General features: G+C 40.7%; 1 protein-coding gene across 4 annotated transcripts; it reads left to right on the top strand.

The window, feature by feature from the left end:
• Positions 1-171,941: 171,941 nt before the first annotated feature.
• On the top strand, positions 171,942-392,419 carry LOC134608747 (cadherin-6-like). Of its 4 annotated transcripts, none has more exons than XM_063451829.1 (12): positions 171,942-172,330; positions 276,057-276,429; positions 312,975-313,269; positions 333,363-333,482; positions 336,869-337,036; positions 345,556-345,743; positions 370,061-370,314; positions 375,831-375,967; positions 379,841-379,962; positions 383,948-384,065; positions 384,165-384,416; positions 390,647-392,419. In XM_063451829.1, the coding sequence occupies exons 2-12, from the start codon at positions 276,193-276,195 to the stop codon at positions 391,135-391,137; spliced, it is 2,382 nt and encodes a 793-aa protein (XP_063307899.1). In that variant the 5' UTR covers positions 171,942-172,330; positions 276,057-276,192; the 3' UTR covers positions 391,138-392,419. The 4 variants fall into 4 exon arrangements, with proteins under 4 accessions (XP_063307899.1, XP_063307902.1, XP_063307901.1 ...); XM_063451832.1 differs by lacking the exon at positions 171,942-172,330 and adding an exon at positions 172,558-172,606; XM_063451831.1 differs by lacking the exon at positions 171,942-172,330 and adding an exon at positions 187,511-187,547.
• The last annotated feature ends 184,297 nt before the right edge of the window (positions 392,420-576,716 follow it).

Genomic DNA, 576,716 nt, shown 5'->3' with positions numbered 1-576,716 from the left:
GCATTAAAAATGAATAACGTAAAGGGGTTTATTTTCAGGTTTAGGCTTTGAGTGTTGGACTTTGAAGTGTTATTAGTAAAGTATTCACAATTCTGAGTCTTTTTTCAAATACTTTTATTTAAACATTTTTAAAATTTAACAAATTATAGTATTTATACATTACATTAATAACAATAATATCTCAGAGTAAAGTGATTAATTGTAACAATAAACCAAACAACAATGAAAAGGGAAGGTAAAATAATGAAATAGAGGGAAGTGAGAGAGAAATTACAATATAAACATACATGGCATCTATAATCAATTATGCTGTATCAAAGGAGAATCACAAAAGCAAAAACTATATAAATCTATATAAAACTATATTCCCAAGAGTCCCATAATTGTCCCAGTTATGCAAATATTGCAGACAATTGGCACATTACCAACTAATACCCCTTAGTTTCTGTATATCGGTGATATAATTTATTTTTCAGTCTGAATATTTGAGGATATCCAGTACCTGGAAGGGAGTGGAAACTTGCACTGGAGGCAACTTAGGAGTTACACGGTTTGAGAACAGTTTAACCCCTTCAGGTAAGAGTGCCTCCAGAAGCCTCCTAGAACCATAACAACTAAATATGATACAACAAAAGGGGATGTATAAAAATTTTAAATTTATGTATCAATTGTGCAGAAACAGCTTCCCACTGAACACCTCCCAAATAGTGTTTTGTCTAAACAAGCCAAAAATATACAATACACGTGGGATCAAGCTGATATACCTAAAGAATAATAAATAAAAAGAACATAGCGTTATACAGTTACATGGTTTCATAGCTGAAAAGAGACTGCATACATCCAGTTCAGCCTTCCTCACATGTTTTTGCTGTTGCTCCAAAAGAAAGCAAAAAAAAACAAGTCTGAAGCACTTCCAATTTTGCAACAAACTAGAAAAAAAATCCTTCTTGACCCCAAAATAGCAGTCAGATGTCTCCTTGGATCAAGCAGCTATTACCCCACTAATTAGAAATTATACCCCTGCATGTTATGTTTTTGCAAGTATTTATCCAATTGCAGTTAACCAACAAAAGCACATCTTCAGGAAGAGAATTCCATATCATCATTGCTCTTACTGTAAAAAAGAAAAACTTTTTCTTTGCCTTAGATGAAATCTCCTTTCTTCCAGCCTAAATGCGTGACCTCGTGTCCTATGTATAGCCCTGTTGATGAACAGATTTCCAAATAATGGTTTGTACTGGACCCGAAAATATTTAGTTAGTGGAAATATAATATTCCCTGCTATAGGTTGCACTCACAAGAAATTGGAGTAATATGCGCTCTAATGGTGCCTCCCCTAGGGTCTTGGGAGGCTAGTATCTCCCTCTCAGGATCTATCAGGTATCAACCGGTAATAGGAACCATGCAGGACTCCGACAGGTAGATGGGTAAAAACAGGGGTTTATTGGTAGTACAAAAAGTACAATCAAATAGATAGATATGGTCTTACGTGTTTTGTCCTACTTCTGGGACTTCCTCAGAGACCAATATTTAGTAAAAGCAGTAATAACAACAATGCTCCCAAAAAAGCAGCCCAATTCCACCCTTCCATCAGCACCATTAAATAGGGCTAGTCCCTCTAGTCCATTGGTGGTTCCAATGGCCATCTTCCATTCCATTCACATCATTGGTGGTGTTCAGTTTCTTTTCACCTGTTCCTTGATAAGGGTAGCTCACGTTGTTGTCACAGCTGATTGGAATTCCAAGATCGGCTAAACCAGAAGTGATGTATATGACGCACTTCTGTGCGTTCCTGCTTGCGTGCCAGCTGTGCATTCCACTGTGGTTTCAGGAAGTGGATTGGTCATTCTCCACCTAATGTTCTCCAAGGGAATCGGATTAAGCAGCTAAAAAGACTAGCAACTGAATAACTAGAAAACAGCATCTAAATAGAAAGGTACAATTACATCATTTTATTGAATATTTAGTATTAAAGTATTAAAGTGTATTAAATATTCATCTCCATTGTAAATCATTTGTCATTTTTATAAGAGCCACATCAATATTTTCTTGAAGTACATGGTATGTTCTTAATATACCAATGTATTTTGAAAAAAAAATTCAATTCATAAATATAACATAAATCAAATTGAACATTGCGACATATATTCATTTTTTTCTCCGAAAATTATCTGAAGGGTTTGTCTACTTCAGTTGTCTTTTACCAAGTTTTTGGTGAATAATGTTTTAGAAGGCTTATGCTTGATAAGATGCATATATATGTTCTTTAAACCAATAATTCATGGTTAGAAGGAAACATAATTCCCACTAAATTATAAGACAAAAAATTCATCAATGAAGATATTTACAAAAAAGTAGACTAAATTGTAGTTAGGAAACTCCACCTGGTGATACAGCAGAATACGTTACCTATATTTATAAAAAACAGACTGAGTCTATGTCGACATTCAGTCCCCATGGTTCCAAAGTGCACAGCTTATGGAGCCAAAAGGTTTCTCTTTGGGTCAGTCGTTGACCCTATCTCCACCTCTCCAATAGGGTAAAGCCTTCTCTATTCCAATACACTTCAAACCCTTAAAGGAAAAAGGGGGCATGAGTTGCAGTGTACAGGAACTGAATGTGACTGTAACGGATCACCTGGCACCCCGACTGGGTACTTCCGTTGAAGGATGCTCCTAGCGCTTCCTGAGGACTCCAAGCACTGCAGCAGACACCACAACCACCGAACCGGAGAAGCATACGAATGCTCTCAAGCATATGAACGCTGTAAACAGCTGAACAGGAAAATCATACAATCAGCTTACACTCCTGGCAATCAGCATACAATCCAATTCCCCAAATAACGAGACAACACTTAGTTTTGAGGTCAAGCAGAACTGACTGTACTGGCACATACAGCCTCTTTTAATCCCAATCCACAAACTTAGTACTGCCCACAGGGTTTTACAGTGCAACCAATAACACACACACACACACACATTACAGAAAACACTCCCAGCAATTACACACAAAATCCACCCCTCTGCCTGTGATATAATTATGGTACACACTGGGTTAACATAATTATCACAAGTAGGAAAAATACAGTTTTTATATATGTACTATAACTTTAAAAATATACATCCAATCTTCATAAAAAATATATATATATTATTAATCAGCGTACTTGAAATATAAACATACTCAAAAATTAGACAAATCCATCCAGTATATAAAAAGTTAGCTGGGAGTCCTTTATGACCGACCGCAAGCAAATTTTTCTGCCCAAAAAGGTTCCATAGATTTGGGCTGTGCGGTCAGTCTACTTTCCACAGAAAAATGACTAAGTCCCATTCGAATGCAGTGAGTTCAAACTGCCGAACGGGACCTGGTCTCTGCAGCTGAAAACGGAGTGTAGGAGAAGGTAAGGGTCAGCGGTGTTTGTTGAAATGTGTAGCCGATTTCAGTTCCATGGATTTGGCTACACATACCGCTGACCTCGTTCGAATGAACAAAGATGGCCACCGCCACATGTTCGTTTGTCGAAAGGCAGCCACTTCGACTACTTCAGCACTTCGACTGCATCCGAAGTGCCAATTTAAAGCTGCAGAACTGCTCCAATACAATTTAGAGGGGCAGCAAGTCTTTTAAAATCCAATCTGCTAAAAGAGTCTTTAACAGGCAATATCTTCCAAGGGCCATAGTCTTAACCCCTAAGGACCAAACTTCTGGAATAAAAGGGAATCATGACATGTCACACATGTCATGTTTCCTTAAGGGGTTAAAGGGGCATTGTTTCCAAAAGTCACAGTATGTCCTCAGATGGTTCTTAAAGGGACAGCAGCAGCATAATAAAATACCATATGCCCAAATACTGTATTTAAAGGGTCAAATCTCTCAGAGGCCATAGTGTAACGAGAATATACCCCTACACGCAGGATCCAGCCAAACAGAAGACAGCACAGAGGAGAGATACGTCTACCGGACCTTAGAGTGGCCGGACTCAACGTAATAGGAGAAGTACAGAGTCAGGAACGATCCGAGGTCAAGGGCACAAAGAGACAGCGTAAACGAGAACTAGCCGGGGACTGGTACACAGGAATCAGCAAGCCGGCAACCAGTACAGACAAGGATAAAGCGAAAACGAAGTCAGAATACAAAGCCAAGGTCAAATACGGAGGAACACAACTGAACACAACAAGCACTAAAGGGAACTGTAGCAGAAACCACGATAGGGCAAGGAACTAAGGGAAAAGGGTGAGTATAAGTAGCCTTCAAACTAATGTGATTGGCTCCTGTCACTTCCACACCCCCAACAGGTAAGTGTATGGGGTGATTGGCATGACAGGAGCCAATGGGAGCCTTTTTGCAATTTAGGCTCCCACTGTCTCTTTAAGAGCGCGCCCGAGACTCGCGGCGCGCTCTTAGCTGCAGGCGGGACACGTGACCGCATCTCGCGGTCACTGCCCGTCTTCCTGTTAGGCGAGTCGGATGAGCCGCGCGCGGCTCGTGCAGCCGCAGGACCGCGCGCGGCTTGAGGAGAGGACCGCGGCCGGCCCCCGGATAAGGTAAGTAACGCTACACATAGTCAGCAGGCAGGAGGTGGGCAAACAGGCTTATCCAATGCCCAGTGGCGAGGTTGGTTTCACCACATTTCTCCCCTTTCCCAAAAAGACTAACAAGGTATCTGGCCTCCTGTCGGTCAGTGCCTTGGTTAGTCCAGCAACCCACCCACAAAACATAGTCAGTAGTGCAGCCCACCCACAATGAGTTACTGTACCTGGGATAGTGGGTAGCTTGTCCATGTCCAGGGGCTCCACCACGGGTCTGGGGAGTACTAGCCCTCCGGATCGGTGGGTTGCTGCGTGGGCAGAGACCAGCGGTACTCTGCCCTGGTGCCAGCGCTACCAGCCTGGTTGGGGCTCAGCTGAGGAGAAGGGTTAGTAGGCTCCTCCCTCTGGACCTGGTGTTGCTGCTGGAGGGTAAGACAGGCTGTCTCCCCTTTGGATAAACAGCCCTGCTGCAGGGGGACAGGACCAACCGTCCCTACACCCTGTGGTTTGGGCACAGATACCACGGTCCCATCTGCACCAGTGTGGGGCTTATTATCTCCCCCTGGTAGGCTAGGCTGCCACTGGGGAGGGGGGATAAGGTTCTCCCCTCCCAGTAGACAACTCTGCCGCTGGGGAGCAGGACCGACTGTCCGTACTCCCTGTAGCTGGGGCGCAGAGACCATGGTCCCATCTGTGCCGGTGGGGAACTTAGTGTCTCCCCTTGGTGGGCTAAGCTGCCACTGGGGAGCTCCTCTCCCTTACACACTTTCAGCCATTGGGGAGGGGAGACACTGCTCTCCACTCCCTGCATTTCACACTGACGCTGGGGAAAGGAGACACGGCTCTCTATTTCCTGCAAATCAATCTGCCGCTGGGGATCTGGGCTGACTGCCCAGCATCCCTGTAGCTCATCCTGCCGCTGGGGAGGGAGGACGCTACTCTCCTCTCCCTGCAAGGTACACTGCCGATGGGGAGGGGAGACGATGCTCTCCACTCCATGCACTTCACATTGCGCTGGGGATCTGGGCCAACTGACCAGCATCCCTGTAGGGCCGGTAGAGGGACCGACGTCCCATCTCCACGTGCCATCTGTGGGTCTTCCCAGGACCAGTCTAGGAGGTCTGGTTCTGCTTGTTGGGTAGGTTGGGGCTGCACGAAGCTGAGCAGGTGTTGGTAGTCCTGCTCCAGCTCCCACTCCCTTGTTACCAGTTGGGTCATGTCTTTGCTCACCTCGCATTCGTCAGCCCAGACATACATGCCCATCCAGTAGTCGTAGATGTCCCAAAACCTAGACCCCTCCGTGCTGCCAAGATCAATGTCGTCCTCCAAGGCATCCCATAATAAACTCGGGCCATCATAATCATCCCCCTCCGGTAAGTCATGCTCGGCCGTCCAAGGGGTAAGTCGAACGATATGCCACCAGAGGGCCTGGTATGCATTGTCTAGCCAGATCTCTCGCCATACCAGGGTCTCTAGTCTTGTCACCCACTCATTCAGGGGCTGCTCTCCCAATAGATACATCTGCATCGCCACACGCTTCTGTAGCCGCTACACACCACTGGGGAGACTCTCACCTCGCCGCCACTGGGCATCTTCCAGGGCATCATACCAGAGTTCCTTTCTGTCTGCATCCCTGTAGTCCGCGGCCGCCTCCTCCTCCTCATCATGGAACGCTGTCTGAAAACTAGCCAATTCCATCCTGCTGTAGCCAGGGGTGCTGTACGGATACTAGCGTTGCCCTCAATTTGTAACTCCAAATGTTACCAGTGTCTCTAAACTGCTTCTCCTCGCACTAGGACGCCATCCCACCTCTTGCCACCAATGTAAGGGATCACCTGGCACCCCGATTGGGTACTTCCGTTGAAGGATGCTCCTAGCGCTTCCTGAGGACTCCAAGCACTGCAGCAGACACCACAACCACCGAACCGGAGAAGCATATGAATGCTCTCAAGCATATGAATGCTGTAAACAGCTGAACAGGAAAAGCATACAATCAGCTTACACTCCTGGCAAAAAGCATACAATCCCATTCCCCCAATAACAAGACGACACTTCGTTTTGAGGTCAAGCAGAACTGACTGTACTGGCACATACAGCCTCTTTTATTCCCAATCCACAAACTTAGTACTGCCCACAGGTTTTACAGAGCAACCAATAACACACGCACAATTCAGAAAACACTCCCAGCAATTACACACAAAATCCACCCCTCTGCCTGTGATATAATTATGGTACACACTGGGTTAACATAATTATCACAGGCAGGAAAAATACAGTTTTTATATATGTACTATAACTTTAAAAATATACATCCAATCTTCATAAAATTACATAATCAGCGTACTTGAAATATAAACATACTCAAAAATCAGACAAATCCATCCAGTAGATAAAAAGTTAGCTGGGTGTCCTTTATGACCGACCGCAAGCACATTTTCCTGCCCAAAACAGTTCCATAGATTTGGGCTGTGCGGTCAGTCTATTTTACACAGAAAAATGACTAAGTCCCGTTCGAATGCACGAACGGGGCCGTTCGTGCATTTAGCTTAGTATAGAAGTGAGTTCAAACTGCCGAACGGGACTTGGTCTCTGCAGCTGAAAACGGAGTGTAGGAGAAGGTAAGGGTCAGCGGTGTTCGTTGAAATGTGTAGCTGATTTCAGTTCTATGGATTTGGCTACACATACCGCTGACCTCGTTCAAATGAACAAAGATGGCCGCCGCCACGTGTTCGTTTGTCGAATGGCAGCCACTTCCACTACTTCCACTTCGGCTGCATCCGAAGTGCCAATTTAAAGCTGCAGAACTGCTCCAATACAATTTAGAGGGGCAGCAAGTCTTTTAAAATCCAATCTGCTAAAATAGTCTTTAACAGGCAATATCTTCCAAGGGCCATAGTCTTAAAGGGGCATTGTTCCCAAAAGTCACAGTATGTCCCCCAGATGGTTCTTAAAGGGCCAGCAGCAGCATATTAATATACCATATGCCCAAATACTGTATTTAAAGGGTCAAATCTCCCAGGGGCCATAGTCAGCAGGCAGGAGGCGGGCAAACAGGCATCTCCAATGCCCAGTGGCGAGGTTGGTTTCGCCACAGTGACACAAAACTTTTCTTCATGTTATTGATGTCTTCCAGAATGCGGATTTTGAGAGGCCTCTTGGTACGGCCAATATATTGTTTGCCGCACGGACACTGCAGCAAAAAAAACACATAGTCTGTGCGGCAACCCACCTCCACCTCAATACAGAAAGATTCCCCAGTGACTGAACTATAAAAAGTATTAGTTCTTTCAAAGTTAATTGTTGAACAAGCCTTGCAGCTATTGCACCCTCTGAATGCATTTTGATGTTCCGTCTCCCTTCCATTGTTAGATTTCAGTGCATAACTGGGAGCTAGGAGGTTTTTCAGGTTACGGTTCTTTCTGTAGATTAAAGTGGGGTGCTGTGGTAGAAAGTTCCCCAAAACACAGTCTTCGAGTAAAATAACCAATGTCTTTATAGACCTTTTTTTAATACATTGGCGGTCTACATTATATTGGGTGATAAATGTATATTTGAAAGAGTCTTCTGAATCCTTAACTTTCGGTTTATCCATTAATAATTAATTCCTTCCCATCTTCTTTGCTACCCTAATTTATTATTCTAAACTGTTCTTATTATATCCTTTTTCTATTAGCTTATTTTTGATACGTGTTGATCGGAGTTCAAAATCTTGAAAATTAGAACAGTTATGTCTCATACGCATGAATTGGCTTTTGGCTATTCCCTTTAATGAAGTCCTATGATGGTAACGTTCACTAGGGAACCCTAACATGCACACAGGACAGAGTAGAGAGAATTGCAATACCGATCCTTAGAATGGTCGGGTTATGCAAAAAGGGATAGTCAAAACACAAGCTGAGGTCAAGGGAAACAGAGAGGCGGAATAATGAGAGACAAAGCCAAATATCAGTAACCAGGAAATCCAAATAACAAGTGGAACGCAAAAATGGTAAACCAAAGACCACAATAGGGCAAGGAAGAGGTTAGCTTATGTGTGCATATATTATATACTGTGTACACACACAGGGTATGTCTGATTGGCTAACTTCCAATTAGTGTTAACCACAACATGTGGGAGGAGATTCTTCCCTCCCTTGTGGTCTATTAGGTCATAATTGTATGCCGGGTCACATGACCGGGTGCAACACACATATGAGGAAGCAGCTCTGGAGCGTGCAGGGTCAGACACACTGCCAGTCTGGAGACAGGGACCAGATGAAGCTACTCGCTGTGATGAGGTAAGCAAGGTTGCCACAAGCGGCGCGGGGGCAGAGGACCTGACAACGATGGTAGCTCTTATTGTGGACATATCCATTGCCATCTGTAGGTTTGAAAAAACATTTTGTGTCGACAAGGTCATGTTTACAGAACAGTGTGACGTCTAGAAAATTGATAGTGATTTTATCCCAGACCGGTGTGAATTTTAGATGATACTGGTTGTCATTAAGATATTCCATAATTCTTGAAAACGCAAAGAAGACCCCTTCACAATAATACTAATATCATCAATATATCTCCGCCAGAGCATCAGGTTCTCCCCCAAGTCATAACCAAACCACATGAAAAGATCTTCCCATCTTCTCATATATGTGTTGGCATAGCTGAGGGCGAACCTGGTGCCCATGGCGCTCCCCTATATTTGTAAATAATATTTATCGTTAAAGAAAAAATAATTGTGTTCTAAAATAAATTAACTGAAGTAACAACAAAATCTCTAACTCTTGAAGATATCCTAGAGTCCCTAGTCATAAAGTGATTTATAGCCTCATGTCCCAAGTCCTGCTTAATGACTGTATATAATGAAGTAACATCAGGGGCTGCCCAGCTGTAATCTGGACTCCACTCAATGCTCTCCATTTCTTGCAAAAATGATTTTGTATCTCTGATGTAAGATGGGGCTGTCTGTGCATATATTTGTAAAAATGAATCAACAAATGCTGAGAAGTTAGCTGTAATATAATTTATTCTGCTGGTTATCGGGCGTCCTGGGGTTTGTGATAAAATGTAGAACATGGGGATGGTGGGATTTTTTTGTAACAGATATTCAAAATTAGGTTGAGAAATTATGTTTTCCAGTTTAGCCTGTTCCAAAAGTTGCCTTAATTGGGCATTAAATGTTCTTGTGGGGTCTCCTTTGAGTACTTTATATGTTTTAGTGTCTCCTGGGATATTTGAGGCTTCCTGAAGATAATACTCAGTGGACATAACCACTATACCCCCTTGTCTGCCTCTTTTATGATGATAACTTGTCATAAGATTTCTTAGGCAGGATTCTTCTTTTTTTAGTTACATTTTTAGTCAAATGTTTTTTGCGGTTATTGAACAAGGATATAAAATCTTTAGCCACCAAGAAGATATGTTGGTTATCTTCATTATCTGTGTCTGTTGGTGAGGAGGGGTGCATAAAGAAATGTCTTTTGATGGTCAAAGACCTGAAATTTCATCATCTGACAATGGGATACCTGATATATTAAATGCTTTTTTTTCATATCGTCTGCAGCTAAATTATTATGCGGTGATGTATTTCTGCCTAATCTTCTAATCTGATTCTTTTCTGTGGGGTATCTACATGGAGTATGGAGAACCGATTGGGATGTTTTCAGGTTTGAAATAGTTGGTGATTGTTTTTTCTTTTGGTGCTCTGGCCCTCCCCTGAAAATGTCCTTCTCTATCGTGGAAGTGGACATTTCTCCTGCTATCATCACGATCGTCTCTTATTGTCTGGGCATAGGACCTTGGTCTTATGTTTCTCTCTCTCTCTGGGGAATTTCTACCTGTTTGAAGGGGACGTTTTTTATCTTTATTTGAATTAAAATTCCACATTCTGGAATTAGTATATTGAAGTGGTGGGGACATTCTTAAATTCTGTTGAGTACCCCTTTTATTACTTCCGGAGGATGAGTTCCTCCTTTTTTTTAGGTGGAGTTTGAAAAAAGAATTTCTTATAGGTATTGTTGGATCTCTTTTTATCCAGTAAAAAAAAAAGATTTTTGTCTTCTTTATCTCGTCTATACATGTTACTTTTTGTTACTGCTATATTTTCATCCAAGCTCTTAATGTTTTTTTTTTTTAAATCTCCTCTATTTCCTTAAATTCTACTTTGTTTTTGTTAATAGGAGATTTGGACTCTAAATCTGCAAATTCCTGCTCCAATTTGTCCTGTTTGCTCTAGAGCATTTTATAATTAATTGGATCAATTGGAATGAGCAGTTGTGAAGAGATTTGTCCATTCTGTAAGGAACAATTCATCATCTGTTCCAAATGCAGGTATTTTGTCTACATGTAGGCCCCATGGTATTAGACCCTCCTTAAGATAATTTTCTACTTTTGTACTTTTTATACTACCAATAAACCCCTTTTTAACCCATCTACCTGTCAGAACCCTGCATGGTTCCTGATACTGGGTGATACCTGATCCTGAGAGGGGAACCTGAGAGACAACGGGTGAGGCACCATTAGAGCGAATATTACTCCAATTTCTTGTGAGTGCAACCTATAGCAGGGAATATTATATTTCCACTAACTGTATAACACTATGTTCATTTTATTTATTATTCTTTAGGTATATCAGCTGAATCCCACGTGTATTGTATATTTTTGACCATAACAACTAAAGTTAAATAAAGTTGTTTTAAGGCCTGGAGTGTCCATTTAAGGGGGGCATTGGCACTTAAAGTACACCTACAATACCAGGTTTACTTTGAGGTATATGCAATACTAAATATGCTTGTTCAGGACATAAAGTTTAAAGATTCATAACTACTGTATATAATAAGGGCACAAGATTTATAGTTTTAGAAATAGGGTTAAGTGACCCACTTGCAGTCAGAAGTTAAAAGAATGCAATATGTTGTAGCGTGTGGTTCTTTGCAAAAGTTACATTGGTAATATAATTTAGACACATAAACATACAAAGTGTTCTTTCTTTCCTACATTGGAGCTGACAAGCATTTGCTTCCGAGAACATTGTAAAACATTACTTGAATGTATTGACACCAGCTGGGATGAATGTAGCTGTAAGTGCATGTACTATAAAGCAACAAATAAGCACTCAAAATATGTGTGCATCCTGAATGAAAAGACATTAATCATATCATTAAAATCCCTATTTAAATAGATGGAACATGCTAAGAAATTTACCTTTTACACGTATTTGTCATCATATTTAGAATACTTTGTGTCCAGTGAAATGTATGACATATTTAATATGCTAAACGCAATTACTTACATCAACAAATATTTGTGACTTTGCTACGATTATAAAAGGCACACCTTTGCTTTACTAGATCTGGAAACATAAACTGTATTGGAACCACCTTATACTACAACGTCTCAAGTGTTGAAAATCATCATAATTTTCATCATCAATTTTGATTCTAGCTATATAAACTATCATCATCACCACAAAAGAGCATCTTTAAAATTATTCAGTAAATTGGTTTTACTATCATACAAGCACAACAGTGAATAGATGATGATAGAAACAAGAAACTGTGATTACTTATGATGGTCAGGAGCTCTGGAAGAGTAGACAATCCTATTCATCTGAAACCTTACACGGCAGTTTATAAGAATAAGTATGTCAGGTTTAAATAAACCAGGATTCCTTTTTTTCTTTTCTTACGTTAGATTTTACATAATTGCAGAGATATTAGATATTTAATGAGGGGGCTTCCCAGAACTTTTCTTGAAGTGCTAAGGAATGGGAGTTGACGTATATGCTAAAAATGGCAAACTATCATAGTATGTGGGTGGATTGATGTTCTAGTGGACATTACCTGTCAAGTGCTACAATAACATCAGCACAAATGATAAGAAATAACAGTGGTTGTGCAGTGGGAATGCCTGGCAATTTCTCTTAGCAAAGCATGCTATGTGATTTGATAGTTTCTCTACACAACCACCGAAAAGAGTATCAAAACAAAATGCATATTCGTCATGGCATTTCTTCATTATCTTGGAAATAGAGCTTATGACAATCTCTAAACATTTTGATGAAAGGAAACTTTTCATTTAGTGTATGGGCTAATATTATCTATATCTGTGTACTGAAAAATCAGATAAGGGTTGTGCATGCCTATCATCTCAGATTTTCTTGCAAGTGCTGAATTTTGATTGCTGGTCCTTCAAAGCATGGCTCTTGCTGCTTTTATCCTCCAGAGAGGACAACTGGCATTTATTATTCTTCCAAATCATTGATTGCCTGACCTATGTTGTGCTTGTTTCTCCTATTTTTGTGATCAATCAAAAGTTGCTAGTACTCAAGGCAGGATTAACCATAATGTGACCTTAGACAGCCACTTAGGACCCATTGGTTAGACATGAGCCCCAAAACAATTAATTTGCTTGGCCCCATTCACCATTCCTATGTGAAACATTTAGGGGGCTGATTACTGCCATATTTTCTTTGGTGACCTCTCCCTTCTTGCCCACAAGAAGTGGGGGTGTGGTTTGATCTCCATAAATAACTAGTTTTTTCTAGATTGTATGTTCACAGGCTAAATTGTCAACATATACCAGGACAAAAGTTTTGTTGTTCTAGATGATATGAAAATTTTCATTAACAACAAATTTCAGCCGACCGTTGCTCTATGACCCACTTGCAGCACTAGCAGCCACTGTGAAAATAGTTATATTAACCATCAGCAGCATGAGTGTTAACAATGTGGTTGCAGAATAGTTCTTGCTAGCCAGTCTGTAAAATAAAATTTAAAAAAAGCCTAAAGGGTTCAGTGCGATATCAAATATTAGTATAATGGAGGCTGAATATATATCTACTAATCATTAAAACTTTCCAGATGCTAGAAAGGCATAAGGGAGGCAAGGGGGGGCAACCCTCCCCCTCCCCCCCCCCCCACACACACACACACTTTATTTTATATATTTTTTTATTAATATAATTGAAATAAATAAACCCCACTCTTGGGGCACTGGGGGTGGATCTGTCCCCCAAGTTCATTAAATTGGGTCCTTGGGGTTTGTGGGTGTGTGACATCTGACTGGCTCCTCGCTGTTTAGCAGACATGCCCCTGCTTGTGGCATGCCCCTATTCGCCATGACACTTGCTATGTCAGCTAAACAGCAAGTGGTCAGTGGCTAGAGATCAAATTTTGCATAATTAAATTCAGTAGGCAAAAATTTTGTCATTTATGACATTCATATTTGGATGCTGACTAGATGACCTAAAACCTAAATTATGAGTCATGTTGTCATTTTTCTGAACATGAATTTACACGTCTACTAGATTATAACCACATTGAGCTTCTGCATGGTAAGTTGTAGGAGATAGGAGACCATGGGCATGGTTCTCCTCTCCTTTTGTATGAGTCTGCCTAATTATGTATCCCGTTTGTATTATGTTCAATTTTATTTTTGCATAAATTACAAAGCACTGTGGAGTAAGAACTGTTCATAAAATAAATAAATTACTTTAAAAAACAAAAAACTAAATTTGTATGGGTGAGAGGCTTACAGGAATAGTGTAGAAAATGTGTTTGCTCATAAACTTGATCCAGTGTTTACAAAATGTTAAACGGTGTATGTTAAAAAGAGTAGGAGTGAAAATATTATATAAACCTGTTAAAGTTTGGGTGTGAGTGAAAAATAAATATTTAAATTAAACATGCTTCCAATCTCAATGAGTTGATGTGTGCTATCGAACGCGTATGAATATGGAAATGCACCGTGAAAGTAAATTATGTGAAGCTTTACACTGAATAGAATACATTTTTCCAAGGTCGTGTTTGGCTCATTAAGCATTATTTGCTTTATATATTTTACAACTGGAAACTATAGATATAATAACAATACTTATTATATGAACTTTTCTAACAATCATTAAAGTGTATGGGATTTGTTGTCCGACTGTAAGAATTTTATTTTGCTCTCTTTACTGTCCTCTGTGTTGATTGCTTATGAAAATTGGAGTCTCAATGCTGAAATGAGTGACTGAAGACTGAAGGATGTAGGATTCCTAGCTGGAGACAAATGTCATGAATTTAAAAAAAGGTACATGCAATTGTTCCTTGGATTAAGAGTAATTTTCCTGTTTTAAACTTCTACTAAATAAACATAATTAAAACTTCAAAATTGAAGAGGAACCATTACTTCTCTGGAAATTATAACACTGAATGAAATCTTTGACTTCTGTTTGCCCATTTTTCACAAGATGGTCCATTTTCTTTTACATTTATAATAAAGATCATATTAAAGATAAATCTTCAAATGACATCACAATCATGTTCAGGCCAGACAGAGCAAGGGAAACTATACAAATAAGGAGAAGAAACAGTTTCATTTCTCCTTTTCTCTGTGTGCTTTGTCGATGCTCACGAATGCATATTTGTTAAGTATGGTGGATAAATATATATAATATTAAAATTAATGGGAAATTATACTTACCTTTAAGTGTCTTTTTAATGATTGCTCATGTAACTCTAAAGCTATACATGACTCTTCCTCCTGTAGTTTAGTCATATATGGACACAATTCTGCTCTGCTGTTAAAGTCCAGACAAAATATATTATTCTAGATGGAAAATCCCAGCAAACATATAGAATGTACCCTAAGTTGATTCAGGAACTAAGCATGTAGAATGCCTGCATCCAAAAAGTTAACGTGATACTCTAATTAATTAAAGTGGTCTGTGTGCAGTGCCACTCTCTGTTTAATCCTTCAGGGTCAAACATTGCAATTTCTGAGAAACAGTCATGTTTGCATTGCACGGTTCATTCCACCTTTCATGGCTGTCTTTCAGATAGCCAGAAAAGGACAGCATTGATTCAATCATGGGCATCCGCAGGGGGGAAAGGAAGACCTCCCCCCCCCCTTCCCCCCCCCCCCCCTGAATTTTTCAGCTTGTGCCAATATTTTTCTTTTGAGATTCAGAATACACTGCAATAGCGGCACCGGCCATTAGGTGGAGCTGTAAATGTCGAGACAGACATCCTCATGCAAATAGGAAACTACATCTTATCCCTGCTTCTCTCTCCTGACTTAATCTGCAGGGGAGCAGCACAGAGTGCAGCCAGCAAATCCCAGACTGCAGAGACAGCCTACAGATCAGGTAGGTGAGGTATTGGGGGGGAGAGACAGCCTACAGATCAGTTAAGTGAGGGATGGGGGGCAGCCTACAGATCAGGTAAGTGAGAGATGGGAGGGCAGCCTACAAATCAGGTAAGTGAGAGATGGGAGGGTAGCCTACAGATCAGGTAAGTGAGGGATGGGGGGGCAGCCTACAGATCAGGTAAGTAAAGGACGGGGCAGCCTAAAGATCAGGTAAGTGAGTCATGGGGGGCAGCCAACAGATCAGGTAAGTGAGCCATGGGGGTAGCTTACATGAAGGGTCAGAAATGAGCAGGAAGGTAAGTAGAAGTAGAAGTAGAAGAAGGAGCAGAAAGGAGAAGGAGCAGAAATTAGCAGGAAGGGACATTAAAGGATCACTATAGGATATGTATTCCTGACCGTATAGTGCAAAACCCACCATTTAGGTGGTTTGCCCCACCCTCACCTTAGCCCCCTTAAAATTTAATAAACATCACCTTATGTCCAGCACTGCACAGGTCTTCCGGCGCTGGCCCCGCCCCATGCCGCATTTTAATCAATACATCTCATTGAGGAAATTTCAGCATCCCCATTAAGAGTGTGGAGACGTCGAACGGCACTGCTGCCTACTGTGCAACACTGAGCCAGGAGGCACCTCCAGTGGCCATCTGAGGGGCAATGTAAACACTGCCTTTTCCCTGCAAAGGCAGTGTTTGCATGAAAATGCCTGAAGGCAATGATTATACTCACCAAAACAACTACTTTAAGCTGTAAGTTGTTCTGTTGACTATAGTGTCCCTTCAAAGAGCAGAAAGGAGCAATGAGCACAAAGGTAAAGTAGGAGAAGGAGCACAAAGGAACAGAAAGTGTCAGCAAGGAGCTGGAAGGGACAGAAGAAGCACAAAAGAATATTAGGAGAAGGAGCAGAAAGTAACAGAAATGAGCAGGAATGGTCTGCAAGAAGCAGAAAGGGCAGAAAGGGCAGCAAGGAGCATAAAGGTAAAGGAGCAGAAATAATCAGTAGGCGCACAATGGTAAAGTAGGAGAAGGGACATCAAGGAGCAGAGAGGGTCAGCAATGAGCTGGAAGAGGCAGAAGGAGCACAGAGGTAAAAGAGCAGAAATAATCAAAAGTTGCACAAAGGTAAAGTAGGAGAAGGAGCAGAAAAGGGCAGCAAGGAGCAGAAAGGGACGGAAGGAGCACAAAGGTAAAGTAGGAGAAGGCGCATAAAGGGTCAGCAAGGAGCTGGAAGGGGCAGAAGGAGCACAAAGGTAAACTAGGAGAAGTAGCAGAAAGGAACAGAAATGAGCAGGAAGGGTCTGCAGGTAGCAGGAAGGGTCAGCAAGGAGCAGGAAGGGTCATAAGGAGCACAAGGGAGCAAAGATAGCAGAAAGGGATCAGAAAGAGAAAGGAGCAGAAGGGCGCAAAATAAGCTGAAAGGTAAAGGAGCAGAAGGAGCCAATGAGAAGAAAAGACTGTCAGAATAAAAAGAAGACTGTGCCAAATGAAGGAGAAGAAAAGAAAATTGGAGCAGGAAGGACAAGTAAAGTTATCTTTCACTTCATTCTGGACACCACATCACAAGGCTTTGGTCCCTGGGCCTGGCAGGAAAGCTTTGGACCTTCTTATCTCCCCAGGTAAAAAAAAAAATATCAGTGTTATTGTTTTCACTTTCATTTACTGAGTGTCAGGAAGCACAGAGTGCCGCTGGTAGGGATGCCGCAGATTGGTCAGCTGGCACTCTAAGCCAATCACTAGATACCCATTCATAAAAAAAGTAAAACATTTATATGAACTGGGAACTAGCATCAGTTGACCACTCTAGCCAATCAGCGGCACCCATGCCTGATATCAATCTGCACTTCCTGACACTCCATTTCAGAAGTCGAATACCACTTAGCAACCTGGAGATCTGGAGCAGGAGGAAGCCTTTGGGTTTAAACCATGTGAGAGTGGTTTAACCACCTAAAGGAAAGAGAGCGCCCAGGGGCCTCGTGACATCGTAGCATTTTCATTTAGCTAAAGTTGTTATGGTACCAAAATGTTCCTTTAATTTCCTAAAGGAACACTATAGTGTCAGGAATACAAACATGTATTCCTGAGACCATAGATGTGAAAACGCTATTTATGTATACTGCCCCACCCCAATCGGTGCCCTGGTTTTATTTCTCCAAAACCTGGTCACCCTGGCTTTATGTGATAATGACTATGCCTCTTCCCATCATGATACTGTCAAAAACGGGCCAAGCATGGATGGCATTACAATTATCTTCCCCCCCTCCACCCCCCGAAAAATTCCTGCGGATGCCCATGGATTCAATGCTTTCTTATTGAGAAGCTTTAATGCATGTGTGTGTAAAGCATCACACATGCGCATTAGGTCCCACAGTCACCATGACATTGTGGAATGTAAAGACCTAGCCAGCGCAAAGGGAGCCTTAACACTTGAAATAAGGTAAGATAAAAATGGTTTTTAAACCCTTATTCACCCAATAAGTTAGACTCATGGACACATAGTGTTAGAAATACAGGTTTGTACCTGACACCCCAAAGACTAGTCTCTATGCAAGACCGTTCACCCCAAAGACTAGCCTCTATGCAAGCAGCCCCATTCAACCTCTGTTGGTAGAGATGTGGCGGTGGTCCTGCCCTAAACTACAACCCTTATGGCACAGCATCACAGCATGACAGACCATGCCCCATGGCTACTATTGCTGTCCAAGCCCCTCGACTCTCACACTAGACAAGAGAACAAACGAATCACAAGGATAACACTTGCTACACGTAGAGCAATCGCAGAAGTATGGGCAACATTGCACATCCCCTCACAAACCGTCATCACACATAAGATACAGGACTGTGCCAACATGGACAGCCTCACAGTCCAGATATATGAAACGTCCACACAATTCCATAAAACCTGGGACCCGTGGCTTAACAGAGACACCTCTCTACCCTGGTAGACAACATCCAACACGAACACTGCCTGAGTAGACGTACCCCATACAACACTGTTCTAATAGGAACGAACTGTCCACTTACACTGTGGGTAACCCACAATTGCCTCTGCGCGGGCCGGGGTGGGGGGGACCCGGGAACAGGCCGACGCTCTCCTATCCTCCCCAAAATCCAGATATGTACTCGGCCTCCAAGGCCGACACCCCCACCCCCTCAATGCCTCTCCTCCTTTACACCCCACCCCATTGGTCACACGTCAGGGTTCCAACAAACCTGAAGACGGCTACGATATCTACCGTGAACCGACCACTAACGGCTGACCGAAGTGGTCGAACACGAAGGGCGCACTACTATGGCCCCTTGAACTCACACGACACCCTAGCAGTACTGACAACAGACAGGAACCGAGCCAGACCACTGAAGGTCTGACAACACCACGGACTCCATTGACCTAAACATGCCCATAAGAGTCGCCACATAGAAAGTAACAACACACTCTAACGCACCAACAACCCAGAAACAGGGTTGCAATGCCCAAAAGGCAAATCAAAGTGGCAATACATGCTGACCCGCCCACTTTAGCACCAAGATACCTCTGTCTTCAGGGAACACCATTGACACACCCTGACGTTCAACATACCCCCACCCATATAACCAATGGTAATGACAAATGTACACCCAGAAAACACTTGTATTGCAACTGTGGCATATCAATGTTGTACCCATTCCCCCTTTCTTATTTCTGTAACCCCCAATCCTCGCTAAACCGAAAGATTGAAAAAGGAAATAAAGAATTAAAAAAAAGAAAAAGAAATACAGGTTTGTATTATTATTATTATTATTATTATTATTGTCATTTATATACCCCAACAATTTCCATAGCGCTTTACAATATTATGAGAGGGGGGATTTAACTATAAATAGGACAATTACAAGAAAACTTACAGGAACAATAGGTTGAAAAGGACCCTGCTCAAACAGTCTATAGGAGGTGGGGTATTTCTAATGCTATAGTGTTGCCTTCAGCCAGCATTCTAATGCTATGGTATAATGTAAACATAAGCATCAATAGTACCCAAAGAAAAGTGATAGGAAACGGACAACTCCATTAGAAATTGGTAAATCCATCTTTAAATTGTTTTTGGCTTTGAAAAGTAGATGAGACTACAAATGACATCCTTCATCAAGAAAATAAGGCACATCTGAAGAAAGTTTCCAGGTAAGCATATGTCTTATTTTGTACTAGGTTTGCCATGATTACATATAATTATGCTTTAATTCATATTTCACATGAACTTGTGCTACATTTACTAAGCATAGCCATTCCTGTCAGTCTCAGGTTGCTGAAAATTAAATGTTGCTTCTGGGAATGAAAATCTGCATTCAGTTGGAATATAGTTGGTTGTGTTTGTAAATATTGCTCACTTGTATTATTTTTGCATCAGCTGTTGCTTCCAGAAAATAATGTGGTTGTGTGAGTGACATTGTATACTTTAATTTGTAATATTATTATAATTATTATTAACGATGGGCGTTAATGCAATAATATTTAGCTCTTCTGGGTGAAAAGTCCTGAAATCAATTGCAGCTAAAGCTATGTCTACATTAATATAATCAGTTCTGGTTTTTCAGAGCTATCCTGTTCTATTGGGGTGTTTTAAGATCAGTTGTTTGTTTAATGCTCAAACAATTAAAAATAGCCTTCATGCTTCTATTGACCTATTACAAGCAAAAGTGGAGCTATAATTCTTCTCTCTGCGGTACTTTAACACAATCACAACACAATGAAAATACTGAACAGGATGAACAAATGACTTTAAACACATTTCTTCCAAACTTAAACATACCATTTACATAATCCATAGGCTAAATTAGAGTTGGAACACACTAAGAGCAGACTAAAGCATAATTAACCCTTTGGGTAGTTAGGCACATAGAAGGTATCAAACAAGTTCTAGCTCCCTTCTGGCATCGTAAATGGGAATGAAAGACCACCCTCAAAAACAGATATAACAGCAAATGAGATTTCTGGCGCTTGTTCCTTATTTGTACAGCAGCTAAAACCTTCCCAAACCAGAGTCTCTTCTTTCTGGTTGTTGATACAAATAGATCGGGGAATGTAGGGATGCAGCGCTTAACAAAAAAAAATCCTTGTGAGGAATCCAATGGAGCCAATATAAAAGAGAAAACAAAATGGGACAGGAATACTAATATAGTGTAGTATGTCTATAAAAGCAGAGGCAAAATAAAGAAAAAATATATTGCACTCACACTTTTCCCAAATCCTTCTCGTGTCTTGTTATTTCTAATTCACTACCATATTGGGTGTAAGTTGCTTGTGCACTCTTGACCCCAAAGTGCATAACTTTGCATTTCTCTGCATTAAATTGAATCTGCCATTTTATTGCTATAGTCTACCTAAATCCCTCTGCAGCAAAGCAACATACTGCTCACATTTTATTACTTTACAAAGTTTTGTGTCATCTGCAAACACTAAAATATGGCTTTCAATGCCTATTTCAAGATCATTTATAAGTATGTTAAATAGAAGCGGTCCCAAAACAGAACCCTGAGGGACACCACTTACCACTTTTGCCCAGCTTAAAAATGTACCATTAATGACAACTCGTTCTACTGTATCCTTAAGCCAATGTTCTACCCAAGAACAAGATTATTCATCTAGACCAATTTCTTTTAGTTTGAAGACCAACCTATTGTGAGGAACCATATCAAATGCCTTGGCAAAATCCAAGTAGATCACATCCACTGCAACACCCTAATCTATACTTACATACTTACATCTTTGTAGAATGCAATTAGGTTAGGTTGACATGACCTATGTTTCCTAAAACCATGCTGATTATTGCTAATAACAAAGTTCTTTCCAATGAATTCCTGAATATTATCGCTTAATAGTCCTTCAAATATTTTCCCAGTCACAGAAGTTAAACTCACAGGTCTATAATTTCCAGGCAAGGATTTTGAACCCTTGTAAATATAGAAGCGACACCTGCCTTTTTACAATACCTGAAACAAAAGAATCTTGAAAGAATAAAAATAGAGGTTCACTTACTTCCCCACTTAGTTCGCTAAGTACCTGTGGGTGAATACTGTCAGGCCCGGAGCTTTATTTACATTAATTTTCTTTTACTGCTGTAGCACCTTGTCTTGAGTTATAGAATCACAAGCAATCTGCAAGTATTTTGCTGCAATAATTTGCATATCTCTTGCCATAGGATCCTCATTAATATATACTGAAGAAAAATAGTTATTTAAAATGTCTGCCTTTTCCTGGTCTTCATTAACTAACAGACCCATCTCTATTTACCTACACTTTTATTTTTTGTTTTTTTACAATTGACTTGAAAACATTTTTGGGGTTGGCTTTGCATTCTTTTGCTATCAATTTATCATTTTCTAGTTTAGCCACTGTAATTGCTTTTTGGCAAGCATTATTGGCTTCCTTATATCTTATACAGGATGCCTCTGATTTGTCCAATTTAAATGCTTTAAATGCACTTTTCTTATTTTTAATCTCCTGTTTTACTCTACTAAACCACATTGGTTTCAGTTTGTTTCTTTTATATTTATTACCCAATGGTACATACTGAGAAATGTACCTTTCTAATATTTGTTTGAAGAGCTTCCATTTATCCTCAGTGTTTTCTTCACTACGGAGTTTATGCCAGTCGGTATGTTGTAGAGATGCCCTAATCTTATTGAAATTGGCTTCTTTTTTTTTTTTTTATTATACGTTTTAGTGCTTTTGATTTTTTGAGTTTTTTTCAAAAATTACCATATTGTGATCTCTATTTCCCAAATGCTCCTCTACTTGAATGTTAGTCAAAAGATAAACATTGTTTGTTATAACGAGATCCAGACAAGCATCCTTTCTAGTTTAACACATTCAAAAACCTGATTCCCCTTGCTGGAGTACTAGTCCCTCTATCCCAATTTATGTCCGGGTAATTAAAATCTCCAATAATTAACGTGTTACCCAGGTTTGCAGCTTTCCCAAACCTAATATTTACCTTAGGTGGTTTCTAACATATCCCAACCAATAATTGATTTCCCTTTGTTTTCTCCAACCAGATATCTATCCATAAAGCTTCCACATTTTCCTCATCACACCCCACATGCCTAAGATATGACTTTAAAGGGACACTGTAGGCACCCAGACCATTTCAGCTAATTGATGTAGTCTGGGTGCTGTGACCCTTTTACACTGTTTGTATTGCAGCTCCAAGTCTGCCCTTTGTGGCTGTCTAACTAGAGGGCTTCCGGAATCCAAACTGACTTTTGGTCTGTTATCTGACGCTGCACAGCCTCACGAACCTCCAGCATCAGATTTTCCCCACTGGAAATCATTGAATAATACTTTCCTATAAGAAGGTCTAATGCGCGCGCAACATTTGCCGAGTTTGTGCATTAGTTCTCCCCGCCGGCGGGAGAGAAGCGTGTGCGGAGCCTGACCCAGGGCCGATTGACATCAGCGCTGGATTCAGGTAAGTGGCTGAATAGATTTTAACCCCTTCAGCCCCGCGGGAGGGTGGACCAGTGGGAGGACTGCACTCCAGGAGCCTATAGAGCCAGGAAAACATGTTTGTTTTGGTGGCACTATAGAATCCCTTTAACTCATGGTTGACATACAAACATACCCCACCACCCTTCTTGTTTTTTCTTTCCTTTCCTTCCTTTCCTAAATAATGTTTACCCATTTAAGTTAACTGCCCAGTTATGTGTCTCATCCCACCATGTTTCTGTTATGCCTATTATATTATATTGTTTAGTGAATGCTGTTGCCTCTAGTTCCCCTATTTTGTTATATAGGCTCCTTGCATTAGTAAGCATACATTTAATATTATCATGAGTCATTTGTACTTTTTGTGAATTTTTATCAATATTGCATACCTCCTCTGTTCTGAGCTTGTCCCTCCCCCATCTCCACCCCCCTTATACTAAGCTAAAGCCCATCTCCTTTCTATCCTATCTCCATTTTCTATATTGCTATGACCCTCCCCACCCTCACTACTAGTTTAAAATCTCCTCCAACTTTCTAGCCATCCTATCCCCCAGCACAGCAGACCATCTTCCGTTTAGGTGCAATCCATCATGGCTATACAGGTTGCACCCAAGCGCAAAATCCCAAAACCCTCTTTCATGCACCAAGACTTCAGCCATGCATTGACCTCTCTAATCTCCCACTGTCTTTCTGCTGTAACGCGCGGCACAGTTAATATTTCTGAAAATGTTACCTTGGAGGTCCTTTTCTTTAGCTTACTTCCTAGTTCCCTGAACTCATTTTTTAGGACCTTCCATTTTCCTCTGACTTTGTCATTGGTACCAATATGGACCATGACAGCTGGGTCATCCCCAGCCCCTCCCAATAATCCCTCCACTCTGTCAGCAACATGCCTGACCCGAGCACCCGGGAGACAGCAAACTGTCTGAGACGATCAGAGTGGCAGATTACCCTATACACTCTCTTAATAATAGATCCCCCTACCACCACAACTTTACTAGCCTTCCTTACACTCTCAACCCCACCCGTACTAGAGGGGCTGTTCCCATGGCTGTTAGAAGGAAAAGCTTCCTGCAGTACAGCTACTCCTGAGCTGATGCTCCCAACATCTTCACTCAAACGGGCAAATCTGTACAAGATCAGGACTAGCTAAACCTTTCCTCTTCATTTCCCCCTGGCTTCCTCGCCCCACTGTTACCCAGCTATGTGCCTGCTCACCAACTGTCTCATATCTTCCCACTCCACTACATGCCCCCACCAAACTACTTAGTGAAAGAAAGGTTATATGAAACACACTATAGAGAGAGAAATAAGAAATGTGACATACTAAAAGAAGAGATGTATTAATCAAGAAACAAAGATTTCTTTCTTACCACGCTTAACATGCAAAACAGGAGAATTAATATAATTCTATACAAACACTGGACGATATGGAATCTGATTCTGGGAGAGATATTACCTATAAAACCTCCTATAATTTATAAAAGGGTAAACAAATATTTAAAAAAACATGCATGCATCAAGTTATGTAGATAGCAAGGGGTATACTAAGGATTAGGATGTAGGATTCAATAAGTAAAAAAGATAAAACAATGAGACAGCGCTAGTCAACTTATAGGCAGCAACCCATTCAAAAGAAATCCCGTAAAAAACCCTTTAAAACAAGACAGGTGTAAAACAATAGTAAAAAGGCTGCGCCACAAAATGCAAAGTAAAAATATAAGTAATTGAGAAGTAGTAATTAAAAAGTATTTTTAATAAAAGATAGCAAAATCCAAGTAAAAGGAGTCCAATTGGTTAATCCTTACATATGATCGTGGGATCTTCAAGTATGATAACGTGTCCACTTATAGGAAAGATAAAAGAAAGGGACAAACAATAGTGCAATATGTATGGCTCAAATATGGGCATAGAAAGTAATGATGGTAGAGAACTCACATTTACAAGAGCTTTAATCCAGCTCTAGGGTAAAGCGCATACAGCGGTATAATCCCCGCTTGTGGGATATGTCGTGGGTATCTCTCCGTTTCTGATGTCCAATTCTCAAATAAAGAAAGAAAGCAGCCAATAGTGCTCACCGTATAACAGTGTAGGTATAGGTTAAAAATAAAACGTACTTACAAATAGAGAGCAGACCGACTGCTCTATGATGTCAGCATAGGTGGATTGATCCCCACCTAGGATTTCTTTATATACAGGAACCTTCCAGGCAGATATTAAAACCAATAAAAAAGTAAAAAAATATATAAAAATAGTAATAAAAGGCCAGGATAAAATACAAGTAGTATAATATATATATATATATATATATATATATATATATATATGTGTGTGTGTGTATCTAAAAAGGATAATTGGCACAAGCAAATGACCAAAATACTTTAATATTTAAAATACACAATATAAAATTTCCATAACTCGTTTGGTCAACAGACTTTATCAAGCGGGGATTATACCGCTGTACGCGCTTTACCCTAGAGCTTGATTAAAGCTCTTGTAAATGTGAGTTCTCTACCATCATTACTTTATATGCCCATATTTGAGCCATACATATTGCACTATTGTGTGTCCCTTTCTTTTATCTTTCATATAAGTGGACACGTTATCATACTTGAAGATCCCAAGATCATACGTAAGGATTAACCAATTTGACTCCTTTTACTTGGACTTTGCTATCTTTTATTAAAAAGACTTTTAAATTACTACTTCTCAATTACTTATATTTTTACTTTGCATTTTGTGGTGCAGCCTTTTTACTATTTTTTTACACCAGGATTCAATAAGTGTCTGGATTGTAAAGCCTGCAAATTGAATAATTGAATACATAATGGAAAAATCAAAAGTTTAAAAAATAATTCTCAATATACTCCTATATTAACTGCCACATGGACTTTATAGCATATTTGCTGCAGTGCAACAAGCAGTACGTGGGATGAACAAAAAGGAAGCATAAAGATAGGACTCTGGAGCATTATAATACTATCAAAAACATTTTTTCGCTACATTCAGTTTCAGTACATTGTAACAAATGTCCAGCATTTAAGTGGCAGGAGGTAAAATGTTTAGGGATGGATCCTCCTATAAAATATAAAGCAGGTTTAGCAGTATTGCTTCCATTTGATAAAGCCCTATGCGGTGAAACGCATTATGGAAATTACTCTCTTGTTTTTTATCTAATGTAGGATTTTTGGCCACTATACTTGTGTACTGAGCCAAATTACCTTTTATTTTAGATTCATTTATTTTATTCTATTTACTTCTTGGCTTCTTGACTACTCAAATAAATACTAGGTGGGGATCATACCACCGGCACCTTACGCCTTATCCATAGAGCAGTTTGCCTGCTCTATATTTGTGAGTATTCACTACAATTATTATTTTAGCATTTTGTTTTATTGCAACAGAGAGCACTATTATCTGCCTTTTTATATTCTGCTCATTTTGGGTTCAACAAAACTACCTCTCCTTTGGACACTTATCCACATATCCCGTAAGTGTGGATTATACCACTGTACGCTACTGCAACTGAAGCTGGTCATAGCTCCATTAAATGTGAGTAACATATTGCTGTTTTATTATATACACCACTCTTATATTGATTTATTGCACTATTGGATTTCCTGTTCTTTCTGTTTTACATATCTATACGGATCTTACCAAGGACCCTACTTTCTAGTAAAATAATCTACCATCCACCCCTACCGTCAACCCAAGAACTTACATTGCATTTAAAGGGGTATTCCTTTTTATTCTGGACTATTTCATATGATTACTGACAACAGTATTTTATTATATCTTGAGGAAGAGATAGATCAAAGAAATAATCACAGAGAGAAACATTTTGGATCCCCAAATTATGTACCTTACATGCAGAAAGGTAAAATGTGGATAGTGATTTTATGTGGTTTATGAACTGACGCTAGACAAGAGTGCTATAAGTGTAATGTAGTAGAATGAACCCCCAATGCATTGAAGGAGTAGAACACTGCTTCACTGAATAGAGAGAGAAGGATAGAGGGGAATAGAACCAAAATTACAGTAAACGTCAGCTAATTTATATAGGGGGTGTATATTGTGTGTGGTTATAAGAGATGTAGCAAGTGCATTTGTTAATACAGACTATAGTGTGTGTGTGTGTTTGTGTATAAATGATGTAGTATGTGTTTAAGGAATGTAATATATGTGTAAAGGTATAGCGGATGTAATAAGTTTGTTTAGGGACTGTATAGTATGTGTGTATAGGGAAATCAGTGTGTAAAGGGGATGCTGTATGTGTGTGTAGGGGGTGTAGTGTGTATATGTTGGTGCCAAGCTGAGGGATATGATAGGTGCTGTGTTGTCTGGGGGTAGATAGTCAAACAGTGTAACAAGACCAATCTCGCCACTGTGCATTGGAGGAGCCTGGTTGCCTGCCTGCTGCCTTAAGACTATGGCCGCATGTTGAAACATTTGATTTTCCTCTGTAAAGACACGAAAGCCGGGTCATTCGGTGCTTGCCCTGTTTGAGCGGTGATACCCCAGATAGCTATGCCATGGAGCCCATTCGTATAATGAAAGACTATGGGAAAGACTTTGACTCCATGGCAATTGAACTGTATGTGTGTGATCTGAGCACCATTCAGTAATAATGTGCGTTCAGATCTGAGCTATCTGGGGATATGTTGAATGTACCTGTTTTATGCAATGGCTGCACAGTTATATATTTTAATGTATTTTATTGTCTTTTGCTGCCATGTGTTCAATGGAGTTTTGCCTCTGTCCTTGGAGATAATTGGATTACTTTCCAATTATCTCCAGGATAGAAGACTCTGTGGAACTGGTTTTGGGCAGAAAAGCCATGCTTCATTTGGTCACAAAGGACTACGATCTATCTTTTGAACCACTGGACCAATTTGTATGATTTTGATGTATGTTTGTATTTGTAGTATGCTGATTCTGAAAATGTATGTGAATTTATGTGAACAGCTCTGTCTGTTCACTGGTTGACCCTCAACACAGACCTTTGTCTCGTTCTTGGGGGGATTTATTGTATGCTGTTCCAGTTCGACTGCTAGGAGTGTAAACCTTTCAAATGTTTTTTCCTATTCAGCTGTTTATGGCATTCATATGCTTCTCCGGGTTCGACGGATTGGTGTCTACAGTAGCTCCCTGTATATCTGGAAGGGAATATATCCTAAACGGCTTTTAACCCCTTTTATACCTGGGGGTGCCGTTACAAACTGTTTTATATATTTTTTTTTTTCATCTTCCATGCTTCTTATCTCTAGATAGAGAAGGGAAACATGACAATTCCTGGCGATCTGATGGTGAGGGACTCTATCCTGAACATCTGCCTGGTGCACCCAGCAAAGGTGTAGGGTGAGTCTACCAGTCTTTGCATCTGCCACATAAATTTACACTGTACCATTGAGAGAGATCTTACCGCTTTTGTTTTGACTTTGCCATATGTTTTAATAAATAGTTTTTATTTTATTTTCCACTATTTTGTTTCTGTGTGCAGATTTAATCAAATAAAGGACAAGCGTACCTACTTCTGATGTCTGTATATGATGACCTAGATTCTGTCCCATATTGGGCCTGATGACTGATTTATTACGCAGGCAAGTAGTCGTCTTTTTTTCTTTGTTTTCTTTTTTCTATTGGATAGCACAGTCACATAGCAGTTACCAAGAGCAGCACTTCTTTTGATGCCTCAGTTACGAATCAAATACATTGTTTGAGTTCTACCGAGGTTTTCCACAGGGAATTACAGGACAAGTCTACTGTAAATACCTATCCATTATCAGAATCTTTTCCTTAATGGTAGATGGAAAAAAAAAACAGCAACATTAATTTAACTTTAACATCTTTCATATTAATTGTATATAGAACATGCAGAAAGGATGCAGCATTTGAAGGATAACAACAATTTACTTCAACATAAATGAGTTGTCCTGAAGCATTTGTGATAGGCATGATAGCCATTTAGAAAAATACCTGCAATAATGTTTGAATTCACAAGCACACGCCATATTAGAGGCTTCCTAATCAATTTGATACAACAAGATAACGCTGCAGAAAATAAGCAAGATCACAGCATCTGCTAATGAGTTTCAAAAATGGATGTCAGTGCAAAAACATTTCATTGTCTGGATACAAAAAAAAAACTTTGTTACTGCGATTCGAAGGGTCATTTTAATTTGCATTTGATTGGACAAAAGTAATCTCTGTTCTCCTTTTTTTTCCAACCTGTCATTTTCCTCTCCTTTTTTTATTGATTTAGTACCATTATATCAAATTTACTCAGTGTTAAGAATATAAGCCTCAAATACTGGCCTTCTGTGCAGGAGCAGTCTGTATCCAATTCCGTTATGATTTAATTTCAATGTACTGCTCTAGTTTTCTTTGCTCAGATTTCCAGCAGCTGTCTGATATTTGGGAGGGTATGATAGATGACTGTGTGTTGGCTGTGTTAGAAGGCTCAATATCAGAAGGCAGGTAGTGTTCTAAGCAACATCATTTAGACTTTTCTGAAATACAACATCCAAGAACATATATCTGTACGTGCGTCGGGTCATTTGTTTCTATGTATCTTTCTTACTAATAAAATTTATATTCTGGAAAAGGTAGTCTCATAAATCTAACCATGCATTTTATTTATTTATGTATTTATTTATTTATTTATTTCCCAATGCATATTTTGGGAATTTGTCAAATGGACTTAGGCTATGTTCCGTTCTCCAAAAATACCAGTACATCTGACACTAGTCTTACTGGATCTACATAGATTTTCTTGTGCATCTATTGACCCAATACACAAATAGGATATGTCATCGTATGTGTCACCACTGTTTTTGACACACCTTGTTTGATTTGTGGTAATGAAAGTAAATGAGACAACTGAACATCATGCCTGGGGAAAAATACCTTAGATAGAGAGGTTGCTAAATGTCTGTAGCAACCAAGTTGTCTCAAATGGAAAATCAAAATATTACTGTCAAGAGTTCCAGGGTCTCTTAGCGTCCCTTGGTCGTCACTTCTCTAATCCTCCGCTGCTCCTGGATTCAGCTACAGCATACAGTGATTCTAGCCCTCTGGAACTTTGTAAAATTCCCCAATATAGTGGACAAGACCAGTTGTATTGGGTAAAACAAGAGAATTGTTTATTTCAGAGAAAAACACATGCGTTTATCCCCCTACACACAACAGGAGGTCTTCAGCCAGAACAATGCAAACCACTCCCTGGTGTCTTGGTGTTTGGGACATAATTGGGTCAAGACATGATAACTTAATTTCCTGCTGGATACCAAGACACATAGCACAATAGCTTTTACATAATACAATTAACACAATAGCTTTCATCCAGCTCAACATTTTACGTAATAACTTAACATTAACATGTATCCCTATACCCTATATATCATTTTAAAGTCTGTGACCAGACCCATAGACTGTGGGCAGGAGGCTAGCTGTTATGCCTCTCCAGCAGGCTGTGGCACGGGAGCTTCTGTGACAATTACTATTCCTTTAAAAATCTTAAATACTTGTGATAAGGTAGGAAAAAAGCAACGCCTATCTATCCTATCTATTTAATGGTTTACAAAAAATGCAGTGCTGAAAATGGGAGCAAAGCTGTTTTACTGGCAAAGAAGAGACAAAAATGAACAACAAAATGCAAAACAATTTTCATTTACTCTTTTTACATCCATAAGCTTCTATCGATAGGGCTATTCAATAAAATGTGTATTATCAGAATTTCAAAGTGAATTTCACATTTTAGATCAGAATAGCTAAACTAAATACATAGCTGTCTGGAAGAATTTTTACTTTTTGCTTTATGTGTATCTTTCTGAATTAATTCTTTATAGTGTTTAGGGGTACACTGGGGTATATTGTATTCAGTGGATACTGGTACATCGGACACTACTTGCATGCAAAGTAGAAGAAGGGCCCAATATTATTATTTTTTGTAGGGCTATATTGACATCAGGTAAATATGCATGTTATATTTACATGGTATAAACCTGTCACAACTCTAATTAACATATCCTTGGTGTCTGGATACATACCCAATCTTTGGAAAACTGCAGTAGTGCCTATACATAGAAGTGGGGACATTACTTTAGTTTCTATCGCCCAATATCATTGCTCCCAGTATTGTCAAAAATCTGTCCATACGCAACTATTTGAGTATTACCAACAATCAAACTACCTGACCCCTGATCAATCGGGTTTTCGCCCGATACACTCCACTACAACTGCCCTGTTAAAAGTTTGCAATGACATCCAAACTGGCATGGAACAAGGAGACCTAACTGGAGCTATTTTCCTTGATATTGCAAAGGCCTTTAACACAGTAGACCATGACATTCTACTGCACAAACTCAAAAACTCAGGTATTGGTGATTGTCCGCTAACCTGGTTTCGATCAAATGTATCGGACTGCTCGCAATATGTGTCCATTTCTTTTTTTTTTTAATTCTTTATGTTTTCACTCGGCAGGAAAGGGAGTGCAATAACAGCATAACAGCTGTGTCAGTTATTACAGTACATAAGTAACAAGAGTAATGGAAGGGTGACATATTGGAATATGCATATACAGTGGTTTGTATCCCTGAATTCCAGCGAGGTTTTTGTAATTATGAGGTTCCCTTGTACAGCAAGGGGAAAGAGAGGGAAGAGGGGAAGGAGGTAAGAGGGAGCGGGGGATAGAGATGAGAAAGGAGAAAGGGGGGGGGTAAGGGAAATAGGGACTGAAAATGCTGTAGTCCTCCACCGCTATTCTGTGAAAGAGGAGATGTTGCCTATGATGTAACAGTGACGGCAAAGGTTCTATTTCATAGGTAGTGCGTAGATATAAAAGGGGGTAGTTCCCCCAGTGAGCGGGATAGAATACATTTTAGGTCCGCAAGCAAGGATGTGGATTGTGTGTTATCTGTATGCCCTCAGTTTGGGGCCGCTCCCGGGGCTCATATGGGGATGAGGCAAATTATAGAGGTAGTCCTAACGTGAAGGAGAGCAGAGGAGCTAAGGGAGGGGGGGGGGGGTGGGGAGGTACGTGGTGCTGAGGCCCTGCCTGGCTATCCTTGTATGGAGGTCACCAAAGAGTGGGGGAGGCGGTTCATCCAAATTCGCTGTCATCCCAAAGGTCCCATATCCTGTGAAAGGTTTTAGTGGACCCCCTGAGTCTAGCTGTTAGGTCGTCCATTAGCCTTATCTCTCTAATTCTGGCCACTATTTCGGGCTCGGTAGGGGTGGAAGGTTTTAACCATGAGGCTGCTGCAGCCTTTCTGGCCGCTAAGGTAATTTTATGTATGAGTTTCTGCTCAGCCCTGGTCCAGCCCTCTATATGTCTGTTGAGCAGATAGATCCATGGATCCAGCTCTAAAGTCCTGGAGAAAACACGGTTCAGGAGGGTCTGGACTCCCTTCCAGAACCTGACCATACTGGGGCATTCCCACCACATGTGGAGATACGACCCCTTTAGTCCGCAACCCCTCCAGCATTCATCGTTTACAGTTTTGCGCATCCGCAGTAGTTTTACTGGGGTGGTGTACCACCGGAACAATGTCTTAAATGATTGCTCCTGGAGGGTCACGCATACAGAGGCGGTGGCGTTGGCCTCCCAAATCTCTTGCCACTCCGTTCCCTCCAGGACCTCTCCGAGCTCCTGTTCCCACTGATCAGCGTAAGTTAGTCGGCCCCACTCCTTCGTCTTGGCACAAAGATGGGCATACAGCATTGTAATCGTACCCCGGGGCAAGTTTTCTGATATACACCAGTGTTCAAAGAATGTAAGCGGTTTCAACGCTGCGCTTTTGATATGTGGCTGTTTGGCGAAGTCTTGTAATTGGACGTATCTGAAGAAGTCGCTAGGTGTGAGGTGTCTCCCCTGCGAGAGGTCGTTGAATCCTACTATGTCGGGGCCGTTATAGAGGTGGCAAATCCTCTGTATCCCCGTGTGTTCCAAGTTCCTGAAATCCCTGGCAGACATGCCTGGGGCAAAGGCTCTGTTGCGGAGGTAGGGCATTAGGGGGGAGGGTGAGGATGCCAGGCTGTATTTTGTGTGGGTGTGGTCCCATAATCTAAGTGAGTTTAGAATCGCCGGGCATGTGACTCTGAGCATGGGTCTATGTTCTCGCGGGACCCACATGGCAAATTGTGGTAGGTCCGCCCCTATCATGAGAGATTCAATATCTACCCATTTCCTTTTGCCTGGGGGAGTGTGCCACATCGCCACCTGAGCTAGTTGGGCAGCTAGGTAATAATAATACAGGCACGGCAGCCCCAGTCCCCCCCTTGTTTTGTGTCTATAAAGGATCTGTCTTGAAATCCGGGGGCGTTTATTTTGCCAGATAAATGTGCCTATGGTTCGTTGCAGTGGTTGTAATTGGGCTTTTGACAGTTGTAGTGGTAATGCCTGGAATAGGAACAGGATACATGGGAGGATATTCATTTTAACAGTGTGAATCCGTCCCACCCACGATATCGGCTTGTCAAGCCACCTGTCCAGGTCTTTTGCTAGGGTTTTGAAAATGGGAGAGTAGTTGTGTTGGTATAGTTTACTGGGGTCTGCGGTTAAGTGGACTCCTAAATATTTAATGGAGGTGTGCTCGATGCGTATCTTGTGTTCGTGTCCTATCTTTGTAGCGTCTTTTGCCGACATGCCCACAGGAAGCGCGCTGGATTTGGCCATATTCACTACATAGCCCGAGATTTCCCCATATCTCAGGAGGACTTCTTGCAGAGCCGCCATGGATTGGGATGGGTTAGTGAGTGTTAGCAATACGTCATCGGCGTAGGCCGAGACCAGGAACTCACTGCCCCCCACTGGGATTCCAGTGATTCTGGGGTGCTGCCTAAGGGTTTGCAGCAGGGGTTCAAGGGCCAGAACAAACAGGAGTGGGGATAGCGGGCATCCCTGCCTGGTACCATTGTGTAGACTGAAGGGGTGGAGGGGAGCCCCCGAGATCTGGACCTGGGCTCGGATGTTGCTATACATCGCTCTGATGGGTGCAATGAATTCCCCTGACAATCCTAGGTGTTCCAGCACCGTGAACAGGTAAGTCCAGGTCACCCTGTCAAAGGCCTTTTCGGCATCTAGTGATACGATTAGTGACAGGGTATTCAGGGTGGCCTGTCTCCATATTAGATCTATATTGCGTCTAGTATTTTCGAAAAGTTGCCGTTCGGGGACAAAACCGACCTGATCTGGGTCTATAAGTGACGTTAGGAGAGGGTTTAGGCGGGACACTAGGACCTTGGCTAGTATCTTCATGTCGTGGTTTATCAAGGAGATTGGCCTATAGCCAGACGGGAGCATGGGGTCTTTCTCAGGTTTGGGTAGCAGCACTATGGTGGCCAAGGACATGTCTTGGTCTGGGACACCACCGTTCCTGAGTTCTGTGAACAGTCGGAGGAGGCGGGGTGTTAGCTCTTCCCTGAAAGCCTTATAGTATCCACCGTCAAAACCGTCAGGACCTGGTGATTTATTACCCTTTAGGGCTGTTATGGCCTTATCTATTTCTTCTTCAGTAATTTCAGAGGCTAGGGCTGCCCGGGCCTCGGGAGGGAGCGTGGGCAGTTGTAGGTCAGCGAGGAAGTTGTTAATGTCATTGAGTTCTGTCGCACTACTGCCTGCCGTACTCGGGGTATGGTTGTATAGATGTTTGTAGTATTGTGTGAAGATTGCCGCTATCTCTGTCGGGGAGGTTTTGGTCGTTCCGTCCGGGTGTCTGATCGCGGTTATGTGTTTCCGTCTCTGTCGGGGGTTTAGGGTCCTAGCTAGCAACGTGTCCATTTTATTTGCTTTTTCATAGAATGTGCGTCTCGAGTAGGTCAGGGATTTGGCTGTGTCGTCCAGTAATAGCGTCCTAATTTCATGCCTCTTGGCGTCGAGCCTCTGAAAAGTCGGTCTGTCTGGGTGAGTTTGGTGGGCCTGTTCTAAGGCGCGCAGCTCCAAGAGCAGCTGGTCGAGGGTCTGGAATTTCAGTTTTTTCTTTCTACTGGCTAGGCGAATGAGCGAGCCCCTGATCACCGCTTTGTGTGCGGCCCAAATCGTAGTGGCTTTTAGGTCTGGGGTGTCGTTCATGGTGAAGTATTCCAGGAGTTCCTGCCTAATCTGTGTGGTGACGGCTTCATCCCTGAGTAAGGATGTATTAATCCTCCAGGTCCACGGGGTGGCCCTGCTAAGATTGCCAAGTGTCAGGGTCACCTCCGCGTGATCGGACCACGTGACGGACCCGATGGAAGCGTCCGTGACCCGGGCCATGCAATGGTCGTTGACCAGGAACAGGTCTATCCTGGAATATGTGTCGTGAGGGGCCGAGTAGAAGGTAAAGTACGCTGTGTCTGGGTGGTGCGCTCTCCACACATCCACAAGGCCATTCTCTGTCATAAACTTGTGGAGCAATTTGTCTTGGCCGCCCCGGTTGTGTGATCTGGGTATTCCCCGGCGTGCACTTCTGTCGACTGCGGGGCAGGGCGCGGCGTTAAGGTCTCCTCCAACCACGATCATTCTGTGGGGGAGGGCTTGTACTAGGCATTGCATTTGATCCCAGAACTGCCGTTCTGGTTGATTGGGTGCATAAATATTGACGAGATGAACAGTGTGCGAGAGCAGGGTGCCGGTTACGATGAGGTAGCGCCCCTCAGGGTCTATCTCGGTTTTAGTGGCTAGGAACGGGCAGCTGTTTCTAATTAATATCGCTACTCCGTTGCGCTTCCTGTGGGCGCGGGCCTCGAATGTGGTGTGATATGTATGGTCACGTAGCTGTAGCTGCAAGTGCCTGGGTAAGTGGGTCTCCTGTACGAACGCTACGTCAGATTTCATTCTCTTTAGTTCACGGAAGAGCAGTCTTCTCTTGGTAGGGGAATTTAAACCCTTAACGTTAAGGGAGGTTATGTGTAGGGCCATGACTGTGTTGGGAGTATCTTAATATGCTGTATGCCCATCTCGGCACGTCTAGACCCACTGTCGCTAAAGTTGCCAGTTAAAAGTCTCACTGTAGACACCAGGTTAGCATCATCTGACCTGAGGGCATTGCTCAGCACCACGTAGGGTCGGGGAGAAGGAAGAGGGGGGAGAGAAAGGGAGGAAAAAGAGAGGGAGAAAAGGAGAAAAGTGAATGAAACGCCTCCATATGAAGGCGGCTCGGGTCTGGTCTTACCAGTTGCCAGACGTACTATGGGTACCATGGATCGGTCCTCCACTGCGACCTGCACAAGTGAGAGAATCGAGCCTGGCAGCCATGACCGTGATGCGCTGCATAGCTGATTATCAGTAACAATTGTCCCTCCTCATCGGGCAGGCGTTGGGAAGGAACGCTCCCACCCGAGGTGAGGGAGAAGCTGTAGTAAACAACCTAAATCAACAACAACGTGTTAGCAAGTACACGACAAATTAACTATTAAGAACATGTACGCCTAAAGCATGAAACAGTGAAACATTCTTGGTATGCTAAAATAGGCAGGCTCAGTCCGCTTCCTCTGGTGACCTGCTGGGGCCTCAGTGAGGTGCTAAATGGGGAAATTGCGGTGGGGGGACTCTCCCCTGAGGGTTGGGGGGGGGGGGGATCCGGGCGGGTGCCGCTCAGCCGTCCGTGCTGGGGCTCTGAGGGGAAGGGATGAGGTGATCTGATAGCCAAGGGCTGGGTCCATGCCCCGGGCACACGCCCTAGCGGGGCAGCGTTACTGGGGCCCGAGCCCGCCCCGCGCCTGAGCGCGCGGTAGGCCCGCATACAGTGCGGTAGCGCGGGGCGGGCCCAAATCCCGGGAGCGAGAAGAGGGCATGCGTACCCAGGGCATTCAGCATTATTCCATACATTACATTACGACATGATCATGTGAAGATGTATCCCGTTGCAAAGTGTTGGAGTGGTCGGGTGGGCTAATAAAACACTATTGGCACCTGCCTCTTGCCCTGTCCTCTGAGCAGGGCACCCACTCCCCAAGTTGAGTCTCACAGGGGTGTTGGGAACCCCAGACGCGGAGCACGCTTCTCGGGCCCGCATCCAGCCCCCCATCCGCATGTTACAGTGGTAGGAGTCGCTGTGGATAGGGGGTATATGATGTGCCACATGCACTATGATTACTTGTGAAGGTTGAGTGGGTGCAAAGGTCCAAGCGGAGTGGCGGTTGAGTAGTAGGGGGGAGAGGGAGGGGGGAAGCATAAACTGGTAGGGGCAGACTGGCAGGGGGTCGGTTTAGCAGAGGCCAACTCCAGCTGTTGCCACAGCGCCCGGAGGCGGTGTAGCGACGTGTGACAGGTAATTGACAAGTTAATGACTGAGTCTCTAAGAGTCCATGGGGACCATAGTCCAGCATTGTTCTCGCCCAAAAGGCGCAGGATGTCCCTGGTGGGGATAGTGCTGCGGTCTGTGGTGTCTTGTGGGCCTCCTACATGACTCTGTGGTGCATTATGGACCCCCGGGATGGGAATTCCCGGCCCCCACTCACCACCCAAAGGAAAACTGCAAAGTTCTGCAAGTCCCGCCAGTGCCCCCGCCCAGTGTCCAAAGTCCCGATCATAGCCCGCTGCCTGCGGGTCCAGGCCACCATTGAGAGTGGCTTGCGGTCAGAGTAAGTCCCGGTCCCCCGCCCAAGGAGTCCCCCACTGTCCCCAATGGTAAGTCAATAGATTAGTGGTAGTCCCCAATATGAGAAAGTCAGTCTGAGACCTGCTTATACGATACCTTTACAGCCGCTAACGTCCATTTCCTCCGACCTCCTGCCATTCAGTCGGTAAGCTGCTCAAGTCTTCAGGAGTGGTGGGCACCGTGGGCAAGTTGAGTGGCGGTTGTAGCCCCAGGCTGCGAAATAGATTTTTGGGGTCTCCGTTCTGCAGAAGGACGTGTGTTCGGCCCTCTTTGAACGCCAGGAGTTTGAAAGGGAATCCCCAGGCATATTTGATGCTGGCCCACCTGAGGGCTTCAGTTATAGGCTTCCACTCCCGTCGGCGCTGCAAGGTGCTCAGTGCCAAGTCCTGAAACAGGGTGATTTCTGCCCCCCTGAATTTTATGGGGCCTTCACGGCTCTTGCGTAGCAAGGCTTCCTTTGTCTGGTAGTGTAGGAAGCGAATGACCACATCTCTGGGGTATGCTGTGTCCGTCCTCCTGGGGCGCAAGGCCCTGTGAGCCCTTTCGATGGTCCAGTGATCTTGTGGGATATCAGGTAGTAGGGGTTGAAGCACCTTCAGCATGAGGTCTCTAACCGGCCCCTCTTCCTCACCCTCAGGCAGGCCCCTCAGCCTGAGATTATCTGTTCGCCATATCTTCTATCATAAGTTCAGCGTCAGATAAGCGGTGTGTGAGGTAGTTCACTTGGGCCACAACTGTATTATGGGCCTTAGTGGTAGATTCCATGCGAGTCTCAAGGCGATGTGTCCTAGCTCCAAGGGCCTGGATCTCGGTTTGCAGCAATGCGGTCGACTTTACAATCTCCCCGGCCAGGTAGGTACGCACCTCGGATAATTTGGTGAGTATCTGGGAGGTGTCACCGGGGATCGTGTGTTCGCCGGGTGCTTCACGTGGCGACGGCGGCTGGGATGCCGCGCCATCTTCGGCGCCATCTTGTGGGTCCTGTTGGCTGTTCCTGTGGGCGGCAAACAGGCCCGCGACAGTGTTGTTGCCCTCTGGGCCTCTCTTGGTTGCCTTCTTAGATTGTCGTTTCTCCATTTGGAAGGTTGTGGGTAAGTCTGTGGGCTAATGTTAGCTGTAAACAGCGCGGTCGGAGCGGAGCTCTAGTCGGACACGTCCAGCTCCCTTGACGGTCAGGCCACGCCCCCAATATGTGTCCATTTCTGACAGCGACTCCCTCCCTCTCCCAGTCACGTGTGATGTTCCCCAAGGTTCCATTCTTGGCCCACTACTATTTACATTATTTATAAATGATCTGCCTAATGTCTGCAAATCCTCAAATGTAAACATGTACGCAGACAACACAGTAATCTATGCAAGCAAATCCGATCTACCGCAGCTTGAGGCTGTGCTCCAAGACCAGTTTACAGAGATAGAAAAGTGGATCACAAAAACCAAACTCTTCCAAAACACTGACAAAACTTTCACAATGATCTGTGGAACAGTACCTAAATTATACAAATTACGCAATTCCCACCTATCCATCAAAACTAATTCAAATAGCACACCGACCGCAATCCATGCTTTCAAATACTTGAGTATGTTGTTAGACCCCAATCTATTATTTGGCCTCCACATAGAAAAACTTCATCTAAACTGTATCCAAAACTAGGTGCCCTGTACAGAAACAAATCCTGCCTACACCACACAGTAAATGAAACGATTGTACAGCAAATGCTGATGCCAATCATTGATTATGGGGATGTAGTATAAGCTCCTGCACCGCAATCCCGCATTAATAAACTCAATACATTGTATAACTCATTCTGCCGATTTGTTCTACAATGTAATTACAGGACCCACCATTGTGACAAGCTAAAAGAACTAAACTGGCTGTCGCTGGAATCCAGACGCACCCTTCATCTTTCCAGCCTTTTGTTTAAGAGCTTTTCTGGGAAGCTCCCACCCTACCTGAGCAGAATGCTCTCCTCGGCTGTTCCCACCTCCTATAACCTCCGATCCAGTACCAGCACTTTATTTAGTCTACGTCAATACAAAAAGAAAGCTGACGATCCTCCTTTTCCTACAGAGCACCGCAGTTATGGAAAGACCTCCCGCACACTTTGAAATCTTCCCCAAGCCTAAAGTCCTTTAAGAGATCCCTCTCTACATACCTCAAAACAGAATGCACGTGTTATGGTTGATTACATGTTTCCTACCTGTTCTATGTTAAATTTTGTATATACTGTGTATTAATATTGTTTATTAATATTGTTTCTTCTACATAAAATGTCATCATGGATTATTATATTTTACCTGATTGCAGTCTCCCTAGATTCACCATCGTAAGATAACCACAATGTTTCACCAAAGACATGCCAAGATGATGAAGGAACTAGGAAAGTGTGATGTTTAAGACATGGTAGCCAACAGGTAGCCAACAGGTGATGCGTAATTACACAAATTAGTGAACTCATATAAAAAAGAGACCCAGAACCCATTATGTAAGCTTATCCACAAGACCTTTGCTGTTCCTTGTTGCATTCTAAGTGCTCTTAGTCTTTTAATAAATTACATTTGTATGATGTTCTTATAGCCCTGGGAATCTGGGTATGATTAGAGCTGTATTTTTGCAGTTGCTGCAGATCTCTTTTTGATAGGTAGTATTAAAATGTTGCTGATCACAATCTGTCCTACCACATGCATTTTTGTTCTTTTTTACTTGATATGCTTTTAGTTAATAGTATAATCTTTGATAATAATCTGATCCTATTTATTCATTTAGTAACAATAACTGAATTGAAAAGCTTGTAAGCATGCAAAATTCATAGTGTTGCTTTAACCCAGGGATCCTCAAACTCCGCCCCCCCCAGATGTTGCTGAACTACAACTCCCATGATTCTCTGGCTATCTATGTAATTCAAAGAATCATGGGAGTTGTAGTTCAGCAACATCTGGGGGGTGGCAGAGTTTGAGGACCCCTGCTTTAACCCCTTAAGGACGTAGTCAATTGTTCTTATCAAAACAAAATCTGTAATTTGTAAGTATACCTGTTCAACCATAATTAACCTCATATTTAGTGCACCCACACTTATTATATATCATTTTGTTCAGAAGAAAAAGGACTCTTATTTTACATCAAATATTCATATATGAAACATTATTTATATATGAATAAAATCTGAGAAAATGTGAAAAATTAAGAAATTTAATTTTTTTAGTTATGTATGGCATTTTAACTTTGAATGCCATAATACTGTTAGCTTTCACTGCACTAAAATACACATATTTGTATTTAGCAATGTCTAACAGGTACAACAGTACCCCCAATGTACAGGCTTTATGGTGTTTTCTAACGTTACAATGTCAAATTGTACATTCTGTGTTACAGTTTATACACATTGAAATGTGCCAGATTGGTTATTTGCGTGCTTGCGTCTAACATGGTTGCTATGTGACATAAACAAATAGATTGTGACATCCCCATTTCACAATCTATTCATTTGTTTTTAGTCACCTAGCAACCATGTTCCTTAGATTACACCCCATAATTTTGGATATATATATATATATAAATATATACATAATATATATATATATATATATATATATATATACATATATATATATATATATATATATATATACACGCACACAAACATACAGACAAAAATATATATATATATATAGTTGCAAGAAAAAGTATGTGAACCCTTTGGAATGATATGGATTTCTGCACAAATTGGTCATAAAATGTGATCTGATCATCATCTAAGTCACAACAATAGACAATCACAGTCTGCTTAAACTAATAACATACAAATAATGAAATGTTGCCATGTTTTTATTGAACACACCATGTAAACATTCACAGTGCAGGTGGAAAAAGTATGTGAACCCCTAGACTAATGACATCTCCAAGAGCTAATTGGAGTGAGATGTCAGCCAACTGGAGCCCAATCAATGAGATGAGATTGGAGGTGTTAGTTACAGCTGCCCTGCCCTATAAAAAACACACACCAGTTCTGGGTTTGCTTTTCACAAGAAGCATTGTCTGATGTGAATGATGCCTCGCACAAAAGAGCTCTCAGAAGACCTACGATTAAAATTGTTGACTTGCATAAAGCTGTGAAGGGTTATAAAAGTATCTCCAAAAGCCTTGCTGGTCATCAGTCCACGGTAAGACAAATTGTCTATAAATGGAGAAAGTTCAGCACTGCTGCTCCTCTCCCTAGGAGTGGCCGTCATTTAAAGATGACTGCAAGAGCACAGCGCAGACTGCTCAATGAGGTGAAGAAGAATCCTAGAGTGTCAGCTAAAGACTTACAAAAGTCACTGGCAAATGCTAACATCCCTGTTAGCGAATCTACAATACGTAAAACACTAAACAAGAATAGATTTCATGGGAGGATACCACAGAGGAAACCACTACTGTCCAAACAAAACATTGCTGCACATTTACAGTTTGCACAAGAGCACCTGGATGTTCCACAGCAGTACTGGCAAAATATTATGTGGACAGATGAAACCAAAGTTGAGTTATTTGGAAGAAACACACAACACTATGTGTGGCGAAAAAGAGGCACATCACACCAACATCAAAACCTCATCCCAACTGTGAAGTATGGTGGTGGGGGCATCATGGTTTGGGGCTGCTTTGGGGCTGCGTCAGGGCCTGAACGGATTGCTATCATCGAAGGAAAAATGAATTCCCAAGTTTATCAAGACATTTTGCAGGAGAACTTAAGGCCATCTGTCTGAAGCTCAACAGAAGATGGGTGTTGCAACAGGACAATGACCCAAAGCATAGAAGTAAATCAACAACAGAATGGCTTAAACAGAAGAAAATACTCCTTCTGAAGTGGCCCATTCAGAGTCCTGACCTCAACCCGATTGAGATGCTGTGGCATGACCTCAAGAATGACCTCAAGAATGTGGCATGACATCCCAAGAATATTGCTGAACTGAAACAGTTCTGTAAAGAGGAATAGTCAAGAATTACTCCTGACCATTGTGCACGTCTGATCTGCAACTACAGGAAACGTTTGGTTGAAGTTATTGCTGCCAAAGGAGGTTCAACCAGTTATTAAATCCAAGGGTTCACATACTTTTTCCACCTGCACTGTGAATGTTTACATGGTGTGTTCAATAAAAAACATGGCAACATTTCATTCTTTGTGTGTTATTAGTTTAAGCAGACTGGGATTGTCTATTGTTGTGACTTACATGATGATCAGATCACATTTTATGACCAATTTGTGCAGAAATCCATTTCATTCCAAAGGGTTCACATACTTTTTTCTTGAAACTGTGTATATATATATATATATATATATATATATATATATATATATATATATATATATATATATATATATATATATATATATATAATATATATATATATATATATATATATATATGTTTTTTAAATTACACATTTATTCTCACATTCATTTTGAACACCTGTCATAAAGTTTTGTTTTGTTTCTTGTGCACATAGAGAAGGTTTTGAGGTATATAATTATATATAATATAATATATATTCCTACTTACCATGACTTTCATTACCTGGTCATAGGTTATGGCATAACATTGGGTAGTAGCTCCTCCCTTCCCAGGAACCTAATTAAAATAATTAAATGTATAAATACCCCTCCCAAATTTGACAGGGTGGGATTACTACGCTGCAATGGTCTTCGACCAGAACATAAAGTAAGTAGCTATAAATCTCCCCTTTTCCTTGACATATCCATGGCAACACAACAATTGATAATACTCAAGCAATCCATAGGGAGGGAATAACACAAAAATAATGCTAATCAATATATTAATGACCAAAAAAAGTTAGACAAAATGTAAACATTGGAAAACCATTAACACAATTTTACCAAAAGCCTTCCCCTTACGATCTCTAACATCCAACTGATAATCTCTGAAAGAGGTATTATTTAGGACCAGGTGATGGCTTTACATGTAGCCCCAGGAGATACATCATCAGCAACACCACAGATCTAGTGGAATGGGCTTTAAATCCATAGAGAACAGGAACCTTTGTAGCTTTATATGCCTGAATAATACATTGATTTATAGATTCTTTTAAATCAGCCAGTCCTTTATTAGACCCATTTGGAATGCCAAAGCCATGGGCTGTGGGGGACTATCTTAGGATAGCCAATGATTTCTGCTGACTGGAGAAAGAAACATGCCCCCCCGAATCGGCCAGAATCTTTAATGTAGAAAGCACTCACATTCCAATTTTCACTGCTAAATGACCCAAACCGATAAAATGCCATTCTCACCATTTTCACTTCTTGGAGGACTGGTGTCAGCTGGTTTCCTCCTTACCTGGTCATATTACTTAATACAGTTCAGGGAGAATGTTTTTTCCAAAGAAAGACAGGAGAGACTCTAAGCCAGGATAAGAGAGACTGGCTGTCGGTAGAAAGAATGTTAGTGTGGCTGCATTGACTGTAACATCAATAGTTCCACCCTTGGTCCATGCGATAATTTTGACTGATGCAATTTATAACCTTGTTGTGTAAAGTTGCCAAAGTTTTGTTAATTGCCTGTTCACATTGTTAAAAGCATTTGTTTTATCAAATCATATGTCTTTAAAAAACATATCCATAGCTTCGCAGTTTTATGAACTAAAATAAAGATGATTAACCTCCAAACATACTACATATTATAACTTATGGTTCAACGTTTTGACAAACCATGTTCAAATCTTAAACATTAATGCGGAATTTTCATTTTTGTATTATCTGTACAAATCTGTCCAAGTTTTGACCACATGATAAAAAGTGAGTGCTGGGCTAAATTTTGCAGTGCTCGCTGCTTTCAAACTCAGGATAGAATTTTACAGATAAGGTGAAAGTAAAATGTTTTGTCAAAGGCCAGACTTTGGGTAGCAGAAAACCAAGGTGTTTTTTTCTTTTGTGTGTGTTTTTTATATTTTTATTACGTTTTCAGCATAGTACAAAAGGTGACCTGGCAGGGTCTGAGAGAATAAAGTGATACCCATGCAAATAGTTTTTGAAGGAGTCATCAATATTACTCTAGCATTTATGGTACACGTGTATGGTGTTGACACTTGCAACAGATTCTTGGATGTGAGCATTAGAGGTACAACTTTGGGTAGTCACCCGAGCCATGTGAGTAATGAATTAATACTTATACGGAGTATTATCTAAAACAAACAAAAATGAATAAACAAAATAGCTGCTGCCTGCACCCCCTCTCCCCCATTTTGCCCTCATCTGGTCTTTGTGCCGGTAATATTTATTTTGGGTTTTATTTATATTTTTACAAGCTTTGATAAAACCCTGTTGGTCTGGACCCAAAGACTATTTGCAGTCTAATCACTACAATAGATTGTAGTAGTTTTGGTCAATTAAGTGTCTCTTTAAGTATGTGTTCAAATTAGTATTCAAAGGCAAATGGAAAATGAAGACAGCAGCTGGAGGTTGGACATGTCAGGTTTATAAGGTTATATCCCTGCACTCTTTTCTATCTCTTTAATAACATGTTGTAAGAATCCTTACAACAACATGAGTGTTTGAACATTCTGCCCTGTGTTTCCACAGCAGCAAAAGACTTGATTCAAAGAAATGCAAATCATGGTACTGTGAGTTTTCACGTACTCTGCATTCTGAATTAGTTTTTTTCTTGCATTTTTGTAACTTCTGTTTTTGCATTTCATCCAATAAAATTGATCTGAGATTTACTTTGTTTTTACTCTTTGGTTATATTTGCAGTGATTGACATTGCTGCTTAATGGGATTGTAACAGGGTATGTTTTTGTATCTTACTGTTTACCAACTTATTGATTCCTTGTACGATTATGTTTACTTTATTGAAACATGGAAAATAATTAAATTTACAGCTACATCCTTGTTGTTCTATGTTTTACACAAACATTGGTTTTGAAATAAAAAAAATCCCATGGATAAAAATATAAAATGTCTTTATTAAGCATAGAAAAACTGTACACAACTTTCCAAACACTTGCAGTAACAATAGGGGAAAAGCATGCACATACAGTGCATTAAGAAAGTATTCAAACCCCTTCATTTTTGTCACATTTTTTAAATGATACAATTTAAAAAAAAAAAAAAGCAGATGGGTAACAGATTTTTTTTTCTGTAAATATGATTTTTATTGTTATCAATGCATGTCATTGAACATATATTCCAAGCATGTAGCATAAACAGAGGGACTCGCAAGTCTCAGATAAAAATAGCAAGAAGAAAGTGATGGTTCAATACATTGTGGGAATGCAGGTCTCTGGTTCAGTAAGTAGCATTTTGGCTCGCAGGCCTCAATCCTGACTTAGTGGTATAATAGCAGAGGTAGATCACTATGCCTCACAAGTCTCTGAGAATTTGGGGCATTGTGTCGCCCATTAGAACTCGCAGGTCTCGGGGTTCTAAGGAGAGTAGTGATTAGCTCACGTTTCTTATCTAGGGTCGTGTCATAAGTGTACGACAGTCACAAGCGAGTCAGGCTGTCCCCCCTCTTGCCCTGTGTCCCTGCTATGGTGTTGTGTTGTTCCTCTTCATTTGTTATCAAAGAGCCTCGGTCTGTCAGGTAGGCTTGTATTTTGTGCCTCGAGTATAAGTACTTAATATTCTCGGATTTAAGCAATTTTGGCCTCCATCCGCTTCTGCATGGTCTTGTGAGAGTGTTGGCAATAAGACGTGTATTGCAAAGGATCAAACTACAAATAACATGTGAGGTAAACAAGCATACTAAAGGCAACTATGTTCATCAGTCAGATCTTTATACCCCTTAGAGTTGCAAGACCTCCCTCTGCGTCGCTGTCTGTGTGATGTATTCGAACCAAGGTGTCTCCAGTGTTCTGTGTGTTTGTCTCTACTCCACAGTAGGTCTGCAATTTTGGCTTCGGACGTTTGTATTTCTTCTACCTTTCGCCTCCATTGTCCAGAAGTAGGTGGATTTGTCTTTTTCCAGTGTAGTGGTATAAGGGATTTCGCCACATTGAGCATATGTCTCAGAATTGATCTTTTGTATGTGGAAAGAGGTAGTTCCGTATGATGTATCAGGGCGGCTTCCATAGTCAAGTGTAAAGGGTCCGCTAGTATGTTCTGTATTTGTTGTTCGATGTCCTCCCAGTATGGTGTTATTTTCCTGCAGTCCAACCAAATGTGTCATAGAGTTCCAATATCTTCTTTGCATCTCCAGCAGGTATTCGGAACAGTCGGGATAATTTGATGTATTAAGCACGCGTACGATACCAGTGTGATAATAGTTTATAGTTTAGCTCCTGGAAGTGGGAGCTGGTCTAGCTTTTGTGTTGCAGCAGGAGTATTTATTCCCATTGGCCATCCAAGAAGGTTCTGGCTGACCATTCTTCCCATTGTCTTTTAAACAGATCGTTCTTCGGTCAGTCCCCTGTGATTAGGCATTGGTATATAGTTGAGACCGTGCCGTCTGCATCTGGTGTTTGGGAACAAAGTGTTATGTCTCTGTGCACTCTGGCCCTGTGTAGTAGGTTAACCCCTTAAGGACACAACTTATGGAATAAAAGGGAATCATGACGGAATATTTACGTCATCTGTCCTTAAGGGGTTAAAGTAAAAATGTTTAAGTTGAGCATAGTGGAATTGGTGCATGAGCGTGGGTGGTCTTCCCTCCATGATGTCCCACAGCGTCTTCACTTCTGTATTGTTTAGCACTGTGTGCAAAGGTAGAAATCCTTCCTGGTTGGCCAATGGCCATGCAGACGGTGGAAGCCCATCGCCCAGGTTTGGGTTGTGGATTATGGAGATCAGCAGGCTTGGTTTAGGCGAGATGTAGGGTTCTTTCCTCAGCGTGGTCCATTGTTTAAGCGTTTGCGTGATGGGGGAGTACTCACCTAAAGCGGTCGTGGCCTCTGATTCTCTGTGCCACATCAGTGTATGGAAGTGGTTGTCAGTGGTGTCTCTCCACAGTGTGACCCATCGTTTGTGAGGTGAAGCTGTGTGCAATTCCCTGAGCCGTTGTAACATTGTCACTTGGTGGTATCGCCCCCGCCCCCCCCCCCCCCCCCCATCCTCTTGGAAGGCAGAGTTTTTCATAGCTGATCCAAGCTCTATCTCCCTTCCACACATAGCGGAGGAGCACTCTTTTGAATGTCATAAAGAAGGCTTGTGGTATCATCCGAGGTATGGTGTGAAACAGGTACAGGACCCTAGGCAGGATATTCCTCTTTACCACCGCTATTCGTCCCTGCCAGGAGATGTGATTATTGTTCCATTTCTTGAGACCAAGGAAAGAGTGGATCCACTTTTTTCCAGATAAGTCCAGAGGACGAGATAAACCAAGTACAACTGGCACAATAAAAAAAATTGGCATAACCAAAGGAATTTTAAACTTTAATTTGTTTAATGTTATATTTTTCTTTTTGGTGTTGCTGTATCTATCCTGCAAGGTTTGGGAATCCTTGAACGATTTACTGCTGCCTAAACATTTGTGTATTATAGCGAGTGCCTTTAACCCTTTTTTTATTTGTTTGATATTTATTGTCTATAGTTGCAACTGATTATATACATGAAACAGTTTGCTGATTTAGATTGCTAACTCACATTGCTGAATACTGCTGATAGCAATATATTTTTACTTGGTCTGTGCATTTAACTCCTTATTTAATGATGGAAATATTATAACACACAGCCTAGTCTTGACAAAGTCTGTTATGGACGTTTTGCTGTGAACTGATTCTCTACACTAAAGGCAGAACATTTCCTGGGGTACCAGGGGTAGCCGAATCCACTGCAACACCCTGATTTTTCATCTACTTACTTCTTCATAGAATGCAATTAAGTTAATTTGACGTGACCTATGTTTCATAAAATGATGCTGATTTTTGCTAACAATGTTACTCTCAATGACTTCCTGAATATTATCCATTAATAACCATTCAAATCTACTAAACAGTTAAAAAAAGTGATAAGAAATTAAATGGAGTGTTTCATTAAGGCAACAGCTAGTACCCAGAAGGCCATTACACAGATATGTGTGTGTCATAGAAAAAAACTCACAGTTCATTCATTAATGTGAGAATTTTTTTTTTTTTTTTTCAAATTTAAGGTCAAAATAGCTCAACTGGAAAAATGATTCAAGTCAGTTTTGCTTCTTGTCCAATGATTTTGGCCTGGCAACTTGTACTTTAGTGAATAACCCTGGCAGTATAAATTGTTTGGGCATATACAATAATCTGCATTTGCAAATAAAGCAGATATCTCCCGTGTCTCATCCACTAAGCCAATTACAGGTAAAAGTGTGTGCATGTTGCTTGAATAACATTCAGTGGTGGATACTATGGTAATGACTTAGGTGAACTCTAAGACACAGGTATCTGTAGTCTTGGTTGTTTCTAACAGTAGGCCAGATTGTTTTCAATGTATTAGTTTTCATTTTAAGTTACAGCTTTGGAATTGCTTTAGAATCAAGCCCCATAATGGACTGATAATGTAAGTGTTCCTCAACACTTTCACATCTACTGGTGATGTATATTGAGGATCTAGCATTTAGACTTTATTCTGTGAATCACATTTGCCAAATTGCTTCTGCAATTGCAACTACAATAGAAGTGATAATTTTATTTGAATAAAAAAAAAAAAAAAAACACCACCTCAGGAAAATCTTGTACCAATGCAAATCAGATTGTCACTTAAATAGTAATGAGTCTGTGCCATCATTAACCCTGCCATGGTCAATGCAAGACATACTTACAGGTGCCCTCAGCTGAACTTTTTAGGTGAATCTATATATGTTAATGACAAAAATCTCTCAAAAACCTCTATATTTGCAACAGAAAGTCTAGATCAGATAGCTAAATAGACTAAATAGTAATAGCAAACCTGGCAAACATATTTTGTGCAGTTGTTATGGTAGACTGCCGGATTTACATCACTACCAGCTACAGTATCTCACAAAAGCAATTATGTAGACGTAGACACTTATGCTTGTATTTATAGTTTACTATTTACACTACCTAGGTACACTACCTTTGCTCCTATACAGTAACACCATTCACATTTTTTTAAAACTATTTTTATATCTTTTCATGTGACAACACTGATGAAATTACACTTTGCTTCAATGTAAAGTAGTAAGTGTACAGCCTGTATAACAGTGTAAATTTGCTGTCCCCTCAAAATAACTCAACACACCATTAATGTCTGAACAGTTTGCAACGAAAGTGAGTACACCCCTTGGCAATGTCCAAATTGGGCCGAAAGTATCAATATTTTGTGTGGCCACCATTATTTTCCAGCACTGCCTAAACCTAATGGGCATGGAGTTCATCAGAACTTCACAGGTTGCCACTGGAGTCCTCTTCCACTCCTCCATGATGACATCACAGAGCTCTTGAATGTTAGACACCTTGCGCTCCCCCACCTTCAGTTTGAGAATGCCCCACAGATGCTCAATAGGATTTAGGTCTGGAGACATGCTTTACCTTCAGCTTCTTTAGCAAGTCTGTGGTTGTCTTGGAGGTGTGTTTGGGGTGATTATCATATTGGAATACTGCCCTGCGGTCCAGTCTCCGAATGGGAGGGAATCATGCTCTGCTTCAGTATGTCACAGTACATGTTGGCATTTATGGTTCCCTCAATGAACTGTAGCTCCCCAGTGCCGGCAGCACTCATGCAGGCCCAGACCATGACACTCCCACCACCATGCTTGACTGTAGGCAAGACACACTTGTCTTTGTACTCCTCACCTGGTTGCCGCCAAACACATGCTCGACACCATCTGAATCAAATACGTTTATTTTGGTCTCATCGGAGCACATGACATGGTTCCAGAAATCCATGTCCTTAGTCTGCTTGTCTTCAGCAAACTGTTTGGCCGTGCAGACCAATTTGATGCAGTGTGCTGCGTATGGTCTGAGCACTGACAGACTGACCCCCCACCCTTTCAACCTCTGCAGCAATGCTGGCAGCACTCATACATGTATTTCCCAAAGACAACCTCTGGATATGACGCTGAGCAGGTGCACTCAACTTCTTTGGTCTGTTCTGGGTGGGACCTATCATATGAAACCGCTGTATGGTCTTGCCCACCATGCTGCAGCTCATTTTCAGGGTCTTGGCAATCTTCTTATAGTCTAGGCCATCTTTATGTAGAGCAACAATTTTTTTCAGATCCTCAGAGAGTTCTTTGCCATGAGGTGCCATGTTGAACTTCCAGTGACCAGTATGAGAGACTGTGAGAGCAATAAAACCAAATTTAACACACCTGCTCCCCATTCACACCTGAGACCTTGTAAAACTAATGGGTCACATGACACCACGGGGAGGGAAAATGGCTAATTGGGCCCAATTTGGACATTTCCACTTAGGGGTGTACTTACTTTTGTTGCCAATGGTTTAAACATTAATGACTGTGTGTTGAGTTATTTTGAGGAGACAGCAATTTTACACTGTTTTACAGGCTGTACACGTACGACTTTATATTGTAGTAGAGTTTAATTTCTTTGTAGTTGTCTCATAAAAAGATATAAAATATGTACAAAAATGTGAATGGTGTTACTGTATAGGAGCAAAGGTAGTGTACCTAGGTAGTGTAAATAGTAAATTATAAATACAAGAATAAGTGTCTAGGTCTACAAGGAGAATAACTGTCAGACAAAGCACTTGACTGGTAAAACTGAAGAAAAATAAATACATTTTATTATAAGTAAATATGATACAGAAAACCAAAATGTGCTAATGTACAAAGAGTGAACCTGAAATAGGTGCTAAAACTGTTACCCTAATAAGAGTAACCTAGTGGTATAAAAACAGATAGTCCAATGACACTAAGGTATGGAATCTGCTAATGAAGATTTTGAAAAAGTATAATTGTATCGAATGCCAACTGGCTCTATTCTTGCTCTTTTGGTGTTACTGTATATGCATAGAATTCTTAAGGAGCCCCAACCACCACCCCCCACACCGCCTTTGTTCCAAACTAATAAAATAACATGACTCGTGTGTAAATGTCTGGGTGCATATATTCCTGTTAAGTGTGTTTGTAACAGTGTCGGTAGCAGCATGTTCAGTAGTTTGTGTTGCAGTTTGTGTACAGTGTGGGTAGTAGTGTGCGTCTGTGTGTGCATTACTTTGTGTTGCATTATGTGTGTGGTAGCATAATGAGCAGAAGCGGCTCTCTAATTAGGCTGCCAGGGGCCTCGCCACTGCCTCCAAAATGCCATTGGGAAGACTAACATGTCAGGTCCTCTGTCCATGACCAAGGGCCCAACACCAGGAGGGGGCCTGGCGGCTTGTCCAGTATGATGCCGGGTGCAGGGCCCCTCGATGTAGTCTGCCCTGAGGGGGACAGAGTCCAGTACTTCTGGTCTGCAGCTCCACCGATTGCAGAGGTGCAGACTATGGAGTTAGTGTCTCAGCCAATCAGAGAGTTACAGCTGGTTTCCACGGCAACTCTCTCACAAGGGGGTTCTTACAAGCCACTGGTTTCCAAGGCAATGCACTTACCACATGTGCAGTTCTGCACCCGGCGGAGTTGCAGACCGGATGGCTATCCCACAGGACCACCATGGAAAGAGCCCATTGGACCACAAAGGTATTGTTCACTTACAAGAAAAAGGTATTTAAAAGTATTCAGTGTGGGGAAGCTGGTCACTGGAACACAGTCTACCCATACACTATCACTGTCATCGCCTATCACACACTGTCACCCCCTATCACACACTCTTACACACTGTCACCCCCTCCCACACATTGTCACCCCTTATTACACACTGTCACCACCTCCCACACATTGTTACTCCCACCCACAGACTGTCACCCCCTATCACACACTGCCACCCCTAAAACACACTGTCAACCCCTATCACACACTGTCACCCCATCCCACACATTGTCACTGTTACCCCATCACTTCCCATTACTTAATGTCACCCCTTCCCACACACAGTCACCCACTATCACTCACTGTCATCCCCTCGTACACACACTGTCACCCCATATCACACACTGTCACTCCCTCCCACACACTGCCACTGTCACCCCCTATTACACACCTTCACTCCGTATCACTCACTGTCACCCCCTTCTATAAACAGGGCCGTCTTTTAATGTGGGGCAAACATGGCAGCTGCCCTGAGCCCAGTGACTCCTGAAGGGCACAAAGCAGCAATCCAGTGTCCCTGCCGCCCTGCATCCAGGAAAGAAAATAAAATAAATGTTTTCCCCAGGGTCCACAGTGCTAGTATTGCGGCTGCACCGGGGCCTGTACACTGAGTGTGTGTGTCCTGTTTATGTGTGTGTCAGTATGTCTGTCTGTGTGTGCTAGTATGTCTGTGTGTCCGTCTGTCTGTGTGTGGCAGTATGTCTGTGTGTGCATCGGTATGTTTGTGTGTGCCAGCCTGTATGTCTGTCTGTGTGTGTGTCAGTATGTCTGTGTGTGTGTGTGTTAATATGCCTGTGCCAGTGTCTGTATGTGTGTGCCAGTATGTTTGTCTGTCTGTGTGTGTGTCAGTATGTCTGTGTGTGTGTGTTAATATGCCTGTGCCAGAGTCTGTATGTGTGTGCCAGTATGTTTGTCTGTGTGTGTGTCAGTATGTCTGTGTGTCAGTATGTCTGTTTGTGTGTGTGTGTCAGTATGTCTGTGTGTGTGTGCCAGTATGCTTGTGTGTGTCAGCCACTATGTCTGTATGTGTGTGTGTCAGTATGCCTGTGTGTGACAGTATGTCTGTATGTGTGTGTGTCAGTAAGTCTGTGTGTGTCAGTATGTCAGTCTGTGTGTGTGTCAGTTTGTCTTTGTGTGTCAGTATGTCTGTCTATGTGTGTGCAGTGGTGTATCCTGGTTTTGTGCTGCCCTAGGCAGGACAAAACTCAGGCGCCCCCCTCCCCACCCCCCCCACCCAACCCTTCCCCCCGCCCCGCCCCGCCTTCTAAATACACACACATTCACTGACAGATACGCATACATTAGCTAACAGACACACACACACACACACACACACACACACACACACACACTCACTAACAGACACACACACACACTCACTAACAGACACACTCACACTCACTAACAGACACACTCACACTCACTAACACACACACTCACACTCACTAACACACATACACACACTCACACACTAATAGACACACTCACTGACATACACACACACTAACAGACACACTCACTGACATACACACACACATACACACACACTAACAGACACACTCACACTCACTAACAGACACACTCACACTCACTAACAGACATACATACACACACTCACACACACACACACACACACACTAACAGACATACACACACACTCACTAACAGACATACATACACACACTCACACACACACACACACACACACACACACTAACAGACACTCACTAACAGACAAACACACACTCACTAACAGACACACACACACACACTCACACACTAACAGACTGACACACTAACAGACACACTCACACTCACTAACAGACAGACATACACACACTCACTCACTAACAGACACACACACTCACACACTAACAGACACACTCACACTCACTAACAGACAGACATATACACACACACAGAGACACACACACACTCACTCACTAACAGACACACACTCACACTCACTAACAGACACACTCACACTCACTAAAGACAGACATATACACACACACTCACTCACTCACTTTAACACATTTTTTTTATTTACCTCCCCAGCCTCCTTACCTTTGGGAATGCTGGGGGGGTTCTCTATCTCCCTGGGGTCTAGTGGGGCTGCCGGGCTGGTTGTAGGGCGGGCGGGCGGCTGGCGAGGCTCCCTCACGCGCCGCAGAGTGAGGCTGGGAGCTGGAAGATGACGTCATATTCTGGCTCCCAGCCTCACTCTGCGGCGCGTGAGGGAGCTGAGCAGACAGCTCAGAGGAAGTGCTCCCTCGCAAGCCGCCCGCCTGCCCAGCATGTCAGTTAGCCGCGAGGCTAACAAGACATTTGCCCTGGGCATTTGGGGGCGGCTTTTTTTGCAAATGCCTTGTTTCCCTCGCGGCTAAAACGTCCCTGTGCGTGTGTCAGTATGTCTGTATGTGTGAGTATGTCTGTCTGTGGGTGCCAGTATGTCTGTCTGTGTCAATATGTCTGTGTGTGTGCTAGTATGTCTGTCTGTGTGTGTATGTCTGTGTGTCAGTACGTCTGTGTGTGTTTGCCAGTATGTCTGTCTTTTTGTTGTACCAGTATATCGTTGTGTGTGTGTCAGTATGTCTGTGTGTGTGCCACTACGTCTTTGTTTGTGTTCCAGCATATCCATGTGTGTCACCCAGTATGTCTGTGTGTGTCAGTATGCAGGGCCGGCGCGTCCATAAGGCGGCACAGGCGGCCGCACCGGCTCTGGGGGCACCAGATTTCAGTGACCGGCAGGAGGGAAGCGCTTCCTCCTGCCAGGTCACCTTCTGGACCCCCGGCGGGCGGCAGCGTTCTAATGAGAGGCTGCGAGGGAGCTCTAACCTGTCTGCTCTGCTCCCTCGCGCGCCGTGTGCTGATGCTGCGGGAGCCGGAATATGACGTCATATTCCGGCTCCCGGCATCAGCAGACAGCCCGCGAGGGAGCAGAGCAGACAGGTTAGAGCTCCCTCGCAGCCTCTCATTAGAACGCTGCTGCCCTCCGCACGGAAGCCCCACTGGACCCCAGGGACACATCCACACCAGCTCTCCAGGTAGGGAGGCTGGGTGGATATTAATATTTAATTGTGTGTGTCTGAAAGTGTATGTGTGAGTGTCTGTGTCTGAAAGTGTATGTGTGAGTGTGTGTGTCTGTGAGTGTGTGTGTCTGAAAGTGTGTGTGTCTGAAAGTGTGTGTGTCTGAAAGTGTCTGTGTGTCTGAAAGTGTCTGTGTGTCTGAAAGTGTCTGTGTGTGTCTGTGAGTGTGTGTGTGTCTGAAAGTGTATGTGTGAGTGTGTGTGTGTGTGTGTGTGTGTATGTGTGAGTGTGTGTCTGTGAGTGTGTGTGTCTGTGTCTGAAAGTGTATGTGTGAGTGTGTGTTTGTCTAAATGTGTGTGTGTCTGTGTATGTTTTTGTCTGTGAGTGTGTGTCTGAAAGTGTATGTGTGAGTTTGTGTGTGTGTCTGTGATTGTGTGTGTGTCTGTGTCTGAAAGTGTATGTGTGAGTGTGTGATTGTCTAAATGTGTGTGTCTGTGTATGTGTTTGTCTGTGAGTGTGTGTCTGAAAGTGTATGTGTAAGTGTGTGTTTGTCTGTGAGTGTGTGTCTGAGTGTGTGTGTATGTGTCTGTGAGTGTGTGTGTGTGTATGTGTCTGTGAGTGTGTGTGTGTCTGTCAGTGTGTGTATGTGTTTGTCTTTGTGTGTGTATGTTTTTCTGTGAGTGTGTGTCTGTGTATGTGTTTGTGAGTGTGTGTCTGTGTATGTGTTTGTGAGTGTGTGTCTGTGTATGTGTTTGTCTGTGAGTGTTTCTGTGTGTGTGTGTCTGTGTATGTGTTTGTCTGTGAGTGTGTGTGTCTGTGTATGTGAGTGTGTGTATGTGTCTGTGTGTGTCTGTGAATGATTGTATGAATGTGTGTGTCTGTGTGTGTGTGTGTTTGTGAGTGTCTGTCAAATCAGTGAGAGTATGTTTGTGATTGAGTGTGTGTCTGTCAATGAATGAATGAGTGTGTGTCAGATCAGTGAGTCTGTGTCTGTCAGTGACGTCTGTGTGTTTGTCATTGAGTGTGTGTGGCTGTTAGTGTGTATACACCACTGAGTGTAGCGTGGCGGAGCGTAGCGCAGTACAGGAGCTTATGTTTCCTGTACCCGGCCAGACTGAGAGGAGGTGCTCACTGAGAGAGCACTTCCTGCCTGTCCAGCCAGGTACAGAAAACTGAAGCTCCTGTAGAGGGTCTGCTCCGCAACGCTTCAAGACAGGTAGGAGGCACACCAGGAAGGGGAGTGTGACCGCTAAGAGAGTGGGGGGTGCACCAAGGGACAGAGAGGGGAGGGGAGAGAAAAACCAAGGGACAGGGAAAAGAGGGGGGAGGGGAGAGGAACACTAAGGGATGGGGAAGAGGGAGGGGCTGGTTAGGAGGCACATAGGTGAAGATGTTAATTTTAGAGGGGGGGGCGGAAAAATTCATCTTTGCCTATGTACCCAAAAATCCTTGCACTGGCCCTGTCAGTATGTCTGTGTGTGTCAATATGTCTGTGCCAGTATGTCTGCCTATGTGTGTCCCAGTATGTCTGTGTGTCAGTATGTCTGTGTGTGTCAATATGCCTGTGCCAGTATGTCTGCCCGTGTATGCCAGTATGTCTGTCTGTCTGTATGTGTGTCAGTACATCTGTTTGTGTGTGCATCAGTATGTCTGTGTGTGTATGTCAGTTTGGCTGTCTGTGTGTGTGCCAGTATGTCTGTTTGTGTGTGTAAGTATATTTGCCTGTGTGTGCCAGTATGTCTTTGTGTGTGTGCCAATATGCTTGTGTATGTATGTCTGTGAGTGTATCAGTATGTCTGTGTGTGTGTCTCAATTTGTCTGTGTGTGTGTCACTTTGTGTGTGTGTGCATGTGTGTCAGTTTGGATGTGTGTGTGTCAGTATGTCTGTCACAGTGTTTATGTTTGTGTGTGTCTGTCAGTATGTCTGTCACAGTGTGTCTGTGTGTGTATCTGTATGTTGTCAGTATGTGTGTATGTATAAATGTGTACGTATCTGTCAGTATGAATATGTCAGTATGGATATCTGTGTGTGTGTATCTGTGTGTCAGTGTGTATATATGTGTATATCTATGTAGTCAATGTGAGTATCTGCATGTGTGCCAGTGTGTATCTGTGTGTATGTGTATCAACATGTGTGTCAATGTTTGCATGTATGCTGTAATTGTATCTGGGTTGTCAGTGTATCTGCATGTGTATCAGTGTGTGCATCTGTGTGTCTATATGTGTGTCAGTGTGTGTATATATGTCTGTATAGCTGCATGTGTGTCAGTGTGTATATCTGTGTACCTGCATGTGTTTCAGTGTGTATGTGTATCATAGTGTGTGTGTGTGGCAGTACATGTGTATATGTGCATACATCTCAGCATTCAAACACCAATACTACACACAAATACACCCCTGCATTCAAACTTCAACAGTACTTACAAACACACCTCTTTATATATAATATTGGTGTTTAATAAAACCACACCCTGCATTCAAAAACCAACACATAAATGCATGCTTGCATTCAAATGCCATCTCCACATACAAGCACACCCCTAAATTCACACAAACATACTCCATACACAAATATGCTTTTATTTAAACACAAAAGGTAAGGATAGTATTAGACTAATGACAGTTGCAAGAGAGGAATCAGTCGGGAACTATTAACAGTTTAATTGATACGCTTTTATGAAGAAATAAAATAAAATAAAAGTTTTTAATGATTTTTTTGAAAGAGTGGAGACTGGGTGAGCATCTAACAGAGGAGGGAAGTGAGTTCCACAGGAACGGTGCAGCCCTTGAGAAGTCTCGAAGGCGAGCATCAGAGGTGGTAGTACAGACAGAAGATAGACATAAGTCTTCAGCAGAGCGTAAGGGCCTAGATGGGACATACTTGTGTATTAGGTAGGATATATAGGTGGGAGCAGCATTATGTAGAGATTTGAAAGCAAGAAGCCAATGTAGGGACTGACAGAAGGGTGAGGCGTGGGAGGTGCGGGGGGACAGGAAGATTAACCTCGCCGCCGCATTCATTATGGACTGTAACAGCACAAGTTGGGAGCACATAAGACCACTGAGAAGTGGATTACAGTAGTCAAGGCGAGAAAGTGTAATGGACAGTGTAATGGACCAGCACCTTAGTCGCATCTGGCGTTAAGTAGGGTCGGAGGCGCGCAATGTTTTTGAGATGGAAGTGGCAGGATTTGGTGATAGACTGAACATTAGGCATGAAGGAGAGGTCGGAGTCAAAAAGGACACCTAGGCAGCAAGCTTGCATGGTGGAGCTGATGGTAGCATTGTTGACTTGGAGGGAGACAGACACAGGAGTAGCAACATTTGAGGGAGGAAAGACCAGAATTTCAGTTTTGGTCAAGTTGAGTTTAAAGAAGTGGGCAGCCATCCAGATAGAAATAGCAGAGAGGCAGTCAGAGACACTAGGCAAGAGGGACAGAGAGAGATCAGGAGAGGACAGATAGATTTGCGTGTCATCCGCATAGAAATTATATTGGAAGCCAAATGAGCTAATGAGTTTACCAAGAGAGGCAGTATATATAGAGAACAGTAGGGGACCAAGGACTGAACCTTGAGGAACACCAACAGAGAGGAGTTGGGGAGAAGAAGCAGAGCCAGAGAAGGAAACACTGAAAGAGTGCTGGGAGAGGTAGGAGGAGCACCAGGAGAGAGCAATATCTTGTAGACCGATATTGCAGAGAACAGCTGAAGAAGCTGTTGATGATCAACAGTGTGAAAAGCCACAGAAAGGTCAAGGAGAATTAGGATAGAGTAGTGACCACGAGATTTTGCAGCGAGTAGATCATTGGATACTCTGGTCACAGCTGTTTAAACAGAGTGACAAGCGCAGAATCCAGGCTGAAGCGGGTCTAGCAGAGTTGGACTCGAGGAAGTCTGTCAGTCTCGCATACACAACTCTTTCAAGGATCTTGGACGCAAAAGGCAGTAGCAAGATAGGACGGTAGTTGGACGGGGAGCTAGGGTCAAGGTTGGGCTTCTTTAGAATTGGGGTTACAGTTGCTTGTTTGATGGGCGATGGAAATATGCCAGAGGAGAGAGATTGAGAATTTTAGTGAGAGGTAGAAAAAGAGAAGAAGTCAGAGTACGGATGAAAAGTGAGGGAATTGGATCTAGGTAGTAGGTGGTTGGAGTGGGAGGACTGGAGCAGAGCAGAAAACTCTTCTGCTGTAGTGGGTGCGAATGAATATAGAACAGCAGTGGGAGTAAGGTTTGGGTAAGTATTGTAAGGGGAAGAAGAAAGATGAGAGATCTCTTCCCTGATTGTAGAGATCTTGTCAGTGAAGTGAGTTGCAAAGTCTGAGGTGGTCAAGTTAGTAGGTGGAGGAGGAACAATAGGGCGAAGAAGATAGTTAAATTTGTGAAACAGTCATTTGGGTTCACAGGAGAGTGTGGTTAAACAGCGTTCAGCAGTTCTGGAGCATTTTTGGAGGTATTGAGTCAGCTTGGTGTGCCAAGGTTGTTGTTGGGGGTGCTTATTGCATTTAAATGTAGGAGGTGCCATGATGTCTAGTTGAGAGGAGAGGGTGAAATTGTAGAAGGAGGTTGCAAAACTAGGACAGGTGAGGTTTGAGATAGGTAAAAGGAGAGTTTGGAGATTAGTGGAGAAATGCTCTAGGTCAAGACATTGGATGTTTAGATGCGGTACAGAGATTGGTGAAGAGTGTTTCCCGCTGTATAGGTTGCTAAATTGGACCATTACTTAAGGCAAAAGGAGGAGGTTACAGAGAGCAGACAAGAGGCATTAGTGCATTTAGGGTTGTTGATTGGGATATTAAAATCCCCAAGTATAAGGGAAGGAGTGCTAGATGAGAAGAAGTGGGGTAACCCGGAAGAAAAGTGCTCAATGAATAGCCTAGGATGACCGAGGGGGCGGTAGATGATAGCAATTCTTAAAGGAGTGAGTTTAAAGAGGCGGACAGTGTGAACTTCAAAAGAAGAAAAGGATAGGGCAGGGGCAGTTATGATTGTTTGACAGATACATTGAGGGGAGAGAAGGACCACCTCCTTTAAAGTTGAGTCTGGGAGTGTGAGAGAATTGTAGCCCACCAAAACATAAAGAGGCAGGAGTAGCGCTATCAGAGGGGGACAGCCAGGTCTCTGTAAGTGCAAGTAGTGTGAGTGAGTTTGAGATGAAAAGTCGGGTATGGCTGTTGATTTTAAATTACTGCAGATGGAGTGGGTGTTCCAGAGTGCACACTGAATGTTGGCAAAAGCAGGGTATTGTGATGAGGTTTGTGGGGTTTCTGGTTTTCTTAGTGTGTGTAGAGAAGGTTAATGGCCCTGTATTGGGAGAGACATCACCAGCTGCTAGAAACAGAAGGAGAGAACGTGACAGGAGGTGTGAATGGGTTTTGTATGCGTGGGGTCTAGGATGTGATCGATTGTGGGTAGGAGTGAGAGAGTAAAAAAATGAGTACAAGGTGAGAGAAGGGGGGAGTGTAGCAACGAGGGGCATATGTAAAAGTGGTTGGGGAGATGAGTGAAGTGGGTGTTAGGAGAGATTTTTATACTGAGGAAGAATGAGGAAATAAAGAGGAAGAGAAGACAGATCATTGCTAAACTGGGAAAAAGTTAATTGGAAATAATTGGAATATCAAGAGCAGGTGATGCTGGAGTAAAAATTAAGTGTTATGGGTTAAGAAAGTGCAGGAGTGTACTAATAAGAGGCAGTGTGTAAACCTGTTATTTTAACTTATCTAAAATTTGGGTGTGACAGACAATCTATATATGTAATAATGAGCATGGGGTGGGGTGGTGAGGGGAGGGCGGATATCAGACGTTCTTACAGCAGTATTGGGGCTAGATAGTTTTGAAATCAGGCTGTTGGATAAAGATATGTAAAGGTCAGATAGGCTTGCAATAAAGCTGAGGGAGGGGGACACAGAGATGAATGGATGGTTATTCAAATAAAAACAAACATATCAATAAAAGAAAGGAGGGGTCTGCAACGGATCGACGGGCACCCCGACTGGGTACCTCCGTTGATGGATGCTCCTAGTGCTTCCTGAGGACTCCAAGCACTGCAGCAAACACCACAACCACCGAACCAGAGAAGCATATGAATGTTCTCAAGCATTTGAATGCTGTAAACAGCTGAACAGGAAAAGCATACAATCAGCTTACACTCCTGGCAATCAGCATACAATCCAATTCCCCCAATAACGAGAGGACACTTCGTTTTGAGGTCAAGCAGAACTGACTGTACTGGCACATACAGCCTCTTTTATTCACAATCTACACACATAGTACTGCCCACAGGGTTTTACAGAACAACCAATAGCACACGTACATTACAGAAAACACTCCCAGCAATTATACACAAAATCCTCCCCTCTGCCTGTGATATAATTATGGTACACAAAGGGTTAACATAATTATCACAAGCAGGAAAAATACAGTTTTTATACATGTACTATAACTTTTAAAATGTAAGTCCAATCTTCATAAAAAATTATATTCAGAATCAGCACAATTTAAATATAAACACTCTCAAAAATCAGACAAATCCATCCAGTAGATCAAAAGTTAGCTGGGAGTCCTTTATGACCAAATTTTCCTGCCCAAAACAGTTCCATGGATTTGGCTACACATACCGCTGAGCTCGTTCGAATGAACAAAGATGGCCGCCGCCACGTGTTGGTTTGTCGAATGGCGGCCACTTCGACTACTTCGGCACTTCGGCTGCATCCGAAGTGCCAATTTAAAGCTGCAGGACTGCTCCAATACAATTTAAAGGGGCAGCAAGTCTTTTAAAATCTAATCTGCTAAAATAGTCTTTAACAGGCAATATCTTCCAGGGGCCATAGTCTTAAAGGGGCATTGTTCCCAAAAGTCACAGTATGTCCCCAGATGGTTCTTAAAGGGCCAGCAGCATAATAAAATACAATATGCCCAAATACAGTATTTAAAGGGCCAAATCTCCCCGGGACCATAATCACTTGGCAAGAGGCTGGCAAGCAGTCCTATCCATGCACAAGTGGCGGGGCTGGTTCCGCCACAGGGTCAGATGTCAGTCAGAAATCAGAGGGGAAATAGAGGAATGCATATAGGTGAATAAAACAATTACATACAGGGCTAGCAAAACTACACTTTAGCATGACAGATAAGATATAAATGCAAGAAACCCTTTCATACTCCATCCTCCAACCATGTCACAACCCTGTGATTCTCACCCCCCCCAACCATGCCATACAGTACACTCCCACCAACACGGAGTACACCTTTGCATATAGTACACCATAAACAGACTTTTATATACACATGCTTCCCCACAGCCCCTTCTAAATACCATGGAAAATGATCTTGCATCTCCTGAAAAGGTTTTACAGTTTCCGTTAAAAGGTGTCTTGCCTGTTATAAGGAAGGCGCAGTGGTGGAACTACAGACGGTGCTGGTGTTGCGATTACACCGGGGCCCATTGAGTGGCCTGTGCAATTATGGCCACCAAATGGGCATGTGTCTTCAGGGGCCCAAAACAGTTTTTGCACCAGGGCCCTCTCTATGTTGGTTTCCGCCACTGTACAGCAGCTTTCCCAGCACACAAGCTTTGCCCCTGCATGGAAGATCGCCGTATGCAAATTCCGCCCCCAATCTCTGACTGAGACACACAATGACAGACATACACACATTCTGACAGACACACAGTGACAGGCACACACTCTCTGACTGTGACACACACACAGAGACACATACACACACACACACACACACATTTTCTCACACACTCACAAATTATTTTTATTTTTATTTAAATTCACCCCGCCTCCCTACCTTTGGGAGAGCTGAGTTGATCTTTCCCTGGTGTTCAGTGTGTCTCCTCTCAATCTTCTTGCAGTTTCTCTTTGCTCCCCTGACCGCTCTCTTTAGTGATGCTGGGGCCGTAGTGACGTCATGTCACTAAACAGTGCACAAGGGAACAGAGAGGAACTGCAAGAAGGTTACTGCTCCCTCGTGTGCCGCCTCCATGCTCTCCGCGGCTGCCGGCTTTAATGTTTCCTGCGCGGCGTAGCAAAGGGCAGTCAAAGGATTTCAGGGATTTCAGGGATTTCTTGAGCCCTGTGTATGTATGTGTGTGTATATATATGTGGCTGCACTCACCTGAACATGCATAAATGGGGTGCTGCTTTGGGCCAAATTATACAATACACAATATCCAGCGCACTCACCTATCCACTAAACAGCAACTTCAATGTTGAAAGATTTTATTTGTTTTTTTTTAAAAACACCTAATCTAGGCAAAAATAATGGGGGTTTAGTTACAGTATATGATCATACATTGCATAAGCCTGCCACAACGTCAATGTACCCCTTCTTTGGCAGGTCCTACTCTAACAGCCTAATGTCTGCTCTTATGAGATTAACCCACTTACTTGGGGGAAAAAACTCCATTCATACATGTTTTATTACTGCCCCCCCTACTTTTGTCCCTGGCCCCTTATGTTCCCCCCTTAAATATGAATCCTGGAGACGCCACTGTTCCACAGGTACCCCGTTACTCACTCTGTCATACTCACCAGCTGAACACATTCATCATACACACACAGTCATGAAAAATAACTTTGCAAAAACACAATGCACAAATGCCTCAGGCATCCCCCTACATACACAACACACCGCAAGCAGGTACCACACACTCCGACGGCCCCAGACACAAACATACACATGCTCATAGATACATACATTCACACACAAGGACACAAGGATACTGTGAGATACACACTCTCATACACATGCTCATAGATACATACATTCACACACAAGGACACAAGGATACTGTGAGATACACACTCTCATACACATGTAGACAATGCCAGATAATCATTGTGACTTTATGTCTGTATTTGTCAGTCTGTATGTCTGCATGTGCGTGTATCAGAGTGTGCATATATGTGCATCTATTAATGAGTCTGTGCCTATGATTGCAATGTGAGGTTGGTATGGTATGGGCAATGCAAAGGTAAAGTGTCATCTTATATAATAAATATTCATACATTAAATGCTTTTTTGCCCAATCAAAATTGTTATATTTGTTTCCAATAACCCATTCACAACGGCATTTATGAATACACGACTGCCAGGCTATGCAACCATACCTTGCAATTGTGCATAAACAATTAGCATAAAAGTAAATTAAATTTGTTTATTGCAAATTCCTTTTGTTTGCCAACTATGCTAGAACTACATTCATAAAACTCATAACACAGTGGCACAGGGAGCCCCAAACTGCAAGCCTCTGGATGATAAATACAGAGACTAGCTCTCTGTATCCTGCACTGCAAGCCCACCCTTCCATATAGCTACAGCTCCAAATACACACACTATTTATTTCACTTTTGGGGTTAGTGGGAGCCTCATGTTTGAGTTTTTCCTAAGGCCTCACAAAGTCTAGAGCCGCCACTGAGGATGAGTAGTAGTGCTTGTGTGTGCAGTGTGGGTAGCAGAGCTGTGTGTGACAGTGTGTACCTGTCGTTTCAGATTTTCAGAGTCCAGTCATTTTCATTCTACTGGCCTGCCTTCTCCCCTCTCCCTCCTGCAGCTGAGTCTAAGGAGAGGGGCCATGCACAGATCAGGTGTCTCAGTCGGAATACATTGAATCGAATAAGTTGATACCAGAGTGCTAAAGTCAGCATTCAAAAGGCAGGAGGTAGGGAGAGGGATCTTAAAGGACCACTATAGGGTCTCTAGGTCCCCCCCACCCTTATGGTCCCCCTCCCGCCGGGCTCTAGGGTGAGGAAGGGGTTAAACACATACCTTTACTCCACAGCTGGGCTCCCTCGGCGGTGGGGACTCTCCGCCTCCTTTCCCCGTCATCGGCTAAATGCTCATGCGCGGCATGAGCTGCACGCGCATTAGCCAGTCCATAGGAAAGTATTCTCAATGCTTTCCTATGGATGCTGGCGTCTTCTCACTGTGAAAATCACAGAGAAGCGTGGAAGCTACTCTAGCGGCTGTCAATGAGACAGCTACTAGAGGCTGGATTAACCCATATGTAAACATAGCAGTTTCTCTGAAACTGCTATGTTTATAGCTGCAGGGTTAACCCTAGATGGACCTGGCACCCGGACCACTTCATTGAGCTGTAGTGGTCTGGGTGCCTTTAGTGGTCCTTTAACAGGCAGAGAGGGTGCCCCCTAGAAGACCAGCACCTGTAGGCAGGTACCTACTCTGCATAGTGAGAAATCTAGTTTTTCTCTATTATGTTGTGTGTCTTAATGTATGTTGTGTGTCTGATATCTAGTGCCCAGCACTAGAAACCAATTAGAATTTTACAAAATGGTTGCTTTGAACTTGGCCCATAGTTACCTGAATGTTGCTCCAAATTCAGACACCCTAAGAGAACTAAACACAAATCAGTGGTGATTATTCCATAAACAACACTTTCTAGGGAATTGACAACTCACTTCTAATTTGGAAACTTTTTCCAACTTGGCTATAGTCAATGCCTGACTATTTGAGACTCAATTTTGCCATTCCGATATCAATTTGCTACAATTGGTTGTTTAATGAATAAACCCTAATGAAAGCAATAGAGAGGTGTTTCATAATAGATTACATTATGGTAGCATAATTATAGACAAATACATAAAGAGTCTGCATTTTTATTTAAAATATTAGAACATTGTAAACTCAGTCATCCGGAGAACTATCTACTTTTCTTCCCATGGTTGAAATATATTACACTTGGACCAATTAGGAAGGGGTTAGTTTGCAGAACTATGCCAGCAAAACAGTTTCTAAAACTAGAAGATTAGAGGCAGTTTTTGAAACCAGAAACAGGTCACTGAGAAAACAATAGTCACAGCAATCAATACAACAGTACACTTTTGCATGAACTCTTGTAATTCCTGGGTCATCATAAGTTCATCTTGGACAGAATTTGTTAACCGTGGACTGCCTGCAGGATAAAGGCATTGGTAGTTGGCCCAAATGTTGAAAAAATTGATCAACCCATATATATTTTTTTACATTTCTTTGAAATTTGAAAAGTAGCATACCGTAAGGACATCTTCTGAAGGAGGTTCCTTGAAATTGTCAGTAATGTGTATTTTTAATGTTACTGTCTCCTTAAATAATGATGTTCTTTCCCTTTTTAAGTTCTCATGTCTACTGACAATAAACAACCTATTCAAGGCTGCCCTGTAAGTGAACGTAAATCTGAGATCTTTTGGGCAGGGAGCCTCAATTTGATCAAAAGGAACCTCCCCAAAGAAATTACTCTGTCTTATGCCAGGCACTATAAAAAATCATAAGGGGAAGTTTGTTAAACCATATCCAAAGCTGTGATGATATAAAAACCTCCAACTCTTTCCCAAAGAGCATCTTTTTTGCCTGTGTGCCAGTCTTCTTGATGGCCGCATTGACCAGTTTATGCTAAATTTTTAGCAGAATCACCTTATGGTGCTCTGTATATAGAACAGGGAGAGCATGTCATTCTTTGTATTTAGGCTTTTTGTACAAATGGGTCTATCTCTTGATCCTCTTGCCATTTGGTACATTTTTGTCAACAGACATTTTTTAGCTTCCAGTTTTGTCAAAGAACCTAGGGACAACAAAGATGGCAGGCATAACCCAAAATATGCGACAGCACGTGTAAAAAACAAACAAAAAGAGAAAAAAACACAACTCTAGCAATCAAGGAAAAGAGTAAAATGAGGAGGGGGAGGTGGGGTATACAGATGCAGGTGACCAGAGGACAGTGAAACACAAGAAGGGCGGATTGGAGCCTAAGTATGAAGGCAAATGAAAGACAAAGAGAGGGGGCAATTTCAAGTAAGCAGTGTAAAGGGGAATAATCCCAGTCAAGCAAAACATAGAATGCAAAATTGAGAAAGAGCGCAGTGAAACATACAAATACTAAGGTAATCAGTATAACAAATGTACTTATTTTGCAGGAACAGGGAAGAAAAAAGAAATTGGATACAGAGGTCATTTTAAAATCTAATAATTCATGTAGCATTCTGATTGGATGTTAATGTGATTGTTTTTTTCATCTCTAATTTCCAAGTATAATGTTGTTGTTTCTGAGGAAAGTAAAGAATGAGAAAAAAATAACAGGAGCATCTGTATCATGCTATATTTTATAGATTCTGCAAATACAGACAGAACATCTACATAACAAAAAATATGTTGGGGTGTAGCATGGCTAAGCAGATATATCACATTATAAAGTTCCAGAACTCCAGAGCTATAAACCCAGCAGCAAAGTACGGTATTATATTATAGAGCTCTACAGCTTTGAAATTCAATGTAATGGTAAAGTTTAGAGCCCCCATGAAAAGGTACAAAAATGAGCAATGGAATGGATGAATCTACTCTACTAGGCAGGAAAGCCTAGCATGAATGGATACCAGGCTGCCTGCCAATCACACAGAGAGCTCTGTTACAGGACTCTCTGCATGGTCCTTGTGCACTAAGTGCTTCAAACGATGCAATCTTGCTACACATTTCAGTTGGGAGGGTGGGAAAGGACCAGTGGTATATTTCCCACAGTGGTATATTTGCCTTGGGCGGCACTTATAGGGATCGGCCGCCCCCTAAGCGCCCTTGCAGATGCTCTGTTAGCCTCTTGACTGCTGCCCAATGCCCACCTCCCGTTGCCCTTCCCAAATAAACATAACACACCATAATTATGGGTAAGGGCAACGGCCACAGCTTTATTTACTTATAGAGACCGGCTTTCCACCAACTGTCAGTTGTTGAGGGGCTTCCCCAACAGACAGCTTCCACTTCCATATCCATGAGTTCATATCAGCCTACCGCCATCAGCCCTCGGCAGGCTGCGACTCCCCAAGTTGATTCATCATCCTTCCATTTTAAATGCCCTGGCCAGGAACACCGCTGCAGCTGTGACAACGAGAAAGAAAAAACAACCAGAACCACAGAACAATACCAACAAACCAACACCACACATTGTGCCAATATAGGGAGGGTAGGCGGGAAAAAAGCCACAGACCTTTACTGTCCTTCTGGCCTCTGGTGAAACCCCTCCCTGCTCATCACCTTTTATCCCCCTTTTTGCAACATTGTATCCCCTCTGACCACCCCCCTTACTGCTGGCAAGCAGTCATGCCCTCCCTTCCTTTTAGTCCAGGGAGTTACTTTCATGGGGGCCCAAGAGCTGGCTGGCTAACCACCTCAGCGGAGGGGGGTGCGCAAGGGAGCACGGTCCTCTGAGCTCTTTCTGCTCAGCTCCCTCATGCCCCGCAGTGATGCTGAGAGCCGGGAATTGAAGTCACTCCGGCTCCCAGCATAACTGAGCAGCACACAAGGGAGCTGAGCAGGAGGATTACAGCTCCCTCCCTATACACACACTTAAAAAATGTTTTATTTATGTATGTACTTATTTATTCATGTATTTGTTTATTTATCTTCCACAGTGAGGTCCATCCAGCTTCGCTTTTCTTTCCTTGAAAGGTAGAAGTAGTGGAGCCTCATCACTGGGGTCCAGTAATTTGCTAATATGATCTCTGTAGTGGATCCCCGGGTAACCCGACCGGTTACCTCCGCTAATTCCCTTCCTTCAGCTATTCAGGACCCCTTACAACAAGCAGGCATCCATTTCCCCCCCAGTAACTGGACAAGACAGCTCTGGAGGTTACAACACTGACGGACTTTGTTTAATAAGTCACATATGGTTTTACATGCACAGAACCCAAAATGGGGTCTCCAACACAAAAAAAACAGGATTTTCAATCCCAAGAAGCTGATGGGGTGGGTGGGTGGAAGAGGGGCACAGCAGCCCCTGCAACCTGAGATGGCAGTGTCCCTGTGTCCACGTCCTGCTGTGACAGGAAGAGAGAGGGAGAAAGGGGAGCGATACAGGCAGTCCATACACTCACAAAAGGAAGGGGGAGAGAGCAATACATTTCACTTCTATACTTTGCAGAGCTGCTGCACCTCCCTCCTCCTTAGCTGCATATACAGTCATAATACACGAAAGGCATAGAAACACATGGGGAAACACAGAGGGACCACACGATGCAAGGGGAAAACACACGAATAAGCAGTGGGCATTGTCACAATCTCTGTTTCCTAACTACCCAGCATCCTGCAGATCTGTACTGATGTTGGGGCTGGGTGACATCACATCCTTGCTCCCTACATCAGTGCAGGGCATGCGAGGGAGCTTGGAATCAATGCAGAGAGATCCCAGCAGTTCTTTCTGTGTTTGCTCTACAGCCACTGACAACACAGTGGCAGAACTGGCTTTGTGCACCCCCCTGCACCCCCACAGCCACCTGTTGAGGTCTACCCCACTGCCCCTGCCTCTGACTCCAAGTGCCACTGGAAAAGGGAATTAAATGTAAAATGTTAACTTAATTAATTATGGCCAGACCCATACCGCTGGTGAGTTCTATCCTTATGTACAGTAAATGTTCTTCCTGTGCATATCTTGGACTGCTGCTAGACAGATAATTAGCAGCTAGATGAAGCTTTGATCTATCCAGGCTTCTGCCAGATACACGCCATAATACATACAGAGCTTTTTTAAAGCATTAGGCACATTGGCATCCTAATGCACTATATATATTAGTGATAGACTCGGTCGCTGTGCCTTTTTTGAAGTAACTTCAATTTGATATATCCATGCTTAGAACAAAAACACTTAAACTACACTTTGCAATTAAAGTAAAATATGGTGATGTTCTTTCAGAGACTCAAAATTCATCCTCAGCCCTTTTTCATGTGCTGTAAGTGAGTCTCTAGATCCAACCACTCTTTTTCCAGCTCAAAAAAATTAAATAGTCACACTATTAATTTTTAAGCCTCACTATTAAGACACACTCACTCATCGGGGAAAAGGCGCTGAATCTCTGGTTCGATACTGCTAGCAGTCATGGCAGTATTCCCTGATTCCATTGGTGACAGCAGGTCACCTCTATGATAAAGAAAAATAGGACAGAAAAAGTCAAAAGAGAACACTAGAATATTTAATTATGCTGTAATGCAGATATTTTACAGGCAGCTTCATAAATATGTATATGTAAAACATTACCCATTTTTCAGTTATTTATAACATATCCAGCAATTAAGATAAACGTCCTCATTTGTAACTTGTGGTCAGACTCCTTATAAAGGCTAAAATGTTTAATCGCTTTTCCATGATTTTAATGTTAACAGAGTCTGTATGAATGTGGCAGTCGTAAGCTCTAATTGTGACCAAAGGAGTGACAGAGTTGTCAACATGAAATCAGAGGGTGTCACAAATGATTCACTAATTTTGTTATAAATACGGGGCCCTGTTTAAAAGATGAAATGATTAGTTCTACATTTTATAACAGATTTTAAAATTATATAGGCTACACTTATGGCAGCGTTCAGAGTGAGATTACATAAATGAGCAGTCTGAATAAGACATGTTATATGCTGTCAGTTTCTATGTATCCGTGAATCTAACTACAGGCCTAATTAATTTTACAGCAATACTTTGATTATAATAAGGAAAATTATTAAGTTTATATTCCAGCATTTTTGCTCAGTGATTCCCTATTAAATATTCAATGCTAGAGTTGTTATTAATATATTTAAATACAGGCTTATACATTAGTTTTCAGATTAGTTTAGTTTCTCAGATGAAGAAAATGTACATTTGTGATGAGTTTAATTAATTATCTAATGATTTGTCTGTGGTAACATATTTAATTTAAAAAATATCTGCCTAATTTCTACCTTATTGTGAACAATAGAATGTTCAGTTTCAATTAAAAATATTCCAATAGTAATGTGATTCTATAGAGTAGTGGAACTAATGGAGAGGGGGCCTTGCTGCAAGAACATTTTTTGAAGCCCCCGCTCTAGCACATGAGTGTTGAAAAGATAGATCCCCATCTGTCGTTCAACTCCCATGATACTATGCCTGCTGGGAATCTACCATTTGGCAATTCTTGCAGGGTTGTATTTGTGAGTAGTGTTTTGTGTGTTTTAATGTAAGCATGTGTGGGCATTTAGGGGTGTATTTGTATATACGGTTGACATTGGAATAAAGTAGTGTACTAGTGTGTAGGGTTTGCTTTTTGAATGCAGGGATGTGTGTTTGTAAATAGGGTTGACACATGCACACACCTGGACACATGCACATACCTGGACACATGCACACACCTTGACACATACACACACTTTGACACTCAGATACACACATTGACATATACAATATACACACACTTAGATGCACAAACTGGCCCACATACACACACACACACACACACAGATACACATTCATTGACACACTGATGCACACACTGACACACACACACACAGATACACACACTAACATTCAGATACACACGGATATACACACTGGCACATCCAAACACACAGATACACATAATGACACACATATGCACATTGCTCACATTGCTTAAAAGTATGTATGCATGCCTGGATGTATGTGTGTGAGTGGCTTCTCTGGAAGCTCAGATTGGAGATCTCGAGAAGCTAATTGCAACATTGAGGGAGATTGTCAATCTTGAGAGGAGTCAGTCACGTAGCTGGGTGACAGTGGGGTGAGGAAGCAGGGGAGGGGGGTTGGGGAAGAGGGAAGGACAGTAGGTCCCCCCCTTATTGTTTTTTTAGGGGCCCCAGGGGTGGGGGCCGAGGGGGAGGACGGTAGGTCCCCCCTATCTTTATTTAGGGCCCCCACCCAACGCTCAGGGGTGGGGGCCAGGGGGGAGGACAGTAGGTCCTTTATGGATTAACACCAGACTCTACATCAACTATGTAATTTTCCATGGGAGTTTTGCCATGGATCCCCCTCCAGCATGCCACAGTCCAGGTGTTAGTCCCCTTGAAACAACTTTTCCATCACTATTGTGGCCAGAAAGAGTTCATGTGGGTTTTAAAATTTGCCTGCCTATTGAAGTCTATGGCAGTTCGCCCGGTTCGCCCATTCGCAAACATTTGCGGAAGTTCCCGTTCGCTGTTCACAATTAGTGATGTCGCGAACATAAAATTTTTGGTTCGCGACATCACTAATTGTTTGATATTCATCCCATGTTCCCCCTCTCCCTACTTTACCCACTTTGTACCTGTAAAACTACTGTAATGCTTTTTGCTGGTGTGTTTGACTGTAAGGTGTGTTTTACTGTAGTACCTTTTTTTTGGTGTGTCTGCTGACTTTGTTTTTCACTCCCTGGCACAAACCTTGCGCGGATCGCAGCGTTTTACCGCAACCTGCTTTATTCTTCTGTCTATTTCGGGTATTGCAGGCAAGAGTACTGGGGGTGGGGGGAGTGAGGGGAGGATTTGCCATACCGGTGGGCCGCGGACCGCACGGTGCATTTGCGCGCAAATGGCGGCCATCTTGAATCTTGCGGTAGCGCAAGATTCATGTCGGCCATTTTGTTTTCGCCAGTTCATGATTCCCGTGAACTAGCATAGTTCTCACTGCAATGTTTTATATGTACCTATATCGTTACGGCCTGAACGTATCGTTCCATTAACGTGATACGTTCCGCGATTTCAGCGGCGCATGTTCCAATTCACATCACTCCGGTTGGTAAGGATCCTTTGACATGTCGCTTTCTGCGGAGTATTAAACTGTCCAGATACCTGCGCCAATTATAAATGTTTGTGGGACGTTGATTTGGTTCTTCGGATCCTTTGGGACTAGCCAGGTAACACAGACCTATCTCTCCGTCAGCTGTCGGCCTAACTCATGTTACTTTTATGTCTAGTGTCTTTTCATCGGGTATCAGACGTCCGGGCTTTGACGGGGACAGTTTTTTGGTATCACCAGAAGTAGTGACTTTTACGGTGTCTCGTAGAACTAAAACGGACTCTGTGTCCGTATCATACCCCTTTTTTCTGGCGGTTCCCCATCTTTGTGTAGTTAAAGTGTTACTTTGTTACGTGGAGATCACGACACCCCTTATATCGTCACAGTCAGGGCAACTTCTGGTCTCTAATACCAAACCCTACAAGTCAGTTAACACGACCACTCTGTGTAGATGGGTTTGTTGGTTGTTATCGCTAGCGGGGTTGGAGACGTGTTTTGGTGCGCATTCGGTACAAGGCGGGGCCACTTCTCAGGCCTTCACGGAGTGGCCTCTCTATCGGATATTTTACATGCAGCAAATTGGACACGGGAAGACACCTTCCGTATATTTTATTTCCGTCAAACCACACACGCATCCTTCTCGCTCATATCACAGCATTAAAAATTTTAAATATGAAGCCTCCTGTCATGTGATAAAATTGTAGATTATGCTAACGTATGCTAACGTAGTGTACCTATAATCTTCATTTTAATAATGACAGGAGGCAAGTATTTCCCTTCCCTGTTTCCCTCCCTCTACTCCGGGGAGTTTTGGTTTTTCCATTTCCACAGCATATTGATAATTCATATCTAATTCCGAATATTTATGGGATGCGTTATCTGGTTGATTTTTGTTAAATCCTTGTTTAATTGTTATAGGATGTTAGAAGTTTATACGATGCATTTCAATATGATAAAATGATGTAGAGAGATATACATATGGTATTGGATTTAATGTGGACAACAGTTTGTTTCCATCACCTTTCACGTGTTTCTGTTCTTTTCAGTATGATCATCATTGGTGGATTCGGCATTGGACAAGTTGGAATACATCATATTTCGGATCAAGTTTGTGTTCTACATGTTATTCAGGACTTTGTTTGAATACCCTGATGTTGTATTAGACTGTTTTTCGCATAAAAGAAAGATGAAGTCATGTGTCTGTGGCTTTATTTATGGATGTGATACCTGTTACTGATTGGTTTAAAGTTTATTGATTGATTTGTGCTGCTGGAGGCATGAAGTAAAGAAAGTTATGCAAAATACTCGCCTCCTGTCATTATTGAAATAAGGATTATAGGTACACTAAGTTAGCATAATCTACAATTATTGGATATTTTAACCCCTTAAGGACTGAGCCAAATGTACACATTGTGATCAAAATAAAAAAACAAACAAAACATAGAATTTGCGCTATATGTCTCTTCTTTCATATAATGTGCACCCACACTGATTATATATCATTTTATTCACAGGAAATGGGGCTTTCATTTAACATCAAATATTTAGGTATGAAACATAATTGAATATTAATAAAAAAAAAAAATGGGAGAAAATAAGATTTACATTTTTTTTTAGTTCTACGTGATATTTTAACTGTAAATGTCATAATACTGTTTGCTTTTACTGCACTAAAATACACATATTTGTATTTGTCTCATGTGTAAAACAGCACCCCCTAAAACAGCATCCCCTATGTACAGGTTTTATGGGGTTTTGAGAAGGTACAGAATCAAATATAGCATGTTACATTTTTCTGTTTTTTCACAATGAAATTCGCCAGATTGGCCTTTGAGACCATATGGTAGCCCAGGAATGAGAATTACCCCCATGATAGCATACCATTTGCAATAGTAGATAACCAGAGGTATTGCAAATGTGGTATGTCCAGTATTTTTTAGTAGCCACTTGGTCACAAACACTGGCCAAAGTTAGTGTTAATATTTGTTTGTGTGTAAAAAATGCAAAAAATGTATTTGAACACCAATTTTGGCCAGTGTTTGTGACTAAGTGACTAAACAGACTGGACATACCCCATTTGCAACACTCATATTTGTGTTCAGGGTTACAGGGTTAAATATAGTGCTACCAAATTAAACTCCCTGGACTTTCGGCCTGGGTTGTCAGGAAGGTCCCGCAAATTGTAATTAATAAAATGACCTAATTATGTAAAATTATTACATAAATATATATATGTAAAATTATTTTATATATATTTATATATATATATAATTTTTTTTATTTATATATAGGTAAATATATAGTGATATATATGTATATACTTATGTATATAGATATCTATATTATTTCATTCTACATGTATTTTGATATCTATCTATCTATATATATATATATATATATATATAAATAATCAGTATAATTCTACGTGTATTTTGATAATGTATTTATATAATTTTATATATATATATATATATATATATATATATATAAATATTAAAATATACTTAGACAGCGTATGTGTATTTAAGTGTATGTATGTGGATGTGTATATATATATATATATATATATACTTAGATCATATATATGTAATAAATATATATATGATCTAAGTATATATAATTTAATTTTAAACAGTTTTTAATTTTATTTTTATTTTCTTACAGGCAGCAGGGGGAGTACCTGTAATTACAGGCACTCCCCTTGCTGGCATTGCTGTGGACGGCTATGCCGTCCATGCGATTGTGAGGTCCATCCCTGGGATGCTAGGTGAGTCCCCCCACTGCGAATGCTGGCGTGGGATCACCGGCGACCGGGTAAGTACAAAGGACGGCGGGGACGTGCTATGCCACCCACCAGCGTTTAGAGCCTTTTCAGCTATGTAGCTCTGTAACTATGTATACACAAACTGGCACACAGATACACACACTGGCAAATACACACACACAGATGCACATGCTGCTGGCTGAGGCTTATGTGTGGGGTCTGCAGCAGCACACTCCCTGCTGCTGCATGTGGCTCATTTTACTAGCCATTTATTACAGGTTCAGTGATATCCATCAGGTGGCCTAAATGCTTGGGCACTTGATGGGCCCCTCCAGCATGTGGGCCCCGGTGCAGTGCATTGACTGCACTGGCAGTAGTTCCACGGTTGTTACTATATAAGTAAATAAAGTATGCCTGTGAGTTTTTTTCTGGCCAATATCTACTGCCCTCCCAGCATTCTTCTGACATTTGGAACTTGGTTGCTAGGTTACCACACTGAACTTTCACTTCCTGTCTTGGATGGTGTTATGGCATCAGTGAAGGTGCCTGACCTTAGCCTAGAGGATTAAACTTCTCCCGGTTCTGTTCTTTTTTACATTGTCCATTCGGCGTCCGTTCGTCCACATTACATATTCACTACGGTTCAGTGCATTCCTACATTACCCTATGCTACATATTCACTCTATTTCAGTACTTTTGGCCTACATTCGGCTATGCTACCTATTCAACCTGTTTCAATACATGTGAGCTTTGTTTAGACTTGTTACATATTCACTGTACTAGGCCTACATTTAGCCATGCTACGTTTTCACTGTGTTTCGGTACTTTTGGCCTACATTTAGCCACACTACATTTTTACTGTGTTTTAGTACATTAAGCCTACTTTTAGCCAGTGTTAATTTTGTCAACTAACAATTTTAGTCCAATTTTTGTTGACTAAAATTTTTGAGATTCAGTCGACTAAAACTAGACTATAACTAAAACAATTCAGTTGACTAAAATACGGCAAAAACTAAAATAGCTTTTTAGTCAAAAGACTATGACTAAAGCTAAATTGAAATTTTCTACCAAAATTAACACTGCACAGAGGGCCTGTGGAAGGGGCCAATGAGACAGACCAGGACTTGGGAGAGAGACACCTAGATGGACTGGGAGGACACAAAGAGACACAGAGAGGCTGGGGAAGTGGCAAAAGAGACAGTTAGAGACTTTAACTAAACCCATTATATTTTTGTTGTGTCAACTAAAATCTACTGGAGATTTAGTCGACTACAATCTACTGGAGATTTATTCGACTAAAACTAAAACAATTCATATGTCTAAAACTAAAATGGCTTTTTAGTCAAAAGACTATCACTACAACTAAATTGAAATTTGCCACAAAACTCGCCATGAGAACTGATTTTAACCATGCTACATATTCATTGTGTTTCAGTGTTTTACATTTGGCCATGCTACATGTTCACTGCGCTTTTAGTACATTTGGTCTATGTTTGACTATGCTACTTATTCCCCATGGTTTCAGTACATTTGGCCTACATTCAGACACGATGTGTATTAACTATGGTTCAGAACATTTGCCTACGTTCGGCCACGCAACATATATTCGGCCTGGGTTCAGCCATACTACATTTGGTTTCAGTACATTTGGCCTGTGTTTGGCCACACTACATATCATTTTAGTTCAGTTTGTTCAGCCACATTAGGCTGCGTTACATAGTCACTGTGGTTCAGTGCATTTGGTCTACGTTCGGCCATGCAATATATGTTTGGTCACACTACATATATTGGCTTATGTTCAGCCACGTTACATTCGGTTTCAGTACATTTTACCTATATTCCACCACTTTACATAGTCACTTTGGTTAGTACTTTTGGCCTACGTTCAGCTGAGCTTCATTTTTGTTCTGGCTTAGCACATTCACTCTACATTTGGGCAACGTAAAATTTTCATTTTGATCATAATACATTAGGTCTACATTTAATAGGCTGTGGTCCTCAGTGACTCATATGTACTTACCCCCCTCACCCTGATAATAGTGAGGGAGGGCAATAAATCTAATACCAGTCAAAAAAAATCATAAATCTGTATTATATACCTGTTTTTCAATGTATTTATGGTTATAATTATCTGATCAACACATTACTTCCCACTGGAAGATAAATAATTCATATTTTTAACACAGTTAGCTAGTCTTTTTTTTAACAAATATAAACTCATAAAAGTCATTAAAGTCATATTAAAATAAACCATTTACAAACCAATGTTCTCTCAGATTAACAGTGCACCTGCTTTCTTACTTGTCAAGAGGTTTCAAGAGAAACCTCTCTTTAACAAAGCTCCTGGGTTGCACCATCGCTGGATTGCGCTCTTGCTCAAGGCGACAAATTGTGAGACTTCTCATAGAGAAGCATTCTTTCAACGTAGAGCAGCGATTGTTAGGCATGCAAATTGCCTCTCAATGCTTCTCTATGACAGCATTGTTTTAGCCAGGGAATCATCACTAGTAATTATTTCCCAGTACAAGGGGCAAAGTAGAGCTGCACTGAGGAGACATTTTGCTGCTAGATTAGCAGGAAGTAACCTATCTTGTTATAAGAAGGGGGTGTAATCTAAATACATTTACGCTTACAATTCAGCATCAGAAATAAATGCATTTTTTTTATTACACTGGAATATGTTCCTTGACTGATGTAGCAATAAAATGAAAGGCTACATGTGCAAAGTAGCTAAAAATTAACGTGTCTATTCATTGTTGTCATGCCATACTTGTTGGTCACAGTGGATTATCTGACATACAGGTGATACTCGAAAAATTAGAATATTGTGCAAAAGTTCATTTATTTCAGTAATGCAACGTAAAAACTATTGAGGCAGTAGGGGGCGTGGCCGGCAGAGCACTGAACCAGACGTCTATATGTGGAGCTCCGACAGGAATCCGCAAAAAAAGAGAGAAAAGCCGCAAAAAACAGAACCAAACTCATGGCACAAGAACCACGAACCCCCAGAGAGCGAAATGGGGCACAAGAACAGGCAAAGACAACGTCCCGAGCCCCCTCGAACGCCAGATATCAGGCTCTCCTTTAGCAGGCCTGCACCGCGGCCGCAGCCCAAGATGGCGCCCGAGGCCCACACAGACCCAGAAGACTCTCAGGAGGGAGAGGAATCGATTCCCTCCTCCGCACAAGAGGAGACCCCCAACACCTCGAAGTCAGAAGAAGACTCATCCCCATCCACTAAAGGGGACATCAAGAGACTGCTAACGGACCTAAGGAAGGTCTGGAAGGCGGATCTGGCAGAGGCCCAAAATGAAATGGGGATCATACACCAAAAGGTGAGAGAGGTGGAGGAGAGAGAAACCGCTAGGGACAGCCACATACAAGGCAACAGCAGCCTAATAGTGGATCTCACTGCACAAGTCCGCCAGATGCAGTGGGCAGTGACTACTTGAAACGAGGCACAGACAAAGAAACATCCGTATCAGGGGTATCCCAGAGTCTGTAGAGGGGGAGCAACTCCTGGAGTTCGCCAGGAACATGATCGTAACCTTGGGAATCAACAGATGTGCAGCCTCTCCCACCATAAAAGCAGCATTCAGGGTGAAAAAGTCTGCTGCAGCACCCAGCGACACCCAGAGAGATACTATTGCTCTCACAAGAGACATAGCGGTGCGAGCCGCGATCATGGCCAGATCCAGGGAACTGCAAACCATACAATATGAAAACAATACACTGGCGATATACAGCGATCTCCCTTTCGCAGTGCTGGCATAAAAGAGGAAACTAGCACCCATAGCAAAGAGACTGAGAGACAACTCCGTGAAATACAGATGGGGAGCTGACGGTTCACTCTTGGCAACGTCGGGAGCAGGACAAGTCACCCTCACCTCCTCTGAGGACCCAGAACCTTTCCTCCGAAGCCTAAATGCACTAGCAGACGGACAAAAGCAAGCGCCACCTGAGCCTACACCCAAGAAGCGAGCTGACCACAAGGGGCATGACAAACCGAACCAATGGCCCAGGGATACACTGCACAACGGTAGAAACCTGCGGAAATAAAGACCCTTCCGCTGCAAAAGCCACGGAGCTCGAGGATCACCACCTGAACTGATCCAGCGAGGATATAACCCACGTGGACGGCAATTCAGGCCTCCCATCAGAGCCAAGAGACCGCAGACACAAATAAAGACTAGAGACACTCTACTATAACTCAAGATACTATAATTTAAGCTAACATAATTTAGACCACTCTCATGTATCCTTAATGCATATCAGATGTTTGAAATATTTGAGATAAGTACCCATACACAGCATTACATGATGTCTATACTTTACTTTACTCTACCCATAAATTGGTCACGTTGTAAGTTTTATGTGCAAAAGCTAATAAAATGCAAATTTAAAAAAAAGTATTGAGGCAGTAATTGCTGCAAAAGGGGCCCAAACCAAGTACTGAGTCTATATGCATGCTTATACTTTTCAGAGGTCCGATATTGTTCTATGTCCACTCCTTGTTTTATTGATTGCATGTAATATTCCAATTTACTGAGATTGTGGATTTGGGGTTTTCATGAGCTGTAAGCCATAATCATCGCACTTATGACAAATCACGGCTTGAACAATCTTGCTTTGCATGTAATGCGTCTATCTCATATATTAGTTTCCCCTTTTACGTTGCATTACTGAAATAAATGAACTTTTGCACGATATTCTAATTTTTCGAGTATCACCTGTATAATGCACGTGAAAGACTGCACAGTGTAGGTCTGTGAGAATAAACATGTAACTTGTAAGCAATGGTAAACTTGTTGGGCACAGTTTTATTGATACTTGCTTTGTACAATCTTCATACAAGCTCCACACCGTAGGAAATTGCCTTCTATGTCAATTAACTTTTATGTGTTGCTTTTTGTGAGCGTGCCATGGCACTTACGCGAAATCTTTAACAAGTGCTTGGAAGAAATCATGGTTGCACTTTTTGCGGATATTCTAAAACACTGAAAACCAGATTAACTCTAAATACGAGTTTGCATCCAGAAATGTCCTCTCAAATTCTGCATGATTTTTCATGAGCGTGAGTTTGACTCTTAACTGAGCTGTTACTGCAGACTCTGCTATAATATAATCTGTAAAATAACAATCCGAACGTTGCTATATAAATGAAATATACTTGATATATTTAAGACTTAACCTATTTTAAAGCACTTGGAAATGTGACAAAAAAGATTAAGTGAAAGAGAAAACAGTGTAGGAACCAAATAGGTCTCTCTACAAGGACAAAGCATGGAAGGCATGAATCATCTTATAAAGAAAAAAAAATGTAGTAGGCTGTACCAGCATCCTCTGTCCATCATCAGAGCATGGACTATAATTCTTGCATCACTATGTGGCGTCTCTTGTGCAATGTGCAATTTCAAAATGGTAACTCAGTACATGTATACGCACACACATGTACCACCAATTGCTTGACAATGTCAAGAGATCATGAGAGATATATGGTGCAATATGGAAAGCCACAACAGAGGACTTACCTTGCAAATACTGGTTGGACTGCTTATGCTAGTGGTATTAAGTGGCTTTCACAATTAATTTCTTATTGAAAAAATGCTTAATAAATAAATTAGAGGATTGTTAGTTATTTTTTTATGATTTTTTTTCTTTACCAAGCACCAGCCTATTCTGTAGCACTGTACAATATAAAAGGGTCAGAGGCAAGTTATCTTCTAAAAAAAAATTACGCCTGTTTTTCAGGCGCGACGATGTGACGTACGCATGCATGCACGTTTGCGCGCTATTAGGACCAGGCAGCGAGACGATAATGAGACGCAGAGTCCAGATCTAGAGCCCAAATGATGCTGAGAGACTAAGCAGACAATGGTGTTTTAGTCTGTACCAAAGCTCTCTCCACGACGGCCTTCGCCCTCTAGAAATAAAAGAAAGAAAGAAAGAAAAGCGGAAACTCAGCTTCAAATCTGGCCTGTAATCTCTACTAGCAGTCCGCCCTATGTTTGGAATGTATGGAACCCAGCGACGCTTGCCATATCTTAGGAGGGAGCAGGCAGCAGGGAGAGAGCAGAGCGATACTGCTACAGAATTCACTGTCTACCGATGGGAGGGACACCCAGTGATTGTTAGAGAGCAGCAGAAAAGGAAAGGCAAGAGACAAGGTAATTTGCCCACAAGTCACCGAATTCCGGTGGTGAATTACTCAAATAGACGTCAAGTGGATCATGAGTAAAACTGTAATTAGTTTTTGTTTTTTTCCTATTACAGTTATTTTCTCTGTCATTCTGCTCTAAGCCCTTAAAGTATTCATGAATACAAGAAGGTGAATTGATATATGGACTCGATTTGTAGCTTCATGCTGAAGCTCTATGTTACTCCTTTTTTTTTTTCTTTGCAAATTAGTGTTATACACAACTGAGCGAGTTTCACCGAACTAAATACAGGGCTTATTAAGCATATTAAGCAGACTATAAACCAGAGAATAAATGACTTTGTTTTTACTTGTTTTTTTGTTTTTTTAACCTTGAGATTTACTCTGGGAAACAATGAAAATTTAAGTTGCATAACCATATATTTATTCTGCTGCTTTGTTACAAGTCCCTAAAATATACAGAACAGCTAGTTTAAATCCAGATCAAAACTCTAGCTGCATTTTACGGATAGGTTCTGTATTTTTTGTTATATGCTCAACTTCTCTGATCTTATGTAAATAAAGATACCAGCTTTAATCTGGGGAAAAAACTGAACTCTAACTGGTTGAATTCAGCTGAACTATCTTTGCTGGTAGCCTGAAGCAAGGACAAATTGGTAAAGAGAAACGAAAAGGGGGCAAAAAAAGGAATATTAACGTAACAACATGGCCCCAAAGAAGGAGAAAGCTGCAAACTCTGACAAAAACAAACAAATCAGTATATTTTATTCTCCAAAAGTATTACCTATCACAACAGATAAACATTGGAAATCACTACCCCTGAACAACGTGGATCTCTCTGTTAATCAGACCAAGAAAACATTAAGTTCTCAAGCATACAAATGGGCTTATTCCAATAGATCAGTTTCTGGCTCAACATTTTAGCGGATAACCTGACCTCCATGTTCTCTATGTTTCTGACTCATCAGCAACAAAAAGATAACGTTTCAGCAATGATGAAATGGGAACAAGAAGTCCAATTTTCTTACTCTCTGGATGAATGGCTGCAGGGCATTATTTTAGCAAAAATAATTATTAATTGTGTAAGCATCCTGGAGGGACATTATAAACTTGTTTAACCTTGGTACCTGGTCCTTACACGACTATCTCGAATTGATCCTCAGACATCTCCAGATTGTTGGCGATGCGGTAAGGCTCATTCTCTCACATCTGGTGGCAATGTGCAGCATTGGATACCTTAAAAGAGATCTTATCTAGACTGGTAAATTTTATTTTTATTTCATATTGACCTCCCTATTGGTAACATTCTTATAAAATCCTTCTGGTAAATATTTTAGTATATCTTTAATGTGACAACACTGAAGAAATGACACTCTGCTACAATGCAAAGTAGTAAGTGTACAGCCTGTATAGCAGTGTAAATATGCTGTATCCTCAAAAAAAACTCAACACACAGCCATTAATGTATAAACCGTTGGCAACAAAAGTGAGTACACCCCTAAGTGGAAATGTTCAAATTAGGCCCAATTAGCCATTTTCCCTCCCTGGTGTCATGTGACTTGTTAGTGTTACAAGGTCTCAGGTGTGAATGGGGAGCAGGTGTGTTAAATTTGGTGTTAACGCTCTCACACTCTCTCATACTGGTCACAGGAAGTTCAACATGGCACCTCATGGCAAAGAACTCTCTGAGGATCTGAAAAAAAGAATTGTTGCTCTGCATAGAGATGGCTTGGCCTGTAAGAAAATTGCCAAGACCCTGAAACTGAGCTGCAGCACAGTGGGCAAGACCAAACAGCAGTTTCACAGGACAGCTTCAACTCAAAACAGACCTCCAAGACAGCCACTGCCTTGCTTAGGAAGCTGAAGGTAAAGGTGATGGACTGGCCAAGCATATTTCCAGACCTAAACCCTATTGAACATCTGTGGGGCATCCTCAAACGGAAGGTGGGGGAATGCAAGGTCTCTAACATCCACCAGCTCTGTGATGTCATCATGGAAGAGTGGAAGAGGACTCCAGTGGCAACCTGTGAAGCTCTGGTGAACTCCATACCCATGAGGGTTAAGGCAGTGTTGGAAAATAATGGTGGCCACACAAAATATTGACACTTTGGGCCCAATTTGGACATTTCCACTTAGGGGTGTACTCACTTTTGTTGCCAATGATTTAGACATTAATGGCTTAGTGTGTTGAGTTTTTTTGAGGGGACAGCAAATTTACACTGTTATACGGGCTGTATTATAGCAGAGTTTCATTTCTTCAGTGTTGTCACATGAAAAGATATAATAACATATTTACAAAAATGGGAGGGGCGTACTCACTTTTGTGAGATACTGTATATTTATGGCCACAAAATTAGTAATTGCCAGAAATTGGAGAAATATAGGTCCTATAAAATGGGCAGAAATAAGTTCTCAATTGAATTTCCAGGACAGAATGGAGGCAGGCTGTCACCCAGATAGACTCTCAATTGACAAATATGGGGAGGTTTGGGCCCCCTGGCTCAAATTTAACGGACCGCACGACAGTTAGCCATATTGTCCTAGTTAAACCACCACCGACTGTATGAATGGTATGTGTGGAATGTGACTGATAGGGGTCAAGTTGGGAAACATAGGTGGCCAAGCTCATGGCGCGGACGGTCGCATGTAACTAGTGCTCCGTTCCAAACGGCCCGAGAAAGCGTTCTTAACTAGCGATACTCACCAGAAATCCTCCACAAAACTTCAGACGAGATGTCCCAACCGAAGACTAAGCAAAAACTCCAGGACAAGGGAGACAAAAGCGCGTTCTTCGGAACCAAGCCGCGGCTGCCTAAACAGGCCGCTGCACACGAGAGCGATCAAGATGGCGAGGGCGACGATACACTGCCTCTCCACACTGACCCGGTGGGAAACTTACCGGTCACACAAGAAATACTGCAGAAGTGCCTGGATGCAATGTCCACCAAGATCCTGGACAATCTAAACAGGTCGCTAGCAGAGTGTCAGGGTACCTGAGGTCTCTACCTTTGAGAAGGGTAGAGACTTAGTTGTTTATCCGTCTAGACACGCCATATCTCCCGTTCCTCGCGGTCCATCCAGTCATTCTAACGCTGGCCGCAAGGGATCCGCTTCCTTTTCTAACATGACGCTCGATACGTGACGTCTTGACGCTATCCCGAGCGACCTGTCACTCTATTGGCTTTATCCAATCAGCACCCAGCGGAGGAGTGTCTACTCTCCGGACTCAGGGTATTTAAGCTTGCTTCTCTCGTCAGCTCATTGCCCTGTCGTGGTTCTAGCTTGTCTAGTCACTCAGTGCTCTTGTATTCTAGTATTCTCTTTGGTTCTGACTCGGCTTGTTGTACTATTCTGCTTATCTCTGTTATCCCTCTGACCCGGCTTGTCTCTCGCTTACCTGTCTTCTCGTTCCCTCGACCTCGGCTTGTCTCTGACCATTCTCTGTTATTCTCTGTACGTTAGTCCGGCCATTCTAAGGCCCGGTATACGTACCTTTCTACTGTTTGTACTCTGCGTGTTGGATCCCTGTCCCGATCCTGACATTACGACAGGGCCAATGGATCCTGCAGGTACAAACAGTCAGCTTGGTTCTTCCGACCCCAGGTTTGATGCCATGGAACACAGGATGGATCAGATGGCCCTAGCACTACAGGCGCTATTGTCTCGTGCTAGTAACCCACCAGAGGAGACACGTACTCCTTCGATCTCTCCTGTAAGTTCAGGTCTAGAAGTAGCTACTGTAGGTGCTTCTTCTCGTATTACTCCACCAGTACGTTATGGCGGTTCTCCTGAGAAGTGTCGTGGCTTTTTGAACCAGATCAGCATCCATTTCGAATTACAACCCCGCTCCTATCCTACAGATAGAGCGAAGGTTGGATTTATTGTTACGCTACTCATTGAGAAGGCTCTGAGATGGGCTAATCCTTTATGGGAGAATGATAACCCGTTAGTCTATAACTATAATGCCTTTGTAGCTGCTTTTAAAAGAACTTTTGACCCCCCTGGTAGGAAGGTCAATGCAGCTAGATTACTGTTGCGCCTTAGACAGGAAAATCGAACACTTGTGGATTATGCACTAGAGTTCAGATCCTTGGCGGCAGAAGTTAAGTGGAACGAACAGGCTTATATAGATGTATTTTTAAATGGGTTATCAGATGTAATCCTTGACGAGGTCGCTACTAGAGAGCTCCCTGAGAATTTGGAGGATTTAATTTCTTTTATATCTCGCATTGATGAACGCTTAAGAGAGAGGCAGAACACTCGAGATAGGACTCGTAGACCCTCCTTTAAACTAGCTCCTGCATTTCGAAATTCTGAGATCGAAACCTCACGTTTCCCTGAGCCTATGCAGATAGGCAATACTCACCTCACAGAGGAGGAGAGACAGTACAGGAGAAGGGAGGGTTTATGTATGTACTGTGGAGTCAGAGGTCATTTACGCCTAAATTGTCCCAATCGTTCGGGAAACGCTCGCACCTAAGTTTCTCTAGAGGACAGGCCTTGGGTGTATCTATTTTGTCCTCTGTTCACAATTATAAAGATCACAGGCTTCTGTTACCCGTTTCTTTGACTTGGGAGAAGGGAGTAGTAAAAACCATGGCTTTGATCGATTCTGGAGCCGCTGAGAGCTTTATCGATCAAGTTTTTGTTAACAAGCATACTATCCCATCCCAGTTAAGGGAGACACCCCTGGCCGTTGAGGCCATAGATGGTAGACCTTTACTTGAGCCTGTTATTTTCCGTGAGACCATACCTGTTAATTTAACTGTTGGTATCTTGCATGAGGAAGACCTATCCCTGTTGATCATTTCCTCTCCTTCTATTCCCATAGTCCTGGGGTACTCCTGGTTAAAGAGACATAACCCTATCATTAATTGGGAGTTAGGGGAGATAGTTTCATGGGGTCAGAATTGTCAAGAGAAATGTTTGCGGAAGGTCTCGCCTCTTTGCCTGGCGAACACGTCGGCTAACTCCTCTAATCCTACAGAGACACAAATACCGCCTCAGTACCTGGATTTAAAGGCAGTATTTGATAAAAAGAGAGCCGATACCTTACCTCCACACAGATCCTTTGATTGCAAGATTAACCTACTCCCTGGTACCATGCCTCCCAGGGGTCATGTATACCCGTTATCTACTAAAGAGAATTCAGTTCTAGAGGAGTATATTCACGAGAATTTAAACAAGGGATTCATTAGGAGATCCTCCTCCCCTGCCGGGGCTGGATTTTTTTTTGTTAAAAAGAAGGATGGTTCACTTAGGCCTTGTATTGACTATCGAGGTTTGAACAAGATAACCATTAGGAATGCTTATCCCATTCCTTTGATTACCGAACTCTTTGATCGTTTAAAGGGTTCTAACATTTTCACCAAGTTAGATCTCAGAGGGGCATACAACTTGGTGAGAGTCCAGCAGGGACACGAGTGGATGACGGCGTTCAATACTCGTTACGGTCACTATGAATATACAGTAATGCCTTTTGGGTTATGTAATGCACCGGCTGTATTCCAGGATCTGATAAATGAGGTTCTTAGAGAATTTCAGCATGAGTGTGTTATTGTATACCTGGACGATATACTCATACATTCTAGAGAGATTGAGACTCACCACGAACAAGTCAGAAGGGTTTTGCACAAACTTCTTCAACATGGTCTGTACTGCAAATTGGAGAAATGTAGTTTCGATCAATCCCAAGTAAATTTCCTCGGTTATGTGATCTCTGGGGAGGGATTTAAGATGGACCCGGATAAACTCCAGTCCATTCTAGATTGGCCTCTACCCAAGGGTCTCAAGGCCGTTCAGAGATTTATTGGGTTCTCCAATTATTATAGGCGCTTTATTAAGGGATATTCTTCTATTATTGCGCCCATCACCAATATGACCAAACAGGGGGCTGATACTAAGAATTGGTCTACGGAAGCTCTCCTTGCTTTCAAAACTCTCAAGGAGCTTTTTGCTTCCGCCCCTATTTTAGTTCACCCTAATACCACTCTTCCTTTCCTACTTGAGGTAGACGCCTCGGAGACTGGCATAGGTGCTATCCTATCCCAAAGGCTAGGTGTGGATAAACCATTACATCCATGTGGATTTTTTTTCTAAAAAATTGTCTGGTGCTGAGAGCAGATATGACATTGGTGACAGAGAACTACTAGCTGTTATCAAGGCTTTAAAAGAATGGAGACATTTATTGGAAGGGACATTACATCCTGTTACTATTTTAACGGATCACAAGAACTTGTCCTATATTGGGGAGGCCAAGCGATTGTCTTCCAGGCAAGCTCGTTGGTCGTTATTCCTCACCCATTTCAATTACGTTCTTACTTATAGGCCTGGTTCAAAGAATTCTAAAGCCGATGCTCTATCTCGCCAATATGAACCTTTGGCTTCTTCTGAACCGGTTCTGTCCTCTATAGTACCCCAATGCAATATTATTGCTAACACGAGTCTCAAAATCCATTCTCCGTTGCTTGCCCAGATCTTGAACTTACAACATCTGGCACCTGGACAGACTCCTGAGGGAAGAAAATTTGTCCCTCCTGAACTCCAACTGGAGCTCTTACAGTGTTTCCACGAAAGCAAGGTGGCTGGTCATCCTGGCATTCGCAAGACTTATTCCCTGATCTCCAAGGATTTCTGGTGGCCTTCCTTACGAAAGGATATTAAGGAGTTCGTCGGAGCTTGCGAGACTTGTACCAGGACTAAACAGCCTCACGCATCTCCTTGTGGTTTGTTGCTCCCCTTGGACATTCCTGAGAAACCATGGTCCTGTTTGGCCATGGACTTTATTGTGGATTTACCTGCTTCCAAGAGACAGACTGTTATTCTCACGGTGGTGGATAGATTCACTAAGATGGCTCATTTTGTGCCGTTGCCTAAACTCCCCACGTCTCCTGAATTGGCGGAGATTTTTGCGAGAGAAGTTTTTCGCTTACATGGGATACCTTCTGAAATCGTTTCTGATAGAGGCTCTCAATTTGTCTCACGATTCTGGAGATCCTTCTGTTCTCAATTAGGTATCAAATTGAACTTTTCCTCTGCATATCACCCTCAGTCTAACGGAGCCGCTGAGCGTACTAATCAAAAGATTGAACAATATCTGCGCTGCTTTGTTTCCGAACACCAGGATGATTGGGTCGGTTTGATTCCTTGGGCAGAGTTCGCACACAATAATCTCGTTTGTGATTCTACTCGTTCCAGCCCCTTCTTCATGAACTATGGCTTTCATCCTTCCATTTTTCCTTCGGTCTCTTCTTCCCAAGGAGTACCGTCGGTTGATGATCATGTCGCCAATCTGAAGAAGTTGTGGGATCAGACTCGTCAAATTCTCCTGCATAATTCTATGTTGTTCAAAAAACACGCTGATAAACACAGAAGGGCGGCTCCAGTTTTTGTACCTGGGGATAGAGTATGGCTGAGTACTAAGAACATTCGTTTAAAAGTTCCCTCTATGAAATTTGCGCCTCGGTACATAGGCCCTTACAGGGTTTTGTCTCGTATCAACCCGGTTGCGTATCGCCTAGCCCTGCCATCGGCCTTACGTATTCCCAACTCCTTTCATGTGTCTTTGCTGAAACCACTGATTTGCAACAGATTCTCCTCTACGGTTTCCTCACCTCGTTCGGTTCAGGTGGACGGTCAGGAGGAGTACGAGGTCAACTCCATTATCGATTCCCGATTCTCCCGGGGAGGATTACAGTATCTGGTCAACTGGAAGGGATATGGTCCTGAGGAGAGGAGTTGGGTACCTCAGGAGGACGTTCATGCTCCTCGTCTCCGCAGGGCGTTTCACTCCCGCTTCCCATCTCGTCCCGGTTCCTTCCGCCCGGTGGGCGTATCTGAGAGGGGGGGTACTGTCAGGGTACCTGAGGTCTCTACCTTTGAGAAGGGTAGAGACTTAGTTGTTTATCCGTCTAGACACGCCATATCTCCCGTTCCTCGCGGTCCATCCAGTCATTCTAACGCTGGCCGCAAGGGATCCGCTTCCTTTTCTAACATGACGCTCGATACGTGACGTCTTGACGCTATCCCGAGCGACCTGTCACTCTATTGGCTTTATCCAATCAGCACCCAGCGGAGGAGTGTCTACTCTCCGGACTCAGGGTATTTAAGCTTGCTTCTCTCGTCAGCTCATTGCCCTGTCGTGGTTCTAGCTTGTCTAGTCACTCAGTGCTCTTGTATTCTAGTATTCTCTTTGGTTCTGACTCGGCTTGTTGTACTATTCTGCTTATCTCTGTTATCCCTCTGACCCGGCTTGTCTCTCGCTTACCTGTCTTCTCGTTCCCTCGACCTCGGCTTGTCTCTGACCATTCTCTGTTATTCTCTGTACGTTAGTCCGGCCATTCTAAGGCCCGGTATACGTACCTTTCTACTGTTTGTACTCTGCGTGTTGGATCCCTGTCCCGATCCTGACACAGAGATCAGAAAAGATATGCATGATCTGGGTGACCGCACTGCCAAGGTGGAAAACAAAATGGATGAATATGCGGAGGCCCACAATGATATGGCGGACCACGTGCAGAGCTTAGAACATCAACAGCACCAACTTCAATTGAAGGTAATGGACCTAGAAGACCGATCACGGCGACAAAACATAAGGCTCAGAGGCATCCCTGAGGACGTAAAACACCCGGATTTGGTGGCATACCTGACAAGCATCTTTCAAACCATGTCACCGGACTTACCAGCCGGCATGCTGCTAATAGACAGAGCACATAGGGTGGCAAAGCCAAAATTCCTGCCAGCCGAAGCACCTAGGGATGTACTGGCAAAAATGCATTACTACCATATCAAAGAGGAAATAATGCAGGCCTCAAGGAAACGCAGGGACATGCCGGAAAAGTACAAATCCATCCAGCTCTACTCCGACTTGTCTGCCTTGACACTACAAAAGCGCAGGGAATATAGAGACATCACAGAGACACTCAGAGCACAACAGGTACCGTACCGATGGGGCCACCCGGTCCGCCTCATGATCCAGAGGAATGGAGCGATTACTACCATCATGTCCCCAGACGAGGGCAGGAAAATTCTCAGATCCTGGGGGATAGCAATACCCCAACAACCTGAAAAAAGCTCCACAACTCCGAGGTTATCACCAGAGTGGAAGAGGCAGCGCAAGTGAGCCTACGCCTGGCACACCTGATCAACGCAGCAACCATTATAACGAAAGGGTTTGCTAATATGCTTATACACAAATGTATTGTTGACTTTTGCCATTAGGGGTTATAAGTTTATGTTAATGTCCGGATAAGATCTGAAATTGCCAGAATATGCTCCGAGATAGTTACTAGCGCGAGCACAGACCTGATAATGGAGGCATAGGCCTTCCAAGGTCGTCATACACAAAAAACAAGTAAAAAGTAGGCGCTCGTAAAATACTAGTCTCTAATCAATGTAATCTATCTTAAAATGAAGCTGCACCAAAAAATAAGTGTAAAAACTCCTCAAAACACTCTTGTGAATACAGAATAATGATAAGGTGTGCTGTGTCTTTAAGACCCAAGTGATTCAAAGTGCAACTAGTGCAATATATTATGATAAAGTGCAAAGTGTTAAAGTGCACTCAAATGAGTAAATGAATGTTATACATACATATGTCCTCTCGGATTATACATAAAGGAAAAGGAGAGACATAAAAAACACAATAGTGTAAAATCGTTTTTTAAAATATATATATAAGTAATAAATGCCAGAAGGGTGCACTCACAAACATAGAGCAGAAAGAGCCTGCTCTAGCTTTAATCGCTTCTTCGGATATAGGACTGCATAAACGGAGATATTTCAAAATATTTATTTGCCCAGCACAGCATAGAATAGTCACCTTCCTTCACATCCAATTTTCACATCAATACAAAGTCCGGTAAAAGGCAGCTGCAGGGTGTCGACTGTTCCCTTTGTTTTGTTCGCCGCTATGATTACCGTCTGTATCCAAAAAAAACTTCCGGGAGGAGGGACTTCCTTGTATGCGTGACGTAAGGTGCGTAGCTTTGCGTGATGACGCGTTTCGCCGTATTCACGGCTTCATCAGATCTGCCCATACATGTCCTATTCGATCTTTTATACCCATCTTAATGGGTAAACACAGATGGTTGGCAATCAAAGTCCATTACCTTAGCGTTAGTATCAATTAAATACATATTACAAAAAAACCAAATCGTACTTTATTATGAAAACCTTCTTAATTAAAAGTATCTTTATATTACTATACTTGCTTAAAAAATTCCATAGGTATTATAAAAACCTTAAGAACATATTGAGAATGTATAAAAAACATGAAAAATGTATATGTTGTTACAAATCACATGATTTCCTAAAGGGATATATTTCAATAGACATACTTAAAGAGACTGGGCAAATAAATATTTTGAAATATCTCCGTTTATGCAGTCCTATATCCGAAGAAGCGATTAAAGCTAGAGCAGGCTCTTTCTGCTCTATGTTTGTGAGTGCACCCTTCTGGCATTTATTACTTATATATATATTTTAAAAAACGATTTTACACTATTCTACTTCCAAGGTCATCAGCCTAATAGCAGTTAACATGTACAGGTTGCAGGCATTGAGGTACCTCCCAGGGTGCGCCCTCCAACATGGCCAGAGGTAGCATAGGTTACAAGTTTGACAAACAGCTAACATTCCCAAGCATAACTGTTTTATAATAAAAAAAAACAAAAAAACAGTATTGACCATTGTAGACGCTGCTAGATGAGTCAGCTCCACTACCAGGAGGAGATATTGCACACTAATCAAGAGAAGCTATGGAATATAGGAGTACCTATAATATACAGGCGCGCAGGTTGACATCAGACTCATGTGGGCAAAGATTTCGTAATACATGTTACAGACCGGGAGACAACTCTATGCACTAATGCTGGAAATAGGATAACTCTAGTTAACTGGGGAAAGTTATAGGGAGCGGCAAAAACAGATCACAGAAGGAGGTTATAGGTTATAACCTAACAATGTTTAAGACACTAGGTCAACAGGAGGTGACTATAGCATCGCGAGCTAACACCCAAGCTTTTGGGGAGCCGCGACAGAACTGTTAAATGTTAAAATGTTGTAAGTTATATGTTGTATGGCTGAGAGATGTAATTGTGTTCATTTTGTTAAGATGATGCAAAGGTAAATGTCAAATGTTTGCTAGGGAAAATAATATTAATTTGCAGGAGAGTTCGAAAAGCAGATAAAACCCATAGTAATGCTGACATCACACCTAGACAAAGGGCTAATACAACCTACCCAGAGGGACCCCACGCACAAGGTGAAAAGCATGAGGATGGTAGGAGACTTTAGATCTGAAAGATCCTAGTCCCAGCCAGTATATGACGGTAAAAGGATCATCTTTTGAGTCACTATAATGGCAAGGGCCAAGTCGAACGCTGACACACTGATGTCGGGACAGAAATCCCACCCCCACGAGGTTACGTGGAATAGTAACCACACCCAAGTTTGGGTATTAGTGGTGACAACCAGCGTTATGTTTCTTCCCAGTTACCCCCCCGCAACCCTCAAACCGACGTTCATCACCCCTACCGCCACAGTAAAAAGTTCCAAAAATGCCCATGACAATAGCCACATACAAACAACCGCAGAACAGTATAATATGAAACTCAGAGATATATGGTATAGGCACACCAGCCTCCCAAATGCAACCATGCCCAAGAACAGTAAAAATAGATTCTGCATGATGGACAGCCTCCACACAACGAAACCCCAATATGAAAATATATTCCCATAACGTAAAAGGCTTAAACACGCCGTATAAACACCATTGCCTCTTCAGAGCTCTGAAACAAGAGGCATCAGAAATAATATGCCTCCAGGAAACACACTTTAAAATAAACCCAAATCTAAGACCAGACCAATTCCCTCATCAATACCACGCAACCACAGGTCACAAATCCAAAGGAGTAACAATACTAGTCAGCAACAAAATAACATACACATACCACGACTCATATATAGACCCTATGGGTAGGTGCATCATCTTAGTGTGCACCATAAGCAATAGTCTATATACCATTGTCTCGGCCTACGCACCTAACACAGGTCAGAGGAATTTCCTACATCAGCTGCTATCTAATATAACACGATTACAGAAAGGGATGTTAATCCTATGTGGGGACTTCAACCACATTTTAGATCCCAAGCTAGATACTACAGCACAATTAGGTTCTAAAGCAAAGGCGAAACAAGCTCAAGCATGCAAGACTTACCAGAAACTACTAGATGACCACCAATTGTACGATACTTGAGGAATACTTAACCCACGAATAAAAGACTACACATATTACTCAGCCCCACATAAAACATACACACGCATTGACAGATTCCACGTCCACAGAACGTACCTGGACCAGATAATCGATAGCAATATCAATACAATTAGCTGGTCGGATCACGCGGCTACAACACTTATAGTTAAAGACCAATATGACTACAAACACAAGAGCCCTTGGAGACTCAACGAATCCTTATTACATGATAAAACGTTCACCAGACATCTGGAGGACGAAATAACACAGTATTTTGACACAAACCACACCGAGCAGACTACAATAGATATGGTGTGGCAGGCACACAAACCAGTCGTTAGGGGCTTGCTAATACAAAAAGCAGCGCAAATCAAACGCAGCACCCAAGCACAATGGATACAATGGAACACTCAATTGACCGACCTTACCACCAAAAACAAAACGTCACCGACAGACGCACTACAATCCCAAATCAAGGACCTACAAGATAAAATCAAGGAACACACCCTAAAAAGAGTGAGCTACAATATACATAGACTCAAACAGCAACAATACACACAGGGCAACAAAGCCAGTAAGCTGTTAGCATCCAGACTTAAACACAGAGTAACCAACAGTAGGATACCATACATAATAGATCAGAACAACAAAAAACTTCTCTCCCCAGTGGATATGAGCAACGCCTTCGCCTCCTACTACGGAGGACTCTATAACTCAGAGACTGAAGCCCACTTAAAACAAAGGGAGGAAGACATACGCTCATACCTAGAAACCACTCAGTTGCCAACTCTAACACCCACCCAGATAGTAGAACTAACGGCTCCCGTGACATCACAAGAAGTCACAGCCGCAATCAGAGCGCTACCGAAAAACAAAGCACCAGGACCTGACGGCTTCTCTAACATATACTATCAAAAATTCCAACATATCTTATCGCCTTACCTCACACAGCTATTTAACCGTGCTACACAAACAGGTACACTCCCGGAGGAACTACTAATGGCACATATTATCACCCTCCCTAAACCGGGCAAACCTCCAACACATTGCCCCAACTTCCGACCAATATCGCTCCTCAACACCGACGCCAAACTGTACGCCAAAGTTCATGCACAAAGGTTGAGTAACATATTACCCCACCTGATACATACAGATCAAGTGGGCTTTGTAGCTGGAAGGCAGGGATCAGATAACACACGCAAGGTATTGGACTTGGTGCACAGCATGAGGAGGGGGGGGATCGGAGGCCTCCTGGTGTCCCTTGATGCTGAGAAGGCCTTCGATCGCCTCAGTTGGTCCTTCCTGCAGGAGGTATTAAACAAATTTTCGTTCCCGCAGCAATTTATCAAGGTGATCAAAGCCTTATATAGCCATCCAACAGCCAAAGTGGTGACAGCGGGATTCTGCTCAGATACTGTCCAGATCACCAACGGAACGAGACAGGGGTGCCCGCTGTCACCTCTGCTATACGTTTTAGCTTTAGAGCCGCTAGCAGCCAAAATTATAGAAGAAATCTCCATAAAAGGGGTCCAGTCGGGCACTAATGAATACAAATTAAGCCTATTTGCGGACGATATCTTTCTGACACTGACAGAGCCATACACTTCACTCCCTAACCTCATGAAACACATATAACAATATGGGAAATACTCCTATTATAAACTCAACTTGACAAAAATGCAGGCTATGGGGATTAATATCCACAAACAGCAAATGGAGATACTAAAAGAGAAATTTACACTAGACTGGCGCACAGACTTCCTAACTTTCCTAGGCCTGAAAATCGCAAAAAAACCCGATGGACTTATACAAACTCAATTATTTGAACATTATATCGAACTTTAAAGACACTCTGAAAACCTGGGAAGGCAAATACATCTCATGGGTGGGTCGCATAACAGCGGTCAAAATGACACTGCTACCGAAACTCCAATATCTCTATAGAACTCTACAAATACCACTGCCTAATAGCTTCTTTCGCACGACCCAAAACTTACTCCTCAGATTCGTATGGCAAAACAAAAAAATAAGAATAGCCACAAAAGTCTTACAGAGGGACACAATCGGAGGAGGCCTGGGATTCCCTGACATACAAAAGTATTATAAGGCAGCAATACTTCACACAATCTCACAACTATCACCACGACCCGACCAGGTAATGGCTCCAAATAGAATCCCACTGGGCTCAAAACTCCACAATATACTCATATCTCTGGACTCCAAAACAATGTAGACCCCTGACACACCACTTGCTCCCCACATCCCATCTGCTACTCGAAATTTGGGACTCAGTGTACAATAGTGTAACAGCCTATCATCCAATACCTTTAGCGACCCCAATGGAAGTAATGTCTAGGACAATACCCACACTGGACCACAAAAAGTGGCTAGAGTATGATATTAAGTATATTGCACAGCTGTATGACAAAAGAGAGCTCATGCAGTTTCCGTTATTACAAACCACATATAACCTCCCGAGCCGAATGCTATTTCCATACCTACAGCTTAAGTCTTACCTAGCAGGCACCAGTCCCCAACCACATACCAATACGCAACTCCAGACACTTTCTAGTTTTGAGAAAATATGCACAAACGCACTGCCACCCAAAAAAGTGATCTCAATGTGTTATAAAGCTCTGATACACTCACAGCCTAAGGTAAAACTTACATATAAACAGGCTTGGCACAAAGAACTAAACCACACAATTACTGAGGAATGCTGGGCGAAAGCGTACTCATCGCATCGAGGCATCACATTATGCACTGGCCACTTAGAACTCCAAAGGAAAATACTGTATCGCTGGTACCTGGTGCCCGATAGAATACACAAAATATGGCCCCAATCCTCCACAAACCAATGCTGGAGGTGCAAAGATAAGGTGGGAACGATGTTGCACATGTGGTGGACATGTGATAAATTGCTACCCTTTTGGCGCAAGGTTACACATCTCATTCAACAATCCACAAACACATGTATGGAACCCACTGTTGAGACGTACCTCTTATTTATTCCTCCAGAAGATATATCTAGGGCCCAATGGGCAGTAACCTACCACATACTAATATCAGCAGCGGCAGTGATAGCCAGGCTTTGGAAATCACCTACACCACCAACCCACCATGCCCTCCTCAATCAAATCAACACTGACTGGCAATACGAAAAGATGTTTGCACACCAAAGGGGAATGAATCAGACTATGGCAAAAGCCAATCTGATGTGGAAAGAATATTGGGAAGCACACAAACATAAGAACACACAAACATGCAGAACCACAGGTCTAAATGAGGCTTAATCACAACCCAAGCAAGCAGGAGCTAATGTCTTACGAAGACCAGGACAAGGGTAAAAATAAAGGGGCATAGATAAAAAAAAAGGTTTGAGTGACCTTATCCTTCACCTAACGATATGTTACTGATGGCAACCCCAACCATATCCCTACCCCACCCTCCCCCGCCCTCACACAACCACCATACCACCTATGTGCATTGACAAAAATTTATTGTTGGAACGATGTTTTGACTATGATGTAAGCTCTGTATACTATATTTTATTGTTCCCATCCTTATCTCTTCTGTACCCCTTATTCTTGCAAAATAAAAATTGTCAAATTGAAAAAAAAAGTTGGGAAACATAAGAAAGCTAATGTAATAATACTGAAGAGAGTATTGCATACTTTATTTTCCATTGTGGGAATGTTCAGCTTTATCATTTATGAATGCAAATCTAATTGTCATTCCTAACCAAGGACCCAGTATTTTCCAATGTATAGTGTATGTCTATTGATAATGAAACTTTTGTACAAGGATTGCCTTATGTAAATCGAAACGGAAAGTTTCATTTAAAAAAAAAAAAAAAGGGGGAAACAAAGCATTACGTAAAGCTAACCATGACACAGATTGATGGCACTGAAGAAGCTAAAAACCCTTTTCTTGCAGTTGATCCTATCACTGGTGAGCTTACAATATGTTTAAATAAAGATACAACCAACTTTCACTCAAATACTAAAGCATGTGACATCCTTATTAAGAATGATTTTTTTTTTAACATGTGGCTGGTGGAAATTAGTTAAAGGGTTACTTTAAGCACAATGATCACTTCAGTGATTTGAAGTGGTCATAGTGCTTTGTGTTTGTATGTGAAGCATTTTGCTTTAAAACTAGGTGTTTGACCCCTATACTGACACTGGCAGTGTCTTTGGAATATCATTAGCCAACTCTTATTGCACAGAATTGCATTAATTGTCTGAGAGTGTCAGCTGATACTCAACCAATGGAGGGCAGCTCTGCAGAAGCTGGACACACATCACTAGGTCACCAGGGAGCATCAGAGCCAGGTGGAGACCCATGTAAGGAGACAATTCTTTGCTAAACAGTTTCCCCATTACTGGGGAACTAGGCCTGGGTATCCTTGGAATCATAACCACCACAGCAGGCTGTGGTGGTAATCATGCTTGGACTAAGCTTTTAACCCGTTAAGCCTTAACAGGCATATTGTCTGCACTTGTTATGTCCCCATCATTTCATATATTCTACATACAAAGTGAAAATTATTACAGTTATAACAACATTTTAAATGTTTGAAAGAACAATGTTTTTTTTCTTTCTCATTTCTGTCAGAGAACAATGCAGGAGGCAAATTGATTTTAGTATTTTTATTGGATTAAATATGTTGACACATATCAACTCAATCAAATCGCTGAAAAATTACATATATAAAAATAGCCATTTTACTGAAAAGACAGACTGGTGAGTCTTTAACCATAAGAATAGAGTGACATTTTGCTGTAAAGCAGGCATCAGGTGGTGTAGAACTAACATATAAATATGCATGGGTCTCTGTGACCTTTTCGGAAGTTTCATTATCACAGTGTAAAAACCAGAGTAAAATTGTAACAGCAATGCTGCTTTGGATTTACCAATCAGGAACATCCTATTGGTTTTAATTGAAATTTTACAAATCTAATGGATTTTCGTCTCCCTTGTTTTGCAGCCAAGAGCCTTTAATAAATCATTCCCTCTGTGCACATCAAGCAGTAAGTTGCTATGCCTGAAACAATAATTAAAGGAAACCTGTACCTGAAATGTGAGGTTTTTACCATATGTTTACATTTTTTCAGCATTTTAAAGGAACACTACAGTGACAGAAACATTAACATGTATTCCTGTCTCTATAGCTGCAATGTCATTTTTTATGCCCCTGGCCCCACTGTAGCTTATGTAAACGGTAAACTCACTTACCTTTATTCCAGTGCCGTGCAGGTCTGCCAGTGCTGGTTCTGCCCTCAATCCTTGGCTGAGATCAGCAAAATTGGTAATCTCAGCCAATCCAATGCTATCCCATAGGAAAGAATTAAAAGGGCTATTGCGCATGAGCGGCAAAACGCAGCGCTCGCCAATCTTCTCATACGTGTGTGTGTCGTTAACGGACGTTTTTTGTCGGATGTACCCAGTACGTCCGCGGTCAGGAACGGGTTAAAGACACCTGATTGTTATTGCTATGGAGTCTCTGGTATATATTCAGATGCTGCACGAATGCTGAGCTCCAAAAAGAGGGGCAATGGGATAGAAAAGAGGGACAGAAGGAATTGGGTCCAAAGTAGGCAGAATCCTACCTGATATTCCGTATATGCTCTTCCACTCTTATATGTACTTGTCTAGTTGTCATATAAGAGTCATATAAGAGTGGAAGAGCATATACGGAATATCAGAAAGGACTTTAAAGAGCATCCCCTGTCCTCACATTTCCTTAAAGAACATCAAGGAAACCCCAAAGTATTGACCTTTTTAGGGATCGAAAAAATAAAAAAAGATTGGAGAGGGGGGATTTTAATAAGCTGCTAGCACAACAAGAAATGAGGTGGATTTTCAAACTTAAAACTTTATACCCTACCGGATTAAATAGCGACTTTAAGCTATGCCACTTTTTATGATTTACCCCTTTAAGAAAAATACTTTATATAGAGTCTTCCTTTAAGAAACCTTTAGAAAACTAAGGATTTGGTGATTGGTCTATCTTTCTGAATATATTTCCTTATTGGTTTATGGATTGAGTAAGCATAACATTATATACTGATGTTTTTACCCTATTTTGTGGTTGCATAAAACCAACGGCTGGTTATAAAATTATTTAATGAATCGAATTGGATTTTGCATCAACCTTCAACATTAATATTTGATTTGAGGATATTATATTTGGACATGCCCATTAGAGATTTGCATTTTAATTTTACATTGTTTTTGAGTACACAATTTTATTTAGACGATAATCCCCTTCTTCATTTTAGAAGAATTGTATTTATTTATTGTTTCCTCTGTATCGAGTTTATATATAGCCTGAGGCTAACACACTTCTTTCTTCTTACAAGACAGGTTTTTAAACTTTACCATTTTTAGTAAATAGTTCCCTTACTATCCTAAAGCCAATAGGAATGGAAGAATAAAGGACAAATGTAAATGTAAGATTGGTGACTGCAATATAAGGTAGAGAACTATTTTTTTTATTTATAGAATAATGATGTTTCTCTTTATTTCCTCATGCATATACTTATTCTGTTAATGCATGAGATGTATATATGGTGATCTGTAACTGGTAAGAAACACAAGAGCTTCATTAGGACGAACAAGAGTGAGCAAGAGAGGAGGGATTTACAAGCTGTGTGAATCCAACCAATGAGAAACAAAGGGAGGTGGAACTTTGGATACAAATTGACAGTAAGCAGCATGAAGAGGACATCTGAGGAAGCCCAGGTCACGTGGGTGAAACACGTTATGTCACAAGGGGGCGGAGTCAGGATCCGGAACAAGGAAGTGACTGGAGCAATTCACTTTTTTTTTTTTTAATTCTTTATTTTTGCGTGCAATAAAGTAACAGTGATGCATTCTTGGCCACAGCGGCACATATTTAACATGTCAACATTGAAAACTTGTATGGCTTACATATCATAGCACAATTTTATAATGTAGAGTCAATTCTATCTAGGAGGAGGCCTATGTAGGTAACATTAATGCCCTTAATGAGGGTGAGGTGTGTACGATGTTGCTTTCTATGTGTCTGCCCTATAGGGCATCCCCCTGGCCTGCCTTCGAGGGGTTCGTTCTCTCAGTGGTCTGCGGTGCGTCAGCAGGGGGGGGGGGGTAGGGTTGTCTAGTGTTATGCGGGTTCAATGATGGAACTATCGGGTAGGTTGCTGCAGCCCTGTGTGATTATTCTTGGTGTGTTCATGACGGTTTGTCTAGTCTAGGTTAGTTAATCACTAGGTGCAGTGAATTTTGCATTGTTAGCATTGTTGGGTCTCCATATGATAACATAAAAGAAATGTAACTTGAAAGAAAATAGTAAGAGGAACCAGTCGAGATAAGCTTAGAATAAACAATATAAAAACCAGTAAGTGAAGTTGGTAGTTCTCCTGGGTGGTTAGTCTCTGACTGTATGAGGTGGTCCATCTGTGTAAATGGTGGAATGGAAAAAGAAGAAAAGTCCCTGTTGGGTGGCTTGTCGGAGATACTTCAGGTGGGGGATCCGCCTGGGGAGGCCCTGGAAGGGTTCCGTGGGGTAAAGTCCCGGATGGTGTCTGGGTTCAGGTGGGCCATGCTCCGTCTGGGCACCGGTGCTTCCTGCAAAATACCTGTTGCTCGTAGGTGGGTTTCCAGCTCCATCTTGTCTTGCGCCTTGTATAGATTCCCATTGAGATTGAAAGATACAGAACGAGGAGTGCCCCACTTATATGGGATGTCCTTATCACGAAGAAGGTACAAGAGGGGTTGTAGGTCTTTTCGCCAGGCAATTGTGTTTCTGGTCAGATCTGGGAACGCCGTCAAGATTGTCCCTTCGAACTTGAGAGGGGTTTTGCCCCGCAGCGCAGTCGCAAGCGTGGTCTTGTCCGTCAGCGATTGGAACCGCAGTATGAGGTCCGCCGATGCCGCCGTCGGAGCTCGAGGTGATTTCGGCAGTCGAAACATGCCGTCGAGTTTCATAGTTTTCACCTTTTTCGGCGGTAGCAGTGCTTCGAGCAGGCGCCGAATGTAGTGAGGTAAGTCCTCCAGGCCTACCGACTCCGGTATCCCCCTCAGCTTTAGGTTGCACCGCCTTCTTTGGTCCTCCATGGCGTCAAGCCTGTTGTTAGTGGCAGTTTGCCATTTGACTAGGCCTGTGGTTGTCTGTTCGAGTGCCTGTAGCCTTGCGTCCTGGGAGCTTGAACTGGCCTCCAACTGGACAATTTTTTCCGTGGCACTTTCAACGGCCTTCCTATAATGGGCCATATCGGCCGCCAAGTCTTTGCGGAGTTCCGCCAACATAATTTTGATCTGCTCTGCGGTGACCGGGTCTCCGGGTTTTGGGGGTACCTGTCTGGCTTCTAGCGGGGGCCTGTAGGATGCCCCTTCTACGATGTCGGGGGTGAAATCCTCCGATGAGTATGAGGAGAGGTCGTCGTGCTGCGCCATTTTGGGCCACGCGGCCTGTTGCGAGAGCCGAAGCATCTCCCCAATGTCTCTCCCGTGGGGGCTTTTCTTGGCTTTTGCCTTTTTGGATTTCCTGCCCATGTTCTTTTAGCCCGTGTCAGGGTAGTATGTGGTACGGTTTTAGGCTTGATTTCCACCATATATTATCGATTTTCTGTAAGTCAGAGACGGAGCTCCGAGGAGATGCGTCCGCTCTGTAGCTCAGTTGGCTCTGCCCCCCGAGCAATTCACTTTTAAACAAACGTTTTTCTTGGGAACTTATTTGTTACAAGCCCACATCTTGCTGAGTAAGCAGTTTTAATTGTTTTACAAATAAATATATTTTTTTATACTGTGCCATTGGTGTGCTCCTGGTTCTGTTTCCCATACAGTGCTGCAGAAGATCGTTTTGGTCTCTTTGAGGAACCAGGTTGTGGGAATATTTCCCTCTCCATAGAAGCTTATCCTACCCAGAGCCAGGGTTCATTAGGCTCTGGGAAATGTGAGTGTGAACTCCCAATTTTCTATTTAAGTGTGCACTACAAGAATATTTTAAAATCAGATGGCCTGCACTATATTATCTGTATATGTATCTTTTCAGATGATGTTTATGAAGGTTTACTGGTGAGATATATACTTACTAGATACATATATTAACACTCTAGTGCAACATCTTTTTCTGGATATTGGATTGTTTTACACATATTTGGTGATTGTTGCTGATTTCTAAGATCTCTATTATCATAAGTGTTAAATTTTTTAAACCAGTTTAGCGTTATACACTACTTTGGGTTAAGACCATACAGCGGTTTCACAGGACAGATTCCACTCAGAACAGGCCTCACCATGGTCGATCAAAGAAGTTGAGTGCACATGCTCAGGCTCATATCCAGAGGTTGTCTTTGGGAAATAGACATATGAGTTCTGCCAGCTTTGCTGCAGAGGTTGAAGGGGTGGGGGGTCAGCCTGTCAGTGCTCAGACCATATCCCGCAGACTAAATTAAATTGGTCTGCATGGCTGTCGTCCCAGAAGGAAGCCTCTTCTAAAGATGATGCACAAGAAAGCCAGCAAACAGTTTGCTGAAGACAAGCAGACTAAGGACATGGATTACTGGAGCCATGTCCTGTGTTCCGATGAGACCAAGATAAACTAATTTGGTTCAGATGGTGTCAAGTGTGTATGGTGGCAACCAGGTGAGGAGTACAAAGACAAGTGTGTCTTGCCTACAGTCAAGCATGGTGGTGGGAGTGTCATGGTCTGGGCCTGCATGAGTGCTGCCGGCACTAGGGAGCTACAGTTCATTGAGGGAACCATGAATGCCAACATGTACTGTGACATACTGAAGCAGAGCATGATCCCCTCCTTTTGGAGACTGGGCCGCAGGGCAGTAATCCAACATGATAACGACCCCAAACACACCTCCAAGACAGCCACTGCCTTGCTAAAGAAGCTGGAGGTAAAGGTGATGGACTGGTCAGGCATGTCTCCAAACCTAAACCCTATTGAGCATATGTGTGGCATCCTGAAATGGAACTTGGGGGAGCGCAAGGTCTCTAACATCCACCAGCTCTGTGATGTCGTCATGGAGGAGTGGAAGAGGACTCCAGTGGCAACCTATGAAGCTCTGGTGAACTCCATGCCCATGAGGGTTAAGGCAGTGCTGGACAATAATGGTGGCCACACAAAATATTGACACTTTGGGCATTTCCACTTAGAGGTGTACTCACTTTTGTTGCCAACAGTTTAGACATTAATGGCTGTGTGTTGAGTTATTTTGAGGGGACAGCAAATGTACACTGTTATACAGTCTGTATACTTACTACTTTACATTGCAGAGTGCCATTTCTTCAGTGTTGTCACATGAAATGATATAATAAAATATTTACAAAAAATGTGAGGGCTGTACTCACTTTTGTGAGATACTGTATATTGTTAGTCCAATAACAAAAGCATCACTGTGTATGTGCTTACATGTTTTGCTTACAGAAAAATATGCCTAGACACATAGATACAAATCTTACACACATTAATGATATGTAAATGTGACTTCTTCATTGGTATGCACAGGTTAATTTGAAATAAACAACATAGCGTCCGAGACAGCTGTTCCAGCTAACAGCAAATTTTACGTTACATATTGAAAAGATGCCCAGAATCATTGCAACGTGACTGAATATTATCCAAGCTCTGACAAACATGCTGGCAAAGAGTGATAGATCATACAAAATTCTGTAAATACCATATTTAGTCAAAGTGTATTAAATCTTATAGACAACAAAGAATGTGTGAGGCAAACTCAACTAGAACGGACAATGTTTAAAATGTTATACCATTGGCAGGGCCATACTTACATCCGAAGTGCCTGAAATGACAGTGTTCTACTGTGCCCCTACCTACAAATAAAAGAAATCCAATTCTCTGTTGCTTGCTCCATGATTTTGAAGAGTCAAAATGTTTTTGTTTTTTTAATGCAGTTACCACTATATATATATATATATATATATATATATATATATATATATATATATATATATATATATATTTTTTTTTTTTTTTTTTTTTTTAACAGTTTTAGACAGGGTAAGCACCCCTACTAGAGCTGTATGTTGATGCCTACTTTACTGAAAGTCTGCTGGAGCTCAGTGGGATAACATCCAGACATATTTTCTTCTCACTTGGCCCATAATAGAAAGACGTTTACATGACAATCTAGACCCTAAACCTAAAAGAAGAAAACTCTAGATAAACACTTTGCTGTGTTGCTTATATTTAGGGATCTGTTTAATATGTTCTTGAATTTGTTTGTCTCTATAACAGCACAAGTGCACAGAAAAAAAGCTGTGTAAGTATCTACCAAGTTTGCACATCATATAAGTGCAGACTAATGAAAATAAACAATATGTTATATTTTTTTATTCCTACCTAAATTAATTAAGAATGAACTAAAGATAGCAAAAACACAGTATTCTACTAGTGATTTACCTAATTCCGGTTTAAAATGGTTAATGTTGCAGAATATGGGGATTTTAGCTAAAGATAGCTTTGTACAGGAAATCTTCTCCAATCCCCGCTGTGCTCCAGAGCTGGGATCCTTATTCTTTGCTTTTGTTATAATCCAGCACACAGAGTATAAACCCAGAGAAAGAATGCTGTATACTGGTTTTAACAGAGATTAAGAGAAATAGTGAACAGGTAGGTCAAAAACATGTAAAAGTCAAGCAAAGTCAGAAATCACATACGAGGTACAAATCCAAGTCAGGGAAGCCAGAAATCAGAATAGTCAGGAATAGCCATGTCAATAAACTAGATAATTAATAAATGTAATCATAAATACGCTATTGGGACATTAGGAACCACAACAGGGCACATGGACCTGTACTCTTTATATTCTGGGGACATGTTTGCAGTAAACATGTCCCTAAAATGCAAGAGTGCGGTGAAATAGATGTAGTTCCGCATCTATGACATTATGATGTCAGCGTGTGAGGACCACGTCATAAATGGAGCAGTGGACAGCTTCAGGAAGGCTTTTCAATGCCACAAAAATGTGCAAGAAGGCAGACCAGTGAATCGGGCTATCACGTGATCAGCAGACCATCAAGGTAAGTATAGGAGTGCTTGCAATAATATGTCCCAAGTGCTGTGATTGCTGAACTACAGACACCTGGCAAAAAAATATAATTGTGTCTCCCTCTGTTCTTGTCTCCCCCTGCTGCATGTCACCAATGAGGACTGTCCTACCCGACCCCTAGGTTATTAAGCTACCTCTGGTGCTATCCCCTTAAATTGAAAATAACTACCATTTTTCATTAGCTGAACATAACTCCTTATCCCACCACACACAGTTACCAATATTACTGATTTGAGCAATCACATCTCTTCCCATATGACCCTACAGGTCAGTCCTAATGCAAAAGATGCAGCAGCTACATAAGGGGTTACCTCTTGTCCCTGTCCCTTATTTTCATAACCCTCCTCCCTAAAGAACAACCCTCAACTACCATTTTTGAACCAACATCCCCCCAATAACCCCTCTCCAATATAAATAAAACATAAAAATAGGCTGAATGGAAAAGGCCACTACCAGCCACATTTATTTGCAGTTAACACAGTATCCAGCAAAACTGTTCAAACAGAGAGGCAGTGAAATAGGTAAATAACTTAAGTAACTAGGTTAGTCCCTCGCTCACCCTAGTTAAGTAACTAGGGTGGCCAAGGGACTAACTAAATGTCTCAGTCGCCAAGAGGATGTAGCTCAACTCAAATCCTGCAGCGCAGGATCCATTAAATCTGCCCAAACCAAGGCATAAAGGACAGCAAGGACGTGTAGGCAGGTGCTACAATCAGCGCAATTACAAAGAGGGTTAAAGTCCAGCTACCTTACCTCTGTCACTCATGTCCATTATCACTGCTACTGTATGTACCCTTTTGTGGTAGAGGGTAAAGAAGAAACACTCCAGTTCAGGAGTGCACAGGATCTACAAAATGACTGGCAGTCTCCTAGTGGAGGTGCTTAATTAACAGCCTAGGACTTACAAGACAAGTTTGACTAAATAAAGTAAGTCGCCAGCTCCTACTAAAGAGGATGAAATACAACATATTGGGCAGCTCAATTCATAGTTACATAGTTACATATGCTGAAGACAGACCATCAAGTTCAGCCTTTCTCACATCTCTTTTTGCTGTTGATCCAAAAAGAAGGAAACCATCTGACAGACACCAGAGAGCAAAACTCAGATTTTTTTTTCCCAGTGGAGAAGCAAATGACCCACCAGCCACAATTAAGTAGATGGGGAGCAAATCCTAAAACAAAAAGGAAAGGTTTAAGCTTAAGCAGGCTAAGAGGCAACTCCCATGGCTTCCAGCACAGAAGAAAACAGGGAGCAAACATGAAATCTATAACACTGAGACTTTGAGCACCCCAATCCATGCAGTATGTTAGGGGGATGACCTAACATGGCTAGGGTAGTTGTGGCACCAATTCTAAAGGAATGCTCAGTGATATAACATGAAGATGACCAGTCTTCCCCACTGCCATCTGCAAAACCCTATTGAAGTGAAAACAAGAAAGAGCAGACTCGTTCTCATGAACAAGAAACTGGAGGCAGTGCTCGGGATACAAGTGCGTGAAAAAATCCAACTAGCTGCACAGAGCAAATCAAAAGATCAGTGGATGTAGGAAGGGACAACTAGACCCCAGAGTTTCCTGTTTAGTCTTGGAGTACACAGAAACATAGGAACACCACAGCAGACAGCAACAGAGGATGGTGTCATGAGCATCCCAGCCCGAAGGGCACCTTGGAAAGCAAGGGCAATAATTATGCTGCAGGCATCGGAGAATAAGCAACAGCAGGAGCTTTACTACAAAGGAAGAAGAGGCCAAAAGATGATTGGTTGCATGAACCATGAACTGGTTATCAGACTAAAAGACAATGGAGGAGTTGTAAAAATGTGAACTCCACAATTCCACCGACCCAACAATGGGAAACAGCTTTAGCAGAGTCATGTTCCTTGTCAGTCCCCTGGAAAGCCAAAAGAATGGCCGGGAATCAGCACTCCATTCCCCTTCCAGATAAGCCCTATATCCACAAGCCCCAGAAGCGTCAGCGAACAGATGCCATTTATTTATTTATAAAATATTTTACCAGGATGAATACATGGAGATTTCTCTTGTTTTCAAGTATGTCTTGGGCCCACAAACATTGCATTGTTACAATAGAGTATATAGTATAATATTACAAATACAAAGTAATGTTAAAATACACATATATACATTTAACACAGAACAAGTAAGAAATAGATTCAACCATGATTACAGGTGCACTCTGTACTGAGATATGTTGACAGGGATCTCTTAAAGAATTTTAGAGTGGAGGAAGATTTAATTTTTCTGGTAGATTATTCCATAATCACGGTGCTCTGTAGGAAAATGAAGATAGAGTTACTTTTTTTTCTAAAAGCAGTATACTAAATAAAGTGCTCGTACAGGATCATAAATTAGAGGAGGTGGGAAAGTCTGAGGAGAGCATTCTACCCAGAAAAGCTTTTTGAAACGAAAGATGGAGGGTGCGTCTGGATTACAGCAATAGCCAGTTTATTGTTTAACATGTCACAATAATGGGTTAAGTAATTATTATTATGTTATTATGTTATTATTTATATAGTGGCAACAAATTCCACAGCGCTTTTCAGTGGGTGGACGAACAAACATGTAGTTGTAATCAGACAAGTTGTACACACAGGAACAGAGAGGTTGAGGGCCCTGCTCAATGAGCTTACATGCTAGAGGGAGTGGGGCAAAATGACACAAAAGGTAAGGATAGTATTAGACTAATGACAGTTGCAAGAGAGGAATCAGTCGGGAGCCAGAGAAAGAAACACTGAAAGAGCGCTGGGAGAGGTAGGAGGAGCACCAGGAAAGAGCAATATCTTGTAGACTGATATTGCAGAGGATGAGAAGAAGCTGTCGATGATTAACAGTATCAAAAGCCGCAGAAAGGTCAAGGAGAATTAGGATAGCGTAGTGACCATGAGCTTTTGCAGCGAGTAGATCATTGGATACTTTGGTCAGTGCCGTTTCCACAGAGTGCTTAGTGCAGAAACCAGACTGAAGTGGGTCTAGCAGAGAGTTGGGCTCGAGGAAGTCTGTCAATACACAACTCTTTCAAGAATCTTTGATGCAAAAGGCAGTAGCGAGATACAACGGTAGTTGGATGGGGAGTTAGGGTCAAGCTTGGGCTTCTTTAGAATTGGGGTTATAGTTGCATGTTTGAAGGGCGATGGAACTATGCCAGAGGAGAGAGAGAGATTGAGAATTTTAGTAAGAAGTAGAGAAAGAGAAGAAGACAGAGTACGGATGAGATGTGAGGGAATTGGGTCTAGGGAGCAGGTGGTGGGGCGGGAGGACTGGAGCAGAGCAGAAACCTCTTCCACTGTAGCGGGTGCAAATGAACATAGAACAGCAGAGGGAGTGAAGTTAGGGGAAGTATTGTAAGGGTAAGAAGAAACATGAGAGATGTCTTCCCTTATTGTAGAGATCTTTTCAGTGAACTGAGTTGCAAAGTCTGAGGCAGTCAACTTAGTAGGTGGAGGAGGAACAATAGGGCGAAGAAGAGAGTTAAATTTGTGAAATAGTCATTTGGATTCACAGGAGAGTGTGGTTATGAGGGTATTGAAGTAATTTACTTTCACAGAGGAAAGAGCCACGCTGTATGAGTGCAGCATAAATTTATAGTGGAGAAAATCATATGCACAGTGAGACTTTCTCCAACAGCGTTCAGCAGTTCTGGAGCATTTTTGGAGATATCGAGTCAGATTGGTGTGCCAAGGTTGTTGTTGGGGGGCGCTTGCTGCAATTAAATGTAGGAGGTTCCATGATGTCAAGTTGTAGAAGGAGGTTGCAGAGCTAGGACAGGTGAGGTTTGAGATCGGTAAAAGGAGAGTTTGGAGATTAGTGGAGAAATGCTCTAGGTCAAGACATTGGAGGTTTCTGTGAGACTGATGTGCAGACAGTGGTGTTAATTTGGTCTTAGGCATGCCTATGTCAAAAGTCAGCAGATGGTGGTCAGATATAGGAAAAGGAATATTGTAGAGATTAGAGGCGGTACAGAGATTGGTGAAGGCGAGATCAAGAGTGTTTCCCGCTTTATGGGTTGCTAAATTGGACCATTGCATAAGGCCAAAGGAGGAGGTTACAGAGAGCAGACGAGAGGCATCAGTGCAGTTGAGGTTGTTGATTGGGATATTGAAATCCCCAAGTATACGGGAAGGAGTGCTAGATGAGAGGAAGTGGGGAAGCCCGGAGGAAAAGTGCTCAATGAATAGCCTAGGATGACCAGGGGGGTGGAGAGGGGGTGCGTAGATGTTAGCAATTTTTAAAGGCATGGGTTTAAAATGGCAGACAGTGTGAACTTCAAAAGAAGAAAAGGATAGGGGAGGGGGAGTTATGATTGGTTGAAAGGTACATTGAGGGGAGAGAAGGATGCTTAAACCACCTCCTTTACAGTTGAGTCTGGGAGTGTGAGAGAATTGTAGCCCACCAAAACATAAAGATGCAGGAGTAGCACTATCAGAGGGGGACAGTGAGGTCTCTGTAAGTGCAAGTAGTGTGAGTGAGTTTGAGATGAAAAAGCTGTGTATGGCTGTTGATTTTAAATGACTACAGACGGAGCAGACGTTCCAGAGTGCACACTGAATATTGGTAAAGTAAAGTAGTATTAAAGAGTTGTCTAATTCAAAATTCAAAAGATAGTACCTGGGAAGGACTTAGCCAACCAATCAAAGCGCTCTGACTCAAATTGCACTGCTACTGTGTCAAGCAACCCCACTGGCAATCTCCTAGTACGTGTAGGACTTCACATTCCTATTTTCATACATTCATCGTCTAAATCATTATGGGGGCTTAATTTTATTAGTAGAGAACATCTGTGTGAAAGCCTATTATTCTATGGGGTAGAACCCCACAGAATAATAATTTTTGTCAACTACAACCATCCAATTTTTTCCACTCTATCAGGCCAGACTAAGCTGTTCATTTTAGCTTTTGTGTTCATGTTTTAGATGTCATGACCTAAACAACAGCACACTAAATAATCTTGCAGGCAACCAGTTAAAAAAATACAAAATAAAACACAAAACAGCAGGGTTCACAGGACCCCCACACAGTAATGTATATTGTATGCAGTAGGTTATTATAGTGTCAACAAAGTTTGTATTACACTGGGTTATACTGAATGCAAGCGTTCACTGAGACACTGTCAGCTGTAATTAGGCCGTGTCACTATATATTGTTATGCAGCTGAAGACATGTTTCCCTAGGAGTGAACAGAACTATCTAAACAAAAAGGTCAAGAAATGGATTGCTTAAAACAAAAAAAAAAACTAAAAAGACTGGAATCAAAGTCTTACTGGAGTCTTTCATACAAATATAAAACTGAAGCTGTTAGATGTTCTAAGCCCCATTTGCAACCGTAACTGATGAAGATATATTTTCTAGTAAACAGCATATGCTATGGCTGTGCAAGACATATAGATCCTTTCAAGTCCATTTTGTAAGTCTGACAACCGTAAATGCTACATTACCTAGATATCTTAAAAGAACAGGCACAGGCTACACAAAGAAGGACCATGTAGTGTATAAATCTATCTATTAACCCCTTAAGGACACATGACGTGTGTGACACGTCATGATTCCCTTTTATTCCAGAAGTTTGGTCCTTAAGGGGTTAAACAGTGAAAAATACAGGCTATAGTTGCTGTAACGGCACCCCAGGCATAAATGGGGTTAAAAGCCATTTAGGAGATATTCCCTTCCAGATTCACATGCAGCTACTCCATACATCAATCTCCCGAACAGGAAACCATACGAATTCTCCAAACTCCAGAACCGGAACCATACGAATGCTTCAAACAGCCAAACAGGAAAAACCATACGAACGGTTTACACTCCTAGCAGTCGAACTGGAACAGTATACAATAAATGCCCCCAAGAACGAGACACGGCTCCGTGTTGAGGGTCAAGCAGTGAGCTCGTTTAATGGGGCTACCTGCCTGGTATTTATGCAGGTCTTCCACCAGGTGGACACTCCCCTAGGGGACCTGGTAGAAGACTGGGACACAAATTGCACAGTGACCAATCACAGACATACATAGTGAAGCACTCCGACTAGTACAGTATAATCCCTCCTCTCTATCCTGGAGATAATTGGGAAGTAATCCAATTATCTCCAAGGTTAGAGGCAAAACTCCATTACACACATGTTAGCAAAAAGACATAAAAATACACAATGTTACAAATACTGCATTAAACATATACGTTCAACATATCCCCAGATAGCTTAGATCTGAGCGCACATTATTACCGAATGGCGCTCAGATCACATACATACAGTTCAATCGCCATGGAGCCAAAGTCTTTCACATAGTCTTTCATTATACGAATGGGCTCCATGGCATAGCTTTCTGGGGTAGCACTGTTCACACAGAGAAAATACCGAATGGATCAGCATTCGGATAAATGCAGGAGGAGGGAGGTCGGTGGCTCAGCGGTGTTTATGAATACATACAAGTGTCCGTTTTTAGTTCCATAGTTTTGTAGCTGAAAACCGCGGCCGTTCGGCAGTTTAAGATGGCCGCTGCCACGTGTTCAGCTATACGAACAATGACCACCCAGTGTTCATCAATTAAGCTGCGGTTAACCACAGCTTCTGGGAGATCAATTGCCTGCACACTCCATACCCAGGTGGTCCGGTCATTCGTGCGTTTGTTCGGTAAATTGAATTTACCGAACACCCTGACAGAAAGGCACGAGCAAGCCTTTCTGCAGGGAGAAATAATGTTTTTTAACATGGGGCCATAGTGCAGAGGTAGCAAGCGGGCAACCAGGCTTCTCCAGAACATAGTGGCGAGGTTGGTTTCACAACAGTTGCCATTTTGGAAAAAAAAATATCTAAAGTTAGGCTTGCATTGAGATTTTTTATTCAATGTGAAATATTTCCTTATATTTTGAGATTCACTGTTTAGTGAATAGACCAAGAAATCATCCCTATAGAATTTTTTTTTACTTTGTGGTACCTGATGTGTTAATCATTGTGAAGTACATCTCCTTACACCTTTTCATATATAATCCATTTCTCTATGATGTTTTTCTAACCAGGTGGTTTGGTAGAAAACATCACATTGCGAAAGAGTTATTTTCAAGATTCTTGGTGTTCAGCATGTTTTCAGAATTGGTAAACAGGGATGATCCTTGTTGTTATAGTGGAAACAGTCGGTTTGGTCTGGTTCACAGATAAACTCATGAATAAAAAAGTGAGGAATGCGCAGGATATATATAGTGCAGGAAAGTGGCATGCAGTGATTCATTATGTTAAAAAAAAAGGTTGCTCTATTGTATTACACTGACATTTGACTACATTATTAATATTGTATAAGACTAAGTAGTTACAATGGTGACTTTTCAGGATGTATATTATGCTGGAGAAGGAAATGTCTCGAACAAAATACATGACATATACTATAAACATAGTTAGCTCCATCCTTTTTTTTTTGTTGCAATTTTGTATTACTCAGAAAAATATTTTTTCTTCTTTGTTCTGAGAAAGACAGTGTTATTCTCCCGAGTATTCCCTACATGACGAATAATAAAGAAAAGGAATAAAGGATCTGTCTCTTCCCCACATGCCCTCTACTGGTTCTTGTAAGGGGCAAGAAAAGGAAAGAGCTATTTATATGATTTTTTTATTTTATATGATTTTTCTGGTCTCATTCTCATCAGATGTCAATACATCATTGGGGACCCAAAAAGAGATTAAGAGAAACTTGAGGATCGCCAGATTAAATAAAATTATAAGCAGTGCAACTGGGAAATTATTGCAGTAAACTTACTTTCCAATTACATTGCTCCCTCCTTCACTAGCACCTGGATTTCAATTATGAAGCTATCTGTCAAATTTCTTGTTTTCATATTTTATTTTTAAATTGGTCTACACACATCTCTGTTTTATACATCCCTTAACTGAATGAAAACATCAGCCTAGTAGAACCTGGAGAGCAGAACCTGTGTAATACATCATATTCTCAAGCCTGATTTCGTAGAGCACGATCAGAACAATCCTGTATTTGGTCTGGATTTCAGCAGGACCGAAAGCTGTGGGATGACTATCCAGACCTAGATTGTTAAAATATCAGCTATTTTTGCAATGCAAATTGTGAGTTGCCAAAATTGAGGATTGCCCGCCTGCCAACGTCAAGGCAGACCCCCCTAAGTGGGTCCTAACACTGACCCTTCAGCCTGCTTCCTTGAGCTTCTGGCAAAGATATCTCTAATGAGACAGAAAGGGTTTTTTTTATATACACCCCTATACTTATTAACCCTTAATAAGGAACACATGGGATGGGCGGCAGCATTGTAACCAGGCTGTGTGATACAAAGTAAATACAAATACAAAAAGAGAAGTCCTGCGCTTTCTCCCATTACTAATGGGCCAGCAGCAATGACTACAACACACATCAGCCCCAATATGTAGTAAAAAACAAAGAAAAGAAAATGTTACCTGCGCTCTCTCCTTAATCCCTATGTATATTTAGACACAGTCTAGGTCTATCTGAAAAAGACGGGTAAGAAAACGTCAGACTAATCAAAATTGGGGGTCGGGGCCTAACTGCAGAGCTGAGAGGAAGCTAACCTACTGCATGCAGCTCCTACTGCATACAGCAATAAAAGAAGAATTTCACTGCCCTAATGACAATTTATTAAAGCAGAAAGATTACCAAAAGAGGGACAACATTAAGCTGCACGAGATGATACCACCTGAGCGGCAATATGAGCAATACTCACCCGGCAAGAGACTGAGGCCTACTAACATCGTGGGCGCAGGAGAGACGGCCGCTTTCCCGCTGCCAAAACAGCCTGAATATCTGCACCTGGGCCCTCATCCTCCCCCCCATGGACCGGTGGGGGTCATCCCGGTCTACTCCCAGGAGGGGAGCACTCACCGACAAATGGCTCCCGGGCGCAAATCTAACAGGTGGAAGCCACAAGGCCAAACCAAGATGGCCGATGGCACTACTCCCCACAAGGAGCAATCAACACCCAGTGACTGGGCAGCAGCCTTCCACGCAAGATTTGATAGCATATGCAGGCAATTCCCATCAGCTCCAACACAGGTCAGCATTATGGCCAGTGCACCACCGGCTCAACAGCAAGTCAAGGATCTGTCCTCTGAACCGCGAAAGACCGAGGCGCAGTCGGGGGGGCACCGACCGGCCGACCGGGCAAAGCAACTAACAGAACTACCTACTATCATCCTGATGGCACATCAAGGACTAGAGTCACCTGGGGGGCGACCCCTACTAACCTTCCATGTCTGCAAAGGAGAGCAAGCCGTCAGCAGAAGCATGCAACTCCATGCAGCCCCACATCAGGGAAGGACTCAGTCCCAGGAAGGACTCAGTCCCAGAAAAGAGACAAGTCCGTGGAACAGAAGGTCCCCGAGCAGGAGGTGTGACCCACCCGGACTGCACTGTAAAGCTCAAGCGGAGGCATTGGATACCGGGACACAGATGGAGAGGCTCACAGTCATACTTTCCAGACAAGCCATCACGGCCTTCAGACTGGGCATCGGCTAAAACAGTATGCTCTGACTTGATATGCAGCCCACAGCTTACAGTTCACAATGTGAAAACTCTCTCTCCACATAACGGAGGTTAAAAACGCTTGCTAGTTTACTATGTGTAGTCATATTGTCTTATATACTAAAACTCATTCAGACAGGTTAAATCTCCTCTGAAAACAGATGTGTATATATAGCTTGTAGTATTTTGCAAGTCGGTCACTTGGCATGCTAACGTCACATTATATGATTCTTGCAACTAGCTGGTATTATGAATGGCAGCCAGGTGGACCTGACTAGACAGTTTTCATACATCTTACCACATATAGAGTGCAACTAAGCAATGTTTATATCTTGTTTTTATAAGTGATATGTATACCTCACCTAACATGTAGCAGCCCAACCTACCGAACCCCACACCTGATACGCCTGGTCTGAGATACTTAGGCTAACACATTCGTGAATGTTGAGATATACCCCTGTCCATAGCTATGTTAAACATGTACAAGACTCTAATATGGTAACAGACAAGTACTAGCGAGTTTCACACTACTTATAATAGGCTATGGTAGACCATGTTTAATCAACTCTTACAAACAAATTCTTGATTGACTCAACTCTATCTAAGTTCACGAAAAAGTTCAGCTTGTTTCTTATTTCTACTCATGTTTTTTTATATTATAAAAATAGTGCATGTTCACTCTAATACCTCAAATGTAAAGCTTGATAGTGGGCCAGAGGATTGCCGTTGGGGTACCTCAGGCTTGTGTGTAACTATCCTATGCACTGCAAAAAAAAAGACTAAAAAAAAAAAAAAGACTAATCAGAATTGGTCCTATGAGAAACCATGAAAGACACACATCAAGTGAAAAGATCAATTAATCAGTGTTGAAAGCTCTTATATCAGACACTCTGTGAAAATAAACCAGATAGAAGAGTAAGACCAATTTCATAGACAATTGACACAAAGACAGCAGATTGTTATCTTGCCATTCTTCCAGAAACAGTGGGACAGTGCAAATGTCTTTAAAAGGAAGAATAACGAGAAGAATAAGAATCAGGTCTATCCAGACTGGTGCCACAGAGTAATCAAAAATTGTAGGATCCTTCCCCACCCCAGAACTTTGAAGAAGGACCTGGACCACAAAATAGCCAAAACAAAAAATGTTGATCATCCTATAGGTCGGACATGTCTGGAATATATTGCTTGAAAAGCTTTCTACATTTAAATTTCATCAGGGATTTTTCAATTGAAATGTTTGGTTTAGGGACATAATTTTCAAAAAATGTGTCAGACAGGAGTTGGATAAAAGGCTGAATTTTTTTGTGCCTGTCAAACAATGGGTCGTTTCTAGGGGGACATGGTGTGTTGTCGTTAAAATCTAAATCTTGTAACTCCTATAAAAAATCAGGTTTATTGTAAAAATTTACAGACTTTCAGCTGTTTGCAATAAACATATTAAATACAAGCAAATGAAATAGCTCAATACAAAAATGCTTCAAGTGGTTTAACCAAATTCAACTGGAAGTCCAACTTATAATGACATCTCCAGTCTCAAAAGTATTCAACCCCCTGAATAGAATCCCTCACAAGAGCACAAATATGCAAAACAGGTGTTGTCTCAAGCACATCTGATGCATCTAATCAAGGGCTTCAATAGTTGCACCGGGTGTGCTTGAGCTGGCATGAAATACCGGAACTGGGTAGGAGTTTGGTGAGTGTCACTTTTGACTGCATGTTAGAAATATGGTGAACGTAGAAAGAATGATCCACAAAGTTAAGAGAAGAGATCATTCCATTTTACAAACAAGGAACAGGATACAAAAAGAAAGCAAAGGTACTTAATGTTCCTAGAGACACCATTGGAAGCATAGTTTGTAAGTTCAAAGTTGAAGGAACAGTAGTTACACTACCAGGATGGGGCAGAAAAAGGTAGCTAACAGTGACTAAAACCAGATTACTGAGAAGGCAGATTATGAAAAACCTTTGAGTGACTGCAAAAGACCTGCAGCAAGACTTGGTGGCAACAGGCACTGAGATTTCAGTGAGCACAGTAAGGTATATATTAAACGCAGATGGTTTCCATATCATAACTCAAAAATGTACACCACTAGTGACCCAAAATCACAAGAAAAGTTGACTCCAATATGCTCAAAATCATATCAATAAGGCAAAGAAGTTATTATTGTTTTTTTTTTTTTTGGTAGGTCACAGTGGAGCAATGAAACAAAACTGGAACTTTTCAGCCCAATGGATCAACAGTATGTCTGAAGGAGGAAGAATGAAGCATGCACTGCATACACATGGTGGTGACTGGCTCAGTGATGCTCTGGGGTTACTTTGCATTCTCTGGTCCTGGAAACCTGCAGCATGTGAAAGGCAAAATGGATTCACAGAAGTATCAGTAAATCCTAGAAAAAAATGTCATGCCGTCTGTGAGAAAGCTGAAGCTTGAGAGTCACTGGACCTTCCAACAGGACAATGATTCCACACATACCTAAAATTCCACCAATGCTTGGTTACAGAGGTCCTGGGAAATTTTAGAGTGTCCATCACAGTCACCTGACTCAAACGCCATAGAAAATCTCTGGTGGGATTTAAAGAAGGCAATTGCAGCACACAAACCTAAGAATATTACTGAACTGGAGGCTATTGCTCATGAGCAATTGGATAAAATTCCTCAGGAACGCTGCCAGAAGCCGGTGTCTGGCTATGCATCTCCGTTTGCAGCAGGTCAAAACAGCAAAAGGTGCTCTAAAGTGCTCAAGATACTTGCCATGAAGGGGTTGAATAATTTTGAGACTGGAGAAGTCATTATAACATGCATTTTCAGTTGAATTTAGGGAAACCACTTGAAGCATTCCTTGTGTTGAGTTATTTCAATTGCTTTTGTTTGATTTGTTAATTGCAAGCAGTGAAAGTCTGTATATTTTGTCAATAAATATGATTTTCAATTGGGTATGACTTTTCAGTTGCTGGTTCACCTTCTCCCCCAAAGCCACCTACAACATTAAGCAAAAACCTAGCTGCTCTACTCTACTTTCTTGGGGTTATGCTGCCAGCGTATGCGGCAAGTAGTAGACAATTGCAACATAGTAGGTTCAACAAACACATCTTCCTCAACCATCATGCCTCTCTTTTGCATCAAATCACACACCGTGTTAATAAAATACAGATTAAGGAACAACACACAAACAAAAATACTGTTTTACTTAAAATCACCTATGATTCCCCTACAAATATGGGAATACACTTCCACATATGGCCATACTACACCACAATAACCCGATATCAGTATGTCCTACACTAATTTTAACATGGGAGACAAATAAATAGTGTTAGCACTATATTAACTAAAATGAACTATGTGTGTTTACTTAATCTGTTGTAAAAGCATTGTGAATATATAATGCAAGTTAATGTGATAAAAAACACAATTAAAAAAATACAGTGTCAAAACTAATCAATTTAATCTTCGCACTGTATCTTTTGAGTTGTGTTTTTTGTCACATTACTTTTGCAGTATATATACATATTCACAATGCTCTTACAACAAATTAATTAAATACACTTTAGATCATTTAGTACTAAAACTATTTAATCTTTCTCCTATGTTAAAATTAGTGGGAGGCATTATTTGTTTGCTAAAATAGGTGATTTTAATTAGCCTTGTAAGTTTAAAACTGTATACTATTCGGTCAAATTATTACTACATGTTCTATCAGCCACAAAAATAGTTATAGCTACTAAACACTGGAAAAATCCTATCAGTCCTACTTGGCACCTAATTAAAGCGCAACTAAGCCACCAATTAAAAATGGAAAAAGGAATTCTAACTCCTTCAAATGTAAAAACACGGTACTTGGGCCTATGGGATAAATGGATAAAAAAAAATTAGAATTGATATAAACAGATAAAGTTTAACAGAAGAAAATCCCTAGCATGGATATAGCGTTATGGGTGGGCACTCTCTTTTCTCCAGAGAGTGGGTCAATGCAATATATTTAGCTATTTTGTATTTTTTTTCTCTATGTAGTATTTTTTTATGTGTTGTTTTTGCTTGACCTATTTTAATTTTGATGTAGTTATACAAAAGTGAACTTAGTAGTCATTAAAGAGATTTTTTTATATGTGATATGAATGTTTTATATTGTTCAAAATCTAATAAAAAATATTTTTTTTTTTACTGAATTTGTGTGTGTGCACTGTTCCTTAATCTGCATTTTGTATACATTTCTCTCTACGGCAGCACCACTGCTTGGAAATGTTTGTTATGGCTGTGCCTGCAATTCCATCTTTTTACTATATTTGTTCGGGGCTAAGATCAGATTCCTTTTAGGATAAGCACCCCTCCTCACCATCCAGCTTCAAATGTCTCTTTGGAGGTGATGCAAGAAAGTATAAATTTGAGGAGGTTTTGAACGGCAATATCATATTATAATAATAATTTTTAGGAGCAGGACCAAATGTGATGGTGGAGAGATGCATCTAAAGCAAGCTCCTCCACAACTTTGATTAAAAACGATCTGAGCAACCTCACCTGCCTCAGAGAGGAGAAGCAGTGTGCAGTATTTGCTCCACCGACCTACCTTAAACACTGTGTTGAGGTTAAAGACTTGAATGGAATCTACTACCACACAGTGGTAGAGGTGGCTGATCTCCTGGCCCTGGTGTTTCCAGAAAATACTAATCCCAAGCAAGAGCCCAATTACCCCACAACCCACCACCACTTTGGACCGATAGAAGTGATCCCGAGCCACACCTTGGCTGCCAGTACTCAGCAGGATAGAGTTGAGAGTCCTTAGAAGCTGGTGGGACTTGCCTCAACTTACCCAAAATGGCAGCAATGCATGTCTCCGTAAACCCAGCGGTGCACCATTCGACTTTGATGCCCACCTTAATAAATTCTTAGCTAATTTCTGTAGGCCGGTAAAGCTAGCATCAGTTCAGGGCAATTAGCAATTTGTTCACTCAGATGATCATTGAGTAGATCTTTCAGCCTAATGACATTCTACATTGAGGTGGATTGTGCCACCAGAAACAAATTCCTGTTTTTCGTGCTTATGAGGTGTAAAGTGGGTGAAGAATTGGATGACCTGTTCTAAACTGGCATTACTGTGGCTCATATTTTGTGCCATGTCCCTGAAGAACTGATGCTATCATTGTCCATTTCCAATGCCCTAGTAGGGAGTTAATGCCAACCATGTGCTGGGAAGATTAGACTACGGATTGCACTCTGCAAAATTGTAGATGGTGAGTAGGAAGTCCTCTCTGATCTTTCTCCTGTCTTAAAGGTTGGCTTTCCCTTACACTATGGTTGAAATGTTTGACAATCCTCCTGCAATGCAAGTATGTAGGATGTGTGCAGAACAGTGCACATCTACAATGGGACCATTTCAAAGAGAACTGTTAGCAGCTCATCAGTGACCATGAAACCAACATGCAGATTGGTGCCTGCCTGCTCTCGCAATTTGACACAATGTGTCTGACTGCCTGCAAGACGTTTTCTGAAGTGTGCTTTTTATCCATTAGTTCATCATGTAGCGGTAAGATTCACTACAGATCCACTCCCAGCCTGACATGATGCCAAAGTGGAACTTCCTTCACTGCCACCACCTTCCAGAGGTTGTGGATGGTAGTCTGGGTTGACACCCATCTTGGTTACAGGTGCAGAGGGAGAGCAATGGTGGCTTTGCTTTAAAATTTGTTTCCAGAAAGTCTCACAAATGGCATTATATGTCGCTTTAAACCTGTCTTCCCATCTCCGCACTGAACTCTCAACTGGGAGTTAAAAATATATAAAATAAATATTTAAAAAAAAAAAAATATATATATATATATATATATATATAAAATTGCATTACATGTGTATATTTATGTATTATTTTTACATAAATATGTGATTGTATTAATTATATATTGAGGGATCCACCTGAAAACCCAGGTAGAAAGCCCAGAGAATGTAATTTACAAGCCCTATATTTCACCCTTTAACTTTCCAAAACCCCATACAACCTGTAGATGTGGAGTACTGTTGTACTTGTGAGACTTCGCTGAACATAAATATGGGTGTTTTAAAACAATAAAACCTAGAATGATTATGATATCATCAGTGAAAGTGTGAAAAATGCAGAAAAAATATGATCACTAACTTTGGCCAGGGTTTGTGGCTAAGTGGCTACTAAAAAAAACTGGACATACAACATTTTGAATAACCTTTGTTTTGTACTTTTGCAAATGGTATGCCATTATGAGGGTAACTGTCACATTCGCCGACGGAACTCACCTGTCCCAGAACATCCACAATGCCCTGGAGGTCAGTCTGCAGCGGTTATAGTGCCTGTGGCTGTCTGCATACTCTGAAACTCGATTCACAGCCAGGAAACTCCAGCATTTCATGATTGCAGCTGCTACATGAGGAAACTGGTCTGCAGGTCAGAGGTTGAAGGAGGTGTGGCAGAGGGGCGGAGCCAGAATAATGATGCATCTAAAATGGGCCTGAGTCCCACTGTCTGACCCTGTAACTTTCCTAAACCCTATAAAATCTGGACAAGATGGGTAGTGTTCTACTCAAGAGACATTGATGAACACAAATATGGGTATTTTAGAGCAGTAAAACGTATAATGTAGATCAGTGATTGTTGGGCTGCAATATTTTATAGGGTCTATAAACCTTAAGCTGCCATGGATTTATGCAGTTAACACATCCTGCTTTCCTTAATCTCCTTGAACGTTCACTGCAGAGAACAATTAATGCAGACCAGTCATGATAAAGTTTAAGAAAGTAGTGTAGTTTTAATGCATGTGCATCGTATTATATGAAACACAATTTTTCTTAGAGGTGTATACCTCAGAAGGCAAAATCAAACAATCATAGACATTCAGTGCAAACAGTATTCCTATAACATTACGTATTGCTGTAAATCTACTGCGCATGTCTAGCACGCCTTCTCTAAACTATGCATGGTTATCTTGACCTGTGAGAAAAAAAAGGTGTGCTTGCAACAGATAGCAGACAGGGGAGAGAATTCTTGCTTTTAACCCTTGCAGATGTGAAAAGAATTAACTAAGACAAAGGCTTTTTTAACCCTTTATTTACCTGTATCTATCCTGACAAGTCCCCTTTTTCTGGCACTATTGGTGAAAGATGTACTAATTAAACCTGTGGGTCTAACTATTTCTTCACCTCTCTTGCACAACAAAACAATCAAAGAGGGCCCTTCCAGATATGTGTAGATACAGGACAATATATGTTATTAAATCCACGTCTCAGTATGCAATACATCTATAGGTTAATGTATATATTTATTTATATAGCTTTGTATGTCTACGGGAATATTTACTAAGCTTGCATGGGTAAAACAATTTATTCTCCATCAGTGGTCTTCAAACACTGGTCCGCGGACCGGCACCGTTCCACAAGAAATTATTGCCGGTCTGCAAAAGCTTTCACCCGACTGTACCGTTGGGTGAAAGCTTTCGCGGACTGGCAATAAATTGCCGCAAAATATTTCCCCGGTGCTATGATCTTACGATCATAGCACCGGGAATCGTGGCTCCCTCTCCCCTGCCGGCTCTGCAGGACCAGAGGGGAGATCTCATTCTTCGTTCCGCTAGCAGTGTAATGCTGGCAGTCGGCAGGGGAGGGGTAGGACTCGGGGGAGCTCTAACCCACATGTTACATCAAGGGGTATAGTGTCCCTCATGATCTTTACACAAAGTTATGCGATTTTCTGCAAACATACCAAGGCCTCACTGTCTCAATGCATATTGCAGTTTTAAAATATAGGGTAGGAATACCCCCCCTAGATTACAGAGAAGAGTAATGAAGGTATGCAAAAACACATCTTGTAGCTGAGCATTCCAGTCACAGTATTGCAGAAAGGTGGCTCCTTTGAGCCCATTTTCTTGGATGTGCTCTTCCACCACTTTGGTGCGATATTTACTGGAGATAGAACACACACAGTCAGGGTCGGTGCAAGGATTATTGGCTGAACAGGCAAAAACAGATTTTGCCGCCTGTGACGGACCGCCTGGCACCCGAGGTTCTGTTCGCCAAACCGCCCCCCACCCCCAACTGCCTTCCCCCCACACTCTGGTTCCCTGGGTACTGATAGGCATGCAATACCACCTCCCCTGCTGCTGGAAACTCCTACAAGAATGTAGCCCCATGTAGCAAAAGTGCAGCTTAGTGGAAAGGGGCCTTGACAGGGCTCGGAGGCGGGCATAGGCATGGACATCTGCATCTTGTTCTGCTATTTTTCGTGTGAGATTTAAAATACAGTGCAACACCGGCACCGGCTGTGTATGGAAAGAGACAGGGATAGGAAGCTACATATTATCCCAGCTTCTCTCTCCTGACTGAGTCCGCAGAGGAACAGCACATGCAGCCAGAGACAGCCTACAGATCAGGTAAGTGAGGCATGGGGGGGCAGAGAGAGCCTATAGGTCAGGAAAGTGGGACGTGGGGGGGGAAGAGAGAGCCTACAGATCAGGGAAGTGAGGCATGGGGGGGGGGCAGAGAGAGCCTATAGATCAGGGAAGTGAGGCGGGGGTGGGGGGGTGGGGGATGAGAGAGCCTACAGATCAAGTAAGTGAGGCATGGGGGGGCAGAGAGAGCCTATAGATCAGGGAAGTGAGGCAGGGTGGGCAGAGAGAGCCTATAGAGCAGGGAAGTGAGGCAGGGGGCAGAGAGAGCCTGTAGATGAGGGAAGTGAGGCAGGGGGGCATAGAGTGCCAATAGATCAGGGAAGTGAGAGATGGGGGATACACCTACAGATCAGGTAAGTGAGGAATGGGGGGAGGCAGCCTACAGGAGGGTTCAGCAAGGAGCAGGAAGGTAAAGTAAGAGAAGGAGCAGAAAGGAGAAGGAACAGAAATGAGCAGGAAGGGACATCAATGAGCAGAAAGGGGCAGCAAGGAGCAGGAGGGTCAGCAACGAAAAGGAAGGCTCAGCAAGAAGCAGAAAGGGTCAGCAAGGAGCTGGAAATGGCAGCAAGGAGCAGGAATTGTCAGCAAAGAGATGGAAGGGTCACCAAGAAACAGGAAGGGTCAGCAAGGAGCTGTAAAGGGCAGCAAGGAGCAGGAAGGGTCAGCAAGGACAAGGAAGGGTCAGCAAGGAGCAGGAAGGGTCAGCAAGAAGCAGTAAGGGCAGAAAGGGGCAGCAAGGAGCTTGAGGGCAGCACAAAAGGTAAAGTAGGAGAAGGAGAACAAAGTAACAGAAATGAGCAGCAAGGAGCAGGAAGGGTCAGCAAGGAGAAGGAAGGGGCAGGAAGAAGCAGGAATGGGCAGAAAGGGTCAGCAAGGAGCTGGAAATTGCAGCAAGAAGCAGGAAGGGACAGAAGGAGCACAAAGGTAAAGTAGGAGAAGGAACAGAAATTAGCAGAAAAGGTCAGCAATGAGCTGGAAGGGGCAGAAGGAGCACAAACATAAAGTAGGAGAAGGAGCAGAAATTAGCAGGAAGGGTCTGCAAGGAGCAGGGAGGGTCTGCAAGGGGAAGGAAGGGTCTGCAAAGAGCAGAAAGGGATCAGAAAGAGAAAATAGCAGAAAGGTAAAGGAGCAGAAGGAGCCAAGGAGGAGAGAAGACAGTGTCAGAAGAAAAAGAAGACAGTCTCAAATGAAGGAGAAGAAAAGGAGATTGGAAAAGGAGGAAGGAGAAGTGAAGTGAACCCTCCACTTTATTTTGGACACCACATCATAAGGCTTTGGTACCTGGGCCTGGCAGGGAAACGTTGGACCTTCTCATCTCCCCAGGTAAAAGAAATATCAGTGTTAATGTGTTCACTTTTATTTACTGAGTATCAGGAAGCACAGAGTGCCGCTGGGTAGGGGTGTCACTGATTGGCTAGAGCGGTCAGCTGGCACTCTAAGCCAATTAATAGCTCCCCATTCATAAAAAAGCAAAACATTTTTATGAACCGGGAACTAGCGATTGGCTTAGAGCGTCAATTGACCACTCTAGCCAATCTGCAGCACCCATGCCTGATGTCAATCTGCACTTCCTGACACTCCGTTTCAGAAGCTGAATACCATTGAGCAACCTGGAGATCTGGAGCTGGAGGAAGCCTTTGGGGTTAAACCATTTAAGAGCGGTTTAATCCCTTAAAGTAAATAGAGCACCCAGGGGCTTCCTGGCATCATAGCATTTTCATGTAGATGAAGTTGGTATGGTGACCAGAATGTTCCGGTAATTTGCTTAAAAGAACACTATAGTGTCAGGAATACAAACATGTATTCCTGACACCATAGCTGTAAAAACCCTATTCACCCTGGCTTTATGTGATAATGACTATGCCCCTTCCCTTTCATGACACTGTCAAAAAGGGACCAAGCATGGATGTCATTACAATTATGCCCTCCTCCCCCCCCCCCCCCAGAAAGATTCCTGCAGACGCCCATGCATGTAGGGATTGGTGGTTTGAAGGTTAGGGGTTGGGCTATATAAGAAGGCAGACATTGTAGAAAAGTCACATTTAACTTGCCTACCTGGCTGAGTTTGTCCCACCCTCCGTCCCTGGGTTATGGATAGGTTGGGTTCTGTCACAGTGGCGGGTTAGGGAGCTGAAGGATAGGAAATAGGCTCATTAGGATAGTTATGAAAATGGTTGAATATGGTTCTTGTTAAGTTTGGTAGGTTTCGAGCCCTGTTGGTGGCTGAGAACCTGGTGGGGTATAGACAGGGACGTATTTACCACAAGGCAAACAAGGCATTTGCCTAGGGCGGCACTTTCAGGGGGGGTGCCAAAAAATGCCAGCCAAGCTCCCAGGCAAATGCCTTGTTTGCCTTGTGTTCTAGGGCTTTCCACCTTACAGTGAGTGAGTGAGTGTAGCTGTCAGTGTGTGTCTGTGAGTGAGTGAAAGTGTGTGTGTCTTTCAGTGAGAATGGGTGGGCCTGTCAGTGTGTGTCAGTGTGTGTATGTAATTTTATGAGTATCTGAGAGTGTGTGCCTGTCAGTGAGTGGGTGACACAGTGTGTGTCTATCAGTGAAAGTGTGTGTTGGTTAAACAGTGTGTGCCAATGACTGTATGTGTATGCCAATGACTGTGTATCTGTCAGTGAGTGTATATCAGTGCATATATTAATGAGGGCATGTGTCTGTCAGTCAAAAAAGTGGCCTTGACACGAATTGGGGGGGGCAAATTTAGATTTTGGGGGTGCCTGAATTTAGTGGTGCCTAGGGCAGCACAAATCCAAAATACACCACTGGGTATAGATATCCGGGTATACCCCTACCATGGTTAATTAAAATGTTGGCACTTTAAGTTATATTCATACTGGAATACTGTTATATGTTATTTAAATATGGGTCATTGGCCTATGCTAATTTATTACTATTTAAAAAAAGCTGTGGACAATTTTGACCCATATACCCTAGTGTCCGCGTTTTACTGGGATAGGTATGTGGGGGGGGGGGGGGTTTGTCCTGATTAGGTCTGCCATTATGGCGACTATGCACCTGTCAAGTTCTGGTTAGTGACACTGAACTACGGCCGGCCACGCATCAGTTTGCTCGCCTCGCTTATTGGCTAACATCGCTCGGCTGAAGCTCTTAACCAATGAGCGAGTTCCTACATGGCTGGGCTTAGCTCACTGGCAGGAATTTCTGGTGGCAGCCTTATGGAAATTAACCCCCTCCCTTTGCAATATTAGTCCTCACATGGGCCTGCAGTTTACTTAATGCCTCCCAAATATTGGAAGTCCTCATTTCCAACACTCACTCCCAGATACGGGAACACAGTCATACACACACTGCCCTCAGTCACACAGGGACATAAATTCACATACATATAATCACACAAACACACACAGACTCAGACTTACAATTATGCATGCAGGACATGCACACTAACAGTCAGGCATTTATACTCTAACACACACTCACTTTCCCAGACCCAGATACCCACTCACATTCACAGACCCAAATACCCACTCACTTTCACACACCCAGATACTCACTCACTTTCACAAACCCAGATACCTACTCACTTTCACACACCCAGATACTCACTCACTTTCACAAACCCAGATACCTACTCACTTTCACACACCCAGATAACTACTCACTTTCACAGACCCAGATACCCACTCACATTCACAGATACAGATCCCCACTAACATTCACAGACCCAGATACGCACTTAATTTTACACACCCAGATATGCACTTACATTTACACACCCAGATACCCACTCACTTTCACAGACCCAGATACCCTCTCACTTTCACACACCCAGATATCCACTCACTTTTACACCCAGATACCCACTCACTTTCACACACCCAGATAACCACTCACTTTCACAGATCCAGATACCCACTCACTTTCACATACCCACAATACCCTCTCACTTTCACATACCCAGATAACCACTCACTTTCACAGACCCAAATTCCCACTCACTATCACACACCCGGATAACCACTCACTTTTACTCTTGGAGACACAACATAGGTGGTCCTTGTAGCTCCTCAGCATACAATTCACACTAAGCTTCTGTTGCTGAGTGCTACTAATTCCTTGCTGCTCTATACTATTCCTCACTATAACAGGAAGTATGTGTGGTGTAGCAGCTCATACCTGCAAGGAGCTGGACCCTTCAGCCTTCACAGTGGGAGCTTGTTTCCCACTCTCTTGTGGTCTGATCACACGTGCTACAGTAATGGGAGGGCTGATTGAGAGCCAGGGGGTGAAGCTTTGCAAACAGTAGCCAATTAAACTTCTGCAGGGCGTTATAATGCCTCAGGGAGGTCCTGCAGCCTCAAGGCTTCGATGGTGTGCCGTAATAACTCTGCTGTTCAAAACACCGGCCGTGTGTGAGTTGTGAGTGGCATCTGCTGTGGGCTTAGGGTAGCTGCTAATAGTATGCTTCACTTAAGTAGTGCCCAAAGGACTCCAATAACGGTGTACTGCCAAAAATATTAAAAAATCTGTCTGTGGCCAGGTGCCAGAAATTTGGATTTTTGCACCCCTATGCTGTGGTGCCCTAAGGCGGCCTCCTGTGCCACCTTATGGATGCACCAGGCCTGCACACAGTACAGAATTAGAACATGATGAAGAGGCCTGGCTAAACAGAACCAGCTCCCCGGTGTACTGTAACTTGGACATATGACAAGAGAGAGGAGAATGAGAAGACACAGAGTAGGGAAATGAGGTTCACGCGTGCTTTAAGGTGGGTATAGGAAAAGAATAAGGGAAGGGATGTGGGAAGGGACACACAGTTTTACTGTCATAGGATGGGGTTATTATGGGCTCATGAAGACAGACTAAGCTTTCACGAGGAAAGGCAATGGTGGGAGGGATATGGAAATAGACACAAGAGGACAAGGGCATAGGTAAGTAGAATGTACTTAGATGGTGGATGTATCTGGGATTCTAGAGAAAGAAATGTGGATAGGAAGGGGTAGGAGTAGGAAAATTAAAAAAAATGTTTATGCAGCACTAGTTTTAATAGGCAGCAAACACTGAAACTTGGATACCCCAACAATCCAAGAGAGTAAAATAAAGGTAGAGATAAATAAGGTTGCACCAAATATTGGTGTAGAGATGTCAAACAGCAATAATAATAAAAGTAGTAAAATAGTATTTACAGAATAATCCCAAATTTGATTGATATCAGATTTCTTGATAGGGATGGTGAAGTACAGCAGGTTTGTTAGTGTGTTTACCAGCTTTTGTGGATTATGTGATATAAAATGACAAGGATGGTAAAATAGTGTAATATTGTATATGACAGAGGTGAGGAATAATGTAATAGAAAATGCACTCACACACAAGGAGCTGTATATTAGCTTTCATGTATGAGCATCTGACAATACAATCCTTGTCACAGTATATGTAGTAGATAAACACTCAGAATCTATACAGGAACACAGGTATGTATAGTGACACCTTCACAACATGCGCGACTAAAATTCAATATAAATGTGGAGAGAAATCCAATCATGTAACCAACAAAACAGCCAAAGGAATATGGGTAGATCCTGACAATGAAGGGGTGCTACTTACTCCTAATGCATGAGTGGCCCCTACATAGAAATTTGACTATCTATTGCATCTGAAAAGTACAGTTTCTTACCATTGAAAACAGTAAATGCCAATGACCAGTGGAAGCTGGCATACTCAAGTACATAACTTGACTCTTCCCTGCAAGGTATTAATATATCACTAAATGGCTCGAAGATTATGGAATGGCAGTCATTTAATGATTGAACAAACAATAGGGAGGACCAGCACTCTAGACATTTGCATGCAGATCTTCAAGGTTTTCTTCCAATTACCTTACATGTAGCAGAAAAAAAAGGAGCTGCAACACAAAAACAAATGTCAAAGAGATTAATTTCATCTGTGTGGACGTGCAACATTTCGACCCAACTTCAGGGTCTTTGACAATTCAACACTGGTGGAATAAATCCCTTTTAAATGTATTTTGGTGTCGCAGCTATTTATTGTTTTTCTCTTTTAAGGGACACTCGAGTCACCAAAATAACTTTAGCTTACTTAAGCAGTCTTGGTGTATAGATCATGCACATGCAGTCTCACTGATCAATTCTCTGCCATTTTGGAGTTAAAATCTATTTTATTTTTGTTTATGCATCCCCAGCCACACCTCCCCTGCTGTGACTGACACAGCCTGCATGAAAAAATATGGTTTCAGCTTCAATCATATGTTACTTACTTTAAAAGTTTTTTTTTTTTATCTCCCACTCTGTAAATTGAACTTTAATTACATACAAGAGGCTCCTGCGGGGTATAGCAAGCTATTCCAGACTTTCTCCCCAGCTACTGAACAAGAGGTGGCTGCGCTTCTCCATTCCTCTTGCCCCACCACTTGCCCTCTCGATCCTGTCCCATCTCACCTCATCCGATCTCTCTCCCCTTGTCTTGTGCCTACCCTAACACACATCTTTAACTGCTCTCTCTCTTCTGGCACTGTTCCTGCTGACCTTAAACATGCCACTGTATTACCTATCCTGAAAAAAACATCTCTTGACCCATTCTCCCCCTCTAACTATCGTCCCATATCCCTTCTCCCTTTATCATCAAAGCTTTTGGAAAGACTTGTCTTTACCCGTGTGTCAGACTTCCTTAATTCCAACTCTCTCCTTGACCCTCTTCAGTCTGGCTTCTGCCCTCTCCACTCTACTGAGACCGCTCTTATCAAAGTGACAAATTACCTAATCTCCGCTAAATCCAAAGGTCACTACTCCATATTAATTCTCCTTGACCTCTCTGCTGCCTTTGACACCGTTGATCATGCTCTCCTCCTTCAAACTCTTCAATCGCTCGGTCTCTGTGACTCTGTCCTCTCTTGGTTTTCCTCCTATCTCTCCCAACACTCATTCTGTGTCTCCTTTTCCAAGGATACCTCCTACCTCGTCCTGTCTCGGTTGGACTTCCCCAAGGCTCTGTCCTTGGCCCCCTTCTATTTTCTCTTTATACTGCCTCTCTTAGAAAACTTATTGCCTCTTTTGGATTCCACTACCACCTGTACACTGATGACACTCAGATATACCTCTCCTCCCCGGACCTCTCCCCTGCTGTCCTGCAACGTGTCACTGCTTGCCTTTCTTCCATCTGTGACTGTATGTCGTCACGCTTTCTCAAACTTAACCTCTCTAAAAATGAACTCCTTGTCTTTCCTCCTCCTAATACTGATCCTCCTCTCTCGCTCTCCCTTCAAGTCAGTGATATCCACATAAGTCCATCCGTGCAAGCGCGCTGTCTTGGCGTCATACTTGAATCTGGTCTCACCTTTGAGTCTCACATCCAGCTTGTTGCCAAGTCCTGTAGGCTCCAACTCAAAAACATAGCCCGCATCCGCCCCTTTCTTACGCAAGATGCTACCAAGGAGCTTGTCTATGCTCTAGTAATTTCCTGCATGGATTACTGTAACCCTCTCCTGATTGGTCTACCCAAAAGCCGTATTGCCCCACTACAGTCTGTAATGAATGCTGCAGCTAGACTGATCTTCCTCTCTAGTCGGTCCTCTCACACCTCGCCCCTCTGCCAGTCCTTACATTGGCTCCCTGTATCCTATAGGAGTCAATTCAAAGTGCTAACCCATACATTTAAAGCACTGAACAATTCCAGCCCCTCTTATATCTCTTCACTGATCCATAGATATGCCCCTCCTCGTACCCTCCGCTCTGCCCGTGACCACCTCCTGACCGCTGCTCGCACCCGTACGGCCAACTCGCACTTGCAGGACCTCTCGCGGGCGGCTCCTCTCCTATGGAATAGCTTGCCTACTGCCATCAGACTCTCCCCTAGTCTTCAATCATTTAAGAAGGGCCTTAAAACCCATCTCTTCAGGAAAGCTTATGGCCTCCCAGAGTAATCTCTACCTTACATACCTGTTTCTTGCCCTCTCCTATGGGACAGTGCTTTGCTCTCTCCTCCAGCTCTGCTTCTCTCGTACTTGATATTTCCTGTCTTAATGTTTCTAATACCCCACCTCCTATCGTCTGTAAGCTCATTTGAGCAGGGTCCTCTTCAACCTATTGTTCCTGTAAGTATTCTTGTAATTGTCCTATTTATTGTTACACCCCCCCTCTCAAAATATTGTAAAGCGCTACAGAATCTGTTGGCGCTATATAAATGGCAATAATAATAATAATAATAATAATAATAATAATAATATTAACAGAGCAGGAAGAAATTCTAAATTAAACATAATTTGCACTTGGTCACTCTTTACAGGAAGTGTCAAGAAGGCTGTGTAAGTTACATGCAGGGAGGTGTACCTAGGGCTGAATAAATAAAGTGATTTAACTCCTAAATTGCATATAATTTAGCAATGGTATTCTGTATCATTAAGCTAAAGTTGTTTTGATGACTATAGTGTCCCTTTAATGCTTGAATCCTAGACTAGAAGGTAATTAAATAATGTTGCTGTATTCAAATGGTCAGGGTAATAGATTGAATGCCAGTTTAATTATATACGTTTCTCAATAAGATGGCTAAACAGCACATCTGACAGGTCAATTACGTAGAAAAGCATTAAAAAAATATATATATTTATTTTATATACATAAATCTAAAAATATATAAAACAAAATAAAGTGATTGAAAACATTCACCCACATTTCAAATCCATTAACAGTAAAGTTATTTTTGATCCATTCCATTTTCAGAAATTAAAATATGATCAATTGTAACCAGGAATATTACTAAACTCATAAATCGAATACAGCATTTTATGTGTTAAGGACAAGCTATTATCTATTAAAATGATTATAGTAAGTATAAATTCAATGACTATCTATTCTAACCTTTTGAGGATCCTTGTTAATTTGTTGAAAATCCACTCATGTCACTGATTATTTTTAATTTAGCCATCGTAGATAACACTCTCAACTAAAAAGAGTGCTCAATATCCTGAGTTTCTGTACAAGATAAAATATTGGCTACTTTGCTATCCTTGCAAGATATTTTTTAAGATAATTATCTTTCCGTACTACTGTTATTGATCAAAACTCACTGAGCCATATAATACAAAATTCAAGAGAAAAAAAGGCTGTTCACATTGCTGTTGATATCTTAATCTTTCACATGTTTTGTCATTGACATGCATAGGCTATTATGGAGTGAAAGGCTGTTTGTGTAATTATACCTCTGTTGTTCCTGAGTTGGAAGAGTATAGGAATTTTATAAAAATGAAAGTGGCTATGTCAGTGTTCATTCGGAAGGAAGACAACACATTACATCCCTTAAATATCATGACAGATTTCTTGAAGTGACGTATGAGTCTAGACTGGCATTTTCAAAAATTTTACTGGGATTTACCATCTTTTCTGACAGTTTGTCTTTGGCTCCTGAGATTGTTTATTTAAAAAAAAAAAAACTCCTTAAAAAATGCCTTACTTTTTACATTTTTTTTGTGCTAAATTTTAATGAGCATGAATAAATTAAATGGAAAAATAGTAATCTACTGTGGCATTTATTGAATGACATACACTTTTGGATATCCTTGATTTGGACTGAGATAAAATAAGAGAGATGTTATATCTTGATGTGAACAAGTGACCACAATCCAAATTTCATTAACCTTTTTTTCTGTTGAGAGTAAAAAATGGGTCGCAAGAGAATACTGAGAACGGGCAGTAGCTGAAATAGCCTGCCCTGCGGTCGGTTCCCGCTCAGTTCTCAAGCTGTTTTTTGCTCATCTTGTGCCATTACAGAGAGAACTTCTCTGAAACATATCAGACTGGTCCCACCCATACGGGCAGTCCAGATCCAAAATGCCAGCAAGTTCCCTCTGCACGAGAGACACAGCAACCCAAGACGATCGTTTCAGCCTTGTTAGGCATCATCAGTGAGGCATAGCTGATATCTCCCTAGGCACTGTGAGCAAGGGGTCCACGTCTGGATTATCCCTTTAAACTTGTGGAGAGTAAAAAATGGGTCGCAAGAGAATACTGAGAACGGGCAGCAGCTGAAATAGCCTGCCCTTCGGTCGGTCCCCGCTCAGTTCTCAAGCTGCTTTTTGCTCATCTTGTGCCATTACAGAGAGAACTTCTCTGAAACATATCAGACTGGTCCCACCCATACGGTCAGTCCAGATCCAAAATGCCAGCAACTTCCCTCTGCACGAGAGACACCGCAACCCCAGACGATTGTTTCAGCCTTGTTAGGCATCATCAGTGAGGCATAGCTGATATCTCCCTAGGCACCGTGAGCAAGGGGTCCACGTCTGGATTATCCCTTTAAACTTGTGGAGAGTAAAAAATGGGTCGCAAGAGAATACTGAGAACGGGCAGCAGCTGAAATAGCCTGCCCTTCGGTCGGTCCCCGCTCAGTTCTCAAGCTGTTTTTTGCTCATCTCGTGCCATTACAGATAGAACTTCTCTGAAACATATCAGACTGGTCCCACCCATACGGGCAGTCCAGATCCAAAATGCCAGCAAGTTCCCTCTGCACGAGAGACACAGCAACCCCAGACGATCGTTTCAGCCTTGTTAGGCATCATCAGTGAGGCATAGCTGATATCTCTCTAGGCACCGTGAGAAAGGGGTCCACGTCTGGATTATCCCTTTAAACTTGTGGAGAGTAAAAAATGGGTCGCAAGAGAATACTGAGAACGGGCAGCAGCTGAAATAGCCTGCCCTTTGGTCGGTCCCCGCTCAGTTCTCAAGCTGTTTTTTGCTCATCTTGTGCCATTACAGAGAGAACTTCTCTGAAACATATCAGACTGGTCCCACCCATACGGGCAGTCCAGATCCAAAATGCCAGCAAGTTCCCTCTGCACGAGAGACACAGCAACCCCAGACGATCGGGCTTTTTTTCTGTTGGAAAACATTATTATCTTTTAAGCAGGCCAAAATTACAAATTCCTTGTTAATTTAATTTGCTATGACAAGTTTGACAGGCTGAACTCACAAAGTAAACGAGAAAAAAACAGGGATTAGAAAAAGTTTTTTTTAGTTACAAATTATTTGGAAGATTACGTTGAACTTAGTGCAGTCATGCTACTAAACAGTAACGTATGGAACTAACCCACTACGTTTCATTTGGACATTGTAGGGTGTGCTTAAGGCATACAATATACATTGCAGGTATTACACACAAGTGTATGTGTTATTTTATCAATATTCCTATGTTATATGTTAGTTAGTTAGTTAGTTACAGTGCTTATTTGAACTTTAAACAACACTATAGGCACCCAGATCACTTTATTTCATTGAGTGGTCTGGGTGCAATGTCCCTGTCATTTTAGACCTGCAGTTCAGAGAAACTGCTGTGTTTACATTGCAGTGTTAAGCACTTGAGGCGCTTCCTGGCCTTTCACAGAGTTTGACTCCATGAAAAGACGCTGGTCGTCCTCATGCTTTGTATGAGCACACCCAGCATCTTCTAAATCCCCTAGAAAAATACTGATTCAATGGTTTCCTCTGAGGAAGAAACATAGAAACATAGAATGTGACGGCAGATAAGAACCATTCAGCCCATGTCCTCTTGTGGTGGTTTTTCTTCTTTTAAATAATGTCTCCTCTTTAGTGTGATGAAGGTCTAATGTGCGCATGGCACTCGCCACGCCTGCGCATCAGGTTCCCCCCGTTGACTTACGTTGAAGATGGCAGAGCCTAACCAAGCACCAAGGGACATCAGGTAACTCTAAAAGGGTTTTTAACCATTTATTTGTCACCGGGTGGAAGGCATGATGGAGGCAGGGGCACTATAGTGTTAGGAATATAGTTTTATATTCCAAACATAATGGTGTTCCTTTAATTCACGTAATTGATAAATAAGCAAATGTTAGTAAATGTTGTTTGTACTCTTCATTAAGTCAGGGAAAGTGTTTATGATGTTTATACTTCCTTTGTGCTTGGGAAGCGTTTTCAAGTTCTAAATTCAGTTTTCAAGTTCTAAATTCAGGATTGAGATCTCTGAATCTTGAATTTTATGACATGACAGGGGGCTTCATATTTTGCTCAAGTCTTTCTTTACTTAAAGCGGCACTGTCATGCTGAACTTACCTTTCTTTAATTGATTCCTCTTCTCTTCCTCTCTCGGGATCTGTTCTTCATTTCTTCCTGTCTGCTCTAGTTTTCTTTAAAACATAAGACAAAGTAGGGACTATTTGTCTTATGGAGGTTTCCTACGCCTGACCATCTCTGACGAGCGGAGGAGCAAAGTGTGCTTCATTTCCGGTGGTCAGAACAATTTTTACACAATTCTCATCTTTCCTCCGTGTTCCTGCGAAGCCTCCTTTCACTTTTCCCGAACATCCTGTTATTTAAACAGAATGCCGGCGATACTACCGAATTGCATCGTAACAGAATGAGAACAGTTTCTCCATTCCTGTTAGGAAGCAATTTGGTACTTTTAAACTGAAGGGGGGACCTAGCATCCCCCCCAGCCCCCACCTAGGAACGGTGGGTGGGGGCCCTAAATAACAATGGAGGGACCTATTGTCCCACCCCTGAGCGGCAGGTGGGAACCCTAAATGAGAATGTGGTGGTGGGACCTATTGTCCTCCCCTCGGCCCCCACCCCTGAGCGGCAAGTGTGGGCCCTAATGAGAATGTAGAGGGGGGACCTTTTTTCCTCCCCCCAGCCCCCACCCATGAGCTCTGGGTGTGGGTCCTAAATGAGAATGAGGAGGGGGGCCTATTGTCCGCCCCCTGGCCCCCACCCCTGAGCGGTGGGTAGGGGCCCTAAATTACAATGAGGGGGGCCCTATTGTCATCTCCCTAAAAAACAATGAGGAAGGGGGACCTCTTGTCCTCCTCCCCGGCCCCCACCCCTGAGCGGCGGGTGGGGGCCCTAATTAACAATGTGGGGGGATCTATTGTCATCCCCCTGGCCCCCACCCCTGAGTGGTGGTTGGGGGCCCTAAATGAAAACATTACTCCCCCCCAAGGTGACTAGGGGTCCCCAAGCCCACTCCATCAGAGGGGTGGCGGCATCATTCATCGTCCCGAGAAGAGACGTTTCGCAATTTATATTTTCGTCCGGCTGTTCATGCTTCCTTAGCATTACTTGCTGAGAGTTAAAACAGCAAAACAGGAAGCCTCCTGTCATTTTATAAAATTGTAGATTATGCTAGCTTTAGTGTACCTATTTAGTGTACCTTATTAATTACAGGAGGCGAGTATTTTCCCACCCATTTTGTGTTCCCCCCCTTTTTATCACCTCCTTAGGTGGACGGAGGGGTAAGTACGCCCTGATTTATTTAGAACAGCTAACACTAGAGTTTGAGTAATGTTGTTGGATGTATAGATAGTTTTAATGATATCTTTCCAAATATACATTACATTAGTGGCATGCCTTTAGAGGTCCAACTCTTGCATTAATCCTCTGTTTCAACTCTGTTCTCTCGTTTCCGTTTAAATCTCCCTCAAGATGTCGAGCCTAGTTCCTGTTCCTCTAAGATTTGAACTCCTTTCGTCTCGTATGCTGAGATCTTTTTCTAGTTTTTCTGCATTTTCCTGTTACTTGTTCGTTTTGCAGCCAGAAAGCGGAAGTGATGTCAGTGGGAGGGAGTTTTGTAACCTGTTACTTTTTTTCTGATTGGTTTATACTGTTACTATGTTAAATGTGCTGCTGTGGAACTTAAAGGACCACTCTAGTGCCAGGAAAGCATACTCGTTTTCCTGGCACTAGAGTGCCCTGAGGGTGCCCCCACCCTCAGGGACCCCCTCCCGCCCGGCTCTGGAAAGGGGAAAGGGGTTAAATCTTACCTTTTTCCAGCGCTGGGCGGAGAGATCTCCTTCTGCTCTCCTCCTCCGATCCTCCTCTTCTCCTCCCCGTCGGCTGAATGCGCACGCGCGGCAAGAGCTGCGCGCGCATTCAGCCGGTCACATAGGAAAGCATTCATAATGCTTTCCTATGGACGCTGGCGTGCTCTCACTGTGAAAATCACAGTGAGAAGCACGCAAGCGCCTCTAGTGGCTGTCAATGAGACAGCCACTAGAGGACATAGGGGGAAGGCTTAACCCATTCATAAACATAGCAGTTTCTCTGAAACTGCTATGTTTATGAAAAAATGGGTTAACCCTAGAAGGACCTGGCACCCAGACCACCTCATTAATCTGAAGTGGTCCGGGTGCCTAGAGTGGTCCTTTAAGTAAAGAAAGACTTAAGCAACATACTTGCCTCCTGTCATTAATAAAATTAAGATTATAGGTACACTACAGCTAGCATAATCTACTATTCTTGATGTAAGTCACAGTGCACATTTTCACCAGTCCAACAGATGAAAGTATCAGAAAGGTAGGATTGTGATTGCCAAGATATTGTTAATATCTCAGCGCCAGCTCTTAGTATGTTGATATATATTAAATATGTGGTTGTACTATACTATATAGCAATTATCTTTTATTACATATTTTATCCTTCAATTTGTTTCTGAAGACCGTTCTCTCTGTACATCATATAGAGTCCAACCTATAACGTTTTAAAGACTTTTAAAGCAAGTGTCAATGGAAGCATATCTTTAATATGCAAATATGCAAAAAAAAAAAAACAGGCATAAAAATTAAAGAGCTAATGAACAACTGTGACCTCAAAACAGTTTTTTAATATAATATTCATTCAATTAAGTTTTGAAAGGAAGTTGATTTTTTAAATGAAGAATATGTACAAAACACTCATCCCTACACAAAGGTAAGTGGATCTTTCAGCCATATACATGTACTATGGCTCAGACATGGTTTGAAAACCCACAATTAGCCTCTATAGCAGGCATAGGCAACCTTTGGCACTCCAAATGTTTTGGACTACACCTCCCTTGACGCTTTGCCACCATTATGGGTGTAAGAGCATCATGGGAGATGTAGTCCACAACATCTAGAGTGCCGAAGGTTACCTATCACTGCTCTATAGTCTTCACGATAGACCAGTGGTTCCCAAACTTTTTAGGTTCAAGGCGCCCTTAATATTTCAATATTTTTCCAAGGCACCCCAAGTCAAAACTTCTAGGTTGTATACATGTACAATTCTGCGGCATATACTGGGCCCCTGTTCAGCAGAAATGTTTGCCTGTCAGGGGTGGATCCAGAACCTAATCTTGGGGGGGGGGGGGCATGGTAGATTATTTAAAGAAACAATCCAGGCACAATAACCACTACAGCACTCTGTAGTGGTTATAGTGCTAGGAGTGCTGTGGTGCCCTCCCAGGGTTATTAGTCAAACTGTTTAAGAACAGTTTGACAACTTACCTGGGGTCTCCCGGGATAGGGGCTTTATTAGGGGATAGGGGCACTAGAGAATGTGTGTGTATAAGGGGTGCAATGTATGTGTGTGAGCGGTGTAATGTGTGTGTGTCTGTGGGGTGCAGTGCATGTGTGTGTGAGGGGTACAATGTGTGTGGGGTGCAGTGTGTGTACAGGGGTGCATTGTGTTTGTGAATGATATAATGTGTGTGATGGGTTCAGTGTGTGAGGGGTACAGTGTGGGGGGGCACAGTGTGCGTGAGGGGTTCAGTGTGTGTGTGTGTGGGGGGGGCAGTGTGTGTGTGAGGCGTACAGTGTGTGTGTAGGGGGGCAGTGTGTGGGAGGGGTACAGAGTGTGTGTATTGAGGGTTACAGTCTATTGAGGGGTACAGTGTGTGCGTATGGGGGGAAGAATGTGTATGGGAGGCAGTGTGTGTATGGGAGTGTGTGTGTGATGGATACCGTGTGTGAGTGAAGGAAGCAGTGTGTGTGGGGTGAGGTTGGGGGGGGGGGACAGTCTGTGTGTGTGTATAAGGGGAGATTAATAAATATAAACTTTTTTTTTTTTAAATAAAAAAAATATATATTTTCATATCCCCCTCCCTTCTTACCTTTGCTTGGGATGGGGATAGTACTAATCCCTGGTGGTCCAAGTGGTGAGAGTGAACTCTAGCCTGCAGCTCCTGAGGCTAGAGTTCACTCTTGCGAGATTCGGAGCATTGCCGTGGTAACTGAGGCAACGCTCCTAGCTTGAGAGAGGAGAACCCGGCGGAGCTGCAGGTTAGAGCTCTTCCGGGTCATCTCTCCCTCCCCTTCCGGTTGCCAGCATTACACTGCTAGCGGGCCGGTGAGGGAGATTCATAGTCCATAAAGCCAAACAGGAAAATATTTGTTAGTTATGCTTTCAGTTTAGCTACTCTGGCCTTAAATTTGAAATTTACTTTAAATTCACTTTAAATTGTCACTTTAGTAAGTAACCCTGTTACTGCTGATTTTCAAACCCTGTCTGACCCAGAAAGTTTTAAGAAAAGGTTTTAAATATGCCCCAAGTTGTTCTGTGAATAAATTCGAAGCATTTATCGATATCAATAGATTCACCAGAAAACTTTGTCTGAAATTTTTTTTTAATAAGGAAAATGTTAATGTACCCCTAAATGATGGAGAAGAAAATTTAGATACAGAATTAATAGAGAGTAATATTAAACACACTAATCTTAAGAAAAAATCTTCCTTTTATCCACAATACTTAAAATCACAAAATATAAAAGTGTTTGAAAAGGCATGTTTACAGGAAATTTATAATATTAAACCTCTATCAAAATATGAACACAATTTATCGTTTAGAGAGAAATTAACTCTTAAAGATTTAAAACAGAATTCTTCCATTGTAATCAAACCCGCCGATAAAGGGGGAAGGGTGGTTATCTTAGACAAAATCACATATCTTAATGAAATAAAACGGCAATTGTCAGATAATACGACCTATAAAAAATTGGATAAAAACCCTACAACTGATATTAAAATAGAATATGAGAATTTCCTAAAAACAGGTTTGGAAAATAATCTACTGGATAAAAATGAATTTTCGTTTCTTCAGGTACAATACCCGAAAATACCGGTTCTTTACATCCTGCCCAAAATGCATAAAAATCTGGAGAATCCACCAGGTAGACCCATAGTCTCTGGGATAGATTCACTTTTATCTCCGTTATCTCAATTTATTGATTATTATTTACAGCCGTTAGTTAAAATATGCCTCTCACACCTACAAGATTCAATGAACCTTCTAAAGATTTTAGAAGAACTAAAATGGGAAGAAGATTATTTATTAATTACGTGTGACGTTACTAGTCTATACAACATTATCGAACACTCTAAAGGTAGTTAAAATATGCCTCTCACACCTACAAGATTCAATGAACCTTCTAAAGATTTTAGAAGAACTAAAATGGGAAGAAGATTATTTATTAATTACGTGTGACGTTACTAGTCTATACAACATTATCGAACACTCTAAAGGTATTGAGTCAACTACTTTCTTTTTAGAACAATCTAAAGAGTTTTTAAGTACACAAATTGATTTTATTATTAAGGGTATACAGATGATTTTAAATAATATTTTTTTCTGGTTCGATGGTGATTTTTATCTTCAGATCAAAGGTAATGCGATGGGGACCAGGTTTTCCCCCAGTTATGCTAACCTTTTTATGTCCTATTGGGAACATTTATTTATTTTTCAGGAGCATGGCTGGGGTGCAAACATGGTCCTATACAGACGCTACATAGACGATATTTTTATCATTTGAAAAGGTACTGAGGCAGATTTAAATTCATTTTTTAAGTATCTTAACTCTAACACTTGGGGAATTATATTAACTACAAATTTTAGTCCTAACACTATCGATTTTTTAGATTTGAATATTTATATTTTTTCAAACAAGTGGACGTAAATAGTTTTATTGAGACAAGTAGTTGCCACTACGATCCATGGATTAAAAATATCCCAAAAGGCCAGTTCTTACGTATTAGAAGAAACTGTACAGATAAAAAAGATTTTAATTCCCAATCGTTATTTTTAAAGAAACAATTTGCACAAAAAGGATACTGTGAAAAAGATCTCCAACAAGATATCGATAATATTGGTGATTTAAACAGACCACAGCTATTAAACTATAAGAGTAAGGATAAAAAAGATCAGAGTAAACAAATCCCACTTATTTTTAATTATTGCAGTAACGTCGGTACACTAAAAAGAATTGTGAATAAAAACTGGCACATTTTAAAACAAGAACATGAAATGTGTGATTTTTAACCAGTACTCTGGTTAACAGTTACATTAAAGACAAACCAAAGCAAAAAAGTATTAATGCATTTGGGGAAATCTCTGGTTTTTATAAATGCAAGATATGTTTAGGCTGCAAAAGCACACAACAAGTAGGGAATGGTAGGTTCTTTGAGTTCCAATCAGAGAGCACGAAAACTACCTATAAGATCAGGGAACATATGACATGCCACAGTAGTAATGTAATATATCTCTTACAGCGTACATGTCATTTGCAATATATTGGTTGAACTACAAGACCACTGTTCAAAAGGATTAGAGAGCACGTATATAATATACGTAAAAGAGTAACAAGCCATAGCGTCTCCGATCATTTTAATAAAGTACATAACGGAGACCCTAGAGCTCTCTCCTTCATGGCCATAAAGAAGGTTACTGCTAATTGGAGGGGAGGTGACTTTATTAGAAAAATTGGCCAAGAGGAAATGAAATGGGTCTATTACCTCGATGCTATGTCCCCTACTGGCCTAAATATTGATTTCGATCTTTTTAATTTTTTATAGTAGCTTTCTATAGACATTTTTAGACATTTATAGACATTTTTCTAAAAGTAATTTTTTAGGATGTTTTTATAGTAATTTCAGGTTATTGTATTGTCATCTCTTTCTAATTATCTTATAAGATACTGAAATCTACGTATCCTCACAATATCACTCTATAGTCTTTGAACTTTTAAGGAAAAAAAAAAGGGAAAGAGAAATCCGTTGTTTAGCAGATATACCACTTGGAAAGCTTTTTCCCTAAATTGTATAATTAGTTTCTGATTTTGTTAAAAGAGAATTCACTTAAATTACAACTAAGTATCTAGGTGGAAACTGTGGATACATATCTCCATCATAAGTGATTATACAATAAACAATTGTTTTCTCATTTTGTGTCTTGCAATTGGGAATAATAATCCTTGCACTTTAACCAACAATTTTTTCTTTATACAAATTTTTCTCTATAAATTTTTCTCTATACATTCTCTATATGTAGTTTTTAGCTTTAAATATGTAGTTATATATATAATTTTTTTATATTTTCTGGTAGATATATAATGGATTTTAAGAAGGTATATTTTATGTACACCGCACATTGCACTTTTGTTACACAATTGGGTGTTAAACAGATGAGGTGAATATAATTATACGATGCATCTAGTTAACCATGTATTTGTGCTGGAATGATATGTATATATTTATTGAATATTTGCATTTGAGGTTTTTTAATTTCTCCTTTATTTCTTTCACTCCTTTTATGTTTATGTATATACTCCTGGACCTAATTGCAATGGACTGCTCCAAATTTGCTAATTAGTTAGCCTATATAAAGAAAGACCCAAGGAACGTGGATTATGCTTGAAAAAGCCCCGTGGGTGGGGCGAAATGCATTGCATCTGAACAATCCGGAAGTTTTTGCACCTACACCGTGTATCTGTGTATCCATGAGGATTGAGCTGCGAGGAGGACACTCTGATTATAGACCTTATCTCTCTTTCTCGGACTATCGGTAGCAGGTTGCAGGAGACTGGTGTGTTATATTTTTATGCATTGGTAATAAAGAAATTCTTGGTTTACACATATCCGGACTGGCCCACGTTCTTTCTACACTGAGTGGATCCCACGATCACTGGGGGCTGATCCTCCCTGGAGCCTGATAGTTTGGGGTGGTACTTCAACCACTCCACCATTGTGAGTGAGATACTTATTTATTTATTGTTAATTTTGCACTGTACAAACATATTGCACTAGGTGTTGTATTATTTGTATTACAGAGCCGTGTATTATTTGTTCCAGAAGCTCTGCAAGTATATCAGTCCTTTTTTTATTTATATCTGATATCCCTTGTCTGCACATATATGCACTTTGGCACTCCACATATTGTGTAAATTTCTTAAAGCACTATAGCACTTTGGTATTATTGCATTGTAATCAAATGTGTTATATGCCCTTCAGATTTTTTAGGTGTGATTAACACTGTATTTTATTTATTGTAAGCGCACTCACCATTCCTTATTACCTATTATATTACAGTCCAAAAAGTTGTTTTTTTGTTAAATGCAAGCTATTTTGACACCAGATATGAGTGGTGGCACTGGGCAAGTGGGCACAGTATACGCTGTGAGCCTGACACACACGCTGGCAGACAACTAACTGCTAGTCAATCTATTACAGTCAAATTTGTATTTTTATTTTTAAATGTACACTACTGTTACACCAGATATGAGTTGCACTGGTGTTACACTGTGCTCTGGCAGGCCCTGAAAAGCACACGTGTGAAGGAAACTGACTGCTATTATATTACAGTCAAAAGAGTAGTTTTTTTGTTAAATGCAAGCTATTGTGACACCAGAAATGAGTGTTGGCACTGGGCAAGTGGGCACAGTATACGCTGTGAGCATGACACACACGCTGGCAGACAACTAACTGCAATTAGATTACACAGGAAAAAAAAAGCAGACTGATGTTCTAGCCCTAAAAAGGGCTTTTTGGGGTGCTGTCCTTACAGCAGAGATCAGATGAGTCCTTCAGGACTGTAGTGGACACTGAATACCCTAGCCTAGCTATCAATTTCCCTATTAAATCAGCAGCAGCACAATGTCCCTCCTCTCAGCTTCAGAATTAATCTAAAATGGATGCTGTCCAGGAGGTGGGAGGGTCTGGAAGGGAGGGTCTGCTGCTGTTTGGCTGCAATGTGTCTGCTGACTGTGAGGTACAGGGTCAAAGTTTCCTCAATGATGACAAAAAGGGGGCGGACCGAACATCGCATATGTTCACCGTCCGTGGCGAACGCGAACAAGCTATGTTCACCAGGAACTTTTCGCCAGCGAATCGTTTGGGACATCACTAATGGCCAGGTTATCTGCTTGCTGCATTGCCAGCAGGGGGACTGCCCTGTAATGACAGGTAGGTTAATAATATAATAAGTGGTTAAATAAGTGTAATAATAGGTTAAATAAGTGTAAAAAAAAAAATATATATATATATATATATATATATATATGATCTAACTATATATATACATATACATACACACACACACTGTCTAGGTGTATTTTACTATTAATATATATAATTATATATATATATATATATATATATATATATATATATATATATATATTAATATCAAATTACACGTAGACTGATACTGATTAAATATATATATATATATATATCATTATTGTTATATATATTTATATATAATATAAAAAAATATGTAAATACGTTAAAAAATAAAATAAAATAAATAATTAAAAGTAAATTATGAAAAAATATATATAGATGTGTGTTATTTCATTCTAACTGTATTGTGATATTAATATATATATATATATATATATATAAATACACGTAGAACGAAATAATATATATACCTATATATAAATAAAAATATTTTTTAAAAATTATATATATATATATATATATATATATATATACACACACATACGTATATATACATATATTAATTCTACATATATATTTATGTAATATTTTTACATAATTAGGTATCTTAATTAATTACAATTAGTGGGACCTGGCTGACAACGAATGCCAAAAGTATAGGAAATTTAATTTGCTAGCACTATATTTAACCCTATAACTTTCCAAGACACCATAAAACCTTTACATGGGGGGGGGGGGGTACTGTTTTACTCGGGAGACTTCACTGAACACAAATATTAGTGTTTCAAAACAGTAAAATGTATTACAACGATGATATCGCCAGTAAAATTGAAGTTTTTTGAATTTTTCACGCACAAACAGCACTTACACGGACGATATTATTGCTGCAATACTTTTTACTGTTTTGAAACACAAATATTTGTGTTCAGCGAAGTCTCCCGAGTACAGCAGTACCCCTCATGTACAGGTTTTATGGTGTTTTTTTAAAAGTTACAGCATCAAATATAAGGCTTGTGTTTCATTTTTGTCACATTAAAATTCGCCAGATTGCTTACGTTGCCTTTATGACCCTATGGTAGCCCAAGAATGAATATTACCCCTATGATGGCATACCATTTGCAATAGTAGACAACCCAAGGTATTGCAAATGGGGTATGTCCAGTCTTTTTTAGTAGCCACTTAGTCACAAACACTGGCCAAAATTGGCATTTTTTGCATTTTTCACACACAAATACTAACGCTAACTTTGGCCAGTGTTTGTGACCAAATGGCTACTAAAAAAGACTGGTCATACCCTATTTGCAATACCTTGGGTTGTCTACTATTGCAAATGGTATGCCATTATGGGTGTAAATTTTATTCCTGGGCTACTATACAGTCCCAAAGGCAACGAAACCAATCTGGCGAATTTCAATTTCAAATGTAATGTGCTATATTTGACCCTGTAACTTCCCAAAACACCATAAAACCTGTACATAGGGGGTACTGTTTTACACGTGAGACTTTTCTGAATACAAACATGTGTATTTTATTACAGTAAAAGCAAACAGTATTATGACATTGACAGTTAAAATGTCATGTAGAACTAAACAAATAAAATAATTCTTATTTCTCCCATTTTTTTCATATTAAATTATGTTTTATAGCTAAATATTTGATATTAAATGAAAGCCCTGTTTCCCCTGAATAAAATGATATACAATAAGGGTGGGTGCATTAAATATGAAAGAGGTGAATTACGGTTGGACAGACATATAGCGCAAATGCCAGGTTTTGTTTAGGTTTTGTTTTGTTCACAACGTGTACATTTGGCTCAGTCCTTAAGGGGTTAAGCAAATGTTTTATTATAATTATTATGTTATTATCATGTTATTATTTATATAGCAGCAACAAATTCCACAGCGCTTTACAGTGGGTGGACGAACAAACATGTAGTGGTAACCAGACAAGTTGGACACACAGGAAAAGATGGGTTGAGGGCCCTGCTCAATTAGCTTACATGAGGGAGTGGGGTAAAGTGACACAAAAGGTAAGGATAGTATTAGACTAATGACAGTTGTATCTAGCATCTAACGGAAGAGGGAAGTGAGTTCCACAGGAACGGTGCAGCCCTTGAGAAGTCTCGAAGGCGAGCATCAGAGTTGGGAGTACTGACAGAAGATAGACATAAGTCTTCAGCAGAATATAAGTGAATAAATTCTGTGATATAGGGCGCTTCAAATTAATAAATACAATGTACAATATCGTGGTAGATGTACAGTATAGTGATAGCAGCTAACACACCAAAAGTAGGAACTCTACAACCTACTAACAATCAATTGTGGAAAAAACGCTATTGTGCAATTCTATGCAGAAATAGTGTAGAGGTGGAGCGCTTTAAGGAATAAATCACTTACTCCTGCAAATTTCAGGAGACAATATGGATGATGTAAAGGTCCATATGGATGTTGTTAAGAGTTGGAAAACCTCAAATAGGAGACAAAAAATGGGAGAAAAACAGGGAAGCAGTGCTGGCCCTGGTGTAGAAATCCTTGGTAAGGTATGCAGTAAGATGTAAATCACAAATCACTTCTCACCTTGCTGGGAGCCTATAACTGGGCTCCAAGTATATAGGTATACTGACAATTATAGGGTGACAGTTCCCTTCTTGTAGCAGCATAAGTCACTAGTCCACTTGGTAGGAGAAATTAACATTTATTGTAAATAAACAAAAAAACAATAAAATAAATTCAATTCAATGTACTCAAGTGCCAGTGCTGTTGTCCGAGACGCGTTTCGCCGATGTGTTTCGGCTTTCTCAGTCGGTATGCATAATGCTGCTAAGTGGGAATTTAAATATCCCTAACTGAAAGCCCATTGGAGGATGACGCCCGTGATACATCCAATCACGGCGTTCTTCCTGATGGGAGTCAACAGACCCGGCTGTTGGTGATTTCTTCCGATAGCGTGACGTCATTACGCACGACGTACCGTGCGGATGACGTCATACACGGAAGTAAAATATGTCCGTGTATTCGTCCCACATTGATTGTGATAAGGGGATGCTGAATTATTTCCAAGTGTCCCTTTCGGCTTCCTGTAGTCTATCGTGCGTTCCATTTCGGCCATCTTGCCTACTGGCAAAGTGTGCCCTCTTCTCCACACGCATTTCTCGTTCGTAGAGAGTCCGCAGTAAACATCCGATATCATAAAATGTTCATTGAATCAAAAAAACGATTTGGATGGAAGGGAAGATATGCAATGGAAAATAGAAAATGCAGTATCAGATGGGATTTTACTCAAAACTCTAAATTCAAAAAATTGTACTTGTGACCCTGAATACAATATGTATGGAAGGTGCAAACCACATGGTTGTCATGGTGACTGTATATAGGGAATATAAATAAATAAATACACAAAAGGGCAATATATAAAATTATACAAAATTGTAATGTCTATTGTATAAAAAATATAATATATAATATAAAAAATATATATATAAAATATATATTTACATTAAAATCTATAATATAAATATATACATTAAAAAACTTGTAAAATATTGGATGATATTATAAAAAGTGACAGATTTCGAAATCATCATTTAGTCCATGTGGTTGCATTGTGTTCAAGTTAAAAATCCACTTCATTTCGGATTGACCTATACTCTTCATTAAATCCCCCCCCCTCCAATTAACGGAGATTCTCTGGATCCCCATAAAATCCATTAGATGGGGGTCACAATTATGTTTTTCTTTAAAATGTAGGGAGACGCTGTGCTTGTCGAAACCCTTTCTTATATTTCTTATATGTTCCTGGATGCGTGTGTTCAGAGTCCTGATTGTTCTTCCTATATATACTAATTTGCATGGGCATGTAATTTTGTAGATAACCCTTGTGGAGTGGCAAGTTATTAATTCTTTAATTTTGAATCTTTTGCCGTCTTCTGTGGGATGGGGAAACTCTTTAATTGTCCGTTTGGAGCTTTTTGTATTTTTACAGGCTCCACAGGACCCACACCCATAGAATCCATTGGCCTCATTAAAAAAGGATGATTTCTCAGTGGTGTTTTTAGATGGCAGGTGGTTGCGTACTAAACTACTGCTTAGGTTATTAGCCCCCCTATAGGTGATCATGGGCCTATCGGGCAGCAGAGAGTGAAGAACAGGGTCATTCCTCAATATCGGCCAGTATTTGTTAATGATCTTTTTGAGTTGTGCGTTATTGCAATTGTAGTCGCAAATAAAGTTAAAGTTTTGGTGTTGCGTGTCAGTCTTATTTTTATATATGAGTAAATCGTCTCTATCCCTCAGTGTCACCTCCTCGTAGGCCCGTGATAGCAGTTTCTCATCATAGCCCTTTTCTTTAAAGTCATTAATGATTTTAACAGATTGTTCCTGAAACTTGATATCCTCAGTACAATTACGTTTTATCCGTAATAGTTGCGCCTTGGGGGCGTTCAACAGCCAAGGGGAGAAGTGACAACTCTTCTCCCCTATATAGCTGTTGACGTCTACCTTTTTGAAGAAAGTGCAGGATTTTAAAGTGCCCTCTTCCACGTATATATTCAAGTCTAAAAATTCAACTGACGTCTTACTGTAGTGGCTAGTTAATACAATGCCTCGATCGTTATTATTAAGATGGGTTAAAAATGTATTAAGAGATAATTCATCACCCTTCCAAATAAAAAATATATCGTCTATGTAACGGCGATAGGTAACGAGGTTTGCGTCCCAACTATGGTTGTCATAAATAAACTCTTGTTCCCAATGGGACATAAACAAGTTGGCATAGCTGGGCGCAAACCTCGTACCCATCGCCGTTCCACATATTTGGAGATAAAACTGACTGCTGAACCAAAAATAATTATTCGTGAGGATCCACTTAATCCCATCAATGATAAAATTAACCTGGTTGTTGGAAAATTTATTAGAGTGTTCCAAAAAATGCTTAGTAGCTCTGCATCCTTGTGAGTGGGAAATAATAGTGTATAATGAACTTACATCAGATGTCACAAGATAATAATCTGTCTGCCAGGTAATTTGTTTAATAATTTGTAAAATATTGATGGTATCCTTTAGGTAGCTGGGGCAAGTATTTACTATGGGCTGTAAGCATTTGTCGATATATTGTGATAACCTGCTTGAAATGGATCCTATCCCCGAGACTATGGGTCTACCCGGTGGTTGATCCCTGTTCTTATGGATCTTGGGGAGATAGTAGAAGACCGGAATTATGGGATGTTGTACATCCAAAAATTTAAATTCCCTTGAATTCAGGACTTCATTAGTTTTACCCTTCTCTATCAATTCACCATAAGTCCTTTTAATCTCATTAGTGGGATCTTTCGCTAGTGTTTGATAGGTCCGTTCATCATTCAACAATCTCAAAATTTCCTTATTGTAGTCTTCTATATCCAGGATGACTATACCCCCCCCCTTGTCCGCTGGCTTAATGACAATTGTTTGATCCTCTTTTAATTGTTTAAGAGCTTGTCTCTCCTTTGGGTTCAAATTATATTCACTAGGCCTTGGTCTCTTTATTTTATTTACATCATTCATTACCATTTTCTCAAAGGTTGCCATCTCACTTGAGATGCAACCCCTTGGGAAGAAGGTAGACTTGTCTTTTAGATCTGTGTGTGTGGTTGTGGTGACCGATGGAATGTTTTGATTGCCATCAATGGGATTCTTTAGAAAAAATTTCTTTAGGCAGAGTTTCCTCTTAAACCTATTTAAATCTAGATATACACTAAATTTATCGAGTGTCTTCGTGGGGGCAAATTTAAGGCCTTTTGTCAATAATCCTATTTCTGGTTCTGTTAATTCTCGTTTAGAGAGGTTGAAGATTCCATTCTTCTTTTGGGTATTTCCCTCCTTCCCTTTTTGTACCCGTATGCCTCCTCTACTTCCCCTTCCTCTAGGCTTCGTCTCCGTTTCCCTGGTGAGGCTTGGTATATGGGGGTTTCTTTGTAACGACCCCTTGTGTGTCTGTGCCAAAAATCCTCATCATTTTGAGGGATACTTAGAGGTTGGAATCTATTATAATTGGAATGGATAGTCTCCTTACTCATATTGTTATGTGGTCTTATATCTTTGGGCTTTCTAGGTAGTATATTCGTTTTGGATGTTGTGTCCCTGTGTTTATTTGGAGATGGGATTCTCTTTCTCCTTGTTACAGTTTCCCAGTTACCATTAGTCCTTTCTGGTGATCTGGATCTATGTGTGGTTCTGTATGGTAGTTTGGTTCTAGATTGATTTCTATGTCTCATATTGTGTGAGGAGTCGTGATTTGGTTGTTGGGTAGTTGCCATATGTGCATACCTTCTAATGGGGTCTTGTGTACTTCCCCGAGTGTTATTTATGGGTCTCTCTTGCCTTTTGGCATACGTTCTCACTTGATCCCTTGCGTAGTCCTCTTTATCCCTTAGATATTTCCTTTTTTTTATTTCTATGGTGTTTCTCTCTAACTTCTCTAGACTTTTCTGTATCTCATTCAATGTCTCAGAGTATTGTTCAGATGTCATGTTTTCCACTAAAAAATCCTTAATTTCATTAATTTCACCGTCTAGTTTTTTGAGGAAGTTGGTTCGCCTCTTAATGATTAAATTCATCATTCCAAACGAAAAACTTTCCAAGAGGTCGGTCCATTCTTGTAAAAAGTCCTCCTCCTCTTGGTCAAAGGAGGGACTTTTAGAGAATCTTAGACCCCTTGGTGTTATTTTTTCTCTATCATATTTGCTCAAGGTGGCAATTTCCCACCGAATCTTTATTTCTTTACCCAAAAGTTTCTCTAATTTGTAACGAGAATTTCGTACTTTGATTTTCAAATCATAATCATTGCTTTCCCTTACAATCGTAGGGTTGCTAAATAAAGAATCGATATCATGCCCATATCTTGATCTCTTATCAAATACTGACATAATAAAAATAGCAGCACACACAGAATAGAAGAGTTATATAGGATAGTAGAATATAAGTGAATAAATTCTGTGATATAGGGCGCTTCAAATTAATAAATACAATGTACAATATCGTGGTAGATGTACAGTATAGTGATAGCAGCTAACACACCAAAAGTAGGAACTCTACAACCTACTAACAATCAATTGTGGAAAAAACGCTATTGTGCAATTCTATGCAGAAATAGTGTAGAGGTGGAGCGCTTTAAGGAATAAATCACTTACTCCTGCAAATTTCACCAGAAAGGACTAATGGTAACTGGGAAACTGTAACAAGGAGAAAGAGAATCCCATCTCCAAATAAACACAGGGACACAACATCCAAAACGAATATACTACCTAGAAAGCCCAAAGATATAAGACCACATAACAATATGAGTAAGGAGACTATCCATTCCAATTATAATAGATTCCAACCTCTAAGTATCCCTCAAAATGATGAGGATTTTTGGCACAGACACACAAGGGGTCGTTACAAAGAAACCCCCATATACCAAGCCTCACCAGGGAAACGGAGACGAAGCCTAGAGGAAGGGGAAGTAGAGGAGGCATACGGGTACAAAAAGGGAAGGAGGGAAATACCCAAAAGAAGAATGGAATCTTCAACCTCTCTAAACGAGAATTAACAGAACCAGAAATAGGATTATTGACAAAAGGCCTTAAATTTGCCCCCACGAAGACACTCGATAAATTTAGTGTATATCTAGATTTAAATAGGTTTAAGAGGAAACTCTGCCTAAAGAAATTTTTTCTAAAGAATCCCATTGATGGCAATCAAAACATTCCATCGGTCACCACAACCACACACACAGATCTAAAAGACAAGTCTACCTTCTTCCCAAGGGGTTGCATCTCAAGTGAGATGGCAACCTTTGAGAAAATGGTAATGAATGATGTAAATAAAATAAAGAGACCAAGGCCTAGTGAATATAATTTGAACCCAAAGGAGAGACAAGCTCTTAAACAATTAAAAGAGGATCAAACAATTGTCATTAAGCCAGCGGACAAGGGGGGGGGTATAGTCATCCTGGATATAGAAGACTACAATAAGGAAATTTTGAGATTGTTGAATGATGAACGGACCTATCAAACACTAGCGAAAGATCCCACTAATGAGATTAAAAGGACTTATGGTGAATTGATAGAGAAGGGTAAAACTAATGAAGTCCTGAATTCAAGGGAATTTAAATTTTTGGATGTACAACATCCCATAATTCCGGTCTTCTACTATCTCCCCAAGATCCATAAGAACAGGGATCAACCACCGGGTAGACCCATAGTCTCGGGGATAGGATCCATTTCAAGCAGGTTATCACAATATATCGACAAATGCTTACAGCCCATAGTAAATACTTGCCCCAGCTACCTAAAGGATACCATCAATATTTTACAAATTATTAAACAAATTACCTGGCAGACAGATTATTATCTTGTGACATCTGATGTAAGTTCATTATACACTATTATTTCCCACTCACAAGGATGCAGAGCTACTAAGCATTTTTTGGAACACTCTAATAAATTTTCCAACAACCAGGTTAATTTTATCATTGATGGGATTAAGTGGATCCTCACGAATAATTATTTTTGGTTCAGCAGTCAGTTTTATCTCCAAATATGTGGAACGGCGATGGGTACGAGGTTTGCGCCCAGCTATGCCAACTTGTTTATGTCCCATTGGGAACAAGAGTTTATTTATGACAACCATAGTTGGGACGCAAACCTCGTTACCTATCGCCGTTACATAGACGATATATTTTTTATTTGGAAGGGTGATGAATTATCTCTTAATACATTTTTAACCCATCTTAATAATAACGATCGAGGCATTGTATTAACTAGCCACTACAGTAAGACGTCAGTTGAATTTTTAGACTTGAATATATACGTGGAAGAGGGCACTTTAAAATCCTGCACTTTCTTCAAAAAGGTAGACGTCAACAGCTATATAGGGGAGAAGAGTTGTCACTTCTCCCCTTGGCTGTTGAACGCCCCCAAGGCGCAACTATTACGGATAAAACGTAATTGTACTGAGGATATCAAGTTTCAGGAACAATCTGTTAAAATCATTAATGACTTTAAAGAAAAGGGCTATGATGAGAAACTGCTATCACGGGCCTACGAGGAGGTGACACTGAGGGATAGAGACGATTTACTCATATATAAAAATAAGACTGACACGCAACACCAAAACTTTAACTTTATTTGCGACTACAATTGCAATAACGCACAACTCAAAAAGATCACTAACAAATACTGGCCGATATTGAGGAATGACCCTGTTCTTCACTCTCTGCTGCCCGATAGGCCCATGATCACCTATAGGGGGGCTAATAACCTAAGCAGTAGTTTAGTACGCAACCACCTGCCATCTAAAAACACCACTGAGAAATCATCCTTTTTTAATGAGGCCAATGGATTCTATGGGTGTGGGTCCTGTGGAGCCTGTAAAAATACAAAAAGCTCCAAACGGACAATTAAAGAGTTTCCCCATCCCACAGAAGACGGCAAAAGATTCAAAATTAAAGAATTAATAACTTGCCACTCCACAAGGGTTATCTACAAAATTACATGCCCATGCAAATTAGTATATATAGGAAGAACAATCAGGACTCTGAACACACGCATCCAGGAACATATAAGAAATATAAGAAAGGGTTTCGACAAGCACAGCGTCTCCCTACATTTTAAAGAAAAACATAATTGTGACCCCCATCTAATGGATTTTATGGGGATCCAGAGAATCTCCGTTAATTGGAGGGGGGGGGATTTAATGAAGAGTATAGGTCAATCCGAAATGAAGTGGATTTTTAACTTGAACACAATGCAACCACATGGACTAAATGATGATTTCGAAATCTGTCACTTTTTATAATATCATCCAATATTTTACAAGTTTTTTAATGTATATATTTATATTATAGATTTTAATGTAAATATATATTTTATATATATATTTTTTATATTATATATTATATTTTTTATACAATAGACATTACAATTTTGTATAATTTTATATATTGCCCTTTTGTGTATTTATTTATTTATATTCCCTATATACAGTCACCATGACAACCATGTGGTTTGCACCTTCCATACATATTGTATTCAGGGTCACAAGTACAATTTTTTGAATTTAGAGTTTTGAGTAAAATCCCATCTGATACTGCATTTTCTATTTTCCATTGCATATCTTCCCTTCCATCCAAATCGTTTTTTTGATTCAATGAACATTTTATGATATCGGATGTTTACTGCGGACTCTCTACGAACGAGAAATGCGTGTGGAGAAGAGGGCACACTTTGCCAGTAGGCAAGATGGCCGAAATGGAACGCACGATAGACTACAGGAAGCCGAAAGGGACACTTGGAAATAATTCAGCATCCCCTTATCACAATCAATGTGGGACGAATACACGGACATATTTTACTTCCGTGTATGACGTCATCCGCACGGTACGTCGTGCGTAATGACGTCACGCTATCGGAAGAAATCACCAACAGCCGGGTCTGTTGACTCCCATCAGGAAGAACGCCGTGATTGGATGTATCACGGGCGTCATCCTCCAATGGGCTTTCAGTTAGGGATATTTAAATTCCCACTTAGCAGCATTATGCATACCGACTGAGAAAGCCGAAACACATCGGCGAAACGCGTCTCGGACAACAGCACTGGCACTTGAGTACATTGAATTGAATTTATTTTATTGTTTTTTTGTTTATTTACAATAAATGTTAATTTCTCCTACCAAGTGGACTAGTGACTTATGCTGCTACAAGAAGGGAACTGTCACCCTATAATTGTCAGTATACCTATATACTTGGAGCCCAGTTATAGGCTCCCAGCAAGGTGAGAAGTGATTTGTGATTTACATCTTACTGCATACCTTACCAAGGATTTCTACACCAGGGCCAGCACTGCTTCCCTGTTTTTCTCCCATTTTTTGTCTCCTATTTGAGGTTTTCCAACTCTTAACAACATCCATATGGACCTTTACATCATCCATATTGTCTCCTGAAATTTGCAGGAGTAAGTGATTTATTCCTTAAAGCGCTCCACCTCTACACTATTTCTGCATAGAATTGCACAATAAGTCTTCAGCAGAGTGTAAGGGCCTAGACATACTTGTGTATTAGGGAGGATAGATAGGTGGGAGCAGCATTATGTAGAGATTTGAAAGCAGGAACCAACATTTTAAATTGAGCCCTATATCTTAGAGGAAGCCAATGCAGGGACTGACAGAAGGGTGAGATATGGGCGGTGCAGGCGGACAGGAAGATTAGCCTCGCCGCCGCATTCATTATGGATTGTAACGGCGCAAGTTGGGAGCACGTAAGACCACTGAGAAGCGGAGAAGTCAAGGCGAGAAAGGACAGTGGAATGGACCAGCACCTTAGTCGCATCTGGCGTCAAGTAGTGTCGGAATGCGCACAATGTTTTTTTTTATTAATTTATAATGTATTATACATATGTAAAAAATAATATACATAAAATAAAAATTGAAGAAATATATGTAATGTAATAAGCGTATCTTAAAAAAAAAAATATATATATATATATATAAAAGTATATGTGTGTGTGTATATATATATATGTATATACAATTAGAATTATATTTTGTGTAAAAATGAAAAAGGGGAAAGCCCTATATTTGACCCTGTAACTCTCAAAAACTCCATAAAACCTATACTTGGTGGGTACTTTCATACTTGTGAGACATCACTAAATACAAATATGTGTAATATTTTTGCAGTAGAAACTAACAGTATTATAACATTAACAGTTAAAATGCCACGCAGAACTTGAAAAAAAAATCTTAATTTTTCAAAGTTTGAAAAAATTGTATTCATATTAAATGATGTTTCAAACAACAACACTTAATATGAAAGAGGTGAATTATGGTTGAACAGATATATCGCGGAAATACCAGGTTTTGTTTACGTTTTGTTTTGAGCAGAACTTGTACAATCGACTCCATCCTTAACCCCTTAAGGACACAGCTTCAGAAGCTTGACTTACGCTTAATGACACAAGCAATTTTTGCATTTTCTTGCTGTTTGCGTTCAACTGCAATTTGCATCTCTCTCATTTATAGCACCGACACATATTATATACTGTTTTTTAAAGGACAGAAAGGGCTTTAATTTGATATAACATATATATATATAAATGCTTACTTATTATAAAAAAATACAGAAAAATGCAAAAAAAATGAAAAATATTGTTTTTTTTTACAGTTTTTGCAATCATAATGTGTGCATAATTAGTGCAGGTTAAGGAAAGTAAATAAAAAATAAATTCATTTATTTGTTCTGATTTACAGAATATATAATGTGTCTGGGATTTTAAGTTTTTTTTGGTAGTTACAGGTCACAAAGCACAAGGAGTAAAATAAAATTTTAATGTGGAGCGATTTTAGAATTTGGTATGTTTGTCTTGTAAGCCTAATGGCCATAAAAGAAAACAAAATTGCCACACAAAAGTATATATTTATATAAAGTAGACATCACAGGCTATTTACCTAAGGTTGTTTTGACACTTTCTACGTAGCCATTTTACCGCCAACCTCTGCTAAATATTGGAGTAAAATTGTGTTTTTTGGGGGTTTTCGCACACAAACGTATAACAAAGAACTTCTCATGTGTATTTTGTAAAGTTGGTGTGTGCTATTCCTGTACAAAGTTTTTTTTTATGTGTTCAGTTACTTCTGCTGAGTACAACGGTACCCCCATTGTATGTCTTTGGCACTATTTTGTGAAGCTACAGTGCCATATAGGAGACCTGTCCTTTTCAGTATGCACAGTAGAATTTTGAGAGAGGGATTTAATGAGCCTATGCTTCCATTTGGGGTATTATAACAGTTTGACTGTTCAAAAACCCCCACAAAGGCCTACCATTTGTAAAAGTAGACACTCCAGGGTATCTCATAAAGTGCATATTGTGCCTTAACATGCCCCCATTTTTTTACCATTACATGCCAAAGTATGTGGTAAAAAATAATTTTGTGCATTTTTTACATACGGATTGCATTTTTGCTGGGCATTTTGTATATTTCATATGTGCCACTAAGTTCAAACCCCCCAAATTATGCTCAGCTAAGTCTTCTGAGTAAAAGGACACCCCCATTGTATGTCTATGGCACTATTTCGTGGAGCTACAGTGCCATACAGGAGACCTGTCCTTTTCAGTATTCACAGTAGAATTTTGAGAGACGGATTTAATGAGCCTATGCTTCCATTTGGGGTATTATAACAGTTTGACTGTTCAAAAAAAAAAAACCACAAAGGCCTACCATTTGTAAAAGTAGACACTCCAGGGTATATCATAAAGTGCATAGTGTGCCTTAGCATGCCCCCATTTTTTCACCAATATATGCCAAAGTATGTGGTAAAAAATAATTTTGTGCATTTTTTGACATACGGATTGCATTTTTGCTGGGCATTTTGTATATTTCATATGTGCCACTAAGTTCAAAACCTCCAAATTATGCTCAGCTAAGTCTTCTGAGTAAAAGACATCCCCAATGAATGTCTTTGGCACTATTTTGTGAAGCTACAGTGGCATATTGGAGACCAAGCCATATCAGTTTTTACAGAACTTTGAATTTTGACGCTGGGCCTATGTGCAATTTCCAAGCATCTTCGCAGGTTTTAAATTCAAACTACCCCACAAAGGCCTACCATTTCTTAAAGTAGACACCCCAGGGTATTTCAAAAGGCATATTTTGAACCTTAGCGTGGGATCATTTTTCCGCTAGCTTGTACCAGGTGTAGTGGTCATAAGCGTTTTTTCTGCCTTTTTGACACACAAAGTGAGTTTGCACAGTATATTTTGCAAACCTTATGTGTACCACCACTCTATAATACTTTATATCTTGCTCAGCTATGTCGGCTGAGTACAAAAATACCCCCGTATGTACCTTTGCCAGGTATATGTGGACATCCGAGGGGCACATTTGGGACACAGCCATTCCATTTTTTTTCAAACTTTACATTTTTACGCTGTGCCCATGTCCCATTTTAGAGTATTTTACCAGGCTATATAATCCAAATACCCCAATAAAGCCATACCATTTCTTAAAGAAGACATCCCAGGGTATTTCAAAAGGCATATTTTGAACTTTAGTGTGGGATCATTTTTCCGCTAGCTTGTACCAGGTGTAGTGGTAATAAGCGTTTTTTCTGCCTTTTTGACACACAAAGTGAGTTTGCACAGTATATTTTGCAAACCGTATGTGTACCACCACTCTATAATACTTTATATGTCGCTCAGCTATGTCGGCTGAGTACAAAAATACCCCCGTATGTACCTTTGCCAGGTATATGTGGACATCGGAGGGGCACATTTGGGACACAGCCATTCAATTTTTTTTCAAACTTTACATTTTTACGCTGTGCCCATGTCCCATTTTAGAGTATTTTACCAGGCTATATAATCCAAATACCCCATAAAGCCATACCATTTCTTAAAGAAGACATCCCAGGGTATTTCAAAAGGCATATTTTGAACCTTAGCGTGGGATCATTGGTAATGAGCGTTATTAAATTAATTTTTTAACTTTTTAAAACTTTTTTTACTTTTTAAAACTATTTTTTAAACTTTTGTTTTGCTTATTAATTTTTTTAAAGTTTCCTAAACTTTCGTAAAACTTTTTTTTACAGATTTAACATTTTTCTAAGCTTTTTCTTTTACCGTTAACCCCTAACTAGCAGTAAGCAGCACTAACAGTAAATTCCCCATTTTCCCATAACTCCCACCCACCCCAGCTAGCAAAATATTTAATTATACAATATTTAAATTAGTTAATTAAATAAATTTAACCCCTGAGGGTTAACAAATAAATAAAAGTTAATCGTCAGGGGTTAAAAAAAAATTAGATCACAGTATAATACTGTGATCTGTATTTTGATCACTGTAGGCAGTGATAGACTGGCAGGGAAGGGGTTAATTTTTATTTGGACTGGGTAAAGGGTTTATTTTTTTAATTTTTTACTTAAACGTTATTAAAACTTTTTTTAACTTAATTTTTTAACTTTTTAAAGCTTATTTTAAAACTTTTTTTAACGTTAACCCCTAGTTAGCCTAACACTAATTCCCCCAATTCCCCACTAACTTCCACCCTCCCCAGCTAGCTAAATTTATCATTTTAAAATATTTAAATTAATTAATAAAATAAATTTAACTCCTGAGGGTTAAAAAAAAAAAAGAATTAACCCTCAGGGGTTAAAAAAAAAAAATCAGATCATATTAAAATGTAATCCCTGCCAATTGATCACTGTAGTCAGTGATCAATTGGCAGGGAAGGGGTTAATTTTTTATTAATATGGGTAAAGGGGGGGAGGGTAAAGGGGGGTGGGATTTTAATTTAACTTTTTTTTACACACCAGGGGGCAGGATCACTGAAGATCCGTCTCCCTGCACTTCACAGTGAACCCGGAAGTGCAGGGAGGCGGAGGTGAGTATGCAGAGCACATGTGCCCGCTCAGACATGCTGTCAGAGCGGGCACATGTACTGGGGCAGCCCGATCCGGTGCTCCCGGTCTGCCTCTAATACAGAGGCAGACCAGAGCACCATTAACCCCACGATCGCCGCGATTGCGGCGATCTGGGGTTAATTTTTCCGCGTGACGGACGAGGTCCGTCATCCGTCGTTAAGGGTATCCCCTGGATGACGGACCTCGTCCGTCACCCGTCCTGAAGGGGTTAAGGAGTTAAGGGAAACTGAAGCTGTATTATTTTAAACAAAAAATAAAATAATGCCCAGTCAAACAACATGAATTGTGAGCTATGAATCTTGAGGTTTACTAAACTGAGATAACGAAAGATATATCTAAAGGTCTCTGGAAGCAAAGTAGAGCAATTGTAGGGTAAATAGTCTAAAAGCAAAGAAGCCATCAGAAACTTTAGCTGGTTTCTATGGCGATTGCTCCATTTATAGAACTTTCACAATCACTCTTTTTACACATAGCTCACCTTATCTCTAAGGTGATGGAAGCATTAAGGTTGAGTCATCGAGGGCCATCGACAGGCAGAGGTTTTGCTTTGCAGTAATTGAAAGGAAATTAGCTGTTTTCTTTATATCAGTAAGCCAAATGATTAGGAGTGAATATTCTTGCAAATCCAGCAGCACAGAAAGGGTTTAAGTGGTTCACTATGGCTTTCTGGGAGGCTATACAGTATTCATTTTCAAAGCTACTTTGAACATGGTAAGTTATATACCATAAAATCATGGAGTATTTATTAATATTGTAGCATCATGCAATCTTAGTGAAATCACTAGACTATGTGAAGTTGCCGAAACAAGTTTATTTTCTTCCATAGAGACTTCTCAGACTACAAGTCATATCTCCGAACAAGTCTGAAGAAGTGTATTAGACTGAGAAAGGATTATTTAAAGACACAGTAGCAGATATTTAATTTAGCAGGGATAGTGATATCCCGCCATCTGAGGTCTGTACCTGAACAAAGGAAACACTGCAAAGACGTTTCACCATGGAGATGTTAGCTTATGCTGCCAAGTAAAAAAACATTAGTTTCTAGGTCACTAAGGAAACAAAATATTACAATGATGGTCCTAAAATACCCTCCAGGCTATGTCAACAGGAGCGAAACAGTAACACAGCACAGAACCAACACATTATTTGCATCAATGATTATTGCAGTGTTTCAATAACAAGCTCCTAATATAAATTCATTTCATCTACAACTGTGAATGGTTGTAGGGATAAGAAAGTATAAGAGCTAGTGTCCTAGTTTTCATGTGTGTGTATTAAAGGGACACTATAGTTGAGGTGGTTTGTCAAGGTATCACCGCCATGGCTACCCTTTTCCAATAACAATAATACGCCAATAATCCACAGGTTAAAATATCGCTGGTATCGCATAACCCCCCACACATGAGCCAAGGCTTAATGCTGGGAGAAGACTGATTTTAATGGAAGTACAGGCATCAAATGTATACAGTCAGTAAACTCCTCCTCTGAACCTGGGAGATAATTGAGTTAAAGACTCCAGGCACAGAAAAATGTATAATATTGCAACACCCCAAAAGTAATCACAACATACAAGGGAACACCACAACACTGCATGTACGAAATGGTGGCCACCCAGTGGAGCATTTTATTATTGATTACCTCTGTGGTTTTTGTACAAGATACATAACGTTCTATTGTCTAATTGGTCTCTGGGATGTTCTCAGTTCGGGAACCGAACAAAAAAACGAACCAAACTGAAACATGATTACAAACGAAGGGAAATAGCCAAACAGTGATGGGGTATTCCTTCACAGTAGTCTCCAGAACAACTACAGATTAAAAAAGCAGTGTCAAAAACTCAGTGTTTTTTTTCATTGTTGGCTAGTTACACCTCTAGTGCCAGACACTCAGACCCCTAGAGGTGATTCCAGTGTCAGTGTGGCACAGAGTGCAGCACTGGCGTTCAGCATCTTTACACTCTGTAGGAGCTGCTGAGCATAAACAATAGAGATGCATTGATGCAATGCATCTCTATAAGTTGATGCTGATTGGTGCAGCGCAGCATTTTTCTGTGCATGCGCAATAGCCTCCTAATGCTTGCGTATGGGCGAGCATTGCATTGGCTGATCATCTAGAGTGATGATCAGTGCCATCGGGGCCATCAGTGGCGAGACCTGCATGATGTGGAACAAAAGGTAAATAAACCCACCTTTCCCAATCTAAGAGGGTCTGGAAACCTAGATAGTTAGTTTAACACTGTAGTGTTTGGAATATGTTTGTATCCCTGTCACTATAGTGTTCTTTTAAGAAAGATACCCAATAAATCTGTCTTAGTATTTTATTCCACCACTCATTTTTCATCTAGTTTTTTATTATTACTGTTTTATTATACATTTAGCTTGTCAATATTATATTAACTATATTATTTAGGAGCCATGTGTTTGTTTTAGGACTCAGAGTTCCGTCCGTGGATCCTGAAAAAAGGAGTGGGAATGGGGAAGGAGCTTATTTTGGGGGGGACAAATAAGCAGCTTAGTTTAATGATGGATTAAAGGTTAGGGGACAGCCACTAAATATTGATATTTTCGCAGATCAAGTTAGAAGTGACCAATAGCTTAATAGACCAATAAAGGGAGCAATATGAGCAATATGATGATTCTTCCAGACACTTCAAATTGAGGGAGAACGGCCAGCAGTGATTGTGTTATAGAATTGTTGTGTCTCTGTGGGAGTGGGAGATAGCCTGTGTCACTGATCTTAAGGTGAAACTGGTGCGATGGCAAGGATATTGCTGTCCTTAGCCACTGCCTGTTCCACTTACACCAACTTTGAGACACTGCTTTAGAACTACTTAACTAAGCTGTGATATTTTTATTTTTTGGTGAGAGACTCATTTTTCAATCTGCTGTGTGCTTCAGTTTGCAAAAAATATATCTCATATTGCAAAGTTATATTTTTCCTCAAATGATCAAAATTCATCTGCATCAAAATGCTACACACACACATAAACACACACATATATATAGCTATACACTGATCAGTCACAATAATAAAAGCACTGACAAGTCAAGTGAATACAATTGATTGTACTATTATAATGGCACCTGTCAAGGGGTGGCATATATTAGGCAGCAAGTCAACAGTCAGGGTTTGGATTTCATGTTTTGGAAGCAGGAAAATGGGCAACTGAAAAGATCTGGGTGCCTTTGACAACAGCCGAATAGTGATGGCTAAACAACTATGTCAAAATGGCAAGTCTTGTTGGTGTTCCCGGTATGCAGTGGTTTGTACCTTCCAAAAGTGGTGCAAGAAAGGACAGCTGGTGAATCAGCATCAGGGTCACTGGTGCTCAAGGCTCATTGATACATGTGGAGAGCATTGGCTAGCCCATCTGGTCAGATCACGCAGAAGAGCTGCTGTAGCTCAAATTGCTAAAAACCTTAATGCTGGCCTTGATAGAAAGCTTTCAGAACACACAGTGCATCACAGTGTATTGCGTACACAGACTGTCAACGTGCCCATGATCATTCCTGTCAAATGGGGATATGAGCAGCAGAACTGGACCATGGAGCAATGGAAGAAGGTTAGCTGGTAGAATGAATCACATTTTACATAGAAACATAGAAACATAGAATGTGACGGCAGAACCGCATCTAGTCTGCCCAATTTTCTAAATACTTTCATTAGTCCCTGGCCTTATCTTATAGTTAGGATAGTCTTATGCCTACCCCACGCATACCTAGACTCTTTTACTGTGTTAACCTCTACCACTTCAGCTGGAAGGCAATTCCATGCATCCACTACCCTCTCAGTAAAGTAATATTTCCTGATATTAGTTTTAAACCCTTGCCCCTCTAATTTAAGACTATGTCCTCTTGTTGTTGTAGTTTTTCTTCTTTTAACTATAGTCTCATCCATTACTGTGTTGATTCCCCATTATGTACTATGTGTGTAAAATGTGCATAAAAGCAGAGTGTTTCATTAAAACTTTAGTTCTACTTCACCCTCAATTTGGAGTGCCGTCTCTTATTGGGGGAATCTTCTACAAGGGATTGCTATGCTAGTCATACTCTCTTGCTATATCACTTCTAAGCTGTTGTAAGAGCTTGTTCCTGTCTTGCTCTGGTTATGGTGTCGGAAGCGCTAAGAGCATCCATCAACGGAGGTACCCAGTCGGGGTGCCAGGCGATCCGTTACAGCATCTTTTACCTGGAAACGGCAGCAGAATGCACTATAGGAAGAAGGCAGTGGGCCATGTTCCGCTGGGAAAAGCACGGGGTTCTGGCACGGAGGGATCCTCAATGATCTTAGGCAGAGGGTTTTAATGTTGTGCCTAATCAGTGTATATATTATATATTTTAAAATTGTGTCATTTTAGCTAATTTACCTATGTTTCCCTTTTAATGGCTGTTTTACAAAAAGTCCTACTATAGAGACTTGAACAAAGCAATTTACAAATTCAGCTAAACATGCAAAACATTGTTTTGTATTTCTTGGCAATATCTTTCAGCTGGATTGCTGACAATGCACTTTTGCGGTAACCTCTAAATCACTCATACAGAAATGTCAACACCTGCAGTAGCCATCCTTAATTCAACTATATGCTTTTATCTCTTCATAATATCGATAATATGTATCTTCTTGATTTAGAGGCAGAACGGATACAGTGTAGTGCTTCATTTTGAACCAATATACTCAGACCAAAGTCAGACTCATAGTTTAGATGGAGGTGAGTTAACATTCTAGAATATCATCGGAGGAAAAATGTAGGTCATCGGGATATATTTCATCTCTAGAAGTGAGGATAAAACATTTTACTCACATCTGACCTCTAAAAGTTTGCAATACCTTGCTATTCCTACCATTTCTATATTATGCATTACCTCCTGCCCTGTTGTAAAGGTCTTGGGTATTTCAAAAAATAGATGTTTAAAAATATAAAGAATAAGTATTTATTAGCTCAAAATATTGTTTAAAATTAGAACAATTACAAAATTACAGTGATACAAATGTAACAAACACGTATTGTGCTTTCAAACTGTTACCGATATCTTGTCAGATTACTAATATAGATAGATTAGTTTCCCAAATGTTTCCATAAACACACAGCCATGACATTAATATAGTAATACTATTTAATATAAAGTCCAAAAAACTGGCACTCCTGGTTATAACCAATAATATCCAGTGCAGCTTTGGCAACAATTGCATAAAAAACAAGGAAAAACCACACTCCAGGTACTTAATATAAAATTCCGACACTTCACCTCCCAACTGAGAGCTTTCATTTTGTTTGTTGTTCTGATGAAAGCTCTCAGCTGGGATCTGAAACATTGTCATTTTATTGTATCATGTAAATAAAAGCTATATATATATATTTATATATTATGTTGAATTGGCATGTATATTCTCCATTTGTTTGAAGCTTTATTACAAAGTTATTTTTTTTTTATTTTTTTTTAAAGTAGAAAATTAATATATCTATTAGAATGGCAAGGATTCAATATTAATTTATTGATAAAAATTGTGAGAATTCTAGTTAATGTATAAAGGATCTGGTCAGAAGAAATGAATTATGAATAAAAATGGTGATTACAAATACTCAGAAACTATCCTTGAACTGTGTACAGTTCTCAAGGATAGTTTCGGAATATAGAACATTTAGAGTATTACATTTCTTTTTATAATTCTTTATTTTTATATATCTTATACATATAATGAGAGTGGTGAAAATGTACAATGAACAAATAATTGATAAGTACATGAAAAAGCATCAAGTAGTAGCAACATCTTGCTAATCCTGCTGAAGAATGCATAAACCAACAAAACAAGACATTACTAGGCAACAAAAGTCTATATAGTATAAGCTGTGCCAACATGAAAAATAATCAAAGGAACACTATAGTGCTAGGAATACAAATCTATATTCCTTTAACTATAGTGTCCTAATGACAGCGTAGCTTTAGCCCAACTCCCATTTTGCAGTAAAAAGCTAACCTTTTCTCCAGCACTGAGACTCCCTCTGTGCTGGCCCCCGTGCCTCTTTCCACGACATTATCTGGCTCTTACAGATGGTCCAAGCATTGGGGAGTGATGTGCATGCATGTCAAGTGCTGTGTCTCCATCTAAATGCTTCTCATAGGAAAGCATTGAATGATATACTTATCTATGAGCTGCATTGGTCACATTGCTCACATTTTACTCACTTGGTGGTACAGAAGTGCCTCTAGTGGGTGTCCGGAAAACAACCACTAGAGGCGTTTTTAACCTTGCAATTAAAACATTGCAGCTTCTATAAAACTGTAATGTTTTATATCGCAGTGTTAAAAATACAGGGTCACTGCCTCTAGCCATTCTATTTACATATCTTGAGGGATTTTTTTAAATGGCTATTTTCAAGGAGGAGCTAAAAACTGCTCAGACTCTATGGATGGATAAGACTACGGAAAGGGTTTGAGGTAAGATTTTTAGGTGACTAATGAAACAGATTGCCAGGAAATCCAGAGCCTGGGAGGCTGGGGCAAAAACCCACCAGCCGTGAAAATGTGTGCTTTTCATCATATGAGCTTTATGTCTCATCTTAAGTAGCCTGTAAAGGATGAAGTACAGATGCAAGTTTTTAAAGGCTTTTAATGCTAATTTTCAATATAAGCTTCATACAGCTAATGATGCCATGGCTTCCTGTAAAATCATGGGGTTCTTGATACATTTCCTACACTTCTATATAGGGTACAATAAGAGTGGAGCTGTCGGTGAGAGCATCCACTTTAGATTTGAGTTTCTAAGCACGTGGAGATAGTTTGACTGACACTGTAAGTCAGATTCCTTGGTGGGAATCCTAGCAAACAGAAGTAAATGAAAGGTCTACTACAGCTAATTTTAGTGGTTCTGGGGCAAATAGCCGACAGCCACTAGAGTGTCTTCCTGGGTTAATTTCTTCAAAACTTGCAGGACTGACAGAATTGATGCTTCCCTATTGGGGACCATAGCGCTGGTGGAATAAGGGTAAGTAAAGTAGTTTATTTTATTAGTTCTGGGGTAGCCCAGCAATCTAGTTAATTAGTATACCAGTATACAATTATAGTGTTAGGAATACATGCTTGTATTCATAAAATTATATAGTTCCTTTAAAAAAATGGGAATCAGGAAGTACATGTACTGTGACATAGGGGCTGGCTTAGATATGGCCATATGGTGTAACCAAATCCTAATATTTGTTTGTTAAAACAGGGGGTTTTAGTTAACCTTGTAAGATGTAAATATGTATCTCTTTGTGTGAGTGCGTGTCCTTAATCTGACAGAACGTCAAGGAAATAAATGTTTAATACCACTCCATTTGTAAAATTGTCTTTCAAAGCTCCACAGACATAAATCTCACAGTAATGTGTTTGAATGTTTCAATGAGATCTACAACAATTAAAGATCAGCAATTAGCAATGTATTTAAAGGGACACTATAGGCATCCAGTCCCCTTCATCTCAATTAAGTGGTCTGGGTGCCATGTCCTTCTCATTTTAACCCTGCAAAGTAAAACATTGCTGTTCCTGCCTGAATTGCAATGTTTTACATTGCAGGGTTTGAATGCCTCTAGGTGCTGTCCTACTGAAACTCGGCTATTTAAATCTGTTGGTCGCATTTTGCTGCACATGCACACTCGCTTCCCAATGCTTCCTGATGGGAGATCATTGCATTGGCTGAGATCATCAATGTTGATGATCTCATCCAAGGAGGTGGAACCAGCCACTGAGAGTGAAGTGCAGACTGGGAGAAAAGGTAAGAAAACAAATGTTTTAACCTTTGCAGTGGGGGGCGGTCACTAGGACACTATAATGTTAGTAATTCATATTTGTATTCCTAACACTGTAATGCTGCTATAATGATCCCACAAAGCTCCACAATAGTGAAACACACATTAGTATGCGACAATATAAGGAAAAGGGTGCGCTGTGTCTTTAAGACAAAAAAGTGTGCAATATTTCTTTAAGACGTATTTCAGTGCTTGTGGTAATTCACAATTTCTATATTGTGGGTGTAATATTATCTTATACACACGTGAAAATACACAAAAGTGCAAATGTGCAAATATCTCTGATATAACAGTGCTAGAGTGCAACACAAAATTCGGATAAATGGAGTGGATACAATACCCAGCTGTATATACCCTGGATTGGGTTACTCCAGATTACTTGGGCATATATATAAAAAGCAAAAAGAAAAATACATAGCGTGATACAGTATAATAAATTGGCATGTGGAGACAATATCTCTATAGGTACACTCACAAGTGGAGAGCAGATAAGTCTGCTCTAACTGTATCCGCTTTGTATATAAAAGATTCACAGGACGGCATCTGATCTGAGGAAGCCGAATCTGAGGCGAAACGCGTCATCACGCACGTCCCGTGGTTGTAAATAGCCAAAATCTGAATTGAAAAATATAGGCTAATATAACCAGGCTGTTTTCTGAAGCTAAGACCCAGGGGTGGAATGAGACCGGAATATCTTTGGAAGAAGATACAGAGATAAGTAATACAGAGAAGGGGGCATGGGGTAAGTAACAGATGAGGCTGGGTAGGGAGTGGGCAGAAAGACTTGGCACTTTTAGCAAAGGGGAGACTTAAAGCGTCAGTGTCATGGCCGAATCCCATTTTTTTTAACACCCCCCTGACTCACCTACATCTAATTGACCCCTCTAGTCACCCCCAAATGCCCCTAAGCTCTCCTTATTACCTAGTTTTTTAACTTTATTTTCTGCCCCGACCTAGGTTCAGGGCGCCGCCATCTTGGTGTGGGTAGATGAAGGCCCTGTGGGACACATCATCTGCCCACACTAGATAGCACAGTGAGATTCCCGCGCATGCCCAGTTAAAAACTTGGGCATGCGAACAGGAATTTCATCCATTCATTCGTCAGAAAGACGAATGAATGAATAGAAATGACAGACAAACAAACAAACACTGAATATCAGTGTTGGTTTGTTCGTTCAGTTTATTTCAAGGAGGGAGCTACCGGCGCTCAGCTCCCTCTTTGTAAAATGTAATGATAGAAGCGACAAGGAGCAGTGCTCCCCGCCACTTCCTAAGGCCCCCATGTCCTCCCTCACTCTATGAAATCTCCCGAATGCCCCTACTCGCTATGCCGCGAGTAGGGGCATGTCTTCTAAACTGTTTAGTAGACATGCCCTTACTCATGTTATAGTAGTAGGGACAGCATTTACTAATACTAAGTAATTTTTACTTAGTATTAGTAAATTTGGCTGAAAGACCAATTTAGGTCTTTCAGCCTTTTGGTAGATAGCTCCCAAATACCGTGGGAATTAGGGAGTTATCTACTAAGCGGCTGCAAGATGCAGCCGCTGCACAAATAGGATCGGAGTTTCATTCATTCGAATGAAATTCCGATCCAAACAAAGTTCTGAATTGCGTTCTAACACGAATTGCAAAACTGATCTCATTCTGTTAGAGCGTAATACGGCAGTTTCGCTGGCGTCCTGTCTAAATGACAGGACGTTCAGGAAAAGTGAAAGAATGCATTGCGAGATCACGGAGGAAAGGAAAGAATTATGAGAACATTTCTCTTACCGCCGGAAATGAAGCACACTTTGCTCCTCCTCTCGTCAGAGACGGTCAGGCGTAGGAAACCTCCATAAGACAAGTAGTCCCTAATTTGTCTTATGTTTTAAAGAAAACAAGACAGACAGGAAGAAATGAAGAACAGATCCTGACAGAGGGAGAGAAGAGGAATCGATTAAAGAAAGGTAAGTTCAGCATGACAGTGCCGCTTTAAGTCCATGGAGGAATAGATATGGGGTTGTGTGCCAACTAACCATAAATCACTCTTTAGTGAACTGACCTCAGATTTTTACTATATACTAGGGCTAGGCAACTTTTGGCACTCCAGATGTTGTAGACTACATTTCCCCTGATGCTTTGCAAACATTATGGGAGATGTAGTGCACAACACCTGGGGTGCCTCCTGCTATGTACTAAGGGGTTCCTTTGCTAAACTCTGAATTGCAACAAATGGAAATCTGAATTGCTAATATAGCTAAGCTGTGACAATATTTGAAGTTGAGAATATTTCCAAATCAGCTACTTTAGCCTGAATAATGCAATTAGGATTTCCATTTGTTACAATTCGCAAAGTTTTGTGAATACACATGTAAACTGTGAATTGTTTTGTATTTACATTTTAGGCCACAACAGTTTAACTTTAAGCAAAATAAACTTGAATTTTTTTCCCAAAGCAGCTATTTTGGCCTAAAATTTGTAGCTAGAGATGTCCCGAACAGTTCGCCGGGAACTGTTCGCCAGCGAACATAGCTTGTTTGCGGTCGCCGCGGCGGGCGAACATATGCGATGTTCGGTCCGCCCCCTATTCGTCATCATTGAGTAAACTTTGACCCTGTACCTCACAGTCAGCAGACACATTCCAGCCAATCAGCAGCAGACCCTCCCTCCCAGACTCTCCCACCTCCATGACAAATAGGGGGCGGACCGAACATCGCATATGTTCGCCTGCCGCGGCGACCGCGAACAAGCTATGTTCGCCGGCGAACAGTTCCCGGTGAACTGTTCGGGACATCTCTATTTGTAACTCATTTTTTGGGGTTATTCGCTTGGAAATAAAATTAATTTCTGAATGGCAAATATAGGCAAAAAATGTTATCTGAAAAAAAGGATTAACCTTAATTAGAGACACAGGTAGTTACTTCAGGTAAGCATGCATTTTGATTTTTAATTTGTTACAATTAGGAGTTTAGTGACTAACCCAGAGAGTGTCTTAGTTGTTAGTTTTAATAAATAAAAAGTATGCATTCAGATACACAACTTTCATTTGACATTTAGACATTAGAGAAGCCTTAAACCTTTAAACATTAAGAAATGCTGGGGAATACTGATTGAATTTGGCAACAGGAGATTCTCAGAGGATCCCACCTACTAAAATAATATTAGACTAAAAACAAATTTTCTTCTTTACTGTCTCAACAATTTCAAAAATCTGCTAACTGCTTGTTCATTTTTTCTTTAAGCTCCATCAGAAGAAAATGGACTCAACAATTTAGTAGGTGTTGTTAAATTAATCCATTGTTTACAACCAAAAATGTGGAAAATAATTAGATGTGATACATAACCCTTATAATGCAATTTTCACCTTCTGTTATTTGGAGAACTCATTGTTCTATTGTACCTTCAAGGCTAAAGCATATGCATATTATGTGTACAATGTTTTTTTGTTCTTTTTTTTTTTTTTATCCTGGAATGTGCATCAATCTGAATCCCATTAAAGTCCATACGTCACTCAGCTCTGTGCAATGTATACATTCTTGTAACATCAAAGTATAAAATAAAACAGCGACCTTGCAGACACACATGTAACTGAAGTTCTGTGATTATACCTTGACCTCATTTTTCCTTCTTTTCACTGACACTGTGTCCTGTTTCAGCTGATAGGTTCAGACTTCAAACACAAAAAGTCCTTCTTTGACAAGGGGTCTTTAACAAAGCCCTCCTCTCTGTACACTCCCACTGAATTCACTTGCAAATCCGTGTGTGTGTGTCTGTGTGTGTGTGTGTGTTTGAGCCTGTGAGTGTTTGAGCCTGCTTCCCTCAGTCTTTAACCTTTCCGTGCTGAGTGCTGCATCTCCAGGAACAGCAGCAGCCAAAACTGAGACTCAGTGCAGGAGGGAGGCTGCCTCTCTCTTACTGCCTCTCTAGTCTCTCCCCCCACTGTTATTAATCAGCAAGAAAGCCCCCATGATTTCTTCTCTTGCCTGTCAGAGTTAAAAGTGATGCCGTGGACTGGAGCCCCAGTTAGACTCAAGTCTTACAGCAAAGAAGGAGGAGGAGGTGCGTTTTAACACAGATATTGAGGGGGGAATAGCAGTGACAGCATCAGAGAAGCGCTGACCAGCATACCACTGAAAGAGACTCTCACCCTAACGCCTACAACCGCCGGTAAGGACACAAGGCTTTCTTCTATTTCTTTAAGACACATTTAGAGCTGCATCCTCGTATTGATCTGAAAGGAGCTGTTACTGCACTCCGTTATGGAGAAAGTTAACGGCAGCACCAGCTTAGGTTATTGAAGGTCACCCCAGTGACTGATGCTGCACACACAGGGTTGGTTATAGATGCTGCATGTTGAGAGGAGCACTGAGCCTCCTGAGATCTTATCCTGCTGTCTGGAGGCTCTGATCCTGCTTGGCTGCACACTCCTATTCCCCTGTACAGGTGATATAGATGCTACTACCTAAAGATCATTCTCCTGGAAATGAACCATGAACCTAGCCCGGGGCACAGTGCAGTTATATATACACTCCGATATTCGGTAGCAGTCACAGTCAATTGACTCGGACATATGTACAGTGTTATTGATACAGCTCCTAGGACTAGCACTCTTATTTAAAAGCTAAAGTAGAGGTGATCCCACTGCATTAAGGCACATGCTCCTTGGAAGGACTATAGAGACCCTGTTGTGTTCTACAGCCCTGTCATTTAACAGTTAGACCTAGAATAGAGTTCTTCATAGAACGTTTGTGTTTAAAGTGCATGTGTGTGTGTTTTATTATGTGCATTCTCTTTGCTCAGGATATAACAATATTGGTGATGCTACAGATGAAGGAAAGCTTTGATAATGTCCTTTCTTTGTATTTTTTTAAAAATTTTATTTATTTTTTGCTAGTATTTTTGAAAAGTCAAACTCAGCCTGCTATAAAATCCTCTTGTTTGATGGACTGTGTCAAAAAAAAAAAAAAAAAAAAGATCAAAATGCAAGGTGGATCCCTCACATGGAATACCTGTATTAAAATTGTAAGAGTTTAGGATTGTAACAGATACAATTGCTACTGCGTTATAGATTTTCATAGTTTTTCTTTTCTTCTGCGGAATTCCATAACTGTAACTGCAATGACCTCTTTGGAAATAATACCAGTGTTTTACAACCTGAGATATGGTGAGGAGAGCATGTAACAGACTGACAGCTAAAATGATAGGACAATTATACTGGGATTTTTGCATCAGGAGCCTCTATCCATTCACTAGGATGTTAAGTATAATAGAAGATTCTGCTACAACAGGTATTACAAGGCTGTCTATATCTGTGAACAGAATGGGCGAGCATTCGCAGTCCACATTAAAGTCTTAACTAGAGTAATATAGTGCACTTTCTCTGCTGGCTGCTTTCACAGAACGCTCAGCTTTCTGTAAAAATGCAGTCCTGATACTAGATAATGACATTAATTTGATTTGCACACCTGAGTGAACAAAGTACTGTAGTGAGGGTAAAGAGAAATCATATATTTGCCAGTTGGGTTAACTTGTGAATGCATCTCGGTTCATTTTAATTATTTATGTAAAAAGTGGGACACAAAAAGGCAAAAGGTATCAAATTATAAAAACCTCCATTACAGTTTCCTGTAGCCTTTTCGGGCCTGATATAGTTCAGAGTACATAAGTCATGCCTACAATTTTTTAATTTCTATTGCCTGTTTTTCATCTTCAGATCTCCTGAATAATGCAATGCATGCATTTCATAAATATCAAAGAGATTTGTTCCTTTCTAACAATAACTATCGATTAAAGTGAAATTTAATCCATAGTTTGTAGGGCAATACTATTACACGCAGCTCCGGGAGTCTGGGTTTTTTCTTTTCTTTTTTTTTTTTACATGCAATTGTTCAGTCATTTAAGATATAGGGCATTCTTCCATTTCTCCAGGGAATTCTCGGTTCCTCTGGGTTGTTCACAAAAAAAACATTTGGAAACATCAACCTATTTAAATATATACATCCCTAGGAACAAATTGACATATGCCGTCATTTCTCAATTTCACTGTTGGAACACCATATTCATTATTATTTTTTTTTTATATAAGAGGAAGAAATGCTATTATTTTGTAAGTCATTTTTCTCATGTTCATATGCTTAGCTCTCCTTTTCTCCACTCTGCCTCCCTCTCTCTGTTCTCTCTCATTGCTGTCTCTCCTTTTTTCTCTATTCTACACTTTTATACTCTCTCTCTCTTCTCTGCCTCTCATTCACTCTCTTCTCTGTCTCTTGCTTTCCTTTCTATATCCCTCAAACTTTATTTTTTTTCTAGCTCTATCATTTATATATATATATATATATATATACACATTCAGTTCCAATTCTTCACTAACATGATATTGATGAAGAAGACTGTCATTACTGTGAGAAAAAGGTAATAATTAAGAACTTAGTTGAACTTCACATTTCAATGAAAGTGACGCTAGTTCCTCCCACATCGCTCCTATGGGATTGAATTAATGTTCCAGTATGATTTCTCTTTGAAGCGAATGCCTATTCCCTTGGGAAATGTGATTTTTTTTCTCCCTGCTTTTCGTCTGTACCCATCAAAGGAGACCCTTTAATTTATCTGACTGCTTTTGGATGTGGGTTACGTTTAATTATGCTAGGACATGAGGATTTAACAACATCTCTTGAAAGAATGTATTTACTACTGCACATGCTACTTTAATTTTTTTCTGTGTTTTGCAAATTAATGAAGTCATGTGGAAGGCTTTAGTGTTTATTAGTTAAGCATGCTTGCCATCTATTAAGGTTGCAGTGTGTCCAAAAATACTAACCTTTCTAAACAAAAAACTCAGATAGGTAATTTGGCTCTATGGCCCTGGCCAGGGGCAAAAGTCTGGGCAGGCTATTTCTGGACCCTTTTTTAAACTAAATCAGGATGGCCATATTATTGAGATCAATGCAGGCCAAACTGGGACAAGTTTTCTTTGCTAGCAATTCAAATGTGCCTTATCAGTACACGGACTGCTATAATGGAATTCAGCCAAATTAGCAAAATAGAGAGCTTTCAGAAATTAAACAACCAGAGCTTGAAATGTTATTAGTTTGTCATTCACACTCTTCCATTTCCTTGCACTATTCAAGAGAAAACATGCGCCCATATTAGACTTAGGCAGAAAGTTCTGCATGGTGAATCAATATTCCTGCTGATTAAATGCAGGATTTGCCTTGCTATTGAACAGCAACTGTAGCATCTGAAATGTGTTCGAGCTAAGATAAAATTCGGGGGAGCTGGCTCATTTACTTCTTGCTTAGTCATGACACTATATTCTTTAGGGCTACAATACCTTGATTCCTTTTTCCCTTCTGAAATGGAAATTATTAAAATTTGGACATCTGGTAGGAGTTCCTCTGGCAGTGAACAGAATAATGGCTACTGTGAGATGTCTGCATTACAATACAAATGAATATTGATGTTGTTTGTACAGGTCAGTGAGCGGTAGCTAATATATAATATGGCATAAAAACACAGTTTAGATAGTAAACTGCTTTCAGTTTCTTATATGTTATTTTTATTGAACTTGGTAATTTGTCAAAGAAGGTACTCTAGCATGAATCGCCAATATCTCTATAAATGATGTTTGTTTTAGTTTACATAGAATTCTGAATAAATAATAAAAAAAAGGAAGATTGTATTGACAGGTCCAGCTTTATGCTTTCTATTCCTTTGTCAACTGACCTTCTATTGGCCATACACAAGTCCCTTTGATCCATTTAGCTTTTAGAACTAGATAATCTCCCATGTGATCTATTTGTCTGCTGAGTACTTCTTACTGACATTGATATCTTGTGCTTCTAAATCAGTGATGGGGTGCCTTTACTTCATTGTCAATCATTTTCAAACTAATAGAAAATAATTAAAAATCACACACACACGCGCAACACACACACACACACACACACACAACACACACAACACACACACACAGACATGCTTTTGTAAGTAGAATTTAATTCTGTCTGAGCAGATAAAAAAACATTTTTTTTTATTTATTTCTTTTATCTTCTAATTTTAAAAATAAATATTTGATGTTATACCATATATGATAAAGAATATTGGTTATCACCATAGCAGGATATACACACTTTAAATCTGCTCAAGGATGCTAATTCTGTTATCTGGGTGTAATGTTTGCAGCTGGTTGGCAGCTAGGAGGCAGGATGCTTTCCAGCATTTTTTTTTTTTTTTATTTAGTGGCATAGATGCTCTGGCTCGGAAAAGGGTGACATTATTCTTCCTTCCTTCTGCAAAGAACGCTGTAAGAAACATTCATATGTTTCAAGGTGAAGCTAGAGGTGATTGGGAAATAAACCACATCTCTGCAAATGGTTTTGTTTAAATTCAGTCTTCCTACACACTGTGGCTGCAAATACTGATTAATCAAGGTGATTGTGCTAGATCATTTTCCGAGCAGTATAAAATACAGGCCTGCAAAGGGAGGGTATGGTAAATTGAGAGTTTTGTAGAGTAATAATTCGAGGATAGGACAGTAGTTTTATCCTTGTGCAGTAAAACAGTTTTGGACATGCTTTTCACTGGGTTGTTGGAGAACAGCTCCGGTCTTCTTTAGTCGTCCTATGCACTGCTGGCTGGGTATGATATGCACTGCTGACTGGGTATGATAGGAGTTAAAACACAGCCAACAATGGCAGGAAAGCACTGATTGCTTCTATATAGAGTAGAAGTAGCATGTCTGTGTTGCAGGTGGGAGTTACTACATATGCGTGTGTGTGGTGGGAGGGGGGGTTGTGGGGGTTCTGTAAATCTAATTTAAAAGAACTTTTACATCCCTGGCTTGAAAAGGGATCTATAAAATAATTGCAATAAGTCAAATCTATATCTCCTATATATCTATATAGGAGGGTAATTGTTTTCTCTTCAGTAGACTCCACTACTGGTTAAACAAGGTGTTTGATAAATATTTCCTTTAAAATAGCTAAGTAGTGACTATAGTTGATTTGCGCCTATTATTGTTCCCTTGTTATTTGAATTTTCTTCAATTCAGATATTAGTGAATAACTCGGCAGGTATTTAATCCATGTTTGTCTTTAAATGGTCAAAGCTTTGTCCTTCGCACAATTTAACAAATTGCTCTGTAAGAGTTTCAATATGAACACACAGGATAGAGGTAAGGGTGTTTTTACTACACCACCTCGTGTTGTAAACTGGGCCGATGAGGTCAACCTGATCTTTGCTTTACTTGGGCACCTCCATATATGAGGAACAGAAAGCACAGATCCCCTCTAGTATTAATGACACTGTTACAAGGATCTCAGTATTGCATTTTCTAGTTTCTGGCTTCACTGTTTTTTTCAACTAAACAATATACAAAAAATATAAATATTGCAAACTGGTATTAACAAGTACAAAGAAGAGAAATGGAAAGAAACCAGAATAGTGATTCAACTGTATTACGTTAATCAGGAAAGGATGTAAATAAACCATTAATAATGACATTTGCTCAGAAGTCAAACAATTTGTTGGCTTCACATTAGAATAAAATGTTCAAAGTGTCCAATCATCATTGAAAAATATTATCCTCAAATTTGATACAATTTACAGAGGAGTTGACTCGAGTGCTTTCAGGGAATGGGCAGAATAGCTCAGGAATTAATTCTTTTTCACAAACTATGTCAGTTAAACATAAATAGCCCCATAAAAGTGGGCCATGGATGGCACATCCTGTTGTTTCATTCTACATGTGCGGAGTGTGATGGGTATTTATTATTGTGCTGTTATTATGGAATTCTCCCCTTCTTGCTCCCTCTCGGATGGAGAAAAGTAGAAGGTTCTAGACCAGGGGTTCTCAACCTTGTCCTCAAGGACCCCTTACCAGTCCAGGGTTTAGGGATTACCTGGGTGTGTCTAAGGTGTTTAGAAAAAAAAAAAAAAAAAACACCTTAGAGTCTAAGGTGTTTTTTTTTCCCCTTTTTCTAAACACCTTAGACACACCCAGGTAATCCCCAAATCCTGGACTGGTAGGGTGTCCTGAGGATTGGGTTGAGAACCCCTGTTCTAGAGGGTCAGAAATATGACTCATTATTTATTGAACCAAAAATGTGTCAAGTTGATAGTAGGCAGGGTTAGTAAAGACAGTTACTTCAGTTTGTAAATGTAGTGAGTGAGCTTAAAGCACAACTTTAATATAAAAATAAAAACCTAATGAAAATGCCATACAGCTGGGAAGTGGTTTTAAAAAACAAAAAAATCTTCAGCTTTAACATCTGGATTTGCACCCATAAGTCACAAATTCTTCCAATCAATCATACTACCTCTTTCATTGAATTTATTTATGGAAGAGGTATCTTCCTTTACCTCTTCTTTTATCTTTGCATAGACCAAAGAGTGCAGAGGCAGAAAAGCGAGAATTAAGAAAGTAGTGGGGATGTTTCTCTGGCGCCCCTGGGTAATAGAAGGACCCACTTGGAACGTTAGAAGACTTCATTCTAAATCCCGAAATTTTTGGCCCAGACTTCTTTGACCATAACAAACTTTTTTTTTTATTAAATGTTGCGCATTGCACGTGGGCATGGAAACCTTCCTGACTTTCTAGCAAGGAAGCAAAATCATTTACCTATAATCCTTGTTATTTCAGTATAATTTTATTGATTTTAATTTGGAGGAAAATGCATGCAAATTTAAATCTTCAAATCAGATCCTATATTGACAAAATGTTCTCCAAAGATACTTTGAGCATTCTTTGTACAGTCATGAATGTGCAACTAAATCGACTGGTAAATATGTAATTTATGTGTGGGTCAAATACAGGTTATACTTTTGAATTTTTCAATTCACATACTTATTTGGAATTTAGTAAACAGTTGCAATAGTATACATTATGCATTATTTTCATAATGTTAAGATTAAGCATATTCACAGACTCAAGCCACAGCTCATGAAATTGGTTTCACTGTCTCTTTAGACTGAAAATCATCTTGATGTTTGGGGTATCATTCTTTTCCAATGCCTTTGGGAAAAAAATAACAAGGTTTACTTAGAATGCCCTGCAGTATACGCTATATAAAACAAACATAAGTTAATATCTACTAATTCTGCACACCTCACTTAATATCTCCTAACTTAATAGCTCCCAACTTGCGCCATTACAGTCCATAATGAATGCGGCAGCGAGGCTCATCTTCCTGTCCGCCCGCACCTCCCATGCCTCACCCTTCTGTCAGTCCCTACATTGGCTTCCTATAAAATATAGAGCTCAATTTAAAATTCTGGTTCTTGCTTTCAAATCTCTACATAATGCTGCTCCCACCTATCTATCCTCCCTTATACACAAGTATATCCCGTCTAGGCCCTTACGATCTGCTGAAGACTTACGTCTATCTTCTGTCCGTACTCCCACCTCTGATGCTCGCCTTCAAGATTTCTCGAGGGCTGCACCGTTCCTGTGGAACTCGCTTCCCTCCTCCGTTAGATGCTCACCCAGTCTCCACTCCTTCAAAAATCGTTAAAAACCCACTTCTTCATAAAAGCGTATCAATTAAACTGTTAATAGCTCCCGACTGATTCCTCTTCTGCAACTGTCGCTAATCTAATACTATCCTTACCTTTTGTGTCATTTTACCCCACTCCCTCTAGCATGTAAGCTCATTGAGCAGGGCCCTCAACCCCTCTGTTCCTGTGAGTCCAACTTGTCTGGTTACAACTACACGTCTGTTCGTCCACCCATTGTAAAGCGCTGAATTTGACAGCACTCTATAAATATCATAATAATAATAATAATCTAAAGCATAAATCATTGCAGAAAATTATTATTGCAAATAGTAACAGACACATAGAATAGTTTAAATAAGTTTGGTTCACCCTAGTAGCAAGAGTAGTCATTGTATACTAGAAAATGGAAATTCGATCCATTTGCAAATGCTATGACATCTACTGAGTAGATTCTTTACAGCTCACTCTGGTAGCTACCCAGTTTAAACCGTTTAGGGTTAATATAAACCAGGGATATTCTTGGCATCTGGAGACCACCCATCCATGGTCACATTTATAATGCGGAATTTACTTTGCGTGATTTTTTAGAGAAGAGCCCAGATTTATTTACAAATGTTCCTAATTGGTATCATATTAAACTGTGTGACAGTGCCAGGGCTCTCTCGTCAACAAGCTGTAGTAGCTATGTTGCTAAGAATGCAAGTTCAAGCCAGTAGTTTCTTATTACAGGTCACAGTAATTGCATATTCATCCAATTTCCTTATTTTAGTAATACAATGGTATATATATACAGACCAAGTGGAATTGAATTAGTCTATGTGCCTGGCATTGTTTGCACCATTACAAATGAATGTCAATGCTCAAAGGAACACTATAGGGTCTGGAAAACAAATATGTATTCCTGACCCTATAGTGCAAAAACCACCATTTAGGTGGCTTGCCCCCCCCCCTTAACCTTCTTAATAAAACTCACCGCCGGCGCGACCCCGCCCCCTTGGTGACATCATCAGAATTGCTGATTTTTAGCCAACCCAATGCTTTCCCATGGGGAAAACATTGGATTGGCTAAAATTGGCAAGGGGGAGGGGACAATCACAATTTTGGCCAATCAGCGCCTCCTCATAGAGATCACTGAATCAATGCATCTCTATGAGGAAAATTCAGCATCCCCATGGAGACGCTGAACAGCACTGCTGCCTACTGTGCAGCACTGAGCCAGGAAGCACCTCAAGTGGCCATCTGAGGAGTGGCCACTTGGAGGTGTCCCGAGGGGCAATGTAAACACTGCCTTTTCTCTGAAAAGGTAGTGTTTGCATGAAAATGCCTGAAGGCTTTATGATTATAACCACCAGAACAACTACATTAAACTGTAGGTGTTTTGGTGACTAAAGTGTCCCTTTAATATGTTCACCTTATACCAATATTATACGTACTTTTAGTATAATAAATGTATGATCATTGTTAACCAATAGTTTTTCAATATAGAATTTTGTACCTGTGAGACTGTGTGTTTAGTTCATAAATATTTAGAAGTTTTGTTTCTCGTCTCTTGAAGAATATCCACAAAACATATTAACCACTTTTTCAACCCAATAGAGTTTGTATGAAAATCGAAGAATTAGAAACAGTTGAATTACTTCATATGGAGTGCAATCAAAAGTAAATTCACATTTCCTATGCTTTGCACCAAAAAAATTTTTTTTTAATAAAATGGCAACTCATATCATATGGATACAAATAGAACAATTAATGTAGAAGTGTATAGAGTAGTGAGTATTCAATGTGAGGTGTAGAATAAAATACACCAGTATTATTGAGGCTTTGTTTATATCTACCAATATCTAGGTTCCAATGTGCCCAAGTTTGGAAGCAATGAAAAATATCTGGTGTCCCAAAGAACTCCAAAAATTGTCATGTTCCTTCGTCTAAAACATATCTTTCTCCCGTCATATGTCTAAACGTAGAGGTGCAAAATGGACAAGAGCCATAATAATAGCCATGCATGCAGTGTATTTGAAACACAATATCTCTCTGTGCTCATTTGCGTGTCAACCTGGGAATTATGGGAGAAATATTGGAATATGATTTATCGGATTACAGTGCCTGAGGCAGACTTTTTTCAAGGTTCTAATTGAGATATGTAAATAATGTACAACATCTGAATAAAAGCAGAGGGAAAGATAAGATAAATCAGAAATGTTAGCATAGTGCCTTAGAAATATATGTAACAACAAAGTAAGGAAACATAGTGTAATAGCTAAAATTTTGTAGAATAAAAAGTAGGCACTTAAATTTTTTAGGATCTTAGATTCAGCTGTAAATTACATGAGAGACAATAAAATACATCATTACTGTGATATATATCAATATGTTAAATGAAACATGTTGTGATTGGTACTAACCTTTATAAAAAATGTGGCACGGATAATAAATTTAAAAAAAGTTGAGATGAGGAGAGGAATGGGTGGAATGATCCCTGTCTTGGGTGGAATGATCCCTGTCTACAGATATAATGCTCGCAGTCCTCCTAGAAGTGGATTTTCTCATAGATCTGATTTAGTAGAATTCTCTGTGCTTAAGGTGCTTCCCAACAAAACCAGGAGAAGAAACGGGTTTTTTTTAATGGGAAGCATCTTGAGCATATAAAATTCTACTTAATCAAATTTACAAGAATATCCACTACTATGAGGTCTAGTTGGAGCTGCATCTAAGCTCCTAAAAAATGTGAGTGCATATTTTTATCTTTTTTTATTCTACAACATTTTACGTATTACACAATTAGTTTCCTTTTTTTGTAATTACATATATTTCAAAGACATGTTTTATCTAATGCACAAGATCTGCCTATATATGTGTATACATACTGTATGCATATGCACACATGCAGCTCTTTTTTTTAGCAGTTCTTGCATTTCCCAACTCTTAGTATTACATTTTAACATTAAGTGGGTTAGCGAAAAGAGCATAACTTATCCAGTAGTGTCAGTTCAAACTCACACAAAAATATTCACATAGATTGGTCAAGTCATAGTAAAGCAATGATAAAACAATGTATGAACAGATCAAAATATACCTTTCTAGTAAATAATTAGTTCCCGTTGCTAGCATGTAAATAGTGAGGAAAGCATAAAAGAAAAACAGATAGATAGACAGATGGAAATTAAACACCCACATTAACTAATCCTTCAGCATCTTAAAATATATTTTGCCAAACGCTACTCCCTAACTGAAAGTATATATACAATATTAAAAGCCAACTTTGTGATTTGTGACATCTACTAGGTTGTGAATGTCAATGCTGCAGTGCCCATTACAGAATAATATGATATGTATAATTGATTTTACCAAACATAAGTGGCAGGAATTCATGACCATCTACGGATCTACGGACAAAAAGTTGAATTCAGAAAAATAATGTTAAATATAAGTTTTTTTCTACCTTGTTAAATATATATATATTTATATATATATATATATATATATGAAATGTAGATGCTCCTTTGAAATATCCTTTGAGTCATTTTGCACTGGAGAATAAATTGCAAATGTTTGAAGAATACATTTTACGATCTTATAGAATATATTATGTCAGAGGCTAATTAAACATGGATTTACAGCTGTTATTAGACTATAGTTCCCAGTACTGTAGTAACCCCTTCAGCACCAAAGATACAAGTAATTAGTTTCACTTAGCACTTCATTGGGAACCAACATAATTATAATAAATATCGTAATGATACATTTTTTTTTTAAATAAACCGCAGTTACCCTCAACTCTGCTCCAGTGCTTGTCTTCACTTGGCTCAGAAACAATTTCTGTGCTGGAGCTCGTCAGTTCTTAATCGTGCTGAAAGATTGTAAAGAATGTAACTTCTTCCTCCACACTGTTCAGGAAGCAGGACAAATGGAGCTATGCAGGGCTCCTACACAGCTTCCATTGGGAGACATTAGTACTGAGTCTACTTATCAAATGTACGTCTTACCAATGATTTCAATGGGAGAGTGGCAGATATTCCATAATATATGCACATCAATATGTTGACAGAAAATAATATATCCACCAGTATATCTCTCTACAAATCCACCCAGCAGCATGTGCATTTGCTCATTAACTCAAATGCTGCTTCTCATTCATTAAAATGTATTAAGAAACACTTTTGTGTCACCTTTTCACATGAGTGTCTGCTCACTCTCCTATATAAAACTTTGAGAAAGATATAGTTTCAAGAAACCCTTGTACGGTTATATATTTCAAAGCTTTTCTCTTACCTCCTCTTTGAAAGGAAAACAAGTTGAAATAATAGTTATTTTTGCATATGGGTCAAAACAATGCCCTTGGCATTATGCTTGAAAATTACATAAATTATATCACCTACAGTCGCTTGAGTGTGATACTAAAGAAGTCAAAGTTTTAAATTTAGTGGATCTTTAATATTAGAGGTGCAAACCTTTGTTCTCCAATTCCATTTATGATATGCTTTTTGATGCATAACAATTGTGTGTCTCCCCTTACTACAATTTGCATTCTGTTTCTAATGCTTATATTTTTTTAATGTTAAAACCCTTGAAGGGACGCTATACACACACCAAAAAAATTATAGCGTAATGTAGTGGTCATTGTGCCTAGATAATGTCCCTTCAATCTGACAATTGCACGTATTTCTGTGCTTTGGATTTGTCAGCCAGTATGCCTCTAGTGGCCAGAAATCAGATAGCCACTAGGCACTTCATTTTAGATCACCTTCAGAAAAGGTGGCTTTATGCAGTTGCCACACTTGTGCTGTATGTCTGTCAGTGCTTCTCTATTTAGAAGCATTGGTTTGACCACATAACATCCTAGGGATAATCTCAAAATAAGGAGAAGCAGAACCATGTCAAGACAGGGAAACTGCTGGATAAAAAGGTGATTTTGTCTTTATTATTTTTTTTAATTTGTAAAAGGGTGCCCTGTAATCGAAAAGTCACCAGGAACACTCTGATGTTTTACATTCGTATATATTTATTTCAAATAAATCAAATAAACATTTGTTTGTTATGTTTGTTTCGGTCTACAAATGATTTTTGGCTACAGATCCCTTTTATGTTACCTGTTCATTCTAAGCAGGTTATTAATGTCCCTTACTGTATTAGGCCATGGTCATGATAAAGCAAATGATAAGAAATTATATGTGTGAGGAATACTTTTGAACTACTATTCCCAGAATCCTTTGTCAGCTAGTTACTGACCCAGGACTGTGGATATGGATATTGTATCCTATGTAGTCCAGAGGATCAGCATTTTACTTCTCTCCCTTCTGCACGTGGCTAATGCTGACTGCTGACACTTGAAAGCTTTATATTCTAGTTCTGGGGGTCTTTGGATCCTGACGCCATGCAGTTCTTCATGAAATGTCTTTCAATTATGTTTCTGCTAGCTGCCAACATCTTGTGACATATTACTCAGTAGCTTCCAAGTGGCCTCACAGTGTTGTATTAAATGTGTGTTTCTCATGTCATGTATAATTAAGAGGCAAAAAATTGCTATAACGCCAAATAAAGTTTCTCACTCATGCATTTAAAAGTCAGAGCATTGAAAAGGTTGCGTTTGTAAAAGCCTTAACTGCTCTTTGCATAGCTTAGCTTTAGTGCTGACATAATTCATGACATCTCACATCACAATTTGATTTGTGATATAATTTGTCTTCATTTAATGAGAAAGCAGACATGGAACATAGTTAAAGAGTATCTGTCATATATGACATTTTTTACTTCTTAAATGTTCCTTCAGAAACTCTTTTTTCTATCTGTGTTTTTTTGATACAGTAATAGGTTTAAAAGGACCCTCTTGGCATCATAACAACTTTATCAAAATGGCACTGGCTTGCCTTTAGAGTTTAAACCATTCATGGATGTTTTAACCCCAAAGTCTCCTTGACAGTGCAGTTTCACTCTGCCCCTCCAACATGCGCTTTCTGAAAATCTTCAAAACAGAAGCCTCAGACTGCTGCAAATAGGGGCACTGCTGATTGGCTTAAAGTACGTGTTTCACAAGCCATTTTTTACGCCAATCACCACACCCCTACTCACAGCAGTCTGAGGCTTCTGGCTTGAAGATTTTCAGAAAGTGGATGTTGGAGGGGGTACTAATGGCACTAATGAGTTTACTTTGGAGTTCCATTACTGAGCAGTTTAACCCCTAAATTAAGCCTGGCAACTTAACAACTTTAAATAGATTCAGTTGTTAGAATACACAAAGTGTTGTTTAAAGAAATTAGTGTTGAACTTTATGTACTTACTGTAGCCTGCCTTCGAGTCTGAGCAACAACTTTAAAGGAACACTTTACATTAACTTTAAAGGATCACTAAAGGATCAGAAACACAAACCCCCCTTATACCCCTAAATATAGTATAATCTTACCTTTCCTCCAGTCTGCTGCTGCTGACTTTGCCCCTGATCTGCTCTGACATAATCAGAAATGTTGTTCTGAGCCAATCACAATACTTTCCCATATAAAAGCATTGGATTGGCTGAAACTGCCAAGGAGGCAGATCAGGGGAAGAGCCAGCACAAGCCAAAATAATCCAGTATTTACACACACAACTTGCAGACAGCAGTGACACAAAGTGACATCAAGCACATATTTACCCATGCATTCACACAGACTGATGTGCTTTACAAATACATCCAAGCACCTATTTCAACAGCACTGCTATTTTGAAGTAAAATTTAAAATGTCCTTGTCATTTCTCAGTTTAGTTAACAAACAACTATTTTCATATGTATGTGTTTTTGTTGAGTATCAAAAGAGACCACACTCTAAGTTTGTTCGGGCCAGATTATTGTCAGTCCACACATACAAACCAGCAAGTATGTATACCATAGTGTTAGTCAAAAGTCAGGATGCTTATAGTCTGATAATGGTGAGATTATTTCATTACAGGTTGTTCCTGATGTTTTACTCATCTATACTATTAATATTATACGCTTATACTATATGATACTATAGTATGCGATATTACTAATCCATATTAAGAACATCTATTTCTCAGTATTCTGGTCACCTTTGTACATTCATAACAGCATGCAGTCAGTCGGCACTATGCATTATGGCATTGTTCTATATCTTGTTTGTGGTATCATGCAATTTCCAAGATAGGTAGGCAGACAATGCAATAGAGCAGCAGGAAATGCTAGCAGAATGCTTGGTTGTATAGGGAGAGATATTAGCAGTAGAAAGAGGGAAGCCCTCATGCCATTGTACAGAACACTGGTGAGACCTCACTTGGAGTATTGTACTCAGTACTGGAGACCGTATCTCAAGAAGGATATTGATACTTTAGAGAGAGTTCAGAGAAGGGCTTCTAAACTGGTTCATGGATTGCAGGATAAAACTTAAAAGGAAAGGTTAAAGGATCTTAACATGTATAGCTTGGAGGAAAGACGAGACAGGGAGGATATGATCGAAACATTTAAATACAAAACTGAAATCTACACAGTAAAGGATGAGACTATATTTAAAAGAAGAAAAACTACCACAAAAAGAGGACATAGTCTTAAATTAGAGGGGCAAAGGTTCAAAAATAATATCAGGAAATATTACTTTACAGAGAGGGTAGTGGACGCATGGAATAGCCTTCCAGCTGAAGTGGTAGAAGTAGATGTAGTAGTTTGAGTTCTTAACTGGGGTCTACCAGATACAAATTTGTTCCTCCTCCACATACTTCAGAGAACCAGGAGCTTCCAATGGTGCAGGGCTTAGCTCAAATGTTGTGAGCGATCAGCTGACACTATCAGTCAATGAGCTAAACCTGCACAGCACGGCTTTGCTCTGGAGAACTAACAAAAGCTTAGAAACTTCCAGCCCTTCCAGCTGCAAAGAGGAGGCAGAGAACTGCGCCAAGTAGACCTCAGGTCAGAAGTATAAACTTTCTAAAATGATTTGACTACTTGCAAATGTGGTATGTCAGGGCACTCCTAGCACTGTAACAACTAAAGTGGGCTATAGAGGTTATGGTGCTTGGCGTGCTCCTCTAAGCTCAGTAGCTGCAAACAACAAGCTTGATATAACTACGACTGTAATCTAACTAATTCAGAACTGTTGGTAACTGTGATTACAGTACATGGGGTTGAATGATAAGTCTTAGTGACATTTCATAGACTTGTCCATCCATACAAATATTAATATTATGTGCACTCTTTTGATAAGCATCAGAAGATTCAAATAATACGAGAGTATACAGCATTTGAAGAGAACGCTTTGTTCTGCTTTTTATTGCTTTACAGATAGTTGGATTTTTTAAAGGTAGTCACAGTTGCTATTTATTAGTTTGAACTTTGCAATTAGACATTTTCCTACTAATAAATGTTTCAAGGGTAAAGCAGGATTATCTCTTGAAAAATATTTCTAGCACCTCAACAAAATCTTGAAGACAATTACAAAAGAGTAACTTAAATGGGTGGAAAATGCTAGTCGTAAAATGAAATAGCATTTTTTGAAGGGCAGCTTTTTTTTAAAAATAACCAGGTATGGAGATAAGAAGCTACATAACAGAAAAAAAACATAAAATATTCCACTAGGTTTATAATATTTTATATACGTGTCTAAACATACACTAAACATAAAACTATGTGCAGCATATGAACAACCATTAACTAAAAAGCTATGTTTACAATAGGAGTGTAGGATCTGGGAGACCAGATCTTGTCTGACAAGTAAGAACTGCTAATATTTACATACAGGGAGACCACCTTCGGTTATATTTATATTCAGCTGCTAGCAAGAATAAATTTTAAAGACAGTATGTTATGGTTAAACAGAGAATCTTAATGCATTTAATTCAGAAGGTGCTGCTTGCTCGATCTTTTTCTTGCATTATGGGCATGAGTTGAGCTCCGATTATGAACCAAATATTAAGATACAAAGAAGTTATGTTATTAGCTCAAAGGAAATTCAAGATAGACAGCATTTCTCAGTTTCACTTCACGTACACAAATGTCTGTTCTCTACCAAGTTGACTTGCAGTGAGGTCTTCAGGACTTGAGTAAATTATAATTTGACAGATTTATATATAAAATTAGACTGAAGTTTGTTTTTCTACATTGTGGAAAGAGGATATTGCATAAAGCACATACTCAAAGAAATAACCTCATTAAAGTAGCCGATTTCCATTTCCCCTAATATACTCTAAGGAGATGGGTTGCCACTTATAAAGTAATAAAGGGATACTGAGATCATTCGCAAATATCAACTAGTGGATTGGCACCCTCTGGCAGTAGGATGCGTGAACTTGACTGATATCAGTGCCTATAACTTAAAAAGACCCAATTCAGTGTCAAAACGTTGCAGTGTTCCTTATGTTCAAATAAACGTGCCTAAAGTTATTGGAGTGCCTGGACCTCTTCTCTGTTACCGGTATTTATCATTGGTGGGCTTGTGCAGGCCCATGGTCTAGTTTAGCACCCTTGGTTTATGTGAAATGAGTGTGGGGTCCTATTAGTATATTATTACTTATTTTAAAGCTTTCTCTATGGGGAGTATGGGAGGGAGCTCTAGACTTACTGAGGCCAAGCTCAAATACCAAGCCCCTATAATTACCTCAACCTGTAGTCTAATATTTCCCTCATCACCCACTACCTTACAGATCCAATCAATTACATTCCCACAGCATCATAATATCTGCTTCATTTTGCAAGCAGCAGTCATAATTACATAAACCTCACCCTCTGCTTATATTATCCCCATTTCCCCATCACATTACCCCAACCTTAATCACATTAATGCCTTCACCTCCCCAGCCTCAATAACATTATCCCATCTCATCATCCAATCACCACAGTCCCAATTAAATACACATTCCCATAATCCAATCAGCCCCAGTCCCACCAATTATATCACTCCCAATTTCATAATTACCCACAATCACAACACCCACGTCCACAGAATGAAATCATGTTTCCAGACACAATTAATCCCAGCCAGATAGTGAACGAGTACCCCATATCAGATTAATCCCTGTAAAATAGTGCATTTAGGCTCCCCAGTCACATCAGTCCTAGCCAGATAATGGTCTGAACCCCCAATATCATTAATCACCCCACACAAAAACACACTCAGTCATATCAATCCCAGTACGATAATGCTCTATCTTTGTCAGGTTAAGTAATGTAGGAGAGCAGTCATAACTGTTTCCTGTGTGCACTGTATGCAAGATAAGCCAGCCTGACGGGTTTTTGGAGCTGCAACTATGCCACTAGACCACCAGATAGGGGTGAAGCAGAAAGGCCTTCCTCAATCATACCTAGTGGTGAAGCTGCAATATATGGCAAATGTCGATGCCCAGAATTGGGCTTTCAGGAAAGGTTTTGGCATACAAAGACATTAGGCAAATATCTATCTGGCTTTATGCCCGGTCCACTCCTGGGAAGCATTACCTTTCCACAGGAAAATAAAAGTTTTGGACCAAACCTCTCAAACATTTCAAATGGACAAAAACTAATTTTAGGTGACTTGCTAACAATATTTTATGTAACTAAAATATGTAATTTAGAATAAGAACAATGTAATATTGATACTTTGGAGAGAGATCATATAAAGGCTTTTAAACTGGTTTATGGATTGCAGAGTAAAACTTACCAGGAAAGGTTAAAAGATCTTAACATGTATAGCTTGGGGGAAAGACGAGACGGGGCAATATGATAAAAAAATAAATTAAAAAAAAATAAAGGGAACCAACACACTAAAGGAGGAGTGTATATTTAAAAAATCAAAAACTACCACAACAAGAGGACATAGTCATAAATTAGAGGGGAAAAGGTTTAAAAATAATATCAGGAAGTGTTACTTTACTGAGAGGGTAGTCAGGGCCGGTGCAAGGATTTTTGGCTACACAGGCGAAGATGAATTTTGCCGCCCCCCCCCCCCCCCCCCCACACACGAATAAGATGTATCTTTAGCGGTGTCTCATATCCAGCCTTTTGAAATCCCCATGTAGTGTATTATACCCCCATTTAGTGTGTCTTACACCCCCTTGTATGTCTCTTGTCTCTTACAACCCCCATGTGTATCTCCTCCCCCCCCCCCAGCCCCTTTGTGTGTCTTTCTTTCCCACAGCCCTTTTCTGTGGGTATCTCCCCTCAGCCTGTTTTTTGTGTGTCCCTCTTCCCCTCAGGCTCCTTTGTGTAACTTTTCCCTCCCAAGCCATATAGACATAGATATATAGCTACACACACATACAGGCACATAGTCACAGAAATATACAGGCACACAATCAAACAAACACAGCCATACAGGCACACAGTCATACAATCAACACATACAGGTACACAGACATACAGTCATACAGACACACACAGAGACATGCAGACACTGGCATATAGATAAATAAAGACACATTTATACAACACAGACATACAGAGACATGAAGATGCAGGCATACAGAGACATACAGAACAAGGCATACAGATACATACAGGCATGCAGAGACATACTTACACAGGCATGCAGGGACATATATACACAGACAGTCACACAAAGATATACAGAACAAGGCATACAGAGACATATGGATACAGTCATACAGAGACATACAGACACAGGCATACAGTGACATTCAGAAACACACGGACACAGTCATATAGAGACATACAGACACAGACATACATACACTTTCATACACAGACAGACATAGTCATACAGAGACATGCAGACAGGTATACAGAGCAGGGGCAGATCCAGAACCTAATCTTGGGGGGGGTAGTGAGATTTAGTGGGGTAATAGGGGCTCTAATTGAGGAGTTAGGGGCTGTAGTAGGGGGACAGGGGCTGTAGTTGAGAGTTAGGGGCTGTAATTGGGGGCTTAGGAAATGTAGTGGGGAATTGGGGCTGTAGTAGGGGGTTAGGGACTGAAGTAGGTTGATGGCTGCAAGTGGGAACAGGGGCTGTAGTGTGGGGGATATGGGCAGCAATTGGGGGAGAGGGGCTGTAGTGGGGGTAAGGACTGTAGTAAGGGAATAGGGGCTGTACTGGAGTTATGGGGTATAAAAGGGAGTGGAAGGGATGTGAAGTAAGGGAGTTAGAGGCTGTAGAAGGGAGTATAGGGGCTGTGGTGGGAGCAAAGGAGCAATGTGGTTGGAAACGGGCAGTATGGTGGGAAACAGGGGCAGTAGAGGGGGACACAGGGGCAGTATGGTATGGGCACGGGCTGTAACGAGGGACACTGAGGCAATAAAGTGGTGTCACAGGGACAGTATGGTAGGGGGTAAATGGGAAGTAGAGGGGGGACAGGGGCTGTTGAGGCGGGTAGAGGAAGTAGAGGGGGGAGACAGGGGCAGTAGAGGCGTGTGAAAGGGGGGCAGAGGCAGGGGCTGTAGAGGGAAATAGAGGAGGCACACGGGATAAAGAGGGGGGCACAAAAGCAATAGAGGGGGGCATGGGCAGTATAGTGGGGACAGGGGCTGTAGAGGGGGGCGCATGGGCAGTATGGTGGGGTAGAGGCTTTAGAGGGAAAGAGGGGCTGTAGAGGGAAATAGAGGAGCTGTAGAGGGGCAGTATGGTGGGGCAGGGGTTATGGAGGGAAATAGAGGGAAATAGAGGTGCTGTAGAGTGGCACAGGGGGCAGTAGAGGAGGACAGGGTCAGTATGGTGGGGGCAGGGGCTATAGAGGTGCTGTAGAGGGGCACATGGGGCAGTATGGTGGGGCAGGGGCTATAGAGGGACGTAGAGGGGACATGGGCAGTATGGTGGGGCAGGGTCTATAGAGGGAAATAGAAGTGCTGGAGAGGGGCACATGGGGCAGTAGAGTGGGGGCAGAGGCTATAGAGGGGCTGTTAAGGGGCAGGGGTAGTATGGTGGGGCAGGGGCTATAGAGGGGCTGTTAAGGGGCAGGGGTAGTATGGTGGGGCAGAGGCTGTAGAGGGGGCAGGGGTAGTATGGTGGGGCAGGGGCTATAGAGGGGGCAGGGGCAGTATAGTGGGGCAGGGGCATAGAGGGGCTGTAGAGGGGCAGGGGCAGTATGGTGGGGCAGGGGCTACAGAGGGACATAGAGGGGTGGGGGCTATAGAGGGGCTGTAAAGGGGGCAGTATGGTGGGGCAGGGGCTAAAGAAGGAAATAGAAGTGCTGTAGAGGGGCACATGGGGCAGTAGAGGGGGCAGGGGCACTATGGTGGGGCAGAGGCTATTATGGGGCTGTAAAGGGGGCAGGGGTAGTATGGTGGGGAAGTTTGGAGGGGCAGGGGCTGTAGAGGGGGCAGGGGCAGTATGGTGGGGGCAGGGGCTATAGAGGTGGCAGGGGTAGTATGGTGGGGGCAGGGGCTATAGAGGGGGCAGGGGGAGTATGGTGGGGCAGGGGGAGTATGGTGGGGGCAGGGGCAGTATGGTGGGGGAGTATGGTGGGGGCAGGGGCAGTATGGTGGGGGCAGGGGCAGTATGGTGGGGGCAGGGGCAGTATGGGGGGCAGGGGCAGTATGGGGGGGCAGGATGGGGGGCAGGGGCAGTATGGGGGGGCAGGGGCAGTATGGGGGAGCAGGGGCAGTATGGTGGGGCAGGGGCAGTATGGTGGGGGCAGTATGGTGGGGGCTGGGGCAGGGGCAGTATGGTGGGGGCAAGGGGAGTATGGTGGGGGCAGGGGGACTATAGTGGGGGCAGGGGGACTATAGTGGGGGCAGGGGGACTATAGTGGGGCAGGGGCTGTAAAGGGGGCAGTATGGTGGGGGCAGGGGCTATAGAGGGAAATAGAAGTGCTGTAGAGGGGCAAATGGGGCAGTAGAGGGGGCAGGGGCACTATGGTGGGGAAGGGGCTATAGATGGGGCTGTAAAGGGGGCAGGGGTAGTATGGTGGGGCAGTTTGGAGGGGGCAGGGGCCATAGATGTGGCAGGGGTAGTATGGTGGGGGTGGGGGCAGGGGCTATAGAGGTGGCAGGGGCCGTATAGTGGGGGCAGGGGCCGTATAGTGGGGGCAGGGGGAGTATAGTGGGGGCAGGGGGAGTATGGTGGGGGCAGGGGCTGTATGGTGGGGGCAGGGGGGAGTATGGTGGGGGCAGGGGCCGTATGGTGGGGGCAGGGGGCGTATGGTGGGGGCAGGAGGCGTATGGTGGGGTCAGGGGGCGTATGGTGGGGTCAGGGGGCGTATGGTGGGGGCAGGGGCCGTATAGTGGGGGCAGGGGGAGTATAGTGGGGGCAGGGGGAGCATGGTGGGGGCAGGGGGAGTATGGTGGGGCAGGGGCTGTAGAAAGGGGCTGAAAAAAAAAAGTTTTGATTTAAAAAAAAAAAAATGCTTGAAGTTCTTCCCCACCCCCTTCCCCTCCCCCTCCCAGAAGCTTACCTTGGGCCAGGGAGGGAGAACCTTACAACTGGTGGTCGGCTGGGAGGCTGGAGCTGCAGTCAGGACCGCTGGGGAGTCTGGGAGCAGTAGAAGTCCCGCCCCCTTCTGACATCATCAGAGGAGGACGGCTGACTTCACTGCCAGGCTCCTGCTGTGTGCTGGCTGCAGGGAGAGAGGTGAGATTACAAATTTTGCGCCCCCCCTACTCTGGCGCCCTAAGGCGGCCGCCTGTGCCGCCTTATGGACGCGCCGGCCCTGAGGGTAGTGGATGCGTGGAATAGCCTTCTAGCTGAAGTGGTGGAGGTTAATTTAAGCATGCGTGGGATAGGCATATGGCTATCCTAGATATAATATAAGGCCAGGAACTAATAAAAGTATTTAGAAAATTGGGCAGACTAGATGGGCCAAAAGGTTCTTATCTGCCATCACATTCTATGTTTCTGTGTTTCTATATTCAAATGTATATAGGATATAGAATGCACACCATAACAATCTCAAAAAAATATTTACATTTTATTATGTACAAAAAAGTACCAGAATGTAAACATATAAGAAAAAATAAATATAAACAAAGTAACAGAAGTAAAGGCAGATACAATAAAATAATAGTAATAAATTACCACAAAAATCCTTACAAGCCTCAGACAGAAACACAAGTCACCAAACCCCCCCAACGTTTCGGCACCAACTGGCTGCCTTTATCAAGGGTACCCTTGATAAAGGCAGCCAGTTGGTGCCGAAACGTTGGGGGGGTTTGGTGACTCGTGTTTCTGTCTGAGGCTTGTAAGGATTTTTGTGGTAATTTATTACTATTATTTTATTGTATCTGCCTTTACTTCTGTTACTTTGTTTATATTTATTTTTTCTTATATGTTTACATTCTGGTACTTTTTTGTACATAATAAAATTTAAATATTTTTTTTAGATTGTTATGGTGTGCATTCTATATCCTATATACATTTGAATATTTAAAGCACTTGAGGGAGTGCTTATATGGTTTGCACCTGGCTGTTTTTATATTGTTTTGTCTCTCCATGTGCTGTTGATCTGTGTTTCTATATTAACACGGACTGATTTCTAAATACATTTGTTGTAGTTTAGAGACACATTTCTGGGAGCATCATTACTGTGGAGCTCTGCTATACACTCTGACAAAACATTTTATGGATCTTCTAGAAGGCAGGTACATAAAGAAAGAAAAGAGGGGCAGAAAAAGACAGATCCAAAATAGGAATACTTTGGAGGTATGTATTACCAAAGGTGCCTGCTTGATATTTATTGAACACTGATTAATTACTACATTTCCCCCAAACTGACACAACTGGATGTATTTCTGGAGCTTTGTTTTCAACCAAACATAGGCATCATAGACTCATCCTGAATCCTTTGCACTCACACCACATATACTGAAATGAGGATTGGTGGTATATGAAGTGGGCATCCACCTCAGAACTGTAGAATGTTGGGTGTATGACTATGAATTTGGGGTCCAATTACTTTTTTCTTCTTCAATGATTTCACAATATATCACATCAATAGAGGTCTGTCTTTTCTTTCAGAATTTGCCTTTAGTGAAAAACCGTGACTATGTCAGAGAAAATGCTGCCTTGCTGTCTAAAGACTGGCTAAGAGAGATAATAAAAACGATGTTTCATAGTGTGTTTCTGCTACCTTTTCAATTTAGATTATTTTTATATAAAATAGAGCATTTTGTAAAATTCACACATATATGTGAAAGCTATGGGATATCCCTTTGTTATATTTACTCTCCCAGAAAATGTGCGCTTTATAAGAGACAAAAAAAACATCATTACTTCATTTTAGTTTATGGATTATTTGTGTTTACTGACCATGATTTGAATTGCATTTAAATCTTTGTTTTAAAAGGGGTTGTGATTTTGTGGGGGGTTTTTTTATGCACTCTCTTCCTATAGCCTTTCTCTCTAAGGTATACCCGCAGGGCTCGAGTCCTGCAGGAACGCGTGGGAACGGCGTTCCTGCACTTTTTCCACAGCAGGAACGCCGTTCCCATTACTAGTCCTGCAGGACCCAGGGCTGGCACAAGCGGCTGCCAGAGCAGGGGGAGCACAACTCCGAATCCCCTGCCTCTGACTGGGGACTCGGATTTTTAAACTCACCTCTCCCCCTGCAGTCAGTGGAGTCGTCCGGCCTCTCCTGATGATGTCAGTAGGAGGGGGCGTGACTTTCTCTGCTCTTCTCACAGGACCGCTGGGGAGCAGGGAAGTCACGCCCCCTCCTCCTGACATCATCAGGAGAGGCTGGCTTATTCCACTGACTGCAGGCTGCAGGTTCCAGATCCTGTCCCACCCCTCCTGGCCCAAGGTAAGCCTCAGGGAGGGGGGGAAGGCACTTTAGTTTTTTTTGTTTGTTTTTAATCCCTTTCCTGAGTCCCTGTCCCCCTCCCCAGTCCCTGTCCCCCTCCCCAGTCCCTGTCCCCCTCCCCAGTCTCTGTCCCCCTCCTCAGTCCCTGTCTCCCTATTTAAGGCCCTGTCCCCCTCCTCAGTCCCTGTCTCCCTATTTAAGGCCCTGTCCCCCTCCTCAGTTCCTGTCCCCCTCCTTAGTCCCTTTCCCCAGTCCCTACCCCCCTCCTCAGTCCCTGCCCCCCTCCTCAGTCCCTGCCCCCCTCCTCAGTCCCTGCCCCCCTCCTCAAGTCCTGTCCCCTTACTCAGTGTTGTCTCCCTCCTCAAGTCCTGTCCCCTTACTCAGTGCCTGTCTCCCTCCTCAAGCCCTGCTCCCTTCCTCAGCCCCTGCTCCCTTCCTCAGCCCCTGCTCCCTTCCTCAGCCCCTGCTCCCTTCCTCAGCCCCTGCTCCCTTCCTCAGCCCCTGCTCCCTTCCTCAGCCCCTGCTCCCTTCCTCAGCCCCTGTCCTCTTCCTCAGCCCATGCCCCCTTCCTCAGCCCATGCCCCCCCCTCCTCCTAAGCTCCTGTCCCTCTTCCTCAGCCCTGCCACCTTACTCACTCAGCCCATGGCCCCTTCCTCAACCCATGCCCCCCCTCCTCCTCCTAAGCTCCTGCCCTTTTCCACAGCACTGTCAACTTACTTAGCCCCTGTCCACCTTACTCAGCCCCAGTGCTCTTACTCAGCCCCTGCATACGAGCATCAGCCCCTGTCCCTCTTCCTCAGCCCCTGTCCCTCTTCCTCAGCCCCGTGCCCTTACTCAGCCCCTGCATACAAGCGTATCATTTTTTTTTTGGGGGGGGGGGGGGGCGGCGGGAGGGGGAGGGGGCAGGGAGTGGATCTTGGGTGAGTTCCTGCACTTTTTTACCCAGGACTTGACCCCTGTATACCCGTGTGCTATTTCTTATGAAAGTCAGTTAACTGACCGTTTAATGTAATGGAGTTTGCCATTCCCTCTCTGTAGACTTTGCTATTCTTGCGATCATGTCCAATATTTATCAGTTACTTGTGCTCTCTGCATATTAGTATTTGCAGATTATATTTCCACTCTTACTAGACTCATTTCTGATTATAGATAGAAGCCAAATTTATTATTGACATCTGTCTTTTGGGACGAGCATTTCCAAAAGCCTATGATAACAGAAGTAGGATTATACGTGAACTGGTGAATCACCTAATGTTAGCATGTGGCTGCACTATGTTTCTTGAATTCACACTAATAGCATAGTTTTCATTCAGTCCCACTCCCATATTTGAGAACAGGCTCCTAGAGAGAAATTTTATTTCTCAAGCCCCAAAGTAATCTTTTAAATAGTAATTAGGGAAGAGAACCCACCAATATTGGTCTTGTATTTGGTCATGAGTCAAGGGTGCAAGGCCTAAAGTAGTCTGTCATATAAAATTATCAGTCCATGAAAATGACTCTGCATGGGGACGCTGAATTTTCCTCATAAAAATGCATTTATTTAATGCATCTCTATGAGGAGATGCTGACTGGCCAAAACAGCGTTTGGCCCAGCCCCCATCCAGCCTCCTTGCCAATTTTAGCCAATCCAATGCTTTCCCAAAGGGAAAGCATTGGATTGGCTAAAAATCAGCAATTCTGATTTCATCAAGGAGGCAGATCGGAACAGGGCAAGCGCTTGCGGACCCACCCTGTAAATAAGGGGGATTTTATTACTTTTTGAGGGGGCGAAGTGGGGGCAAGCCACGTAAATGGTGGGTTTAGCACTATAGGTTCAGGAATACATGTTTGCGTTCCTGACCCTATGGTGTTCCTTTAAGAATTGAATACATGCACTTCAAAGGTAGGCTATGTTTGGATATACGTAATCATCCATTCCTCTGTTTAAAATAATCTCTACAATCAAGAATGTTAGCAACTAGGTATATTTCAAAAGGATGCACAACCATATGAAATTAGCAGAATTTATATGTTTCGCTTAGCATTGCATTTACTTGGGTATATTTTGTACATAAAAAAAATGATATGTAACTGACCTACAAAATGGTGCTGGATCATTGATAAGGATTTTCTCTGACATATTTTCTACAAATGGAGAATGTTAAAGACCACAATCACTCTACCCAATTTGTCCTACCAATATCTCTCCAAGAATAATCAACCGTGTAGGAAGCATAACATAACATCCAGTTATCAACTTTTGTCAGCTTGCTCAGTATGAGTATTAAACAAAGACCCAACAATTAATGAAAAGATAACTAGGAGGTAGGCCTAATATTTAAAAGCCATTTGTTACAATTACACTTATAATCTACAAGGATGGTCCATGAGCCTTGTGTGACAATAGAACAGGAAAGACCTCTAAAAGAGACACATTTAGTGCTAAATAACATTGTGTTTTAGTCTACTCTTAGGACCTGGGCAGCTTGTCATCCTTGATGGAAAATCCAAGAACAGAATGACAAGCCATACTTCTGCAAGCTAAAGTCAATGAGAAAGTGGGTCATGCAATAAATCAATTATACTAGGTACACAGATCTGTAAAATAATGAATGTCACAAATGCTCTATGATAGTGGCAAACGTAATGTTTCATGAATCTTGTGATCTACAGACTTCTTTTTAATGAGCATCATATTAGCCTCACAGTTTTCCTATATATCATGGAAACTCAAGATATATTTTTCAAGGAAGGAATGTTGTGGATATTTAAAACATGTGCATGTTTCCTAACTTTTATATATAAATATATTTCCAGTAAACACTATGGTGTGAAATTGGTAAATAAATTACAGCAATTGTCATATCATTGTTACTTGTTTATCAGCATAGTTGATTTTGCCTTCTAATATTTAGAAAGTGGTTAGGGTCTCTATTGATATGTGAGTCTCTTGTTCAGAGTGGCAAAATTTTTGTTACTTTAGATTTGAATCTTGCTGAGAATATGAGAAAAGGAAAGTCTATAACCACAACAACTTAAATGATCACTATAGGGTCAGAAATACAAATGTGTGTTCCCTCAATGCCCCCCTTAAATACGTATAAAGCAAATCTTTAGTCCAGCGCCACACTGGTCCGTCGGGGCTGTCTGTGACCCTGCTCTGACTCCTTGGCTGAGATCGGGATTGGAAAGCATTGGGAGTCTACTGAGCATGTGACGCAAAATGCAGCTCTGGACAAACTGCATCTCCTCATGAAGATGCATTGACTCAATGCATGTCTATGGAGAAAGTTCAGAGCATGGAGATGCTGAACGTCACTGTGCAGCACTGACACAGGAAGTACCTCTAGTACTTAGTAGTAGTAGGCGGTGTCCCTAGGGAGCAATGCAATTACTGCTGGTTTTTTTTGTTTTTTTTTGTAGTTGTTCACGTGACTATAGTGCCCTTTATTGAAGTGGTAATGCTGCCAAGAGTCTATATGTGTCAATCCTACTTTTTGTGAAATTGTTTAATAACAGTTTTCCCCAAAAAATTATAGGGGTTATACTGGCTTCCACAGACTGTCCCCTGTTTAGCTGACCTAATCACTTCCTCCAACATGAACAGCAGTTAAAGGGTAAACCTACCCAGTGCTATCACCCTATATTGCCACCCAGCTTGGCAAAGATACAGGGAACTGCACCCACAGGCTGCTGGCAGCACAACCACTACAGTGAGCATTAGAATTATGATGCTTAGATTGTCACTTTCAAATCTAGATTGCTGGTGGCTAACCTTGACTGTAAGATGTTTCTGAAGTACAGCATCACTATTCATTAATCACCGTGTTTCCTTACTTTAAGCAAGTGGCAAAATCCTGGCAGTTTGGCAGTCTTATGTGTCAGTCATATGTAAAGTATTTGCATTCATGAGTGTATTGCTGAATGCTCATATGCAATGATATGTTGTGAGAGAAGTAATGCGAAAATATTTAGACTTTAGCCCTCACTCGTACCACCAGTTGCCCTTCACAAAACTTCTCCCTTATTGCTTCAAGAAGTAACTAATATACATATTTTTTATTTTTTTCACTATCATATACAATTAAAATCAGCAAACTACAATTGATGAAAATACATTTCTTCTGTTTTTCACCGTCTGAGTAAATGTGCAGTATTGCATTAAGATTGGTTTGATTTCCCTACTGGCTGTTGGGGCAGGCTGTTGGGTTTATTATAGTTTGATGAAATGTTTTATGGGTCTGTATTTTTTTTTTTTTTAAGTAGAAAAAAACTATTTATGCAGTATAAAGCTTTTATTCATATCCTGAACTGGGCGAGTCTTTTATAAGATGAATCTCTGTGCACTACTATTTCCTTTTCTATTCTATGCCACTGTCTGGCCGAGTTCCTTATCTTAAAGTTTTCAGCAGCTGCAGAATTTGCAAAACAGCTTGGATTTTTTGGCTACTACAAACAACAAAAATAAACAGCAAAGCAACCTCATAACCATCTGATGTCTTGTCCCAACAGATCTACCTTGTGAATTATTTGGAGGCACTGCCAATAACTACACACTGAGCTCTAAGACGATTCTAAAGAAAGTCAAATCGACTTGATGTGCTTTGTACAATTAGACATTACAGATGGCATTTGAAGAGTGAAAAGTGTTTTTGATTTTTTTCTAAAGTAAACATAAGACCGATTGATTAATTAAGTAGTAATGAACCAAGAATCATTGCTTAGCCATAATATTATGCTCTGGGAAATCATTCAATACTATCACGTAGGCTTCATCTTCATTATATAATTAAAACAAATTTTACATTTGTTATCCTAATGCTGAGTTCCAAAATGATCATATAGTCATTTATTTATTTAGCATACAGTAACGACTGGGACATTATAACGCATCAATTCAAAACTGGCACAAAGCGTCTTTTTAAACCTTAAAAGTTAATTGAGCCCCTAAATTCAACAATTTTTTTTTTTTGAGATGTAAGAAATAACATTAATTGTAGATATCAACACCTATTTAACCTTCAACTGAGTGCACACATATTTTTTCAAATCAAATTCCTTTTAATTTACAGCCAAACAAGCCGATTCATCTGGGATTTACCCGTAGAGTCTTATTCAATGAATAATATTCCATAGGTAAATCCCAGACAGATCGATTAGCTCAGACTCGGATTAAATGGAATTTGATTTGTTTGTCCCAGGTGAAAAGAATTAAAGCACACGTCTGCTGGGCACCTCCATCTTAGCTCTCTGACAATCAATGAACTAAGAATCATTCAGAAGCCATAATATTTTGCTCTGGGAGATCATGCAATACTATCACGTAGGTTTTAAAATGATCATCAAGATGGGTACTGAAGCTTTTTTGTTTGTTTTTTATTTAGCATATGATAATGCAATAATGTCTGGGACAATATAAAGCAGGCCTGTCCAACCTGCGGCCCCCCCAGATGTTGCTGAAGTACAACTCCCATGATTCTTTCAATTAAACAGATAGCCAGGGAATCATGGAAGTTGTAGTTCAGAAACATCTGGGGGGCCGCAGGTTGGACAGCCCTGATATAAAGCATCAGTTCAAACTTGCCAGAAGGAATCATGTGAAACCTTAAAAAGTAAATATCACTTCCCTGGAATTTGTAAATATGTTTATTTAGCCCCTAAATTAAAAAAAAAACAACAAAAAAAAAAACATTTTTTGTGAGGTGTGACAAAGAAAATTAATCATAGAAATCCTCACCTGTTTACACTGCAACTGGACAGCTCAACCTCACCTCCCTGTCAATCATTGTTATAAGCAATGTCCTTGATGTCTGGCATCAGAAAAAACATATTCAGATTCAGAATGTATGTAAATTTATTTGAGGCAATAATAATCTTGAAAAGCTAGATTCTTTCCTTGTTATGTTTTATGTATAACTCTAGATGCTGCTGACCATTGAATTCCATACAAGCTTGATGGATCTGAACGAGGTAATGAATACTTTAAATATCAAGTCACATTAGTGCTGTGTTATCTCTCGTTGATGGCCAGTGGGTAGTTGGGTCAGCTTTCAGCCATTAGTTTGCAAAACAGCTTGAGATGTCAGATAGTCAATATTTTATTGACAAACCAGAAGGAGTTTAACTTATAGGCAATGTTTATCTAATACTACCTAGAAGATGGCTGGCATTTTTTTCTTTTCATATCCTTTTCATTATTATTTCTTTCAAAAATTTGTTAGTCACATCTAAATCAGGAATTGGTGTGTATGCAGTATTGTCATTGATATTATTTACACATGTTTTTTTAATGGCAACTCAAGAGAAATTTCCATCATCTGCATATTTCAAGTTGGACTTTGAAAAGTCCTTCTTGGGTACAGAAGCTCAAAAAATCAGATTTCCACAACTATCCCAGAATTCCCAGCTTTATATGCAAATGAGCACAGACAGGCATTGTTTCAGACTCTATATTACATTTCTCTAAATACCCTTAACAATGGACACCTTTTTAAACATAGTTCTTTGTCTTTAAACCAAATCATGGTTTAACATCATGATTTTGGTTTGGAAGATGACGTCTCTCGGAGAGCATATAGCTAGGTACAAAAATATTGTGGTGAGAGCAAATACAAATAAACAAATTACTGTTATGCATCACCCGCATACAGTTGTAATCAGAATTATTCAACCAATCTCCTGATGGTACACCACACTTCCTGAATCTGAAAATTCACAAGCCAGATGTTGCCAGGGGGGAGTGGACATCTCCGCTAGGGGAACCTTTTAAAGAACAGTATATCCCCTCAATGTAAGAGAGCCTCAAGGGGCCTCCTGGCACCATTTATTTAGATGAGGTTGTTTTGGTGCCTGGAGTGTCCCTTAAATTCCCATATGTGAATTTTAAGCAATATTCCAAATACATAAATATTAGTTTTGTCTATCAAAGATTTTGGTGACATCAGTGGTTCCTAACCTTTTTTCATATGTTGACCCAAATAACAACCATGCTGTTGATCTGACATCAGTTTTTAAAAATACCTCAGTGTCTCATTCATCAACTGTTCAATTACATATAACAAAGTAATTCTGCAGAAACATTTTCACAAAACTCTTGTACACTTTCCAGAAGACATAGCTAATGTAGAAACTCATTTATTGTCGACCTGTGCCCCAATCTTCCAGTTGTGCCTTTTGCAACTACTAGGAACTCACTGAAATAGCTTGGGGACCAAAGTTTAGGTTTTAGCCGAGGGGTTGAAACTAGTCAGCTTCATATTGGCGTTGGTATGTCACTGTTTCAGTATGGTTTTAGCACAAAAATGGTAGGCACACCCGAAAATCAGCCATATACAAATGATGCAAAGCAAAAGAATCCAAGGATAGGGGTGCTCACTTTTAGGCCTTATTTCAAGAGGCTAATACGTCAGTAAATTATAAAAATGAATGAGGAACTCAACCAACTAAAATAAAATGTACTTTATTACACAGGTACAAAAAACACAGGTATTACACAATATTTAACAGCAAATCTCAATATAGATAAGACCAGACATATATACCCCATATGATCCCTTGATAAAGGCTTATACACCGAAATGTTGGGGACTATTTTTTTATTTCTCACCCTCTTCTCACTCATTGTGATATTTCTATTTTCTTCTGGTATGTATTATTATTTAGTGGTTATTTTTGTACAGGTATCCATTCTATTTTAAATCTGGATTGGTACTATTCATTCTGCATATCTATAATTGATTATGCTTATCCTTTGATTTTGATACAGGTTTCATACGGGGTATATATGTATTGTCTTATCTATATTGAGATTTTCTGTTCCATATTGTGTAATACCTGTGATTTTTGTACGTGTGTAATAAAGTGCATTTTATTTTAGTTGGTTGAGCTCCTCATTCTTTATTATAATTTACTGTTTCAGTATGGTGTCTGCTTGTCAGTACACAATGACCATCTTAGAATCGCTTCTCATTTTAAAACTGGCTGCAGTTAGCACATCATGCCAACAGTAACTTAGAACACAGGGTTGCCACACGTTAGCAAAGAAGCTGCCAGCATTCAAAATATAAATAGCCAGTGTACCTATGGGAAGTCAGATTTAGCTAGAACTCAGTCATTCTCTATAAAAAATGCTACATATTTAAATATCAGTACTAACAGTCAGCAGGTCTTAAACTGATCTATAATTATAAAAATAAAATGTCTGTGCGTTAGCTGACTAAATGTGTTGTTCGGCTGTAAATTCAAACAGTGAACTGTGAAGAATTTACAGCCGAACAGCTTAATTTAGGGCTCAAAAGCTGAGCAGGAAGATTAGTTGAATTTTCTTCCAAAATGTCCATATGTGCTTGCATTTTGTCAGTAATTCAGTGTTTAGCTAACATTTTTTTGTTCAAATCTATAGAAGTGAGATTTTGGAACAGTTTGTCCTCCTTCTATAAAAAAAAAAGTAGGGGGGGGGGGGGGGGGGGAGGGAGAGTTTGCTCAATCTGTCTCCAGAGCAGTGGAGATTGAGTTGAGTAGAGCAGGGGAAATTAATGTTTACAGATTTTATTGAGGAACGTGCACCTGACATCTGGACCTTTGGGCCTCTTCTCAGCCACTTGCCTTGAGATCCTTAAGGATACCTTTGTGTGACAGTATGCATAATTAAACCATTCAGAGTCATTTGTAGTTGTGCCAGCACCCATTGTAAAGATGAAAAAACTCCCATGATTCTTGTGTGTTACTGAGCTACAAGCAGTCTGTCTCACTAATAACCTTTTTATTGGCCCACTGTCAGATAGTTAACAAAATGCAACTAGTCTCATATTTAATGGAACTCGAAAAATAAACATGAATACCGCACTCAAACAAGTATAAAGGAAACGTTAGTAATGATGCAATCGATTTATTGTTCCCTTAACCAATTGGTGAAAAATATATTAATAATTACAATTGTTTTAATTTAATCGTATGTACAGTTGTATTAATTTCATCATATGTACAGCTGCTATATACAGAAAATATTATATACAAAAACGCTCCAAAAACACTGTTCTCTTATAAATAGTATGAAATTAATTATTGGAGTATATATACAAAAAGTTGGTGATGATCCTACTGGTGAAAAAAAGGAAAAATTGAAAAACATGAAAAAAATAGAACCGGTAAAAAATGAAAAAAGAAAAAGGAAACGGAAAAATAAAAATAAAAGTAAAGAATAAAAAAAAATTAAAAAGTGAAAAACATAAAATCCTTGTATGTAACAGTCCAGAAAAAAATAGTGCACTGTAATGTCAATATATGGGTGGATCTCACCAGTTGAATGTCTTCTTTGCATAAAGAGCTGAAGGGTTTTCCAGTGAATTTCGAGTACTACCTGTGTTTCTGACCATACATATATGCATCTGGTGCCGGTGAGGTGATCCTTCTATTGGACGGTGTTGCAGCAGGATAATTCTACCAAAAGAGGAAGGTTCAGCTTGATAGCCTGCTGGAATGAATTCACCTCTTTCACCCCCTTCAATTCACTGGAAAACCCTTCAGCTCTTTATGCAAAGAAGACATTCAACTGGTGAGATCCACCCATATATTGACATTACAGTGCACTATTTTTTATGGACTGTTACATACAAGGATTATATGTTTTTCACTTTTTAATTTTTTTATTCTTTACTTTTATTTTTATTTTTCTGTTTCCTTTTTCTTTTTTCATTTTTTACTGGTTCAATTTTTTTCATGTTTTTCAATTTTTCATTTTTTTCACCAGTTGGATCATCACCAACTTTTTGTATATATACTCCAATAATTAATTTCATACTATTTATAAGAGAACAGTGTTTTTGGAGGGTTTTTGTATATAATATTTTCTGTATATAGCAGCTGTACATATGATAAAATTAATACGACTGTGCATACGATTAAATTAAAACAATTGTAGTTATTAATATATTTTTCACCAATTGGTTAAGGGAACAATAAATCGATTGCATCATTACTAACGTTTCCTTTATACTTGTTTGAGTGCGGTATTCATGTTTATTTTTCTATTGAGATTATGAGGCTTTAACGGGGTTAACCTCGAATACCTGCACCTAGGACATGATTGAATGCCAGCACACATTGTAGTTTTGTATTTAATGGAACTAGTCCGAACAGTGGTAAACATGCAATAAAACAGTTTTCACACTTTTTAAAACTAGTTTTTGCAAAATGTAGTTAGTAAGATCAATATACATAACAATACCAAAATGCAAGCTTATACATTTGCACTTAAGTTAAATAGATTGGTATAAATCATACACTTACAGGGTTATTCACTTACGTGAATTGTCAGGCATTAAAAAGAAATTTAAACTGGACTCACAAACAATACTTACAATATATATATATATATATATATATTTATATATATATAAAATATATATATTGCAATATACTGTTAGGAGCCCTTTCCCACCATTTTGCTGTCCACTAATTATAAATAATCTTTTTCCCATCAATCATCTTGTTTTGGCTTTACAGATGGAGCTCTCAAACACAAATAAACAAAATGGTTCATGTATTGTCTGTTTCATGTGTTTCATGAATCCTTTATATAGTATTGCACAAGTCTGAATTTCAAAGTTTTGACTGTTTTGTGTTAAAATGTTGAATTCACACATTAGTGAATAAAGCTAACAAATTATTCTGTAGAACAGAGGCTTCCTGTCTTTATGGATATTTAACACTACACTAGTGATGTAACTGGAGAAATACAGTGCTACACACTTCTGATGAAAGTCTAACTTTTTAGACTCTAAACTCATCCAGATGCATGAGCTGTTTTTACATGTATGTTTTTGCAGTTTGTCAACAATGAAACTATATTTTTTGTTCCAACATAAAAAAAATAATCAGACAGAGATATAGTGCCATCCACTAATGTAGAAACCCTTGATAAGTATGAGCAAAGAAGGTTGTGAAAATGTGTCTTTATTGTTTAACTTTTTGATCTTTTGTTCAAAATATACACAAAAATACTGTGCTCTCATAGATATCAAACAACTGCATACAGGACACGGGTTTATAAAAATAAAAACTTTGTTAAATATACATGTGGCAATAACTGGCACCAATTTAAATCCATATGAGAACAATATATTCAAAGTATTTTCCCATTGACATTTTTAGCACACCTGGGTGACTAGGAGCAGGAAAACTTCCTTTTTCACAGGGGTATACGTATGAGGTAACATATAGGCCAAATTCCCTTAGTCATTCATCACAATGGGCTAGACCAAGGCATATAGCTGTGATGTGTGGAAAACGTTTGATGAGCTTCACAAAATGGGAAGTGGCTATAAGAAAATACTAAAAGTATTGAAGATAGCCATTTCTACCGTCAGTGCAATAATTACGAAGATCTAGGCAACTGGAAATGTTATGAGTCAACCTGGAAGAGGACATGTGTCTATATTGTTTCAATGCACTGTGAAGAGGATGGTTCTAGTGGCCAGAAAAGCTCCAAGAATCACAGCTGATGCGTTGCAGAAGCTTGTTGTGTCTTAGGGGCCAGAAAGTCTCAACAACTACAACCTGACATCACTTACATCACCACAAGAGTTTGAAAGGGTTTCAAGAAAAAAAGCCTCTATTCTTATATGAAAACAAACTTAAGTATATTCACTTTACCAGGCATTACCAGAACTTTAAATGACATTGGGTTCTATAGTCAGATAAAAGTAAATTAGGTTTCTTTGGAAATAAACACTAGAGTGTGGGTTTAGCGCACACAGAGAGTTAGCCATATGGCAAAATACCTCATGCCCACGGTTAAATATGGAGGTGGCTCTTTAGCGTTATATGGCTGTTTTTCTGGCAGATGACCTTGACATTTTGTTAGGGTACATGGCATATCAACAGATATTTAATAAACGCCTGATTTTGTCTGCCAGAAAGCTTAAAATGGGCCTTGGTTGGGTTTTCCAGCAGGACAATGATCCTAAACATATATCAAAACCAACACAAAAATGGTTTACTGACTACAAAATAAAGTACATGCCCAGAGGCGTAACTAGAATCCACTGGGCCCCGGTGCGAAAATTGCCCTGGGGCCCCCCTCCCATGTGTCTCAGCCCCCAGTGTTTCATTCACTCCCCCCTCCCCGTGCCTCATTACCCCTGGTGTCTCATTACCCCCGGTGTCTCATTAGTGCACCCGGACCCTCCCTTGACCGCAAAGCCCCTCAATGTGTCTCAATCCCTCTGCCCCACAGCTCCTCCATGTGTTTCATTCCCCCTCAGCCCCTTCATGTGTCCCATTTCCTCCTCCGCCCCAACCCCTCTATGTGTCCCATTCCATCTCCCCTCAGCCCCTCCATGTGTCCCATTTCTCCCTCTCTCCCCCCTCCCTTCCATGTGTCCCATACCCTCCCCATGTCCCATTGTTTCCTCTCTCCCCTCCATGTGTCCTATACCCTCCCTCTCTCCCTCTTATCTTATACCTGTTCTCACAGAGAGTACTTCCTGTCACACTGCTCAGACATGCTACACACAGGCAGGAGGGGAGCAGCACAGCTCTCCCCTCCTGCCAGACACCCGGGATCCGCGGACCTGGGCTGGTGCAGCTGTGAGGGGCTTTGTCGCTGCCCCTGCGACCGTGGTAGGTACGCCACTGGTCATGCCATGGCCATCCCAGTCCCCTGACTTGAACCCCATAGAAAACGTGTAGGGTAATCTGAAGAAGGGCATCCACCAGCATCGACGTAGAATTTTGAAATATCTGGAGAGATTCTATATGGGCCATGGTCTCAGATACCTATTCTCCACCCTCATCAGTCATAATTGGAAAAGACTTAGAGCTGTTATTTTGACAAAGGGAGGTAGCACAAATTATTGACAACATAATGCCACACATATCTTTCACGTTTTTTTTTATTTATAAACCTATGTTGCATTTGCAATTGTTTGATATCCATGAGAGCAGAGTATTTTTGTGTATTCTCTTAACAAAAAGTCAAAACGTAAACCTTAAAGACAATTTTTTCACAACCTTCTTTGCTCTTTTTACCAAGGGTGCCAATATTAGTGAAGGGCACTGTATGCTACCTAGAATTACTGAAGGAGATGATATTTTTAGTATTGTTTACCCACAGGTGTGTAAATTATTCATATTATCTTACTGTGGCAGTAAGATTAAATTTCCTTAGCGGGGAAATAACACAAAAACATGCAGGGCAAACAGAATACAAACATGCATTTCTAATGTCAGCCACAGTTATTGATGCAAATCAATGCAGCATATTTTTCAAACAACACTTTTTAAACACATATTCATCAACCTGTATCACTGACAGTCTATGGCAAATGCATTTAACTCATGAATAACCCCACTAATCTCTAAATGAGGAATATCTAGCTTGTGGAATAAGAATTATTTGAGATTTCAAGGGGGAAAAAAAAACTGAACGCACTTTATAAACCTAAGCACTGCTTGACGGCTGACTTCTTCTTTGCAAATGCAAATTATGTTTTAAGGATCTGAATGATAAAGTTCAGATAATCCCTGGTAATACTCAGTAAAATCTAACCACACAGTTTGTTCTCGTTTATTTGGAGGAAAGTATGTGCGATGACAGCCTGTAAGATTTCTGAAACACAACTCACAATAAACCCACCAAGGTTTCCACCCAAACAAATGTTCTTTCTTGGCAAGAGTTGATGGCTGAAGAACTCCAGAAGGCCCTTTGAAATCACTGAATACATCTGTATATTGTTGTAAAGCACTGGAGTGAAGACGCAGTGGAAATAGACTACATACAGCTACAATTTAAACAATGCGTCACAGCAAAACAGCATCACGCCATGCAGAGATCTTTAATGTCGACCACCATCACAGCAGGTTTTGTCTTTCTCATTTTTTTCTTAAGTGTAAGGCTAAGATGGTTTAGTACATTTTCAATGTCTTCTTAAAAACTGATCGCACTTATATTTCAAAAGTAAATTGTTGGGATTGTCTTACGACATTAGCAAACAAGAGAAATGCAGATCAAAATGTTCAATGGCAGACTTTGATATCACAGGTCAGAAATATGAAAAAAGGCAGGATGCAGTTCACATCAAACAGACATTTTTGTGCCTCTTCAAGGTTTTGCAGGAACTCATGATTCTCAGCATTTCTTTTGATTATAAATTCAGTATCACTGATCCACACTGCCATCAAAGTGGTGTCCTATGCTTAAATATTCCCTAAACTCTTTCCTCTCTTTTTTCACCCATTTTTTTTTTTTTTAAAGAAAATGCTGATCTAACTCTCTTCACACCTCATCTTTTGCATTAATAATATACTTTATAATTTAGAAGGTATTCAAAAATTGAAGACATTTCAAAGAGGTAGCTCAGTTGCCTGAGGCTACGTAAATCTTGATTGGGCTACCAAACTTTACGGCTCAGAATCCCAACCGTCTCTGCGCTTTAGGCAGCATTTTTATTAAACTTAGTATTAAACAATATTGCCTAGAGACTGATTAACAATTTATGTCTTCCTTAAGAAAGGATTAACCATAGTCTATCATTTTGATATTTAAATCTCCTTCTCAGTACAGGTTACAACTTACATTCATATGAATTGGAATTTTATAGAGTAAGTGGGGGTTAGAATGTATAGTGTGCAGCAAAAATATTTTACAATTGATAAAGGGGATCATTCATTAATCACTGAATTTGGGTGACATGGCAAGGGAATTTAAAACCCTGCCCTAAAATAGTTGAGATGGAAAATAAACCTTTTGTGGTTCCTTATAATTCACTATTGACCATTTCACTACCTAAATGGAGTATACATTTTAATTGTATGTGCTTTGCAGAATAAAATCTAATCCATAAAGCTTTATTCACCCTCATTTATACTCTAGAAATGATTACCAGCCTGTAGAAGAACACATTTCTTTGCCAAAAGCCAATAGTCACTAATTTAATGCTTGTAAATTTGCTGAAAATGTAAGCTAAGCCCTGCTTTCAAACAGTAATGAAAGTGTCAATGGATCATATCATTCCTTCATTCAGGGAGGTGGTAGAAGTGAATGGACTCAACAATTTCACTGTCAGCATTACATTAGCAGTCCAGAGATTGATAACAATTATTATAACATTTTTAAATACCTTTCTTTTTAGATTATGTTACCATATTTAGTAAGCTATACTGCTTGTACTATTTTAAGTGTCCTTACAAATACTTTATCTTTTTTTGTTACATCTAAATACCTCCCAGCATTAGGAGCTAGCTCGGTTGAGTAGGGGCAGGCTCTGAGGGGGCTTTCCCAGTGATGTGACTTCATGGTCAAAGGCCATAATAGGCAGGTGCACCTGGAAAGGGTTTAGTCCACTTACTGAAGGGGCTTGACAGCCTGTCTGTCTGGCCTCTTAACATTAGGATTATGCAGAGAGCACTGCCGAAGCACTCTCTGCATGGTCCCAGTGCCCACTACACAGTGCAAGTGTGTCTAATGATGCACTTATTCTGTGCTACACAGGTAAGGTGGGACAGTATCCTGAAATTGTGACTGTCCAGCCAAAAGTAGGACTTTTGGGAGGCAAGCATCTATTATATGTGAGAAAAAATAGGATGTATGCTTTTTCCTAACATTTTTGAACCTGTGTATAATATTGCAACATAAAGGATAAAGCTTTTAATTTCCCATATATTTTTATAAAGGCTGAACGAATAATAGAAAAATTAAAATGGTGCAAATTTAAAGCAATGTATTGTTGTTTTACATGAATAAATCTAATGTCTTACAATCTTACATGATAGAAATAGATACTGTTTTTCAAGAATACTAGCATAGCTTTATTACACAATAGATTTGTCTTTTTTATAAAAATGTATTTATTTAGTGTACATACGGTTGTACTTCCACCACGTTTCGCCTCCAGCTTTCAAGTCCAAAAGATGTAGCAGATTAATGAATGATGATACCTAGTACAATGTATCAGGCCAGCCATGAATCATCAACATTACCTGTGGCTGTACATGAATTCTACATACTGCATACTGGAGGACATTGGACAGCACTAATCATATGGTATGCATTTAAAATGTCACTGTTAGAATAGCAGTTTTAAATGTTGAGCATCAGTTAAGAAATGTTGCAATGGTGCGGTGTTAAAAAGAAGACAATATAATTTTAGCACCCTCAATAACAGTGTAGTTTGATTAAGTTTACCAAAGCATTTGTCTAGAACTCTGGGTGTGCAGCAATACATTATCTCCTGTATTACCATATGATTTATGCTGAGCAGCAAGTATACATAATCATTAGGATGGAAAGGTGAATATAAAAATAAACATAGTTATTGCTTCAAAAACACACTTTAAAAACATTGAAAGGAAAGATTACAGTTTTTACCATGGATCAAAATAATTTAAAGGGACACCCCACTGCACAAATGTGAAAAAAGTCACCATTTAGTAGATTGAACGCATAGCTGCATTTAATTATGCATTTTTTTTTCATTAGGAGTATATCTTAAACAGTTTGTAAAACCTGCAGATCGATTGTCTGCAGCCTTTGCAAGCCCTCTCCTTCTTTCCCAGCACAGACTTACTATTTGAGTCCAATTACAGACTTCCCAATGAAACTCAACGACAAGAACTCTGGGCTATTGCATGTCTCTTGAGTTTAGCTCCACTGAGCAAGACTATCAGGAATTACCAGGAACGACTGTCTGATTGACAACCAGGGGTTGTAACCAGGTTAAATTATAAAAGTGCCAATTTTAATCTGCACTTTTTGGAAAATAAAGAGAGCACTCTTTTCCTATATAAAGCCCTTCAGCAAGCTTATGTGTTTTGTTTTTTTTGCTGAAAGTATTCCTTTAACATATAATCTTTGTTATCATTTGTAATCATTCTTAAATATAAAATTGTAACACATGCATAGAAAAAAATAGCTAATGTCTTTCACTTTTTTTATTTTTAATGAAAATATACAAAAAAACTCATCCCCACCCTTAGCGCACAACACGATCCCCCAATCACACATACCACCCTAAGTCAGACAGAATCCGAAAACCGACAGTGCAGAGACATCATAAGACCAACTGACCATCAAATTCAAACACCGTCTGACCCAAGGCGCATGCACATGGCCGAAGGATCCCTTTACACACTAAAAGGCAGGAATGAGTCTTTCCCCTTTTTCTTTTTTTCTTTTTTTATTATAATTCTTTATTTTTAATATGCAGAAGATTACAAACAAGCTTGAGATGCCATGACAGCAATAGCAAGCATTTCAGAAACAGACATGGTAAAACATTGGCATGGCATTCTCTTTATTGCAATTCTGAACTGGCTTAAGTGATTGAATGCAACATCTTATGGATCTCATGATCATGCATGACTAGTTATTATGAACTTACATTGAAATGAAAGGTTTATTGAAGCAAATAAATCATTGTAATTTTTTTGTGTGGTTACTAGACATATAAATCATATATCTAATTTTGGTAAAATTTTGGAAAAGCTGTTGTTATGCTAGTTTTACTTTTTTGCCAGAAAAAAAACATAATAGGCAAAAAAAAGAAAAAGAAAAACACATATTGTACGCTTTGAACATATTTCGAGCTATATAAGCATCCTTTGAGAAAACGTGACTCTAGCATTAAGACTCTTCACAATTTTTCTAGATCAAATCATATTCTGCGAGTAAATGTCTGATTAGTGCTAATGTTTTGCCCCATTCGCTCAGTCCTCTGCACAGGTGACAATTGCTATTTATGGAATGTACTCTCATGCTAGGTTTACATTTTGTAAAACACATTCCATAGTAGCCCCAAATCTCACTGTAGAAATGATTTTATTGTAATAACAATTGCAATATTACCGGTATATGTATTTTTTTTTGTAATGGGCTTTATTCAAAAAGCACTGAATTGTATCAAATTAAAAACCAAATTGCAAAGAAACATAGAAACATAGAATGTGACAGCAGATAAGAACCATTCGGCCCATCTAGTCTGCCCACATTTTTTTAAATACTTTCATTAGTCCCTGGCCTTATCTTATAGTTAGGATAGCCTTATGCATATCCCACACATGCTTAAACTCCTTTACTGTGTTAACATCTACCACTTCAGCTGGAAGGCTATTCCATGCATCCACTGCCCTCTCAGTAAAGTAATACTTCCTGATATTATTTTTAAACCTTTGCCCCTCTAATTTAAGACTATGTCCTCTTTTTGTGGTAGTTTTTCTTCTTTTAAATATAGTCTCCTCCTTTACTGTGTAGATTTCAGTTTTGTATTTATATGTTTCTATCATATCCCCCCGTCTCGTCTTTCCTCCAAGCTTTACATAGATAAAGCGAAAATTGCCAAACTGTGAATATAGATGGAGAATTTCTCAAAATCCTGCATTTTAAACTAAATTGTGTTATTTAGTATTGAATTTATTGCAATTTGCTGTTTAGCATATAAACCCCAGAGTGATTTACAAGGAAGAATATAATCAGATTTCTATTGTTTTAAAGTTTGTTCTTGAGAGCACATATGACAGATTGTATATTTTGGAGATAACTGTTGGATCCATGTAGCAGTGACGCGAGCAGGAAGCAGTATCTGTGGATTACAGTGTTTGTCATTTTATGTTGTAACTATTTTTTGAATAGACAAGGATGCAGGCGTTCCAACCGTCCTGATTTAGACCGGCGGGGCAGTCTCGATGTCCCGTCTCAATGTCCCGTCTCGATGTCCCAATTTTGTTCTTTGATGTGGGGACATCAGGCAACTGCCCTCGAGCACTGGCGACTGGGACCATGCAGAGCTCTCTGCGTGGCCCTATATGTTGGGAGCCACCCACACAAGCTGACAGTCAGTTTTGTAGCAATGTTGGTTGGTATGAAGCTCCTGAGTACCAGAATCAAGCTAAATATGAAACAGAAAATCACAACATCATGATATAAAATAAAAGCAAATAAAACATAACAATTTAAAACACAGCAAGGTAGCCAATTGAATTATTAAAACATCTTATAATGTTGCATAACACAGTATTGAATGTAGTCTGCACTGCTTTTGCTAGTTCCTTAAATAATATATAACTGTTCAAACCTATTACAATAGTTTTTGGCCTGATAAATAACCAATACATTGGTAGGTATACAACTAGGATGATGTGGCTGGGGCTATTGGGACATGTCAGTGATACAGCTTTCAAAGCGGATTGGCACTTTAGAAACGTAAATAAAAACTGAGCTGCTAGCCTGGCATGAAAGCAGTTAAAGGCTGATTGGCGAATTTTCTAAAGTTCTCTGACCATCTGATGACTTATGCTGATTTCCTTATTAACATTTGCTGTTAACATTTTCACATCCCTCATATTGAAAAACTGTTGCTCGTATAGAAGAACTCGGAACAGTAGGTCAGAACCCTAATACCAGGAATGCCCTGCCTAACGTTTGATTGCTGCAAGGTACTGTATGCTTCATAGCAAACCAACTATTTATTTAGCACTGGCTTCTAGCTGATAGATAAGTGGTATTCTTCTAATGTCCTTTTCATAATAGTCATAATATAAAATTGTCTGCTGAGAGCTTTGAGCTGCAAACATGCAAATTGTTAAAAATATTAATAGTAAAGTAAACCCCAACCCCAGGGAACCTCCATCCAAAAGTATGACAACAACCGAAAGCGAAGGACTTGAGCTAGCTAGCTAATGTTCACCCTATTCTCATAACCCATGTGCATTGGAGTGGAGGGTTATTTATTTCTTGTTTAGTATGTCTATGAAAATGTATGTGTGTAATTTATTAGACAGAAAGTGTGTACACGAGAGAGTGTTTTTCATCTATTTATTCACTGAAGATGAAAAACTATGGAAAAAAAACGAAGAGAAACAATGCCACTGTAAGAGTTCAGAATTGCCCTTTTTAGTTTATTTCTAACACTCTTTATTTTACACTCTTCCAAAGCTTGTTAGATGTTTTAAGTGTTGTGTTTTTCATTACACTTTCTTGTTTCTTGCCAGTAGGTGGGATTTTACAGCCTGGCATTAGGAATGTATGATTTATGTATGTAAAATATAAATATATGTATGTAGTTAATTAATAATTAGTGTTTTTAATGTTGAACACAACTAAGTATTTGCTTATTATACTGTTTTTAATGTTGAATTGGAGTTGGATTACTTTTTTAGTATCACGTTTCTTTTCATCTGATTTTATTTTGGCGCTCAGGTTTTTAATTTTATTTTCATAGTTCGACGGGTATTATAGATTTGTATTTGGCCTTTTTTGGGAAAAAAGAAGACATCAAATGGCAAGTTATTTTTTATTTACAGGGATTTCGTTTTATTGTTCACCTCTCATTATTTTTAAGGTGAGGTGGGTAGGTAGGTCTTTATTAAAAATGTTTTGGGTGGGGGATGACTATGGGCTTAGGGACCCTTAGTCACTTGATGGGGTATTTACACTTAGCCCCCACCTGTTGTCCATGGGTGGGGGCAGAGGGGAGGACAATAGGCCCCCCCTTGTTATTTAGGGCCCCCACCCGCTGCTCAGGGTTGGGGGCGGTGGGGATGCACTAGGTCCACCCCCCCTATTTTCATTTAGTGCCCCCACCCGCCGCTCATGGGTGGGGGCTGGGGGAGGACAATAGGTCCCCCCCTTTATTGTTATTTAGGACCCCACCCGCCGCAAAGTATTGTATTACCTTACAAAGTATTGTGTCATCTGCAAACACTGAAACGTGGCTTTTAAAAATTTTAAATAGAAGCGGAGGCAAAACAGAACCCTGAGGGACACCACTTGACACTTTTGTCCAGCCTGAAAATTTACCATTTATGACAATTCGTACTCTGGGGTGGGGGTGGGGTGTGGAGTCGTGCTTGACTTAGCTTTGTTCAGCTGGAGGAGAGCGGCCGTCTCTCCCCCGGTCTGAGTCCAGTAGGCCTCAACCTGCCGTTGCGGTTCCCGTTGCCTCAGGGCATCGATTCAGGTATCCACCGGTAGGGTTTGGTGCCCCCAGCTTGGAAAGCACCTTCGGTCGAGGTCACCAGGTTGCCAGCCCAGGATATCACTGAGTATTTGGCATTGCCAGCAGGAGCTCGTGTGATGCACGTCTTGCCTGCCTGCTGTCCAGGCTCCGCCCCCCCACCTAAGTATTTAGTTCAGAAATGTGTTTTGAAAATAGCGTGTGGAGAATGAGATACGGCTACCGCATAATGGAGGTGAGTACTTTAAATAGCTATACCCTCCAAACAACTCCAGTTTCCCACCTTTATATTTGTAGTCGGGAAACAAAAGGCTATAAGCTGTATGTTATAAGCAAACAAGCGTAACATAAAAATGTAACATAGGGAAAATATTAAGTCAATTAAGGTGTGCCGAAACCAATGTACCGGTAGGCCTGTAAAATAAAGAGGGGAAAAAATTGAATGCAAAATACGCAATTTATTAAATAAACAAGATACTATAATGAACAATTTTTCAATTAAACTTTAGAAAGCTTGTCTGAGTTCCATTTCAGGTTGGAGAATATTGCAACGGTATGTCGAAGATGTCCAGTACCCCAATTTCAAATAATATGAACTGGTATGTTTTTATGGAAACGGTGGATCAAATGGGTCCAAACATCAATCAAGGATACTTCTATGTAATTTCTACAACTACTTAAAAAAGACCTAAGAGTGCATCCTTTGTCTGTTATATACAACCAACATGAGTTTTACCACCAAGGAATGTTAAAATATTATACAAGAAAGGGGAGTGCAGAGGAACAGATTGAGAATTTTTATATTTATTTAATTTTTTTATTTATTTCTTGAAGAAGACCCGAACGGGTCGAAACGTCGGTCATTTTTTTTATGTAATACCTATTGGAATAAATTCATTTCTATTCACTTAAAAGTCCGGAGAGTGCATCTCTTGATTTATTTATTTATAGATATATATATATTTTGTTTTTTTTAATTTTCAGGGAATATTTTCATAATAACTACAATTTAAAGTTTAGTGAATAAATGTTGTCTAATCAATTACACACACTCTCCACTATCTAGTGCATATGCAAGCATTCACATAAACAAAAAGAGAGGAATATGCTGATGAATAATTGGCTTTCTTGTCTGCTAAGCAGACTTTATAAGCTTATTCCAATGGCACCTAAAACCAGATTACAACACCCGCCGCTTAATTTCATCTCCAACCTCTCTCTTTATATCAAAATTCCACCATATACCAGGTTCTTCTCCATTGGTCTATCATTTCCCTATAGAGGGGGAACACACATTCTCTCGCTATTCACGTGAGTTCCAGTCCGGAGAAAACCTGAATTTTACTAAGTAATATTGTCTTCTCTCCCAATCACAGTTTTCACCAAACATAAGCTTGGGCCTCTGCCTGCCCGCAAAACTGAACAAAATTCTAACTATACCTAAGCTAAAAATATATATACACACACCTGATGAATTGGAATTTAGTGAATGGATTGTTCACATAGTTCCGTTCAACTAATTAAATAGATTTTATTTTTATTGGAGTAATAAAGAAGGCTAAATTTCCACTTAAATTTCACTTAAATACAATGGATAGTATCTTTTTGTAATTTGCTATTTTCCTGTCACTTTGTACATGATAACTATAGCTATCAGCTTCTCTTTTCTGCATTCACTACTATAAAGATATGACAAGGTGAAAAGGGAAGGATTAACATTCTTTCCAAAATACTGCAGGTAAAGCATAACGAGATAAGAGGGGGCTTATAAGTGCAATAACTCAACAATAACAAAGCTGACTATTTAATATTAACCATTATCTTTCCATTGGGAAATGTGCCTGATTTATCGGTGGAATTGTAATATTAAATCACAAGGCAATTAAACTTACAGCAATCTTAAGCTAGTTTTTAATTATATTTCTACAGCATGAAACTGGTTTGGCAGCGAGTGCTTTTTTTTTTGTTCAGAAACAGGAAACATTCAGTGGTTCATAGAAGAAAATATATGTTTTCTAACTGGGCCAACAAGGTGAATAAAATATATAATCACTGAGCCATTATCAAAGTCAATTTTTTTTAGCTATGCTACCTTGTATCCATCATGTTAGGGCAACAATAATTCATAGCAATTATTATTTGACACTGAAACCACGGATGTATATGTTAATGTTATGTGCCAACGTAAACATGGCATTTTGAGCGTTCTACACAGCAAATGTTAAATCAACTGTTAATGAATATGAGCCTTCCACACACCGGTGAACAAGAATATGAGATTTTACATGGCACTATAAGTCAAAAGCATTGCTCTTTTGTAATTATTAATGAGAAGCTACCTATTTTAATTAATAAATCCCCATGTGGTTCCAGTATCAGAAATGCACGTTCTTCTATATACTACGTACCCATATGAGTGTTGCTCCATTCCTGTGCATTACTGGTAGACATGAAACAGACCTTGTAATAAAATAAAAATTAAAAAATCACTAAATTATTTTTTATTGGAGAGTACTGTATATACCGGTTCCCAAACAGGGGAGCAGCGAGTTATTTTTCCGGTGCTATGATCATAGCACCAGGAACAGTGCCTCCCTCTACCTGTCCGGCTCTGCAGGACCAGAGGGGAGATCAGAGATCAGTGTAATGCTGGCAGCCGGCAGGGGAGGGAGAGAGGAAACAGGGGAGCTCTAACCTGCAGCTCCATCGGGATCTCCTCTCGCGAGTTCGGGGCGTAGCCGCAGTTACCACGGCAATGCTCCGAATCTCGCAAGAGTGAATTCTAGCAATTCCTGAGGCTGCTAGAGTTCACTCTCACCACTGGGACAACCAGGGCTTCCCCACCGGACCACCAGGGATTGCAGGAAAATTGCATATGAAAATTATTATTTTTAATTAAAAAGAAAAATATTATATGTTCATGAATTTGCCCTCCCAACCCCACAGACCCCACACCACACAATAACTGCACTCATACACACACTGCCCCTGCTCCACACACACTGCCCCATACAAAAACACATTACCCCCATACACACAATTGCCCCCATACACACAATTACCCCATACAAACAATTACTCCCCATACACACAATTGCCCTCCCATACACACAATGTCCCCCATACACACACTGCCCCCAAACACACACACACTGCCCCACCATACATACACACTTCCCCCCATACACACACACACTGCCCCTCCATACACACAATTACGCCCCAAAAACACACTGCCCCCACACACCCACACACTGCTCCCCCATACACACCAGCAATTACCCCCATACACACACACACTGCCCCCATACACACACAATTATCCCCCCTTAAACACACTGCCCCCACATACACACAGTTACCCCCCCCGTACACACACACTGCTCCCCTATACACACACACCATGCTCCTCCATACACACAAACTGCACCCCTCACACACAATGTACACCTCACACACTGCCCCACACACATTGTACCTCTTACACAACCTGCCCCCACACACACTGTACCCCTCATACAACCTGCCCCCTCACAAACACACTGTACCCCTCATACAGCCTGCCCACACACACACAAACACACTCCCCCCCTCCCCTCACACACACACACACACACTGTACTTCTCATGCTCAAGCTGCCCCACATACACAGACACTGCCTGGAATGTTTATTTAAATATTCTACCAGTGCCCCTCCCAAGATTAGGTTTTGGATCTGCGTTTGAACGGCAAGCATTTCTGCCAAATAGGGGCCCAATATATGCTGCTGCACTGTATATATATATATGTATATATATATACACAACCTAAAAAAAATTACTTGGGGCGCCTTGGAAAAATATTAAACTATTAGGGGGGCCTTAAACCTAAAAGTATGGGAACCACTGGTATATACAAAAAAAATTATTTATATCTAAGCATGTTTACATCCCATGTCTGAGCCTCGCTTAGATATTCATGTTACATACATGCACAGAATTATAATGCCCAGGCACTTTTGAGAATATTAAGAACTAAAACTGCAACCAAGTAAAACATAATTTAGTACAAATATATTGTAAAAGGTGAATACACACATCTTTAACAAGAGAGGGGGCTAAAATGTATCAAGCAAAATCCTACCATGTTTCATGTTGCTAACCTATATAGATAACACTTTAGCATTTATTCGAAACAATAATTTCATCATGAAATTCTGTAGACATTCGCAAACCTCTCAACATCTGGTTACCTTTATTATAACATCCCAGAACTTCGCTGCCATTTTTTTCTCCATATTTTAAAATATTTATCTCTTAATTATTACCATGTTAACAATATAGTCAATTGTCGATGGCACAGTTCTTCACAAAAGTTATTTGTTCATATATTTAATAATAGCATGACTTCACAGTTCTTCACAAAAGTTATTTGTTCATATATTTAATAATAGTCATGGTATAAAGGTTTTCCTGTATAAGCAATGGTATATTCAAGGTATAATAATGATTAACTGATATAAAGCATTATTGCAGAAGGAATGTGGTTGGGGATTTTTTTTTCCTGTGCATACAATAAGACATGGGTCCTCAAACTCCGCCCCCCCCCCAGATGTTGCTGAACTACAACTCCCATGATTCTCTGGCTATCTATGTAATTCAAAGAATCATGGGAGTTGTAGTTCAGCAACAATTGGGGGGCCGGAGTTTGAGGACCCATGCAATAAGACAATAAATTTAAAATGTAGTGTGAACGTTAAGCACTATAAAATAACAGAACCTTTTTATGGTGTGTGGGTTAAAATAATAGGTAAAAAAAAAAAGTTGGCATAGCTTTACACAAATATAGAAAGCTCTGAACTTTTATTTAATAAATGAAGTGGCAGAATGTTGTTCACTCGTAACACTCAAACAAGGTGAAGGGTTTACAAGAATAAAAGAGCCCTATTTACCATACGGCAGCAGTTATAGTGAGCCAAATCAAGCACCTTGTCTTCAAATATATGGCAAGAAGACCTATTCTCAATAACTCTACAGAGATTCATAAATTTGCTGATGTTCAGATCCCAGTTTTGCAAGCTTTGTCATGTGCTTTTTAATCACATCTGTTTCTTTCCAGCAAATCCTTTCAGAGTTGAAGGATTTTTGACATGTTGTTAGACTCTTCCTGAAATCAATTAATGAGCATAACTGTCAACATCCTATACTTTGGACATGAAAAGCTCATCATGAGTTAAATAAGATAGGCTTCTTGTGTACGAAAATGAATTATACGAGATAGAAAGCCTTTGAAAAAAAAAAATAGCACAATTCCATTTTTGGATCATTATGCTTTAAGCTACAGTGTTGATGTATGTTTACCTTTCCTTTTAGATGATTCTAGCAGGAACATTTTTTTGGTCTTTGAAGGCATAGAAAGGAAAGCTTTTTTTTAAAAAAAAAAAAAGAACTTACTTTTTGTATTGTGGCCTACAGGAGGAATCATTGTTTCTATCTCACGATTACTAAATGTAACACAGGAAGAGGCAATATCTTGCACGTACTTTTTACATTTATTTTTAATAATAACGAGACCCCTTTAATTATATACCAAATATTGCATGCTGGGTATCTGTGATGAGCAGTACTTTTTTTTATTTAAATGTTTGTTGCTTCAGTGTTGCTTCATTGTTCCAATGGTTGTTATTTTTTTGTTTGTTTTTTTTGTAATTCTGCAAAGATGCAGTGGCTTAATTAAAATATAATATGACAGCTGCGTTTGAGAGGACCTTTAGGCTAAACATTTATTTAAATGTTATATGCAGCACTTTCATATCTGTGCAGCAAAGATCTGCCCAGACCTCAAAGTACTGTGGTTCTGCTTTAGTCCAATTCAATTAAACTTGTGCCTGGTTTGAGGCATTATTTGTTTGTATTGCTATTATAGTTAGATTATTTCTTCAAACTTGCTATTATTTACAATGTTTTTCTTTAATAATACATTTATAGAAAATAATGTTTACTGTACTACATCTAGAGGATATACCCAACTAAAAACAACTAAACCAGATTTGACAAAACTTATAAAAAATATACACTAAAATATATGTGCAGACAATCTGGAGCTTCTCAAAATACTGTTTAGCAAAACAATTATCTAAATGTGAGGGTGACTACATTAACAGACACAATATTGTTTTAATCCACCAAATTCATCACGTATAAAAGAAAATTAAAATGTCCTGCCCTGCAAACAATCAGCCTGGTTATTATTTTTTAAGTTTGCAGTACATTACATTATTTGTACATTGCTTTATAAAAACTGGACAAACCAACTGAGCTGGGGCATGGGGATTTCTTCCATTTCTGAGTTATACATTAATAAGTCATACTTCTAAAAATGTCAAATGGGCAAAGAGGGATCCTTTAATTTTAGGGGTGTGACTAGGGGTGTGTCTAAAGGTGGGGCTCTTCTGACAGCCGCACTAACAGGGTTATTCACTAATGTGAAAATGAATTGGGAATTGAAGGTAAATTTCCAATTTTAAGCCAAAGTAGCTGAATGAAAGCAAAGGTGAATTCAATATTTAAAATTCCCTGTGAATTCACTTTAAGTTATCACTGTGTGTTTTAAAGATTGCTTTCTCTGTCTATCAGCCATGGCTGTCTTTGCACAGTAGCTATTGTATACCTAAAAAAAAGCCTAAAATTTTATATTGTTAAGAAGTGGCTTTGTGCCTTAAAACTCCAACCATGCATTGTTGTGAAAATGGGTTGAGAGTGTAGCTGCTAATTGCAATGTTTGCATTATCACATAATAATTCATTATACTGATAATGGCACAATGATTCTGTGACTACACAGCCACCACTTTATATTATGCTTCCCATACCTAGAATTCTATTGATTTCCAATCAAAAACCAATGCTTTAAGAAAACACTAGTTTTAGTTACAATAACCCTTCCTATTCTGTTAATCCCCCAAACGTATTAATAAAATAAAGCATAAACTTACCTCTGTTCCAGCACCAAGGACAGATTCCTTCCTCAGGTTCGATCCTCACGATGGTGGAGGGGGGCATGCTGCTGTTGTTTGCCTGTCACCAGCATGCTGTGTGTGCTGAAGACAGACATCCAAAGTGCACAGAACTGATATAAGGCAGCTCAGAACTCTTGTTACACCTCCAACAGCAAAGAGGTTAAACTACATGTGTGCAGCATTTCATTGAAACATGATGCGCATACAGACTCCAAGCACCACGGCCACTTCAAGTTACTGAAGTGGTCACACTGCTTGGGGTAAACCTTTAATACATTGGAATAGTCATAGTTCACATTGAACACGAGTGGTGATAGAGCCATTAAGACCCCTATGGCATAGGTGTTTGGGTTTTATTAATCTGTTTTATCTAGAGAATTGATAAAAGGCTGTCAGGTCAGTTTTTTTTCTGAAATGTACTTTTATTTAAAGCGGCACTGCCATGCCGAACTTACCTTTCCCCAATTGCTTCCTCTTGTCTCCCTCTATCAGGATCTGTTCTTCATTTCTTCCTATCTGATCTAGATTTCTTTCAAACATAAGACAAAGTAGGGACTACTTTGTCTTGTATATTTTTCCTACACTTGACCAGCTCTAACCCACTTCCTGTGGGCCAATTAAATTTTCCCACATTATTTACCCTTTCCTCCGTGATCTTGCGATGCCTGCTTTCACTATTCCCGAACATCCTGTCATATAGAAAGAACGCTGGCGAAACGACCAAATTATGTCCTAACAGAATGAGAACAGTATGTCCATTCGTGTTAGGACGACCTTCGGTACTTTTAGTTGGGTTCGAAATCTCATTTGAATGAATGAAATTCTGACCCATGCTGCAGCTGCATCTTGTAGCCACTTAGTAGATCGCTCCTTAATTTCCACAGTATTAGGGAGCTATTTACCAAAAGGCTGAAAGACCAAGATTGGTCTTTCAGCCAACTTTACTAATACTAAGTAAAGATTACTTAGTTTTAGTAAATGAGGTAGATTCAAATTTCCCTTCTTACCCTACTCGCTATATCGCGAGTAGGGACATGTCTACTAAACAGTGAGCAGCCATTATATTATTATTATTATTATTTTTCCTCTGGAATCAGGAGGGAGGTTAAGAAAAAATGGATGCGGCCATGACAGTGCCTTTAATGAGGCTTCTTTCCGGTCAATATGGAATGGGAAGGAGATTTTGGGGGTGTAGAATCGATTGGGGAAACTTCTCTATTAGCTAATGTTTAAGTAAGAATTTTGAAGTCCTTATTAAATAATGTGATTGGTCTGTTGGAGGCGGGGAGAGCTTGGTTTTAGGATTAACATTGTTCTAGAGGGTGTAAGGGGTTGTGTTTGCTCTTTAGCTTTTTAGATAGTATTAAAAATAAATTTTACAATACTTATTTTGCCTTCCAAGATTTTATAAAAATCAATTGCAAATCCGTTGAGTCCTGGTGCTTTCCATGGCTTTCCCATTTTTATTGCCTATGGCACAGTTTTATCGATTGATTCCACAAAGTAAGACAAATGTGAACTAAATATTAGCGCATTACTACTGACATGTTTGCACTGCTATGAAATCATTGGGATTATCTGCCCTTGATGTCATGAACAGAATGGTTTGATTGTATAAAATATAATCAGCATAATATATCGTGCAAATGATAACATGCTATGTTCAATTTGCCAAAAAAATGGCATAGTTCTTTTCATTTTCAAACTGAGTTAAATTGCAAGGTTTGATTTACACTGCGAAGTTTAAACATATGTTTAAATTCAACTTGTGTGAGAGAACTTTACATTAGCCAACAGAGTATGTGAAAATGCCAAAATGTATTGTTCATTCTTTTAGAACCGTTCTGCAGAAATTTGAAATCATTAATGTCAACTTCCTTAATTCCAAATTTATAAAAATTGACCTGATAATTCCCACACATCTCCTAATTTCGGTACTAAAAAAATACAAAACCTTGCTAGTGATGAAGACTAACACCAATGAAGTCCAGCACTCTTCAAATCATATTAGCACACTTTCCTTGGTGCCAAAACAGAACAAGTTCAGCAATGGTTTCACCACCTAGTGGTCTACACAATGCCTATTTTATGCTAATTTCCCCATGTGATGATCATCCAAGCCACTCTGTAAGTGTGAGTATTTTTCACTTAAGAGTTTAATATGGCATCTTAGTTTGTGAATATCAGCATTTTTGGGGTAGTTTTAGACTTGCTTACTTGCTTATTAATAAGGTCTCTAAGAAGTCTGTTGTGTTTACATCTCTAACACATGCTTGAGAAAACTCATGCTAATGTGATCACGTTTGTACTTTTCCACTAAAACAAGGAAAGTTTTCTATTAAACATTGCCTTTTCACTGAAGAGGACCTTTTAAAATGTCACTTGTGCTCCTCACTGCTTTAATTTTTCATGTTCTGGATCTCACATCAAATATATGTAGCATTTGTGTGCTGGTGGTGTAAATGTATTTGATCCCAGTGTTGATGGACCCTTTAAGATCTTTAAGTCTCTGTTTTGTGGGGCAGAGCAATTCATGGGAAATTTATAAGAGTTCTATAATAAATATTTGACATTGCAACCACAACTGCAAATTCTACACGTGCTCCTACAGCAATAAACATTACAATAAACTAGATCAATTGAAGTCTAGTGAAAAATGAGTTTATGAGAGCAAATTCAGAAAAAGTTGAAATTAAAGGGTTAACACTTAAAGTACTAATTTTTACACAATAAATAGGCAGCTTCCATTTAGAACCAGCTGCCACTCAACATGAAATTGCTTCTGCTATTTTTCTACTAAACTAAGAACAATAGCTCATTCAAAGTTAGAAGAAAACAACTAACAGCATAATGACACATATAACAAATATAATTGGTCTCACTAAGTATTTCTTGGCCTAAGCTTAACAAGAGAAACAAGAGAAATAAAAAACATAATATGTTCTCTTTAGTTTAGTGAAGCTATTAAAACCCTACAATATATTAGACATACATATCAGTATTGTTCTAAACAAGTAAAAAAATGCCTTGTTTTATTTTATATGGCCGACAAAGAACACCATAATTGTTGAAATATATCTGCAATTTGTGAAGAAAATATTTTTTTTCAAGGTTTATCACCAAATTGATCTTAGGCCAAAAGGGACACATTCTGCAACACATCTATTGTTCTACCTTGGCGATTTTGATCTAAAATGTACAACCCTCTATTTAAAGGGACACTCGATGCACGAATACAAATTTAATGCATTTGATATATTTCGGCCTCTTTAATCTACTTTATTTTTTTGCATGCTCAAATCTTTATAGCTTTTACACAAACAACAAATAAATGGTTTGCAGAAATCTCCATCATACACCTGCCTCCTTAGCCATGCCCATCATCCCAGAAAGACTTCCATATCAAAGGTATGCATACAGGCTCAACCCCAACAGCACTGAGTGAGCTGTTTTTAGTTCACGGCCTTGTAGCAGATAGTCAGACAAGCTGCAAACGGGTACTGATATCCATACTATATGCCTCCTTGGGTGTCCTTTCTTTATAATGCAGGTTGTTTTTTTTGTTCAGATAACTCAGTAATATCCGTGGTTGAGCTATGTGCATACCCTTAATAAGGCAGTGCGGCTAATGAGGCGGTGCAGCATTCTGCACAACATATATTTTATGCAAAAACTATAAAAGATTTGAATATGCAAAAACTACAGCATACTAATGAGGCCAAACCATATCAAGTGCATTAAATTAGTATTAGTGCCCGGAGTGTCCCTTTAATTCCCAACATTTTATGATTTGGTGAATAATCCTGTTTGAGTGCATATATAATTCTGGATATGTAGATCTTGTCCTTGTAAGAGACCTTTATCGTGAGCTTATGAGATAAACTGATAGTGATGTTGATACAATAACAAAATAAAAATTAATGTGTTCTGTTGAAAATGTGGTGCCCTTGAACACTGAGTGCTAGAGAAGAAAAAAAAACAAATTCTAACCCATATTTACTTTTTAGTGCCTACTGATTTCTCTCTAGCTGTCTCCCTGCATCTCTGTCTATCTTTTCATCCATCATCTGCCTATCTATCTATCTATCTATCTATCTGTCTATCTATCATCGATCTATCTATCTATCATCGATCTATCTATCTATCTTCGATCTATCTATCTATCTTCGATCTATCTATCTATCTATCTAATCTATCGGTCTGTCTGTCTGTCTGTCTATTTATCTCTATGTATCTGTATTACCTTAGTGACAAAGCACAATTAGTAATGAGCAATAGACTAATTTTTGCAATTGAATTGCAGGTCTTTTTTCAAGGCACATTATAAGGTAAATTAAATTCACAAGTTATTTACAGAAAAAAAAATATTCCCCTTCAAGTCTTCTCATGTCTTAACACCCTAAATAATATACTCGGTGGTGCAGGTATGCAATGCTTTTATGAAAGTAACGTAAATTATCACTTTATTGGAAAATATGCTAATTAAATGACACATGGTAATATAGTTACAATGATGTTTCCTAGCGATGGCTGCCAAGTTTAATTTGAATGCAGCGTGTAGTGTCTTGAATGTGCTACATGGTTCTGTGAGAAAATATTTTTCCCCATGTGATTTTAGAATACTGTTGGTGAATTCAGTATAAAATTAAAAAGTTTTGAAATAGCTTTATTTCTACATAAAGATGTTCTGGCTAGAATATTAAAACGGAATATACTGGAGACTTTAGATTTTCTATAGGAGTCATGGCAACGTTCAACACTTTTGTGGAGAATTGAAAATACTGTGCTAGAATGTAGTGTTTTGCCATTCTATTACCAATTAACATTTACCTACTGCATGTATGTAGCACACTACGTAAAGAAACATTTAAAGAAATACTCATCTTCCTGATGAGAAATCATCACTTCATTAAACCTACATTGGTAACACCCCACGGCTGTCAAGCAGACAGCTGTTTTTTTTTACTTCCTCACGTGCATTGAACGCTCACTCAAAGGAGGCTAGGGCTTCTCATAGGAACCCATTAGTTTCAAGGCTTCTCTATGGCGCGCATTACTAGCAAATCACAATTGCCATACATGTGTCTTGTGTCCTGATTCTTCTCTACGAGAAGCATTGGATTAGCTGAGAGTTCACCACTAGTGATGATCACCCAAAGTCAAAATGGAAATGCAGTGATAAAATGGTCTTGCCAATGGGAAACAGATAAATAATAATATTTTTAGAGAAGCTGTGGGGGTGGTCACTTAACCTAAAATAACAAAGGAACACTATGATGTTACAAATAAACACTAGGTACCACAACCATTACATCTTAGCATAGTGGTCTTGTTGTATTATGGTTGTCACTTTTCTCAGACTATGTAAAACATTCTTATTTCTCAGAAACAGCAATGATTACATTTGGTCAAAAATATGCCTGTGATAGGTGAAGGTCGTCACGTTTCGCACCATCATACATAATGATGGCGAACGAGGTTAATATTTCTCATATTGGATAGGAGGAATGTGGTTGCACTGTAGGTCTGAAATGATTTTTAACGACAAGTATTGGATTAGACAGAGAAGGTTTGTGATTGATGATCTCACTGAAGACGATCAGCCTCTCTCTCCTTGCCTCACAAAGCTCACTCTCTCCCTGCCTAACAAAGCTTGCTCTCTCCCTGCCTGACAAAGCTTGCTCTCTCCCTGCCTGACAAAGCACCCTCTCTCCCTGCCTGATAAAGTTTACTCTCTCCCTGCCTCACAAAGCTTACTTGCCATGCCTCACAAAGCACACTCTCTCTCTGCCTCAAAAAGCACACTCTCTCCTTACCTCACAAAGCACACTCTCTCCTTGCCTCATTAAGCACACTCTCTCCCTGCCTCATAAAGCTTACTTTCTCCATGCCTCACAAAGCACACTCTCTCCCTGCCTCATAAAGCTTACTCTCTCCATGCCTCACAAAGCACACTCTCTCTTTGCCTCACAAAGCACGCTCGCTCCATGCCTCACAAAGCACACTCTCTCCCTGCCTCATAAAGTTTACTCTCTCCATGCCTCACAAAGCACGCTCTCTCCATGCCTCACAGAGCTTACTCTCTCCCTACCTAACAAAGCTCACACTCTCCTGGCCTCACAAAGCACACTGTCTCCTTGCCTCACAAAGCACACTCTCTCCCTGCCTCATAAAGCTTACTCTCTCCATGCCTCACAAAGCACACTCTGGCCCTGCGTCACAAAGCTTACTCTCTCCTTGATGAATCCACAAAAACTTAATTTATTTCCTGTCTCTTTATTATTTTTAGTTTTACTAAATGTAATATTTCACATGTTTTATTTTCTTATATTCTGCACTTCCTAAATCTTGATTTGTGTTAAACATAGTAAACACTAATTAAAATGTCACTCTGGAAAAATATTGGATTCCTAAAAAGTTGAATTTGCTGCGGTTAAAAAAGAGATGTGAATCCATATGCAGAGCTAAAACACTTTCCCCCCCACCCATGTAATAGTATTATTTGTCTCTCTACTTCTCTCTCTCTCTATTTTAGTTTACCGTCTCCTCTCTCCGTGGAGATTAAAAATGGTTTTACTAAAATATTTTCCGTTGCCGTGCCGGTCTCGACATGGCTGGCCATGCCTCCATGTCTGAGATCATCAATTTTTTTTTCTCATAGGAAAGCAATGGGAGGATATTGTACATGTGCTGCAAAATGCAACACTGTGCAGATTAGCCACGTCTCATAGAGATGCACTGAATCAATGCCTCTCAATATGGAGCATTCGGGTGCCGCACATGGTGCAGCAATGAGATAGGAGGTATCTCTTGTGGCCATCTGAGTGACAGCACCTAGAGGTATCATTGGCAGCACTGTAAACATCAGAGAAAATGCAGTTTTTCCATTAAAAATCATGCAGGGACATACTATAGGCACCAGAACCACTACATGAATTACACTTTATAAAATGTAATTTAGAAAACAAAAAATGCATTCTATTTACTCGGATTGATTTCTAAACACATTTATCATAGTTTAAAGACACATTACAGTGAATATGATTGCTGCAGATTTCACTTATTCACTCAGACACACAAATATATGGAGCTTGGAGAAAAAAGGGACAGAGTGACAAGTATCTAGAATAGCGTCTGTCCTATATAGACACACTTAGGAGGTATGACATAGCACTTTAATGGAAAATCTGTTAACTAGTCATACAGCACAGATCATGCAAGGCAGGTGAGATATACACTTTTAAGCAGGAGGTAGTATTTGTGGTTTCTGTCTTTAGGGTATTTTGTAATGTATTAAAAATTGCAAAATCTACACTGTTTTCATATGCAAGGTTACAGGGGCTGCATCTATGTCCCAAAATTACTTCAAGAAGATGAAGGAATGTTGTTGCTTAGCGTGTCCTTTTTTCGTCACTGGTTTTGTGTTAAACCATTTTCTAGTGATTTGACAAAAACTAAGCAACCTTGGACACTCATGGTATGACTCTGTGCTCCCCTGATATTGCTATTGTGGAAGTTACAGTTCTGCATTAGCAATATTACTGTGTTACATCATTAGCTGGCATTCATTGGCTAAGTACATGAGCCGATATGCTCCATCAATGAATGCCATCAAAATATGGACGCAATAGATATTGCTAGTGCATAAGCATAAACCCTGGCATAAGGTCACAAATGGCTTTGCAGTGGATGCCCAGGAATCGTCTCTTCAAATAAGAGAAAAACAGTTTGTCGCAGAACCAGAAGACAGCACTAGGGAAATGCTTAACTATTACAGTAGGTTATAAAGTAGTTATGGTAGCCATAGTGCACGTAGCAGCAGCTGTCCTGAAGTAAATCCTACTAATCTACATATGTGCCAGCACTGCACTAATAATATGGATCTTACATTGCCTCTGATGAAACTGCTCATTGAGATATATATATATACACACACACACACACATTCGTAATAAATATATGTGTGTTTGAGTTTGTGTTTGTGTGCGTCAGCAAGTGTATTTGTGCGTAATACGTATAAAGATTTAATGCTAATTTAATTTTACTGGCTTTATATTATCTTTACCACCTTTGGGAGAATGGAGCTAACATATTATTTGATTTGGAAAACACTTCAGTCTCCTGAGTAAAGCGTGAGTGCATTAGATAAAGATTTAAATTGCATTATGCATCACTGCATCCAGCAGGCTAAAAGTACAAAATGACAATACATTTTAGCATCCAAAATCTATGAGCAGCCAGAATAGAGTGCCATGGGGAAAATTTATCAAACTTGTACTCCAACCTTGTTCCAGACTGCAGTGCTAAAAATAATTTTGCACCTGCATTTTTACTCTGAAAACAATAGCTGTGTTTTGCTTTAATGTCATCATCTCTTAGTAAATGTTTGATAAATCCTTAACTTTTTGAAAGTTTTATTAGTTCCCAAAGGGAAAGCTTTTTTTGTTGTTGTTTTTTCTCTTTACCAGAAAGCAAGATTGCTGTAAGATATAGTGACTCTATAGAAATGTCTATTCATTTCTTTATCACTAGTATTACAGTAGTTGGTAGTGGATTGATTTAAAGAGAAATTATCGCTATCATAATCCAAATGGAACAGTCTAATGTCTGTGGATTTGTATTTAAAAAAAACAAAAAAAACCCTGCTGAACTGATGTACAGACGATTAACAGAATGAAATGCAGAAACTTTTTAACCTAGACTAATTCTGATGACAGAGTAGATATGATTGCATAACTCACAACTTTGCTTCAATGCAATGAAGTTTAAAAAGAAGTGTGTCAGTTGACATATTCTTTGCCAGTTTGTCACCTGTGTGCATGTACAGAAATGTCCTCAACTCATTTTGCCTTTTACTCATGAAGCTGTCATACTAACATGCCAACGGTTAATTGCCTATTACTTATTGAACTGACAAACGTACAATGTTGACATAAATCCATACCATATACTGCTCTTATTTGACTAATCTTATACTGGGAAACACAATAACAAAGGAAATATATCAGAGAGGGATCATTATTTAACCATAACAGATGGCATATCCAATTTATAGATCAGTAATATTAATCAGTATATGTTACAGGCAAACAGGCATTGAGTAATAATGCCAGCGGGACGGAATTCTATAGTATATGTGAAATTATTATAGATCAGTGTAATATGGTGTTTTATTAGAGTAGGTAGGTGCCAAAGTCTGCCTTTTTGTGCAATGACTTCTATAAAAAGGCTTACTTTATTATTGTTGTTATTATTAAAAACTGTGACACATAATAGTAATATTTATTAGACACTGCACATACCATACAGTATATGTTTTAGCTGGTAGATAACTCTATATACACAGAATATATGCTGTATCTGCAGACAGACAGACAGACATCATAATAAATATTTAAGGTAAAATATTGACACAACTGAAACAATTTGTTTTATAGTTCTAAATATACATACAGAGATGTCACTTTGGACATATCAAGCAAGGTCATTGTATATGCGAGGTACATATATTGTTAAAGCGACACCAATTTTTTTGCCATTAAGTAGAATATCTTTCTTATTTATTCTTACGATGACAAATCAGTATAATTTAAACAATGATATAAAAAAGAAACTAAATGACATTGTTAACAATGAAATAAAGACAAAGAAGAGCTTTGAAACATTTCTGAAAATGTATTCTAATGCAAGTTCAAGCTACCACTGGAAATAATTAAGAATGCAAATTCCATTATCTCTGCAATAATGGAGCTGAAAGAACAGATAAAAGAATGTATGTTATTTTATAATCTTAGTGAAACCAAACACTGTCATGCAAGACTATTACTCAGGGTGTCAATAATTTAATTAGGCTCTGAAATATACACTTTAATTGTAAGAATTTCCAAACGCGTTTTTATAACAAGCTATTGAAAGTGGAAACAAATTTGTTTCTGGGAACAGCAAATGTGCCTCAATTCTTCATCTGCATTATATACATGCCGCAAATCATGTTAGGAGCTAAAAGCAATCCTGTATCCATTTCTGCAGCAGATCGAGGGCCCCGCAGACATTTTACTTAGCATAGCAAATGAGAAATTCTATTCACTTTTGTTCTTTGTTTCCTTTTTTTTCTCGTAGAGCAGAGATTTTCAATCTTTGGTATGTCTACCCCATAGGGTATTTCTGAAGTGGCCAGGGAGCTCTTCAGGAGCTGTTTAATTTTCCTAAGTTAATGGTGTTTGATAAGCAATGTTAATACTAGGGATACTTGTTGAATGAAAAATTGACAAGAAGGCTATTTGCCTGGAATCTTGTGTCACTAGTGGCATGCTGTTAGATAAAGGTTAAGAAACAGTGATTTGTAGCATTTCATGAGTATTTACTTTCTCAATATGAAGATTATTTTTGTATATAACAGGTCAAAAAGCCAATAGAAAAGGCAGAGTCATATATTCGATGATATTTCATTATTTTTTTATTTTAATGTTTGACACTTCTTAATTTTTATATATTTTACCTCGTATGTTATATTTAGCAACATATAATACATGCCAAGGCTTCTGTCATTTATGATAACACACAGTGCTTTGATTGTTTTTTTTTTTTTTTTTTGGCTAGTACTTGCAGTTTATTCACAAAACAGCAAGTTAAGATGTCAAGCAACTCTCAAAATGCAGTTCTCATAAATTCTGTTATTGGGCTAACTAGCCAAGATGTCTTAATTCCAAAATTCAGCTTAAGCTAGAGATCTGTTTTTTAACTTGACTAATTTGGCCTTACATTTTGTCAGTTAAGTCAGTTAAAGAAGTAAACTAATTGTTGGTGAAGATGCCCATTTGAAATGTATTACATACAGAATTTTGACAAGCTATCAAAAGCTATCGATAAAATGCATGTGCATATAGGAGAATGAAAGACAAAGAGATGATGTTTGGTTAGATGTTTTCCAAGACTCCATTAGAGTTCTGTTGGGTTTTAGGTTGCTGTTGACTTTATTATACATTCACACATTATACACTGACAAAATAGGCTGTTGTTCCATATTCCCAGACAAGTGATTGGACCTCACAAACAGCCTATTAAAGGAGCACTCCAAGCAACATAACCACTAAAGTGCTCTGTAATGGGTGTGGTGCCCTGGGCTCCCCTCCAGTGTAAGCAGTAAAACCATTTAAGAGCAGATTGACTTTTTACTGGGAGTTCAATGGATGCCACTCTCTGCCTCTCTGCAGCCCCCAGATGAGCCTCAAGTTCCCTGCCTTAGCTAAGGGATGTGCATTGTCTGAGAGCAATTAGCTGACACTCTTGGTCAATATGTTGGCCCGGCACTACAACTAACGACAGCATGCTGTGATGGTTATAGTGCTTGGAGTGTTTCTTTAATTTTCAGTGTTGTCCTGTGTGTAAAACTATAATACTATACTTATAACAGTTTGTTGATGGGTTTCGTGGTAATTCTAGGTGTCTTTGTATGTCAATGAAACTCGTTCAGTGTGTTTCTACATTTGCAGGTTCTGTCCATATGAATTGGAATAATCCCTGAGAGTTTATTTTCATAGGATTATATTGAAACGTTCGGTGTATCCTTCTGTTAAACCGGGCATCTATCATTTATGTTGTTTGTTACAATGCCAGCTTTGTATTATGAGCATTTCTTGGCAACGTTTTTTAAAGTAGAGCTATCACCATGGAAATCAGTGGAATGTTCCTGCTATTTGATGCACATTTGCATATTATGACTAAGGAAAACAATTTTAAGAACACAGATACAGTGCAATAATAGGAGAAAATTTAGCCTCACTCTGCCATTACTTGGACTGCTCCCTCCAGTACCTCCCCAGCCTATAAATGTGCATATGCTCAGGAAGAGCAGAACAGCATACACAGCTATACCTATCCCCCAAAATGTTCCTCACATAACTAAATATAATGAATTCAAACAAAATAAATAGCTGGGTAGTGCAGATATATAATATAATTATCTAACCTCCTTATGTAATCCGTAGCAGGTAAGGAATATTGTACTGTAAACATGAAGATTCTCCATGGGATTTATCAGCATTGTGCTTAATAGTTCATATGTGGATTATCCCCTCCCTTACTTATTATACTGTTATACTATTAGAATGTGCATATATGATTACAATGCCTGTCTGTGCTCATTTGCCTATCGGGCTTGGGACTCTAGGATAGTGGAATCATTATCTCTTTTCTGTGCCCAAGAAAGACATAGGAATTGTAATTGGGTTTTTTCTCTCCACAATCGTTTTAATATAGATAGATAGATAGATAGATAGATAGATCGGTAGATAGATTGTTTCTAAGTACATACCTTGACATATAAAGGCCTTTAGAGAAGTGTCACTTTAACAGCTTTATTTTAAGAATGAAAATGAACACTGTAAAAAGCAAAGCTCGCATCAATGGTTCTTGTGTACACAAAGCTCAAAAAATAGGTCTCTTAAAGATACTGCAAATAAACAAATCAGAGTGGGTACAAGACTGTTAACCTCACTACACAACTGATAGAACAAAGCTGGAGAACCATGTACTATTAGAATGAACCTCCATGGACAGTTAAATTAACTTATTAAAGAGTCATAGGCCCCATGAGTTAAACAATATATATAATACATTTGATATATACAACATATATGTAATACAGCATATATATATATATATATATATATATATATGTGAAGGAATAAGAGATGCACTCTCAGGTCTTGATAAATAATAAAATCGGTATTTTATTTTCCAAACGAGGTTAAGATTATCCGATCGACGTTTCGACCCCTTAGGGTCTTCCTCAGGATCCTGAGGAAGACCCTAAGGGGTCGAAACGTCGATCGGATAATCTTAACCTTGTTTGGAAAATAAAATACCGATTTTATTATTTATCAAGACCTGAGAGTGCATCTATTATTCCTTCATATATATTCTACAACGTGGGATAGCACCTAGGCATTTAAACCATTTGTTTTGGAAAGGGTGAGTGCCAAGATACATATTTGTTTATATATATATATATATATATATATATATATATATATATATAATGTAAGGAAACATTACCTATGATACCTATGATACCTAGCGATTAATACAGTAAGAAAATACAAGCAAAAAAAATAGGATAGCAATCAAGGATTTTTTTTTTAAATCTTTGAGTATTATTCTATTTTTTACTTATATGTGTGTGCATGTGTGCATATAGTCTTCCTCATAATAAATATAATAATTTAAATATAAGATCCAGATCTTCCGTAGTATTAAATGAAATTAATATGCGAATGCCAGAGCCCCTAACACAGAAGAGTTAAAAAATAAAACATATATCCACAAAAAAATTAATTCCTGCTGGAATATAAGCTGTAGTTGTGTATTTTTCTCGCCTCCAGTTCTATTACAAATAAGCATTGTTTTCCAATCCCAGCAACACACGCTAATTATCTACCATCAAATGCAAGATATAAACACATGCATACTTTGTAGTATCTACATCCACACATTATCCACCACAGTGATATCTTATTTAAAGAAACTAGAAAGGAAGGAAGAAAGAGAAAAAAGACCTGAAAGAAACAGCTAAACGGATTACTGTGTGTTCCAAAACAAATTAGGTTCTTAACAGAAAATCTATTCTGGAGCTGAAAAATACCTTGGGCCATAGAGTGTTTTCTGGCACGTGAATGTGCCTTATGGAGCAGACTTAGAAAATAAAATATATATATACCTATATTGCAGTAAACCATATCGAAACTCAATCTTGAATAAAAAAAATTGCATAAATGAATAAATATTATGGTTTTTTTTTTCATACATATCCCATGCTAATTAATTGATTTGGTGTTTGTAACACAATTTATTTGAATGATAATATAAAATGTACATGCATTAATATGATTAATTTAAAACACACACACACATGAAGCTGCAGCTCAGACTCTAGCACATGTGTGTTACGAAATAGTTGACCTTATACATTTTCAAGTTCCCTAGTTCTAAACCCTTAGCACTTTGTATAGGCTCCCTTGTGTGAAATATGTCTTGGTTTCCTAAAGTTAAAATGCAAGCTCGATAAAGGGTATTAGGTCTCTGTAAATATTTTACATTGTGCTTCTTTCTTTGATTCCGGTTGACTTGTTTAATGATTTTTTTAAATATAGGTCTATGCTGAAACACTTCCTCGGCTTTAGCTGATGCACTAAAAGGTTTTTCCACCATTCTTATCACCCATAATTTTTAATGCAGCAAGGGACCCTTTGTTTCACTGAAAGTAGATTCGCATTTAATTTCAACCCACTGATTATTTACATAACCACGTGTCATATTTAATCTCTGATACGTGAAATGCCATCTGACAGGGTTTGCTGGCTCAGTCCTAGGCTGTGCATGTCTGTAAAGTCTGGAGCTCCCTCAAGTGGACACTTGTTGATTGCAGCGTTCTATCTCCGATAAACTTTTTGTAATTATGAATGCAACATTTTGTATATTCAGCCACTACACCAAGATTGGGTTAACTGTGGCTAAACTGCAACACCTATTCACTCTTAGCTATAGGAGATGCAGTGCGGCAGGTTGCTAAACTTAGCAAATTGCAGTGTATGTAAATGAAGCAGTCTGATATAATGAGGCTTTACTAAACAAACATACTTCACTGTGACATTATTCAATGTAGTGTGTTGACTGATTAAAAAGGAACATCTTGAAAAACATGCTCTCAACTCATTTGTGCTTAGAACAGGGGTTATTTTGTTAAAATTGCATAATGCTGCGTACTCTATTTACAGAAACAGAGGTTGTTCAAACGATTCTATAGCTTGCCATCCCACATCCCATTGATTTTTGTTTGAGTTATGGCAATTTATCTTGTCAACAAAGCAGCTGTATTTTATAACTTTCAGTGTATGACAAAGTCACAAGGTTCTGTATTATAGCAGCACCGAGCTGCAGGTGATATTGTGTTAAAATGTTATAGATTGTAATCAGTGAATGTATGCAAGCACACATTGTCTCTGCATAATAACGAGACAGGTACAACAGTAATGGATACGGAAATCAGCAGGGATTTATGGTGGGATGAGGCTTGTCAAGTCTATGGTGAGCTGAAACTTGTAGGGATTGAGTGTGATTCAGGCTTTCAATAGAAAATCAATTATCATCATGGGGCAGCACTGGTGATAACATATCAGAGTAGTTGAAATTTCAGAAAGTGTCTGGCAGCTTAGTCTGCAGTATAAATGGTAGGAAAACCAACAGGAATTGCAGGTGGAATGAGAATAAAAAAGAAATCAATTTATGTTATATATTATATAACAAGATATATAAAGAAGGTACCTGAGTAGCTTACTTCCTTGGATGGCTGACAAACAGTCACCCATGTTATGCAGGACAAGAATGGATGAAATGACAAAAGCAGAAGGATGGACAGAAAAAAAAAATATGAACATATATACGATAAAAAGACAAGATTGGAAAAAAAACCAAAACACAATTAGTTACAGAAATTAATGAGTTAGTGGTGAAAATTAACCAATATGATGAGGCTGACCAGAACAATATGAGGACAAAAGTAACTAAAATGGAAGAAGGCTTAGAGAATTCAAAATTTGAGGCAAAATAAACTTACATTGTGATGAACCTCAAACATCCTGACCAGGTACAGCCAAGACAATATTCCCATGGTCCTGGTCTACTATTATGTAACAGTGAATTGTGGTCAGTCAGCAACAACAAATAATAACAAAAGTTGGGCCATATTGATCTTTGCTTTTTGTTCCAAGTTTTACAAGCCGGTGACAGGTTTACAAGTGACAAATCATTACTACTTATGCCTTTGTGTAGACCTGCTGGCAATCAAACCAGCAATAAGGATTTCATGAACACTTCATGTGGTTTATTTAATGACCCCTGTAGAATAATAAAATAAATTGTTTACAGCACTATCAGCTTGCTAGCATCTTAACACAAAATAGTTTTGTTTAGACAGAAAAAAGATATGTTAAAGGGACACTCCAGGCACCCAGACCACTTCTGCCAATTGGAGTGGTCTGGGTGCCAACTACCATCACCCTTAACCCCGCAAGTGTAATTATTGCAATTTTTATAACCTGCAATAATTACTTTGCAGGGTTAAGTCCTCTAGTGGCTGTCTATCAGACAGTCACTAGAGGGACTTCCGTATTCTTAGAACACGAAAAATGTTTTAAACGACGCTGGACGTCCTCATGCTATGCATGACACCTCCAGCGTCTCCGGAACCCCATAGGAAAGCATTGAATAATGCTTTCCTATGGGGAGGTCTAATGTGCGTGCGGCCATTGCCGAGCATGCGCATAAGGTCTCTCCCGCCAGCTGACGTTGGCGGGAAATGAGCATGGACTGAGCCTGACCCAGTGCCGAGGGACATCGGCACTAGATTCAGGTAAGTCACTGAAGGGGTTTTAACCCCTTCAGCAACATGGGATGGGGTGGGAGGGAGAGGGGCACTGCAGGGTCCTGCAGTGCCAGGAAAACGGAAATGTTTTACTGGCACTGGAGAGTCCCTTTAATGCAGGAGGATCTAGGAATTTTCTTAGCTGCATTAGTGCTATAGTGCCTTTTTTTCCTCCCACGAATGTCACATTCACAAATGAAAAAATGTATGTAAATTAGTACCTATATGGAAGCGAATGCTACACTGCCTTGGTCCTTGTTTAAATGTGAATAGACTTGTGTAAATGTTTGATGATATATTACCTTAAATGGAATTGGATAAATGATCTGCAGGCAGGCATGGAATGATCAAGGCTAATTATGGTAACATGGTTCTTTGTGAAAAAATAAAAATCTACTTGACTAGTTCTGCCAACTGCTTAATGGATTCCAACTGCACTTATGCAGACGACGAGTGTTTATAATGTGTCATAACCATCTCTTATGGGTAAATGTAAAGAAAATATTCCATTAGTGATTCTTTCAGCACATACTAATTTACACCCGACTTGAAAATAGTTTTACAATTCGGCAGAGTATATGGCGACGACCAAAAACATGATGTTAGCTAATGAATGAGAAGATCATGCTTAGCGTTCTCTTTATTCTAAATTATCAGAGGAAGTGCACCGCAGATATCAAGGCAGGCCAGAAACAAAGTATCTGTTCGAAACAGTACTTAGTGAACATCAGTTAAAATTAAATGTTTTTGTAGACGAAATTGTTGCTTTAATGGTGCTTTAGGTCAAAAACGGAACATGCTGTTGATTTAGTTACACTAAATCATTTAATTAAAGCTTCTGCCTCGATTGCTCATTATTTTAGGAAGATATATTAACTTTGCACGCAAGCTAGTTAGCTAGTTTTGCTTTGAGTTCTTTTATTTATTTATTGTTCAGCAGAACAAAGTGATTAAGTAGTATCACTATAATGAATTTGAACAGTGACAAAAGCTTTTACCATTTAAATACTAAATAAACTAAATGCTCACAGCAAAGCAATGCGATGCACACTTTCTTGGGTAATGAAAGGGTTTATTTATCCTTTTTTATTCAGATAGAATTTTCTTTCTGTTATAGTCCCAATAACTCAAAGGGTTCACGTATAACTTTGGATACCAAATATAAAGAGGGGCCATAGTTTAATAGGGTGGATTTAAGCTTTGCAAATGTTATTTAGTCCAAGTTAATGAAGACACGTCAATTAACAATAGAGTAAGGAAAAAGTTAACTTTTTAATTATTTCAAACGGCCCTGAGTTCAGGGTTTTAATACTGTTCTTTTAAACCAATCACCAAAACATAAAACCAGAACTCAGAGGAGTGAGACCAAACGATGTTGTTAAATAAAAAGAACAAAATAAAACTAGTATGTCCTGACACTCCTAATAAGACCCAATTTTTTTCTGTTTTTTTTTTTTGTCATTTATTACAAAAGCTGGAAAACTGTAAACCATTTTTATACCTATATTTCAAATTGCTATTTTTTACTTTTTTTTTCTTGTTTGTCTCTTGGAGAAATAAAATGGCCCTTTCTTACTAAGCCTAAAGACCACGTTTTAAACCAAAGCTAAAAATCAACATAGTGCACTTTATTAGAAAAAAAGTAATGCTAATGCATACATAATTTGTGGGAGAGGCTGCAAGGCTTGTTATCACAGCTGCTCATCATTCATACTAAATGCCTTCAGGTGATAGGAAAACCCATTATGTCCTACTTACTCACAGGTCTCAGCTGCCTTCATTCAACCTCGAAGTCTGAATATCTGTTTGAGTGTAGGGTGTAAGCTCTACCTAAACACTCAGGTAGCAGCTGTGCATCATTAATGTCAAAATCCTGCCAATTAAACCTATTACCCTTACTCCATATTGTTGACATGAGTTCTGAAATCTTTCTCTGCATCATAACTTTTAATCATATTCCCTGAAGTCAATCGCACCGAGGTTCTATTTCTCGTGCATTACTCTAAAACTGATTTTCTAGAATAATTTTTTTCAAAGCATATATGGGATTTACAGTATCAGTAATTAAATGGAACCCTTTGTTAAGCGACCCATAATTTAAAAAGGTATAACATGCAGTAGACATGATTGTATAATTGCCATCCAAAAGCTCATTTACACTGTCCATGAATATTTAGAAAGGATCTAAATCGACCAATATGAAAGTGCCGATTATGCTTCTATAGAGCTATAGTGACACATACAGCGATATAGTTTCCTGCTACAAACAGAATAATGTGTTTCTCCACTGGGTGAAGCCTCAATTTGGTCACATGAATGGAAGGGTTTTGCTTTATTTACATATTTATTTATGTATTTGTATTGCTACTTTTGGGCCCTTTGTCATGGGCCTTTCCTCTTCTCTTTGTCCATGCAACACCTGGTGAAAAGTATCAGGCACCTTCCCATTCTCCAACTGTGTCAGCCCTCCGCATCACCAAACATCTGCAGGGATTCAAACGCACACACCACCTCTTTACTTATGTCCACCATCTTTACTTATGTCCACCATGCCATCTTACCTTCAGTCTAATGGAATTACAATTTATCCTTGACCTTTTATGAAAGAAGTAAGCCAATGTTAGTCGTATGCACCTGTATCTTACAGATCTTACAAATTCGACCATTTAAAACTCTTCATTTACTAAGACATTTTTAAAATAGTAATCTCTTTTACAAAAATTGGGGAAATAAAAAATCCTCAAATAATATTGGAACTTCTTAGCCAGACCTCTTTCAGGTGCCTCTTTACTAGGGTATTTAGAACCATCAAGGCCTGCTTGCTTACTATATAGAAGTACATACATTGCCTACTACCTTCCTAGCATAATATAGTGAAATCCAATCTCTCACTTTTGGGGATATTTGCATATTTGACTGAACTTGACAGATCCGTTGTGGGTGTTGTGACCAAGCGGTGAAGGGGAGCTAAGGTTTACATACCTCAAGCTATCCCTCACTGCCGCTGCCATCTTCATGTGGTTGTCCTCAAATAAAGTGCCAGGGCTTGCATCAGAGACCACGGGAGTCTACATAGATCAATATTTGAATCCCACAGCCGTCGGTTTTGATGGCTGCTGGGATTGGACAAAACGTGATGGCAGAGGCTACATAGACGATGTACTTATTATTTGGGAGTGTGATGTAAATAGTTTGGAATTGTTCATCAAGATCATCAATTCCAATCAATACAATCTAAAATTCACCTCAAATATACATAAAGAGACCATCGATTTTCTGGATCTCACTTTGTATGTAGAAGCAGGATCATTAAATACAAAAACCTTTTTCAAAAAAACCGACTGTAACACAGCCATTAAAAAGACTAGTCTACATCATCCTACGTGGCTAAACAATGTCCCCAAGGGACAACTAACTAGGATACGAAGGAACTGCTCCAATATACAAACTTTTGAAGAACAGTCAAAAATAATAAAACACAGGTATTCGGAAAAAGGGTATAACACACAACACATAGAAAAGGAAATCATACATATAAAAGGAAAGGATCGTTCAGAATTTTTGGCTGATAACAAATCAAAAATTAAAAAAGATAACACCCATATAGAGTATGCATTCATCACTAAATACAACATACATGCTAATAAAATAGAAAAAATCTTGAAAAAACATTGGGCAATTTTAAAAAAAGATGAGGTCCTGGGCAAGGTCATACCTGATCGACCAACAGTTATTTACAAAAAAGCCGATAATTTGAAAAACCAATTAGCTCCAAGTCTCCTACCTATACATAATCCCAAGCCTAGTAAAAACTTCCTGCTTTCCCAAAAGACGGCGGGATTTCACAAATGTGGTGCCTGTTCTACATGTACGTACCAAAAGAAGAAAACCACGACCTTTATAGGTACTTATACAAATAGGACATATTCCATTAAAAAGTTCATTCACTGCACATCCACATATGTAATATACTTATTGCAATGTGGGTGTGGAGCACAATATATAGGTAGAACCACCAGACCAGTACATGTCAGACTCCGAGAACACTTCAATAACATCAGAACTAATAAAATAGAACATAGTGTCCCAAGGCATTGCAACACCTGCACATCCTTCAATTGGTCCAATATGATTGCCATTGGCATAGACTCTATTGAGAAACACTGGAGAGGAGGTAATAAAATGCAGGAGTTAGCCAAAAAAGAGGCTAAAAACATTGAAGAACGGGTTAAATCAAGATATTGACCTCATGGGATTATTATAATATTCCCAGTTAGGCATTCCCTTCTTCCTCTCTTTTTCTTTAAGTTACATTTCTGAATTTGGAATAACACATTAAATATGTATCTAACTGCTATTTCCTCTTCTTTATAGAATATCTAAGGAGGGTACGCCTCTAATATTGCTATTTTTTATATGTGTGCAAGTTGGAAATCCCATCGTATTAACATATATCTGAACACACATGTTTGGGGTTTATCCTGATTTCATTTGTCTCTTTTGGAATGTACATATATGCGGATCTACATGATACCTAACTTCATTATTCCATACTTGGTATTTTTTTATATATTATATATATTTTTTTTATATATTATATATATTTTTATATATATATATATTTTTTAGAATTTTTGTAAATAATTTTTCTCGGGATATATATAATAATAATAATTTTTTCCCTTTATATATATATTTTTTCTTTAATTATTTTTATTTTTATTTTTATTTTTATATTTATTTTTATTTTTATTTTATTTTATTTTTCTTCCCCTCCTTCTCTTTTTTTATATATATATATATATTTTTTTAATAACATTTTTTCCATTATATATATATATTTTTTATTTTTATTTATATTCTTTTGGAGAGCACCCAGTGGTTAATATCCTAATAGATGCCAATGGTCTCTTTTAGATCCGCATAGATACCTTTTTATTAGTCTGGATTCTTATCATTGTTCTTTATTTTATATATTTTTTATCGTATATGTTCTGTTTCATTTTGGATTGGTTATATATTTCTCATGGGGGTTCCGGCTGTCAGTGAGCGTTTTTTACGCCCACTGCCACCCGGGTTTTGGAGCTCGTTTCACTACATGCGTTCCACGGTTGGAACGCAAGAATCATTATGATGATATGCGTTCCACTGCTGAAACGCGGAAGTACGCACACGCCAGTAAGGACGTACGACGTCAATCTAAGATTGCCCAATGAGAAAGCGGATGACGGAAACCCGGAAGTGCCCGATCCCGCTGTTTTTCGGAATACCAAATAGAAGTCACCTGGAGCCATGGATATAAAACAAGAACTTTTCGGAACAGCACTCACATCCCTGAAGAAGTCTTCTAAGACGAAACGCGTTGGATTGAGTATATTATATATATTTTTATTGTATTTGTTTTTATTTATATTTGTTCCTGTATTTACACGGTACTTCAGCTGATATACCATCTGCATATCTATCCATTTACCATCTTGGTCCACTTGCTAGTGGAGACATGCTCGCTGATTGTTACCTTGATGTAAGTACAATCAGTGAAATAAACTTTTGATATTTTTGTACAGTACTACTCTATGTATATTCCTTTTGTATCCCTTTGAGGATCTAATATCTGGAGGATTTTTACCGTACAAGCCAGACATTGAATTGCTACACATACCCTGTAAGGGAGACAAGCGCAGAACAACTATACTTTTTGTAAGTTTTCTACCTCCTGGATATCTAACTCTTTGTCCTTTCATACTTCACCATATTGTTCCATTTTGTTCTAGATCTGTTGCAAGATCCCGCCCTATTTTAAGGTTGTATCTTCTATTTGATGTGCTATCCCTCTTTTTAGTGGATATTGCTTGTTTAGCCATATTTGCTATTTCTGTTTTGGTGATGGCAGAGCTCCACTTTATTTCAACATTTGAATTATCATTAGACAAAGTAGTTGCTACTTTGTCTTATATCTTTGAATTGCGTTGGAATTTCAGTGATATTTCAATGCAGCCTTGATCGGTATTTCTTTATGAAATACTAAAAAGTAACAGAGACATTTTAAATATTTAGTAGTAGAGAACTGTAAGGTTTATTCATTATTGCAAGGATTGTTTTATTGACATTGTATTGTTAGAAAAACATCTATTCAAGATATACCATTCTACAAAGACCTCTGAGGTGACAAAGCTGCTTTTAAGTTCTTTTTTTTTGTTTGTTAATTCCCACACGTTACATCATCAGCCTTGACTAGAAATGGTTTTGCCAATCATTTGCCTCTCAATCTTGTGTATGGAATCTAAACTGTTGGATAGATTTAACCCAGCACTGTAAAGGTTAAAGGATAGCAAGGGTACTAACTGTTTCACTCTGTTTCTAAAATCAGAAACATGACAGAGATAGATTTACAGAAGAGATAACATGTCCATGTCCTTCACACTTATAAACCTGTCAACCCAAACTGCTTATTTATTTTCACATTGTGTAATGAATGGGCTGGCTTCAAAGTTATCTTCAGAAGATTTCAAAGCTCTCAGAGCAAGGGGTTTCTGTGACTGGCAGTTCAGTCATCAACTTTCTACTTTTGTAATGTTATTTGAATTACAACTCACATTAATCTTTATTATGGTTATGACTTCTACATGCTAACTGCACTTACTGTACTTTCTTTTCCTGCGCTGAACATTAATCTTTATTGTACTAACCTTTAGGGTTTCATTGAGTTACCCAGAAGTAGTATTCATGAAGAGATTCCAACACATTCATTTTTATTGACTATTTCATTTAATATAGGCAAATTAAAGCCTCTTGGAGGAACATTGCCAAGTTAATTAACATAAATGAAATATATAAGTACATAATATGTCATTTTGTTGAACAATGTTAGAAGGTCTAATAATTTCATCTAAAACATCCACTAGAATATTGGTCTCCTTTCTTTTTAAATTATTTTATTTAAAGTTTTAAGAAAGTTCATACAATACACAATATATATTTTAAAACACATAGGTAATACAATAAAAGGTAAAGATAAAGGGGAAGGGGTGGAAAGGGGAAAAACGAAGGGAAAATATTACAAATATAACTTGTGTACAACCACAACTATACTTATTTTAAATGATTGTGCTCTTTTCTAACATAATAACTATAAAATTTACCCCAGAGAAGTAATAAGGAATACCATAATGGAAATTCACATTTCTGCAACAATATCAAAGCACAATATGTCCGACAATGCCCACATTTTATGATAAACAGTTTTATCCAAATGGAGGACTAGGTACATACAGGCATTTTTTTGCAGGGTCCTCGGCCTGCCCAAAATAAGCATTGGTTGTGTTTTATTAAATAATAGATTAGCTCTTTTGTGGCAAGATACAATACATATTTCAATATAATATTCAATACATGTAGTTGATTTTATCAATATGGGGTTACATATGGTCTCCCTCAGAAAATGAAAAATGTGAGTAATATATGCCAGGCCCATTCAAATGTTGAGCAATACTGATGTAGAGAATAGCGGTGCAATAAGAGTTGCGATCCAATAATGGTTGAATTGCTGTAGAGTAGACTAAGTGTTTACTCTACTGAGAGCACCTCTGCATATATTAGAGCAATAGAGTTTTACTCTGTGCCAGGCATCTGCCGAGGAGTAGATACGAGAGATAAATCGCACGATAAGGGGATTTTTAAAATGTTCAGTGAATGAATGTGTATACATTTATGTATACACTGCAGTACCCATTTGACATCCCTCTGTGTTTTTTTTATGATAAAATAATGAAAGCAATCTCCATCCAGGTTTATTGCTGATAAACATTAAGCAATTCAGGTTTGTTTGTTCCTAATTAAAATGCTTGTTATAAAATATCAGACTATCCCAGCACTCCAATTATTACTAATGTGCATATGCCAACATGTCAGGGCCAAGATGCTGTGCTTTATAATGTTTCTGTAAAGATTTGTAAGAAGTGGCTAGAATACAAAATGAAGTCTAGATTTGTAAAACTGACCTACTTAAATAATTGAAATATTTAAAATAACGTTAATATATATTATATCATCATGTAGTTTTATTAATCTGAATTTCGGAACACTAAACGTTAAGGAGATCCTATATGTTTTTCTTTCCTTATTTTTAGTAATATTAACAATTATTAAGTGCCAACTTATTTTGCGAATGCGGGGACCCTGCTTAATCAAGATCACAATCTAAAAAGGAAATATAATGAAAAAGTAATGGCAAAGTACATTCTATTCAGATTAAAAGGATGTATACGTTAATTAACAATGTACGTCTGCTGCAAATTTGAAGAGAGTGGGATTAGAAACTGGGATTAGTGAATATAAAACAGAGATTTGACAGGATAAAAAATAACTAGTTAGTTAATATGTCTTCCTAAAGAAGTGGGTTTGTAAGGATTTTTTAAAAGACTACAGAGTAGGGGAAAGTATACTAGGCTGAAGAAGGAAATTCTATGAGAAAAGAGAGGCTTTACCTAAGTCTTGTAGGTGATAGTTAGGTGTCTTTGTGTGAGCCAAGAGATTCATGTTTTTAGCAGAGCGAGCGCGTCAGAATTAAGTATACTTGTTTTTTAGTGAGGAAATGTATATTGGCACAGTGTTATGGAGAGCTATTTAGACAAGAATTTAAATCTTATAGCAAGTCAATGTACACATTGACAGAGAGATGAGGTGTGGGATGAGTTAAAGGTCAGGTAGATGACCCTGTCAGCAGCATCCATTTTGGATTATAAAAGCCTACATGGGTTTGAGTCAGACCTTCGGCATAGAGCAGTAGTGAAGGTGGGAGATAATCACAACATGAAAACGCATTATAGTTGCGGCGGGTGCTTAGAAGACTCTTATCCAGGCAGCTATATTACACATAACTAACGAGAAAAAAACACTTCATAAACAACAGTTATACTCCACTGTAGCAATTCCAGACTCATTTAGTTTTTTAAATTAAGGAGTTCTCTTCAATTGCAGAGCAGACGATCTTTCGTAGAGCTATGTTGTAAAGCTGATATCCTGGATAGTGATGGTAGAGCTTCCCAAATAGCAGAGGGTGTGGTGCTATTGTCTTTTTTAATTCATAGTTGCTCAAGTATATAATTTCTGTCTATAGATTGACTGTTTCTGCTGTGCTTTATCTCTGCTCCTTGACAACATAAATTGAGCACTGTAGTACCATACTCATTAAATTACTGATTGGGACAGAACCGGACTGCGGGTGTTTTGCTTTGTCTTGAACATGCATCTGATGTTGTGTAATAATGTTGATGTAAGGAACAAAAATGCTTCAGCTTGCTAGAATGTTGTAAATTAGCTCCTCTTAGCCTCTCTTAATAAGGATCATATTGACTGCTGCAAGCAAGGTTCTCCTTTCCCTTCCTCTTATCTATCAACGGTATTTCTTTATCAAGTTTACTTTATTATAGATTTTTTCTTGCTTTGGCCATTGAAGAAAAATGTATTTTTGTTATATTTTGGAAATAATTCCCCATTCCCATGAAGGTTTTATGGACATTTGTCAAACAAAGGGATGTTGTATGGGCTCAAGCATTGAAGTAAGAAATCATCTTGGAGTGTAACGGTTGAATAAACAAATACAATAATGTGCAACTTCTATTTTCTTGCCGTGCTGTAGATTGTATGATTATACAAATTGATGGCAAATATATGTTTCTGTAGGGAATGGCTCATTGGTTAAAGAAATAGTTGGAGCTTTGAATGGCCAACTATCTCCAGTTCACGCTGATTTTGGAATTCTCTTCGTACTGTAATAAATTACATCTACATCAGAAGGAGCAGCACTAAATTGTAAAATGCATCTCTGGTATGTTCCACAGTTTGCACAAAAATGACAAATGGTGGTTATGATTGTGCGGGAGAAATAAAGGCTGGTGAAACAGGTCTGTATTGGAAAATATAATACATATATTTATAGTTGTAACCATAGATGACACAAAGATTAAATACTTAACTTTTAGTAAGCTATACAATAGTCGATTATTGTTAACATGCAGCAATGAAAAACAACAAACAACAAACAAAAACAAATGTAACCTTGGACTGGCAAACTTAAGCCTCGATGTAATATTGTTGAATAAGCTTTCCAAATGATTTAATATTTTTGGAGAAACGTTTAATATTTTTTTTGATCCCAAAAAAACATATATATTAAAAATATAACAATGGATTAAAAAAATGAAAATATTATAAAATCAATATTTTTTTTTATAATATTAAATCATTTTAACACTTTGGTTTTAGCCTCAGGATTGCAGGTTTTCTTCCCAGCAGTGTAAGATCAACCCTTCATTCTTGGATCCTTCTGAAGGCAATAGAAGTACCATTAATGAGTAATCATATATGATCCAGGACATCATTGTAAATTATATCTACCTCTGGGTAAAATTCATGGATAGTATTTTCTGAATGTATAGAATGTTATGCTTTGTTTAAGGTGACAATATTATCCAGCTTTTCTCATCCTGTAAACACAAATGAGATGTATATGTGTTCATTTTATCTATTGTTCCGGCTTAGGCCAGTGATTTTTTTTTCCATAGGTACCCAAAGGTATTCCATACATGTCTGTTTTTGGGGACCACTGAAAAACCTGAGTTGATTTAATAACTCTTGGCTTAGGACTGGAGTATTGCTTACTAACCACAGAACAGAAACATCACATAAAATTAGAAAGTCTGTACGCATTATCTAATGTTTTGTGCTTTGCATTTAAATTCCTTCATTTGTAAAATAGTTACAAATGTCACTTAGACTTGATGGCTGAAACCTTTGAAAGAAAACAATGGGGATTACTTGCCTCAGAAGTCTAATTCCCCGTTCTTATAGGCTTAATCACACTAATCAACCTTTTATTTCTTTAACAATAAAGAAAATCAATTTTAAAGCATTTCACCCTAGTGTCTGTAAACCCTTATTAAGAAAAGCCCATTTATATTAGTCCCCTTACTATGTCATAGGAAAAAAATAGTGATTATAATTAGCCAAATTGCAATCTTATAGAAATCTTTCATGCATCTGATAAAGCATAAAATGTATTATATTCCTGATGCATTAGGCGTCTATGCCCTATTATGTTCTGTTACTATGAATCTAACCTAGGTAACGGTAATTCTGTTCCACGTCAGCCAGTGGAAAATCATTAGGAAAATAATGCCCATTGAAGGAGTGGCAATAGCTGGCCTTACTTGTACATTCTATACTGAGTGCATATGGCAGCATGCGGATAGATATTACCGATATTTACTGACAGTGACTATGAAGAGGCACCACGTTTGTAAAATGAATAATAGCATCCATCTTTTACTGCAGCATTATACTTATTCCTAAGAGAAAACAAAATATAATCCTTATTTTTTATAAGCGAGGAGAAAAGTAGTTTTAGAGCTTTGGCATGTTTATAATTTCCCTGGTGCTCGTCCTTCAGTATAGGGTATAGGGTATAGCACAAATTGATGCAACCAGAGTGTTTTTTTTTTAACAAAAAATGAAAATTCTTCGACTCAATTGTATCTCGATTTTGGCTCTTTTGTCGTACAGTCTGCAATTCTCTAGTTCAGTGAATTAAGCCTTAGTGCTGATGTATACATATAAATGTTGCTGTGTTTAAAGAACATTCCACTGTTACAAATAAATACATTTCCATTGAATTGCCAGCTTGGATAATTGGGGCCTTTGTTTTCCTCAAAGTAAAGAGTTAACTTACCTCTATTCCAGCACCAAGAGGTTCCCTCGCTGCAGTGCTGCTCCGTCCACCCCAGATATCAGCAGTCCTGGTGATTTACCAAACAATCGAATGCTTCTCATACAGGAGCATTGGAAGGAAGACGCATGCATGGCAGTCACCACTCTGCTCATGCAAAATTTGTCGTCGGAAAAAATTGAATCCAATGCTTCACCATGAGAAGCATTGCCTTTTTCTTAGAGCTGGGGAGCAAACTGAGCAGGAAAAAGCACCAAGCTCAGAAGTTGCAACCTAGATACTTTAAAAAGGGTTGGCTTATCTTGAAATCTGCACTGTTACAAAGTGACAAAGAGGTAATGCTCTGTTAACCACTAACGCACCTCAGCAAGTTAAACTGCTTGAAGGGTTGGAGTGTTGCTTTAACATAGTAGTTCTCAATAAAAGAGAGTACAGTATTATGTTTCTGCCATCCAGGGTTACTTTGTGATAGCAACATGCACCTAAATGTGAAATAGAGCATGATATTTAGTTATCTGAGAGTGGAGGTATGTAATATATAAGTGATCCGAGTACCATGAATATTATTGACATCACATCGTGTAAATGAATGATGTGTATGGTTTAAATAGTATGCAATATTTTAGACCAGATTTTTTGGCCTGTGTCCTAAAATAAAAATATTTTTTTTAAAGCTCCTTTTTATATTATTGCAATGGGCCTGCATAGATTTTAATTATAAATGTTTGGTATTAAAGTGTCTATCTTTTGTGATATATACCCATATGCTTTGTTAGTGACCTATTTTAATAACACATAAGGATTAGCATTTTAAATAAAATTGCCAATTATTTTTATTCACAGCTCCTTTAATTCTACTACTTTCACTGAAAAACCTATTTTGCATCTTTGCACCAGTAGTCATTGGGGCTTATTACTACCTTTAGTAGGCAATCAAGCATCAGTGGGCTGTATTCACTAAACTGAGTTCTGGGATTCTGACATCCACTTGCAAAATTTTAAATTTTAAATAGAATAATTAAAAAAAAGTTATATATGTGCCTCCAAATGTCATGGTGTCTACATTTTGCATGTCAATTATAAAACAAAAGGTTGAGGAGAGGAGAACATGAATTGTTGGGACTTTGTGTGTGGGCAACAAGTACAGTGTAAGAAATTAAAAGAGCACTCTAATTAGAAAATGAAAAACAAATATATATATATATATATACTGTATATCCATTTATACATTCAGATTACTAATCCCTCATTAAAAATGTTTTCAAAAAAATAAACCAAACTTGGTCAGGACAGACTCCTCACTATAGCCCTATCCTTCTACTGTGAGATAATCATACTGTGAGATAATTTGTGTCCAGTCAAATGCTTCTCATTGCAGACATACAGCACATGCCACAATCCACCAATCAAATGCTTCTCATAGAGGAGCATTGAATGCACATTAAGCATTTAGCATCAACATACTTTGCCTGCGGATGCCAGAAGTAAAATTCAGATTCTGCTAAATCTATTTAAATGTATTGAATTTATTTAGTTCCAAAGTCCCAAGTGGCAGTCTGTGGTATGGGTGTGAGGATTGAAAAACATAAACAGTACAGGGAGAGCACCCCTTTAACCATGTAAGGGTCTTTAAAACCTCAGATCTTGAACAAAAACCTAGATCTCGAAAGGTGTAGAAGCTACTCTAGTTTAATTTTTATTAGCAACCTCATCTCACTTTCTTGCTTTTTAACTGTGGTAGAAGCCTGCCTACTGCATGCACTCAAAATACCTGGAAGACCAATATTGTAGTGGACATCAATGCTGCCTTATTAACTGTTTAACTAGAAGCATAATTAGTGATATTGCAGAAGGTCTCGATTGTAAGGTATGTATTTTTTCTGCTGATACTAAGATATGTAACAGGGTTGCTGTTCCAGGAGGGATAAGCCAAATGGCAAATGATTTAGGTAAACTAGAAAAATGGTCAGAGTTGTGGGAACTAACATTTAATGTGGATAAGTGCAGGATAATGCATCTTGGATGTAAAAAAGGGCAGAGTACAGAATATTTGATAGAGTCCTAACCTCAACATCTGAGGAAAGGGATTTAGGGGTGATTATTTCTAATGACTTAAAGGTAGGCAGACAATGTAATAGAGCAGCAGGAAATGCCAGCAGAATGCTTGGTTGTATAGGGAGAGGCATTAGCAGTAGAAAGAGGGAAGTGCTCATGTCATTGTACAGAACACTGGTGAGACCTCACTTAGAGTATTGTATGCAGTACTGGAGACCGTATCTCCAGAAGGATATTGAGCTCAGGATATTGAGAGTTCAGAGAAGGGCTACTAAACTGGTTCATGGATTGCAGGATAAAACTTACAAGGAAAGCTTAAAGGAACATGTATAGCTTGGAGGAAAGATGAGACGGGGGATATTATAGAAACATTTAAATACATAAAGGGAATCAACACAGTAAAGGAGGAGACTATATTTAAAAGAAGAAAAACTACCACAACAAGAGGACATAGTCTTAAATTAGAGGGGCAAAGGTTTAAAAATAATATCAGGAAGTATTACTTTACTGAGAGGGTAGTGGATGCATGGAATAGCCTTCCAGCTGAAGAGGTAGAGGTAAACACAGTAAAGGAGTTTAAGCATGTGTGGGATAGGCATAAGGCTATCCTAACTATAAGATAAGGTCAGGGACTAATAAAAGTATTTAGAAAATTGGGCAGACTAGATGGGCCGAATGGTTCTTATCTGCCATCACGTTCTATGTTTCTATGTTTCTATAATGCAGAGCTGTATTTGTGAGCAGTGTTTGTGATTGTTTGTAAGCATGTTTTGGTTGTGAGAATTTATATATGTATTTTTGTGTAGTGTTGGCATTTAAATGCAGTTGTATGTTTGTATGTACACCAGGGAAGTCACCCCCCCAAGGTAGAAAACAGGAGGTGGGTTTAAAAGTGTACATTTTGTGTGTGTGTGTGCCTGTCTGTCAGTGTATGTATCTAGTGTGTGTCAGTATGTCTGTCAGTGTATGTGTCTGTGTGTGTTTCAGTATATCTGTATGTGTGTGTGTCAGTATGTCTGTGTGTGTGTGTGTCAATATATCTGTCAGTGTATGTGTGTGTGTGTGTCAGTATGTCTGCCAGTGTAGCTCTGTGTCAGTATGTCTGTCAGTGTATGTGTCTGTGTGTGTCAGTTTTTCTGTCAGTGTATGTGTCTGTGTGTGTCAGTATGTCTGTCAATGTCTGTGTTTGTGTGTGTCAGTATGTCTGTCAGTGTATGTGTCTGCATGTGTCAGTTTGTCTGTCAGTGTATGTCTCTGTGTGTATCAGTATATCTGCCAGTGTATGGATCTGTGTGTGTGTCAATATGTTTGTCAGTGTATCTGTCTGTATGTGCCAGTATGTCTGTAAGTGTATGTGTGTGTCAGAATGTCTGTATGTGTGTCTGTCTATGTCAGTATGTCTGAACGTCTGTCAATATGTCTGCCAGTATATATGTGTATGTCAGTATATATCTGTGAATCTGTCGGTATGTCTGTCAGTGAATATATGTGTGTTAGTATGTCTGTCTGTGTATGTGTCAGTATGTCTGCCAGTGTATATGACTGTGTAATTATGTCTTGAATCTCTCTACTTTAGTTCCCCCACTGCATTGGGGTGAAAGGTGTGATGGGGGGGTGCAGGGTCCAGGGATCCCAATAAAATTCTTTACCTAGGGTCCTATTAATGTTAGACACGGCCCTGACCACAGCTTCAAACTGAGCAGGTCATGCTGTTAAAGGGCAGCGGTGCTTGATCAAAGATGGCTATTGGGGCCTGATGGGCTCGCTGTAGCCACAATGGCTGCACCAGAGGTAGTTCCGCCACTGACTTTGACCCATATTTTTTTGCCTTAATAAATATCTTTTAAAGATTAAGCAATTTCTATAAAAAAACAATGGAATGATATATGTGCCCTAGATTTAGAATTACCAACAGAATTGCCGTTTATAAGTAAACTGAAACATATCACACAGTGTTTTAGAATGTGTCTGTAGCCATGTTAGTGCTTGGCAGCTAATGTTTGCTATGTAACCTGAGTTATGCCAAATAACATTCAATCTAGGGGTAGTGACCTGTTTAGGCACCACTTTGTATACAGTTGGTTTATTTCACTATGTGCATTGCTGATTCAGAAGTACAAACCTTTTTTACAGCCTTCCAAAATAGTTTTTGTCTTTTTTTGTAAACGCTTGCCTTACAATAGAATACTAGATATTGTATGTTATTTCAAAATTATTGTATTTCCCACTATAAAAGTCTAAATAGAGAATTGCACATGACAAGGCTTATAGAAATTGTTTCCTTTATACAATCTAAAAATTATACCTTTTAGTTCATTGTAAATCATTATTTTCATTTTTCTTCTGGCACATTACAAAAAAATAGACTTTTATGTGAATTAGAGGTGGCAAAATCGTAAATTAAGCCATGTGATTATCTTAATTAGCATCCTCCGGTTCTATTATGGTGGGTCTCTTTTTTGTTATCTATAAATTCAAACATTTCATACAATAAATCAACTTTTATCTTTTGAAAAAGTATGTTACAGCTAGATGCGTTGACTTAAATTGCATTGTTTTTTAAATGGCATATTTACTTTGAGTGATGCCCTATGGCAGATGAGCAATCTCACATTATGTTTTTTTCAATTTTGATAGGTCTATTTAAAAAAAAAAAAAATATTCTTAATATGAAAAAGCCTAGTGATAAAAAAAAATAGTTTAATAAGTGACAACATGTTTTGATTGCCTCAATGGAGTATGGGAAGTCCTGCTATGGCCACATACTCTAGTGTTCATGTAATTAAGCTGTGGTAATTATTGGCCTGTCAAATAGTTTTTTAAGCTTTATTCTAATCCATATTTTATTATGACTATCTTCAATTTCCATCTATATTTTAGAAGTATGTGCATGAATTGTTGTTAGTAGAGATTCTTTAATATGCCACAGCTTTCATCATAAATTACACTTCATTACCATTAATATGTAATTATGAAGTGATCACAACTATTTCTATGCTTTTACATATATATATATATATATATATATATATATATATATATATATATACCAATTGTTTGTTTTTAACTTCCTCAGATTCTGCCCATGCTCTTAAAGAGTTACTCAAAATTTCAGCCATAGATTATTCTCCCAAACCTCAAAGTCTAAAGTCAACCTTAAAATAAATGTGCTAAGTAAAACCACTGATAATTTCTTTTCTGTGTGATCTGATCACACACATTGCAATCATTTCGGGGGAATTATGCTAAAATATAGAACATTTGGAAGTGAGATTTGCAAGGTAACCTCTTTGAGATATGTTTCAATATATGTATATGTATTTTGAATTTAATACAGGTATGATGTCAGGTTTTAAACCTAATTGCTGAACTGTATTTAATTACTTTACAAGATTACTCATTCATCTTTAATAGCTGCAAACACTGAATATTCTGGATGTTATGCACTGCTGATCACAGAGAGTCTACACTTGGTTTGTCCTACATTTTAATGCAGAGGGCTATATGCCATTAAGCAAAGAGGTAGGGGGCTTGTCAAGTCAATGAAGTCATGCAAATGTTTTAGTGTGTGTTTCGGACAAGCCCAGGGCCTCACAAAATTTCACGAGAGACGCATCTATACTAATCTAAGCAAGTCTCACTAGATTTGTAACCCCAGGGCCAGTGAGTTTTACAAGAGCAGTTCAGTTAATTCTTCTCTGTTTATGTCACTTGCTGTGTTATCTAGAAGACATTTTGTTTAGTGATTACATATATAATAGACTAGCCGTAGCATTAACAATTCTAGGTGCATGTTAGGCTTAAAATTATACCTTTTAGTTCATTGTAATTCATTATTTTCATTTTTTTTTTCTGGCACATTCTGGCACATTCCTGGCTTGGGTGACTTTTTTTTTATTATTTTTTTTATTTGCAATTTTTAAAACAGTACAGGTTTACAGCGTTTGCAATTTTGTCAGTATCAACATATTTCTGCCATGTTTAACATACATAATGACATACAGGCATAGTATTTGTCGTACATTTGTTGCTTACATTTAGGCATACATGAGTTTATGACATCCTTTAATTCAATACATGTGGGTACTTTCCCTACATTAGTGCCGCCGCTCCCTGTACTCTTTTTTTACTTTTCCGTGTGGAGTTACAACCTTAGTACAACAGTGGTACAACGGGGGGGGGGGTGGGGGGGGGAGTAGGGTAGGTAGGGGAGAGGGTGTAGTCAAGGTGTATAGGTTTCCCGCTTTAACTTTCAAGTTCAATTTGTGAAAAATTGTCAGTTAGGTCCTTAGTTGGTGTAAATTAGATTATTAGTTCGTTATATGCATCCCACAGTTCCCAAGTTCTACCCAGAATTTTTGTGTGGGCCCCGTTTTTCTGGCCATGGTTTCATATTTTTTAGATGAGTCTACAATTTGGATACATTCCGCTAGGTTCAGATTTTTAGGTGACAACCAATTCCTACTAATTGTTTGCAGTGCTGCAATGAGTATATGATAAATCAGATATCTTGCAGTTTTTGTTATATTGTGTGGAAATAGTTGTAGCAGATAGTGTTCGGGTTGAAGAGGTAGCATTATGTTGGAGGAATCTATTATCAGTTTCGAGGTTTGTAACCAGAATGGAGTTACTTTCGGACAAGTCCACCATATGTGGTATACTGTGCCTGGCTGCTCTTTTTAAAGTCCGATTCCCAGGCTGAGATGAAAGAATGTTGTGTTGCATTGAGTTTTTGGATAATTATGTTGTACATTTGAGATATGAGTTTTGTTGGAGGTTTGCTTTGTATACATAGTTCAAGAGGCGATAATTGCCAGTCTTGTCTGAGTGTAGTGTTCGGGGGATAATGCTTGCAGAACCATGATTGTATTTGCCTATACATGAAATCCATGGTTTGTGGTATTTTATATTTAGTTAGCAAGTGTTCAAACGGGATCAGTTTGTTGTTGTCTACTATCTGGTGTAAAGAAGTGATGCCATACTTGGCCCATTCTTTGGCATGAAATTGTGGTATGATCATCGTGAGGGCTTTAAGTTTCATAGCCGGTGATGGGTGTGGTGAGGGCCATATTTTGGTTTTATGAGAATCCCATAAGGACAGAGTTAGCTTAGTTGTCGGCAGCATTTCTTTGTATTTAGGTCGAAGGGTACGTGGTATCCAGATTAATGCAGTTAGATCGTTACCTTCTGTGTATGCCGCTTCTATTGTAAGCCATTCTGGTTGTGACTCTAGGTTGAATGCCATAATAAGGGGACTAAGAATTGAGGTTGTGTAGTAAGTTTCTATGTGCGGTATTCCCATGCCCCCTTTTTTGAAAGGCTTATATAATGTAGATGCTGCCACTCTTGGCTTTTTGTTATTCCATATGAATGCATTGAGTAGTGCCTGTGTGTCGCGCAGGAAAACTTTGGTGAGGCGTATGTGTAAGGTGCGAAATAGGTACTGGAGCTTAGGTAGGAGTATCATTTTTGTGGCTGCTATGCGGCCCAACCAGGAGACATACTTTCCCTTCCACCCCTCAATTTGATTCTTTAGTTTATTTACAAGTTTGATGAAGTTTGTTGGCACCAGAGCGGGAGATGTCATAGTAAAGGCTACACCTAAGAATGTTAGATAGTCTTTACGCTATTCGTATTCATAGTTTGATTTTAAAACTGTCAGTGATTTTGGCGACAAATTAAATTCGTTATGTTAAGTTTATAGTATGAGCATCCGCTGTAGTTGGTAAGAATGTTGTGTAGATGTGGGAGTGTTGTATGTGGGGATTCAATGGAGAGCATGATGTCGTCCGCAAACATAGTCAGCTTATGTTCTGTGTTACCGATTTTTATTCCTTTAACTTCCGTGTCATTCCGTATGTGCTGCGCCAGGGGCTCCAACACCAAGATGTATAGTAGAGGGGATAGCGGGCATCCCTGGAGCGACCCATCCGTGATTTTGAAGTCCTTGGACGTGAAGCCGCCGATGGCTACACATTCTGTCGGCCTTGAGTATAATACCTTCAGCAAGGACATAAAGTTCGATGGAAAATTCATCTTTCCGAGTACCGACTCTAGGAATCCCCAGTGTAACCTATCAAATGCTTTTTCAGCATCTAGTGAAATGAGCACATTGGGTTTTCCCGAGCTTCGTATTTTTGACATTAAATCCAACAATTTCCTTGTTCCGTCCGAAACCTGCCGTCCCTTGACGAATCCTACTTGGTCTCTGTGAATGATTGAGGGGATAATGGTGGAGAGTCTGTTTGCATATATTTTCGATAGGAGCTTCGTGTCTGTGTTTAGCAGGGAGATGGGTCTCAGGTTTTGTGGTTTGTTGGATGGCTTCCCTGGTTTGGGGAGTGTAGCTATGTGGGCTTTTAGCATCTCAGGTGGTATATGGCCCGTTTGTATAATTGTATTGTACAAGTCTTCTAGGTGGGGTGATAAGATAGATTTAAAGGATTTGTAGTACAGATTTGTAAAGCCATCTGGACCAGGTGACTTCCCTTTTGGCAAGGAATCAATAGCTTTTTCTATTTCTACGCGGGTGATCGGTCTTTGAACCTTCTCATGTTGCGCCAAACTAATTTTGGGGAGGTGAGCTTGTTCTAAGAAGTCATTTATTTCTTGGCTCGTCAGCTGGTGTGTTTTGTCATCTTTCGCTTGGTTGTATAAATTAACATAAAATTCTGCCATAGTATCATTTATGTGTTGAGGGTTTGTTATTTTTTCGCCTTTGGAGGTAAACATGTGTTGTATTTTCGATGAAGCCTGAGTTTGTTGTAATAATTACGCTAAAGCTCTCCCTGCCTTATTGCCTTGTGAGTATTGTGTCATTTTTAATTTATTCAGTATGTGCGTAGTCTTCTGAAACATTAAATCATTTATGGCTTTAGTGGTTTGGTGTTTTTTGGCCTGTCCTTCCTCGTTTGGGGAGATAATTTGGTTCCTCGTCTGGTCTCTGAGCAATTTGAATAAGGTAGTATAATCGTGTTGCGCTGTTTTCTTTAAATATGCCGCCCGACTGATGAGTAATCCCCGTACTACTGCTTTATGTGCTACCCATGTGTTTTGAGGTTGTGTTTGGGGTGTACAGTTAGTTTGGAAATAGAGGTCTATTTCTTTTGCTAGAGATTCTTTGAAAGATTGGTTGTGTAAGATGGTGTCATTCAACTTCCAGGGTGAGGTTCCCCGAAATTGGAACCTGTCCTGTAGTGTCATCGATGTGGGCGCATGATCTGACCAGGTTATGTCTCCAATTTTACATTCTATAATAGAGGTAAGGAGGTGCGCTGTAATTAAAATATAGTCTATACGCGAACTTGTCTTGTGGACTCTGGAGTGATGCTTGTATTCACGCTCAGTTGGGTGTGTTGTGCGCCATGCGTCATAAATATTAAATTCCATAAGCAGTTTTGTTAGAGCTTTACATTGGGGTTTCAGGGTAGCATGTCTCCTGGTGTTTTCCAGTACCGTTGTGTCCAGTTGGGGGTCTAAAATGTGGTTGAGATCTCCACATAAGATGAGATTATGTAATTTTGGTTGTGGGATTTTGGTGAGGACTCTATGTAAAAAAATCCTCTGATTGGTGTTGGGACTATACACCGAGATAACTGTGTATTTTATGTCATTTATAATACAATGGAGTATTATGTATCTGCCTTGAGCATCTTTTTTAACTTGGAGCAATTCATATGATAGTGATCTGTGTAGGAATATCGAGGCACCCCTCGATTTGGTGGAGTAAGTGGAATGATATTGAATGGGGTAGTCCCGTAACGCAAACATGGGTATTTTAGTGTGTGTGAAATGTGTTTCTTGAACACAGAGGATGTCTATTCTTTCCTTTTTGGCTTTTTCTATGAGAATCCGTCTTTTGTACGGTGTGTTTAAACCACATGCATTAATGGTTTGTACCTTCAGTTTGTTTTAACTATGTGTTAGCTGAAATAATGCTTATCATAATATGGGATATTGTGAGATATGCCTCGACCCAGGGGTTTTGAACTAGGATGTGGTGATGGGGGTAGGGTTGGAAACTCAGATATTTACATGTTCCCCGTCTCAGGGAACTGGTGTGACAGTTGTGCACCGTGGGGTATGGAAACATCAAGTCTCCATCAGAGTGGCGTATGGGCTGAACTTTTTCCTTGAACTTTTTTTTTTTTATTTTTTTTTTATTTTAGAAGAAAAAAAAGAAGGAAGCCAAACACAGCTAAACTGAGCTGCCTGTGTGTGAGCAGTTTGGTCAGCAAGTCTACATGGGGTTCAGATGCCGTTCTGTTTGCGGGGATTGAGTTGGATTGTCAGCCCATGTGCCAGAGCTAAGGATTAAACATCCATCTTGTCCGGCGGTTAGCCACGCCCCCTTGGGTGACTTTAATATTGGAATAATAGTATAAACTATAGAATTAAATAGACAAATACATTAGGTAAAGCTAAAAATGTATGTCAACACTTTCTTGTTTTCTTCATAACTAAATGGGCAAAATGGAGTATCAGATTTCAATTCCTTCTCTCTTAATTTTATCAGAAACACATTTTCCTTTTATAGCAACATGCATTAAGGGACAGATGAAGGGGCACTGTCACAGGCCGCTCCACTGTGCTAATGCATTCTTTAGAATAACAATGCAAACAGCACATGTCACACAAATCACTACATTATTTGTATTCATAACGTTTTGATCCCCTAGCTGTAAGTGCTGTTTGATAGCTGGAATATGCTGCTATCAGGTTCCATTTGATTTGCTGTTATTTTTTTTGCTGCAGGCCATAGTATTGGACTTTTATAGTAGTACTTTTTGTCGCAATAACGTTAAACAAAACATATATTCCTGTCACTATAGCTGTGATATCACTATGATCCCCCCAGGTCCCCTGTAACCTATGTAAAAGTTGAGTTTACTCACCTTTATTTTAACGCCGTGCGGATCATTAAAATTGACGATCTCAGCCAGTGCAATGCTTTCCCATAGGAAAGCATTGGGAGGCTATTGCACATGCATGGCAAAATGCCACTCTGGCCAATTAGGATTTCCTGATAGAGATGCATTGGATCAATGGGGAATCTGCATGGAGACGCAGAACGTCAGTCAGTACCTTGTGCAGCACTGATCCAGGAAGCAACTCTAGTGGCCGTCTGAGTGACTGCCACTGGAGGTGTCCCTAGGCAGTAATGTAAATACTGTCTTTTCTCTTAATAGGCAGTGTTTACCATGTTTACAATTTAATAAAATGCTATAGATACCTAACAACTACATTAAGCTGTAGTTGTTCTGGTGACTATAGTGCCCCTTTAATGTACCTATTAAAGGACCACTCTAGGCACCCAGACCACTTCAGCTTAATGAAGTGGTCTGGGTGCCAGGTCCTTCTAGGATTAACCCATTTTTTCATAAACATAGCAGTTTCAGAGAAACTGCTATGTTTGTGAATGGGTTAAGCCTTCCCCTATTTCCTCTAGTGGCTGTCTCATTGACAGCCGCTAGAGGCGCTTGCGTGATTCTCACTGTGATTTTCACAGTGAGAGCACGCAAGCGTCCATTGGAAAGCATTATGAATGCTTTCCTATGTGACCGGCTGAATGCGCGCGCAGCTCTTGCCGCGCGTGCGCATTCAGCCGACGGGGAGGAGAAGAGGAGGATCGGAGGAGGAGAGCTCTCCGCCCACCGCTGGAAAAAGGTAAGTTTTAAACACTTTACCCTTTCCAGAGCCCGGCGGGAGTGGGTCCCTGAGGGTGGGGGCACCCTCAAGGCACTCTAGTGCCAGGAAAACGAGTATGTTTTCCTGGCACTAGAGTGGTCCTTTAAGGACACAACATATGTCACAGTTAGAAAGATGTATATAGGTAGATTTATTTGTTCATGTATGTTGACTTAAATACAATGGGATTGGGTTACTAAGTAAAATCTCTAGCAGGATAATTAACGACAATGAGAATACAAAGTGATTTTTAAATGAATTTCTAATTTACTTTGAATTTTTGCTTCAATGAATAACAGCACTGGTGATTTAAGAGCACAGCTCATGTTGTGACTTTTGGATATAACTCACCACTTCCAGTGTATGTGCTTTTGTTGTTGTAAGTGAAGAATTAGCATGACAATTAAGAAAAAAAGCTTAGTGGAAGAGGTAAGTACATCAGAAAATTACAAAACACTGACACCATTTGTAAATATAACACCACCCATTTAAAAAAAAAAAAATAAAAAAAAAAAATAGAACAGATGTGGAATCTTTAACTTTTTTTATACTCTAAAATTTATAATTCTTTATATTTCTTGTGCATGAGAGTACAGATAACATATAATCTTGAAGTGCATCTACAGCAGTGCCAAGCATATTAAGAATAGTAATTGACATGGCATGCGAGTAAACAGCACAATTTTGTATTAAGGTAATCAGGCTAGGTATGCATGAGTGAAGTACTATAATTTGAACAGGCTTGGTATGCATGAACAAATAATGCTTAAATAATCAGGTTATAAGAAGGAAAGGGTCCCACAGGGGAGGTGTTGGAAAGAGAGCTGCTACTAAAAGTTGTTCTTGTTGTTCTTCGCCCTGGCAGAGTTTTACAGGCCTCATGATGTGGTCAGCCAATTCTTTCTACAGGTAGGGCACAGTCCCATGTAATATGGGTCTATAATCTTCTGGTCCCCGATCCAGCAATCATTCTGACTGTTCTTCAGGTCGTGGCCCCAATTAAGCGTGGCCTTCAGGGTAAGAATTGTGCCGTTTCTTCTCGCAATGCACACTGCTACGGATGTGTCTCAGGTGGTGTGGCTTACACTGTGGCCTGCGTAGTCTCTGTGTGAACTTGGAGGAAGGATAGCCGAATGTAGAGGGCTCCATTTTGGTGCCAAATATCTCTCTTGTGGGAAAAACATCACCTCACTGGAGACGTGGACAGGATGAGTTTGCTGGAGTAAGTAAGCAGGTGATTGCTTAGGTTTGAGGCTTTGCGCTTTGATAGCAAACTTTGCACATTACGCGTCAAAGATTTTGTCCAGCTCAGACATGTTACAAAGTTGGAGGCTCGGTGGACACGCTACAGGCGACAGTGTAAGATAGTGCCCCTCTCCCAGCTGTACTCCTGGCTTTGCTCCCATTGGACTCAGTGCTTATGGAAGTATCAGAATATCCGGGGGGGGAGGGGGAGGGAGGTTGAAGGGGAGACCTTAGGTTAAAGGTACAGAAGTGTGTCGAGGGATTGTCTGCCTCCCTCGTGCCACCTATTAATAGGTCTTTTGTAGGCTGCAGGTCTGCCCTTAATTGGAGCCGCCGATCTCAGTCGAAGACATGAGTAAGTCAAGTGTAAAAGGATAGTACTGGTATACCTAATGTAATACCCAGGGGAGAGGGAGTATGACTAACGATAGGTCACTCAAAAACTGGAAAAATAGGGATTCACTAAAACCTATATGAAGAATAAAACACTCTGCTATAGTTGTGCAGAAACCAGGAGCTAACCTATAATGCTGGCTGAGTGTAGTGAACGGTGAGGGATTGTAGAATAAAAGGTGGACTGTGCCTTTAAGGTGTAAAAAATATGTACTGTGCCTTTAAATCTCACATAATGTGTGTGGTAAGTCTGCTGGTTAGAGAGACAAAATGAGACAAAACAAAAAATGGATAATCTAATAAATCACAAAAAGAAAAAAGGATGGGAAAAAAATGAGGAAGAGGGATGAAGAGAAGAAAAAAGTGAAATGGAATGGAATACGGAAAATGAAAAAAGGAGAAAAGTAGAGTCTGGAAAGGAAATATAAATAAAAAATGATAATAGTAAAGTGGATGGGTAGTGGAAAACGCAGCCGATGATATGTGCAGTGCAGATAACTCTATCCCTAATGGGGTATAGGGTAGATGGTATCTGCTCCAAATATTATACTTTGTATGTGTCAAAGATCTGGTTCAAATAATAATAGCAATACAGTATATGGAACTGGATGCTAAGGTGATAAAAAAGGGTCACTCGATATAGAAAGCAATGGTACAAACTGGATGTAAATAACAAAGCCAGTTTATTGGTAAAATTATAAAAATATAAAAATATATAATACAGGAACTGTTCATACAGAGGTTACCAGTCTAATGAGTGTCAGAAAAGTGCAGGAACCCTTGGATTTGGCTGGGATTGGTGTGGATTGACTCGGGCCGATGAGCTTCAGAAATCCTGCTGTCGGTAAGGACGGCGGGCTTTTCGGTGTGCGTCCCGATAAGGATCTCTCTCCAGGGGACGTGCTCTGTAAACGGCTCCACTCGGCAAATACACAAAAGGTCCTGTGCGAGTACTGTTCTCTGCTGGTAGGCGCTCTGCAAGTTGGAACTCGGTCCTGATGAATTGCTGTGCTTGTCTAACGCGTTTCGTAGGAGGTTGCCCTACTTCTTCAGAGACGGGATATCGACCATTGCTATCTAGTTGTTTAAATATACATTTTGTAATTGCTAATAAAAAACTTATAATCATGTACTGTTTTTTCATTATTGCGAGGATTTGTAAGATTCATCGCTCTATATGCAATACATAAACCTCACATAAATTTCATGTATGATATATATTAAAAATATAGATTATGACACAATTAAATGGGAATCCGGACTAAATTGGTAATTCAGACCGCATCATTGGTGGTACTTAATAGTCATACAGATATACAGAATGATGTTATTAATGACTCAATCTTGTTACAATGCGTAATTGCTCAGTGTACAAAAAATGTTACAGAAGGATTACAGTAGTGAGGTAGATTAAAATAAAATGAAATAAAACGAAAAGATTAATGGAAATATAATGGATGGAATGAATCTGAGGGTATATAAATATATGGCTACCTTATAATACAATTATATCGATAAAATATGACAGTAAATGTGACACAAAGTTGAAAAATGGCAATATCAGTTAGGCATAATGGAATAATGGGGCTGCCTAGTGTCGAATATTAGAAGGTTATGCAAAACAGAGACACAAACATTTGTCGTCCTATGTATACAATAAACTAGGAGAAGGAGTAAATTGCTATACAATAATATTAAGCAGATGGAGTATGGAGTATAATATGCATATTCTTCTTATCTAAAAGGGAAACACATTGGTTAGTAATCAATAAATATATATAAAAATATAAATATAAGGTCCAAGACTGGAGGTGGACTCATAAAAAGGTACATTAAGTAAGAAATACATTAAGTAAAAAATAATAATAATAATAGTAGTAAATTGGGTCTACTACTATTATTATTATTATTTTTTACTTAATGTATTTCTTACTTAATGTACCTTTTTATGAGTCCACCTCCAGTCTTGGACCTTATATTTATATTTTTATATATATTTATTGATTACTAACCAATGTGTTTCCCTTTTAGATAAGAAGAATATGCATATTATACTCCATACTCCATCTGCTTAATATTATTGTATAGCAATTTACTCCTTCTCCTAGTTTATTGTATACATAGGACGACAAATGTTTGTGTCTCTGTTTTGCATAACCTTCTAATATTCGACACTAGGCAGCCCCATTATTCCATTATGCCTAACTGATATTGCCATTTTTCAACTTTGTGTCACATTTACTGTCATATTTTATCGATATAATTGTATTATAAGGTAGCCATATATTTATATACCCTCAGATTCATTCCATCCATTATATTTCCATTAATCTTTTCGTTTTATTTCATTTTATTTTAATCTACCTCACTACTGTAATCCTTCTGTAACATTTTTTGTACACTGAGCAATTACGCATTGTAACAAGATTGAGTCATTAATAACATCATTCTGTATATCTGTATGACTATTAAGTACCACCAATGATGCGGTCTGAATTACCAATTTAGTCCGGATTCCCATTTAATTGTGTCATAATCTATATTTTTAATATATATCATACATGAAATTTATGTGAGGTTTATGTATTGCATATAGAGCGATGAATCTTACAAATCCTCGCAATAATGAAAAAACAGTACATGATTATAAGTTTTTTATTAGCAATTACAAAATGTATATTTAAACAACTAGATAGCAATGGTCGATATCCCGTCTCTGAAGAAGTAGGGCAACCTCCTACGAAACGCGTTAGACAAGCACAGCAATTCATCAGGACCGAGTTCCAACTTGCAGAGCGCCTACCAGCAGAGAACAGTACTCGCACAGGACCTTTTGTGTATTTGCCGAGTGGAGCCGTTTACAGAGCACGTCCCCTGGAGAGAGATCCTTATCGGGACGCACACCGAAAAGCCCGCCGTCCTTACCGACAGCAGGATTTCTGAAGCTCATCGGCCCGAGTCAATCCACACCAATCCCAGCCAAATCCAAGGGTTCCTGCACTTTTCTGACACTCATTAGACTGGTAACCTCTGTATGAACAGTTCCTGTATTATATATTTTTATATTTTTATAATTTTACCAATAAACTGGCTTTGTTATTTACATCCAGTTTGTACCATTGCTTTCTATATCGAGTGACCCTTTTTTATCACCTTAGCATCCAGTTCCATATACTGTATTGCTATTATTATTTGAACCAGATCTTTGACACATACAAAGTATAATATTTGGAGCAGATACCATCTACCCTATACCCCATTAGGGATAGAGTTATCTGCACTGCACATATCATCGGCTGCGTTTTCCACTACCCATCCACTTTACTATTATCATTTTTTATTTATATTTCCTTTCCAGACTCTACTTTTCTCCTTTTTTCATTTTCCGTATTCCATTCCATTTCACTTTTTTCTTCTCTTCATCCCTCTTCCTCATTTTTTTCCCATCCTTTTTTCTTTTTGTGATTTATTAGATTATCCATTTTTTGTTTTGTCTCATTTTGTCTCTCTAACCAGCAGACTTACCACACACATTATGTGAGATTTAAAGGCACAGTACATATTTTTTACACCTTAAAGGCACAGTCCACCTTTTATTCTACAATCCCTCACCGTTCACTACACTCAGCCAGCATTATAGGTTAGCTCCTGGTTTCTGCACAACTATAGCAGAGTGTTTTATGAGTAAGTCAAGTACCTAGATATGTACCCGTACAGAAAATTACTCCATCTCAGGTATTTACCCAACTTCTCTTTTTTGGCCTAGTCATATCTAATGGGACACTATAGTCACCAAAACAACTTTAGCTTAATGAAGCAGTTTTGGTATATAGATCGTGCCCCTGCAGTCTCACTGCTCATTTCTCTGTCATTTAAAAGTTAAATCACTTTTTTTATTTTTATACAGCCCTAGTCACATCTGAATGCATGTGACTTGCACAGCCTTCCTAAACACCTCCTGAAAAGGGATATAGATTTTCTAGGTTCCTTTATTGTACAGTCTGTCTAATCTAGAATTTCTTATCTCCTGCTCTGTTAATAACTATCTAGACCCTTCAGGATTCTCCTTTGTGTGATTAAAGTTCAATTTGCAGAGCAGGAAATAAAAACATCTAAAGAAAGTTAACATCTGATTGAAAAATTAAACATTTTTTTCATGCAGAAGATGATACTAGGGCTACATAAACAGAAATGAAACTCCTACGTGTCTGCAAATTGAGACTACATAAGCATGATCTTTACACTAAAACTGCTTCATTAAGCTAAAGTTGTTTTGATAGCTATAATATCCCTTCAATTCCTCTTGTGAATGGTATACTATCACAATTACTATTTTAGTGAATAAACTCTGTTGATGCATATATGGTGTAATAATAAAGCTGAATGCAGGTTTGGAAGAATTGTATGATAACTTGAAGTATGAATAAGACTCTCCTATTTAGCATACCCGTTATTATTGTTCTGCCTAATAAACCCAAGAATCCTGATATGTTACTGTAAATGTAGGTCTCCAGTCTACATTGGAACTCCACCACTACGCACTTATTCATTTTAATTGCAGAGATATTAATATTGATTTTTCAGATGTCTGCTCTTGTATATTTAGCAGTATGTTAACAGTACCTGCAAGTGAATAGGACAAGTAAATTAACAGGATTTATTAACCTATAAAGTGCTTGAATTTATAATTGAGCCAATGTTACTGAAATGTTTTATATATAATTATTGCTCAATAACTTTACAGAGGAAAGAAAATGAACAGTTGCTTCCTTCATACCGATTTGATTAGAAGGAGAAATATAATGTTCTTTCTCATATCTCTGCGTCCTGCGAACGCTTACTTAATTAAATGTGCAGATGCGTTCTCATAGCTCAAGTAAGTTCAATATGAATCTCACTAAAGTGAGATACTAAATGTTTCTTTTTATGATCAGTGAGCTTTATGAAACAATATACATGAGTTGGACTACAACTCACAGAGCCAGGTGTCTGGTTAGAGGTTACTACCTCAATGATTACATTAGCACATTAACCAGATGCTGCATGTTTCTACACGGATACCATTAGCAGAGCTCAGACTGACTGGGATGGAGGAGCCAACATGTAATATACTATTTCCATTTTTATTGAGAAGTAGAATAATGAATGCTTCTTTCATGGGGACGATATGTACTCTATGACATTCCACACCTCTATCCAGGGCATGGTGAGACTTATAGTCACTAATTTACCTGTTAAATATTAAATAGACACTATAGGCATGCAGACCACTTCAGCGCATTGAAGTGGTCTGGAGGCAGTGTCTCTGTCACACTTAGTCCTGCACTGTAAAATATCTACTAGACAGCCACTAGAGGCGCTTCCTGCTTGCTAGGTGACTTTAGGTTGCCTGATGCTGGACATCCTCACACTCTGCTTAAGGACATCCAGCATCAGTTAAAACCCCTTAGGAAAGCATTGAGTTAATGCTTTACTATTGGGGTAGTCTAAGGCGCTCTCAGCACTAGTGACGCATGCACATTAGCCTTCCCCCAGTTGAATTACATTGGAGGAAGCGGAGCAGGGACCCAGCGCCAAGGGATATCGGTGCTGGAATCGGGTAAGTGTTACAAGTGCTTTTTACCCTTGCAGCGGCAGGGAGGTGGTGTGAGGCAAGGAGAGAAGTGGGGGAGGCATAGTGTTAGGAATACAGCTTTGTATTGCTTGCACTATAATATCCCTTTAGGCAAGCAATGCTATCAGTTGTATTAATGTAGTTTCAATTCTTCTTAATTATAATTTATAATTATAATTTTCTCTATGTAAATAACGACAATATGGGTAAAGGTAATTTCTTTTAACATTTGTGCATTTATTTTTGTAGTTATTTGCAGCAGATAACAGCCCTCTTCATCACCGCAACAAACTGCACATTTTAATGTTTTAAGATTATTTTGTAAGTGGACATTAAAAAACAGTAACAATAATGTAAGTAACTAATTATGAAGCTGGCTGTTGTTGGCAGTAGAAAGCTCAGGCTGATTAGTTACATCTAATGAAATAAAAAGCAGATGTTTTCTTGGGAACCGCTTAACTACATTTTCCTGTGCTAGAAATACAACTGCAGTTGCTCCTGTCATAGTCATTAATTGGTAGCATCTAATAGGACATTCGGCTGTTCCTGTGGATACAGTAACCCCTGTGTCTCATTTTCCAATAGCTTGGGCAGGCACTTGACACTCTTTACCTTTGCCAGCATTAAATTGCAAGGCAGTTTAAATGCCGAAGCTTTGTATCATTGCAGTGCCAACAAATGAATGACAGCGTACCTTGAAAAGTAAGTTTAATAAATTATATTGAATGTAATAATATACAGGCAGACTCACATACATATGCATATTTAAATAGCTTTATTTTTACAGTTATATATATCAATTGTATATGGAATATAGTGTATATTTGTGTGTGCGTTTGTGTTTGTGTGTATATATATATATATATGTGTGTATATCTATCTACCTATTTATCTAACTATATGTATACATGACAGATAAAACTAGAACTAAATATAAGGTATATGTGTATATGCTTGTGTGCATGTGACAGTTTGTAACAATAGCTGTAGCGTGCAGGAGTTGGCTCGGTTCACTCTTGCATGCAGATTGTACTGTCTTCTTTTCCCTGTAATTGTACCTAGGAGAATAGAGCAGCATGCATTAATGTCATGGTGCTTCTAATAGGGCATAGAGACTGAGGATGTGATGGAAATAAAGGAATAGAGGAGTGGAGGCTTGCAGCGCTCGACAATTTTACATTTCAGGTCTTGCAACTTCTGGCAGATTTGGGATGACCCTCCAGCTGGGTGACAGCTTTAAAAAGACAACATGATTATTAGTGCAACTTGAAAGCTGAGACCCTACATTTATACAACAGCCAGAGGGTTTTTCTTTTTTATCAAAAGTTTTGTATAGCTTCAGTTTTGGATTAGATTTCCTTGTGCATCTGTCATTTGTATTAAATGACATCATGTCACTATTTACAGCTGTATGGTGAGTCATTATCTTACCAGCACAGTGTGAATACAAAATCATTCTCGGTGTTTCTTACAGGGTGAATTCATTTCATTTTGCAATTGTGTCATTTAGTAGGTTTTAAATATATTTGTATATACATACTGTATATGAAACTAAACTGGCCTTGCATTCTTTAGAGATTTGGTGCCCATGTGCAAATATTCTAAGACTAATGGGACTGTTTATGTTAAAATTACACTCCACTGTCCAACTGCAATATAAGTACAAGCACTCATTAGTAGTTATACCACCAAATCATTTTTTCTGATTGGTGCTATTTATAGAAACATCTTCTTGTGTCTGCAGCCTTTGCAAGCCCTCCTCCTCTTCCCCAGCCCATGCTTCATGTGGCTGTCCAATCATAGACTTCCAATACAGCTCATTGAAAAGTCTTTGCAAGACAGATGCTCTGTGCAATTGCTGCCTCATGAGTTTAGCTCCACTGAGCTAACCATATGAGGATGTAAAAAGACCTGTTGTTTGATTGACAGTCGGGAAGGAGGGGGTGTAACAAGTTTAACTTATAAAAGTGTTAATTTCTATTGAAATTTGTTCTTTATGTAAAATGGGGGAGAAAACTATTTTCACATAAAGCTTTACAGCTAAAGTGGGGTCCATAGTGCCCCATTAACAAAATGTAATATTTTCATCCAAATGGCTACAAGGAAGGAAAGAGAGAGAAAGAAAGAGAGAGAGAGAAAGAAAGAGAGAGAGAGAGAGAGAGAGAGAGAGAGAGAGAGAGAGAGAGAGAGAGAGAGAGAGAGAGAGAGAGAGAGAGAGAGAGAGAGAGGTTGAAATGGTTTATTGCCTTTTACACTTCCCATATCCACCGGTGTCTCCTTGAGATAAAGCTTTGTAAAGACCTAAACACCATGTTGAATTTGCTTTTATATTCCACCCCTAATGAAAGCAATTCCTCTGATTGGCAGATCTGTAACCACAAAGTTGAGTCATTATTATATGAATAATAAAAAAAATTACAGACTTGAGCCAGTTTGAAGAAAGTCTAATTTTGGGTGCTTGAACCCACTCTGCTATCACAGTTCATGCTGATTGACTGTAGTGCTCTTTAATTGATGACTGTCATAGTCAGCCTCTGAATTATCTGTTAATCAATATATATTGCATTGAATGTCATAAAAATGAAAATGTAGTAACAGCAGACAAACGGCTTAGAATATTACAATAATATAAAAAAACAACAACAATGAAGAGAATAAAGAGTCTCAAGTTGTGACTGTCCTTCTCTCTTCCATGAATATGTAACCTGGATTGGAATCATAATTTGACTGAATTTGATGAATTGTATACTTGGTATACTTGTAATAGCAAATTGACAGTTGTGTAAGCAGACAACATTTATTGAAATTATTTTTTTTTTTCAGTAATAATAAACACGCTGACTTCCTCATTCAGTTTACCTGTGAAAGGGTTAACTGTGATTGGGCACTGTGAGACTTTTCTTTGAACTATTTTTGTCAGATCATCCACTGCCTTGTTCAGATATCTCCAGCAGAAGGGTTGTTTGAGAAGAGGCTTTGCTTAGAGCTGTCTAGCAAAACTCTACAATATGCTGTAGTGATTATGGTGCTCAGAATGTCCTTTTAATTAAGCCATGCTGTGTCCTTTTAACTAAGCCATGACTGCAACACTTGTGGAACTCAACTTCTGAGTAACAATGCTTTGTTGCAAATGTGGGTAAATTGACAGTGCTGAAAACATTTTCCAAATTTAGATGTGTTTACCGTTTCAGGCAACATAAAAATAATTGCGGATAGGGTGTGTTGAGAAAAACCATACAGAAGGAAATTAAGCTACTAATTAAATAAGCCTTTTTTCAGAGTTGTTAATATATGTGTGTGTGTGTGTGTGTGTTATTTTACAGGTGACAGTACAGAGAATTCACTCATTGTGTTAATTATGCAGATTTTCTAGGACCCACACAGTCAACAATCTGATATTTGCTAAATTCCATTTGTCCACGCATGTCTCATAATAGTATAAGTAATTGCTTAGCAAACAGGAACATTTTATTTATTGTGTAATTTTCAGAAAATACTAAAACGGAGAACCAAATGATATTTACTTTTCTGCAGTCTTGAAACTGGGTGTTAAATGTTAGTGTGGATAATAGTGCCTTTTAAGAAAAGATGTTGGCAGAACAAAAATATACAAGGAAGACTTTTTTGTTAGGAATACAAAGTTGTATTCCAAACATTACTGTGTTTCTCAGTCACCCCCGCCCACAGTAATGTAAAGAGTTATTTAACCCTTTATTCATTTAGCCGATACGGCGTTAGGTTGCGCTCTACAGCTGATGAGGGGGACCTAAAGTGTATGCGCAGCCGCACAAGCATTTGGCTTGTTTATAGGGTTTTCAGACCCTGAATGTCCTCATGCAGAATGTGAGGATATCCACCGTCATTTCAGAGAGTCAAACTCCGTCATTTCACAGAGTCAAACTCCAGGATGTGCCACTAGTGACTGTCTGATAGACGGCAATGTGTAATTTCTCTGAAATAGCAGTGTTTTACATTGCAGGCCTATCTTTTTCTTAGCATGTTTAAGTAATATACTTGAATCTATATTATAAATATATACCAAATCTTATAGCACACATATAACTCTATAGCAGGTACGTCTTTTAGACTCAAACCCCATTTCATTCTTTCCTACAACAGTGTATGTCTTTTCTTTGGCGTTTATGAGTGTAAACCATATTCCTATAACTGTTTAAACACTATAACACAGAACATGATAGAGCCATAGACCACCCTTTTAACAACACTTAACAAAAATAAAGCTTGATGACATACTCCCATTAAGCTGATACTGACAAACTTCGGCGATGCTCCACTGTTAAAATCGCCAATTATTTTTTTTTTCAGGTGCTAACAAAGTGCACATTTCGTTTTGCTTGTGTAGATGTTTTGCTTTGTTCATTACTTTTGACTCATCTTTTGTGATACATGGTGCTGATTATTGCCCTTGCCTTATAATTAAAACTAAAGGTAGAGGTGATGATTTTGTGAAATTACTTTTCAGGCAGGTTCATCACAACATAACGATGTACATCCCAATGTACATGCCTAGCAGCAAGTCAGATAGACATTCATTATTAAAGTCTACAAAGCTTCAACCGAACAAAGTTATCTGTAACCTGCTAGATCCAAAAGAGGCCTTTATTATATTTTTATAGTATGCAGTCCACTATAGGGTCCAAGAGTACTAAAATATTTTATTTTATTTTCTTGTAGAGATTCACTGGGTGCCTGGAACCTAGGGATGGAGCAGTGGCAAAACCAAGGCTGAGATACGTGAAGAAACCAACTGAGTTTCTTCTATAAATATCGACACGTACATGGTTTCTGCTCACCTCTTTCTTACTCCATCATGAGAACTTTTGGATATTTGTTCATGCTTTTCATCTGGGTTAACCCTCCCCAGAAAAGCTCTGCAACCCCCCTACCAGAAAGGACTACTATTAGCACCGAGCCAATGACTGAACAAGACCAGCAAGTCACAGACCAAAATGACATGGAGAAAAGCCGTTCAAAAAGAAGCTGGATGTGGAATCAATTTTTTCTTCTTGAAGAATACACTGGAGATGACTACCAGTATGTTGGCAAGGTATGACATCTCTGCTTTACTTTTATATACAGAGAGGATGTTATGTACTAACAGACAGTACCTTATTCACCTTATTCGTACAGTATCTTATTCTAAGTTATGTTGCTCAGATTTGGTAATTACACTGGTACATGTTCACATGTTCTGACTAACAAACATAGAAAATGTAGTCCATAAATACACCAGAGATAGCTGTAACTGATTTATGCTAATAGACCTGCCCATAGGTAGATCCCCAGATGTTGTAGAACTACAGCTCCCATGGTGCTTTTCATGCCTTTAGAATAACACAGCATCATGGAAGCTGTAGTTTTAAAACATCACCCCTTAACTAGGAACTGTAGGATCACATTCATTATCATGTTTCAGCCAATATGGGAAAATGTGCAATTGTTTTTTGTGTCAAACTCAAGTTGAGAGGTTTTTGTTATTTAAATATATCACTATTTCTTGAGTCATTTGAGTCTCTTATAGACTGTGACCAGGGGAGGGCCAGCAGGGCCACTAGTGTAGAGAAACTGTGGCGTGCGGCCTCGCAGCACTTTTTTAAATGATAATGTGTAACTGTATTCTGTTTTTTATCATGGTATATTCAATTGTTATTGTAAAATTCAGAGAGGGGTTGAGGTTTGCTGGTTTGGTAAAAAAATGTCTGCTTGTTTGTAGTTGCCACCCCCACAGGCAAAATGTGGGCAGTCCTCCCCTGTCCATCACTACGCATGCATTCCACTTACAGGAGGTGGTTAATGAAAATGTGAATTAGGTTCCATACAATGGCATTAATATTTTTGCTTGATTTTCATTCACTAGCTATAGATAACTAGATCTTCAAAGGCAAATTCTCCTCTCTCACTCTCTTTCTCTCTCTCTCTCTCCCCCTCCCCCTCTCTCTCTCTCTCTCTCTCTATATATATATATATATATATATATATATGAAACAAGGGGGGGTTGGCTGCACTCACCTGAACATGCATAAATGGGGGTGCTGCTGGGGGCCAAATTATCCAATACACAAGATCCAGCGCACTCACCTATCCACTAAACAGCAACTTCAATGTTGAAAGATTTTATTTGTTTGTTTTTTAAAAAACCTAATCTAGGCAAATATAATGGGGGTTTAGTTACATTATATGATCATACATTGCATAAGCCTGCCACAACGTCAATGTACCCCATCTTTGGCAGGTCCTACTCTCACAGTCTAATGTCTGCTTTTATGAGATTAACCCACTTACTTGGGGAAAAAATTCCATCTGGGGCTCTCTGCAGTACAAGGCTAAATAGGGCTCTGGGATGAGGCACCTGTGACAGGGAGGGGTGCAAAACCAAGGAGTTGGCTAGACACCCAAATATATATATATGAAACAAGGGGGGGGGGTGAGGTTGGCTGCACTCACCTGAACATGCATAAATGGGGGTGCTGCTGGGGGCCAAATTATACAATACACAAGATCCAGCGCACTTACCTATCCACTAAGCAGCAACTTCAATGTTGAAAGATTTTATTTGTTTTTATTTGATAGTGTAGGACCTGCCAAAGATAGGGTACAGTGACGTTGTGGCAGGCTTATGCAATGTATGATCATATAATGTAACTAAACCCCCATTATTTTTAGGTGTTTTTTAAAAAAACTAATAAAATCTGTAAACATTGAAGTTGCTGTTCAGTGGATAGGTGAGTGCGCTGGATCTTGTGTATTATTAATATATATATATATATATATATATATATATATATATATATATATATACATGGATGGATCAAAGGAGAAGTATTCACTAACACAGATTTAAACAGATTTTTGAACAATATATGAGAGAAATAGGCCTTTTGTGTACATAGAAAAAGTCTTAGATCTTTGAGTTCAGCTCGTATAAATGGGGGCAAAAACAAAAGTTTATAATTTTGTCCAGTGTATATATATTATAAACGCAACACTTTTGTTTTTGCCCCCATTTATATGAGCTGAACTCAAAGATCTAAGACTTTTTCTATGTACACAAAAGGCCTATTTCTCTCATATATTGTTCAAAAATCTGTTTAAATCTGTGTTAGTGAATACTTCTCCTTTGATCCATCCACCTCACAGGGGTGGAAATTCAAGATGCTGATTAGACAGCAAGATTATTGCACAGGTGTGGCTTAGGCTGGCCACAATTAAAGGCCTCTCTAAAATGTGCAGTTTTACTGTATGGTGGGGGTCTAGGGAGATCCGGGAGGGGTCCAAAAGCCAGTCAGTATCTGGTGTGCCCACCATTTGCCTCACGCAGTGCAACACATCTTCTTCGCATAAAGTTGATCAGGCTGTTGATTGTTACCTGTGGAATGTTGGTCCACTCCTCTTCAATGGTCCACTCCTTCCCAAACATGCTCCTGGGGGGTCTTTGAGGACTGGGTTGAGAATCCCTGGTATATATATATATATATATATATATATATATATATATATATATAAAATGGTTAAATATTTATATAAAATTTTCTGTATGTTGGAAATAGATTCTCACAGGAATTATTCTGTAGCAGAGAATTAACTTTGCATTTGGAATGTGGCTGACCTTTAAAATAAAAGTCACAAACAAGTCCTTGACATAAATTTGCTGTTTGTATATTCAAATTAGAATGCCCATCACACACAGAACCTATATCATTATAGAGTCAGATTGTGCTATAGCAGAGCTTTAAGTGGACCTGTCACTGCTGAGAATATTACATTAATCAACTCGGCATAAAAAGCATTTCTATATGGTGTGTTAACTTTTTAAAAAGGTTCAGCAGTTTCTACAATAATTCAAAAAACATATTTGAATTTTTTAACCTTTTTAAATCTGCGTAAGATTTATATTAACTGATGCAAAAGAAAAGACAGAGCTTAAAGGCAATATTTTCTGCTCTTTGAGACAAAAGTGTTATTATTGTTAATAAAAAAAAAACAGTACAAACTTGAGCTTGGATTTATAAATGTACAACTGGCAGATGCCTTTAAAATGAACTAGGGTCTTTGAGACACCCGCATAAAATTTTTACGATTCACATGTCCGTAAATAAGTCGCTGCAATTGTCAGTGATATCATGAAATAACTTTTAATACAAGTGAAACATCACACAGGACAAATGAGAACCTAGCAGCTTTACATGTTCAATCTCTTGGTCTTAATCATAGGCTGAAGGGCAAAGGCAAACTGTGAAATATATACCACATAGTCACATATGCAATGTAATTAATATGTCACTAAACAGATGTGCTCAGTATATTAAGATCAGCAGGGAATGTATTAGAATGTATAAATAAGAAAATAAGAGAAAAAGTATCAACCAAGAGGATTTTTTTTTTCCCAGGAGGGGGTTGACACTGTTATTTATTAACGTGAGAATTATCAGGAGTTTAAAGTAGATTTTAAATTTAAGGACAATGTAACTGACTTTGAGATGCTTTGTCCAGTTTTGGTACTTTGGCCTTGAGTTGGATATTCTCTTTGAATTCACTTTGAATTCCAGACAGTTCTCCCTTTAGTTAATAATGCTATGAATTGAGAGGTTTGAAGTAATGATACAAGCTGTTGTCGTGTCTGACTGTTTGGGATTTTTATTTAGTAATGAGACAGGCAGTTATTGTGAAAGCCTCATTGGGATTGTTATTTAGTAATGGGACAGGCAGTTATTGTGACTGACTGTTTGGTATTTTATTTGCTAATGAGTCACGGTTTATTGTGGCTGAATGTTTGGGATTGTTATTTAGAAATACAACTGGTTGTTCTTGTAGCTGACTGTTTGTGGTGTGTTTTTCTTTGTAATGGGTGAGACTGTTCTGGTGGATGACTGATTGGGGGGTCAGTAATGAGACAGTATGCTGTTGTGGCTGACTGTGTTGAATGAGTGCTTAGTAATAAGTCAGACTGTTATAGTGGTTTTATTAGGTGATTATGCACTAATGAAGGGGCAATTATATTGTGTATCATGTTTTACTGGCACAGTACAGCTTCTTCTTCAATTGTCTCTAATAAGTGTTTTCTGTATCACTTGGTGGTCTTCCCAAACTTGGGGAAGCAATCCTTAGTGTACATCCATACACATACTGACCAACTTCTTCCCTTGGCAAGTCGGGATGTGTGGACGGATATCTGAGTGGACATCTCCAGTGACGCAAGCAGTGTAAGGGTCACCCAGAAAGGGGCAGTCTCATCCAAAAAAAGGGGCAGATCAGCTTAAGATAGTGGCGGGTCCACCACCTGACAGGCAGCTTGGCCAGCCCCTAGCTATCAGGACCATGCATGACTGACAGGCAGCTTGGCCGACCCCCAGCTATCAGGACCATGCAGGGAGCACTGCTGAAGTGCTCCATGTATGATTCTAGTTCCTGCTGCACAGTGCAAGTGCATCTAATGATGTGCTGATGCTGTGCTGCCTGGGGACAGTTCACTTGTGTCCCCAAACATGGGACACCAGGGAATTAAAGCGGGATGGTGGGACAGCACCCCAAAATTGGGACTGCTCATAAAAAGCGGGTCAGTTGGGAGTCATGCATACATACCATACTTTCCTTAAACCTAATGAGCACTGTCAATAGCCTTTAGCCATTACCCTAAAGTTCTATGTGACATCCTGCAATATTGTATCACTTGATTTTAGAGTCATTCTACTTGGATGACCATTTCTGGGAAGGTTAGTAGTGCTATTGTATTTAATATGCCTGGATATTGTCTGTCTCACCATATTGATGGAGGTCAATCATTTTCGAGAGCTTTAGAACCACAGCATGGTCTGTGGCTACAATGGGAGGAGAGAAGATGGACCTGCTCTGGAAGGTCTTTTCTGCGCTCCTGTGCCGACGCATTGACTGACAGCTGCAAGAGTAACCTATTTTTGAGCCACCAAAACATGCTAGCAGTTTTACTAACAAATGTATAGATTAGGAGAAACCTAATCTATACATTTATTCATAAAACTGCTAGCACGATGTATGGCAAATAAAATCTAATGCTCATTCTAATGTGCCTAAGTTGTTTGAGGCATGACAGGTGTCCATTATTTACATTATTTGGTGACTTAGAAGACGAACACCTCACACTTTAATACAAATAATTCCAAAGGGTTCACTTTTTTCATCATCATGTTTTTCTTTTTCAAAATATACTCCTAAATGTTTTAATGTTAAGCCAGGTGGAAGGTGCAATGGCAAACAAGCCAACACAATTACTGCTGTGAGCTGCTGTGGTTATGTGGCTTATAAAGTCCATGTAATAGAGGTTCTTTCACCATTCAGATATAATAGGACAGGTGAGCAATTAATTGGGCCGCTCAGCCAACAAAAGGCACGAGAAGGTATGTTAAACAGTGTTGTAGACGTAAAAACAGTCTGTAAGTATTGGAACCTCAAAACTATCACTTTGTTTTCAAACTAAATGTTGATGCTATAGGCAGTTTTGTAAGTTAGATTTAATGAGGAAAAACATCTCTAAAGTGACAGATTTACTTTAAACGAATGATGGAAAAATGAAAAAGAAAAGTAGCAGAGCTGACGTGAAATAAAAAGTGAAGAACAAAGAAAACATGATGGCAATGAATACAGAGGCAGAAGAAAAGTCGGCCAATCATGTTAAACATAGCAAAGGAAAATAAGTAAAAGTATTGACAAGCTCAGCATGAGTCAAACGTGTATTTTCCTGACACTGATGCAGGTGTGCTCTTCCAAGTTCTTCATGTTAAATGCATAGTGACAGCACTTATGAAAGTAATTTTCCTTGTAACTCTGCTTTGTAAGGTTCCCACATTACTGGATCACTTACCTAATAACACAAGCAGGCCCTGGAGCAGAGGATATCAGACAGACTGACACAGAATCATGCATTACAAAAGAGAAGTACAATGTGAGAAAAGGTGCTTAACGGAAGATGAGTAGATATTTTAAACAAAGGCAATAATTAAGTTCTTTCGTGAAATCGGTTTTGAATTTTCTTCTAGAGTTCCCATTAGAGCTGAGTACAAGCATCCCATTAAAAACAGAACGATACAGCAGCATTGGACTTGAATATTTTATTCTAACAATAAGAGAGGTCTAGAACCTTTACAGTCCCATTTCTACTACTGATCTCAGGGCTTGAGTCCTGCAGGAATGCATGGAAATGGCGTTCCTGCACATTTTCCACAGCAGGAACGCTATTTCCTGTTAGTAGTCCTGTATGCAGGGCCAGCACGTCCATAAGGTGACACAAGCGACTGCCTTAGAGCGCACCAGTTCCAATAGTGTTCTTTCCCCCTCCCCATATTGGGGGGAGGAGATCACTAAAAAAGAGGGAGGGGAGAGGAACATTAAAGGGGGGCAATAAGGTACAGGGGAGGGGAGGCGTAAGGAACACTGTGGTAGGGGGGAACACTAAAAGAGAAGGGAGAGGAACATGGGGAATGGAGGGCACTAAGAGACAGGTAAGGGGGGGAGAGGAACACTAATGGACATGGAGGGAAGGAGTGATAAACACTAAGAGACATGGAGGGGAGAGTGACACACATGGGGGCCTGAGTGGGGAGAAAGATATACAGAGGGACATGAGGAGGAAGAAAGACACACCGATGGGCCTGAGGGTAAAAAAGTTCACAGAGGGGCTGAGGATGAAAGCAACACAATGAAGGGCATGGGGGTGGAAATACAAAGGGGCTGGGGGTGAAAGAGACACAGAGGGGCTGGAGAAAAGGAAAAAGAGACACAGAGGGGCTGGGGGAGATAGACGAGATAGACGAGCTGGTGGTAAAAGAGAAACACACAAAGGAGCTGGTAAGGATAAAAGGCACAAATTGGCTGGGAGAAAAGGAGACACACAAAGAGTCTGGGGGGAGTAAGACACACACAAGAGGGTTGTAAGAGATACACAAGGGAGGTGTAAGACACATAATGAGGAAAAATAGGGGATAAGATACACTAAAAGGGGTAAGACATTTAAAAAAAGAGATAAGAAACAAAAGGGGGGTTAAGAGGTACACAGGTGAAGATGCTTTTGGGTGGGGGGTGGATCTTGGGTGAGTTCCCACACTTTTTTCCCCCCAGGACTTGACCTCTGACTGATCTTATTGTACAGTGTAAGAATAGATGCTTAAAAAAAAAATCCTGTTCTCATTTACCAGTAATTTCAATATTATGTTACTTATACCTAACTGTATTCTCACTCTGTCCTTCGTTATAGTTAAATGTAGAAATCCTCACTTCCTTATCTGCATGCAACTCAGTGCCTCCATCTTAGCTCCCTGTCCATCATTGTTATGAGGTTTGTCCTCTGCATATGGAAATCAGCCTAGAGAAAGCATACAAAGCATAGGAAAAATGAAACAATGTTTTGATCTTTCTTTTTTATTTGCAATGTTATTTACCCTGGCCTTTCTGTGTCTGAACTGCATTATGATGTAATTTGCAAAATCTAAAAGAAAAAAATGTGTGCTAGTATTATGTATCAACATCAAATGACCCAAAAGCTAACAAAATCGTACTACACTTTAGGCAACTAAATACTTATTTTTCCTAACTAACAGTAATGGATTCAAGTCATAAAATACAACCATTCAAATGTAAAAGTTTCTTACCACTCTGCTATCCGTTTCTCTCACTGTGTCTGTATTCTGCTTTAATTTGTAGCAGTTGTGGCTACAATACCCTAGAAGCAGAGGAGAGGGCTCCTTCCGTCCACCTGCTTATTCACCTGCCCTCAATTATCTTGTCCACACACGCACACACACCACAGTTATAAGCAGTCTAGCCGTAACATAAGTTTGTATGCAACTTGCGGAAGCCCTTAGTGAATAGTTTTGAAAGTGCTTTTAAACGGAATTCTAATTTATAAATAGAATGAATGATAGAATTGACCTGCATGTTGGGAATTTAAAACATCTGCCTTGGTTGAGTTCTGCCATATGGACACGGCGCTGTCATGACACACAATAAGTGTTTGCTCTTACGCTCTTGTTAAGAAATGTATGCACAGCAATCTTGAAAATCTAAAAAGGTACATAAAAGAAAATTTATCAGTTCCAATTAAATTTTATTTCTCATCCAATGAATAATATATTTACAGTTGTATGGAGACTACTATTTTACCAGTATAAATATTTAGAGGAGGCCTGTTTTCAACAGTAATGCTGATCTTGAAAATAGGATAAAAAGCTGAAGGCCACAAAGCATTGCGTACTTAGCCTGTTTGTCAGGATAAAAAGAGAACATCAACCCACTGAATTGCAGCCTTAAATGTCTCTTTTACCTTCTAACCTGCAGTGAATTACCATTTTCTGACTCTTCTGACACACAACGAGTTACCAGGAATTAAAACAAAAGATGTGAACATTTAACCATCATGAGATCCCCATATCAGATGACTAGACATAAATATATCATGAGCTTAAAACCTGCGAAGCAATCACTTTTTAGCACATGTAAAGAAGTGAAGAAGTGCAAACCACATGGGAGTAAGTTGCTTCATCACTGTTGATGAAAATTAAATACGGCTTGGGGACTAAAAATTGTTATCTTATCACAATTTGTGAATTTTGTCATGTACTTGAGATGCTAATTTTGATTAAAAGGTTCCTCCATTAAACAGCGAGTTGTAAGAAATAATAAAATATAAAAAGTAAAATAGTTGAGTTAGAAAAAAAAAATTCCCTGGTTCTGCTGTTTTTCCAGCTATGAATAATGCTAAAGGGCAGATTTATCAAGGCTAAAACATGTACTATTCTTGGGCACAGTGCTAAATTAGGAGATATCAACACAGAAACCAATAGAATGGCTCTGAACATTTAGCCCTCTGCCACACAATAACACCTGTTTTGCTTTGATAAATCTCAGTCTATGCTTCTTGTTAATTTAGCTTTTTTTTATGAAAAATACAAGTACATGAAGCTCAGCAAAGGTCAACAACATGATCACCTTGAAACCTGGTGATCTTATTATCCAGATGGCCGATGTTGTGTTGTGTTGTGTTCAGTACATCAGCTGCAGTAAGATAGTCAAAGCATAATTACAGTTCTATTTCCTTAATTAATGTGTTATTAAACTCTGATAATCCATACTGCAAGCAGTGAACTTATTATGATTATCAGATAAGGTGTTTTCACTCTGGTGAGATGTATCTCTCTATTTCCCATAACATTCTGTGTAGAAAAGGATGTGTTCACAAAGCTATGTGTTTTAGCTTTGATAACTCTTAAAGACTCTCAGAGCAACTTGGATCCCTGGCTTGTAGCATGAATGTCAAAGTCACTGTTCTCCAAGCATCTTTCATTCTATAATTAATTATCCATGGAATTAATTTTCAGTTCTTTTCATTCATATTTTTTTGGTGGATGTCTGTTGATCACTAAATTTCGGTTGACCATTAATCTCTATCGCCCACTTGCAGCACTAGTAGCCAGTGGGCAAATAGTTAATAACTCTGATTGCTGGCCAGTGCTTGCTAGCATCCCACCACAAATTGAAAAAAATAAAACACAAATGAGTGAAGGGCTTCGAGTGGTGGAATTCATAATATTTAAATAATGGGGGGTCCATACCCATGCCCCCACCAGGGGATAGTGGCTAATTATTATTAAACAGGGGAGACCTAGTGCTTACCCCCACCCATGGACGGTGGTTGGGGGCTCTTATAATACCACGACGGGGACCTAGTATGCTACCCAGCCCCCACCCATGGGCAGCAGGTGTGGGCACTAATTACATAAGGGATCTACTGTCTACAGTTTTGTAATCCCAACACTACAGTATAGTGTTCCTTTAATTTTTCATATTTGGCACTTTATGCTTTTTTTATTATTCTACTATCTAAAGTACAAGTTAATATGCTATCTGAATTGGGTTTTTTATGTGATGATCTTTTTAATTTTTTTTTTTTTTTTTAAATGGAGTAAACAGAAAACAATTGCTACATTATTATGTCTGTTTTGTTCTGTCTATGCTTTGCTCTTATTCTTTGCTCTTATACCAAACACAAATGAGGTATTTTCAGGGTTTCAAACAAATTTTACAGTAGAAATTATTATGTGCAGCTTCTTTTAGTTTTATTTTATACTGGAAGGCAGCATTAACAGTTAACTTAAGACATGTTGGTGATCCTCATTATCTGTCCAGGCTTGTTATTTAAAAGGCTTGAACCTCATCATGAATGCAGGTGCCACCAGTCACTAAAATCCACTAAGGGTTTAAATCATAGTCAGATCTATCAGTCTTATAGTTGCACATTAAATTAAATGCTTTTGCAACTCTCTATTGAAAGGTGCAGTGTTATAACATTTAAAACTGTTATAATAAACAAATGATGCATATAGTTTATTTCTGATATTTCTCATTAAATATTGTAGTGCAAATCAAGGAATATGGTGGAGGTATGGCCAGGGCCGGATTAACATAGGGGCTGATGGAGCTGCAGCTCCAGGCCCAGGCCCATGGAATAGGCCCATTGATTTAAAAAAAAAAATTTTTTTTTTTTTTTTTTTTTTACACACACTACTCTTAGTGTTGCCAGGTATTTCTCATGTATTTCTTATGGTTTCCAGGTATTTTTCAGAAGTATTTCTCAAGTATTTGAGGCTGCCTAGCCGGTGCTGATATTGCAGTAATACCGGCAACACATATGTCTGTCTCAGTATAAACAGAGATTATTGTGCAATACCATCGCCGGCCAGTAGGGGCCGCTGTTTGTGTTGAAAGAGGCAGGGATGCGAAGTTACAGCATCTCCCTCCCTGCCTCTCTCTACTCACTGATCCGCGAGGAGCAGCTCTGAGCCAGCAGAGAGTCCAGAGAGCAGCTCAGAGCCTGCGAGACATGGGGACGGTGAGAGACTTGATGACGCTGAGACATTGGGACACTGGGAGACATAGGGACACTGGGGAACATGGGGACCCTGAGACATTAGGGACACAGTGGCCCCATGTCTCCCAGTGTCCCCATGTCTTCCAGTATCCCCATGTCTCCAAGTGTCCCTTGTGTCTCTCGGTGTCCCTAGTGTTTGTGTCCCTAGTTTTCCAGAGTCCCCTAGTCTCCCAGAGTCCCCTATTCTCTCAGTGGCCCTATGTCTCTCAGTGTCCCCATGTCTCTTCCAGTGTCTCAGTGTCCCCATGTCTCTAAGTGTCCTAGTGACATTGTGACACTGGTAGACATGGGGATACAAACACTAGGGGACACTGGCGACATTGGGACACTGAGACACTAGGGGACACTGAGAGACATGGGGTCTCCCAGCCAGTGTCCCTAGTATTTCCGTATCCCCATGTCTCCCAGTGTCCCTGGTGTCTCTCAATGTCTGTAGTGGGCCAGTGTCCCTAGTGTCTCAGTGTTTTCTAGTCTCCCAAAGTCCCCTAGTCTCCTAGTGTCTCAGTGTGCCCTAGTATAAAAGAAAAAATATCAGGCACTCACTGTGATAGATTTAAGCAGTTTTATTGGACAACGCAACGTTTCAACCTATACCCAGGTCTTTATCAAGTCTCCAGTGTCACCTATATATCACAGTGTCCCCTATGTATCAGAGTGTCTCAGTGCGCCATGTCTCCCAGTGTCCCTTGTGTCTCTCAGTGTCCGTAGTGTCTGTGTCTCCAAGTCTCTCATAATACCATAGTCTCTCAGTGTCCCCATGTCTCAGTGCCCCCAAGTGTCTCAGTGTCCCCAAGTATAGAAGAAAAAAATCTCAGGCACTCACTGATAGATTTAAGCAGGTTTATTGGACACCGCAACGTTTTGACCTGTACCCAGGTCTTTATCAAGTCTCCCGTGTCCCCTATATATCACAGTGTTCCTATGTATCACAGTGCCTCAGTGCCCCATGTCCCCTCGTGTCCCAAAGTCAACCAGTGTCCCCATTTCTCCATGTCTCCCAGTGTCCCCAGGTCTCTCAGTGTTCCCTAGTATCTCAGTGTCCCCATGTCTCCCAGTGTCCAAATGTCTCTCAATGTCCCCTAGTGTCCTAGTGACATGGGGACACTGGGAGACATGGGAACACAGACACTAAGGGACTGGGAGACATGGGGACACAGACATGCCCCCTGTTTGTGTATGTTCGCCCCTTTCGGCAGATTTGTGTCAGTGGCCCACCCTTTTACCCCATCCATAGAGTTCCTGCTTTACTGGACACTGCTGTTAGGGGGTATGGGTTTACTTGAAGATGAAAGTGTGAGATTAGCATAGGGTTATGTGTTTTCTCATACCTGCATCCTATGAGTTTCCCTCCAGCACCATCTACATCAGATACACTTAGGAGGTAGGACTGTTTTAGTTAAATAAGATTTTGTTCTTAGACCCATCATAATTGTCAGCACCAGGCCCACTGGGCTCTTAATCTGGCCCTGGGTATGGCTCCTACTAACTTATTCAGTATTTTTTCTTATTTTCTTTTAAATTCTTTTTTTGTGCAAAATAGTTCAAACACGCCTGCAATGACACAGCTAAAGCAAGCATAGTTATATCAAACAAAGTACAACACAGGCATGGCATTGGAATAATCAGCACAATTGTGTAGATGTATTAAAAGACAAAATAACTAAAATGTCTTAACATTTAACTGAAACTGGATTAATAGGTAGAGCAAGGCAATTAGACACGAGTTTCTACTCATACAGTATTAAAGGGACCCTATAGTCACCAGAACAACTACAGCCTAATGCAGTTGTTCTGGTGATTAAATCCTGTCTCTGCAGGCTTTTTAATGTAAACATTACCTATTCAGAGAAAAGGCAATGTTTACATTACAGTCTAGGGACACCTCCAGTGGCTACTCCTCAAAGGGAAACTAGAGGCTTTTCCTGGGTAAGTGCCATATAGTGTCAATGCACTTCAATGAGGAGATACCAATTAGCTATGGCAGCTTTTGTCCCCAACCTCCCCCTCCCCACTCCTCCTTGGCTGAGATTATCAGAATTCCTATGGAAAAGCATTGTGATTGGCTGAGATAATCAATTCTGATGACGTCAGCCAAGGAGGCAGTACGGGGCAGAGCCAGCACTGGCAAACCCACACAGTGCTGAAAAAAGGTGAGTTTTTTTTTTTATTATTTAAGGGAGGCAAGGGGGGGAGGGGGGGAGGGGTCACCGTACATGTGTTTTTAACACAAACATGTATTCCTGACCCTATAGTGTTCCTTTAAATAAGCAGGAGATATGCACTGTGAGTAATATTTGATAGGTAACAGTATAAAACTGTGGAAAATATAAATAGGCTAGTACTCTACTTAAATACCGTATAGACTGGAACCATTAATTAAAAGAAAAAACATTGGAGGAAATCAGTAATTTTTGTCGAAGCTGTGTATAGCAGACTAGCATAGAGAGGAGAAATTAACGGCAGTCAGCCAATGCCCTGACTGGGCATATGTCTCAGGGGAGCATTCAGTCCTTCCGAGTGTGTTGTACAGCGGCATCGAGGTTGGGTATCCCTCCAGCCCCAGGGATGTTGCTGAGCCAGCATCTCCCTGCCACAAACCCGGTCAGTGGTGTATCCTGGTTTTGTGCTGCCCTAGGCAGGACAAAACTCAGGCGCCCCCTCCCCACCCCCCGCGCCATCCCCACCCAACCCTTCCCCCCGCGCTGCCTTCTAAATACACACACACACATTCACTGACAGATACGCATACACTAGCTAACAGAAACACACACTCACTAACAGACACACACACTCACAGGCAAACACACTCACACTAACAGACACACACACAGTCGGACAAACACACACACACACACACACTAACAGATGCACACTCACTCACTAGCAGACACACACACACTCACTAACAGACACACACTAACAGACACACACACACACACACACTAACAGGCACACACACACTAACAGACAACCATAGGTAGGAGTAATTGCAGCATTTGATGGCAATTCATCCATGAGGGGCTTCCCAGATCTCTCTGTTTGGTGTCCTTGCTCCTCCTCTCCTGGTGATTTATGTGTTTCTTTGAGCTTCCATGCAATCAAGATCACCTCAAGTCATATTTTGGTGGTGTATGTATGCTGTATCCTGCTGTGAGATGCAGTAACATGTTTGCCCACCATATTGGGCACCTGCACTGCTAGACAGCCAGTTTACTGCAGAAGGGAACCTCCGTGAGATGACAAATCACTGCAAAGCCCCCCGGCACCCCAAGAGCACAATTAGTGTCAAAGATTTGGAGGTCAGTTCACTTTTTCCAAGCTTTAAGGCAGTTTTTGTGAGAAGCTCACCACTCATGCAGCCGCTCGGTGTGGCGGTGAATGTGTATGTCTAACATTCCTTTTAACATTCTTCACAGATAATAACTACAAGCATTCCAGACACCATCAAACCTTTTAACTTAAATAAACTAGCATTCATTCCTTACACACACACACACACATACACACACACACACGCACACACTCTTTCTCTCTCTTTCTTTATATCAATATATATTTGAAGCGTGGTGATCCTATTTAAGAAGAGTCTTGTAATAATTTTATATTGGATACATTGTAACTTTACACAATTGAAATTTCAGGCACCATATACTGTTCTGCTTAGAAATTCAGTTGCATTACATGCAGTGCCAATGATTCATCTGAAATAAAATTCCATATATATTAGTAATGTGTCAGCAACATTAACTTGGAGCATGTCCTTCTGGAGGTAAAGGAGGCTGGATGATGTAGCAAAACCTTTTGAAGGAGACAAGGACGCTATTAGTGAGTTATTTAAATGCTGATCACACCTCGCTGACAAAAAGGGTTGAAAAGGGTTTTTACCTGAACTAAGCAAGTGGCTATAATATGAGTCAAGAATTCATTGTTCTAAACATCTCACACTTATAATGAACCCATTGTAGTTCAAAGCACTTTATAAATGAAAAAGAGTAATTTAATATAATACATTTACTCAGTGCCTGTAAGCACAGTAAGATGATGCAAGTCCAGCCTAGATAATGAAAATGTATTATGTCTGTTAAACACTTTATTTTATTTTGGCAGTTAAAGGCTAGTGGGCTAGTAGACTTTCTAAAACATATTTATGAGTATATTTTTCGAAAGTATATTATTGTTTTTTTCAATCATCTTATAACTGAGTTCATTTTCAACAAAGTGATTTTTTTCTTCTGCTAGAAATGCACAAATAGTTAAGTTACCAGCGGAAGCCTGACAAGTTTCAGATTTGGTGGACAACTCCAAACAAAGTTTACTTCTAATTTGCTGTGGTTATGGGGGAACAGGGGAGGGTGGGTTGTTTATTTTTGCCTACACAGTTTGCAAATTTGTGGTATGTGCTTTAAAGCACATTAAATATTTCTTGGTTTTCTATTTTGGACCCACCTGTAATTCAGGCACCATGTTTTTGGCTTCCTTGGCACTCTTTTAGTTTCCTTGTGTTGTTTATAAGAATAAAACAAATTGGTTGATAATTTCTCAAGGTTGACCCCTTCCTGCCTTTAGGTGAGTGAGTCCTCACCCAAACCATTGCAGGTGTAGCCGACCGACTGGACCTGAAGGTCTTACTGTATGTTTAACCACTACTATTCTGAGCGATGCACCAAGATCCAGCAAAAAAACTTTTTTGGTGTCTCTAGTGTGCTTATGACCTCTCAACACACCAAACAATATACCAGCCAAACACTGAATGCCTGAATTTATTTTAAAAAAAAATTCAATTTGATTTTATAAGTGTTCAGTCTCATTCATCAAAAGTGTTTACCAGGTATACCAAATGTAAAAAAAAAACTGACCATCTTTATTTTTGGCAGTTGGGTATAAGTCAATTCTAAGTAAATAACAGTCAGCATTTATCAAGACATATCTAACTAAAATGGCTTTTATAGAATAGCTGAATGTTGACATGGAAGGTTCGCTGCAACCATCAAGCACTGAAAGGGTTTAAGACATTTAATATAGTGCTCTTTTACATAGACCCACATAGAGACAATTTTTTTTTTACTTTCAATGTCACAATGGAAATTATGAAGCTCCTTGCAGCACTTAAATGTGCCGGACGCTTTCTTAATTTCAATGAAAATGTATCCTACAGGCATATCACACTCATCTTTTCTCTATTGTCTGTAGATTGTCATTACTGTGAAGGGTGACTTAATAAGCAATAATTTTAGCTGAAATTAAAGAATTACACTGCACCAGTTTGGAGAAATTCAGACATTTTTTTTGTGTTAATGTAGTCTGCTGTATTTTTATTACTTAATGGGATTAATATTTTTTTGTCCTTTTTCATTGCTGTACTTTTAAATCACCCCAGTCCAAGGTACATTATCTTCTAAAATATCTTTCCCTGATGGCACTGCGATGTGACATTTATGTGTGCCCTGAACAAACGGCAACACACACACAAAAAAATACTGGCATAAGCTTTAACTCTATTTTCAGCTATTCCGATTTGATTGGACGATTGGTAATTTTTCTGTCTAATGTATGATATGTTAAATATAGTGATCAGTTTGTTTCAAATTATTTTTAAAACATTTTTGTTTTTGTTTTTCAAGAGAAAAATAGATTTGGATTAACAGGTCGCATTAAAAATAATAATAAACTCTTTAGTTTTTCTTTAATAAAAAAAAAAATAAGCATTTGAGTATATGAGCTTGTTATTTTTTTCCCTCTGAATTATGATGGACTTTTAATTACTTTGTAAACAGAGGAATAACATAAAACTAACAAATTTGGTGACTAATCCGTTCACTCAGAGAAACGAACATTTCCAATATGCATAAACGATGCAAGCTGTCTGGTTGCCATGGAAATGTTTCAACTTGAAATGCTTATTTCAGAATAGTTATGTTTATTTGACATTTCTCAGAAAAGGTGTTGCTCTGCAAATTAAGCAATTTTACTTCCTTCCTTCAAGGTCCTTTGCTATATCAGGTTTTCTGTAGAAGTGCTATATAGTTGAACAATGAGAGACTGGGCAGAATTTCCTTCAAAATGTCCATTTGTGGAAGAAATTGAATTGGATAGCTCATAAACACAGCGCATGTATCAAGTTTATTGTAGCCAAAACAAATACTTTCATAAAACCTCTAATTTTACATGTCACATACTTGGAGGGATAAATAATCGAAAGCTTACTTCCTACATAGAATTCAAGCATATAACTCACGTTCCATCTTATGCCACTCCTGAGATTATCCTGAGTTAGTAGAGGCTTATAAACATAAATTGTTCTTACGATAGCTCCCTGTAGCATAGCCTATAGTGATATATAGGATTCGCTATGATGATAAGAAGTAGAAGGTGCATCGGGCACAAAGTATGTCATAGTGAGGTCTATCAGCTTCAAGCACTTAAAATATCAAGAGGTCATCTGTCAGCAAGCAAAGATGCAAGTTTACCTACAGACCGATCCACCAGGGAGCAGTAAAAAGACTGCTACCTGCTGAGAAGGCACGATGTTTTATTTAACATCCTATCACAAATATCTTTATTTTTTTTTTGACCAGATTGGATTGCTTTCTATCCTTGCTTTTGAGTACTCCCCTAGCGATGATATTCTGTTAGCTGGTGCTGAAGTCATCATAATTTAAATTAGATTACAGATATCAAAATAAGTTTTCCTTCTGACAAACACTAAGCACCCTGTGCATATTGCTTTATTAATCATATGTGTGCCCTTCTAAGGCAATTCAAGGGCTTGAACATATATTCACAATTATGAAGTCAATATTTTCTGCATTTGTTTGTTTTAGAGGTTTTATTTTCACCCTCAAGTGTTTGAGAAATGAATACATAATGTGTGTTTTGTGTTTAAATTTGAATTGTATTTCATGTCTTTATGCAGAGTAAAGGGACCCTAACTATACACTTGTATAGAACAAATTGTCAAAACAGGAAATTAATACATGTTCTAATGGAATATTTATGAAACAATCATTCAGGCTGCACTCATATTGCACTGAATTTTTATTCTGATTAACGTATAATAAGATAAAACATGGAACCACACTTTTTTTTACAAACACTCTAAAAAGTGCGGCAGCCTACTTGCCCGCATCTTGTGGAAGAGATGGAATGAGTTCCATATCAACATCATAAACTGTACTCAAGGCTCCATCTTATTCCCCCAGGACATTGCTGCCTCCTTCCACACCTACAATTCATCCCTATATAATTTATGACCTCTGAAATCACAGGAGACACTTGAAAGAAGCAAGGCATTTTCGAAGGAGTACTCTGACCGGCACATCAGATCTCGAATGGACCAAGAGATGACAACAGAATTGGAGGCTGAGATTACTATGGAGAAAAAAAAAATGGCAGAGCACCTGGCCTAGACAGATTCCCCATTTAATAGTACAAAGCATTCAACAACCTGTTATTGCCACATATGTTAACCCTTTTTCAACTTCCTACTTCATGGGGGGGGGGGGAATCTTGACTCTGAATCTCTTGCAGCTCGCATCACAATCCTCCCAAATGAGGAGAAGTACCCAGAACAAAGTTCCAGCTTCAGGCCCATTTCTCTACTGAATTGTGTTGTAAAGATCCTAGCCAAGGTTTTGGCTGTCTGTCTGAGTATTGCCTTTGTTGGTCCACACTGATCATGGTGGCTTCATCCCCGGTAGAGAGGCAAGGGACAACACCAACCGTCTCCTCAATGCTGTCCATCTGGCCAGATCAAGGGGGATGCCATTGGTGATCCTTTTGACAGTGCAGAGCAAGCCTTTGATTGGGTTTACTGGTCATTTATCCTTCAGACCAGAGGGGCTATGAAGAGATGGCTTTGAAGACCGCTTCTGCAAATGGATCAAGACATTATATGCTGCACCTACTGCTAGGGTATGTGTGAATGGCGTTCCAATCATGATATTCAATGGTACACATCAGGGTTGCCCCCTCTCCCCAATCCTCTTTCCCTGACAGTAGAACTCCTCCTGGAGGCATCCGATCTAACCCATCATTCCATGGTCTGCAGTGTGCTGGAAATGGAAACAAGTTACTCGCATTAGATAAGGTTTGGTCAAGGGAAGAGCCACTACTTCAGGGCATCTCCACCCTACACCAGCTGCTGCTCTCTGCTTACCACCCGACACCACTCAGGTTTAAGGCACACTGGGAGGAAGCATTACAGGAATCATACACAGGTCAAGATTGGCAGAAGATGATGTTACTTGCCCATGAGGGCTCTCAAAGCACAAGAATTCAAGAAAGGAACTTTAGGATTCTCACACAGTAGTACCACCTCACATACCTGAACAATACCACATACCTTTACAAAAAATAAATACAACCCTTCCTACATCAGTCTTATCACTCCCTCCTCACATTTTTGCCTCCCTATTGTCCATTCTTCTGTTCTTCCCATTATTTTATATATATATATATATATATATATATATATATTTCTTTCCCCCACTTTTTTCTTTCCTCTCTATTCTCTGCCTTCACATTTACCCCATCATCTTCTACTTACCTACTACTCACCAACTTATTGTCCTACTCTTCTACCACTTAATCTCTAGAACTGACCAATATTCATCTTAGTTCCAAGCACTAAACCACCACTCTCAGTTTTTACAAACCGTAAATCACATGCCACGCGCCATGCCACAATGGTATAGCCAAAGCCACTTATACTTGGATATGTGATATATTATTAGAAACTCTGGATGCCCATTATATCTTTTGATGCCTTTGTCTAGTTAATCTCCTAATTATGTCGAAACTGTGGTTTGCATTGTTTTTAGGATGGAAAATCTGCTCATTTATCTCTACCTCATATTATCTAAACTGTACTGTATTTTTGCACATAAAGAGTGTCAAAACAAAAAAAGATAAAACTGGACTTATGAACATGTCACATGACCAGAGGCATAACTAGGATCCAGAAAGCTGAAATGAAAACTTGATGACACATACACTAATGGAGAGGTGGAGATATGTCACTAATGGAGAGGTGGAGATATGTCACTAATGGAGAGGTGGAGATAAGACATCCCATCTTTCCATGTCCTTTAAGCAGTGCGCTGCTCTCCAGGATCTCAATGATAGGATAGCCAGAAACAAGCACATTGTGTACAGCATATGTGTACAGCACAAGTTTTTCAACGCAATTCCGCCATGCTGCCTAATTGAGTGGTGTGCAGTAAAGTTGAGTTTCCCAGCAGCCCTTCCTGACAGTCACTTGGGGGACATCACCTGATCCCCCTAAATTGCCTGGCGAAGTCCCATGCTACTACTATTTATTTTTATAATATGCGGCTGCTTTAAAAAGAAGCTGTGAAATTGAAATGAAAAAAAAAAGAAACAAACAAAAAACACTAATATCCACCTGCTCCCTCCACCAACTATAGAGATCAAGGGCTAAAATGTACTAAAAAATAAAGTCAAAGGGAAGTTCAATTTAATCTGGGCTGGCCTTCAGTTATATACATGAGTCCTTCTTTCATTTTCCAGCAAAGCCAGCCCCCCTGACCACATGACCAGCTTATTTAGATTAGTGACATGAACTCATCTCTTGGATCTGAGCTTATGATTAGGGCTCCAAAAGTGTTATTACAAAAATTTGGATGCTGGAACAGCAGTGCAGTCATACAGAGACAGTAATGCTCTGTGATCAAAAATGTATCACTTCCTCGCAAAACAGGCCAGGACCATACAAAAAAAAACAACAACAAAAAAAAAACCAGTATACTAGATTAACCCATGGAATGCTGGGACAGTATAATGTCCACTGTGCATGACAGTATTCACTAGTGAGCGAGAGCAAAATCGCTATTACTGCTATTAGGCTTTATGAAATGTATGTCAATTGCTTCATAGCTCCATGACAATGACATTTGCTGGGCAACTAAATGGGAATAAAAAGAAGGCATGCAGAATTCTCAAATCTGTCAACAAGACATATTTAGAGGTTGCTGAGATGCAGTTTGATGAATGATAAATGTCCAAAGCGCCATACCATTTATGAATTCAGCCATTTCTGTAGCTATATTTTCGATAGACACCAAATTCCTTTAAATCAGATTAAACATTTTCCCAAAATTTGCAATTTGAAAGTATATTTATAGGTAGTGAATTATCCCCATACAATTTATCAATGGTAGCAGTATGTTATGTGAATTCATAAACCTAAAAAAGCATAGAAAACTGACAATAATTTGGAATCACAGATAATATTAGTACTAAAACAAAGAATAGTTTCTTGAATGTTTTCAACAAATGCAAAGAAAAATCTCACGACAGATATCCCATAGTTCTTCTGTAAGATGTTAACAAGGCAGTCTTCAGAAATAATTGTAAGACAAAAATGATATTACACTTTCCAAAATTAATGGTCTATGAAGTACATTCCCTTGTAGCTAACAAAGTTCATTAGTTGACAATTTGTAAGATAAGAATTTGACTTTTTGAAGACACCTTATAAAATGACCTGAAAATTATACCTGAACTTTTTTCTTCTTTTTTGTTCTGCAAACTGATCTCTTCATATGTAGCCATAAAATGTAAAAAAAAACAAAACAAAATGCATCTAACAGTCTAGCAAAGGTGTGCTAAAAGAAAATCACAGCATTAAGGAATAACATGTAATAACGTGTAGGTGTGCATAAATTAAAGTGGTTCTTTTACCATATCTTGCAAAGACCCCGAAGGTGACTTCACTGCTTACCCAGCAATGCAGAGAACGGTAGGTTTAACTTACCTTGAGCTGTCCTTTGTAATTGCCGCCATTTCCATCCAGTGGATCCACTTCATCTTCCAGGAGCCCATGTCAGTGCTGTACTCTCGTGCATGTGGGAGAGTACAGCACGATGCTGTTGCATCCACTGTAGACAATTTCTTTCCTCACATGCCTCCCTAGTAACAACTAGGATAATTGGCAAAACTTAGCGACGGTAGGATATCATATCAATGATCAGCTGTAATATTAAAACCACCTGCATAATATCATGTAGGTCCTCCTCGCGATAAACAAAAAAGCTCTGATGTGTTGAGGCATGGACTGCACAAGACTTCTATACATGTCCTGAGGTATCTGGCACCAAGGCATTAGCAACAGATCCTTTAGTTACTGCACATTGTGAGGTGGGATCAGATATGGGATCTATGGATTGGATTTGTTGTTGTTGCTTCTCAATCAGATTGAGATCTGGGGAATTTGGAGGCCAATGCAGCCTTAAACTATTTGTCATGCTCCTCAGACCATTCCTGAACAGTTTTTGTAGTGTGGCAGGGTTCATTATCCTGCTGATTGAGGCCACTGCCATCAGGGAACACCATTGCAAAGAAGAGCTCTATGTGGTCTGCAACAATCTGTAGGTAGGTGATATATTTTATAATAACAACCACATAAATAGTAGGACCCCAGCAGAACATTACCCAGAGCATAACACTGCATCTGCTGGCCCACCATCTTACCGCAGTGCATTCTGCTGCCCTCTCTTCCTCCCGGTAAACACATACCGGACCATCCAGCTGATGTAAAAGAAAACATGACTCATCAGTCCAGGCAACCTTCTTCTATTTCTCCATGGTCCAGTTCTGATGCTCACGTCCTTGCACCACTTTTGGTATGTACTAACCACTGCATACTGGGAACATCCCACAAAACTTGCAATTTTGGAGATGCTCTGACCCAGTCGTCTAGCCATCACTATTTGGCCCTTATCCAAGTAATTCAGATGTTTTCGCTTGCACGTTTTTCCTGCTTTCAACACATGAAATTCAGGAACTGACTGTTCGCTTGCTCCTTATATATATCTCACCGTTGACAGGTGCCACTGCAACAATATAATTAATATTATTCACTTCAACTGTCAGTGGTTTTAATGTTGTGACTGATCAGTGTAGTATAAATTTACAAGTGTTAATTATGATTCAATTTGCATGTATTTAATAAATTATCCAGGAAAATGTCTAACTAGAAAGTGAGTCGAAGAGGGGAACAATTTCCTATCTTCACAGTCTTTAAAGTCTTCTACCATATTACAGAGATACTAGGGCAGGTGTATGCAACTTTTGTCATGACAGCTGTTGTGGCCTACATCTCCACTAATGTTTTGCCAGCATTATAGCTGTAAGAGTATTACAGGTGATTTAGTCCACAACATTAGTAGAAGGTTGCCTACCCCTGTATTAGAGGTATGAATATTGACAGCCATCACCAGAAAGTTTCATAGAAGTTATGGGATACAAGGAAATTATAGCTTTTACTGGCATGAGGTTATATAGAAATGTGTATTTTGGGGGGCCATGGTTTATATGTTCCTCTAATTTTTTACAGTTAGCAGAGAGCTTTCATTACGTCATTGGAATGAGAGTCTTGTAGTAAAAATGTGTGTTTTCTTATATCCTGTTTGTGTTTAAAGATATTGTAGCAATGGTGTATTAAAATATGCTTATGACTAGTTGGAAGATGGAGAAGGACATCTACCAGTAATCTATGTACTTGCAGGAGGAGCATTTTTTTCAGATGAGAGAATGTACCAGGAAAAATAAATATTGGCTAAGGAAGACAGTGTAGGTTCTCAAACACCGCAAGCTCCTTTCAATGATTGTGACCTTGAGACAAAGACAATATACACATTAGTGCTTGCTAAGTCCCCTATCCTGGGGATTCACAAGTCATCAGAACGCTTAGGTGAATCAGTTTGGATTGCTTTATTGATTATGGGACCCTCTATTGAAGTTGTATACATGTGGAGTGTGATAGCATGGGAGAGAAGTCTGTGGAATGCTCATATTTAAGTATTTAAGTATATTTAATAGTAGAGCTATATGTAAGACAAATCTGTAGTTCCTTATAATTTTGCAACTGTTCTGTTTCCAATCAAACTGAATTATTGCATATCTGTGGACTGTAAATAGGTTGGTGGGTTATGTGTTGGGAGTGCTTGAATAAATACACAGGAGGACATTAATTACACTCGCTGCAGTTATGTCAAGCGCACACTCGTTACAATGCCATGTCTGCAGGCAATCCAGTGGAGGTTTGTCCACAGAGAAACTTAAGGAAGCGGCCACCAGATAATACATGTCAAAATTAGAAAAAATTATTCATTGCCAGTGGTCAAAGAGTGCGATATAGGAATTAGAGCTGTCAAATATTTTTTAATTAAGGCAGAGTTTAAAGAAGAACAAATAGAGTTTATTTTAGAAGGTATCTACCTTATTTAAACAAACAACTTTTTTTGGTTCAACAACGCTTTTTATCTTCAGATCAAAGGAACGGCGATGGGCACCAAATTCGCACCCAGTTGCGCTAACTTGTTTATGGTGTATTGGGAGGAACATTTTATATTCTCCATACATCCCTGGGTGTCGAGTTTGGTGTGTTATCGCCGTTACATTGATGATATATTTTTAATTTGGAATGGTTCTGTCCAACTTTTAGAGATGTTCGAATCCTTTTTAAATGACAATGAGTGGGGTATTATACTCACTACCACTCATAGTAAGACGGACATTCATTTTTTAGACCTTCACGTTTTTATACAAAATGATCAGATCAGAACTAAATTTTTTTTTTAAAATGGTAGATGCAAATGGGTACATTGAAAGAAATAGCTGCCATCACAATCCATGGTTGAACAATGCACCTAAAGGTCAATTTCTGAGGATCAGACGCAATTGTACTAATGATGAGGATTACATTCAACAAGCAATGAGAATAAAAGAACAGTTCTTGGAAAATGGATATGAAGAGAACAGATTGACCATAGCGATGGAAGAAGTTAAAAATACATCAAGACAAGTAATAACAAAAAAATTAAGAGAGTTATAAACAAGTACTGGCATATTTTAAGAGATGACCCAATTTTAAAAGAGATTCTACCAGCACAACCACAAATTATATATAGAGGTGCAGTGAACCTGAAGAAATCATTAGTTCAGAGTAGTGAAGGCCCAGCAACTAATAAACATTTTTTAAATCAGAAAAATGGGTACTATGGTTGTGGCACCTGCTTGGCGTGTAGGTCTACTAAGAGTAAAAAAAGGCACCTTACTAGTATTCAAGAATATATTAATAGGGACTTTACTATCATACTATCAAAGACCAACTTGTATTAAAATGCCCTTGCAACTTGCTCTACATAGGCCGGACTATTAGATGTATCCATATTCGGATCTCAGAACATGTACAGAATATCAAAAATGGACTGGAGACCCATAGTGTCTCCAATCATTTCAAGAAATATCATCATCAAAACCCAGAAAACCTGTTCTTCTGTCCCTTAAAAATTATAAAAAAAAGATTGGAGAGGGGGAAATTACACTAAAAAAATAGGAACAGAGGAAATGAAGTTCATTTATAATTTTAACACTTTGATACCGCACAGCCTTAATTCGGATTTTGAGATATGCCACTTTTTTAATCATTTAGGAATGAGTATAAGCACTTTTGCACTTTTTATTACATCTTTATGCACTTTCTCCCACATCTCCTCTACCACTAATTAATTTAGGAGGTTGGGATTAAAAGGTTGTTGACACATTCATTCACTTGATTTTATATATATTTATCAGTTAATTTTAATTTTCAGTTAATTTTAATATAAGAAAAAATGCAATAGATTAATCATCATATTGATGTTTATATCAACTAGCCTGTTTTTATTGATATAATTACTTAATCTCTTCTTTCTCTAAAGGATGTTTATTGTAATTATTTTATCCTATAGATTGTACCCATTGTGGTTGTTTATATGTATGCTATATTTAGGTTACAGATAATAAAACCGGAGTTTTGAACCGGAGTTTTGAACTAATTCCAAAGTGGAGCGCATGTGTCAGGCGCCATGCGTTCCAGTGACGTCAGCTATGCGCCCGAGTCGACACAAGTGACGTGACCCGGAAGTGAGATGCATGGCGCCTGAATTGGAATGCATAGTGCGTTCCAACATGCGACAACGAAACCCAGAAGTAGACGGAGGGGACAATTGAAAAGGACGCCAAGAAACTTTGACACATTACTACCGACAGAGGAAGCCCCTGATAGGAACGAAACGCGTTTCGGACTTTGAAAGACATTATTAGCCATTTGGCTATACTGGACTTTGGATTTATTTTACCTTATAATCCTTGTTTTTATATCTTTGTTTTTTTTTTATTATATACCCTGAATAAAGCTTTTTGTGAAGAAATTCTACTCATTCAGCTTCATTTCTATGCTGCTTGGGAACTACAGGCGTATTCAGAAGACGGACGGGGACATCCCATTTAAAAAGTCCCACTGCGCTACTCATGGGAGCCATATGATATTATTTGGCTCCAGGCTTGTGAGTACATAGTCTCTATGAAATTAATCTTTTTATACTAATTGACAATATTACACCATTTGGTTTTATGTTTCTTTTTAGACGCATCTAGACGTGTGATCCACCAGTGTATGTATTTTACTTCTGTATTTGTTAGAGTGGTTTAAGGGGTTCCCATTCTTTGCTATCACACCGATTCACTTGTGTTCACTGTATACATTTTGTATTTGCCGTTACTGACATTGTTTCCATTTGTGAAAGGTTTAATTTGCAAACATACACTACACAGCATTGCAGTACTACAATTGTTCTTCCCCTTCTTCCACTACAGCACAGACTAATTAAATGATAATGAAGGATGGCTGTCTAGATAAGTCGTTGAGGATAATTTGTCATGTGTAGAATTTAGGTTGCTTTTTAAAGCTGTCCAAACAGAGTGCACCTCAGACATGCTTAGTGTGCTTAGATTTTTTAAATGCCCCATTTAACCCACAGGATGGTGTCAAACAGGACGCCCAGTGTGTGATAGTTCAAAAGTCTTAACATTTTTAAATCATTACAAGGAAACCTAGCATTAGTGCCCAGAGCTTGCAAAGGTTGTGAGTTTGCGGACAAGACATTTTTCTATTCATTCATGTACACCCGTAAACCAGATTTAGGGTTTGTGATTTCAGTCTTTCCATTGGGATTTTTTTTCTGCTCATTGTGCTTCCACATGTGTCATGTAACTAACAAATGTAAAGTATATTAATAGATTTTGTGACAACCCTTACAGAAACGTGGACAAACTGCATTCATTTCACTTATTGAGTTTTTTCACAAGGGTGAATAGGTTTACTTTCTTATGTGTTGTTCCATGTAAAATAATATATTCGGGGCATGTAATATCTCAAATAAAATGTTTTTTTATTTAGCAAAAATCATCATAACATTTTTAAAAAGATTTGAACTCAGGTTGGCAGCACAAAATCTTTAAGGAAAAGGGCACAGGAAAACATAAATATTTGCAGAACACAGTCAATACTAGTACTATCTATGTTTGCTGCTAATGTGTCATCCAGTAAGAACACTGTTTGCCTTCTAGAAATGTCTCCTTTATGTGTGTCTGATGCAAGTGTGTATGTAGAATTATTGGAATTTGTTTTTCTTTTGCAATGTCATGGACATGAGCCATATATATGAGGAATCTATCTTATCTATCTATCTATCTATTTATCTATCTATGTAGCCATCTATCTCTTGCCAGCAAACATCTGCGATAATTTTATGGTTTTAGTTTTTAAGCTTTACCTTGTCACTTTAACTTACAAGATGACTATGACAGAGAAAAAAAAACTATAATTTATTTTTCTGAGTAATAACATGAGTGCATCTGGGCTGGCTCCATGACCTCAATTCTTACGGAAGAAAGATGAGTCATTGCTATGGAATGATCTTGAGAAATATTGAAAGGATTTATCTATATCCATCAGTTAACCAATAAAGTCATTTCTGCACAACCAGTCTTTCTCTCTAGTCTGACAGTCTTTACATTAATCACTTGCTCATGATACAGAATTACAGACACGTATATCACTCGATGTCTACTCATTAGAGCACTTTATTCATTATCTGTAAATGGAGCATTTAAAGGAACGCTATAGGAAACCTGTCATTTTTGTTTTATATGACATGATATAAAATGCTTCATTTAAACTATATTTCACCAAAATAAAACTGCCCATTTGTGAATATCAGGATCAAGTCTGAATGAAAACATCGGTTCAGAGAAAGCATCCATGTAAGGATTAGTATAGTTCTACTGTGAAAGCTTTTGTTTTAAGTCTCTGGTTTGATGTGTGTTGGTTTGAAGCAAGTTGACTATATGTGAAAACAAACTTTTTACACATTTTTTTTTTTTTTATGTCTCGTAGATATGCTTTATCCACCAATAATTATGGATACAAATACTTGAAGCATATGGTATTGTGTTTTGGATAGTTAACTGCTTGTTAGGTTACTCAATTTTACTAAACATGTAATATTTTAAAGGGACCCTCCACTGACCAAGTAAAAATAAAATAAAAAGATGACTGTTTAGATGATTTTTTTTATACATTTTTCATTGTAGGCATAAAAAACAGCTCGTAAAAGCTACAGTTCTCTTGCCTGAAATCTTTACAAACCTTCCATTTCTAAAACCAACGAGAGACTTCCCAAATAAACTGAATATTAAATCTTTGCAAGGCAGGTGTCCTGAGCTATTGACAGTCTCTTGAGTTTGAGCTAACCAAACCAGGAAGTAGTAGGACCAGTTGTCTGCTTGAAAGCCAGGGGGTGTAACCAGGTTAATTTATAAACGGCCTATTTCTATTGAAATCTACACATTTTGTAAAATTACAAAAAGAAGACAAACTCTTCACACATAAAGCATTTCAGCAAGCTAAAGTCTTTTGGGGTTTAGGGGTCCAGTGTGTCCCTTAAGTTCAATCTGTCCTTGATAGATTTTTCCTGGGATATGGTTAAATCACACCTAACTCTGCCTTCCTAACATTGTGCATAATTTTGTACTGTAAAAAAAAGTGCAAAGAAACATGAGTTGAGAAAGCTGAACAGAAAACTGCGAGCTGGATAAACTACCAATGTTGATTGAAAGGAAGATGCTGTAAAGATATGTATTACGTTTTTGCAAATAAACATAACAGGCTGTCTTCTTTCTAGTTAACGGGAGAGCTCCTGAAAAATGTAATTGTGATACCAGTTTTGTAGAAGAAAATATAAACTTTACTAGTTGATAATTAGTTCAATTACATCATACATTATGCCAGTAGGATGCATTTTCTTACTGGCAATGATTACTAAAAATATTGGGCTCATGATTAGTAGGCCTATTCAGAACTTAAATAAAAGTTACTATAGACACAAAATTTTTGCTAATTCACATTACATGTATTTCTGCTTCGTAAGCCAAAGGAATTGAAAGAATTGATGTCTTTGTAGATTTTTTTGTTGTTTGCTTCAGGCAATAATGAATCTTACACTTGCTAATGTTGTCTTCCTGTCAGTGTGTGCTTCAAATGTAGATGGGGGTTTGGTTTTGCCGATGGCTAAAGCCACACACAATGAGGGGGGAATTTCTATGCGTGATTTTGTTGCAGCCACAAAATAACCCAGGTTAACCTAGCCTGAAGTTAAACATGTCTATGCAGCACTATAAGGAGAGGAAAATAAAAGTTTGACTCTAACCATGCGATGATATATCCCAGTCTTTGAAAAATCCAAAAAGGGACACCCTTTTAAGTAGGATGTCCAAGAGGTGTAGTTAATACATCACATTTTATGTTAATAAGTAACATATATATTTATGCTATTAATTAAATTAAGCAAAAAATATTGGATTTATAGAAATTAATTTCTTAAGTTTGAACACCCACTGTAGTCGGTTTCATAACACATTCACAGATATGAAATGAATGTAATGAACTCCAGAAAAGAGGGATAAATACATTTTGATCTTGAAGAGGGACTGACCATTTCAAAGATGCCCACATGTGAGGAATATGTGACACTTTATTAGCAGTATTATCTTGTACTTTTTGTGTTCAATATTTTAGACGGTTAAAATCAGCTTTGGTGTGAATTATTATTTTTGAAAATGGTATGAAACTTTTTCATACTATATTTTTTTCTCAGAATTACATGTTAGAAATATACTTAACGAGTTTCACCTAAAACACAGGCTTTCTCATAAGACCATACTCTGTAAACACTTTTGAGAACTGTTATAGGTGAAACGTGTTAAGTGTATTTGACATACTGTTTTATATATTCTTTTTTATCCTGTTATTACTTTTATTGGTTTTTATAATGAAAGTACTTTTTTATTGGGCCTGTTTCTGCTGCTTCTGGATTTTTGAGCTATATCCCTGGTGAGGATAATACCACCCAAGTGCAATTGGATTGAGCAAACTTTAAGCATGCGAGTAGGTTTTTAACCTTTTTTTATTATATTTCTCACCTCATATCATGGTGTACACTATTGTGGTTTTTACTTTGTCTCTCCCTATATAAGTATATCTATGGAGAGCTACCATCTATACCTATATCCTTGAGTGGGGATCATATCACTTTACACGCTATCTTTGGAGCCATATCTACAGCTCCATTACATGTGAGTGCACATTTTATATTCACACCTTCCCCTGCTCCATAGCTCTACATATTACACCATATACAATTTTTCTCTTCAATACACGTCAATACATAGAATCTGCCTCGCACTTGATCCTTAGCCGGGGATTATTCTGCCCAGTCACTTAATTTGGAGCTGTATTGAATCTCCTAAAAAGTGTGAGTGCACATTTATATATTACTTAAAAAATCTTCAGTTCAAATACTACACTATTGTGTTCCATTGTTTTTTCCCCCCTTTCATTTCATATACCACAACGAGGAATATTTAAGCACTGCAACCTTCCCCTGTTTTTTTTATCTAGTTCTTGATTGGGAAGAAAGAGACTCTGCATTTGATGTTTGAGCTGCTATTGCACTGTAATCATTTTACTTAAGTGCTGAATTATCACCTTTGTGTTAAGGTGTACGAGTAGGTGTTTTTTTAAAAGGGCCAATTAAAATTCATGCCAAATTGAAAATGGTTCCAGAAGTAAAAAAAGTAAATTAGGAATTGCACAAGATCCTAGATGCAGCTTCTTGAATTGACACTTATGCTTATATACCACTTACTGTAATGTTCTGTAGAAAGCTTAGTATATGATACTATACAAATGCTTGCTATTTGTATTAATATTAATAATAACACAGTTAAGAGAATTAAGATTCTGGAATGTTCAAGTTAAATGCTCTTTCAGAGATGTACAATCCTGCTACAGAATAGTGGTAGAACTATATTACAAAGAAACCCATGCATCCACCATGACTAGAGTGAGTGATAGTTGACCCAAGGCTTGACCCTCTCTGACATTTGGTACTTTTTCTAATCCTATGGAGGCAATTTGTGTTGGCAACTCATTATTGATGCAAGATGGTTGATTAGTCTTCCACAAATGTGAAAGTGAATGTTTAGAGTAATTGTTCAGCATTGTCCTGAAATATTTTGAGAACAAAACCAGTGTTATCTGCCATTATATCTAGGCATCCTGGGCTTTTTTGGTCTGGAATGTTGACGTCTTTGTCCTTTATGTCAAACGTGAGCCAAACTACTGTCATATTTAAATAAATATAATAATAATAATATTTCCCTTGGGGTTACATTGATTATGTTATTATTGGGTAACCATCACTAAACCATATAAGGGTAGTCAATATCCTAAACGGTCTGATGTGGTAATTTGACAACTTGTAAAATAATGGGTATCATAACTGATATATGTTATAAACATCTATATGCATTGATGAAGCCTCTAAATTCCACACAAAACACTTCCAACTTTCTTCATTTTTGTTTTTTGTTTTATCCCTTCTGTAAGTTAATTCCTATGTACGCTTTTGTGCCATGGATTTAATTCTTTGAGTATATTTGAAAAAAAAAAATTTCAGTCGATGTGGGCTGGAGTGTGGCTGCTAATCGATGTGCTGCTTTAAATATGGAACTGCGTGTTCCTTAAATTTGCAAGTGAATAAATTTTTTAAATGTGTTTCCTATATTTGGCTTCAATTAAAATACAGAAAAGAGCATTGTTATTTTATAGAACAATTTTACCATTTTTGTTTCACCCACAGATAATGTGCTTTCATCCTCCACAACTTGTGACATTTAGTTGAATGTCATGGTTTAAATGGTCATTTGGAGCAGAATAAATAGTTGTTTTCAATAGGGATACATGTGGTTATATGCATCCAGAAGCTTGCCAAATAAGCCATGTTTTCAGTTGATTAGTCGTTAAAGGGGAACTGTCACTTCCCAGGATTTTTAAAAGAAAACTGTCACTCCTCTGGAAATTACACCATAGATGACAACATTGAAAATCACCTATAACTTGTGTTAACCTTTTTTTCTTGAGATGCTCTGCTTTTTTTTTAAATGTATATTAAAGACTTAATTAGAGTAATTACATCACAACCCAGCCCAGTCAAGGCACAGCTAGGGCACACATTGCAAATGAGGAGGAGAAACAGAAACATTGTCTTTATGCTTTCTGTATGCTATTAGGTGATAAGGACCGAGTTTATAACAATGACTAACAGAGAGCTTCGATGGAGGGTTAAGCAAACATAGTATTAAAAAGGCTGTGAAGTGATAGCTGCTTTTAAAAATTTATCCCAGTATTTAAAAAATAAGCATTTGTGAGATGCCAAAAAATAAATTAAATGTAGAAATTCACACCTCTTTACCCAGCAACTAGGTGCCTCCATCTTGGCTCCCTGACATTTATTGTAATTAGATCTGCCCTTTTCACCCAGCAGTCAACATAAAGATAACATACAGAGAAGAATTCAAATATGAACCAATGTTTCTATCTATCCTCCCTCATTTCCATTGTGTGCCCTGGCTGTGCCTGAACTAAACTGGATTTATGTGAACTAGAAAACCCCACAAGATTTAATTTGGTGGAACAATGTTGTCTCTTCTATATGAAGAGATCTGCAAATTGTAATGAACTCAATCAGAATGGCAAATTTAGGCACAAATATCTGATTGGAAACATTGGTTAACATTGGTTACTTTTGCCTACCTTTTGCAATCTGGTTTTCGATTCACTACAATCGAAGTTTAGTGGGTAAGAAAAAATATATCATAAATACATTTTTAATTATGTCCACGTACTAGAAAGGTTTCAGTTAGTTATTCACATATCTGGTTCCCTCTTAAGTGACATATCGTCTGTTAGAAACATATTAAATGCAATATATGTCCACTAATACGGAAATGTCTATAACTGTTAAATTAGCTGTTGCTATGTATTTATTGTGTCTTTTATAAACAAGTTGCAGGTTTTGTGTAAACTATACTACTACCTAAAGACTAGAAGATTGATCAGGGAATTGCATATTTCAGACCCAAAGAACTGAGGGGGAAAGATTTGGAGAATTTTCCCAGTCTGGTTATTTTGGCTTGAATTGTGAATACCCTTGTCTATTCCTGAGTATTCCCAGTTAGCACACATTGTAAACACTAGGTTTGGTTTTAAAATTGGAGGTTGCTCTAAATGTGTAAAGGCCTTAATGTTAATGTTAATGTTAAAATTCATGATGTACGTAAGAAATGAATATATACATGTGGTATGTGCTGAGCTAAGGATTTTGGGCAACCAGTACAGATCAATACCTGTGCACATTATGAAAACTGAAATGTATACAGATCAATATAGTTCTGTATTTTTGCAGTGCAGTGAATATCTGTGTTACACGAAAGAACACTCATATTTATGTATTATACAGGTCTAGATAATAACCAGCTATGAGAATGCAATAATTATACTTCATGCATGGTGATACTACCTAATACTACAGTACCAACCTCCACAAGCCAAATGCATTTCGTTCCAGGAGGTCTGCTCCAAATAAAATATTATAGCTTTAAAGAATGTACTGTATCAGATTTCACAAAAAAAAAAGTAAGATTAAACTGAAAAAGTAGTCACATTAAATGTGTTAATCTAGTTATAAAAACAATACAATGTGGACAGTTAACTAACCATAATCTGACTTGGAATTCAATACTTTGCTATGTGGGTGATAATATAATATAAAACGTAAATTGATTCAGTACTCTCCAGGGTTTGAAACAAATGATGTTCTAGCTATTGGTATCATATTGATACCATATTAATAGACCAAAAGATAGTATTTAACCCCTTAAGGACACATGACATGTGTGACATGTCATAATTCCCTTTTATTTCAGAAGTTTGGTCCTTAAGGGGTTAAAGGACAGGAGAAGAGAGACGTGTGCCATGAAAGTCACCTCCTTGTTTCCCTGTGAAGTTACAAGTAGAAGTGCAATTAGAGCATTCCCTGAGTAGAATGCTTTCCCTAACTGTTCCCACCTCCTGTGACATTCCGATCCAGTACTAGCACGATATTTTGTATACCGCAATACAAAAATAAAGTGGCTCAATCCTTCTTTTCCTACAGAGCACCACAATTATGGAATAACCTTAGGGACACAGTCAAAGGTGGATGTAGTGTTTGTGTGTACTAGATGCAATGTGTTTAGTGGATGCAGTGTCTGTGTATTAGACGCAGTGTCTCTGTATAGTGAATGCAGAGTGTTTGAATGGGTGGTGGATGTAGTGTGTGTACTGTGAATACAGGATGTTTGTGTAGTGGACACTCTGTGTATAGTTAATGCAGAGTGTATGTTATTGTAGTGAATGCAGAGTGTGTGTCAGTGTAGTGAATGCAGAGTGTCAGTGTAGTGGATGCAGAGTTTGTGTTAGTGTAGTGAATGCAGAGTGTGTGTCAGTGTAGTGAATGCATAGTGTGTGTCAGTGTAATGAATGCAGAGTGTGTGTAAGTGAAGTGAATGCAGAGTGTGTGTTAGTGTAGTGAATGCAGAGTGTGTGTTAGTGTAATGAATGCAGAGTGTGTGTCAGTGTAGTGATTGCAGAGTGTGTGTCAGTTTAGTGGATGCAGAGTGTGTGTCAGTGTAATGAATGCAGAGTGTGTATCAGTGTAATGAATGCAGAGTGTGTGTTAGTGTAATGAATGCAGAGTGTGAGTCAGTGTAATGAATGCAGAGTGTGTTAGTGTAATGAATGCAGTGTGTGTGTTAGTGTAATGAATGCAGTGTGTGTGTTAGTGTAGTGTATGCATGTAGTGTAAATGGAGCATTCCCCCCACACCCCCCACTTTAAAAGTGAAAAATGTTATTCCCCCCTCCCTGGTTCTTACCTGGTCCAGGGAGGGGGGAGATTCCATCCCTTGTGGTCCGGTGGCATGGTGGAGCCCCCCGGCTCCTTGTATTTGCAGAGGGGGCCCAGCAGTCTGCAGCAGTATATTACAGCATTTCCCACTCTCTAACTCCTGCGAACGTGAAGTACGTGCCGCGCGGAGCATTGCCATGGTAACCCGTGGCAACGCTCTGACGGCCGTGGGTCTTGCGGGAGTTAGAGAGATGGAAATGCTGTAATGTGCTCCTGCAGTCTGCTGGGCCCCCGCAAGTATAGGTAGCCAGGGGGCCGGCGGCTGCACATATATATATATAACGATCATCGCTATATATATGTGCAGAAAGGGAATGTGGGGCCTGGGAATGCCAAAGCAGTCCGGGCCCCCCAGGACCGCCGGGCCCATGACAACCGTCATGGTTGTCATCCCCTGGTGGTGGCCCTGTACCTGTCACATATTGAAAAACTTATCTGTGACACATTGTTGCACTTTTTGTCATTAGAAAGACGAACACAGTTTAAACCAGAGCAGTTCAAGTCATTAGAGCCAGGTAGCCATTGCTACCAAAATTTGATATTTGGAACCTAACTTGATATGGTATGTTGATTTTTTTTATTTCTCTAAAACACCGATGGATGTTTTTCAAAACTGAAACGTCGTAAACTTTTGTGTCTGGCATTTGTCCAATCGCCTTCTTGGCTTGCATTGGAAAGATACAGATGACAGCATCTGAAAGCATCTGTCTCATCAATCATACGTTGCTTGTCCTATTTCATGCAATCTAAACTGTTCAGTGTGCCTGATTCTTGGAGTGTGGGATGATATACAGAAGAATCATTTTTCACTTAGGTTTTTGGAGTTTTTCAATTAAATTGAAATGTAAAAGCAATCAATGCCTAATTAAAAAGAATAATTCTTAACATGCACTTAGATAATTTCATATATTACAAATGAAAATGTCATATAGGCATTTTTTTGTTCTCTCATAACTGTGATTGCGTGGAACATAATAGGGAAAAATCGCTGATGCAGAATGAAGAAAGAGAGATGTATATTAGTTTAAAACTCATTCCCGTTGTCTATATATTGATTGTCTCTTTGTCTTAGAGTATATGAAATGATTGTTTCTGCTATTGTTGCAAAAAGGAAACAAATTGATTTAGCAATTTTTAGTTGCACGTTGGTGGGCTAGTTTCTGGAGAGGATTGATAATGCACATGCAGAGAAAGAATGGATGGGGTGTGATAAAGAGGGCCGGTGTACATAGATTTTGTGACAGTAAAGATGACCTTTGATACTTTATTATACAGAAAACAGATGGCATCAGCTAGTGATCAATGCCAACAAGATTATGAGAGAGCAGCATATTTAAATAGCTACTTAACCCTTCTATAGTCTAGTTTGGCACTAAATGAAGAATTCTAGAAAGAAAATTAGACATCGCTGAATAGCAAATTGATTTATGAATATAAAGCTTAAACCACATATGTAATGAAATGTGCTTTAATCAAACTACCTTCCCAATTTGTTTTTTAATGCCAGCTTCACTCAGATCAGGACAAAGGGGATGGATCATTGAAGTATATCCTTTCGGGAGATGGAGCTGGGAAGTTATTCATTATCAATGAAAATACAGGAGATATCCAAGCTACTAAACGTCTGGACAGGGAAGAAAAGCCAGTGTATATTCTGAGAGCACAGGCTGTGAACAAGAAAACAGGGATACCAGTTGAACCGGAGTCAGAGTTTGTTATCAAAATTCATGATATAAATGACAATGAGCCAAAATTTACTAAGGAAACGTATACCGCTACAGTTCCGGAAATGTCCGACGTGGGTAAGTACAGTTTCATAAATTGTTCATGGGAAAGCAAATAGTATGAAACTAATTGAAACAATGTATAACAGTAATTGTAACAATAAATAATGTGTCTGGTCTTTCAGAGGGCAATTTGACTATATCACATACATACACATCTCATGAAGATCATGGTGAGTCAAACTGTCCTGAAGTAGTGCTTCCCATCTTTTAAGTTCAGGTGATTTAAGTGGATACAATGCATAAATATAGAGATAGATAGAGTGACAGATTTTTAACATTTACATGAAATGTCCTACTGAAGAGAGCCTTGGATGCTGCCACACAGAGGAAGTGAAGTAAGAAAGCTCAATATAGGAAGAAACATAAAGAAAGGATAGAGTTAGGGTTGAGGAGACAGTCTGCAGCGGACCTTAAAAAGTGATGCAGTCTTGCTCTGTTGGCATTATTCCCAAAGTATTCGTCTGCTGATTTTTTTTTATTATTATATTTTTGTTGTCAATCTTTGTTTTTATTGAGGCATATGATGGTTCAGTACAGAAAATAAAGTGATGGGTTAATGCATGTAAAACATACAGTTTGCATAAGTGTACACAATAGTTGCATGTATTCCCAAGAGTAACAGCCTCTTTTTTTTTTTTAAAGTTTAACAGTAGAGTTGTCCTTACAGGTTAAACAAACTAAGCAAATAAAACAATGAAGGTGTGCTGAACGAAATTGAGTGTGACCTCGTTGGCAGAACAGTAGCACTATTACTAGCAGCAACACTACCAAAAGTGTCATTATTACAGGATAAGCAAGCTAGACAATGACGGTTCGGTTAACTGGTTGGACTGTGACCTCGCTGGAAGGACAGTAGTATCATTGCTAGTGGTGTCGTCGCCATTAGTATCATTATTACAGACTAAAACATGCTAATCAAGCTAAACAATAAGGGTCTGTTTAATTAAGTAGAATACGATCTCGTTTGCATAACATTAGTATTATTACTAACTGCATCATTATTATATTTTTGTATTACAGCCCTGCATTTGCACAGCAGACCAAGTCTGACATAGTAGACAATAGGCCAGCAAGCAGGATCCTTAAATGAACACTCCAAACAGCTGCTGAATTGCTTTAGGGGTTAAGAGAGTGTTCCTGCAGACTTGTTTTGTAAAAGTACTGATTAGGAGAAAAAACTTTTATAACTTCCTTTTGGTAAGACTTAAAGCTATCAGCCACACAAGTGAGAGGGCTTCTTTCCCCATTCTGTGTTTGCTAAATGTGGAAGTGAAGGCTTCTCATAGATAATCATTAGATATGGTGCTTCATTGGCTTTGCAGCACATTGATTGCTGTGCACACGTCCAGCCTTCCAATGCTTCTCTATGAGAAGCATTGGATTGCCTGTAATGATCTCACAGAGGTGGAATGGACCTGCAGTGAACAAAGTAATAATTTCTAAGGGAATCAATGGGGACCCTAAAATCTAAATTGTTAACACTTCAGTGTTACAAAAGACAGGTATTTATTTTAACATTGGAGTAACTCTGCTCACACAACCAAAGCAATGACATAGAGATTAATAACAAGCATTGCTTCTAGCCTTAGCAAGAGATACACAGTACCAGGATGTTTTTGGAAATGTATCTTTTGCTTGTCCTGACATTGATCCAACACTTAAAGGGAAACTATAGTCACCTGAACAACTTTAGCTTAATGAAGCAGTTTTGGTTAGAACATGCCCCTGCAGCCTCACTGCTCAATCCTCTGCCATTTAGGAGTTAAATTCCTTTGTTTATGAACCCTAGTCACACCTCCCTGCATGTGACTTGCACAGCCTTCCATAACCACTTCCTGTAAAGAGAGCCCTATTTAGGCTTTCTTTATTGCAAGTTCTGTTTAATTAAGATTTTCTTATCCCTTGCTATGTTAATAGCTTGCTAGACCCTGCCAGAGCCTCCTGTATGTGATAAAAGTTCAATTTAGAGATTGAGATAAAATGATTTAAGGTAAATTACATCTGTTTCAAAGTGAAACCAGTTTCTTTTTCATGCGGGCTCTGTCAATCATAGCCAGGGGAGGTGTGGCTAGGGCTGCATAAACAGAAACAAAGTGATTTAACTCCTAAATGACAGTGAATTGAGCAGTGAAATTGCAGGGGAATGATCTATACACTAAAACAGCTTTATTTAGCTAAAGTAATTTAGGTGACTATAGTGTTCCTTTAACTGTGTTTGTCAAAAAATGTATGTGACTTCAGGGATAATCTCCTTGATAAAGGGGTAATTAGAATCACATTTTCAGGCAGTAGGTGTGTGTTCAGGTCATTGGTATTAGACAACATGAAGGTTTAGTACCACTATATAGTGAAACATTTGTCATCTAAATTGCGTTACAAATGGCCCTCAATAAATATCGATGGACCTCGGAAAAATAATTTTCAATGTTCACAAGGCTAAAAAGGTTTATTACATCATTGACATTAGTATCTGTCAATCTACAGTGAAAGACATAGACTATGAATGGACTGCATCACATTTGTTAAACTTCCCAGGAGTAGTTTTCCATCTAAAATCACTCTGAGATCAAAGTTTAAATTACTCCAAGAGGTCACAAATAGGACCTACGTTAATGGCTAGGACTTTGAAAGTATCTCTGCCATTAGTTAATGTCAGTGTTCATTAGTCAAGTGCAAAAAAAAAAAACAACACTGAAGAATATCAGTATGCATCATACCATGGAACTAACCACTAATTTAGCAAAACACAGTTGCAGCCTTTACAATTCTCGAAAGGCAAGCTAGGTGATCTAGATAATAAATTGAAGAATGAATTGTGGTCAAGTGAGACAACACTGAGAGCTTTTCAGTATAGATGAGAAATCATGTTTGGCAAAAAGAAAGCATTGTACCTACACATAATAATCTCATTCTAAACCAAGTCAAAGTGCTTATATGTTTGTTGAAGGTTTACTTAGTGTGAGCCACACAGGACTGCAAGCATTTTTAATCACAACCAAGTGGCTGGAACCAAAGAAATGTCAAGTTTTGGAAAAGCTGACAGACGGTTGGACATTAACCCACTTTAAATGGAATGGCATGATTTAAAGCAAGCAGTTCAGTGAATTCAGAAATAGCAATGATTCTAAAATGGAAATGGACCCAAACACCTTTAAATGATGTGCAAAGCTGATGAGCAATTACCAGAATAGATTAATTCAGTCAGGACATAAAAAGTAAAAATACACTGAGCATTGTTTAATCAACTCTTCTTTTTGTGTTAGAATGTATATGAAGGTCAGGCCAAATTTATAGTCAAATTCTGAAGGGAAGATATATTTTATATAATTTCTGTATTTTTTCCTGTTAATATTTTGAAAAACAGCAAAGTGAAAATTTCTTATAAAACAAAATATTTACAGAAAAGAATACAGAGATGTTATAAAATATGTAAAATATGTATTATAAGACATTTTCACTATGCTGCTTTGCAATGCATACGACTCATTTCATTATTGTGGATACATTGTCTACACTCTTCAGAACAATGTTCCAAAAGAAAACCACAGTAAATCTATTTATGTGTATGTATTTGTGCAAGTACACGCAGTTATAGGTAAAGAGAAATATTAAAACACATAATCTGTAGCCATGAATTAGGTATTTTTGACTTGAAAAGGGATAAAACTACAAATGATTGTAGTTGTGCTCTGGTTTTGTATAGATCCTCCACAATGCATGATAGTAATCATTTGTGTGTGTGTGTATATATATATATATATATATATATATATATATATATATACAATCAGGGAGGAGATCTCTAACCTCTCTCCCTCCCCTTCCAATACATTACCCAACTCCACTCCCTCCGCTGTTCTATGCTCATTCGTACCTACTACAACGGAAGAGGTTTCTGCTCTGCTCCGGTCCTCCCGCCCAATCACCTGTGTCCTTGATCCTATTCCCTCATATCTCATCCGCACTCTGTCTCCTCTCTTGCTCTTCCTCTCACTAAAATGTTCAATCTCTACTGCCATTTCCCTCCAAGATCCTTGAGAGAGTTGTCAGACTTCATCGAATCCAACTCTCTGCTTGACCCGCTTTAGTCTGGAATCTGCACTCGTCACTCTGTTGAAAAAGCTGTGAACAAAGTGTCCAGCGACTTAATTGCTGCTAAATCTCATGGCCATTACTCTATCCTAATTCTCCTTGATCTTTCTGCTGCCTTTGAAACTGTTGATAATCAACAGCTTCTTCTCATTCTCCGTTCTCTCTCCTGGTGCTCGTCCTGCCTCTCCCAGCACTTTTTCAGTGCTTCTTTCTCTGGCTCTGCCTCTTCTCCCCAACCCCTCTCTGTTGGAGTTCCCCTAAGGCCCTGTTCTTCGTCCCCTACTGTTCTCTATCTATACTTCCTCCCTTGGTCTATCCTCTATCCGTACTCTCACATCTGATGCTGGCCTCCAAGACTTCTCCAGGGCTGCCCCTTTTCTGTGAACTCCCTTCCCTTCTCCATTAGACTTTCACGCAGTCTCTACTTCTTCAAAAAATCTTTGAAAACACACTTCTTCACCAAAGCATATCATTTAAACTGTTAGCGGGTTTTCATCCTCCCCCCCATGACTTATCTCCTGCAACTGTAAAAAATAACCTACTAAGTTCTCAGTGAATACTTTTCTAGTAAGCTATTTCATTAACCCTACTTATACCATTTGTGTCACTATATCCCACTCCCTCTAGCATATAAGCTCATAGAGCAGGGTCCCCAACCCCTCTGTTCTTGTGCGTCCAATTGTCTAGTTACACTTATGTGTCTGTTAGTCCACCCACTGTACAGAGAGCAAACAGAGCCCATGGGTTAGACGCGGCCTCAGAACTATAAATATATGTGGCCCCATTAACAATCCCTAAGTTTGGTGGACCAAAACTGGTAACCTGCCCATGAAAAATCTTATTGATAGACAACATGACTACACCACATATGACAGGTTGTCTATAACACAAAAATACGCAAAAGTGTTCAATTGCTCCAATTTATAATGTAGAGACAATAAATAAATCAGTTAATATAAAAAAGACATTGTTAAAAGATTTATATAGATATATGTATATATTCAAATATAGATAGTCAAAAGATATAACTTTAATTGTGGTGACAGTTTTTAAAATATAACAACACGAATGAGCAAAAGAAAGGGAAAAATAACTAATTTCACATGTCTGATCAGTTGATCATCCAGACTGACTAAAGAAACGAGGAGAAGTTAATTAGTTCTCATTAGGGCAGGCACGGTAGGCAGAGATAACAACATGCACACATGTATCTGTTATATAGTTTTCTCAAATGATTCATGTGATCACATGGGAATGCTTTAGTCTTTAAAACCTTTACTGTAACCATTTCTTGGGAATTCATATTTTCTGCTCTTTTTCAAATCTGGTTAAAACATTATATAAAACATCTCACCATTAGAAGAATTCCATATGTCTTGGAATCCAGGATAATCAAATGCTTTGTATATAAACTTGTCTATTCCCACCAAATTATTCTGAACAACACCCCAACCCAGTTCAGAATAGACTTGTGCACAAATTCTTTTCAGGTGGTATGAATTTATCAAATTCCTTTTAATCGAGAATTGATCCGTTCGAGATTTACCCATGGAGTATTCAATGAATAAGGCTCAACAGGTAAATTCCAGACAGATTGCTTCTTATATTAAAAGGACTTGGATTACTAAAAATAATTTGCCCACAAGTCTAGTTTAAAATATTCAACAAGTTCACCCCTTCTACCAATTTAAGATACAGATAGATAGATAGATAGATAGATAGATAGATAGATAGATAGATAGATAGATAGATAAATAGATTGATCTACTAGAAGTCTACTTAAAATTATAAACAAATCCAAAAAGTAGTCTACATTCACAGAATGAAAACTTAGCATTTATTTCTACATATAAAAATTACTTGTTGTCGTTAGGAAAGTCCCAAACAGGGACTGGAACGTTGACCATCTATGCACTTCTAGCACTTTATGTAAGTGTTATTTTTTTTATATGTTTTTATATGTAGAAATAAATGCTACATTTTAAAAGAAATCCGTGAGTGCAGACAAGATTTTGGATTTGTTTGTATGGACTTGTGACCACAGTCTAGCACCCGGTACGAAAACAGTGAATACTTAAGCTGGAGTGCAAGGCAAGATTGAACTTAAAGTTATATATCTAAATACAACACATTTTATCAGACGTAATAGTCCATTAATGGCAGGTGAAAGTAACTTTAAGGTAAACCTATCATATACAAATTCTGTCGATGAGAAATTTGCATAGTATGTATATAGTCACTTTACTATGCTGGCAAGTTCATCAGTAAATCACCCATTGCAGACTTCCTCTATATATAGCATTGCGCCACCAGGTGTCCCTGACACATAATAAAAACTACATCACACCATTCATGGCATGGCAGAGCATGCTAGGTTAAGGGAATTGAATGAGTCTTTTGGGGACAGGACAGCTGTTTGCAATGTTGTTCATGTCACCCTTAAATTAAGACTTTTCATTTGCAGTTTGGCTAACACAATGTATTGTGTAAATTAAATTTTACCCTCTTTAAAGTGACACCACACGGTTATTTACTAAAGTGACAAATTTCAAATATAAGGTCATTGTAACTGAACTGAATTATTTTTCATTTGTCAAACATATCTAAGCATGCTAAAATAAGTACAGGTAATGGGGTTTGGGTTAATAATTGAGGCAGGATCTACATGGAACCCCTCTCTTTCCTTCATTTTGTGCAATGTTTTATGAAGGAATCATGCTTTCACGTTACAAGACCTATAAACACATTATTAAGCAGGAAAAGGAGCCAAGAACATAAGAACATGTCAGATTCTCCCATTTTTGTCACCACATTTTGTGCAGTGAAATTGTGCTATATTCTTGAGTTGGCCAATGAATACTCCTCAAGGCAATATGTTCAACCCACTTCAAAAATACCCAAACCAAAACCATTTCCCAGCATGCATTGCCTGTTGCTCTTAGCACTAACATGGTCGGTCCACTAAGTGCTCTACTAAACATGCAGCCCAAAACAAGTAAGTAAAACTGCTGGCAAGAGTAAAATAGTGCCACCTGTTGCTACGTGCCAAATGTATTTTGGTGTGTTATTCCTTGTCTTTAACTGTACAAAAAAAACTCAAGAGCTAAAAAAAAATATGCTCACCCAGTCTCCACTCCTTCAAAAAATCGTTAAAAACCCACTTCTTCATAAAAGCGTATCAATTAAACTGGTAATAGCTCCTGACTGATTCCTCTTCTGCAACTGTCACTAGTCTAATACTATCCTTACCTTTTTGTGTCATTTTACCCCACTCCCTCTAGCCCTCAACCCTTCTGTTCCTGTGTGTCCAACTTGTCTGGTTACAGCTACATGTCTGTTCGTCCACCCATTGTAAAGGGCTGCAGAATTTGATGGCGCTTTATAAATAACATAATAATAATAATAATAATAATAATATAGTATGAAAAAGTATGTAAAATTACAATTATTTTCTTTGTCATTTTTTAAAACGTTTGTGGAAATAAGGATTTCATGGGCATCAATTGTTGACTAGAGATGTCCCGAACAGTTCGCCGGGAACTGTTCGCCGGCGAACATAGCTTATTCGCGGTCGCCGCGGCGGGCGAACATATGCGATGTTCGGTCCGCCCCCTATTCGTCATCATTGAGTAAACTTTGACCCTGTACCTCACAGTCAGCAGACACATTCCAGCCAATCAGCAGCAGACCCTCCCTCCCACCTCCATGACGAATAGGGGGCGGACTGAACATCGCGGCGAACTGTTCGGGACATCGCTATTGTTGACTTTTAAATAATTGTTTATATATCTTAATGTATATGTATGTATTATGAACACACAGATACTATTTTTACATTCTCAAATTGTTTTTGGAAAGCTCCAAAATATTATTATATATATTTATTTTTGTCGTACCTACTGTATTTTGACAAACTATATTTTCTGTCTTTTCTCTAAAGTTTCAGGTCCCATATATCGAAAACACAGTATAATCCCACCCCAATATTTTACTATATTTACATTTATATCATTTTTTTTAGGTATCCCCAACCATTAATTTGTATGTGAGGTTGCTGTTCTTCCCTAGCATTATGTGTTTAATAGTCATCCCTTTTACAAACGACACCAGTTATTATTATTTTAATTTTACAAACAAAACTCATAGTTGATTGTACGTTGAGTAATATTTACATTTTATTTTATTTACACTTATTTGTATCAAATGCAAATATGATTTGAGACAGTATAGCTTTCTTTGAAGTCTGATGATACTCTGCACAAGTCTTGTGAACCCATGTATTTAACGAAATCATGGGAATACTAAATTAATAGAAAAATAGAATTGTCACCAACAAAAAGATGAAATGTCCTATTTTATATAATCAGTCCAGCAAGGTTTAGAATGTGTCAAAATACAGTTTGCTGTTAAAATCACATCATAATGATGAATAAAACAACTCCAGTACAATACCTTTACAGTTATTATGTTTAGTTGGAAAAATAGCTAAATGAAACTAAAAGCAGAAACAAACAACAACAAAAAATGCAGCAGTTGTGAGCTTTTAAAAAGGCATGGGTCACACCTAGATGCAATTTATAATACAGATACAAAAGAACGTAAAATCAATTTATACAAAGACAAGACATTGTTAACGGTCAAACATAAGTGTTCAAAGACACAGTTTTCTTCATGGCGCAACGTTTCTTATGCTGACAGTTTTGAAACACAGATGAACAATAGAAAGGAAAAAAACTCGTTTCACATATCAGATCCGTTGATCATCCAGACTGGAACAAGAAAAGAAGAGAAGATAATTAGTTCTCATTAGGGCAGGCTTTGTAGGCAGAGATAATAACCCAAGTGCACACAAGTGTCTGTTCTCTAGTTTTTCTTATGATTCCGGTGGTCACACAGGCATTCTTTAGTCTTTGAACCATTTAATGAAAATTCAGTTTTTCCGCTCACTTCTAACTTTGGTTAGAGCATTATATAAAACCTGCCACCATTATATGGGTCCATCATGATTCAAATATTCAACGACTGGAACGCATTCTTTGAGCCTAAGTTCTAATAATAGTAATTTGTGAAATTATGAATTATTTATATACCTTTTACTGCTAAAAAACACAGGTTTGTCAAAAATAATGATTTACCACATAAAACGACTTAGTAAGGATAGAACTCCTATGAATGTATCTACACAGCTTTAAAGCAATGTTTCATCCTCAAAGAAAAATAACATTTTTCAATAAAATCCACTGGATTTGCTTGTCATATTTTTCTCCTTATATCATCACGGTTTTAGCAAAATGGTGTATACCCATCTGTTTATTGTGTCTGAGTGGGAATATGGCAGAGTGCAAAATACAGACAATAATCTTTAGTTCTAAAGACGCAAACTGAAAATATAAAGCTTTTTTCCCGCCTGTGGGATTGCACATTATCAGCCAGTACTGCATTAAGCCTGAAATAATATTGCTGGGAAATGGTGTAAGGTATATTCTACCTCAGGCTTTTTTTGATTATCCTTTATATATTTTTTTTCTGCCTTCTGTATCTGAGACCCTAATGCATTAAATTGCTTTATGTGACACATTATTGCAATAGAAATCCATTCACAATTAGTTGCGCATTGCCCTACTTTTCTGCATATGCTTCTGTATTCACTCGTAATTGAATTGACGTATATAAAGGATATAGAGGTAATGGCTGTAACAGGGAACATGCGTGTTTATAATGGATAGAAATGTTATTCATTTAAATAGAATCTCAAACACAAATAACCTGTTAATATAGTATTGTATTTTATTTTATTTTATTTTTTAATTTTAGCAGTTAGCACAAATGTGCGGCATATAGAATCAACATAGTTGCAAGAAAGGTGATAAACGTGCACAATTTTTAGGGCGTGGCCTGGCAGCGGAACAGAATGGCCGCATAAACCTCGAGCTCCTCCGACCAAGCCCGAAAACAGCCTAATATCTGCCGCCTCACCCCGTTATGGGAAAACACTCTAAACCAGGGAGTACCCCCAGACCCTCGGGGACCCGCCAAGCTCAGATGCATGCCTCCATGCGGCAGTTCCTGACCGCGACACCGGACCCGACCTCCCAGGCGGACTCGGAGGCCTACTCTCAGTCTGAAGCCTCTACTCCCACCTCGCACTCCCCAGAGAGAGGAGACCACATGGCAGCCCCACCACCGGACTGGCTAAGCCTCCTGAAAGAACTACCCACCCGGGCAGACCTGGCGACCGCCAACACGGCCCTTCAGGCATCCATCAGGGCAGACCTTCAACTAATGAGGGAAGACATACAAGGTATGGCGGACCGCATGGCCCGAATAGAGGCAGACCACGATAAACTGGCAGAAGCACAAACCTCACAGACAAAGACCCAAGCTATACAATTGACCCAAATGCAGGCCATGGCACGACATATAGAGGACCTAGACAATAGGGGCCGCAGAAATAACATACGGATAAGGGGTCTACAGGAAGGGGAAGAGACCCCCGCGCAGCTAACGGGCCTGCTCACGACTATATTCAATGGCCTCCTGAACCGCCCTGAAGGGACCTCCATAACATTTGTTAGGGCACATAGGGCGCTTAGACCCAGAGGCCCACCAGAGGCCCCGCCAAGAGATGTGATCTGCTGCCTGGAAGTCTATGCCCTGAAAGAAGAGATCCTACACGAGGCCCGCAACCGAAAGGAAATCACACACAACGGACAACAGCTTCAATTGTTTCCAGACCTCTGCCCTGCCACCTTGGGATATCGCAGAGCTCTGAAACCGCTGACCAGAGCTCTAGCCAACCAGAACGTCAGGTAAAGATGGACATTCCCGACAGGCCTTATTGCCAGCACTACCGGCGGCCCTCGACAGATCCGTACTGCACAAGATCTGGAAGATCTCACAGACGAACTCCACCTGCCCCCGCTCCAGATGAACTGGCCGGACCCACTCGACTACTATAACGGCCCTCCGCCACCACCACGGGGGCAGCCACTATCACAGCGCCGACAGAGGACCCGGACGGAAACTGCGAGACCGGCCGGAGCAATCCACTAGCCGCGCCAAGAGACCACGAAGACGAAGAGGGGCCGGCGGAACACGTAACTATAACTGCATCCATCTAGGCCCTTGGCCACACAAACACACAGACAATACATAGGGACACTGTTCTTTGTGTTTTTTGCTGCATTGCTGGGGTGGGGGGAGGGGGGGGGGAACGGGTTGGGGTCTTGATATGCACCAGGGACTCTTCTTGAAGTGGGACTTCCGGGGCCTGGACTGACCAATGGGACATCTTGGCTGTTTGGGGAGGGGGACTTGGAGGGTGGACATGGAAGGGATTGTTGGTTCCCCCCCCCCCCCCTGAATTCGTAACCCAGAGAGGCCACCTCCATTACCCGAGCTACTGGGCCCCATTCCCCTACTCCTGCTTTTGCCCTCTTCCCCCCTTCCCCCCCCCCCCCATAGGGCCCCCACTACCCGGACCCATGCCACGGTATACCTACGGGCTCCCCACCCGAACCCCTAGACCAAAACTACACAATTTCCAGACCCCCGTGCCAGAGTGGGGACATGCGATGAGGGACATTCGAAATTCACAGACTATCCGAGACCGCCATGGTTACGCAGAATAGGCCGGTCACCCTAGTAGTAACGGGACTCCCGAGGGAGGGGTCTCCCACACGATAATGACCGCTGAGGCTGGCAAGACAATCTCCTAGAGGGGCAAGGAAGGAGGACACAGGACAGACAGAGGTCCCCCACACATAGTCCTCTAGAAGGACACGCTCAAATACCACCTAGACTTCCGACCCCCAGACAGAGACCGACCAGTGGGGAAAGGGAAGAGATAGGCCACGCTCCCATCGGACAGGGGTGTACAGTCCACGGCGGGGGGACCCGACTGGACCGACTGGTTCGGCCGAGTCGGCTCCCACCTAGCCCACACCTTTACCTTAGTAGGTTGTATAGTTAGTTAAACTGTTGATTGTTCACGGTTTTATTTTGTTGCTTTTGTGAGCGCGCAGCTCCCGTCCCGGGGACCCGAGAGGGAGAGAGGCAGCTACAGGCTAACGCTGATAGCGTACCCCTCCCGTCACCCACCCCCCCCTCATCCCCAACCACACCTACCCACCCCTTCCCACGTACAGACAATCCGGAGACGACATGACCTCGCACTCATATACCACCCACAAGAGAGCAGAGATTAACCTCCTCTCCATAAATGCAAAAGGCCTGAATGTGCCCGAAAAGCGCTCCACAGCGCTCCGACACTTTCACAGCCAAAGGGCACAGGTTGTCCTAATCCAGGAAACACATTTTAAGGAGGGACAAGCCCCTAAACTCACAGACCATAGATACACACAATGTTTCCTCAGCAACAACCCGGAAGGGAAAACTAAAGGCACGGCGATTCTAATACACAAATCCCTACATTTCGACCCCACCGACGTCCTCAGTGACACACAGGGGCGCTACGTCTGTGTCAAGGGAATGGTAGCAGACCGACCCTACACGTTCGCATGCCTCTACGCCCCCAACAGACGCCAACACCGTTTCCTAGGCTCCGTGACCAGAACTATAACAAATTTCGCCACGGGTTGTCTGGTTATAGGGGGTGACTTAAACGTAGCCCTGAATCCACACCTCGACACATCCACAGGCACCTCCTCGATACCCCGACACATACTGAAGGACATTGACAAAACCCTTCACGTCCACCGACTAGTAGACTGCTGGAGAGCGACTCATCCAGGCGACCGTGACTACAGTTTCTACTCGACCCCCAATGGCACGTACTCAAGAATAGATTACTTTTTAATACCACACTACTATCTGACAGAAATCCGACGATCCACAATAGGCACGGCTACCTGGTCGGACCATGCCCCAATCCAACTGACACTGACATCCCCGCTATTCAGACCCACGTGCAATAACTGGAGGCTAAACGACTACCTCCTAAACGACCCAGTAGCCCAGACAGAAGCCAAAACACGACTGACACAATACTTCGCAGAGAACGACACCCCTGACACCACTCCCTTCTGCCTGTGGGAAGCCCACAAATGCGTGATGAGGGGACACTTCATAGCTAAAGGTGCTGCCCTCAAACGAGCAAAAACCGCCAGACTCACCACCCTACTGAATGACATTCGCAAATTAGAGGACACCCATAAGCAATCCCACCTTCCATCAGACGGGGCACAACTGACAGCCCTACGCAGGGAACTTTCCTCCCTCCTCAACACCAATTACCATAGAGCATACACTCACTCCAAGGCGTTCTTCCATACTAACGCCAACAAATGTGGAGCCCTCCTTGCCCGCATGATTGCCAAGAAGAGATCGACAGCATACATCCCCAAAATCAGGGACAAACAGGGTCACCTCCAGAACATGCCACGAGATATGGCCGACACCATACGGACCTATTACGCGGACTTATACTCACTAGAATCAAAACTGACAGAGAGGGAACTAACAGAAAAGAAAGCCCGCATAACACACTACCTACAATCACGCATAGGCACCAGTTTGACACAAGAGGCGAGCACGGAACTAGACGAACCCATCACACTTCAAGAACTAACAGGGGCCCTTAAACAAACCAAACAGGGCAAGAGCCCAGGCCCGGATGGACTCCCGATTAGGTACTATAAATCTTTCCCTGAACTCCTTCTCCCACGCCTTCTGGTAGCCCTCAACGCGATTCGCGACGGGACCCACATTCCGCCGCAGTCCCTGGCGGCGAACATTAGTTTAATCCCTAAGGAGGGGAAAGACCCTGAATTATGTGCCAGCTACCGGCCTATATATCTGCTCAATTGCGATATCAAACTCTTCACCAAGGTACTATCGCAGAGACTGCAGGCCTACCTCCCGGACCTGATCCACGAGGATCAAGTAGGTTTCACCCCACACCGGGAGGCGAGAGACAATACGACCAGGACACTGGCCCTGATCCACGCTGCTACAATCAGTGACACGGGCCTTCTTCTGCTCTCAACAGATGCAGAGAAGGCCTTTGACAGAATATCATGGGACTTTATGTTCCAAGTGCTAGAGCGGCTGGGGATGGGCCCATCCATGATGTCCTGGATTAGAGCCATCTACTCCACACCAACGGCGCGAGTATGCGTCAACGGAGCCTTCACCGACCCCTTCTCGATAATGAACGGGACTAGACAGGGCTGCCCCCTCTCACCCCTCCTATTTATACTAGCCCTGGAACCACTCTTGACCTCAATCCGCAACAACCCTCTAATACCAGGTCTAGTGGTAGGGAGGAAACGACACTCAGTAGCAGCATACGCTGATGACTTGCTATTCTTTGTCACCGAACCAGAAACCACAATGCCAGCAATACTACAGGAATTCGACACGTACAGGGTACTGTCGAATTTCAAGATCAATTACTCTAAATCTACCATACTCAATATTTCAATACCATCACACACAGCCACAACCCTGAAGCGGGAACTCCCGTTCCAGTGGTCAGGCACATCCCTGCGATACTTAGGGACGAACATCACAAGAGACCTCACCCAGCTCTACGCAGCTAATTTCCAACCGCTACTCGACATCTTCCGAAAGGACTTTCGGGACTGGGAGCAGGTGCGGCTCTCATGGTTCGGGAGAATAGGGGTACTCAAGATGAACATCCTGCCACGGGTGCTGTACCTGTTCCAGGCGGTCCCATGCGCCATCCCGGAAGCCTTTTTTAATTCCCTCAGGTCCATGGCCCTTAAATTCGCCTGGCACAAACTTAAGGCAAGGATAAAACATGACACACTTACGCTACCGAAAGAGAAGGGGGGGCTAGCCTTCCCTGACTTTAAAAGATACTTTTACGCCTCACATATTCAACGAGTAGTGGAATGGACCAAAACAGGTGTACCCAAACCCTGGAAAGACATAGAATCGGCACAGATAGGCAAACCCATCTCGATCCTCCCCTGGCTAGACCACCCACAGGGCAGACGACTGGCGGCTCCACACCCCCTAATTAAGGCCACAATGCAAGTCTGGCACAGAATAGCCATCCCACTAACACTCACCACCACTCCATCCCCACTACTTCCACTGACCCACAATGAGAACTTCCCTCCGGGGATGGAACCAAAGACGCTAACTAGACTCTTGACACAGGAGACCCCGAGACTCCACCACGCGACCACCAGTGGACAACTTAAAACCCTCGAAGCAATGACAGGGAATGCACATAACTCATTTATGTTACAGTTTAGGTACCGCCAACTACACATGTTCACGCACACACTATTCCACACACATAACGCCACCAGATCATTGACGGAATTCGAAGACATCTGCATGGACCCCGATCCCCTAGCGAAGGGCATCTCCGTTCTCTATGGTATGCTTATGCAACTGAGGAGAAGACCACCCCCAAGTTTCATGGGAAAATGGGAAGCAGCACTTAACACCACATTCACAACAGCCCAATGGGACAAGATGTGCACACTCACACTCCACTGCTCTCCGTCGAGCGGGACACAGGAGACAGCCTACAAAACATTGAGCCTATGGTACCGCACCCCGCTCCAAACACACACTTACGATCCCACAACAGACGATACATGCTGGAGGTGCACAAGCCACACAGGAACCTACATCCACATCTGGTGGGAATGTCCAATTATCCAACCCTACTGGGAACACATACACAAAATCATTCAGAGATTTACAGACACCCCACCACCGAAAGACCCTGCAGCACTCCTCCTACACCACACCAAAACCAAAGCATCCGTATACAAGAAATCCCTCACGGTCAGAATCCTCAATGTGGCTAAAAGCCTGATTCCAGTATTCTGGAAAAAACAACACGCTCCCCCGATGGCACACTGGTTCCAACGTATGGAGGAACTCAGAACGCTTGAGGAGCTCACCCTACAGGCAGAGGGGAAATCACAGACGTACCAGACCATCTGGACCCACTGGATCCTAACGACCGGTAAACCAGACTTCCAAGACTTGATACGCTAACAGTCATAGACACGGACGACACTTCCGACACACACCTGGAGACACGACCCCCCCCCTCCCTCCTCCTACATACCTGACCCCCTGCCCCCCTCCTCCCCCCCCCCTCCCCCTCCCGGGAACCGGGGAGCGAAGATGCGTGCACTAACTAAGTAAAAGAAATATGCTAGATTGCAAGGCCAGACAGGGACAAGCATAAGAAATCAGGCTCTCCAGGCAGTGGTTGACTACCAAGTGGGGAAAAGTGCTATGTACTAAATCGGTATAGGGGGAGGCGGATACACCAAAGAGATACACTAAGCCCACATAGCAGAGAGATAATGGGGAAGGGGGACTGACTGAAGAAGTAAGTCAGGGACGACATCCCGAGATACCTTTAGTCATCAGCCGAGCCAGTCTAACAGAACCCCCTCGACCCCCTCTCCCTCATACCACGAAGAGAAGGGCTCCCACCCATGAACCGGGAGACCCCGGCTACACACCCCTGAAACCCCCGAGTCGACCAAAACCATAATCACGGCACATGCAAGGGGAAGCCGGAGACACGCTCAGCCCTGTACCCAGGCAAACTAAAGGGACCTGCGAGTCCTCTAATGTGGAGATAAGTATAGTTGATAGGGGAAATGTGTACCCCCAGCATATATATACGTTGCATACTTTTTGTTTTCTTTACAGACTGGACCTGCGAGTCCAACATTGTTGAATCTTGATATCCTGATACCGGGACCTGCGTGTCCATACTGTTATTCACGTTTCATGAAACTACATGCAACCCAATATACGAATAAAAAGATATTTACAAAAAAAAAAACGTGCACAATTTTTTAGGATTGGTAAGCATGTTAACCAATAGAGTGATCCACCCTGGATATCTCCATGAATGTGATAGAAACATCTTAAAGGACATAGAGTACTGCGTCAGCATTAAAATATTGTTTTCAAGAAAAGTAAAAGGAAACAGTAATAGAATGAAAAGAAAACTGTAATAAACCAGGAATATGTCAGGGTGAAATGTGGCAAGGTACTCAGCACGCCAATCAGTGGATGGCCATCGTGGGCATGACATAGTACCCTAAATGGTGCAGGTCTTCAGGCCTTAATCTTAGAGTCTAACATCAGGCCTTGTGTCATTATCTCCTCCTCATATCATCCCTCTGTAAAATCCCAATACTTGCCATATGTGTGCTCATCACCAATACTGGTTTGTTCACCACCTTCCTCTGGGCTTATCGATGCGTCCTCCCCCACCTTATGCATGCTGATCAAGTTAGGGGAGTTGATGGTTGGTTTTGGAAGCATCAGAGTGTACTAAGAGGTGCCTAGAAAATTCCTTGAGTGGTATGCTCTGCTTAAGTTGCAGCTAATGCCAGAAAGCATTGAATATTTCATCCAGTCGGTGTAAGGCAGAGGATGTCTCTCCATGGAGATCAATGGTACATCTTGATTGTGCCACTGTTGGAGTTGGCGATGACTGCAACTCCACCACATGTCCCTGATAGAACCAGGGAAATTTCAGGGTGGGGACCGTGATCAGATCCATGCAGTCAAGACCCTGCCTGTGCCAGGCCAGAAGATCTGCCTCCTCTCTCTTCCTCAGCGGCAGAGATCTTCATCCACACGACTGCAGATTACTGTGGGAAGCCCTCCCCAACTAGTCAGTCGTTTCAGGGGTTCAAGGATTTATCTACTAGTTCCAGATAGAGAGTCAAATTAGTGGATAACTGAAGTTTATTCAGGAATGCATGAATAGCTCTCTTGAAACATATCCAGTCGCCATTACAGTCAGGCCCTGTCCCATGTCTTGTATTTTATTTATTTACATGTTTTTATGTGTATTATTCCACGTCTGAAGAAAAGTTAGTTAATAAAAGTTTCCAGTCAGTTCAAGTGGGTTGTATCTAGTCAACCAATAGTTAAGCTATTTGTTTTTAGGCAAGTTTGAAATATAATTTACAGAGTTATATTTCAAGCTTGCCTAATAATATAATTCTGTTTTAATTGGTAATGCAAGTTTTCAAAGGAAATAGTTTGTCTTTTAAATGAAGTGTATGTTAATAAAAAGTAGAAAAGGTCTTCCACATCTTTAATATAGGACAGGATCCTTAAACCATATTCATGCACCTTGGGTCAGACAGTGTTTGAAAACCAACAGTTTCTTGAGTCTTCCATGCCTCTGTGCAGGGAGTGAAGCAGGGAAGATTATAGAGACTAATTGTCAACTATTATACACTGTCCATCTAAAGGTGCATGTAAATGGATGACGGAACCTATCATTCTCTAAAGATAGGGGTGTATCTTCAACTTTTGTTTACATACACTGAATTTTTTTTTTAAAAATGGTTTTCTTTTAAAGTATAATTGAATGATAAATATATAAAAATGGTTTTGAGGTGACAGTTGTCCTTTAAACTGCATTGGCACCCCATCCCTTTTTATTCAATGTATGGGTTTTGGGGTAAGAGTTATTATAACTTAAAGTTCTACATATTGCTGCAAGGAACCTCAGCAGTGCCAAAAAGTGAAGGCTTTAAAGTTATTAGATGTACTGTGTGTTAGCCAGAGCTTGTTTGTGTATGTTGAGGTTGTTGGGATAATATGCTAGGCATGCTTTTAAACTCCTCTCTTACTGGGCTGCTTGACTGAAAATTGACTACCTGCTCCTGACACAAATTGTGTAATGTTATATGTATAAGACTATGTATAGCTACTGCAAAATAACTTTGTGAGTTTGTGTAACATTGCTTGTTATCTTGCTAAAAATTGAAAAAAGAAATTAGCGCTCACAATACCTGCAAGTTGGTACTATTTGTCTATTACATACCCATGATTCTTCTTAGTCCTGAATATATAAAAAATGTTACAGGGTAATTTGCATTTATTCTTGTTAGTCCTGAATATATAAAAAAATGTTACAGGGTAATTTGCATTTAGTTTGGCTAGTTACATTGTATGATATTTATTGTTAATGTTAACAAAAATTTGAGTTTTTAAAATCCTTATATAGTTTGGCATTTTTTGTCATATTTACATTGTTATATTTTAGCAATTTAAATTATGGCACTTATTCAAATCATGTTATTGTCATATTCTTCGTTTGACATTTTTATCCTTTACTGCTATGTTATAAAAAGTATGTTGTAAAAGTAAAGATTTATATTATAGAAACCATTGCTGGTCATAACTGTAGCCACCAAATCCTGGCTAAAAATGTGTCATCCTACATCTGTATACCTAGAATTGTGGGATATCCTATGGAATGCTAAAGACTGGTCCTTAGTTCAGAACAGTGAATGCCTTGGTGAAATTTCTTAGGATTTTGTACATGGGTCAACCTGTAATATAAAAATGGAGCTGTGACTACATGTTCTGATTGCCGCATTATAGCACAGATATATACACAATGAATGCTTGGAACTTAAGATGTGTGCTAGAGCTTGACAGGTCATGAACAAATTTAAGGGTGGCAAAAGAGAAATATCTAGCAATAATAACGAATAATTGTAAGTGCAAATAAACCTTATGTAATTATATATGTATACTATAGTATATAGTGTTGTGTAAAATATTGCACTTGTGCCACTGCAGCATGTTGAAAGACAAATTAAGTTCCGCATCATTACTTTTAAAAGGGCTAGTGGGAAAACAGAAGGAGAGATGGGAGTGGATCTAAGTGGATCTAAAGTGGATCTTTCTCATGTAATCTCACATCTTTGGTTTAAGCTAGTTTTAAGTACTATCAAATGGAGTACAAAAAATATTTAAAATGTTCCCTTGTTACCATTCCAATTCCAAAGCTAAATTAATTACTGCTTCCTTTGATCTTACTTCCTGAATGTCAAGTGTATGATGAGTGTCTTATTGCCTTTACCCACAAAACTCTATTATTCTAGTTTAATAAATGCCATTTTTCTTTGCTAAACTAGATGATACGGTGCCATAAAAGCACAGACCATTTGTATTTTGTAATAACCTTGCTTTGAAGCTCTTTCATCTCTCCTATGTTGTCATTGCAGGAACATTTGTCGTTCAAGTAACAGCCAATGATGCGGACGATCCAACATATGGAAACAGCGCAAAAGTCGTCTATAGTATTCTGCAGGGACAGCCATACTTTTCAGTGGAGTCTGAGACAGGTCAGGAGACCTTGGTTGTCTCTTTGTTTGTATAATTGAAGATGGCATGTTAAGTCAAGCTAGGACATACTTGATAAAACTTGAAAGAGACTACATTTTCCACCCTGCACAAACTGACAAACTCAATCTTGCAAGACATCTGTAAACATGACATAAATGTTATTAGAACCTAAAAATCAAAGCTGAAATATAATTAGGGCTGTGCACAAGATAGTTTTCACTGAAAAAAATAGTACTTTGTTTTCCCTAGAACAACTGAATCAAACTACACTTTCAGAAACAGTCACAACATATTGCATGAAATATGATATTGGCTTCTTTTTTTTTTTATATAGCAACATATTATCATGCTTCTTTAAAGGGACACTATAGTCACCCAGACCACTTCAGCTCAATGAAGTGGTCTGGGTGCCAGGTGCCTCAGGTTTTAACCCTTCACATGTAAACATAGCAGTTTCAGAGAAACTGCTATGTTTACATAGCAGGGTTAATCCAACCGCTAGTGGCTGTCTTCCTGACAGCCGCTTGAGGCGCATCTGCGACGCTGGATGCAAAATTCTCATCCACCGTGCAGAACGTCCATAGAAAAGCATTGAGAAATGCTTTCCTATGGACTGTTTGAATGCGCGTGCGGCACTTGGCTCGCGTGCGGCACTTGCCGCACATGCGCATTCTGCTCCACTCGGGAGCAGACACCGGCGGGGAAGAAGAGGTCATCAGCGCCGAGGGAGCCCAGCGCTGGATTAAGGTAAGTAGCTGAAGAGGTTTTAGCCCCTTCAGCACCACGGGAGGGGGACCCTGAGGGTGGTGTTTTCCTGAAGCTATTGTGATCCTTTAGAGATAGAATCTGATGGGGATGTGTCGAGCTGCATTATAAAATTGTTCTCCTAATTCTGCTTATACATTTAATTTCTAATACGCTTGTTTTTCAGGTCATTTTCATGTTAATATAGAATCTACTTTTTATGATCTTTTTGAGGGCCCACTAAGGCTCAGTCAGCATGTAAAAGGAACTCTCCAAGCACCATAACCACTACATATTGATTTAGTGGTTATGGTTCCAGGAGTGCCCGGGTCTGACCACATTGTAAGTAGTCAGACCTTCGTATATTCTTATTAGGGGTCTGCCACATGCCTATCACTCCTTCTATAGAGAGATGGAAGCTCTTGCATGGAGCTTCCATTTGCTTTCCTATGTAGGGCCAGCTCATTGGCTAAGAATGTCAGCGGATCAGAACAGAGCGCTTCCAGCTCTCAAAGAGACGTGCACTCAGCCGACCCCAGGTTAGAAGTCAAATTATTTTAAAATAAATTGACTACTACTATCAGATTCCTGTGTTTAAGCACTACCCTTTTATCTCATAAATCACCATAAATAATCTGACTGTTGGCTATCGTAAGACTAACTTCAGCTTTTGGTTTAGATACATAATAGTATAGAGATGAACAGGTTTTTTTTTTTTAATTCTCCTTAGAAATACACAGTAGCTTAAAATGGGAAATTAAAAGAAAGATAAAAGCAAAACATGTATATAGAATTAGCAGAAATCCAAAACATTACATTTTACATTATAATATGTCTGAAAAGATACAAAAATTTCAGGGTATCTTCCAAGCATTAAAGCTAAATTATAGTTTTGTTTTTTTTTAAATGTTGTCAGAATTGCTCTTGTGATTAACATTTTTTCACTGACTACTACATTCACAAGATTGACCTAGATAAATATGGCTTGGCTAAAAGTGCACATTTTTATGATCTTGAACGAGGATATCTAATGACTAAAGTGAAATGGTACATCATAGGCTAATTAAAAATAAAGGAACAAAGTGGAGCTCAGCAAAATACTGAAAACATAGAGCTGTTAATAAACAGAAACATAATGAGATTATCTGTCTTAGTGCATGAGGCTGGCTGGACTCCACTCTGGCTAATCGCTGCAGCAAAATTATTCCAAGAAATCACCGACTTTCAAGGATGAGTAAAATTATCTCCCCAAGAACCTCCTCTTAACATGGGGAGCTCTGAACATTTATATGATTTAATGTCTGAGGTTTCACTTACTATAAGCAGGTATATATAGTGAGGTTTCAATTACTAATTACCATCTGTAAGAGTAAAGTTCTAGAGGTGCTCTGTTAAATGGAGCAGTCCTATGCTCCTATCTATTTCCAAATGCCACGAAAGATAATGTACGAGTGAATTTAATCAAACTGTGTTTTTCTCCAATAGCTTTACAAAATTGACACTATTGTTCCTTTCTAAAGTTATGCATTTACATGCTGAACTTGGTATCGGGCATACTTATCAAAATTACCCCCAGTACCTGCAGTAATTTGAAAACCATGGAGATGTTATATATAAATAGTTACTAATCTCTTTTTCTCCGTAACCTTACCATTGAGTTATTGAGGAAAGATATAATCTTACTTCCAAACTCTTCCTTTCAGTGCTACTGGTATGTACGATTGCTGCCTTGCAACCAATATTTTATTATGTGTTGAAAGTAATGGCATGCATGCTGTCTTGCCCACTTATCATCAACATCTTACAATCTTAAATGATTGTTCTTGGCATCATAACCACTACAGTCCTCTGAAGGGGTTGTAATGCCAGGAATATTTTGCCCAAATCCCCAGTAATTGGGCAAACTTTTTATTAATAGGGATGCGCTTCCAGCTTCTTCGGAGCTAAAGAAGTCAATCCAGTTACCATTCAATGGCAGAGTGTGTCAGCTGAAGACTCTCCAAAAATGTCACTTTGTGCAAAAATACTTTTCACAGAATTTACATGTTCTTCACTACACATGCACAAATGTGTCTAGACAGATATGTAATATCACTTCAAATATACATTACAAACATTCAGAGATCTGGAGTGTAAGTAGTCAGGAATTAAAAGGACTTGCTTTCATAAAAAAAAAGAAAGAAACCAAAGAAAATAAATCTTGGAATTTCCAGAAATGATTTTAAAATATTCCTCTACGGCATGATTGCATGGGCATTTTCATGGAAAAGAATAAAGATTATGTTTGCAATGATCTTTTGGCTGCAAGATATTAGCTTTGTAAACTCTTATCTTCAAAGCCACATATCGTTTGTCACATTAACCAGGTTTTATATGTGTTTTTACAATAACCGTATTTGCTAGATACAAGCTGAAGTTGTCTTGCATTGGCTGAGACCAGCAAACTTAGTAAATGCTCAGATTCTGAAAATCCCAAATGTGCTTATCTGTGATATATACGCTGACTGTAGGTGGTTTAAGTTTGGTTTTAGCAAACTGTTTATCAATCAATGTCACCCTTTGGACATACTTTGTGCCATTACTACATCATGTTCCAGGGAGGCAGCTTCCACTTCTCAAAACAATTTCTTTTTCCTTGCAGGTATCATCAAAACAGCATTGCCAAACATGGACAGAGAAAACAGGCAACAGTATCAAGTAGTTATTCAGGCCAAAGACATGGGGGGACAAATGGGAGGATTATCTGGCACCACACTTGTGAACATCACTTTGTCAGATGTCAATGACAACCCTCCACGATTCCCCCATAGTAAGATATGTTTATTTTCTGCTATCTTGTGAACTATTAATAATGTGAACTACTAATTATATATATATATACACTGTATATTGATACGGATATAAAGTTACCCAGAGATATGTTCAGGTGGAAACCAAATTATACTTTTATTCGAGCTGCTCGTAGCAAAGTAATCAGATCAGACCAGACAGTTTTTGACTCAAAAGATCACTTCCCTTTTTTATTGTGTAAGCTTACAGATTATATACTACTTTGTAAAACAGTTTTGTGACTTGCGCGACAAAAACAGGATGCTTGAAGTCACACTGTACCATAAAAGGAATTTGCAGAACTTAGCATATTTCAATGGTTTTATATATATATATATATATATATATATATATATATATATATATATATATATATATATATATAAACATTAGGACATAATTAGGACATAAGAAGGGGTACTGAGGGTGAAGCTGCAGAAACCACAGAATCTCACAATTCATGATGTTATGCTTACTTATTGTAACGGATCGCCTGGCACCCCGACTGGGTACCTCCGTTAAAGGATGCTCCTAGCGTTTCCTGAGGACTCCAAGCACTCTGGCAGACACCACAATCACCGAACCGAAGAAGCATATAAATCCTCTCAAGCATATGAATGCTGTAGACAGTTGAATAGGAAACCATACGAATAGGTTTACACTCCTAGCAGTCAAACTGGAACAGCATACAATAAATCCTCCCCCAAGAATGAGACGGCACTTCACTTTGAGGATTAAAACAGGAACTCCGTTTTAATTACACACACTCTGCTTTTATGCAATTCTCCCCTGCAAGGGAGACGCCCACATCCAATTAAACATTACCCAATCACACAATGGTTACCTCCCACAGATTCCCTCCCCTTAGCCTGAGAGGTAACCCAATTATAACATACAGTTTAAACATACATTTTTATAAATTTTTATAACTTTAAAACTATACATCCAATATTAATAAAAAAAAACCACATATTAATAATCAGCATACTTTACTTACAAACATATCCAAAATTCAGCTAATTCCATTCAGGGGTTAAAGAGTTAGCTGGAAGTCCTTTATGACCGACCGCAAGCACATTTCCCTGCCCAAAACAGTTCCACAGATTCAGGCTGTGCGGTTTATTTCTGCCCTGAAAAGTTACAAAGTCCCGTCCGAAGGCGCCGTTCGAAACGTTGAACTCACGTCGACTTTTGTCGAAGTGTCGAAGTGAAACCGGGGTTGTTTCCGTGGTGTTCTATGGTCTACCAGAGGTCTGTTTTACACCCAGAAATGACAAATCCCGTTCGAACGTGTGTTCGAATCTTCGAACGGGACTTAGTCTCCAGCTGCAGTGTCGAAGGGTAGGGGAAAGTACAGCTCACCGCGTTCGACTGGATTAAAATGGGCGCCGCCACGTGTTCGACTGTAATGGCGGCCACTTCGGCACTTCGACGGCTTCAGCACTTCGACTGCATTCGAAGTGCCAGTTCAAAAGCTGTAACACTGCTCCAAAGTATTTAAAGGGCCAGGAACAGCATATAAACATCCATTGTGCCCAAATACCCTTCTTACAGGGTTAATACACTCCAGGGCCATAGTCGCAGGGCAGGAGGCTAGCAACCAGGCTTCTCCAGTTCACAGTGGCGAGGTTGGTTCCGCCACACTTATGCTTACTTGTCAGACACTCGAAACTAAACTAAAAGTCTATGTCATCCGGTCATCTTAGCAGCTTGAGCCTGGGGTCAAGGTGCCTTCCATTACAATTTCCTTCTTTTTGACCCCAAGGCTCACCCAGGTGTCTTAGGTATGTCCAGGTATGATAGTCAAAACCTGTGGGTTTTTTATTAATGTCTTCACCATGGTTCTCTCAGACAGGGCAAGCCAGGGGTCACAGGAGGAATGTTCTTTCATCAGTTATACAGCGCTGTAGGTGTCAGAGGTTGAGGAAGCTGGCATATAAGTTAAGGTACGACCTACATGAGGTTTTGATTTACATAAGGATGATAGAAGACAGGAGAAGAACTTAAATGTCAGAAAAATCATCATTATTATAAATACTGCGATAAGTAAGAAATACAATATTTTCTTAATTAACATACAGAGCCATGTACCAAGACCAAGGGGCCAATCCCATTTCTCAAAGAATCATGTATCTTGTTTTATTTCCTTCACTAGATCATGCAGAATCTGTATATGCTCATAGATCATGGTCCCATGATCCGAAAGATTAAAGCAATACATGCCCTTTACTGCCTCACACCGTAAATCATGTTTCATTAACAAATAGTAAATAGCTGCCCTATTTTCAAGGATCGCTTTCTTATTAATCTGGGTATCCATTAGAAGTTCCTCCAGGGCCTGGGATGTCGCATTTAAACCTTTGGCGAGGGAACAGGCTGGGGCATTAATTACTCCGGTATTATACAGTGCTAAGCCTGGGACTCCTAACATTTAATAGGCTGTGTAACAGGTTATATTCAAGAGGAACAGGGATGGTCTTATAAACATTATCCAATAATAACATCATATCTTATCCCATAGCTAGCTTGCAGGTGTAATGGGGGAGTACTCATTATAGTTTTAGTTTAACTACGCAGCTGAAATAGTAAAAAAGTTACTATGCACTCATAAAATAGATGTTATATGTTACTACGCATTCAGAATTATAGAAATAGAAAACAGGAAATAAGACCAACGCTCTGAGACAGGAAAGTTTATAGCTCTGTCTAGGGGTATTTTCACTAAGCATTGTATATAGACAAAAAATATTATTTCAAATAGCTGACATGCTCCAAGTTAGCCAATTTTAAACAGACTGAACATCCAGTCATCTGTAGCTTGAGCCTTGGGTCAATATAGACAAAGTGTATTATTCCCAACAGTTTCCCTCCTTCGTTCACAACATGAACGCATATAGTCAAAGTGGGAATAATACCCATCCTTAGTCCGTGGACCATGGTCTAGGATTACCAGTTCACCCGGTGATCTGGGGCCAGGTCAAAAAATCCAGTATTTGAGGAAAAAGCACATCTGGGGAAACCCTGAGTGGGGGCCATGACCGTATAGACATGTCATCCCTCATGTTGACTCCACTTCTGACTTCTAATACCCGCACCTGTGAGTACATAGCGTGGGTATTGGGAGGAGATGGGAAACACTTCTTGATAATGGTGGGAAAAGTCCATTTGCATATTATAATCGTTAAGTATATTATCTTCAAACTCACAATTATTACAGTAATTGCAACTAGGACCTTGCGTCCAATATCGCCTAACCATTTCCCTATTGCAAAGGTCCAGTCAAACCCAGTCATATCCACATCCAGTTCCTCAAAACATGGGAATCCATCCTTGGCACACTCAACATACATCAACGACACATACTACATCCTTCCCTTGGTCAGCTAACACTTCCTCCCTCTCCATCTAACGATACAAAAATAAAAATAACAAAATAGTTCAATAGTTCAGCATAGTTCAGAAAAAGAAAAATAACAAAATAGTTCAATAGTTCATCATAGTTCAGAAAAATAGAATAAGTCTTTCAATGAGTATAAAGTAATCAGTTTGGACACCATACATTTGGTTCCATAAAATAGCTAAGGGTAGCCATATGGCTGACAACAATACAATGTCAGCTTCCACATAGTTCTTAGTTCTTCTTTTGTTTGCTGGATGTTCACCACAATGCTCTGTGCAACACCCCAATTGTTGAAAGGGTTAATACAGAACCAGCAGTATTAGACAGCACTGCACCTTCAGGACTTTCCAGGTTCTTGCATACAAAGGTTATGTCCTCATAAGTAAGCATCTCAGTTTCTTAGGCCTGCATTAATTTTGACCAAACAGATGTAATTGCAAAATAGCTAGTGCAGGGTCAGCAAGAGAGATGGCTGCACAGTCCCAAATATCAGGTAGCACAAACACTCCAGGACGGTCTCTACAATCATACAAACACAATGATCAATACGACATGAACAATTCCTAAAAAGATATATCTATTATTATCAATTTATCAATTACCTAGGCTAAAAGTCAAACTAGAGACTAAAATTAAATCCTTAACTGGTGTAACATGTACTTCTCTCAGCTTTGCTTATATTTCATGAAATTTGTCTTCTATGAAATTCTACATAATTTCCCTTTGGAATGCCTTTGTACAGACGAGAGAAACACTCACTCTATATAAACACTTGATTGGACAGGATGGGTAATAAAACACTTTCTCGAGCAAATGACTAACTGACAAAATCTATATACATAATCTTAACATACACATATGGGGATAATTCCCAAAAAAACTTCCTAAATAGTGATGTCCCGAACAGTTCGCCGGGAACCATTCGCCGGTGACCATAGCGTGTTCGCGGTCGCGAAAAACGTGCGATGTTCGGTCCGCCCCCTATTCGTCATCATTGAGTAAACTTTGACCCTGTACCTCACAGTCAGCAGACACATTCCAGCCAATCAGCAGCAGACCCTCCCTCCCAGACCCTCCCACCTCCATGACGAATAGGGGGCGGACCGAACATCGCGCGTGTTCGCGACCACGAACACACTATGTGGTCTAAACTTAAACCTTGATTTGATAATCTCAAATAATTACTTTAATAATCCAAAATAACTCAATACTCTTGGATTAATACCCAAAACTATATATAAAATATTAAAAACATGAACCATGTAATTCAAAGATTTAACCCATGCGTTCTTTGGGTGACCTCTTCCCATAATTTGGCTTTCCTTGAAATTATTATATTATTTATTTATCCACTTCTAGGTTTGCAAAATGCTTTCAATTTACCAATAAAAGTATAATACAGTAGTTTAGTAGATTAGAATTGCCAATCTTATAAATGTCAGAAATTGTCTGATCTCTATTAAAAATACAATTTCTTCATTACCCTATGATCAATGAGGCATACTAGATGAATCTTACTTTGGGAATAAACATATCCTATACATAGCCACACAGATTGGTGTTTCTGCTCATTTAAAAAGGCAGAACAATCAATATGGATAACATAATTTTTCTTTGACACAAACAATGTAATGCACTTTAAAAGTAGAGTTAACTCTTAGCTGCACAATACTCCCCTAATAGTACTCCTTTATAAGGGAGAGCCATCTTCTTGTCCATTTATGCTTTTTTCAGTAAAATAATCACTTTCAGGATTAGTCAGTTTGCAAAGGGAAACGTGGATCCATGTTTTGAATAGCAGACGTTTGCGGGCCTCTTTTACGTGAGATGCAACAAGCGTTTTTCTCAAAATCTCATATTATTAAATAATCTCCAGGAGTGATAGCATGCAGTGGTTTTATTCTTGCCGGCTGTACAGCATTTGACCTGTTGTAAAAAAACGAAATGCTTGCGTTAATGACATGCAAATATTCTTCACTTTACTATTTAGACTCATACACAATAGACATTAACACATAACACACCAAATCATTACATTATTAGTCATAATAGGGAGTATTTCCTCAAAGTTTAATCTACAGAGGATCATAAAGCATATTCAGCAAGTGATGCATTGGATCAGTTAGAGTGCCTGTAGCAAGGAAAAGTTAGCTTACAGCACAAAATGAAGCATGTGTTGGACTGCTGAAAATGTAGATGTGGCTAAGGGCTCTAATTTACAAACAAAAAATATATTTACAGTATGGATTCTCTGCAACAAACACACAGGGCAGGGAAAATGTGGTGGTTGATGTTTTTCCGTATGGGGACTTAACTTTCAAATACTAATGAGATGACTTTTGTCCCAGTATGAAAGTACTAGGCTCTTCATGCAGACAATTCAACACAATCACACTATCCCACTTCTCATAGAAAGTGTAGTGGGCTTATTGTATAGAATTAACAATCATGCCAGGCATATAGATCCCATGTGAAATAATACATAACAATATAAACAGAAAAACAAACTCATACTTTATGAAATAGAAGACTGGAGAAATAGTCCGAGATATAATGATAAATGAGATAAAAGGGCTGCAACCTAAAATACCAAAAATAAAATCCCTTATAGCGAAACATATATAAAACATCACCCACACATAACCATCAACAAATATATAGATTTATGTTGGAAAAGAACAGTAAAACTATCACTCCCCTACACTCCCTCCTCCATAATTTGGCATAAATTCCTTCCATATCTGTGGGTCAAGGATGCCTTCTGAGGGCATGTCAGCTTTCTTAAGTCATTTCTTTATTGCCTTCCTTTAAGATGTTTAACTATAGTTAGAGCTGTAAACTCCTCCTCCTGGGTCCTTTTGTGAGTTACCCATCTATAACACCTGTAAGGGGTAATTACTTCCTTAACCAAGACAAGACTATACAACAGTGTTTAAACACTTAGGACCACTGCAGTGGAAATTCTTTATTTAAACACAGATCAAAGATCTGCCTTGGAGGATTCTGACTCTAACTCTAAACCTATAGAACAAATGACAAGGCAAACAAAGTTAAGCCCCACCGATATATTCTACTATTTCAAGATTCCAAGATTTCTTTCACAAGACATTCCACCTGAACATAACCAACCACAGAAAACAAGTTATTTAGGAGAAAACCTATTTAAATCCCTACTCACCCGACATAAGACTCAGAGAGCTCAGTAGAGAGTCAATCTAGATAGGTAGTAAACATTTTTCTTACAGTTGCAGCTTAGAGTCACTGTCTACAACCCTCGGTTTCCCAGTATTTCGTCCGGATGGAATAGATTGCTTCCTCCCCGGCTGTTCGGCACCAATTGATAAGAATATAAAGTTACCCGGAGATATGTTCAGGTGGAAATGAGCTGCTCGAATAAAAGTACAATTTGGTTTCCACCTGAACATATCTCCGGGTAACTTTATATCTGTATAAATATATATATACACACAAACACACATACACACATACACGTACACACACATTCATATACATACGTACAAACATATGAAAAAAATAAGAGCACAGAAAGTGCTTCTGTAGCTCTGTCTTTAAACCTACAGGGATGAAAATTGCATTAAATGCTGCTCTGTAAAGCATTTTGATTTATTTTACTGGCAGACTTTTTAGCCTCTGGGCTTTAGTAGGACATTCTAAATTCACTGTATTCTATATATTGATATGAAGGATATGTCTTTGTCTGGTATTACTCACACAGTCTGCTCATATGCCAAAGGAGAAAACTCCTAGCGCTCTCCCCTCTGAGAAAATATTTCTTTGATTCCTTTAACCATGAAATGTAATCATGTTTGAAATGAATGTATCTTTTACACGTTTTCTCCTTCATGCATTTCAAATCTTTATGTAACTCCCTTTATATTTGGTGCTCATCACATTGTTGAATCTGTCTTTTAACTCTATATGCTGTTTAAGTACAAATAATAAGGAAAATTGCATGTGAGAAAAGAAGTGAGGACCAAACTAGAATAAACTGCATTATGGGATAAAAATGGAGTCAGTATTTCAAAAGTCCAATAGCTCCAGGCTGTGCTTTTCTGTATTAGTGTTTACCAAAGCACACAAAGGATATTGTTCATTGTAATCCAATCAGACATCTGGGACTACAGACATTAAAAAACTTTTTAGAAAGAAGCAGGAAAAACTGTTGTAATCATGCAGTAATTTAAAAAAAGAAAACGTGTTTATAGTATGTAAACTACTTTTGAGACAATACAAAAAAACAATAGCTTTATACATGTTGATCGTTAGATAAATGGAATCATAAGCCGAGTTATACAGTGAGCAATACGATATGGATCAGACATGACATTTTTCTATGTTCTAGGATTGAAGTTTAAGCGTAGATAGATCTCTGTGGGTGTACAAGCATTGTATTGAATATATCTGAAAAAATAAAACTACAAAGTGAACTAGACACACAAAAAATGGTACGTTACACATCAGTAGCAAAAAAACAAAAACATGATGGGGAAATGTATTGAAGTGTCACTAAACAGAGGGAACATTCCATCGGTTTTCATGGTAATTGCTCATCTTTTTGAATGTTGCTCAACATTGACCAGCAATGCTTTTAAAAACATCTCGCTCATCACTAAACTCCCAAAACTACACATGTTAAACAGCAAACAGCTAAAACAAACAAATATCGGTGATAAGTACAACCAACTATTAAAGATGAAGTTTAAACATGACCTGAATCGAATGATTGGGAATCAAGTGTCTCAAAATTGATTATATAATCTGGAACTGTTTAAAATTACTTTGAACCTGTCAATCATGGAAAATAATTCTTTATACATGTTTGCATTTGCTGTATAGAGAAGGGATAGTGGATTTTCTAAAAGCCCATTACTTGGCATTGCACCTACGGCAGAGCCAACAATTTGTTAACAATTCCTCCACAAAGTAAACATGGATATATTAGTTGAGTTATGGGGTCCATGGCTGTGTTTTCGTTCTAGCTCATTTTCTAACGTAATGTTCAACAGCTAATAAAATATATATATATATATATATATATATATTTTTTTTTTTTTAAAGCATTTCATTTTTTTTTCCAGGCACCTATCAATTAACAACACCAGAATCTGCCCCAGTGGGTTCTTCTATCGGCAGAATCAAAGCTAGTGATGCAGATGAAGGCATAAATGCAGAGATTGAATACCATATCATTGAAGGTGACGAATCAAATGCGTTTGCTATTATCACAGACAAGGACACTCAGGAAGGCATTATCATTGTGAAAAAGGTAACATATCTGTCTTTGACAAAGAGTTGCTGCTTCGTATAATAAACAGTTAAGGGAAATGCACTTTTTATTAATTACTTATGAAGCAGCATCCTATTCCACTGTGAGTATAAATGCATTCATTTGTCACCTTTTGGTAAAATGTTTATTTGAATCTTAATCCATTAATATATTTGAAAGGAAATGTCTTCTTCAGTTAAAGTTCAATTTTATTGATTTATTAGTTTGCTATTATGCTTGCATAAAAAAAAAAAAACAATGTTCATAGTGATTACAGTAACATATATTTTAAAGTATAACCCTGATTTAAAGTCCATAAAAGACACAATAAACAAGGGTGTTAAGTAAATATATACAATGCCCAGGCTCTATTTCTCAGCTCCATTACTTGTGTTGATCATGTTAAATATGTTCAGCAGGATAGGTTAATAAAATTATAATAATTTTTTTTTTTTAGCTGTTGTGAGCATCCTATGGAATTTTGTCCAGGACTGCACGCATGTTTGCTCCAAACCTAATGTGCATTACAATTTTAAAACCCTTATTGAAAGTCGATTATAGAAAACTGCTGCAGAAGTGTCAATAAATAGGAAAATGACCCTTGTCCAACCTTATAATGTTGAATACCTATGTCATCTGCCCTCTCATATATCTCTCAAAAGTTTGGAGGTTAGTTTTGGGCTGATCCGCCAAAATCCAGTACTCTGAGGAAAAATGTATTCTTATCACAAACTATCTGAGCCATGGAATGCTGAACGTGAACGGGATTTTGAATTCCACCAGTAGCACCACAAAATGATTGAGAGGGAAAAACGATGATTGGTGGCTTGGGGGCAGGCGGTAAATGTTGATTTCATTCATAGATCCAGGGCCGTTTGAAGGAATTTGGGGGCCCCAAGCAAAACGGACATGGAGGCCCCCCCAAACTCCAACCCCCCCCCACCCCCACATGCACGCAAGGCCTACAGGGCGCCTGCACCCGGGTCCTTCCCCCCCCCCCCCGAGTCCGCCCACAGGGATGCAGTGTCTGCAGGGCCGGTGCAAGGATTTTTGCCGCCCTAGGCAAAAGTAAAGTTTGCCGCCCCCCATGTGACATCACAGTGCCCCACCCATATGATCTGCCATGTTAACTAACACAGTGCTGCAGTGCCGCCGTGTTTACAATAAAAGGCCTGCAGGGACAGGCTATAGACACCAGAACCACTACATTAAGCTGCAGTGGTTCTGGGGAATATAGTGTCCCTTTAATGTGAGGTAAATTAGAGATTAGTGCCACGAATAATATAGTAGATTGCCTACTTACAACCAAATGAGGATGATGATGGGCTTCAGCTGCCGTCTGGCTCCACTGGTCTGGTGTAGAACAGGCTCTCTGGAGGCGGTTTGTAACTGTGGTCACAAAAAATCAATGTTCTGGGAGAACGGGAAGCAGCTCCATTTTTGAGGGCCATTTACACAGCTCAAGGTCTGGGTCCCAGGGTCCACCTTCATGTTCCACCAATGAGTTTGTTCACAGGGGTGTGTGTGTGTGTGGGGGGGGGATGTCCTGATGTGTGTAAGGAATGCATTGTGTGAATCTGTGTTTGTATGTGTAAGGGCTGCAAGGTGATTTTGTGTATGTATGGGATGCAGTGTGTGTGTCTGTAAGGCAGTGTTTCCCAACCCAGTCCTCAAGGCACACCTACCAGTCCAGGATTAAAGGATTACCCAGTTTTGTCTAAGGTGTTTTTAGAAAAAAAAGAAAAAACACCTTAGACACAACTGGGTCACCCCTAAATCCTGGACTGGTAGGTGTGCCTTGAGGACTGGGTTGGGAAACACTGCTGTAAGGAATGCACTGAGTGTGTGGAAGGGGTGCATTGTGTGTTGCTGTGTGTCAGGGATGCATTGCTTGTGTATGTGTGTCTGTGTGTAATGCATTGTGTGTTTTTCTGTGTGCAAGGGGTGCATTGTGTGTGTGTGTGATGGATGTCAATCTCTCCCCCTACCCCCGTCAATTTCCTTCTTCTCCCCCCTCTCCAATTTCCTTCTTCTCCCCCTCCCTCTCATTGCCTTCTCCCCCTCCAATTTCCTTCTTCTCCCCCTCCCTCTCATTTCCTTCCTTCACCCCACCTCCAATTTCCTTCCTCCCCCCTCCAATTTCCTTCCTCCCCCCTCCAATTTCCTTCCTCTCACCCCTCCAATTTCCTTCCTCCCCCCTCAAATTTCCTTCCTCTCCCCCTCCCTCAAATTTCCTTCCTCTCCCCCTCACATTTCCTCCCTTCCTCTCCCCCCTCCCTCAAATTTCCTCCCTTCCTCTCCCCCTCCCTCAAATTTCCTCCCTTCCTCTCCCCCTCCCTCAAATTCCTACCTCTCCATCCCCTCCCTCAAATTTCCTTCCTCTCCCCCCTTCAAATTTCCTCCCTTCCTCTCCCCCCCCAAATGTCCTTCCTCTCCCCCTTCAAATTCCCTCCCTTCCTCTCCCCCCCAAATTTCCTTCCTCTCCCCCCTTCAAATTTCCTCCCTTCCTCTCCCCCCCAAATTTCCTCCCTCCCTCTCCCCCCCACTCCCTCAAATTTCCCCCCTCCCCCCACTCACTCAAATTTCCTCCCTCCCTCTCCCCCCCCACTCCCTCAAATTTCCTCCCTCCCTCTCCCCCCCACCCACTCAAATTTCCTTCCCCCCACCCACTCAAATTTCCTCCCCCCCACCCACTCAATTTTCCTCCCTCCCCCCCTCCCCTCAAATTTCCTCCCTCCCCCCCGTCCCCCCTCAAATTTCCTCCCTCCCCCCTCAAATTTCCTCCCTCCCTCTCCCCCACCCCCACTCACTGAAATGTCTTCCCTGACACCCATCAGGCACGCGAGGGAGCACTCTCCCTGGCTGAGTGCTTCCTCTTCAGCTCCCTCGCGCGCCGCGTACTGATCCCGGAGCCGGAAGATGACGTCATCTTCCGGCTCCGGCATCAGTACGGTGCGCGAGGGAGCTGAAGAGGAAGCACTCAGAGGAGAGTGCTCCCTCGCTCGCCTGCCGGGTGTCAGCAGGGCCAGCCTCTGGGGGGCCCTGAGGTGACCGGCTGCTGGGCCCCCCAGGAGAAGAGGCTGGCCCAGTGGGTACATACCGGGGTCGCAGGGCCCCCTGCGACCCGGTATGTACCCACTGAATGTGGGGTCCGGACAAGCCAGCTCGGGGCCCCAAGCAGTTGCTTGGTTTGCCTGTCCGGTAGCGACGGGCCTGCATAGATCACATGAGAAGTGAGCAATAACGGAAACAAAATAGAAAGGAGAATATGTAAAAAAATAAATAAATCTGTATTTATATGTATTATCTCATTAATAATTATATAGATTTTTTTCATGCACCCCCTTTATGTCCCTTTTATTGCTCACTTTTTCTACCTTGATCTGTAAACCAAATGGTGAGAAAATGCTCATATCAGTTTAGTGTAAAATATATGAATAATATTAAACTATATACACATCTTGCAGCATGCTGGTTGGCCTATTTTCACACCTTTTTTGTTTTTCTTATTCATTTCCAAATCAGTATTTTGGTTCTGAAATTCTGCTGAATTAAGCCAACATTCAGACAAAATGTGTGTTTCCTAGAAATGTTTTTATTTTTGGCGGAAAAGATGGTTCAGCCAAGCCGAATTTTCTTGCCATCCACAAGTCTACTTTCTACCCAGCTGTCCTTTTGTCTCTACTGTTGTGTTTTCTATGTATTTGTATAATACATAATGCTGACAGTTTGTCTTCGTTTGCTAAGTAATTTTAACATATTGCATAACAAGCAGTGTGGACTTGTTCAGTCACCTGACCTTATGACCTTGGATCCTACCGAACATGCTGAGCTTTGAAAAGCAACAGTAACATAATCTATCACAAGCCTTAATCATATCATTGCATTTACCTTTGAATATGCCATCCTCCTGTATGTCTTGTATTTGCCCACATCTGTCTCCCAGCTTACTAGATCTCCTCCTGTATTCTCTGATCTATCTTTCTTATTGACCTATGTCTACTACTGTAATCTCTTTCTCACATGTGTCTCCTGGTATGTTCATTGTCCCTTTTCCCTGCTATTTTCTTTCCCAACAATGCTCTCTGGTCTTTCCCATCACACATTTACTGATATCCTTCTTTCTCACTATGCTGTTTGCATTTCTGCACAGTTTTGGTCAGTAAGTGGGGTGTGTTTTCTAGACCTAAAGTCTGACCAATCTTGTAGGCCTGAATGAATGGAGGTACTGTACAGGCTATTGAGTCACTTCCCTACCAATAATGCACACTAGGAAAAACTCTGTCACAGGGGAGTAGTGGTAGTGGATTAAATTCTTATTTTTCAAGATTTTGTTTTAGTTTAGGTTAAACGTTATTAATAAAATTGCATGTACTGCCAAGTGTCTGCCCTTGTAGATGTTGGTGAAGGTGTTCTGCCTGTTACCTAGAGATGAATATGATTGATGTTCCAAGTGTAGAACAGAACACTTTGTTTTGTTGGCATTACAAACAATCCAAACCTGGAGGACATTTCGGACTAGTATGACATATGCAGATACAATGCAACAGATTACATAATTCTGTTGTCCTCCTTAGGAAGATTGTTATCCAAGGTTTATATTTGAGGGCAACCCCTTTTTAATACGAATAAGACCTTCCTGGCCCAAGGTGATCTAGAAGAAATATTACAGTAAGATGGCAACATGTGAAACCTTTCCCTGGTTTTTATTCTATTCTGGCATAGCAATAACATTGACAGACAAGATGTGTGTTATCTGACTTAAGGTGAATGTCACAGAACACATCAACAATTTCTTCTTTGATAAATGGAAGGTTTATCAAACACTATGATACCAGTGGTATTCTAGTAAATTATGCATAAGCTTTATTGAATATTATAATATTTTTCAATACACCATATTGCAAGTTCTCATAATGGTGTAATTAATCAGTACTCATTTTTTCACAAGGAAGTAAAAAATCACCTTTGTATAGTTAACACCACAAACCCACACACCTAAAACTCCTGATGATTGATTTCCCCCCAGTATGTGCAAGGCTCATGAAAGAAAGCCACAGACAGATTAACGGCACAGCAGCATGCGAATCAAAGAGAACAAGTATATATATACCAGCATTGTGAGAAAGACAAGAATCATGATTGCCTTTAATCAAAACTTAAATTACTCTAGCTTAGAAGTGTAATACCAGTCTTCCTGGAATATATCAAATGAGAGAACCAAGTGAGATGTTGTCAAACAGACAAATATACAGGCAGTCTGTAGACGAGTAAGCAATCAGCTCCTCAAGCAACACTTTATGCAGGTGAAAATCTCTGTAGGGACTACCTGCGGAGACACCATGGTAATATGTGAGATGCAAGGCTACACTGATTGCCAATTAGTTTTGCTGTGGCACTGCTCAAAGAAGAAACCCAGAGCTGACAAGCAGACATGCACTATTATTTTATGCTAGGTGGGTTCCAATTCCATGAACGATTTTGTGGATGTCCAAAATATATATGGGCCAAATGAGCACTGAACAATAACACTTGTGTCAATAAGTGAGAATTCTGATCCAGTCATTGGTGAAATGTATCTTCAGACTTACATATGTATATTTATATATTAAGTGTGTTAAGTGTGGAGGTTGCTAGTAGGTATAGTGTAGAGTAGTTGACATGTATCTACAATAAACAATGCATAGTGCACATTGGTTAAACAACACTTTCATGGAAAGATACAAGGATTGGAGTATGTTTCATAGTATATATACATATATATATATATATATATATATATATATATATATATATATATATATATATATATATATATATATATATATATATATTAAAACAACAAATACATGCCATAAGTAAACTCTGTATGACTTGAAAGCATACCACATGGTGCTAACCTACCAACAGCTCAATGTAGGGCTGCTAGTTGATCATCTCCAATTCAAGATATAATGGGGATTGTCTATATGGTTTGCAGGTATAAAATGGTGTTTCTAAAATAAATGGACCAATAAAGGATCATGGGCCACTACTGTATACATGTTAATGCACCTTATGCATTCACAATGGATTTTAAAGTTCTCTACAAAAATATAGAGTGGGTGGTCAACTTCCTTGTGCCGAGACATGATTGACTTATTAAAGCTATTTACCTTCATACCTCTGCAATGTAACTTAGGTTTCTTAGTTCAGAAACATGATGGCAGGTGAAGAACAATTTACCCATCTAGTCTCCATATTTTCTATCTAAAAGCACAGGTTTTATTCTGCATATTTTTTCCTGCTCAGGGCATTACTGTGCCTTAAGGAACTTTTTTTAAATTCTTCCACTTTACTAGATTACTATTATAATGTGTGCATACCCAGAAATGAATATCAGTTGATATAGGCTGAAAATGAATGTAGTATAATTAACAGATCTACTTTCTGAGCACAATTCTGTATTAGCAAAAAGGATTTAAATTTAGAATCGTCATATTTATTCCCTATCCTATCCTAACAAATGAGATTGATTTTTATGAATATTCTTTTTTTATGATCTTGTCTCAGATGTAATGCATTAACTGTCCATACTATCTTTTTTTTTTAATTAACATTTAAAAAAAAATAAAGCTAAATCTAGGCACAAAATGTGTGTTGAATTATACTTTGAGTTAAATTGTAAATGACCAAGATGAACCAAGAATTTACGAGTATTGTAGTGTAGTCTTGGAATCTATTCTAAATAATAAATAAACTGCCAGGAACTGGGAATACCCCAGTAAAAAAATAGAGCAGCAACTAATCATTTTAAAACCAGTAAACCATAGCAAACAGTGATACATGAATAAACTGCAGTGAATGAAACATGTTTGTTATTATTCTTAAGGGATGGGATACCTTGCTTGAACATTGTTCTAGATTTTAGTCGGTATAATTTACTGAGCAGATAATTATTTTTACAAGTAAAATCATGCTCTTAAAGAGGTATTTCAATTAAAAGAAAAAAGATACAACATATACCTTAAACTGTTTAGTGCCAGATAGGACTAGTTAACAAGTCCAGTCTGGCCCTTGATAAACTTGTTTTAATATTAGGTACCCATCTAATTGGTGGCAGAGGTTTTGGTGACTGTTCTGACTGTTATACTGTGTCTTGGTTTTATTTAAGAGACACTATAGCTTAAGTAGTGGTTCTGGTGTCTATAGCCTGTGCCTGGAAACTGAGCACTGTAAACTCTGCCTTTTCAGAGAAAGGCAGTGTTTACATTCTTGCCTAGTAACACCTTTAGCAGCAGTCACTCAGAAGGCCACTAGAGCAGCACCTACCATCAATGCATGTCTGTGAGGAGATGCTGATTGGAGCAGTGTGTTATTTTGCCATACATGCATAATAGCCTCCCAATGTTTTCCTATGGAAAGGCATTGGATTTGCAGAAATCATCAAGATTAATGATATCAGCCATGGTGGCAGGGCCAGCCACTGCAAGACCGCTGCGGTGTGGGAAAAAAGATATGTAAAAACTCCTTCCTAAGCCATCTAAGGGGTCCGTGGACCAATAGTTAGTCAAACACTATAGTGTCAGAAATATGTTTGCATTCCTGACACTATATTGTTCCTTTATGGTTGCATATGAGGAATTCATGAAGGTGAAGCCAAACATAAGTAAAAGAGCAATGTCTGTTGAGATGTGAAGCTTTGAACAATTCGGTAAATAGAATAAGGGAAAACCTTTGCACATTAGTTTTTCTTTCTCATTAATTTCCCTGATTTCTAGTGTAACTACAAGATGTGTGTCATATGAAGTGTTTCTTTCTTCATTAGAAGCTAGATACCATGATTACCTTTAATAAAGTCCTACATCAGAGTTCCATTAACTGTCTGATTATCCATGATATGTCCATTTTCAGAAGGTGCACTTAGTGTCTCCCTATACCAAGTTCAGCCGATAGTGTTCCTTTGACCATAGCCAGACATGGGTCAAGACATGAGAAGCCACTATGAATACAGATTTGCATCACATAATCCAGTGGAATGTACAAATATAACCAAGAAACGGCAAATTGCTGTAGACTGCTAAATATTTCCTACTCCACCTGTATATACATATGGAATTAGTTATTTGTGTCTTTCTATGAATGCATCTACCCGCCTCCATGTCTGCCCATTTCTCTTTCCATCTTTGTGTCTAGTTATCTGTGTGTTTTTCAATCTGAATCACTGTCTATAGCTTCATACATAGTTAAGGGGACACTATAGGCATCAAACCAACTTTAGCTTAATGAAGCAGTTTTGGTGTATAGATCATGCCACTGCAGTCCAATTGCTCAATTATGCACCATTTAAGAGTTAACTCACTCTGTTTGTGCAATTCTATTCACACCTCCCTGCATATGACTTGCCCAGGTTTCCTAAACACTTCCTGTAAAGAGAGATCTAATGTTTAAACTTCCTTTATTGCACAGTCTGTTTTGTTAAGAATTTGTTATTTTCTGCTCCATTAATGCCTTCTGGACCCTGCTGAGCCTCCTGTGTGTGATTGAAGTTCAATTTACAGAGCAGGATATAGAAAATTCTAAAGCCAGTTAACATCTGATTGAAAGTTAAACCATATTATTTTATGCAAACTAGGGCTGTCTAGGGCTTTTTAAACAGAAACAAAAGTGGTTTAACTTCTCATTGGAAGAGAATTGAGCAGTTAGACTGCAGGTGCATAATCTATATACTAAAGCTGATTGATTAAACTGCAGTTGTTTTGATGACTGCAGTTGCTCACTACTCTTGGGAGTGAATGGATGAATGATTACATATAACATCACTGTACACTATTTACAGCTATACACCACTCCAGAGAGTGAAAAGATGAACCCTACAGGGTCCCTTGCCCTTTCAGGAATTACACAAGCTGGAGCACCATAAGCAGTGCTGATTGTAAAATACTGATAATTAGTGATTTCCCGAACAGTTCGCTGGCGAATAGTTCCTGGCGAACATAGTTTGTTCGCGTTCGCCACAGATGGCGAACATATGCGATGTTCGGTCCGCCCCCTATTCGTCATCATTGAGTAAACTTTGACCCTGTACCTCAAAGTCAGCAGACACATTCCAGCCAATCAGAAGCAGAGCCTCCCTCCCAGACCCTCCCACCTCCCCTTAAATGCTTGCTACTTTACGATTAGTTAATGTGCAGAGAGCAGTTCATGTGATCAAAGGCATGGTGTGGCGGATCAGCTATAGTGGGACATGCTTGGCAGGCTGCTGTTTACTGCTTGTGCTCACCCGATCCCTTCTGGGCGCCAGGTGCAGACCCTGGGAGTCCCTGATACCTGGAACAACAAAGGCAAGTCTCTGGCTGAGTGCCGGGTTCGCGGCTTGAGGTGGTGGAAGCTTGTTTTGTCGGGTGGTCGGATCTGTCCCGGTGGTGCTTCACGTCTGGTGCGGGATTGTGGTGGCTTAAGGTGGAGGCGAATGCTTGACGTGGGGCAGGCTCTGCATTTCTGTTTGTGCCTCCGGTCCCGTCTTCAACGCCTTTTGCGTTGGTGGATTTTAATGGGGACTGCTTCGCTTAGCTGTGGTGGAGCTTGTTGGGCCGTGGTGGAGCTTGTTGGGGCTTCCTGCTTGTTATTTGCTTCCAAAATTGATTAAGGAGTCTGTCCAGCTTAGACTCAATATCCTGCCATGCTTTGCTGGTACCAGGAGGACACGCGGCTGCCACCATATTGGGAGAGTCGCAGATGAGTATGTCAGCCTGGGCGGCTGTGCTCTGTGCGTCCATTAGCTCCAGACAGCCTCTCAGGGGTGCACCGGGATAACCCCCACCGGTCTGAGGGGGGCGTAACGGAGCTCCTGCTGGGAAGTAGCTGCTCCTGGGCATCCCAGGATCGGGAGATCGGCCGCCTCTCCCGCCCGGTGAGCACCAGGCCACACTTGCCACGCGTAGGTAAGTAAGACTCTGTCGAGTTGCTGACCGCTATTAAGCATGTCGGGTCGGTCAGGTAGGAGCAACATTGTTGGGTCATCCCCTTCTGGGGTGAAATTCGCTTGCTGATAGCTGCTTAAAGTGAGATATTGAGGGAGCTCACACGATGTGCGTCTTTCCTTCATGACAGCTAGGCCTCGCCACCCGGAAGCTGCATTCTTAGTGAGAAGAGGGACAGTGTAGCTGCTGCTGATTTAATAGTGAAATCGATAGCTAGGCTAGTGTATTCAGTGTCCACTACAGTCCTGAAGGACTCATCTGATCTCTGCTGTAAGGACAGCACCCCAAAAAGCCCTTTTTAGGGCTAGAATATCAGTCTGCTTTTTTTTTGTAATCTAATTGCAGTTGCCTGCCTGCCAGCGTGTGTGTCAGGCTCACAGCGTATACTGTGCCCACTTGCCCAGTGCCACCACTGATATCTGGTGTCACAATAGCATTTAAAAAAAAAAAAAAACTTTTTGGACTGTAATATAATAGCAGTCAGTTTCCTTCACACGTGTGCGTTTCAGGGCCTGTCAGGGCACAGTGTCACACCAGTGCAACTCATATCTGGTGTAACAGTAGTGTACATTAAAAAAAAACTAGAAATTTGACTGTGAAATAATAGCAGTCAGTTTCCTTCACACGTATGCGTTTCAGGGCCTGCCAGGGCACAGTGTCACACCAGTGCAACTCATATCTGGTGTAACAGTAGTGTACATTTAAAAAAAAAAATACAGGGGGCTTGTTGTCACCTTTCGGGGACCTTTGGTGTTGTACGTGGCTGAGTGGAGGACCTTCATGGACATTAGTGAGGACAAGGAACGGGACATGGCTAGCTTGGTATCCAACCTTGTGCAAATGGGGAGTTTGCGGTTGTGCAAATGGACTGTTTGCAGTTATTTGCGGTGCGTTAAACGGGGAGTTTGGTCTGCTACTGTGAAGCGGGCGTAACCCTTACACTACCTGATTGTTACAACATCATACCTGATGTTTTAAAGCACGTTATTCCAAACAATTTAGGAATGTTAGGTGATTTATGTCCTTTATGGATTAAAACCAGACTCTGCATCAACTATGTAATTTTCCATGGGAGTTTTGCCATGGATCCCCCTCCGGCATGCCACAGTCCAGGTGTTAGTCCCCTTGAAACAACTTTTCCATCACTATTGTGGCCAGAAAGAGTCCCTGTGTGTTTTAAAATTCGCCTGCCTATTGAAGTCTATGGCGGTTCGCCCGGTTCGCCCGTTTGCGAACATTTGCGGAAGTTCGCGTTCGCTGTTCGTGAACGGAAAATTTTATGTTCGCGACATCTCTACTGATAATGCATTCATTATGTTGAGTATGCAGTAATGTATTAAATCATTAAATCAATTCATACTAAATGTTAAGTGACGATGAGCTGTCCTGCATTACTGCTTATTGACTTCTCAAGAAATAACACATATGAACATTCATCATAAGGTAATTAACTATTCTGGAGAGTGCTTAATGATGATGTAACCAGTATAAATGGGTGGCTTCCATAATTATACTGTGCTCTCATAATACCTTTTAAAATTAAGTTAATAATTAGTGTTTAAAGCAAGACAAGCCAAGTCGATATGGTGCCTGTACTGTTAGAATTCACAGCAAAAAGAAAAAAATATATTTTACAATTTAACATTCAACATTTACTTAAAAACTAAATAATGCTTTATGCTTTTCTCAGTCTTTTAAAAGTGTCTTTGTGTAGAATACAGTCTGATCCGGTAACATTAATCAGATTGCTCCACTTTTTTTTCTGGTTCATTTTCAGCCAGGCATAAGGAGAGTCGAATTTATAAGGCATGTTTCTGCATGCCATAAGCGGCACTGTCATGCCGAATTCCGTTTTTTTTTTAACCCCCCTCCCGCCTCAACTACATCCAATCGACCCCCTAGTCATCCCCAAATGCCCCTATGCCCCCCACATTACCTATTTTTTATTCTTTATTTTCTGCCCGATCTTTATTCAGGGCGCCGCCATCTTTGTGTGGGTAGGTGAAGTCCCTGTGGGACACGTCATCTGCCCACACTAGATAGCCCTGAGATTCCCGCACATGCCCAGTGAAACACCTGGACATGCGAACGGGAATTTCACCTATTCATTCATTCATCAGACAGACGAATGAATGAATAGAAAAAATCAGACGAACAAACTAACACTGTGTATCAGTGTTAGTTTGTTCGTTCAGTTTATTACAAGGAGGGAGCTACCGGCGTGCAGCTCCCTCCTTGTAATATGTAACTATAGAAGCGGCAGGGAGCAGAGCTCCCCACCACTTCATAAGCCCCCCAGGTCCCCCCCTCACTCTATGGGGGTCAATATGACCCCCATAATAGCACAAGGGAGATTAAAATCTCCCCAATGCCCCTACTCGCTATATCGCGAGTAGGGGCATGTCCACTAAACAGTGAGCAGCCTGTGGCTGCTCACTGTAAAAAAAAAAAAAAAAAAAAAGGGTAATAAGGGGGGGACGGGGGGCCTACTGTCCTCCCCCGCCGGCCCCCACCCCTGGACGGCGGGTGGGGGCCATAATGGGAATGAGGGGGGACCTACTGTCCTCCCCTCAGGCCCCCACCCCTGGGCGGCGGGTGGGGGCCATAATAGTAATAAGGGGGGGGGACCTACTGTCCTCCACCCCCCCGGCCCCCACCCCTGGGCGGCGGGTGGGGGCCATAATAGTAATAGGGGGGGGGGACCTACTGTCCTCCACCCCCCGGCCCCCACCCCTGGGCGGCGGGTGGGGGCCATAATAGTAATAAGGGGGGGGGACCTACTGTCCTCCAGCCCCCGGCCCCCACCCCTGGGCGGCGGGTGGGGGCCCTAATGGAAAAAAGGGGGGGGGGGACCTACTGTCCTCCCCCCCCGGCCCCCACCCCTGGGCGGCGGGTGGGGGCCATAATAGTAATAAGGGGGGGGGGACCTACTGTCCTCCACCCCCCGGCCCCCACCCCTGGGCGGCGGGTGGGGGCCATAATAGTAATAAGGGGGGGGGACCTACTGTCCTCCAGCCCCCGGCCCCCACCCCTGGGCGGCGGGTGGGGGCCCTAATGGAAAAAGGGGGGGGGGGACCTACTGTCCTCCCCCCGGCCCCCACCCCTGGGCGGCGGGTGGGGGCCATAATAGTAATAAGGGGGGGGGGGGGATCTACTGTCCTTCCCCCCCCCCCGGCCCCCACCCCTGGGCGGCGGGTGGGGGCCATAACGATAATGGGGGGGGACCTACTGTCCTCCCCCCGCCCCCACCCCTGGGCGGCGGGTGGGGGCACTAAGTAAATCCCCCCCCCCCCCCCCCATCAAGGTGACTAGGGGTGCCCAAGCCCCTAGTCACCCACCCCCCACCCAAATAAAAAATGCCCCTACCTACCCCCCTCACCCTAAAAAATAGTGAGGGGGGAATAAAATTGCTAACCTGTAAAGTAAAATTAAACTTACCATTCGACGTCTTCTTTTTTCTAAAATCTTCATTTTTCAGCCCCAAAAAAGGCCAAATAAAAAAACCATCATAGCCGTCGAACTAAAAATAAAATAAAAAACCCGAGCGCAAAAAAAAAAACCCGACGAAAAAGAAAAAACCCGAGCGCACAAAAAAATAATCCATCTTCACCCATGGAGGGCTCCGCGCAGACTGAGCTCCGCAGGGCGGGGCAAGGCTTATAAAGCCTTGCCCCGCCCTGCAATTAGCCTAAGAACACTCTGATTGGTGGGTTTAAGCCAATCAGAGTGCTCTTTGTCATTTTACAAGCGTGGGAAAGTTCTTTGGAATTTTCCCACGCTTGTAAAATGTCACAGAGCACTGTGATTGGATGGCTTGAAATCCATCCAATCACAGTGCTCTGTGTCATTTTACAAGCGTGGGAAAGTTCTTTGGAATTTTCCCACGCTTGTAAAATGACACAGAGCACTGTGATTGGATGGATTTCAAGCCATCCAATCACAGTGCTCTGTGTCATTTTACAAGCGTGGGAAAGTTCTTTGGAATTTTCCCACGCTTGTAAAATGACACAGAGCACTGTGATTGGATGGCTTTAAATCCATCCAATCACAGTGCTCTGTGTCATTTTACAAGCGTGGGAAAGTTCTTTGGAATTTTCCCACGCTTGTAAAATGACACAGAGCACTGTGATTGGATGGATTTCAAGCCATCCAATCACAGTGCTCTGTGTCATTTTACAAGCGTGGGAAAGTTCCAAAGAACTTTCCCACGCTTGTAAAATGACACAGAGCACTGTGATTGGATGGCTTTCAAGCCATCCAATCACAGTGCTCTGTGTCATTTTACAAGCGTGGGAAAATTCCAAAGAACTTTCCCACGCTTGTAAAATGACAAAGAGCACTCTGATTGGCTTAAACCCACCAATCAGAGTGTTCTTAGGCTAATTGCAGGGCGGGGCAAGGCTTTATAAGCCTTGCCCCGCCCTGCGGAGCTCAGTCTGCGCGGAGCCCTCCATGGGTGAAGATGGATTATTTTTTTGTGCGCTCGGGTTTTTTCTTTTTCGTCGGGTTTTTTTTTTTGCGCTCGGGTTTTTTATTTTATTTTTAGTTCGACGGCTATGATGGTTTTTTATTTGGCCTTTTTTGGGGCTGAAAAATGAAGATTTTAGAAAAAAGAAGACGTCGAATGGTAAGTTTAATTTTACTTTACAGGTTAGCAATTTTATTCCCCCCTCACTATTTTTTAAGGTGAGGGGGGTAGGTAGGGGCATTTTTTATTTGGGTGGGGGGTGGGTGACTAGGGGCTTGGGCACCCCTAGTCACCTTGATGGGGGGGGGGGGGGGGAATTTACTTAGTGCCCCCACCCGCCGCCCAGGGGTGGGGGCGGGGGGAGGACAGTAGGTCCCCCCCCCCATTATCGTTATGGCCCCCACCCGCCGCCCAGGGGTGGGGGCCGGGGGGGAGGACAGTAGGTCCCCCCCCCTTTTTTCCATTAGGGCCCCCACCCGCCGCCCAGGGGTGGGGGCCGGGGGCTGGAGGACAGTAGGTCCCCCCCCCCTTATTACTATTATGGCCCCCACCCGCCGCCCAGGGGTGGGGGCCGGGGGGGGGAGGACAGTAGGTCCCCCCCCCCCCTATTACTATTATGGCCCCCACCCGCCGCCCAGGGGTGGGGGCCGGGGGGTGGAGGACAGTAGGTCCCCCCCCCCTTATTACTATTATGGCCCCCACCCGCCGCCCAGGGGTGGGGGCCGGGGGGGGAGGACAGTAGGTCCCCCCCCCCCTTTATTACTATTATGGCCCCCACCCGCCGGCCAGGGGTGGGGGCCGGGGGGGAGGACAGTAGGCCCCCCCCCCCACTTATTACTATTATGGCCCCCACCCGCCGCCCAGGGGTGGGGGCCGGGGGGTGGAGGACAGTAGGTCCCCCCCCCCTTATTACTATTATGGCCCCCACCCGCCGCCCAGGGGTGGGGGCCGGGGGGGGAGGACAGTAGGTCCCCCCCCCCCTTTATTACTATTATGGCCCCCACCCGCCGGCCAGGGGTGGGGGCCGGGGGGGAGGACAGTAGGCCCCCCCCCCCACTTATTACTATTATGGCCCCCACCCGCCAGGGGTGGGGGCCGGGGGGGGGGACAGTAGGTCCCCCCCCCCCTACTACTATTATGGCCCCCACCCGCCGCCCAGGGGTGGGGGCCGGGGGGGAGGACAGTAGGTCCCCCCCCCTCATTATCTTTATGGCCCCCACCCACCGCTCAGGGGTGGGGGCCGGGGGGGGGGGGGGACAATAGGTCTCCCTCCCTTATTTTACTTTACGGCCCCCACCCGTCATTTAGGGGTGGGGGGCAATATTTTTTTTATTTTTTTTCTACAGTGAGCAGCCACAGGCTGCTCACTGCTTACTAGACATGCCCCTACTCGCGGTATAGCGAGTAGGGGCATATTATTTACAAATACCAAGTCATTTTTACTTGGTGTTAGTAAATTTGGCTGAAAGACCAATTTAGGTCTTTCAGCCTTTTAGTAGATAGCTCCCTGATACCGTGGGAATTAGGGAGTTATCTACTAAGCGGCTGCAAGATGCAGCCACAGCAATGAATAGGATCGGAGTTTCATTCATTTGAATGAAATTCCGATCCGAACAAAGTACCGAATTGCATCCTAACACCAATGGAGAAACGGTACTCATTCTGTTAGGATGCAATTCGGCAGTTTTGCCGGCGTTCTGTCTAAGTGACAGGACTTTCGGCAATACTGACAGGAAGCATTGTGGGAACAGGGAGGAAAGCTAGGGATCATGGGAAAATTGCTCTGACCAGCGGAAATGAAGCACACTTTGCTCCTCCGCTGGTCAGAGCTGGTCAAGCGGAGGAATCCCATAAGACAAAGAGTCCCTACTTTGTCTTATGGTTTTAAAGAAAACTAAAGAAGACAGGAAGAAAAGAATAACAGATCCTGAGAGAGGGGGAGAAGAGGAAGAGATTGAGGAAAGGTAAGTTCGGCATGACAGTGCCGCTTTAAGATTAGCTTTCCCTGGAGTTTATATCATTTACAATTCATAGGCCTTGCATTTTATGACAGCTCATTGGCCCAAAGAAGCAAGAGAGCTATTCTATAAACTGTAAATGGTAGATGATTGTAAACCTCTTTTGTATTTTTAAATGATGCTCATAATATATATTCTGGGAAATTTCCCAAATTTTAGATGCTAAAAAATATTAAAAGCCTTGTACCGTTTCAGATGTAATGTCTCTGAAATATTGCGTATATTGAGTGTCCATATAAAGATGCTATCAAGAGACCTTTTAAAGGAACATTATTACCTTATTTCTGTGTCTCTCCGTGGATCAGTTCTCTCTAAATTAACCAACCATAACTATCTGTAAGTAGTTTGTATTGTCTCTTTCTACATTTGAATTTGGGCAATTGCAATTTTCGGAAACACAAGTGTAAAATCAGAGAAATGAACTTGCCGGGTACGGCCATCTTGCCTTTTTTGACAGTCTGCATATATTGCTCTATTGTTGCTAAATTGGCATCAAATTAATTGAATCCATTGCTAAATAGTGATAGCTTTCCTTTCTCGTAATCTTTTGCAATGACACTGTGTGATATTGCTTAGTATTTTTAAAACCAGTACCCTAAATCCATCTCCATCTATTATTTTCCTAAATGTATCTCATAAAGTGTGTACATTAATGTCCCAAATCCAGAACTTCATATTTACCAAAAACAGGGCCGCAACACATGGTGGCGGGCACCCGAACGCAGGGGTCCGTTGGGCGGCCGGGCCCCCTGGAGTGACGGGGCCAGTCGCAGCAGCGACCCCTGCATGTACGCCACTGTGCACACACACACATAAATACACACATACATACAGACACATACATAGAAACACACACACAGACACATATATAAAGACACACACATACGTACAAACACACACACATACATACAGACACATTCATACAAACATACACACACAGCGACACATATAAACAGATACACACATAAACAGACACACAGACCTACATACACACACAAATACATGCACACACACAGGCAGACACGCAGACATACACACACACATACAGACACACATACAGAGAAACATTCATACAGACACACACACATACATACAAACAAACACATACATATACAAAATATTTTAGTCACCCTCCTGTTTTCTACCTTTTAGATGCAAGAGGGTGACTTCCCTGGAGTCCAGTGTGGCAAACCTAGCCACTTTAGATCATATTGCTGTACCTTTAAAGGTTGTCTGTAAAAAGCCGCTGCAATTCTGTGTTTAAATGTATGCCTGTAATGTTGTACTATAGAGCATTTGTATGCTAGCGACCAAAAGCCGCTAGCATTCATATGGTCGTTTCACGAACAGTGACTTTACATGCTGTTCGTGAAACAAATAAAGTACCGAACAGGAGCCCACACACAGAGGGTCATGTGGCTCCCATTAGCCGATTGCAACATTGTTGCAATCGGCGGTTAATTACTTTCCTGGGTGGCCGTCGTTCGGCTACCGACCACGCGGCGGTCGGCCATCTTGGATCCTTTGTTAACCCAGCGGTGTTTGGTCGTTGAGCGCCTGGAACTAAAATCGGCTACTCAACGGTGCGAACACCGCTGGGCTTCCAGGCCGTTCGGGAGCTCCAGTCTTTAAATATTTTTTTCCCAATCGGTGTTCGGTACTTTTAGGAGAATGTGAGATAAAGTATGTTTTTGTGCGCTGTTCGGTTATTTATGCTGGGATCTGAGCGGTACTCGCACGAAGTATGCACTCAGACCCCAGCTATCTACTGAAGGTCATTTATTATAATCACACGAATAATGCTAAAGTTATGGATTTTTATGTTAAAACCTGGTTCTGCTGTACGGAGGATAATCCACTTAACAGGATATTCTAGTGGGAGTATCCCTCTCATACAGCAGGGCATGGTGGGAGAAATGCTCTGTATTTTCAGTTCCCCATGTAGTCATCTACTGTAATACCCCTGTAATGTGACTAAGGAAACCCCTTGCATGGGGAACCACATAAATACTGGAGCTTGTGAATAAAAACCTCAGTTGACTCCCAGAACTGTGTTTCCTCCGGTTACTGGGGGATTTGCGATATTGCCTTCTATTCCAGCGCTTTACTTTGGATTACTTTCTATACCAGCGGAGATCATGGGATTTAATATTGCAGCTCCGCTACATCCAGTGGTGACTCAGCCTGATGGGAGTCAGAGTTCCCACTCTGACTTTCTCCTCTCTTCCTCCCGCAAGTCTCCTGTTGTAAGCTGGGAGGAATGACGGGGCAGTCACTTTCTCCCAGCTGTGATGTCATCAAAGGGCGCCCTGTCACGCTGTTAAAGTGCTGCAGCGCTGACCGGTTCCCCTGGAAATCCATAGCCATCGGGTGGCCCTAATAGCATGGGCTACCCAATGGGCCTCTTAACGTGCAGCCCCTGCTGTCCGGGCCCACAACACATGGTGCTGAGCACCCGGTCGCAGGGGTCAGCAGGACGGCTGGGTCCCCTGGAGTGACGGCCTGGTCACAGCTGCGACCCCTGCGACCACAGTATGTACACCACTGTACCCATTGGGTTTTCCATTTGCAGGGTTTTCCACTAAAGCGAAGTTCTGTTTTAAGGCCAAAATAACAGAATTGGAAAACAAAATCTTAGTCAGCTATGCCTTCAGTCTGGCTACCCTGGCCTTAAATTTGAAATTCACTTTGAATTTACTTTGAATTCTCACTTTAGTGAAGAAGCTTGCTGGTCTTTTCAATGTACAACTCATTCTGACCAAAGTTGATCTACATCTGAGCTGGACCACTCCTTTGATTCTCTACCAAAGGTTCAAATCATCTTTCCCAAGCACATCGAGCCAAACATAATATTTTTTCACCATCATGAAAAAGCAAAGCTTTGACTTACTGTGAAGATGAACTATGGGCATCTAGGGACTTGGTCAGCCAGCTGACCTATTTTTGTTTGTGGTAAATAAGGCACTGTTGCTTACAAGTACATAGAGAGACAGTGACATGGACCTCTCCTTTTTGAATACAGGTGGCACACAGATATACTACATCCTATAGTAATAATGTTTCTGTGAGATCCAGTTTGAGAAACAAATTTGTATTACAGAAGGAAGATGTCATAACTGTAGATAACTATAGGGTATAGTTTCAGCTGTCATCCAGTATATCAGAGGTGAACATACTTTTCCTATTGTTCCCTTGCAATAAGTGGTTAATGAAGATAATGAGCAGCTAGAGAAACATCCCACTGCTCTCTCGCAGTGAATAACAGTCATCAGGGAATGCGGCACCCTGCTACCTACATATGTTTCCGAAACATTCTTGGCCAAATGTTCCGAGTCAACTATTTAAGGATTAATATTTTAAGAACATCACAGAAACCTCCCAGATAGGTTTACAGTACGCCTGTACCTAAAACGTGTAGCATCTAAGTATTCCTGGAGAGGCACACCAAGAAATATAGTTCTAATAAAAAATAAAAAAGATTGTTTGAGCTCCTGCTGATATACAATACACAAACAGTGAGCAGGTGTTTGTAGCTAATGCAAACAAAAACAGCTAATTTGCATAAACCAAATAACGAACAGCAAGAGGTCCAGTGTAAAAACACAAGAAAACACGTAATTACATGTAACCATTTTTCTAACTTTTAACATTCGGCTGCTCTGCAAGACCATTAACCTCTGCATAACTCCCGGAGAGCTTTGAAGTACAATGGCACCGTGGGAATGTAGTTTGATTATATTGTATTTCAGAGCCTACATCTGTATGTTTACGTTCGTGTTTGCTTTCCCATTATTTTGCAGTATTCATTATGTTATATGTGTAAGAAAAAACCCTTTTAATTATAATAGCATAAGGTAATGATCTACAACAGTCAAAAAATGGACAGGAGGAATATGCTTACTGCTTATTGGGTTAACCCTTAACTGCAACCCTCGCTGGCATTCAAAATCATAATATTCAGAAGCAATGTTACTGAAAATCTGCTTTTTGTTTTTGTTTTAAAACTCACAGTGCTTCTGGTGTTAAAGCACAGGGAACAAAAAACACATAAGCAGAGCCTTTTTTTTTACGACCAATTTACTGTAATGCAGATCTATTATGAGTTTTGTAATAAGAGATGGAAAAGGCACTAAGGGAGTTAAATGATTTCATGTTTTTTTTATCTGTTATCTCAAATTCTGCTTGTAAAAATAAAAAGACTGTATTCGAACTCAAATATCCTAACACCAATGTGCAATTTTATTTTACAACTTGGTATCAGCAGTCCTGTTCCCCCAATTCTGATTCCTCCAGAGCTTTCAGTAAAGCAGGTGTTTAAAATTTCACTCATTTTCAGTGACGCAATTCGTATTATTATCATTCTCAACTTGTAGACGTGTGATACTTACAGATAGTTATGTATTCATGTCTGTTATACAAGATCTAAGGTTTTTTGCCTTGCCGTATGACAATGCTGATAATGCGATTGTTTTGTTGACCAATGGTCCTCGGGTAATAGTGTCCTGTGTTGCAATATTGAATTGCCAAGATTTGTCAATACAGGTAATGTATGCATGGGAAAAAAAAATTATTCTGGATCCATACATAGGGTGAGTAAGATCCACGATCTGCCTACCTGGTTTTCTTCCCACTATGCAATTAAGCCAGTTGAAGATTGATATAAGTATTTCATGCACTCATTACGTGGAGTTTAGGAGTGTTCCTGCAGTATCGATGAAGGAACAGCAATTCTTCATTGCATTACTATTCAACCCACACTATTCCAGTAGGTATAGGTTAGGAAACCAGATTCTGTATAATTATTGTTTCACGTAGTTCATGAATTCCTTTGATTTACATTAAAGTGGAAATGCTTCAGTGTTTTCTAGCTCCTACTCCATTTTAGCATCATATAATTATAAAGGTTTATTTTTGTCACTACACTTAGATATGTGTTAGTACTAAACTATCAATATAAAGGCACCATGGTTCAACTACATTGGACAAGAGAGCAAGGCAGCAACAAACCTGTGTTCTACTGCAAGGACCAACAGTACTTCCCAAGATGTTTAACAAATACGTGCTTGTGATACACATCTGTCTATCCTGACCCAGGACATCCCAGGAAATCCCTTCCAATAATGTTATACGCTTTGTTATATGCAGTTAGCACAGAGAGACAGAGAGAAGAAACAAATATATGGCAGAGATTTAAAGTTGCACAAATGGGTGTTATCTTGTGTACAAAGTGCTAAATGATGAGATACATTCTACTGGTTTAACACTTTGCCTCATAATTCTGTAGCACTTATTTTTGTCTTAATAAATCCCTGCCAAATAATTCCAAGCTTTCTCTTTCTCCTGCTCATTTACACTGTGTGCCCTGGCTGAAACGACTGAATTGGGTTGTGATGCCACTAGTTAAATCTTTAATATACATTTTAGAATATATGGAGTATCCCATTAAAAGGTTAACATGTGCTATAGGTGAGTTTCAATGTTTAATTCCATGTGCAGTTGCCAGGGAAGTGACAGGTTCCCTTTAATTAAATGGGAAACGCCAACCTGGTAAGAATACAAGGATGCAACCTAAAATTCATCCCCGATAAACCATCAGTTTCACCAAAACATCAGGATCCTGTGGCATACAATGGCATTTTGTTTACGAGGGATTAAATGTTATTGCTAGAATCCAGGTTTATCTAGCTGGATACTGAATTGCATTGAAATGAAAACTAAATTGGGAACTTAGGCAAACCGTACTGATATGGAAATATTCTGTAACTCCACTACAGTCAAAGCCTGGATATTTCTGTCAAAATGTTGCTGCTTTTTTTCACTTCGCTGCAGTTTACAGTTTAGTGAATAATCCCCACTGTGTTGCAAAGAACATTCAACATATATATTCAGAGAGGTTAATGTTGATGAATGCAGTAACTATATAGTGAAACAATATGTTCAAACATTTCTGGAGAGCCTAACTAAATAGTGAAACAGTTTGTTCAAACATTTCTGGAGAGCCTAACTATATAGTGAAACAATGTGTTCCAGCATTTCTGGAGAGCCTAACTAAATAGTGAAACAATATGTTCAAACATTTCTGGAGAGCCTAACTATATAGCGAAACAATATGTTCAAACATTTCTGGAGAGCCTAACTATATAGTGAAACAATATGTTTAAACATTTCTGGAGAGCCTAACTATATAGCGAAACAATGTGTTCCAGCATTTCTGGAGAGGCTAACTAAATAGTGAAACAATATGTTCAAACATTTCTGGAGAGCCTAACTAAATAGTGAAACAATATGTTCAAACATTTCTGGAGAGCCTAACTATATAGCGAAACAATATGTTCAAACATTTCTGGAGAGCCTAACTATATAGTGAAACAATATGTTTAAACATTTCTGGAGAGCCTAACTATATAGCGAAACAATGTGTTCCAGCATTTCTGGAGAGCCTAACTATATAGCGAAACAATATGTTCAAACATTTCTGGAGAGCCTAACTAAATAGTGAAACAGTTTGTTCAAACATTTCTGGAGAGCCTAACTATATAGCGAAACAATATGTTTAAACATTTCTGGAGAGCCTAACTATATAGCGAAACAATGTGTTCCAGCATTTCTGGAGAGCCTAACTAAATAGTGAAACAATATGTTCAAACATTTCTGGAGAGCCTAACTATATAGTGAAACAATATGTTTAAACATTTCTGGAGAGCCTAACTATATAGCGAAACAATGTGTTCCAGCATTTCTGGAGAGCCTAACTATATAGCGAAACAATATGTTCAAACATTTCTGGAGAGCCTAACTAAATAGTGAAACAGTTTGTTCAAACATTTCTGGAGAGCCTAACTATATAGTGAAACAATATGTTTAAACATTTCTGGAGAGCCTAACTATATAGTGAAACAATATGTTCAAACATTTCTGGAGAGCCTAACTATATAGCGAAACAATATGTTCAAACATTTCTGGAGAGCCTAACTATATAGCGAAACAATATGTTCAAACATTTCTGGAGAGCCTAACTATATAGTGAAACAATATGTTCAAACATTTCTGGAGAGCCTAACTATATAGTGAAACAATATGTTCAAACATTTCTGGAGAGCCTAACTATATAGCGAAACAATATGTTCAAACATTTCTGGAGAGCCTAACTATATAGCGAAACAATATGTTCAAACATTTCTGGAGAGCCTAACTATATAGCGAAACAATATGTTCAAACATTTCTGGAGAGCCTAACTATATAGTGAAACAATGTGTTCCAGCATTTCTGGAGAGCCTAACATATGAAACATATATATTTATTCGTGAACACGGATGAGTCCTTTAGGTTGACAAAGTCTCCACAAAGTTTCCAAATTCTGTGCAGCTATGTAGTTTTAGTACTACCCAACTTTGGGAATGCAGTTATCAGTTAAGGTCTGTGTTAATACAATAATGTATTCTTTACAGTATTCATGTACTTGCTTTTTATAAAATGATGTATTCCTTACTGTCTTCCTGTACTCAGTGTTCATAAAATAATGCATTCTTTACAGTTCTCCTGCACTTGTTTAACAGACCTGCTGATTACCATGTTGTTTCTTTATGAATGCTAAAAAAAGATTAAAAAAATAATGAGATTTTTGGTAAATATTGCAGATAAAAGAAATCTATTTGCTAATTCAACAAAACTAGATATGCTGAATCACTGTGTAGGAGATGCAGAAAGTGAGATGTTTGCTTTCCCTTGTTAGTGCAAGATAAAAATAAAATAACCTTACAACAAAAATGATTAAATTCACTCTGCCATACTATCTCTGATGTAATTAATGATGGCCCTTTCTATGAGTCTTAGATAAATGTGGTACCTAATTGCATGTCTTCCTACAGGTCTTGGACTTTGAAAGAAGAAGACAGTACACGTTGAAAGTTGAAGCTCTCAATAGTCATTTGAACCCACAGTTTATGCTCATTGAACCCTTTAAAGATATTGCTACCGTTAAAATTATGGTGGATGATGTTGATGAACCGCCTGTATTCAATAAACCAGCCTATGTGCTTGAAGTAAAGGAGGATGCCAAAATAAACAGTATTATAGGGTCTGTTACAGCTCAAGATCCAGATGCTGCAAGAAGTTCTGTGAAGTAAGAAAAGCATGATTTTAAGTGATCAAAGTAGAGTGTTAAACTAGGATCAACATGAAGCATTGTTATTAGCAACCTGTTATCATAAAATGGAACATGTTATACATGTGTAAAAATGTCCTATGTTCTGATGTGGATGGATTATGAGTGCGTGGATGGATTAGTGAGGGAGTGGGTGGATGGATAGATGAATGGATGATGTGTGGGTGGATGGATGGATGGATGAAGAGATGGATGGATGGATGACTGATGTGTGGATGGATAGATGAATGGATGGATGCATGGATGTATGGATGATGAGTGGATGGATGGATGGCTAGATAGATGAGTGGGTGGATGGATGATGAGTGGGTGGGTGGGTGGATGGATGAGTGGGTGGATGGAAGCATGACTGGGTAGATTGATGATGAGTGGGTGGATGGCTGGATGGATGATTAGTGGGTGGATGGATGGATGATTAGTGGGTGGATGGCTGGATGGATGAGTGGATGGATGGCTGAATGAATGAGTAGATGGATATGGATGGATAAGTAGAGTTATTTTATACAGAGCATACTGTGCTGCATCCTGTTCTTGCTTTGCCACTTTAGAGCTAATAAATTGTAATCTGTCAGGTGGCAAACTCTGTATAAATTCTTTCACACACACTTGAAATAACAAATCCATTTAACTATACAACATAAACAAGATACATCCATCTCTAATATTCCATCATCTAATAAACAACATAATCCGTCTCCCAGTTTGCTGCACTCCAGTTTATGCTTGGAGCTCAGCTGTGCAGCACAATCTCCAATTAATATAAGAAAAAGATAAATGTTAAGTGTAATTAGTGCCTATGATTCAATAAATGCAACCACTTAGCAAAGCAGCTTTTCCAGCAAACCTCAGTATGAAAGTTTTGTAAGGGAACTAAAGCTGAGTTTCACACAGGAAAAATAAAGAACACAAATTGATTTTTGACAATGGTGTTTATTTGACATATTATAACTTTAGTTTGGTAGTATTATTCTATTTTTATAACTTGTAAAGTCCATGGGTCTAGATTTCTCTAAGTTTATTAGAGAAATTGTGTAGCAGATGTTGGCCTGTATGAGTAGGGAAGGACATGTGATATCATAACTAGTGATGTCCCGAACGGTTCGCTGGAGAATAGTTCCCCGCGAACATAGCGTGTTCGCGTTCGCCACGGACGGCGAACATATGCGATGTTCGGTCCGCCCCCTATTCGTCATCATTGAGTAAACTTTGACCCTGTACCTCACAGTCAGCAGACACATTCCAGCCAATCAGCAGCAGACCCTCCCTCCCAGACCCTCCCACCTCTTAGACAGCATACAATTTAGATTAATTCTGAAGCTGCATTCAATTTTTTTTTTTTTTATTATTTTTTGTGTGTTTATGTTTATTATACATTATCCTCCATAGCCAGTAACCTGTGTTTATTATACATTATCCCCCATAGCCAGTAACCTGTGTTTATTATACATTATCCCCCCATAGCCAGTAACCTGTGTTTATTATAGATTATCCCCCATAGCCAGTAACCTGTGTTTATTATACATTATCCCCCATAGCCAGTAGTCTGTGTTTATTATACATTATCCCCCCATATCCAGTAACCTGTGTTTATTATACATTATCCTCCCATAGCCAGTAACATGTGTTTATTATACATTATCTCCCCCATAGTCAGTAACCTGTGTTTATTATACAGTATCCCCCCACAACCAGTAACCTGTGTTTATTATACATTATCCCCCCATAGCCAGTAACCTGTGTTTATTATACATTATCCTCCCCATAGCCAGTAACCTGTGTTTATTATACATTATCCCCCCATAGCCAGTAACCTGTGTTTATTATACATTATCCCCCATAGCCAGTAACCTGTGCTTATTATACATTATCCCCCATAGCCAGTAACCTGTGCTTATTATACATTATCCTCCCATAGCCAGTAACCTGTGTTTATTATACATTATCCCCCCATAGCCAGTAACCTGTGCTTATTATACATTATCCTCCCATAGCCAGTAACCTGTGTTTATTATACAGTATCCTCCCATAGCCAGCCAAACTTTTAAAAGCTTTCCTCATTTCTTTCTCGGGATGAGGAATATATCGGTTGTAGACTGAGGATTTCCATCTGCCCAATCTTTTAATAATATGCACTGGAGTGTCAGTGTTGAAGGAGACCGAAGCTGCCCCTATTCTAAATGAAAGACCCAAGACATGGATACAACCCAATCTTAGGAGTAGTGTTCTGATGTAGAAGATGAATTTAGCCATAGTCAGAGGGATTCAGTGAGAGTAGTGGTGAAATGTGTGTGGCATGACTGAGTGTGGGTAAGTAAGAGTCAAGTATTTTAACTGGGCACTAGTTCTAGGTGGGATAAAGTGGTATAGCGGATGAATGAGTAGTTTGGTTCGTTTTAGAGGTTTGTAGAGAAAGTATATAGTGATCATGATTTTTAGCGATATCCAATATTTTTAAGGTGGTCCCAATGCCACCACTCATATGGTGTCACAATAGCTTGCATTTAAAAAAAAACAAAAACTTTTTTGACTGTAATATAATAGCAGTCAATTTCCTTCACACGTGTGCGTTTCAGGGCCTGCCAGGGCACAGTGTCACACCAGTGCAACTCATATCTGGTGTAACAGTAGTGTACATTTAAAAAAAAAAAAAAAAAACTAGAAATTTGACTGTGAAATAATATCAGTCAGTTTCCTTCACACGTGTGCGTTTCAGGGCCTGCCAGGGCACAGTGTCACACCACTGCAACTCATATCTAGTGTAACAGTAGTGTACATTTTAAAAAAAATACAGGGGGCTTGTTGTCACCTTTCGGGGACCCTTGGTGTTGTACGTGGCTGGGTGGAGGAAGAGACCTTCAATGACATCAGTGAGGACAAGGAACGGGACATGGCTAGCTTTGTATCCAACCTTGTGCAAATGGGGAGTTTGCGGTTGTGCAAATGGACTGTTTGCGGTTGTTTGCGGTGCGTTAAACGGGGAGTTTGGTCTTTCACTGTGAAGCAGGCGTAACCCTTACACTACCTGATCGATACAACATCATACCTGATGTTTTAAAGCACGTTATTCCAAACAATTTAGGAATGTTAGGTGATTTATGCCCTTTATGGATTAAAACCAGACTCTGCATCAACTGTGTAATTTTTCATGGGAGTTTTGCCATGGATCCCCCTCCGGCATGCCACAGTCCAGGTGTTAGTCCCCTTGAAACAACTTTTCCATCACTATTGTGGCCAGAAAGAGTCCCTGTGGGTTTTAAAATTTGCCTGCCTATTGAAGTCTATGGCGGTTCGCCAGGTTCGCGAACATTTGCGGAAGTTCGCGTTCGCCAATTGCGAACGGAAAATTTTATGTTTGCGACATCCCTAATCATAACCCATAATAGTGATATATAAATATATAGTATTGTTTATGTGTGTAATGGTGTTACATAGAAAAAAAACATATCTAAGCTTATCTATATTCTACATTCTATTTCTTAATTTTCTTCATTCCATAAATTTGCTAAGTACCAGAGGCTGAGGCATTCTATTTTTGTCCTTATTTGAATAGTCCATGACCAAAAACCTTTTAAACCGGAGTTGAACGTTCCATAACCATAACATTATACCCACATATAATGCTAGTTCAAATATATATCCTCTATTACTAATGTAAATAATAAGTCCTCCCACTCAGTCATGGCACATATAATGCTAGTTCAAATATATATCCTCTATTAATAATGTAAATAATCGGTCCTCCCAATCAGTCATGACTCAGGGTATTGAGGTATCTCATCTCCTTTTCTTCTTTATCTGTTATGGCTCCTAATATAAACATTATGGACAACATGATGAGTCAAATTCTATTCCATACACTACTTGTTAAAACCCTTCAGAAAGGCTAGTACCTTTACAATACTAAAATCACTGACTTCTGTGTAATAGCACATTAACCTTCCAAACAGATATTGTGTGAGCAAAGCGCAGTACATAATACCCAGAACTTGGTTTCACTACGACTTAGTAATTGTGCCATACATGATATATGACTGAAGCTAAGTACTGGGTAGTATGTACCACATTTTATTAACGCTGTATCTGTTTATGGCTGTGATGCTCTCACAATTCTCACAGATGGGGGAATAAATGGTTGTTTTAACTGACCATATTGATACACTGAATAAATTTCTAAGTATCACAACATTTAAAATGAATACGTTTTCTATGAGAAGAGAAAGAAAATTAGAAAGAAGATATAAAATTGCATATGATTAGTGAAGTCTACCGGATGTTGACTGAGGTTTCTGCACACAAGTGATTTTGGTGGGTGCAGCGAGATCACTCTAATTTTTAGTTGCTCTATTACTGAACCATTTGGATATTTTTCCCCTCAAACTAACTGTTTCCAGTCTTTACCAGACCAGCTAAAACACAATTCATGGACTACTTGTAGCACCAGCCCTAGCCTATAAAGAAGCACATTATACTAATCAGACTACCTTATATGGCTTTACCCATCTCTCCCCTTTTGTACATATTTCTAAACACTTTGTACATCTAGTTTTACTTTTATATCTTTTTTTTTTACCTTTCAGTATTAATGAGACACACATGTTTCATCCTCTTTTATTAGACAGGAACACCAACAATCTGGGCAGTTATCTTCAGTTTTGCAATATTTTATAAAGTACACATTAAAGTCCTATTTTATTTCAATTATTTTTTCACTTTTATTTGTTCTTTTATACTATAAGATATACATGGTTTTCTCAATGTTAGTCATTGAGACTGTATTTTTTAGAAAAATCATCAATGTTGCCAGTTGATAATTACAGGAAGGTTTTTTGCTCTCATGCGATTTTTCATCTTCCAGATCAATTCCTCTTCTCAAAGTCAGTGTTGGAACTAAAGCCGATATAAGCTTACTTATCCTTGGTACAAAATATAAACAAAGGCCAATTACGGGCTTACAATCCTCACAGACAGTTGAGATTAAAATAGTCCAAGTAACAGAAAAAATAGCATCCCTTCAGATACTATGTGCTCATCCTTTTGTAGGTGAGCAGTGAAAGGTTTCTGGACAAGTAAAAATACAATAAACTGATAAACCTTATAAAAGAAACAGAATTTATTGTAGAACTGGAACACTGACATATTTTATTACCTAAGGACAGTTTGCAAGGAATCTTTACAAAATCAGCAATTTGAGCTTCAATCAAAAGTGGATTATCTAAGCACTTGTTGTTAAGCAGCTGAGGGTTTATTAGAAAAATATTTTGACATTTAAAGTGCTAGCTATTTCCTGATATGAAAATTTTGCTCTTAATGCATGACCTTGGAAGCTTTTTAAGTGAATGTATGATTCGTTGTTACTGTTATACTTAAATAACATTCATCATTTGGTATATTACTGTCGACTCTTCTGACCTATAGAATATTTTTAGCATTCATTTGGCAAAGCCCTTCACTTAACCACGGAAATATACTTGCAGGTACTCTGTTGATCGTCATACAGACATGGACAGGATTTTCAACATTGATTCTGGAAACGGATCAGTTTATACATCAAAATCACTTGATCGAGAAACACAGCTCTGGCATAATATTACAGTAATAGCAACAGAGAACAGTAAGTCAACCCTTAATAATTCCACCACTTCTCGTGTAGAAATGAGTCATGTTTACTTGTTGAGTAAAGCTAAAGGTCGGACATATATCATACATCCATTTAGCTTGGAAGATTTTGTCATTTTTTTCCTTATAGGTAACAGCAATTGTAGTAATGTATCTATAATGTATCTATATCCATTGTTTAGATACAAGGTGGAACCACCTGAATTGATGATTTAATATGCCCCGTCAATGTAGGGCCAATAAATAACACATGTAGGTTCTCCTAATCCATCTTTAACTGGATGCAGATAATTGCAGCCTACAGGGACTGATAATGACACCATTTTTTTAGGACGCATCCTGTGTTCGTTAAAAAAATACAAAAATGAGTACATTCATTTTTTTACCTCACTTCTAAAACATATTTTCTATAGGATCTCACAATCTGTAGTTTTTCTTTGATTAAAGCTTTGGCCTGTAAGTCACAAGATTGTGTTTGAGAAAAATCCCACAATCCCTAGTTTTCACTTTGACTATCGGTTTGGACTTAAGATCATTGGTATAAAATTATCATTAAGTAGAAGTCTATATCATGTCTTTCCATTTCTTAATATAGTTATGGGGTATGGACTATAAGTCATTGGTACAAGCCTGTCTATTGTTCCTGTCTATTGTTCCCGAAAGTTTTTTGTAATTGTCCTATTTATAGTTAAACCCCCCTCTCATAATATTGTACAGCGCTACGGAATCTGTTGGCGCTATATAAATGGCAATAATAATAATAATAATTAATAATAAGCCTGTCTTTTGAGCCGTACCACATGATTCATAGCTTTTCCTTTGTTTATACCTATGGACTATAGGTTACTGGTAAATGATACAATAATAGAATAGAATGAGATTGATCCCTCTCCAGGCAATTTACTACTGTTCAGCATATGCCTTCAATAACACTGGGAATCCCAATAAAGGCCCCGATAAAAATTAACTCAATATTTTTGTTTGTTTTGTATTATAAAATAACCTGAGATAAATTGTGTCTGAATAAAAATGATCAGATAACGTAATATGTCATACAGATTATGTTGCTGTGTAGTAATTAGATCATTCTGCGACATGGATATTTGTATAATTGCTTGGTAAACTATATTTTCAGGCAGAACTCAGATGCAATATTGTCCTTACTGGAAGTAACCCAGAGAAAGATTAAAGTTAATATAATTAGAACTATGAAGTCAATCTGAGAAGCAGACACAATTCCAAATGGCCTGGTATCTGCACATGAGCACATTTAATATTTAATCTAAATTTTCCAGGACACCAGTAGGTCCACTTAAATCTCAATAGTATATTACATTTATCTACTTAAAAACATTTTTCAGGAAATAGCAAGATGCTGAAAAAAAACTGGGCAATGCTGTAAGCATGTTTGCTAGGTACAGTACATGCTGAGCTAGTTTTAGGAATTTTAGAAATGAGCAAATCCAACAATATTAATAAAAAGTGTACAACAAATGATCCCTTCACATCACACCAGTGTATAACAAGGATAAATCTACTTAGCTTAAAATTGCAGCTTCCCAAGGTTCCTTCCCTGTTGGTGACCTCATACAAATATGATACAATAAAGAAATTGGAATACAGATGAGTATCTAAGAATAAAATAACAAATGATGGTGTAACACTGTTGATAATCAAAGAGTAGTGCCTCCACTAATTATGGAACTGAGAATAAAACACTCTTAGTAACAATCAAATGTCCTACCCACTCCCTGTTCCCATTTCTTTATATAGGGTTGTTCCTGATGTCCTCTCGTGTGTGTTGGGGGCATTTTCCATTCCCTTACCAATTGCTCGCCTTCCTTCTCCCTCTCCACAGCTGTTTCTGTTAATGAAATTGACGCGATAGATATTCACATACTTCCTAATTACAGTTTGTGTTCCATCTTCCCACTTCCGGTTTGCGTTCCCCCTTAGGTATTCATGCGTTCCAAAGTCTCAATATAACTTTACTGTCCCCAAATGTTCCAGATAGGAAGCAACATCAATAGATAAAAAAACATTCAGTTATATTGGAGACAAAGCAGTTTGAAATATAAAGAGACAAAAAAAAACATTAAAAAAAACATAAAAAAACAAGGATCTTAATTGCAATCTTCCCTTTATTGCTGACATGCATTTTCTGAAGATGTATAATATAAAAACAACCATTAGTCTACTAATCCTGTTTGTTTGGAATTATTATCTAAGGAAGATGCAATAAATATAAGTTAATTATTTACCATATATGCAGACAATCACTTAAATTGCCCCATCTGCCAGGCTTAAATAGATAGTTTCTCTCTTTCAAAAAAAAAATTATAAAAAAATGTGATTGTTATTTCATTTCTTATGCCTTGTGTAGCTTAATATGTGTTATATTGTATTTTAAAAAACATATATTGTGTACTGGCGGAACTACCACGGTCGCAAGGGCTGCAGCTGCGACTGGTCCATCACTCCAGGGGGGCCAGTCGCCCCTTGTGACTGGGGTGTCCACCGGCATTGTGGTGCGGCCCCAGCTGTGCTGAACTCCCGCTGTGGCCGTATTGAAGGGACCCTTTGGGTGGCCCATGCTCTTGGGGATCCCCCATAGCAATATATTTCATGGGGCCCGATCAGTGCTGCGGCGCTTTAAGAGCACCACCGGGTCCCAGTGATGATGTAATTGCTAGAGGAAGCCTTCACTTTCTCCCAGCCAACAAAGCTGCACGGGAGGAGAGTGCTGGAGAAAGAGAAGAGGGAATCAGTATCTGCATGTCTGTCATTAAGTGTGTCTGTGTATCTGCATGTGTGTCTATATGTGTATCTGTCTTTATGTGTGTCTGTTTATCCGCATATGTGTCTGTATGTGTATCTGTTTGTCTGCATGTGTGTCTTTTTGCCTGTATGTGTATTTATTTGTCTGCACGTGTGTCTGTATGTGTATCTGTTTGCATGTGTATCAGCATGTGTGTCAGTGTGTGCCCCTATGTGTCTGAATGTTTGTCATTAAGTGTGTCTGTGTATCTGCATGTGTAAGACATATGAAGGGACTGGGTGGAAAATGAAATGAACCGCATAGGAGAAAGGGAGGGGAGATGCATGGGAGGAGGGGCCCAGGGCAATTTTCGCACGGAGGCCCTGTGGTTTCTAGTTATGCCTCTGTGTGTGCTCCATCATTTTTAGTTCAGTTGTAGTATCCCTTGTATGGGAATAGTAGGATAAAGTTTAATCGAGTTTACAAGTCGGAGAATAATTTTAATGTATTTTAAAAACTTTCTACTGTAAATAGAGAATAATTTTTATGTATTTTAAAAACTTTCTACTGTAAATAACTGGTGTTGGCCATACAGCAATAGTCTTGCTAATCTTTGTAGATTCCAATGAAATTCTTGAATCAGGATCTTAGATTCACTCTGTCATTGTTAATGTTAATGTAATTATACTACATTTAGAGGTCAAGCAGAAGTGTTTCAAGGACATTTTTTTAGATATAAAATGAGCACTTTTTGATTTTCTTAAAAACAAAGAAAAAATGTGTAATGCCAGATATTATGCCAAAATAGAGTAAATATATATTCTATGCATTCTATTAAACTGTAATGTACTTTTATATGTTTACACATTGTTTGTGATGTTTTATGCTGCATTTTTAGTGTGCCATGTTTTTTTTTTTTTTATAGAATACTTACAATGGCCTCTAATTAGACTTTTTATTGTTGGATACAATAGTCTTGTAGGAATCGTTATGTATAGAAAATGGATTACAAAAGAAATCATAAGATCCTCAAAATCTTTCATTTAGTTGTTGGCTTTTCATCTCTGGACATTTCACTGTACACATAGTGCCGTTGTGGTTTTGTTGCAGATAATCCGAAAGAAAGCAGCCGTGTTCCTGTATTCATTAAGGTTTTGGACGTGAATGACAATGCCCCTGAGTTTGCCATGTCGTACGATATCTCTGTGTGCGAAAACGCAAAGGCCGAACAGGTGTGTGTATATTCATTTTACTTTCAATTAAATGGCATTCAAAATGGTAAACCAGCTGTGGAGTGTAATATTTCCCACGGCTCAGGTTTGATTTGTTGCACTTTTTTGCCTGCGGATTAATATGACATAATGTACAAAGCACTCTAGCAAATGCCTTATTATCTCAATCACCTTTAAAAAGAAAAACTGTCATAAATATAACTGAGACTGCAATGTTGGAACAAGAGAAATGTTTAAGCAGCTTGATATTTCCTTAACACTGACAGAATGACAGGGAAACCAGCATCTTACCAACTTTAATCAAACTACAAATTCAATTATCCCATGAAAGCATGAGGATGGAAGCAGTTAGTGTCTTTTAATGGTTTACCATATTCCCCATCGACCACCACACCTGTCTGCTTGGTCTGGTACTTATGCAAGAATAACATAATTCTCCTAGTTTTCACTGCCCTTATCCTGTCACAGGGTCACAGTCATATTTGTTTGGTGATGTATATATTACAGGGCTGCTCAAGGAAGTGAAATCGTGTATGGGCATACACACAATTCTGTGGTTTAAAATAAAAATAGACTAAAAAGAGTAGCTGGCTCTGATTCTGTTGGTGATCAGATAAGCATTAAAATATAAGGGCAGATTTTTTATGAAATCACTCAGGTTTCTAGTGGTGAATGAATCAATATCCACTATCACTTTAGAACAGGATAACACCTGTCTTATACCTCTTCAAGAGGTAAATGAAGTCCAAGGCATTGATCCATAATTAATTTTAGATGTCTTCAGGGCCAATATTGTAGTTCTGGTCTTTTTTTAGTTGGCAATAGTGATGCCCACCATTTATTCTCTTGGATGTATGAGTGAAGATGGAAAGAAAGATATGAGGTCATGTTATGAATGTTGGGGTTAATTCAGCTATACACGAAACTCGAAACACGAAACACGAAAAGATGAAATGCCAAATTCATTCTTTGTTCAAATTAACTCTTATATGGACAGCTAGGATAGATATCAAAATGGATATTTGCATCTACAATGAAGATGTGGAGCAATTGAGACACACGACCTTGGACACAATGGCCAACCACCTATTGTGAGGTCATCTGCTGTTCATAGCTATAGAGTTGCGCATTGAGTTGCTGAAAAGACTGGGGGGAGGGTGTGCATGGAAGATGATGAATTGAGAGGTTTCAATTAAACTAATATTCATCTTAATACTCAATTCTGTCTTTATGGTAGCAGAAAAACAAGAATATTGTCAGATAGAACACATCAGAGCATTCTACTGCAAGGGAAATGTAAAGACTACTTTTTTTACATAAAAAAATTGTTGAAACAAAAAAATAATTGACCTTTTTCTATGTGTTACGTGAGAGAGTCCTAATGTTTACCATATGCTGCAAACCATTCGACAGTCCTAGATTAAGTAGGACTGTCCCAATTTTGGTATTCCACCATCCCCTGGTGTTCTGCATCTAAGTGCACCAATAAACTATTCCCAGCAAGCACACCACCAGTGCAACATTAGACATACTTAAGTTGTGCTGAGGACACTAAGACCATGCAGAGAGTTCTTCAGTAATGCTTTGGGCATAGTCTGTTCTGAGTGGAACTGGATAGGAAGGCTGTCAGTCAGCCTGGCACGAATACATGCTTCTTCTTTGGATGGGACCACCATCTTTCTTTCTGGGCTTCACCAGTGATGCAAGTAGCATCACTGGCACACCCTTTAAACCCATCAATGTCCTGTCCCAATTTCATACATCCCAGTGTTAGGATTTTTGAGGTTGAGCCCTTTGTGGAAGTGAAATTCACTTCTTATCACTGCCTTCTGTTAGATTAACAGACATTGCTTTCAGATGGCAACCAATGGCAGGACTTGCAAACATTGGTAAAAGGGTGCTGGTAACACACCAGCTAAAGCAGGTATAAATGCCATAAGGCCTCATTGCCAGCAGTTGAAGTATCATTGGCTGCCTGTCCCTGGTAATATTGTTACTGCATAGTTATTGTAACACAGTGAAATTTATTAAATATGTTATATTAGTCATCACTATCAGTAGCTAAAACATTCTAAAATGGGGCTCTTCAGAATAAGTCAGTCTCCATCAGTGAAGTGACAAACAAAATTATACCCATGTGTAAATGGCACAAGGCGGCGACCACTCTTAAGATCTATTAATCAAAAGTAACCATTTTTTAGAACCAAATTCTGAAGAACATGGCCACTGTTATGCTAAACAGCATTTAACATCATGCATATCAAATATTCTGTGTCATTATTTGGATATTCATGTGATACTATACCCCTCCATTTCAGCTTCCAGCATGCTTGGTTCATGTTTATTTTTTTCATGTATTTTTGAACCTCTGGCCATATGCCCATTATCCGTGTGTAATCTCAAACGTGCAGCTTATTCTACAATGCAACCAATTGGTTTGTGAATATTGCTATGAAGTGCCCATTTATAATGCTCTGATTCCCTTGCTCGTTGCTCCAAATCAAGTACAGTAATCCACATAGTTTTTATAGCTTTTCATTAACGTATTGCTGCTTCTGTAAATTAGGTCAAAGGCAATATCAATTTTTAAATTCTAAAGGAAAGCAAGTTACAAAATAAATAAATAAAAGCACAATACATTGTTTAAATGGGAAATGGGCAATGCTTTAGCACTCTGACCTAGCATTAGATGTGCAGTACCAAATTTAAGAAGGTTTTTTAAATCCTACTTTTGCCCTGAAATGATTGTGTAAGCTCTTCTTTATCAAGCACAATGAAATTGAAACCTATAATTTCTATTGTATGTTATAATGCATGTATAATTTGATTGCACGTTGACTGAATATTGGGGTGTTGACAAAAAGTATTGGCATAAATTGTCTTTCAACATACAGAAAATACTACTTTTTGATTATGAGTCACCATCAAGTCACTAAAAATGCACAAATAATTTGATATATCTAAATGTTCTTCTTGCAATGTGGCTGTGCCTCTCTACTGTGCAACAATTACATCTCATTAATCTCTAATTTTCCAATTATTTTTTATTTTTGTCAACTTTGTTCCTTTTCAGATATCTTCATTGTTTACTAAACAATGATTTGTTAAGGAAAACATAGCTAAATTATTATTTTTTTTTTACAATTTGTGTATTGACCCTAAATTGTACAATTCTTTGAATTTATTATTAGGACACTCCATACCCTTACATTAATGTAGCTTGCTGAAAAGCTTTATGTGTAAAGAGTGTGTTCTATTTTTTTTAATTTTGGTTCAACAGAAATGTACATTTTTATAAATGATACTGGTGACACCCCCTGGCTTTTCAAGCAGACAACCAGTCCTGTTACTTCCTGGTTCAGCTTCGTTGTACTTAACTCAAGAAGCAGTTAGTTGCCCAGAGCTCCTGCCTTGCAAAGACTTATCATTGAGTTGCATTGGGAAGTCTGGGATTGAACAGTCAGAATGTCTGGGCAGGGATAGAAGAGGAGGGCTTGCAAATTCAGCAAACAAGAGATCTGCATTTTTTGCAGGCTGTTTTTAGTTATAACTCCAATGAAAATATATATATAATTAAATGCATGCGAGTTTTTCTTTGAAGTATACTACTAAATGGTGATTTTAATTTATTTTGTATTTGGGCAGTGAAAAAAAATATATATATTTAAAAAATTTTCTTTAAATTATTGACCATTGAAAAAGTATTTTTGCCAGGTTTTCCAAGTGATCTCATTGGATTTTATTGAGTTAATTAAATGTTTGAGTTTCTGTAATCATTATGCTCATTCTGAAAAGTCTGGTACTAATAGAATAATTACCATCCATCATTAATTTCTTTCATATTTTCTGGTATGAGACATTTAATGTGAGACATACTTGGCCATACCTTGATTCAACCTATCGCTTTTTCATCATAAACATTCTTAGTTGTTATTATATTATTTATTTAACCTGTATTTCCTGTGTTTGTGTTTTACTGTTCTAGTTAATACATACCGTGAGCGCAGTGGATAAAGACGATTCTTTCAGTGGACTCCAGTTCTCATTTGCATTACCTGGACCACCATCTAGCAGCCCCAATTTTACAGTAAAGGACAACAGAGGTAAAAAAGAATACTCCCATAAATGTCCCTTAGTAATGTGTAAAAGTGGTAACATATCATGGAATATATTGACATATTCAATCATTCTGTCATTTTCAGATAACACAGCCGGTGTATTTACAAGGAGACATGGCTATAACCGTCATGAGATGAACATATACTTTCTTCCAGTGGTTATTGCTGACTATGGGTACCCCATACAGAGCAGCACTGGCACTCTGACCATCCGTGTGTGTGCATGCGATCACAAGGGAAATACACAATCCTGCTCGGCCGAAGCATTGGTCCACCCGACTGGCTTGAGTACAGGAGCATTAATTGCTATTCTTCTCTGCATTATTATACTGTTAGGTAAGAATCATTTCAGATTTACTACTGCAAAATGATAATGCAAGTAACATTTATGAACTATTTGTTTTTCCCAACTTAAGAAGAGGCACCATTACATTGAAAATCTTGCTGGGACAGGCTATAGACACCAGAACCACTACATCAAGCTGTACTTGGTCTGGTGATTTATAGTGTCCCTTTAAAATAGTAAAATCCTCATCAATTATCCCAAAAAAAACACAGTGAGAAATGACTTACTTCTATTATTAGGTTTCCTGTATTTTGAGCGATGTCTATGTTAGCGGGAAATAATGTAGTATTAATTAAATAGTTTAAATTCAGAAGCACCGTAAAATTATCTTACGAAAAGTAATTTATTTACACTAGCAGGAAGGAAGAGCAATTTATTTTCTTGGTTTATAACTTAATTGCTATAACAGCTCTGTGATTATTTTACAGTAAGAACTGCTTTTGACAGGTAATGCAAGCGCCTAGTCCTGAAGAAGACTCGCAAGCATTTTTATGCATAATAGAAAAGTAGCTTCATTTAACTGTCTTCAAAGGGATCCTCGCTGTGTTGATAAAAATGATTACTGGTTTAGAGCACAAAGTTTCTTTCATGTGTGTTTTTTTCCTCTTTTTTTGAATTAGTGTGTTGGCATTTTCTTTGCCAGATGTGGCAGACTTTCTCATTATTTGTAACTGTTTTTGCTTTTTGCATTTTGAAAATAAACTCAGGAATGGGGGTACATTAATATGAAATACAAAGGCAACAGCACAGTTGTTCATTGTGACATGCCTTTCTCAGCTTCTGTGCTGATTTTATAGCATACATATATTGATTTTACTAAGCAGTATTTCTATCATATCTTTTTTTTCCTGCAGTGGTTTTAAAGAACACAGTAGGATGGAGTAGGAAAGTTTATAAAGTAGAAAATACAAATAGCGTCTATTAGAAATATGACATGTTCCTTGTTTCATTCTGCATACACGGAAATGTGGAATACATTTTCTGGATTCTCTGTCTCTTAGAATGGTAATTGAAGCAGCAATTCCTCCCTTGGTGTACTAACTGATAATTATGTTAGTGCGTAATATGCTAGTGATGGCTAAAGAAAGATGGAAAAGCATTAGGGACAATGTTGGGCAAACGGATCTAAGGGCAGTGGCATCCTGCCAACGCTGCTAATATTTTAATTTCAAAAACTCATTTCTCAGTTGAATTAAAAGCAGAACTGAAAAGCAGAAAATAAAATTATAGTCCGCAGCAAAGAAAACAGGGAATGAAAAGGAAGATGTCTCTTGAATTACTAAGTACCATCTTTGTTATAAGCAGAAAAAGATTAGCTATTCTTTTCTGATAATAAAAAAAATCTGAAAATTTGCTCAAACTGTCAGTCACTTAGGCATTACAGCTGAACAATGAGGAATTGTCCATTTGACATTCTTACTAATTCCTGTACCAATAGAAAGGGTCTAGGAAATGCAAATTGGTGTATGCAGTTCTTTCAAACTGATTCGATTAAATAATTAGCATTGTTTAGGCGCTCAATGGAGGAAAAAAAAGGCTTCTTGAATTTCAATTATTTTTCAAATGACTGTTGAGATAACATCAAGCACAACCCATCAATGATCATCATGGAACAGCATTGCTGCATGGTGTTACGATGTGGCCCTCTGAGTTCCAACTTGTGGAATGATGAATGAACATACCATGGTGTTCCTTATTTATACAACATATTGTACAAGCTTTAATCTTGGACTTGACATGTTGTGCACATAACAACCTAGAAGCTTGTCTTGGTGTTTTATTTTTTTATTTTTATTCATGGTATTAGTCAAAAACTACATTTCTATGCGTGGTTGATGTTAGTCAAAACAGTGGGCATGGATCATAAAAAAATAAAGGGCTCAGTGCCCAATGCCAGTGGCAAAAAAAGTCACTTAACCCTTACCTTGCAGTAAGAGAGAAAAATAGAAGTCTAAATAAAACATTTATGAAAAAAGTGTGCTTACTGACAACAGCATCAACCCCAATAATAATTAACACAATCCTACAAGTCAAACAAATAATGATCATAGTTGTCCTCTAAGGCTGAGATCCTGGGAAATGTTTATTTCTGCTACTATATGTGTAATAATTCTACTTGGAATATAGGCTATTCAGTTAGCTCTGTAATTGAGCAGAAGTAAAACATCTGTGGATGAAAGACAAATTTGATTTAAACAAAAATCTGCAGTTTAACTACTAATTAATTGTAGCTTAGGTAACAATTTCCCCAGAAATGGCATATTCATTTCAGTTATATTCAGGTTAGTGGAAATCTAAGCTGGAGTGCTATGAAAACCAAGGAAACTCTACGATTTATTACATTTCAATTTGTAAACAAAATATCCTCAAACTCCTCAACTGTAACTCATTCAGGGACAGATTTACCACTCTCAGATCAATAAACTTTAATATCTAAAAATGTATTTATATACCAGTGAACATACTATGACAAAGAATAATAATTATTATTATAATAATTAAATATTTAAAACATTTGAGCGTTAGGGACACTGACAGAGTTACATAGTTAGTTACATAGGCTGAAAAGAGACACGTGTACATCAAGTTCAGCCTTCCTCACATTTGATTTTTGCTGTTGATCCAAAAGAAGGCAAAAAAAAATCCAGTTTGACGCACTTCCAATTTTGCAACAAGCTACGAATAAAATTCCCTCTTGACCCCCGAATGGCAGTCAGATTTATGCTTGGATCAAGAAGCTATTACCCTACAGTTGAAAAATTATATAACAGAATATTCTGTTGTTGCAAGTTAGACGAGTGATTTACTAAAATATAAAATCTGTGCATGTTGCACATCTGTCATCAGCACGCACACCATGGTGGCACAGCACATCTCCGTGCCACCCTTGCCCCTCAGCCCATCCTCCCCTTATATACCTCCTCTGACAGCTAGAAGTATTGATGCCTGCTGAGAAGAATCTGAGAAGGATCGGGCTGAGTGAGGAACAACGTTTATTTATTATTATTTATTTATTTATTTATTTTTATTTTTTTTTGCTTTTTTTTTTAAATTCTTTATTTTTATCGTGCTTTGAGTAATTAACACATAAGCTCGTGGTGCCCCAATAGCATTCCCCGAGCGTAATTTACAGGCATAGACAGTAGGAGCATTGCGATTTTTGGCACATTTTAAAATGTTTAAGTAATGGTGCTTAGATCAGGACGTTAGTAAATACGAGTTACTATTATTATTTTTTTGATGGGGCAGGATAGGTAGTGTTACTAACCATGGTTTTTATAAGACACTGGTTTTTGGTTATAGTGTCCATTTAAACATTGGGACTTCAGCTAAAGATCTTCCACTATTTCCCTCTTCCCCTGGGCTATCAGATGTGGGTTATTATCCAATTCCATTTGTGCATATATATGAATGGACAGATAATCAATTTGTCATAGGGGTCACAAGTATAATGCCGCTTATCGCTCCCATAAAGTGCCATACCAAGGACCAGCCATCCCACACACATTACGTTCTATACCAAGGAGATTTAGAATTATAGAGGGAAACACAGATCTCCCAACTGTCCTGTTTTTGGTGGGACAGTCCCAATTCTGGAGTCCTGTCTAACCATTCTGCTTTAGTTCCTTGAATCTCTGCATTTCTGGACATAGGAAACTATCCCCAGGCAGCACACTTGCTTGTCTATGCAGCAGACCCTTGGGCAATGCATGGAATGCATCATCCAGACTGTCTGCCAATGGTAATGAGTGAGCCTGTCCCTCTTTTGGGGGGCCCAATATAAGCATCATCAGTGAAACGGGTCATGTTACTCGTGATGCCCCCACAGGGCCACGCTCACCCCATTCTGACTCCATACATTTCATTGTTTGGAGGAATGGAAACATGGACTGCATTATTATTTTGCAAACAGTATTTAGTACCAGGAAGATTGGGCACTTTCTTGGCACTTTATTTGGGATGTCTGAGGAGGATGAGCATTCCCTTGCCATATTACTGTTTAGGGTAGTGTAAAGCAATACTAAAGGATCAGGCAACAGGTGGCCTAGTCATCTGCACTAATGAATTGATCATAAAAAATCATTAATTGCTATTCTTCTCTGCATTATTATACTGTTAGGTAAGAATCATTTCAGATTTACTACGGCAAAATGTAACATAAAGTAACATTTATGAAATATTGGTATCCCCACACGAAAAGGCACCTGCAAATAGCTATAGTGCTCTTTTAATTAATTTCTGATTCATTTGGTGAGTGCTAGGGAATTATTTCCTGAGCATTTCCCAAGTCCTGAGCTGTGTTCCCTCTATTTAATATGGGCTTCTTTTAATTTTATTTAGTTCCATAGAATAGGGTTTTTGTTAGCAAATACTTTTATATAAAACCTGATATTCCAAAGTACTCCTAACCAGTTATTAACTAACAAGCCCTTCAAACAGTCTGTTTCATGATTGATGCTATCTTATTAACACCACTGCTTCTACCTTTAGCTATATAATTCTGCTTTGAAATCTGGGGAAGGGCTCCAAAAATGACTTGATTTGGACAACTTCCAAGATAAATTATATGCTTGCAAATGGTGCATTATTGCAGTTAAATATAAATGTGCATGAGAAGTGCTAATATAAAGTGGAAAAAATACTAGATTTAAATTTAAAGTATTTATAGTAATTTCTTTTGATTTACAGTTAATATTAACTGAAATATAACCGTAATCATAGCTTAAATCTAGTACCTCAGTTAATGGGTCCATTTATGCAAAAAATGGACTCATACATGACATACACAAAGAATAGCTTGTTGCAAACTATAAATTAATATGTGCTGGATTTAAATCACACACAGCACTTTTCTTACTACATTCTTAGAGTATGGAAACATGGGGGCACTTTAAGAGTCTCCTTGGTCAACTTACAAACCATTTTAATACAACTTAGATATAATGCATTGGAAATGATGATGCTCACCTCGAGATGTCTATCTGCTGCAGACAATGACCAGGTTTTTATCTTTTTTGTAAAATGTCCTTTCAGGCCAGGAAATGGTTTAGATCTCTGAATAGATTGCTATGGGAAAGCTGTGCATACTCCATAAAGTCTTTACATGAGTTGTTTGTAGGAATCGTAAAGAAACAAATTAAAGGAACAAATAAAGCATTGTGTACAGTTTTGTGTATTGAAATATAACAATGAAAACCAAAGCCATGCATACATGTGATTGGAAGCTGCCAGTTCTGCATATTTTCACATTTTAGCCCAATCATAAATACCTTAAAAATACCTGCAAATAGATTACTATAATTGGACTTCCCTACGGTGCAAGTGTTGTACATATTTTGTTTTAGAATCTTGCCACAAACTTACTATGATTTTTTTGAATGATGTTACAACTGATGCATGCTTTCATCTTTAGCACCTGGAGCAATCCTTTAATCAATAACTGAAGGCAGAGCTAAAGTTGTTTTTAAAAATGGCAGAGCGCATGACCCAATGGATGTATGAGAAACAATTTAAGGGACATGTTTTTAATGGTTTACATAGTTCAGTGGTTCCCATCCCAGTGCTCAAAGAGCACAAATAGGATTTATGATTTATGAATGTCCTCATTTCTAGGATTTATGAATATCCTCATTTCTGTGCCAAGGAGAATTGTAAGAAAACCTTGTTACTTGGTGTATCTTGAGGAATTACCTTTAATGTTCCTAAAATTGCTGTACTTGAACAGGAACTGATCAACCTCCCCACAGTCTAAAAATATGCTCCACCACTCTGTAGCCTCCCATTCTAATCTGATATATATTTTTTTTCTATCCGGAAACTCCTGTCCAGGAAAAATTGATAGAATATATAGTTCATGCCTCAGCTGCAGCTGAAGTCATCACATAAGATGAGCGGAACTGCTCGATAAGCTGATAGAAACGATATCACTTTGATTCAAACTTTTTTTTTTCTTTTCAGATACTTCTCGTCAGTAATTCTACAGTACTAATTTTAATGTAGAGTATTCAAAATGTACTTTAATGTCTTTTACAAATTATACTCAGTATTTATTGTGGCAGTAGTTTGTACTTGGTTTGCATGTAACTGTAAATTTGCTTTCAGTATCTACAATGCTTTTAGAATTATAATAACAGTGTCTGTATCCAGAAAATGAAAATCTTTATAATGTGTTGGATGCCACCAAGATAAATAAAATTATATATTTTGATTTTCTTTGTAGTTACAGTTGTGCTGTTTGCAGCGCTAAGACGACAGAGAAAAAAAGAACCTTTAATAGTTTCCAAAGAAGATATCCGTGATAACATTGTGAGCTACAATGATGAAGGTGGTGGAGAAGAAGACACACAAGCCTTTGATATTGGTACCCTTAGGAATCCAGAAGCCATAGAGGACAATAAACTACGCAGAGATATCGTACCGGAAACGCTCTTTTTCCCACGTCGAACTCCAGCGGCAAGAGATAATACCGATGTCAGAGATTTCATTAACCAAAGGTTAAAAGAAAATGATACAGATCCGACTGCCCCTCCTTATGACTCATTAGCAACTTATGCTTATGAAGGCAATGGTTCCGTAGCAGAGTCTCTAAGCTCATTGGAATCAGTCACTACAGATGGAGATCAAGACTATGATTATCTGAGTGACTGGGGACCTCGATTTAAAAAACTAGCAGATATGTATGGTGGTGCAGACAGTGACAAAGACTCATAATACATTGCCTTTTCGATTTCCAATTCTGGAAAGAGAAAACAAACTGCATCTAAAAATGAGGAGTAGCTGTACCTGTGGCTTCAAAAAGAGGCCCATCTGCTCAACCAATTGTTTAATATTTGAAAATTGTGCAGATTTAATGTCAAATACTTTTTATAGTACAATTTATGAGCTTCCAGGTGGCATTTTTTGATTTGTTGCTTTGCTTTTTTATATTTCCACATTTTAGTGTACCTTTTTATCAAATCAGTCTTATAGACAATGTAAAAAAAAAAATGGCTGAGGAGAGGAGCAATATTTGTACTCAATCTACTACCATTATGATAAGTATTTCTTTCACTTAATAAGTCAATTAGTCCTCTACACCCTGATGGCCTTTCCAATCGCTTTCCATCTCTTAACAGAATGAGGAAATGTTGCTCTACGATCATACTTGGTTAGGACGAACAAAGCAATGCGATATTATTCAGGGGACATTATCAGCTTTCTATTGCATGGCAAGGGGTTGAGTTATCCAAGATTTGAATCTAATGTAAAGAAAACCAAGTCAGCGTGAACTGGAAATTAATTTTACATTTAATTCATTGTCATCACAGTGCTTTGTAATAGGAGACACCTATGAGCACTCAATCATCCTGAAAGGTACATCTTTGACATTGTGGCAACACCCAAGCTGATTAAGAAGACATACTTGGACATTTTATTTTTCATATTCTGACATTGTCATAATGGAATCAGTAACAAAAAATATAAGATTCCTTCCCGTCTGTGAAAAGACAATACCAGCTGTCAAGTGAAAAACTTTGTGATGTACAAAAATAGGTTGTCATTGTCTCTTTTCAGAATATCACTAAAATAGACACACATAGCTGTGTTTATAAAATTATTATACAGTTCTAACTAGATAAGGTGACTTCAGGAAGTTTCACTTATAAAACACTTAACAGGTATACAATATTAATAAGATTTGTTTATTATTATTATTATTATTATTATTATTTTAAGTGGATCTGTAGTAAAATCTAAGCGACTTTATGACACTTGTAGTTCATACGCACCAAAAAATTCTAACTAATGTATTATTTGACTGATATGTAATAATATTAAACAGACCTGCTTTGAATTTATAAGTAAATGGGATGTAAGCTGTTTTTATCATGTTGAAGGAAATGATATATGTTATCTACTGATCAGTGTTAATTTCAACCATTTGTCTATGATTTCAGTGTAATTTTTTGTTTGTTGGTTTTATTTAAATAATTATAAAGCAGTTTTCTTTTTTATATAAAGCGTGTGTTTTATTTAAATGAGAAAATGTATCCACGGGGCATATTGGTAAGAATGTATCTCACGCAAGGGGCAATCAACTGAATAGTGTTTTCCTTCTCTGTTTAATCAGTCACTATGTTCCAGACCAGAACATTGCATTTACAACATCAGGCACTCATTATGACATTATCATCATTAATGAAACTCTAACTGATAAATCCTTTTATGCTCTCATTGCTGTGAAAAGGCTCTCTGAAAAAAAATCTGCTTTATAGACCTATAATCTCAACCTTTCCTAATCCAGCTTTTTCAGTTTCATAGCACTTAATTTTTTGCTGCCGTAAATTCATTTTATTGCAATTTTAATTAAATTGCTTAGAATATGCACTGAACATAGGATTTATATATACCAAAGGGTGGCAGCAATCCAAAGTCCCTCTAGCTTTTCCAGTAGTATACTATAAGGCCATCTTCATATTCATGAAATCGTTTCCTTGCATCTCCTACTCAGGCAAATATCTATTCTGGTGACACAGATTATATAATGAACAGGTCTACATGAGCTCTCCGTGAAAAATATCTTGCTCTGAAAAAGACATTTGTAATTACATTAATATTGCTGAAAATAGCGCTACCTGGAACAGCTTGTCGTTGACAGTTCATAATTCTGGGACAGTTTAAGTAGAAAGAAAAAGGAATATCAATGAAAAATGGCGTAATATAATTTTACATTGTATGAAATCATTCTAATAACATATCTCCAGCACAATATTCATTGTGTTCAAAGTAGCTCATCATAATGATGCAGTGGATGATGTCCACACAATGGGACAATAAGATGAGTGCTAGATTAAAGTCATTCTCCTATAAACTGCTTGCAGAGCATGAGGAATTGTTTTAATTAATATTCATATTGATGCACACAATAACAGAAAAATAAAATGCATATTCACTTAAGTGAATTCTTAAACGAATGCTGGAAAGAGCGACAGGTTGTGTTGAATTTTACATAGAGATTGAGTTTGTCTTCTTACGTCAGCTAATTGAAAGAAAGTACAACCTAGTAAGTATAGCACGCTATACATGCATATAGGCAGTCTATACCAGTGGTTACTAACCCAGTCATCAAGGCACACAAACAATTCAAGAAGTAGAAATGTCTGATGTCAGATCCAGTGTGGATACAGACATGAACTGGACCATTGTCATATTTTGAGAACTATGTTGGATGTAATTGATTTAAACAGTGTTAGGCTGGTTCAGACAGGCTTGGACTCAACTGATAAAGGCAGGCAAACTGTTACTGGGTCTCTAAACAGAAATGGGCAATGAAATGGGCACAGGCTGACATATATTATAATTATGAGTTACATATTTTCTCATGTAGAATTAAAATATATGTTAATTGTCAAACTAAAGCATCCCCATTGGCAGTCATGAATGAACACAGACAAATTCATATTCATACTAATATCAAATGGTTAATTTCTGTACGGGGAAGAGCTTTTTGTGAGACACAATAGTTACTCTATCCTGCCCCCTCCACTATTAAGAAAGGTAGATTAACACCAATACCAGATTAATAAAAGTAAATTAAATACCAGGCATTTGAGTGTGCTTAATCTGTGTTTGCCAATGCATAGACGTTATCTGGAAATAAGTAGATGCTAGCATTGAGCTACAACTAGTATAAGCTATTTAGATGTATATATTAGATGTATATAAACCTGGATCCCATCATGACCAGGGTTAGATAAATCACTACTGAGACATACATTCCTAGAGATGGGAAAAGGAAACTACTTTATTTTCATTTGAGAACAAATTCTGCTTTCCAGGATCAATATGTCTGGCTCGAAGATATTTATCATTCTAGGTTAAATGCTCCCCATATAAGATCAATAAAAGATCAATAAACTGAATTTGAAAGGCCAGACATTTGTTGAGATCATCTGCACATATAGCTAGTTCTGTATTGTGATACTTTAATGACAGAAAAGTAAATCAATCAACTTAATCAAGACAGCAATATAAATGCTGGTGATCTAGATCAAAAAGTGCAATCCTGCTATCTTGAATTACTAAGACACTGAACTATTCAATAAATCCATACATGTGAACTCACTGCGGAACTTTTAGGATCCAGTCGGAACAGCACCTAGATTAACAGGCTTTGTCATTTGCCTTTGTAAGTATACAATAGTGTATTATGTTTGTTTATGGAAGGCCAATTATTTACCAACCAATAAGTAGGATTTAAAGATGCAATATGATCCATACGTCAATGAAGTGTTTCTACACAAAATCTAATGTGCGCATTGTCTGCTCAGTCACTCAATTTATTCCCTTCCAAAGAGGTAATATCAGTTTTAGAATTTATAAAATTACCTAATATCACTGGATATTTATCAAGGATAAAGCAGGTGCTACTCTGGGGCAAAGTGTTAAATAATGAGTAACCATCATAGAAACCAAAAGAATTACTCATGACATCTTGACCCAACATAGTACCTGTTTAGACTTGATAAATCTCCCCTTTGTGTTATCTACAAACACATTTTCAGTGCCATACATTATCATAGATAAAGAACACTTATCACACTTGACACTTATCTCATTCAATATATTTCACCATTTTTCTCTTAAATTCTTTATGAAACCATTTTGCATTCTCTCGTTAAACCAGTTTTAAATCATTGATGTATCGCCACTGTTCAACATTTAACCAATAAACATGTTGATCCTCCCAAAGTCCAGCCTGTCCATAACATTGAATTTCAGAATATTATTCATTACAAGTCAAATTCAAAATTACTAGAGTTTACTCTACTCTTGTAAGAAGATACATTTTAAATTATATCATTGATATTTCAATATTTTGTTGACTTTATCCTGTTTTATAAATTATGTTGCCGATGTATCTGATATATATTTTAAAACTATTTGTATTCATTTACCAAGGGACCCTATTTATTTGTTCCTTTTGGTTTTTGTTTCTAAGTTGCAATTGTTGTTAATGTTATGTGAATTTTATAATATCAGTATAAAAATATTAAATTTTTATTTTGTGTTCCACCAATCAGTTAGCTTGAGATATGCCCTTCGTCATCCAGAAATGTAACCTTTTTGGTGGTTAGATCATGTTATAGTTACTGTTCTTCAATACTTTCCATTTGAATGTGTGATGACAGCTGTTTGAAATGTCAAACCTTTCCTGTCTGAACAGACTTCACACAACTGTCTGAACAAATTAACTATTTATTTATTTATTTATTTTTACTCATGGGCCAGTCTGTGAATTCCTTTAGCATATATAGGATTTGAGGTGATGAAGGCTATCTTGTAAAAAAAAAACATGTCCTTTTGCAAATTCCTTTAAATATATTATTTAAACAATGATTGGCTTCTAGGTAAACCTGATTCTAGAAACCTGAAGGCGTATTTCACTATATGTACCCTTTGAAATATAAAGATTTTAAAAATGAGTGTCTATACAAAATGAAAAAAAAAACAAGATGTAAACCTGACATGGTCCAAATATATAACACCATATGAGCACTGCACTGCAGACAAAGCAGGACAGAAATGATGATGGACACAGCAGGACACAGCAGGACACAGAGATGCTGATAGCTCTATTTGCTAAAGGACACAAAACAGTAAGCTCGTGTGAGGTGTCAGGTGGCGGTCACAGATATGGAAAACTGCAGCAGACACTTCTGTGTCAAGCAGGTACACTGCAGTAAACCTTGGCTTGCAAGCACAAAGGCCTTTGTTTGCCTGTAGTAGCATGCATCCCTTAGGTTCGACATTGCTGGTCTGAGTAGTTATAATCTCAGATAAATAATATAAATAAGACCTTCTTTATATGTATCAATATTTAATAGACTTGCGCAGGGCGAACAATTTTGGTTTGTTTGAACCACTTTGACGAATTTCCAGAAAAAAATTAATGAACGCCATTTGGGAAGAAAACTCAGCAGAACAAAAATACTGTCTATGACTGTGCTAACATGCACAAATTCATAATTGGTGATGATTGTCATTAGTTTATTTTTGCTATCCTGTATTAATAAAAAATGGTGAGCACAACTAAATGCAAGTTCTAAATAGGGTGTGTATACAAGAATAAAAGGAAAAAAAATAGTATGCCCTTGACCACCCACTTGTCCTGTCCACCCTGACAAGATCAAAGCTTTCCCACACATCCAGTCTGTGTTGTCAGTCTTTGGAAAAAACAAAGTGCCGTATCACCATCTACCAACTGCATCTGTGGAGGTAGTAGGCATAGTCACACTACAGGATAAAAAAACAGGGGAAGGTGCAGCACCTAAATAGTCCTCATTAGGGTATATGAAATTACAAGAAGGAAAAAACAGAGGAATGCAATAGTGTAGTATTTAAAACTGTAGATGATATAAACTAAAAATGTGCACTCATACTTTTTCGAGCTGCACTAAAGCTCCAAAAAAGTGTCCATAAGCTGTTAGGAGGGATCCTAGCTATTATTGCCCTGCATGACCATCTCTACCTGGCCTATGTATTTCAGATGATTTCAGAATCTACCATTGATTTATTAGTTATTCCAGATTCATGGCTCTGTAGGTCACTACAATGGATTTGAAATGAAACAACTGAGATGTAATTGAAGTGCAGACTTTCAGCTTTAATTCAAGGGGTTGAACAAAAATATTGCATGAAATATTTAGAAATTGCAACCATTTTCATACATAGTCCCCTTATTTAAGGGTTCAGATGTAATTGGACAAATTAAGACTATCATAAATAAATGTTAATTTTAATACGTTGTTGAGAATCCTTTGCAGGCAATGACTGCTTGAAGTCGGATACGCATGGACATCGCCCAATGCTGGGTTTCCTCCTTGTGATGCTTTGCCAGGCCTTACTGCAGCTGTCTTCAGTTGTTGTTTGTTCATGGGTCTTTTTGCCTTAAAGGGACACAATAGTCACCAAAATAACTTTAGCTTAATGAAGCAGTTTTGGTGTATAGATCATGCCTCTGCAGTCTCACTGCTAAATTCTCTGCCATTTAGGAGTTAAATCACTTTAATTCAGCCCTAGTCACACCTCCCTGCATGTGACATGCACAGCCTTCCTAAACATTTACTGTAAAGAGTCATGTAATGTTTACACTAACTTTATTGCAAATTCTGTTTAATTTAGAATTTTGTATCTCCTGCTCTGTTAATAGCTTGCTAGATCCTACCGACTCCTGCATGTAATGAAAGTCTAATTTACAGGGCAGGAGATTAACATTTTTTTAAAGTAAGTTACGTCTGATTGAAAATGAAACTATTTTGATTTCATGCACGCTGTGTCAGTCACAGCCAGGGGAGGTGTGGCTAGGGCTGCATAAACAGAAACACAAGGGATTTAACTCCTAAATGGCAGTGAACTGAGCAGTGAAATGTCAGAGGTATGACCTATAGACAACAACTGCTTCATTAAGTTAAACTTGTTTTGGTAACTATAGTGTCCCTTTATGTTTTGTCTTCAGCAAGTGAAATGCATGCTCGATCAGGTTGAGATCTTGCAGAATATTGCACTTATTTCTCTTTTATGTACAGAAAAACATAAAATGAAAGTATAGGTACACTGAAATAAGAAATGGGTGTGCTATGTAATAGTGACCAGGAAAAGGCAGACATGTTAAATAACTATTTTTCCTCAGTATATATTAATGACGAATCTGTAGCAAGAACTATGCATATTTCTTGCTATAAAGAAATCGCAGAAAAATTGGGATTTTATGACTCAATACAAGATGCTGCAGCAACTAGAGGTAGTTTATGTAAACAAAGCCCCAGGCCTGACATTATTCACCCAAGAGTACTTTAGGAGACCAGTATGGAAATAAGTGAACTTTTGTTTTTAATCTCTCAGGATTCTTTTCTTTCAGGAATTGTTCCAGAGGGTTGAAGGAAGGCCAATGGACACTTCTCTGAGATGATGAGGACTCCAACTGTCCCTGTCCAACCTGCCTCTGACTACACTGCACACAGCACACAGTGCACTGCAGTTCGCAGTGCTTCCACACTTACACAGTACACAGTAGAAAAAAAAGCTTAGCAAACTGATTTTTCATCTTCAATGATGCCTACTATTCCTGCAAAACTACTAGTGTCACACTCAGTATAGGCACAGTTCACGTGTTCAGTAAACTGCAGCCATACACTGTGTATATTACTGAGTGAAGAAGCTTTCAATTTACAAAGCACAAGCAGTCAGTGGCACAGAAGGACAATGCAAAAATAAACAGCGCTCTGTCATCTTCTAACAACTGCAAATGGAGGTAATAGACGTAGCCACACGTCAAGACCCAGCAAGGCAGGACAAACCACAATGTAAGTCATTTAAAAAAAAAAAGGTGGGGAAGCCGCAGGAGTTATTTAATTTAAAACATGTAGTTATTGGTAGTATTATTAATATTTTAGGTGGGAGGACCTAGGGATGACAACCAGCACCACCACCAACCACCACATGTTATAATATTTTTTTCTACAAAGAGTTAAGAAAAGGCCTGGCACACTCAGTGTAGGCTGGGTTCACTTGTGCAGTAAACTGAAACCACATTTTTGTGTTGCAGTGTGGCTAAAAACAACAACAACTCTCTTCTGTAATACTAAAACAAACATAGATAGCATTTGCTAATTTCAGCATGATAGATCTCGTAGAGGTAAGAAATGTGATCTTTCAAGTTGACAATATTACTATCTGAAAAAAATAGCTTACCAGTGTTGTGAAAGAGTTTTACGTTAGACTAATTACCCCGTTGGCTGCTTTCTTTTATACACAGTAAACACCTTCATAAACACGTGTTCAGACAGTGTATTTCAGATTATACATAATTCCACCGCAATGTCAACTAGCTCTAGTAGGTATAAAAACGTATGGAGAAAATCATAATGGATACGGATTCTTAGGAATACCTAGCAACAAGTTCGAGTAAGCGCAACTGGATGCCAATAAAAGAGAGTGCTTTTCAAAACATCAGTTCTTGCCAACCGCAGAATACACGCACCATGCTGACAAGCAAAATGACAAAATTGCAATAAATAGCAACCTAGCATATAATAATGTCCAATGAGCACCTTAATGTAGATACATTAAATGAAGTGCTAAAAATGAAAAATGACCTCTAGTGTCCTAAAATAAAAAACAGGGTCAGTTTTAGCAGCATAAATTAAACCTTTCCGGTGGAAAGGAAAAATAGAAGTAAAAAAAATATATTTAAAAACATGATTTTTTTTTATACATATAAATCAGAGAAAGGTCTAGAAGATGGAATGATGTGTTAGTTACAAAATTATGGCAAGCACAAAACCAAAGATAATAAATAAAACTATTCAACCTGTTAAATAGAAGGGTATAAGGAGGGTATTAAATGACGAGAGCCTTTATGAGGCACATACTTGATCTATTATTAATTTTGGATCACAGAAAAATTATCTCTAGTGCGAGAAAAAATTAGATTTTACAGCTTTCCTTGTGCAACTCACATGATATACATTACTATCATATGGTTGTGTGTAATCTAATTTTACTAAAAGTTTCTTTTTTAGAGTATTTAATGACAACACATTCTCTAGAGAGTCGCACCTAATGTATATCAGACCACCCACGCCATATTTGTTTTGTATACCCAAGTACTTTGTGCTTGTCCAATTCCTGTCTGCCAAACAAAAGAAAAACAACTCAGTCAAGTACTAACAATTGAATTGCATGATCCATGCAACAAAAATGCATACACATTTTATATTAAGGAGCTACCTAACTCGTAACAACAGTAAAAGATCATTTAACTCTTTGACAAGAAGGGTTTTGGACAATGAGAATCAATCACTCAGAATGAGTCACTCAATATAACCTTCTTGTTCATGAAAGCTTCACAATGTTAAATTCTGTGTGCATTCAAACCTGGACCCCTGTATATCTGTTCAGTCTTTAAGAAATACAAACACAGAACCTCATGTGAATACCATCTACTCATCAGCTGGCTATCTAGATATCCTTTGTCCTTCATCTACCTGATACTGAATACTAAATATTTCTGGTGTCCTAGACCTTACCTAACTTCTATCGAATCTCACCAAATGGCAGTATCACACTCAAAAGAACTTAATGGAATAAAAAAAGGGGGGGGGATATCTGTAGAACGCTCATCTTTATAGTGCAGATTGATTACAATATTATGAACAAAGCATGCCCACCATAATAATCAGCAGTAATAAGAATTGTAACTGACTGACACATTTCTTTTTTTTCTCAGCTAGTCCAAAATATTGTGATGTTAATTTTTTTTTTTTCTCTGCTTGATGATATAGACTAAACTTTATATAACAAACTGACTACAAATATGCATGATTCAAAAAACAATTATGTGATTTATATATATATATATATATATATATATATATATATATATATATATATATATATATATATATAACAGAATAAAACTGATAAAGTTGGTAAACAGCAAGAATAGTAAATGATGTCTTCAAAATACAGCCCCTAAATGAAGGACTGGAGCCACTTTTACAGTAGAGTAGTCCAAAGGTAAAAAAAAAAAGAGAAATGTTTGCGTATGGATGGCAAGCATCCATTCATTTGTCACCCTTTACCGCTGTGCTTTCTGTGATAGTGTTGATCTTTCCATGTTATCTCCTCCTTTCCTGACAGCTAGAAATTATCATCCAAATTTAAACCCTGAGTGATCTCCAGAGTGACTGATCCAATTACATAAACATTTCCTTGTTCTTTGCATCTCTGCACCAACATCCTCTACAGAGATTCAAGTATATTTATTCTTAAAGCGGCACTGTCATGCCGAGCTTACCTTTCCCCAATCGCTTCCTCTTCCCCTCCTCTCTCAGGATCTGTTCTTCATTTCTTCCTGTCTGCTCTAGTTTTCTTTAAAACATAAGACAAAGTAGAGACTACTTTGTCTCATGGAGGTTTCCTACACCTGGCAATCAATGACCAGCGGAGGAGCAAAGTGTGCTCCATTTCCTGTGGTCAGAGAAATTTCCCCACAATTCTCACCTTTCCTCCGTGTTCTTGCGATGCCTCCTTTCCGTATTCCCGAACGCCGGCAAAACTACTGCATTTCACCGTAGCAGAATGAGAGCAGTTTGTCTATTCGTGTTAGGAGGAAATTCAGGACATTTGTTCAGTTTGAAATTTCATTCGAATGAATGAAATTCCGATCCGATCGGGGCTGCACCTTGCAGCCACATAGTAGATAGCTCCCTAATCCAGCATTAAGTAGGACGAAACTTTATACTGGCTCTTCAATCACTACATGCTGATCTGTGCTGCTGTTAGGAATTGAAAGAGCACACACATGATCATGTTAAATTAAAATAAATTTAGTTTTTTTATGTAGATCTAGTCATGTACGTATGAATAATTTAACCATGTTGGGTTGCTATGGTATACGCATCGGACATGTGTTTTTGTATCTAAAAAGATTAGATCAATGATTACTATATGTTATTTATTAGCTTGGTTTTAACCTTCATCTGATTCTTACTGGATTTTTTCTAAGCCTAATAGGGTTATTTACTAAAAATCAGACTTATAAGTGAATGTAAAATGTAAGTTCAGAGTACATGAAGTGAATGCATAGCTAACTTCCAGTCTGGCTATTTTGATCTTAAACTTGAAATTCACTTTGAATTCCCTTTGAATTCCCACTTTAGTGAATAACCCTGTAAAATATGGTTAACACATGGATATCTCCTATGAATGTTTGCTTCTTTTTGATTTAGAAACTTGGCTGAAACTTGGTCAAGAAACCTGGTGGTGGTTGACAGACTTTTGAGCTCCTTATGTAGATGTAAGAGTTCACATAATCGAAATAATGGATTTTTTGCACCTAAGGCTCTAAAACGGCAGGCGATATATTAATTTAACATTGTTTTACAGGAATTCTACAAACAATGGAAGGCTAGCAAACAGAAAGAGATAATTTGTGAAAGGGTTAAAAATTAAGTATGTGACTACGGGAAATGGACTGTGATAATGAGCATTGTTTGTCTATGGGTTTAAACGGAAATAAGTAGAGTGGTATTTTTATGCTTATGATAATTTTTAGATACTTGGATTTGTCCCCTAGTGAGTAGTTAGATATCTAGTGATTTCTATAAATATGTTTTCTGACAAAGTGAAGACAAGTTGCATGTCACTAACGAAAAGCATTTTGTTTTTTTCTAAATAGGTCAAGAGCTGTACAGCCCGGCTAGAGAGAACCACCTGTTGTATGCCATCTCTCCTGGAAATTATATAAATGATAGACTATGCAAGAAAAGCACTTATTACAACCTTGGTGGAAGGGGCCCCTCTGACTACTATTAATTACCAACACAGCTTGTTGTTGCTAAAGTCAAATCCTGGATCCATGTTTCTCATCGCAAAGTGACTTGTCCTGAAAGTTCCCTTATACTGGACTCTGAGCGGATGGCCAAGAACGTAACCTACCTTTGTGCAAGATTATCATAAGGGGAGTAGTTTTGCACAAGACTGTTTATTGTTTATAATTCTTAGTGCTAAATTGCTAATGCTGGATATCATGATAATCTTATTAATTATACCAATAGTTTTTGCAAATTTTGTGATTTGTATTTATCTAATTGTCTCTATAAACCGGGCACAAAGAACGGATTACTTTACACCTTTATCTTTTGGGAGATAGATAATGATTTTATCAATCAGCCACAGACTTGTATAAACTGTCTAACAAGAGCAATCACTGTTGGGTCTGTGGTTATGTTCCAAATTCCATGAATAATTAATATTTTTTCTGGAAGTGCCATAATTTTTGTAATTGCTTTAAAAAAAAGGAGGTGGGGTGGGTAGTGATGAGCGGTGTTATCCACAATATAATGCAGAGCCAACTAAGATTTATTTAGCATACCCCTTGTTCATGGGGCAATGGTGTTTTCTAAATAAAGATCACAAACATTCTGGTGAAATGTTCAAGTTTATAAGTGAGGCAACAATACACTGTGAAAATAACACCCCTATATTTGTACTGGTAAATTAAAGGCATTTTTCTGCTAGACCTTATTAGAAGATATTTCAGGAAAAGGAACCCAAAACGGTAAAATTAAATAAAAAAAATACACTCAATTAACATGGAGGGAGTGTCTTATTTAGGCAATGTCCATTCATGAGCAAATGCTAGAGGGGAGGCTTTTGTAGTGGGAAATTGTTAATAGTTGAAGAACCCAGCACTGATGGTTCTAGTAATTAAAGGACCACTCTAGGCACCCAGACCACTTCAGCTTATGAAGTGGTCTGGGTGCCAGGTCCAGCTAGGGTTAACCCATTTTTTTTATAAACATAGCAGTTTCAGAGAAACTGCTATGTTTATTAATGGGTTAAGCCTTCCCCCAAATCCTCTAGTGGCTGTCTCATTGACAGCCGCTAGAGGCGCTTGCGTGATTCTCACTGTGAAAATCACAGTGAGAGCATGCAAGCGTCCATAGGAAAGCATTGTAAATGCTTTCCTATGCGACCGGCTGAATGCGCGCGCAGCTCTTGCCGCGCGTGCGCATTCAGCCAACGGGGCGGAACAGAGGAGGATCGGAGGCAGAGATCTCCCGCCCAGCGCTGGAAAAAGGTAAGTTTTACCCCTTTTCCCCTTTCCAGAGCCCGGCGGGAGGGGGACCCTGAGGGTGGGGGCACGAGTATGTTTTCCTGGCACTAGAGTGGTCCTTTAAGGACTAATGTGGTATTTTTTGGATCAACGTTTGAGGTGATTTTTATGCATGTTTTGAAAGGAAATCATTTTGGAAGTTTACCCAATAGTATTGAATTATTTGGGATTATTAAATCAAGGTCTGATTCTGGGAACATAGTTTTATTGGGAATAATCCCTATATCAATGTGTTAAATTATATAAAGATTTTGTCTGTTAGTTCACTTTCCTAATGAGGCATTGTTTAACAAATGAAGAATAACATAATAACACAATTACATAATTTAATAACAGTATGAATAACATTCTGAAGGTCTCTGATGAGCAGGAGTAATTTATAAAGATTGCTTTAATAATGGTACAGTTTTAAATTACTAAATTAAAAGTTAGCATCGGATTTAAAAATGTTTAAAGAAATTTAAGTAAATTCCCCATTCCGTATGCAACTTAACATTAAGCTTTAAGATAGTTTTTAGATTTTTTAGTATTAACGCTTTTGTTTACATTTCTAAATTAGGGTTAACCCCTTCACTGCCCTACGATCTCCCTTTGATACAACTAGCTTCCAACGTTTTCTTTAACTACTTATTTCCATTATATAATGCATTATATTACCACCTGCTTAATCTTGTCTATTCAAACATTTATGAAGAGTGAAAGCTTCACTCATCTGTAAGAAAGCACTCTAAGGGGAAGAGATGTAAAATTTTGTAATAGACATATTGCATGCAGTACAAACCAAGCTGAAATAAGTCCATGATACACTATCTAGGGGGTCTAAATTGGGTTTTGACTGGACTTTTTAGTCTAGGTAACTGGTTAATTAACAAAAATAACATATCATTGTAGAAATTATTTTTTGTGGTAGTGAGGCTTCTGTTTGTGTGTTGTAGTGACCGTCCTGGAATGTTTGTGCCGCCTGATCCTCGGGAGCTGATTATCATCAATCTCTTCCGGTAAACTCTAAATGAAGTTGAAATTGCCCTTGTTTGGCCACACCCCATACCGGCCAAGGATGCTGAGATATTTATGAGGACATAAACTGTACTACCAAGTACTTGGAGAATTCTGAAAGTTTTGTACAATTATTAGGGAATAAATATGAAACACACTTGTACACTTGAATTACTGTTCTAATAACCACTAACCTCTAAGCACAATAAAAATACCCACTAACAGAGAATCACTAAACCCAAAGTTTCTCTTGGTCCATCATCCCATTCTTTGAAAACTGAAGAATGTAAAGAGAAAGTGGTTCTAGTGGCTGTCTGACAAAATGTAAACATTAAAAATACTCAGAAACCACAATGTTTAAAATTTTTCTAGAAATGGGATGTAAGTAGTGATGTACCGAACTGTCCGCCGGCGAACAGTTCCTGGCGAAATTAGCGTGTTCGCGTTCGCCGCGGCGGGTGGACACATGCGCAGTTCGATCCGCCCCCTATTCGTCATCATTGGGCAAACTTTGACCCTGTGCCTCTCGGTCAGCAGACACATTCCAGCCAATCAGCAGCACTCCCTCCCTTCCACACCCTCCAACCTCCCTCCCAGCATCCATTTTCGATTCATTCGGAAGATGCATGCTTAGTGAGAGGAGGGAAAGTTTAGCTGCTGCTGATTAGATAGGGAAATTGATAGCTAGGCTAGGGTATTCAGTGTCCACTACAATCCTGAAGGACTCATCTGATCTCTGCTGTAAGGACAGCACCCCAAAAAGCACTTTTTAGGGCTAGAACATCAGGCTGCTTTTTTTTTTTTTTTCCTGTGTAATGTAATTGCAGGTGCCTGCCTGCCAGCTTCTGTGTGAGGTTCACATTGGATACTGTGCCTATTTGCCCAGTGCCACAACTCATATCTGTTTTAACAATAGGTTAAGCTTTACATTTAAAAAAAACATTTTTTTTTCACTGTAATAGAAGAGCAGTTGCCTGCCTGCCAGCTTCTGTGTGAGGTTGGATGCCTTGCCCATTTGCACAGTCAGTGCCACCACTCATATCTGTTTTAACAATTGGTTAAGCTTTAGATTTTAAATAAATCATTTTTTTCACTGTAATAGAAGAGCAGTTGCCTGCCTGCCAGCTTCTGTGTGAGGTTCACATTGGATACTGTGCCCACTAGCCCAGTGCCACCACTCATATCTGTTTTAACAATTGGTTAAGCTTTAGATTTAAAATCAATAATTTTTTTTCACTGTAATAGAAGAGCAGTTGCCTGCCTGTCAGCTTCTGCGTCAGGTTGGATGCCTTGACCATTTGCACAGTCAGTGCCACCACTCATATCTGTTTTAACAATAGCTTAAGCTTTAGATTTTAAAGAAATCATTTTTTTTCATTGTAATAGAAGATCAGTTAGTTGTCTGCAAGCGTCTGGGTGTCAGGCCTACTTCAGCGTGTGCTCTGCAGACCTGTGCCAGCGTGCTTTGACAGTTGCCAATCATATCTGGTGTCTCTTTAGCGTGCTTTTACAAAGAAAAAAGGTTTCCAGTGTAAGCTAATAGCAGACAGTCAGTGTCCTTCAAGCGGCTCTGTCAGGCCTTCCTTCAGCGTGTGCCCTGCACAACCCTGCCAGCGTGCTTTGACAGTTGCCACTCATATCTTGTGTCTCTATAGCGTGCTTTTACAACCAAAATTTTGTTTCCACTGTAATAGAAGAGCAGTTGCCTGCCTGCCAGCTTCTGTGTGAGGTTCACATTGGATACTGTGCCCACTAGTCCAGTGCCACCACTCATATCTGTTTTAACAATTGGTTAAGCTTTAGATTTAAAATAAATATTTTTTTTCACTGTAATAGAAGAGCAGTTAGTTGTCTGCAAGCGTCTGTGTTTCAGGCCTACTTCAGCGTGTGCTCTGCAGACCTGTGCCAGCGTGCTTTGACAGTTGCCACTCATATCTGGTGTCTCTTTAGCGTGCTTTTACAAAGAAAAAAGGTTTCCAGTGTAAGCTAATAGCAGACAGTCAGTGTCCTTCAAGCGGCTCTGTCAGGCCTTCCTTCAGCGTGTGCCCTGCACAACCCTGCCAGCGTGCTTTGACAGTTGCCACTCATATCTTGTGTCTCTATAGCGTGCTTTTACAACCAAAATTTTGTTTCCACTGTAATAGAAGAGCAGTTGCCTGCCTGCCAGCTTCTGTGTGAGGTTCACATTGGATACTGTGCCCACTAGCCCAGTGCCACCACTCATATCTGTTTTAACAATTGGTTAAGCTTTAGATTTAAAATAAATATTTTTTTTTCACTGTAATAGAAGAGCAGTTAGTTGTCTGCAAGCGTCTGTGTTTCAGGCCTACTTCAGCGTGTGCTCTGCAGACCTGTGCCAGCGTGCTTTGACAGTTGCCACTCATATCTTGTTTCTCTATAGCGTGCTTTTACATCCAAAATTTAGTTTCCACTGTAATAGAAGAGCAGTTGCCTGCCTGCCAGCTTCTGTGTGAGGTTCACATTGGATACTGTGCCCACTAGCCCAGTGCCACCACTCATATCTGTTTTAACAATTGGTTAAGCTTTAGATTTAAAATAAATATTTTTTTTTCACTGTAATAGAAGAGCAGTTAGTTGTCTGCAAGCGTCTGTGTTTCAGGCCTACTTCAGCGTGTGCTCTGCAGACCTGTGCCAGCGTGCTTTGACAGTTGCCACTCATATCTTGTGTCTCTATAGCGTGCTTTTACAACCAAAATTTTGTTTCCACTGTAATAGAAGAGCAGTTGCCTGCCTGCCAGCTTCTGTGTGAGGTTCACATTGGATACTGTGCCCACTAGCCCAGTGCCACCACTCATATCTGTTTTAACAATTGGTTAAGCTTTAGATTTAAAATAAATATTTTTTTTTCACTGTAATAGAAGAGCAGTTAGTTGTCTGCAAGCGTCTGTGTTTCAGGCCTACTTCAGCGTGTTCTCTGCAGACCTGTGCCAGCGTGCTTTGACAGTTGCCACTCATATCTTGTCTCTCTATAGCGTGCTTTTACAACCAAAATTTTGTTTCCACTGTAATAGAAGAGCAGTTGCCTGCCTGCCAGCTTCTGTGTGAGGTTCACATTGGATACTGTGCCCACTAGCCCAGTGCCACCACTCATATCTGTTTTAACAATTGGTTAAGCTTTACATTTAAAATAAATAATTTGTTTTCACTGTAATAGAAGAGCAGTTGCCTGCCTGCCAGCTTCTGTGTCAGGTTGGATGCCTTGCCCATTTGCACAGTCAGTGCCACCACTCATATCTGTTTTAACAATAGCTTAAGCTTTAGATTTTAAAGAAATCATTTTTTTTCACTGTAATAGAAGATCAGTTAGTTGTCTGCAAGCGTCTGGGTGTCAGGCCTACTTCAGCATGTGCTCTGTAGACCTGTTCCAGCGTGCTTTGACAGTTGCCAATCATATTTGGTGTCTCTATAGCGTGCTTTTAAAACCAAAATTTGTTTTTCACTGTTATAGATTGAATAGCAGTTACTTGTCTTCAAGCGGATGTCTCAGGCCTACAGTGTGTGCTCTGCAGAACTGTTCCAGTGCACATTGCCAATCATATCTGGTGTCTCTATAGCGTGCTTTTAAAACCAAAATTTGTTTTTCACTGTTATAGATTGAATAGCAGTTACTTGTCTTCAAGCGGCTCTGTCAGTCCTTCCTTCAGCGTGTGCTCTGCAGAACTGTTCCAGTGCACATTGCCAATCATATCTGGTGTCTCAATAGCGTGCTTTTAAAACCAAAATTTGTTTTTCACTGTTATAGATTGAATAGCAGTTACTTGTCTTCAAGCGGGTGTCTCAGGCCTACAGTGTGTGCTCTGCAGAACTGTTACAGTTCACATTGCCAATCATATCTGGTCTCACAGTAGCTTGCACGCATAGTACCACTAATCCCCCAAAAAATGACAGGCAGAGGCAGGCCACCCCGCAGGGGCCGTTGTGGTCGTGGTGCTGTGATTCCCTTTTGCCCTAGAATAATGCCCAGTTTTCAGAAGCCACGTACCCTGAACTTGAAAAGTTCTGAGGACTTAGTTGACTGGCTAACACAGGACACCCAATCTTGTACAGCCTCCGCTCGGAACCTTGACGCACCATCCTCCTCCAGCTTAGCTTCAGGCACCTCTCAAGATAGCACTCACCCGCCTGCCGCCACCACCAAAACTAGCACCACAGCCGCTTTACTTGGTATGTCAGAGGAGTTATTCACACACCCGTTTGAAGAAATGAGTGATGCGCAACCATTATTGCTAGAGGATGTAGATAACAGGGATATGTCTCAGGCAGGCAGCATTAAACACATGGAGGTACGGTGTGATGATGATGATGTTGTACCCGCTGCTGCTTCCTTTTCTGAGTTGTCAGATACAAGCGAAGCGGTTGATGATGACGATGCGTCCATGGATGTCACGTGGGTGCCCGCTCGGCAAGAAGAACAGGGCGAAAGTTCAGATGGGGAGACAGAGAGGAGGAGGAGGAGACGAGTTGGAAGCAGGGGGGGGGTCGTCGCAAGGAGCTAGTGGCACAGTCAGACAGCATGCATCGGCACCCGGGGTCAGCCCGACAGCACGCCAATCAACGCATGCTGTGTCCACCACCAGAATGCCGTCATTGCAGAGCTCAGCAGTGTGGCATTTTTTTTGTGTGTCTGCCTCGGACAACAGTGATGCCATTTGCAACCTGTGCCAAAGGAAACTGAGTCATGGGAGGTCCAACACCCACCTAGGTACAACTGCTTTGCGTAGGCACATGATCTCACATCACAAACGCCTATGGGATCAACACATGAGTACAAGCAGCACGCCTACTCTAAGCCGCCATCCTCCTCCTGGTCCAGCATCTTCAACCACGTCAACCACTGCTGTCCTTCTTGCCCCCTCTCAACCATCCGCCACTCCGTCTCCCGCCTTGAGCAGTTCCCGCTCATCTGCCCACAGTCATGTGTCTGTCAAGGACATGTTTGAGCGTAAGAAGCCAATGTCACCAAGTCACCCCCTTGCCCAGCGTCTGACAGCTGGCTTGTCCGAACTATTAGCCCGCCAGCTTTTACCATACAATCTGGTTGAGTCTGAGGCGTTCAAAAAATTTGTAGCTATTGGGACACCGCAGAGGAAGGTACCCGGCCGGAATTTCTTTTCACAAAAGGCAATCCCCAACTTGTACTCGATTGTGCAAAAAGGAAGTCATGGCATGTCTGGCACACAGTGTTGGGGCAAGGGTCCATCTGACCACTGATACCTGGTCTGCAAAGCATGGTCAGGGCAGGTATATCACCTACACTGCGCATTGGGTAAACCTGCTGACGGCTGACAAGCAAGGAATGCGTGGCATTGCAGAGGAGTTGGTGACACCGCCACGAATTGCAGGCAGTCCTGCTGCCACCTCCTCTACTCCTCCTACTCCATCCTCTTCCATAACCTCCTCGGCTGAGTCCTCTTGTGCCGCTGCTTCTTGCTCCACATCAACGGCACCCCCCCAGCTCCCCAGGTACTATTCCACATCCCGGATACGGCAGTGTCACGCCGTCTTGGGTTTGACTTGCTTGAAAGCAGAGAGTCACACCGGACAAGCACTCCTGTCCGCCCTGAACGCACAGGTGGAAAAGTGGCTGACTCCGCAGCAACTGGATATCGGCAAAGTGGTGTGTGACAACGGAAAAAATTTGATAGCGGCATTGAAGTTGGGCAAGTTGACACATGTGCCGTGCATGGCACATGTGTGTAATCTGATCGTACAACGCTTTGTGCATAAGTACACAGGCTTACAGGACGTCCTGAAGCAGGCCAGGAAGGTGTGTGGCCATTTCAGGCGTTCCTACAAGGCCATGGCTCACTTTGCCGATATCCAGCGGCGAAACAACATGCCAGTGAGGCGCTTGATTTGCGACAGCCCTACACGTTGGAATTCAACACTCCTAATGTTCGACCGCCTGCTCCAACAAGAAAAAGCTGTTAATGAATATTTGTATGACCGGGGTGCTAGGACAGCCTCTGGGGAGCTGGGAATTTTTTTGCCACGCTACTGGACGCTCATGCGCAATGCCTGTAGGCTCATGCGTCCTTTTGAGGAGGTGACAAACCTAGTCAGTCGCACCGAAGGAACCATCAGCGACATCATACCATTTGTTTTCTTCATGGAGCGTGCCCTGCGAAGAGTGCTGGATCAGGCTGTAGATGAGCGTGAAGAGGAAGAGGAAGAGTTGTGGTCACCATCACCACCAGAAACAGCCTTATCAGCATCGCTTGCTGGACCTGCGGCAACGCTGGAAGAGGATTGTGAGGAAGAGGAGTCAGAGGAGGATTGTAGCTTTGAGGAGGAGGAGGAGGAGCAAGACCAAACACAACAGGCATCCCAGGGTGCTCGTTGTCACCTATCTGGTACCCGTGGTGTTGTACGTGGCTGGGGGGAAGAACATACCTTCAATGACATCAGTGAGGAGGAGGAACGGGAAATGAGTAGCTCGGCATCCAACCTTGTGCAAATGGGGTCTTTCATGCTGTCCTGCCTGTTGAGGGACCCTCGTATAAAAAGGCTGAAGGAGAACGACCTGTACTGGGTGTCCACGCTACTAGACCCCCGGTATAAGCAGAAAGTGGCGGAAATGTTACCCAATTACAACAAGTCGGAAAGGATGCAGCATTTGCAAAATAAATTAAAAAGTATGCTTTACACAGCGTATAAGGGTGATGTCACAGCACAACGGGAATCTAACAGGGGGAGAGGTGGAAGTCATCCTCCTCCTCCCACGACCACGCCGGCAAGGACAGGACGCTTTAAAGACGTGTTGTTGATGGAGGACATGCGGACCTTTTTAAGTCCTATGCATCGCCACAGCCCTTCGGGATCCACCCTCAGAGAGCGACTCAACCGACAGGTAGCAGACTACCTCGCCTTAACTGCAGATATCGATACTCTGAGGAGCGATGAACCCCTTGACTACTGGGTGTGCAGGCTTGACCTGTGGCCTGAGCTATCCCAATTTGCGATAGAACTTCTGGCCTGCCCCGCTTCAAGTGTCCTGTCAGAAAGGACCTTCAGTGCAGCAGGAGGTATTGTCACTGAGAAGAGAAGTCGCCTAGGTCAAAAAAGTCTAGATTACCTCACCTTTATTAAGATGAATGAGGGATGGATCCCGAAGGGACTGACACTGGGCGATACATTCGCTTAAAAAAGGCCTGATGAGATGAGCTGCCTTGGGCTAAAAATGGTCCACACGCTGCTGTATTTTAGCTCTGAATGACGTTTGACTTGCGTGACTTATCCGCCACCAACTAGGGTTCAAGCCGCCATGTTTTAGGGCACTTTCTGCCTGTGAAACAAACATCAATTTTTCTGCCCGCTGCTACAGCAGCGGCTGCAACAATACCAAATTTTTCAGGCATGTGTACATGCCTAATTTTTAGGCCCACTGGTGCAGCACTGTGGCTTCAAAAACCAAACCAAAAATTAAAATCCTTCAAGATGGCACCAATATACCAGTGGTCTAAGCATCTTCCCACCTTGGCCTAAAAAGGGGAGGTGATTCAACAATTAAAAATCTCTGCCATTTACACGTCCATTGATAGGAGACGCGGAAGGTATTAAACTGATATGAACAATACTCCACTCCTATCAGTAGGTCCGTCCCATTGTGATTTATGCCCCCCACCCACCGCGCAGGGGTGGGGGCCGAGGGGGGGAGGACAGTAGGTCACTCCATTGTGATTTATGGCCCCCACCCACCGCGCAGGGGTTGGGGAGGACAGTAGCTCCCCCCAGTGTGTATTAGGGGCTTTGAGGACAGGTGTCAATCCATACCTGCCAAGTGACCCTATGTAGGGGAAACAGTCCCTATTCTGCTCTGTGTCAGTGTGTATCAGGGGTTTTGAGGACAGGTGTCAATCCATATCTGCCAAGTGACCCTATGTAGGGGGAACAGTCCCTATTCTGCTCTGTGTCAGTGTGTATCAGGGGTTTTGAGGACTGGTGTCAATCCATACCTGCCAAGTGACCCTATGTAGGGGGAACAGTCTCTATTCTGCTCTGTGTCAGTGTGTATCATGGTCTCTGTGGACGGTGAACAGTCTCTATTCTGCTCTGTGTCAGTGTGTATCAGGGGTTTTGAGGACAGGTGTCAATCCATATCTGCCAAGTGACCCTATGTAGGGGGAACAGTCTCTATTCTGCTCTGTGTCAGTGTGTATCATGGTCTCTGTGGACGGTGAACAGTCTCTATTCTGCTCTGTGTCAGTGTGTATCAGGGGTTTTGAGGACAGGTGTCAATCCATATCTGCCAAGTGACCCTATGTAGGGGGAACAGTCCCTATTCTGCTCTGTGTCAGTGTGTATCAGGGATCATTAGGATAGGTGTCAATCCATATCTGCCAAGTGACCCTATGTAGGGGGAACAGTCTCTATTCTGCTCTGTGTCAGTGTGTATCAGGGCTGGGCTTTGAGGACAGGTGTCAATGTTAGGTGATTTCTGCCCTTTATGGATTAAAAGCAGACTCTGCATCAACTGTGCAATTTTCCATGGGAGTTTTGCCATGGATCCCCCTCTGGCATGCCACAGTCCAGGTGTTAGTCCCCTTGAAACTTTTCCATCACTATTGTGGCCAGAAAGAGTCCCTGTTGGTTTTAAAATTCGCCTGCCCATTGAAGTCAATGGCGATTTGCGCGGTTCGCGAACATTTGCGGAAGTTCGCGTTCGCCGTTCGCGAACCGAAAATTTCGGGTTCGCGACAACACTAGATGTAAGATGTAAAGGTTTTGGTGCTTAGGATTCCCCTTCAAATACATACTTTTTTGAGTGGTCACCTTAGTTTAGAGACAAAGATGCAAAGTAATGAAGTACTGCAATTTCTCATAATTACTTTTATACTGGACTAACAGAATCGTTCACGGGACCTAATAAAAAGAGTATCGCCTAAAAGCTGAAAGGACCACTATAGGCACCCAGACCACTTCAGCTTAAAATTAAGTGGTCTGGGTGTCAGGTCCAGCTAGGTTTAACCCTTTTTGCTGTAAAAATAGCAGTTTCACAGAAACTGCTATGTTTACCTATAGAATCCAGCCTCTAGTGGTTGTCTCATTGACAGCCGCTAGAGGCGCTTCTGTGATTCTCACTGTGAAAATCACAGTGAGAAGATGCTGACGTCCATAGGAAAGCATTGAGAATGCTTTCCTATGGACTAGCTGAATGCGAGCGCGGCTCTTGCCGCGCATGCGCATTCAGCCAGGGACGTCAGAGGAGGAGGAGGAGAGTCCCCAGCGCCGAGGGAGCCCGGCGCTGGAAAAAAGGTAAGGGATTAACCCCTTCCTCCCCCTTCAGTGCCACGGAAGCACCCTCAGGGCACTATAGTGCCAGGAAAACGAGTATGTTTTCCTGGCACTATAGTGGCCCTTTAATATAACAAATTCCATCAAAATAATGCACAAGTACGAGTAATAGACAAGTAAATATGTAAGTAGTTAACCTCCCTGGCGGTATTCCCGAGCGTGACTCTGGGTTAATTTTCGCTGCCAGAAGCGGTAACCCCGAGTCACGCTCGGGGTAGATAACAGAGCTGGCAGCTTCCAGCCCCCGGAGGTAAGATGTACTTACCTCCGCCGCGATCCGCTTCGGGAGGACTGCCTCACAGCCCAGGCAGCCCTCCCACGGCAAATCAGGCCCCCGGGGGCCATGTGATCGCTCTCAAAGAGCGATCACATGGCCCTCTATAGCTGGCTGTGGATCTGCCAGCAGGGAGACTGTTTGAAATATGAGACAGTCCCCCTGCTGGTGGGAAGTATAAAAAATAAAATAAAAGACAAGTGTAAAAATAAATTAAATATATTTTTATATATATATAATATGTATATATATTATATATATATATAATATATATACATATTATATATATGTAACGTCATACAAAGTGTATTTTAATATTAATATAAGTATATATATTAATATTAAAATAACCTTAGAATGACGTTACATATATATAATATGTATATATATTATATATATAATAGATGTACATATATATATATATATATTATATATAAATACGTATAATTAAAATAATAAATAGATAAAATAATAAAATAAATAAATAAAATATTGAAACAAAATTTAATATAAATTATATATGCATATGTAATTTCATTCTAACTGTATTTTGTTATTAATATATATATATCGGTAACAAAATACACTTAGAATGACATTCTATATATATCTATATATATATATAAAATACAAATAACCGCAAATATATATATATATAGATAAATACATATAATTACATAAAAGATTACATTAGTATACACGTAGAATTTAAATACCTATAAATGCATATATATTAAAATTCTACATGTATATTTAAATAATCTTTTAACGTAATTATGTGATTTGATTAATTAAAATTTGATTGACATGCCTGACAACACAGGGAGAAAGTGCAGAGAATTTAATTTGCAAGCACTATATTTGACCCTGTAACTCTCCAAGACACCATAAAACCTGTACATAGGGGGTACTGTTTTACTCGGGAGACTTCGCTGAACTCAAATATTCGTGTTTCAAACTGGTAAATTGTATTACAACGATGATATTTTAAGTAAAAGTGATGTTTTTTGCATTTTTTACAAGCGAACTGCACTTTTATGGTCTATATTATTGTTGTAATATGTTTTACTGTTTTAAAACACTAATATTTGTGTTTAGTGAAGTCTCCCGAGAATAACAGTACCCCCCATGTACAGGTTTTATGGTGTTTTGGAAAGTTAGAGAGTCACATATAAGGCTTGCATTTCATTTTTTTCACATTGAAATTTGCCAGATTGGTTATGTTGCCTTTGAGAGCGTATGGTAGCCCAGGAATGAGAATTACCCCCATGATGGCATACCATTTGCAAAAGTAGACAACCCGAGGTATTGCAAGTGGGGTATGTCCAGTCTTTCTTAGTAGCCACTTAGTCACAAACACTGGCCAAATATTTGTTTTTTGCTTTTTTCACACAAAAACAAATATGAACGCTAACTTTGGCCAGTGTTTGTGACTAAGTGGCTACTAAAAAAGACTAAACATACCCCACTTTCAATACCTTGGCTTGTCTACTTTTTCAAATGGTATGCCATTATGGGGGTAATTCTCATTCCTGGGCTACCACACCGTCTCAAAGGTAACATTACCAATCTGGCAAATTTCAATTTGAAAATGGAATGTTCTATATTTGACCCTGTAACTTTCCAAAACAACATAAAACCTGTTAGTGGGGGCACTGTTGTACTCGTGAGACATCGCTCATTACAAATATGTGCATTTTTTTGCAGTAAAACCTAACAGTATTATGACATTCACAGTTAAAATGTCAGACGGAAATGCAAATTTAAAAAAAAAATCTTATTTTCTCACATTTTTTTTACTTTTATTCATAATAAATGATGTTCCATATATGAATAGTTAATGATAGATTAAAGCCCTGTTTCTCCTGAACAAAATGATATAATAAGTGTGGGTGTATATAATTTGAAAGAGGGGAACTACGGGTGAACAGACATATAGCGCAAATTCCAGTTTTTGTTTAAATTTTGTTTTGATCAGAACGTGCACTATTGACTCCGTCCTGAAGGGGTTAACTTCTCCTTGCGATCCAGCGATGTCCCCGCGCTGTGATTGCCGGTGAGAGCCCCGGCGGATGCCTCCATCTGACTTCCTGGTTCCGTCTCTGTGAGCCGCAGAGGCTTATGGGGGCAGAACTGGGCGGGTAATTCAAATGCAAAAAAATGGTACCGCTTTTGGTACAAAATTCCTGACATAATCATACCGCCAGGGAGGTTAATAGTGCAATACACAAATACTCATGTTTATGTAGTTTCCCATATGCAATAGTGAAACGTTTTGCAAGAGTTGTACTCAAGTCAACAAACTGTACAATTTTGATAAATTGTATTAGCTTTACTTACACAAACTATAGTTTAAACGATTATATTTAACAGCAGATCCGATGATATTGTATTCACTTACAATTTCACCTACACAATTGGGAATCTACATGGCAGCTATTGAATAAGACACAGTCCACCTGTGAATACACCTTAACAATATGTCATTCAGCAGATGTTTGCCAACTGTCCTGGGGAATATCCACGCTGTGCAAAAACAAATGCATAATTATGTCAAGAGTCTGCAAACTATTCTGGTCCGCCTAAACTGAAGAGAACTGCATTTTTTTCTGCAGCAGAATTACCAAGGGATGTCTGCTGTAACTTTCCTGTTTGTGGAAACCATTGCGAGTATAAGAACTAATATTTTCTAGAAGCTATCAGTGTGTGATAAGCTAAGTGTTTTGATGTATTTGAACATTGCTTATTTTTAATGCCAACAGTAATAATAGATAGCAAACATGAACATTTTAAAGACAAAGTGAAATTGCTCCTAGAGATTTTAGCAATCTATGAAGATGAAATGTTTACTTACATTCTGTTCCTAAGGGGACTTTAAATTGCGTGTGTCCGATCTCTAGTTGATGTTCATTAATATACGTCTGTCTGACAGCTAAATGGAAGAAGCATTAGGAGCATTGGTATTCTGTATGTGGAAAAGCAGGTTTTGTTTAACTCCCTAGTGTTTTCACTAAAGAAATACAGCTGCATGAAGCTATGGTGATCATTTCTATCTCCAGGTGATCTTAATTACATCTGATTTAAAGCTCACGAATATACTAGGTGTCTTTATAAACTTGTAGACATCATGGTAATGATCCAAAATGTCCAGTTCTTTATTACTGGTCTCATTAGCTCTCAGCATTAGATATGTCCCAAAGGTACTTCATGTTACATTGCAGGAAAAGTCTATCTTTAATTTGTGTAGAATTTGTGCTTATACTACTGTAGAACAAACCAATGTAATTTGCTCTATAAATACTCCATCACAGAGCAGGTGGGACAATAAGAAAATAAGGGCCAGATTTAATGTTATTGTTGGATGGCATACAAACATCTCATTACATTACTGGTGTCTTACCCACTGAAATCACCAATAATGTTCCTATTTACATATCCCGTTAATAATTGGTCCAGAGGGACATCATTTGGGACATCATTGGTGATATCATTAGGCATGCCTCATGGGATGGTGCACAGTGACTGGCTAGCTAAATATATGGTCAGTAAAGTACAATGAAAGAAAGAAGATATTTCAGAGGCATACACATGTATTTGTATTACTTTTACAAGTCAGGCATGGGATTTAGAATTGGGTTTATATATTTAGAGTTGAGATTTTTTTTTTTTTTTTTTACTTTACAAATAGTAATGCCAAGGCCTTAAGGCTATTTCATTTTCCAGACCTAGTGACAAAACTGAATATTGCTGATACTGCTAATATGAAATACTTTGTTTCTACTTACATATTTTTCTTTATTTTTTATGATATACACATATATATATATATATATATATATATATATATATATACATATATTCACTGACCAAAATTATACACTTTTGTTTTTGCCCCCATTTTTCATGAGCTGAACATAAAGATCTAAGACTTTTTCTACGTACACAAAAGGCCCATTTCTCTCAACTATTGTTCACAAATCTGTCTAAATCTGTGTTAGTGACCACTCACTTCTCCTTTGCCGAGATAATCCTTCCACCTCACAGGTGGGGCATATCAAGATGCTGATTAGACAGGATGATTATTGCACAGGTGTGCCTAAGGCTGGCCACAATAAAAGGCCACTAGGGAGCTGACGTCGGCGGGGGAGGAGAGGTCACCAGCACCGAGGGAGCCCGTCGCTGGATTAGGATAAATGACTGAAGGGATTTTAACCCCTTCAGCACCGAAGGAGGGGGCCCCGAGGGAGGGGGGCACTCCAAGAGCTTAAAGTACCAGGAAAATGGGTTTGTTTTCCTGGCACTATAGGATCCCTTTAAATTTTATGTATCAGAAGCAGGAAAAATGAGAAAGCAAAAAGGTTCTGAGTGACTTAGACAATGGCCAGGCAACTGGGTCAAGGCATCTCTGAAATGTCACGTCTTTTCAAGTGTTCCCAGTATGCAGTGGTTAGTACCTACCAAAAGTGGTGCAAGGAAGGACAACTAGTGAACGTCAGGGTCAGGTGTGCCCAAAGCTCACTGAAGCACATGGGGAGCAATGGCTAGCCCGTCTGGTCCGATGACACAGAAGAACTATTGTAGCTAAAATTTCTGGAAAACTTAGTGCTTGCCCAGCATCCATACACACACACTGCTTAATACATACATACATACATCCATACACACATACTGCCTAAGACATGCATCCATACACACATACTGCCTAATACATACATTGTACATTAAATACATAATTTATCGCTTTGATAAATTATGTGTTCAATGCAATTAGTGAATTTATAATAAGACTAGCACAGACGAGCACACACACTGAAAGATGAGCACACACACTGACAAACACATACACATACTGACAGACACACTCACTGACAGACACACACTGACAGACACACAGTCACTAACAGACACACACACTGACAGACACACAGTAACTGACAGACACACACACTCACTGACAGATGCATACTCAGGCACTGACAGTCATAAACACTCACATACACAAACTCACTGACAGACATACACTTACTAATTGACACACAGACACAGAGACAGATATACACTCACTCACTCCTCCTGCCTGCTGTTTAGTATCCTGGGGCCAGAATGATGCTATATTTCAGCTCCTGGCATCACAGAGGGCGAACAACGGAGGAGTGGGAAGTTGCAAGAACAGCCTTCCTTGCCGCCTGCCTCCTCCTTCCCCTCCTCCTCTGGTCACCAACATTTATCAGCAGTGTAGGCACCTGGGTAAGGAGGTGTCTGCTTTGCCATTCCTAAAAAAAGGCAGCTCCGGGGGCATCCTGAGGTGGGCTGCCTGTGACTATTCTCCTCTCTGCTCCCCCACCTTCAGGTGCCAGGAGGATTGGCACGGCGCTGAGGAGGGGTAGGGCGGCTCAAGAGCCGCACGCCCAGCACTCCGGCCCAAGAAAGGGATAGTCCACGAGGAAACATCTGTTGCACTGGCCCTGTTCATGCCATGATAGTAAAGTGCATCACAGTTTGCTGCGTATGGGGCTGTGTAGCCGCAGACCGCTCAGAGTTGCCACGATGAAACCAGTCCACTGCCAAAAACTCCTTAATGGGGACATGAGCATCAGAGCTGGACCATGGACAAAATGCTAGACAGTTGATTGGTCTGATGACTTTAATTTTCTTTTAGATCAGGCAAATGACAGGGTGCATGTGCATTGTTTACCTGGGTTATAGAATGCAGCAGGATGCACTATGGGAAGAAAGCAGGCCAGCAGAGACACTGTTATGCTCAGGGCAATGTTCTGCTGACCTTGGGTCATGGCTTTCATGTGCATGTTACGTTGACGTGTACCATCTAGATAGAGATTATTGCAGACCACGTATACCCCTTCATGGCAAAGGTGTTCCCTAATGGCAGTGACCTTTTTCAGCAGAATAATGCATCTTGATACACTGCAAAATTGTTCAGGAATGGTTTGAGGAAGATGCCAGAGAGTTCAAGGTGTCTGGTTTCCCAGGTAATAAATGCCATTAGTTTGTTGTGGTTTCTGGCTTCCTGTCAGGAATATGTACTCTTTAAATAATTCTGTTCTTTCCCTTTAAGTTCACATGTCCGCTGACAATAAACAGTCTATTTAAGACTACCCTGTCAGTGATCCTGCCCACTTTTAATGAGCTGACACCAGCCTGTTATGATCTTATGCCTTGCATGTTTCTACTAACTAATTTTTTCAGGTCTCAGAATCTCAAGCTCAACTCAGAACTGATTTTCTATTTAACTCACCGTAAATTCCTTCAGAATCTACTAATTGAATCCTTATACTCACTTGTTATACTTGTTTCCTGCATTTCTCCATTGGACGTCAATGTTTCCAATTTTGCTGCTGAAAGCTAAAATATCTTTTTTACACTCAGCTACAGCCAGCCAGTTTTACAGCCTCTATATTTGTTTTTGCTTTCTGCAGGAATCATTGACTTGCCTCAAGACTTGTGTAAATCCCCACTTTCTGTTACTTTCGTACATTTGAACAATCTTCCATGAACTTTGTTTTCCTACTACTAATTGGCTAATTAATTTACAGGGGGAAGCAACCTATTTTATTTAGCAAAGGCTATTTTCTTTTTTTCTTTATATTGTTCAAAATCAGGTTCTGATTCAGACTGTCTGATTTGAAAAATACTTTCACGTTTATTTTATTGAATTTTTCTGCAATTTAAGACTGTTTTCCTGCTTGACACTTTCCTTGTTTTCGCTTGTTTTCTTGATGCTTTACGTCACAGTATCCCTTGACCTTGGCTTATCTATGACTATTCTTCTACAGTTTTGGTGATTATGGCCTTAATTCTCTTTGCAGAGTAAGGATTTACTCTGATCATTGAGTAACAATTTCTCAATTAAAGTATAAGGGGATATTGCTATTCATTAAGCATAGTAAATCCTTACTCTATTACAAGAATACATCCTGAGGCCTCGTCATTCTAAGAATCAGTGAAATGTTTTTTTGTTTTGTTTTTCTCGGGAAGTGAGGGTTAGGTAAAATCTTATATTCTGATATGTCATGGAACCTGCATGTTTACATCAGCATTTAGTTGCAAAACGTTTATTGTGGGTTTAGACCAACGGATGTACTTATTTAGTCAGGCTCTGTAAACATTGTTAGACAGCACAGCCTATTTGCAACCTGATAGCACTGTACTGTGCAAGAACGAATACCTTTGTACAAAAATAGTTTTTGGGCCCCCTGTAGCAAAAGAGTGGCCAAACGGTAAATACCTATCTTTTGAACTCCCACAATGCTATGCCAACTGCGGATTTATCATTTGCCCACCCCTGCAAAGGTTGTACTTGTGAACAGTGTTTGTGTGTTTGAATGTAAGCATGTTTTTGTATAGAATATGTGTGTATGTGTAGGAATGTATTTGTATGTACTATTGCCATTGTAATGCAGTGGTGTACTTATGTACAGGGTTTACTATTGAAAGACCCTGACACACAAATATACACACTAACACATACACACAAACTCAAATACACATACTTTGACACACAGATAAACATACTGACACACACAGGCAAATATTTGTGCAACCCTAGAGAAAAAAAAATTGGCCATCCCATGTACTCCACCCACTTTTGCAGACTGACACACACGCTGACTCACATAGACACATACTGATTCATACAGACTGATGCACACTGACTTAAGCAGACACACACAAACACACACATACCCAAGCAGACACACACTGACCCATACAAACACATAGACACATACTGACCCATGTAGACACACACTAGCACAAGCAGACTGACACACACTGACCCATACAAACACACAAATACACACACACTGACCTATGGAGACACACGCTGACCCAAGCAGACTGATAGACCTGCACACATACTGACTTTTGATGGCTGATACATACACAGAAACACACACACACACTGACTGAAGCAGACTGACACATTCTCTGAAACACACACTACAAGGTCCCTTTTACCCTCTTCATTGCATATATCAGTTTGCTGTTCTCATCGTGACTGTGCCTGGCTGCCTGGCGGTCCGTCACTCCCAGTTTCAGCCCTACTTCCTGCTATCCTCTTATGTTACCTCTTCTGTGTTATATACACATTCAGCTGGTTTAACATGACATTTGAAAGCAAAAAAGACTTATCTAGGGATAGAGGGTCTTTATCTATATAGTGACAAAAATAATTTGCAGAAGGATAAATTAGGGTGTAATGTCTCTGTCCAATGTATATTCCAGGCTTGCCTTAGAAAAGATCTAGCGCTGCAGTTCTAGATTTTTAAGATATCTTTATTGGCAATAAAAATATACATCTTGTCACATAGGAGACACCCTTAGCCATAGAGACCATTGATAAGAGATAGTGCTCAGATTGTGCATCTAAATATCTTTCCTCTGCAACTCCCATATATACAACTACTCCTTCTTTTCTTTTTCATCCATACTGTTATCGATAATTCAGGAATGTTTTTTTAAAAAAAGAGGAAGACAAACACTGACAAGACCTGCATCCCCTGCCTGTATAAATCATAATATGCAAAACTGCCCTAATTATGTAAATTAACTAGCCTTGCAATTCAGGTAGTCCACATAACTGTTTCAAGATCTTCTCAACCAACAGATAGCACTGTACAGGTTCTCAAGATCATTAACCCCTTAAGGATGGAGCAATTGTACAAGTTCTGATCAAAACAAAACATGTAAACAAAAACTGAAAATTGCGCTATATGTCTGTTCACCTCTTCCATATTAAATGCATCCACACTTATTATATATCATTTTGTTCAGGAGAAACAGTGCTTTAACCCCTTAAGGACACATGACATGTGTGACATGTCATGATTCCCTTTTATTCCATAAGTTTGGTCCTTAAGGGGTTAATGTCACATCATATATAACTATTTATTATTAAAAAAATAAATCTAAAAAAAAGTGTAAGATATTGAGATTTAAAAAAAAATATTTTCATTTTGTCTGCCATTTTAACCTTGAATGTCATAATACTGTCAACTTTTACTGCAATTAAATACACGTATTTGTATTTAGTGATGTCTCACAAATACAACAGTAGCCCCCATGAATAGGTTTTTTGTTGTTTTGGAAAGTTACGGGGTCAAATATAGCACTTTACAGTTTATACACATGGATATTTGCCAGACTCGTAATGTTGCCTTTGAGACCGTATCGTAGCCCAGGAATGAGAATTACCCCCATGATGGCATACCATTTGCAAAAGTAGAAAACCCAGGGTATTCAATATGGGGTATGTCCAGTCTGTTTTAGTAGCCACTTAGACACAAACACTGGCTAAAGTTAGCGTTCATTATTGTGGCAACACAGATGAATCAGGCCAACTACACTACTTTTCTATAGTTTGAACTTTTGTGGATGACTCCAGCTCCTTATTTTGGTGAGAGGTATGCAAGAGGGTGTTTAAACATTTAGTATCCATGGCCATTCATTAGATGACTTAGTCACAATTAATATTGCGCTTGGTTGTTTTGAGATATAGGGAACCAAGAAATTGGACACTTCATTTTTAAAATTAGTGGGTAAAGCAGTGGATTCTTCATGATTATTTGAAGCTCCTTGGAGCTGTTTATCAGTTTTATTTTATTCATGGTTTTGTTTTATATATATACAAAAAATATTACATTAGAATTCTTACATTTTGAGAGAGTGGCTATACAGTTTAAGAGACACACTTTACTAGCGCATAGGTCATTGCCCTGTTGTGTTTCATTTTTGGTTCCCAATAGCGAGTGATAGTTTTATGTATTCCTGTTTTTTTATTTCAGCTATGCTGACTGTTCTCCTTTCTATACTCCTTTGACTCGGCTATTGTACCTCTCTTCCCTGTTTTCTGGTTTCCCTGACTATTCTCTGTTTCTCAAACGTAAAGCACGGGTACTCTAAGGATGAGTATGCATGTGTTTCTATTATCATTTACACACTGTGCGTTGGGTCACTCAGTAATCCTGTCAAAATGTTCAACAAGCTGTCCTTATTGGACATTTTAATATATGGGTCTTGTGAAATATTTAATAATTTTGGTGAGAGGGCAGAACATTTTTGGTAACCAATAACTGTTTTATTTCTATTTTTATATAAATATATATATAAAACAAAATATATAAAAAAAAATTGTTACACATACACTCAAATATTCAGTATGTACAACCGCAAAAATGACCCGGAGACAGCATGCAATTGTGTTGCCTATTTAGAATCTTTAGCGCCGTTATCATCCTTAGCTGGATTTTGGCCATTTTACAGACCCTTGACTACTGTAAAGTACAGTGCCCGAGGGCATACATCCTAAGTCTCCTTATTTAGGAAGGACAGTCCCAATGTCCCTAATTTCTAGGAGATCCATATTGTTACTGTCTGAGACAATAACAGAGCTCAACAGCAATAATACTCCCAGTAATGTGTCTATAATAAATATGTTTAGGATAAATATGTTTAGAGATAAGTTTGTGTAAATAAGATACATTGTCTTGCTCTATATTTTTGTAAGTATGTAAGCTAAATAAAAATGATTTCACTATGCGCATGGATGGATTGGTCATACAATTTGTTTAGTGGATTTATTTATTATTCTGGTATATATATCTGAGTGGATTTTTTTTATTATTATTGTATGTCTTTCCTTTTTTTTTCTTCCATTCTGTTCATTTTTTTCTTAGATTCATTTATTTTGGCACATGGTATTTAATGTGCCTGGCTTTAGTTCCTGTTGTGGTTGTGACTTAAATATGAATATTAATCTCTTAATACATAATAATTAAGCAATACAGAACAACATTAATATTTTTATAATTCATGGTATTATGGTCGATTATGTGGATAAAAAATACACAAAACGTTGTAATATTAAATGTATATTTAACATAACTATAATAAATAAACAGATGCTTGCAGAATGTCAATTTACCACAATAATTATACAATACAAAATTACTTACAAAAGGTTGCTAAATGTTTTACAAAAGGCTATTACAATTGCTAAATGTTACAATGGATTTATATTACTTACAAGGCCCCAGCCCTTTGGCTGGGGTTAAGTCAGGGCTGGTACTACATCTTAGGTCCAGTCAGGTACAGGCAAAGAGACAGAGTTTCTCCTACATCTGTTTTTTATTCAGTGTAATTAGGCTGGCCTGTGATGTCACTGCCAGAAGCACATGTCTTCCTACACACTGCCCCTAGTGGTGCCTCCAAAGCATTACACTAAATATGCTTTCTTTATGATGTAAAGTCATTAATTAATAGATACCATTACAGTTCCCTTTTTTTTTTTTTTTTTTTTTCCCGGGTGGTGACTGCCTCCGGCCACTGAATGCACCCTCAGCTTGTTTTCCATATTCGTTGAGTGGGGAACTCTGTATGTGTTCCACTTCGTATTTGGGCATGTGCTGTATTTAGGATGTGCCGCCATTATTAATTTCATATTTGCGCATGTGCGATACTAGGGATGTGCCGCCATTATTGATGCCAGTAAGTGGAGCACACTGTACGTTCCACACGTTGTACGCACTTGCACGGTCAAGGAGAAAGTGCTTGCACATGCGCAGCCAACTCTAGGGTTTGCATGTTCTCCAGTATTACGCACAGTGGCAGGGATATCCGCTAAGGAGATGGCAAGACTTTGTAATACCTGCATATTTTCTGCTTTCCTCTTTTTCTATTTGGTTTATGCAGACTCTTATATTGTGGAATCTGTTTATTACTGATATGTATATTATCTCGGTTAATACACTTCCTGATTATTGGTATCCTTAGTAATAATGATCTTGTGACTATGATTGGGAGGATCCCAATGAATGTGGGTGGCCACCCATTTTACTCAGGTGTTTTGCATTGATGTTTTTGCTTTTGAATATATAAAGGTGTTTATTCACTTTCACACCATGCTCCCTTGATAAAGGCAATCAGGGCCGGACTGGGAAAAAAATTAGGCCCGGGCATTTTTCAATCAGAGCGGCCCCCTAAGAAGGGGGCGGGGCCAGAGAGGGTGTGTTTTGTCATCACTAATGACAAGCACGCCCCCCCTCAAAGTGAGCATGTTGGTTCAATGCGCAGAGCCCCGCTAAAGAGCTCTAGCATTAGAAAAAGGCCCTGAATTTGTTCTGCGCAGCGCAAGCAAATTTAATAACATGCTTGCACTGAGTTGGCTTTTAAATTGTCTCTGGTGTCTCCACAAGTGGGATACCAGAGGACAAAAGGGCCAGGAAAGTGTATGGTGCATGTGTTTGGAGCCTGCTTGTGGGATTGCGTGTGTGTAGAGTGTGGTGTGGTATTGTGTAAATAGGTCAATTTCATTTGTGTTTGTGGTGTAATATGTGTGGCTAGGGGCTGTACAGAGTGTGTGTGTGTATAGGTGACGTAGTGTGTGTAGGGGTTGTAGAGAGGGTGTGTTTAGAGAATGTAGTGTGTGCTTAGGTGGTGCAGTGTGTAAAGGACCCAGAGTGTGTATAGGAGAGTGTGTGTGTGTGAGTGTGTGTGTGTGTGTGTGTGTAGAGGATTAAGAGTGCATATAGGGTAAGGGATCTAGCGTGTATCTGGAGTGTAATGTATGTAGTTGTGCTGTGTGAGGGGTGCTGTAGTGTGTGTATATATATATATTTATATAATATATATATATAATTTATATGGAAGTATTGTATGTGTGAGGGGCACAGTGTGTGTGTGTGTGTAAGAGGGGTGCTGTGTGTGAGGGTGTTTTTATCTGCCGTCACATTCTAGGTTTCTAATTTTCTTTGTCTTTTAACTCACTGAGGGTTATTTTATATATTATATATATATATGTGTGTGTGTATATATATATATATATATATATATATATATATATATGTGTGTGTGTGTGTGTGCTGTGTGTGTGAGCGAGGGTGCTGTCTGTCTGAGGGTGATGTGTGTGAGTGAGGGTGCTGTGTGTGTCTGGGTGCTGTGTGTGTCTGAGGGTGCTGTGTGTGTCTGGGGGTGCTGTGTGTGTCTGGGGGTGCTGTGTGTGTCTGGGGGTGCTGTGTGTGTCTGAGGGTGCTGTGTGTATCTGAGGGTGCTGTGTGTATCTGAGGGTGCTGTGTGTGTCTGGGTGCTGTGTGTGTATGAGGGTGCTGTGTGTGAGGGTGCTGTGTGTGAGGGTGCTGTGTGTGAGGGTGCTGTGTGTGAGGGTGCTGTGTGTCTGGGGGTGCTGTGTGTCTGGGGTGCTGTGTGTCTGTGGGTGCTGTGTGTGTCTGGGGGTGCTGTGTGTGAGGGTGCTGTGTGTGAGGGTGCTGTGTGTCTGGGGGTGCTGTGTGTGAGGGTGCTGTGTGTGAGGGTGCTGTGTGTCTGGGTGCTGTGTGTGTCTGGGTGCTGTGTGTGTCTGGGTGCTTTGTGTGTCTGGGGGTGCTGTGTGTGAGGGTGCTGTGTGTGAGGGTGCTGTGTGTCTGGGGGTGCTGTGTGTCTGGGGGTGCTGTGTGTCTGGGGGTGCTGTGTGTCTGGGGGTGCTGTGTGTGTCTGGGGGTGCTGTGTGTGTCTGTGGGTGCTGTGTGTGTCTGGGGGTGCTGTGTGTGTCTGGGGGTGCTGTGTGTGTCTGGGTGCTGTGTGTGTCTGGGTGCTGTGTGTGTCTGGGTGCTGTGTGTGAGGGTGCTGTGTGTGAGGGTGCTGTGTGTGATGGTGCTGTGTGTGGGGTGCTGTGTGTGTCTGGGGGTGCTGTGTGTGTCTGGGGGTGCTGTGTGTGAGGGTGCTGTGTGTGAGGGTGCTGTGTGTCTGGGTGCTGTGTGTGTCTGGGGGTGCTGTGTGTGAGGGTGCTGTGTGTGAGTGTGAATGTATTTATTTAAATTTAAATATATTTTTTTGTTATAAAAAAAAAGTTATGTTCCCCCCCCCCCTTCTTACCTTTAGCCTGGGAGGGGGGTTGCCGTGCTGCCATGGGGGGGTGCCGTGCTGCCATGGGGGGGTGCCGTGCTGCGCTGCCATGGGGGGGGGGTGCTGTGCTGCCATGCTTCCTATCTTCCCTGGTGGTCCAGTGGTGAGAGTTAACTCTCGCGAGATCTGAGCGTTGCCGCGGTAACCGCGGCAACGCTCAGACCTCGCGAGAGGACCCGGCGGAGCTGCTGGCAAGAGCTCCGCCGGTCCTCTCCTCTCTCCCACATTACACAGCCGGCGGCCGCATCTTAGTGATTCTGGGCCGGTGAGGGAGATCTTTGATCTCCCCACCGGCCCCCCAAGGAGGCACTATGCAGGGCCGGCACACTGATAGCGCTGGCCCTGCAGGGGCTGGCAGGGGAGATTCTGTGATCTCCCCTGCCGGCCTCGGCCCCACGGCCATCGCGGCCCACTGGGCATTTGCCCGGTATGCTCGATGGCCAGTCCGGGCCTGAAGGCAATCCTTAATGTTGGGGGCTATTTTGACTTTCTCCCTCTTCTCACTAGTTCTTACATTTTTATTCCTTCTTTTTTGGTATGTATTTTTTTGTTGGGTAGCTTTTTTTAGGTATCATTGTGACTCTATGCTGCTAATATCATTGTTGTACTTTTTTGTTTGTTTTCCATGAATACATGTGATTATTGTACACCTTGTATGCTTTGTTGTATTGAGCTTTGTTTTGACACTATTGCTAATATTGTTTGGTATAAACTTGGGATACCTAGTGTACTGGACCCAATTAATAAAGTATTTGTTTTATCTCCAAAGGTGTGCTCCTCATTTAGTATTATCAACCTCTATTCCTGCCTGTATTATCAACAAACCCCCCTTGACCTTACAGGAAGTGCCCAAATGCAACAAATTTCTTACCGTCAGTGTCTACAAGAGCATGCACAGTCCTCTGGAGCTTCACGATTGTGCAGGGAAGCAAAACACAACTAAGGCTTGCCCCTTATTTTCACCTTGCTGCCCAAAGTCATGGATGGTAAAAAACAAACAAACAAACAAACAAACAAACAGGGAAACAGTAATATATTGCTCAATACAGACGTTGTGTCCTTCCCCTTATACCCACACTAAAGCCACGGAGTAGTAACTTTGTTAATCATGTTTTGAAAGACTGTTTTAAATGTATATAGATTCTGAAACAGAGGAAAGAAATATATGGAAAAACTGCAGCACTCAACACTTGTTTAAACCAACACTATAGAGTCAGGAACACAAATTTTTATTCCTGAACTTATGCTGTTTGTAATGGAAGACACCTTGACCCCAGGCTCAAGCTGCTGAGATGACCAGATGTCCAGTCTGTTTTTACTTTCATATTATGCTTTGAACTTTGAGTTTAGTTTCGAGTGTCTGACAAGTAAGCATAAGTAAGCATAAAACCTTGACTTGTGACATTCTGTGGTTTCTGCAGCAACACCCTCAGCCCCTCTTCTTATGTCTTCTTACAACTATTGAAATATGCTTAGTTCTGTTAATTCCTTTTATGGTACAGTGTGACTTCAAACATCCGTTTTTGTTGTGCAAGTCACAAAGCTGTTTTTACAAAGTAGTATATAATCTATAAGCTTACCCAATAAAATAGGGAAGTAATCTTTGAATCAAAACTGTCTGGTCTGATCTGATTACTTGGCTCTGAGCTGCTTGATAAATAAAACTACAATTTGGTTTCCACCTGTTTCCACTTTATCTCCAGGTAACTTTATATCCGTATCATGTTAAAAACACTATTTAGATGGCCAACCTCCCTTGCCCCCTTTAAATAGGATAAAAACATTTATTCCAGCACCGTGTAGGTCTGCCGGCTTTGGCCCCACCCCTGATCTGCCTCTTTTGCTGAGATCATCAGAATAGAAAATCAATACCCAATGTTTTTCCATGGAATCCAAAAGATCGTCAATTATGACGATATCATCCAAGGGACCAGGGCTGGGGTCGGAGCTAAATGCCGCGCTGGACAATAAGCAACTTTTGTAATCACTTATTATAATGCATCTCTATGGGGAAAGTTCAGCATTTCAATGCAGAGCGTGGAGACGCTGAACCTCAGTGTTGCACGTTGTGCAGCATTGACCAAGGAAGCACCTCTAGTGGCCGTCTGATTGATTGCCACTGGAGGTTTCCCTAGGCATCAATGTAAATGCTGTCTTTTCTCCAAAAAGGCTATGTTTACACAAAAGTGCCTGCAGGGACAAGCTATATTAAGCTGTAGTTGTTCTGGCGACTATAGTGTTGCTTCAATCCTTGCTATTTGCTGTATTTGCAGTGAAACAAAACAAAGCCCGTGTTTATAAATATGGTCAATATAGAGACTAAAAGATAAAACAAAGATAATATGACATCTTTTTTAGTAAGTCCAACTGCAAACTTAAATATCCAATAAATTAAAACATAATTTGAGAAGCAGAGAAAAGTTAAAATAGTACAATACCATTTGAGGATCACACCAGGAGATACAGTCACCAGTGTAATATGGCCTAAAGAGATTAAGCCAATAGGCAATATTACCTTGTACCTAAAACAGATTTGACATTAGCGTTATAATGGTTTGAAGTATATTTCAAAGTACGACCAAAGATCTACTCTGACTATTTTCTAACTAGCAGAATGCTTCAGCTACTGATCATTATGCTTACATTATTATTATTATTATAGCAATTTATATAGCGCCAACAGATTCCGTAGCGCTTTACAATATTATGAGAAGGGATTTAACTATAGATAGGACAATTACAAATAAACTTACAGGAACAATAGGTTGAAGAGGACCCTGCTCGATCGAGCTTACATTCTATAGGAGGTGGGTGTAAAACTTTTTTTTTGCAATTTGCAATCAATTTGCAATTTTTTTTTTATTTGCAATCAAATAAGGTGGACTGCCCTTTAGGAGAGGGCAAGAGACAGGTATGTGAGGTAAGGGTTAGTCTTGGAGGCCATATGCTTTCCTAAAAAGATGGGTTTTAAGGCACTTCTTAAAAGATGCAAGACTAGGGGAGAGTCTGATGGCGGTAGGCAGGTTATTCCATAGGAAGGGAGCCGCCCGCGAGAAGTCCTGCAAGCGCGAGTTGGCCGTACGAGTGCGGACAACGGACAGGAGGTGGTCACGGGCAGAGCGGAGAGACCGAGAAGGGACATACCTATGGATCTGTGAGGAGATATAAGAGGGGCTAGAGTTGTTCAGTTATGCTCACATGGCACCTCTATGTGACACAATTATGAATTTGTACTGCTGTGTTGTCACCTTCTCTGACAGCAGTTTTGTGTTTTCTGTTTTGTATTTTATATACATACACCATAATTCAGAAATGAAAAGCAAACAAGGTCATTTGATAAGATAGTTGTAAAATATTGTAGAGCAAATCTAAAAAAAAATTATGATGAGAATGATATAATTTATCTCATTGAACCATGATGTATCAAGCTTGGGTAACAGACAAAAGTACTGTTAAACCACCAAGAGTTGCCTCTTAACCAGATTTTAAAGCACAAGTTTACTGTTTGACAGCCAGCATGAAAATGATCCATTCAGATCCCAATTCTTTAACAACCTCATTTAAGAGACAGAGAGCTTTTCATGAACAATGCAGAGAGGCATTGAAAAATGCTATTTCCTGAATTAAAACCTTAAACGAATATTATAAAAAGGGCCCAGTCTCTGCCATGGAATTCCAAACTGCTAAGCAAACATATAAAACATTTAATTCACAAGCACTTATATGATCTACAGGTTGACCCTACGTTGAAATATTATTGTTCAAGACCCAATTCTTTGAATACAAAAGAGAGAATAGCATACAGGACTATCTCATTAGGGCTAACAATAAGATTCACTACTACCAAGAAAAGACAAATTGGGCAGAAAAATGACACAAAGAGGCAGAAAAAACGGATTCTCTTTTAAAGAAGATTCTAAGGAAGGTTCTCATTAGAAACAGTTAGAAATATATTACAACAAAGGCTCTTTAGATGATGTTTCAAATGAAAATGACATTTAATAGTCAAAAAGTTTATATCTGCATCAACCTGCAATCATGGATGAAAAGGGGTTTCCTTTTTTTGTTCTAGAGAGGATGGTTCAACCCAGATCATCGTATGGGTCTACAATAGGTCGTTAGAGGGGCAGTAAGCTGAGGCAGGCATGAGGTAGGTGTTTACTGAAGCACTGGTCCTCCTGCCTACATACTTTCTCATACACTTATTTCTCCACTTTACTATTGCAACCCACTACTAATTAGCCTTCCAAATAGCAGCATTGCCCCCACTGGGAAATGTTTCCGATGCAGATGTTTTTATCTAAAATTACAATATGGCTTTCAATTCACCACAATTCACTAAATCAACTATACAGTGATCATCAGAGAGTTTTATGTACAGCCCCGAATTAATCACTGCTAATCAGTATGGATCTCAGTGTCTGATCTAGGTCCGGATTTACATTTTTAGGATTCTGTAGGCACAGAATTCCTGCGCCTAACCCCCAAAAAGGTAGATAAAGTGAGTTTAATACATTTTTTAATGTATGGACATAGCAGACTTTTGCTATGGCCTTTTTCTTTTTGATTATACTTTATTGCATGGTTGTATTATTGGTGCTATATTAGGTAATTTAAAGGAACACTATAGGATCAAACATGTATTCCTGACCCTATAGTGTTAAAACTACCATCTAGACCCACTGCCCCTCCCCACCCCCCAACCAGTGGCGTACATACCAGGGTCGCAGGGGTCGCGACTGCGACCGGGCCCGGCCCACCAGGGGGCCCGGCCGCCCCTGCGACCCTGTATGTACCCACTGGGCCAGCCTCTTCTCCTGGGGGCCCCAGGAGCTGGCCACCTCAGGGCCCCCCGAGGCTGGCCCTGCTTACACCCGGCGGGCAGTCAGGCTGGCCGGTGCGCGAGGGAGCACTCTCCCCTGAGTGCTTCCTCTTCAGCTCCCTCGCGCGCCGCACTGATACCGGAGCCGGAAGATTACGTCATCTTCCGGCGCCGGCATCCCTACGCGGCGCGCGAGGGAGCTGAAGAAGAAGCACTCAGGGGAGAGTGCTCCCTCGCGCACCGGCCAGCCTGACTGCCCGCCGGGTGCAAGCAGCACCACTGGACCCCAGGGAATCCCCTCAGCACTCCAAAAGGTAGGGAGGCTGGGGGGATTAATTAAAAAAAAAAAAACATGTGTAAGTGTGTGTGAGTGTTAGTGTGTGTGAGTGAGTGTTAGTGTGTGTGAGTGAGTGTAAGTGTGTGTGAGTGTGTGTGTGTGAGTGTTAGTGTGTGTGAGTGTTAGTGTGTGTGAGTGTTAGTGTGTGTGTGTGTGTTAGTGTGTGTGTGTGTTAGTGTGTGTGTGAGTGTTAGTGTGTGAGTGTTAGTGTGTGTGAGTGAGTGTTAGTGTGTGTGAGTGAGTGTAAGTGTGTGTGAGTGTAAGTGTGAGTGAGTGTGTGTCTGCTATTGAGTGTCAGTGAGTGTGTTACTGTGTGTGTCTGTTACTGATTGTTTTTGTGTGTGTGTGTGTGTTAGTGAGTCTGTTTGATGTCTGTTAGTGAGTGTGTGTTTGTCAGTGAGAGTGTATGTTTTGTAAGTGAGTGTGTATGTATGTCTGCCGCTGAGTGTGTCTCTGTCAGTAAATGTGTGTGTCTGTTAGCTAGTGTGTATGCATTTGTTCGTGAGAGTGTGTGTGTGTGTCTTCAGCACTTACCTTTCTCCAGCGCCGGACTCCCATGGCGCTGGGGATCCCTCCGCCTCTCAGCTCCGAATGCACATGCACGGCAAGAGCCGTGCATGCATTCAAACCGCCCATAGGAAAGCAGTACTCAATGCTTACCTATGGACGTTCAGTGTCTTAAAATGGCGGAAGCGCCTCTAGCGGCTGTCAGTGAGACAGCCACTAGAGGCTGGATTAACCCTCAATGAAACATAACAGGTTCTCTTAAAACTAGAGGGACCTGACACCCAGACCACTTCATTGAGCTGATGTGATCTGGGTGTCTGTAGTGGTCCTTTAAGTGTGTGTGCATCTGCATGCACTGGCGTACATACCGCGGTCGCAGCCCTGCAACCCCTGCGACCAGGTGCCCGCCTCCATGTGTTGCTGCCCCGGCCCGCGCAGAGTAAGCGCGAGGGGGGGGGGGGGCACGGATCAATTTTCGCACCGGGGCCCCATGGGTCATGTGTACGCCACTGCCCCCAACCCTCCTAAATATAGTATTTTCTTGCATTTTCACATATGAAAGCATTGAATTGGCTGAGTTTGTCAAGGAGGCAGGTCAGGGGCAGAGCCAGCACAAGTCTAACACAGCCCTGTCCAATCAACATCTTCTCATAGAAATGCATTGAATTAATGCATCTCTATGAGGAAAGTTCACTGTCTCCATGCAAAGGGTGGAGACACACAATGCCAGTGAAGCACTATAGCAGCCATCCGAGGAGTGGCCAGTGGAGGTATCCCTGGGCTGCAATGTACATACTGAATTTTCTCAGAAAAAAATGTGTTTACTGCAAAATGTCTGAAGGGAATGATTATACTCACCAGAACAAATACAATATGCTGTAGTGGTTCTGGTGATTATAGTGTCCCTGCAAGCTTTTAGAGAAAAGGCTGTGTTTACTTTTCTGCCTAGGAACAACTCTAGAGGCACTCATTCAGACAACCACTAGAGGTGCTTTCTAGGTCAGTGCTGCACAATGTTCACTCTCTGCATGGAGACGGTGAATTCTTCTCATAGAGATGGATTGGTTTAATGCATCTCTATAAAGAGATGCTGATTAGAGCAGTGAGGTGTTTTGTAGCACATGTGCAATAGCATGCAAATGCCTTTCTATGAGAAAGCATTGGATTGGCTGAAAACATCAAATCTAGAGTAAAGGAGTAAATCACCTTTTAAACAAGGACAAGGGGGTACAGGAAAAAAAATAGTTACTTTAAACCTATAGTGTGATGAATACTCATTTGTATTCCTGACACTATAGTGTTCTTTTAACCCCTTAAGGACGCATGATGGACCCAGTCCGTCATGCTGGGGAAGCACTTAACGACACATGACGGAATGGGCCCGTCATGCGCTAAAATTAACCCCAGATCGCTGCGGTGCCAGTGATTGTGGGTTAATTAGGTTGCTGAGTGCCTCCGAGTCAGTGGCAGACCAGCAACAGCAAATCGCGATGTCCCAGCCCACGTGATCGCTGTGACAGCCAGTCACAGTGGTCACAATGCTGCTGGGATATCACATCAGCCTCCTTCCACCTCTGTTGGGTTTGTGAAGTGGAAAGAGACGGATCGTTGTTACTTTGTGTCCCTGAAGAGAATAAATTGTCAGAAGAGATTACAAATCCCCTTTACCCTGTTCTTTAAAAATAATTTACCCTTTCCCTGCTGATTGATCACTGCCAGCAGTGATCACAATACAGATCACAGTACTGTGATCTAGTAGTTTGTTTTTACCCTCAGGGGTTACATTAGATTTTTTAGTAACCCTAAGGGCTTACATTTTAATATTTTATTTTATCAATTTTACATTTGTGATTTAGTTAATTGGGGTTGGTGGAATTTAGTGGGGATTGGGGAATTTAGTGATAAGCTAGTTAGGGATGAAAAGTAAAAAAAAAAAGTAAAACAAATAAAGTTTAGTTATTTAGTTATAGTTAATATAGTTAAGTATATATATATATCTCAAAATACACGTAGTATATATATATATATATATATTTACGCTAAAAATGAAAAAAATAAAAATAAACAAATAATGAAACATATTTATATATGTGCAATTTAATTCTAACTGTATTTTGATATTAATATATATATATTGACATCAAAATACACTTAGAATGAAATAATATATATCTATATCACTATATATATACCTATATATAAATAAAAATAATACGTATATATATATATATAAATATATATATATATATTAATTCTACATATATATTTATGTAATAGTTTTACATAATTAAGTCATTTTATTAATTAAAATATGTGGGACCTGCCTGATCACTGAGGCAGAAAGTCCAGATAATTTAATTTGCTAGCAGTATATTTAAGCCTGTAACTTTCCAAGATACCATAAAACCTGTACATGGAGAGTACTGTTTTACTCGGGAGACTTAGCTGAACACAAATATTAGTGTTTCAAAGCAACGATGATATCATCAGTGAAAGTGAAGTTTTTAGCATTTTTGCATTTTTTGCTTATTTCACACAGTATAACAGTAGCCCTCAGTACCCCTCATGTACATGGTTTATGGTGTTTTCAAAAGTTACAGAGTCAAATATAAGGCATGTGTTTCAGTTTTTTCACATTTAAATTCGCCAGATTGGTTACGTTGCCTTTGAGACCGTATGGTATCCCAGGAATGAGAATTACCCCCATGATGGCATACCATTTGCAAAAGTAGACAACCCAAGGTATTGCAAATGGGGTATGTCCAGTCATTTTTAGTAGCCACTTAGTCACAAACACTGGCCAAAATTGGCGCTCAAATGATTTTTTTTTGCATTTTTCACACACAAACAAATATTAACACTAACTTTGGCCAGTGTTTGTGACTAAGTGGCTACTAAAAAAGACTGGTCATACCCCATTTTAATACCTTGGGCTGTCTACTATTTCAAATGGTATGCCATCATGGGGGTAATTCTCATTCCTGGGCTACCATAGGTCTCAAAGGCAACGTAACCAATCTAGCGAATTTCAATTTGAAAAAACTGAAAAATGTAAAATGCTACATTTGACCCTGTAACTTCCCAAAACACCATATAACCTGTACAGGGGGTACTGTTTTACATGTGAGACATCGCTGAATACAAATACGTGTATTTTATTGCAGTAAAAGTAAACAGTATTATGACATTCACAGTTAAAATGCCATGCAGAACTAAAAAAATCTTTTTTTCTCCAATTTTTTTAATATTTTATACATATTAAATTATGTTTCATAGCTAAATATTTGATGTTAAATGAAAGCCCTATTTCCCCTGAATAAAATGATATATAATAGGTTTTGGGTGCACTTAATATGAAAGAGATGAATTACGGTTGAACAGACATATAGTTAAATTCCAAGTTTTGTTTACATTTTATTTTGATCAAAACGTGTACATTTGGCTCAGTCCTTAAACCCGTAACGCCGTTACGGCATTCTATTCCGTCCCGCATTAAAAGGGCTTTAAAGCCATTGCGGCGGCATAGAACGCCGTAACGGCTTAAGCCCCCAGGAGATCGGAGGTACTTACCTCCGCTGCGATCCTCTTCTGGAGGGCTGCCTGACAGCCCAGGCAGCCCTCCCCCGGCAAATGTGGCCCCCCTACAGCTGGCTGTGGATCTGCCAGCAGGGGAATGTCTGAAATGTCCGACAGTCCCCCTGCTGGTAGGAGGTGAAAAAAAAATTATTAGACATGTTTAAAATGAATTAAAAGTATTTTTATATATATATATATATATATATATATATATATATATATATATATATATAATAAACGTAATGTCCCGCACTCACTGCTCCTGGTCTTGTTTGTTGCCCAGGTGCAAACTTCGACCTCCAAATATATAAATCCTTGTTTGAAGTGCACTCACAGGACTCAGAATTATTTCAAATTGTGCTGTTTATTCAAAGCATCAAATTTCCAGTAAATGGTGTCAACGTTTCAGTCTTCCAGGGACTTTTTTCAAGACCATATATATATATACGTATAATTACAATATTAAATAAATAAAATAATAAAATCAATAAATAAAATATTGAAATAAAATTTAATATAAATTATATATTCATATGTAATTTCATTCTAACTGTATTTTGTTATTATATATATATATATATATATATATATATATATATATATATATAATTACATAAAAGATTACATTAGCATACACGTTGAATTTAAATACCTGTAAATGCATATATATTAAAATGATACGTGTATATTTAAGTAATCTTTTAACATAATTATGTGATTTGATTAATTAAAATTTGATTGACATGCCTTACAACACAGCGAGGAAGTGCAGAGAATTTAATTCACAAGCACTATATTTGACCCTGTAACTCTCCAAGACACCATAAAACCTGTACATAGGGGGTGCTGTTTTACTCGGGAGACTTCGCTGAAATCAAATATTAGTGTTTCAAAAATATAAATTGTATTACAATGATGATATTTTAAGTAAAAGTGAAGTTTTTTGCATTTTTTACAAACAAACATTTATGGACTATATTATTGTTGTGATATGTTTTACTGTTTTAAAACACTAATATTTGTGTTTAGTGAAGTCTCCCGAGAATAACAGTAGCCCCCATGTACAGGTTTTATGGTGTTTTGGAAAGTTAGAGAGTCACATATAAGGCTTGCATTTCATTTTTTTTACATTGAAATTTGCCAGATTGGTTATGTTGCCTTTGAGACCGTATGGTAGCCCAGGAATGAGAATTACACCCATGATGGCATACCATTTGCAAAAGTAGACAACCCAAGATATTGCAAGTGGGGTATGTCCAGTCTTTCTTAGTAGCCACTTAGTCACAAACACTGGCCAAATATTAGTTGTTTGCTTTTTTCACAAAAAAAATATGAACGCTAACTGTGGCCAGTGTTTGTGACTAAGTGGCTACTGAAAAAGACTAAACATACCCCACTTTTAATACCTTGGGTTGTCTACTTTTTCAAATGGTATGCCATTATGGTGGTAATTCTCATTCCTGGGCTACCACACTGTCTCAAAGGTAACATTACTAAACTGGCAAATTTCAATTTGAAAATGGAAAGTTCTATATTTGACCCTGTAACGTTCCAAAACACCATAAAACCTGTTAATGGGGGGTACTGTTGTACTCGTGAGACATCGCTGATTACAAATATGTGCATTATGACATTAACAGCTAAAATGTCAGACGGAAATACAAATTTTAAAAAAAAATCTAATTTTCTCACATTTTTTTACATTTTATTCATAATAACTAATGTTCCATATATGAATAGTTAATGATAAATTAAAGCCCTGTTTCTCCTGAACAAAATGATATATAATAAGTGTGGGTGCACTTAATGTGACAGCGGTGAATTACGGTTGAACAGACATATAGCGCAAATTCTTGTTTTTGTTTACGTTTTGCTTTGATCAGAACGTGTACTATTGACTCCGTCCTGAAGGGGTTAAACCAGGATGTTTGAATGAATCAGGATGGATCAAAGGAAATCAGAGTTGATCAGGTTATCAGGAAACAGTTTGAGCCAGGAACAGATGTCTTGTCTGTATCAGACCATAAACAAGTACCAGTAAGAGCCAGGAGCAGAAGACTTGTCAGGTTCAGAACACAACTTCTCTCAATGTAAAGGCAATTTGGTTTTGTCGGGTGTTACCTTTTATAGCAGATTTTAATTAATCCAGGCAGGTGAGGATGATAAGGTGACTAGTGGCTAGGGAGGCGAGAAACAAGTATTGCAGTAATAAAACAATAAAATAAAACAATATCTTGGTTGTCATGCTAGGATCCTGACACAGGGGTTTAAACAGTACATCCCATCCAAAATTTGTATACATTGTGTGAAAGTGGCAGTGGCTATGTGTACACCTTCCGTGTATACAAAGGAAGGGATAGCCAATTTGATCCCCCATGTTGCCCAGATATAGTAGGGACAAGTGGAAAATTGTCTGGGACCTAATCATGCCTTTACTAAACAAGGGATATCACTTGTATATTGATAATTTTTACAATACTATCCCATTTCTAAAAATGCTGTACTGCTTTGAGACCATGGCCTGTGGCACTATCCGGAAGAGTTGCACAAGTTTACCAAAGACTCTATGTCAGGATATTTATATCGGCAGACATTTTGTGCTATGATAGAATTTAAAAGTGTATACTGCCTGAGTCAGTCTAAACGGACCAGACTCCATTTTGTTATTTTCAAGCTAACAAAAGACACAAGATTTCTATCCTTTCTGTAAAACTAACCACTTTGCCAGAGCTAAAGGAATGCTTAGTATATAAAAACCTGTTGATAAGAGATGAGAACGGGGGATGGACAGACTGTCTAAATGCTAATGGTATATAATCAATTCTAAACCCAGACATTTGTGACAGAGAAGATTAAATAATTTTATTTTACTTTCGATATTGTATAACGTCCCATTGTAAGTTTAGGGGTCATACTTAGTTATAACTGTCATTAGAAATTATAGCAGAATTTGCCAGACACATAGTCTGGACAAAACTTAAAGAAACTCTTGAACTGACAGAAAATTTAAGTTATAGACAACTATAAAGATAAGGTAAAAGACGTCAAAATAGCCACCAGGAAAAGTTAACTCTTTCCTGGATAGGTATGTTAAGTGGGACGAGACTGCCCTCTATAGTCCAAATACTTAAATTGTTATCTGGAAGGTAACCACACCTCCAGTGTTTCTATTGGTCTATCACCTAGTGAATTTTCCTTTAAAAAGTTAAGACAAAGGGGGCGGGGCCGGACCGCCGAGCTGGACGGTCGCAGGCTACAGAGGCTCCGGCTACACAGCTCAAAATACGCTGAAAAAAGAGATTTTCTTCGAAAAACTGACCGTAAACCACACTGCCCAAAGCAGAGGATCTGCTGGTGCCAGGGTGAGGCTGGCCTCTCCGGCTACAGTCCCCTGGAGGAGGAAACTCTGTCCCGACTGAGGCTTCTCCGGCGGTGAGCGGGGCGGACGGCCGCCGCACCGCTATCCTGCCACACAGCGCCCTGACTGGGGCTCAGGCTCGAGCGGACCCGGCCCTGTCCCCCCCCTATGGACCGGGGGGGTGATCCCGGTCCTCGCACGAGGGCATGGCAGCTGAAACACCAAGGCGCCACAGGCACACTCGAGGGACTCACAGCACCACGCAAGATGGCGTCTGCCACGTGAGCCGCAGTAAGCAGATGGGTGCACATAACTGTAGAGCACTGAACACACAGCATCACGACCTGACTCGGGTCAGAGAGGCCAGAGGAGTTGAAGGCCGCAGCCTCCCGCTCCGGGGCCGCAACCAACATGGCGGACGGAGAGAGGGACCACCCTGCAACAACCTGGGAAGCCAAATTTAACGCTGATTTTGTCAAGCTATGCGCAGCATTCTGGGACCGGATCGCAGCCCGGGCAGGGCGGGCGCACCCGCCCTTTACTCATGCCTTTACAGATTCAGACCGGTACCACCAAACTAATAAGCCCAGCCACTCACATGGACGAAGCATCGTAAGTCCAGGAACCGCTGGAAGCAACCAACAACCAAGCCAGCCAAAAGCCCATCTGCTACGGAAGGATTACCTGATGGCTCACTGCGGTTCAGGTAGAAGATAAGAGAGGAAAAAGGGAAGCAACTGCAGCCACAGAACCCATCACTGCCAACTCCAGCAACAAGCCTACAAAGTCAAGCAATGTGGGACTGTGCGATACCAGTTAAGGGGATAGGCTGATAGCATTATATTTTAGCACAAGCTACTTCCACGGCTGACCCAGCTCCCCTTGGCTACCAATCTCTATATATGTTTTTGTTGCTGAATATGTCATGCCACCAGGGTTCCTCTCCTTAATAATAATTAACAGCCCACTTGATATAGCCTATTGATGCATAGTATACTGTGTTCCCTTTATTATCCTGTTATCCATATCTAGCCTGTTATGCCAAGGACAGAATAAGCTAACACTCACCATGTCTATGTCTCTTACAAGTTATACTGGTTTGCATTTGCCTAACATCTACACAGGATTATACACCCTGCTAAATACTTCAAGAATTGACAGCAATCTTTGAAGTTATGCCTGTACTGCTCTGTTGTAATATCCGCCCTCTTCCCTTCCGCTCTAAAACACTCTGACGTCCTAGCTTGCAACACTAGCAACACTGCCACAGCTCACCTCAAAGCCTCCCTCACAACGCACACTAGATACGCACTACCTATGTTGGAACGCTACACAGGACTCCATATTAGAGGTGCTGTACTCCTGCCTATATCATAGGATAGCTGAACAGGATCTCATTACAAAGCCTGTACCTAACTTACTTATCGACTACCAAGTTAATTACTCTTGTTAACCATAACATTTAATGCTAGCCTGTTCAGCGAACACTTGTATTGTTCTATTACTTAACCTTCATGTCAGTTTACATACTGATCTTCAACGCTTTATGTTACCTGTTATACTGACATAGCTGTTGTTTAAACTTGAACCAAGCATGAATCTTATAACAAAAATGTGCGGATGTAACTTATGCCTATTAATGGCCGGTACCTGCTGTTGTGGCAGTACCGGCATGTTTGTCATCACTATGCACGTCAAAATAAAGAATTAAAAAAAAAAAAAAAAGTTAAGACAAAGGGAAGAGAGGAGGTATGCAGAGGAAGCAAAGGGTATGCAAAGGAGGCAGTCAGGATCGCAGGCTAAGAAACAAAAGCAGAGTCAGAGCAAGAAATCCGAACAAGTTCCTGAATCCTGAGACTACCTACTAATCTGATGAAAATATCTACTCAACTGGTAAATATACTGGTTTCATTTAATTAATCTAAATGAATTACAATTTTTCTAATAGCATGATATATGACTGGATAAATCACGATTAGATTTTGGTATTTAGAAATCTTAGCTACTAAAGAATATATAATTATGACATCCCAATCTGCAGATGGGAAAAGATTAATTATGTATTTAATGTGACATATCACATGTTAGCATATCGTGATATTTATCCAGGTGTATTGATTTGCTCTAAAATAAGATAAAATATCTGTTTAGGCAAGTTAAAATTCTGCTTATAGAACATGGTAGATTAATCTTATTGGATGGTTCCAGGAAATGACTAATGAACTGGTTAAAATGTTATTTTATTTAAAATCATATGAGAATGGGTCTTAATTACTTAGGAGGTCTAGCCAGCATTGAAAGGGTTATTTTAACTGTCAGCTAAAGTTTTATGGCTTTATGCTGCAAACTGTGTGAAACTTTTTCTTTGTCTCTGTGAAAGACAGTCATAAATCTTGTCTTAACAATTAAGGCTGTATTGTTAACCATTGAAAGATGTTTTTACATGTTACTTATTATTATTATTTAAATTGTCACAATAAATTGTATCTATTTTTATAACAAATTGTGATTTTTATTTATATGGAATACATTTCACTTACACGATAACGATCTTTGGGATCTGAGAATTGAAATAGTGGGCAATTCTCAACTGTTTACTATTATCATCCCATAAATATCCCCACATCAAGTAGAAAAAAAAAATTAAAAGGAGGGAAGCAGCAGCTCTCTGCCAGGATGAACTGCTGGCACTAAAGTGCCACGATAATAAGGAGGTGTTCATCCTAAGCACCATCCATGGTGAACGCACTCGCAAGGTCGCAGTTCGGGGCAGAGAGGAAATTAAACAGGTGCCAGTCTGCATAAAACATTACAATCAGCGTATGGGTGGAGTTGACCTGTCCGGTCAACTGATGCAGCCATATTTGATCATGCAAAAGACATGGACATGGTACAAAAAAAAGGGCATATATATAATGCAGACGGCATTCCACAATGCCCCCCCCCGGCCCCCACCCCTGAGCGGTGGGTGGGGGCCCTAAAATTAACAATAAGGGGGGGGACCTATTGCCCCCCCCCCGGCCCCCACCCCTGAGCGGTGGGTGGGGGCCCTAAAATTAACAATAAGGGGGGGACCTATTGCCCCCCCCCCGGCCCCCACCCCTCAGGGGTGGGGGCCGGGGGGGGACAATAGGTCCCCCCCTAATTATTTGTAGGGCCCCCACCCGCCGCTCAGGGGTGGGGGCCGGGGGGGGACAATAGGTCCCCCCCTTATTGTTAATTTTAGGGCCCCCTCCCGCCGCTCAGGGGTGGGGGCCGGGGGGGGGACAATAGGTCCCCCTAATTGTTATTTTTAGGGCCCCCACCCGCCGCTCAGGGGTGGGGGCCAGGGGGGGACAATAGGTCCCCCCCTAATTGTTATTTGTAGGGCCCCCACACGCCGCTCAGGGGTGGGGGCCGGGGGGGACAATAGGTCCCCTCCTTATTGTTCATTTTAGGGCCCCCACCCGCCGCTCAGGGGTGGGGGCCAGGGGGACAATAGGTCCCCCTCTTATTGTGATTTTTAGGTCCCCCACCCCGTTTTTTTTTTTTTTTTAACAGTGAGCAGCCACAGGCTGCTCACTGTTTAATAGACATGCCCCTACTCGCGGTATTGCGAGTAGGGGCACAATTTACTAATACTAAGTAATTTTTACTTAGTATTAGTAAATTAATAGGGGGCGGACCGAACATCGCATATGTTCGCCCGCCGTGGCGAACGCGAACACGCTAAGTTCGCCGGGAACTATTCGCTGGCGAACAGTTCGGTACATCACTACTTCTAACCCTGCCCAAATTTTCTGTGGCTGTCCAATAACAAACTTCTAATGTAGCTCAATGAAGTCTTTGCAAGACAGGTCCTCTGAGTAATTGCTGCCTCTTGTGTTTAGCTCCACTGAGCAAACCAGGAAGTAAAATTACATGTCTGCTTGAAAGCCAAGGAGGTGTAACTAGGTTAATTTATAAAAGTGTCAATTTCAATAGAAATCTGCACTTTTTGCAAAATGAATAAAAGAGGACACACTCTTTACACATAAAGCTTTTCAGCAAGCTAAAGTTGCCTAGGGGTCTGGAGTGACCCTTTAAGGTGATGTTTGAGGTGACGCTTCTGCCATATTCTGATTAACACCCTCTTTGAATTTTATGGTTTTAAATATTAAGACATAAAACCTCAGATGGACATATGTCTTAATTTATATAAGAAAAATAAAGTCAAAATGGAGAAATGGAGAATCCATGTGTGAAAACCTAAGTACACCTTGATTCAATAGCTTGTAAAACCAATTTTTTCCACACATCTTTACAACATTGCTTCAGTTTTGCTGGCATTTGTTTATGCCTAGCTCTCAATTGGATTGAGTTCTGGACTTTGACTGGCCCTTGGCGCTTTGTTTTTTCAGCCATTCTGTTGTAGATTTGCTGGTGTGCTTAGGATCCTGTTGTATGACCCGATTTTGGCAAAGCTTTAGCTGTCAGGCAGATGGCTTCTAGATGACTCTAGAATACTTTGGTTTACAAAGGAGTTTATGGTCAACTCAATGTGGCTGCAAAACAAGCCCAAAAAATCACCCTTCCACCACCATGCTTGACAGTTGGTAAGAGGTGGATTGCTGGGACGTCCATTCATGGGAAGATTGGCAACTGTCTTGCATGTTCTCCACTTTTGAATAAGCTTTCTCACTGTAGAATGATGGATTTTAAATTGTTTGGAAATGACCTTATAACACTTCCCAGTTTGATGGGCAGCAACAACTGGTTCTCTAAGATCATTGCTGATGTGTTTCCTTGTTGGCATTATGCCAACACACACCTGAATGTTCCTAACCAGCAAAGTGCTAAAACAGCCCACTTGCTGATGATGAATTAATCAGGGGCATCTGATCTGCTACTTAGCCTCTCTTAAATGCTATAAAAATCAGTAAGGGTTAACTTAGTTTTTCACATATGACTTCTCCATTTTGGCTTTTTTTCTTTTGTTAAATAAATTATTACATGGTGTAATATGTCATGTGTCATTCATCTGAGATTGTACTAACCTAATGTTAAGATGTTCTAAGGAACATATGATTGTAATTATGTCCTCATGTATAAAACCATATGTGACGAACTAAACTTCGCCACTGGCTTTTGGAGGGGCCTGCTTGCCCGTCTCCTACCCTGGGACTATGGGCCCTGTGATAACCCATGTTCAAAAGTACTGTTTCTGCCCCTTGGACTTTTAACTGGAACAGATTAAAACATGTGTCAGCAGCCATCCTAAATTGTCCAGCAGTGTTTTGCCGTCGAGTGTATGGAACTGTTTTGGCCATGGGGCCATGTGCACGGTGGGGCAAAAATAAGACTTCCAGGAAATTCCTGAGCCCCTGAACCAATCTGGGTGATTTTTGGATGTGTTGTTCACCCAGAACAGGGCTATCAGGGGATGTGACTTTGTGGGGATATGAGGTATTATGGGATAATTTGGGGGGTTTGTAAAAAATTACGTTTTTTTCTGCTAAAATTAATTGAATTAGTCCATTGTCTTTGTTAATTGTATCACAGGCAGAGGGGAGGGTTTGTGTACAGTAACTGGGAGTGTTCAAATGTAAAACTCTGTTTTTATTGGATTGTGCATTTCATGTCCTGTGCCCCACATGGGTGGTAATCTTGTGGGGAAATACTGTATAAAAGAAACAGCTGTCCCATTAAACCCTCAGATTTGCTTAACCCTCAATATGTAGCCTCGTCTCGTGTTTGTAGGGAACTGCTATATTCACACTGGGGATTGCTATACTCTGTATACTTCCCTGGATCACTGTTAGCTCTGGCAAGAGCTCTCTTCAGCTATGCAGCTATACTTTCCTGAGGAGAGACCCAGCTATACTCTCTTGGAGGAGAGACCCAGCTATACTCTCTTGGAGGAGAGGTCCTTCCTACATGTTCCTGGATCCAGAGGTTGGAGTCCCAGGGTGGGAAGGAGACGGCGAGATCCCAACATAGCTACGGCGGTTCGTGGAGTCTGCGGTGCTTATGGTGTCTGGTGTGGTGCTGATGGTCCTTGAGAAGTGCTAGGAGCATCTGTCGGCGGAGGTATCCGTTACACCATAGAATTCAAAGAGGAGGTACTTTCCTTTTCCCATGACTGTACATGGATACTAAGATATACTTTAACTGATCTTGACTGACAGTTTGTTGGATACAAAGTTGTATTTTTTTATCGAAGGGGAAGGACTAGTAAGAAGAATTCTACACAATGTTTTATGATTATTTAAACTTTATTATAATTGTTTTTTAAAAGTATTGGATTATTTTTTATATTTATTCTAGCACTGACATTATGTTATATTTTTGTATTGAGTTTAGGGGAAATCCTTTATATGTTTCAGCTGCTTTTTATAATTCAAAACGATCTGTGAATTAGTTTTTGCACTTTCTCACGTTCTCTGCATATTTCAGAACACACCTTTACTTTATATCTTTATTTTACCTTTTTTCTATCTGTTAGGCCTGGGTCACAAATATCTTGAATAACTTCCCACTCAAGCCTATTTATAATTTGTAGTAGGAGGTGCGTCTCTATTCCTTTCCTTTCACAATTTCTCTATTACATCCTGTTACGTTCTTGAATTAGCAATATATTTTACTGGCTCTAGGTTTAGGTTAGGAGTACAATAGAGTATTTTTCTGGGCGATCTATGCCTTAGGTTAGTGGTTCCGGGAGGCAATCATCCATTCTCATTTCAGGAGGTAATTCACCCCAAGGCCCAACTTATAGCTGGTGCGTCTCAGTGTTACATAGGGACTCATTTGTCATGGCCATTTCAATTATTCTGGTAGATGTTACAGAGACTAAAGAAAGTTAATGTAAATTAAGCTCTGGGGCCTAACAGTATTCACCCATGAATACTTAAGGAGCTAAGTATGGAAATAAGTTAACTTCTGTATTTAATCTTCCAAGATTCTCTTCTTTCAGGAATTGTACTGCAGGATTGGAGGAAGGCATGTATGGTTTCTGTTTTCAAAAAGGGAAATTATAGACCTGTGAGCTTAACTTTTGTGGCTGGGCTAGTATTTGAAGGGTTATTAAAGGACCACTCTAGTGCCAGGAAAACATACTCGTTTTCCTGGCACTAGAGTACCCTGAGGGTGCCCCCACCCTCAGGGACCCCCTCCCGCCGGGCTCTGGAGAGAGGAAGGGGTTAAACTTACCTCTTTTTCCAGCGCCGGGCGGGGAGCTTTCCTCCTCCTCTCCATCTTGATCGCGACGTCATCGGCTGAATGCGCATGCGCGGCAGGAGCCGCGCTCGCATTCAGCCGGTCGCATAGGAAAGCATTCATAATGCTTTCCTATGGACGCTTGCATGCTCTCACTGTGATTTTCACAGTGAGAATCAAGCAAGCGCCTCTAGCGGCTGTCAATGAGACAGCCACTAGAGGATTTGGAGGCTGGATTAACCCTCATTATAAACATAGCAGTTTCTCTGAAACTGCTATGTTTATAAAAAAAAGGGTTAATCCTAGAGGTACCTGGCACCCAGACCACTTCATTAAGCTGAAGTCGTCTGGGTGCCTAGAGTGGTCCTTTAAGGGATAATGAAGAACGTTGTTGTTAGCAATAATTAGCCCTGGCTAATAAATAAATGCATCTCTATGAGGAAACTTCAGTGTCTTCACTGTGCAGCACTTTCCCAGAGAGCACCTTCCGTGGCTAATCTAAGGATTGTCCACTGGAGGTATGCCTTGGCTGTAAAGTAAACACTGCCTTTTATTTGAAACGGCAGTGTTTACAGCAAAAAGCCTGCAGGGAGTGACTTTACTCACCAGAATATGTAGTTGTTCTGGTGACTATAGTGTCCCTTTCATTTCATAGTATTCAAATAGACTTGATGGCTAAGGGGATAAAATCCTTTTGTAGCAACACTTGTCTTCAGAAGGGTATGTGCATCAGTACAGCTACAGTCAGTGCTTGGTTCTTTAAACATTTCCATGTTGCTTTTTCTTCAGGGTCTTTTGTTCATTTCAAGACTACACCACCTTACCTTCCTCAGGGATCCTCTTATTCAGACCTTCCTCAGGGATCCTCTTATTCAGACCTTCCTAAGGGATCCTCTTATTCAGACCTTCCTAGTAGCAACTTTCAACACATGGTTATGTCACACACCTAGTATCTCTTACAGTGTCTCTGAGTCTAAACACTGTATACTGGATTCAGCTGCAAAGCAAGAAGGGATAATAACAGTTGTAGTAGAAGGGAAAACATTGCTGTTTTTTAGTCTTTGCTGAATAGGTGGGGAACTGCTCCTTTTGCCCTGCCTTAAAGATGTGTGCCATTAAAAATGTTGCATGATGAAATGTTTATTTCAAAGGGAGTTAGGGTGTTAAAAATACCTTCCCACAATGGAATGACCAACTCCTTTACTGTTATCCATGCTACATTAAACTGCTTTTGTTATTTACCCAGATCATTCCATGGTAGAATCCAAAGACTAGATTGGGATTACCCCAAGACATATCAATGGAAGGACATATCAATGAACCTTATGTGGTTAGTCAGTATTACCTAGTAGTATTTGTTTAAACTGGGATGAAATTGTTTTATCTAAATCTGAGTAGATCAAATCATAATTTCTTCTACTATTTAATATGCTCAGCAAATCTAACTTCACGCTTATGCAAAGTTCAGATATAGGGCGCAGATGTAGATGGAGGCTGATAGAATGCAAAAAAGGCCACCCACTTACTTAATGATGAATATAACAAGTGCAAATAATTGACAGCGCTTAGTTTAGATATGTTTTGGAGAGATACAAATTAAATTACTCCCACTGGTAAATCTAATAAACCCAAACAATCACATTGTAGAAAAAGACATTTGTATGTTATATAATGCAATTACCATTTGCAATACTTCTAATGGACAGATTATAAATGTTTCGGTTTTATTCCTACATTTCAGAGGTGCTGACTCTGGTGTATTGATACATGTAAATAGGAAAAACAAGCGCTAATACAGCCTGTCAAAGCTGCAAAAAGCAATGTAAAAAAAAAAAGATTGAGTTTTAATCTGCGCATGCTCTATCTGTCTGTCTGCCAGCCTGTCTATACTGTAAATAATTAAAAGTAATAGGGAGACCAAAGAGAAATTAGAATGTATCTTAATTTCCCATACAGTCATACAGGGCTGTATGATGATGTGAACTATGATTCCAAATACTGCATTTATAAACACCCATTTCCCATCATCGCAGCCTCTTCTGGCTAGAGTTGATGTCACTTTCTTGAATGCAAAGTGCAAATGCTCTGGCATTTTCTTAAGTTGTTATGCACTAAATATTGATATTAATATTAAATTATATGTGATTTCCTAATTAAGAAAGACATTGTGTGAGCTAGTTTCTATATTTAGCATTTTCATTTGCAAGGGGAGGGATGTTGGGGTAAATGTATTTCTTTCCAGGCACACATAGATTAAATGGATGGACGGAATAATCAAGACAGATATATTAGGCCATGATATGTGGTATCCATGCAACAACCTTGCAGAATACATTTGTGTAAGCTGAACCCTATAGATCTGCTCCATATAGATGTTTCTGTATCAAGGTCACCACCAGAAGACTAGAAGTGTATTTAATACTTGAAAAATAAACCCTTCACTATAGAAATACATATGCAATATGTGGAATATAATGAACAGATCATTTTTAATACGTTTTTGTTCAGTGTGAGAAGGAGAATATAAAATCATTAAACAGAAAAAATGATAGTCAGAACGATATGAGATTGTACAAGTTAGTTGTGAATTAGTCAAGCAAAAGCCTTATAAGTGTGTGTCTTTTTTTTATGTTAAAGGGACACTATAGTCACCTGAACAACTTTAGCTTAATGAAGCAGTTGTGGTGTATAGAACATGCCCCTGCAGCCTCACTGCTCAATCCTCTGCCATTTATGAGTTAAATCCCTTTGTTTATGAATCCTAGTCACACCTCCCTGCATGTGACTTGTACAGCCTTCCATAAACACTTCCTGTAAAGAGAGCCCTAATTAGGCTTTCTTTATTGCAAGTTCAGTTTAATAAAGATTTACTTATATCCTGCTATGTTAATAGCTTGCTAGATCCTGCAAGAGCCTCCTGTATGTGATTAAAGTTCAATTTAGAGATTGAGATACAATTATTTAAGGTAAATTACATCTGTTTGAAAGTGAAACCAGTTTTTTTTTTTTCATGCTGGCTCTGTCAGTCCTAGCCAGGGGAGGTGTGGCTAGGGCTGCATAAACAGAAACAAAGTGATTTAACTCCTAAATGACAGTGAATTGAGCAGTGAAATTGCAGGGGAATGATCTATACACTAAAACTGCTTTATTTAGCTAAAGTAATTGAGGTGACTATAGTGTTCCTTTAAAGGGACTCATTTCCCTCAAAATAACTTTATCTTAATGAAGTTGTTTTGAGGTGAGGAGGATCATCGGCGCCTACCTGAGTGCCTGCCCCACCTTCTGTGGTCACCACACTGCTTTCTATACTTCTGTTTGGGTGGCGGTTAATGGCTGTGAGAAATAATGGTTGTCCACTAAGAGTTACAATACTTATAGTTTAAAAACAGTTTAACCCCTTGAGGTAAGACAGGGCCTCCTATAGAATCCTTCTTGCAAATCAAACGCATTATGATTAACTTCAGCCCTCTTGGTTACCTATGTAAACATGTTTGAGAGTTCAGGCCAACTCCTGTGGCTATGCAACCCTCCCTGTCACAGGTGCGTCATTCCCAGGGGGAAGAAACTGTGTTAATCTCATAAGAGCAGGCATTAGGTTGCAAGGACAGGACCTGTGAAAAATGTGGCACATTGGCGTTGTGGCAGGATTACGCAATGTATGATTGTATACTGTAACTAAAACCCCATTCATTTTGCCTAAGTTAGGTGTTCATTTTGAAACTCTTAAATTCTGTTTTATTCTGAGCTTTAAAGTTGCTCTTTAGTGAATAAGGGAGTGCGCTGGATCTTCTATGTTGTTCCTTTAAATTACTGTTTAGAATAATTAGTGTTAATTTGAAAAAAAGGCTTTAGTTTAATTCCATTTTTGGGTGTATCGATAGGAGAGAGTGAAGATTATATAAAGAGCATTGACGTGCACAGCCTATTGCATAAGGGTGTGCACCCTAAAGCATATGTATGTGTCTATCTATCTATCTATCTATCTATCTATCTATCTATATATATACATATAGATAGATAGATACACACACACACACACACACATACATACATAAATACATACACTGCTGTTTGTGTGTGAGGGTACTGTTAATGTGCTGTGTGTGTGTGTGTGTGTGTGTGTGTGTGTGTGTGTGAGAGTGCCGTGTGTGTGAGGGTGCTGGTAGTGTGCTGTGTGAGGGTGCTGTGTGTGTGTGTAAGGGTGCCGTGTGTGTAAAGGTGCTGTGTGTGTGTTTGTAAGGGTGCTGTGTCTGTGTGTGTGTGTGTGTGTGAGGGTGCTGTTAGTGTGCTGTGTGTGTGTGTGTGTGAGGGTGCTGTTAGTGTGCTGTGTGTGAGGGTGCTGTGTGTGTGTGTATGTAAGGGTGCTATGTGTGCAAGGGTGCCGCGTGTGTGTGTGTGTGTGAATTTGTTTGGAGTGATTGTGTGTGGGGGTAGGGAGACAGATTAGGAAATAGCCCCCCTCCCTTCTTATCTTTTGCCTGGGAGGGGGATCCTTGCTGCCATCCCTAATCCCTGGTGGTCCTAGTATGAGTGAACTCTAGCCGGCAACGCTCCGACCTCGCGAGAGGAGCCCCACGGAGCTGCTGGCTAGAGCTCCCCGGGTCCTCTCCTGCCTCCCGTCCTGCCTGTGGGTCTCCCTTACACAGCACAGGCCGCGGGGATTAGGGTGCTCCCAGGCACCCCTATGATAAAGAGTAAATTCAGGTGCCATACCAACTAGAGCGGTCCCACTGTAGTTGCTCAATGCTTGAAAACAACTCCTGCTTGTTTCTCAAAATAAACTGCCTCTTTAAGGAAGCCTGATTGGTCAGGCAAAATGAGTCAGCAGTTCTGTCACGAGATATGTCATCCCGCATTCATGTGATCCTGGAGTCCAGCCAAGAGGAAGAGGTTCATATAAACATTCTGCAAGCAGCTTTTCTAAAATAGCAATACTTAAATTGTATACACTGGACATAGACAGAAAAAAGGACTGAGATGGCCAAAAAAAATCAGAGGATATTGCAGTTGCAGGGCTTGGTAATGAGGCGCTCAAAGTGGGTTTAGAACCCGATTGGCTCCACCAACATATTTTGTAATCCTTTTCAATGTGTGTGTTTTTTTGGATGTAATAAAAAAGGGTTTATGCTATATATCTATTTATTTTCTCTTCCTACTCTAACATATGGCACTGAAATAACATTGCTCATAATATATATATGCAGTGACGTATTAAGTAAAGTTATTGTTTAATATTTAAAGCCACAACATAAGGGGAGTGTTTTTCAAAGCTACATTCATGCTTTTAAACCATGGTTAACAACTCTAGTTTTCTTCCATTGTTTGAAGTGCTTTATATGCTTCTATCACCTTTGTTGGAGGTCTTATGCAAAATATGTCCACTCTTAAAGTGAATCTGCCATGACAGACAAAATGTAGTTCTTTAATGACAGGTGATCTGTTTCTTGGCATCTCAGATGTAAGCCCTATAGTTCAGAACAGTCCATTACCTTGAATTAAATGGGAGCCCACAATGTTTCCAAATGCAAATCAAATTGATAAATGGATGCATAGGAATATAACATAATCAATGGATGAGTTGCTAATTGCTTATCATTGAGACCTTACACATCACTTTCTGATTATCCAATTGTGCTCTTAGTATAGTTCAATTACATACACTAGATCTCAAGCTATATTTATATTTACAACTATTAAAAGAACAGTTATACTATTCTCCCTCAGCATGACAAACTAGCTGTCTATTTCATTTTCCTCTTTTAAAATCACACTAATTTACAAATTCTATCTGTTCCACCTTGGTCACACTCAAAACAAGAATATCTTAATTATTTTACTAGTTCAACTCTTATTTTTTCAGGTTTTGCTTTGCTTCTGTCAATTTCAGTGATTTTCTTTTGTGTGCTGTACATGAAAAAAACAATTTGCTTTTTTATTTTTAGGAATATAAAATTATGGATACCTTATGCCATAAAAATAAATGCTGTTAAATTTTGAATAAACAAATTTAATTACATACCGTGTGACTGTCAGTTAAACATCATAACACAATATTTATCTTCTTTATTTGAAATCAATTCACTTTTTTAAAAACCAATTCACTTTTTTTTTTTTTTAAACGCCAACATTTAAGATGGTGTCTGCTTCCCAACATAATTCAGCTATTAAAAATATAAAGCAAAATGATTTAGGCTTTTTCTTACACATTTGTACTCTTTACATTTAGAAAAAAAAAAAAAAAAGCTTTAATTTCAAGCAAGATAGTTTATTTGTGGATATATTCTGACAGAAAAAAAAATACTGTCAGTTTTATTAAATGAACGGTATTCAAAAATGTGGCTAGATACTTCTAAGGTCACACACACTATTGTGCTAACCCACAATTAAGTAGCAGAATTGCATCATTCTGTTCATAGTAAAGGTCACACAAGCATGTATGTTTTTTACTGGTCACAGAGCTGAGATCAATGCGCAAGGCAACAATAGTTTGACATAGATGCTTATAACAGGCACAGTATCCATTGTGTAGCTTATTGTAGTGACAGGATGCATTTTTGTGCATCTCCATGAGTCTGAAAACTGAAAACAGCATAAATGTAGCATCAGATAATTCTCAACATTGCCTTCAGTGCCATTTACGCAGTGCTCTTTTAATGGGTAGTATTTGCAAGAAAAGTGGTCCAAATTGCCTGAGACCCTACATCTCTCTGCATCCAAATCTCTATATCTAGGGATGCCTTTAACAGCAATGCCACTGCAATAACAATCAACCCATGTTTAAAATATGATGTTTTATCTTATATATTGTATCACGTTATGTTAATATCGGTTTTCTTCTTTGGAAGTGATTGGTAAATACAAAACATGTGTTCACTACAAACAATATAAAACTAGTAGATTAGTAGTATATTGTATTAGCTCTACATTAAACTGCATCATCATGCAATGTTATGTAGTCAATGGAGTAAGAACAGAGATCTGGGGATTTAGTTGTGACCGAGGTTCTTTATCACAGAAGACCAGAGGGCACTGCATTTATGCAATCCCATTTTTTTGTTGTAGCCAAGTATGTTTACTGAGGTAGGGAAGCATATTTGCATTCGGCACAGCACTCTGATATAGGTAAAGGTTGTCTGGAAGACTCTCTTTATTAAACCAATGCAATGGTATTGTTTCACAGAGAAAACATGTAAATGAAACCTTGTTTGGTAAAAATAACTAAGAAAAGTAGATATGTACGAAAGGTATACAAATGTTGGAGACATTTATTATACATTTTTTGAAAAAGGTTTCCCAAATGCGCCAGCATTGCTTCTTAATCTAAATATTTACTAAACGTAACTATGATTGCTTGTTGTCAGCCTGCACATGTTACAGTAAAAAATATTTCCAAATCCCGAGAAAAAAATAACTAAATATAAATGTATCTAATTTAATTTATTTATTTTTATCCATTGCAAATTAAGTAAATAATGGCCGGCACAGGGCGTTCGGTGAAGATTTTTGCTGTCCATTTTCAGTTGATCTTGAGAAGGTGTAATAACACACCCTAATTTTCCCCTCTATCTCCCTAATTAAATAGCCTTTAAGCCAAGACAGATCAATAGCAATTAAAGAGAAATAACCCACTTTTCTTCAAAATCTCTTTTAAAGTAGTATTGATTGAATTAATTGAAGTGTGCCTATTACCACCTAATTGAAATAATATGTTGTAAATCCCAGCTTTCGAGTCGAAACCATTTCTATTTGTGATACCAACTGAAGCCTTAAATGACATTGAAATGTTAAATAAACACCGGCCTATTCATTTTAAAACACAAACCTAAAAATATACTGTACATGCACTCCAAAAATATAACTGATTAGTTCATGAATATGCATTGTGAAAAAAATCTAATTTGTGAATACTTGTAAAAACACAACTCCTTTAAGCCCAGCAAGTGTTTATTGTGTCAGTTTTTAATTGCTTTCTAAAGTATGTTAAAAAAAAACAGCTTTACAATAACTGCTATATGCTATTAAAATTCTACCAGGCTAAATGAATCAGACATTTTCCTGTTGTAATCTGCCACTGTAAACCCTAAAATAATGTATTTCCATATTGATTTTGTTTAATTAAAATACTTTCAAGCATAAATTGAAACTGATGCCATCTTGACTGGATTCCCTAGCAGGAGTGCATTAGCTGTGAAGTTATTCTCTGTGTCAAAGTCACGTGCATCTGCAAGACAATGCAAATTTATAAGTTTAAGAAAAATTAGCAGGCTCTCTGAATAAATCAAAACCAGTTAGAAAATGAGATCTGGCTGAGCCATTTATTACTGTTAACAGGAAAATACGCCACTGCAGCTAGTATTCAACTTTCTTTATTATTATTTTAGTAGCAACATGTTATTGGCATTGCAAATGTGTTAATTTTATGTTTGCATTTTTTAATGTCAGTCTATTATGACAGGATGTCATCAATCATAAGGACCTGTTTGTCTATCAATGTGTATATTTATCTAAAATGTATGCAAAATCCCATTCTGATTATATGGAGTGATATTCTAAAGTAATATAGCATAGAGAATTTACAAGCTACTTAATTGCCTATTACATTATATTGCTTATATATGGAATGGCACAAAACGTTTTTGAATATATATATATATATATATATATATATAATTAGTGATGTCGCGAACATAAAATTTTCGGTTCGCGAACGCGAACTTCCGCAAATGTTAGAACGGGCAAACCGACATAGACTTCAATGGGCAGGCAAATTTTAAAACCCACAGGGACTAACACCTGGACTGTGGCATCCTGGAGGGGGATCCATGGAAAAACTCCCATGGAAAATTACATAGTTGATGCAGAGTCTGGTTTTAATCCATAAAGGGCATAAATCACCTAACATTCCTAAATTGTTTGGAATTACGTGCTTTAAAACATCAGGTATGATGTTGTATCGATCAGGTAGTGTAAGGGTTACGCCCGCTTCACAGTGACAGACCAAACTCCCCGTTTAACGCACCGCAAACAACCGCAAACAGTCCATTTGCACAACCGCAAACTCCCCATTTGCACAAGGATGGATACCAAGCTAGCAATGTCCCGTTCCTTGTCCTCACTGATGTCATTGAAGGTCTCTCTCCTCCACCCAGGAAGCGGGAGATGGAAAAAGATGCTTGGTCGGTCCTCCTACTTCAAATTTGGGGCACTGCGCGTGCAATCTAATGTGCCACCAGATAGGAGTGGTGTGTTAAGTAGTACTATTCTTATCAGTTTAATCCCTGTTACGTCCCCTATCAGGGGACGTGTATATAAGGCATCGATTTTAGGAAGCGGGAGATGGAAAAAGATGCTTGGTCGGTCTTTCTACTTCAAATTTGGGGCACTGCACATGCAATCTAATGTGCCACCAGATAGGAGTGGTGTGTTAAGTAGTCCCCCTCATCAGGCCTTTTTTAGTCGAATGTATCGCCCACTGTCAGTCCCTTCGGGATCCATCCCTCATTCATCTTAATAAAGGTGAGATAATCTAGACTTTTTTGACCTAGGCGACTTCTCTTCTCAGTGACAATACCTCCTGCTGCACTGAAGGTCCTTTCTGACAGGACACTTAAAGCAGGGCAGGCCAGAAGTTCTATCGCAAATTGGGATAGCTCAGGCCACAGGTCAAGCCTGCACACCCAGTAGTCAAGTGGTTCATCGCTCCTCAGAGTGTTGATATCTGCAGTTAAGGCGAGGTAGTCTGCTACCTGTCGGTCGAGTCGTTCTCTGAGGGTGGACCCCGAAGGGCTGTGGCGATGCGTAGGACTTAAAAAGCTCTGCATGTCCTCCATCAACAACACGTCTGTAAAGCATCCTGTCCTTGCCGGCGTGGTCGTGGGAGGAGGAGGATTACTTTCATCTCTTTCCCTGTTATATTCCTGTTGTGCTGTGAATTATACGCTGTGTAAAGCATACTTTTTAATTGATTTTGGAACTGCTGCATCCTTTCCGAGTTGCGGTAATTCGGTAACATTTCAGGCACTTTCTGCTTATACCGGGGGTCTAGTAGCATGGACACCCAGTACAGGTCGTTCTCCTTCAGCCTTTTTATACGAGGGTCCCTCAACAGGCACGACAGCATGAAAGACCCCATTTGCACAAGGTTGGATGCCGAGCTACTCATGTCCTGTTCCTCGTCCTCAGTGATCTCTCTGAAGGTATGTTCTTCCCCCCAGGCACGTACAACATCACGAGTACCAGATAGGTGACAACAAGCACCCTGGGATGCCTGTTGTGGTTGGTCTTCCTCCTTAAAGCCACATTCCTCCTCTGACTCCTCTTCCTCACAATCCTCTTCCAGCGTTGCCGCAGGTCCAGCAAGTGATGCTCATAAGGCTGATTCTGGTGGTGATGGTGAGTGACCACAACTCTTCCTCTTCACGCTCATCTACGGCCTGATCCAGCACTCTTCGCAGGGCACGCTCCAGGAAGAAAAGAAATTGTATGATGTCGCTGATGGTGCCTTTGGTGCGACTGACTAGGTTTGTCAACTCCTCAAAAGGACGCATGAGCCTACAGGCATTGAGCATGAGCGTCCAGTAACGTGGCAAAAAAATCTCCAGCTCCGCAGAGGATGTCCTAGCACCCCGGTCATACAAATACTCGTTAACGGCTTTTTATTGTTGGAGCAGGCGGTCGAACATTAGGAGTGTTGAATTCCAACGTGTCGGGCTGACGCAAATCAAGCGCCTCACTGGCATGTTGTTTCGCCGCTGGATATCGGAAAAGTGCGCCATGGCCATGTATGAACGCCTGAAAATGCCACACACCTTCCTGGCCTGCTTAAGGACGTCCTGTAAGCCTGGGTACTTATGCACAAAGCGTTGTACGATCAGATTACACACGTGCCATGCATGGCACATGTGTCAACTTGCCCAAATTCAATGCAGCCAACAAATTTCTTCCGTTGTCACAAACCACTTTGCCGATCTCCAGTTGGTGCGGAGTCAGCCACTGATCCACCTGTGCGTTCAGGGTGGACAGGAGTGCTGGTCCAGTGTGACTATGTCCTCAGAACTTTTCAAGTTCAGGGTACATGGCCTCTGAACACTGGGCATTATTCTAGGGCCAAAGGGAATCACAGTACCATGACCATGACGGCCCCTGCGGGGTGGCCTGCCTCTGCCTGTCATTTTTTTTCGATTAGTGGTACTATGCGTGCAAGCTACTGTGACAACAGATATGAGTGGCTCTGGTGTGACACTGTGCCCTGGCAGGCCCTGAAACGCACACTCGTGAAGGAAACTGACTGCTATTATATTACAGTCAAAAAAGTTTAGTTTTTTTTTTAAATGCAAGCTATTGTGACGTGAGTGAGTGGTGGCACTGGGTGAGTGGGCACAGTATACACTGTGAGCCTGACACACACGCTGGCAGACAACTAACTGCTATTCAATCTATTACGGTCAAAAAAAATTTTTTTTTAAAAATGTACACTACTGTTACACCAGATATAAGTTGCACTGGTGTGACACTGTGCCCTGGCAGGCCCTGAAATGCACACTAGTGAAGGAAACTGACTGCTATTATATTACAGTCCAAAAAGTTTTTTTTGTTAAATGCAAGCTATTGTGACACCAGATATGAGTGGTGGCACTGGGCGAGTGAGCACAGTATACGCTGTGAGCCTGACACACACGCTGGAAGACAACTAACTGCTATTCAATCTATTACAGTCAAAAGTTTATTTTTTTTTTAAAAAAAATGTTCACTACTGTTACACCAGATATGCACTGGTGTGACACTGTTCCCTGGCAGGCCCTGAAACGCACACTCGTGAAGGAAACTGACTGCTATTATATTACATCAACAGAGAAAGGATAGGGGGCACTCCCGAGACCTGAATTATGCATGAAAGGTGCTGCCGCTGTGACCAAAACTTCATGAATGAGAGAATAAATAGTTGTGGCGCACTCAGACTACAAAAAAATATAAGAAACAAAGAAGGCTACTAAAATGCCTAACTAAGTATAAATATGGGGATTTGGTTCCACCATATGTTTCTTATTTTTTTTTGTAGTCAATTTCCCTATCAAATCAGCAGCATTTACACTGTCCCTACTCTCACTAAGAATGCAGCTTCACAATGAATGTAAAATGGATGCTGTCCAGGAGGTGGGAGGGTCTGGGAGGGATGGTCTGCTGCTGATTGGCTGGAATGTGTCTGCTGACTGTGAGGTACAGGGTCAAAGTTTACTCAATGATGACAAATAGGGGGCGGACCGAACAGCACATGTGTTCGCCATCCGAGGCGAACGCGAACAAGCGATGTTCGCCGGGAACTATTCGCCAGCGAACAGTTCAGGACATCTCTATATATATTATATGATCTGCTATTATTTCAACAAAGCAGATCTTCTCTTTGTGTCCTGTACTGCACAGTGGGTGATGTCATAATGCACTGTGGGCCTGCCATAGTGCAATGCAGGCAGAGCTGCCATCATGAAGTTTGAGGCCCCTGAGTCACACACAGTGTCAGACACTGAACCCGCTCCCAGATCTGCCCACAATGATTCAGTGTGTGTGTGTGCGCAGTGAATGCAGTGTGTTCAGTGTATGTGTAATTACAATATATATGTGGACATTGGGAATATGGGGCCTGGAAGCCTGAGCCCCCAGGACTGCCTTGACAACTGTCAAGGGTGTCACACTCTGATGGTGGCCCTAAATGCAAGGCAACTTTTCCTGGCTGCCTGAGTTTGGTGGGAGTTACACTCACGGGCAGCATCTGCTATTTGCAACACAGTTAATTAAATTCCTCTCCTGTTAAAGATATGTTAGAGGGGTGTAACGGATCACCTGGCACCCCGACTGGGTACCTCCGTTAATGGATGCTCCTAGTGCTTCCTGAGGACTCCAAGCACTCTGGCAGACACCACAATCACCGAATCCGAGAAACCTTTAAATTCTCCCAAGCATATGAATGCTGTAGACCATTGAATAGGAACCATACGAATAGGCTTGTACTCCTAGCAGTCAACTGGAACAGCATGCAATAAATCCTTCCCCCCAATAATGAGACGACACATCACTTTGAGGGTAAAACAGGAACTCTCGACTGGCTCATCCAGCCTGGCTTTTATTACACTTGTACACTTACAGGCCACACCCAGGGGGAGGCATAAAATCACCAATCACACATCTGGTGCAACCCACACATTCCCTCCCCTCAGATAAACAGTTAAACCAATTATTACATACAATAAAAATACAGTTTTCACATACACACTGTAACTTTAAAACCATACATACAATTTCAATAAAAGTTGCATATTCAGACTCAGCATACATCAAACATAAACACTTCCAAAAATCAGCCAAATCCCTCCAGTGGATCAAAAGTTAGCTGGAAGTCCTTTATGACCGACCGCAAGCACAATTTCCTGCCCAAAACAGTTCCATAGATTTGGGCTGTGCGGTCGGTCAATTTCATGCGAAAAAATGACTAAGTCCCATTTCGAACGGGACTTAGTCTCTGGAGCTGCAAGTTCCGTATGGGAGAAGGTAAGGGTCAGCGGTGTTCGGCAGAATGTGTAGCCGATTTTAGTTCCACAGAATCTTTAACATACACCGCTGACCGCATTCGAATGACCAAAATGGCCGCCGCCACGTGTTCGGCTGCCGAATGGCGGCCACCCAGCGCTCGGCAATTAACCTGCAGTAACCTCACAGCCTGGGAGGTAAATTGCCTGCACACTTTAACTTCTGGGTGGTCCGCCTGTGTGGTACTTGGTTCAGTAAGCCCTATTTACTGAACCAAGTGGGGGAAAGCCAGGGGCAAGTTATTTTACAGGTCTGGGGACATAGTCTTAAAGGGGTATTGTTCACCAAAGTTACAAGATGTCCCCAGCCGGTTCTTAAAGGGCCATACACACCAAATAAAAGTCCATACGTTTTCAGGGGCCATAGTCTTAAAGGGTATTGTTACCCAAAGTCTCAATATGTCCCCAGACAGTTCTTAAAGGGCCAGCAGCAGTACAATAAAATACCATTCACTGTGCTTAAAGGGCCAGTAGCCGCCATATAAAGTACAATATGCCCCAAATAACCCAGGGGCCATAGTCAGTAGGTAGGAGGCTAGCAAACAGGCTTCTCCAGGGCCCAGTGGCGAGGTTGGTTTCGCCACAAGGGGAATCCAAGATTTTCCATCTTAGTAGTGTTGTAAACAGGGGGTGGGACCCATTCTCTCCAGTTTACTGGAGAGTGCTTCCCCTGCCTACTGGAGGCAGACATTGAGCGTGGCAAGGGAACTGCTGCAGTCTGTGCTCTTGCTACATATCTCCACTACTGCCCTGTACTTATGCTAGGAAGTAACATCACCCCATCCCAGCCAGCAGTACAGAGCTGCAGGGAGCTGTGCAATTAGTGAACAAAGTACTCTCAGCAGTAAACCACTGGACACCAGGGATAAAAGTGTAACTAAAAATCTAATTTGTGTGTTTAGTGTATGAATGTGATTATGTGTGAATGTATTTGAATGTGAGTGTGTGGAAATAAATGTGAGTAGTGTACATGAATATGAGCATGTGTAGGTATGGATGTTTAATGACAAAGTGCCAATATACATTTCCACCCCAAGTGCCAGGTAACCTAGTTTTGCCTCTGCTCTCTCCTCATCTTTTCCCCGCAGTATAATTAAGCCGTTCACTACCAAGTGCTTTTATATTGAAAAAATAATAGCATAATATGTTTTTGAAGCAAGTGATGTATAGTTAGCATATAAACATATCGTAACTTAATTTATGTAGATATTGCTTTGCAAACAAATTAAAAATTATGTAAATTTAAACACTTTTTTAGTCAGCCTTTATAGAATTATATGGAAAATTAAAAGGTCTAGATAGTATAGAGTCCTTAATCTTTATCAATATTTAACAAAGGATCAGTTGGTATAAAAGCAAAATTACAATTATCTCATACAGTATATAGTAGGTGTGACAAAAATAGTTAAATAAAAATGGTCAGATAGCTTACTTTTAAAAGGGTCAGTGAAGCGAAAAGCATCACCGATACTGCCCAAAGAGGGCACATCCTCCGATAAAGGAGGCAAATTCACCGAAAGAATTGGCAGCTTAGCCTGGAGTACATGCATGCCAGGCTGACTGCCAAACAAACAGGTCAGCCCACCTGTTTCAGTACTCTGACGGGACCTAGTGCCCTTAGCATAGCGCAAGGAGCGCCACTATTTATGCTTTAGCTCTACACTTTTTAGGGATAGTTACCTGCAGTCCCCATGCAGGACAGCAAGTCAAGATGGTGGGACACTACCCTGAAATTGGGATTGTCCAACCTAAATCGGGAATGTTGGGAGGCATTTTTATTATGGATATTTATAAGGACCCTGAAGGCATTACTAGCAGTAGAGTTTACTAAAAAATAGTAACAGAGTGTAAAAATTTATTCATTTGAATATAATGCCCATATGCTGTAAAAACTGTTAAATCACATATTTTTAAAATAAAGCTCTTGAAAACTGCTGTAGGAATCTTTATGAATCTCTAGAATGTAATTCTTACAGTGAAATTGTAGAGTCTATTCACTCTTTCCCCCTTCTCTGACTGTAGGAATGATATTACCCATTGAAATGTCCTTACTGTTTGGAAGTAGGGGTGAGATTACATTATCAGCAAATTTACAGGCATTATATCAATCAGGGATTAGTGGCTCGAAAAGAAAAATGTTTTTACTCAATCTAAGTAGTGAAGTAAACTGAATTAATAATACCAGTAGCCATAAATAGCAGCTCCAATCTTGGAGTGTAAATGCCACTAATTTCGGCAGTATGGGACATGCATACCCAAGGATTAAGGAGAGGCTAATCTTAAAGTGCCATAATACTGAAGCATGTGTTGGGGAGAAATATTATTGTGTTATTGTGAGACATTGTGAGTGCCCACAGTACAAAATAATGTAAGGAACTCTTATTAATAATATGTATTATAACATACCTGACAAGAAAAGTATCCCCACATATGAAAAATTACAAGAAACAAAATGATTTATAGAATAATGATAAAGGATTGTTTGATCACACCAACCCCCCCCCCCCCCCCCCGGCACCCACCCCTGAGCTGGTGCCCTGGTGGGGGCTCTAAATTAGAATAAGGGGGGACCTATTGTCCTGCCCCCTGTCCCTCACCCCTGAGCGGTGGGGGGGGGGGGGCCCTACATACCAATAAGGGGGGGACCTATTGTCCGACCCCCACCCCTGATCGGCGGGTGGGGGCTCTAAATTAGAATAAGGGGGACCTATTGTCCTCCCTCTGTCCCTCAACCCTGAGCGGTGGGTGGGGGCCCTAAATACAAATAAGGGGGGACCTATTGATCTCCCTCTGACCCCCACCCCTGAGCAGCGGGTGGGGGCCCTAAATTAGAATAAGGGGGGACCTTTTGTCCTACCCCCTGGCCCCCACCCCTAAGTGGCGGGTGCGGGCCCTAAATAAAAAATCTATAAACTCCTACTTACCCCCCTCAACCTAAAAATAGTTAGGGGGAACAATATGTAAGTACCCGTAAAAAAAAAAAGAAATAAAACTATCCATTTGATGTCTTATTTTTTCTAAAATCTTCCCTTTTTAGCCCCAAAAAGGCCAAAAAAAAAAACCTGAGTGCAAAAAAATCAGACGAAAAAAATAAACCTGAAAAAGTAATCCATCTCCAACCATGGAGAGCACCGTGCAGACTGATAAAGCCTTGCCCCGCCCTGCAATTAGGCTCAGAGCACTCTGATTAGTTGGTTTAAGCCAACCAATCAGAGTGCCCTGACAGGTAAATGAAGAGACTGACAGGTAATTTACCTGTCACAGCACTCTGATTGGTTGGCTTGAAATCCAACCAATCAGAGTGCTCTGAGTCATTTTACACAGCGTGGGGAAGTTCTTTTGAATTTTCCCATGCTGTGTAACTTGACCCATAACAACAATCTGATTGGTTGATTGAATAGGTCCCCCCTTTGAAGTAATTTAGGGCCCCCATCCGCTGCTCAGGGGTTGGGGCCGGGTGGACAATAGGACCCCTTCAGTTTAAAAGCCCCCACTCGCGCGGAAAAGGTGGGGGCTCAGGAGAGGGGGACACTTGTTTTGTTTTTTTTTAACAGTGAGCAGCCACAGGATGCTCACTGTTTACTAGACATACCCCTAGTGACGGTATAGCGAGTAGGGGCAGAAATTACTAATACTAAGTAATTTTTAATTAGTATTAGTAAATTTGGCTGAAGTACCAATTTAGGTCTTTCAGCCTTTTGGTAGATAGCTCCCTAATACCGTGGGAATTAGGGAGTTATCTACTTACTCATTCCCATCCATTGACTGGCTAAGCAACTTACATTTTATATGAACGTGTTGATTGTTGTAAGTGTTGCAAATGCTTACAGCTGAATCCTGGCTATGTGTGTATACTTTTTATTTAACCCCTTAAGGACCAAGCTTCTGGAATAAAAGGGAATCATGACATGTCACACATGTCATGTGTCCTTAAGGGGTTAAGGGGTTAAACTGGCATACAGTGTAACATTCTTCATTCTTCCACTGGGTATATTAGTACTTCAGCAATTCGGCACTTCAGCTATTCAGACATTCAGCGCTTCGAGACTTAGGTGGTTCAGTTTGGCAAATCTGAAATTTGGCACTTCGGCTATTTGGACATTCCATGCTTCGGAACTTCGGCAGTTCGGTTCGGCACTTTCAAAATTCGGGACTTCCAAAATTCGAAAATTCAGCTATTTAGCCATTTGGAAGTATCCGAATGTCTGAACTGCCCGAAATGTATCCGAATTGACATTCAGAACGAAACGATTGCACATGTCTACAATATAGTACCATGACAGAAGTATGAGCAATACAATGTTTTTAATTACATTTTTGTTGTATGTGACACAAGACAGCAGATAATCAGATCAGAATGAACCGTAGGAATTCTTATCCCCTCTGGGGTAGTACCTCCTGTGTGTAGACAAGTATCTGACACCTGAGGTTTACTCATGGTCTAGCATGTGCGTCCTGACATTTGTGGAATCAAACGTAGTCTACGGTGCATCCATGTCAGGAGGTATAGAAGAGGTAAGTTTTTAAGGTGTGTGTCAGTTAGTATACAACAACAACAAGATTTTTGGAGGGATGAACCACCGCCAATCTATAAAGTGGAGCACCTCTAATGGTGTGTATATACAATAAAACACCTACCCCTTCTTTGGAAGCAGACAGATGGGAGGCTTCAGGATCCTTTACAAAAACAAATTCAGTGTGTCAGTTAGTGTATTGAGCCCCCAGCAGAGTAGGATATTGGAGGGTAAGTGTGGTCATGGTGCCAAAAGTCTGTGGATGAACCCCATAACTAAATAACATGGGTCAATAAACAAAGGGTATACGGTATAGAATAGACCTGGTGCCTGATTCAGGTATAGGTGTTAAATGTGCTTAATTTTCCAGTAAAGCATTTGAAGGAGGCATGCTACAGGTGTGTGGGACAAGTGGAAAAGGGAGTAGGGAGTGGGGAGAAGTGGGAAGGGGTGGAGCCCGGGGAGACCAGAGTAGGGAGAAAATGATCATAGTGCATAGTGAGGTCATTTCCTATAGGACCATAGTGAGCTGAGATGGTAAGTTATTACTCCATCATAAATCTCACCCACGGTTCCCAAACTTCTCAGAAGAGCGGGTATTTGTGAGAGATGGAGGCGTGAATCTCCTCCATAGTCTTAATTTTGTCTACTCTAGTAATTCACTCTCTGACTGAGGGGACATTGGGGATTTTCCATTTTACAGGGATGAGTAAGTTGGCGACTGTGAAGAGATGCGCAATGAGAATGTTTTGGGAGGGGGCAGTGTGGGATCAGGAATAGTAATGTGTGTGGTGTAGAGGGGAGTTGGAGCCCTGTCACCGCTTTGATCATCTACATAATGTTGTTCCAATACGTTTGGATTTGCGGACAGTGCCACCAGATGTGTGCCAGTGACGCCCCAGGTTGGGAGCATTTCCAACAAACCCCAGGTGTTTGCGGAAATAGATTATGTCATTTGGATGGAGAATGCCATCAGGAGATTCTCTTATAGCCACTTTCCTATATCCTGTTGCAGATTAAGGATTGTGTATTTGTGTAAAAACTGTTTTCCATTGGGGAACTGTAAGCTGGATATCGAGATCTGTTATCCAGGTTTCAGTAAAAGGGAGAAGGGGTCAGTGTGATTTGCTTGGAGGAGTCTATAGAAAGTTGAGAGTTGTTCAGATTTAACATTGTGGGTCTTGCAGTGTATCTCAAATTCTGAGAGAGTGCGAGAATCCTTCAATAATACAGGGTTGGCATTTAGGAAGTGGGTTACTTGTGCGTAGTTGAATGTTTGCAATGTATTCGTTGTGTCCGGCCCAGTAAGATTGGGCAGGGAATGTATGGTATCACCCGCTAGAATGGTACCTGTGGGAAGTATAACATATCAGGAGCTATTTGGATCTGTCGTTATGGCTTGTAGTCCCGGTGGGAAGAGTGGGTTATGGGTAATAGGATATAGGGGAGATCGGTGTGGAGAAATGTTCTTGAGTTCTCTTACGCAGGCCCTGACTCGGAGCGTGGAGAGGATAGTGGGATGGGAGGTATGGTGGTCAAGTAATGTTGGTGGATTTGCTTTTTGCCACAGAATAGTGTATAGAGGCACTTTAAGCAATGAGCTTTCTATCATCGTCTATTGTCTAGCCTTTGGGTAGATGGACCATTCATAGATCCTGGATAGTAAATTGGCTTCCTAATACCGTTACATGTGAGGTAGGCCTAATCCGCCATTGAGATTGTGCCTGGTCAGGACTTCGTAAGGGATTCTAGGTTGTTTATGAGCCCACATGAAGGTGGTGAAGAGTTGTCTGAGTTTAGGGAAAAATTATTTGGGCACGGGTATGGGCAGGGCTTGGAGTAGGAAAAGTATTTTAGGGAGTGTGTTCATTTTGATGTTAGGTTTTTAGAGATGGATTGGAAGAGTGGTTCAAAGTTTAAGTTGAATATTGACGTTAAGTCCGCAGACAGGCGAACTCACAGGTATGTGATTGCTTTATCAGTATGTGTGGGGGGCTCAATTTTAATCGGTAGAATGTTGCTTTTTAAGAAGTTAACTTGGAAGTTTGAGAGTTTGTTATGTAGTGAAATGTCTTCTAGTAGGTAATCCGCAAACGCAGAGCTTTTATATTCTGTTTGTTGTATCAAAATGCCTTTTATGTCTGGGTGGTCTCTAATGCAATTTAGGAAAGGTTCTAAGATGAGAATGAAAAGGAAAGTGGGGAACCTCTGTCTCATGCCATTTCTAATGTGGACTGGGTCCGATAGCTGTCCGTTAATTCAGAGCCTTGCGGTAGGGGTGGAATAGATGGCTTGCAACCATCATATCCAGTGGGGATATTATAGTACTTGGCTGTGAAGCCATCAGGCCTTGGGCTTTTGCCTAGTCGGAGGTTTCGTATCACAGAGCAAGCTTTGTCTGGAGCGATTGGGTCATTCAGGGTTGGGAGGACGTTTGTGGGAATAGTTTGGTTGATTCGGGAAGAGAGGACTTTGTCAATGTCTTGGTCAGAAGCAGGAGCTTCCCTGAGGTTATAGAGGTTTGTGTAAAAGGATTGGAAGGACGACAGTATGTCAGGTAGTTTATAGGATATGTCGCCCGAGGGGGTCTTGAGTTTAGATATGAAGGTTGATTGTCATATTGTCATTGTTATTTTAACCCCTTAAGGACACGACATGTGTGACATGTCATGATTCCCTTTTATTCCAGAAGTTTGGTCCTTAAGGGGTTAAGGAGTTTGCAAGCAAGCAGCCACGTTTATTCCTGTAGGAGTAGTAGGAGTGTTTTGTGCGCAGGAGAGTGTGTTTGATTTTGGCATTCAGCAAATCTTGCAAGGCCGATCATTTAGCCATAAGGGCACGGTCTTGTATCATGTTTGTGCAGATTCTCAAGGGCCCTAACTTTGGTTGTGAGAATGTGGATTTTGGATTCTCTGAGTGGATTCCTCGCCCCTGTATGTTAATGGGCAAAGGAGTGGCATTGACGGAGGGCAAGACATGGGAGGGGATGGGGGGAGTTGGATGTATCAAGGTGTCCTGTGTGAGGATCTGGATTATCCAACAGGGTTACGGTGTCTAGCTTATCTCTTAAGAAGATTGGGGCATTAGAGAATGATATTAAATATTCTGAGAGGTGTCACACTGTGTAAGGGATGAGAAGGCGAGGGGGATTTTAGGAAGGTGCTAAGGGTGTGAGGGGAGCATGGTCCCTGAGGTATTAGGGAGTTGAGACATCCAAAGTGTCAAACCCAGGGGTAGATATTTTTAATTGTAAATGCAAACGTTCAATAATACGTATTAAGGAATTAGCCTAAAACATCACCCGGGGTCTTGCAGGCAGGATTTATGCCCAGCCCATTCACAATCACCAACGGGACTAGACAGGGGCGTCCATTGTCCCCCCTGTTGGCTTTGGAGCCCCTCCTGCGGAATATCAGAGGTCACTCCAACATAAAGGGTATATAGGTGAAAGGAATAGAATATAAAATCAGCGCCTTCGCAGACGACATCTTACTCTATAGTTCGGACCCTACTAAGACCCTCCCCCCCTCATGCAGACAAAAGATTACGGCATGCGATCATATTACTCTTTAAATACTATAAAAACACAAGCTCTAGGTATAGGCCTCCCCTCCTCAGTGATGGACACACTGTACACGACTTACCCCTTCGAATGGAGGCATAACAATATCAAATACTTAGGAGTACCGTTCTCCAAAAAGACCACTGACCTGAGCACGGGTAATTACAATAGGGTCTGGAATGATTGTAAACAAATCCTAGCAAAATGGGGCCCCCTCTTCCTTACGTGGACCGAAAGAATAGGGGCAATTAAGATGTCAATACTCCCCATTTTACAATACGTCTTCCGGACACTACCGCTTTTCATGCCACTGTCCTACTTCAAAGCGGTCCAAAAAGATATAACTAAATTAATTTGGGCGGGAGGGAGACCCCGAGTATCCATGAACCTTGTGGTTATCGATGTTCGTACCTACTACCATGCATCCATATTAGCATCAGCAATACCACACTTCATAGACCAATATCCCCCCCAATGGGTTAAAGTGGAAAGACAACTGATGGAACAATACAAACTCACCCGTATGCCATGGCTCACGAAACCTCTCCGACCCCCCCTACCTGTGACTCCAGCCCAGATTTCCTTACTGATACAGGTTTGGGACATGCACAGACACAAGCTGAGCACTTCCAGTATTTCGTGTGGAAACTACCGAACGGCCTGCCGTTCGGTAGAAAGAACCCCACGAACTAGGGGATTCATTCAAATCCTCCTTAGGCTCCATAACCCAGGCAATTCGTATGTTTTTATTTCCTTTTCTGTGACCGACCGCAGGGCCAAAATGCATGGAACTGTTTTTGGATACTTTACCCATGCGGTCGGTCAAATCTTTGCCTGCTCCTAACTCCCGAACCCCTGGTCCGATCTGGGTGATTTTTGAGTATGTTGCTCACCCAGATCAGGGCTATCAGGGGATACCTGTTTTAGAGGTGTATGTATTTGGGGTACATCCAGGAATTGGGGAAAAATGTGTACTGTATAATTATGTTGTGTTAATCTAAGGGGAGGAGATGTGTGGGAGGTAACATCTATGCTATTGGATATTTTACACCTCCCCTGTGGGCAGTCTTATATGTGTAAGATTGAAATAAAAGCCAGGCTGGATGTGCCAGTCCAGAGTTCCTGTTTAACCCTCAAAGTGAAGTGTCGTCTCATTATTGGGGGAGGATTTATTGTATGCTGTTCCAGTTTGACTGCTAGGAGTGTAAACCTATTCGCATGTTTTTTCCTATTCGGCTGTATACAGCATTCATACGCCTGAGAGCATTCATATGCTTCTCCGATTCGGTGGTTGTGGTGTCTGCCAGAGTGCTTGGAGTCCTCAGGAAACACTAGGAGCATCCTTTAATGGAGGTACCCAGTCGGGGTGCCAGGCGATCCGTTACAACATTCGTAGTAGTACAGTCTACAAACCACATCCCGGAGTGAGTCAGAAGAAGTGCCTAGTGGTCGCAGGGCTCTGTGAGCTCTACCAAAGGCCACTGGTGTGTCTGTGGGTCTGCCTAGTATTAAGTTGAATAGCTCTTGCAGTATGGCCAGGAGGTATTCTTGCACGTTTTCAGGAAGGCCTTTCACCCTCAGATTATTATGTCTCTCTTTATTATCAAGATCATCAAGAGAATGTTGCATGATGTTGAAGTGGTCATTTGTGCTTCGATATTCTCTTGCAGGACTTTTAACTGTGCCTGTAACACATCCCTGCTGTCTTCTAGAGAGCACACTCTTTGCTTGGTGTGTTGAAAGTTAGCCCCTATTGCGTCCAGCTTGGTCTAGAATGAGGTTCCAAACCAAGTATGCTCAGCATGTGGGCAAGGTCATGCTTGGAGAGTAATGCTCGGAGCATCTCTCTGATGTCTGTATCAGCAGTGTGGCCTGAGCCTTCAGATCCAGAGGGGCTCGATGGTGAGTCCGCTGCCATATTGAAGCCTACCGGGTCGGGCTGTTGCTCTGCCGTATCCCTAAAGTACTTGGTCAGGGCCCTGGATTTCCCTGCAGAGGTCTTGCAGGAATTCCTGGTAGTCGCAGTGGTGGGAATGAACTCTAGCCCGTAGTTCCAGGGCTAGAGTTCCCCCTTGTGAGAGTCGGAGCATTGCTGTGGTGCAGGCTGAGCTCCCAGGTCCTCTCTTCCTCCGTCCCCTACCGGCTGCCCGCATGGTGCCTGTGGAACGGGAAGGGAGATCGGCCGGCAGGGGAGAGCCTCGTGGGGGTGGGGGGACTGCCCTGTTGCCCCCCCATCCACCAGTGATGTAGACAGCCCTATGTGTGTCTCTTTTTATCTCCAGTCCCTATGTGTGCCTTTTTGTCTCCCCCAGTCCCTCTGTTTGTTTCTTTCTCCCCCTCACTGCTCCTCTGTGTCAATGTCTCCCCTCTCCTTCCCAGTCTCTCTCTTCCCCCTCTGCCTCTTTCCCCCCTCACCTCGTGTCTCTCTCCTTTCTCTCTATTTGTCTCTCTCTTCCTCTGTCTCTTTCTCCCCCCCTTTCCCTGTGTCTCTCCCTCCTCTACATCTCTCTTCCCCTCTGTATCTTTCTCCTCCCTGCACCATCTCTCTATTTCCCCTCTTTCTCCCCCTGTGTCTCTCTCTTCCCCCTCTGTCTCTTTCTCCCTCCTTCCCTTGTGTCTATTCCCCCTCTCTGTTTTATATTTCCCCCTCCCCTTGTGTCTCTATATTCCCTTTCTCCCTCCCCCCATTTACCAAGGGAAGTCAGAGGGGGCTGGCCACGTTCCACACTGGAGCCGCAGGGCTGGGTGGCAGCCTCGCTGGTCTGGCAGCACTCCTGTCACTGATGCTGAGGTCTGAAGGAGGAGGGAGGAGCATGTCTCTCTATCATGCTCCCTCGCGGTTCCCACAATTCACAGCATAGTATGATGTATCAGTATGCTATGCTGAGAGTTGTGGGAACCGCGAAGGAGCATGGTAGAGAGACACGCTCCCTCCTCCTTCAGGACTGAAGGCGGGGTTACTTAACCCCGCAGGAAAACAATGGCCGGCATCCAATAGAATGCCGCACTTGCCAGCAGCACCGGTGGATTGGGCTGTGATCCACTGCGCTTGAGATAAGTGTTTAAGATTGTTAGCATGACAGCACCGATCTGGTGCGGTCACGTGTACTACCATGCCGGGAGCTATTACAGCTAAGTAGTTTTGTAGGGACATTTAGACTGTAACTTTAGGAATACAAATTTGTATTCCTACAGATACAATGTCCCTTTAGGTTACAATATAAACAGTTTATAAGACAGTAAATTATTAAACCTTAAGCATGTATAGAGTACATAACATATGTTTTTCAACATCAGAGCTAATGTCACGAAGTTACAGCTAGGGAGAGACAGTGGTCAGCGATCTCGGTGATGATATATAGGTAGGTAACATAGGATATTGTGAATGGAATCAGATTGTTTGGACTGGGATGAGTACACTTGGCTCCAATAAATTTGCCTTACTGAGATTTGGAGTACCCAGACCTTTTTCTCTTTCTTGGATACCCATGCTCTTCAATTTTGGTTATGTTGACAAGCAGAAACTTTCCTTTCAGCACATGCAACACATTCAGAAAGTTTGACATTTTATTTTCACCTTTTCATTAGAATATGAATGTATGATTTGTACAATTAACATTTAATTAGAGTCTGCAAGGAGTTAATTTAATAAAGGAGAAAAAAACTTGCTCAGCTTTCAGCTTACTTCTTATTCAGCAATATAAGTAGGCTGCATAAGTCACGTGAAGTAATTTATGTCAATTTCTGTAATCTACCTCAATCATGAATCATTCTATATTAACCCAACTTTAATGTCAACCCTCAGGCAGATTTCGATGTCATCCATAAAAAGCACACTAGTCTCCAGGACCTAAAGCATTTGTTATATTGCCAATAAAGATATTAAACTCCAACACAAAAGATCATGTAATGGCTTTATATTTGTTGCCAACTGTGAAATAAATTTAATTTGTTTAAAAGAAATGGATCCGTTGTTACCCAAAATAGGAAGTGACTATTTTGCCAAAAACTACCAAGCACTATAACACCATAAAAAAACAATAGAAAATGAGAATGCATTTGCTGTTCTGAGACAATTTTGGAAAATATCTGAAAAGTTACTTTTTCCCAATATATCTTTTTAAAGTTGTCTAAAATATGTCACATTGTTCTCCTTTTTATATTTTGATCTTTTTTTTGCACCTCTTGCATTTATGTCCCATTAACAAAGAATGCTGTAATTTCAGCAATTCAGCAAGTATCCTGTCTTCTGTACAAAAATAAAAGTGGTGTAAACATTTTTTCTGAAGAAAAAAGAAAATGTTATATAAATAATATATAAATAAATATATTTTAAAAAATGATGATAAGTAAAAAAAAAATAGAGCTAATCATTAGCACAATAAAAAACAAATCCCAGAAAAACTGCAGATTATTAACTGACACTTTAATAAATTTCCCCATATGTCTAGTTTCAAACATTTTCCCACTAGTTTGGTGTAATTTATTGCACTCTTTGACAGAGCTGAGAAATGTTTGACACATTTTTCTTTTCCATACATTGAAAGGCAGTGATACCACATTTTATTTTCATCATTATTAGGTAAGAATAAGGAGATTACTTAATTTTGTTATAGTGGCTATACAATAATTACTTTGTCTGCACACTTTAATCACAATATTATACTATAAAAGGGTTGGTAACATTTGGCACTGCAGATGTTGTGAACTTCATCTCCCCTGATGCTTTGAACTTCATCTCCCCTGATGCTTTGCCAGTATTATTGCTGTAAGAGAATTATGGGAGATAGAGTCCACAACCTCCAAAGTGCCAAAGGTTGTCTACCACTTTCCTATAACTACACATATATGTAATGGGACTCAGGATCAGGAATCTCAGTTAACTCAAAGTGCAACAGGTGAGGAACCCAAAAACCATAATGGGGATCCTCGGAGTGCAGTGTTTTAAAATTAGGACTTTAAATGTTTATTTGTATCCACTGAAATGCATATGCCCGACACATATTACATATTACAACAGCACTAAAAACGTTTAATCCATGATTCTTTCTAAGTGAATTTGAGCAGATTGAGCAGTTTCCTGAAATGGACTGGCTGTGTGGACTTCTGTGTCATCAGATGTTTACTTCCCGACAATGTGATATGCTAGTTTAGTCAAAACCAATTACAGTATACAACAAAGTAAATATTGTGGGGCTTAAGTATGGGCAGCTATGCATTTTCTTTCCTTTGGAGCTGGCTTATGTTATGCAGTGAACGTTTATCCTTATTATGAGCATTTGATCTGCGTTAATCCGCAAAATATATTTACTGCAACCTGCTGTGAATGACTTGATGTCACGGCTCCTGGTCCGCAGCGCCATGTGAACGGACCCGATTGGTGCAGTCACTATAAAATAGAATAGACTCATCTAAGTTGCAGCGGATCACAGACAGATCCGCCGGCACGTCCATACCCAGCGAGCGCGGCGTTCCTATGGACGCTGGCCGCTTTAAAAGCAGCACAATGTATAGCCCTACATCCAGCAGGGTCAGAGGTCACGCAGACGTGCATGTGTGGCCACACAAAGAACGCACACGCACATTCTGGAGTCAGGTGACTCCTGCCCACCAATGAATGATTGGTAAGGGCTATATAAGCCAATTTCTTTATTTATTCCTTGCCCTGTTGTGGTTTCCACTTCTTTGGTTATCCGAGAGCACATTTGATTTATTGATTCCTTGTTTTTGATCTTGGCTTATTCTGACTATCCGTATTTCTGGTATCCATGACCCTTTTGCTTTGTCTTCTCGTTTTTGCTCCTGTCTGTGCCCCTGACTTCGGCTTGCTTATGACTATTACTTTCTACATTAAGTCCAACCATTCTAAGGACCGGTAATATGTTTTTCTAGTTGACTTGATTCTGCGTGTTGGGCTACAGCCCCCCCAGACACTTCATTCTTTAGACAAGGACCTTAATTAAGTTCACATCTTGATCTCATTCAAAACAAGAGTCAGATAAGCAGTGAGAAACTATAAAGGGACACCCCTGACCCCTAAAGCACTTTAGCTTGCTAACTTGTGTGACATTTGTACTCTTTTTTCCATTTTACAAAAAGTACAGATTTCAATAGAAATTGGCACTTTATAAATTAACCTAGTTACAACTCCGGGCTGTTAAAGAGACAACCGTTCCTGTTACCTCTTGGTTATTTAGCTCAGTGGATTTAAACTCAAGAGGCAGCAATTGCCCAGAGCATCTGCCTTGCAAACAATTCTCATTGAGCTGTATTGGGTGTAGTTTGTGATTGGACAGCCATCAAAAGTTCCTTTAATTTTGTCAGTTAGCTGCCTCGCTGACTGCTGCCATAATCAACTGTTTTGTTGACTAGATGGGCAGCATTTGTTTTAGACTTTGCAAGAGACCATGGAAGACCTGTCCTCCCCTCAACAGATTCTACAGATACAAGTATTCAATTGCCATGTTGTCACCAAGAACCTCTTGGACTACGTGTGGTCAAGTTTGACTTTCCACCTTATGTTGACCAACAACTTCCAAAATTCTACAGCCTCAAGAGGGCATCATGGGACTTGTTGGAAAACAATTACAGAAGGGTGAAAGTCATTCTTTAAAATTTCCATTTGATTTAGGAATACCTCTTAGAAATATATTGGAACTTTAGAAAAAATATTTATTGATGATGCAGTTCCAGTTGCTATATTTCATATAGAATATATACGTATTCCCATTTGAGCTGAGAGAGTGCTCATTTCTGGACCATTTCTGGCAGCAGATGGTCAGAAAAGGGGCATCAGTTCAAATTGGCAATACAGCCATAACCTGCAGCTGTTCATAAGTTGCCTGTTGGCAGCAGAATGTTATTTTTTATTTCATTAAATCTCCCTTGATATACAGTTTCACAGTAATTACCTTTGTGTTTCCTCCTCTTCCATAAGAAATACTTGCATGTTTCTTCAATACAGATGTCAGTTTGAATTCTATGGTTGCGAATGTGTAACTAATGTACTTGTTTTTCCACAAGCAGAGAGTTGCAAAGCAAACTTGAATAATTGCCTTTCACCTGAAACAATGGCAATTTACTAGTGTGTCTGTAACACATTGGCCCATTATTGATTCAATGTCTCTAGTGTATTCCCTCAAAATAATTCTTGTTGTCTGTGGGACAAATGTTCTGAAGAATATGCTTGGATATGTCTGACAACGGTAAAACGGCTGCTTGTGAGTCTATTTTTATTAATAATTGAAGCACAATGCAGTTGTGTCAATCCTTTGCTGTTGTTAATATATCTAATAGTTTTTCTTTTATTTTGCTGTATTGACCTGTGTGTAAGTACTGTGCACAACAATATGCTGTAATAAAACAGAATAGACAGAGATCCCTAAATATATATGTCCAGATTTCCTTGTTACTTAATACAGACTGTGATCGGCACCTGTAATGTTTAATAACACAGCGGTGGTTTCTGACACGGTTGCAATAGTAAAACTCTTGTAGTTTAAGAATTTTCTTTATTAGATACAATCTTGCTTGCAGATATTAAACCTCAAAGACAACAGAAAAGAATCCACAGAATAGTACCTAAACCATTTTACTGGTATTGTGCACAGATGTAATATAGATACAATATAGATGTATGTGCTTTTCTCACATGAATTGCTTAAATTTATATTCACTCAAGACAGGGTTAACTTTAATTTAGGGTATTATTATTATTATTATTATTATTATTATGTTATGTTATTATTTATATATCGCCATCAAATTCCACAGCGCTTTACAATGGGTGGACGAACAGACATGTAGTTGTAACCAGACAAGTTGGACACACAGGAACAGAGGGGTTGAGGGCCCTGCTCAATGAGCTTACATTCTAGAGGGAGTGGGGTAAAATGACACAAAAGGTAAGGATAGTATTAGACTAGTGACAGTTGCAGAAGAGGAATCCGTCGGGAGCTATTACCAGTTTAATTGATACGCTTTTATAAAGAAGTGGATTTTTAATGCTTTTTTGAAGGAGTGGAGACTGGGTGAGCATCTAACAGAGGAGGGGAGGGTAAAAATATATCAATTAAAGTGGACAGAGTTGCAACAATTGCTTTGTATCCATGCCTAATGTGTAATCCGTCCCTGGCACTGGAACTAGAGATGTCCCGAATAGTTCCTGGCGAACATAGCTTGTTCGCGTGCGCCACGGCGGGCGAACATATGCGATGTTCGGTCCGCCCCCTATTCGTCATCATTGAGTAAATGTTGACCCTGTACCTCACAGTCAGCAGACACATTCCAGCCAATCAGCAGCAGACCCTCCCTCCCAGACCCTCCCACCTCCTGGACAGCATCCATTTTAGATTCATTCGGAAGCTGCATTCTTAGTGAGAGGAGGGACAGTGTAGCTGCTGCTGATTTAATAGGGAAATCGATAGCTAGGCTAGTGTATTCAGTGTCCACTACAGTCCTGAAGGACTCATCTTATCTCTGCTTGAAGGACAGCACCCCAAAAAGCCCTTTTTAGGGCTAGAACATCAGTCTGCTTTTTTTTTTCCTGTGTAATCTAATTGCAGTTGCCTGCCTGCCAGCTTGTGTGTCAGGCTCACAGCGTATACTCTGCCCACTTGCCCAGTGCCACCACTCATATCTGGTGTCACAATAGCTTGCATTTAAAAAAAACAAAACTTTTTTGACTGTAATATAATAGCAGTCAGTTTCCTTCACACGTGTGCATTTCAGGGCCTGCCAGGGCACAGTGTCACACCAGTGCAACTCATATCTGGTGTAACAGTAGTGTACATTTAAAAAAAAAAAAACTAGAAATTTGACTGTGAAATAATAAGTCAGTTTAGCGTGCCCTGCGAAGAGTGCTGGATCAGGCCGTAAATGAGCGTGAAGAGGAAGAGTTGTGGTCACCATCACCACCAGAAACAGCCTTATCAGCATCGCTTGCTGGACCTACGGCAACACTGGAAGAGGATTGTAAGGAAGGAACATTTGCGGAAATTCGCGTTCACCGCTTGCGAACGGAAAATTTTATGTTCGCGACATCTCTAACTGGAACTAAGTATTGTGAGTAAATCTCAGTATTCAACATTGAATGCATCATGTATCTCTCTGATATATGATATGTTCAATGTATTTGAAGGTGACTTAGAAAACAGTTCATTTTTTACTGAGACTTAGAGCATACAATTGTTGCATTACTAGTTTATGGAACTTTCTCTGTTCTCTTTGAGGTTTAATATCTGCATTAGCTGCAAGAATCATTGTTTTTAAAACAGAGGATCCTTAAACTATAAGAGTGTTACAGTTGCAACTGTGTCAGGAATCATGACTGTATTATTAAAGGGGCACTATGCTCTGCTGATCACTCCCTTAGTTGTTCTTTTAAAACTTCTTCAATGATACTGAACCTTGCATGTAATATTACTTCTGATGCAGCACACTGCACTGAACACACTCGGAAAAAAAAGGATTTTATTTCTACAGATAAAAAGGAACTGCCAAATTCATTGCAGTGTTCAATTTTGCAGTAAACTGCCACTAACTCACTTGCAATTTTCAAAGCACAAGCAGTGGTACTGAAGTACCTGTAAAATCAAATAACTGTCACTCAAAATAACCCCCTTCCACTACTCCAACAAATCAATAAAATGTAAATCAGTGAATAAATGTTGCAGTAAGGGTCACTGGCAGTGGCTAGATAAAAAGTATTTTGTTTTTTTTAATCTTACTTCCTACTAGCCTGGACAAGGGTGGTGGTGGTGTTAGTTGTGATGGTGGTGGTAGTTTTGGTGGTGGTAGTGACTTGTGCTCACACTCTTGCACAGCACACAGTGAAAGAATACAATTGTTTTAACACAGATTTCGCAAGGAATCTGTACCCTGTAACAATACTGCTGCAAAAAAAAAAAAAAGTGAAACAAAGTTGGTGTAAATGGCACTGGCAGTCGCGAGACACAGCAACGACCTAACCAGTCGCATAGGATCAATGACCCTGGTTACCTATCTCCTACTCAAAGTCTGTGCATGTGTCATTGGCAGCGGCTAGGTAAAGCAATAACCTAACCACCTTATCAGTCTCATTAGAAACAATTAAACAGGCAATCTCTATCTCATACTCAGAGTTGGTGTGAGTGGCATAGCAGTAAACTAATAACCACTTTCACAATATGATCAATGAGGCTCCCACTCCCATACATACACAGCAATGTTAAAACCAATACTGTGTGTGTGTTGGCCATCTCCCTAAACAGCTCTAATCAAAGTGTCTAAAACAATTCTGCTTCAAAGTATGCAGATCTTCCCTTTTCCCTCTGTCACTCACTTCTCATTTGATTTTTTAATAAAAACAATATTTAGTGGCTAACCATCAATCATCTTTTTTTCTACTTTTTGTTCTGACAGGAGATACAGCTCATAGCAGTGAGTAGACCTCTTGACCATCATGGCAAACTAAGCTGCTCAATCAGCTTCTTCACCATTCCATCCACTTTTTTTGGCTTCAAAGCTGGAACTCTGAATCATGACAAAATGGCTCCATTGCCCATTGTGCTTGTTTCATGATCCAGGCATGTAGAGATTCGGAGTTACAGAATTTGGACGACTACCGAACATTTGTACAAATTGCATTTAGTTTGGAACCAAATGCACAAATCTCTTGTTTAGTACATATGCCTCTTGTGCAAATGCCTTGAGAAATATGTCCAATGTTATTAAACAAAGAAAAGCACTAAACACATTTAGGAGGTTCAAACTATATAACACAAGCTACAATAAGATATAACAGAGTAACAACCAAAATGAAATGTTCCAATCTAATATAGTCTCATATAACAGAATCTATGGAACTGAGGCAAGTGGAATTAAATAGTGTCAGTTGTCATGGTAATTTCCAAAGCTACAAGTGGGAAAGTAATGTTATGTGGGAAACATGCGTGAGAAGAGTCTAATAATGTCATGTCGGCTAACTAAAAAATGAAGGCAAATAAAAGAAAATGACATTTCTTGACAGATGGTATACACGCAATGTGCACAAATCATGTTGGGCTCATGAACAGCAATAGAAATCACTATTCACTGTCTCATGATGAAAATAAAATGTTTGCATCATTTGGCCACATTGTGTGTACACACATGACAATTCAGAACAGTATGTGGGAGGTAAAGCAAACCAAAGATGCAGAGCTCTTTCACCTAATTAAACTTTAGTTTTAGTGATGTGGCAGAAAGACTATACATAAATCGCTTGGTAAAATTCTTCTCATCACAAAGCTGGTAAAAAAAACTAAATACAAGCACAGTGTCACATCCATACCTCACATGGAAATCAGAATATCATCACATTAATAGATGTGACAATATCAATAACCAGAAAAATTACCATAAACATAACAAAATGCATAAAACATTCATGAAAACTAACACTTTTGTTCCACTATAAATATATTTTCTTTGTATATCTGAATGCTGAGTAAATTTCTGTTTGCCATTAGATTTAGTTGCAGAAGTGAATGCCCATTAATTACCCAAATGTTTTGATTTACGGCAATTATCATTAATCATTGCATATTATATATAACATGCTATCTCTATCACATACTCAGTTGGTGTGAGTGGCATAGCAATAAACTAATAACCACTTTCACAATATTATCAATGAGGCTATCTCCCACTCCCACACAGACACAGCAATGTTAAAACCAATACTGTGTGTGTGTGTTGGCCATCTCGCTATATATCTATGGCCAGACTTTATAGTATGTAGCTACTTACTAAACCCCTATCTCCAAGAGACATCTAGCCTGTCTCGAGAAATGTGTTTGGTTTGATTATTATTATTTTTTTTAGTTCATATACATTTTAACATTTTTGCAAACAACTGCCTATTCAAAGTAATTGCATTTTATTCATTGGAAGTGGGTGTAGAAATAGAAATTCCATTATGACTTTTCAACTCCAAATGTGGAGCAATGTTTTTCTAGTTTTTCTTTACTGTTTAAGTGTGTTCAGTTCAGTATGAATATATATAAAATGGAGAATGAAATAGTGATAGAGTGGAGATCCCCAAATCAATTAAGGTTAGGGGAAAAAACAAAATATCAAATCTCCAGAAAGGAGAATGGTCACCTAAACTGTGTTCTCAGGATTGTAGGGCTTAACCCTTAAATATACAATAGTATGACAGAAAGGGTCTCAATGAGTCAAAGACCCAGCGAGAGAGAACACAGTGGAGTGGAAAGGAATGTATATAGAGTGGAAAAATGGTTGTAACAGGGGAAAATATAACCCTACCTTTATTCAAAACTAGATTAAAAACTTGGAAAAACAAAAAAGGGGTAATATTGTATATGCCCTAAAGGTTAACCCTATATATCTCCTGTTGGTTGGAGAGTGGTACAGGAAGCAAAGCTAGGAGTAGGGGCTTAGAAGTCCCTAAATATCCCTAGCGAATCTTGGGTAAGTTCCCACACTTTTTTTCCCCAGGACTTGACCCCTGATAGAAACATTTCCCTTTAATCTAGTGCTGAAGCGCCTTTTATGTTACATAGCCGAAAAGAGACTTGCATCCATCAAGTTCAGCCTTCCTCACATATGTTTTTGCTGTTGATCCAAAAGAAGGCAAAAAAAAAAATAGTTTAAAATAGCAGTCAGATGTCTCCTTGGATCAAGGAGCTATTACCCCACTAATTAGAAATTATATGCCTGTATGTTATGTTTTTGCAAGTATTTATCCAATTGCAGTTTAAACATCTGTATGGACTCTGATAAAACCACCTCTTCATGTAGAGAATTCCATATCCTTATTGCTCTTACTGTAAAAAAAACCAAACCCCTTCTTTGCCTTAGATGAAATCTCCTTTCTTCTAGCCTTAATGTGTGACCTTGTGTCCTATGTATAGCCCTGTTTATGAATAGATTTCCAGATAATGGTTTGTACTGGCCCTGAATATATTTGTATAATGTTATCATATCCCCTCTGAGGCGCCATAAAAATTTAAACCTTTCTTCGTAACTAAAATGCTCCATTCCTTTTATAAATTTTGTAGCTTGTCTCTGTACTTTTTCTAGTGCCATGATATCCATCTTTAGAACAGGTGCCCAAAATTGCACAGCACATTCAAAGTGTGGTCTTACCAGCGATTTATAAAGAGGCAAAATTATATTTTCATCCCAAGAATTTATGCCCCTATTTATACATGACAAATCCTTACTGGCCTTAGCAACTGCAGATTTACATTGCATATTGCTGCCTAATTTGTTGTCTATAACAATTCCCAAATCCTTCTCGTGTGTGGTTATCCCTAATTCACTGCCATTTAGGGTGTAAGTTGCTTGTACATTCTTGACCCCGAAGTGCATAACTTTGCATTTCTCTTCGTTAAATTTAATCTGCCATTTTACTGCCCAGTCCCCCAATCAAACCAAATCCCTCTGCAGCAGAGCAATATCCTGCTTACATGTTATTACTTTACAAAGTTTTGTGTCATCTGCAAACACTGAAAATGGCTTTCCATGCCTATTCCAAGATCATTTATAAATATGTTAAATAGAAGCGGTCCCAAAACAGAACCATGTGGGACATCACTTTTGTCCAGCCTGAAAATTTACCATTAAAGGATCACTATAGTCAAGAAAACAAACCAGTTTTCCTGACACTATATAATCCTTAGGTCCCCTTCACCCTCAGTCCCCTCTTCCACTAGGCTGAAGGGGATAATTTCCTTATACCGGTAATCTATGTCCTACCTAAGATCCATAAAAGTTTGGAAAACCCTCCCGGAAGACCAATAGTTTCAGGGATAGATTCAGTTTTAACTCAATTGTCTCAATATATAGATATTTTTTTACAACCACTGGTAAGATCTTGTCCAGCTTATTTGAAGGACTCTATGAGTCTTTTAAATATCCTGGATGATTTTAAGTGGGAAGAGGGATATCTTTTAGTCACATGCGATGTGACAAGTCTGTACACTATTATCGAACACCAAAAGGGACTTGAAGCTGTAGAATTTTATCTCAAACAGTCCAAAGAATTTACAGAAGCACAAGTTGACTTTTTAAATAAGGGGAGTTTAATGATTTTAACCAATAATTATTTTTGGTTTCAAAATGATTTTTATCTCCAAATACGTGGCACAGCTATGGGGACCAGGTTTGCCCCGAGTTGTGCTAATTTATTCAGGTCCTTTTGGGAGAAGACATGTGTATACCAGGGACATGAATTTGGGGCAAACTTGGTCCTCTACAAAAGATACATAGATGATGTTTTTATGGTATGGAAAAGAACGGAGAATGATTTTACTACTTTTTTTAATTACCTTAATTTTCACAATTGGGGGATTAAATTGACTAAAAATGTCTGCTCTACCTCTTGTCAGGATCGGGACAGGGATCCAACACGCAAAGTACAAACAGGACAGGGTACGTATACCGGACCTTAGAATGGCCGGACTAACGTACGGAGAGTAAAGAGAATGGTCAGAAACAAGCCGAGGTCGAGGGAACGAGAGGACAGGTGAGCGAGGAACAAGCCGGGTCAAGGATACCAGAGGGAAACAGAGTAAGTCAAACTAGCTGGGTCGGAACCAAAGGAATAACTGAAATCGCCAGAGCACTGTGTGACTAGACAGGCTAGAACCACGACAGGGCAATGAGTGAATGGGAGAAACAGGTTTAAATACCTTGGTTACAGTGAGTATACCCGCCTCCGACGAGTCCTGAGTGGCTTCCATTCACTTGAGTGACAGATCGGTCCGGACTGACGTCATGACGTCGGGCAGCGTGCGTGACGTCATAAAATGAGACGGATCCCTCGCGGCCGGCGTGAGAGTGTCTAGGAGAGCCGCGAGGGATGGAGGAAGCCGACCTGCTGGAGGAGTAAACTACTAAGTCTCTACCTCTTTCGGAGGTAGAGGCTTCAGGTACCCTGACAGTACCCCCCCTCTCAGATACGCCCACCGGGCGGAAGGAACCGGGACGAGACGGAAAGCGTGAGTGAAACGCCCTGCGAAGGCGAGGAGCATGAACATCCTCTTGTGGTACCCAACTTCTCTCCTCAGGACCATATCCCTTCCAGTCGACCAAATATTGTACTCTCCCCAGAGAGATACGAGAATCAATGATGGAGTTAACCTCATACTCCTCCTGACCCTCCACCTGAACAGAGCGAGGAGGGGCGATCGTGGAGGAGAATCTGTTACAAACTAGGGGTTTCAACAATGAAACGTGAAAGGAGTTAGGGATGCATAAGGCAGCTGGGAGAGCTAGACGATACGCCACTGGGTTAATTCGAGTCAAGATCCTGTAAGGGCCAATATATCGAGGAGCGAATTTCATGGAAGGAACTTTAAGCCGAATATTCCTAGTGCTTAACCATACTCTATCGCCTGGAACGAAAATCGGAGCCGCCCTTCTACGTTTATCGGCGTGTTTCTTAACCAGCATAGAATTGTGTAGAAGAATTTGTCGAGTCTGATCCCACAACTTCCTCAAATTGGCAACATGTACATCAACCGACGGTACACCTTGGGAAGGAGAAACCGAGGGAAGAATAGATGGATGAAAGCCATAGTTCATGAAGAAGGGGCTTGAATGAGTAGAGTCACAAACGAGATTGTTGTGCGCAAACTCTGCCCAAGGAATCAAACCGACCCAATCGTCCTGGTGTTCGGAAACAAAACAACGTAGATATTGCTCAATCTTTTGGTTAGTACGTTCAGCAGCTCCGTTAGACTGGGGATGATAGGCAGAAGAGAAATTTAATTTAATACCTAGTTGAGAACAAAAGGATCTCCAAAAATGGGAAACAAATTGGGACCCTCTGTCAGATACGATTTGGGAAGGTATCCCATGTAAGCGAAAAATCTCCCTCGCGAATATCTCTGCCAACTCTTGGGAGGATGGAAGTTTAGGCAAGGGAATGAAGTGGGCCATCTTGGTGAATCTGTCAACCACGGTGAGGATAACAGTCTGTTTTTTAGAGATAGGTAGATCGACAATAAAGTCCATGGCCAAACAAGACCATGGTTTCTCTGGTACCTCTAAGGGATGCAGGAATCCACTTGGGAGCGTATGAGGTTGTTTGGTCTTAGTACACACTTCACACGCAGCGATGAAATCTTTAGTATCTTTACGTAAAGCAGGCCACCAGAAGTCTTTAGAAATCAAAGCATACGTCTTGCGGATACCAGGATGTCCCGCCATCTTGCTGTTATGGAAACATTGCAACAGCTCCAGTTGAAGAGTAGGAGGAACGAAATGTCGACCCTCAGGAGTCTGTTTAGGTGCTAGATGTTGCAGCTTAATGATCTCGGCCAGTAACGGGGAATGAATCCTGAGATTCGTATTAGCAACAATCTTGCATTTAGGAACTATAGAAGAAAGAATCGGTTCAGATACAGTGAAAAGTTCATATTGTCGAGACAAAGCATCGGCCTTAGAGTTCTTAGAGCCAGGTCTGTAAGTAAGTACATAATTGAAATGAGTCAGGAATAAGGACCAACGAGCTTGCCTAGAGGACAAACGCTTAGCCTCCCCAATATAGGACAAGTTCTTGTGGTCCGTCAAAATAGTAACCGGATGTAAGGTGCCCTCCAATAGATGTCTCCACTCTTTCAAGGCTTTAATGACTGCTAACAATTCCCTGTCTCCGATGTCATACCTGCTCTCAGGCCCAGAAAGTTTCTTGGAAAAAAAACCACAAGGATGTAACGGTTTATCCACCCCCAACCTTTGTGAGAGAACGGCACCTACTCCTGTCTCAGAGGCATCGACCTCAAGTAGGAACGGCAAGGATGTATCGGGATGGACTAATATTGGAGCAGAAGCAAAAAGTTCTTTGAGATTTTTGAAAGCAACGAGAGCTTCAGTAGACCAAGTCTTAGTATCAGCCCCTTGTTTGGTCATATTGGTAATAGGTACAATAATAGAAGAGTAACCCTTAATGAAGCGCCTATAATAATTGGAGAACCCAATAAACCTCTGGATAGCCTTGAGTCCCTTAGGCAATGGCCAATCTAGAATAGACTGGAGTTTGTCAGGATCCATCTTAAAGCCTTCCCCAGAAATCACGTATCCAAGAAAATCTATCTGGGTCTGGTCAAAGCTGCATTTCTCCAATTTGCAGTATAAGCCGTGTTGTAGAAGTTTGTGTAATACATTTCTGACTTGTCTATGGTGGGTCTCAATCTCTCTAGAGTGTATGAGTATGTCATCCAGGTAGACAATAACACAATCCTGTTGAAATTCCCTAAGAACTTTGTTAATTAGATCCTGGAATACTGCCGGTGCGTTACAAAGGCCAAAAGGCATGACCGTGTACTCATAATGCCCGTAGCGGGTATTAAACGCCGTCTTCCACTCGTGACCTTGTTGAATTCTCACCAAGTTATATGCCCCTCTGAGGTCCAACTTGGTGAAAATCTTAGAACCTTTTAGCCGATCAAAGAGCTCGGTAATCAAGGGGATCGGATAGGCATTCCTAATGGTTATTTTATTCAAACCTCGGTAATCAATACATGGTCTGAGTGAGCCATCCTTCTTTTTAACAAAAAAAAATCCAGCCCCGGCGGGAGAAGAGGATCTCCTAATGAATCCCTTGTCTAAATTCTCCTGAATATATTCCTCTAAAACAGAATTCTCTTTAATGGATAGAGGATATACATTACCCCTGGGGGGCATGGTGCCGGGCAAAAGATTAATTTTACAATCAAAGGTCCTGTGTGGGGGTAGTGTATCAGCGTTCTTCTTATCGAACACTGCTTTCAAGTCTATGTACAGAGGAGGTATCTGTCTCCCTGTAGACTGGGTAGAACTATCTGGTGTGTTAATCATAGCCAATGGAGACACCCTGCGTAAACACCTCTCCTGACAACCCTGGCCCCATGAGATTATCTCCCCTCATTCCCAATCGATAATAGGGTTATGTCTCTTTAACCATGGGTAGCCCAGGACTATGGGAACAGAAGGAGATGAAATGAGCATAAGTGATAAGTTCTCCTCGTGTAAGATACCAATAGTTAAGTTAATGGGTATAGTCTCACGAGAGATAACAGGCTCAAGTAAAGGTCTACCATCTATGGCCTCAACGGCCAAGGGTGTATCCCTTAACTGGGATGCGATAGTGTGTTTAGTAGCAAAGACTTGGTCGATAAAATTCTCAGCAGCTCCGGAATCTATCAAGGCCATGGTCTTTAGCATTCCCTTCTCCCACGTTAAAGAAATTGGTAGCAGAAGCCTGTGATCTTTATAATTATGCGTAGAGGACAAAATAGAAACACCCAAGGCCTGTCCTCTAGAGAAACTTAGGTGCGGGCGTTTCCCGAGCGAGTAGGACAATTCAGACGCAAATGACCTCTGGCTCCACAATACATACATACACCCTCCCTTCTCCTGTACTGCCTCTCCTCTTCACAGAGGCGAGTATTGCCTATCTGCATAGGTTCAGGATACAGTGAGGTATTGGAATCAGGACTTTGAAATGTAGGGGCTAATTTAAAGGCAGGTCTGAAGTTCCTCTCTCTAGTATTCTGTCTCTCTCTTAAACGCTCATCAATACGAGAAATGAACGAAATTAAGTCCTCTAAATTCTCAGGAAGCTCCCTAGTAGCAACCTCATCAAGGATAATATCTGATAGCCCGTTCAAAAATACATCTATATAAGCCTGCTCATTCCACTTGACTTCTGCCGCCAGAGACCTGAACTCTAGTGCATAATCCACAAGTGTTCGGTTCTCCTGTCTCAGGCGCAACAGTAATCTGGCTGCATTAACCTTCCTACCAGGAGGGTCAAAAGTTCTTCTAAATGCAGTTACAAAGGCATTATAATTATATACCAATGGGTTATCATTCTCCCATAGTGGGTTGGCCCATCTCAGAGCTTTCTCAATGAGTAGGGTGATAATAAATCCAACTTTCGCCCTATCTGTGGGATAGGAGCGAGGTTGTAGTTCGAAGTGGATACTAATCTGGTTCAAAAAACCACGACACTTCTCCGGTGAACCACCATAACGTACAGGTGGGGTAATACGGGAAGAGGCACCTACAGTGGCTACCTCTAGACCAGAACTTACAGGAGAGATGGAAGTAGTATGGATCTCCTCAGGTGGGTTATTGGCACGAGATAATAGCGCCTGTAGTGCTAGTGCCATCTGGTCCATTCTGTGTTCCATGGCGTCAAACCTGGAATCAGAGGGACCAACCTGACTGTTTGTACCTGCAGGATCCATTGGCCCTGTCATAATGTCACGATCGGGACAGGGATCCAACACGCAAAGTACAAACAGGACAGGGTACGTATACCGGACCTTAGAATGGCCGGACTAACGTACGGAGAGTAAAGAGAATGGTCAGAAACAAGCCGAGGTCGAGGGAACGAGAGGACAGGTGAGCGAGGAACAAGCCGGGTCAAGGATACCAGAGGGAAACAGAGTAAGTCAAACTAGCCGGGTCGGAACCAAAGGAATAACTGAAATCGCCAGAGCACTGTGTGACTAGACAGGCTAGAACCACGACAGGGCAATGAGTGAATGGGAGAAACAGGTTTAAATACCCTGGTTACAGTGAGTATACCCGCCTCCGACGAGTCCTGAGTGGCTTCCAGTCACTTGAGTGACAGATCGGTCCGGACTGACGTCATGACGTCGGGCAGCGTGCGTGACGTCATAAAATGAGACGGATCCCTCGCGGCCGGCGTGAGAGTGTCTAGGAGAGCCGCGAGGGATGGAGGAAGCCGACCTGCTGGAGGAGTAAACTACTAAGTCTCTACCTCTTTCGGAGGTAGAGGCTTCAGGTACCCTGACACCTCTATAGACTTTTTAGATCTTAACATTTTTATTTCCAATAATCAGGTTAAAACGAGAACTTTTTTTAAACAGTTTGATATTAATAGTTTTATTGATATTAAAAGTTGTCACCATGACCCTTGGTTGCAGAACATACCAAAAGGACAATTTTTACGTTTAAAACGTAATTGCACAGAACAAAAGGATTTTAAAGAACAATCTGAATTTTTGAAAAAACTATTCTTGCAAAAGGGCTATAAGGAAGATGAACTTGAGAGAAGTCTTAAAAATGTGGATGCTATCAAAAGGCCAGAGCTGCTTAAATATAAAGAAAAGAAAGAGACATTAAAATCTAATCAAATTCCCTTTATTTTTAATTATTCGAGTAATATTGTTTTTTTAAAAAAAGACTATCAGCAAAAACTGGCACATTCTTCACCAAGAGTATGACATTAAAGAATTTTTGGGTGACAAACCAAAATTCATCTTTAGAGGTGCCAGGAATTTGAAGCAAATTTTAACCTCTAGCTTTATTAATGGAGAGGAAAAACAGACATTTATAGAGGATTGGTCTAAGAAACAAAAAGGTTTCTTCCATTGTGGGAATTGTAACGCTTGTAAGAACACTAATGTCAGTAAAAGAAAAAAAGAAATCTTTGTATCTTTTTAACTAAAAAACAATATCCTATGAGCTCTTTTATCTCTTGTGAATCAAACAATGTTATTTATTTATTACAATGTCACTGTGGTTTACAATATATTGGGAAAACATCTAGATCTTTAAAAAATATGTGCAAATGAACATATTAGAAATATAAAAAAAGGTTTTCCCAACCACAGTGTATCTAAACATTTCTTAGAAGTTCATCAGTCAAATCCTAAAGATTTAGAATTTATGGCCATTCAAAAAGTTTCAAATAACTGGAGAGGTGGGAATAGTGCTTTAAATCTTAGTAAAAAGGAAAGCTCTTGGATTTTTGTTATGCAAACTTTGCACCCAAGAGGATTAAATTTAGATTTTGATATAGGACCTATTTTATAAATTGTCCATTTTAACTGTTTAACCTTTTTAGTACCCCTTATTTATATATACGGAAGTGACGTATCGGCATGAATACCGGATGTCACGTGAGCGGCTATAAGCATTTGGAACGCACGGCCATGCTGAGAAGGTCGATCCTGACAGCATGGATGGACATGGGACGCCATATTGAGAGGGAATGAGTACTACATGTGTTGTACATTTTTAATCAAGTATGTAATATAAAAGCAGAATCTTTTGAGATAACATTATTGCACCTGAGGAAGACCAAGAGAGTGGTCGAAACGCGTTGTGCTAGTTTTTTATTTTAAATAAAGTATTTTACTTTTAAAACTTATCCTGGTTCCTGACTGTATCCAGACGAAATTTGATGTCCGTTTCTGGTGGGACCTATTTGCACAGAACACTTTACTGGGAATACTCTATGTGCTTTTACAGTAGAGAGCCGACTGATATGGCTCTCTAAAGTGTGAGTGCTCCAAGTTATTTTCTATTATATTTAGAACTTTTACATATTGTCCTATGATAGCTGTTTATATTACAGATCATAGCATATGTCCAGCGTGTGCGCAAAACCTCCTTTTCTTTTATCCAATCTTGTATATGTGTTTTTAAGGTGACTGAAACACTGGGTTGGTTTTAGACGCACTGGGATTTTATGTGTTAACTGATTGCATATTGTTTAGTGCCATTTTACCCATTTTTTGTGTGTGTAGATTGTATATTTGGTTTGGCAAGTGCAAAAAAATGGAGTCACCAGGAGAGAGTTCTCAAACCAACATATGCTAAGGATGCTGGGTACAGTCCAGGACAAATGTAAATAATGTAAGATGAAGGTGACTGAAGCAGTAATGAAAACACAGACCCACAACGCTAACCAGAAGACAATGGTTTCAACTGATTGTGAGAGGTATGGCTGAAACAAATGGTTCCAGATTGGTATTAAATACAGTATTGGTAGTCATGGACTATGATTGCTATAAACGTATAAACTTATTGCACATATGTGGTAGGGATCAATATAAAAAATGACAAAAAACAGGAATATAACACACTATTGGGACACTATAAACCTATGAACCACAACAGGGCACTGTGGACTTATATGATTGGGGGCATGATTAGTGTAACCACGCCCCAAAACATGTTGGTGTTTAGTGGGTATGGCCCCACTAATATCATGACGCCATCTTGTGCCTGCTGCATCATAAATAGGGACATGCGTACAGTGCCCGGTGTCCAGAGTGCACAGGAGGCGGAGCAGTGGCGGTCCACTGGATTGGGGAAACAGCTGATTGTCAGACCGCCATCATAAGTATACAATTTCTTACAGCGGTACTGCTGAAAATCTGGGGTAAAATAGAATTAACAGATCCAGGTAACATACTGTAACTGCAGACAACTAAAGACACTCAAAATTGGAATTCTGAATGTGCTTTGAATGGAAAACTATGAAGCAGTACTATTAAAGGGACACTATAGAAACCAAAACAACTTTATCTTAATGAAGCAGTTTTGGTGTACAGATTATGCCCTCACTGCTCAATTCTCTGCTGTTTAGTTGTTAAATAAGTTTATTTATTCAGCCCTAGTCACACCTCCCTGCATGTGACTTTCACAGCTTTCAAAAAACACCCTGTAAAGTGACATATAAACTTATTTTATTGCATATTCTGTTTAATTTAGAATTTCTTCTGTCCTGCTCTGTTAATAACCTGCTGCAGCCTATATGACCCTCTTGTGTGTGATTAACGTTTAACTTGCAGAGCATGAGATAAAAACTTCTAAAGTAAGTTAACATCGGATTGAAAATGTGTTGTTTTTTTCATGCTGGCTGTGTGAGTCACAGCTAGGAGAGGTGTGGCTAGAGCTACATGGACAGAAAGCAGTGAGATTGCAGGAGCATAATCTTTAGACCCAAACTGCTCTATTAAGCTAAAACAGTTTTGATACCTTTAGATCGTCACAGGTTGAGGCTGTGGACTTCATCCAGCAGAGGAAATGATCACTAAGGACAGGTGCTTGGACATAACCCACTAACTGATAGGCAAGGGACATACTGACAAGTGAATGTACATTAAGTGAATCATGAAGCATGGGAATTTTGAACACTCAGGAGAAATTATACTGCAAGGAATGTTCATGAGCAGCATCGGATGTTACAGAGAATCTTCAAACAGTTTATACATGAAGCTCCTACAGTTAGAAGAAATGAAGGGTTCTAGTAGTATTTTAGAGAATTCCCTGTTGAAATATCCTTATAGTCTTTCAATTTAAGCTTTCTCAGTGGGGATATCAACAGATGTAGATAAACTATAGTAGAAGCAAGATGTCAGGCAGCTATCCAACCTGCTCAGTTTCAAGCCTTTGTTGGTTGTATTTAATAGCAAAGCTATGCCAGGAGTTCACACAAAATTCATTTGTTAATCAAATAGCCAAATAGTACATGCTAGTACATTTGTACAACTCAAATAGATTTACTACTAGATTTTGCATGTAGTAAAGTATTCTATTAACACACTGCTATCTATCACAGTAGTTCCATTATATTAACTAAATTATTTTGTTGTTAAACCACAAACTAAAAATATGGAATGGTATAATATCGCAACCTTTTTTTCTTATGCACCCTTCATTACTATGAATATGTTTCATTTCCTGTGGCTGGTTAGTATGTGCAAATCTATATTTTTTTTATTTTAGGTGAACAGTGGGAAGCAGGGTTGTAATTTTCAAAAAATATTTTTTTCCAGGTAGTACACCACCCAACATTAGGAGATATGCCAGGCTAGCCCCTCACACAAATAGACAAGCAGAGAGCGTGGCAACATAGCTTATCTAATAATATACTTGACCTGTGCTGCCTGTGGACAGTTACCACTACAATGAAAGGCACTGATAAAAGGGGGAACAGCGACATCAGGCGTCATTTAAATTTCAAAAAAGGGGATTTAAAACAAATGAAAGGGTGGAACAAGTAAGTGGGTCAATTACTTTTTCCTTTCATGTTTTGAAAAATATAATTTGTTCACATATAATTACTCCTCTTGCTACTCCCCTTTTTCAATAAGCCTTTCATTGTAGTTGTTTTTGTCCTACTTGGCTAAATCTTGCAATATGACAATGCCTACTACCTCCACAGACGCAGCTGACATAAGCTGATTGGATATAACTTTTTTCCACACTGAAGGACAGCATCTCAATCTACACACCTGCACCTACACCTGCTACCCCAGCAGATGCAAATTGAGTTTAATTCTGTCCAGTACAAACAGGGGACATACAAGGCAAAGCAGACTGTACCTACCTACCTGTAGCTGGGCAACGTCACCACCGTACCCACCCACAACTTCCCCCTCACCCTTTTTTTCTCTCCCCCCCCTCACCCACCTTCTTCATACCTCTACTTTGCCCTCCCCTCATCCCACCCATCTCCTTCTATTCTCTTAACGCCTAACGTCAATGGTAATGAGATCACAAATACCTATGGAGATGTTCGAGATATAAATCCTCCAGATGTACCTTGGACATTGTTTGTTTGTTATTATTAATGGTTTAGAGAGACACTAAAAACAAAAATAAGATTGCCAAAAAAAATTTAAATCTGTTTTCTGCATTTCTAAATGTATCCTAAAATGTAAGGGTTGTAATGTTTTGCCTTGCATTGCAATGTTTTCGTCCTGCATGTGGTGTGACTACAACTATTACCTCTAGACGCAGTTAATATATGCATAAGGCACTGTTCTTTTCAACAGTGAAGAACAGTCGTTGACGCTACAGACTAGATGTGTGGGAAAACTTTGTTGGACGAGTTGGTCATCCATTGCCCACTCACTTTTTTCTGTTTTCAAATTAAAAAGACTCATGCTGCTGTATACAAGTTTGCAAAAGGAAAATCAATCAATCATTATAACTGTTCTCTTACTTAAAGGACAACTTAATGCACCCAGACCACTTCACCTCAATGTATACCTGTAATGTAACCTTGCAATGTTAAACAATGCAGTTAACCCCTTAAGGATGGTGGGTGTTAAATCCCATCCTGAAAAATGTGGGATTTAACTCCACAGGGCGGCATAGTGACATCCCAATCACTGGCCAGATCGGCTGTCCACAGCTCTGTCTCAGGCAGATTGCCTGTGTGGGTTGTCAGGCAATCCCCCAAGCTGAAAAATAAGTAAGGACCACTATAGGCACCCAGACCACTTCAGCTCAATGAAGTGGTCTGGGTGCCAGGTCCCTCTAGTATTAACCCTGCAGCTGAAAACATAGCAGTTTCAGAGAAACTGCTATGTTTCACTGAGGGTTAATCCAGCCTCTAATGGCTGTCTCATTGACAGCTGCTAGAGGCGCTTCCGCGATTCTCACTGTGAAAATCACAGTGAGAAGACGCTGGACATCCATAGGAAAGCATTGAGTATTTGATTGCAGTTCAACTTAACAGTATTATGACACTCACAGTTAAAATGCCATGCATAACTTGGAAAATAACAACATATCTTAATTTCTCAAACTATTTTAGATCGTATTCATGTTCATAAACATATTATGTTTCATTTATTAATATTTGATGTGAAATGAAAGCCATGTTTCTACGAAAGAAAATGATATATAGTATGTGTGGGTGCAATTAATAATAAAGAGGTAAATTATGGTTGAACAAACATATAGCTCAAATTCCAGGTTTTGTTTTTATCAAAACTTGTACAATTGCCTCCCCTAGTTTTCGTCATTCAGATTGCAACTATAGGTCCTTCTTCTGCGACCACCAAGTGAAAACTAAACTAGTCATGTGACCAAATGCAGCTCATGGGAAACCATTGAATGTTTTCTATGAGGAGAATTGGATTGGACATTCATTGTGGAAGCAAAGCCTCCACAATGACATCACAGGAGGTAGAGCAGAAGGTGGTAGAGTGAAAAGCAACTCCAGAGGAAGCTCAAAAGTAGAAAAAATGAAAGTAAAACATTGTTTAATGCACCTCACCAATGGGTGGTTTTGACACCCTTTTTGTTCATCTGATCCAAAATGACATTTGACTGAATTTCAGGCTTTCAAACTATTTTTTCCCATCATGCAAAGGTCTAGCATACACAGAACCCTGCAGTACAGAAATCATATACAGTGAGCTTTACCCTATTAGGGCACTCTACCTGATTAAGCTCCATTAGAGCCTTCATATAAACATAATACCTAACACTGTTGTGGACTTCCTCAAGTCTCAGATAATACAGGAACACACTCCGAGCACAGGTCGTTGGAAAAACAAAACTGTTTATTTATTTGCAGCTGCAAATGTCACAGTGCTTACTATGGAGTACACGATACACACTGGGCCCCCAGCAACAAGAGAACAAAAAATATATACCATAAATGACGTATTCCATACATATAGAGAATTACACTCAACTGCAGCTTATTTTAACCAGTAACAAGCTATTATTTTATCACTACATGTATTAGCTACTTGTAGCATTCCTGGAATTCCACACATGCAAAGGGGGGGGGGGGTATTGAGGAGGGGAGCTGGTGTACGGATGAGAAAGCAGGGACAGGCAGAAGCATAGTGTGTAGAGTGGCTCATGTTTTGGCAAGCTAAGTTTTGTTTATTTATAAAATAAAAGAAAGAAGGAAAGGAAGGAGAAGGAAAGAATAAAGAGAATTAATCACTAGTTAAAGGTAATTTCAATTTACTTTATTGTTTTCTCATTAAACTTTATAAATTTAAAAACATTATAAACATGCATAACGTAGAAATAAATAGATACATTTAAGTAAAAAAACTATTTCAACACCCTCAAAATAAATCAAAAACTGGTGCACGGTAAGGAAATGTTTCCATCAAGAAAGATGCATTAGTGGGCGGTAGGTATAAAAAGGTTACTACCCCTGCTCTAGATGAAATGGAAACGTCTCTAAGCACACTCCTAGGAATGTTTTAAGTGGTGTGTTGCAATCTGCATTGTGCACTATACACATGTTTAACATTTTACTATTTCACATTTGACAAAGGAACAGGTGGGGCAACAATGTAATTGTACCAAACACAAAGAAGCACATCCTAGGATTACATCCCGAACACCCCCCACTTGCTCTCATATGTGTTATTCACAATAAACCCTTTAAGCATGATTTACATCCCAAACATATAACTCAAAAACTTTTTAAATGTAAACTTTAAACAGCTTCTAGATGCATACTTGCAAAAACAGAATATTCAAGGATATAATCTTTCAATGTAGGGTAATAACTGCTTGATCCAAGGATAAATCTGACTGCCATTCTGAGGTCAAGAAAGATTTTTTTTTTCACTAGCTTGTTGCAAAATTGGAAGTGCTTCAAACTGGGTTTTTTTGCCCTGGTTTTTTTTTTTTAGGATCAACAGCAAAAAACAAATGTGAGGAAGGCTGAACTTGATGGACGCAAGTCTCTTTTCAGCTATGTAACTAAGTAACTATGTAACTTTGTCCTTGGTCAGTCATAATAATGTTAGCATCTTGTTGGTTGGTCAGCAATTAAGGACAATGACACCTTCATTGATTACTGATCAGATGAAGTGATAATCAATATCATAATACTTACGTCTATGTGACAAACTGAATTTCTTGTAAGATCTACTGCCTCCTGATTGTCTCCAAAGACTTGTACGGGTTCTTATAAAGAGTGAGTGTCCATTTCCGTGAGCAATTGCATCAGGTTCAAATTATCCTATGCTAATACCATGTGGGTATTCAACTATACATGCAATCAATAGACCCTTCTCTGTAAAACTTCAACACTATCCAGTCTTCCGTCTTATATCATTCACATCAGAAGTCCTTGGTGACACGTGTAGCATAACTCATAGTCAATGATACGTTTAAGTATCTCATTGCATGTTTAGCTGTGACCAAAAATTGTCCTGTTAGTTTATAATCTGTCATGTCAAATATATTCCATCTTTACTAGACCAGCACCTTGTTTGAAGAAAATGTCTAGATAATGTTTTCCAAGGTCTTCATCTGTAATAAAATATTTTACAACCTTGTTGTGTAGTGGTGTTGTGGAGACATTCTCAAGCACTGAGTGTAGGGGTATTTTGGAGACAGGCTTGGGGACTATGGTGAGGCCTAATAGAAAGCAGTTGTTTTTGGAGGATTATATCATAAAAGGTGTGGAGCTGGACAATAGTGGTCTGGTGAGATGTCTTCCCGGAGCTACTGCTCACAGAGACAGGAGATGTATTTGTAATATTGTTAAGTGAGCAAAGCAGGAAGCAGAATGGGATGTACTTGTCCATCTAGGGACAAATGACTTGGCTTGCAATGAGGTTTCAGTGGTAAAGGAAGTTAATTGTGTTTTTGCCTATGATTTATGGCAGGTTGCTTCCACACTGTCATTCTCTGAAATTCTGCCTGTGCATAAAACTCAGAACAACAGGTTGATGCATATTAGGGACTTTAACTTATGGCTTGGTGAATGGTGTCAGGAGCAAGTATTTGGCTTAATTTCCCATGGTTACTCTGTTTGGAATGGAAATAAACTGTACAAAAAATAATGGTTTGCATCTTTCTCAAAAGGGAACAAATGTTCTCAGTGAGCAGTTCAGAGGTTTTGCTAGGATGTATTTAAACTAGTAGGGGGAGGCAAAAGGGTGATAAAACATCAATCCAATTGCCCCCCAAAACAAGGACAGAAGTTGCCTGTAGCAAGTGTGTTAAAAAATTATGAGCTTAGAGTCATGTCTACAAATTCGCACAGATGTAGATTTAGTCACTGTTACTGAGACGTAGTGATGTACCGAACTGTTCGCCGGCGAATAGTTCCCGGCGAACATAGCGTGTTCGCGTTCGCCACGGCGGGCGAACACATGCGCGGTTCGATCCGCCCCCTATTCGTCATCATTGAGTAAACTTTGACCCTGTGCCTCACGGTCAGCAGACACATTCCAGCAAATTAGCAGCAGACTCTCCCTTCCAGACCCTCCCACCTCCTGTACAGCATCCATTTTAGATTCATTCTGAAGCTGCATTCTTAGATAGAGGAGGGAAAGTGTAGCTGCTTCTCATTTGATAGGGAAATTGATAGCTAGGCTAGGGTATTCAGTGTCCACTACAGTCCTGAAGGACTCATCTGATCTCTGATGTAAGGACAGCACCCCAAAAAGCCCTTTTTAGGGCTAGAACATCAGTCTGCTTTTTTTTTTCTGTGTAATGTAATTGCAGTTGCCTGCCTGCCAGATTCTGTGTCAGGCTCACAGTGGATACTGTGCCCACTTGCCCAGTGCCCCCACTCATATCTGGTGTCACAATAGCTTAAGCTTGCATTTAAAAACAAAAAAAAATGTTTCACTGTAATAGATTGAATAGCAGTTAGTTGTCTGCAAGCGTCTGGGTGTCAGGCCTTCAGCGTGTACTCTGCCAACCTCTGCCAGTGTACTTTGCCACTCATATCTGGTGTCACTATAGCGTGCCTTTAAAAATAAAAAAGTTTTTCACTATAAGCTAATAGCAGTCAGTGTCCTTAAAGCGGGTGTCAGGCCTTCAGCGTGTGCTCTGCCAACTTCTGCAAGTGCACTTTGCCACTCATATCTGGTGTCACTATAGCGTGCCTTTAAAAAGAAAAAACTTTTTCACTTTAAGTTAATAGCAGTCAGTGTCCTTAAAGCGGGTGTCAGGCCTTCAGCGTGTGCTCTGCCAACTTCTGCAAGTGCACTTTGCCACTCATATCTGGTGTCACTATAGCGTGCCTTTAAAAAGAAAAAAGGTTTTTCACTGTAAGCTAACAGCAGTCAGTGTCCTTAAAGCGGGTGTCAGGCCTTCAGCGTGTGCTCTGCCAACTTCTGCAAGTGCACTTTGCCACTCATATCTGGTGTCACTATAGCGTGCCTTTAAAGAGAAAAAAAAGTTTTTCACTGTAAGCTAATAGCAGCCAGTGTCCTTAAAGCGGGTGTCAGGCCTTCAGCGTGTGCTCTGCCAACCTCTGCAAGTGCACTTTGCCACTCATATCTGGTGTCTCTGTAGCGTGCTTTTAAAAAGCAAAAAAGTTTTCCAGTGTAAGCTAATAGCAGTCAGTGTCCTTAAAGTGGGTATCTGGCCTTCAGCGTGTGCTCTGCCAACCTCTGCAAGTGCACTTTGCCACTCATATCTGGTGTCACAATAGCGTTGATTTAAAAACAGAAACATTTTTTTCACTGTTATAGATTGAATAGCAGTTAGTTGTCTTCAAGCGGGTGTGTCAGGCCTACAGCGTGTACTCTGCCAACCTCTGCCACTGCACAGTGCCACTCATATCTGGTCGCACAGTAGCTTGCACGCATAGTACCACTAATCCCCAAAAAAATGACAGGCAGAGGCAGGCCACCCCGCAAGGGCCATCGTGGTCGTGGTGCTGTGATTCCCTTTTGCCCAGTTTTCAGAGGCCACGTACCCTGAACTTGAAAAGTTCTGAGGACATAGTTGACTGGCTAACACAGGACACCCAATCTTCTACAGCTTCCGCTCGGAACCTTGACGCACCATCCTCCTCCAGCTTAGCTTCGGGCACCTCTCAAGATACCACTCACCCGCCTGCCGCCACCACCAACACTAGCACCACAGTCGCTTCACTTGGTATGTCAGAGGAGTTATTTACACATCCGTTTGAAGAAATGAGTGATGCGCAACCATTATTGCCAGAGGATGTAGATAACAGGGATATATTTCAGGCAGGCAGCGTTACACACATGGACGTACGGTGTGATGATGATGATGTTGTTCCCGCTGCTGCTTCCTTTGCTGAGTTGTCAGATACAAGTGAAGCGGTTGATGATGACGATGCGTCCATGTATGTCACGTGGGTGCCCGCTCGGCAAGAAGAAGAACAGGGCGAAATTTGTAGCTATTGGGACACCGCAGTGGAAGGTACCCGGACAAAATTTCTTTTCACAAAAGGCAATCCCCAACCTGTACTCGATTGTGCAAAAGGAAGTAATGGCATGTCTGGCACACAGTGTTGGGGCAAGGGTCCATCTGACCACTTATACCTGTTCTGCAAAGCATGGCCAGGGCAGGTATATCACCTACACTGCGCATTGGGTAAACCTGCTGACGGCTGCCAAGCATGGAATGCGTGGCTCTGCAGAGGAGTTGGTGACACCGCCACGACTTGCAGGCAGGCCTGCTGCCACCTCCTCTACTCCTCCTACTCCATCCTCTTCCATAACCTCCTCGGCTGAGTCCTCTTCTGCTGCTGCGTCTTGCTCCACATCAACGGCACCCCCCCAGCTCCCCAGGTACTATTCCACATCCTGGATACGGCAGTGTCACGCCGTCTTGGGTTTGACTTGCTTGAAAGCAGAGAGTCACACCGGACAAGCACTCCTGTCCGCCCTGAACGCACAGGTGGAAAAGTGGCTCTGCAGCAACTGGATATCGGCAAAGTGGTTTGTGACAACGGAACAAATTTGTTGGCGGCATTGAAGTTGGGCAAGTTGACACATGTGCCGTGCATGGCACATGTGTGTAATCTGATCGTACAATGCTTTGTGCATAAGTACACAGGCTTACAGGACATCCTGAAGCAGGCCAGGAAGGTGTGTGGCCATTTCAGGCGTACTTACACGGCCATGGCGCACTTTGCAGATATCCAGCGGCGAAACAACATGTTAGTGAGGCGCTTGATTAGGGACAGCCTGACACGTTGGAATTCAACACTCCTAATGTTCGACCGCCTGCTCCAACAAGAAAAAGCCGTTAATGAATATTTGTATGACCGAGGTGCTAGGACAGCCTCTGGGGAGCTGGGAGTTTTTTTGCCACGTTACTGGACGCTCATGCGCAATGCCTGTAGGCTCATGCGTCCTTTTGAGGAGGTGACAAACCTAGTCAGTCGAACCGAAGGCACCATCAACGACATCATACCATTTGTTTTCTTCCTGGAGCGTGCCCTGCCAAGAGTGCTGGATCAGGCCATAGATCAGCGTGAAGAGGAAGAGTTGTGGTCACCATCACCACCAGAAACAGCCTTATCAGCATCGCTTGCTGGACCTGCGGCAACGCTGGAAGAGGATTGTGAGGAAGAGGAGTCAGAGGAGGAATGTGGCTTTGAGGAGGAGGAGGAAGACCAACCACAACAGGCATCCCAGGGTGCTCGTTGTCACCTATCTGGTACCCGTGGTGTTGTACGTGGCTGGGGGGGAAGAACATGCCTTCATTGAGATCACTGAGGAGGAGGAACGGGAAATGAGTAGCTCGGCATCCAACCTTGTGCAAATGGGGTCTTTAATGCTGTCGTGCCTGTTGAGGGACCCTCGTATAAAAAGGCTGAAGGAGAATGACCTGTACTGGGTGTCCACGCTATTAGACACCCGGTATAAGCAGAAATTGGCGGAAATGTTACCGAATTACAACAAGTCGGAAAGGATGCAGCATTTGCAAAATGAATTAACAAGTATGCTTTACACAGCGTATAAGGGTGATGTCACAGCACAACGGGAATCTAACAGGGGAAGAGGTGAAAGTCATCCTCCTCCTCCCACGACCACGCCGGCAAGGACAGGACGCTTTAAAGACGTGTTGTTGATGGAGGACATGCAGAGCTTTTTAAGTCCTACGCATCGCCACAGCCCTTTGGGATCCACCCTCAGAGAACGACTCGACCGACAGGTAGCAGACTACCTCGCCTTAACTGCAGATATCGACACTCTGAGGAGCGATGAACCCCTTGACTACTGGGTGTGCAGGCTTGACCTGTGGCCTGAGCTATCCCAATTTGCAATATAACTTCTGGCCTGCCCCGCTTCAAGTGTCCTGTCAGAAAGGACCTTCAGTGCAGCAGGAGGTATTGTCACTGAGAAGAGAAGTTGCCTAGGTCAAAAAAGTTTAGATTATCTCACCTTTATTAAGATGAATGAGGGATGGATCCCGAAGGGACTGACAGTGGGCGATACATTCGACTAAAAAAGGCCTGATGAGATGAGCTGCCTTGGGCTAAAAATGGTCCACACGCTGCTGTATTTTAGCTCTGAATGCCGGTTGACTTGCGTGACTTATCCGCCACCAACTAGGGTTCAAGCCGCAATGTTTTAGGGCACTTTCTGCCTGGGAAACAAACATCAATTTTTATGGCATTTTTCAGGCATGTGTACATGCCTAATTTTTCGGCCCTCATGTGCTGCACTTTGGCTTCAAAAAACAAACCAAAAAAAAGGCACATAACAGGGATTAAACTGATAGGAATAGTACTACTTAACACACCACTCCTATCTGGTGGCACATTAGATTGCACACGCAGTGCCCCAAATTTGAAGTAGGAGTACCGACCAAACATCTTTTTCCATCTCCCGGTTCCTAAAATCGATGCCATATACACGTCCCCTGATAGGGCGCCAGCTCGTTATTCTCTTGGGCGCCAGCTCGTTATTCTCTTTTTCACTTCACTAGGGACACTTTACTGCACTATGGGCACTTAGACCCACTCTTTGTCTTGCACACTGTTATTCCTAGCCAGCATCTGTGATGGGAAATCAGGCAGTCATCTAAACGTTTAGATTGAGGAGATTAGTTTGAAGGTGTTTAAGGAGATTAGGGCTAGTTTAGAGGATTCTCCTTAGACCTCTATGAGTCTTTATAGCCCTTCTACCTATGTAGCATTTCTGGAAACTAGCTAAGAGAAAGGGTGTCTGTGTGTCTGTGATACAATTAACCTTATTGACACTTTATCACTCCAGTCTCCATACTCTCTGCCTATACCCATCTATTTAGAGGGAATTTCCTTGCCCCTGCCAATATTATATAATAGGTAATAGAGGACAGGTGTCAATCCATATCTGCCAAGTGACCCTATGTAGGGGGAACAGTCCCTATTCTGCTCTGTATCAGTGTGTATCAGGGTCTCTGAGGACAGGTGTCAATCCATATGTCAAGGTGTCAATATGTCATATGTCAGGTGTCAATCCATAACCATTGTGATTTAGGAATGTTAGGTGATTTATGCCCTTTATGGATTAACTGTGTAATTTTCCATGGGAGTTTTGCCATCTATCCCCCTCCGGCATGCCACAGTCCAGGTGTTAGTCCCCTTGAAACAACTTTTCCATCACTTTTGTGGCCAGAAAGAGTCCCTGTGGGTTTTAAAATTTGCCTGCCCATTGAAGTCTATGGCGGTTCGCCAGGTTCGCTGGTTCGCGAACATTTGCGGAAGTTCGCGTTCGCCGTTCACGAACCGAAAATGTTGTGTTCGCGACATCACTACTGAGACGTGGTATAATGAGAAACATGACTGGGACATAGCAATAACAGGGTACTCTTTATATAGAAAAGACAGGGAAGGCAAGAAAGGGGGAGGGGTGGCCCTATATGGGAAGGATAGCATAAAATCTAGCCTAATAAAAGATAGTAAGCTGTACATAGAGTCTGTTTGGGTTACGTTAGAATTTGGTAATCACACAGTAACTCCTGTAGGACACATAGAAGAGTTAGATAATCTACTAGTTGAGGAAATAGCTAAAATAACAATGAAGGGGGAAGTTATCATCCTGGGTGACTTTAAGCTTCCTGATGTGAACTGAAAAACCAAAAGAGCTGCTTGTGCCAGGAGCACACATATTCTAAACTCCCTAGTGGGATTGTCTCTACAACAAGTCGTTGAGGAGCCAACTCGTAAAGAGGCCATACTAGATTTAGCGTTAACAAATGGAGATTTGGTGAAAGTGAAAGTTTAGGATCCAGTGATCATCAGTCAGTGTGGTTTAATATAAGAACAGAATATAAGAAGAGTCACACCACACAAAAACAAAAGTTTTAGACTTTGGAAAAACTGACTTTTCTAAAATTAGAATATGTGTAAAGGAGTCATTATCAGACTGGAGCAATTTAAATGGAGTCCAAGAGAAATTTGATTATTTAAAAGTTGCACTGCTGTATGCAACAGAAAATTGCATTAAGCAAAACATTCAAGAAACCACGGTGGTTTCTAAAAGTTAGAATTTATTAATTATAAAAAAAAACAGAGTGAGGAAAATAGACAGATCTATAAGATTAGGCAGAAATAGGCTAAGCAAGTTATAAGAGCTTCCTTGTCACACACAGAAGAGAAAATAGCACAATCAGTAAAAAAATGTGACAAAACATTTTTTAGATACATAAATGAGAAAAGGAAAGTAAAACAAGGATTAGTATTTTTGTTCAGTATTTACAGCTGAAAATGAAGGAAAGGTTATGAAAAAGGACAAATGAGTCATTTGTTACATGTGAGTTTACAGAAGAAGGGGTTCTATTTCAACTGTCAAAAGTAAAGACAAATAAGTCAATGGGACCTGATGGAATACTCCCAAAGTTATTAAAAAAGCTTAGTGGTGTACTAGCAAAACCATTAACAGATTTATTTAACCAATCATTGTTAACAGGAGTAGTCCCAGAAGATTGGAAGTTAGCGAGTGTTGTGCCCATTCACAAGAAAGGTAGAAGGGAGGGGTCGGGCAACTATAGGCCAGTAAGCCTTACTTCAGTAGTGTGGAAAGTAATGGAAATCATGTTAAAGGATAGGTTTGTTGAACATCTAAAACCACATGGATTTCAAGACCAGAGACAACATAAGCTTACTACATGGAGGTCATGCCAATCTAATCTTATTGATTTTTTTTGATTGGGTAACTAAAAAATAGATCAGGGTGGTGCAGTAGACATTGCTTACCTAGATTTCAGTAAGGCTTTTGACACTGTTGCACATTGGAGGCTTATCGATAAACTGCAATCTTTAAATTTGGATTCCAATATTGTTGAATGGGTAAGTCAGTGGCTGAGTGACAAACAATAGAGGGTTGTAGTCAATGGAGAATATTTGAAGCATGGGCTTGTCACTAGTGGGGTACCTCAGAGATCTGTACTTGGACCCAATCTCTTTTTTGTTAGTGATATTGCAGTAAGTCTTGATGGTAAGGTATGTCTTTTTGCTGATTATACTAAGATATGTAACAGGGTTGATGTTCCAGAAGGTATAAGCCAAATGGCAAATGATTTAGGTAAACTAGAAAAATGGTCTTAGTGGTCGCAACTGACATTTGATGTGGATAAGTGCAAGATAATGCATCTTGGACGTAAAAACCCAAGGGCAGAGTACAGAATATTTGATCGAGTCCTAACCTCAACATTTGAGAAAAGGGATTTAGGGGTGATTATTTCTGATGACTTAAAGGTAGGCAGAAAATGTCATAGAGCAGCTTGGTTGTATAGGGAGAGGTATTAACAGTAGAAAGAGGGAAGTGCTCATGTCATGTACAGAACACTGGGGAGACCTCACTTGGAGTATTGTACGCAGTACTGGAGAGCGTAGAAGGATATTAATACTTTAGAGAGAGTTCAGAGAAGGGCTACTAAACTAGTTCATGGATTGCAGGATAAAACTTACAAGGGAAGGTTAAAGGAACTTAACATGTATAGCATGGAGGAAAGACGAGACAGGGGGGATATGATAGAAACATTTAAATACATAAAGGGAATCAACACAGTAAAGGAGGAGACTATATTTAAAAGGATAAAAACTACCACAACAAGAGGACAGTCTTAGATTAGAGGGGCAAAAGTTTAAAAATAATATCAGGAAGTATTACTTTACTGAAAGGATAGTGGATGCATGGAATAGACTTCCAGCCGAAGTGGTAGAGGTTAACACAGTAAAGGAGTTTAAGCATGTGTGGGATAAGCATAAAGCTATCCTAACTATAATATAAGGCCAGGGACTTATGCAAGTATTTAGATAATTGGGCAGACTAGATGGGCCGAATGGTTCTTATCTGCCGTCACATTCTATGTTTCTATATGTGTGTTGTTTCATTACTGTCCTATGTAATGAGATCTATAATGATCTACCTGTATCATCAGTAGCACTTATTCATTTCCATACTGCTTGGTGTACACATACTGATGTACAGGATTCTATTTACACTCATTTTTGCCTAAATGGTCATGGAGTAATTTGTTCCAATTTTTACCTGACTGCTTCAAACTGAAAAAGGACATGTGCAACTTGAGATATAGTTTTTTATTTTGTTTGAACTTGACCTCAAAACCTATTGCTGTTCTACATATATTTCACAAGCAGTTGTAACTTGTAAATAAGCTGTAGGAGAAATTGTTTCTTTGCTAACAACTCACTTTACTTAATTGTAAAATTTAGCAACATATATGACTTTATACGTTTCTGATCCATCAGTTTCTTACTGCATAAACCCATTAATCCCTTGCTGATAGTTTACCTTCCGGTAAAGTGGTCAAGGTGAATATGCCATTATCCCTTAGTGAATCAATTTCTTCTTTCATAGCATTAAGCCAAGATTGTGACTGAGGTGAATTTATGGCATCTTCAAAGATTTGTAGCACATCAAATACCCTGTAAAAATAATTAATGTTCGTTAGCACATGATCATTACTTTTGAAATCTGAAACATAGTCTTGCAAGTGTTTGGAGACATTTCTAATTTTCTTGGGGGTAATGTGAACTATGATCATTTTCTGTTTGACCATTGTAACGGACCGTTTCAGCATGAAAGGGGAAAAATCCGTTTAGGCGATAATCCCCTTTTCTGGACACAGGCACAGCTACTGCAGAACACCACACTCCCGATCTGGATACGAAATAACACTCCGAACTGGAACAGCTGAACAAGAAAAGCATACAATCGGCTTACACTCTTGGCAGTCAGCTTACAATCCAATCCCCCCCAAGAACGAGACAACACTTCATTTTGAGGGTTAAGCAGGAACTCTAGACTGGGACACCCAGTCTGGCTTTTATTTCCAACTCACACATACAGGCAACACCCAGGGGGAGGCATAAAAGAACCAATGACATAGATGTTACCTCCCACACATCCCCTCCCCTTAGTGTGACACATAATCCCATTATGCATACAGAGTAAAATATACTTTTACACAACTTTCATAACTTTAAAACCATACATCACATTCACATAAAAATACATATCCACAATCAATCCATTCAGGGGAACAACATATTAAAAAATGGCATGAATCCGACCAGGGGTTTAAAAGTTACTAAAAGTATCTTTTGGGCCCTTGCTTGCAGCATGGCACAATCTGGCCCAAACAGAAGTAAAACATCCCCCACAATGCATCCCGGCTTCCTCCCTTCTGCCCTGGAGATAATTGGAGAAGTAATCCAATTATCTAGGACTAGAGTCAGACTCCATTAACCACATGGTTGCAAAAAGACAGTAAAAGACATAAAATTACATACTGATACATTTAACACATAAAACACACATTTCTACATATCCCCAGTTTAACTGAACACAAATACCTACATAATATTTAAGACAGTATTACTGTGATATGTTACAAAGTCTTAAAGGGACATTAGTCCCAAAATGTCCACCGCTGATTTTAAAGGGCCAGTAGCAGCAATATAAATTATACATGCCCAAATATAGTCTTTAAAGTGCAATATGTCCAGGGGCCATAGTCGCAGGGCAGGAGGCTAGCAGCCAGGCTTCTCCAGCCCACAGTGGCGAAGTTGGTTTCGCCACAATTCTCCCCTTTACCAATTAGACTAACAGGGTATCTGACCTCCTGCCGGTCAGTGCCCTGGTTAGTCCAGCAACCCACCCACAGAACAGAAGTAGTAGAGCAGCCCACCCATAATAAACAGTTACTACACCTGGGTGAGGGAGAATTTTGTCCAAGTTCAGGTGTCTCCCCATGGCTGTGGGAGAGACTGATATGCTGTCTTGGTGGGTTGCTGAGGGGGCAGAGACCAGCGGTACTCTGTCCTGTTGCCAGCACTGCCACGGGAGTAGTCTGGTGGGAGCCTGGCTGCTGGAGACCGACTGTCTCCCCTTTAGGTATATCGCTCTGTGGCTGGGGGACAGGACCGACCGTCCCTACCCCTGGGGCTGTAAGTGCAGAGACTACGGTCCCATCTGCCCAGATGTGGGGCTTAACATCTCCCCTTGGTGGGTTAGGCTGCCGCTGGAGAGAGGGTGTAACAAGCTCCTCTCTCTGGACGGTAAACTGCCGCTGGGGAGGGGGGTTAGCAGGCTCCTCTCCCTGCCACTCTCTCTGCTGGTGGAAAGGGGGACCAGCTGTCTCCCCTTTCATTCTCTTGTCCGGCTGCTGGGGTGCGAGACTGACTGTCTCTGCTCCCTGCAGGACACACTGCCGCTGGGGAGGATGGACGACACCATCAGCTCCCTGGGATAGACACTGCCGCTGGGGAGGATGGACGACACCATCAGCTCCCTGGGGCACACACTGCCGCTGGGGAGGGAGGACGCTGCTCTCCTCTCCCTTCGCTTCACACTGCCTTCTTGGCATCTCACTTTGCTGCTGGGGGGCAGGAACAACAACCTCTGCCCCCTGTAACTCAGCCTGCCGCTGGGGAGGAAGGACGGCACCTTCGGCTCCCTGGGACACACACGGCTGCTGGGGAGGATGGACGACACCATCAGCTCCCTGGGGCACACACTGCCGCTGGGGAGGGAGGACGCTGCTCTCCTCTCCCTTCACTTCACACTGCCTTCTTGGCATATCACTTTGCTGCTGGGGGGCAGGAACAACAACCTCTGCCCCCTGTAACTCAGCCTGCCGCTGGGGAGGAAGGACTGCACCTTCGGCTCCCTTGGACACACACGGCTGCTGGGGAGGATGGACGACACCATCAGCTCCCTGGGGCACACATTGCCGCTGGGGAGGGAGGACGCTGCTCTCCTCTCCCTTCACTTCCCACTGCCTTCTTGGCATATCACTTTGCTGCTGGGGGGCAGGAACAACAACCTCTGCCCCCTGTAACTCAGCCTGCCGCTGGGGAGGAAGGACTGCACCTTCGGCTCCCTTGGACACACACGGCTGCTGGGGAGGATGGACGACACCATCAGCTCCCTGGGGCACACATTGCCGCTGGGGAGGGAGGACGCTGCTCTCCTCTCCCTTCACTTCACACTGCCTTCTTGGCATCTCACTTTGCTGCTGGGGGGCAGGAACAACAACCTCTGCCCCCTGTAACTCAGCCTGCCGCTGGGGAGGAAGGACTGCACCTTTGGCTCCCTTGGACACACACGGCTGCTGGGGAGGATGGACGACACCATCAGCTCCCTGGGCCACACATTGCCGCTGGGGAGGGAGGTCTGCAAACCCCCTGGCCCACTCTGATTCCCGCGGCAAGTACTCTCGCACTGCTTTCTTCACACACTGTATTAGCTCCTCTGAGAGGTTGGGTCCGCATATAGCCAGCACCGCGGTGACCTCTCTGTCATACGCCTCTTGAGTGTAGCTGGGTGCCATGCTTGCTCTGCTGCAGTTGGTTCCTTGTAGATAGGGGCGCTGTACGGGTACTGGCGTTGCCCTCACTTTGTAATCCAGGAATGGTGTTGTCTGTAGCTGTCCCTCTGGTTGTAGGAACGATCCCGCCGCTTGCCACCAATTGTAACGGACCGTTTCAGCATGAAAGGGGAAAAATCCGTTTAGGCGATAATCCCCTTTTCTGGACACAGGCACAGCTACTGCAGAACACCACACTCCCGATCTGGATACGAAATAACACTCCGAACTGGAACAGCTGAACAAGAAAAGCATACAATCGGCTTACACTCTTGGCAGTCAGCTTACAATCCAATCCCCCCCAAGAACGAGACAACACTTCATTTTGAGGGTTAAGCAGGAACTCTAGACTGGGACACCCAGTCTGGCTTTTATTTCCAACTCACACATACAGGCAACACCCAGGGGGAGGCATAAAAGAACCAATGACATAGATGTTACCTCCCACACATCCCCTCCCCTTAGTGTGACACATAATCCCATTATGCATACAGAGTAAAATATACTTTTACACAACTTTCATAACTTTAAAACCATACATCACATTCACATAAAAATACATATCCACAATCAATCCATTCAGGGGAACAACATATTAAAAAATGGCATGAATCCGACCAGGGGTTTAAAAGTTACTAAAAGTATCTTTTGGGCCCTTGCTTGCAGCATGGCACAATCTGGCCCAAACAGAAGTAAAACATCCCCCACAATGCATCCCGGCTTCCTCCCTTCTGCCCTGGAGATAATTGGAGAAGTAATCCAATTATCTAGGACTAGAGTCAGACTCCATTAACCACATGGTTGCAAAAAGACAGTAAAAGACATAAAATTACATACTGATACATTTAACACATAAAACACACATTTCTACATATCCCCAGTTTAACTGAACACAAATACCTACATAATATTTAAGACAGTATTACTGTGATATGTTACAAAGTCTTAAAGGGACATTAGTCCCAAAATGTCCACCGCTGATTTTAAAGGGCCAGTAGCAGCAATATAAATTATACATGCCCAAATATAGTCTTTAAAGTGCAATATGTCCAGGGGCCATAGTCGCAGGGCAGGAGGCTAGCAGCCAGGCTTCTCCAGCCCACAGTGGCGAAGTTGGTTTCGCCACAACCATTTTCTTCACCTTCTGCGATCTGAATCTCTCCTGAATACTCTCCTTCAGCATGGTTTGTTCTCTGTATAAAAGGTTTTTGACTCTCTCAGTGGGAACTCTCAATATCCAAGATTCTCACACTTTGAATCTAGCTTCTTCCTATTATACCTAAATGTAAAACATTTTGACCCCAAAATCTTAATTTTAGAAAGATTAGGTATTTTGCCTGTTAACAGATAATATGGACTTTTTTTCAGATGTTTATTAAACCACCTAATAGAGCATTGGATCTGAGCAGTAGTTATTACGACATATACCCATTAATCATTTGGCTAGTCACTTTTAAACAAAAAGCATCTTGCCATATCAATAAGTGCTGTGTAGTTTCTCTCAACAGTTACACTTTGATTTGGTGAACAAGGTGTTGTGTGTAAGGTGTACAAAACACTCAGCCATAAACTCAGTACCATTGTCAGATTCTATACATGTAATGTTTCTATAATTTTCATATCTACTGCTTGTTTAACATTATGGCTTTTCTTATGCCTACATTCTGTATATCTTTGCATTGCACTGTTACAGTAGTTACACCACAGTGACTGCCTGACATTTTGATTTCCGGAGCACACACTGGACCTGTCCCCTCTTTGGTCGCCATTGTAACAAGTTATATTAGAATCATTTTTCATTCTGAATCTATAATTCACATTGCTCACTTTTAATAATTAGTAATTTTAGTTTAAAAAAAAAAAAAAAAACTTCTTAACTGTGTCTTAAACTCTACCAAAGGTACCTTTCCATTACCTTGCATAATATGAACTGCAAATGGCTAAAATGATTCAGGCAAACCTTTTAGAATCTTTGCGATTAGCAATTCATCACTCAATATTTCCCCTATGTTTCTTAATGCTGTAATAGCTGTCTCTTCTTTTATAATATAGTCCATTGCACTCTCATTTATAACTTTCTGAAAGGACATTAATTAAGTGCATAAACTGACTATTCTGCCTTGCCTGCACAGTAATCTCTTAATATTCAAAGAGCTTTTCTTTCATCCATCAGTTGCCTTCTTCAGTATCAAAGATAGACTCTTATCATTCAAAATTGAATTAGGTCAGCATAAGCTTTCTCATTCTTACGTGTGTCTTAATCCTTACCATCAGCATCATCCAGCTTGTTTAGGATGGATTTCTTAAAATTCAGAAACCGCATGGGCTCTAGGAACTTTGTTTCCCATAATTCGTAGATCTTTTCATCTCTGTCAAGATACAGCCTTCTCCGTCAGTTTCCACATCCGTACTAGGTCCATAACCTGTTGCAATCTGCATTCTGAATGTTGAATTACCAGGTAAAAGCACATAATAATAGGGGAACATGCCACATATGTGTTTAGCACTTCACTGCTCCACACTCAACAGAGCAATAGGCAGGTCAACAACTTTATAATACCACAGACAAAGAAACACACTGAGGGCATTTTAGCATTACATCATCAACATAGTGATCTGCTTACTCCTGAGCACCAGACAATTCTTAGCCAACCATAAAGCACAGCAGACACCAAGCACCCTCAAATGTGCCCAGTGTGTGCCTGAAACAGACCATAAAAAACAGTGTTGTAAGATACTAGAGAAAAATCCCAGATGATAGGGTTATATGGAGGGAAAAAAACAGAAGTTCAACCCCCCAAACATAATCCCTAACATAGGGTGTGCCCACAGAGAGGGATGAATAACTCAAATCCCATGGTATCAAATGAATAAAAGTAAAAGTAATTAGTAAATATAAATCAAATTCTTTATTAGGCAAAAATTGTAGAAAAAAACACACAATAAAATAAAACCCAAAGAAGTACAAAAACGAGTATATAAAAATGTATTATACACCCAGGGTCTGAATAGATTGGGGTCCTAGCAGTGAAGGTCTAAGGTATATAGTATACTAGAGGAAAGGGCTTGTGATTATATAGAACACATGTTTAAAGGTAAAACAAGACTACTTCCTCAGAGAACTAGAGCCAGAGAACATACACAGGGACCCCAGATATACAGGGAGAAACAGCCCAACAAGAATGGATTAACCTCCTAATTACAAAGTAGTCTATAAAGAAAAAACATATAATTGTAGAGAATCCCCTATCAAGGATCCAAACTACCTATATGATACTGCTCATGCAGAATGTATATTTGGTATAATAAGAGGAAGTAGACTGCTAGACTGAGACAAATCTCCTGCCTAAATGTGTCCGGTATAGTAACCAGGCAGTACTAGCCCTCCGTATAATTGCTAATCCTGATTAAGCTCAGCACATAACAAAGAGACCCATAGTGGTAAAAAGACCCTAAAAGTAGCATCTAATACAGTGGTATAAAAACCCTAAGAGCAGTTATTGAGCTGGCTAATGAAGTAAACGGATGAGAGATAAGGACGAACTGCATCTGATAGCTCTTGATAAAGGCGCCACATAGCGCTGAAACGCGCGTCGAGCTAGACGCTGCCTCTAGGGTCTTCATACCACTGAGTTATACGCTGCACCTTGGGGGGTTTTCATACCACTATGGGCTTCTTTACTTATTTGCTGAGCTGAACGATTATTAGTAATTGCACTTTGGGTTAGGGCTGCCTGGCTACCATACCGGACGCATTTAGGCAGGAGATTTGTCCGAGTCTAGCAGTCTGTTTTGCAGTTCGTCCTAATCTCTCATCCGTTTACTTCATTAGCCAGCTCAATAACTGCTCTTAGGGTTTTTATACCACTGTATTAGATGCTACTTTTAGGGTAGTTTTACCACTATGGGTCTCTTTGTTATGTGCTGAGCTTAATCAGGATTAGCAATTATACGGAGGGCTAGTACTGCCTGGTTACTATACCGGACACATTTAGGCAGGAGATTTGTCTCAGTCTAGCAGTCTACTTTTACCGCTTATCCGTATCTCTCATTTACTTACCTGATTAGCCAGCTTGATCACAATAATAATAAATATTTTTTTTTCAGGGATTGTAAAGCCCAGTCTTGCCGTTTAGACCACATACTAGCTAGATAGCTATTCAAGGTTTAGCATCTCTGTCTACTTTGTCTCTTTACAATTAGAGTGTATCTTATAGCAGGTTGCAACATAGTATTTGTTAATTTGACATACCTAGCTATCTAGTATTTGGATACTACCTTCCAGGTTTACTTTTGGATTACTTCCTCTTATTATACCTAATATACATTCTGCATGAGCAGTATCCTATAGGTAGTTTGGATCCTTGATAGGGGATTCTCTACAATTACTTATTCTGGATACCTATATCTCATATATATGTTTTTTCTTTATAGACTACTTTGTAATTTGTATTAGGAGGTTAATCCATTCCTGTTGGGCTGTTTCTCCCTGTATATCTGGGGTCCCTGTGTATGTTCTCTGGCTCTAGTTCTCTGAGGAAGTAGTCTTGTTTTACCTTTGAACACGTGTTCTCAGGGCCGTCTTTAATAGTGATTGGACCCTGGGCAAGCATTTGCTTGGGCCCCCTGGACCCTGCTGCCCTCCCACTCCCTGGCATGCAATCATGCCTTACACTCCAACCCAGTAGCGGAACTAATGCAGAGAAGCCCTGGTACAAGAAAGTTGTTTGGGCCTCCCCCTCTAGCACAAGAGTGGCGAAAAGATACATCCCCATCTGTCATACAACTCCCACAATGCTATGCTAGCTGGGGATTTATACTTTGCCCATCCTTGTAGGGTTGTATTTGTGTGCAGTGTTTGTGCATTTGAATGTAAGCCTGTTTTTGTATAGAGTATATGTGTGCATGTAGAGGTGTATTTGTATGTACTATTACAATTGGAATTCAGAGGTGTACTTGTGTGTAGTGTTTGCGTTTGAATGAAGTGGTGTGTGTTTGTATGTATGGTTGACTTTTAAATGCAGGTGTGCAACTGTGAGTTGGTGTATGCATATCATTTTGGCATTTTAATACTGGGTTTTGTTTGTATGTAATATTTGCCTTCAGGGTTGTTATAGGATGTAGTGTTGTCTTCTAAACATTTGTGTATAGTATTGGTGTTTGAGTAAAGGGTGTGTTTTATATATAATTTTGGAGTTTGAAATCAGGGGTGTGTTTGTCTGTAATGTTTGTGTTATCAGGGATGTGTTTGCATGTTGTTTTTGATTGCTGGGATGTATACATATACACATCAACACACATATAAACATACTGACACATGCACATACCTTGACACACATATACACACACTGGCACATGCACACAAATTCTGATATGCACACTGGCACATAAACACTCAGATACACACCGACATAGTTACACACTGGCACACACATATACACAGATACACACACTCGGACATACATGTGATAATTTTTATGTTTGCAGCAGGGCAGAAGCAGAGAGCTGGAGGAGGCACAAAGCTTGTAAATGCTGATGCTGCTGTGGCAAGGCAAGCTGGTACTGTTATATGTAATGCACAACAACAAAAAAGAATTAAAACATAAAATAAACACTGTGCTTAAATGCAACTGCAGCAATAATTAAACTCATCTAAACAGAAAAAAGCAGTGAGTGGGGGCACATAGTAGAAAGGCAGTGAGTGGGGGCACAGGGTAAAAAAGCAGTGAGGGGGAAGGCAGGAGCAGTGAGTGGGGGCACTGAGAAGCAGTAAGTGGGGGAAAGCAGGGCAGGGGCAGAGAGTGGGGGCATAGAGAAGAGAAGTGAGTGGGGAAGGCAAGGCAGGGGCTGAGAGTGGGGGCACAGAGAAGAGAAGAAGTGAGTGGGGGAAGGCAGGGCAGGGGCAGAGAGTGGGGGCATAGAGAAGAGAAGAAGTGAGTGGGGGAAGGCAGGGCAGGGGCAGAGAGTGGGGGCACAGAGAAGAGAAGAAGTAAGTGGGGAAGGCAGGGCAGGGGCAGAGAGTGGGGGCATAGAGAAGAGAAGAAGTAAGTGGGGAAGGCAGGGCAGGGCCAGAGAGAGGGGGCATAGAGAAGAGAAGAAGTGAGTGGGGGAAGGCAAGGCAGGGGCTGAGAGTGGGGGCACAGAGAAGAGAAGAAGTGAGTGGGGGAAGGCAGGGCAGGGGCAGAGAGTGGGGGCATAGAGAAGAGAAGAAGTGAGTGGGGGAAGGCAGGGCAGGGGCAGAGAGTGGGGGCACAGAGAAGATAAGAAGTAAGTGGGGAAGGCAGGGCAGGGGCAGAGAGTGGGGGCATAGAGAAGAAGTGAGTGGGGGAAGGCAGGGCAGGGGAAGAGAGTGGGGGCACAGAGAAGAGAAGAAGTGAGTGGGGAAGGCAGGGCAGGGGCTGAGAGTGGGGGCACAGAGAAGAGAAGAAGTGAGTGGGGGAAGGCAGGGCAGGGTCAGAGAGTGGGGGCACAGAGAAGAGAAGAAGTGAGTGGGGGAAGGCAGGGCAGGGGCAGAGAGAGGGGGCACAGAGAAGAGAAGAAGTGAGTGGGGGAAGGCAGGGCAGGGGCAGAGAGAGGGGGCATAGAGAAGAGAAGAAGTGAGTGGGGTAAGGCAGGGCAGGGACAGAGAGAAGAGACAAAGTGAGTGGAGAAGGCAGGGCAGTGCCAGAGAGTGGAGGCATAGAGAAGAGAAAAAGTGAGTGGGGGAAGGCAGGGCAGGGGCAGAGGGAAGAGAAAAAGTGAGTGGGGAAGGCAGGGCAGGGCCAGAGAGTGGGGGCACAGAGAAGAGAAGAAGTGAGTGGGGAAGGCAGGGCAGGGGCATTGAGTGGGGGCACAGAGAAGATAAGCAGTAAGTGGGGGCACAGAGAAGATAAGCAGTAAGTGGGGGAAAGCAGGGTAGGGGCATTGAGTGGGGTGGTTTTTCTAAAAACTATCTTAGCTGCAGCCATTCACCCAGAAGGAGAGGATCAGGGACTGGATACACTTACCTTCAACTCAGCTTAGTGCTGGCTGAGGCTAATGGGAGTGGGAATGAGCAGCAGCTCATTCCTGCCTCTCCTCCCATGCTGCTACCTTCTGCTGCCTCCTTCCTCCCGCGGTGCTCTCTTCTGAAGCTGGGAGGAAGTGATCGGCTGTCACTTCCTCCCAGCCAGCTAATACTACAGGGGCCGGTCGGCTCTTAAAGGGCCATGGCACCCCACCGGGTCCCTGTTCAGAGATACCCATCGGGTGGCCCTAAATGCATGGGCCACCTGATAGGCCCCTACAAATTGTTGTGGGCAGTGTGGGCCCACAGGGCAGCTGCTTTGGGCCCCCCAGGAGTAACTGGGCCCGGGGCAGCTGCCCCTTTTGCCCTGTGTTAAAGACGGCCCTGCGTGTTCTATATAATCACAAGCCCTTTCCTCTAGTATACTATATACCTTAGACCTTCACTGCTAGGACCCCAATCTATTCAGACCCTGGGTGTATAATACATTTTTATATACTCGTTTTTGTACTTCTTTGGGTTTTATTTTATTGTGTGTTTTTTTCTACAATTTTTGCCTAATAAAGAATTTGATTTATATTTACTAATTACTTTTACTTTTATTCATTTGATACCATGGGATTTGAGTTATTCATCCCTCTGTGTGGGCACACCCTATGTTAGGGATTATGTTTGGGGGGGTTGAACTTCTGTTTTTTTTCCCTCCATATAACCCTATCATCTGGGATTTTTCTCTAGTATTTTCAGCTCTGGTTTTATGCCCTATTTTTGTTGCTCACTTAGTCCTCAGTCTGACATCAGGGTCAGTTTATCTCACCCTGTTGTCTTTCCTTCTATTTACTAGTGTTGTAAGATAGTTGCTCCCTGTGAACTGAGTTACATTTTGGGGATTAAAAACAAAGTCTTTGCAAAAGGACAAAACAAATGAAAATACATCTCTACTCCAACAATGCATTATGGTTAGTGTCTGCATCTGTAAAGCCCATGTGCATTTGTGAATGCCCAGATATGAAGGCTTCTGTGAACCTCTGGCCTCAGTGAATGGCCATCCATTCAAAGTCTTTATGTCTGTTGGTAATTCCATTTGGTGTTACATTTCTCCACACATTTCTTTAGTATTTATTATAGTAGCATGGAATCCTGGTATAGACTCAGGAACATCCTTAGCTCTGATTAATCTGTTCATCACCTTTAACCCCTTAAGGACACATGACATGTATGACATGTCATGATTCCCTTTTATTCCAGAAGATTGGTGCTTAAGGGGTTAATGTCCACAGCTCAGCCCTGACTCCCTCCAGTTTCTCTTCCTTCACAAATGTATTCATGTCCATATGGTAAGGGGATGGGGCTGTCCCATTTGTCCAAGCCTAAATCCCTCTAGAGTGACAAGAGGAATAGGCAAGACATGGGGTTTCCTGCAGAACTATTTGTACACATTGTACACACACAGTTGCACGGAAAGGAGGCCCACAGCAAAGGGAGTACTGTATTTCTGTCATTCATATGTCTCCCTTGTAGGTTTCCTTGTACATCATTCTGTGATAAAGATTAGTTTCCATTCAAATGGCTCTGAAAACTGCCACATCTGGGCTACACACCGCAGAAGAGGAAGAAACCTCTCTCCATTGATGGTTAGGTCTCTGAGACTTTACAGTCTTATCTGTTGCTTCATTTTAGCCAGTCTCATACATACACACATAGATTCACACTGCCATACACATACACAAACAGATACAAACTGCCACACACATACACAAACAGATACATACCGCTACATATATATATATATATATATATATATATATATATATATATATATATATATAACGTTACAAGACTGTGAGTGCAAGCCTCTTTTTCATTACATTTCAGCCCTCGTCCGGGGCTTTTTTCAGGATAAACTAACAAACTTGTTAGTTAATCCTGAAGAAAGTGCCAGATGAGGGCTGAAACATTGATGCTTTTATGGAATAACTCTGATAAAGAAAACCTAATTTAAACGTTACAAGACTCTTTTTCATTACTTTATTTTTGTTGGCTATGGCTTAGAAGTGCACCCGGCATTCAAGTAGTTGGGCTGGTCTGAGTGAAAGGACTTAGGTACCTCTTTATATATATATATATATGTACAAATATACATATATATATATATATATATATATATATATATATATATACATGGAAATTAGAAAAACGAGAGGCACTCACAGGTCTTCATATATGTGAAAAAATGGTGCTTTATTAATCCATTAGGTGTATGCAAAAATCGACCGGCGTTTCGACCCTGCCGGGTCTTTTTCAAGATCATTGAATACAAGTCTTACATACAAAATATACAAAATATGAAAATAAACACTTACCAAACAGTAAAGTGGAGTGAAGTATCTCTGCCCATTAGAACCCGGAAGTGAATGGAAGCCGCTAGTAACGTCACGTGATCTAGATGCATGGCGGAACGATGTGGTTACCATAGTGATGGTGTACACAAAGTACCGAGCGGGTATAAGAAGACCGCTATGGAGGAGAGCTGGCTATTTACTATACAAAAGAGAAATAGTGGCAGATAATGCCTAGGTAAAGTACTAAGTAAGACAGGGTAGACAGAAAACCCGTGAATATAAACAAGTGCAATATAAGCAAAATAACGATGATACAACCGTGGCACTCGTGTGTAGTGATAGAGTGAAAGAATGTGAGGTCTACTCAAGGATAACAAAATATTACAAAAGAATAATACTAAAAACAAAGCAAGGATATTAGAATAATAATGACACAAAATATTAGATAAAATAACAATCAAACAATTAACAAAAGAAATCAATTATATACAGACTATACTAATATTCTGAATTGCTAAAAGCTGAACACGACAATTAAATGTTAAAGAATATACTGAATATAAGGCAAAAACATTGTGTGATAACAGACCTATATGGCCACGGAAAAAAGGCAACTATTCAACTGTAGCATATGATTGCTACACACATCCGATGTATGTAAAAAAGCTAAGGTGTAAAAGATTTTTGTAAATGGTGGATAAACATCGCTAACAAATGTTCATTAGATTAGATGGTCATTGTGGTTGAGGAGGTCGGCAAAGAGTTGATACAGATTAAGCAATCTATCCAGGAATTTAAGTACCGTGCCGGCATATGAAGACCGCTATGGAGGAGAGCTGGTTATATACTATACAAAAGAGAAATAGTGGCAGATAATGCCTAGGTAAAGTACTAAGTAAGACCGAGTAGACAGAAAACCCGTGAAAATCAACAAGTGCAATATAAGCAAAATAACGATGATACAACCGTGACACTCGTGTGTAATGATAGAGTGAAAGAATGTGAAGTCTACTCAAGGATAAAAAATATTACAAAAGGGGGGGCGGAGCCTGGGCCTTAACGGGAGCGGACGCAAGTCGCATCGGCTCCGACACTCATTAACTTCATATCGGCAAACCTAACTTTAAAATCGCCCCAAATCACTCACACACACGGGTGCCCTACCTGGCAGCAACAAGGGAGAGTCCCGGCCACACCATATGCCGTTTTTCCAGGCGGCCAAGACGCCGAAAAAGAGACGGAAAACCGGGGCCTACCCCACCACCCAAAGCCTGGACCTGGCGGCTCTATTTGGCGCCTTCACACCGCCGGGTGGGTCCGGAGAACGGCCGGCACGACAGAACGCAAGTGCCGCCGAGATGGGACGCAGATCCCACAAATCACCTGCACATTCACCCGCAGGGGCGCAGCACATCGACCAGATGCTCCAGAGGCAGCCTCCTCCTAAAATGGCGCCGAACGGGAACAGTAAGGCCGCAGAACCTTCAGAGAGCCCCTCACAGCCCGTCCAGCCTCACGCTGGGCATACCACACAGGCTGCAGGAGATGGATCAGCCCCAGTCACCCAGCAGGACTTTCAAAACCTGGTGGGGGAAATCAAAACCTTGCTGGCGGCTAACGTGACAGCTATGAAGGCAGATATACAGAAGGTTAGTGGTCGGGTGACAACAGCAGAGGGAGACATCGCTGACTTACAACACGGTATGAAAACCGTACACGAAGCCATCCACCACCTAGAAACCTCGCAACACTCGCTCTCCATACACCTAGCCACACTAGATGACAGGTCAAGGAGAAACCATCTAAAAATAAGGGGCATACCGGACACGGTGACCCCTGAAGAACTCCCACACTATGTGAGACGCCTGGTGGCCACCATCCTGCCGGCCGCACAGGCCAAAAAAGTTACCCTAGACGGGACTTACCACTTGCCTAAATCCAACAGAGCTCCAGCGACAGCAGTACAAGACGCCATAGTGCGATGCTCACACTACCACGACAAGCTCTCCATCTGGTCAGCACTGCAAGGCAAGACACCGCTCATCTTTGAAGGCGCCAGCCTCACCTTCTATCAGGACCTCACGAGGTCCACCTTACAATGGCGGAGATCCCTGCAGCACCTCACAAGCCAGCTACGATCAGTTGGCATCAAATACAGGTGGATGTCCCCCAGGCTACTAGTGGTGAACCACGAAGGGACAATGCATAAACTCTCATCGATGTCAGAGGCCCCGACCCTCCTCACGGCGCTGGGCCTACCTCCCCTCGACACACATGAAGACAGACGGGCGACCACCACCCAGAGGTGGAACCCCTCCCGAGCTGCCCCATTTGTTCCTGCCGCCACACCGGCTATAGACCCGGGAACTTGAAACCCTAAGAGTCGGCAGTCCAGGCCGCTAAGAGTTACACCAGAACTGTTTATAAACTGTTCATAAGTTGTTACCAACAATATGTTTAAGCACACCACACACGACACATGCCCACGGAGAGTCTACCACCCCTCACCTCACAAACACCTAGGACCCGGGCGCCACAAGGCAGGCGCATGGCTCCTCTCCGGCCAGCTCTCCCCCCCCCCCCCGCAACCCCCACGGTAAGGGGTACCACCTATGGCGGGCTAGTTAACCCTTCCACATTTGACAACAAGACGGCACCACTCTGAACAGCCCGACCTGACACATACTTAATAGCACTCTACATTAAAGACCAAATATGCACAAACTTCACGCACACAAATACCTCTACAACTCACCTCTGTGACACTAACTCACACACGCTTAAACAATTAAAAAGTGCAAGACAATCATTGCCATGTATGTTTCACCCATGCAAATGTTTCATGTTGATTAAACTTCGCTGCAGCTGTTGGGGCGCAGCAGTGTATTATGCTGGATGTTACCACAATATGCACAACAAAAATAAAGAATTAAAAAAAAAATATTACAAAAGAATAATACTAAAAACAAAGCAAGGATATTAGAATAATAATGACACAAAATATTAGATAAAATAACAATCCCAAGTTAGCAAAAGAAATCAATTATAAACAGACTATACTAATATTCTGAATTGCTAAAAGCTGAACACGACAATTAAATGGTAAAGAATATACTGAATATAAGGCAAAAACATTGTGTGATAACAGACCTATATGGCCACAGGAAAAAAGGCAACTATTCAACTGTAGCATATGATTGCTACACACATCCGATGTATGTAAAAAAGCTAAGGTGTAAAAAAATATATACTCCAAGAAAAAAAGAAAAAATAAAGCTCAGACAAAATCAATATGTGACAACAGACCTATATTGACACGAAAAAGACAATTCTTGAACCATAGCATATGATTGCTACATACATCCGATGTGTGTTGGATGCTGTGGTGCAAAAAAAATCCTCAATAATAAAAGAAAAAGAAAAAAGGCCAAATCAGTGGCAAAATACTATAGAATGTATTGGAGGCCCAACCGCATATTAATAGCATACACAAATTGCCTTAGATATAATAATCCAAGAATAATTATAGCTCCTAGTATATGCAAAGAAGCACAATGCTAAACACAAGCAAATAAATAATATATGCACTACAGTAATGAGCTATTATAGACATACTTTCCAAAAAATAACAAAAATGTATGTCACAATATTTTTACCAAAGAATGGAATACATAATGTTTTTCATTTAGGCCTTTGGGGGCTACTGTATCCAAATAATGTACATCTCAATATTTTTACAAAAACATGGAATACACAATGTTTTCATTTAGGCATTTAGGGGCTACTGTATCCAAATAATGGATCCAGTAGGCCTCTCTCTGTAAAATAATTCTAGATCTGTCTCCCCCTCGATCCAAAGGAGGAACATAATCAATGCCAATGAATTTAAACGTGGGTAAATGGTGTTGCATAGCCCAAAAATGTTTGGCCACTGTTTTTTCCGTTACTTGATCACGATATGCAGTCATTATCCCAGAACGGTGTCCTCTAATCCTGTCACATACAGTAAGATCTGTCTTCCCGACATATGCCAATCCGCAGGGACATGTCACCATATAGATGACATGGTCTGTGGTACATGAGATGTAGTGATTAATAGGTATGCGTTTTCCAGTATGGGGGTGAGCAAAGGAACTGCTTGTCAGCATGTGGCTACAAGTCACACATCCAGTGCACTTAAAGCAACCCTTCTTTTTAATCCATGGTTTTTTCTTGTAGCATTGCATGGGATCATTATGAACTAATAGATCCCTGAGATTACGATTTCTTTTGTAACTAATCATGGGCCGTTGTTGAAAAATCGAAGGAAGGTTGTTATCAGCTTGTATCATATCCCAGTGTATTTGTATAGTGTTCTTTATTTTCACTGTCCCTGTGTGATAAGTCATGGGGAGAAATAGATGTGTCTTCTTGGCTTTAACAGTATCTTCCGAATGTGATGAATCAAACCGTTCTCTAGCCCTCTGTTCAGCGATATCAAGTGTATGTGGGGCATAACCCCTATCTATAAATCGTTGCTTCATTTCATAAAGTTTAATGTCCATCTGTGAAATGTCACTGTTATAACGCAGAACTCTGAGGAACTGTGAAATAGGAAGGGAATCCTTCAAGTGCTGGGGATGAAAACTGGTAGCTGATAAAGTGGTATTTCTATCTGTTTCTCTGCGATATAAAGTATACCCAAATGCCTCTTGCCATTCTGCATAATAAAACATCTAAGAATTGAATTTGATCACAATTGTGATTTAGAGTGAATTTTATTGTGGTAGGTAATGTGTTAAGTTGCTGGACCATCTCTTCTAATTCTTCTTGCGACGTAGTCCATAGGAGAAGGATGTCATCCACAAACCTAAAATACTTCAGTATTTTACTGTCATATGTGGAGAAGATGTATTGTTGCTCAAACCATGAAATAAAGATGTTTGCATATGAGGGAGCCATAGCCGACCCCATAGCAGTTCCAGATGTTTGTAAATAAAAATTGCCTTCAAACTTAACCCCTTAAGGACAGAGCTTCAGAAGCTTGACTTACGCTTAATGACACAAGCAATTTTTGCATTTTCTTGCTGTTTGCGTTCAACTGCAATTTGCATCTCTCTCATTTATTGCACCGACACATATTATATACTGTTTTTTAAAGGACAGAAAGGGCTTTAATTTGATATAACATATAAATATATAAATGCTTACTTATTATAAAAAAAATACAGAAAAATGCAAAAAAAATTAAAAATATTGTTTTTTTTTACAGTTTTTGCAATCATAATGTGTGCATAATTAGTGCAGGTTAAGGAAAGTAATTAAAAATAAATTCATTTATTTGTTCTGATTTACAGAATATATAATGTGTCTGGGATTTTCAGTTTTTTTTGGTAGTTACAGGTCACAAAGCACAAGGAGTAAAATAAAATTTTAATATGGAGCGATTTTAGAATTTGGTATGTTTGTCTTGTAAGCCTAATAGCCATAAAATAAAACAAAATTGCCACACAAAAGTATATATTTATATAAAGTAGACATCACAGGCTATTTACCTAAGGTTGTTTTGACACTTTCTACGTAGCCATTTTACCGCCAACCTCTGATAAATATTGGAGTAAAATTGTGTTTTTGGGGGGTTTTCGCACACAAACGTATAACAAAGAACTTCTCATGTGTATTTTGTAAAGTTGTTGTGTGCTATTCCTGTACAAAGTTTTATTATGTGTTCAGTTACTTCTGCTGAGTACAACGGTACCCCCATTGTATGTCTTTGGCACTATTTTGTGAAGCTACAGTGCCATATAGGAGACCTGTCCTTTTCAGTATTCACAGTAGAATTTTGAGAGACGGATATAATGAGCCTATGCTTCCATTTGGGGTATTATAACAGTTTGACTGTTCAAAACCCCCCACAAAGGCCTACCATTTGTAAAAGTAGACACTCCAGGGTATCTCATAAGGTGCATATTGTGCCTTAACATGTCCCCATTTTTTTACCATTACATGCCAAAGTATGTGGTAAAAAATAATTGTGTGCATTTTTTACATACGGATTGCATTTTTGCTGGGCATTTTGTATATTTCATATGTGCCACTAAGTTCAAACCCCCCAAATTATGCTCAGCTAAGTCTTCTGAGTAAAAGGACACCCCCATTGTATGTCTATGGCACTATTTCGTGAAGCTACAGTGCCATACAGGAGACCTGTCCTTTTCAGTATTCACAGTAGAATTTTGAGAGATGGATTTAATGAGCCTATGCTTCCATTTGGGGTATTATAACAGTTTGACTGTTCAAAAACCCCCACAAAGGCCTACCATTTGTAAAAGTAGACACTCCAGGGTATCTCATAAGGTGCATATTGTGCCTTAACATGCCCCCATTTTTTTACCATTACATGCCAAAGTATGTGGTAAAAAATAATTTTGTGCATTTTTTACATACGGATTGCATTTTTGCTGGGCATTTTGTATATTTCATATGTGCCACTAAGTTCAAACCCCCCAAATTATGCTCAGCTAAGTCTTCTGAGTAAAAGGACACCCCCATTGTATGTCTATGGCACTATTTCGTGAAGCTAAAGTGCCATACAGGAGACCTGTCCTTTTCAGTATTCACAGTTGAATTTTGAGAGACGGATTTAATGAGCCTATGCTTCCATTTGGGGTATTATAACAGTTTGACTGTTCAAAAAAAAAAAACCACAAAGGCCTACCATTTGTAAAAGTAGACACTCCAGGGTATATCATAAGGTGCATATTGTGCCTTAGCATGCCCCCATTTATTCACCAATATATGCCAAAGTATGTGGTAAAAAATAATTTTGTGCATTTTTTGACATACGGATTGCATTTTTGCTGGGCATTTTGTATATTTCATATGTGCCACTAAGTTCAAAACCTTCAAATTATGCTCAGCTAAGTCTTCTGAGTAAAAAGACATCCCCAATGAATGTCTTTGGCACTATTTTGTGAAGCTACAGTGGCATATTGGAGACCAAGCCATATCAGTTTTTACAGAACTTTGAATTTTGACGCTGGACCTATGTGCAATTTCCAAGCATCTTCGTAAGTTTTAAATTCAAACTACCCCACAAAGGCCTACCATTTCTTAAAGTAGACACCCCAGGGTATTTCCAAAGGCATATTTTGAACCTTAGCGTGGGATAATTTTTCCGCTAGCTTGTACCAGGTGTAGTGGTAATAAGCGTTTTTTCTGCCTTTTTGACACACAAAGTGAGTTTGCACAGTATATTTTGCAAACCTTATGTGTACCACCACTCTATAATACTTTATATGTTGCTCAGCTATGTCGGCTGAGTACAAAAATACCCCCGTATGTACCTTTGCCAGGTATATGTGGACATCGGAGGGGCACATTTGGGACACAGCCATTCCATTTTTTTTCAAACTTTACATTTTTACGCTGTGCCCATGTCCCATTTTAGAGTATTTTACCAGGCTATATAATCCAAATACTCCATAAAGCCATACCATTTCTTAAAGAAGACATCCCAGGGTATTTCAAAAGGCATATTTTGAAAATTAGTGTGGGATAATTTTTCCGCTAGCTTGTACCAGGTGTAGTGGTAATAAGCGTTTTTTCTGCCTTTTTGACACACAAAGTGAGTTTGCACAGTATATTTTGCAAACATTTTGTGTACCACCACTCTATAATACTTTATATGTTGCTCAGCTATGTCGGCTGAGTACAAAAATACCCCCGTATGTACCTTTGCCAGGTATATGTGGACATCGGAGGGGCACATTTGGGACACAGCCATTCCATTTTTTTCAAACTTTAAATTTTTACGCTGTGCCCATGTCCCATTTTAGAGTATTTTACCAGGCTATATAATCCAAATACCCCATAAAGCCATACCATTTCTTAAAGAAGACATCCCAGGGTATTTCAAAAGGCATATTTTGAACCTTAGCGTGGGATCATTTTTCCGCTAGCTTGTACCAGGTGTAGTGGTAATGAGCGTTATTAAATGTATTTTTTTACTTTTTAAAACTTTTTTTTACTTTTTAAAACTATTTTTTAAACTTTTGTTTTGCTTATTCATTTTTTTAAAGTTTCCTAAACTTTCGTAAAACTTTTTTTTACAGATTTAACATTTTTCTAAGCTTTTTCTTTTACCGTTAACCCCTAACTAGCAGTAAGCAGCACTAACAGTAAATTCCCCATTTTCCCATAGCTCCCACCCACCCCAGCTAGCAAAATATTTAATTATACAATATTTAAATTAGTTAATTAAATTAATTTAACCCCTGAGGGTTAAAAAATAGATAAAAGTTAATCGTCAGGGGTTAAAAAAAAATTAGATCACAGTATAATACTGTGATCTGTATTTTGATCACTGTAGGCAGTTATAGACTGGCAGGCAAGGGGTTAATTTTTATTTGGACTGGGTAAAGGGTTTATTTTTTTTTTATTTTTTACTTAAACGTTATTAAAACTTTTTTTTTACTTAATTTTTTAACTTTTTAAAGCTTATTTTAAAACTTTTTTTAACGTTAACCCCTAGTTAGCCTAACACTAAATCCCCCAATTCCCCACTAACTTCCACCCTCCCCAGCTAGCTAAATTTATAATTTTAAAATATTTAAATTAATTAATAAAATAAATTTAACCCCTGAGGGTTAAAAAAAAAAAAGAATTAACCCTCAGGGGTTAAGAAAAAAATTAGATCATATTAAAATGTAATCCCTGCCAATTGATCACTGTAGTCAGTGATCAATTGGCAGGGAAGGGGTTAATTTTTTATTAATATGGGTAAAGGGGGGGTGGGATTTTAATTTAACTTTTTTTTTTAACACCAGGGGGCAGGATCACTGAAGATCCGTCTCCCTGCACTTCACACTGAACCCGGAAGTGCAGGGAGGCGGAGGTGAGTATACAGAGCACATGTGCCCGCTCTGACATGCTGTCAGAGCGGGCACATGTACTCTGACAGCCCGATCCGGTGCTCCCGGTCTGCCTCTAATGCAGAGGCAGACCGGAGCACCATTAACCCCATGATCGCCGCGATTGCGGCGATCTGGGGTTAATTTTACCGCGTGACGGACGAGGTCCGTCACCCGTCGTTAAGGGCATCCCCAGGATGACGGACCTCGTCCGTCACCCGTCGTGAAGGGGTTAAAATAATTACAAGAGAGTGCGATCATTAATAATTCCAAAATGAACTCAATTGGGGGACCTTTATACACGTGTGACTTAGTGAGAATTGCTCGAACCGCTTCTATGCCTTCTTTCTGAGGTATAGCTGTATATAGATTTTGAACATCCAGGGTTCAAACAGAAACACTCGTTGTGTGTCAGTCCCAAGCTCTCTAAGTTGATAAAGAAGGTCTTGAGTATCTTTAAGGCAGAACGGCAACTCTTTTACACAATCCTGTAAATAATAATCCACATATTTGGCAATTGGCTCCAGGAGACCGCCCCTGGCGGAAACTATTGGTCTGCCTGGAGGATTTTGGCTAGATTAGTGGATTTTTGGTAAGGTGTAGAGGACCGGATGTATTGGATGAGTACTTAGGTACTTAGCTGTATTAGAATCCACATACCCAGCTTGAAGGCCAATGTCGATCAGCTGGTTTATCTTTTTTTGAAATGTTTGAACTGGATCATATGTGAGTTTCCGATATGTGTATGTGTCGTTCAATTGTCGCATGATTTCACACTTGTATTGTTGATAGGATTAAATCACAATTCCACCGCCTTTGTCTGCGGGACGAATCACAATATTCGTGTCCTCTCGTAAATCTTTAAGTGCTGATTTTTCATCCAAAGTCAAATTGGATCTATATTTGGAAGTTTTTTTTATAATATTTAACACATCTTTATGTACAGTCTGTACAAAGGTTTTAATGGTAATATTGTTTGATTTGATGTCTTTCTTCTCTCTTGTGATAAAGGGACTTGGTTGGTATGTAGAAATTTATTTTCTATGTTCATTGGCATAAAGGGTACGTTGTAGTTTGTACATATCAATCTTGACAGAAAATGCCTGAGTTTTTTTTTACAGGAATAAACGTCAAACCTTTATTTAGAAGACTATAGTGAACTTCAGTTAATTTATTGTCAGCAAGATTAAATACTACGGACGTCTCTTCTCTGATGGGGGTTTTCCGGCTGTATTGGCGTATCTGGTGACCCTTTTGCCCTCGCCTAGGAGGTCTCTTTTTCCTGTACCGCTTGAGTCCATACTCATTCCTGGAGGATCCTGATGGTGGATACCTGCTCTTAAAAAAAGGTTCAGTTCTGGATTGGTGTCTAATGTCTTTAGACTCAGCATCTGAAGCCGATCCCCCTGAGCTTATATCGATCGTCTGTATGGAAGGTCGTGTGATACGAGGTCTAAATCGGGTAGGAAAGTTTCTAGTATTTGAGTCCATGCCACTAAGCCACCTATACACTTGATGGTGTGTATAGTCATAATTGACTTTATTCAATTTTTGTTTTTTAAAACAAATTAAATCGTTCTGATACTTCTGGATATCGTCTTGTAGTTTTAACATCACTTCATTAGATGTAGGTGTTTGTAAAGCGTTAACATTTGTTGCTTCAAATTCCTGGATAGATTGCTTAATCTGTATCAACTCTTTGCCGACCTCCTCAACCACAATGACCATCTAATCTAATGAACATTTGTTAGCGATGTTTATCCACCATTTACAAAAATCTTTTACACCTTAGCTTTTTTACATACATCGGATGTGTGTAGCAATCATATGCTACAGTTGAATAGTTGCCTTTTTTCCGTGGCCATATAGGTCTGTTATCACACAATGTTTTTGCCTTATATTCAGTATACCGTATATACTCGAGTATAAGCCGACCCGAATATAAGCCGAGGCCCCTAATTTTTCCCCAAAAAACTGGGAAAACTTATTGACTCGAGTATAAGACTAGGGTGGGAAATGCAGCAGCTACTGGTAAATTTCTAAATAAAATTAGATCCTAAAAAAAATATATTAATTGAATATTTATTTACAGTGTGTGTATAATGAATGCAGTGTGTGCGTATGAGTGCAGCGTGTGTGTGTATGAGTGCAGCGTGTGTGTGTATGAGTGCAGCGTGTGTGTATGAGTGCAGTGTGTGTATGAGTGCAGCGTGTGTGTGTATGAGTGCAGCGTGTGTGTGTATGAGTGCAGCGTGTGTATGAGTGCAGCGTGTGTATGAGTGCAGCGTGTGTATGAGTGCAGCGTGTGTATGAGTGCAGCGTGTGTGTGTATGAATGCAGTGTGTGTGTGTATGAATGCAGTGTGTGTGAGTGCAGTGTGTGTGTATGAGTGCAGTGTGTGTATGAATGCAGTGTGTGTATGAATGCAGTGTATGAATGCAGTGTGTGCAGGGCCGGTGCAAGGATATTTGCCCCCCCCATATGTCCTGACCTCCCCTCCTCCTCCCTCAGTGGTCCTTACCTCCCCACCCCCGTGTTCCTTCACCCCCCTCCCCCAGTGGTCCTGACTCACCCCTCCCCTAGTGGTCCTTACTTCCCCCTCCCCTCCCCTAGTGGTCCTTACTTCCCCCTCCCCTCCCCTAGTGGTCCTTATCCCCCCTCCCTCCCCTAGTGGTCCTTATCCCCCCCCTCCCTCCCATAGTGGTCCTTATCCCCCTCCCTCCCATAGTGGTCCTTATCCCCCCCCTCCCTTCATCCCATAGTGGTCCTTATCCCCCCCTCCCTCCCATAGTGTTCCTTTTCTCCCCCCCTCCCTCCCATAGTGGTCCTTATCCCACCCCCCTCCCTCCGATAGTGGTCCTTATCCCCCCCTCCCTTCCATAGTGGTATAGTGGTCCTTATCCCCCCCCCCTCCCTCCCATAGTGGTCCTTATCCCCCCCTCCCTCCCATAGTGGTCCTTATCCCCCCCTTCCCTCCCATAGTGGTCCTTATCCCCCCTCCCTCCCCTAGTGGTCCTTATCCCCCCCCTCCCTCCCATAGTGGTCCTTATCCCCCTCCCTCCCATAGTGGTCCTTATCCCCCTCCCTCCCATAGTGGTCCTTATCCCCCCCCTCCCTTCCTCCCATAGTGGTCCTTATCCCCCCCTCCCTCCCATAGTGTTCCTTTTCTCCCCCCCTCCCTCCCATAGTGGTCCTTATCCCACCCCCTCCCTCCGATAGTGGTCCTTATCCCCCCTCCCTTCCATAGTGGTATAGTGGTCCTTATCCCCCCCCCCTCCCTCCCATAGTGGTCCTTATCCCCCCCTCCCTCCCATAGTGGTCCTTATCCCCCCCTTCCCTCCCATAGTGGTCCTTATCCCCCCCTCCCTCCCCTAGTGGTCCTTATCCCCCCCCTCCCTCCCATAGTGGTCCTTATCCCCCTCCCTCCCATAGTGGTCCTTATCCCCCCCTCCCTTCCTCCCATAGTGGTCCTTATCCCCCCCTCCCTCCCATAGTGGTCCTTATCCCACCCCCTCCCTCCCATAGTGGTCCTTATACCCCCCCCCTCCCACAGTGGTCCTTATACCCCCTTTTTTTTATTATTTTTTTATTATTATTATTATTTTTTTATTATTATTTCTTATTTTATTTATATTTTTATTTATTTTTCGTCCCCCCTCCCTGCTTGATACATGGCAGGGAGGGGGGCTCTCCTTCCCTGGTGGTCCAGTGGCAGTTCAGTGGGGGGGGAGAGGGGGGCTGGCAGAGCTGTACTTACCTGTTCTGCAGCTCCTGTCAGCTCTCTCCTCCTCTGCGCCGTCCGTGCAGCTCCTTCTATCAGCTCACACTGTAAGTCTCGCGAGAGCCGCGGCTCTCGCGAGACTTACACTGGGAGCTGACCGAGGTGCTGAACGGACGGCGCGGAGGAGGAGAGAGCTGACAGGAGCTGCAGAACAGGTAAGTACAGCTCTGCCAGCCCCCCTCTCCCCCGGTCTGTATTATGGCAATGCAAATTGCCATAATACAGACCTTGACTCGAGTATAAGCCGAGTTGGGGTTTTTCAGCCCAAAAAATGGGCTGAAAAACTCGGCTTATTCTCGAGTATATACGGTATTCTTTAACATTTAATTGTCGTGTTCAGCTTTTAGCAATTCAGAATATTAGTATAGTCTGTATATAATTGATTTATTTTGTTAATTGTTTGATTGTTATTTTATCTAATATTTTGTGTCATTATTATTCTAATATCCTTGCTTTGTTTTTAGTATTATTCTTTTGTAATATTTTGTTATCCTTGAGTAGACCTCACATTCTTTCACTCTATCACTACACACGAGTGCCACGGTTGTATCATTGTTATTTTGCTTATATTGCACTTGTTTATATTCACGGGTTTTCTGTCTACCCTGTCTTACTTAGTACTTTACCTAGGCATTATCTGCCACTATTTCTCTTTTGTATAGTAAATAGCCAGCTCTCCTCCATAGCGGTCTTCTTATACCCGCTCGGTACTTTGTGTACACCATCACTATGGTAACCACATCGTTCCGCCATGCATCTAGATCACGTGACGTTACTAGCGGCTTCCATTCACTTCCGGGTTCTAACGGGCAGAGACACTTCACTCCACTTTACTGTTTGGTAAGTGTTTATTTACATATTAGTATATAAGCACATGTAAGACTTGTATTCAATGATCTTGAAAAAGACCCGGCATGGTCAAAACGTCGGTCGATTTTTGCATACACCTAATGGATTAATAAAGCAATTTTTTCACTTATATGAAGACCTGTGAGTGCATCTCGTTTTTCTAATTTCCTTATATATTTGACACCAGAGATTCAGCACCCAGGCAAGAGATCTCTATTTCTTTTGTAAGGAGAGTGCCAAGCTTTCACCTTATTATATATATATATATGCACATATACACACATATATATATATATATATATATATATATATATATATATTCTCTTTCTCCCAATGTGAGAAGGAAGTCACACAGGAGGGAATGTGTGTGTGTATATATATAAATATATATATATATACATACATTCCCTCCTGTGTGATTTCCTTATCACGTTGGGAGAAAGTAATCTAACATCGCTTTTCCCAATGCTGCAGCGCAGGAGAGGAATGAGGGCTGCCAATACAATACATTAAGGGGATTGTTCTACTACAAATGTAGGATGCGGTCGAGCTAGGAGAGATCCAGTTGTGCTCAAAAGTTTGCATACCCTTGCAAAATTGGTAATACATGTAACATTTTTAAAGAAAACATGAGTGAGCAGGTAAAACATATGTATTTTATTTCTTTGGAGATTCAGCTGTAGGTTTTAAAAAAAAATGGCACAAACATAAAACAAAACATGGCAGCAAAGAAAAAAAATTAAATGACCCCTGTTCAAAAGTCTGCATACCTTTAATTCTTAATACTATGTATTGCCCTCTTTAGCCTCAATGACAGCATGCAGTCTTTTGTAATAGTTATCTATGAGGCCCCTAATTCTTAAAGGTGGTATAGCTGCCCATTCATCTTGGCAAAATGCCTCCAGGTCATGCACAGTCTTTGGTCGTCTTGCATGAACCACATGTTTGAGATCTCCCCAGATTGTCTTGATGATAATAACTTCCGAAGACTGTGATGACCACTCCAAAACCTTCACCTTTGTCTACTGTAACCCTGGAGGGTCATCTTGGCCTTGTGCTTAGGGTCATTTTCATACTGGAAAGTCCAAGAGTGTCCTGTGCCCAGCCTTCGTACAGAAGAATGCAAATTGTCTGCCAGTATTTTCTGATAACATGCTGCATTCATGTTGTCATCAATTTTCACAAGATTCCCCATGCCTTTAGAGCTCACACACCCCCAAAACATCAGGAAGCCACCACCATGCTTCACAGTGGGGATGGTATTCTTTTCTCTATAGGCCATGTTGACCCCTCTCCAAACATAGCGCTTATAGTTGTGATCATAAAGCTCTATTTTGGTCTTGTCACGCCAAATAACAGTGTGCCAGAAGTTGTAAGGCATGTCAAGGTGTTGTCTAGCTTATTGTAACCGGGCTTTTTTGTAGCATTGGTGTAGTAAATGCTTCTTTCTGGCAACTCAACCATGCAAATCATTTTTGTTCACGTATCGTCGTATTGTGCTCCTTGAAACAACCAAGAGCAACCTGTATTTCTCTTGAGGTTACCTGTGGATTTTTCTCTGTATCCTGAACAATTCTTCTGGCACTTGTGGCTGAATCTTTCTTTGTCTACCTGACCTTGGCTTGGTATCAAGAGGTCCCTGAATTTTCCACTTCTTAATAAATGATTAAACAGTACTGACTGGCAATTTTAAAACTTTGGATATCTTTTTATATCCTTTTCCATCTTTATAAAGTTCCATTACCTCATTACGCAGCTTTTTTGACAGTTCTTTTCTGCTCCCTATTGCTCAGTATCTAGCCTGCTCAGTGCATCCACGTGATAGCTAACAAACTCATTGACTATTTATACACAGACACTAATTGCAATTTAAAAAGCCACAGGTATGTGAAATTAACCTTTAATTTATATTTTAACCTGTGTGTGTCTTCTTGTGTGTCTGTAACAAGGCCAAACATTCAAGGGTATGTAAACTTTTGATCAGGGTCATTTGGGTGATTTCTTTTATCATTAAGATTTAAAAAGGAGCAAAACAACTATGTGATAATAAATGGCTTCATATAATCAGTATCCTTCAATCAAAGACAATTTTTTTTGCATGATCAACCATATTTTCAAAATCAATGCCAAAATGTTAAATTTGTTTGCTAGGGTATGCAAGCTTTTTTTTTTATAGCACGACTGTATGTATATCAAACCAACCAGGCTATATATTACTAGAGAGTGCCAAGGCATAGTCCAGCCCTGTAAATGGGTACTCACTGTCCCTTTGATGATTTTCATTTTCTATTAATTCTTGCAGTGTCTACATACTTAAACAAATGTAAGCAACGTAACTTAGTGGAAAGAAACCTTAGCAATGACATGTGTGCAGGTAGTGGTTATTGTGTGGTGCGACCCATTATACCCACAAACCCGCTCCACCCCTCCTCCACCAATTAAGACCAAGAAACGTAAATGTGGTATAAACAGGCCACAGCTTTATTTATAAATAACAAGCATAAATATATATTGTAGCGGAGAGCTGATTTCTCACAGCTATTCTCCACTTTAGATCCAAGGAAGGCTCAGGAACAAGTCATTAGTAAATCCACAGCAGAGTTTCCAGCAGGTAAAAAGGTACAGCAAAATCCCCACAGCACTCCCAATAACTGGACGACACACAGTTTCAGGAGTAGAACTGACAATCGTTTATTCCAAGGTTTCTTATAAAGCCTGCTCCCATGCAAGGGAGGGAACTACAGTAATTATGACAGTAACCAATACAGTGCTTGTTACCTCCCACACATCTCCTCCCCTCAGAGTGAGTCATAATCCCCTTAACTTGTACAGTACTTTACCCCAAACTTGGATGTACCCCTAAACCATCACATATCCTTAATATTAGGGTACCGCTAGGTAGCCCTGATCTTGGTGAATATAATATCCAAAATTCACCCAGATCGGACCAGTGGTTCGGTAGTTACAGGGGGGTGAAGTTTGACCGACCGCACACGAGTTGGTATCCGAAAAGGGTTCCATGAGAATGGGCCCTGCGGTCGGTCTCCGTTCGGCAGTTAAAACAGACATTTATAATTGCCATCCATACTTTATTTCACCTAGATAGTGATTCCCTCATTCGGTACTTTGTTACTACCGAATGGAGATTCGTTAGGTCTCTCCGTTCGGCAGTTACGGAGCTCTGGAGGTCTCAGCGGTGTTTGGTTGTTTGAGTGTCCGATTTGAGTTCCAGACACTCGACAACCAAACACCGCTGAGATTTTCATGCGTAAGATGGCCGCCGCCACGTGTACGCATGCCGAATGGCGGCCACCCAGATACAATGTTAATGAGCCGGTTAACTTGCGGTTTGGAAAGAATGTGAACCTTAATTGCTGGCACACTTCTCTCCGGGGTGGTCCCTCCATTCGGTAGTTTCCATAAGCATATAGTACGGATGGAAACTACCGAATAACATACAATTCACACTTTAAATAGACGAATAGCAATTCAACACAGGCAAAATTATAACGAATATAGTCACACAGGCATTTTGCAGGACAGGCTTACTGGGTTCTGCTACACTGCTCCCCCTTGCCCACAAGCCGGCATACACAGTCTGATCCCACACGGATCGGCTTGGGGATGACCGGGGTGCTCACAGATCATTTCTCCAGATCAGTTTGTCGTGACAACCCGTCGGCGTTTCCATTTTGCTTACCCGGGCGGTATTGAATGTTAAAGTCAAAGGGCTGCAGCGCCAAACTCCAGCGCAGCAGCCTGGCATTGTCCCCAGCCACCCGGTTCAGCCAGACCAACGGGTTGTGATCCGTGAGCAAAGAAAAAGCCTGTCCATACAAATAGGGTTGCAATTTCTTCAAGGCCCACACCACAGCCAGGCATTCCTTCTCGATGGCGGCGTAGCTTACTTCCCGGGGTAAAAGTTTGCGACTGATGTAAGCCACTGGATGTTCTCCGCCATCGGCCCCGACTTGGCTCAGTACTGCCCCCAATCCAAACATAGAAGCGTCTGTGTGAACAAGAAAACGTTTAGTTGGATTGGGAGCGGCCAAGACAGGGGCATTAACAAGTGCATCTTTCAAGTGTTGGAATGCCTGCTCACACTCCGGGGTCCAGGTTACTTGGCGGGGAAGGTTTTTACGTGTCAGGTCAGTGAGGGGTTTGGCCAGGGCACTATAATTGGGCACAAACTTCCGGTAATACCCTGCTGTCCCTAGGAAGGCTAACACCTGGGTTTTAGTTTTCGGGGTAGGCCACTGTGATACCGCCTCTACTTTGGCTGGTTCTGGCTTTTGCTTACCACAGCCCACTCTGTGGCCCAGGTACTGTACCTCGGCCATCCCAATGCTACATTTCGCTGGTTTTAGGGTCAAACCAGCCTCCCTGATCCTGTCTAGAACCGCTCCTATATGGGCCAAGTGTTCCTGCCAGGTATCGCTAAATATGGCAATATCATCGAGATATGCGCAGGTATAGTTTTGGAACCCATCTAGGAGGCGGTCCACCATCCGCTGGAAGGTAGCCGGCGTGTTTTTCATCCCAAACGGCATGACCTTAAATTGGTACAGGCCGAATGGGGTGACAAAGGCGGACTTAGGGATGGCGTCCGTGGCCAAGGGAATCTGCCAATACCCTTTACACAAATCAATAGTGGTAAGGTATTGACCCCTGGCCATCCGGTCCAGTAACTCATCTATCCTAGGCATCGGGTATGCGTCGGATACGGTCTTCTCATTCAATCTCCTGTAGTCCACGCAAAAGCGGGTCGTGCCGTCCCGCTTTGGTACGAGGACCACTGGAGAGGCCCAGGGGCTATCTGAGGGCTCAATTACTCCTAACTGTATCATCTCCTCAATCTCTTTGCGCATATTCTCCCGTACCGCTTCAGGGATGCGGTACGGGGTCTGGCGCATGGGAAGTTGACCAGGGGTTTCTACTCGGTGGGTAGCCAGAGGGGTGTATCCAGGTACATTAGAAAAGGTCTCCTGCTTTTCTTGCAGTAGTTGTTGTACCTCGATACGCTCCTGTGGGCTCAACCGATCCCCCAGTACAACTGCTCCTAAATCCCCAGCCAGCTGTCCGTCCTCTAACAGATCGGGGAGGGGTAGGCTGTCGCCTTCTTCAGAGGTGGGGGCGCAGATAGCTGTCACCTCCTCTGAACGTTCCTGGTAAGGCTTCAGCATGTTCACATGGATCATGCGTCGCCCCCCATTCCCTGCGCAGTGGCCAATTATATAAGTGGTGTCACATCGTTGTTCTACCACTTTATAAGGGCCTTGCCAGGCGGCCTGTAGCTTATCGTGTCGGACAGGTTTTAAAATTAAAACTTTCTGTCCGACCTGAAAGCTGCGGTCCCTGGCGCCTCTATTGTACCAGGTGCGCTGACGCGTCTGAGCTGCCTGTAGGTTTTCCTTTACCGTCTTTGTGAGTGCTTCCAGGCGATCTCGGAGGGCCAACACATATGGTACAATAGGGGTGCAGTCAGCGCTACGGTCTCCCTCCCAGTGTTCTCTAATCAAGTCCAGGGGTCCCCTTACTCTCCTCCCGAATAGCAGTTCAAAGGGGGAAAATCCCGTAGATTCCTGCGGCACCTCCCTGTAAGCAAACAGTAAGTGTGGCAGGAATTTTTCCCAGTCTCGGTGAGTCTCTGCGAAGGTTCGGAGCATCTGTTTTAAGGTGCCATTGAACCGTTCGCAGAGCCCATTAGTCTGGGGGTGGTACGGAGCACTAATTATGGGCTTAATTTTACAGAACTTCCAGAGCTGTTGGGTGACCTCTGCCGTGAACTGAGTGCCCTGATCCGAGATGATCTCCCTGGGTAACCCCATCCGGGAGAAAATCTGCATCAGCGCCTCAGCCACCGTCTCTGCATGTATATTAGTTAAGGCTACCGCCTCGGGGTAGCGAGTGGCGTAGTCCACTACGGTCAAAATGTACCGTTTGCCCGATGGGCTAGGCTTCCGGAAGGGGCCTACAATATCTACGGCAACTCTATGAAAGGGTTCCTCAATTATGGGTAGGGGGTGCAGCTTCGCCTTATGCTTATCCCCCCTCTTTCCCACCCTCTGGCACGTATCGCAGGTATTACAATACCTGCGCACCTCCTGGCTAATCCCTGGCAAGAAGAAACTTTGGGTCAGCCGATATCTGGTACGGCTGACCCCCAAATGTCCAGATAGCGGAATATTGTGCGCTATCCGGAGTAATTCGGTTCGGTACCTCTGAGGTACCACCAGCTGTCTTGTAGCAATGGAGTCTGACCCTGCTATCTGTTTACTCGTTTCCCGGTATAATAACTGTCGGTCCCATACAAATCTTTCCCCCTCCGCCCCCGGTTGGATAGAGGTGACCTTGTCTCGGTATACCTGTAAGGTAGGGTCAGTGATCACCTCGGCTACAAACTCGTCAGGAGGGGCCCAAGGGATACAGTCTAGGGAAGGGGAGGAATCTCTTACCTGGACCTCCGGCAGTGCGTTGTTGTGTTGGGTGCGGGCCTGTTGCCTGGTGACTACTGGGTGTGCTTCCTCAGTAGTTTGTGGTTCAAATGCGGAGGTGAGTTTGCCCAGATCATTCCCTAGGACCACCTCAGCAGGTAATTGCGGCATTAGTCCCACTTCCACATTCCCGAACCCCGCACCCCAATGCAAGTGTACCCTGGCTGTGTCTAGCCGATACACGGCTCCCCTGCAACCCTGACAGCCACAGTCTTATTCAGTTTGGCTTTGTCAGAAACCAAATGACTTTGCACCAGGGTGATGGTGGCTCCCGAGTCTCTGAGCCCCTGCATAGGCTTCCCTTCCAGATACACGGTCTGCCTATGGTGCTGTCGATTATCCGCCTGTGCTTGTAAGGGGTTGGCCTCATGTAGCACTTCCCACTGTTCCACAGTCGTGACTGGAACGGCAGAGCTGTAGGGAAGTGGTACCTCGTCCTGGTAGTGATGCGCTGCTGCTCTCGGTGGTGGTGGTGGAGGCCCTGGTCGGATCCAGGTGGTGCGGTCTCTAGACTGCGGACAATCTTGCTGGAAATGTCCCCACTTCTGGCATCGGTGGCATTGCACAGAAGCAGGTGTGCGGTATCTCTGCTGCGCTGCTGCTGGTGCTGGTGGAGGAAGTTGTCTTGGTGGGGGTTGAGGGTTAGGAGAGAAGGAATTCCCCCCTAGTGGCCGCATGGCAGGTTTGGTACTCACCGCCTTGGTTTGTCTGCGAGCGTCCATAAAATCATCTGCCTTTTTGGCAGCCTCGGTGAGGGTGGTGGGGTTACGATCCCTCACCCATTCCTGTAGTTCTGAGGATATCCCCTCATAAAACTGCTCCAACAGCAGCATTTGTAACAAGTCCTCCATGGACCGCGCTTTACTCGACTGCATCCACCCAAGAGCTGCCCTTTCTAGTCGGCAAGCCCACTCTGCGTGCGAATCTTTGTCCGCCTTTTTCAATTCCCTGAAGCGCCTCCGGTATGCCTCTGGTGTTATTGCATACCGGGCCAGGATAATCTCTTTTACCCGGCTATAGTTCCTAATTTCGACATCAGGTACAGTGCGGTAAGCTTCAGCTGCCCTTCCTGACAGCCGTCCTGCTAATATGGGTACCCACTCTTCCCTTGGTATGTTATGCAGCGTACACAGTCTCTCAAAGTCTTGGAGGAAGGCATCTATATCCTCCTCTGCTTCCACATACGTTTTAAAAGCTTGATAGGGAATTTTGGGCTTACCCTCTTGTGTAACAGCTCCTGCTGCACTTCTTTCCGGTGTTTGTGGTCTCCTGTTTCTCATCACAAACTCCTGCACCTCTGTCATTGTTTTAGAGATGATCTCTGTTGGTGGGTTTTCCCCATAAAAGGCCAGTCTGAATTGTAAATGCCTTTGGAACTCCTCCTGTTCTGTTTCAGGTCTTTGTTCCGTGGCCTGGACCTCTTCTGCTCTGTACTCTGCCATTACTTCGGTGATAAGCGTTGCTTTGGATTTGCTGCTGGCAGAAACACCTTTCGCTTCCAGAAGGTCTTTCAATGTGGTTCTCTTTAGCGTAGAAAGGTCAATCTCCATTAATCCTTGTTCCTCTGTGAGTCTGGATCCCAGCGCTGCCAACCAATGTAGCGGAGAGCTGATTTCTCACAGCTATTCTCCACTTTAGATCCAAGGAAGGCTCAGGAACAAGTCATTAGTAAATCCACAGCAGAGTTTCCAGCAGGTAAAAAGGTACAGCAAAATCCCCACAGCACTCCCAATAACTGGACGACACACAGTTTCAGGAGTAGAACTGACAATCGTTTATTCCAAGGTTTCTTATAAAGCCTGCTCCCATGCAAGGGAGGGAACTACAGTAATTATGACAGTAACCAATACAGTGCTTGTTACCTCCCACACATCTCCTCCCCTCAGAGTGAGTCATAATCCCCTTAACTTGTACAGTACTTTACCCCAAACTTGGATGTACCCCTAAACCATCACATATCCTTAATATTAGGGTACCGCTAGGTAGCCCTGATCTGGGTGAATATAATATCCAAAATTCACCCAGATCGGACCAGTGGTTCGGTAGTTACAGGGGGGTGAAGTTAAAACAGACATTTATAATTGCCATCCATACTTTATTTCACCTAGATAGCGATTCCCTCATTCGGTACTTTGTTACTACCGAATGGGGATTCGTTAGGTCTCTCCGTTCGGCAGTTACGGAGCTCTGGAGGTCTCAGCGGTGTTTGGTTGTTTGAGTGTCCGATTTGAGTTCCAGACACTCGACGACCAAACACCGCTGAGATTTTCATGCGTAAGATGGCCGCCGCCACGTGTACGCATGCCGAATGGCGGCCACCCAGATACAATGTTAATGAGCCGGTTAACTTGCGGTTTGGAAAGAATGTGAACCTTAATTGCTGGCACACTTCTCTCCGGGGTGGTCCCTCCATTCGGTAGTTTCCATAAGCACATAGTACGGATGGAAACTACCGAATAACATACAATTCACACTTTAAATAGACGAATAGCAATTCAACACAGGCAAAATTATAACGAATATAGTCACACAGGCATTTTGCAGGACAGGCTTACTGCGTTCTGCTACATATATAAATATATATAAACCAATTTTAACTATCTTTAATATGAGTATGACGTAACTCAAACTCGTCCTTGCCAACCAGACTATAACAACACTAGAGTACCCCCTTCCAGGGTACCTGCCCTCCCCCCTCGTTCGAGATAACTGGCCTTCACCTTGGCCTTCCAATTCCCCATGCCAACCCATGGCCGCCTTTCCTGGCACGGGGGGCACGCCCAATTACTATGGTGGAATCTCAGTAAAAATAAATTTACTAGGACAAGATTGCCATATGGTATGTGCACTTGCATATGTTGATGAATCAGTTAGTCAGTTACACGTAGCTAAGATTCAATCAGTAGTGTAAGGATCATATGTAGGAATACAGGATATACGAGTATTTCCCCTCCTCCATTGTGCTGGGCAAGCCATGTGGTCAAACAGGAATTTAGTCTCTATTCGGTTGATTAGATAAGAGTATGTGTAGGTTGAACTGATTATGGGAGGAGCTACATGCCTATATAAGGGACCTACACTGTATGATCAGGGCTCAGACTTTGCTGTTTTTTGGTGACATTAGTCCCTCTGAGTCCCGGTCGGTGAATCGAATAAAGAATCTCTTCCTTCCTGAAGAAACCTGTGTCCATCTCTCTGTGCTTGGCTTCTGTCAGTTTCTCCGGTATCATTTGGTGCATTGGCCATGAAGCTCATCGTTCAACGGTAGCTGAGAAACAGAGGCGTGAGACGGTCTATCTTTGCCCACGCTCTCTACGGCTGCACCCCTGAACTTCTGCGTGGACCTCCCTTCGTCTCGGCACCACTGGTCTGTTGTCCAGGAGATCATCGGCCTCTACGTAGTAAGTGCTGGGGTGCCCCCGTCGATGAGTGTGAACCCAGGTTCAGGAACGAGGAGGTAAGACGACTACTGTTTTAGACGGTGGACCCACTAGGGGTATTGGATACTGATTGTGCGGTAGGCCCATAAGAGGTTATTTGTGTATGGAATCTGCCCCCTCCAGTGGAGGGAAGGAGCGAAGGCGCACCGCTCAATTAAACGCCCTGTAGTCAGCCCGTTTAATTTTGGTTTGGAGTCAGGCTGGGTTCTGTGTAAATAGCCCAAGCCGGACACCGGTGTCTTGTCTAGACTAGCGTTCTAGGGTGTATATTACGTTCGCTAGGTCGGAGGGACCGGGAGACTAAGCGGCGTCTGTGTAAATTCGGTCCGCTAGATCTCAACCTATCTTGGCTAAGTGGGAAGGCGTGTAAATTTGGAACCCACTAGATTTTTGATAGAGTATTTAGACTAAGAGGGTTCTGTGTAAATTCTGCCCTCTAGTTCGCTATATGTGGTGCTTGGGCAGTGTGGCTAACCAAAACAGATGTAGATAGTTTTAGGTAGTCCATAAAGGTACTGGCCAATAGATTAGTTGGGAATTGTAAATGTGTTAAAGATTGTTGTAGTAGCGTGTATATCTTGCTAGATAGCGTGAGCTCTGCCGTCTAGCGAGAGTGTGAATAGTGTGTAACTGTATTATAGCGTACGGTACCATAACCATGTATAATTACTGATAACTGCAAATAACTACTAATAACTGTCGTCTATGTTGTATGTTTAACACCATAACCATTACTAATTGAACTGTGACTTTAAATTGTACTCTAACTAATGCTAACCGTACTATAACTACTGTTTGTAAAGACGATGTTACTGGGGTATGTTATAGACGGGTAATTCAGATATAGGGAATTATAGCGTGGGTGACTGTATAGTTTTGCCAAAAGGCACAGTAATAGTTATTTAGTGACTGGTGTAACAGCTGTGTGTGTACGGGAATTCCCTGAGTGTTTTGTTGTGTGCGTTTCGCTTAGTAACTGTACCACGTGGTGCTGTTGCCGAGGGAACGGGTGTGACTGTTGGAAGTGTGTTTGTTTAGTTTCTGATGGAGACGACGCTTCATTGTTGGTATGGGTGCGTCAGATTCAACAGTGATGGATCCCTTAGGATGTATGTTGAAAAACTTTAAAAAGGGATACACTGGATATGATTTTGTTGTAAAGATGTCTCCAACACGCCTGACTACTTTACGTGGCAGTTTGGATCCTAATCTGGTACAGCGTGTACACGTGGCTGTATCAGGTAGGCCTGAACTTTACGGCCAGTTTCCGTATATTGACTGTTGGAAGCAGGCCGTAAATGACTTGCCAAAATGGATCCGGGTATGCCACAAGGAACAATGTCGCCTCATGGTGGCCAGAACTCGCTTGTCCACTAAGGCCGTAATTACGCCCATTTTGGACACGCCTCCTGAATCCGAGATCCCCATGCCGCCCCCTTACTCCTCCTCCACAGGAAGAGGAAGAGGAGGTGCTGTTGGTAACACTACTCCTCTTGCCCCTTTGTCCCCACCTACCCCCTCCTCTAGCTCAGAGCCCAGCCCTCTTGTTTTAAACCCTCCCCTTCCGGTACCTACCTCCGTTAACCCCACCTATCCAGATTTGACGTCATATCTAGTTCCTGGTCAGGCTCCTCCTAGCCCGGCCCGGAATATTTTACTTGCTGACCTCCCCCTCAGTAAAGCGTCCCCATCCCCTTGTCTTACTACCCCTCGACCAGAACCCCTAACTGACATTCCTAAACGAAGCCCCATACTAACCCGACAACTGACCGGTACCCTCCAACCCCGACATTATCAAATGCCTCTTCGACTGACACCTGGCCCGACACACATTAACGGTGACGGCCAGATACAATATGCTGATCCAGTATTCGTCTATGTTCCCTTCACAACTATTCTATTTATATCTATTTAATTGGAAGACCCATAACTCCTCATACACCGAAAAGCCTCAAGCCATGACGGATTTGTTTACCTCCATAGTCCAGACACATAATCCCACTTGGGCTGATTGCCAGCAACTGCTTATGACATTGTTTATAACTTTATTGCTTATAACGAGGAAAGGACAAGGATAAACCAAGCGGTAATTAAAGCACTGGAAGAAGTGGCCCGTACACAAAATCAGGCCAACCCGGCAGCATGGGCCGCAGCACATTATCCAAACACTGATCCGGAGTGGAATGTTAATGGCGCAGATATGGCCCATTTAAAAGCATACAGGGACGCTATTATTGTTGGCATGAAAGCCGAAGGAAAAAAGGCGATTAATATGTCTAAGACGGCTGAGGTATTGCAGAAATGTGATGAATCGCCCAGTGCCTTTTATGACCGATTATTGGAGGCATACCGTTTGTATACCCCCTTTAATCCAGAGGCTCCTGACAATTCCCGAATGGTTAACTCTGCCTTTGTCAGCCAGGCCTACGGAGATATAAAGCGCAAGCTACAGAAGTTAGAAGGGTTTGTAGGGATGTCTATAACCCAACTAATGGAAATAGCAAATAAGGTCTATATGAATAGGGAGACAGAGACGAAGAAGGAGGAAGAGCTAAAGATGCGTAGGAAAGCAGATATGCTAGCAGTAGCTATCGCAGGCGTAGATAGAAGGGAAAAGGAAGTATATAGGGGAACGGATAAAGGTGAGAATAAGTGGAATGGGGAACCTTTGAGTAGGAACCAATGCGCGTACTGTAGGGAAGAAGGGCATTGGAGAAGTGAGTGTCCACGAAGGGAACACTATGAGAGAGACAGACCTATGGCAGGGTATAGTAATAATTATAGAGGCACAGCGAGAGGTAGAGGAGGTCCTGGAGGAAATAGTGGTAATAACAGAGGAAGTGTTAGTGGAGATAGATACTACCCAGCAGCGCAGAGACCCCGCGAGAGAGAGGATAGGGACTTTGTGGGTTTGGCTGACACAGTCATGGAGGACTATTGATACCGACCGGGCTCCATCCCCCTTGGCCGAGCGGAGCCTATGGTCGATGTAGCAATAGGGGGAAAAAGGAGTGCTTTCATGATTGACACTGGTGCTGAACATTCGGTGGGGACTGACCTAGTCGCTCCTCCTTCAGGAAGAACTATCACCGTAATAGGAGCAACTGGAAGGAGTGCCGCTAAACCGGTTCTTAAAAGTCGACTCTGTACATTGGGAGGTCACATAGTGAAACACCAGTTCCTTTATATGCCTGAATGTCCAGTCCAACTGCTAGGACGTGATTTGTTGTCGAAATTACAAGCACAGATAACATTTCTACCTAACGGAACAACATCTTTGAAGTTCAATGGACCCTCAGGTATAATGACAATATCTGTACCAAAGGAAGAAGAGTGGCGACTTTATACAGTGTTGACTAGCCAAAACCCTAAGAGTGATGAATCCTTATGCAATATACCAGGAGTGTGGGCAGAGAATAACCCACCAGGACTTGCTCGTAATATCCCACCAATTCATATCGAACTAAAGCTTGGGGTTTATCCAGTAAGCCTGAGACAATATCATATTCCACAAAAGGCCAAGAAGAACATACAGTCTTATTTGGATAAGTTCATAAGGTATGGTATCCTAAAATTCTGTACTTCCCCCTGGAACACCCCATTGTTGCCTGTTCAAAAGCCCGGTACAGATGAGTATCGCCCTGTGCAGGACTTGAGAGCAGTCAATGATGCGGTAGTGAGTATACATCCAGTTGTACCCAATCCATATAACCTGCTTGCTTTAATTCCGGGCGGGGCTACCTACTTCACAGTTTTGGATCTCAAAGATGCCTTCTTTTGCCTACGAATTGCTGTGGAAAGTCAGTGTATCTTTGCATTCCAATGGGAAAATGCTGTAACGGGCTCGAAACGCCAGATGACTTGGACAAGATTGCCCCAAGGGTTTAAGAATTCACCTACCCTATTTGGATCAGCTTTAAGTCAAGACTTACTGGATTTCAAGTCCATCCCAGGAGAATGTGTACTATTACAATACGTAGATGATTTGTTAATAGCGGCAGTTACAAGAGAGATATGTCAGCAAGCAACACATGATCTACTGCACATTCTTTGGAAGGCAGGATACAAGGTGTCCAGGAAGAAAGCCCAGTTGTGTCAGCCAACTGTCAAGTATCTGGGATTCCATATCTCTGAAGGTCAAAGGATAATGGGGCCAGAGAGAAAAGAAGCTGTAAGCCAAATACCAATACCCAAGAATAGAAGACAAGTGCGAGAGTTCTTGGGGGCAGCAGGCTTCTGTAGGATATGGATTCCCAGTTATGCGATATTGGCGAAACCCCTTTATGTGGCTATAAAAGGTACAGAACACGATCCCTTCCTGTGGACCCCCGAACAGCAAAAGGCATTTGAAGATGTGAAGAAGGCATTGATGAGCGCCCCAGCATTAGGTCTACCTGATCATACACGCCCATTCTACTTATATGTACACGAGCAAAGAAGAATGGCTGTGGGAGTATTGACACAGTACTTGGGATCATGGCAACGACCTGTTGCATATATGTCTAAACAATTGGATGCAGTGGGCAGTGGTCTTCCACCTTGTCTAAGAGCCGTAGCTGCCGCCGCCCTGCTGGTAGCCGAAGCTGATAAGATCACTCTGGGTCAGGAACTCTACGTGCGAGTCCCGCACGCAGTACAAATGTTGCTAGACTATAAAGGCAATCATTGGTTTAGTAATAGCCGCATGACTAAGTATCAAGCTATGTTATGTGAAAACCCAAGACTGCCTCTAGAAACTGTTAATACCTTGAATCCAGCTACCCTTTTGCCACAACCTACTGAGAGTCAACATGATTGCCTGGAGGTAATGGATGAAGTGTTTTCAAGTAGATCGGACCTTCATGATTTTCCCATCCAGAACCCTGATGTTCAGTACTATACGGACGGCAGTAGTTATGTGAAAGAAGGGATTCGCTACGCAGGATATGCAGTGACAACCATAGACAAGGTGATAGAAGCTCGGCCATTGTCAAAAGGAACATCGGCACAGAAGGCAGAACTAATTGCACTCACACGAGCGTTACAATTGGCTGAAGGTTTGAGGGTGAACATCTACACGGACTCCAAGTATGCGTTTTTAACCACTCATGCCCATGGAGCTTTGTATAAAGAAAGAGGACTACTGAACTCAGAGGGTAAAGAAATCAAGTACGCAGCTGAGATATTACAACTACTGGAAGCCGTGTGGGAACCGAAAGAAGTTGGTATCATACATTGTCGAGCGCATCTGAAAGGTAATGGTGATGTAACAAAAGGAAATTGGATGGCAGATAATGCAGCCAAGCATGCCGCTGAATCAGGAAAACAGGAGTATGTGGAACGTATAGCTGCTCTCATACCAACCCCTCTGTCTCAATGGACTCCAATTTATACAGCTCAAGAAGAAGAGCGGTTAAAGACTGAAACTGGGAAGTACCTGGAGAAAAAGTGGTATCAGTTAGAAGATGGAAGGATAGTTATTCCAGCATCGCTAGCCGTAGAAATTGTCCAGAATTATCACAAGGGGACACATTCTGGGAGGGATAGTATGGAAGAATCTCTTAGGAAGCATTTCTACATACCAAGATTGTCCAACTTCACTCAAGCCATTGTACGAAGATGTGTGATATGTGCCAAGAATAACGCAAGGCAAGGACCAGTGAAACCACCGGGAGTAGACTCTCTATGTCCGATCTTCAAATAGACTATACGGTAATGCCTAAATCCGGCGGACATCGCTACCTACTTGTAGTTGTGTGTACCTACTCTGGTTGGGTAGAAGCATGTCCCACTCGTACAGAGAAAGCAGGAGAAATTGTGCGATTCCTGTTGCGAGAAATAATACCCCGATATGGACTACCATGTTCTATAGGATCGGATAATGGTCCAGCCTTTGTTCACCAGTGCCTACAACAACTGACTCATATGCTTGGTATTAAGTGGAAGCTTCATACGGCATATAGACCTCAGAGCTCTGGGAAAGTGGAAAGGATGAATAGAACTATTAAGAACCAATTGGCAAAGATGTGTCAAGAAACTCAACTTAAATGGAATGTTCTTTTGCCAATAGCTCTGTTACGCATTCATAGTACACATACCAGAAGGATGGCTCTCACCTTTTGAAATTATGTATGGGCGTCCACCTCCTGTACTTGGTAACTTAAGGGGGGATTTAAGTCAGTTGGGAGAAGGAATTACCCAGCAGCAGGTTCTAGAGTTGGGTAAAACTATGGAGGAGGTACAGAAATGGGTACAAGATAGATTACCTGTGAATATTTATCCACCTGTCCATTGTTATCATCCAGGAGATCAAGTTTGGATAAAGGAGTGGAACAGTGTACCGTTGGGGCCAAAGTGGAGGGGTCCTTATGTTGTTCTTTTGTCTACCCCTACAGCTATAAAGGTGGCTGAAGTGACTCCGTGGATTCATCACTCCAGGGTTAAACTAGCAGCAGTAGATTCTTGGCAAGCTACACCAGATCCAGAGAATCCCTGCAAGATCCGGTTAAAGCGTGTAACTCAGTCGGAGTGACGAGGAGATATTGGGACTTCTAGAGTAATCAAAGAGATCAGCAAGTGGGTGTTTTGACGGCCATAATAAAGCCTGACCAGCTACCCAAGTTACATAGCCAGAGTGTCTTGAAGGGACCTCTGTGAAGGGAAGAGAGGACTTGAAGGACTCCATTCCTTTCAGCCCTTACATCCTGGAAGCTGAGGTGCCATCGCACGGACGAAGAATTAGGATAAAGATGTCAGGAAAAATGTATTTGATAGTGTATATATTTGTGTTTTTAATTATTCAGGAAGGTAGAGGTACCGACACACCTGGCTGTGAGGTTTGCATTAAGACTACTAAAACAGGTAATCACATTTCCCAGACCCTTATTTGGCATTCACAATATGAGTGTAAAGGATATGTATCTAGGTGTAGATACTTAGGTATAGATTATAGTGTATGCCATTTAGGAGTAGGAGAACCCAAGTGCTTCAATCCAGAGTATCAACCCCATACAATTTGGTTGACCCTTCGCAATGGAGACTCACAGGGGACCCTAATAAATAAGACAATACTAGAAACCATACATTCTTCGGGTGTTCTGCTATTTGATGCATCTAAGGCGATATCAAGTGGTAGAAAACCGTGGAATGTATGCGGGGATCTTAAATGGGAAATAACGTATGGGTCTAATGATAGGTATATTTGCCCCAGTAGTAAGAACAAGTATATAGATCCAAAATGCCCAAATAAGAATTATAATTATTGTCCATATTGGTCTTGTGTAGGGTGGGCAACTTGGGGACAGACAGTAGATAAGTATATGATTGTTACTAAGTTGCCTACAGGCCCGGACTGGCCATCGGGCATACCGGGCAAATGCCCGGTGGGCCGTGATGGCCGTGGGGCCGAGGCCGGCAGGGGAGATCTCAGGATCTCCCCGGCCGGCCGCTGCAGGGCCAGCGCTATCCGAGCGCCGGCCCTGCTGTGTGTCTCCATGGGCCGGTGAGGGAGATCAAAGATCTCCCTCACCGGCCCAGAAACACTTCCAGGCGGCCTCCGGCAGGAGAGAGGACCGGCGGAGCTCTAGCCAGCAGCTCCGCCAGGTCCTCTCGCGAGGTCTGAACGTTGCCGCGGTTACCACGGCAACGCTCAGATCTCGCGAGAGTGAACTCTAGCCGGCAGGGGCTAGAGTTCACTCTCACCACTGGACCACCAGGGAAGGATGGCAGCATGGCACCCCTCCTCCACGCAGGCAGAACGGATCCCCCCCTCCCAGGATAAAGGTAAGAAGGGAGGGGGGGGATATAAAAAATACATTTAAATTAAAAAAAATCACACTAACAGCCCCCTCACACACACATCACCCCCAGCCACACACATCACCCCCAGCCACACACAGCACCCCCAGACACACACACAGCACCCCCAGACACACACACAGCACCCAGACACACACACAGCACCCCGACACAAACACAGCACCACATGTGTGTCGGGGTGCTGTGTGTGTGTGTCTGGGGGTGCTGTGTGTGTCGGGGTGCTGTGTGTGTGTGTCTGGGGGTGCTGTGTGTGTCTGGGGGTGCTGTGTGTGTGTCTGGGGGTGCTGTGTGTGTCTGGGGGTGATGTGTGTGTGGCTGGGGGTGATGTGTGTGTGAGGGGGCTGTTAGTGTGATTTTTTTTTATCTAATAAAAAAAAACTTACATTTAAATAAAAAAATCACACTAACAGCCCCCTCACACACACATCACCCCCAGCCACAGACACATCACCCCAGACACACACATCACCCCAGACACACACATCACCCCAGACACACACAGCACCCGCAGCCACACACAGCACCCGCAGACACACACACAGCACCCCCAGACACACACACAGCACCCCCAGACACACACACACACACAGTACCCCCAGACACACACACACACACAGCACCCGCAGACACACACACACAGCACCCCCAGACACACACACAGCACCCCCAGACACACACACACACACAGTACCCCCAGACACACACACACACACAGCACCCCCAGACACACACACACAGTACCCCCAGACACACACACACACACAGCACCCCCAGACACACACACACAGCACCCCCAGACACACACACACAGCACCCCCAGACACACACACACACAGCACCCCCAGACACACACACACACAGCACCCCCAGACACACACACACACAGCACCCCCAGACACACACACACACAGCACCCCCAGACACACACACACAGCACCCAAACACACACAGCGCACCCAGACACACACAGCACCCTCAGACACACAGCACACATCACCTTCAGACACACACAGCACCCTCACTCACACACAGCACCCTCACTCACACACAGCACCCTCAGACAGACAGCACCCTCGCTCACACACACACACATATATATATATACATATATATATATATATATATATTATATAAAATAACCCTCAGTGAGTTAACAGACAAAGAAAATTAGAAACCTAGAATGTGATAGCAGATAAAAACACCCTCACACACAGCACCCCTCTTACATACAAACACACTGCGCCCCTCACACATACAATACGTCCAAATATATATATATACACACACACACACACACACACACACTACAGCACCCCTCACACTGCACCACTACACACATTACGCTCCAGATACACGCTAGATCCCTTACCCTATATGCACTCTTAATCCTCTATATACACACACACACACACACACACACACACACAAACAGAATCTCCTATACACACTCTTGGTCCTTTACACACTAGATCTCCTACAAACACACACACTGCACCACCTACACACACACTACATTCCTTGTCAGCAAACACATACAACATTCTCTAAACACACCCTCTCTACAACCCCTACACACACTACGTCACCTATACACACACACTACAGCCCGTATGCACACACTCGCTACATCCCCTATAACACTATGCCCACTATACACACACTCTCTACAGCCCCTAGCCACACATATTACACCACAAACACAAATTAAATTGACCTATTTACACAATACCACACCACACTCTACACACACGCAATCCCACATGCACCATACACTTTCCTGGCCCTTTTGTCCTCTGGTATCTCACCTGTGGAGACACCAGAGACAATTTAAAAGCAAACACAGCGCAAGCATGTTATTAAATTTGCTTGCGCTGCGCAGAACAAATACAGGGCCTTTTTCTAATGCCAGAGCTCTTCAGCGGGGCTCTGTGTATTGAACCAACATGCTCACTTTGAGAGGGGGCGTGATTGGCATTAGTGATGACAAAACACACCCTCTCTGGCCCCGCCCCCTTCTTAGGGGGCCGCTCTGATTGAAAAATGCCCGGGCCTAATTTTTTTCCCAGTCCGGCCCTGGTTGCCTACCAAACCATATTGTCTATAAGTCTATGGAATGTAACCCAGTCCATATACTTATTAATAATCCTGAACAGTTTATAGATAGGTTCGGAAACTTATTTGGCTTCCAGATATATGGGACGGGTTTGGATCCTGGGAAAATATTATTTATAGGGATAGAGACCGATACCGTAGCATCCCAAACTCATCAGGTTTTCCATTCTTTTTATGAAGAGATGAGTGTAGAAAATAAGATCCCCCATAATGCTAAGAACCTGTTTATTGATCTAGCCGAGAGTATTGCTGGTAGTCTTAATGTAACCAACTGCTATGTGTGGGGAGGTACTAATATGGGAGACCAATGGCCCTGGGAAGCAAAGGAGGTAATGTATTCCGGTTCTGAGACAATTGAACAGATAACATCTTCTCAAGCTGATTATCAAATGAGTGTTAGAGGTAAATCTGAGTGGCGATTAAAGACCTCCATTATAGGTTATGTTTGCATAGCAAGGAAAGGAATAATGTTTAATTCATCTGTAGGAGAATTGACTTGTCTAGGGCAAAAAGCTTATGATGATGATACAAAGAATACAACTTGGTGGTAAGCTTCAAATGTCTCAGAACCACCTAACCCGTTTGCAAGTTATACCAATTTAAAGGATGTGTGGTTTGACCTATCTGCTACATCTAGTTGGAAAGCCCCAGCAAATTTGTACTGGATCTGTGGTAAGAAGGCCTATTCGGAGTTACCACAGAACTGGGAAGGGGCATGTGTGTTAGGTATGCTCAAACCATCCTTCTTCTTGTTGCCTATTGAAACAGGAGAGACTTTGGGAGTTAAGGTATATGATGTGAATCATAGGAAGAAAAGGGGACCCCTAGAGATAGGTACCTGGGAAGATAATGAATGGCCTCCCCAGCGTATTATAGATTATTATGGGCCAGCTACATGGGCAGAGGATGGTACTTTTGGATGTAGAACCCCAATATATATGCTCAACCGTATTATAAGGATACAGGCAGTGGTTGAGATAATTACCGAGACATCGCAAGCGCTCAATCTCCTAGCGAAACATAATACTAGGATGAGGACAGCCGTTTACCAAAATAGATTAGCCTTGGATTACCTATTGGCAGTAGAGGGAGGTGTATGTGGGAAGTTTAACCTAAGCAATTGTTGTCTTCAAATAGATGATGAAGGGCAAGCAATAGCTGAGCTTACTAGCCATATGGTTAAACTAGCGCATGTGCCTACTCAGGTATGGAAAGGGTATAATCCAAGTAGTTGGTTTGGTAACTGGTATGAGCAGTTTGGAGGACTTAAGGCATTGGTAGGTGGAGTCATGCTAATCTTGATGCTGTGTCTTCTCCTACCATGTCTTATTCCTTTGGTAGTTAGGTCTGTGCAGAGCATTATACAAAATATAGCAGAGAGAAAGGCTGCTGCACAGATAATGGCTATATATAGGTATGAGGCTCTAAATCAGGGAGAACTAGTACAGGAAGAGGAATGTTGAGAGATTTATGTCCTTAGGGAGTCGCAAAGTCTGGTCTGGTTCATGGCAACTTGAGGTGTAAGCAAACTATGGTTAAGTGATGCATCTGGAATTGTGAAATATCAGAAGCATCAAAGGGGGGAATGTGGTGGAATCTCAGTAAAAATAAATTTACTCGGACAAGATTGCCACGTGGTATGTGCAATTGCATATGTTGATGTATCAGTTAGTCAGTTACACGTAGCTAAGATACAATCAGTAGTGTAAGGAGCATATGTAGGAATACAGGATATACGAGTATTTCCCCTCCTCCATTGTGCTGGGCAAGCCATGTGGTCAAACAGGAATTTAGTCTCTATTCGGTTGATTAGATAAGAGTATGTGTAGGTTAAACTGATTATGGGAGGAGCTACATGCCTATATAAGGGACCTACACTGTATGATCAGGGCTCAGACTTTGCTGTTTTTTGGTGACATTAGTCCCTCTGAGTCCCGGTCGGTGAATCGAATAAAGAATCTCTTCCTTCCTGAAGAAACCTGTGTCCATCTCTCTGTGCTTGGCTTCCGTCAGTTTCTCCGGTATCATTACCAACACATTTTCCGAGGTTAGGGGAGGGACCAGACCCAGCATTCCTTCTTCCAGTGTACTCTGTTTCCCAACTAGTTCGGCAAGGACCATACCCGCCACTAGCATCTGCTGCATTTAAGCCTAAATCAGCGGGCACGGCTCCCAACCAATGCTATGGCCTGCTCCAGCGCATCCTGTAGCGCTAAATTAAATAAATCTAACCCCACGTCGGTCAGATGGACCCCGTCCGGGCGAAAATAGATCGCTGCCTCCCGCTCGAATATTCGGTGTCGCACCATGACACCTCCGACTCCGAGCACAAATTTGGACACCCTTTTGTTGATTTTAACCCTGCAGCGCTCAATAGCCCCCTGATCCCGCGCGCGCCTCCAATAGTTCCTGGACACTATCCCTGACCAAACTAAGCAAAGCTGTGGGAACAGGACTCGCAAGCGTGCTAAATCCCGTCTAATCAGTTCTCCAAGACCCCACACGGGCAGCGCCCCAAGATCATTGTCCCCCAGATGTACCACCAATATATCAGGGGCCCCCAAAAATGTAGCCAGCTGTACAACCTCCGGCAAGAGCTGGCCCCATCGCATGCCCCGGGAACCCGGACCATCGGACCTCCACCAGCTCCCGAGGAATTCCGAGACGTGTCCCACCCAGGCATACCCCTGCCCACAGGTGGGCCCAGTAGATATATGAATGCCTGATCAGCCAGATCCGTCGGCCGGGCCCTGCGGAGAAAACACAAGGGGGGTACCTATCAGACGCGTAGGCCGTACATAAGACCGAAACCTCCCAGATTCCCACCTACCAATCCTCTGGATCGCTTGATCAGAGAAACCTAGCGGAGATGCTTCCGTTGCAGCCCCAATCCGGAAGGAATGACCCCCAAAATCTTTGCTCGGGATTCCCAGCCAGTCAAGCGCCAACCGGAATACCCTGAGGAATTGAAAACGAGACAGGTAGGCACCATCCTCGTGAATCAACAGCGGGCCCGCTGCACTCGGGCGTATAGAGCAGTAGGACTGGTATACCGAGACAGGGCAAACAGACGAATTAGGGATGGTGCGGAGGGTAACCCATACTCCCTTTCCAAGAACGTCAGTTTTGGACCGTCGCAACAAAAAACGTACTGCACCACTCACGATGAACACATCGTGAAACAACAGTCCTCCTGGGGTCCCCCTGCTTGGGCTCACTAGTTCCCCAATCCGGAGGGCCCCAAAAAAGGCAAAAGTGAAGGCAACCAGAAACAAACATGCTTCCAGAGCGGAATAACAGATCTGCGGTTGTACCGAGGTGATCCCCAGCAGCAGAACCCCAGAAACCGGCCTGCGAGAATCCCGCACACGAGGACCCCTACGCCAACCGCGCATCGCAAGCCTAACCATGCAATCTTTTGTAACATCTGGTACCTGAGTTAGGTTGAACAAAAAACTAAGGCCTGATAGCTTCCCCGACACAGTAGCCGGAGAACACCCGCACACCTCCCAGAACCAGAGCAAACGTAACAAACCCTGGACTCTTTCGGCAGAGGAAGCGTACCCTCCGAGATCCTGTTCCAGGGCGACCCAATCCCCCCAAGCCTTACCATACCAGACCCATGTCGCCTCTGACACCGAGGACCGTATCCATTCCCTTATTCGCTTAGGCCAAGGGACCATAGTTCTCTGGGACAGGAGAGGCCTTCCATATCTGCTCCCGGAGCGACCGCCCGGAACACCTGCCATTGAAAACGAGAAAGAGTGTCAGCCGTGGTATTCATAACACCTGGAATGTGCACAGCGCGGCATGTCACGTTCAGAGACAAGCATCGTAAAACCAGTTGCCGCAAGAGCCTGACCACCGGAGGGGAGGAGGCCGTTAAGTTATTCCCGGTGGGAAATCCAAAAGCCATGCCTAAAACCTTCCATTAATAAGGCAGCCTTTTTATTCCTATAAAGCTTTAGCCATGGTTGCATCGCGTTGACGTCCACTGGCGTCTTCGCCCTTAGCGCCCATGGCATCACCTTTTTTGCTAACCTTGCCCGCTTAATGCATCTGGATGCGGGGTGTGACCCGCCGCACCCAGAGCATTCATGTTTATAACGGCAACCCGAACCGAATTTACATTGTCCGTCATTATACTGCCAACAACAGCCCGTTCTGCGCTGACTGGCCGACGCAGTGGTTGAAGATCCCGCGCCGCCCCCCCCCCCCCAAGAAAAGACGAGAGGCCCCCTTGATGCGATGCCGGGCGGGTCATGATGGCCAACCACAAGCCGATATCCATTTGATCCCAACTCAGAGAAGGGCAAACAGCTAAGCGTTGGCGGAACTGCTCATCATAACGCCACCAGCCTAACCCGCCATAAATCCGGCACGCATTCCATATCATATCCTGGTAGCAAAACAGGGAAGAGCATTTGTTGGGAGACTTTTCGCCTATTACACTAGCCAGGATAGAAAAGGCCCTGATCCAATTTCCAAAAGGTTTTGGTATCTTCCGATACCGAAACTTTTCCTTGTCCTTTTCTGACTCCTTTGCATCCGAATCGACCCGAGGCAGGTCCTCCATAGGGAGGAGAGAAAAGATTTCCACATATTCCCCTTTTTCTTCCTTGATTCGCAATTCCGGAGTCAAATGGAGGCCAAGCGGGCCTGACCAGCACATGTAGGCCGCCCCATGCACAGTGGGTGCAACCCCTGCCCCAGAAATCGTGGCGGCGTCCCCCGCGGACCCCGCGGACGGCTCAAGTCCCGCCGCCAAGGGAACTGATTCCAGGGGGACACTGGGTCCTCTAGGAGCAGCCGAGGATGATGACATGACCCCCGAGTGATTTGAACCCCCGCTAACTGCCCAACCCGAGCGAAGTTGATCGTCTAGGGGCAAGGGGGTTGGAACCCCCGGGCGAGGGCCCTTTTCAAGAGAATGCAAAACATTTCTCATGGTTTGTAGTAAAGAATCCCATTCAGGTATGCCCACTGCGCCAATACCCCCAGACCCTGGTGAACCAGCATACTCACCGGCAGAAACTGAATGCGAAGGCAGCTGCAGCACCATAACCTGGGCACCAGGTTGCAACGGCCCCACGGAAACTGCGAACGCAGGAGGAACTGCACCAGTCACAGCGTCAGGAATCCACACCGTGAGACAACCAGGGTTAATCTGTGGAGACAATATAGGTGAAAAGGGACCCAGCCCACCCACCCCAGCCGTGAAGGTGCTTGGGGAAGCAGATGGGAAACCAGCAGGCGTAGAGCCAGGAGGGGCAGATTGGGACCCATCTGCGAGAGTGCCTGGAGAGGTGAGTGTCACTCTGGTATGAAGGGGGGCAGGGAATCCAGAATGGGCCCCAGCCATGAGAGGGCCAGCTGATGGGGCAGATATATCGGCAGGTGCAGGCCCAGGGGAACCGGAAAGGGCCACAGCCATGAGGGGGCCAGCTAAAGAGGAAGGGAGAAGGGTAGGAATAGGCCCAGGGGAAACAGAATAGGCCCCAGCCGCTAAGGGATCAGATGCAGGTAGAGGAACAGCAGAAGTAGTGGCAGGTGCAGACCCAGGGAAGACAGGGTGGGGAGGGAGAGAGGGGGGGGCTGCTGTGACGAGTAGGTTATCCAGGCTCCCTGCAACGGGCCCCCTAAACCCCCCACCCCCCTGGAGACAGCCCTGCTGACCTGCGGCCTACTCACCCGTCCAGAAGAGGGGGTTACCCGCCCCCGGACCGCCAGAGATCCTGTCCGCGCAGAGCGGGTAGTTGGTCTCGCGGCCGCCCGCCTCATAGCCCGCGAGACCGGAGGAGGTGGGAGGTCTGAGGCAGCGTGGTCCGCATTAGCCCAGTGTGCAGCCACCTGCCGGCCTCCCCGAGATCCACTCGGGGAGGAGGTGCTGGGAGCGTGGGAAGCAGCACCAGCCGCGGCCGCAGGGGACCTGGCGCGCGGGCCGGCAACAGGGCTCCTGCTCCTGCCCCTCACCCACACTCCCGTGAGGGGCTATACCGGGAAGGGGGGGGGGCGCAACGCCGCTGGGCACCGTGGCTGCTGGAAGAGGGAGAAGCCACAACAGCAACACCCTGCAGCCGTGCCAGCAGGTGCCGGCCACCATCCTGAAGGGCCTCAGCCCGGAGAGCAGCTAAGATGTAGTCAATATCCATAAGCCCTGGCCGTGAGACAAGCAGTGGCAACAGGCAGCAAGGAGAGGAAGATGTTACCAGATGTTATTTCTAAGATGGCTGAGGTAAGGGGACAAAATGACTGCTATTTATATGACCCCACCCTACCTCTAACCTAAGTGACACCCCCACTTGTGATACCTACACTCACCACACCCACACATGCCTCCTATCCGGCTAGCTTTTAGCCCACCTCCTCTGGGCCTTAGCCATTCTTAATATTAAGTAAATGGAGACACGCAAGATTTAACATAACAATGTAAGAACCTATACTGCTTAGTTCACTGCCAAGTTCTTAGTTTGCAGAACTAACACCCAAGTCCCCAATTAAGTCAGTAAAATCTCTGCAAGGTAAAACTCCCTGAGCATCCCAGCAAACCACAGAGAATATAGTTGGAGGGAAAAGTTATTTTAATTGTGTAAGTCCTCGCAAATGTACTTTAAAAAACATGAAATATAACAATTTGCTTTTATTTCCAAACTGTAATTCCATTAATTACGTGAAATACGGTCAGTTTTAGATTTCAGAATCATAAAAGGAATTTTGCTATTGAGCTTAATACGCCAATTTGAAGATTCCATATGTACGCAGTGAATAGCTGACGACTTGCAATATGTGGACATGCTGTGACCTGCATGATGTAATTATGAACTCAATGGGAAGAAACGATCACACGCAATTAAAATGTTTTGCTTGCTAATGAAAACTGTAGGCTTGTACACATTAAATAATCCCTTCAACATTAATGCAGATTTAGTTAACAAAAGTCAAGTGCTCTTGGAGAGCAGACTGTCTCTACAAACTGTTAGACAACATTTTATATTATGCAGACACTGAGTGGAAGGTAGGAGACTATTCTCGTCAGGCTTTGCTGTGTATTTGTAAAACTGCCACTGTGCATATCAAGTGTCCAAAATTAAGCAAATAGAAGCCAAAATCATTAGAAACACTTAGCAATGGATAGATGTCAGCAGAGTCAGGCAATTCGGGAAGTGTATAATTGAAGTACAAAGGAAATTGCTTCGCATTTATCCTGACTGGTTCAATCACCTGAAACATTTTTTTTTTTTTTTTTTAAAACAATGTATTTGTATTGCCCATATCTACTGCATCATAAATACATTTATATCTACCATATTAGGAACCTATCTCAGTGATATCATACCTGCATGTGTTTATCTATCATATAACACTTCCATATCATTATCAAATCTTCTTCTCTGTAAATATTTTTTCATTCATAAAATACTCACTGAATGTGTGGCACACAGCCTTTACTTGTAAAGGAAAACTGACAAATTGTTTTATCTTTATTGAAAATTAAAATTTCAGGTATTATAAACTAATTTTGCATTTTTTTGTAATGCAAACATATAAGTAGGTAAAAGTTTTAAGGTGTATCAGATGGTGTACCCTTGTTGATTAGTGGTAGTATTTTTTAAATCCTCTTTGGTTGGAATTACTGCTTATGTGTCCAGAGATCTTGTAAATATTCATTCATCATGTGCACCATCAAATGTCAAGCATCACTAAGATATACTTTAAGCCACTTACATTTGTTCAACTTGTGCATGATCTTGACATGTAGGTGGTGTTTCTGACCAAAGAGGTCCTAAAGATTGCTAATGAAAAAGAGCTTAGATGGGCTGATGCGGGCAAATAATAACCAGTGTCCTCTGTAGTCCAGTTAGCCTCCTTCTATGCTTGATTGCAGAGCCGCAGGACAGTGGCGTCACTAGGGGGGGGGGACGGGCAGAATGCTGCATAATGCCCCCCCCCCTACATTATGCAGTGCCCCCCCTTGTGCCCCCCCAATTCAAATTAAAGGGACACTATAGTCACCTGAACAACTTCAGCTTAATGAGGTTGTTCAGGTGAGTGCTACAGCTCCCTGCAGCCTTTTTCTTGTAAGCACTGTATTTTCTGAGAAAATGCAGTGTTTACATTGGAAGCTTGGAACACCTCTTGTTGCAGTCAATCAGACGGCCACCAGAGGGACTTCCGAGTTCAGAGGCCCTAAAAAGGCCTTACGTCTGATGCATTCTGGGTGAATACTTCAGACGGGCTATCAGCACACAAAGCCCGAACCCACAGGGACGCTTTCTGTCCACAATAGTGGATGAAGGGGGGGGAGAGGGGGAGACCTACTACCCTGAGCGGCGGGTGGGGGCCCTAAAATTATCAATAAGGGGGGGACCTATTGTCCCCCCCCGGCCCCGACCCCTGAGCGGCGGGTGGGGGCCCTAAAATTCCCAATAAGGGGGGGACCTACTGTACCCACACGGCCCCCACCCCTGAGCGGCGGGTGGAGGCCCTAAAATTATCAATAAGGGGGGGACCTATTGTCCCCCTCGGCCCCCACCCCTGAGCGGCGGATGGGGGCCCTAAAATTATCAATAATTGTCCCCCCCGGCCCCCACCCCTGTGCGACGGGTGGGGGCCCTAAATACAAAGGGGGGGACCCTAGTTAACCCTTCCCCCCCCAAAAAAGAATTATCACCCTACCTACCCCCCTCACCCTAAAAATAATGAGGGGGGGACCTTTAACTAAAAACCTGTAAAAAAAAAAAATGAGATAAAAACAACTTACCATTCGATGTTTTCTTTCTTCTAAAATCTTCTTTCTTCAGCCCCAAAAAGGCCAAATAAAAAGCCATAATAACCGACGCAATAAAAAAAAAAAAAAAAAAAAACCCGAGCGCAAAAAAAATAATCCATCTTCACCCATGGAGGGCTCCGCGCAGACTGAGCTCCGCAGGGCGGGGGAAGGCTTATAAAGCCTTGCCCCGCCCTGCAATTAGGCTAAGAACACTCTGATTGGTGGGTTTAAGCCAATCAGAGTGCTCTTTGTCATTTTACAAGCATGGGAAAGTTCTTTGGAATTTTCCCACGCTTGTAAAATGACACAGAGCACTGTGATTGGATGGATTTCAAGCCATCCAATCACAGTGCTCTGTGTCATTTTACAAGCGTGGGAAAATTCCAAAGAACCTTCCCACGCTTGTAAAATGACACAGAGCACTGTGATTGGATGGCTTGAAATCCATCCAATCACAGTGCTCTGTGTCATTTTACAAGCGTGGGAAAATTCCAAAGAACTTTCCCACGCTTGTAAAATGACACAGAGCACTGTGATTGGATGGCTTGAAATCCATCCAATCACAGTGCTCTGTGTCATTTTACAAGCGTGGGAAAATTCCAAAGAACTTTCCCACGCTTGTAAAATGACACAGAGCACTGTGATTGGATGGCTTGAAATCCATCCAATCACAGTGCTCTGTGTCATTTTACAAGCGTGGGAAAATTCCAAAGAACTTCCCCACGCTTGTAAAATGACACAGAGCACTGTGATTGGATGGCTTGAAATCCATCCAATCACAGTGCTCTGTGTCATTTTACAAGCGTGGGAAAATTCCAAAGAACTCAGTCTGCGCGGAGCCCTCCATGGCTGAAGATGGATTTTTTTTTTTTGCGCTCGGGTTTTTTTTTTTATTATTGCGTCGGTTATTATGGCTTTTTATTTGACCTTTTTTTGGGCTGAAGAAAGAAGATTTTAGAAGAAAGAAAACATCGAATGGTAAGTCATTTTTTTTTTACAGGTTTTTAGTTAAAGGTCCCCCCCTCATTATTTTTAGGGTGAGGGGGGTAGGTAGGGTGATAATTTTATTTTTTTTTGGGGGGGAAGGGTTAACTAGGGTCCCCCCCTTCGTATTTAGGGCCCCCACCCACCGCCCTTATTGATAATTTTAGGTCCCCCACCCGCCGCTCAGGGGTGGGGGCTGGGGGGACAGTAGGTCCCCACCTTATTGATAATTTTAGGGCCCCCACCCGCCGCTATGGGGTGGGGGCCGGGGGGGGACAGTAGGTCCCCCCCTTATTGATAATTTTAGGTCCCCCACCCGCCGCTCAGGGGTGGGGGCCGGGGGGGACAGTAGGTCCCCCCCTATTGTGAATATTAGGACCCCCACCCGCCGCACAGGGGTGGGGGCCAGTAGGTCCCCCCCATATTGTTAGTTTTAGAAAGTGAGCTGAGCTGTCAGTTAGACAGCTCAGCTCGCGAACGCGCATTCCGCGCACATGTGCGGTAAAGCGCTGAATTTGTTCATAGGGCGGCTGTCAATGCCGCTCTATGAAGAACGCGATTGGTGCAGCGTGAAGCCGCGCATGCGCACCACATCGCGATGACGCTTCTCTCAGAGAAGCGTCCTATTGGGCCCCGCGATTTCGTCATTTTGACGAAAAAGGGGGCGCGGCATGGCTGGGAGCTTGGCGCTGGAACGGAGGTAAGTTTTTAAAATAAAAACACCTCGAAAATTATTTTTATTAAATTAAAGTTCATATAAAAGCAAGAAGGAAGACTGGGGGACCTGTCTTTCTTGCTTTTATATGTTGACTATAGAGTCCCTTTAAAGTCGGGAGCTCTGCGTCTCCCTTCTCACGCTGCAGCAGCACTGTAACTGGTGGAATTTTCCTGCCTGCGGCCAGAGGGGGCGCTGTCTGCTGGGAGGACTTCCTCCAGGATCACAGAGAGCAGCGCAGGGGAAAGACAGAGAGAGGAAGATCAGCTCTGCACAGAGGCATCCAGGCAGCTGCTGGTAAGTGTTACTCAGACTGTGGGGTGGGGAGTGGGTCAGTCTGTGTGTGGATGGATCAGTCTGTGTGGATGGATCAGTCTGTGTATGTATGGATCAGTCTGTGTATGTATGGGTCAGTCTGTGTATGTATGGATCAGTCTGTGTGTGTATGGATGATCACTCTGTGTGTGTATGGATCAGTCTGTGTATGTATGGATCAGTCTGTGTGTGTATGGATCAGTCTGTGTGTGTATGGATCAGTCTGTGTGTGTATGGATCAGTCTGTGTGTGTATGGATCAGTCTATGTGTGTATGGATCAGTCTGTGTGTATGGATCAGTCAGTGTGTGTATGGATGATCAGTCTGTGTGTGTATGGATCAGTCTGTGTATGTATGGATCAGTCTGTCTATGTATGGATCAGTCTGTGTGTGTATGGATCAGTCTGTATGTATGGGTCAGTCTGTGTATGTATGGATCAGTCTGTGTATGTATGGGTCAATCTGTGTATGTATGGATCAGTCTGTGTATGTATGGATCAGTCTGTGTATGTATGGGTCAGTCTGTGTATGTATGGATCAGTCTGTGTGTGTATGGATGATCACTCTGTGTGTGTATGGATCAGTCTGTGTATGTATGGATCAGTCTGTGTGTGTATGGATCAGTCTGTGTGTGTATGGATCAGTCTGTGTGTGTATGGATCAGTCTGTGTGTATGGATCAGTCTATGTGTGTATAGATCAGTCTGTGTGTATGGATCAGTCTGTGTGTGTATGGATGATCAGTCTGTGTGTGTGTATGGATGATCAGTCTGTGTGTGTATGGATCAGTCTGTGTATGTATGGCTCAGTCTGTGTGTGTATGGATCAGTCTGTGTGTGTATGTTTGATCAGTCTGTGTGTGTATGGATCAGTCTGTGTGTGTATGGATCAGTCTGTGTATGTATGGATCAGTCTGTGTGTGTATGGATCAGTCTGTGTGTGTATGGATCAGTCTGTGTATGTATGGATCAGTCTGTGTGTAGGGGGGGTCATTCTGTGTACTTATGGATCAGTTTGTGTATGTATGGGTCATTCTGTGTGTGTATGGATCAGTCTGTGTATGTATGGGTCAGTCTGTGTGTAGGGGGGTCAGTCTGTGTGTGTATAGGTCAGTCTGTGTGTAGGGGGGTCAGTCTGTGTATGTATGGATCAGTCAGTGTGTATGGATCAGCCTGTGTGTAGGGGGGTCAGTCTGTGTGTGTATGGATCAGTCTGTGTATGTATGGGTCAGTGTGTGTATGGATCAGTCTGTGTATGTATGGGTGTCTGTGTATGTATGGGTATCTGTGTGTAGGGGTGTCAGTCTGTGTGTAGGGGGGTCATCCTGTGAGTGTATGGGTCAGTCAGTTAGTGTATGTGTGGGGGGGTGGTAAGTCTGTGTATGTATGGGTCAGTCTGTGTGTAGCGGGTGTCAGTCTGTGTGTGGGGGGCAGTCTGTGAGTGTATAGGTCAGCCAGTGAGTGTATGGGTGTGGGGGGGGAGGGGGGGGGTCAGTCTGTGTATGTATGGGTCAGTCTGTGAGTGTATGGGTCCGTCTGTGTATGGGTGTGGGGCGTCAGTCTGTGTATGTATGGGTTTGTCTGTGTAAGGGAACAGTCTGTGTGTGGGGGGCCAGTCTGTGTGTGTATGGGTATGTCTGTGTATGGGTATGTCTGTGTATAGGTATGTCTGTGTATGGGTCTGTCTGTTTATGTGTATGGGTCAGTCTCTGTAAGTGCTTGAGTTCCAAGAGACAGAACTCTCATCTCGTGACCCCCTCTGTACCCAATGGATAGGCAGCCTTCTCAACCACCATGGATCTGATTGTGACACCCCTCCCTGCAAGGTAAGATGAGGGAAAGGGAATACAGTATTCTTTTGTTTTTTGCAAACAACTATTAAAGTAAAAATTGTAAAGCTGTTCACTGTCCCACTCTCTACACCCCCTGAACACAGTACCCTCACATACAGTGAACCCCCCCCCACATACAGTACACTCCCACCAACACAGAGTACACCTTTGCATACACACACAGTGCACACCTCACACATCATCTCTTCACCTACATACCTTTACCCCCCACAAACACATGCATACATACATACATGCTTTACCCCATTACACACCATATCTCATATATATATATATTAATTAAAGGACCACTATAGGCACCCAGACAACTTCACCACTTCATCTCAATGAAGTGGTCTGGGTGCCAGGCCACTCTAGTGTTAACCCTGCAGCTGTAAACATAGCAGTTTCAGAGAAACGGCTATGTTTACACTAGGGTTAATCCAGCCTCTAGTGGCTGTCTTACAGACAGTCGCTAGAGGCGCTTCCGCGCTTCTCACTGTGAAAATCACAGTGAGAAGGCGCTGACGTCCATAGGAAAGCATTGAGAAATGCTTTCCTATGGGCGGTTTGAATGTGCACGCGGGTCTTGCCCCGCATGCGCATTTGGCGCTGACATGGGCAGAAGGAGGAGAGTTCCCAGCGCCGAGGGAGCCCGGCGCTGGAGAAAGGTAAGTGTTTCTAACCCCTTCAGCCCAGCGGGAGTGGAACCCTGAGGGTGGGGGGGACCTAAAGACCCTATAGTGCCAGGAAAACGAGTTTGATTTCCTGGCACTATAGTGGTCCTTTAAATATATATATATATAACAACAACTACAACAACTCCTTAATAAGCACACAGTGCAACCCCAATACACATATAATGCACACACGCACACACTTTGCAGGCCCTTCCAGCACACACACACACATATTTTCTGACACAATCAGAATTTAATATTTTTGTTTCAATTTAAATCCACCCAGCCTTTGGGAGAGCTGAGTGGATCTTTCCCTGGCGTCCAGTGTGTCTACTCCCAGTCTTCCTGCAGTTTCTCTCTGCTCCTCTGCGCGCTCTCTGAAGTGATGCTGGGGGCGGAGTGACGTCATGTTACTAAACAGCGCACAAGGGAGCAGAGAGGAACTTCAGGAAGGTTACTGCTCCCTCACGCACCATCTCCATGCTCCCTGCGGCGGCCGGCTCTAATGTTTCCTGCGCGGCTTAGCAAAGGGCTGACAAATGCAAGGTGCCAGGGTGAAATGTCTAGTCGTCATGGCGACCTGGCGCCTGGAATTTGACGATCCCTCTGTGTGTGTATGTATGTGCCCCCCTTATTTTGTCTCTGGCCCCTTATGTGCCCCCCCCCCCCCCCAAGTATGAATCCTGGAGACGCCACTGGTCTAATCCCCCGCTATCCTACCATCCCCCGCTATCCTACTGATGTGGAATTATTAAAAATCTTTATTGTACTTGTATTGAATTATTGTACTAACTCCATTTTAACCTTATATTGTGACAATCCTCCATTTTGTCCTCCTAACCTGACTTCTTCAATCCTCCATTTTGTCCTCATGACTTAACTTGTTCATTTTAAAAAACTACCTTACGTGACTGAACTTCTCAACCCAATTAGTATAGTAGACAAAGACTGTGTTTCCTGCAAGGACAAGCACCAGGAGGTGCTGGCTACTCCTTAAACCTTGCTGGCTACTCCTTAGAACTTGTAAGATAGTGTAGTTTGAAGGCCACGAGAACACAGTAGTAATGAAATGTTTTATTCATAAGAGACCTTGCACCTGGACATGAAGCCTGATATCATTGACCGTGTAAAATGACGCTCAAGACCCCCTTATCCCCACCCGTGTCCAGAATAATCCCACCTCTGGTGGGTGGGCACGGGACTAACCTCTTAATTTTTTGAACCAATAGGTAAGACACTAACCCCGACACTTAACAATTAATCCAATAGATGATGTTTATTTGCTGATATTCTAATAATCAATGATGACGCAAAATGCCTCTTAAAAGGGCCTGCGCGCCCGCTTTTTCTTCACTTGCCAATAAACTTTCTCGAAGTTATTTTAACCTGAACCTTGTGTGTCAGACTTAATTACTTCAGCGTATATACGCAATTCAATTTTATTAATTTGGACAGGAACAGATAGACTTTTAAACATTTTGGTTTACTTTTAAAAAGTACCATAACAACTTGGCGCCCAACGTGGGGCATCGGGCTATGTCCGGCCGGTGAGCCGTCCTAAGGAAGACAAGGGTGGACGGAGGAATCCGGGGGGAAGGAAAGGAGATTGATCACCTCCAGGTACACGGTAGAGACTTCTGTAGAGCCACCGGTATGTTCCGGCCCCTTTGATTGACCCGTCCACGTGTCTGTGACTGCTTCCCGGGAGGACATCAAAGACAGGTAATATCTTGCCCGGTGCCTCGTTACTCACTTGTTTACCTGCATTTTAGTCTATCTGTTGCCTGGGTGTGTTTGAATTGTTTGCCTGTTTCCCCATTAAAGGGGGGTGGACCTGCAGGGGATTTGCCTGGGTCTCCAGTGTGTCTGTCTATCTGTTTGTATTTTACCCCTTTTGGGATAAAGAGGGGTGGACCTGAGGGGATTTGCCTGGGTCTTCTGTTACCTGTTTTACCCCTTTTAGGAACCACGGTGCTGTGGTTGTAGGGAAAAAGGGGGGTTGACCTGTGGATGTGTTCCTGGGGGTCATCTTTTCCTGTTTAACTCTTTTAGGAGCCTCGTGGCTGGGGCTGTAGGGAAAAAGAGGTGTGTTGGATCTGTGGAGATTGTGTAGACTCATAGTTTCCTGTGGATCCTTCTTGTGTCACTTTGATAGCCTAGCTAGCTTCTCTGTGCACGTTACTCTGCTTGCAGAGTGGTGGTACCCTCCAGCTTTGAGCGCTGAGCTGGAGCCATTCCAATTTTTATTTTGTGGTGTGTGAATTCGGGCAGGCATTGCTGTCTTCATCACCACGGAGTAGTGAGACTTATAAAGTGGGTCTTTATAGGGGCACTACAAGGGTGAGGGTAGCGCAGACACTATTGGTGGGCTGCTGTGACGAGGGAGGCATATGGATTTCGGACCGGTGTTAGTTGTTATCCTTGGCCGCTGGTAGTAAGATACTACGGGATTGAGGGAGGTGACTTTGGAGTAAGCACACGAGTAAAGGAAAGGAATTACTGTTGATTTCATTTGAACTGTGATGCATGCACTTTATTTCAACTGTATTGTTGTCTTGTTTGTTTTGTTTAATAGGAGTCTCATGAACTCCTGTGTCTGTCTTTAAGGATTTTCCTTGCCTTTCATCTTTTCTGTACTTCCTATATTATTATTATACTATCCACTCCCATTCCTCTTAAAAGAGAAGTGATTGGTCACACACTTCTCACCTCGCTCCAATCCGTGTCTACCACCCCGGGTAGGCGGATTCAGTGACTAGTCTACGTTTTGGGAAGACGCACCTGAGAAAGTCCCACGGTTCTCGGGTGGCAGTCGAGCATTGTAGACGTTCTTGTTCAATTTTCCCTCTCTCTCTCTCTATATCTAGGACGCTGGTATAGGGGTAAAGGGACTATGGGACAGGATTTAGGTAAGCCCAGTAAGGGCTGGTTAGCATGTGATTTGGTAGAAAACAGAGAGGGTGAGGAGATGGTTAAAGGTGTTAAAAAGATTGCAAAAATATGCAAAATTGCTGTACCGACATGTGGAAGATTGCAACCAGAAAGTTGGCGCAAGTTACTGGCAGAAATGAAAGGCAAGCTTGCAGATAATGGTTTATTGAAGACTGCTGAAGCATGGTATAGAGTAGCGAAGGCTATTCAGTTAGAAGGTTGGGTTGAGGAAGAGATAAATCACAAAGGTGTGAAATTGTTTGTGTATCATAATAATTGTGTTGTTGGGGTCTACCCTCAGCCAGCGCCCCAAAATGGCGCCCAGGGGATGTCTATCCCCAAGGTTCAGTCAGCAACAGGTGATAGCCAGCTGACTATGTTCCCCACTCCCAATCCTCCTAACATCCATCCCGTCACCTCCCCTGTCTGCCCGGTCCTGAATTCTGATGGATCTTTCTTTTCCCCTTCCCCGTCTCTAACATTCCCATCATCCTCATCCATCCCTACGCTACCTGCTGTACCTCCCCCTAACGTTTCATCTGCCATTCCTTCCCTACACTCCCTCTCCGTTAATGATCCCCTCCCCTCTTCATCCGCCCAGCTAATCACCTCTTCCACCCTTGCCCCGGCTCCTCCCTCTACACCCACCCCTACCAATCCCTCTCCGTCCCCTCCCATCTCCACCCCAGTCCAATACCCCACCTCCTTCCCCTCCCCAGCCTGGCCCTACCCCTTCCCGTATCCCATGGCCCTGCCCTATCCCGGATATCCACTACCCCTTCCCCAAGCCACTCCCCAGGTTCCGGTCATGCCCAGTCCGGCACAGTCTGCTCCGGATGTGCCCACATCCAACATGGCCGCCACTTCTTCCCTTAACCCTAATGCAGTACCTTTTCCGGCCACCAATATGGCGGCCCCCAGTACAGCCCTGATGCCGGTAATTCCCGGTGACTACCTATCCCCAGGTTATGACTTGCTAGCCACCCCCGCATCTGGGACCCCCGCTCATCCTCCGGTCCTGTCACCTTACTCGGGCCCTGCACGAAAGAGAGCTCAGATCATAGAATTAGATGAGGGAGAAGAGGATAGGTTATCCCAGGACTCGTTGGAGGCTGCAGGAGCCGCTGCAGGAGCCTCAACTCATCGTTCTATCGATGATCCCTTTGGACACAAGGGTCGGGGAGAACGGACCCCTCCTAAATATTTGCTTTTAACCCCACTCAAGCTAGCGCATTAATGAAATCGCTCCCTGACCCAGAAAAACAGCCTATGCCTTTTTACCGAGGGATAGTTCAAATTCAAAAGACCTATTCCGCCGCATGGCGTGATTTGCTGAGCATTTGTGCTATTAAAGCAGGGGATGCATATTGGCCAAGCATGGCCCGCCACCTCAGTACAGATCTGCTTTCCAGTGATGTTGATTATCCCTCCGGGGTAACCTTTTGCACCCAATTAAGAGAATGGGCTAAGGACAAACTTGCAGATCAGGCTGCTGGCCTTACTGATGTTATTCAAGATAAAGGAGAATCAGTGGAAAGGTTCCATGCAAGACTGTATCAAATGTTTACAGATTTGGGATTTGATCTTACTGACAAGATTCATTCACAAATGCTGTCCGGTGCGTTTGTCCAAGGTGTTAAAGACTCTATACGCAAGGGAATTATTGCTGCACGCCCTGAATATAAGGTTGTTCCCCTGGATACCCTGCTTTTAGTTGCTAGGGGCCTAGAATCTACCCAGACCCCCAGGAGGCCAAGCTCTGCTCCTCTTATGGTATCACGCAATACCCCTGTTCCCAGGGGCACCAGACCAGAGGATGGTTTCTGTTTTAATTGCAAGGCTAAAGGTCATTTTAAAAGTGATTGCCCGGAACCCAAAAGAGAGCCAAGAAAGCCATCCAGGCCCGCCCCGGCCGCTAAGGCCGAAAAAGGGGTTCCAATAGTTGAGGAACCCGATGAATAGGAAATTGGCAAGCCTGTGTCTGTGACCCCTGTTATGGCAGTGTCTACAGGGGATAAAGGGGGGCCACTTGCCACAGTGACTCTGCCCATTGAAGGCCACCCTACCACATTCCTTGTTGACACAGGTGCAGCCCGTAGTGTTCTGCGAGAACAAGACCTGCCAGACCCATCTTTTCTGTCAAATATTGATGTCTCTTGTGTTGGAGTGGATGGCCAGCCGAGACATAGCCCTCTAACAACTCCACTACGAGTTGGTTCTAGCCTGCTCGCTCGCTTTGTAGTATCCTCCACATGCCCAATTAACCTGTTAGGTGCTGATGTTCTCTCACGCCTGCAAGCATCCATCACCTTCACCCCGGATGGGCAGGTAGAAATGTTTACACCTCTATCAGTATCAGACACCTCAGCCCTGTGCTCCTTGCCTCTGATGCTGCATTTAGAAAAGCCCTGTGAGGAAGCAGCAGAATTAAGGTCTAATTTCCCAGAGGAATTAAAAACACAGGTGCCCGCCAAGTTATGGTCCTCAGGCCCAGAGGACATGGGTCACCTAAATGTTCCCCCTGTGGTGGTAAAGCTCATTCCAGGAGCTAAGTTACCAAGAAAGCCACAATATCCCTTAAAACCAGCACAGTCTGCTGCCATTTCTATCCACATCAAGGCACTCTTAGAGAAGGGTGCCCTGGTAAAATGTAAATCTGAATGCAACACCCCATTATTTCCTGTGAAAAAGAAAACTCCAAAGGGTGAGCCAGAGAAGTACAGGATGGTCCAGGATCTCCGTGCTGTCAATGAAGCTACCGTCCTGGATACCCCTCTTGTACCAAATCCCCATACTCTGCTCTCTGGAGTCCCACCATCTGCAAAATTCTTCACAGTCATTGACCTGGCCAATGCCTTTTTCAGTGTCCCGCTGGACCCATCCTGTCAATACCTGTTTGCTTTCACTCATGAGATGCAACAGTATACCTGGACTGTCATGCCCCAAGGGGCACAAAATTCTCCAAGTCAATTCGCAAGGGCCATGGGTACCATCCTTGACCCATGGCAAGCTGAGCACCCAGAAGTTGTCTTGCTTCAGTATGTGGATGATCTACTGCTCTGTGGAGATGATATACCCACTACTGAAAGGTGTTCAATTAGTCTTCTTTCCTATTTGGCAGAACAGGGATGTAAAGCTTCACTCACCAAGCTGCAATTCTGCCAATCTTCAGTGATTTTCCTTGGACATTGCCTATCTCAAGGTACCAGACATCTTACTCGGGACCGGGTAAGAGCTGTTCTAGACATTCCACCTCCAAGGACTTCAAAGTCTCTTCATGCCTTCCTAGGCCTCATTTCCTACTGCAGAGCATGGATCCCAGAAGCCTCTCTGCTTATGCAACCTCTTTATGATGCCCTTAAGTCTGACCCATTCTGTCTGACCAATGAAGCTCTGGACAATTTCAATGCTCTAAAACGTGCCATTGCTTCTGCTCCTGCCTTGGGCCTACCTGACTACTCCAAACCTTTCAAATTATTTGTCTCTGAAAGACAAGGCCATGCAACAGGAGTTCTCACCCAAACTAATGACTTAAGAGGCCGCCAGAGGCCTATTGGATATTTCTCATGTCAACTGGACATTGTGGCCAGAGGGACTCCCTCCTGTCTCAGGGCTGTTTTTGCTGCAAGAGAACTCATAGAAAGAACCTCAGACCTGGTCCTTGGCCACCCTCTGGTTGTTTTGGCCCCTCATGACATTTCTGCTATCATCAACCAAGTCCAGCTCAAGCACGTGTCTCCAGCCAGACACCTGCGCCTACAGTGTCATCTTCTTTTGCCTGACAACATTTCCATCCAAAGATGTCAAGTGCTTAATCCATCCACTCTTCTTCCACTCCCTGAGGGGGGTATCTATTATGGATTTATCACGGATGAAACCTACATTTACCTGCTCTGTGGATGTATCAAAAAAGTCATGCATCCACATTTGTCATTTTATGAAGATGAGACACCTCTTTGTGAAGGCCCGGATTACGCCTTCTGTACCATGTGGTACAAGCCGAACATTACTCCTGAACCGTGCTATGAAGATGAGCTTTACCACTGGACCGATGTAAAGCTCACTGCACAAGACTTCTATTGTGACTCTGAAGGCAATAGCATGGTCTTGGTCCAGCTACCTCAACAACTCAACTACCTTTACCGTCATTGGGATACCGCTATCCCACATATTCCTGTTACCAAGTTGAAGACAAGGTCATGGAATGATCTTGGGCCCATGGCAAAACTATGGGCCACCATGAATGAAGAACAGCTACAGGAAAATGGTATTGCCAAATATCCAACAACTGACCTTCTAGAAGCATGGCCACGCCATTTCCTGGAAAAGGAATTTCAAGATCTGGTCATAAAGAATGATTATGACTCAGAAACACCTCATGACTGTTTCGAACAGATGAAAATGGAAACAGTGCACTTACCAACTGTGCATGAGAATCCATTACCAGATCCGGATTTTACCCTGTTTGTGGACGGCTCAAGATATGCTGATGAAGAAGGAAAATATCGTACAGGATATGCCGTAACCACAACAGATGAAGTTATCAAATCATCATCCCTACCGCCAACAATGTCTGCGCAAGAAGCTGAATTACAGGCTCTGACTTCAGCATGCAAAATTTCCGAAGGAAAACGTGCCAACATCTATACAGATTCAAGATATGCTCTGGGAGTGGCACATGACTTCGGCCTAATTTGGAAGACAAGAGGATTTCTTACCACCGCCGGTACACCAGTCAAGCATAGTACTGCAATTAAGGAGCTAATGGATGCCCTCCTACTCCCCAAAGAGGTGGCCGTTTTGAAAGTCAAGGCCCATGGGAAATTGGATACAGATGAAGCAAAGGGCAACCATTTAGCTGATCAGGCTGCTAAGCTAGCGGCCAGGCATCTGCAGGAAGTGGACGAAGAAGTGTCCGGACAAGAAGAAGAAGAAGTTCCTATTTTTGCTCTGCAAACTCTTCCTACTGATTTACAAATTTTGCGAGAACAGCAAGCTGCAGTCACTCCTGAAGAAATCCAGAAATGGAAAAAGAAAGGAGCTGTCCAAAAGGACGGAATATATTACAACAACTTCAAATTTTGTCTTCCCAGAAATTTGTATCCAGCAGTTGTCCAATGGGCACATGGGCCTGCACACCTGTCAAAAGAACTGATGGCCGCCCTCATACAGAAGTATTATGAAGCACCTGGAATCACAACATTGATCAGCAGCTTCTGTAAGGCCTGTGTCATTTGTGCAAAATGCAATCCAGGAAGACCAGTCAAGGTGCCTGCAAAACACCTGGCAAAGCCCATGTACCCCTTCCAGCGAATTCAAATTGACCACATCCAAATGCCCAAGAGTGGGCCCCATGAATATGCACTAGTCATAGTGGACATGTTCTCAGGATGGCCAGAGGCCTACCCAGTGGCCAATATCACTGCAAAAACAACCGCAAAACGCCTACTTACCGAGATAGTATGTAGGTTCGGACTTCCAGAAGTCATTGAAAGTGACCAAGGCCCAGCCTTTACAGCAGCAGTGACTAAAGAAATTTGGACTGCTCTAGGGGTGACTCTAGCCTTCCACACCCCTTACCACCCACAAAGTAGTGGTAAAGTGGAGCGCATGAATGGCACTCTAAAAACCAGAATGTTAAAAATGTCACAAGAAACAAAGATGCCCTGGCCAGAAAGCCTGCCAATAGCTTTATTTAGTGTTAGGCACACACCTAGAGGGAAGCATTCACTGTCCCCATATGAAGTTCTATTTGGGACAGCACCCAGACTAGGTTGTTATTATCCGCAACAGTTGCAGCTCCAATCAGATGTTTTAGTAGACTATGTAACTGAACTTGCAAGTGCTTTAAACAAAATACATGCCCAAGTTTTCTCTTCAATTCCAGATCCCGAATTGGATACAGGTTCCCATAACCTGCTTCCCGGAGATTGGGTCCTGGTCAAGAAGTTTGTGCGGAAAAATACCCTGGAACCAAGATTTGACGGTCCATTCCAAGTCCTCCTGATTACCGCAACCTCCGTCAAACTGGCCGGTTGTCAGGGTACCTGAGGCCTCTACCTCTAAGGGAGGTAGAGACTTGGTGGTGTATCCGTCCAGGCGAGCTGTCTCCTCCGTTCCTCGCGGTTCATCCAGTCACTTAAACACCGGCCGCGAGGAATCCACGTCCTTTTCTAGCAGGACGCTCAATACGTGACGTCATGACGCTAGCACGAGCAATCTGTCACTCAAGTGTCCGATATCCAATCGGTACTTTTCAGAGGCGTGATTTCCATCCAGAACCAGGGTATTTAAGCTTACTCCTTACTTCAGCTCATTGCCCTGTCGTGGTTCTAGCTTGTCTAGTCACTCAGTGCTCTGGTATTCTGTTTGCTCTTTTGGTTTTGACTCGGCTCGTTGTACTACCCTGTTTCTCTGTTATCCCTTGACCCGGCTTGTCTCTCGCTTATCTGTCTTCTCGTTCCCTCGACCTCGGCTTGCCTCTGACTATTCTTTACTCTCGGTACGTTAGTCCGGCCATTCTAAGGCCCGGTATACGTACCTTTCCACTCTTTGTACTCTGCGTGTTGGATCCCTGTCCCGATCCTGACATTACGACAGGGCCAATGGATCCTGCAGGTACAAACAGTCAGCTTGGTTCTTCGGATCCCAGGTTTGACGCCATGGAACATAGGATGGATCAGATGGCTTTGGCACTACAGGCACTTTTGTCTCGTGCTAGTAATCCACCTGAGGAGACACGTACTCCTTCTATCTCTCCTGCAGTCTCAGGTCTAGAGGTTGCCACTGTAGGTGCTTCTTCCCGTATTACCCCACCAGTACGTTATGGCGGGTCACCGGAGAAGTGTCGTGGCTTTCTAAACCAGATTAGCATCCATTTCGAACTACAACCCCGCTCTTATCCTACAGATAGAGCAAAGGTTGGATTTATTATTACTCTGCTCATTGAAAAAGCTTTGAGATGGGCCAATCCTTTATGGGAGAATGATAATCCACTCGTCTATAATTATAATGCCTTTGTAGCTGCGTTTAGAAGAACTTTTGACCCTCCTGGCAGAAAGGTCAATGCAGCTAGATTAATGTTGCGCCTTAAACAGGAAAATCGAACACTTGTGGATTATGCACTAGAGTTCAGATCCTTGGCGGCAGAAGTTAAGTGGAACGAACAGGCTTATATAGATGTGTTTCTGAATGGGTTATCAGATGTAATTCTTGACGAGGTCGCTACTAGAGAACTCCCTGAAAATTTGGAGGATTTAATTTCTTTTATATCTCGTATTGATGAACGCTTAAGAGAGAGGCAGAACACTCGAGATAGGACCCGTAGACCCTCCTTTAAACTAGCGCCTACCTTTCAAATCTCTGAGTTCGAGGACTTACGTATTCCTGAACCTATGCAGATAGGCAGTACTCATCTCACTGAAAGGGAGAGACAGTACAGGAGAAGGGAGGGTTTATGTATGTATTGTGGAGTCAGGGGTCATTTACGCCTAAATTGTCCCAATCGTTCGGGAAACGCTCGCACCTAAGTTCCTCTAGAGGACAGGCCTTGGGTGTTTCTACTTTGTCCTCTATTCACAACTACAAGGAGCTCAGGCTTGTGTTACCCGTTTCTTTAAAGTGGGAGAAGGGAGTAGTTAAGACTATGGCACTAATCGATTCTGGAGCTG

Source organism: Pelobates fuscus, chromosome 4 (genome assembly GCF_036172605.1).
Source record: "Pelobates fuscus isolate aPelFus1 chromosome 4, aPelFus1.pri, whole genome shotgun sequence".
Lineage (NCBI taxonomy): Eukaryota > Metazoa > Chordata > Amphibia > Anura > Pelobatidae > Pelobates > Pelobates fuscus.
This window is presented reverse-complemented; position numbering and strand designations above follow the sequence as displayed.

Coding starts and splice junctions, on each gene's coding strand:
- LOC134608747 (XM_063451829.1), top strand. CDS start 276,193: ATGAGAACTTTTGGATATTTGTTCATGCTTTTCATCTGGGTTAACCCT. Junction 370,315..375,830: donor GCTGCAAGAAGTTCTGTGAA/GTAAGAAAAGCA, acceptor ATATACTTGCAG/GTACTCTGTTGATCGTCATA. Junction 375,968..379,840: donor AGTAATAGCAACAGAGAACA/GTAAGTCAACCC, acceptor GTTTTGTTGCAG/ATAATCCGAAAGAAAGCAGC.